This window comes from Lepidochelys olivacea (assembly GCF_965140295.1).
Source record: "Lepidochelys olivacea isolate rLepOli2 genome assembly, chromosome: 10".
Classification (NCBI taxonomy): Eukaryota; Metazoa; Chordata; order Testudines; family Cheloniidae; genus Lepidochelys; species Lepidochelys olivacea.
Genome location: NC_140420.1, coordinates 36,734,455 through 37,311,170, shown reverse-complemented (window position 1 = coordinate 37,311,170; position 576,716 = coordinate 36,734,455). Strand labels below are relative to the sequence as shown.

The following is a 576,716-nucleotide window of genomic DNA, read 5'->3' as shown; positions in this document are numbered from 1 at the left end:
ATTCAAATGGCAGGAGAACTGTTCAGGATAGCTTCTTCTGAAAATGTAACAGAGAAAGGGCTAGAGTATGCCACAAGAATCTAAGGGTGGTGCATTGCTTTGCCACTCCAGGAGCATTCCAGGGAAGGAATCATGGCTCAGAGAATTCTGCTCCCCCCTTGCTCCTGGGGGAAAGTAATTTTCTGCTAGCCTATATCAGCCACAAATTACTATCCCTATCCCAACCCCCATGCCAGCCAGTGCAGCCAATGTGCTGCCCATCCCCCCATCCAATCCACACCCAGTACTTGCCCATCTGTTCTGAGAAAGGAGTAAAGGGGCATACAATGCTCCTTCCTCTTGTGCACCTGGTGGCCATGCTGAGATGTAAGGAAAGTTCTTGCTTCCCGGTTCAGGCATACAGCTCAAATCACAATCTAGCCCTATGTGTTTAATACATTTAGGCAAAGGCAAACATTGCTCAATATAGCTACAAGGAATCTCTGTATATTGTAGATGAACCAAAACACGGTCAAAGTGCTCCTCTGGTCCCCATTATTATAGTAGCTGAAAATCTCACAATCTTTAATGTATTTATCCTCACGAGACCCCTATGAGATAGGCAGTATTATCATCCCTTTTTTATAGATGGGAAACTGAGGTCCAGAGAGACTAGTGAATTGCCGACCAAGGAGGTCTGCAACAGAGCAGGGAATTGAGACTTGGCTTCCAAACCGCAGGCGAGCATCATAACCCCTGGACAGGCCTTGGTCCAAGAGACCAGTAATACATCATGTTGTTCCCAGTGAGAGAATGTCTAGTAGAGGGCACAGTAACACAGGCAGGAGGAATTTCCATAACGGTTTAACTAAATACATTAACATTTGTTGTAAAAATAAAAAATCAAAGTCAGAATTGTTTCTTTCACCGAGATTTTAAATAGAATTACGGGAGGCCACAAATAAATAAATAAATAAACATTAATAATTAATAATATAATAATAAACAACCCACACAACCCAAATGAAATTTCAAGACACTTAACTAAAAATTACGAATTAAATTCTGTTCTCAGGTCATGTAGGACCACTGAAGTAAGGCCCTTTCTATGCTATGGCCCTGTCCATAGTGCAAGGTAAAACCATGTTACTCTAGCCAGTGAGTCTCAACCCATGGTCCATGCGTCGCTTGCGGCCCAATGAGCACACAGCTGCAGCCCATGCAACATCCTTAGGGCCATACAGTTAATTTATATATTGTGTGGATGTGGCCCACATAATACATAGAGCGCTGGATATGCAGCCCACAATAGTAACTAGATTGAGTCTAGTCAATTCATGACATACTCATTTACCACAAACAGTTTGAGCTGTTTCCCCACAGCAGATTTCCTACCTCTAACCAGTCTGCATCTCTAGAGACATACATGTTTGCAGGTCCACGCTCACTGTGCAGCCTGTGATGTTGCACTCCATATGATTTTATGAAAATATGCTAATAAGTGTGAATAGAATGTAACTGGAATATGCTTCATGCAGAAGGTCTCTTGTAAGGTATCATTACAAAGCTTATAATCTACTGAGGGTGGTCATCCTATTTGTATAAATGTATCATTCTTGTATCTGAAACTAGAAATATAAAATATAACTCTGAGGTCCTACTGTAATTATGCAAAGTGTGGGCCATTAATGGTGGTTTGGAATCTTGATGGCTCCCATCAACTAGAACAATTGGTTGTAAATGGCTCTGTTTACTTGCAAGCCTTCCTGTGAGTCAGGTCAGGAAGAATGAAGGCTTGGGGTCTCACAGGACATATGACCATGTCACCTGGAACTGGAATCTATCTTATACCTGGTGCTTTTCCATTCAGAAGGAGGGGTGGGGACTCAGAGAGACAAAAGATTCCCACCTTGTGCCAAAGCTATATGAAGGGGTGGAACAAAACAAAGGAGATTCCAGTCATAAGAAATCCCCTAGTTACCACCTGGGCTGGAGCTAACAAGAACTGTACCAGGGGAAAGGATTGGGCCCAGACTAGGAAGGAGTCCAGTCTGTGAAAGAAGCTTATTGGAACATCTCTGAGGGTGAGATTTTATCTGTAATAAGTTTCTTAATGCATTAAGCTTAGACTTGCATGCTTTGTTTTATTTTGCTTGGTAACTTACTTTGTTCTGTCTGTTATTACCGGGAACCACTTAAATCCTACTTTTTATACTTAATAAAATCACTTTTGCTTATTAACTCACCCAGAGTAAGTAATTAATACCTGGGGGAGCAAACAGCTGTGCATTATCTCTCTATCAGTGTTATAGAGGGCTGACAATTTATGAGTTTACCCTGTATAAGTTTTATACAGGGTAAAACATATTTATTTGGGGTTTGGATCCCACTGGGAGTTGGGTGTCTGGGTGCTGGAGGCAGGAGCACTTCTTAAGCTGTTTTCAGTTAAGTCTGCAGCTTTGGGGTGCGTGGTTGAGACTCTGGGTCTGTGTTGGAGCAGACTTGTGTGTCTGGCTCAACAAGGCAGGGTTCTGATGGCCCAAACTGGCAGAGAAAACAGGTTCAGAGGTAGTCTCATCACATCAGGTGACAGTACCAAGGGAGTTTCTGTGACTGAACCCATCACACTGCCAAACTGTGTTTGCATCAGTGCATTGTGGGAAAATTTGGGAAGCTCTCCTACACGCCTGAGCACTTTGACACTTGAGTCACCAGCACCACATGGGGCTATGCAGTCCAGGATATCTTACTGCTCAGGCAGCAGAGAGGAAGGAGAGACCAGCCAAACCAATTACACATGTAGAGTTAGGGATTTTTGCCCACAATGAACAGAAACAGTCTGCCAAACCTGTTTCAAGAAGACAACCATATGCCAGCCTACGCCTCTGGCAGGGGCAAAACACTGTCTGTTGCAATGGTTATTAACCGATTACCAGCCATGTGGTGTGGGGAAACATCCCATGCTGAGAGCCAACCGCATCACTAAATAGTTACCACTGGGTTATAATCAAGCTGGGCAAAGCCTATATTGTGACTCATACACAGGATGGCCAATATTTGGTTAGTAACCATGGCAGCAAACCATGAGTTCCCCAAGTCAGTGGCCTCATTAGGCCAGATGGTTGTCTCCTATAACCGGGTAGCAATTTTGCTATGCACAAGGCCAATCCTCCGTCCTCCCAGCAGTCTGTGCAGAAGGATGTCCCAGAGAGCATTGTTCCCGCATGCCGCTGGAACCAATCTGTGTATGTGTGCCCTTTGGACGCTCTGTCCTCTGCGGAGGCATTACAGGGCAGCTGCTGAGACTTCCACCAAGCTTCAAGGTGTCCATGTCGAATCATGCTGCAAGAGTTCCCTTCCAAGGCTTACCTTGCGGATGTAGCCCCGCCACCTCCATCAGAGGGGTCCTGGGCTCAAAGTACCTATCAGCCACTGAACTGTTAAGCCCAGAGACTTCCTTGCACATCAAGAGCCGAAGCTATAGCCTCCCAGCCCTTGATAGGAAAGCAGGTCACACAGCAGCCAGAGGGCTGCCTCCCCAGAGAGGCCAGGGCTGCCAAGACTTGTGCAGCTCCAGCAGTGACATTTCTCACTAGTGCCAGTCACTTCTCGCCACTGTCAGGTGCCCCCGAGCAGTGAGAAGGATGTGGGTGGAGGCCGGGGTGTCCCTCTCCCACCTCACAGAAGCAGGGGCTTCAGGGAGCTGGTGAAGCTATCGGAGGTCAGTGCCTTTTACCACTGCTGTCCATTATGTTGCCTTCAGTCCTGTTTCCAGCCTGCCCGGGTCCCCATGCGCTCCAATCAGGTGGCTCCCTCATCCGTCACGCTAACTGGGTGCCCACACGGGAAAAAAGCACTAAGCTCCCTGCTCTTGCTTCTGGCACCACAGTTGGCTGCTGGTGGGGAGCAATTGCTGGAAAGCTCCTGCTCCATCTCTGGGCTCTGTGGGAGGACTGACCTCCCAGCAGGTCACAGGAATGCCTGAGTGCCAGGCTCCATGCATGAGGGCAAGGGTCATGCCCAAGGCCTTCTATTGGGCAGGTCAGAAAGAGTTGGAGGACAAGTGCATGGGTGAATTGGGAATCCTGGCGTCAGCAGCTGCCTTTCCCATCAAGCTAGACAGGGACCCAAACAAATGCACAATCTCTGTTGCTGCTGGGACTCTTTCAGTTTTTCCCCTTCATTTTAGTGGGAGGTTTGATAACTCAGCTACCCCACAGCTTGAAGAGCCTAGACTCTGAAAACAAGCTGCAAGGCCAGGGATAAAGGGAACAAAGCAGACCACTGGTACAGTGGGTGGGATGCTCAGCACTGGCACCTGGAGAGCCTGCCTCCTGCTGGAGCTGGTGTGCCTGCTTTTGCTACATTGCCTCCACCTAGCAGCTCCATTTGCATGCTGTCTCTGAACCAGCAGCCAGCCACTCACAAAGGAACCGTTGCAGTCAGGTCAGGCAAGGAGACATCATCCCATCCTGTATGACAAGTCAAGCTTCTCGGGGTAGCGTCTTATCCCCTGCATGGAGAGAGCACATTTATACAACTATTTAACAGAGATAAGATGTGTGGCTTTCCCATAGGAAGGACCTCACTTCTCATGAGGGAGATACCTTTTTATTCTGAAATATGAACTTTGCACATTACATACAAGTTACAATTATGGTGCCTGAATTCCACCAACTCGCTCCATAGCAACCTTGGCAGCAGAACACTATGGGTTCTGCCTGAGGACAAAACTTTTCAATGAAATCTGCACACCTCAGCTGCCTGCCTGTCCCCATGTTCTTCACCAGCCTTACTACTGTGCACCAGCGAAACTGGACTCTGCAAAAGCTTTGGCAGGCACTTCCCTCCAGTATTCTGCAAGTGTTAGCTGTTTAACCCACTGAGGGTAAGATTCAGAAATGCTCTGACAATGCAAGGCTTAGAGCAGTGCCCCAATCTTCATCAGTGCAGACAGGCAACCCAATTCCATGCAGCCCTCATGTCAGTGGGCCAGATCCAAAGCTCACTGAAGTTAAAGGTTGTTTTTCCACTGACTTCAGACCCTTTGTGAGCTAAGGTTTCATCCCTGTGAGTGTCTCGTAGCAGGACCCATGCCGATGTGTGTGTTTTCTCCCGTCATTTGATTCCACATTTACTTGGCTATAAAGCACTATGGAGATGTATGGAAATAAACATAGAGGCTGGGATACTCAATGGAACCTAAGGGAATTATCTGACCAAATCCCATTGAAATTCAACAGGAGTTAGTTGCCAAATTCTCTGTAAGGTCTTTTGAACAATCCCAGCCATATGTCAACAAAACAGCATCCTCTGAGGCTCAGAAATTCACTGTGTGGGTTATAGAATCCCCTTCTTGCTCTCACGAGGCACAATGTACTGCAGAAAGGCAACCAGGCAGAGTGGAGCAGCCTGGCAGGGCATTGGGACACACCCTGAGCCACCAGCCAAGATCCGAACCCAAAGGGGCTACCCTTTTCTAGGATGTGGGGAAGCTGAGAGGGATTAAATGAGTGGAACTCCCTCCCTAATGGCAATACCACTTAATAATATGAATACCCAGCTCTTATGTAATACTTTACAGAGGAAGTCAGTATCATCCCCATTATACTGATGGGGAAAATGAGGCACAGGACAGTAAAGTGACTTGCCTAGGGCCACCCAGCTCTCCTGAATCCCAATCCAGCATTTGCTCCAATAGGACACGCTGCCCAACTCAGCATGTGTGAAGTGCTTTCTACCCAAAGATTTCAATGTCCTTCACAAAGGTGGGTGGGTATCATCAGCTTCATGTCACAGAGGTTGCTGACTTGCCCTAGGGCACATGGTGGGCCAGTGGCAAAGCCAGGAAAAAAAGCCCAGTCACCTGACATCTGCTGCCCTGGGTCTGCACTCTAGCCACTAGACCATACTGCCTCCCACCAGAGAACAGAGACATCTATCAGGTGAGTAGTGTGTGGAGGATGAGAGAGCAATTTCATTACTCCCAGATTTACCAATTAAGTTTGAACCCAAGCCTAGCCAGTTTCTTATTTTTAAGCAACCAATATATCCCCCAAATCCAATCCAAGCTAAGATTACAAACAAACTGAGACAGCAGCTGTTGTCAGTCATCCTCCTGCTCTCAGAGCCCTGAACATTAGCCACGGACAATGAGAAAAGTTCCAGCAGTTCTCGCGAGTACATGGCAGGGCTCAGAGATTCTCTGTTGCCTGGTACCTTGTGCAGCTGTTTACATGTGTGCTGCATGAGAGCAGAGTGGGTGCAGAACATCACTCTTCAGACTGAGTAGCATTTTATGCCTACTTTGCACTGTTGTAAATCACTGCACAACATGCAGGGACATCGAGAATTAGGACAGAATCAGAGAAATGTAAGGCTGGATGGGAGTTTGAAAGGTCATCAAGTGCAGCCCCTTCACTGAGGCAGGACCAAGTAAATCTGGACCATCCCTGACAAGTTATGTCTGATGGCTGCAGCTCTCCTTCCACAAGCAGTGGAGCTCACCAAGGAGCCATGGGAAATGTTCTTAGAAAGACTGATGGGTTTACCTGAATGTCCCAATGTCCCCTGAAAGAGATGCTCCAGCATGAGGACAACCTTAGGTAGAGAAACACAGCAATCGCTGATAGCCTTCTGCATCAATCATAAAACCCTTGATAGATACACCTCCTCGCCAACCCTTATTAAGCTGGGTCTTAGTTACACAGCCAGCTCCTCAGGGTAGCAGCCACATTTACTTCTGTGCCTTAGCGCAACTGAACAAATAAGCCAGTAAACTAGAACTGTGCCTAGCTAATAACAATTCCCAGCTCTTCCAAAGATGTTTCATCAGCAGATGTCAAAGCACTTTACAAAGTGAACCAGAATAATGACTCCTGTTTTACAGATGGGGAAACCGAGGCACAGAGCGATGAGATGACTTGACCAAGTTCCTGCAGGAGGCTCATACAGAGCTGGGATCAGAACACAGGTCCCCCAAGTCTCTGTCTAGTGATCTAGCCACACTACCACCTCCATAAGCAGCTAGGTGCTTGTATGGCCTTCATCACTGTCGCATCTGAACACCTCACAATCATTAGTGGGTTTTATCCTCACGGCCCCTCTGTAGCTAGGGCAATGCTTTTACCCCCATGTTACAGACTGAAGCACAGACTAGGGTAACTGACTTGCCCCAGGTCACACAAGAAGTCAGTGCCTAAGCCCTGTTTGGCACCCTATCCACTGGACCATTCTTCCTCCCGTGTCAGTTTTAGTGCTTGCCCCCTAACCCCAGATCCTCAAAGAACTCAGAAGGGGTGGAGGTGCTCTGCCCCTCTGGGAATCCCTGCAGGTAAGATTGACCCCTACCTGCTAGTTCTGGGGGGGGGGCGCTCTGAGGCAGGAGATGTCCTTTGTCCATGCAAGACTGTTCTCTGAGGGTGTCCCTGTAAGAATGCACACTTCCCCCCCACCACCACCACGCTGGTTCTCTAGCAGGGGATAGAGATAGCTCCTCCCTAGCGCTCATCCTCTTGGTTCTCCAGCAGAACGGTGCTCCACATCTCACACCACTATCTGAGAGAGGGAGACTCCAATTTGTCAATCATTTTCCGGGAGTGAGGTGCTCAGAACTAACTTCGTACTCCCGGTGTGCTCCACTAATGCTCCTGCAGCTTGCAGGGCTCTTTCATTCTTACTGCTTTCCAGGTGCTTCCCCAGTGAACCTCCATCTTTCAGTTTCTACTCCTTCGCTGTAGAACAGAAACCATCTTTAACTCCAAGGTTCTTCATATTTTTTCAAGCTGGATTTCACTGGGGTGCAGGGGGAAGAGGTTCTGCCCAAATATCTAACCTCTCTAATTCTCTTTTTCATATTTGTCTGTCTCTTTGGTGTTCACAAGGCTTCCCAGTTTAGCACTATCTGCCAGTTTCAGTACCATGCTGTTTACTCCTTCTTTACACCATCCTGGCCACTATGGATGTAGAAGCCCTCTACACCAACATTCCACACAAAGATGGACTACAAGCTGTCAGGAACAGTATCCCCAATAATGTCACAGCAAACCTGGTGGCTGAACTTTGTGACTTTGTCCTCACCCATAACTATTTCACATTTGGGGACAATGTATACCTTCAAATCAGCAGCACTGCTATGAGTACCCGCATGGCCCCACAGTATGCCAACATTTTTATGGCTGACTTAGAACAACGCTTCATCAGCTCTCGTCCCCTAATGCCCCTACTCTACTTGCACTACATTGATGACATCTTCATCATCTGGACCCATGGAAAAGAAGCCCTTGAGGAATTCCACCATGATTTCAACAATTTCCATCCCACCATCAACCTCAGCCTGGACCAGTCCACACAAGACACTGGACACTACAGTGCTAATAAGTGATGGTCACATAAACACCACCCTATACTGGAAACCTACTGACCGCTATTCCTACCTACATGCCTCCAGCTTTCATCCAGACCACACCACATGATCCATCGTCTACAGCCAAGCTCTACGATACAGCCGCATTTGCTCCAACCCTCAGACAGAGACAAACACCTACAAGATCTATATCAAGCGGTCTTACAACTACAATACCCACCTGCTGAAGTGAAGAAACACATTGACAGAGCCAGAAGAGTACCCAGAAGTCACCTACTACAGGACAGGCCCAACAAAGAAATAACAGAACGACACTAGCCATCACCTTCAGCCCCCAACTAAAACCTCTCCAACGCATCATCAAAGATCTACAACCTATCCTGAAGGACAACCCATCACTCTCACAGATCACCCATCACTCTCACAGATCTTGGGAGAAAAGCCAGTCCTTGCTTACAGACAGCTCCCCAACCTGAAGCAAATACTCACCAGCAACCACACAACAGAATCACTAACCCAGGAACCTATCCTTGCAACAAAGCCCGTTGCCAACTGTGTCCACATATCTATTCAGGGGACACCATCGTAGGGCCTAATCACATTAGCCATACCATCAGAGGCTCGTTCACCTGCACATCTACCAGTGTGATATATGCCATCATGTGCCAGCAATGCCCCTCTGCCATGTACATTGGTCAAACTGGACAATCTCTATGTAAAAGAATAAATGGACACAAATCAGACATCAAGAACTATAACATTCAAAAAACAGTTGGAAAACACTTCAATCTCTCTGGTCACTCGATTACAGACCTAAAAGTGGCAATACTTCAACAAAAAAACTTCAAAAATAGACTCCAGCGAGAGACTGCTGAATTGGAATTAATTTGCAAACTGGATACAATTAACTTAGGCTTGAATGGAGACTGGGAGTGGATGGGTCATTACACAAAGTAAAACTATTTCCCCATGTTTATTCCCCCCACCCCCCACTGTTCCTCAGGCGTTCTTGTCAACTGCTGGAAATGGCCCACCTTGATTATCACTACAAAAGGCTTTTTTCCCCCGCTCTCCTGCTGGTAATAGCTCACCTTAAGTGATCACTCTGGTTACTGTGTGTATGGTAACACCCATTGTTTCATGTTCTCTATGTATATAAATCTCCCCACTGTATTTTCCACTGAATGCATCCGATGAAGTGAGCTGTAGCTCACGAAAGCTTATGCTCAAATAAATTTGTTAGTCTCTAAAGTGCCACAAGTACTCCTTTTCTTTTTGCGGATACAGACTAACACGGCTGCTACTCTGAAACTCCTTCTTCTAGAATTCTTGATGATGGTATTAAATAAGACAGAACTTAAAACCAGTCTCTGTGGTATCTCAGTAGATACTTCCCCATTTATGATCACCCTTTGATGCGGACCATTTCAGTCAATATGACGGTGTTCATAAACAAGTCAAAGTGAATTAATTTTTTAAGTTATGATTTCATGAGATACTGTATTATATACTCTACTAGAATCCAAGTACGCTATATCTGATCACATTCAACTTGTCTAGTCAATTCTGTAATTCTATTCAGCTTATTTGGAAAGATTTGGATTTATAAGTCCTAAACTGATTACTGCTTAGCAACATTTTTCTCTAATTTGCAAGAAATTAAAGTTAGATTTATTAGATGGTAATTGTCTTGAACATCCTTCTCTCCTCTTTCAAAGAAGAGCACCACGTTTTTTTCTCCAGTCTTCTGGTGTATCCTTACTTCTTCATTACTTTTCAAAACCATTTGTCAGTAGTTCAGTAATTCTGTCAGCTACTTTTCTTAATACCCTAACATGTAATGTCAGTTGGACTGACTGATGTGTTTATGTTCAGATTTTCCAAGTATTCCTCTACCTGCTTTTTATCAATAGCTGTTTTGTCTGGTCTTCATTACTTCTTAATGATAAATATGTTTTTATATTTATGTGCTTAAAATCACATGTTAAAAAGATCAGTATCTCAGACATTTTTGAATCATCATAAATTTCATCCCCTTCTGCATTCAGCCCCAATTCAGCAAAGCACTGAAGCACAAGCTTAATTTTAAATGTGCTTAAACCTACCCCTGTTCATCAAAGCACTTAAACACATGCTTAACCTTAAGCATGTGCTTCAGTTCTATTGACTTCAATAAGATTTAAGTATGTGCTTAATTGGTGCCCTTTTTCGTCTCTGGAGCTCGGTTTTCAATTGTGATATGTTTACAAAAGCCTCTCTTAGTCTTTTTCCCTTCTCCAGCTACCATTAATGCATACCTCCTCTATGCAGCCCTTATTTTATCTCCTAAGAGCTTTGTCTCCCTTGCACTCTGCCTAAAGCTTCCATTCTTCCTTGAGGCCACTCTGGCCTCCATCTTCATTAAGTCTCCACCTGCTTTTTGCCCAGAGTCTCCACTTGCCTCATTCCTCCTGATGATCATTGCCTTTAGTTTCTGTGCATTTTGGTTCTCATTGTTTGGTTCAGAGGCTTCAGCTGCCATTCAAGTTTCTCTTCCTTTTCCTGTAGAAACCATCTTGAACTTCATGAGTAGTCCTCACGTTCTTCCTTCTTAAATAGGAACCTTGCACCAGTCCCATGTCAGGATGATTTATACCCCCCAAGAGCTATTCCTGAGGCCACTCATTGCTTCCTACTTCAGGATGTTTCCACTTCTGGTGGCCTCTGTTATGTGGCTGGACACTCTGCCCTTGTTGCTGAGGGAGATCTTTGAAAGCATCAAAGCGATTGAGCAGCACAAATTCCATTTAATCAATTGGACTTGTGCACCTAAATCCTTCAGGTGCTTTTGAAAATATACCTTCATCTGAATGTTCTGAGCTTCTACCTCTGGTTGTGGCTACCTCACATTACCAGCCTACCTACTCCCTTATATTTTAATTGACTCCATTCCTATCTGTACACCTTGGAGGTGTTTCTCATGAGGGACATCAGTGACTTGTGTGACAAAGTTACTCCTCTACGGTGGGTCTTGCGCTTATTGGCGGATTTGCTCACCTTGGAGCTTCACGGAAGCCCTCAGCTTGGCCATTTTTCTGAACCCACAGTCCAGGTCGACTCCTCCTGTGTCTGACCAGGAGTTGGGAGGTTTGGGGGAACTCGGGCCCGCCCTCTACTCCGGGTTCCAGCCCAGGGCCCTGTGGAATGCAACTGTCTAGACTGCCTCCTGGAAGAGCTGTGCGACAGCTACAACTCCCTGGGCTACTTCCCCATGGCCTCCTCCCAACACCTTCTTTATTCTCATCATAGGACAGTCCTCCAACAGTCCGCATTCTCACTCTCAGTTCCTAGTGCCTCTTGCTCCCAGCTCCTCACACACGCACCACAAACTGAAGTGAGCTCCTTTTTAAACCCAGATGCCCTAATTAGCCTGCCTTAATTGATTCTAACAGCTTCTTGATTGGCTGCAGGTTTTCTAATCAGCCTGTCTTTCTTAATTGTCTCCAGAAGGTTCCTGATTGTTCTGGAACCGTCCCTGTTACCTTACCCAGGAAAAGGGACCTCCTTAACCTGGGGCTAATATATCTGTTATAAACTCTTTCAATGTCCAACATAATTCTAAAAAAAAAAAAACCTTCCCTGTTACCTTACCCAGGGAAAAGGGACCTACTTAGCCTGCTCTCCTGCTGCTGCCCTCTGGCCTGGGCTTCCTTGCTTTTTGCCCCTGCTTTTGGCTTCCCCCCTGACCAGGCCAGACGCTCTCCCCCTTTTCTTTTCTTTTTGTTGTTTTTTTTTCTTTCTCCGCTGTTGCTAGAGTGCTGGCCGGCTGCCGGCCGGCTGTTAGCCCCCCCCGCCCGCCCTCGGACGCTGCTGCCACTCCAGCTGAAACCCCCCCCCGAGAGAGGGGGGGCCTACTGACCTGCTCCCCAGAGAGGGGGAGTGAAGGGACCCAGCCCCCAGACCCAGCTGCTTGCTGTTTGTCTGCGGACCCGTCTTCAGTCGAGAGGACTCTTATCACTTACTCCGGCATTTCTGGAATGCTGTTGCTGAAAAAAAGAAAACCCGGAATAGACAGAGAAAAAGCCGTCCACCAGAGGAACAGCGCTCGGGGAATCTACAAATTGCCGTGGAGGGGGCCTAAGACTGAGTAACTTTCAAACTGTGCTCTCGTGTGAGGGGAGGCCTTGACTATGTCTTAGTTGTGTTTGTAGGGACATGGGGGGTGTGGCACAGAGCTGCCCCGATCCATCTGTGTCCTCCCAACCCCCACACCATGACCTTCCTCACTGCCCCTCCCCCCCCGCCATCTTTGCTGGCTATCTAACATCTGCCTCTGGACTCAGCTGCTCGCCCTGATTCCACTGCATGGACCAGAAGCACCAGTCAACCAAACAGGACTCTCTGGACAAGGTTACGGTGGTTTATGTGCCCCCCCCAAACTGTCCACCCCACAGCTTGTCCCTTTCTATCTGACCCCAACTCCTGTTAACCACCTGCCACCGCCCCCGCTGGGGCATAGGCAATGGAGGGCACCGGGGTGGCCTCCACTGCTGCCATGCCCATTGCCTCCCCAGACTCTAGGGAAGCCCCTCCAGCCAGTGGGAAAGGCCAGGGGAAGGGGAAGGGCCCCGCTAAAATCACCGGGCCCTCCATGGCAGGGGCCACCCCCACTGCTGCGGCCCCACCACCGACCACGGCGTCCTCCCCCGCTATTCCCTCCACCAGCTCTGTGGATGTCCCTCCCTCAGCCCCCAGGATGTATGCCCGGGCGGCGGCAGCCCCCCCGCCTGCCGCCTCGTCATTTCTCCCACCCACTGCCTCCGCCACCATCAATAATGGCCGGGGCCCCTTTCTCACCATGACAAGGAAGCACGGTGTCCGATGCCTCCTAGTGCCCGCCTTGCCCCACGTGGAGACCTACGTGCAGGCATTGGCGAGGGTGGTGGGGCCCTTGGCCATTGTGGCAGCCTCCAAAATGTACGGGAAGGTCGTCTTCTTCTTAGCATCAGAGGCTGCCGCCCAGGAAGCGGTGGAGAGGGGCCTGGTGGTGGGGGGGTGTTTATCCCCCTAGAGCCACTAGAGGACCTGGGCGTCCACCTGGTCCTGACCTCTATCCCTCCTTTCCTCCCCAGTGCTGCCCTGCTACCCGCCCTTTCCACCCTGGGGAAACCTGTTTCTGTTATCAGCCCTCTCCCATTGGGCTGCAAAGACCCCACCCTCCGTCACATTTTTTTCTTCCGCCGGCAAGTGCAACTTTTATTGCCGTTGGCGGCACACGATGGAGTGGCGCTCGAAGGGTCCTTCCTAGTCCCCCACCAGGGGACCCATTACCGGGTGTACTTTTCCACGGAGGAAACCCGGTGCTACCTCTGCCAGGTGTCGGGGCATGTCCGGAGGGACTGCCCCTTAGCCCGGCAAGGAGGGGCACCTGGGATCCCCGAGACCTGGCAGGACATCGGCCCCATCATTGCCGATGCCTCTGGCCGCCTGGTATCCAAACCCACCCCCCCTCCTCTTCGGACCACCACTACTCCCGCTCAGGCCCAAGGGGCACCTCCCCTACAACACCCAGTTGAGGGGGAGAGTCCCGCCCTCGCTGCTGACAATCTAATGGGGCCTGTAGAGCAGGGTGTGGCAGAGATACCACCAGGCATGGGAGAGAGCCTGCCCCAGGGAGAATCCTCCCTCCCTTATGCTGCCCCACCGTTCCCCCCACAAGTCCCTGAGCCATCACCTTTACCCCCTGACACGACCCCTGCTAACCAGCCCCCAGATGATGCCATGGAGGGCTGGGCCCTAGTCCAGGGGAAGCGAGGCAAGCGGAAGGCTCGAGCTCCACCTCATCTACCCGAGGCGGAGGCCCCCCGGAAGACCAGGAAGGGGGGCACTGATGCCGAACCTTCCGCTTTGCCCACGAGTGCATCCCATCCACCGGTGTCAGCCGGGAAAGACGTGGCAGCACCAGAGGGTAGTGTCTCCCCTCCACGGGAGACCCTCCCCTCTGAGACCCTCGAGGAAGCCCCTTCTGTCCTGATGCTACCCGAAGCCCCCGTGAACCCCGAGACAACCGTCATGGCGGGTGCCAGCAGGGAGAACCCCGGGGCGACTCCTCTCCTCCATGTTCGAGGAGATCGTGGCCCTAGATCTGACCCGGTCGCCCAGAGGGAGGATGACCTTTTGCCAGCAAACCTCGATTTGGGCGACCTCACTCCACCCCTCTTTTCCCCATGCTCCCTCCCCCTAACTGCTGCTTCTGCTCCCACCTCCGAGGAGCCCCTGGACTCCTCCATTGACCCGGCCACTGATGACTACCGAGCCTGCTCAGGTGACAGCCAGCGCCACGCGGCCGGGACACGAGTCGCCAGGGGCACCCCCCGTTGGTGCAGAGCAATCGATTTCCTTCTCGGGCGGGGGCCCAACAGAAGATAATCCACCTCCTGATGCTGTGGCCACTAAATCCACCACAGAGCCCGCGCCCGATATCACTGAGAGCTCCCTCCCCACCTCCTTAACCCTCGAGTCTGATTGGGAGGCGCCACCATCCAGCTGCTTGCCTCCCAAAACCCAGAACCTCGCCTCTGCCCCTGCCCCTGCCCCTGCCCCTGCCCCTGCCCCTACCCCTACCCCTATCCAATTTACCTCCTGCAGTGTTATTGTCACCACAGGGGCTGTCTCCTTCCCCTTCCCAACTGATGACCCCCAGGGACCGGCCTTTGTGTTCTCCTGCCCTGACCCATTATGAGCTGCTATCTTCCCTCCACTGCCCCCTATCGCCCCAGAGCTTGAGGCGGGCCTAGAAGCTCCAGCTCATCAGGCACCCTGTCGGGGGTCTGCATCCTGCTTGTCCATTTTAGTGGACCATGGGGCTGCATCAAAGGCCCCGCCGGGTAACAACCGAGAAACCCCCCCATGAGCTGCGAGGAGAGCTGCGGAAGTTTTTAGAGGATGTCCGTGGCTCCCACAACAAGGTACAGCTTGCTCTCCAGCAACGGGGGGATTTTTTTCAAGTCCTCCAGGCCACAAGGGCCCTCATGGGGGAAGGTAAAGGGACAGGGAAGCAGGATGCCGCAGCCTACTGGCGGGTACACATCTTCCGTGACCAATTACTCACCTACGGGATGGGTCAAGGACTGTTGCGCGACCCGCTGGGGGATGTGAGCGTCCCTGCCAGTGAGGATCCCCCCTGCCCCCCCCCCATGACACCTCTCACCATCGCAACGTTGAACACCTGGGGTTGTAGGATCGCTCTCCGCAGGTCCCGGTGCTCTCCTTCCTTCGGGAGGGAGGGTACTCTGTGATTTTCCTGCAGGAGACCCATACGGATCTGACAGTCGAAGACAGTTGGTGGCTGGAGTGGGGGGACAGGGTCTACTTTAGCCATTTCACGATTCGGCAGGCTGGAGTGGCGACCCTGTTCTCCCCTGACCTACGGCCCAAGGTGCTGGGGGTCGCCGAGGCCATGCTGGGTTGCCTGCTGCATCTCTGGGTCCATATAGAGGGGCTCATGGTTAACTTTGTTAACGTCTATGCCCCGACATTGGGCCCGGAGCGGCTACAATTCTATCAGCAGGCATCCACCTTCCTCGGCACCTTAGATTCTCACGAGTGCCTGGTCCTGGGAGGGGATTTTAATACCATCCTTGAGAAGCGAGACCGCTCGGGGACTGAGCAGAGCCCGGCCGCCATGGACATCCTCCGGGAGATAGTTGAACATCACTCCCTAGTAGACATCTGGCGTGACCACCACCCGGATGACACTTCCACGTTCACCTTTGTCTGGGAGGAAGCCCATCAGTCGAGCCACTCCCGGTTGGACCACATTTATTTATCATGCTTCCATCTCTCACGAGCCCACTCCTCCAGCATTCGGCTGGCCTCGTTTTCTGACCATCACCTAGCCACCGTGACAGCCTCCCTCTGTGCGGAGAGGCCGGGGCCAGCCTCTTGGCATTTTAACAACAGCCTGTTGGAGAATGAAGGCTTCCTGACGTCCTTCTGGGAATTCTGGCTGGCCTGGCAAGGGCAGCGGCGTGCCTTTCCCTCGGTGCGGCGATGGTGGGACCTGGGGAAGGTGCGTGCCCTGCTTTTCTGCCGTGACTACACCCGGGGCACCAGCCAACGGAGAAATGCAGTGATAGAGCAGTTGGAATGGGAGGTCTTAGAGCTGGAGAGGCATTTGGCCACCAGCCCCGAAGACCCGCTCCTCTGCGGAGTGTGGCGGGAGAAGCGGGAGGAGCTCCGGGCCCTCGAGGACCATCAGGCCCAGGGTGCCTTTGTTCGATCCCGCATCCACCTCCGTGGGAAGATGGATCGCGGCTCCCGCTTATTCTATGCCCTGGAGAAAATGAGGGGGGCTAAGAAACACGTCACCTGCCTCCTGGCAGAAGACGGCACCCCCCTCACGGAACCGGCGGAAATCTGTGGGAGGGCCCGAGCCTTCTACGCAAGTCTTTTCTCCCCAGATCCAACCGACCCTAGAGCTTGCAGAGTGCTTTGGGAGGAGCTCCCTACGGTCAGCGCGAGCGACCGAGACCGGCTAGAGTTGCCTCTCACTCTGGTCGAGTTCTCGGAAGCCCTCCATCGTATGCCCACTAATAAGTCTCCAGGGATGAACGGGCTGACCGTGGAGTTCTACCGCGTGTTTTGGGACGTCCTCGGCTCAGACCTAGTCACCGTCTGGGCCGAGTCTCTGCAGAGCGGGGTCCTCCCTCCTTCATGCAGGCAAGCTGTGCTCGCCTTATTGCCGAAGAAGGGGGACCTCTGCGATTTACGAAATTGGCGTCCTGTCTCGCTCCTCAGCACGGACTACAAAATCATAGCGAAAGCAATCTCACTGCGGCTAGGGTCTGTGCTGGCAGACGTGATCCACCAGACCAGACCTACACTGTCCCAGTCCACAGTATCTTTGATAACCTATTTATGGTTCGGGATCTTTTGGAACTCGGGCATAGAGACGGTCTGTCGTTCGTCCTCCTGTCCCTAGATCAGGAGAAGGCATTCGATAGGGTGGACCACGGGTACCTCCTGAGCACTCTGCAGGCGTTTGGCTTCGGACCCCAGTTTGTGGGTTTTCTCTGGGTGCTGTACACTTCCACAGACTGTCTGGTTAAGCTCAACTGGACCCTGACCAAACCGGTCAGCTTCGGGCGAGGAGTACAGCAGGGGTGCCCCCTCTCGGGCCAACTGTACGCTCTGGCGATTGAGCCCTTCCTCTGTCTCCTCGACAGGGAGCCAGAGCTGCAGCTGGTCCTGTCGGCGTATGCTGATGACGTGCTCCTCGTGATCCAGGACCCCGGTGACTTGGCTCGGGTGGAGGCTTGCCAGGCCATCTATTCAGCAGCCTCCTCCGCCCGGGTCAACTGGGTCAAGAGCTCTGGCTTGGCAGTAGGAGACTGGCGGCAGGCGAACTCCCTCCCACCCATGCTTCAGACCATCCGGTGGAGCGCGGGTCCGCTGCTCTACCTCGGCGTTTACCTTTCTGCAATGCATCCCTCTCTGCCGGAAAACTGGGAAAATTTAGAGGGCAGGGTGATAGAATGGCTCCGGAAATGGACGGGACTACTCCGATGTCTCTCCCTCCGAGGGAGAGCACTGGTGCATAATCAACTAGTCCTGTCCATGCTCTGGTACCGGCTCAACACCCTGGTCCCGGCCCCAGGTTTCCTGACCAACCTCCGGACATCAATTCTGGGGTTCTTTTGGTTAGGAACGCATTGGGCCCCATAGGGGTTCTTCATATACCCCTGAAGGAAGGAGGACAGGGCCTGAAGTGTCTACACACTCAGGTCCATGTCTTCTGCCTCCAGGCCCTACAGGCCCTATGGTGCAGGCAGTTCGGCATGGAGCACACTGGCGCACGCCATCCTGCGCCGCTTCCGAGGGCTCCGATATGACCGGCAGCTCTTTTATCTCGGGGCTGCCGGTCTTCTGCCAGGACCTCCTCCGGACTTGGAAACTGTTTTTAATGACCAGGTCCGTGGCAGCCACCGAGGGGGTAGATCTCCTCACGGAGCCCCTGCTACACAACCCCCAGCTCTGTGTGCAGGTGGCGGAGTCCCACTCGGTGGGCCAGAGCTTGATCCTGGCAGAAGTCACGAGAGTCGGAGACCTCCTGGGCTACGACCGGGGGGACTGGCTGGATCCCCTGACGCTCGCCCAGCGCATGGGGCTCTCCAGACCTCGCACCCCCGGGCGCGTACTTCAGGAGGCGAAGGCCGCTTTGCCGCCCACTGATCGAGCTTACCTCGACCGGGTCCTGCTTGAGGGCATGCCCTGCCCACCCTCTACCCCAGGCCTGCCAGACCTTTTAATTGGACCCCTGCCCCGCAGACCCAATCGACCCCCTCACTCCTTCACTGCGAGCCGGCTGCATGAACTGCAGCCGGTACACTTCCAAACCATCCCAAGAAAACATCTATACACGCTCGTGCTCCACACCCTTCATGCCCTCACCCTAGTGTCCCGCCCCGACACAAAGTGGCGAGACCTTCTGCCACCTTTGGAGGGTGAGCAGCCCCAGTGGGTCAGCCTATATTCCACCTTGGTTCTGTGGCCCATCGGGGACATCGGTTGGCAGCTCCTTCATGGAGCTGTGAGCACGGGCACGTACCAGATACTTGTCCCTTTTGTGGTGTGAGGGCATGTAGGAATGATATCAGGAGGGCCAAATCGCACCTGGAGCTGCAGCTAGCAAGAGATGTCAAGAGTAACAAGAAGGATTTCTTCAGGTATGTTGGCAACAAGAAGAAAGCCAAGGAAAGTGTGGGCCCCTTACTGAATGAGGGAGGCAACCTAGTGACAGAGGATGTGGAAAAAGCTAATGTACTCCATGCTTTTTTTGCCTCTGTCTTCACTAACAAGGTCAGCTCCCAGACTGCTGTGCTGGGCATCACAAAATGGGGAAGAGATGGCCAGCCCTCTGTGGAGATAGAGGTGGTTAGGGACTATTTAGAAAAGCTGGACGTGCACAAGTCCATGGGGCCGGATGAGTTGCATCCGAGAGTGCTGAAGGAATTGGCGGCTGTGATTGCAGAGCCATTGGCCATTATCTTTGAAAACTCATGGCGAACGGGGGAAGTCCAGGATGACTGGAAAAAGGCTAATGTAGTGCCAATCTTTAAAAAAGGGAAGAAGGAGGATCCTGGGAACCACAGGCCAGTCAGCCTCACCTCAGTCCCTGGAAAAATCATGGAGCAGGTCCTCAAAGAATCAATCCTGAAGCACTTGCATGAGAGGAAAGTGATCAGGAACAGCCAGCATGGATTCACCAAGGGAAGGTCATGCCTGACTAATCTAATCGCCTTTTATGATGAGATTACTGGTTCTGTGGATGAAGGGAAAGCAGTGGATGTATTGTTTCTTGACTTTACCAAAGCTTTTGACACGGTCTCCCACAGTATTCTTGTCAGCAAGTTAAGGAAGTATGGGCTGGATGAATGCACTATAAGGTGGGTAGAAAGCTGGCTAGATTGTCGGGCTCAACGGGTAGTGATCAATGGCTCCATGTCTAGTTGGCAGCCGGTGTCAAGTGGAGTGCCCCAAGGGTCGGTCCTGGGGCCGGTTTTGTTCAATATCTTCATAAATGATCTGGAGGATGGTGTAGATTGCACTCTCAGCAAATTTGCGGATGATACTAAACTGGGAGGAGTGGTAGATATGCTGGAGGAGAGGGATAGGATACAGAAGGACCTAGACAAATTGGAGGATTGGGCCAAAAGAAATCTGATGAGGTTCATTAAGGATAAGTGCAGGGTCCTGCACTTAGGACGGAAGAATCCAATGCACTGCTACAGACTAGGGGCCGAATGGCTAGGCAGCAGTTCTGCGGAAAAGGACCTAGGGGTGACAGTGGATGAGAAGCTGGATATGAGTCAGCAGTGTGCCCTTGTTGCCAAGAAGGCCAATGGCATTTTGGGATGTATAAGTAGGGGCATAGCGAGCAGATCGAGGGACGTGATCGTTCCCCTCTATTCGACATTGGTGAGGCCTCATCTGGAGTACTGTGTCCAGTTTTGGGCCCCACACTACAAGAAGGATGTGGATAAATTGGAGAGAGTCCAGCAAAGGGCAACAAAAATGATTAGGGGTCTAGAACACATGACTTATGAGGAGAGGCTGAGGGAGCTGGGATTGTTTAGTCTGCAGAAGAGAAGAATGAGGGGGGATTTGATAGCTGCTTTCAACTACCTGAAAGGGGGTTCCAAAGAGGATGGCTCTAGACTGTTCTCAATGGTAGCAGATGACAGAACGAGGAGTAATGGTCTCAAGTTGCAGTGGGGGAGGTTTAGATTGGATATTAGGAAAAACTTTTTCACTGTGAGGGTGGTGAAACACTGGAATGCGTTACCTAGGGAGGTGGTAGAATCTCCTTCCTTAGAGGTTTTTAAGGTCAGGCTTGACAAAGCCCTGGCTGGGATGATTTAACTGGGAATTGGTCCTGCTTCGAGCAGGGGGTTGGACTAGATGACCTTCTGGGGTCCCTTCCAACCCAGATATTCTATGATTCTATGATTCTAAACCCTGGCGCATGTATATTTGGAGTGTGCCAGGCTGCAGCCCCTGTTCCAGCTTCTCACAAATCTCCTATTACGTTTTTGGTTGCATTTTTCCCCCCACCTTTTTATTTATGCACTCCCCATCCATGGCCTCACAAAGTCGAGGGATCTCCTAGTTAACCTCCTCCTGGCCCTGGCTAAAACGGCCATCTATAAAACCAGAGAGAGGAGGTTGGCCGATGGAGTTTCCTGTAACTGTGGGGCCGTTTTCCGATCCTCGGTCCATTCACATATCCGGGCGGAGTTCCTCTGGGTGGCGTCCACTGACTCGCTTGATGCTTTTGGGGAGTGGTGGGCGCTGTCCGAGATTCTCTGCTCAGTGTCCCTGTCCGGTTCCCTTTGTTTGACCCTTTGATTGGGGGAAAGAGTAAGGGACCCCAGCCCCAGCCATTGCTGCTGCGGACACCACCACCTTAGAGGGGTTCTTTCACACATGGGTGCACATTCCCCTCCCCCCCCCGGATTGTCCACCCCACAGCCTGCCCCTCTTGTTGGGTGCTTTCAGAGGAGGGACTTGTTGGTGACACTCGGGTGTGGTGCCAGGTAACTCAAGGGGGTGGAAGACCACGAGAGTCGATGAAGCCCCCTCGCTCTGGGCCACCAGGTAACTCGGAAGGGTGGAAGAACACGAGAGTCGAGGAAGCCCCCTGCTCTGGGCCCAGGCTAGCCTGAACACTTCCCTCCCCTGAAGCTAATGAGAAAACAATTGTGATTGGTTGCTGTGTTACACATTGCATATGCTGCTGTTTTTACTTTGTAAGTGTGTTATGCAAATAAAAAAAACATCTTTTGCTTCAAAAAAAAAAATTACTCTCCTCTAGCCCTCTGGCCTGGAGGGACGCATGAGGGAGAGGGCTGCTGCTCCTGCTGCTGTTAGGCCCTGGGCTCTGCCTGCTGCTACTGCTGCTCCCCTGGCTGGGCCATACACCACCCCTTCCTTCTCTGCTACCTGGTTGCTGGCCGGCTGCTGGAACCCCCCACCCTCGGGTGCTGCTACCGCTCCAACTACAGCCCCTGGGGGGGGGCCTGCTGGCCCGCTCCCCAGAGGGGGGGAATGAGGGACCCCCGCCCCAGCCGTTGTTGCTGTGGCCACCACCACCTGAAAGGGGTCCTTTCTGCCTGCCCAGATCACCACCTGGAGTTCCTGGAGCTGCTGCTGTGGAGGTTACTGCCTAGAGCTGCTGAAGCCCCGAGGAGGAGAAGAAGAGGACCATCTACCAGTGGAGGAGCAACTAGAGACTTTTCAGACCACTGTGGAGGGGGCCTTTTGAACTGAGTAACATTTAAACTGTGCTCTTGTGGTGGGGGTTTTGACTGTGTTTGTGGGGACACAGGGGCTGTGGCGTGGAGCTGCCCCCCAATCCATCTGTGTCCCCCTCAACCACCACCACTTCCACCACCGTTGCCCCCTCCACCACCCCCACTGGCTGTTTACCACCTGCCTCAGCTCTTGCCTCTGGACTCAACTGCTTGCTTGGTTTGCCGCACCCTATTTCCACCCTTTGGGCCAGAAGCAGCAACCAGCCTAAACAGACTTTGTGCAAGCGCACATGGGCGCACGTACCCCCCCGCCCCCCAGACTGCCCATCCTACAGCTTTGCCCTTTGCTACCTGCCCAATTTGCCCCTTGCAGCCTTCCCCCCTTTTACCCCAGCCCCCCTTACTAGCTTCAGCTTGTTTTCCTGCCCCACCCATTTCCCTCTGCAGCCTTTGTTTTATTTACCCCACCCCAGTCTCTGAAGCTAGCCCCTTGGTTTCCCTGCCCTAACTCCAGCCCACTTAGCCCCTTTCTCCGTGCGCCCATGCGCTTGTGCCACTCCCCTTTTTTAGTTTAAACCCTCCTCACTGCATCCCCAATGCTGTTGTATTCCCCCCTCCCCTAGTGCAGCTAGAGGAGCCGGAATCCCACCCAGTGTTGGTCATTGACCCCTAAACCCTGATTGCCCCCCGTCCAGCCCACCCCCTTTGGCACCCTCCTCCCCTGCCTGTAGCTTAGCAGGGAGGAGTGGTCGACTGCTTCCCCTTTTCCCTCTTCTCTCTCTCTCTGGTGTCTCCCCTTCCCTCCCTGCTCACAATGGCGAGGGACGAGATGGGTGGGGTCCCTCCAGAAAACCCCACCGCCCTTCCCCCACCCACCACCCCATTGCCCCCCTGAGCCTCTACCTCCGCTGCCGCAGCCAAACCACCTGCTACTGCCTCCGCTGGGGCACCGGCAGCAGTGGACACCGGGGTGACCTCCGCTGCTGCCATGTCCCTCACCCCCTCCAACCTTGGGGAACCCCCCCCCCAGCCCGTGGGAAGGGCCAGGGAAAAAAGAAGGGTAAGGGCCCCGCAAAAAAGACCAAGCCCTCCATGGCAGGGGCTGCCCCCACCGGCCGCGGCATCCCTCCCCGCTGTTCTCTCCACCAGCTCTGCGGGTGTCCCTCCCCCAGCCCCCAGGGCATACGCCCAGGTGGCGGCAGCCCCCCCGCCTGCTGCTATGTCATCTTTCCCGCCCACCACCTCCGCTACCATCTATAGCGGCCGGGGCCCCTTCCCAACCTTGACCAGGAAGCACGGTGTCCGTTGCCTCCTGGTGCTCGCTTCGCCCCACATGGAGACCTACGTGTGGGCATTGGCAAGAGTGGTGGGGCCCACGGCCATTGTGGCGGCCTCCAAAGTGTACGGAAATGTCGTCTTCTTTTTAGCATCAGAGGCCATTGCTCAGGAGGCGGTGGAAAAGGGCCTGGCGGTGGGGGGCGTGTTCATCACCCTAGAGCCGCTAGAGGACCTGGGCATACACCTGGTCCTGACCTCAGTCCCTCCCTTTCTTCTCAATGCCGCCCTGTTACCTGCCCTCTCTACCCTGGGGAAACCCATCTCCATGGTCAGCCCTCTCCCACTGGGCTGCAAAGACCCTGCCCTCTGTCACGTCCTCTCATTCCGCCGGCAGGTGCAGCTTCAACTGCCGGTGGCGGCACGTGATGTAGAGGCGCTAGAGGGGTCATTCTTGGTCCCCCACCAGGGGGCCCATTACCGGGTGCACTACTCTACAGGGGGAGGCCCGGTGCTACCTCTGCCGGGCGATGGGGCACATCCGGAGGGACTGCCCCTTGGCCCGGCAAGGAGGGGCAGCCAGGACCCCCAAGCCCCAGCAGGGCGCCAGCCCCGTCATTGCCGGTGCCCCTGGCTGCCTGGCACCCGAAGCTACCCCTCCTCCTTCCCAGTCTACCACTGCTCCCGCTCGGGCCCAAGGGGGACCTCCCCCACTATGCTCAGACGAGCGGGAGAGCCCTGCCTCTGCTGCTTGCAGTCTGGTGGGGCCTGTGGAGGAGGGTGCGGCAGGGATATTGCTGGGCGTAGGAGAGGGCCCGCCCCAGGGGGAATCCTCCATCCCTCATGCTGCCCCACCGTTACCCCCCCGCGTCCCTGAGCCATCACCTCTGTCCCCTGACACAACTCCTGCTAGCCAGCTCCCAGATGATGCCATGGAGGACTGGGCCCGAGTATAGAGGAAACGAGGCAAGTGGTAGGCTCGAGCTCTGCTCCGCTCATCTGATGCGGAGGCCCCCCAGAAGACCAGGAAGACCACGGGTGCCAGCTGGGGAAGACGTGGTAGCACCGGAAGGTAGCATTTCCCCTCCATGGGAGTCCCTCCCCCCAGAGGCCCTCAAGGGAGCCCTTCCTGCCCTGGCACAATCTGAATCCTCTGTGAGCCCCGAGGCGACCGTTGCATCGGGTGCCGGTGAGGAGAACCCTGGGGTAGTGGAAAGCGATCTCCCCTCCATATACAAGGAGATCAAGGCCCTAGGTCTGACCCCGGTCACCCAGGGGGAGGACGACCCTTTGCCAGTGGGCCTCGATCTGGGCGACCTCACTCCAGCCTTTGTGTTTCCGTGCCCCAACCCATTAGGGGCTGCTATCTTCCCTCTGCCGCACCCTATTGCCCCAGGGTTCGAGGTGGGCCGCGTGGTGCCAGCAACATCGGGTGCCCCATCGGGGGTCCGCACCCTGCCTGCCTGTCTCGGTGGGCCACGGGGCTGTACCAAGGGCCCTGTCAGGGGATGACCAGGAGATAGTAACCCCACCCCCCCATGTGCTGCAAGAGGAGTTGCGGGAGTTTTTAGAAGACATCCGTGGCTCCTGCAACAAGGTACAGCATGCTCTCCAGCGATGGGGGGACTTTCATCAGATCCTCCGGGCCACGAGGACCCTTATGGGGGACAGTAAAAGGACTGGGAAGCAGGCTGCCGCAGCCTACCAACAGGTCCACGGCTTCCATGACTCCTTGCTCACGTGTGGGGTAGGTCACGGTTTGCTACGTGGCCCAAAGGGGACTGTGAGTGTCCCTGCCAGCGAGGATCCCCCCAGCCCTCCTCATGGCACCCATCATCGTCACAACATTGAACACTCGGGGCTGTAGGATGGGTCTCCGCAGGTCCCAGGTGCTCTCCTTCCTTCAGGGGGGCGGGGGGTACTCTGTGGTCTTCCTGCAGGAGACCCATACAGATCCAGCTGCCGAAGACAGCTGGCGGCTGAATTGGGGGACAGGGTCTACTTTAGCCATCTCACAGTTCGTACGGCTGGAGTGGGGACCCTGTTCTCCCCTGACCTACAGCCCGAGGTGCTGGGGGTCACCGAGGCTGTGCCGGGCCTCCTGCTGCACCTCCAGGTCTGTACGGAGGGGCTCGTGGTCAACCTCATTAACGTCTATGCCCCGACATCGGGCCCGGAGCAGCTGCAGTTCTATCAGCAGGCGTCCACCTTCTTCAGTACTGGGTGCGGACTTTAACACCACCCTCGAGAAGCGGGACTGCTCGGGGACTGAGCAGTGCCCGGCCACCACGGACGTCCTCCGGGAGATAGTTGAACACCACTCCCTGGTAGACGTCTGGCGTGACCACCACCAGGATGACATTTCCACATTCACCTTTGTCCAGGTGGAGGCCCATCGGTCACACCACTCCCGGTTGGACCGCATTTATTTATCACACTTCCACATTTCACGAGCCCACTCCTCCTGCATCTGGCCGGCCTCATTTTCTGACCATCATTTAGCCACTGTGATGGCCTCCCTCTACACGGAGAGGCCGGGGCTGGCCTATTGGCATTTCAACAACAGCTTGTTGGAGGATGTGGGCTTCATGACGTCCTTTTGGGAGTTCTGGTTGGCCTGGCGAGGGCAGTGGCATGCTTTCCCCTCGGCACAGCGGTGGTGGGACCTGGGGAAGGTGCGCGCCCGGCTCTTCTGCCGTGACTACACCCAGGGCGCATGCCGATGGAGGGACGCAGTGATAGAGCAGTTGGAACGGGAGGTGTTAGAGCTGGAGAGGCATCTGGCTGCCATCCCTGAGGGTCCGCCCCTCTGCGGAGAGTGCTGAGAAAAGCGGGAGGAGCTCCGGGCCCTCGAGCACCATCAGGCCCAGGGTGCCTTTGTTCTATCCCACATCCGCCTCCTTCGGGAGATGGATCGCGGCTCCCACTTCTTCTATGCCCTGGAGAAAAAGAGGGGAGCTAAGAAACACATCACCTGCCTTCTGGCAGAAGATGGCACCCCCCTCATGGATCCAGTGGAGATGTGTGGGAGGGCGAGAGCCTTCTATGCAAGCCTTTTCTCCCTGGATCTAACCGATCCTAAAGCTTGCAGAGTGCTCTGGGAGGAGCTCCCCATGGTCAGCATGGGCAACCGAGACCAGCTAGAGCTGCCTCTCACTCTGGCCAAGTTCTCGGAAGCCCTCTGTCGCATGCCCACCAATAAATCTCCGGGCATGGTCGGGCTGCCCATGGAGTTCTACCGCGTGTTCTGGGACGTCCTCGGCCCAGACCTAGTCACCGTCTGGGCCGAGTCTTTGCAGAGCAGAGTCCGCCCTCTTTCGTGCAGGCAAGCTGTGCTCGCCTTATTGCCAAAGAAAGGGGACCTCCGCGATTTACGAAATTGGCGTCCCGTCTCGCTCCTCAGCATGGACTACAAAGTCATAGCAAAAGCCATTTCTCTGTGGCTAGGGTCCGTGCTGGAAGACGTGGTCCACAGACCAGACCTACACCATCCCGGGCCACAGCATCTTTGACAACCTCTATCTTGTCCAGGACCTTTTGGAACTCGGGTGTAGGGATGGTCTGTCGTTCACTCTCCTGTCCTTGGATCAGGAGAAGGCGTTGGACAGGGTGGATCACAGGTGTCTCCTGAGCACTCTGCGAGCATTTGGCTTCAGACCCCAGTTTGTGGGTTTTCTCCTGGTGCTGTACGCCTCCGCAGAGTGTCTGGTCAGGCTCAACTGGACCCTGACCAAACCGGTCAGCTTCGGGCAAGGAGTACGGCGGGGTGCCCCCTCTCGGGCCAGCTGTGCCCCCTCTCAGGCCAGCTGTATGCTCTGGCGATCGAGCCCTTCCTCTGTCTCCTCTGCAGGAGGTTGACGGGATTGGTGCTGTGGGAGCCAGAGCTGCAGCTGGTCCTGTTGGCGTATGCTGATGACATGCTCCCCGTGGGTCCAGGACCCAGGCTACTTGGCGCGGGTGGAGGCCTGCCAGGCCATCTATTCGGCAGCCTCCTCCACGCAGGTCAACTGAGTCAAGAGCTCTGGCTTGGTGGTAGGGGACTGGTGGCAGGCAAGCTCCCTCCCACCCGTGCTTCAGGCCATCCAGTGGAGTGCGGGTCCGATGCTCTATCTTGGCATTTACCTTTCTGCCACACATCCTTCTCCGCTGGAGAACTGGCATGATTTAGAGGGCTCCGGAAATGGACAGGACTACTCTGGTGCCTCTCCCTTCGAGGGAGAGCGCTGGTGCTTAATCAACTAGTCCTGTCCATGCTCTGGTACCGGCTCAACACCCTGGTCCTGGCCCTGAGTTTCCTGGCCAACCTCCGGACATCGATTTTGGAGTTCTTTTGGTCAGGACTGCACTGGGTCCCTGCAGGAGTTCTCCATCTACCCCTGGAGGAGGGAGGGCAGGGCCTGAAGTGTCTGCACACTCAGGTCCATGTCTTCCGCCTCCAGGCCCTGCAGAGGCTCCTTTATGATGCAGATAGTCCGGCGTGGAGCATACTGGCGCACGCCTTCCTGCGCCGCTTCCAAGGGTGCCAATATGACCGGCAGCTCCTTTATCTTCATCCGAGGGGGTCTTCTGCGCAACCTCTCCGGGCTGCCGGTCTTCTACCAGGACCTCCTCCTGACCTGGAAACTGCTTTCAGCAACCAGGTCCATGGCAGCCACCGAGGGGGCAGATCTCCTCGTGAAGCCCCTGCTACACAACCCCCAGCTTCGCATGCAGGTGGCGGAGTCCCCCTCGGTGGGCCAGAGGTTGGTGCTGGCAGAAGTCACAAGAGTCCGAGACCTCCTGGACTACGACCAGGGAGACTGGCTGGATCCCCTGACGCTCACTCAGCGCATGGGGCTCTCCAGACCTCGTACTCCTTGGCGCGTACTTCAGGAGGTGAGGGCTGCTTTGCTGCCCATTGCTCGGGTTTACCCGACCGGGTCCTGCTCGAGGGTGCACCCTCCACCCCAGGCCCGCTGGACCTTTTCATCGGGCCCCCGCCCCATGGACCCAACCGACCCCCTCACCCCTTCACCGTGAGCCGGCTGCATGAGCTGCAGCTGGTCTGCTTCCAGACTGCACCAAGGAAACATCTATACATGCTCGTGCTCCATACCCTTCATGCCCTCACCCTCGTGTCCCGTCCCGATACAAAATGGTGGGACTTTCTGCCACTTTTGGAGGGTGAGGCGCCCCGGTGGGCCAGCCTTTATTCCACCTTGGTCCCGAGGCCTGCCGGGAATATCAGTTGGCAGCTTCTTCACGGAGTCATGAGCACGGGCATGTACTTGGCATGGTTCACCCCTATCCCAGACACCTGCCCCTTTTGCGGCATGAAGGAAACCCTGGCACACATATATTTGGAGTGTGCCAGGCTGCAGCCCCTATTCCGGCTCCTCACGAATATTTTATTATGCTTTTGGTTGCACTTTTCCCCTCACTTTCTTATCTATGCATTCCCTATCCGCAGCCCCACAAAGTCACAGGATCTCCTGGTCAACCTCCTCCTGGCCCTAGCTAAAATGGCCATCTATAAAATCAGAGTGAGGAGGCTGGCTGATGGAGTCTCCTGTGACTGTGGGGCCTATTTTCGATCCTCTGTCCATTCACGTATCCAGGCAGAGTTCCTCTGGGCAGCGTCCACTGACTCCCTTGATGCCTTTTAGGAGGAGTGGGCTCTGTCCAGCATTTTCTGCTCGGTGTCCCCATCCGGTTCCCTTCATTTGACTCTTTGAGCACACTCCTATCCCTGGTTTCAGAGTAACAGCCGTGTTAGTCTGTATTCGCAAAAAGAAAAGGAGTACTTGTGGCACCTTAGAGACTAACCAATTTATTTGCGCATAAGCTAAGGTGCCACAAGTACTCCTTTTCTTTTTACTCCTATCCCTGTTATTTCATTAGTTGTCCCCCATATTTATTTGATGTCTAGGTCCTGTGGATCCCCTTCTTAGGCTGGGGGGGATCCTTTAGCAGTGTGCGGGCTTTGCCTGCCCACTTCCCGGATTCCAATAAGATTACTCTCCTGTAGCCATCTGGCCCAACCCTGTCATGCTTGTTATCTTTTTTCCACATGCATTTGAGGTTCCCCTCACTTTTACTGTTGAAAATGCTTCACACTAGAAATAAAGACTCAAAGCTGAGGCTGCAGAGTTATTTACCCAAAAGGAATAAATCCTGCAGCACTTTCAGCTACCTGCATGAATGACTGTGGTGTGTCCTCCATTCAGGGTCTTTGTCCTGCACTATGTTCCCAACTTGGGCCTTGTACCTCTCAACCTGCCAACAGGCCAGTCTCCCAGGACCTCTTGGGTTAAAGTTAGTTTTGTGTCCCCCCACTGCAGGCTTTAGGCACAAGGTCTCATTCTTTGGGTCATGACTTCCAAGAGATCTGCCAACTGCTGGGGGAGAAGTTCAAGCTTCCATCTATTCTCTATCACTGGTCTCCTGCCGGAAGCAGATTCTCCAAATGTCACTTGCAATTGGGTCCTCCTCAGACAGCAAGATCCATCCTGCGTCCTGTCCTGTAGGCTAGGTGGTAACATGAGAGGACTCCATGTTTCTACAACTAAACTGGCTCCTTATGAAGAGAACTTGGAGGCAGGTGCAGAGGTATAGGAGGGACGAATTTGGAGGAAGTACCAGAAAGTCCATCTGTTTGCATCTGGGCACCTTCCTCCAAGAGCCATGAAGGTATGGACTTCTAAAAACCAGTTTCTCACTATTCTGTGTGTTAGGGTTCCCTCCCCACTCTGAACTGTGGAGTACAGATATGGGGACCCGCATGAAAGACCCACTAAGCATATATTCTACCATTCTTAGGTTAAAAAGTTCCCCAAGACACAAATTCCTTTCCTTGTCCTTGGATGGTATTGCTGCCACCACCAAGTGATTTATACAAAAATTTAGGAAAGGGTCACTTGGAGTCCCTATTCCCCCAAAATATCCCCCCCAAGCCCCTTCACCCCCTTTCCTGGGGCGGCTTGAAAATATACTAACCAATTGGTTACAATGTGAGCACAGACCAAACCCTTTGGTTTTTAGGACACTGAAAATTAATCAGGTTCTTAAAAGAAGAATTTTATAATAAAGAAAAAAGTTAAAGAATCACACCTGCAAAATCAAGATGGAAGGTAACTTTACAGGGTATAAAAAGATTTAAAACACAGAGGACTCCCCTCTGGCCTCCGCTTCACAGTTACAAAACAGGAATAAAGGGAAAATTCACAAGCTAAAATAAAAGATAACCTAATGCATTTCCTTGCCTCACTTACAATTTTTGTAATTCTTAGATGGATTATTTCAGGTATGTTTTCAGGAGATGATGTTCCTGCTTGGCTTCTCTCTCCATCCTGAAGAGGGAACAAACAAAAAGAGCACAAACAAAACCTCCCCCCATCTCCCCAGATTTGAAAGTATCTTTTTTCCTTATTGGTCCTTTTGGTCAAGTGCCAACGGGGTTATTTGAGCTTCTTAACCCCTTACAGGTAAAGCGATTCAGTACAGCTACAAGCAGGGATTTTATGCTACCCTTATCTTTATGTTTATGACACTGTGTAATAGCCATTGGTTGGGGACTTGTTTCCACCCTGTTACTGCCACAATTCAGTTGGTGGCATCCTGTTGGTCCACCGTATGCTCGTGTATCTCATTTCTTCTGATGCTCCAACCTCAGGCCAGCTGATGCTGAGGGTCTTTCCAAGTCGTCCTGGTTCTGGCTTTGGCCCGGTCCATCTCGGTGTGCTGGCTGTCTGGTCCTGCTCTTCATGTGTCTTCTGTTTCAACTCCAGTGCTATCCTGTATCTGTAGCTACCTCATATGACCCACAGGTGCCGGCTTCTAATTTTCCCCAGGGTGCTCAACTGCTGCTCCAGCCCAGATCCCATCCCCACCCGCCCCCTTCCCCCAAGCTCCCACCCCGCCCCATCCCACCTCTTCCTACCCCCACTCCACCCCCAGACCCGCCCTCACTACACCCCTTCCTTATGGCCCCACCCCCCGCCTCATCTCTTCCTGCCCTCCTCCGCCCCATCCTGCCTCTTCCCTGCCTCTTTCAGCCCCTCCTCCAAGCGCGTTCCATCCCCGTTCTGCTCCCTCCCAATGCCTCCTGCACTCTGCTGAACAGCTGTTCCATGGTGTGCAGGAGGTGCTGGGAGGGAGAAGAGCTGATTGGCAGGGGCCACAGGCAGGTAGGAGGGGGGGGAGAAGAAGGGGAGCTTGGCCTCCAGTGGGTGCACCTGCTAATTTTTTTCCATCGGTATTCCGGCCCTGGAGCACTCATGGAGTCAGCACCTATGACCTGTGTCCCACCTCAGCTTGGACTATTGCCTTTTGCCATTGCTTTGTGGGGCTCTGTGATGGCTGGATTAAGACCTGCTCATACCATGCATACTAGACTCATGTCCTTGGCTCCTTTGTTCTTGCAGCTTCCTGCCTAGCTCAGCGATCTCTTAATGGCTTCTGTGTCCTCTCCTGTCTGTCATTCCTCTGCTGGCCTGCAGCAGACTACCCCTTGCGGGAAGCCAAGTCGGTTCTCCAGCCCATCAATCCCTGTGCTAGGCTACTATCTAGTCACTGGGAGTGGGAGATATGGTGATGGAGCAATACTGACAGGTAGGGATCCCTTCCTGTCTATTTGACCTTTGCCATGGGTCTCCTGGCTGTCATCACTGCCAGCTCTGCCTTCCCCTTGCTTTGTGAGTATCCAGAGGAAGATGTCATATGGTCAAGTGTCCATTCGGTGATGAAACATTTGAATCTGCTGCAGTGTCCTGGGGCCCCTGATCTCAGTGTAACATGTTAGGCATATACCTTGGGAGTGTGAGGAGAATTCAGTAAATAGCTTTGGTTGAAACAAAATGTCACAAGAGTCAAACTATCAGCTTCTTCTGTTTGAAAGATGTCTAGTTTTCATTTTGAAATAATGTTTTGCATTGAAATGGAGCCAGATTTATTTTAAATGACAAACACACAGACAGGGGGGTAAAAGCTGCCCCAAAACAAAATGAAATTTAAAAAAAATCCTTTTGGGTAGAACAAAACATTTAATTTGATCTGGTGACTGAACTGAAAACTCAATGAGTCACTCAATTCTATTCACAGGCTTCTGCTAGATGTGTGCAGAATCTATACATCACTAGACTCATAGAACATAGAATATCAGGGTTGGAAGGGACCCCTGAAGGTCATCTAGTCCAACCCCCTGCTCAAAGCAGGACCAATTCCCAGTTAAATCATCCCAGCCAGGGCTTTGTCAAGCCTGACCTTAAAAACCTCTAAGGAAGGAGATTCTACCACCTCCCTAGGTAACGCATTCCAGTGTTTCACCACCCTCACAGTGAAAAAGTTTTTCCTAATATCCAATCTAAACCTCCCCCACTGCAACTTGAGACCATTACTCCTCGTTCTGTCATCTGCTACCATTGAGAACAGTCTAGAGCCATCCTCTTTGGAACCCCCTTTCAGGTAGTTGAAAGCAGCTATCAAATCCCCCTCATTCTTCTCTTCTGCAGGCTAAACAATCCCAGCTCCCTCAGCCTCTCCTCATAAGTCATGTGTTCTAGACCCCTAATCATTTTTGTTGCCCTTTGCTGGACTCTCTCCAACTTATCCACATCCTTCTTGTAGTGTGGGGCCCAAAACTGGACACAGTACTCCAGATGAGGCCTCACCAATGTCGAATAGAGGGGAACGATCACGTCCCTCGATCTGCTCGCTATGCCCCTACTTATACATCCCAAAATGCCATTGGCCTTCTTGGCAACAAGGGCACACTGCTGACTCATATCCAGCTTCTCGTCCACTGTCACCCCTAGGTCCTTTTCTGCAGAACTGCTGCCTAGCCATTCGGTCCCTAGTCTGTAGCGGTGCATTGGATTCTTCCATCCTAAGTGCAGGACCCTGCACTTATCCTTATTGAACCTCATCAGATTTCTTTTGGCCCAATCCTCCAGTTTGTCTAGGTCCTTCTGTATCCTATCCCTCCCCTCCAGCGTATCTACCACTCCTCCCAGTTTGGTATCATCCGCAAATTTGCTGAGAGTGCAATCCACACCATCCTCCAGATCATTTATGAAGATATTGAACAAAACCGGCCCCAGGACCGACCCTTGGGGCACTCCACTTGACACCAGCTGCCAACTAGACATGGAGCCATTGATCACTACCCGTTGAGCCTGACAATCTAGCCAGCTTTCTACCCACCTTATAGTGCATTCATCCAGCCCATACTTCCTTAACTTGCTGACAAGAATACTGTGGGAGACCGTGTCAAAAGCTTTGCTAAAGTCAAGAAACAATACATCCACTGCTTTCCCTTCATCCACAGAACCAGTAATCTCATCATAAAAGGCGATTAGATTAGTCAGGCATGACCTTCCCTTGGTGAGTCCATGCTGACTGTTCCTGATCACTTTCCTCTCATGCAAGTGCTTCAGGATTGATTCTTTGAGGACCTGCTCCATGATTTTTCCAGGGACTGAGGGGAGGCTGACTGGCCTGTAGTTCCCAGGATCCTCCTTCTTCCCTTTTTTAAAGATTGGCACTACATTAGCCTTTTTCCAGTCATCCGGGACTTCCCCTCCCTTCACATGCTTTGGTCTGGGCATTTCTTGAATGGCTCTCAGCTTCTCAGGATCTGGCCAGAATCCCTCTGGAGTCCAGAGACACCCAGTTCACCTCAGCTTCAGGCTGTCTGCATTCAACCCAATACTCTGCTCCTGCCACCTGTGTAGTACTTGTCACAGCTCGGTAGCATGGTCCTGGGTGGCCTCTCTCCTGCTCCCACAATCAGAACGTCACCAGTTGCAGTCTTGATGCCCTCTAGCATCTGGTTCAGTTTGCGCTGGAACATCTTTGGCCAGGCTGATGCCCGTCGGCCTTTGTACCCAGGGGTGCCTGCCAAAAGGTGCCTGGTGAAGGCTGTCAGGGGGCTGGTGGCTCATCTGGCTCAATACCCAGAACCCATGCTTGACGTCAGAACTACCATCACTTTTGCCCTTGACAACTTGGGCAGCAGGTCCTCAGTGACTTCTTCCCAGTGCGTTGGGTCAGTGCAGAGCCTCAGCTTACCTGAGGTTGTCTCACCGCTACCTGGCTGCTGATCCACACCGGGCTAGTTTCAGTGGGTGTAATGACGCCTCTTCCTTGCAGGCTTGCCAATTCCCTCTTCAGGAGCTCCACAAGAGCTAATGGAATGCTGCGTTTCACAAGTCTCACAGGCTGCAATGTGGTTCTATTGCTAATTTCAGCTTTTCCTCCAGGTGCCCATCTCCTTGAAATGGCACCTTGTATTCAGTTACAATGCTGGACAGGGCCCATGGAGACTCTTCTCCCTCCTCTGTCACATTGAGGATGTTGGTGGTGCGCTGCAATCAAACCCATGTCTTGTGCTGCCCTGCTGCCAGCAGTGGGTGGTACCTTCATGTACCAACTAATGTGAATTCCAGGTGATAATGTCTCTTGTTTCACTGGTTTCTTATTGACAGCCTGCGTTTGCCCACTGGCCTTAGAATGTTTTATAGCACATAACCAGCATTTAGTCACATTTCTCCAATCTAATATTGCTGCTTATCAGTATCCAGCTGGAACTGAATTGCTCATTGGTCTAATAGCATAGTTGTAAAGATGATAGTTGAATGGCTAGCAGATGTCTTTAGAAGATGCAGGGACTTGAAATATACACACACTACAAAAGTCACACTGCAGATCTCCTCTTCATGGAAGTCTTTACGTCCTCAGTCACTGCATGTAGGGGCTTGACTGAGGACTTCTCAAGGTCATTCCAATGATTCTATGAACTGCTGGTTTTTTTCTTCCTGGGGTAGCTGTGGCATTGGGACATAGTGGGTCTGTCTGCCACATTGCTTGTACCACTGCCCAGAGGCTGGCAGTTTGCTTCCATGCCTTTCATATTGCTTTCCACAGTACATACACAGGACCAGGATGCCTGCATTCTTAGCCTGTCTCTGTCCTGCTTCCTTTAACCTGTGTACTTGTTCTGTATTGTTGCTGCTTTGATCCTTTTCCTGCACAGCTCAGTTTCCCATGCTATTTGAAGGCATATCTATCAGGTTTGATCTGTGTCTCTCAACAGTCTCTCCTGTAAACAAATCACATGTCCCACAAATGATTCTGTCCCTAATTAGTAAGTCTTTTAGGTCTCCAGAGTTACACGTGGATGCCAGAGTTCTCAGCTCTGTTAAGTAAGCACTGATTCCTTCTTCTGTTTCTTAGTGTCAATACAAAAAATGGTAGCTGCAGTCGTATTGGAAAACTTGGGCGGGCAGGAGCCCGTCCACTTCTAAAGGCCCCTCCCCCAGCCTAAACAGGAGGGGCCACTAGACCAAGGGACCAAATGAATGCAGGGGACAATTAATGAAAAACAGGGATCGGAGGGAAGATCATAGGTTCAAAATGAGGGTTCCAGATGAGGATACTGAGCAGAGAACCCTGGAGAGGGCCCACTGCTCCTCAAAGCTATCAAGAGAGCAAGCGGACACTGCCCAGTGAAACTCTGCCCGGATGCGTGAGATGAGGGAGGAACGGAAATAGGCCCCACAGTCACAGAGCACCCCCCTGTCCAGCATCCTCCTCCTGGTGTTACAGATGGAGACTTTAGCCAGGGCCAGGAGGAGGTTGATGAGGAGGTCTTGTGACTTTGTGGGGCCATAGATGGGGTGTTCAAAAAGGAACAAATGCGGGAAAAAGTGCAGCCAGAACCTCAACAATAGGTTCTGGAGGAGCCAGAATGGGGGCTGCAACCTGGTGCATTCAAGATGGCGTGCGCCAGGTTCTCCCTCACACCACAAAAGGGGCAGGCCTCCGGTATAGGGGTGAACCATACCAGGTGCACGCCCATACTCATGGCTCCATAGAAGGAGCCATCAAACGATGTCTCTGGTGGGCTGTGGGACCAAGGTGGAATAAAGGCTGGCCCCCCAGGGCTCCTCATCCTCTTGAGGTGGAAGATAGTCCTGCCATTTGGTGTCAGGGTGGGACACGAGGGTGAGGAAATGCAGTGTGTTGAGCACGAGCGCGTACAGATGGTTTCTGGGCACAGTTCAAAACCAGACAGTTGCAGGGTGTGCAGCCAGCTCGGAGTGTGGGAGCGGGGAGGCTGGGGGGGCTCGCAAACAAGGGCCACAGAAAAATGCCCAGAGGGCTCAGGGTGAGCAGGGAGTGCCCTCTCGCAGGCCCTGCCACAGGAAGACAAGAGAAACACGTGACAAAACGGCCTCCACCTCCTGGAATACGCACAGGGGGGTCAGGAGGGTGGAGAGCCCCATGTGCTGACTGAGCACATGGGGATCCACCCAGTCCCCACTGTCATAGTCCCGGAGGTCTCCAACATTGGTGGTTTCTGCCAGGACCAACCTCCGGCACACCAAGGGAGACTCCGCCACCTGCACACGTAGATCAGGTTTGTGTAGCAGGGGCTCCATTAGGCGGTCCGCCCCTCAGTGGCCACAAAGGGCCTTGCCGCCATAAAAAGCTTCCAGGCCTGGAGGAGGTCCTGGTAGAAGACCGGCAGCTCTGAAAGGTCTCGCAGAAGACCCCTTGGGTGGAGAAAAAAGAGCTGCCAGTCATATCGGAGCCTTCGGAGGCGGTGGAGGAAGGTGTGCACCAACGTGCTCCAAGCCAGACTACCTGCACCATAAAGGAGTCTCTGCAGGGCCTGGAGGCAGAAGACATGGACCTGGCTGCACAGGCAGACCAGGCCCTGTCCTCCTTCCTCCAGGGGAAGACTCAGGACCCCTGCAGAGACCCAATGCAGCCCCAGCCAGAAAAGCTCCTGGACCATCCTTACACCCCAGCTCCAGGAGGTCCTGGACCAAATACAAGTTGTCAAATATGGTCCGGCCCAGGATGGTGCAGGTCTAGTCGGGATGGACCATGTCCGCCAGCATGGACCCCAGCCGCAGTGAGATGGCCTTCGCTACGACCTTATAGTTCGTGCTGAGGAGCGAGATGGGACGCCAATTCTGTAGGTCGCAGAGGTGCACCTTCTTGTGCAAGTGAGCCATGCTTGCCTTATTGCCGAAGAGAGGGAGGATCCCGCTTTGCAAGGACTCAGCAGAGACTATGACAAGGTCCAGGCTGAGGACGTCCCAGAACATGCGATAGAACTCCACGGTCAGCCCGTCCATGCCTGGGGATTTGTTGGTGGGCATGAGACAGACGGCTTCCAAGAGCTCGGCCAGAGAGCAAGGCAGCTCCAGCCAGTCTTGGTCACCCACACTGACCATTGGGAGTTCAGTCCAGAGCATCCTGCAGGCTTCAGCGTCAGTCAGATCCAGGGAGAAGAGGCTGGCGTAGAAGGCCCTGGCTCTTCCACACATCTCCTCCGGATCCGTGAGGGGGGCACCGTCCTCCGCCAGGAGGCAGGTGATGTGCTTTTTGGCCCCCTCTTTTTCTCCAGGGCATAGAAAAAGCGGGAGCCGCAATCCATCTCCCGAAGGAGACGGATGTAGGATCGAACGAAGGTGCCCCAGGCCCAATGGTCCTCCAGGGCCCGGAGCTCCTCCCACTTCTCCCAGTAAGCTGCGCGGAGGGGTGGATCCTCGGGGCCAGAGGCCAGATGCCTCTCTAGCTCTAAGACATCCCGCTCCAACTGCCCTATCACCGCATCTCTCCGCTGGCTGGCGCCCCAGGAGTAGTCGCAGCAGAAGAGCTGTGCACGCACCTTCCCCGCATCCCACCATCGCCTTACCGAGGGAAAGGTGTGCCGCTGCCACTGCCCCTGCCAGGCCGGCCAGAACTCCTGGAAGGACACCACAGAGCCCACGTTCTCCAGCAAGCTTTTGTTCAAATGTCAATAGGCCGGCCCCGGCCTCTCCCAAACTGAGAGAGGCCGTCACTGTTACCAAGTGGTAATCCGAGAATGGGGCTGGCGGGATGCGGTCTCGTGCCACATGGAAATGCGAGAAATAAATACTGTCCAACTGGGAGTGGTACAGCTGATTGCCTCCCACCCAGACATAGGTGAAGGTGATATCGTCGTCCGGGTGGTGGTCGCACCAGACATCCACCAGGGAGTGATGGTCCACGATCTCCCTGAGGACGCCTGCGGCTGCCTGGGATTTCTCATCTGAGCAGTCCCAGTCCTCGAGGGTGGTGTTGAAGTCCCCACCCAGGACCAGGCACTCGTGAGGATCCAAGGTGCCGATGGAGGCCGACGCCTGCCGATAGAAACGCACTCGTTCCGGGCCTGCATTCAGGAAGTAGACGTTGACCAGGTTTAATGTCAGCCCCTCCACAGAGGTCTGGACATGCAACAGGTGGCTCGGCATGAAATTGGCGACCCTTAGCACCTCGGGCCATAGCTCATGGGAGAACATGGTGGCCATCCCAGCTGAGCAGACACTGAGGTGGCTAAAATAAACCCTGTCCCCTCCACTCCAGCCACTAGCTTGCCTTGACGGCTGGAGCCATGTGGGTCTCCTTCAGGAAGGCTACAGAGTACCCCCCCCCTTAAGGAAGAAGAGCACCTGGCTCCTGCAGAGACCCACCCTAGAGCCCCAGGTGTTTAATGTGGCAAAGATGGTGTCTTTCATAGGGAGGGCTGGGGTGAATCCTCACGGGTAGGGTGATCAGCCTCCAGTGGGCCCTGCAACAACCTATGTTCAAACCCAAAGTTCAACAGGGAGTCGTGGAATTTGTAGGCCCGCCAGTAGGCTGAAATGTCCTGCCTTCCAGTCCCTCTCCCCTCACCCAAAAGGGCCTTCACGGCCCAGAGGACGCAATGGAAGTCCCCCCAGCGCTGGAGGGTGAGCTGCACCTTGCCCTTCGAGCCACGGGTGTCCATTAGGAAACAGCGCAGCTCATTCCTCAGCGCAGGAGGAGGACATGGCAGCCAACCTGCTACCATCATCCGGTGAGAGATCCTCGAAGCCTGCGGAGATGGGCAAACAAGGGGCGGAGCCCCAGCAAGGTTGTGCCGGGCAGCCTGTCCCCATCCCTGGCACGGGAGGGGGCAGCGGAGGGAATACTGCAGCCCGCATAGTGTTGGGAAGAGGGGACAAAAAAACCGCCCCATCAGGGTTGTTCGTGGGTAGCGGTAACGAGACAACCTCGGGGGCGGCAATAGCATGGGAGGTGGAGGGGAAAGGGGCAGGTGATAAATTGGGGGGAGAAGTGGGATCGGGGCAGGAACAGGGACAGGAGCAGAAGAAGGGATGGGAGCAGGGACAAGGACTGTTTTTGGCGCTGGGACAGGAGAGGTGGACAAGAGCAGGATCAAGGGTAGGGGATAGGGGCAGGAGCGGGAACAGAGGCGGGATTATGGTCCTCGGCAGCCAGGCTGCCAGGGTGCGGCTCCTCTCGACCAGGATTGGGGGCCAAGGGGACGGGAGTCACAGGGGGGCTTTCACCGACACCGGTCACGGGAGCTGTAATAAGCATGTCACCCGCAGCCATGGCGTCAGGCACAACAGAAACTTCAGTGGGGGCCCCCCTCCAGAGGGGAGGCTAACCGCTCCAGCCGGGTGGTGGAGAGCGCTCCAAAAGCTTGAAGCCCAACCACTTGGCATCGGACATCGCCTCAGGGGCTCGGCAGCCTCGGACGAGGTGCCATCCATGGCTGGGCAGATAGGAAGGGCTGAGGTGCCCCAAGGACTAGAGTGGGGGCTAAAACTGGGGGTGAGGGGCAGGGAGGAGGAGGAGGGGGGGGCAGTGGAACTGAGCCACCACCCAGATTGAGGCCCACTAGTGGAGGGTCATCCTCCCCATGGGTCGATCTCCTCAAATATGGAGGTGTAATCAGCCCCCACAGCCCCAGCATCTTCCCCGCCAGTAACCGAGGCAACAATAGCCCTGGTATCGGTGGCAGTGCGGGGCACAGGTGGCAAAGGGGCTGGGGGAACTCCTACGGAGGCCTCCTCGCGGGGGGGGGACTCGGCAAGGGGGACATGGCTTCTGTGGTTAGCGCCTCCTGCTGGGGGTGCGGCGGAAGATGTAGCAACATCAGCCCCCTGCAGCATCTTTCAGGGGGCCTCCTCATCAGAGAGGAGAGATCGAGCCCACGATTTGCAGGTGCCGTGCTTCCCCCAGACAAGCACCCAGCCCTCCAAGGTGGAGGTGGAGGGCTGGTTGGCAGGGGCAAGGGTTCTGTGGCTTGGGGCGGCAGGGGCAGGACATCGGGGAGGGAGGGAGGGAAACCTCCCCCTGGGGCGGGCCCTCTCCTTCAGCTGGCAAGGGTCTTGCTGCTCTCTCCTCCATGGGAGGAGGGGCAACAGCAGCCAGGCCACCAGGGTCACTGGCAGTGACAGGGCCAGTGCCCTCCTGGGTTTTGGGGATCCTGGGCGTCCCTCCAGGCCGGGCCAGAGGACAGTCCCTCCGGACCTGCCCCGTCGCCCGGCAGAGGAAGCACCGGGCCTTCCCCGTCAAATAATAGACCTGGTAATGGTCCCCGTGATAGGGCACCAGGAAGGACCCCTTAAGTGCCATCCCACCACGTGTCGCCGGTGGCACTTGGATCTGCACCTGCTGGTGGAAGTATAGAATGTGGCGAAGGGCAAGGTCCTTGCAGCCCAGCGGGAGAGGGCTAATGACAGAAATGGGCTTTCCCAGGGTGGAGAGGGCAGGCAACAAGGCAGAGTTGGGCAGGACGGAGGTCAATGCCACCCGTACGCCCAAGTCCTCCAAGAGTTCTAGGGGGACAAACATGCCCCCCACTACCAGGCCCTTCTCTACCACCTCCTGAGCGGCAGCCTCCGAATCTAGGAAGAACACAACTTTACCATACATCTTGGAGGCTGCCACAATGGCCGTGGGCCCTACCACCCTTGCCACTGCTCACACGTACGTTTCAACATGAGGAGAGGCGGGCACCAGGAGGTAGCGGAGGCCGTGCCTCCTGGTCAGGAAGGGGAAAGGACCCCAGCAGCCAGACATGGTACCGGAGGTGGCAATCAGGGCAGATGGCATGGTGGCACATGGAGGGGTGGTGGCCACCTGGACGTACATTCTGGGGGCTAGGGATGGAGCACCCACAGAGCTGGTAGAGGGAACAGCCGGGGAAGGAGGGGCCGTGGCAGGGGGAATGGCCCCACCGGCAGGAGATTTTGTTTTCCAGGAGGGGCCTTTGCCCTTTTTGTTCGCCTGGCCTTTTTTACCAGTGGAAGGGGGGGCCACGGCAGCAGCAGAGTCTGGACCAATGGTGGCAGAGAGTTCAGCTGCAGGCATGGGCAGGGACGGTGGCGAAGGGGGGACCACAGGGTCAGGAGCAGGTGCAGGGGTAGGGTCCTCCTCCACGATGGCAAAAGACAGGAGGAGGCCTTGATATGGGGTGGGGACGATGGACAGTGGCTCCTCCCCGCTAGGCAACACCTAGGGGAGGAGGGTGTTAACGGGGGGGGGGTGGTGGGAGTGGGTGACTACACCTCCCAGCTAAGCTCTATTCAGGGAAGGAGGGCACCATTAGGGAGTTGGGGAACTGTAGGGGAGGTAATGGGGAAGGGGGAGCAAGGGAGCAAGCAACCACACCTCCCAGCTAAACTGCATGTAGGGGAGGAGGGTCCTGCGGGCGGGGAGGGACAACCCACTCCTCCCTGCTGTGGCAGGAGAGGAGGGTGTTCCAAGGTCAGGGGACGGGGAAAGGGAAGAATCAACCACTCCTCCCCGCTAGGCTGCAGGCAGGGGAGGAGGGCGCCAACAGGGGCAAAAATCTGGGGGTGGGGGCAGTTACTGGACAGAGATACCAGCTCCTCTGGCTGCACCAGGAAAGGGAGGGATTACAATTCCATTAGGAAGGCTGTGAACAGTGGGTGTGGGGGCAACTGAAAGAGGCACAAGAGCTTACGGAGGGGGCATGGGCGCACAGAGAGAAGGAACTGAACCGGGGGAGCAAGGGAGGACAGGAGAAAAAGGGAAAGCTAGGCAAATCACAAATGGGAGCTACAAGGGGAAGGGCGGGGCAGACAACCAAACTAAAACCCGAAGTTTGGGGCAGGGCAGGTAGCAAACACAGGAGGGCCGGGGCGGGAGAGGCAAACTAACAGAAAGGGAAACTCCAAAGGGTCAAAGCAAGTGGCGGGCAGGGCAGGCTGCGTGGGGGGGAAGCTAACATAGGGAGGCCAGGGGGACAGCCAGAGAAGGGGCCCCACCAGCCAAACACAGCTAGGGGGTGGGGTAGGCCCAAGGTGGGGGGCACATGCACCTACATGTGCCTGTGTAACTCAGTCTCTGTCGCTTATTGCTGCACACAGTCCCAGGTGGTGAAGGGGGGCGGGGGGAGAACAGGCAGTCACGATGAGGGACAAAGAGCAGATCCAGGTGGTAAGTGGGGTGGTGGAGGAGGCAACAGCAATGGTGGGGGTGGTGGTAGGGGGGAGCAGATAGGCAAGGGGGAGGGCTCCGCACCTCTCCTCCATTCTCCCCACAACAGCAACAGGAGTTACCACCACCCCAGGAGCAGAGATGTTGAAGTCACTCAGTCCATGGACAAACCTCCTCCACAATGTCCCTCGGCAGGTGTCCTCCTCGAGGACAGCAGTGTCTCCAGCGCAGCAGCAAACAGCAGTCAGCTGGCCAAGCAGGAGGGACCTCTAGGTGGTGGTGGGGCCCATGCTTCTCCCTCAAGAGGCCAGGGAGCAGGCTAGCAAGGCCCCACCCCACTCAGCAGCAGTAGTCCAGGGAAGGAGACTCCAGCCAGCAGAAGCAGGAACAGCCCAAGGAAGGAGGGAGCTCCAGCCAGCAGCAGCAAGCTATAGCAACCAGAGAGAAGCTCTAGTACAGCAGAGCAGCCCAAGCAGACTGACCTCTCCCTGTAGTGAGGCAACTGCCCCCTCCTGCAGAACAGGGAATAAAAGCAGCCATGGAGAGGGCTGTGGCTGGGAAAAAGAGTGAAAGCAGCTGAGGGAGTAGCTGACCACAGCTGTGGCCAGCTCAATTAGGGCCCAGCTGGCCCTGATAAGAGGGCTGTGGGCCAGAGGCATCTTACTGCAGCTCTAGAGGAAGAAGGGCTAGCTGTCTGAGAGGAAGGTATCGGAACTAGAGCAGTGCTAGGGAAGGGCAAGGGAGCTCCAGCCTGGTAAACCCCCAGACTGCAGGCCTTGATGAAGGCCTATGAAAAGGTACTGGGGCAGCCTGAGGCTAGGCAAAGGCAGCAGGTCCTAACCCCTTGCTAATGATGAGTGGCCATTGCAGTCTGCCCCAGTGAGTGGGGGCTAGATGATGACTAGCAGTAGCCACTAAGGCAAGGTGGGTTTAGAGGGTTGGGGGTTCCCATGGGAGGGGAGACCCAGAGACAGCAGGGGTACTGTTGGGGCAGAGCCCTGAGGTAAAGGGGTACTGGGGTCTGAGAGGGACATGGGGCCAGTGGCTGGTGAGACACTGGCCTGCAGAGGGTGCCGCGTATGCTGGAAAAGAGCTAATTCCTAGATGACCAGTAGGAGGTGCCGCACATTGAGTTGTAGCTTTACTACAGTATCACTCTACAGTCTCATTCTGTCTGGGCTTACGGTACTCTGCAGTGTGCCCTTGTTGCCGAGACAACTAACGGCATATTGGGCTGCATTAGTAAGAGCATTGCCAGCAGATTGAGGGATGTGATTATTCACCCTCTATTTGGCACTGGTGAGGCCACATCTGGAGTATTGTGTCCAGTTTTGGGCCCCACCACTACAGAAGGGATGTGACCAAATTGGGGAGAGTCCAGAGGAGGGCAATGAAAATGATCGGGGGCTGGGGCAAATGACTTACGAGAAGAGGCTGAGGGAACTGAGCTTCTTTAGTCTGAAGAAAAGAAGAGTGAAGGGGGATTTGATAGCAGCCTTCAGTTACCTGAAGGGGGTTCCAAAGAGGATAGAGCTCAGCTGTTCTCTGTGGTGGCAGATGACAGAACAAGGAGCAATGGTCTCAAGTTGCAGTGGGGGAGGTCAGATTGGATATTAGGAAACACTATTTCACTAGGAGGGTGGTGAAGCACTGGAATGGGTTACCTAGGGAGGTGATGGAATCTCCATCCTTAGAGGTTTTTAAGGCCCGGTTTGACAGAGCCCTGGCTGGGATGATTTAGTTGGTGTTGGCCCTGCTTTGAGCAGGGGGTTGGACTAGATGACCTCCTGAGGTCTCTTCCAACCCTAATCTTCTATGATTCAAACACTTTGATCAGCCATTCCAGTGTTTGGGGATTTATTCTTGGCAACCCCAATGAGATAGTCAAAAGCTTTATCTTCATTTGCTCATCTTTATCTAGTGGTGAGCTGGAGCTGGTTCGCACGAGTTCACTGGAACCGGTTGTTAAATTTAGAAGCACTTTTAGAACTGGTTGTTCCGTGAGGGACAACCGGTTCCAAAAGGGCTTCTAAATTTAACAACTGGCCAAAAGTGGTGCCTTAGGCGCTGACTCCATGGGTACTCCAGGGCTGGAGCACCCAAGGGGAAAATTTGGTGGGTGCAGAGCACCCACCGGCAGCCCAGCCCCAGCTCACCTCCGCTCCGCCTCCTCCTCTGAACACACCACCCCACTCTGCTTCTCCGCCCCCTGGCTTCCCATGAATCAACTGTCTGTGTGGGAAGCTGGGGTGGGCTGAGAAGCAAGTGGCAGCTTCACACTCAGGCCCAGGGAGGAGGAGGCAGAGCAGAGGTGAGCTGGGGTGGGGGGGGGCATGAGGAGGGCCGTCCATGCTGCAGCAGGTAACTCGGGGGGCGCACAGGGGAACTGTTCCCTGCCCCAGCTCGCCTCCGCCTCCCTGGGCCTGAGCACGAAGTTGTCGCTTGCTTCTCAGCCCTCCCTGGCTTCCTGCGCGAACAGCTGATTCGCGGGAGGCCGGGGGCGGGGGTGGAGAAGCAGAGTGGGGTGGCATGTTCAGGGGAGGAGGCGGAGTGGAGGTGAGGTGAACTGGGGCTGGGCATGGGGTGGGGAGCTGCCGGTGGGTGCTCTGCATCCACCAAATTTTCCCCGTGGGTGCTCCAGCCCCGGAGCACCCACAGAGTCAGCGCCTAAGGCACCACTTTTGATGTGATCAGTGGGGGGAGTGGCTGCTATGCTACCCCGCCCCTAGGAGCCAGAGGGACCTGCCGGATGCTTCCTGGGAGCTGCCCCAGGTAAGTACTGCCAGGTCTCCCCACCTTGCCCCTGGCAGGTCCCTCTGGCTCTTAGGGGTGGGGTGGGCACCCACTACGGTGGCCCACGAGACCCTCCTTCCCAGTTCTGGGGGCAGTCAGGGAATAGGGGTGGGAGGTGGATGAGGCAGGAATCCAGGGGGCGGGGGTAGGCAACGACCCCCTCGTGCGGCGAGGAGGGAACCGGTAGTTAAGATTTTGGCAGCTCATCACTGTCTTTATCCCTCTTAGCCAGCTCTGGATTCAGATTCAATTCTTGCTTCTATGCTTGAGAGGCTTTTTGTCTGCAAATCCATCATCCCTGGTGATGAGTCCTTCCCTGCTGCCTGTTTGCTCTGTTTCTAGTTGCTGCTTTGTTTGCCTGCTAATCACACTCGCTTCCTTGCTGTGGGTCTCACTAGACTAACCGCTGCCATCATGTTTCATGGAGCACATGCTGGGTAATAACATGAGAAGACTCCAGGCTTGGAAAACCGAACTAGCTCTTTATTAAGAGAACTATTTGCAGAGATGCTGCAACTGCAGCTAGAATTCTAGCTCTGTGCACAGAGAATGTATTTCTGATGTCTCGTCCCAACTCTTCCCTCCTGCAACCTGTGCTCCTCCCTCCACGTACCATGCAGGTTGCTACACATCCCACTGGTCACAGCACCAACTGCTGTGGCCTCTCCACAGCAGTGCTGTAGAAACAAGCAATTTTGACTCTTCAGCTGGCTCAACAGATTCTGGAGAGTATCAGAGGATGACTAGTTACAAATAACTATGGGTGTGATCACAGCATGAAACTGGCGGAGAGAACCATTCCTATCTCTCTAGGTTCTTATACCACACCTGTCACTGTTGTATCTGAGCACTCCCATGTTTTAGGAACACCAATCTGTTCTCCTTCCCTCTGTGCCTATTCCACTGGTCACCCTTTGCCCTCTCTATTTAGCTTTTCAGGGCAGAGCCTGTCCCTTACTATGTGTTTGTTCAGGGTCCACCACAATGGAGCCCTGATCTCAGCTGGGGCCTCTACATGCTACTCAAATACAAATAATCATTATGCCCTACTTTGCTGGTAAGGAATGTGATTGTTTGGGGTTTTTTTTAATTAAATCATGGTCAGTAAAGAAAAAGCAAACTGGGACTTGTTACTACATCGATGGTTGTTTCTGAATAGGTCAGTTAAGTTCCTTCTTTACGCCATAAACCCTTTATCTTGGTTTATTTGACTTGGGAGGCCTTTATTGTCAACTTATAAAGTCTTCACAAATGCTTCAAACAGTCCCAAGGTAAATATGAGGTGAAGGAGGCAGGTTCCTTAGTTCTCACCCTCTCATGCCTGCTGTGAGTTTGGTTTCCTCTCTGCAAAGGATGTCTGAAAGCATATAGGCCCAGCGGATTGGTACACTCAGGGCCAGCATGCAGCTGTGGGCAATGTTGGTATTGTCAGCAGCTGAAATCAGGACGGATAAAGCCAGCTCGGAGGAGGTTTCCCTGTCAAGACCTCTCTTTTAGGGGATGAAATGAATCTCCTCACTTAGCTGTACGTGGAGAAGGCAGAGATGAGGCAAGGAGACAAAATAAACTAGAAGCTAGATAAATGAGACTTCAAGAACACCCGGATGTTGAAAGTGATGGAGGAAAAGCGAGATGGAGAGACAGCAGAAAGTGGAGTTAGTGGAGGGAAAGCAGGAAGGGGAAGGCAGAACCAAGGTGATCTAGGGGGAGGGCAGGGAACTGATAATCAGTAAGAAGTGCAGTTGTTGTGGCAATGAGTTAAGGGCACCCAGTGGCATTAGCAATACGGTGGTGTGGGGGGGAGGTAAGCTGCATCGGTCTGCTGCTATGCTGTGGGTGGGAAGAAGTGCTGCCCCGGTGGGTGAGTTATGTTTTTTTTTTTTTACTCCTACTTTTCTGTGTTCTCAAATGTACATTGGGGTTGGCTATATGGCCCAGCGGGCAGGGCACTGGCCTAGAAGACAAACGACCTGTGTTTCTAGTCCCTGATCTGCTGGATCATGTCCCACCTTTGTTTTCCTTGTTCATTTAGATCAGGGGCTCTCAACCTTTTTCTTTCCGAGGCTCCTCCAACACGCTATAAAAACTCCACAGCCCACCAGGGCCACAACAACTGGTTTTCTGCATATAAAAGCCAGAGCCGGCATTAAGGAGTAGCAAGCAGGGCAATTGCCTGGGGCCCCATGCTACAGGGGCCCCCACAAAGCTAAGTTTGGCTTCAGCCTCGGGTGGTAGGGCTCAGGGCCCTGGACTTCCGCCCCATGGGGTGGGGCTTCGGCTTTTTGCCCTGGGCCCCAGCAAGTCTAATGCTGATCCTGCTTGGCAGCCCCCCTGAAACCTGATTGCAGCCCCCCAGGGGGCCCAGGAGCCCTGGTTGAGAACCACTGATTTAGAGTGTAAGCACTTTGGTGTGGGGGACAGTATACATACAGCACCTAGCACAACAGGAGACTGATCTCGTTTGCAGCTTGCTGTGCTGCTGTACTAGACAGGATGATAAGGGTCCCTAGAGTCTAGGTCTCTTTGCAACCAAAATCAAAATAAATAAAAATAGCGCTCAGTGGCTCAGGACCAGAGCCAATTGGGTATGCACAATGTGGGGTTATTCCCCAGGCCTTTTTGAAGCAGGTCAATAATTCCCAGACACTATTCTTCCCCCCCCCCCCCCCCGGGTCCTCCACCAACAATTTTCAGTACCAAACAAGTAATTCTATTCCTTATGTTAAAGGAGCAAATCTCCAGAACAGACAAGCAGGGCCAGTGAGTCAAGGATGACGGGGAGACTAACACCAACATTAAAGATAGCTGGGGTGAGACTGCAGCACAGAGTCGCCTTGGAAACAGACTGACTTTCGTTCCCAAGCATCCCAAACTGATTCTGGCCTCTCCAGAGCAGTGGTGCAGAGAGGAAGCTTGGTCAAGGCACTGCGGGGGGACTCTGGTGTCAATTCCTGGCTTGACCACACACACCCTACCTACGTGACCACGTGCAAGCCACAGAGTGCCAGCTCTTCAGTGCCTGCCACCAGGGCCATATTTTCAACAAGGTTCAGCTGCTATTTAGACACCTGGACGTGGCTGGGATTTTCAAAAAGGCATAGGTCGGGATTTTCAAAGGTTACCAGGTGTCTAAAGGTGCAGCCAGGCACCTAGTGGGATTTTCAAATGCGCCTAGAAGCTCTTTAAAACCTAGCCGTCCACCCCTAAAGTTCTGGGCTCCTCAGAAAAGCTAGCCCTGATTTCTGTGCTTAAATAGGAGCCAAGCCCTTTTGCAAATCTGGTCTTTAAGCCCTCCATGCCTCAGCTCCTCATCTGTAAATCAGGGATTGAAAATACCATGGCTCCTGTTCCCAGCCTTTTTCTGACCTGCTGCATGACCTCAGGCAAGGCTCTGCCCCCTTCTGCCACACCTTGCCTCTGTTTCCCCCTCCCACCCTTCGTCTGTTTGCTCTGTTCAGACTGAGCACTTTGGCACACCTCACTGCATGGGCCCGGAAATGCATATCTCTCTACCCCAACAGGTTGAAACTTTCTTCCTCCTCTCAACCCTTAACGTCTCCTGTGACTCTAAAGCTCGCCTCCCACCCCAGCACCCCCTTCCAGCTCCATCCGCTTCTGGGGGGGATAACATTTCTTGTTCTGGGTAGATCTGATGATGTAAAAGTGCACTGGATTAAGAGCCAGCTTCTCCAATGCTGGGAGCTTTAGTCTCCACTCAGTCTGGGCCTCAGAAGTCGTGACACTCTTATAACAATCCTACCAGCAGTGGTCAGGGTTTAGTATAACGAAGAGGGTGAAATCAAGACACTAGGCTCTCACTCTGACCAGCCCCTCCCCTCAAATAATACATTTTACCAAAGAGAATCTCTTTCCTTTTCTGCACTTTCTCCACCTTCTGGACTCTGCTCACTCCTTCTCTCTCCATTTCCCCCACCCTGCCTTTCTTTATTACATGCTTCCCCCTCACTCTCCTTTGCTTTCCTTTCTTTCCCTTACAAGCGCCTGTCTTTCGCACTCCCGTCCCCATGCTCTCTTGCTTCCTGCTGCCTTCCCCACAACGTGCTCTCGCTCCGCTCGCCCCCTTCCCAGGCTAGGAGCTACAAATGATTCGATTTTCAGCCCAATTAAGGCAGCCTGTCTCCTGGCTGGGACAGAGAAAAGGTTGGCTCTGGAAGGTGGGAAACGTGCTTTGACAGGTCCTGGCGTCTCCAGCGCCCTCCAATGGCACTGCCTGCTGGGTTCCTTTGTTGTTTGCTCCAGGAGAAGGGCCAGGGCCCAGCAGGGGTTGGGGAGGGTCTCTCTTGCCCCTCCTCTTCCCAAGCTGAGCAAAAAGAATAGCTAATTAAGAGGTCTAAATGCAGGCAAAACTAATTCCCTATTCAGACCACTGACGGGTGGAGGGGGAGGCAGGCGGATAGGGAGCTGGAGAGCATGACATCATAGCTTGCAGGAGCTAAAGCCAAGAACCTGGGGGATTAGGTTAACCCTCTCCTCACAGCCCTCTAGGGATGGGCAATGAAACCAAGGAGCCTTCACTAACTGCACCTCCATGCAGCCCTGCTGCCATGTGAGGGGCCCCAGGAGAGCGACTCGCACACTCCCCTCCGGGCCCCTTGCCGGACAGCTGCTGAAGCACATTGGCACTGCTGGGCACACAGCATGTCTGTCTCAGGCGGGGCCGCAAGCGAAGGAGAAAGCAGTAATGGGCCAGTGAAAGGTGGCAGGTCTTGACCCCCACACCTGCCCTTAGTGCACAACCACAATCCCCTCTACCCCTCCCCCAAGCTGCTACATCTCCCACACACCCCTTACAGACCCAGCTTCTCATCCTCTGCCCCCCACTGTTATCCTGCTCCATCATACCCCTCACCCCGTTAAGCAGGGTCTGCATGAACTCTTCTCTGACATCGAGTGATGAGCTGGGGAAGAGGACTTCAAGAACCAACCTTGTTTGCATGCACACACACACCCTGCCTAGGTGCACACCCTGCTTTTCCCAAATGCTCACCTTTGGCTGGTGTTGGATCACAAGTCACTTTGTTATTGGGGGCAGGGGTAATAAAGGGTTATTATTAGGGCTGTCAAGTGATTAAAAAAATTAATTGCGGTTAATTGCACGATTAAAAAAATGAATCATGATTAATCGCACTGTTAAACAATAATATTTAAAATATTTAATAAAGTTCAATTGGTAGTCAATGTTTAATAGTGTGATTAATCACAATTTTTTTAATCGCAGTTAATTTTTTTAGTTATTCGCATGAGTTAACTGCAATTCATCGATAATCCTAGTTATTATCCTTGTTGTGTGAAACATGAGGGGCAGAACTGTACTTGGCATGCCCTGATTGAGGGACTCACCCTCAACTAAACAGAACTCACTGGGCAGGGGATGGGGTGCCAAAATACAGTGGAGTTGAGCAGGTGTTTCTGCCTGGTGGCGTGAGTATGGCTTAATAGGCCTACACACTGTTTGATTCTTTGTCTCTTCACTGTGTAATGACAGAGTTGATTAAGACTTAATTGGGAGTCTTGTTCTGCAAATCAGTATAGGTGAAACCCAGGTTTAAGCATTAACCCGGCTATGGGAGAGTGTGTCTCTGATGAGAGAGGCTGCCCAGCCTGCACTAGCAGTGAGGCTCCCCCCCTAACAGCTGAAATCACTGACAGCTGTGTTAAGTGGTGTGACCTCAAGACATCTCACAGGGTGCAGAGGGGCCAGAGGAATGAGCAAGGCGCTTCCCCCACAAGTGGGAGCTGAACTCACTACAAAGCACTTCTGAACTCTGGTCTCTATTGACCAATAACAACAACTGTGAGTGGGGTGCAGTGGAAAGAGAAAGGAGGGACATATTAGAGGAACTTCTGGTTGTTGGGTTTAAGAACCTGAGGTGAAAGACATGGTTCAGTGTACACTGGGGTGCAGGTTTTGGTCCTCATTTTATGCTTATGAATCCTCCTTGCTTCGGTTTCCTGAGTTAATGCCGGGTTACTTTCCTCATTTTATTAGAGGTTTGTTTTCTACATTCAGACTTAGTGCTTGTGAGAAGGGAAGTATTGCCCCTTAGCGGATGGTGTGTAATTGTCCCATATTACTGGGTGGGGGCTCAAGCTGGTTCTGTGTTGCATTGTTGAAAAGGAACCCCTAGATATTGAAACCGTCCCTTGTCACTGCTGACTTCACCTGGCACAAGGATTACACCCCCATTCCTGACCCCCATCCTTTTCCGCTATCCTGTCCACTACCATATCACCCCCATCACACACCTGCCCCATTACTGACTTCAGCCCCCCTTCCTCTGCCCCCCTTGCCACTGTCCTGCCCCATCATACCCCTCACCCCCATTATTGACCCCACCCCCTCCGCTACACCCCCATCCACCACTATCCTGCTCCATCATACCCCTCACTCGCATTACTGACCCCAACCCACTTCCTCTGCTCCCTCTTGCTACTATGCCACCCCCTGTATCCTAGCTTCCTCCACCAATCACAGACCCAGCACCCCTCTGTCCTGCTCCCCCATCTCATTCCCTCTCATGCTGGAATTGCTGCTATGTAGCAGTGCATCTCTAGGTGCCTGTGTCACTCACAGGTAAAAGGCCCTGTTCCCATATATGTATGCTGGTGCTGCTGTTATTGAGACAGATACATCCGGCTGCTTCCCCTGCCCTACCCACCCTGAGCCTGGCATGGATTGCATTACACTATTTATTCTAACACCAAACCTAAAGTACCAGCCTGAGTGTGGGTTTCCTGTTTAGGCCCTACACTATCTACACTGACTGAGCATGGCAGGCTCCGGGAGGGTGGATGTCTGGTGGCTAGGGAGCTCATCAGGGACTTGACAGAGGGGGTTCAGCTCCCAGCTCTGCTACAGCCTTCTCAGGTAACCTTGGGTAAGTCTCCCTGGGCCTCAGCTCCCCCTCTGTAAAACAGGAGTGGCAATTTCCTACCTCACAGGGGTGTGGTGAATGAGTGTGAAGTACTTAGATACAGAGGTAAACACCTTGGTCAACAGACAGGTATGACCACTGTGTAATATTCACCCATTAGGTTCTGTGGTAAAGAATGGGCACAGGCTCCCACTCCAGGCTAAGCTTCCACAGCCTGTGCTAAGGCCATGCAGCACCTTGCACTCAATGGCTGTGAGTCTGGGCTTATGCTGGGGTAACCTAGGTCAGGCTCAGGCTGTGCAGCTCTTAGACAAGTTACTCTTAGGCAGAGCAGATCAAAGGGGTCTTTGCAAATAAATCATCTAATTGAGCCCTTATTTTGGTTTATGAATCATTTCCATGAGCCAGTTCCAATTTCTGCAGATGTACTGGTTATGTCTAAGGATGTAGTACAGATGAACAAATATTGGCTATCAGCTCTTTCACAGACTATTTGACTGATGACTACATCACTGACAGTATGACTGACATTAAGAGGTGAGACTGTGTGTCAGGGGTTCCTAACTCAGCCCTATGCTCTGTCCACACAATATGCTGGCCCTCTACTTCTGCAGCACCACTAAACTGAGGCTCTCAAAGCATCAGAGACTACATTATTGACTATTTGCAGTGTGTGTCATATGCTGGGTAAAAAACATGGGAGGACTCCATCATGCTTGCAAAGCTAAATTGGTTCTTTATTATTTTTAAAGGGACAGTCCCGTATTAAACTCTGATGCCAGTGTCCCAACTTTTTCTTAAAAATGGGCAAATTGTCCCGTATTTTCTGTCTTCCCCCTCCATCAGTATTGACAGGTCCTGCTGCTGGCCAGATCCCTGCTTGCCAGCTGTCTGCCCACCAGCGTTGAGTGGGGGGAGGGTCCAGTGGCTGACGATGGGGGTGGGTGTGCAAAGCTGATAATGGGGCTGGGGCGGTACAGAGATGAGCTCTGCAGCCAGGTCATCCCTTCCCCCTGCTCCTCCTCCTCTGTGGCTGGAAGCAGCTCCCATCCCTTCCCTCCCACACAGTGCTCAAAGGCTGCTGCTGACCACATTCTGGTATGAACCCTGGCAGAAATCTGGGAGGGCTTGTGACCCTGTGTGTTGACACACACCCCCCCTCGCCACACACACACACACACACGTGCTGCCTCAGGAAGACGTGGCACCAGGTACAAGGAGAGGCCCCCTGGGGGCCCAGCCAGGCATGAAGGGTGGAGAGCACCGGGCAGGGAGGGTCTGGTCAGTCTGTCACCCCTGCATGTCAGAGAGGTGTATGGGAATGTGTGTGTCTCACCTCTCCCCATGTGAACCTTAAAGATAAGAAGGTAAATAAAAAAGAATCTGACTACACAGTATTTCTTTTTAACAGGGGCTCAGTCACCTTGATGTTAATCTGAATGTTTGTACTGCATAGTTCTGATTGATTCCCATTGAATTCGCTTGAATATGAGTAATTTTACCGGGTGTCTCATATTCAGCCTCAGGAAATATGGTCACCCTACCTAGTTACAGAGAAGCTGCAACTAGCATCCCACCCATGTGTATGCAGATTGACTTCCTGGTGCCTCACCTAACTCTTCCCTCCTGCAATCTCTGCTCCTCTCTTCAAGTTCCTTCCATGCAGGTTGCTACACATCCCACTGGGCACAGGCAAAACATTTTTCTGTCGTAAATGCCATGGAAATTTTACTGGGAAAGTTTCTCAGGTCCAGGATAGAATTTTTCCAAAACCTTGAAATCTGTCACAAAATGGAGTTCTTGTTTTCCAGCCAGCCCTACCTGTGAGTGGCTGGTAAAGGATCTTGCAGTTATTGTAGGTAGAAATGGCAATGACCCCTGATGATTCCATCTCTCTCTTACCACCCCCCCCACCCCCCAATGTCAGCGAGTCAAGTCAGCCATCCTATGTGGGTTAATGGCTCTCCCAGCACTCCAGCTCTCTCCCTGTGCATTTTTCTTCTGAAACTATTTTATTTCCTTTCAGCAACAAGGAAACCACCCAAAAGCTAGGCTAATGGGGGCAAGAAGAGATCAAACAAGCAACAGAAATACAGAGCACATGAGAGTGAGCACCATCAACAACCCTCAGTGCAGAGAAATCCTACTAAGAGCAGGGGAGACAGACCCCACTCTTCCTGGGAGAAGTGCATAAGAGAAAGAAACAATTGGCCCCACATTCTTCAATATCCACCAGCTTTTCAACCTTCCCCAATCAAACCATAGTATCAGGCAAACCTCCCTCCTTCCCTCCCTCTCTCCAGTGTTCAGCCAGGGAGCATCCCACTGCAACCAGAAGATCTGGTTTTCAGCAAGGGAAGCCTCCTTTGCTGCACAGTTATATCTACTTGGGTATCTGAGCTCACAGTACAGTAAAAACATAGGGAGGGAACCCCACAGACAGCCAAGCTGCGATCCCTCACAAGACTGTGCAGCCTGCTTGTGTGGTTGGGGTCAAGCCATTATTACCTTTAATAAGGATCGTTTGCCCTTACACAGCACTTTCATGCTGTACAAACATTAAGAGGTGGGACTGTGAGGCCGGGGTTCCTGACTCGTAGCCCTGCGCTCTGTCCACTACCACATGCTGCCCCTTTACTTCTGCAACACCATTCAACCAAGGATCTCAAGGAATTAATGAATGAAATGTCACATCATAGCTATGGCTCAGACTTAAGGATCACTGTCCTCATTTTACAACTGGGCAAAGCAAGGTATTGAGAGTGGAAGGGCTTTCCTCAGTGTGACCCAGCACGTGTGGGGCAGAGCTGAGAGGCGAGCCCAGGAATCCCATTTCCCCCGTCCCCCGTGCAGGATGCGAGTAACACTCACTGAAGTCACAGGGCAATTACTCCTGTCATGTGGCAGAAGAATCAGGCCTGATGAGTTCTACCCCACTCCTCCCAAACCTCACTTCTAGGATACACGTAAGATCATAAGAGCACAGGGCACAGAGAAGTACAATGAGAATTAAGAACAGAGAGAAAAGGACTGAGACAGCAGGAAAAGCTGCAGAAAAGACAAAGGATCTTCAAAGGTGTGTCAGCTCCTAAACCTCCATGGAAATCAGTTAGGAGCCTACATAGTTTTGAGGCTCAGAGCTGAAGAGACTGGACAGAAAATAGTCTCACCTGAGCAAGGATGCTGATGCTTTGTATTTGTGTTGATTTCTTTTAACTCAGCTAGGGACCATCACTTGTCTATTACCCTTTTCCTCTTTCTGTGCCCACCCTCATTTTCCTTCTGTATTTGTTGTGGCTCTGGCTAGAGAGGAGAAGGAAAGGTTAGCAAAGAGTCCCATTTTCATTCATCCTATTAATTACAGAATCATCAAGGTGTCGGGCTGGATGGGACCTCAAGAGCTCATCTAGTCCAGGCCCTTGCGCTAAGGCAGGACCAAGTAAACAGACCATCCCTGACAGGTGTTTGTCCAACCTGGTCTTAAAAACCTCCAATGATGGGGATTCCACAACCGCCCTAGGAAGCCTATTCCAGCACTTAACTCCCCTTATGGCTAGAAAGTTTTTTCTCATAGCTAACCTACATTTGCCTTGCTGCAGATTAAACCCATTACTTCTTGTCCTACCTTCAGTAAACAGGAAGAGCAGTTGATCCCTGTCCTGTTTAGAACAGCCCTTAACATACCTGAAGACTTATCAGGTCCTCCCTCAGTCTAGGCTTGAGAAAAGAAAACCTGCCCAGTTCTTTTAACCTTTCCCTATAGGTCAGGGTTTCTAAACCTTCTGTCATTTCTGTTTCACTCCTCTGGACTCTCCCCAATGTGTCCACAGCTCTCCCAAAGTGTGGTGCCCAGAACTGGACACAGTGCCCAGAAAGAATACCCCATGGTGCGAGACAGAGCCATACTCATTTTACTCTCTTTGCAGTGTGCCCTGGGATCTCCTCTGAGACAGGCAGACTAGTCCTTGGGCCTGCTATCCCACTTTGTTACTCCATTTACATGCGAGGGTAGCACCACTGATTCCAATGGAGTAATAAACCTGGGGCAATAAGGTGGGGAATCAGGATCCTTGATATCACATTTTCCCCTCCCTACCTCTGGGAAACAGATAAAGTGTTTATACCTCCTTCAGGCTGGGGGTTTATCTTGACTTCAAGAAGGACTAAGAGCTGACTGAGTCTTCATTAAAGAGCAACTGCTGCCCTTCACTAAAGCGGATTGGTGCCTGAAGGTTACCTATAAATCAGAGTGATGGGTGAATCCAATAGCAATTAGTGTAACAGGATGAATTGCAGCCCCGTTGGGAAGCGACGAATGGTGCCAAACAGGAATCAAAAAGCATGTGGCTGCCAGACAGTTGGGAATGTTCAGGCCAAAATGGGGCTAGGAGGAGACCTCCAAGTCTCTGGAGAGCTTTGCAGCCAATCAGCAGCTGGACGGAGACTCTCTGTCATGTGACTGAGTTGATTTGCAGTCACTCACTCCTCCCCTGGTTGGGGTTTCTGGAAGCAGTTTACTGCTCTCAGTGTGGAAGGCAGAAAGTTCTCCCAGCTATCTCCCTGTTGTCAAATTTACACATCAAAAGAGGATGCTGGAGAGAAGCCCCACTCTGTACAGTGGCATTAAAAATGACATTGTGGGCTTCCATAGCGACTGTCTCTCACTGATTCCAGGTTTGCTTACAATGAAACTGGAGCGTCACGCTGGGTTCTTTCTGCCTTGGCCGCCTGGCCAATGGAGATGCACAGGGCCAAGTGAGAGCCTTGCAGCTGGAAACTACTTCATATTTTTTTGCAGGTGCCCAAGAAGGGATAAACCCCAGCGCTGGTGTTTGATATCTTTAATGTAGACAGAAAGGAATTGTTATATCCATTTGGGTCCAGGTGCCGCCCGCGACACCTCAGCTGCATGCGTCACTCTGCCACCCCTCCAGTCACCCATACTATTCAAATATAATCTCAGCTCTCTCTACCTGCTTGCGATGCTAACGCTGCCCTTCCTCTCCTGTCCAGCACAGGTCACACTGCTACCGCAGTGTGCTCTGAATAATGGGATTGCTGAATAGATTCAGAAGCTTTTGAGGCTAGAATGGACCACTGTAATAATCTAACGTGACCTCCTGCGTAGCACAGCCAGAGACCCTCGCCCTCATTCCTGTACTTTGCCCTTAACTTCATGGTTCTCTAGACCAGCGGTTCTCAAACTTTAGCAAACCGAGGACCCTCATTTTTATTTTAAAAATTTCAGGGACCCCCAAACTCCCTGCTCAGCCCCAGTCCCTGCCCCCACTGCACCCCTACCCCCAAAGCCCCACCCCCGCCCACCTCTTCCCATCCCCCGCTCCACCCTGCCCCTCCTCTTCCCCACCTCTTTCCGCCCCCTCCCCCGCTCCCTCCCAGCTGTTCCCCAGTTTGCAGGAGGCACTGGGAGGGAACGGGAGGAGCTGATCCGTGGGGTCCGCAGCCCTGGACACGATTCCACCCCCTCCCCTGAGTGCGCCCCATCCCCCACTCCTCCCCTTCCCTTCCCTCCACTGACCCCAGCTTGAGAAACAATATGATCAGAATCCAAATATCAGTCCACTGGCCCATCCCCATGAATAAAGGGACTATATTTTCAATATAAAAAGTAGCATATGTTTGTGCCAATAGTTTTAAGGTAGTGCAACATTTGTACAAAGACAAAAGCCCTTTTCCTCCCGTCACAGCATGTGCTGATGGGGCTGTTTCCACCTTCTGACTCCATCACAGCATGTACAAACCTCTGCCTAGTAAGCTAGGGTCCTGAATGAGTATGTCGTGATATACCAAACAAGTGTCACTAACATTGACTTGGAGGAAAAGAGCAGTTCTAAGACCGCCGACGCTCCTTCAATTTCATTCTTCACTCCGCAATGCGTTCGCCACACTGAACACTCGTTCCACTGGATTGTTTGTTCTAGGGACTTCTGACAAGAACAGGATGCCGTGAGATCCCTTTACCTACTAATAGTAACAATGGTTACATGTTGGCCATAGTTACAGTCTTCCTGAGATAAGCCCCATCCCAGACAGCACTGAGCACGTGGATCCCATATCACTACTATTATTATCTATATTACAAGTAGCGACTAATGGGCACTGTACACACACAGGAAGAGACGGTCTCAGTAGACAAGAGAGAAAAAGGGTGGGAGGAGAAACAGAATGAAGAAGCCACATGTTCCACCACAGTCAGTAGCAGAGCCAGGAACAGCATGCTAGTCTCCTGGATCTTAGTCTAGCGTCCTTGCCACTGAACTACTTTACCTCTCTGTGCTAGCCGGCTTGGCAAGTCAAGCTGTTTACACCTTGAGATAGAAAGATCTACCTGATTAGGTCCTGGCTGCCAGGCCACCTTTCCCCCTGCATGCTGTTGCAACAGCTGAGTTCAGCTTCTGGATGTGAACACAAAGGGAACTGAACACAATGTATTGTGTTCTGAGTGACAAGTCTTTCCCTCTGCAATTCACCTCCTCAGTGCTCTGGGACCCAGACTGGATCCATCTGGTGGAGGAGGCTGCTGGGTGCTGTTAGAGAAAGAATTATAGGGAACATGCTGCTAGGGCTACTGTAGCAAGGGACTGCCTCAATATCCTGGTGTTAGATGGCCGGGAAGGCCCCAGTCTGACCCAGGGCAGCTGTAGATGTGGGAGCTTTATCCACCCTCTGGTGTTAGATGACAGGGAAGGCCCCCAATTCAGTCTCCTGCACAAAGGGAGATGTAGAAACACTGCAGCTGCGCAAAACATTTCACCAGATTCAAAAACTTTTTGGGGGGGATAATGATGGAAAAACAGACTTTTTGCCCCAAGCACAAATTTTCATTTCATCTAAAATTTTCATTGTCAAAGTCTTTCACTAAAAAAATAAGTGTAACCAAAAACCTGTTTCTCCCCTCACCCCCTCGACCCACACCAGTCTTTCTATTGAAAAACTGGATAATTTCCACAACATCAACAACACAAAATCCAGAATTTTTCATAGAAAATCCATATAATTTTCTGCCCAGCTTTAATCTGTCCTTGCTGTGAGCTGACACGCAATAGTCCGATTTGAGTCTACATCATGATACCCTCATGTTATCTGACAGAAGAAGCCCTGACCTAACACACAAAGAAAAAAGAAAAGGAGGACTTGTGGCACCTTAGAGACTAACCAATTTATTAGAGCATATGCTCTATGCTCTAATAAATTGGTTAGTCTCTAAGGTGCCACAAGTCCTCCTTTTCTTTTTGCGAATACAGACTAACACGGCTGTTACTCTGACACAAAGAGAAAGCTCATTGGGGCAGCATGTAGCACAATGGGGTCCTGGGTCAGGACTGGGGTTCCCAGGTACTACAATGATAAACAAGAATGATTATAATAACAATTTCAGAGTAGCAGCCGTGTTAGTCTGTATTCGCAAAAAGAAAAGGAGGACTTGTGGCACCTTAGAGACTAACCAATTTATTTGAGCATGAGCTTTCGTGTGCTACAGCTCACTTCATCGGATGCATTCAGTGCTTATGCTCAAATAAATTTGTTAGTCTCTAAGGTGCCACAAGTCCTCCTTTTCTTTTTATAATAACAATAAAGAACATCAAAGCCAATGTAATTTCTTATATTATATTTCAGACTCGCACTGCCTTGTGGAATCATTTACACCATGCCAAGTGGGCCAGATTCTGTTCTCATTACACTGGTGTAGAATCCAGAGGTCAGCCCCAATGAGTGCCAAGTGGGTATCAGCTGACTACCAGCTCACTTTGGCTGGTGTTGGTGATGACAAAAGGCACAAGGCACCGGGGAATCAAGACCTACTACTCCATTTCAAGCCAAACTCTGCCTTGAGCCTGTGTGACAGGAGGGAGGTGTCTGGTTGCGGCCCACAACCCATTTCCCAGGTGCTTTCCTTCACAGTGAGCCAGGACATGAGGCCCAGCCATGGCAAAGGGCTGCAGATGCTCATGCTTGGGTTTGGCAAAGAACCTAAGGGAGTTAGGCAGCCAACCCCCCATGGGATTTGAAAATCCCAGCCTGAGAGCACATGAACCTAGCACTGGGCTAGCGATGCACAGAAACAAGCCTCTGGCTGTTGGGGGCGGGGGCGGATTTGGGCCCTTGAAACAAAAATAACCTGCTTCCTCCTTGGAGTCCGGGGATCCAAAGTTTGATCACCCCCAGCCCAATTAAAGAGCCCCATGGAAAAGGCCGTAGAGAAAGAGTGAAAGGAACGGTGTTTCCTGCCTGAGGAGATTAACTCTCCAAATTACATGTGAACAGAGAAGGAGGCGAGAGGGGGAAAAGGAAACCAGGCCTCCACCCCAAGAAAAGCTACTTCATTTAATAAAGGAGGAGTGGGGAGGGGGGAGACTAGTGAAAGAAAATGAGACTGGGGGGGTGGAATTAGCCTTGTCAAACAAGGGGCTTTGCTGTCCCCGAACTACTTCTTTATTGTTCCAATTTTTCATGCTTACTTAGTTCTGAATGCTGCACAAGACAACAGCTCATTATCAGGGGGCTGGGGTGGCGAGTCTAAGGTCCCAGCCAGCTCCCTGCAACTTCAAGGAGGTGGAAGGGGGGGGCTTTTCCCCTGGGGTGTTCTGTCTCTCCTAGCCCCCCTCCCACTGCAGACACTGGGACTGGGAGGAGCCTCGCATTGACAAGCCAGGGAAAAAGGGTTGCCACAACCTTTGGCACCAGTAGCAGAACAAAAGCAGCTGACCCTGAGGCACTAGCTAATGGGCTGGGGGAAGTTGCAGGGGGAATGCAGGGGAGAGGAGGATGCCATGAATTGCAGGCTTGATGTAGGGTTCGCCCATCCCCAGGATGCTACTGAGGCCGACCCCACATTGGCTCCAGGGAAAGGAGCACTGGGATATTGTAAAGCATACACAAAGCAGAGAGCTGGGAGGGCTGCAATGCAGGGTCAGACACTAAAGGACGTTCCAACCGATGAGGAAGCCAAGAGACACCAGTGCCCATGTGAATCCAGTCTCCACTAGGAAAATGTACATATGGGCAGCCTTGACGAGATCCAATGGGATAAGGCATGAGAGGGAATGTAAATGGGTAAATACAGATTTGGGGTCACCTGTCTATTAAAAAGTGGGATTAAAGCATCCATGGACTCTGGCAACTGCCTAGAAATCACAGTCTAGGACTTGTTGTGTATTTTCTCTCTGGCATTTCCAGATCCAATTGGCTCACTTTACTAGTCAAAACCACCCCAGAAAGAGGTTTCCTAGCGTTTGGAGCTAGGGAATATTATGGTTGTTCTAAGAGATTCTGCCATCATAAAGCCTGTTGTGACATGCTCATAACTTCCAAAAAATGCTCCCTCTTGGGATCAGATGCTGAAGATAGTGGGACATGTGTTCTACAGCTAAGACAGGAGCACACCAGTTACTGCAAACACTGAGGGATGCGCATAGCCAGGAATTGAACCCATCTCTCCTGAGCACTAGTTTAGGGGCTCAACCACAAGATCAGCATTCCTCTAAAGGGACCTGAAGAAGAGAGGAGAAGCTAAAAAAAAGTCAGAGGAAGGAATGCTAACACAGGAGAGCAATGAGGGCAAGAGAGGAGATGAGTGTCACAGGGTTTTTTGCTTTCCTGTGACTTTTCGAGGGGCAACAAGAACATACTCATAGCATCTCAGGCATTTGGGATGGCAGCCACTGGCAGAAATGAAAAGAATGTAAGTCAGGAGAATTCTTTAGCCAAGGACAGTGCCATGGGTACAAACAGCGCAGTGAGCATGCTGCAGGAACACGCAAGGACCAGTTACCCATTTTGTATCTATTTATTCTTAATTTGTTCACCATGCCTGACAACAGATCTCTAAGTATGTTGTCAAGTATACACAGTAGTCAATGGTTCCTCTGTCAGAGCTTTTCATATGTACTCAAAGGTACCATTCTCACCAGTAAAATCTATCAAGTGCATCAGTGATTAAAGGTTAGGCAGATTCAAAGACCGCTCATTGGTTATTTTCACTTGCCCTGTCAGTTACAGTCCAAAACCATTTAGAGAATGGATCAAAATTTTTCAGTGAAAAAATGGCCACTTTTTCTAACAGAAATTTTCACAAAATTTGTTTGAATTTCTCAAAACATTCTGGGTTTGAGACAAAATATCTCAGGTGTCATTTACGGATTGCCGTTACCTTTTTCAGGATCTTGGGGGGGTTATTTTTCTATTGCCAATTCTGATTGGTTGGTTCAACCACATGGGCCCAGATCCTCAGAGCTAGTTGCCTCAATACCTTTGAAGATATGGGCTGCGGTCATTTCATTTCCAAGCTGATATTGTTTGTAAACAACACAAAAACAGATTGAAAAAGAAGTGTGAGGAAGTGAAAAATTGGTCATTTTGAGACTCCGCAGAATCAAAACGTCTTCCAAATTTTCATATCTTCCCCCAACCAGTTCTAGTTATCTGGTTATTGATCCAAACTCCATCTGGGGAAGTGCCAATGAGATGGAGTCTGGAAATAGCAGAAGCTGGGATCAGTGTAGCTCAGGCCTTTCAAGACTTTCCTTTTACCATATGTAGGTCAATAGTCATATATGGTTCCACAAGCAAAAGAAGAGCTAGTGTAGTTCAGCCCAGCCCTGAAGGCAGCTGCACATCTTCTTAGGAGCAAGGGCAGGGAAAGGGTTGATCCAGTTATTAAGTGGAAACCATGTCATGATTCAGATTCCAAGGCCAGAACAGACCATTGTGATAATCTAGTCTGACCTCTAGTCTATAATGCAGGCCATAGAACTCCTCCAAAATATTTCCTAGAGCAGATCCTTTAGAAAACCATCCAATCTTGATTTAAGAATGGTCAGTGATGGAGAATTCACCACGACCTTTGGTAAGTTGACTCAATGGTTAATTACTTTCACCATTAAAAATGTGCACCTTATTTCCAGTCTGAATTTGTCTAGCTTCAACTTCCAGCCATTGGGTCATGTTTTACCTTTCTCTGCTAGACTGAAATGGCCATTATCAAATATTTGTTCCGCATGTAGGTACTTATAGACTGTAATCAAGTCACCCCTTAACCGTCTCTTTGTTAAGCTAAATAGATTAAGCTCCTTAAGTGTCTCACTAGAAGATGTTTTCTAATCCTTTATTCATTCTTGTGATTCTTCTTTGAACCCTCTCCAATTTATCAACATCCTTCTTGACTTATGGGCACCAGAACTAGACACAGGATTCCTGCAGAGGTCAAATCAGTGCCAGAGACAGAGGTAAAATAACCTCTCTACTCCGACTCAAGATTCCCATTTATGCATCCCAGGATCATATTAGTCCTTTTGGCCACGGCATCACACCGGGAGCTCATATTCAGCTGATTATCCACCACAACCCCCAAATCTTTTTCAGAGTCACTGCTTCCCAGACTACAGTCCCCCACCATGTAAATATGGCCGACATTCTCTCTTCCTACATGTACACATTCACATTTAGCCATATTAAAACAAACGTTGAGTGCTCATTGCCAAAATTTTTTTTTAAAAAATCCCTGCAGGTTCCCCTAGAAACAAACCCGTTTGAGGACTCCCCATTTACAATTACATTTTGAGACCTATCATTTAGCCATGTTTTAATCCATTTAATGGTGTGCCCCGTAAATTTTATATCTTTCTAGTTTTTTAAACAAAATTTCAAGCTGTACCAAGTCAAATGCCTTACAGATGTCAATTATATCAACACTATTACCTTTATCAACTAACCTTGTACTCCCATCAAAAAAAGACATCAAATTAGTTTGACAGGATCTATTTTCCATAAACCCATGTTGATTGGCATTAAATTATATTACTCTCCTTCAATTCTTTATTAATCGAGTCCCATACCAGCCACTCTATTGTCTTGCCTGGAATCAATGTCAGACTGACAGGCCTATAATTGTCCAGGTCATCCCATTTACCCTTTTTAAATATTGGCACAAAGTTACCTTTCTGTTTGTCTTCTGATGCTTCCCTGGTGTTCCAAGATTTTTTGAAAAATTAAAATTAACAGTCCAGTGGGCTCCTTGGCCAGCTCTTTTTAAACTCTTGTTTGCAAGTTATCTGGAGATGCTGATTTAAAACCATCTAAATTTGGTCGCTGCTTTTTGCCATCCTCCTGAGATACTAGCGGAATTGAAGATGTGTTATATGATATGACTACAACACTGTTTTTTCCCAAATAGCAAACAGAAATATTTATTGAACACTTCTGCCTTTTCTGCATTATTATTGATAATTCTAACATTTTCATCTCGTAATGGATCAATATCACTGTTAGAATTATTTTTGTTCCTAATACACTTAAAAACTCCTTCTTAATGTCCTTAACTCTGCTGGCCATAGAGTTTGCCTTGTGTCCCTTTGCTTCCCTTATCAATTTTCTACAATACCTACCTTCTGATTTATATTCATTACTATCAACTTCCCCTTTCTTCCACTTGTTATATATATTTTTTAATGTATAGATGCCTTCACTTCCCTACTAAATCATGTTGTTTTTTTTTAACCAGTATGGCCTTCTTTTTTGTTTGTATCTTTTAGGGTGCCTAGTAAATTATCATTCACATTTTTCTGATTAAATTATTCATCCCAGATGATTTGGCTCATAATTTTTTTCAGCTTTGTGAAATTGTCCCTTTCAAAGCACCAAGTATATATATATATATATATATATCACTGGTCTGGACTTTATTCTGTTTGCACATTATAAATGTGATGAAGTCATGATCCACCCTTCCAGGAGCACAGCCAGCATCCTTAGCACTACAATGAGTGTCACTCCATTCACCATGTCCAGACTGAGATCTGTTCTCAGAACAGCTTGTTAGGGGGCATTGATATTAATATTAATAACACCTTAACTAATTATACAGAGCCTTTCCTCACAAAGTGCTATGCAAACTTAACAGATGGATCTATGACTTATACCCAGCCATTCCTTCACCCACCACTGAAACACAGCACCTGCTGACAGCACACAGCAACATCCACTACAACTTAGAGCAGGAATTGAAGGATATAATGCCTAAATTCAGCTGTAAGGGGAATGTCAGTTGGAAGGCTTGCATATGGCCAGGGCACTTCAGCTCTTCCAAGAGAGTCCTGAAACTTTTAATGACCACAAATGCTCAATTGTCCTGCTCATCACAGCAATAGTGCCTCTGGAACTGCCTAACACCCTGCAGGGACATTGACTCAATGCAAAACCAGAGTGCCATTTTCAAAACCAATAATGCCATTTGCTGCAGAACTTGAGTTTTTCTTACAGGTCTCCCAGCCAAATGCCAACCCAGCAGAAGCCTGTTTAGCTTGTGAGACAAGACCGCAGAACATGACAGCAGATAGAGTTGGGGAAATAGATAGGTAATGCCACAAGAACAGCAATTCTACCCACAAAGCATTTCCCTTCACCTTCCTATAATATTTGTGCAATAGGTAAAGGATGCCCAACACCTCAATAGCACAGAGCCCCTTGACACTATGCTGGGGTACTGCGAGAGGAAGGACAGTGCTACAGCAAGGCAGCAACACCCAGCCCCAACACAATGCAATAATGTTGGAAGGTGAGTGAGGTCTGAGTTGTGGAGGACAGTAGTTCGGGGTCCTAATAGTATCTATTGGTACAAGAGGTTTGTCTAATTATGCAAATTTTCACCCAAAAACAAGACAAAAAGCCCTGCTTCAAACAAATTTCTAAACCTGAAAAGGGCAGATAGCTGGAGACTCCATGAAGTCCACTAATGACTTGGCTATGGCCAATCTATTTCATGTGGAAGGTACCCAGACACTAGGGTGGTGGGCAGCAGTAAGCCTTGCGCTAGATAGATAGACTGAGCAATGAGGATAGATAGGCCTAAACCAAGATCCCAGATCCAGGGTTGGATCGGACTTTGGTGCTCAAAGCCATTTGTGAAATGAACCAAATCAGAACACTGAATTTCAATACCCCAAACGCTGGTAAAGATCACTTCTCCTGTGGCTTTTGAGCTTCCAAGCTCAGACAGGTCCCAGGATGCTAGCTCTAGGAGTATGAAGTTCACATTCTCCAGAAGTTCAGAGGCCAGAGCTTGGTTTTGCGTCCATCCCTACACGACCGGCGCTACCTTTTCTTTCCCCTCTTTCTCTCCTCTCTGTTCCCCTCCCTCTGCTGTGCCTTCAGACAGTAAGGAACAAATTCCAGGGATTTGGTCTGGGGGCCCACAGAGCAGGGATGAGAGCTGCTCTCCATCTGACTGCGACGGAGCCACTCCCCTCAGTGGAAATTGAAAGCAGAAGCCATGGAGTGGTGACAAAAATCTGCATTACGTTATGGCAACTGTTGTTTTTTTTTTTTTTTTGAAGATTTTATAATACATCGATTTGAAACCTTGCCAATCATCATCATCAAAGTGGTAGAAGCGCCTTAGAAAGAACAATGGTTCTGGAGGGGTGGGGGAGCTCGGAGGCTGCATATTGATGTCTAATCCTTTTTAATGCCAGTTCTAGAGACTGCATGGGATATTTTTTTTTCTGAAGTGTAGATACAATTTAGTATGGTAACAGGAGCCAGTAATACTAAAGCCCTAGATAGATACACTGGATTCCATTAGGCCTGGGCTGCAATTTTAACCCACCCTTTCTGAGCCCTTCACATTTTAACTCTTCGGAGGGCAGAATGCAGGGCAGGGAAGAGGAGTTTGAAGACTGGAACTAGGGGACCCAAAAGCGAAGCTCAGGAGAGAAATGACAGAGGGGTCGAGGGGAGAGGAGCGAGAGACAATCCAAACAGGAACAGGGCTCCAGATTCCAGGCTCTGCTGAGAGATCAAATACAGAAAATGTCTTCATGGGATAGGGCAGCAATTCAACCTCTACCAATTGGCCCTGCTAGGATTCTGCTAATATTACAGGCCTTATCTATCACTCCTCCCTGGGGCCTGATCCAACCCAACCTAATCCAATGAACAAATTCCCACTGCATTTTGGTTCAGGCCCAAAGCAGCTCTCTCTTTTTGTACACAGCCAACCAACCTCCCCCTACTTTCTCTGTTTTTCACCTCCACAAGAACTTGTCATCTGAGCCAAATGAACTGCAGGAAGCTTTGTCTGTTTCCTGAACATATGCTCATTGTAGTGCCTTCAATCCCCCCATGGGACACATGGAGGGGAAAATGGCAGCTCTAACTGGAGCCATCATTCCACCATGAAATGCCACCTCGTCAGAGGGAAGCTGCAGGTAAAGTAGTTTGGAGATGCTAAAATATTCCACAGGCTGCTGAGAAAGGGTAAGCATAGAAAGACTCTTCAAAGATGAGTGTCACAGAGCCGTGGATTCGATCTGCGCCCACCCTATCTCAGCTGCTAAAGCCCTTACAGCAAAGCACTAGCAGATGCAAACCGTTTGTTGCTAGTGACATGCAGCATTCTCTCAGCTTGGTTTCTGAGGACAGGTTTATTATGCACCCATCTCTCCTGCATTTGAAGTTATTATTAGCAGCTATCACTGGTGCCATCAGCTGGAATGAGGTCCAGGAAGCCGCACTGGACCATGGAAACAGGGGGTACCTTTGATGATCTGGAGACATCACCACACTGTACCACAACATGCTACCCCCACCAGTTCCCTGTCCCCACCTCATCCCAAAGAGTTCTCTTGCAAGAAAGGGCTGAGATGGAGTCATCTTCATCAGTGACCCTCAACTTCCAGGTACTGTGCTCCTTTCAGGAGTCCAATTTGTCTTGCATACCCCCATGTTTCACCTCACTTAAAAACCACTTGTTTACACAGTCAGACATAAAAATACACAAGTGTCCTCACAGCACACTATTACTGAAAAATTGCTTACTTTCTCATTTTTACCATACAATTATAAATTAAATCAATTGGAATATAAATATTGTACTTACATTTCAGTGTATAGTCTATAAAGCAGTATAAACAAGTCATTGGCTGTATGAAATTTTAGTTTATACTGACTTCGTTAGTGCTTTTTATGTAGCCTGTTGTAAAACTAGGCAACTGTCTAGATGAGTTGATGTACCCACTGGAAGACCTCTACGTATCTCCAGGGGTACACATACCCCTGGTTCAGAACCACTGATCTACATTAGTGTTTGTCAATCTTTTTGCTACCAGGGACCGGCTTGCTGCCTTCCTAAACTGTGTCAGGGAGATCTCAGGGACCTTTGCCAGTCCATGGGCCAGTCATTGAGAACCACTGATCTACACCCTCCAATTGATAGCAACAGAAGAGGTTCCTTCAGCACTTTTCAGGGAAGGGGCTCTAGTCCTGATCTGTCCTCATTCCAAGCAAACAGGACCATATCCCATTCGTGAGACTATTCAAGAAGTTCTTCTGCAGAAATTCAAGCTAGTGACACTAGGCCCTAGACTTCCCTCTGTAAATGCATAAGATTACTGTATGTCCTGGAATCTGGAATCTCCAACTCCACCAGAGATGCCTATGGTTTTAGACAGGTGCAGATCATCACCCACATAAAGCTCTCCATTTTTGCCTCTCCATGGCACCAGCTGGGTAGCTGCAGTGACAGATCATGTAAGAGGGCCAGAGACCCACATTTACCCTGTTTTTGATGATTGGCTGAGAAGAGCTCACTCCCCTGAGGGGATAAACTTGTCCTTTTGGATCCCCTGCTCTTTGTTCCCACCACTAAGGTTAAGGATCAACAAAGAAACATAACTATTTGCACCAACCAAAGTGACAACTTTCAGTTCAGTTTGGAGCCTCTCCACACCGTTCCATCAAGGGGCTCCAGACCTGGTCTGCAGAGCCAGGTCTTTCCTGAGGTCAGGGGAATTCAGCCTCTAGGTGTGTTTAGCTCGCGTTTCATCCCACGCTGCCATACCAATGTACCCCACTCCTACGGTCTCCTACCTAAGCTGAGAGGAGAATTCAGCCTCTGTGCTCATTCAGCCCCGGGCTTCCTCGCTCTGTTTCAGCAATGATCTTCTGCAGGGCTGAGATGTGCTTTAGGCCACAGGATTGCCCAGCCTCCTTCCCTCTCAGTAAAGCAGGCATTTCCCCTTTTGAGGGATGTGCAGCATCCACACTGCTTCCTTCCTACAACTAGCTGAGCCCAGCACTCTAAACTCAGAGTCAAACTCTTCTCTCAGCTGCACACAGTGTAAACCAGAGCAACTCACCTGACTTCAGTATAGTTATATATTTATTTACAACACTGCAGCCGAGAGCAGAATTTGGCCCATTGACTCCCTGGTGTGCTACAACCAGAGCCCAAGAAATTCAAACAGCAGCAGCCGCAACACACCAGGGCTACAGTTCTGAGCCAGTCACCATTCACTGGCATTCAGCAAACTGCTGATGTGACAATTTCTCATGCCCCATCTTGCCCCAGGTTAGGTACATAAAGTCTGGGCCTTAAACCCCAATTTGGGGCTCACTTACATCAGTGTAAAACAGGAGTAACTCAATTGAAATAAGTAACTTTACACTTCTGTGAAAGAAATGTGAGATCAGAACTGGGCTCTTTATTTGAGTATGAGCATGAGCATGTTTCGGGTGACCAGATGTCCCGATTTTATAGGGACAGTCTCGATATTTGGGGCGTTTTCTTATACCAGCACCTATAACCCTCCACTCCCTGTCCCAATTTTTCACACTTGCTGTCTGGTCACCCTAATTGTGTTATGTACTGTTCAGACTCCAAGCCCTCCTCACTGCCTTGGCGCATGTCATCACCTCACAGAAGTGGGGTTCAGTCGCTGGGCTCTCTTTTCTTTGCTGTAGAGTGACAGCCCCCACATGGGCAATGGCTCATTCCCCCATACCATGGAGAAGCACAATGAGAATGTCCCACCATGGGAGCTGTAAATCCATTGATTAAATCTCCACACCTTGCTAAGAGTTGCTGCTGAAACCAGTACAGCACTCCCCAGCTGAGAAGATTCCATCCCAGTTAACAATGGGCTGATAATTGAGTTCTACCCTTTCCAAAGGAGACCTCTCCCCACCATCCAATCCCACAAGCAAATAACGTAAATTGACTTTGCCCTGGTCAGTGGGTGAGCTCCTAGCCACCAAGGCTGTATCCTGAGAGGCCTTGATTCTCCAGATGGGAATAGACCCTACTGTATTTCTGAGCCCCACTCCCTGGGCAGAAGGTGTCAAATGCCTCAGTGAGATGTCAGCTCAACTGGGACCCCAGCTGTCCCCTTTGCAAACCGGCCCTGACCTGTATGTATGTGTGAAGTGATTTGACTAATCCCTCAAGGTGGTCCAGGAAGGCAGCAGAGGAGTGGAGTGGTGAGATAGCACAGGACTACTGGAGTCACAACGCAACATCACCCTCTCAGCTGTGCTCATCATGACCCAACTTGCTAGTGCAAAGCAGAGCTGGGATGGGAGGAGAAAGTGAGACAGGCTCTGAGGAATGAGTCAAATGCTCTAGACTGCCTCCATTCCCAGCCCTCGCCTTTTTCCCCTGCATTGATCACAGATGTCAGGGAAGAGCTATCATGGCCCCCCCAGGAATATCAAAGCAGGGAAAGGGAACTCACCAGAGTCTGCAAACTGGCATGTTTTATTTATCTACCAGCAAGCAATCAGTCCTTGCCAGAGATGAATCTGGGATGGTTCAAATCTGGACATGACCCTTCTCATGTTAAGCAGGGCCACATCCCGGTGTTTGGGGTGGGCTCATCAGACACCTGGATGTGGCCCTGTACAACAGAACCTGCCAAACCCACCTTCTCAGGTAAGCTATAAGAGCCTCCGTGCCCGCGCTCATCCCTAGCATTCCCCAGTGGTGCTAGCACTCGGCTGCACCCGCATCCACCACAGATCTGGGTGGGTGAGGGGAATCTGGTCCCTGATTATAGTCCTAGGCTTCCCCACCAATGGACCCCAACCCTGACTTACAGGGGTCACCATCCCCTGGTGTGAAAGGAGAATTCTGTTTCCAAGGACTTCCCAACACTATCCAACCAACAGATGGCCAACTCCTGCCTGGGGGATTCTTCTAAAGGGGCAGGGGGAAATTTATTCTCCATGATCTCTCATCTATGGACTTTCCATGAGTAAGGAGAACGGATGGCTGGACACAGCCGGAGCTAGAGAGAGGGGGTATGACGAACAAGAGCAGGAGTGCCAGGATTAGGCCATGAGTTACAGGTGATACAGGATGACAGAAATGTAACATTAGCGAGAACAATGAAATTAATCTCACACCTGGGACAGATGGACAATGACAGGGCATATTCACTGGATGGATGGAAAGCGCTGGGCCTAGTCCTTGGTGGCTTCGTAGGGGTGAGCTAGACAGCTGCTCCATAATTCCTAAGAGAACTGAAATGTGCAGTGCGTGGCTGATGTATCCTGCATGGGCAGGCACTGGGCATGGGCCTCGATCCCATTGTGACAAAACAGGTGACAGACAGTGGGCAGAGGGGCCATGGTTGTTCTGGGTCCACCTTTGTCAGCATCGAGGGGAAGGTACGTGGGTGTGGCAGGGAGCTCCTCCTCCTTTCTCATGCCTAGCCTCCCTCGGACAGGACATCACCCTAGAAGCACTGCTGCAGCCGACCTTCAGCCTCAGCGGGAGCACCCTGTGGATGCATGGCCAGCACGCTGTTCTACCCTCAGGCACAGCTCCTTGAAGGCAGTCAGCGTGCATGGCTGTATGCGAGGGGAGCATTCAGCCCCACCGGGCTACAGGGCACTCAGAACTCACAACCCTCACACCTGCAGCCTGGAGGAACCACAAGACACTGCATGGCGTGCTGCAAGAGAGACAGCTGCCCGGCACACCTGCCAAACGTGTGCCCCAGCTTGCAGAGGCCTGTGCTATTCTGTGGCCTTCCTGACGCCGAGGGAGCAGCTGCCTCTCTGAGGCTTCATCAGACCAGGGATCCTGCCTGCAACGTCACTCACAACTCAGACTCAGCCCCCAGAGGCTAATAAAGACCAATAAGAAAATATTATCAGCACATTTGGTTATTGGCTCCCTGGGGAAAGGGGCCTGACCCTGAAGCCCCATCCTGAGGGGGGGAGGGATAGCTCAGTGGTTTGAGCATTGGCCTGCTAAACCCAGAGTTGCGAGTTTAGTCCTTGAGGGGGCCATTTAGGGATCTGGGGCAAAAACAATTGGGGATTGGTCCTGCTTTGAGCAGGGGGGTGGACTAGATGACCTCCTGAGGTCCCTTCCAGCCCTGATATTCTATGATCCATTCAATAGGTTTACTTGCCTGAGTAATCCTTACACACATGAGGAAGGCTTTGCAAGATCAGGACTTAGATTTGCACTGGTGTGGATCCCCCTGGCCAAGGCATGCAGGTGACGTACCACCCATGTCTGCTCCAGCTAGAACCAACACCGCTGGGCGAGTCCAGTAGTGTCCTCCTAGAGCCGCACCCTAGCTGAGAGCAGTGGTACTACGGGAGCAGGAGAGGAAGGAGAATCATAATTTCTTGCTTGTCCTTGTCCTTGCCTCGCCTGGTGGAAGAATAAGTCACAACGTCTGTTTCCTCCCTGAGCCACTGCTGGAGCAGCTCCTTTGCTCTGCTCCCTTTGCGCTGGGTGGAGAATGGAGAGGGCCTGTAAAACCCCAGCTAGGGAGCTCTCCTGGCCTGGCAGAATCCCCAGAAGGTGCAGGGGCAGAGTAACCAACCCCTACATCTTGCACCCCACAGCCCTAGCAAAGAGGGCGTGTTAGGAGGGATGCACAGGGGTTGTGGCTGGGAGTGCACAGTGCTCCAGCAATCCCTAGATGGATGATGTTCTCTTTGGAGACCACAGCCAGCTGCTGCAGGTTTAAGACCCCAGCCCCCGATCCCACGGGATGTAGCAGAGCAATTGGGATCACTGTCATTAAATGGACAGGTCTAGCCCCCAGCATGCAAAGCCAGTCTCCCACAGGATGGTAGTCAGCGAGGAGATGCTGATTCCAACGTTTAAACCCAAACACTGTCCGGGAGGTAATACCCTGTAGCAATCCTGGACTGCTCTGCACACCTCTGGGAGGGGGGGTGAAGAGCAGGGCTGGGGTCGGCCTCATGGCTGGAGGAAGAACAAGACGTGAAGGGCTGTGACAATGCAGCAAGAGCGCCATGCATGCTCTGCTTCTATGACAGATGGAGCCTGACTCATGGCCTCTATTCAGCTTTAAGAGGGGCAGCGTTTGATCTCGGCAGGGAGCCTGCAGTTAACTGCTGCTCAAATGCCAACCAGCACCTCCTCCCAATCTCAAAGGCTAGAGCTGCCTTGGACCCTCCATCCCCTCCTCAGGCAGGTCCCATGGGTCTAGCTTTTCTACAGGAGATTAGGGCGAGTTTAGAACTCAAACCCCACTCCCCATGTAAGCTAGGCCAGGGCTCTGTGAGATCAGCCCTGCCCACGACTCAGAGGAACATGGCAGCTGCTGAGTTTGCAAAGAGCTGGTGACTCCAGAGAGCTCCTGGGATTCCCTGCAGCTGCCAGGGGCACTGGTTCCTTCCCATCGCTGCTGGAGGGCACAGAAGGGGCCATATCCCAAACCAGCCCCTGGAAAACTGGATATTGGTTCCCTCAAAGAAGTCTCAGCTTTGCCCTAGAAGGGCAGGGTCTGATGCTTGGGTGTGTCCTGCCCCAGGCAGGAATGTCCCTTTCATGACGATAAAGCAATCCTTAGAGCTTGCCTTTCCTAGCACCTTCCGAGGATCTCAAAGCACTGCAGAAGCCTCCATACTTTAAAACTCACGACAGCCCATTTGCTGGGTCAGTATTATTATCCCTACTTTGAAGGCTAGGAAACTGAGGCATACAGAGATTAAGGCCCAAATTTTCAGTGGCTAAGGCCCTAGCCTATGTGCGACTTTGCACACCTACCTTTGTGTGGGCAGTTACAATGACTGTGCATGCAAATGGGGATTTAGACAGCCAAATGCTGCTCTGCATGTGCAGGGATGGCAGCAAGTGTAAAAGCTGATGCCTCAGGCTGGCCTGCCCTCAGAACCATGCTCAGGGTCACCAGGGCATCTGCACCAGGGCCGGGAACAAACCCTATGTCTCCTGCTTCCCTGGCCTGCACCTTAACCATTAGCCCACATTCCTCCCACATGTATGACACATTCCCTATCACAAAACACACACACCCCCTCCTCCATGCAGCAGGAACAAGGGGAGCTCTCCACATTGGACGTACTAAGGGGGCAGGGCCTCAGCTGGTGGACATAGCTGATTTAGGGGATTTGGCCTCTGATTTGGAGGGAGAAGAGTTAGGGTCAGGCTGGGAGTTCCCTTCCTATCTGTCCTTGCTGCTGGGGAGGATCCAGCAGCTCCTCTCCCATCCTACTACCCGAGCGGAAGATTGTGAGGCCACAGAGGTGCCCATGGAGTCATGCCCAAGGCTGCCCCAGGTTGAACAAAGGCTAAATGGGCCCCAGATCCAAACTTCTGGGTCCCTGGAAAAACCAGGAGGCTCCTCCAAACTGCTTGACCGTCCTCTCCCTTCCCCTTCCACCACAGTCTCCTATAGTCTGGCTCTGCAGTCCCCAGGGCAGATACAGTGTGTGAGAGCCATATCAGGCCCCGTCTTCGCATTGGATCACTCCAAGGGTCCCAGAGCCCAGCATCCAAAGACCCTGCCTCCTCCCCGCACACACACCTCTGCTGCTTGCGCCCATCCCCAGTACAAATGCCTGCTCCCAGCCAGGAGCTCTTTGATTTTCCCCTCTGTTGGGGTGTTTGGGGAAGACCAAACAAAAAAAAAGGGAGCAGGATTCCCTTTAATGAAAAGCAACAGATGGGTGTAGTTGGCGAGTGCTCCCTCCCCCCCCAGGGGTGGGGGTGCAGGAGACCTTTTAACGATGTCTGCGCGTCTGTCTCTCACTCGGGTCCCTTCTGCTGCGCACTGGTGCTGTCTCCCCAGGCTGGTGCCTTGGAACGCATCCTCTCACCAGCCGGGCAGGTCAGTGAGATGAAAGCATGCTTGTGAATCCCAGCCCTTAGTTCCTAGGAGACGGACGTAGCCCCACACCAGCACAGGACAATGGCGGGGCCTGGGCCCTCCGAGTTGTCTCGGGATGATGTCACATCTATCAGAGCAATCATACGAAGGGGTGGGGAACAAACACACACACACACAATGGAGCCAGCTTTGATGTCCCGCCAAGGAGCGTGCCTGCTGCCTCCGGCCTCTGCATACCTCCCACCTCTTGGGCAGAGAATGTGTGTGAACCGGGTCTGGGTGGACACAGACACCTGCGGTGACCAGCAAGGCAGGTTCCATCCCATGTATTTTGACTCAACCCCCCCCATCTCAGGTTGTGCAGGTGGGGAAAAGCTCCTTTCCCTACACCACTATCCTGCTACGAGGCCAATTCACATTTGCACCATGGCTCCTTCACACCACTTATACAATATACAGGGGCCATACTGTGGGTGCAAAAGTAACATGCTCTTTGCACAGCCAGAGTAGTGTAAAGGGGCCCTAGCGTAAAAGAGAATCAGGCCTATTACATTCATTGGAGTCACTGCTAATCTACACCACTGCACTGTACCCAAGCGTTAAGAAAAAAACAACCCAGCATGAGTCACACCCCCAAAAATCATCAGCCTGACTCAAAAATCATGAGAGTTAACAAATACACACATACATTTAGGGTTCTTGGTGTGATTTCTGTGCTTTTAGGTCACACTGGCATCATATTTTCAAGCTTTACTCAACAACCAGGAGGGCTAAATGGTTGACTCTTTTTTTTAAATGAAAGTTCAGCTTCTCGCTGATCATCAGAAGCAGCAGAATACGGACCCTGGACTTCAGAAAAGCAGACTTTGACTCCCTCAGGGAACTGATGGGCAGGATCCCCTGGGAAAATAACATGAGGGGGAAAGGAGTCCAGGAGAGCTGGCTGTATTTTAAAGAATCCTTATTGAGGTTATAGGGACAAACCATCCCGATGTGCAGAAAGAATAGTAAATACGGCAGGTGACCAGCTTGGCTTAACAGTGAAATCCTTGCTGATCTTAAACACAAAAAAGAAGCTTACAAGAAGTAGAAGATTGGACAAATGACCAGGGAGGAGTATACAAATATTGCTCGGGCATGCAGGAGTGAAATCAGGAAGGCCAAATCACACCTGGAGTTGCAGTTAGCAAGGGATGTTAAGAGTAACAAGAAGGGTTTCTTCAGGTATGTTAGCAACAAGAAGAAAGTCAAGGAAAGTGTGGGCCCCTTACTGAATGAGGGAGGCAACCTAGTGACAGAGGATGTGGAAAAAGCTAATGTACTCAATGCTTTTTTTACCTCTGTCTTCACGAACAAGGTCAGCTCCCAGACTGCTGCACTGGGCAGCACAGCATGGGGAGGAGGTGACCGGCCCTCTGTGGAGAAAGAAGTGGTTTGGGACTATTTAGAAAAGCTGGACGAGCACAAGCCCATGGGGCCAGATGCGCTGCATCCAAGAGTGCTAAAGGAGTTGGCAGATGTGATTGCAGGGCCATTGGCCATTATCTTTGAAAACTCATGGCGACCGGGGGAAGTCCTGGATGACTGGAAAAAGGCTAATGTAGTGCCCATCTTTAAAAAAGAGAAGAAGGAGGATCCTGGGAACCACAGGCCAGTCAGCCTCACCTCAGTCCCTGGAAAAATCATGGAGCAGGTCCTCAAGGAATCAATTCTGAAGCATTTAGAGGAGAGGAAAGTGATCACGAACAGTCAGCATGGATTCGCCAAGGGCAAGTCATGCATGACTAATCTAATTGCCTTCTATGATGAGATAATTGGTTCTGTGGATGAGGGGAAAATGGTGGACGTGTTGTTCCTTGACTTTAGCAAAGCTTTTGACACGGTCTCCCACAGTATTCTTGTCAGCAAGTTAAAGAAGTATGGGCTGGATGAATGGACTATAAGGTGGATAGAAAGTTGGTTAGATTGTCGGGCTCAACAGGTAGTGATCAATGGCTCCATGTCTAGTTGGCAGCCGGTATCAAGTGGAGTGCCCCAAGGGTTGGTTCTCGGGCCGGTTTTGTTCAATATCTTCATTAATGATCTGGAGGATGGTGTGGATTGCACCCTCAGCAAGTTTGCAGATGACACTAAACTGGGAGGAGAGGTAGATACGCTGGAGGGTAGGGATAGGATACAGAGGGACCTAGACAAATTAGAGGATTGGGCCAAAAGAAATCTGATGAGGTTCAACAAGGACAAGTGTAGAGTCCTGCACTTAGAATGGAAGAATCCCTTGCACCGCTACAGACTAGGGACCGAATGGCTCGGCAGCACTTCTGCAGAAAAGGACCTAGGGGTTACAGTGAACAAGAAGCTGGATATGAGTCAACAGTGTGCCATTGTTGCCAAGAAGGCCAATGGCATTTTGGGATGTATAAGTAGGGGCATTGCCAGCAGATCGAGGGATGTGATCGTTCCCCTCTATTCGACATTGGTGAGACCTCATCTGGAGTACTGTGTCCAGTTTTGGGCCCCACACTACAAGAAGGATATGGAAAAATTGGAAAACATCCAGCAGAGGGCAACAAAAATGATTAGGGGACTGGAACACATGAGTTATGAGGAGAGGCTGAGGGAACTGGGATTGTTTAGTCTACAGAAGAGAAAAATGAGGGGGGATTTGATAGCTGCTTTCAACTACCTGAAAGGGGGTTCCAAAGAGGATGGATCTAGACTGTTCTCAGTGGTAGCAGATGACAGAACAAGGAGTAATGGTCTCAAGTTGCAGTGGGGGAGGTTTAGGTTGGATATTAGGAAAAACTTTTTCACTAATGTTGGTGAAACACTGGAATGCGTTACCTAGGGAGGTGGTGGAATCTCCTTCCTTAGAAGTTTTTAAGGTCAGGATCGACAAAGCCCTGGGTGGGGTGATTTAGTTGGGGATTGGTCCTGCTTTGAGCAGGGGGTTGGACTAGATGACCTCCTGAGGTCCCTTCCAACCCTGATATTCTATGATTCTATGATTCTATGATCACATGACTCCAAGTGCTGGGGCTTGAAAAAAGGACACCAAATATGGAAGAGCTGGAGTCTTCCCTTATCACACCCCTGCATTATGGGGTGGGACGAATGAAGGGGAATGAAGGGGAAGCTTCCAAACCCAGCACTGCTTGACCCCAGCGCCACACAGCCTGCGTTCGCTGTAGGAGTGGAGCACATCTTTAGCCAAAGGATGGTTTTAGTTCTTTTCCTGGTTGTATAAATTCACTGGATAGGCCATATTCATTCTAAATGCCTGGGGTAAATGGATGCAAATTCCACAGCAGACTCTGGGCTGAATTTGGTAGTGATGTAAACAAATAGGGTGAGCCCCGAGTATGTGTAGAAACTGGTCAGAAAAGGGGCATACAGTATGCGGCACTTTGCAGGCGTTTCGGAGTCAGCGTGCAGGCAGCTGTGTGCATAGCGGGAACAGCAGCAAATAGGCTGTAACAATGTGTGCCCACAGACACACTAACGTCCACTGCAGCACGGAGCCCAGTCCAGCCACGTGCAGCAGTACTAGGAGCCCTTCCTACTGACTTCATCACGAGTCACACCTGCGTCTGCCAGGAGCTGCCCTGAATCCTGCTAGAGTCCTAGACTGGTGTGAATTACACTCATTGTACGCACCCGCTGAATACCACGGCAGGGCCAGCTGAAGACTGCCAGCTGTGGCTAGGGCTATGCCAGTGCCACTGTACCATACGCAGTGTAGCCGCTCCCCCACCGGCAAAATAAAACCACCTCCAATGAGGGGCAGTAGCTTTGTCGGCAGGATAGCCACCTTCCCTACGTCCTTCAGCAGTTCTAATCAAGCTGGATCTGAACTTGGCATTCCCCTCTGTTCCGTGCAGGCACCCCCTAAGCTCACAGCTCTGGGGATAGCATGCATTTACTGCTGCTGCAGAGCCAGAGCAGGGAGCCTAAGAGCTGGAAACACCAATACGTAGGCCCTACATAAACTGCAGCTACAATATTTGTTTATATTTTTTTTAAATGCACCCCCTTTTAAAGTGGTTGTTTCGGATTTTTCGATACAAAGCAGTGAAATTGTGATGGGACATATGTTTCTGACTTCTTGCACGTTAGCTCACGGCTGGGGCCTCACTCACCTGAGAATGACTGTAGGCCAGTGGTCCCCAAACTTTTCCTCTCCTGCCTCCCCTTACCACTATTAGAATGTGTTCCCCCACCCGGGCCAGGAGCGGAGTTGCGGCTGGGCCGGGGCCTGTGGCCAGGGGCAAGAGCTGGGGACCAGGTGTGGGGGCTGGGATCTGAGAGCAGGGGTCGGGAGCCGGGGCTGCAGCTGTGGCCAGGGGCTGGGCCAGAGCAGAAGTGGGGGGAAGGAAGGGCCTGGTTGGTGCTCTGTCCCCATCCTCTAATGGGGGCTGGCCCGGGAACCGATGTGCCCCCCAGATGTTCCTCTGTGGCCCCGCCAGTTTGGGGACCACAGCTTTAGGCTGAACCCTGTCACTATGCCCAAAGCCTGAGTAAATAAGTGTCATGCAGTGCAGAACCAAGGGGCTAGGCACTCTCTCCCCACTCAGTTTCCACTTGGTGTGGGGTGCGGGAGCTGGAGGCCCACTGCTGCAGGCACACTAGCCATGCCCCTGCCGCAGGCTTATTGGTCCCCCTAAGGCAGCGCCCTGCTGAGAGCAGGCAATGCAGAAATCTCACTCTCTCACATACACGCAGGCTCTCTGCAGCTTGCTGGTCTTCCCAGGCCTGGTGGTGAAGCCACAACCCTTTGGATGTGACCTGCATTGTAGCTGACCCAGCCCCCACCTATTCTAAAAGGCCATGGTGTAGTTCAAGGTCTTTTCTCTTCCCTGCTCCACAACGAGCCCTGGGAACCCTGTCACTCAGTAAGCCAGACGTGCACTGGCCTCCCTGGGCACCCCTGCTCTGGGTTTGGAGTTGTAGTAGGGTTGCTCACGGCCTGCACAGGGCAGCTCTGAGGGATTTATTTTTCTTTAATTGAAACAAAAATCCATCCAAATATCTGTTGATAGATTCACTTTTCTCCCCAGACCAACCCAAACTGAGAGGCATGAACTTTACAAACCTGTTAACAAGAAGGAAGGTAAAATCGTTAGGCAACCTATGGCCCATTCTGCATGGAACCTGCAATCCTTTGCCTAGGCCAGTTCCCAGCATTGGCATTTCTTGCAAATATCCCCTGTAGCCAATCTATGGAAAACGGGCTTTTATTTTCCACAGGGCAGGTCCATTTCTTTGGCATCTTGGATGTCAAACATGCCTGAAGCAACCCAGTGCAAACACACTGAGCTCCTGAGCTGGGGTGAGGGGATGTTAAAGGGGGCCACAGTAAGTCCCACCAGAGCTCCCTTTAGGTGACAGCTCCTCCCCTCCCTGGTAACCTAGCCTGGGACACAGAGACACAAGATGCCTTTACCAGTGCAATTTATTTGATCTCCCCACTCCCCTTTTTTTTGATTTTGCGTGTGTCTAAGTAAATTTAGTTCCCATAAAAATGAGGGACTGTCAACACTGTGTTTAGAGCCAACCACAGTGCAGGCAGCTGTTGTGCAGGCTATGCACACAAAGCTCTGCCAATGCACCTCAGGCCTGCCCTGCAGCCCCTCCCCCACTGTTCCAGGCTGGACCCTCAGCCCCCACCCAGCTCTGCCAATGCACCTCAGTCCTCCCCTGCAGTCCCCCACTGTTCCAGAGTGAGCCCCCAGCCAGCTCTGCCACTGCACCTCAGTCCTGCCCTGCAGCCCGCCCTCTCCCTCCCCCTCAGCTATTCCAGGCCTGGGCTTCCCTCCAGCTCTTCTAATGCTCCCCAGTCCTGCCCTTCACCCCCCACACCTCACACGCACATTTGTTAGAACTCTGGAGGAGCCTGGGGTTAGGACCCTGGGGAGGGGCAGGGGAGGGGGAATATCCTTTGTGCTCCTCCCACCCCATGCATCCAGCTCACGTGACATAAAAGGGGCAGGTTTGGGGTTCTCCGCGATGACAGCCCTGGCATCCTCTTTTCCTCAGGAGCCCCCCTTTCAGCTGCCTTGCCATGCCCCAGGAGGCACCTCAGACTCCCCAAGGGAAGAAGGGGAGAGCTAAGATGAGGCCGTCTGTGGGCAGCCTCTTTGACAGCTTCTACCCCTAGCTGGGGGCAGAGGGAGAGACACGGGGTGGGGACAGGACCAGCCCTAGGCATGTTGCTACCTTAGGCAAATTTCAATATATGCGCACATGCACTGCCCACACCCCACTGCCCCTCCCCCAACATTTTAGGCCCGTGCACCCATAGACACACACACAGCTCATCCACATGGGCATGTGCCCTGACACACACACTAAGGGACACACATGCACATCCACACAGGCTCACACATCTGTGTGTGACTAATAATACTAGTGTTGATGGCTCTACTGCAAAGATACAGCCATTTATTTCTAAGGTACTGGCCAGGAGATTTCGGTTTGGCCATGCTGCACTACACACAGGTCCCAGGGTAAGAACAAAGGGAGCCATACACCCTAGTACCAAGCCTGGGACCAGCCAGGGATGGAGTTAGCCCCTGTGGCAAGGTAGAACAGCCTCAGGGTTGCAGTGGCTTGTGCTCATGGTTCTCAAGGGGCTGTTGCACCACCTGGGGCTCATTGGGGCAAGGCCAAGGTCTAGATATGCCCCCTTCCCCAGCCACATACTTCAGCGGCCTGCCATACCAGGGGATCCACAGCTGCCCGGAATGGGCTGTTTTGTAGCACCACCAGAGCAGTGCAAAGGGCAGTCCTGTTACCAGGACACAAAATACAACTTACAGGTCGCCCATCTCTTTCCATCCTCAGCCCCTTTTTCTTGCTGTCTAGCACCTGCCTCTACTTGAGTCTCCACTTAATTTTTTGTAGGCAAATTATGGCTGAATTTAGAGAGTAAAAACTCGTTTTACCCTCCCCCACCCCAAATTCCATACACAATGGGTCTTCTCTGACACTCACATTCTGCAGGCTGATAGCCACGAGAGTGCCCTAGCTCACAGCGCCCCCCCCCCCAGCTGGGGCCTTTCCCCTCAGTCTTTGTAGAACTGGGCTGGAGGGACCAGCCCAAGGAAACCCCAGTTTCACTTGTTCCCACAGTACAAACCACAATGTGCCCTGAGTCAGAGCCTTGCCAAGAGGTGAGAGAGCCATCTTGCCAGTACCAGCTGGACTCTGCAGCCAGGCATGGCAGGGCCCAGGTAGAACGGGCAGGTTCTAGCCCAACGGGTCCTTCTGAGCAAGGGCCAGATTGTCAAAGGGCTTTAGGCACCTAGTGGGATTTTAAAACATGCCTGAGCAGGTGAGGCATGTGGCACCCATCTCTAGGAACCTAAATATCTTGGGCAAACTGGCCGCAAATGCTTTGCTGAATCTGGAACCTGCTTGCAGTCTTCAGCACATTGCAATCCCTGAGAGTCAAGGAGTCTGCTTCAGGCAAAGTCTGCCTATTACCTGGTTCCTGATGGTTCTCCCAGTGCCTCTTCAAGGTCTAGTTCCCCACATAACTGAGCTGGGCAGAGAATGAGTAATGGGATGTAAGGAGCCACATATGTCGCAGAGGAAGAGCTCTCTCTTCCACTAGCCCAGCACTCAAGGGGCTGCTGCAGATTAGACAAAGGTTCCTAACCATCAGAGGGTGAAGTTCTGGAACAGCCTTCCAAGGGGAGCAGTGGGGGCAAAAACCCTAACTTGTTTCACGACTGAGCTTGGTAAGCTCATGGAGGGGATGGTATGGGACTGCCTACAATAGCATGTAGCTAATCGGCAACTGCGAGCAGCAAATATCTCTAATAGCCAGAGACAGGACACTAGATGGAGAGGGCTCTGAGTTGCTACAGAGAATTCTTTCCGAGGTGTCTGGCTGGGGGCTATTGCCCACATGCTCAGGGTCTAACTGATCTCCATATTTGGGGTCGGGAAGGAATTTTACCCCAAGTCAGATTGCTAGAGACCCTGGGGGTTTTCCACCTTCCTCTGCAATGTGGTGCCTGGGTCACTTGCAGGTTTAAACTAGAGTAAATGGGGGATTCTCTGAACTTCATTAACCTGACGTTTTTAAACCATGATTTGAGGACATCAATAACTCAGCCAGAGGTTATGGGTAGAGCCAGCACTAGGCATAAGCAGACTAAGCAATTGCTTAGGGCCCCCTATTTGCTTTTTATTATGTGTTGTGGGGAAAAATATTCCAGTTTAGGGCCCCCAATCAGTTAGCATCACCATCATGAATCTACTACAGGAGTGTGTAGGCGAGATTCTGGGACCTGAGCTGTGCAGGAGGTCAGACTAGCTCATCATGGTCCCTTTTGACCTTAGACTCAATGAGGTGGTGTATCCTACCAGGGCGTTACAATCCCAAGGAGCCATGATCTTCTGGCGAGCATGACCAGGCAATTTGGACAGCGAGTGCATATGCTGCAGGTAGCAGGCTGTCTAGCCAGGCTGGATGCTGCTCCTTACCCAACAGGAAGCGACACATGCCCAAGAGTGGAGTGCGCCTGCCCTGGTCTGCCCCCTCATCTGCAGGGTAATTTGTCCAGCAGCACTCCGCCCGCCCCGAGCACAGCTCCCGCATGGGCAGGGCAGGAGTTTGTCCTAGGTTATTGGTTTTTCTCTCCAGTTTGATTGAAAGAGAACAGTGTTTATTAATTAACTGCAGAGCCAGGAGGGGGCACACTGGAGCGTAAGGGGAGGCAGCACCATTAGCCCCTTTGATGAAGAAGATGGCTGGGAGGTGGTTAACGCGCCAGTGCTGGAGTGATTTCTCCTGGAAGGAAGGAAGTGTCCTCAGGCAGCAAAAATGCAGAAATAACAGGGTTGGGGGTTTTTTTTGGTTGTTTTTTAAAAATAGCTATTCTTTTTTTCCCCAGCCATCTGGGCCATTCCCAGCTGATGGGAGAGGCAGGGGGAGCGGGACAGAGCTGGGAGAAACGGCTATAATCATTTCAGATTTATATCACATTTGCAACATATTAAATGAGGGAGGGCATCCATCCCCTATGGATTATTATATACAATCAAGCTGGCTAGGATTTTGTATTTGCACAGTCACGTGTACAATCATACTGTACACACACACATGCACATGCCTCATTTGTAGTAGTGATAGCAACATGAGAAATTGCATTTTTCACACCTCTTTGACCTCCTCATCTGCACTCTGTCCACTAACCCACCTCCTCAGGAACATCTTGTAAGGATGGTCCAGTGGGTAGAGCCCTGGCCTAGGAGCTGGGTTCAATACCTGATCTCCCAGAGGCTTCTTCTGTGACCACGGGCAAGTCACTTAGCCTCTCGGTGCCTCAGTTTGCCATCTGTACAATAAGGCTAATGGCACTGCCCTGCCTTACAGGGGGGTTGTGAGGATAAATACATTAAAGATTGTGATGCGTTTTGAAATCTGCTGATGAAAAAAGCTCTGTATAAGAGCCATGTATATTTATTGTTCTAACATCTGCACAACATCAAAGAGCCAGCATTTAAAAAACCACCTCCTAGAGAAAGGTTTCAATGTGAAAACTCCCCCAGCATGACTCTGTGCTGAGCCCCAGGCTGGCCAGCATTCAGACACATGCTCCTGACCAGTGTGGGGGCTGATATCCCACCGTTCACAGAGCTAGAAACGGGAACTTTATACCAGCCCCCCAATAAGACCCAGTTCTTGCTTCTCTGAATTGGGGCCTCTCGGGTTACTATAATAAACATCAAATAGTCATAACAACTGAGGAGCTTGAAATGGCATTATTAAGTATATGATTTGGTAATAAATAATTATTATTTATACTGAGGTAGTGCCTAGGCATCCCAGCATGGTCCAGGCCCCGTTGCGCTCAGTGCTGTACAGACACAGGACAGTAGGACAGTCCCAGCCCTGAATATTATAATGAGAAAAGCAACTTTCTCTCTTTCATAGATGTTCTATGAAACAGGATGTTCTAATTTTTCTCTCCCTCTTCGCGGTTGGACTCGTAGGGTTGGGGGTGTTGGTTCTCTGTTCCACTTGAGCATGGTTTTAAACCACCATTAAACCTTCCCTTCTTCTGGACTTGGCCCGCAGCATAAGCAGCCTTAGGGCTGCTGTAATTTACATTCAGCTTCAGCCTGCCTCCTTCCCCCAGCTATGTTTCCGGCACTCACCGCAGTAAGGGGTATGGGGCAGTGCATTATGCCACAGGGGGCACATACCCCAAGAATCTCTCTGTCACCAGCCAGTCACACACAGGCGCTATCGGGACTCTACCTGGCACATGAGTGGCTTGAGTTCTCCTTTAGTGCTAGCATGGCAGGGCGGCTGGGGAGGAGCTCTTATGCAGAACGTACACATGTGTGCATCTGTGTGCATCTTCCACTACGTTGCCTTACTTCGACAGCTTCGTATTTACACAGAGACTGACTTGGCATTATCCTAACCATGGCTACCTGACGTAAAGGACTGGATTTTCTTAATATACTCAGTATTTTCATGTTTTTAGCAAAACTTTCAGCCAATCGTTCACTTTCCTTTCTTTGGATTTTCTACCCTGCTTAGTCCTCATTTGAATTGTAACAGCGGCGCTTATGACTGGCCAGAGGGTATTCCTGTTCCCATCACGTCAAACAAATTTCAGATTGTTCGTGGACATTCATCCAAAACTGGTTATGGGACAGATTCTCAGCTGACATTAATCAGCGCAGCTCCATTGCCACCAACAGAAAATTGGGCCCTCTGGCTGTGTGGATGCTCAAGATTATAACAAATGATGGGGTGAACTGCAATGTGGGTCCAGGTCTCTTGCCCTTACCCAGATTGGAGCTAATGGCACTGCATGGGAGGCATGGGGAGGTGCTACTGAATCAGAGGTGGGAGGTTAGAATCTGGCCCTTAGTAGAATCAAGAACTGGAAGGGACCTCGAGAGGTCATCTAAGTATTATCTAGACCATCCCTGACAGGTGTTTGTCCAACCTGCTCTCCCTCCTCCTTGTAACAACCTTTTATGTACTTGAAAACTGTTATCATGTCCCTTCTCAGTGTTCTCTTCTCCAGACTAAACCAACCCAATTTTTTCAATCTTCCCTCATAGGTCATGTTTTCTAGACCTTTAATCATTTTTGTTGCTCTTCTCTGGACTTTCTCCAACTTGTCCACATCTTTCCTGAAATGTGGCGCCCAGAACTGGACACAGTACTCCAGTTGAGGCCTAATCAGCGCGGAGTAGAGCGGAAGAATTACTTCTTGTTTCTTGCTTACAATACTCCTGCTAATACATTCCTGCTAATACATCCCTTTTTTGCAACACCGTTACACTGTTGACTCATATTTAACTTGTGATCCACTATGACCCCCCAGATCCCTTTCTGCAGTACTCCTTCAAAGGCAGTCATTTCCATTTTGTATGTGTGCAACTGATTGTTCCTTCCTAAGTGGAGTACTTTGCATTTGTCTTTATTGAATTTCATCCTATTTACTTCAGACCATTTCTCCAGATCATTTTGGGTCCCCATTTGTTATGCCCTTCCAGCATGACTGTGAACCACTGATAACCCTAACAGTTCCCAGAGAATCGTCATCAGTGGTTCACAGTCATGCTGGAAGGGCATAACGAATGGGGTCCCACAGGGATCTGTTCTGGGTCTGGTTCTGTTCAATATCTTTATCAATGATTTAGATAATGACATAGAGAGTACACTTATAAAGTTTGCGGACAATACCAAGCTGGGAGGGGTTGCAAGTGCTTTGGAGAATAGGATTAAAACTCAAAATGATCTGGACAAACTGGAGAAATGGTCTGAAGTAAATAGGATGAAATTCAATAAGGACATGATTTGTTTCTGACAAATCCATGCTGACTGTTATTTATCACCTTATTATCTTCTAGGTGTTTTCAAATTGATTACTTAATTATTTGCTCCATTATCTTTCTGGATACAGAAGTTAAGATGACTGGTCTGTAATTCCCGGGTTGTCCTTATTTCCATTTTTATAGATAAGCATTATATTTGCCCTTTCCCAGTCTTCTGGAATGTCTCCCGTCTTCCATGACTTTTCAAAGATAATTGCTAATGGCTCAGATATCTCCTCAGTCAGGTCCTTGAGTAGTCTAGGACGCATTTCATCAGGCCCTGGGGTGATTTGAGACATCTAACTTGTCTAAGTAATTTTTAACTTGTTCTTTCCCTATTTTAGACTCTGATCCTTCCTCAATTTCACTGGCATTCACTATGTTAGATGTCCAACCGCCACCAGACTTCTTGATGAAAACCAAAACAAAGAAGTCATTAAGCACCTCTTTCATTGCCACATTTTCTGTTATTTGTCTTTCCACCCTCATTAAGTAACGGGCCTACTCTGTCCTTGGGCTTCCTCTTGCTTCTAATGTATTTGTAGAATGTTTTCTTGTTTTCTTGTATGTCCCTAGCTAGTTTGATCTCGTTTTGTGCCTTGGCTTTTCTAATTTTGTCCCTACAAACTTGTGTTATTTGTTAATATTCATCCTTTGTAATTTGACAGAGTTTCCACTTTTTGTAGGACTCTTTTTTGAGTTTTAGATCATTGAAGATCTCCTGGTTAAGCCACAGTGGTCTCTTGCCATACTTCCTATCTTTCCTACACAGTGGGATAGTTTGCTTTGTGCCCTTAATAATGTCTCTTTGAAAAACTGCCAACTGTCCTCAATTGTTTTTCCTCTTAAACTTGCTTCCCATGGGACTTTACCTACCAACTCCCTGAGTTTGCTAAAGTCTGCCTTCTTGAAATCCATTGTCTTTATTGTGCTGTTCTCCTGCCTACCATTCCTTAGAATCATAAAGTCTACCATTTCATGACCACTTTCAGCTGCCTTCCACTTTCCAATTCTCAACCAGTTCCTCCCTATTTGTCAAAATCAAATCTAGAACAGCCTCTCCCCTAGTATCTTTCTCCGCCTTCTGAAATAAAAAATTATCTCCAATACATTCCAAGAACTTGTTGGTGATGATGAGGGACTTCAACTACCCAGACATCTGTTGGGAAAATAACACAGCAGGGCACAGATTATCCAAGTCCTGGGCTTTGGATGATTTTGTTAGTTGTTTAAAAAAAAGCCCCATCCAGCTCTTCTTCCTGGTCTGGTGGTCGGTCGCAGCCCCTACCATGACACCAACTTTGTTTTTTACCCCTTTTATCCTTACTCAGAGACTTTCAACAGGTCTGTCTCCTACTTCCATTTCAACCTAAGTCCAGGTATATACATTTTTAATATATAAGGCAACTCCTCCACCTTTTTTTCCCTTCCTGTCCTTCCTGAGTAAGCTGTACCCTTCTATACCAATATTCCAGTCATGTGTATTTTCCCACCAAGTCTCCGTGATGCCAACTATGTCACAGTTGTGTTTATTTACTAGCTTTTCGAGTTCTTCCTGTTTATTCCCCATACTTCGCGCATTAGTATATAGACATCTAAGATACTGATTTCATTCCCCCACACCCAGGTTCTGTCTTGTCTCTCCCTTATTTCTGCTATAACAGCCCATGCTCCCCCCAGATTCTGACACTTCTCCCACGTCTCCATGTTTTTGACTTATCTGTGAGCTTCGGTCACCTGCCCCTGTTGAACCGAGTTTAAAGCCCTTCTCACTAGGTTAGCCAGTTTGTAGCCAAATATGCTCTTCCCCTTCCTCAATAGATGGACCCCATCTCTGTTTAGCAGTCCTTCTTCCTGGAACAGCATCCCATGGTTAAGGAAGCCGAAGCCCTCCTGGCAACACCATCCTCGCAGCCAGGCATTCATCTCCAGGATGCATCTGTCTCTGCCGACGCATCTACCCTTGACTGGAAGGATTGAAGAGAACACCACCTGCTCTCCTAACTCCCTCACTCTTACTCCCAGAGCCCTGTAGTCACTTCTTAATTCCCTGACTAGTTCGTGAAAAATGTTCCCTGCTGTTTGCTCTGCACTAATGCTAACAGCACACTTTAGTGCTTTGGAGAACAGAGGCACCCAATTGGCCCCTGTGGCAGTCATATGATTTATAAGAAATTTAATAATTGTGAATTAATAAAACATGCAATTGGCTACAAAAGTGACATCTGCCTGTATTAAGGAGTCTAATGGCCGTTCTAACTCTGAGCACTGGATTTCCATGCAGTAACTGGCATGGAAATAAGATGTATCTCTCTAGATTTAATGGGACAGTTATTGTACATTAATTAAATGCCATTGGACTGTTCAGCCATTGGACTGAGATAGCTGTGCAACCTCCCACAACACACACTGAAGTCAATAGGGCATGTGGGTGTTCAGTACCTATGTAACAGACTGATCCAGAGGTGTCCATTGACTCACCTGGCCTTTGGGGCAGATTCAAGATGCACACAGGACAGGTAACATACGTATAGGATGATGACACCCAGCAAGAGTATTGAGGGCATTATAGTGACTACAGCTCTCAGAGATCTATGCTCTATGGAGGACGGAAACCCAGAAGTTAAAACTTCTGATCTGGATTCTACTCTTGAGTGTACTGTTCTACTATAATTAGAACTTCCAGAACCCAAACTTGTTGGAAAATGATAGAAATTAAGGTTTAATGACATACAGCTCCAAATCCTGCTGTCAGTTACACTGGTGTACATCTGGAATGACTTCTCTGATTTTACACTGGCGTAAGTGACAGCAAAATGGGGCTCAGAATCACTAAAGTCAACAGAAAGGGAGATTTCAATCCATGTGGCATATCTGACTCCATGGCAGTGCTTGCATGCATTTTCGTAGAATCATAGTGTGACGTTGTACTCCATATGTTTTATGGAAATATGCTTATAGGTGTGAATATGAAGTAACTGGAATATGCTTTATGCAAAAGGTCTCTTATAAGGTATACTTACAAAGCTTATAATCTACTGAATATATTCCTTCTATTTGTATGTATGTATCATTCTTGTATCTGAAGCTAGAAATATGAAGTATAAATCTGAGGTCTTATTGTAATTATGCAAAGTGTGGGCCATTAATGGTGGTTTGGAAGCTTGATGGCTCCCATTGACTAGGACAATTGGTTGCAAATCTTCTGTTTACTTGCAAACGCTCCTGTGTGCCTGCAGGCCAGCCCTGGAAGAATGGAGGCTGGGGTGTCACAGGACATGGGAACATGTCACCCGATACTGGAATCCATCTTAAATCTGATACTGGAATCCATCCATCTGGTGCTTTTCGACTTAGAAGGAGGAGTGGGGACTCAGAGAAACAAAAGATTTCCGCCTTATGCCAAAGATATAAAAGGGGGTGGAACAGAACAAAGGGGCTGCCAGTCATGAGAAGGCTCCTGCTTTCCACCTAAGATGTCTGCTGGAACTAACAAGGATTGTACCAGGGGAAAGGATTGGGCCCAGACTAGGAAGGATTCTAGTCTGTAAAAGATGCTTATTGGAACATCTCTGAGGGTGAGATTTTACCTGTAAATGGTTTCTTAATGTATTAGGCTTACACACGCATATTTTTGTTTTATTTTGCTTGGTGACTTACTTTGTTCTGTTATTATTTGAAACCACTTAAATCCTACTTTTAATACTTAATAAAATCACTTCTGTTTATTAATTAACCCAGAGTAAGTGATTAATACCTGGGGGCGCAAACTGCTGTGCATATCTCTCTATCAGTGTTATAGAGGGCGGGCAATTTATGAGTTTACCATGTATAAGCTTTATACAGAGTAAAACAGATTTATTTGGGGTTTGGACCCCATTGGGAGCTGGAGATAGGTGACCTGCTTGAGCAGTTTTTAGTTAAAGTCTGCAGCTTTGGGGGCATGGACCAGACCTGGGTCTGTGTTGCAGCAGGCTACTGTGTCTGGCTCAACAAGACAGGGTTCTGGAAGTCCAAAGCTGGCAGGGAAAATGGGCTTAGAGGTAATTCCAGCCTGTCAGGTGACAGTACCAAGGGGGTCTCTGTGACGGAACCCGTCACACATAGAATCATAGAATATCAGGATTGGAAGGGACCTCAGGAGGTCATCTAGTCCAACCCCCCACTCAAAGCAGGACCAATCCCCATCTAAATCATCCCAGCCAGGGCTTTGTCAAGCCTGACCTTAAAAACTTGTAAGGAAGGAGATTCCACCACCTCCCTAGGTAACGCATTCCAGTGCTTCACCACCCTCCTAGTGAAATAGTGTTTCATAATATCCAACCTAGACCTCCCCCAGTGCAACTTGAGACCATTGCTTCTTGTTCTGTCATCTGCCACTACTGAGAACAGCTGAGCTCCATCCTCTTTGGAACCCCCCTTCAGGTAGTTGAAAGCAGCTTTCAAATCCCCCCTCACTCTTCTCTTCTGCAGACTAAACAAGCCCAGTTCCCTCAGCCTCTCCTCATAAGTCATGTGCCCCAGCCCCCTAATCATTTTTGTTGCCCTCTGCTGGACTCTCTCCAATTTGTCCCCATCCTTTCTGTAGTGGGGGGGCCCAAAACTGGACACAGTCCTCCAGATTTTACAGCACTTTGCACGTGACTTCCTCTACCCCTGCTGTACAGAGCTAGTTTCACTGCTGCTGCAAGTTTCTGGAGGGCAACAGAGCCAGCAGAAATGGGGATCCACTGTTTCTAGTGTGTGGTGTTTATTTGGAAGCCAATTATGGCTAAGAGTAGAAATCAATTTTTAATCCGAGATTACAGAAATGGTTTCCTGAGCATAATACTGCGAAAATGGCCTTCCCCACACAAACTCCCCAGACCAGGGGGGCAAGATTCATACTGTGCCGACCATCAGCCTGAGGCTGACTCAAGGCTTCCACCCCCCAGGTGCCTGGCAAAGGAGGGCATCTTGTGAGCCACCACTCCCTCCAACAGCCTTGGCATCAAGGGCTCAACTGGCAGCAAGCCGTGAGCTTTTGGTCCTGTAAACAGTTTTCAGCACTGCAAAAATGGAGTATTTCAGGTATTTTCCATGTGTATTTCATTCCACCTAGTCTCACCTAGTCATTCTAGTGCCAGTGTTTTAGGATTTTATCAGTTTTAACATCTAACTGGAACCTGTGAGCCATCTTCTCTGCTGGTGTAAACTGGTGCAGCTCCAGTGAAGACAACACCGCGGATGACAGTGGAGGATCTGGCACCTTATAGTTAAACAAATAAGAGTTCACAAAGGGCAGCTGCAGCCCTGTCCTGTTCCCTATGGCTCAGCCCCTGTAGCCCTCACCTGTTCCCACTCAGCCCTTGAATCAATGGGGGTTCTGCTTAAGTGAAGACTAAAGCCCAGATTTTTAAAGCTATTTAGGCATTGCAATGCCTAACTGCTTTAGCAGCCTAAATCTCATTTTCAAAGGCACTTAAGACTCTACTCACTCTTGACTGTCAGTGGGGTTTGGGCTCCGAAGTGCCTAAATATCCAAAAGGAGACTGAGGTTCCTAAGTCACTCAGTCATTGCAACACAGCACAGCAACCCTAAACATTTGTACACATCTGGGCCTAAGGCCTTCGGCCATGGCTCTGCTGTGCTGCCAACTGATTTCCTGCAACAACCCCAAGCTGGCTGCCTACCCTTGCAACTGGTTCTCGCTTCCTCCCTGCGCTCAGTGGAGGGGGTCCCTTGCATACTGTGCGGTGGCCTTTTCCCCTGCACCTGAACACAGTGCTATCACTGCCCAGCTTTACAGGGCACCTATCACCTCTATGTGTGGCCAGGCTTCACCGAGTTCAGCTCAACCTTTCCCCCAAGATAGGGAGCATGTGTCCCATGAACCCAAAGGAGCCCACACACTAATGGTCCCAGAAGGGCCAGGGATGAGAGGCCAGGCTCAGGGCAGTAATTGTGAAGGTGATCCCAGTGCCTGCATTAGTAAAACACTGGACCAGAGAGACAGCTCTTGCACCGCGCTCTAGAACTGGCTTGAGTTGGGCTCAGATGGATTTCTGGCAGGAAGCCGAAGTGCCCTAGAGATGAGCTCCCAAAGACCAAAGAGAACTCCTACCGCTGCCAACTCCCCATGCGCACAGTGCAGTTGGGGATCGACGTAACACAATGGCTCCTCTATGAATTCCAGGGGTGTGGGGCTCAGCTCTCATCAAATTTCAACCACAGGGGCTTTCCCCCACTCTTCACAAACAATTCCTCACCCAGAAAAATGAGAGAGCTTCCAAATATTTTCAGGTTTCAGAGTAACAGCCGTGTTAGTCTGTATTCACAAAAAGAAAAGGAGTACTTGTGGCACCTTAGAGACTAACCAATTTATTTGAGCATGAGCTTTCGTGAGCTACAGCTCAACATCCGATGAAGTGAGCTGTAGCTCACGAAAGCTCATGCTCAAATAAATTGGTTAGTCTCTAAGGTGCCACAAGTACTCCTTTTCTTTTTGCAAATATTTTCAGTGCCTCTTCTATAAAAACCTGCCCCAAATTCCGTTTGGGCTTTGTTGGCTGTGCCCCAACGGTGCCAAGCCTGGCTGTGGAAGAAGAATGCTGAAAAGCATGCTGGATGCTTTCAGGTCTGCTAAAAAGCTGCTCAAAGGTGATAAATCTAAAGCAACATGCAACGTGCGACTCTGAGCCCCTCGCCCTTCCAGAACCCAAGCCCATCTCCAGTGGAAGTCAGTTGCTATAGCCGATAGCTGGATCCAATTTATAAGGCACTCGATGGAGACAATCACCAGGGAAGAAGATAAATAATATTCAGATGGAACAATTACATTTAATTGACTGAACTCTATTTGTCTTCTTTCCTGATGATTGTCTCCGCCAAGCACCTTTTAAATTGGATCCAGCAGCTATCAGCAATATTAACTTAACTTCTCCTTCCCATTGGCCCAGCTGCCCATACCAAAATATTGAGCTCAGAATAAACTTTCACTGTTCATCTACATAACATTTCGGTTGTTCTGAACGTGTTGGCCTTCAAACACTTTTCTCTGCAGACTCGGAAGTAAGCAGAGATGTGTTTTAGGTGATTTTTAAATTCTAAGGGCCTGAGCTTTAGCTGGTCTGTCAGCATCACTTCACTGAAGTCATTGGTACACCAGGCGAGGATCCTGCCAGGAAATGAACAGCAGGCTGTGTGACAAAGTTTCTGTGCAGTTAGGAGTTTGGCATAACCACAAGGGTGAGTGCTGAGCCAATTTGTGCTCCTGAATGAAATTCACCCATCAGAGAGCAGGCACGAGGCCTATGCACCACTGAACTTTAAGTAGGACTTATATGGTGCATGTATTGGTGCTCGGCCCATGGGTGAATCTCACCCACCCTGATTGTTACATTAATCGAAGAGAAAATGCCTTTAAAGTGAGTGTGAAACTCGCTCTTGCTAATTTCAGCTGTAAGCTGCCAGTTTCAGCAGCTACTGTCCTCTGGCCCCTTGGGACAGTTTGCTCACATGCTCCTGCTCAATGTAGGTACTATGAGAAGCACAGGAGAGGTGGCCTCTGAGGCAGGTCATCCAGGACTTCATAGATAGTCCAACATCTTGTATTTCACTTGGAAGTGAATTGCAAGCAAACCGAGGGAAGAAGGTCTAGGAGAAGTCTATAGCTATCCACGGAGCAGACACAGCCTGGGTTCTGGGAGTGCAAGCTTCCTCACCTTGCCCTGCTGACATATGTCACCGGTGACTTGGAGGGACCATTGCTCAGGGGAGAAGGGAGTTCAGTTTCTAGGGCCGCCTTAGTGCTTGGCCCCTCTGCAAAGTTTGTCAGCAAGGAGGTCAGCTGTGGTAGGACAGAGACCCACCCACCTATTGCAGCGTGACCACTAAACAGGAGGAGCATGACTAGGTTACTCCTGACCGGGTCCAGAGCTGATGCTGAGACACAGGGTGTGCCCATCCACTTCCTTCTGTACATGAAATTCAAATAAGTAGGGAAAAGGTCTTATGAATATGGGGCCAGATCCTCAGCTGGTGGAAATCAGCAGAGCTCCACTGACAACAACGGCGCTCTCCTGATTTACATCAGCTCACTGTCTGGCCCATTTACACAAATATTTTCCCCTTGGGGAGGAATAATGTCTTCAGGGCATCCCAGTCTACACTGCATCAGCTCTCCATACAGGCAGGCCCTTCGGTAGCCCTTCAGGTATTGGGGAGTCCTGAATCCCAGTTGCTAAAGGTGTAATGCCTCAGGCACCCAATAGAGGAGAGAGAAATCTCATCCCAAGCTGGTTTTCCCCCAGGTAACAGGGAAGATGGGAAGCCCCAGGTTTCCTGTCTTTGAGTCCTCGCTGCAGCAACCTGGAAAAGAAAAAGGTTCGGGTTGCAGAATCCTAGGAGTAAAGGGAGAGTATGTAGCTCTGCCTCTTGCAAAGCCAGGGTAGGCAAAAGAGAACTCTCTGGAGACAGCAGACTGGCCTTCAGTAGGATGTACCTACAAATGCACTGCACAGCAGTGGCCAATGACAGGACCACAGAAAGCATGAAAAGGCTGTGGGAATGGAGGCAGAGAAACAAAGACCCACTTGGGTACCATGTTCTAGGCACCCAGAGCCCACAATCATAGACGCAGAGACTTTAAGGCCAGAAGGGACCACTGTGATCATCTAGTCTGTCTGCCTGCCCATCACAGGCCACAGAACCTCACCTACCCACTCCTGTAACAAACCCCCTAACCTCCGACTGAGTTACTGATGTCCTCAAATCATGGCTTAAAGACTTCAAGTTATAGAGAATCCCACATTTACACTAGTTCAAACCAGGAAGTGACCCATTCCCCATGCTGCAGAGAAAGGTGAAAAAAAAACCCAGGGTCTCTGACCTGGGGGAAAATTCCTTCCCGACCGCAAACATGGCAATCAGTTAGATCCTGAGTGTATGGGCAAGAGCCACCAGACAGACACTTGGGAAGTGACAAATGTGCTAACAACATAAGAATGGCAATACTGGGTCAGACCAAAGGTTCATCTAGCCCAGTATCCTGTCTACTGAGAGCGGCCAATGCCAGATGCCCCAGAGGGAATGAACAGAATAGGTAATTATCAAGTGATCCAACCCATGTTGCCCATTCCCAGCTTCTGGCAAAACCGAGGCTAGGGACACCATTCCTGCCTATCCTAGCTAATAGCCATTAATGGACCTAGCTACCATGAATTTATCTAATTCATTTTTGAACCCAGTTATACTTTTGGCCTTCACCACCAACCCCTGGGAACAAGTTCCTCAGGTTGACTGTGCGTTGTGTGAAAAAGTACTTCCTTTTGTTTGTTTGAAACGTGCTGACAATTTAATTGGATGACCTCTGGATCTTGTGGTGTTTGAAGGGGTAAATAACATTTCCTTATTCACTTTCTCCACACCATTCCTGATTTTATAGACCTCTATCATATCCCCCCTTAGCCGTCTCTTTTCCAAGCTGAAAAGTCCCAGTCTTTTAAATCTCTCCTCATATGGAAGCTGTTCCATACCCCTAATAATTTTTGTTGCCCTTTTCTGAACCTTTTCCAATTCCAATATATCTTTTTTGAGATGGGGCAACCAGAACTGCTTGCACATTTCAAGATGTGGGCATACCATGGATATATATAGTGGCATTATGATATTTTCTGTTTTATTACTTATATCCCTTTCCTGATGGTTCCTACCATTCTGTTAGCTTTTTTGACTGTCATTGCACATTGAGCAGATGTTTTCAGAGAACTATCCATGATGTATGTATAGCTGGGATTATTTTTTCTAACATGCATTACTTTGCATTTATCCACATTGAATTTCATCTGCTATTTTGTCACCTAGTCATTAAGTTTAGGAAGGTCCCTTTGTAACTCTTCACAGTCAGCTTTGGACTTAACTACCTTGAGTAATTTTGCATCAATTGCAAATTTTGCCACCTCATTGTTCACCCCTTTTCTAGATCATTTATAAATATGGTGAACAGCACAGGGCCTGTACAGCTCCTTGAGAGACCTCATTATTTACTTTTCGTCTTTGTGAAACTGACCATTAATTCCTACCTTTCGTTTCCTGTCTTTTAACCAGTTACTGATCCATGAGACCTCCCCTCTGATCCCAGGACAGCTCACTTTAAGTGCTAGGGCAATGGAGAACTCAGTCCCTGGCATCTCCTGTGGTGCGTCGTATCACTAATAACATGACTGAGGTTCCGTCCCCACCTGCATTGCGACTTAGCATAGCTCCTCCAAGGCACTTTCCAAGGCCATCAATACATCTCCTTTGTTAGCTCCTTGGGAACAATTAGCAAGTCACATTCTGTGACTCTTAGTACAATGAGGGCCCCTGGCAATCCCAGCGCGAGTTTATGTAATCTGGGAGATCTTTTGGTTACCCCAAACCACCATTCCGCAGTGTCACAGACTATTTATGAGCCCCAGCTAAACTTCCAGCAGACCTCAAATGCCTACAGCCTAGACATGACCCAAACTGAACACCTCATTTGGTGAAAGAGACACTGGCGGTAGCACAGGGAGAGAGCAGATATTGTGTGTTGCTTTACCAAGGACAACACAGAAGAGACCTTGGAGTCAACATGTTTGTTGACCGAAATGAGGTTCTTTGGTTTTATCTAGGATGGCCAGTGCCCCCAGCACAGTAACCCTGTCACCAGCATGAGCTGCTGGGGGATAGATCATGTCCAGCTTTTGAAGCATAGCACCCCTGATGCCTGTCTGGGATGCTGGCAGCTGGAGTAAATCCTGGTAAGCAAAGAGCAAAACATTCCCCCCAGAGACTGATGGAAAGAAACAGTGCCCTGCTGGGAGACAGCTAGATTGGCCATAGTTAAGGCTAAGATTCTGTCACCCATATATTTAGTAAAAATCACAGACAGGTCACGGGCAATAAAGAAAAATTCACTGAAGCCTGTGACCTATCGGTGACTTTTACTAAAAATATGCATGACCAATGGAGAGCTGCAGGCTCCCCCCATCACCCAGGGGCCTGGTCCCCCCACTGATCGCGGCGGCTCCAAACATCCTGGCCACCTGTGGCAGCTCTAAGCCCCAGGGTACCCTGGCCACCTGCGGCAGCTCTGAATTCTGAAGTACCCTGGCTGCCTGTGGGGGCTCTGTGCTCCAGGGAACTCATGGGGGCTCTGTGCTCTGGGGTGCCTGCAGCGGCTGGGACTTCCCGGGAGCCTCACTGCCTGCAGTGGCCAGGAGTTTGGGTCTCCCCACCGCCTTGGAGCTCTTGGCACCCCTGCCTCCAACCCGGCTTGGAGCTGCCTGTGGGGCACTCCTGCCTCCCTCTGTGCCTGGGAGCTCAGGCCCCTGCAGTTCCCCACCGCCTCTGCAGCTCCCAGACACTGGGGGCTCAAGTCACGGAAGTCTGTAGAAGTCACGGATTCCATGACTTCCGTGACAAAATCATAGCCCTGGCCATAGGTAAGTTATGGAGACTGTCACTGCCCGCAGCACTGAGCCCAACTCATTGCTAAAGTATTGGCAGATAGGAGGATGTCTAGGTTATGAAGGACATTGGGGCCCCTAAAGCCATGGTTCCGTCCTCACCTGCATTGCGACTTAGTATAGCTCCTCCAAAGCACTCTCCAAGGCCATCAGTACATCTCTGGGGTTGTGGGGAGTTAGGGCATGTCCGGGTTAAGGAGTACAGTGCCTCCAGCAATCCATGGCCACCAAGAATGGAGATGCTGAAAGATGAAAAACAGCCAACTCCCCAAACACTATGGGTGGGTAGTGTTATATAGGACATGTCTGGGTCCAGAACCTCCACTTCCACTGAGTCAACTCAGTTCCAGGAATGGAGCATAACTCTTGGGCCTTTTGGCAGTCACGATCCATGACAATACCTTACTGCATCCCAGCTTGTTTCAGTTTGGCTGGGATCTGAGCAGTGAAGCTGTATGTGCTCTCTCGCTGATGCAGGTTTACTTTGCTCAGCATCTGACGGCACGGGTGGCCTCTTCAGTGCCGTGCTGCCCGTACCGTGAACTAACAGAGTTGCAGAAGATATATTAAAAAACCTCCACCTACAAAAACATGATTTGTTTTGTAATAAATCTCCTTCTGTTTTGTTTTTGATGGGAGATGGTGGCTCTGGGATCTGAGGGGCTGGGAGACAGCTCAAGACAGTTCAAATTCCTCCCCCAGGTGCTATCAATTAATGCCTTCATTAAACACCAAGATCAAAGGCAGCCACAGCTGGAGCATGATGGAACAACAGAGTTCAGCTCCATGAAGTCACCCACAAGTGGTGACAACTTCAAAAGGGGCTGGATCGTGCTGCACCAGCAGGACATGGAAATGGCAGAGCTGCCTGTGCCTGAAGGGAATGAGAGAGAGGACTCTTCCTGGGTCCCCCAGTCCATCATGGAATAAAAAGCAGGGGGACAACCATGGCCAAGTGGCCTTCAGCACATGTGCTCCATAGGGAAGCCACATGACCCAGCTGCCAGAAAGCCACCCCTTGAGCAGCAGCTCAAGGACTAAACCCTGGAGTCCATAGCACATCGCCCATTGATGTCACTGGCGGCCTCAAGTGCTCCCAGTGGAGTGTGAGGCCTGGAGCTTTGGTGGGGGGAGGGATGGAAAGGGTTTGGGAAGAAGGCAAAAATCACTCATCTGGGGTTTCCAAGGAGAAGCTTACGTAAAGCACAGGCTCCCCCTGGCACCACTCCTCCGGTAGCATCTCAGCTCTGCTCCCGCAGTATCCATGCTCTCTCAGTCAATCCTGGCCTCCCCTGCACTTTTCCAAATATATTCATTTGTTTCTATCACCAGAGCACCTAGGAGTCCTGCTGAGGGACCAGGCGCCCACAGGATTCGGCGCTGTACAAACACAGAACCAAAAGATGGTGCCTGCCCTAAAGAGCTGACAATCAAAGTAACAGTCTTCATACTTGATTGCAAAGGGATCTCTCTCTCCTGCAGGTGAGATTTCTTCTCCAGGTTCACTTGGCATCTAGCGCATACCAAACAGACAAGCCCTAAACAGATGAATTCTGAGTCCTTGCCTGTGGTTCAAATGTTCTGAAAAAGGCACCAAAGCTGATCTAGAAAGACATGTTTTCCTTTTAAAATTCCTTGGCAGAATTCAGCCCTCTGCACCAGTCCTGTATGTGCTTTTATCTGCAGTCCTCTCTCTTTGGCAGGTAAGATAACCCAGGTTTGGTGAGACAAATGTGTGCTTCACCTAGGTGAAAACATGATCCCCGCAAGCTCTGATGAAGCAAGGGGAGGAACTAGTGCCTCTCGCAATGGGCCCCTTCGACAGACCCTGGAAGTCCAGGGATGCACCCGAGTGAAATGCAGCATGTGATCTCATGGTCAAGGACCCTGAGAAAATGGTTTCACTTCAGAAGCTGCTGCTGTTGATCAGCTGGCACAAGGCATGAGAGTTGTTGAGTATTACAAGATAGTCACCACCTGCCACAGCAGAACTGCTGATGGGCTGCTTGCAGCTACCATCCACATGGCATCCTTCTGTTCCACCTCCGTGAGCCATACTCCCTTGCCATGGCTACCCTGCAGGAGCCCATACGCTGCAGCTATTCCATCTTTATCAGCTCTGCCTCAGCTACTGTTATGCCACCTGTGAGTCCCTTACACACCAAGAGGTTGGTTGTCGGTGGTGCACAAAGTTCCCACTGTTTTCAGTGGGAATGGTGGGTGCTCAGTGCACTGAAAGTCAGACCCTCGCTGTGCATGCATTCACTGCCCCCCTTCTTCCACGCAACACCCACTTAGCCCTGCATTCCCATGCACACGGCACACACATCCTAGGAGCACTCCCCCAGTCCAAACGCCTGCATGCAAAGACCTGCCATTGCTTTCACACTGCTTTCTAATTTCATGCCTACAATCATAGGCCAGCACCAAACCGCAGGAACTGCTGACGGAATTCTAACATCCGGCTCCCTGATCGCACCTGCAAATGGGTGAGAACTGATTGCACCTATGCGTATAGGCAATGTTCAGTCTTCATAAGCATTGCCCCTAGTGTCTAGTAATGTACACGCAACACTGACACACATAAATCCGTAACTGCAGCTAGTCCACACAACACAACCCCAGGAATGTTTTCTTTAAAGATATGTGGGTCTATATTTAGTTTAGTTAGACCCTTTCCGATAAATTTAGTAGATACTAGCATCTAGTTGGGTGTGTGAAAATCCAGTGTGTGTTAAAGTGCGGCCCTTGAGCTTAGCCACAGTGGTACATGCGAGATCCCATCGAGTGACCTGCACAGCTTCCTACCCCGGACACACAGTGAGGCAAAGGACCAGCAGCTCTAGAGCCAGGAATAGGGCAGCAGGCACTGAGGGTACGTCTACGCAGCAAGCAGATTCCCATGCCAGCGAGTCTCAGAGCCCATCCTGGGGGGAGCTCAGGCTCTGAAGATGAGGAATGGGGGTGGGCTTCAGAGCCTGGGTTCCAACCCCAGCTCCAACATCTACACAGCTGGTTTTAGTACAATAGTGTGAGCCCTGCAAGGCCTGTGATCTGAGACTTGCTGCCATGGGATTCTGCTTGCTGTGTAGGTGTATTTTCAGCAAGCTTCTGCCACTAAACACTCCTGCAACAATCCTTAGCCCTGCCTGCAACATCCTATGCTATCCTAGTCTGGAGCCCTCACTCAGCTCTGCTGTTGAACCTCACTTTTCCTTTGTAACTGTTCTAATCCTGGACTCCCCCAAAGGCTGCACCCTGGCCTAAATCAACCCTTGCTAGCCTGCTCCTTGTGCCAGTGGTAGGGGCCTTTGACGCTGATTTCCAGGGACTCTGCTGAGGCTTGCCAACACAGTTTGCTTGTGACTTGCACAAATTATTTGAAGTTGGATCTAGCAAAGTAAACGGCATGGCACAGAAGGGTATTGTCTTTCCTACTGTCATTGTACGCATTAAATCGCCTGATTCTACAGGATGGACATCTTGCAAATGCCTACGACCATAGTGACATTTGTCTTTGCAGAGCGCTGCTGAGGTGTGGATGCACCAGGAAGCTCAGGAGGAAAAGGGATATTTGACTAGCTAAAAGAGCAGCACTCGCATCTTGTTCAGCAACAGCAAACCCCATCTCCAAGGCAGGGATGTTCAGATCTACTGCAAGTTTGGTAGCAGATTCCAGTCTGGGACTTTCCTGCAACTGTCTCAGATGAAAAGTGTGTGCTTGGCTAAGCAATGAGCAGCAGAGTCACATGTGCAGCTCTCATCAGGTTTCTGAAGTGTCGTCCTTCTGCAAAGCTGCCTTAAGCTTCTGATATGCACAGTCCATTCACTGTCCCATGCGCTTTTGTGGCACTCATAACTTAGAAGTGGGACAAAAAGCAACAAGATTTTATCATTATGGTTATTTTAATTTATAAAGCAAATCAAACTCCTTCAGGGCGAATCTGTTTGCACTTCAAAAAACCTCTCTGAAGCCTGAGTCAGCAAAACTCTTTGGTATGTGCTTCATAGAATATTGGGGCTGGAAGGGACCTCAGGAGGTCATCTAGTCCTCAAAGCAGGACCAATCCCCAATTATTGCCTCAGATCCCTAAACGGCCCCTTCAAGGATTGAACTCACAACCCTGGGTTTAGCAAGCCAATGCTCAAACCACTGAGCTATCCCTCCCCCCCTTAAGCAGCTGCTTAAGTTTCACTGACTTGACTTGGGGACAGAATTTGTATATATTAGCATGTATATGTTCAAGAAGGGTGAGAGTTAAGGTTGCTTTGAGAAGCTTGGGCCAATCCTGATGTCATTGAAATCAACTGGAGTTTTGAAATGTCTTCAGTGGTGCCAAGATTTGGCTGCTCAACTAAAAATTTCTATGTGATGGGGAGATTAAAATCTCAGCTCTAATGTTTGCATTCGCCAGCTTTATTCCACATTGGCTGTGGCTTTCCTGGGAGCATATAGCCTCCAACTGTGTGTGACAGTGTGATCATTTGGGTGAAATCTGCTTTACCAAGCAAGTACCTTTTTGCTCAGAGAGGCCACTCTGCATCGCCCATTCTCAGTGGGCATTGTTCACAGAACAGAAATGTGAGCATCTGGCAACCCCTTGAGTCACAAAGCATTAATTGAATCAATACCATCTTTCACTTGCATGGCACTGCTATTTATAAGTTACAGGGGCTAGATCAATGGTTCCCAAACTGGGGTTCAAGAAATGTTACAGGGGGTTCTCGGGAAAAATTCCCTAATGGCGGACAGAGCTGTCCATAGGGGCCCTGGGCAGCACGGGGCCAGCAGTCTGGAGCTTTGGGGATTTCCAAGAACTAAGCAGATCAAAGCAAGCATATCTGTCACACTGAGGACATTTAAACTTCAAAACTCCTTATAAGAAATGGAAAGGGAGGTGGATATTTTTTGCTGTTTTTAAAATTAAATAGGCAGCTAGTGTTGTTTTTAAATTATTATGAAGAACAAGTTTAAACTTTGTTGTCACATGCTTTGTTTGCCTGGACTGCTCAAGACCTGAATGCTTGTGTAGGAGGAACGCTGAGTTGGCTTCTTAAATACCTTCATGCTGTTTCATATCTGATACTCCTTGATGAAACATAAGAGCCAGAAGCGCCAGTACAAGTGGACAAGGAGGGTCAAATGCCGCCCCCCCATCAGCTCTTCCCCCCCCCCGGCGGGTCCCTCCTCTTTTTTTCTGGCAGCCCCCGCAGGCCCCCTCCACTTTTCCGGTGTGCCCCCCCCAGGCCCTGGGGTGCATGAGGGCTTCACCCCCACACCCGTTTTTTCTACTGCCGCCTCTGATAGGGGCCTCGCCTTATAACAGGCTTAATCAAAAGTGATACAAGCTACAAAAGTGAGATCTTGGAAGAGTGTTGCCTTTTCATAATGTAATAAAAATATTGCAAAGATAAATAATAATTAATAGTGTATAATAAGCATGTCATAAAAACAAATTTTATATTTCCAAGATCACTGCTTTTATAATTTATGCTGAGGTAAGGGAGAAAATCCCTGGAAATATTCATTTTTAGGAGGGGGGTTCACGAGACTTGACATTTTAGTGAAAGGAGTTCACGGGTTGTTAATATTTGAGAGCCACTGGGTTAGATCCATAATTAACTTCATAATTGTCCGTGTAATAGCAGTCCTGGAACTTCTGCTGTACATTAATGGCTGACATATCCCTCCCTCTGCCACATAAAGCCTTTTGAAGGAAGATTTTCCATTGACTTCAACTGGCATTGGATCAGGCCCATAGCATCTTCTCAGAGTTAAACTCCATGGCAGATCCCCAGGGTTCATAGATTCATAGATATTTAGGTCAGAAGGGACTATTATGATCATCTAGTCCGACCTCCTGCACAACGCAGGCCACAGAATTTCACCCACCACGCCTTCAAAAAACCTCACACCTATAGCTGTGCTATAGAAGTCCTTAACTCGTAAAGACTTCAAGGAGCAGAGAATCCTCCAGCAAGTGACCCGTGCCCCATGCTACAGAGGAAGGCGAAAAACCTCCAGGGCCTCTTCCAATCTGCCCTTGAGGAAAATTCCTTCCCGACCCCAAATATGGCGATCAGCTAAACCCTGAGCATATGGGCAAGACTCATCAGCCAGATACTACAGAAAATTCTTTCCTGGGTAACTCAGATCCCACCCCATCTAATATCCCATCACAGGCCACTGGGCCTATTTACCATGAATATTTAATTACCAAAACCAATTTATCCTATCATACCATCTCCTCCATAAACTTATCGAGTTTAATCTTAAAGCCAGACAGATCTTTTGCCCCCACTGCTTCCCTTGGAACGCTATTCCAAAACTTCACTCCTCTGATGGTTAGAAACCTTCGTCTAATTTCTAGTCTAAATTTCCTGGTGGCCAGTTTATATCCATTTGTTCTTGTGTCCACATTGGTACTGAGCTTAAATAATTCCTCTCCCTCTCTGGTATTTATCCCTCTGATATATTTATAGAGAGCAATCATATCTCCCCTCAACCTTCTTTTAGTTAGGCTAAACAGGCCAAGCTCCTTGAGTCTCCTTTCATAAGACAAGTTTTCCATTCCTCGGATCATCCTAGTAGCCCTTCTCTGTACCTGTTCCAGTTTGAATTCATCCTTCTTAAACATGGGAGACCAGAACTGCACACAGTATTGCAGGTGAGGTCTCACCAGTGCCTTGTATAACGGTACTAAAACCTCCTTATCCCTACTGGAAATACCTCTCCTGATGCATCTCAAGACCGTATTAGCTTTTTTCACGGCCAGATCACATTGGCAGCTCATAGTCATCCTATGATCAACCAATACACCAAGGTCCTTTTCCTCCTCCGTTACTTCTAATTGATGCGTCCCTAGCTTATAACTAAAATTCTTGTTATTAATCCCTAAATGCATAACCTGACACTTCTCACTATTAAATTTCATCCTATTACTATTACTCCAGTTTACAAGGTCATCCAGATCCTCCTGTAGGATATCCCTGTCCTTCTCTAAATTGGCACTACCTCGCAGCTTTGTATCATCAGCAAACTTTATTAGCATACTCCCACTTTTTGTGCCAAGGTCAGTAATAAAAAGATTAAATAAGATTGGTCCCAAAACCGATCCCTGAGGAACTCCACTGGTAACCTCCCTCCAGCCTGACAGTTCACCTTTCAGTAGGACCCGTTGTAGTCTCCCCTTTAACCAATTCCTTATCCACCTTTCAATTTTCCTATTGATCCCCATCTTATCCAATTTAACTAATAATTCCCCATGTGGCATTGTATCAAATGCCTTACTAAAATCTAGGTAAATTAGATCCACTGCATTTCCTTTGTCTAAAAAATCTGTTACTTTCTCAAAGAAAGAGATCAGGTTGGTTTGGCACGATCTATCTTTTGTAAAGCCATGTTGTATTTTGTCCCATTTACCATTGACTTCAATGTCCTTAACTACTTTCTCCTTCAACATTTTTTCCAAGACCTTGCATACTACAGATGTCAAACTAACAGGCCTATAATTACCTGGATCACCTTTTTTCCCTTTCTTAAAAAGAGGAACTATGTTAGCAATTCTCCAATCCTACCGTACAACCCCTGAGTTTACAGATTCATTACAAATTCTTGCTAATGGGCTTGCAATTTCATGTGCCAATTCCTTTAATATTCTTGGATGAAGATTATCTGGGCCCCCCGATTTAGTCCCATTAAGCTATTTGAGTTTCGCTTCTACCTCAAATATGGTAATGTCTACCTCCATATCCTCATTCCCATTTGTCATGTTACCATTATCCCTAAGATCCTCTTTAATCTTATCAAAGACTGAGGCAAAGTATTTGTTTAGATATTGGGCCATGCCTAGATTATCCTTGACCTCCAGTCCATCCATCCATGTTTTATAGGAGGGCAAATCTGGTTCTTCCCCAAGTCACCAGAGCTTTGGGATGGAAATCCCAAACCAGAGGTATCTGAGAGAGAGAAATGTCACAGTGCAGGGACCAAACCTGAACCTCAGATCTAAACACTGCCAGACTTTGGGGCGATCCAAATCTGAGATCCACAGAACCCCACTCTCTTCAATGGAACAAACCAGGACCTCAGATCAGAGGGGGAATGTGGGGAAAGCTTTGTTCTGACTTCCACAGCTCAGGCTCTGCCCTAGTTCATTTATTCCCTAAAAGGGTGAACACTGAATCTACAGCCTGAGCAAAAAACTCACAGGGCCAGATCTTCAGCTGGTGTAAAGCAACAGAGCACCATTCTCTTCAATAGAGTTACACCAATTCACACCAGCTATACCCCAGGCCATCAAGGTCCACATGTGGGTGGAAAGATGAAGGAGGAAATTCTGGTTATTGAGGGCCTGCTGCAAATACTGGTATAGTTGAGGTTCACATTCTGGACCTCACAATGGGACAAGTCAAATGCATTGAGTGGTTTCTAAAGCTTGCTGCTGACTGAAGTGACATTGACAACAAGCCAGTGCCTCCCTAAGTGCAGCTAGTTCTGTGGTGCAGTCTCCGTGTTCCTCTGCGCCTAGGAAACAGGAATCCATAGCCCTTGTAGGGTGCCCCAGGAGCCTCCACCCACGGGGCAAAATGGATTTGTAATGAATCACAGCTGGGAATGCTGCCCCAGTTGGTGGCACCCAGGCCCCTACCACAGCTGAAAGCTGGCCTTGTTTCGGGATCCTGGAGATGATAGAACCAGTTCCCATTCCAATCAGCAGGAGAACGATGGTGGCTGCATAATAAGCTTTCCCATGGATTTCAGTGTGTTGTATCAAGTTCTCCTAGCACTTTGGTTCCCCGCAGAGCCACACTGCTAAGAGCTGTTCCATCGTCCGCATGGTGGAGATTTTAATTAGGCACATGTCATGTAACATGGGTGCCCCTCACTCTTTGCTTCCAGGCTTTCACAGCCTACAGGTGGCACTGCCTACTCCAGGGGGGCACACAGCTTGGAGCTTGCAGATGTGCCCTAACCATAGGCCCTTGTTTCTTGCTGGGTACGAAGAATAAGGTGCAGAGGGGGATGCTGGCTCTGTTGATACCCAGAATGCTCTGCCAGCTCACAGCAGGGCTGATGTCTGAATCCTGGGCACAACTGCAAAGTTTTAGGCCTTCCTGCGTATAGACTGCTCTAGCTGGCAGGGGAGGCTGTGTGTGCATGTGTCACCAGTTTTATCTCACCTGTTGTTTGATCTGGTTACGGAGTGGCCTTCTGCTAACCCAGCCCTGACTAAGACTGCTAGAGAGGGTGGGCATGGGAGAGAAGGGGTGCTGGCTGTGTGGGAGGGGTGAGAGGTGCGGGGGAGAGCGAGCGAGCAAGAAAGTGTGCACATGTGCAGATAATGGCACCAGAAAACCCTTCTGGGCTCTTGCTCTTGACTTAACAAACATCCAAGGGGAAAAAATGCTATAAAAGCCAAATAGCAACCCCCTCTCCCTGCACTGGGCTCCCGTCTGTGTGTGTCTGTGTCACAGTGGAACGTTCCTATACCTGCCAGTGTCCGATGCACCTTGGTGAATGAGCTCAAGTTGGCACAGAGTCAGACAGCAGCAAGTGCCAGGCTGGTGTCCATCGAGATGGCCCCTTTGCCAAAGTGCTGTCACCAGCGTCATTAGCACGGAGCGTAAGAAAACCTACTGGGGCGGGTGCTGTTAATCCTCCTCCAATGACAGCACCCGCCCTCTTCTTCTGCCCCAGGTCAACACATCACATGGGGCCTGCGTTAATGACATCACTGGTCAAGCTCTGAGTTCGTGGGAGAACTTGGGGCTGATACCAGCCTCGCTCCGTGCTCTTAGGCAGGCGCCTCCTGAGCTGAAGCATTTGGATGGCTCTGAAGGATCCGTCGATGTGTTTATGTGTTTATACAGGTCTGTGCAGAGCCCCTTCCCATGGCTGCTGGGCATGGTGGCAAGGATGAAAATGAACGTAAAAGAGTCACCAGCAGAGCCAACCAGTTTAAACCATTGATGAGAACCATCCTCCTCCTTCTCCCAATTGCAGAATCTGCAGCACTCAGCAAATGTCCACATGTTGATGTTCCCGGCAGCCCCTTGGAGGCAGGTATTGCCTACACCTGGTTAGAATTTCCCAGCAGAATGTTTTTCTACACAATTGCACAATCAGAGAGAGGACTTTTTCTAATGTAAAATAAGAAGGTAGCAGGGACTAATGGTCAGAGCACAGATCTGGGATTCAGGAATGCCCCAAGTTATAATCCCTGCTCTGACACTGACTTCCTCTGTGACTGTGGGAAAGTCACTCAACAGCTCTGTTCCTCACTTCCCCGCCTGCCTCTCAGGGCTCTGAGGATCACTGGATAGTGGACGTAATGGGCTTTGGATAGGGACAGCACTACCTGTGTTCCAAGTGCTATTCTGCAAAGTGGCCACTGCTTTCTGAAATGGAGCTGCAGTGTGTTTATTTGACCAGGATTATCTGCTGGTCACGTGACATGGAGAGGTCACTCTGCTTGTGCAGTACCTGGAGCTCTTTGAGATGTGTGTCCCTTCAAGGGCTCCACTCCAGGTGAGCCCCATGTGGCTTTGATCAGAGTTTTGGTAGCAGTGCCTGTTCACCCCGTGCCCCACACATCCTCATGCCCAGCAGCAAGGGTATATAGGGCTGCACAGATGAACCTCCCTCAGTTCCTTCTCATCTGCCAAGTCCCACAGAGCAAACTCTGAAGCAGAGGACGGGTAGCGGAGCTTCCACATCTCAAAGAACAGTAACTGCACAGTGTGAGTAACCCCTCCTCCTTCTTTGAGTAGAATCCCTATGGGACCTCTGCTGCAGGTGACTTCCCAGTAGTATCCTCATCAGGAGGAGGGAGCACTGGACCCGAGTCCAGTACTGAAGACATGACTCCATTCCCAAGGGCAGCATCTGATGTAGAAGAATGAACCACCGCACAGGGTTTGGAAGAGCTGCAGAGGGTATTGACGGTGCAGATCTCAGCAATGGGGCCATATTTAAGTAATGCCATAGAGATAGGTAGCAAGCTCATGCAATGGACTGGCACCGTAGGACAAGGTTGTGTATCGGCAGATTCATAACAAGAAATAACACGTCCAGAAATCCCCCCGGAGAGTGTCTGGGTGAAGATTTTGGACCTGTCAGCAATTGAAACGAACAGCCGGTGAGACTTTTTAAAAGACTTGGTTCTGTCTGATGGGTTTCAGGAAAAACAATGGAAGATGGATGACTTGGCTGATGTAAAATTCAGAGGACATTTTCAGTCAATACTTAGGTATGGAAAAACTGTTAGGTATGGAAAAACACCTTGAGCAGTAACTTGGAATTCTTTGAGATGTTTGTCCAAGTGGATTCTCCATGAGCTGCCCCTCTGGTTTGGAGTTTCTTCTGTAGGACTTCGCACATGAGAAGAAACTGAAGGTGATTTGCCTGCACAGCCCTATATATCCTCAGTATGGGGCATGAAGAGGTGCAAGTGCATTCATGGGTCCAACGGGCACTGCTACTGTGATCAAAGGCACATGGGGCACATACACACCTGAAGTGGAGCACCCATAAGGGACTCTACTCAAAGAAGAACTCTGAGATTAATAATCCTACTCCTTCTTCGGGCCAGAAAACTGGGACCAGTTTTATCCTGCTGAAAGTTGTCGGCAAAGGAAAAAGAAAACGGGCATATGCCTTTTTTTATTTTCATTTGCAGATTGTCTTTAAAATACCATCAATGTCTCTGGGACGGCTTCTTGGCTGACTCCAGTGGAGCTCCATCTATTTACACCAGCTGAGGATCTCAGCCAAGCCTTCACCTTTGAACGTGACTATGATGGGGACAGGTATTAATACCTGGTGGTATGGGCCCTGATGAGGGCCTTAGATACCAATTGTACCTTCTCCTCTCTCCACGGTGGAATATCAGAGCTAGTTTTGATTCCACGACAAGTCTAGTGACAGGCTACTGAGCCGAATTCACTTTGGGCCAATGGTTTTTTTTTTGGGGAGTGATAGCTCAGTGGTTTGAGCACTGGCCTGCTAAACCCAGGGTTGTGAGTTCAATCTTTGAGGGGGCCATTTAGGGATCTGAGGCAAAAATTGGAGATTGGTCCTTCTTTGAGCAAGGGGTTGGACTAGATGACCTCCTGAGGTCCCTTCCAACCCTGATATTCTATGATTCTATGATGTTTGGTGGTGAAGGGCTTGCATTGCGATGTACTGCTAATCTACCTGTATGAGGTACTGTTGGCTTTATCCAACAAAGCTATTCAAAAGAACATTTAAACAGAGATGGCAGCAGCTAGCCCTCAGAACGGCTGCATGTATAACCATTAAGGCACCAATCCTGAAATGTGGGGTGATGCCTGTGTCTGCATGGAGCCCAATGGGGCATTACAGGATCTGTGCCTAACCTAGGGGAAAACAGAGAGGGGAAGACAGGGGCACTGTCAAGATAGAAATCATACTATCCTTATCCTGTTACTAATTACACCTTTGATTACTGCAAACAAATAGTTTTAACATCTAACTTACTGTTCACCCTTTAGGTTCTGTCTTCCCGTTGCTGTCTCTCAGCTTGGGCCATGAAACTAGATTAATCAGTTTCACTGTAAGTTTACAATCCTTTTCATTCTCTGATCCTCCAGCCCTACCACAATGCTCTTGTGTGTGAGTTTCCACTGGTTCAGACAATGGTTTAATTCCCCTGCCAAACCTCCTTCCACGGAATTACGGAACACAGTGTCCTTTTAAACAGTCTGCAGGCTGTGGGAAGTCCAGAGTTTAACTTCAGAACCTCATCCCAGTAACATAGGCTATGAAAATGTGCACTATGCATCAGGCCAAGAGAAGTAAAAATGTGATACATTCTCAGCAACACAGCCATTTTTACTATGGACCACAGGAGTTCAAAAAAACAACCTTAGTTAACAAGAGACCTAGTCGCTAACAAAACATCATGCTATTGGAGATACAAGAGAGGCCAATCACAATCACCAGAATAAAACGGTAACCAAAAGAAAGAAAACCCAACAGCACTGCTAAATGCACTGTGGGAAATTCTCTGTAGCAAACCTATAGTGGTAACATCAGTGAGTGTGAATGTGTGTGTGTGTGCACGTGTGTGTGGGATGTCCTTTTGCCTTTAAAACAAGTAAAAAGGATGTCCGGCTTTCACACAGCTCTCATGTCTCTTACACTTTTTTTTTTTAAGGAGAAAAAATCAGTTTGTTCCAAGAACTGTGTGCAATAACGTGTTTCTCCAGGTATAGAAACAAGGACAGTTAACAAAACAATCTTCTCTGCAACACCTTTGCAAGCCACCTCCTTCCTCCATCCACACTCTCCGCGCTGCCTGGAAATCTCTGGCTTGTCCTTCAATAAATCCCCAACTTAGATTGTCAGGGGGAGGAGGAGAATTATGTATTGCTGCTGCTGCCTTTTTGTGATTTTTTTCTACTCACCCTTCCTCCCTCCCCCCAAAATATTGACTTTCAAAAGTCCCATTCCAGCTACTGCTCCCCCCGGAGGCTGTGAGGTCTCCTGTGCTCCACCCTCATCTCTTGCAGTCATAAAAACCAGGTTTTGATGTGTCTTTGGTTAAAAAACCCCACAAACAAGTAATACATAGCCCAGTGTGATCCTATTCCACCCTGGGGATGTCTAATGAGAGGGTATCTGAGTAGGAAGGAAGCATTGGAGACGAGCTGTTTGCTCAGTGGAAGTTGAGGTTCCTCTAGTTTACCCTGTCCATTCCCCTCCTCTCATACTGTGGTCGCTGGCCCGTACTGGAACAAAAGAGGGGATGTCTCTTTGATTCGGACATAGAACCGCCCCTCAGGCCAGGCATTGTGGAGAGAGAGGGGTAAGAAGTCATCGGGCAGCCACTGCTCGGTGTCGTCTGACACGAACACTAGTCCAAAGTGATCCAGCTGATCCTCGCTGTAGCAGAAGGCGTCTACGTTGCCCAGCACATTCCGGGAGACCTCATTCATCTCCAGCACCACCAGCTTCACCACCTCTTCTGCCGACATCTTAGTGGTGATGTGCAGCTGCGGAAAGACAGGGGCAGAGAGACAGATGGTCAGCGGGGAATAAGAGAACCGGGAGGTGTCACAAGCCCGCAGGCATGAACCAATGCATCCTGGGCAGATCCCTTGCAAGTGAAAGGACTTAGGGACCTAGCCCCAATCCTGCAAACGCTTGCACACAATGTGAAGCATGTGCAGGATTAGGGCCCTAGCTGGGGGCTAATTCTGTCCTTCTTGTCCTTGAGACAGTCTGATGGGGACTGCCCTCTGAATTTTAGATCACTGACAAGCAGCTAACCTCCTCTCAGCTTGGGGCTGTCAACTACGGTCTACACTGCGAGCTGGAGGTGTCATGACCAGCTCGAGGAGACATGCCCATGCTAGCTCTGGTCCAGCTAGTGCGCTAAGCACTGAGGGTAGCCATGGCAGCAAGAGCAGCAGGGGGGGCTAGCCACCTCCAGTACATACTCACTGTCTTGGATGGTGATGGACTCGGGGCAGCTCTAGCCTCTCCCACTTTGGGGGGCGATCCTCTACTGTTAGTGCACCAGCTGGATCAGAGTTAGTGTGAGTATGTCGCCTTGTGCTGGACATGACCTCTCCAGCTCCAAGTGCAGACCTACCCTGTCAGAGGCACAGGTTGGTCCCGAGGGTTTGAAGCAGGCAGCTCTTCCCATCAGCACGGGGGCGCCAAGCTCCCGTTTCCCTTGGCACACTCATGAGAGCTACGTGCAACACCCTGCAGTGTGGTGCGGTGCAGCTCCTCAGCCAGCCTGTGGGGCTAAGCCGCCTTGCAGCAGCTGAGCACCCAGCCCTGTGTTTTTAGCCTGGCATCCTTGGGGACAGCAGAAAATGCTTTAAAGCAGGCGCGTCCTGCCTTTGCAGCACCAAAAGCCAGGCAACTGGACAGACCCCAAGGGGCAGGCTCAGTTTGCACAGAAAGTGATGGTCACTTTGAAAAGGAAAAATAAACTCAAAGAGTCACATTATCCTCTGCTTGTAACTCCCTGCTAGATAAATAGAGAGCACTCCTTATCTGCACTCCCTCGAGGGCCAGAAAAACCTGTAGACGTCAGTGCTGTCCTTCTCTGCAGTTACAAGGGCAGGAGCGGCAGAGGCTGCTCTGTCAGACCCGTCACTTTCCCAGAAGAGTGAAAGAGATACTTTCAAAGGGAAAGAGGCTCCATGTCTTGAAGGGAGGAAGGGAGCCCACACCAGAGAAGGGCCAGTGCGAGGGACAGAACACAGCCCTTCCCTGCTCAGACTTGGGAGAGATGCCGGAGAGAAGACTGAGGCTGAAGGAGTGGAGTAAGCCTGTGCTCGGGAGGGCAGAAGGGTACGGCAGGCTGAAGTCAGTTGATGGAGAAAGCTAGGAAGGGTCATTTGGAGCGGGATTCATAGATGGGGAGGAAACTGTCCTTACAGTGAAGGGAGAGTGGTCCCACTTCCGTGAGCAAGAGCAGCCTAGTTGCCAACTTCTTCGGAGTAAGAGAGGAGAGGACCCTTCTTCCTTCTCCCCACACAGGGGCCCCCTGCTGATTGCACAGCTACTTGGCCCTGGGGGCTGAGGGAAGGGAGGGGCTCGCTACATAGGATCAACTGGGGGAGGGGACGGGACACAGGATAAAGAGCGGGAATACTGCAGAGAGGATACAATGATGTAGGATAAAGAGCGGGAAGGCTGGGGAGGGGACGGTGACCCAGGATAAAGAGCGGGAAGGCTGTGGGAGGGGACGATGACCCAGGATAAAGAGTGGGAAGGCGGGGGGGAGGGGACGGTGACCCAGGATAAAGAGTGGGAAAATTGCGGGGAGGATACAATGACAGGATAAAGAGCAGGAAGGATGGGGGAGGATACAATGATGTAGGATAAAGAGCGGGAATGGTGCGGGAGGATACGATGACGTAGGATAAAGAGCAAGAAGGTTGTGGGAGGATGCAATGACATAGGATAAAGAGCAGGAAGGTTGGGGGAGGATGCGATGACATAGGATAAAGAGCAGGAAGGCTGGGGGAGGGACAGTGATTTAGGATAAAGAGCAGGAACACTGGGGAAGGGACGGTGACCCAGGATAAGCCATGGGATCACTGCAAGGGACATTGACCCAGGATATACTGTGGGAATGGTGACCCAGGAAAACACAGAGTCATAGAATCATAGAATATCAGGGTTGGAAGGGACCTCAGGAGGTCATCGAGTCCAACCCCCTGCTCACAGCAGGACCAATCCCCAACTAAATCATCCCAGCCAGGGCTTTGTCAAGCCTGACCTCAAAAACCTCTAAGGAAGAAGATTCCACCACCCCCCTAGGTAACCCCTTCCAGTGCTTCACCACCCTCCTAGTGAAAATGTTTTTCCTAATATCCAACCTAAACCTCCCCCACTGCAACTTGAGACCATTGCTCCTTGTTCTGTCATGTTGCATTGCATCTGTCGAATTAAACAACTCTCTAGTGGCCCAGAAAGGAGGCCGTGGACTATGGAGTGGTGGAGCATTAGAGGAGGGGAGGGAGGGAGGGAAGATGCATGCCCCTATCGAAATGAGCTCCCTGGACACAGGGTTTCTGCACCGGCCAGTATCTCCATCAACCCCAGCTTCTGGCAAGGCTGCACGCATTGGGAACAGCACAGGCCTGTCTACCTGGCCCTTGCTCCTTAACTCTCCTGCCATCTCTAGCATCAGATCAGCCGCACTGGCACATGAGAGGTGGGGTACTGCTGCCGACACAGTGGGTGTCAGCTCCTGTCATCTCAGGCTGCTGGGACGTCAGTGGCCATGCTGCACTGTGAAGCAGCTGTGATGGCAGCAGCAAGAGCAGAAAATATTAAGGAGAAAAGCCTCAGTGGGAAGGTTGGACAAAGGCAGTATTCTCAGGCCTACGGGCAAAGAGCCCCCTCATCAAGTGCTCCCCCCCAAGCCCTATTTACATCACCAAAGCTGGGCTTTATTGTTGCTGTTCGCAGCAGACTTTCCTGCTGCCCTGGGAGCACGGTGATACCTTAACGCTGGTCTCGTTGGACAGTCCGGTTTCGTACTGAGGACAGACCCGTAAGGTGGCTGAGCCTGGCTTCTTCCCCCGGTTTGCTATGTATCCTGGCTCTGGTGGCTCCTGGAAGGTGCGAGTCCACTCTGCTGAGCGCGTGCGGAAGACAGGTTCAGAGCTTTCAACAGCCCGGCTGTGCTCAGGGCTGAAAGCTGAGCCAGTCTCCAGCCTGAGCAAGCTGCACTGGCCCGCTGTCCTGGTTTCTGTTGGGGAGCTATCGACGGAGCCAGGACAGGACTTCCTGGCCACCTGGAAGAGGGGCTTGGGGAAATCCAAGCTGCTAGTGCGGACGCAGTAGGCTTGACGCTTCTCTGTGATGCGGAGGAGCTCAATCTGCCGGCTGGGGAGGACAAAGTCGCTGTCATACAGCTCTGGGGGTGGCCGGGGTTCCTCCGGGAGCAGCGGTGGGGCTTTGAGTTCATGGCTCTGCAGGACGTCAGGGGCACTGTCCCGCAAGGTTCGGGCAATTTTTCTGCCACAGCACTCAGGCCCCGAGGAGTAAACCAGGTCCAGCTCCTTGGGGCTTTGGGCCCTGCTGGAATCATAATCGCTGTCTGTAGCCAGGAACACCTCTGACGAGCCCTCCTCATCCGAGATCCCGTGGGAATCTGCTGGGAATGAAAAGGAAGAGTAGGGTCATCATTTCTCTGAGTCAATGCAAAAGGCCAGTGAAGCTGTCTGAGTATGATTTGGAGTCCAGGCAGCAAAAACCAGAAGGCATCACCCCCCTACTTTGTGCCTCTACCTTGGGTAAGTTGATTTAGTCAATGTCTGGCTGCAAAGGTCACAAGTGAGCAAATCTATGAGTCTGAAGGCAAGAAATAGCTTTATCCTCTAGGCTCCTGATTTCCAGCTTTTATTGACATTTACTAGTGAAAGCCTATGGCCAGAATTAAAATCAGAGCCACTAAATATCAGTTTGAACAACCAGAATGTGACATTTACCAGGTGGCTTCAGTCCTCCCCACTGCTGGCATTGTTCCAGCTCCCGGTCCTTTTCCCCTACACTGCACAGCTGGAGATGGATCTGTTCACTCAGCATGAGAGCTGCAGAAAAATGACGCTTTCTGAGCGAACATTCCACCCTCCTCCTTGACTTCTGGTGAACGCCCCCCAGACCATGAAGCCACTGTGTCGGAGTTCTCAAGGCCCACCTTTGACTCCTCCTTCCCAGGGCTGCTCGTTCGCTCATGGGCAGGGCCTACTTAACATGGGGCTCATGGTACTCATTCAGCTATGTAAATGCCACCCTGGCTTTGCAGCTGTCTGCTGCCTCTTGCTTTTCAGAGCCCTATGCACGGAGTCAGAGAAATATGCCAAGCCATCTGAGTGATCTGGAATCTAGCCTACCCCCTGATTCATGAACGCAGCTGTTGGCTATGTTGTGATTCCAGGCAGCCAATTGCGATGTGGGTCTCCAACCCAGCTCCTCAAACCTTTATCACTGGTGATGGTATTGGAGACAGGATGCACCTAGATTTATTTTCCAGATCCCAGGTGGAGTCTGCAGTGCTGTTACTTAGAGGCACCTGTTATGACTTGTGAGCTGAGCCAACTGGGTATGAAAGCTATTGAAATTGTACTTAGATGATCAGCTGCTTGGGGCAGAGCCTATCTTTTTGTGTGTGTGCCTAGCACAATGGAGCTCAGATCCATGAATGAGCCTTCTAGGAACCATAATAATAATAATAAAGGATAATAAAGCATATAGAGCATATGTGGAATAATTAGATACCATCATTACAGAGTCATTTTTCTATTCATAGCCTTAATGCAAGCATCAGATGGGATCTGGGTAGCAAAACCTTCCACTCTAACCTGAAATAGGTTTCCATGAAGGATCGGAGAATGCCAGACCCATTGGACTTTGAAAACTCACCAGTCAGATTTCATTCACAGAATATTTACAAGCAGCTGCAACATTCCCAGTTGTATGATAAAACATGAACTGACTAGGCACCACCTGACTAGGTGCTTCATAACGCGCCAGGATCCCTTACCAGAGTTGAACTTGCGGCTGGTTTCCGGAGATGGGGTAGGTGAGGGGAGGTAGTCCAGGTGCGATGATGTGGACTGTGTTTTCTCCTTCATTGCACTGCTGGATTCACTGAGAAACCAGATGAGAGGTACGCCACAAGATGGCTGCTTGTACCGGGCATGCTGCAAGGCGTCCATCATCCAGCGCATCTCACGCCAGATCTCCTCCATTTGCTGCCAGGGAGAAAGATAAAGAACCCGTTTAAAAAAAATAACAGGTCTCTCCCTGGCCCCAAACAACCACAGGCAAGGTCACACGTCCCTAAATGCTAAAAGACAGAGGATGGCACTGCTGTCTCATGAGTCCCAGAATCCCTTGGACATAACAGCAGGTAGCAATTGTGTAAGGTGTTTCATCTGCTGATCTGAAAGCACTTTGTAAAGGTGGGGTGAGAATTTATCTATACATCTCAGGTACTGAGCTGGCCCCCATGCCAGGCATCTGAGTGCCTCACAATCTTTAGTGTATTGACCCTCACAATGCCCCAGGGGTAGGGCAGGGCTCTTATCCCGGTTGTAGAGGGGAATCAAGGACATCTGTGGCAGACCAGGGAATTGAACCCAGATCTCCCATGAACTAGCCACTGGGCCATGCTTCCTCTCCCCTGTCAAAAGAGGAAACTGCAGCACAGAGTGGTGACGGTGGTCTGGAACCAGGTCAGCGACAGAGTCAGGAACAGAACTCAGCTCTCTTAGCTCCCAGCATGGCGCCCTAAGCACAGCAATGTGCTACCACGCTCACCTAATGGCCTCTGCAAAGCCTGTCCCATTTGCAAGAGTTCCTTGCTCTGACAATGGAAACTCTGGAAGCAAAGGCATGGCGTGCTCTTTGCATTTGCATACCCAGCATGCACTTCCAAAGCCAGTCCCAGCAGGGCAGGTTTCAGGCTATGAGAACAAGTGGGAGACCTGGGCTTGCCATTAGCATTGTTAATGGGAGCATTGCTTCAGAGCAGGGGTGGCTTGACAGAGCACCTGCTGCAGCCACTTCCCCGGCAGACCATCACTGCTAGGTCAGAGAAGCACCGTAAAAGTACCTAGATGCAGGACAGTAGAGCTGATAACTACAGTGGAAATGGCCGAGAGCCTCAAAAGTTTTAAACTCCTAATGCCCATTGATTCCAATGGGAGCTAGGAGCCTAAATACCTTTGAGGTTCTGGGCCTGTGAGCTGTAGATGATGCACAGCTGGCAGAGGGAGATCCATGCCAGATCATACCAACCTAAAGTGGGTAATCTGATGATGGACACGGGACCCTCTGGACAACCCATACAGGGTGAACAGAATGCTGGCATGGCAGCCCAGCCCAGAGCAGGACCCACCCACTGTGCCCCTCTTCTACCACACACCTGTATGTAGTCCTGAACCTGCTGGTGCCTCTGCTTAGCTGTGGAGAGCTCAGCGTCTGAGAAGGCCTCCCTGAGGCTCTGCTGGGAAAGGAGAGACTCAAGCTCCAGGAGCGCGGACACCTGGCAATACTGGCTGATGAACTCTCGGTCATACGTGAAGAAGTGAACTGGAAAAGCAAAAGGCGAGAGGGGAAGGGCATGCGATGGTGGGAGGGGCACTGCGAGGTGGGAATGGCTGATGCTGTGTGAACAGACTGAACCCGGCAGAGATGCATCAAGGACTCCGAGGACAGGACTGCACACACATGAACGTTGAATTCTGCCCAGACCACATGAGGGGAGGGTGTTCTCCATTACTGAGGGTGAAACCCACAGCTGGGGAAAGCAGGACTGAATGAGTATGGACAAAGGCCCATCTTTTGCTATCACCACAGGCTCTGCAACGGTTCCCATGCTGCAGTGCTAGCCCAGGTCCAGGTACTGGATTTAGCATTATTTCAGAGAAGTGACATCCTTTATGGAGGTTGCTGGAACGGGATGGAGGGACTGGCCCTCCTCACAGGTGTATCTGAGCTGTAACAAGGGGCAGCCATTGTTCTCTCCCCCTGGTGGCTGCCCAGAGGAATTCAGAGAGTGCATGACGGGGGGCTGAGCTGGGATACCAGAGAGAGGCAATGTCTGCTGCACCTGCCATTCACTGTCACTGTGCAGCTAGCATCTATCACACTGCTCTCTGAAGAGCTGGGGGGTGAACAAGCTAGTGTGGTTAGCAGTCCAGGCAGCTGGAAAGACCTCACTCAGCAGCACCACCTACAAAAGCAAAAGGCTCGTTCTTGTAAGCCCTGAGTGGACCCAGCAGACTGAGCCATTTCAGTCTGCCCTCATCAGCAAGCTGCGTGGCAAAAGCAGGCTTTGTACCTACAGCAGCTATCCCAGCGCCTTGCTTCTCTGGAGCCACAGTCCTGCTTTCTCCCCTGGAGCCCCTGGCTCCTGCAGACACTACAGGACAATCCCACTTAACAAGGACAACAGCAGACTTTCCCCTTCCACCACACAGGAGAGATCAAGGTGGATCACTGCGACATGGGAGAAGATACCCACCTCTCCATGGGGGTATCAGCACTCCTGTTACCAAGGACAGGCAAGACAATCACAAAGCCCACAACAGTGTGAGTTCCCACCCACTCCCTGGCACCTGAGAAGCTTTGAGAACCCCTTCTGCACATTCTCCTTCCCTGGGGGATCTGCACCCCACCAGACTCTAAAAGCTCCTCTTCCAGGAACTCCAATGGCCCTCTCTAAGGTGGGGTTGCTCCTGGCCTAACTGTGGTGGAGCTCAGCACTGAGGTGACTCTCTAAACCCCTGGAAGGCTAACTCCTCCCAGCTGGCTTTGTTAGGGCAGGGGAACGTGCCCCTAAGGAGGGGGAAGGCACTGCCTATCACTGCAGGGCCCAAAGGCTTGTGAAGGGGAAGGAAGGCAGGAGAAGGGCAAGATGGAGGTGTTCTGGAGCAGTACTGTGCAGGTCACATTCAGATCCAAGATTAGAGGACACAGGAGGCAGGGATGGTTGGGCTTCCTCTGTTGACATTCTCACCTAGCTCAAAGATCTGGAGAGGCAGCGTGAGGAAGCCAGAGCGAGGGGTGTATGGGCTGTTCTGGCCCGGGGCAGTGCAGACGTCATCAGATGGAGGAAGCAGCAGGAGAAAGGAGACTTGTCCCCCGAAGTCTAGCACCTCCTGACTGTACAGACGGAAATCTTTAGCCTGCAGCATTCAAAGAGAAAAGCAGGAACAATGCGTTATTTCCACCAGTGTAACCAGAGCAGTGCAAAATCATCACCCCTCTTCGTCTTAGACAGAAATGTCCCAAAGCATGGCTGATGGCAGAGCGCTCCCCTGCCCACTGAGCATGCTTTGAACGTCACCACTTCCCATATGACAAAGGCTCCCAACGGACCTCCCCATTGGGGAGATAATTGGCATCCATCATTTACTCCCCAGGTGCCAGGCTCCATTGCTTTGTTATGCTGTACTACCATCCCAAATCCTCTTTGTTCTGGGATAGCTTGGACACCTCACCTCCTCCGATAGCCTCTATGCTGCTTCTTTAGACTTCTTTAGAGCAAAATCCAAGAGAGAGAGAGACCCTCCACCCACCTCGGCAGTGACCTCAGCCCCAATCCAGCAAGGTATTTATGCATGTACCTAATGTTAAGCATTAGGATGCTCACCTGCCTATGGACCTTGCTGAATCAGGACCCTGGGTTGAAATTGAATGGAGGAAAAGGGATCAGTTCTCAGTGTGCCCCAGTGAGTCCAGCTCCTACCAGAGGTTAGCTGGAAGAGGGGTCCCATCACTGCAGTGACCTGAAACAAGTTGCCTCAGGCAGAGCCAGGTGCTACTGCCAATCAAAACACAACTGTTTTGTTTTGGGCCCAAGGGCAGTTACTGAGGAGGTGCCGAACTCGGAGAGCAGCTCCCAGCTCTGCCTCTGGGGCAGGGACAGAGACATGCTTGTAGCCCCACAAACTCAATTCAGTTTGTGGGGCAAGGGAATACAATGAACACTTTAACCACAAAGGGGCCAGTCCCGCCTCCAGAGGCTGAGACAGCTGGTTTGCCACGGCACAAGCCAGCAGGCTGTGTGGACCACAGCTCCCGCCATTCCTCCCACACCCCTCAGCTCCCACTTTTACCTCTTGCAGGGGGATGTTTACCAGGTTCACTAGCTCCTTAATGGCCCCTTGGAGCTCCTGATACAAGGGGTTCTGGGAAGTCTCAAACTCTGGCTCGGTGGGACTTGGCTCCTCCAAATTGGCCAGGTTCTGTAGCCACTCCCACTCCTCCCTGGAGAACAAGAGACAATCACAGAGAGAAACCAGAGACTTGCCATCGTTCAGGACTGTCCACAGCCACGTGTCAGTGAGCATGCATTAGCAGGTATGTACTGTGAACCATGGCATTCATCCCTGAAATGCAGCCTAAGCTTCACCTTCCTTCAGGGAGGCATCTAAACGGTAGCCAGCAGCTCCTCATAACAGTCTCCTAGCTGGTGAAAGAGCAAGAGGGAAGAGCACAGTGCCTTGGTTTAAATCTTGACTACAGAGGATAGCACTGGGTCATGGTTTAATTATAGCTCACAGAGCAGCTGGTGCCTTGGATGTCCCAGGCAGCCATGGACTGGGTTTGGAGCAGAATGTAAAGCTAACGGCAGGGATGACAGTGTGGGAGAGGCAGGCAGCAAAGGTGGGATTTTGGGGTCTGGATTCGAGAAATGATCTTGGCTGGCCAAGCTAAGCCACTCAGGACTTCAGCTGCTGTGCATGCCCACCTGGAGATGTTGGGATTGGTCCGAATTTTCACATGGCAAAGGATGTTGGGTAACTCTTCAGGCACCAGCACTCGGATCTGGTCTACTGCACTGCAGAGCTTCAGATAGCCCAGGTAGAGGCCTGGGACGAGGGCTTGGCTGCTTCTCTGGTGGTAAGCCAGTTTGTCCTGAGGAGGAAGAAGAGGTCAACATAAAGCATCTCACATGGCAGGACTCTCCCTCACACTCTTCCTCTCTACCTCTACACACAATCTGCAGACAGACAATGGCAGAACTGGGGCTGTCAGGGGTAGCTCTGGGGAAACTTGCCCTTTCGGAGTCCTAGGCAGAGGGGTGAACAGACCTGGATAAATTAAGAACCAAACCAGGCCTCAGCCTCACACTGAACCGCGTGTGCAGTTTGAATGAGTTCTGTTCAGTCATTTCATCTGCACTTCCAGTCTTCAGCCAGGACCGGCGCCCCAACAGCAGAGAACTAGAAGGACTGGCAACCACACAAAAGAGCCTGTTGTCAGATTGCCAGCCCCATGTTGCAATCCCCTGAGATTCGAGAGCCTCACAACCAAACTTTTTGTGGTTTGCCTGCTGCTAATCCTAGCTGGCACTGACAGTGGCTTTGTGTCAGCTGCCTCAAGAGCCCCTTGTACAGGTGCTTGAGGAGATCTTGTTGAGACAGACACATGTCTGAAGGGAAGAGAAAGGAGAGAGGCTGCAGTACGAGAATCAGAGGGTGCAAAGACAAAGGTAAGGCCAGGCCATCAGGGAAGGGGAAATTCTTTGCAGAGGTTTGCTAACAGGCTGGGGAAAGAAACAGACCAGGGAAGCAAAAGGAGTAACTGGTATAAAAAAAAGGTAAACAAGTATTTGGAGAACTAAGTACCACATTGAGGGGACTTGCCACAGACTGCTCAGGAGATGCAGAGCCCAGTTCGGCTCCTGAGCCTTATTTTCCTAAAACTTTCCATGATTCCTTTCCCCCCTTCCAAGCCCTCCTTTGGCATGAGAATGGCCACCTGCATTGTTATCAGCAGCATATCCAGAGAGGTGGGCTCTTCTGGAGAGGAGATGGACTTGCGGCTTGTCTGCAGCTTGGAGAGTGGGACCCAGCGGACGCTCTCAAAGGTCTGGTTGGTTTTCACCTCCTTCAGTGTCACTATCAAGATGTTGCCCTGCTTGTCTTTGATTGGCTCAAAGAAGACCTGTCCCAGGTCCTGGATTCCTAGCAGCCCCTTCATAGACATAGACATAGATAGGAGACTTGTTATGGGGCAGCACTGACTGACCTGGCTCTGCAGGAAGCTAGCCACTCCATATCCTGAGAGGAGGCTGTTTCTGTGACTGGGGAGGGGGCTGGAGTGGTGGGTTATGAAGGGCATGGGCATCCTTTGTCTATGTAGTCTTGGCCGGGGCATGCATGGGGGACCCTCTTCATATACCACCCTACACCCCTCAGCTGCAGCATTTAGCCTGGCAGACTTGGAGAGGACAAAGAAAGCGATAGTGGTCCAGGGCACTGGTAAGACTGGTGGGCTAAAACCCGGGATTATCATTAGGGCCCTACCAAATTCACGGTCCATTTCATGGTCATAGGCTTTAAAAAATCATAAGTTTCATGATTTCAGCTATTTAAATCTGAAATTTCTCGGTGTTGTAATTTTAGAGGTCCTGACCCAAAAAGGAGTTGTGGGAGGGTGGGGGTCACAAGGTTATTATAGTGTGGGTTGTGGTACTGATACCCTTACTTCTGCACTGCGGCTGGCGGCGGCACTGCCTTCAGAGCTGGGCAGCTGGAGAGCGGCGGCTGCAGGCCGGAAGTCCAGCTCTGAAGGCAGAGCCGCCGCCAGCAGCAGCGCAGAAGTAAGGATGGCCTGGTATGGTACTGCCACCCTTACTTCTCTGCCGCTGCCCACAGAGCTGGGCCCTCAGACAGCAGCTGCCCAGCTCTGGGCCCTCAGACAGCAGCTGCCCAGCTCTGAAGGCAGCAGCGCAGAAGTAAGGGTGGCAGTACCATACCAGGCCATCCTTACTTCTGCACTGCTGCTGGCGGCGGCTCTGCCTTCAGAGCTGAGCTCCCGGCCTGCAGCCACCGCTCTCCCGCCTCCGAGCTTTGAAGGCAGCACAGAAGTAAGAGTGGCAATACCACAACCTCCCTAAAATAACCTTGTGACACCCCTGCAACTCCCTTTTGGGTCAGGACCCCCAGTTTGAGAAATGCTGGTCTCCCCGGTGAAATCTGTATAATATAGGGTAAAAGCACACAAAAGACTAAATTTCACCAGGGAAGACCCGATTCCATGGTCTGTGATGGGTTTTTCATGGCAGTGAATTTGGTAGGGCCCTAGTTATCATCCAACTTGGATCTCCCAAAACTTGGATCACCCAACTTGGATCTCCCTAGTTATCATCCAAATTGGATCTCCTAGTCTATCACACACTAGGTCCTTATGTTCTGCCAAGTAGGGTAGGGAGTGACTGGGTGTGTCTCACGGCATCACGTCCATGTAATACTGCAGTAGGATTCCCAGGTCGGAATGTCCCCCTGCTGACATTACTGGATTGGTACAGCGAGCCTGTCTCGATAAGAGATGCCCCACACAGCGGGGCTGTTGGGCCAACTGCTTCTTTCTCATGCACCTCCTCCCACCTGCATTTGTGAGATGGCCAGCAGCATCTTGAAGCGCGTCTGCAGGACACAGGAGCAGGATGACTGGGAGACGGTGAGACACTGACGCAGCCACAAGATCTCATCCCACATGCAAGCAACCTGCAGTGTATGGAGCAGAGCCATCAACAACACACCCCCACCTAGGATTTTATAACACGCCTGTCACCCAAGAGACCTGTTCAACCCCCAGTAATGTCAGCACAGCTCAGAGACGAGGGACAGCTACACAGTACAGGAGCAAAAATAAAACACTGGATTTGTGTAGGTCCTACATAAATTTTGTCCGTGCATTTTAACATCTCTGCAATTGAGGCCTTTTTAAACCTACATCTGGGACATCCCAGAGGGTGCTCCTCAGCAGATTAGAACCATTTTAAGATATGGGAGATCAAATGCTGGTCTTGAACTACTTGGCAGCGTCCCTTTCCACCACTTCAGTGCTGCCTCCGGAACACGCTGCACTACAGTGGTATCCTGTATGCCTAGTTCTGCATGAGCCTACGGAAGTGACAACGCTGGTCCTTCAACGCTGCTGCTGCAGCAAAAGGCAGCAGTGACACTGTCAAACACAAGGCTGCTGACAAAGAGGCAGAATATCCCTTCAGAGAAAGATGGTACAAATCTGCAGCAGCATAGATGGGTGGCACACAATGGGCAAACACAAGCGGGGTTCTATGTGGGCCACTGCAAGCGGATATGTTGTGTTTCTTCTCCATTAAAGGCTTCAGGCATGTCGTCAGTGCTTGGGCTGTGTGGAAGCATCTTCCAGGAGGTTTCTCCATTAGTACAGAAAATGGGACGAGCTACAGTCCTGGAACAGTCACCCCAACTGGTGTCAGTGGCTGCCAATTGGAGGTTGGCACTAGTCATACAGCTTGATTCATGCTGGCTCTGCCAGTGTCTCACTGCAATGAGCTCTCTATGGTATTCTATAGCCAGGCTGTATTGAACACATGAGGGTAGCATCACAGAGAAATGTCCAGAGACAACATCGGGAAGCCCAGGAGCTGCAGTGGTCTGAATGTGCAGTGGTCTGAATCCTTGGTGTAAGTCACAGAAGTAGCACCCACTACTTTCATCCACCTAGGCTGCCTCTGACATGGTGCAACTGTTCTCAATCCAGCTAAACCTCAGCCCTCAGGACAAACCCAGATCCAGTTAGCTGAGGGTGAAAGAACTGCAGAAGTAAATCATTATGGGGCTACTACATCTACTCAGCAATAGAAATGGAACAAGGCTGGCTTCAGACACTGGTGGGTAAAATCTGAGTCTTTCCTTGATCTTGTTAAAAGAATCCTGCAGCAAAGCACTTAACTGGATGGTGTACTGCCCTGAGCCCTAATTTCACCAGTGCCTCAACAGTGGCGGCATAGGAAAGGTGGCCTGCAATCACATGTGCTAAGGCCATAGCATGCAGGACAGAGCAGCCACATGTGTTACCTTGGTGAACCAAAGGAAGTCCTGCATGAGTAGGCAGGAGTAGGTGTCATCTATCTCCACCACAGGGATCTGATCCTCATGTGTCACCAGGATGTTGTCATCTTTGTAGAAGATGGAGGTGAGATACAGGCCCCTGTGGTGAGAAAGGAGATAGATTTTGGGAGAAAGCCCGTTATTGCTGCGGGGTAGGTTAGTTTCCAAAGGTGTTTCTCCCAGAGTGCACAGGGGAGCCTAGAAGCAGGGACTTCGAGATGCAGGAAAGCAGGGAAAGCAGGTGTGTGTAAGAGCAAGGGGAAAGATTTCCTAAATAACTGTTTTCTGCAGCCCCTCAGAGGTCCACTGTCCCCGGTGCCGATGCAAGCCAGTGGCCAGCTCCCCTTGCTGACTGGCTCATCCCTGAGGACGAGCCCATCTCCTTCAAGAGCAGAAACAGCTTTTGCTATTGAAGCCCAGATTTTTCATTAAGTTTTGCTTTTGTTTTTATCACATGCAGGAAGCCAAGTCCAGGCCGCTTTATACCATGACAGCATGGTATGAGTCTACGATGGGAGACATGCTCCCAGATATTAGAACATAAGAGCGGCCATACTAGGTCAGACCAATGGTCCATCTAGCCCAGCACTTCGTCATTGACAGTGTCCAGTGCCAGATGCTTCAGCTGGAGTGAACAGAACCAGGCAATTTATTGAGTCATCCATTCGCTGTCATTCAGTCCCAGCTTCTGGCAGGCAGAGGCCTAGGGACACCCTGAGCAGAGGGTCGCCCCTGCCATTTCACCCACACTTACCTTTTCAGAGTCTTTAAGAACTTGCTGCCAGGGTGGAAAAGGTGCTTCAGGCTTTTGGAGACCGAGTGCTTCCTGCTCTGTGTCTGGTTCTTGCAGGACTCTGGAGAACAAGGCAGCATAGAGAACAGTAAATCGGGTTGTGGGGGTGCTATTTGTACAGTGCCCACCACCACAGCATGCTGACCCTGGAAATGCTTAGTACCAGTGAATGGTGCTGGGGTGACAGTTCTGTCTTTAATCAGAGACCAGGTATATGGTACATGGGTGATGCAAGCTTCCCCACATGGATCCAGGGCTGGGTTTGACCCAGTGACCTGTAGGTGAAAGGCTCTACAGCCTGATACCAGCCCCACTTCTCTGCTAACTTGCTACATGCTTGTGAGATTTCTGCAGTTCCAGAACTGGGAGCAGAAATGCAGAGGTACAATGAGAAAGGCTGTTCTGGAAGCCAGCAATATTAGTGATCTCAAAGGAGCCTCCGTGACACACCAGGACTGGGGTGCAGATCTCAGTCACCCCAGAGCCTCTGGATGTTCCTCACCATTAAAGAGAAGCTGGTTACAATCTCCTCCCTCATGCTTTCCCTGGCTGCCTCCTTCATGTCTTTTCAGACAGGAAACTGGCAATGGCTTTGTCTCCCCATTTCCTCTGACCCTGCTGATACCAGCAGTGTACCAGGATTCCCAGTAGCTCCCTCTGCTAAGAAGCAATGCAAGTGGAGGGGGGCAGGCCCACCCCAAAGCCATCTAACGTCTTCTGAAGGGGCACCACCCCACCAAGAACAGTACTTTAATGTGCAAAGGAACATGCTGTAGGGAGGGACAAGCTGTACTGATTCTAGTGTTAAAACTCAGCTACCAGAACTATCCCTCTTGTCGCCTATCTAGTCTAATTTCATCCCTCGGAGCAACTCCTCCTAGCTAGTAGGGGTTGGCTCACATGCTATCCTAGCCTGTGCTGTAGAAACTGTGAGCTTTGCTCAGCCTGCAGACCCGGACTCACCATGGCAGACACAATGCTGGTGCACAGTCTTCACCTGGCTGAGAAGGTGATCTAAGGCTTCGGCTTGTCCCCTGCGCCTTGGTGCTCTCCCATCATATTCCCGCCAGTCTATGGGGAAAGAGGGTGACTATTACCCCAGTGTAGGTTTGACCAGTGCTGAAGCTGCCTCAGGCTGATGGAGCCTCAGCTACCCTCTTTCAGCCTCACAGCTAACGTTCAGGAACAGCTGTTTCCTTCTATTTTCTACCCCACCCTCCAATGTCAGGTCTCCATGAAGTCACAGCATGCTACATGGTTCTTTACCTCATAGCTGCCCCATCTGCCCACTCCATAGGCAGGAGCAAACTACTGTAGCCAAGTCATGGGATAGGGGTCTATGGAGCCTGTGAGAAAGCCTTCTTTGTCTTCTTTTCTCTTGCCCACAGGCCTCTCATGGCTACGCTTTCCCGAGATGGATGGGATGAAATGAGCAACCCTTGGAGCTCAGTTAGTGACACTAGCTGGGAGGCATTGCTGCCTAGAGAAAAACAGAAGTCACCAAGGTGGCTCACTGGGCAGGAGAAACTACATGCCTTGCATGGGATACTGGGCCAGATCCCCAGAGGATGCAAATGGATGCAGCCCTGTTATCTTCACTGGAGCCGTGCACATTGACACTCGCGGAGGATCAGGACCAATATTTTGTGAAGCTACAGAGTACAGAAGAGGGGAGCCAAGATTCAGCGGAAAAATAACACAGATGTTCCTTTCTCTTATGAGCCCATTTTGTGGGAGCCCATTTTGTGACAGCCATGCAAAACCTGCACTGTCCCATGGCAGCAAGTAGGCTTTAGAGACTGATCTTGGGTCATTCTTCAGAGACAGCACAGATCTTTCTTTCGCTCTCCATCTCGCCCTGTCTCTCTCTCTCTCTCTGGATCAGTTCAGATTTTGGAGAGACACTGGCCATGGTTAGCACCTGCATGCCACACACCCACCCAACAGTAACTGTGAGTGGTCAGACGTTAACAGCTGTGGCCAGGAGAAGGAGATGACAAATCAAGGTAAAGAACAAGGTCGTGTCTGCTGCTGCTCTTGACTGTTTGTTTAAAAATCTTTCCAGTGTCTTCCTCCAGGACTCCCCTGGAGCTGAAGCTTCCTCAGACCAGTCAGTGCTGAGAGCACAATGCACCTAGACAAATAAATAAATAATCCCTTTGGCCAGCTCCAGCTGGTTATGAGGTGGCAGAGCTACTGAGCGAGGGGGAATCAGGGCTGACTGGTCTTTTACATTAGCTGTACCTTAAATTGGTTTAAACCCCCCTGTCTGGCACACTGCTGTTTTCCATGGAAAGTTCAGCTCTGTTAACTTTGGCTGGGATTTGGCACTATTTTTAGGAGCTTTAAAAACACCCAGGGAGGTGCCTGGCTATATTACATTGGGAACGCGAGGGATTTGTATACAGGGGAGTAATATTAAAGAAGATAAAAATAAACCAGTAGTCTGTTTAACTTCAACTCCATTTATACATACCTGCTATATCAATATGCACACATATAATGCAAACACACGCACACACACGCACAGCCTGATTCTCATTATGCTAAGGCAGCTTTACACTGGTCCTGCACTGTAAAGAGGCTTTAAAGTGAGTCTAAATGTAATTTATATTCACTGCCAGAACAGCGTACAGCCATTTCAGTGTAAATGGTAATCAGATGCACTATCTGTACTATTTATACCTATTACTGTACATGTATACACCCATTATTATACACACATAGCAGAATGGAGATCCATTTATTATTTATATATATGTTCTATATACAGAGCTACATCTAGTTTTATATATAGATCAACACATACACACATTATACATCTACATCCAAATCTCTCTATATTATTATACACATAGATCTAAAACTGGATCTAGATCTCTATATTATTTCCATTACACATACATCTCGAGATCTAGAAGTAGATAGATATCTAGATTCTACTTTTCATTCACCATAAAGCTGCTTTACACTGCTTGGAAAGTGTAAAGGGGCCTTAAAGTGAGTAGAAGTCATTTGCTCCCACTTTCAGGCACCCTTTGCCTGCCAGAGTGGTGCAAAGTGGCCTCTTGCTATAAATGGGAGTCAGGCCTGTAACATCCACAACCACCCAGAAGTCCAAACCAGTTCACACGAGGCAAGCAGCAGCTCCCATATCCACAGTCCCCCATGCTCGTACTTACTGGAGGGGATAGCAAAAGTTGGCACTGAGGCTTGTGGGGGTCCCCAGCCCTTCATGTTGTAGGCCGACACCTGGACGTAGTAGGCTGTGCCCTGCAGGGGATGGGGAAGTAAGCGGCAATAAATATGACTGGAAAGTCTCAGACTCATAGCATCCCATTGCTCCCAGCACGTGTAAGGGAGTAGAGTTCCCTGCAGCCTTCCTTCCCTTGGAGCGGGGGTGGCCAATCTGTGGCTACGGAGCAGCATGCGGCTCTTCAGCATGCAGCTCCTTGCATAGGCACTGACTCTGGGGCTAGAACTACAGATGCCAACTTTCCAGTTTGCCAGGGGGTGCTCACTGGTCAACCCCCTGTTCTGCTCCAGGCCCTGCCCCCGCTACACCCCTTCCCCCAAGACCCCTGCCCCTTCCCCCAAGCCTGCCATGCCGTCATTCCTCCCCCTCCCCCACAGTGCCTCCTGCCATGCGAAACAGCTGATTGTGGCAGGCAGGAGGTGCTGACTGGTGGGGCTGCTGGCGGGTGGGAGGCACTGGGGGCTGGAGGGTGGGAGCTGATGGCGGGGCTGGTGATGTATTACTGTGCCTCTTTGGCAATGTATATTGGTAAATTCTGGCTCCTTCTCAGGCTCAGGTTGGCCACCCCTGCCCTGGAGCGTCTCCATGGCATTATCCACCCCCTCCTCCTGCTACACAGAGGAGAGTGCCGCAAGCTGGGAGGTGAGGGGCCAAATGAACGACGTAGCCTGCCGTCATCCGTGCTCATGCAGAAGCAGCTGCAGAACTGACAGTGACCTACAGCTCAAGCCATGCGTTTGTGGATTGAGAGCTTTTGGGTTTTTTGGGAGATGGATGGATGGACCAAAGCTTTCAGTGCTCATGAAACAAACAGTGGTGGCTCTGGTTAGAGCTAGGCACAGTGGGCCCGATTTTAGGTGCCTAAAGATGCAGATAGGCACCTTGTGGGATTTTCCAAAGCCCCTAATCACCTTTGGCCCACTGTGTTAATGACCTTCCACTATGACCTGCAACATCCCACTGCTATTGCAGCTCCATCCACCCTGACTCACAGCACTGCCTCCCTTTCTAGTCCTACACTGCCCTGCAGTTCTGCTGAGGACTTTCCCATTACTACCTACAATACCCCTTCCTTCCTCCTGTCCGGGTCCACACACAGCTCTGACAATGCATTTTGATCCTGATCCAGCTCTTTAGTCCTGCACCTCTCACACAGCTCATTTAATCACACTCAATCTTTCCCTGCAGCACCCCCACTATCCCAACCCAGAGCCCCCATCTGACTCTGCTAAGGCACCAGCTGATCTGCAGCTTCCCTTGCTACTCAAGCCTAGGAGCTGTATGGAGCAGAGATGATCAATTATGCCAGACTGTGAGTGATGTAGGGTACGTCTACACTTGCAGCGGAGTGTAGAGTACAGGCACCAGCTAGCACGGGTGTAAACAGTACATGGTGAGGCATGGCTTAGGTGAGAAGAGTAGAGCGCCCTATGCACCTGAATGCTAGGATATGTACCCTACAGGCTCTCCACATGCCCAAGCAATGCCTCCTCTGCCACACTTCTGTTTTTAGCAGTGCAGTGTCCCACGGCTTCCCCAGCTGCCAGAGCCCTTCCCCGCAGCCACCCCAGCCACCGGAGCCCTTCCCCGTGGCCTCCTCAGCCACCAGAGCTCTTCCCTGCGGCCTCCTCAGCAACCAGAGCCCTTCCCAGCAACCAGAGCCCTTCCCCGCAGCCACCCCAGCCACCGGAGCCCTTCCCTGCAGCCTCCCCAGCCACCAGAGCCCTTCTCTGTGGCCTCCCCAGCAACCAGAGCCCTTCCCAGCAACCAGAGCCCTTCCCCGCAGCCACCCCAGCCACCGGAGCCCTTCCCCGCGGCCTCCTCAGCCACCAGAGCCCTTCTCTGTGGCCTCCCCAGCAACCAGAGCCCTTCCCAGCAACCAGAGCCCTTCCCCGCAGCCACCCCAGCCACCGGAGCCCTTCCCCGTGGCCTCCTCAGCCACCAGAGCTCTTCCCTGCAGCCTCCTCAGCCACCAGAGCCCTTCCCAGCAACCAGAGCCCTTCCCCGCAGCCACCCCAGCCACCAGAGCCCTTCCCCGCAGCCACCCCAGCCACCGGAGCCCTTCCCCGCGGCCTCCTCAGCCACCAGAGCCCTTCTCTGTGGCCTCCCCAGCAACCAGAGCCCTTCCCAGCAACCAGAGCCCTTCCCCGCAGCCACCCCAGCCACCGGAGCCCTTCCCCGCGGCCTCCTCAGCCACCAGAGCCCTTCTCTGTGGCCTCCCCAGCAACCAGAGCCCTTCCCAGCAACCAGAGCCCTTCCCCGCAGCCACCCCAGCCACCGGAGCCCTTCCCCGTGGCCTCCTCAGCCACCAGAGCTCTTCCCTGCAGCCTCCTCAGCCACCAGAGCCCTTCCCAGCAACCAGAGCCCTTCCCCGCAGCCACCCCAGCCACCAGAGCCCTTCCCCGCGGCCTCCTCAGCCACCAGAGCTCTTCCCTGCGGCCTCCTCAGCAACCAAAGCCCTTCCCCATAGCCTCCCCAGCAACTGGAGCCCTTCCTTGCAGCCTCCACAGCTGCCGGAGCCTTCCTCTGTGGCGTGTAGCTACACACAGTGCCTGTACTCTACACGCCGCCATGAGCCTAGACATAGCATTATAGTGAACTTCTGTGTCTAGCTTTAACGTCGAGCTCAGGGGCGGCCAACCTGTGGCTCCGGAGCCGCATGCGGCTCTTCAGAAGTTAATATGCGGCTCCTTGGACAGGCACCGACTCCGGGGCTGGAGCTACAGGCGCCAACTTTCCAGTGTGCCAGGGGGGAGCTCACTGCTCAACCCCTGGCTCTGCCACAGGCCCTGCCCCCACTCCACCCCTTCCCGCCCCCTCCCCTGAGCCTGCCGTGCCCTCGCTCCTCCCCAGAGCCTCCTGCACACCTCAAAACAGCTGATTGGCAGGTGTGGGGAGGTAGGGGGAGGCGCTGAATTGGCAGGGCTGCCGGTGGGCAGGAGGCGCTGGGAGCAGGGGGAGAGGGAGGAAGCGGATGGGGGGCTGCTGACGTATGACCGTGGCTCTTTGGCAATGTACACTGGTAAATTCTGACTCCTCCTCAGGCTCAGGTTGGCCACTCCTGGTCTAGCTCCTCCTGCTCAAACTCCCCTCCCACTGCAAAACTGTCTTACACCAAGACAGTAGCTCCCTCCATTCACTGCAGGAGCCTCTCTCGTGATCTCTCTGCCCCCCTGATGAGGAGTCTCCAATGGCCTTTTCACTTCCTCAGCACTGCTCCAGATAATACCATCACACTCAGGCTGGGGTTTGTGGGACAGACTTGGCATATTGGCTTAAAAGCTATATCTCTGACTCAGCTGCCACGTGTCAAGTTCGTCACTGAGCCACACTTCTCAGAGCCATGGCTCCTGTGTTTGCTTTCTGAACTGCTCCATAGCACCCTGGGAAGGAGACAGCTGACAGGCAACATGGGCCCTGAGGGTTTCAGAGACATTGGCCCAAACCATCCCATGACCTTGGTAAGCTCTCAGAGATGGAACCAGAGGCTGGTTCTCGTTCCCAGTTAGCTAAGGCCATGGTTCTCAACCAGGGGTATGCGTACCCCTGGGGGTACACAGAGGTCTTCCATGGGATACAGTAACTCCTCTAGATATTTGCCTAGTTTTACAACAGGCTACATAAAAAGCACTAGCAAAGTCAGTACCAACTAAAATTTTATACAGACAATGACTGTATCGGGGAGGGATAGCTCAGTGGTTTGAGCATTGGCCTCCTAAACCCAGGGGTATGAGTTCAATCCTTGAGGGGGCCATTTGGGATCTGGGGCAAAAATTGGGGATTGGTCCTGTTTTGAGCAGGGGGTTGGACTAGATGACCTCCTGAGGTCCCTTCCAATCCTGGTATTCTATGACTTGGAAATACTGCTCTATAGACTATACACTGAAATGTACGTATAATATTTGTATTCCAATCAATTTATTTTAGAATTATATGGTAAAAATGAGAACATAAGCAATTTGTCAGTAATAGTGTGCTGTGACACTTTTGTATTTTTATGTCTGATTTTGTAAGCAAGTAGTTTTTAAGTGAGGTGAAACTTGGGGGTATGCAGGACAAATCTGCTTCCTGAAAGGGGTACAGTAGTCTGGAAAGGTTGAGAGCCAATGAGTTAAGGAGTTGGTGAAAGAATCTGATCTTTGCAGGTGGCTGAGGAATCAGTCTCTGATTTGCTGGTTAGTAGGAGCCTGGGTAGAGATGGGAGCAAGGTGGGAGACAGGGGATAAATTAGAGGCTTAGTGAATGAACCTATTTTCTCTTCTACTTGGGGATCCTGCATGCATGGGAATTCCCTCCTCCCCATTCCCTCGCCATGCAAAGTAGCCAAGGCCGTGCTCTGGAAGCCAGATGCCTCTCCAGTCCCCTGGGTATTTATCGTTTCATGGGGTCTAGGGGAAGATGCTACCCACAAGGGTAAACTGGTGGATCCCATCCTGCCTGTGAACAGGGATAAGCCATCCCCTCCCAGGGGGTGGTTTGGGGAGAGATGGGTCACTTCCCCAATCTGCTAGCAGCATGTCAAAGAGTCCTGCATGGCACTAGGGTTGAGGGGCTCATTGATCTAGAGTGCTGTCCCCAGGATCAACAGCAAATGTGGCTGCATGGCTGCCCAGAGGAAAATCGGAAGCAGCATGCCTTCCGGCTGCCCCCTTCCTGGACGGTGCTGCTCACTGACTCCACTCCCAACAGCCCTCTAGCTGCAATGGAAGTGGCAGCAGTTTGGCACTGCCATGACCTCTTCCCCCACTGACCTTTCCACCCCCAGGGGCCTGTGCCTTACACTGGTATAGGCCCTGCACTGAATCTTGCGCTGGGCTCTCAGTCCAGAACCATTCCCCAGCACTAACAGGGAGTTCTGCACTCCCCTCTTCCATTAACCCTGTGCCCTGGAGGTAGCAGTGTCGGCTAGGGAAGATCACTGCATGCATGTGTGTTCAAATATGCATAGTAGCATACGGGGATGTGCTGTTCTGTCTCTTGGCTTTTTAAGGCTCCTTCTCCTTTGTCTTGTCTCTTGGAGAAAAGCACCACGGGTATTTGTGCAAATGAGCAAAGGCTCAGTACTTTATTACGGGTACCACTGGCAGCCATGTTTTAGGGAAGCCAGAGAGGCAAGTACCCACATGTGAACTCATAATTCAAAACTGGGGGTGGAAGACGCACCTCGCCTGTCTTTGGAAAACTTGGCCCCAAACTGACTAAATATGGCACCTGTAATACAGAACCCCGGGGGAACACACTTGCCAGATGGCTGCTTGGAGCTGCAGAGGGCTCTGTGGCTCCCAACATTGTGCCGTGCCCACAGAGCACAGTATGGGTACCCCCTGTAGAGGGCACATATGGGGTTTTGTGTGGGGACTCATTCAGGCTGAAATTCACTTCAGTCCAGAGAGCCACACAAAGGTGACTATCACTCTGAGTGGAGCCAGGCCCCTGGGGGGAGTAATCCTGGAGATGGCGATGCCTGCTAAAGAACAGGCTAAGCCATACTCAGCTGCCCTCAGATGACTCTAGCACTGCCCACATCTGGGAAGGGCAGCTCTCCCTGGAGCCCATCACCCCTCTTTACCCCTCACACACAGCCTCATTGCCATGGCTCAGAGTGAAGGGATGTGGCGTCGCGCTCACTTACCGACATGAGCCCCCGGATCGTGAAGTGCAGGTTCCTTAGTTTGTCAATCACCACCTCCCCTAGGGGAGGGGAGAAGGTTGGGGAACAGCTCCACTCAACTGCAAACAAAGAGAGCCCCACGGCCTTGTCAGTAATTGGGGAGGCATTCATGAACAAGGAGAGGGATGTAGCGCTTGGCAGGCAGACTGGGCTAGCTTACAGTGCCAGGCTGCCATGGACGGTACAGCTGCTGTAAGGGGACTGACTATGAAATCAACGAACTAGATACAGCCAGGCCAGCTGCGTATGCTGCAGAGATGTCTGAGAAAAGGCACAGCGGAGTGAACGGGAGAATGGATCGGAAACCAACTGCCCAGAGAGCCCCCAGGCATTCGGCACAATACAGGTGCTCCCGTGGGCTCAACTGTATTTCTGGACATAGCAGAGACTGAGCATAGAGCATTTGGGGAAAGAGATGGAGAGGCAGACAGACAGACAGGCTAAATGGACAGACAGATAGACGAGCCTGGAGATAAAAAGACAGACACATGGACCAGACAAAGGCAAGAGAAAGGCATAGAGGGGGAACAGATAAAGTAGATTAAACATCAGGATTTGGTGGTTCCTGGTAAAAGAAAACTCTTGTGAAAGCCAAAGATATTAGAGGACACACCAGATTGAAAAGGAGGGATCGGAAATCCCTCTGCAGGAGCAGGTGCTAGCGCCAAATGGGCCTTGTTCCTGTGGGATCCAGAGATCAACCCGAGGAAGAGACAGGGTTGCAAAGTTCAGCTCCAGACCCAAACTTCTCCTCTGTCTGGGTGTGTACGAATCCTGGTTCAGCCCGGAGTAGGTTCGGGCCAGCTGCAAAGTTCAAATATACAAACAAACTTCCTGACGTTTCCAGGGTGTTTGGACCAGGGTTTTGCTCGGGGCCCATCCTGAGTTGGAATTTGAGATTCCCTAACACAGACTTGATAATGTCATTACAAACGTTATTCCTGTGGACATTAATGCCCATTGGTCTTTGCAGTGTCCGGTATCAGTTAGCAGTGACTGGAAAGGGATCATTCAGCAATAACCAGGCTGCCCTGTGGATTTTTATTCCTCATCAACAGTTGTGTCAAAGAAGAGGGGAGAGAGGCAAAAACCCTCTTGCCTCAAGCCATAGCAGAGATCACTGGTCTGCAGTGAAATCACACAGGCTCTGACATCACAGGAGCTCTTTCCATGTATAGTTCCCAAGCACTTTAATACCACTATCACTGTACAGACGGGGAGGGGAAAATGACTCACCTCAGGTCACTGAGAGTCACTGGCAGAGCTGGGAATAAAACCCAGCTCTCCTGACTCCGAGCCTCGTGCCCTAACTATTAGACCATGCTGCCTTCTACCCCTGAGCAGGGAGCATCGGGCCTGCCCTGTTCTGGCGTCCTGCAGGGGCCACGGGTGCGTGGTTCTCCCATGGCCTCACCTTTGTATTTGGTGACAACGGCTGAGTTGACACTTAGGGGCTCCCCGAAGGTAACCTGCACAGAACTGCTGCTGGCCACAGACAGGTGCACATTAGTGGGTGGGTCCGGCGCACCTAGGAACAGAAAGGACAGGGATAGGTTCAGAAATGTCCAGTCATGGGGAGGCTCAGGGCGGAATGCACTCTGCTGTGACTATCCAGGAGAGTATCAATCTGCAGCTCCCATGGCAATCCCCCCCGCTCAGTGCAGTCCTCTCCCCAGAGTCCTTCTCCCCAGCCATGCACCGCTTCCCTCCTGCTCCCTGTGCTGGTGCTTGTTGTCCCCACCCTGTGCCATGTGCAAGTCCATGGGGCACTCACGGGCATGCTCGAACCCAGCTTTCATGCGCTTGTAAAGCCGGTATCGCCACTCCCAGGATTTCAGCTGCTTCTCCTTCTCTGAGCAATCAGTGTTGGGCGTCTCATTCACCACCTGTGCTGTGAACTCGTTGACTCGCTGCTCTGCCTCCCGCACCAGAGTTGCCAGATGCAAGGCGCGGCTCTCCAGGCTCATGACTGCCGGGGCAGGGAAGTGAGAGAGAAAGAAGACAGGCCCGTTAGGTCCAGCCCACTGCACGCAAGCCCCCAACACATCTTTGATTCTACACTATGCCCTGTGCTCCTCCCTTATGTACACTGTGATATGTTCATCAGTTACTTGGCCTGATTCATATCCTCCAGGCAGCATCATCAGCAATTGTTGGATCATATTAAAGAAGTTCTGTATAAAAATCACAAATGAGTTTGATTCCCCATAGTTTAAATTCCAGGGTATTACAAATTAAGAGGTCTCTTGGTTTTTGGTACTGTCTCTCTCCCTCTCTGTGTGGAACTTGCAAGCTGCTAATTGTGTTAGTACATTCTAAGACAGAGTCTGTTCTCAAAGCAATTCTTTGTAACAACAACTACTCACACAGAGAGAGACTCAAAGCAATACTCTGTAACAACAGAAACAGCACCCCGAGACTCCCCGCCCTTTTGTTGTATTCATCTCTCTTTGTTAACAATTGTGATTAAAATAGAGCTAGAGGATGTATGTGGATGGATGCTTGGTGTGGATAATAACTGAATGATCAGGGAGGAGCCAGCCTAAGAATCCAGTGTCCATCGGCTGAAGAAGGCGTCAAGTGGAAATAACCAGAGGACCCCCCCCCCGGAGGGCAGACTGGAATCCACCCAACAGCCTCAAGGATGGGAGAACCAAAAAACAAGATAACATCTAGCATAACGGAGCCATCAGGAATGTGCCATCTGCTGATTAGTTCAGCAACAGCATGATGAAGCAATTCCATAGACTGGCATAGGAATAAATTCTTATAAAAATGGACTCTAGAAAGTGACAACTTTGGGGTCTGATTCTGCAAACCAACTTCCAGGAGCATCAGATGAGCATCTGACAAGGCCCTGCTCCCTCCTCATGTCCAGGCCACCTGGCCAGTGGCTTGGCATGAGCAACTCTAAGGCTGGTAACTATGGTAACAACCTTGCAGAACCTGTGTGTGTATGAATGAATATGTGAATAAATATGAAACTGAATGGAATGTTATAGCTATAACTAACTGCTTACTATGATTCTTTCTGTATTCACAATAAATGTGGCATTTTGCCTTTTCCCCTTTAATAAGATCCTGCTGGTTTTTATTTTATTGGTATAACACAATGGCCATAAGCAATGTCCCAGAGCTACCCGGGGTCACTCCTATGCACACAGCTGGAATGAGTGGGCTTTGAACAGGGCTTTAGGAGGGATGGAATGGCACAGAGCTGATCGCTATGCTGTCCCTCCAGCCAGGAGATCCATGTAGTCACAGATCTACTGGCAAGGCTGCCTCCCCGTCCCCACCCCTCCGTGCAGTGTCCCGGACTAGTGCTCGTGTCCTTCCTGCAGGTTGCAGGAGCTGGCCCATGGCTCCAAACTAAAGCTGTCTTGAGAGTAAAGGGTTGCTGTCTGTTCCCAGGCACTTGGCCACTTCCCAGGGCGAGTGGCAGGGTGAGCAACTTTGAGACAGCCTGTTCCCACCAGCTCCCCTGGCCCTACTACACAAACTCAGCTGGCTTGGAGAACTGGGATCAGAGTCTGAATGGCTGGGTGCCGATCAGGACTGACTATGGTCTCTGACCCTTCTGAGATTTGCCCACCATTATGCAACGTGCCTGCTCTGGAATACCCCACAGTCCAGGAAAAGTGGGAGTCGTGCTGTTTGTCTGCAGAAAGCAACTGTGATCATTCTTCTATTACCCCCTTAAAACATGAAGCCAATCCCCTTCCCTGCTGCTAGCTGGTATTTCCTCCTGCACAGAACAGAGGCCACTGTATGAAATGAGACCTCCATCAAGCCAAGCTGATGAGTTAACAACCTGCCTTCATCCCTCCCACCTGTGAGAGTGACTTGGCTATCTACATGGGCTGATACCTTCTGATATTCACAGCTGCTCTAAACCATGTCCACCCTTCCAAGGGGAGCCTGTGGGCTTTCCTGACTCCACTGGAGGTAAAGGAGCCCACCTGTCTGTCTGAACTCCTGGTCTCTGTCTGCTCTTCTGCCAGCTATCCCCACTACATGCTGTCTGCATGGACCCACTGCCAGCCCAGACCCCAATACAGCACAGCCTCACTGCTGGGAGACAGAATATTCCTCTATCCCTGAAGGCAGAGTGATAAATGCTTAACAGGGCATCCCCTTGTACAGATTAAACTAAGTGACTTCATTTAAACAGGGAAACCTCATTCCCCCATGGCACTGGACAAACCGTTCAGGGCTCTTTATGGGACACTCAATCCCCACACCTCTATGCTGAGCAAACAACACAGGAGGTCTTTACCCACCAGCTCCTTTATCCAGCAGAGACTGCGAGATCACAAGAGGTCCAGGAGAGGCTGGGACGATCTCCTAGCTCCATCTTCCCACCCTCTGCTGTACAGAGCAGTCCCCTTCCACCTCACGAAGCAGCTGAATGTGCCTTGAGGCCAGCAAAGGGTAGCAAGTGGCAAGCTCTGGGAGGGGCACTGCAAAGAGACATCCACTTGTCCCCCCACTCAGGAAACATATGCTGCCAGTCTCAGGAGGACAATCACCTATGGCAGAAGGGGCACATAGGCCTCCTCCTTTGACCTTCCACAATGCATCAGGTGCCTATTTTTAAGTCCTACTGTGCTCTCTTTAGAAACACACATGCTCCCAGCTCAGCCTGTCCTGCAGCCCTTGGCTGTCCATTCTACAGGAAGGCCTTACAGAAATCTCTCCTGAGCTCTCCTGCTGTCTGGCTCCCTCCTAGTTTTAGATCATGCCATTGGGTTTGGGGACTTGTGTCACCCCAATGCATCCACCTTCTCGTTAACCCTCAGGATCTCACACATCTCCCTTTGCACCACTCCTTGCACTACAAGCCTCTTCCCGTCAGCCTTCCCCAGGTCCTCGCTGCCTTCTTCCTTTGGGTCAGTGGAGCAGAGTGGACTCTCAAAGAGGAAGACACTGGCCCAGGCACTAGGGTGCCTAGATGCTACGGTAAGCGGAGCTCCATTAGCATCTAAGATAGAGTGCATGAGATGCAGCAGAGCAGGTGGGGGTGAGAAAAATACCCTGTAATGGTGACTTACAGTGTGGACTCTCCTTGGCTCCGGCCTGCAGCAGCATCCTGGCAATGGGGGCATTGTTTGTCATGATGGCGATATCCAGCGGCAGAAGCCCCTCACTGTTTGGGGTGTTAAGGTCCAGCTCTTCTGGGCTGTACTGTTTTAGCAGCTCCTGCACCCTGTCCAGATCCTGCAGCTCAACAGCCTCAAAGAGAGCTGCATTGCTCTGAAACTGCAATGACACAAGAAATGGGGCCCACTGAGCCTGGGGTGCTGGGCATTGCAGCCTCACCTTACTTTCCTCACTGAGATTTGGCCAGGGTCCATTCCAAGTCATTATATGGGGTTCTCAGTGTATTTAGCGCCAGGTGAATGGAAAGCCGAGCCTCAGGCCTATCCACAAAACAGGCTCTGAAAGGACAGTAGGGACGGAATGGAGTCTATTGCCAATCTCCACCAGAAGGGCTGATCCTTGACATCCTAACACCATCAGGCAAAAGGGCTCGTTATCCACAGCTGTTCCATGCCTAACACGACGCACAAAATGCCGGTGGATTCGTCAGGCACCTAGGCCTGTACTGATTAGTATTGACTGGTTTGTATTACTGTAGCCTTGAGGAGCCCCAGTCATGGACTGGAACCCTACTGCGCTAGGCATGGTACAAACAGAATGAAACGACGGTCCCTGCCCCAAGGAGCTGACAATACTAATCCTTTGTTTTAAGAAAGAGCAAACGACCCTATCCTGAGGAACCATTCAGGACTGGATTCACCTGCTCCAGGAGGGACAGAATTTACTGTGCCTCAGACCCCACAGACATCCAGCCAGCTCTGTTGCTGAGATGTGTGCACAAAGGATGGAGTACAGCCAGGGATCTGCCCACCCCACCCCCGCTCGTCTCCACCACCAATGGAGTCACATCAGGGTACACCTAGCATTACCACAGGGCCGAGTTTTGGTCTGAAGCACTCACAAGATAGGCCTTGCGTAGCTTCTCCTTCTCACTCCTCCCTGGCAAGCTGCCCTCGTCGAACGAAGTGTAGTTAACACGGAACTTCCCCGAGAGGTTGCGGTAAAGCCTCTTGGCGGCGTTCGGGGAGGAAGGTCCTGGCGGCTTCCTGCCCTGGGCCAGCTGAATGTCCCGCATCTGCTGCGTCATCTTAGGCGAGGAAGACCTGGCAAATGGAGGAATAAGAGAGAGCGAGATAATGATGAACAATGAAGCAGGAGCAGCTGGCAGAAATCTGGCCTGTAAACACTACCAGGAATGTCGGTGGGTCTATGTTGGCCCCTTCATCACAGCTTCTGGGAGCCTCACCTACACCCATGAACCTATGTAACACCACAGGGAAGTATTGGCCTCCTCCCACAAACATGGGATGCAGACAGATTACTCAAGGTCATATGGGAAGGTTTTGGCAGAGCCCGAAATTGGACCTAGATCTCCAGGGTCCTCGTCCAGCACCTGGACCATAAGCCCATTCTTCAGTATTAGGGTGGGATTTTCAAAAGCACTCAGTGTTGGCCTAAATCTGCTCCCATTGTCTTCAAAGAGAGAAGAAGCTAGCCCAGTGCTGTGCACTTTCAAAAACCCATCCACTGAGAATCCATCTATTGACAAAAAGAAAAGAAAAGGAGTACTTGTGGCACCTTAGAGACTAACCAATTTATTAGAGCATAAGCTTTCGTGAGCTACAGCTCACTGCTGTAGCTCACGAAAGCTTATGCTCTAATAAATTGGTTAGTCTCTAAGGTGCCACAAGTACTCCTTTTCTTTTCTTTTTGCGAATACAGACTAACACGGCTGTTACTCTGAAACCTGTCATCTATTGACAATGATTTATTTACCTATCTAGACCTTAGCTGTCAAATATGGTCAAGTTTGAGAACATGCAGCCTGATTTCCCTTCTCTGTTTACACTAGTGTAGCTCCTGGTTTACACCACTGAGGAAAAGGAGAATCAGGCCCAAGACAGACAAATGAGTTACAGTGAGCTAATTTTTAGTAGACCCTAATTAATTTCTGCTTTGAACATTAATTTGTATTGCATCACTTGGAGTTTGAAAATGTAAAAATAATCTGAAATTAAAACCATCACATCCTAAAAAGACACATTTTTTCCTGACTAGTTGTTTCCACTCACATGGAAGAATTTAAACAGAACAGAACTCCATCAATTTCACTTCAACTGCAAGTCCATGAAATTTGCAGACATTTTAACCACATCTGGCCCAGGGGACCATCCTGCCCAGCCCTTGAGCTCCCATCTGGCCCCGGCCCCTCCCCTGCTGTCCCCCCTCCCCTGCAGCCCCCGCTGCGCAAGCAGCGGGGCTGTGAGCTCCTGCCACTCTGAGCTGCATGGTAAGAAGGTGGTAAGGGGGGGGTGGCGGCGCGTGCAGCAGTGGGGGGGTTGGGTAGGAGGTCCCGGGGGGCAGTCAGGGGACAGGGAGCGGTTGGATGGGGCAGAGGTTCTGGGGCGGTCAAGGGTCTGGGAACACGGAGGGGTTGGATAGCACGTGGGAGTCCCGGGGGCAATGTTGGGGGGCGGGGGGGTGAATAGGGGCTGGGGGGCAGTCAGGGGTCAGGGAGCAAGGGGGGGTTGGATGGGGGTGGGTTCCGTGGGGGGGCAGTTTGGTGCGGGGGGTCCTGGGAGGGGGCGGTCAGGGATAAGGAGTAGGGGGGGTTGGATGGGTCAGGGGCTCTGAGGGGGGCAGTCGGGGGCGGGAAGTGGGAGGGGGCGGATAGGGGGTGGGGGCCAGGCTGTTTGGGGTGCACAGCCTTCCCTACCTGGCCCTCCATACAATTTCCCACCCCGACGTGGCCCTTGGACCAAAAAGTTTGCCCACCCCTGTTCCATACAAATAAGCATCCAGAAGTTTGGATTCCTATTAAAACATCGAGAGTGCTAAATTGGACTAACAAATCGGGTGAGATTTTGTGCTAGATTTCCATGACTTTCCTGTATGGTCAGAACCCAGAGAGGTTGAGAAAAGTGAAGATGAAAAGATTTTTTTTTTTTAAAGAAAAAGTTGTATAAAAGTATAGGACACCTGAATAATTTTTTATCTGCCCATCCCTCCTTTAACTCCAAGGTGCTGCAGTGTCTAATGTCTAATCTTCTGCTGGTGATCATGGTTCCCCTAACTGCAGTAGAAGTTAGTACCAGAAATGCAATAGGAGCTGAACTGGTTGAAGTTTAGAAGGGTCTGTCTCCACTGCAGCAGGGAGGGAGCTTCCCAACCCGGAAAGACAAACATGTATTAGCTTGGCTCAAGTTAGTGCACTACAAACAGCAAAATGGATTTTGTGGCCTGGGCCCTGGCTCCAGCTAATCGTCTGAGTACAGACCCGCAGAGCAGGGCAGGCACAAGTGCATGTAGTTAGGTGCAAACACACTGGAATACTTTCACTGCAGCAATCTGACAGCTGAACATTGAGAATGCATGTGCAAAATATGGGATTTACTGAAAAGCCTGGCAAAAGGGGTTTGTGCTCCGTTAGCCCTTCATCTCTCATTCAGTCAAGGGGAAAGCTTTTATACAATAAAAATTAAGGGACTGCAAAAATCCCAAATCATTCAAGGAAAACTCCAGTGACCTTAGATTTTGTAGCTAGATAACTAGCAAGGACCCAACTGTGCCACTTTCACTAAACCTGAGGAGCACCTTTGTCTGCAAAATCCTACAGAAATCATCAGTGAAACTGCTTGTAGCATAAGGTGCTTTTCTCAATAGCGTTTGGAAAGATCTGTCATTATTCCAGCCTCTCACTGGGAGCTAACACTTCGAATGAGACGTCTAAGGCCATGTCTACACGAGGAGCACTCTGCCAGTACAGCAGTACTGGTATACTGCACTGGCAAAGCGCGCCTAGTGTGAATGCTGCTATACTGGCAAAACTGCCCCCAATTAGGAAAACAACCTATACTGCTAAACGCACAACTTTGCTAATAAAGCTGCATCTACACAAGGGACTTATGCCAGCACGGTAAGTGATCAGAACCCTTTGCACAAGGACTGACGTAGCTATGCCAGCAGAAGTCGGTAGTATAAATGCAGCCTAAGCAAGGGTCCACTTCGATGATACAGAAGGGGAGCAAAAGACTCTGCTTTGCTGTTATAAAACACAGACCAGGATGTTTAAAAGTCATTGTGAACTAGGCTCTTTATTGCACTTAAGAGTTGATTTAATACCCTGGGACATTAACTGAGCATCTTTAAAACCACTCTTGCCTTCCAAACAACTCTGCAGCACTCAGGTTTCCAATATTTTCAAATGGACAAGCTGAGTTAGGCAGCCTTTTTCTGCATCAGACATTCAAGGGAAGCCCGTGTGGGTTGACTGAGGACTGCAGGGCCAAGTCCCAAACTAGTTCAGATGAACTGTTTCTTTTTATGATAGAGATATCTCAAAAGGATTTTTCTTAGTGATTTACTCTTCTCTTCAGTTAGAGCTAGTGATCAGAATGTCTTTTTGTACCCCACAGCTTGTCCGATATGGGCATGCTTAGCAATTAAAAACAAAGTTACATATGCAGGCAATTTGCTCTGAGAATCAGCTTCCCCTTTGCTTACCTGGCAAGTCCTGAGCTCTGGATTTTGTGTGTTCCAGTATTACCAACCCCAAGCCTTCAAAAAAAATCACAAGTCAGGCCCAAAAATCAGGAGATTGGCTTAAAATCAAGGGATTACTAAGAAAAAAATAAACTGTGAGGATTTTTTTTTTTTTTGCCTTCTATTTATTGAGCCTTTTGGAGTCACATTTGCAAGCTTTACTCTCCAACCACAAGGGAAACCTCGAAAGCTGAGGTTTTCATATAACAGCATGACTCCAGGAGCTGGGGCTTTAAGAAAACACCAAATATTGCAAGACTCACAATAAAATTGCAAGCGCTGGAAATACTGAGTGTTTCCTTGCAACTCCTGAAAACACATCTTCCTAAAGTGATGGACCTATAGGTGGAAGTTTCAACAGTGATGTGCGTGAAACAAGGACAACTGAATTCTGGACTTGATAGCTAAGTAAGTGATTTATTTAAAAAAAAAAAAAAGATAAGAGAGGGAGGATGGTCTTTTGGTTAACACACAGGCCTGTGAATTAGGAGTGCTCGGTCAGTTCCCTGCTCTGTGTGACCATGAGCAGGTCACTTCATTGCTCTGTACCTCAGTTCCCCACCTGTGAAATGGGGACAATAAGACTTCTTTAGTCTTGTCTTGTCCATTTAGATTGTAAGCTCTTCAGGGCAGGGGCCATCTCTGGGTGTGTGAGGAAGAGGAGGTGGGGGGGTTCTTGGTCCTGCTCACAGGCTAAGGGGCTCTGTATGGAAGCATGTGATCACAGTCCGTTTGCTCTGCTGAAAGCCAGCCTAGAGTAAAGTGGTTGGGAGTAAAGTGTTTTTAGGTAGCAGCCTGTTTTGTCTCTCTGTTTTGGGGGTTTTGTAAGCTATTGTTCTAAATTCTAAGAAATAAATTAGGGTTACGTTATTAGCTTCCAGCAAGAGTATTTCTATTTAATTTCTTTATGTGTATGTCAGGAAGACAGGGACAAACACCAATTTTTACTTACACGGAGACAAAAATATTAATTACTTTAAGATTAATCTTTGTTTGTCTTTCTTAGCCTCCTTTAATCCTTTGCACATCAGGACATTATAACTTGTTATTCACCTCTATAGGTCGTTACCTAGATGTCTTGTTGGCAGAGTAAAATTGTCTTTCCTCCCCTCTAAAAATGTGATCAACATGTATAAAATGGCTGGGATTTACAGATCCTTTTCATCTTGGACTATGGGATATCACTGGAATTTGGGGATTTCTCTCTTTCTGTACCAGATTCTGTATCTTTACTCAGGTTTTATGTCAGCAAAGCCTGTCTTTGATTTCAATGCAAGTTTTCCCTGAGTAGATACTTTAGGACTGGGTCCTTCACAAGTAAGTCATCTGTTATGTGAATAAGTGTTTTTATTAGTGGATCAGCCACAGAGAAAGGGTCTGATTCTACTTCCTTTGCAATCAATAGCCAAACTCCCACTGATTTCACTTAAAGCAGGACAGTGCTATATTTGGTTTCTATACATTGGACAGAATGTATTTCATTGTTGGCCTCATACTCTGGTATATGAACTGAGAAATGTTGATGCTGATTTTCTGTGCAGGTCACTTTATCAGTTAAGAATCAAATAGGGGTGAATGTTATAAAGAGTGTGACATGTCTAGCAGGCTATGTCAAGATAATACTCTGAAGATGGAGACAGAGAGAGCTGTGAGAGTTATAATGATTATCAATGAAGCCAAAATCATATAAAGGATATTAATAGCAGCCCTGCTGCACTCACTTGATCATTCTGATTTTAGATTAGACACTCTGGGTTGCAGAATTTCTTTAGCTATTTTACCTTTTATTATTGTGCTATTTATAAACTGCAAATGATGGGGAAGTTGGCTGGCTCCTGCCGGTCATGTCATTTGGTTGGGTTTATTCTACAGATTAATAGGTCTGTTTGTGCTTGGACTAGGACGGAGCTGCAAAATTCAGATGCCGACCTGAATTCTGCCAGAGCTGGGGGGTAGTATGGATGAAAGGCTTTGGTCTGGCCCTTTACGAAAATGGACCAACTATGAAATTCTAAGTTGGGTTCAAATTTCTTCAAAGTTTGGAGTGTCTGGCTCTGGGGATTTGGTCTTGGCCCATCTCTTTGAGCATTTATATTATAGTGGTTTGGATTTGTATGCTGTGCTTAGCTGAAGGATTGGTTTTGTGTACTATGTTGCTGTTGGTTGGGGAGATAGAGGAAAGGGGAGATGATTTTTTTTTTGTGGGGGGAGAGGAAGAGTTGTTAACTTTGTAAAAATGTAATACAAAGACAACCAAAAATGAAAGAACAAATAATTTTCCTTTGCAAGCAGGTCTCTTTTCCAGAGTCCATGAGCTATGTAGAGTCCACACTCCCGCCCTTTAATAGGACCATAGAACATAAGTTAGAAGGGGCTTTTGTATTTTATGTATTTATTTAAATGTAAATTTTATTTAAATTAATGTACATTTCTAAACAAAAAGTAATTTCATCTTGAAAAACCAGAATTTCCCCTTTTGAAGATGTCAAAATGAAACAGCTCAACAATTTCAAAAAAGATTCAAAAAATTTTTGACTACATTTTTTGTTGTTGAAACCAACCATGCACCTGATGAAGTGAGCTGTAGCTCATGAAAGCTTATGCTCAAATAAACCTGTTAGTCTCTAAGGTCCCACAAGTACTCCTTTTCTCTTCCCCAAAAAGTTTCATCAAAAAGTCCCCGACCAGCTCTAAGAAGGATCCAGGATCAGCTCTGCTTAGTTCTCTGTAACGCTGATGTAAATCCAGAGTTATTTCAGATTTACACCATGTAACCAAGTGTAAAATGGGCCCCCTTATGGACACCAAAGTTTGTCCCCTCTAAAACCTGTATAGGGATTCAATGAATGGTATAGCTCGGTTTTGTTGGTGCAAACATCTCTAAAGGCAAAGCACCACGTGGAAATATCAGAGTCCTGTTGAAACACCAAACAGGCCCTCTGGTCTTGCACAGCTGTCCTACAGAAGTATCAGCATTAAACTAGGGGTGGACATACTGGTCCAGATAATATCAGAGCCCGACCTCCCACCCCAAAGCTCTGATCTGAACTTCAAACCAACATGTTCTGAAGTTAATAAAAGTCTGATTTTATTTTTTTCTTTCCTTTCCACCCACCCCCTCTCACTCTGGAACCACAAAGCATTCCTGGGTTCTGGGCAGGTGTGAAGATATTTCATCACCACAAGAGAAGCTGCTCTTTTCTATCTAGAGCCCAACCAGAAGCCAGGACACAGTGGAATTTCTCATGAAGATCTTTACTCTCACAAGACTCTGGTCCAGCTGAACCAATGGAGCAGCGCTGGCTTGTTTAGATGTGCATCTTGGGTGCTTATCCGAGTCAAACCTCTGAACAATTGAGATTCACCTATCCCTATGTGATAAACCCCACCCAACCTCCATCAGACAAACCACACAGTACAAAGGGGATTCTCCGCTCCTCCTGACTACTCCCAGGGCATTGTGTGTGTAACCCACACACCTCCTGCGTGTGGTGCTCTGTCCCATCTAGTGGCACCGAGACCACTTAGAGAGAAAAATTAATGAGTGTGCTCTACAGCCTTAGCTAAGGGCCACATGGCTTTTAGCTCATGCAGTAGAGACTCATGCACTAAGCTTTAGAGATCCTAGGTTTGATTCTGCCCACCTACAGCTGGGGTCTGTTGGTGTTACATGTACATCACTGTTCATTGCTGCTTGATCACCTAAAAGGATGCCTATCCAAAACTACCACCCAGGAGAACCACCAGAACAGCAATAGACCACCTCTCCCTGCACACAGCATCACATTGGTAACATCAACCCTTTCCCTCTCAGAGCCCCCGAAGGGGCTCAGCCTCACAGAGGCCCCCCAGACTCTCACACCTCATCTGGATTATCCCACCACATGCCCTCTGGGATTTGTGCTGAAAATTCCAGCTGTTTCTAATCAAGGGGAAGGGATGTGGATTCCACTTCCTGGAGAACAACCTGTCATTGCTGCACAGAGGGAGCTCCAGTGGGAGTGGTTCCAGCCTGCTGATTGCTATTGTGGCCGTGTTGCATGGGGAAAGGATGTAAGGAACACAGGTGGGAGAAGCTTGCCCCTCTGCAGACTCGGTCTTTACATTGGAGTGGATTTTACCTGTGATCACCATCCCAAGCAACGGGCTAGACCTGGGGAAGTCGCAGAATGTTTTTATTGTATTTTAGGAACAATAAATAATGGACCCGTGAAAAAATCTGAAGCACACGTCCTCTCGGACTGCAACCTTCCCCTCACCCTAATTCTCACATGCATCATCCACTAGCTGCAGCGTGAGAAGTCAACCTTGCTTGTGTCTCTTAACCTGGTGAGTGCCAATATCCTCCCGCTCCAGGGAAGGAGAAATCAGGACCCAGTTCTATTCCCACTGAAGTAAATGGTAAAATTCCTACTGAAGTGGAAGCTGGATCGGGCCCTTTGCTCAATAGATCCCTGCAGACTGTCTATGTAATTCTGAAGTGTCCATCACTGCAGAGGTCACACTCTGTTAAGGAAAGGTGTGTTGGAGCAAAAGCTGCATTTCTTTTGCTGCTGGTTGTGCAGGGTCCAAAGAATGAATGTTGTACAAGATCCAATAAGGAAATGGGATGGAGTCCACAGGGATGTTATAGTAGGTACACTTGAAATCGCTGCTAACATATGCGAGAAATTTCCCTGTTATTTTCCTTCATTTTATTTGCTTTTAAAGAGACGGAAATAATTCGGAATTAGGGAGTGGAAGGATGAATCTATATAAGTTAACTGCCCCAGAACTAAAAAGGGATCCTGTGCGATACTTATGGGCTATTGGACTTGGTGAAGAGGTCTTGATTTAGACAGAGCTACGCCTTGCTGCGGAGCAGTTATGTGAAAACAGCACACAAGTGTCACGCCCTTAGGGCATGATCAGCCAATAAGAGTTCCTCCTGATGATGTAGCCTACTCCTACTGGGGACAATTAGTTAGGAGGGGTTTCTGACGAGTCAGACAACTGCCCTCCTTGCTCTTGCAGTTTCAAAGAAGCTCAGCTAAATTCAACTTACTCTGAACACAATCAGTTCTTGCTTTAATTACTTGCCTCCAGAATTGTAAATACAATCACTCCAAGCACAACAGAAAGGACACACCCACAAGCCGGGACTTAGGACCACTGGCAGCTCTGTGTGTGTGCACGCATGGCAGCATGGCATGGCAGTGATGCAACACGTAAGCTCATGCACAAATCAGTTACTGATGGGTCACATCAACCTATACCCATGAAAAGGCTGAGGTCCTTTTAAATGAAGCATGAGGGACGGCCAGACAGTTAACCAGTGTAATTTTTTGAATTACAGACCTGAGAACAGATGTGCAAAAGATCTTTTAACTTCATCCCTCTCTTTCTCTGTAACAAAGTTTCCCTCAAACACAAGCAAATCCACTGGGTACTTTACAGCCATGTGGTTTCTGTATATTCCATTTTTATGTTTCCGATGCTCTGTGAACTTGGCCTAGTAAACAGTGTTAATAATTGTTGTAATTATAGGATTTTTAACTGTATTTAATTTAAGTCCTCTTCGACTCTTCGGCAGATCTAGTCGACTTCAGGCAGGACCGTTTTACCCTGTTAGCAGGGCAGACAGGTTGAGAGCACAATGGAATGAACCAGTTTCTTTGCAAGCCAGGCCAGAAGCATAGAGGGATGTAACACGGAAGGGACCTGGTAGAGAGCCGTCTAGGTTCCGAGAAAGAAAATACAGACCTGGCAACCTACAGATTAGACCTTGGGCCTTATTATCAGAGAAGCCAAGCAGTCATAACTTCAGCTGATGTCAGTGGAGCTGCAGGTGCTCAACACCCTTGAAAATCAAGCCTTATATGGTAATGAGTTGTCTCTGCCCCTATATATGATTACCTATGTCCAGATGTTGCTTGGTGGCTAGTCCAAGCTGCATCCCAGTTCTCCTGCCAGTAGGGTCTGAATGTGAATGGATTGGTGTGAAAGAGTCTCTGCAGGGGCTGGTGGAGGCGATCAAAAGACGAAACTAAAGACTAAAGCAGTTCAATGAACTTGTTTAGCCCTCCCATGTCCTCCACCCCCACCTCTTTTAGACACTGGGCTTGGAAATGATTAGCTCATCCCTGCGCTTGTTGGTGCTGGCAAGAATGGGCAGATTCCAGAACAGTGTGGCAGACATGAGCTCAACGCCGTCCCTTCTGTCCGCAGAACCAGTGTGAGTAGTTCGTTACTTAGAGAAGTTGCTCCCTGCTGTCTACAGCCTTATGCAGCACGAAAAAAGTCGTGAGGCTTTGTGGAGAGCGAGAGAGAAAGTGAGAGAGCAGGGCATTAACCCTTTGGAAGGCAGAAAAAGACTCTGGGTGGAGAGGAGGTGGTCAGAGAACTCTCCAGTGGAACAGCTCATCAGTCAGGTAAGCTTTTAGGTCAATGCCATGGCGAATGTGCTACCAAAATTTCCAGAAGTGGCAGCCACTAAATCTACACCCACAATTAACCTGCAACTTCCTTTGCTGATGAGAAGAGGCTTCATGAATGGTCCATCTCATCTGAAAGAGATATCAGCTCTACAGGTTGGACTCTCTCTCTCTCTCTCTTTGCAGAGTTTAGGGGGATGATGACAAAAAAAATCAAGGCTCTGATTCATGACAGCACAAAAGCATATGCTTAAGTTCAGGCATGTGCTTATGTTCCATTGATACCAATGGGACATAAGCACCCACTTTTAGTGCTGCCCTGATGAGGGACACTTTTTTGAATGGGGGCCTAACAGAAAAGGTCACTAAATAAAGGAATAGACAAGTGGCAGGAGGAACCTCAATATCCATAAGGTCAGGGGAAATATCCCTACCCACAACACACTGAACTGCCAGCTTTCAGTGAGTGGGCAGTCTGATGTTGTCAAAATCTTCATGCCCCGCTGTGCAACGCTGCTTCTGCAGAAGAAACAGGAAGTATGAATCCAAAGGGCCTTTTCTCTTTTGATTTCTCTATGGCCCCGTCTACACTGGCACGTTTCTGCGCAGTAAAGCAGCTTTGAGCACTGTAACTCCCGAGGTGCACGCACAGCCAAGCCACTTAGTGCGTAGAAACTGCGCAGATGCAGCGCTCTGAAAAACCCACCCCGACGAGAGGCGTAGAGCTTTCTGTGCTGGGGGTGCAGCGCTCTGGTGCCAGTGTAGACACCATGGTGATTACAGCTCTGCGACTGGCCTCCGGGAGGTGTCCCACCTCTCTGGCCATCGGTTCGAACTCTACTGCCCTGCCCTCAGGTGACCAACCATCAGCCCCACCCCGTACATTCCTTTGAAAATTTGAAAGTCCCCTTCCCGTTTACTCGCTGATGTGTGCAGTGGTCTCAGTGCATCTTTCCAGGTGGCCATGCCTGCTCCACTCACCAGGCGATCCCCCGCTTGGAGCAATGCCGAGCTGCTGGACCCCATCGGCATTTGGGGAGAGGAGGCTGTCCAGTCCCCGCTGCTCTCCAGCCATAGGAATTATGATACCTACGGACAGATTTCTAGATGCATGATAGAAAGGGGCCATGACCAGGACACATGGCAGTGCAGGGTCAAAATGAAGGAGCTGCAGAACGCCTACCACAAGAAGCGGGAGGCAAACCGCTGCTCCAGTGCTGCACCCATGAGCTGCCGGTTCTACAAAGAGCTGGACATGATACTCGGTGGCAACCCCACCTCCACTGCGAAGGCCCCTGCGGATACTTCATTGGCTTGCATGCCAGTCAAGAGTGGACCAAGCCAGGAGGAGGCAATCTTGGACGAAGAGTGGGAGGGGGACCCAGAGGCAGAGGATGACTCGGAGGTCAGAGATGCAGGCAGTCAGGAGCTCTTTTCTACCCAGGAGGAGCCTAGCCAGTCACAGTAGTTGGAGCTTGGCGAAGCGCAAACAGGAGAGGAGGCCCCTGGTAAGTGGATCTGATTTTGGGAATTGCTGAAGCGAGTTGTTGGGGGCAGGAGGGTTGCAGAAAGCAGGCTTGTCTCCCACCACATGCCTAGGCTGAGCAGCAGAACAGGCTGTTGATACACTCCCTCATTCATGGGAATCTCCCTCAGAGATCTCCAGGAAACTCGTGGAGATACTGGGCAATGCGCTGCTGCAGGTTCCTCAGCAGAGCTGCTTTGTTTCTTTCCCCATTAGTGGTAACTTTCCCATGCCACTTTGCCGTGATGGGTGGGGGACCATTGCTGCACACAGGCTAGCTGCATAGGCGCCAGGGCAGAAGCCGCAGGCTTGGAGAAGACCTTCCCTTGATTCCCTGCTCACCCTCAGCAGGAAGGTATCTTCCATAACGATCACCTCCTGTGGAAAGTGTGGGGACAGGAATGATTATCAGGCCCACCCTACAGTGCTGGCTCTCCCCAAGTGCCCAAGAGATACGTGCCTAGTTTACAGCAGGGTCCGGGAACAGTGATTTACCCTGCCCCTGCAGCTACTCACCATTTTGGGGGTCTTGTGGCTCATGTGTGCTTGCCTGGGGTCAGCCAGTTAGTGACAGGTGTGTGAGTATTGGCTGTGTTTTAAAGCACTGAATCAGTGTTGTCTGTGTTGCAAACAATACTGCTTCTGTAAAATGTTGCGTTTAGACTTCACAGAGACGACCTTGGGACCACAGCCTCCCTCTTTGTTATTGGTGGCAGAACGGCTGTGCAGAATTAGAAAGCGGCCAAGAAGAACTAAGGACGACTTTATGCGTGAGGTTATGACGCACTCCGCGACCGAGAAAAAAAGAATTGAAGGAGTGGCGGGACAGCGAGAAGAGGGACCGAAAGGAGAACACTGCACACCAGAAAGAAGCCACAGAGCAGCTCTTAACACTTATGGAGCACCAAGCGGACACACTCCAGGTAATACTAGCTCTTCAAACCGAGAAGCTTCATGCCCACCCTCCAGTGCAGCCGCTGTCGCAAAACTCTTTCCTGTGCCCCCACCGCCAACACACTCTGATCAATCTCCTGGCTCCACGCTCTACCTGCAGCATTCCACTCCTCCCCCTCACAGTCCAGCACTGTGGACTCCCACTACCCACTGCACTCTACACCCGTCCCTCTGCAGTTTGGCCCTGCTGAAGTACAGCACCCGCTGCATCGTACTCCAAAGGAGAAGGTTGGGTACGATCCCTGGACATACAAAATCTGCTGTCCCAGGACCCCTCCTCCTCTTGAGACCTTCTCTTCCCCCATGCTCTATCCCCCTCCCTTTCATTTGACTCTCTCCTCTGGTTGTTGTCTTTCAATAAAAGAACTGAGTTTGTTTAAAAGGAATCTTTATTCTATTAAGCGAAAGCAAAAAGAGCACTGCAAAGCAACATACAATTATGTGAAGGCCCCTTCTTATGTTCAATCACCTCCTAGCATTACAAGCACTGCAATCCTTATGGCCCCACGCTGTGCCCCTCTAATAGTCCTGGTCTCTGGCTGTTCAAACCCAGCCTCCATGCGCTGAGACTCTGCGGTCCAGCCCTGAGTGAAGCTTTCACCCTTCCCTTCACAAATATTATGGAGTGCACAGCACACGGCTATAAGCATAGGAATATTGTCATCGGCCATGTCCAGCTTCCCATACAGGCATCGCCAGTGGGCTTTTAAATGGCCAAATGCACACTCCACAGTCATTCTGCACTTGCTCAGCCTGTTGTTGAACTGCTCCTTGCTGCTGTCAAGTTGCCCAGTGTATAGCTTCATAAGATGAGGCTTTCTTCCGGCAGCTCACGGAAGCTACTAGATCGCATGCCCTGATTCTCATGGGTGACTTTAATTTTCCTGATATCTACGGGGAGAGCAATACAGCAGTGCATAGACAATCCAGGAAGTTTTTGGAAAGCGTAGGGGACAATTTCCTGGCACAAGTGCTAGAGGAGCCAACTGGGGGGGGGGGTGCTTTTCTTGACCTGCTGCTCACAAACCGGGTAGAATTAGTGGGGGAAGCAAAAGTGGATGGGAATCTGGGAGGCAGTGACCATGAGTTGGTCGAGTTCAGGATCCTGACACACGGAAGAAAGGTAAGCAGCAGGATACGGACCCTGGACTTCAGGAAAGCAGACTTCGACTCCCTCAGGGAACGGATGGCCAGGATCCCCTGGGGGACTAACTTGAAGGGGAAAGGAGTCCAGGAGAGCTGGCTGTATTTCAAGGAATCCCTGTTGAGGTTACAGGGACAAACCATCCCGATGAGTCGAAAGAATAGTAAATATGGCAGGCGACCAGCTTGGCTTAATGGTGAAATCCTAGCGGATCTTAAACATAAAAAAGAAGCTTACAAGAAGTGGAAGGTTGGACATATGACCAGGGAAGAGTATAAAAATATTGCTCGGGCATGTAGGAATGATATCAGGAGGGCCAAATCGCACCTGGAGCTGCAGCTAGCAAGAGATGTCAAGAGTAACAAGAAGGGTTTCTTCAGGTATGTTGGCAACAAGAAGAAAGCCAAGGAAAGTGTGGGCCCCTTACTGTATGAGGGAGGCAACCTAGTGACAGAGGATGTGGAAAAAGCTAATGTACTCAATGCTTTTTTTGCCTCTGTCTTCACTAACAAGGTCAGCTCCCAGACTGCTGCGCTGGGCATCACAAAATGGGGAAGAGATGGCCAGCCCTCTGTGGAGATAGAGGTGGTTAGGGACTATTTAGAAAAGCTGGACGTGCACAAGTCCATGGGGCCGGACGAGTTGCATCCGAGAGTGCTGAAGGAATTGGCGGCTGTGATTGCAGAGCCATTGGCCATTATCTTCGAAAACTCGTGGCGAACCGGGGAAGTCCCGGATGACTGGAAAAAGGCTAATGTAGTGCCCATCTTTAAAAAAGGGAAGAAGAAGGATCCTGGGAACTACAGGCCAGTCAGCCTCACCTCAGTCCCTGGAAAAATCATGGAGCAGGTCCTCAAAGAATCAATCCTGAAGCACTTACATGAGAGGAAAGTGATCAGGAACAGCCAGCATGGATTCACCAAGGGAAGGTCATGCCTGACTAATCTAATCGCCTTTTATGATGAGATTACTGGTTCTGTGGATGAAGGGAAAGCAGTGGATGTATTGTTTCTTGACTTTAGCAAAGCTTTTGACACGGTCTCCCACAGTATTCTTGTCAGCAAGTTAAGGAAGTATGGGCTGGATGAATGCACTATAAGGTGGGTAGAAAGCTGGCTAGATTGTCAGGCTCAACGGGTAGTGATCAATGGTTCCATGTCTAGTTGGCAGCTGGTGTCAAGTGGAGTGCCCCAGGGGTCAGTCCTGGGGCCGGTTTTGTTCAATATCTTCATAAATGATCTGGAGGATGGTGTAGATTGCACTCTCAGCAAATTTGCGGATGATACTAAACTGGGAGGAGTGGTAGATACGCTGGAGGGGAGGGATAGGATACAGAAGGACCTAGACCAATTGGAGGATTGGGCCAAAAGAAATCTGATGAGGTTCAATAAGGATAAGTGCAGGGTCCTGCACTTAGGACGGAAGAATCCAATGCACCGCTACAGACTAGGGGCCGAATGGCTAGGCAGCAGTTCTGCGGAAAAGGACCTAGGGGTGACAGTGGATGAGAAGCTGGATATGAGTCAGCAGTGTGCCCTTGTTGCCAAGGAGGCCAATGGCATTTTGGGATGTATAAGTAGGGGCACAGTGAGCAGATCGAGGGACGTGATCGTTCCCCTCTATTCGACATTGGTGAGGCCTCATCTGGAGTACTGTGTCCAGTTTTGGGCCCCACACTACAAGAAGGATGTGGATAAATTGGAGAGAGTCCAGCGAAGGGCAACAAAAATGATTAAGGGTCTAGAACACATGACTTATGAGGAGAGGCTAAGGGAGCTGGGATTGTTTAGTCTGCAGAAGAGAAGAATGAGGGGGGATTTGATAGCTGCTTTCAACTACCTGAAAGGGGGTTCCAAAGAGGATGGCTCTAGACTGTTCTCAATGGTAGCAGATGACAGAACGAGGAGTAATCGTCTCAAGTTGCAGTGGGGGAGGTTTAGATTGGATATTAGGAAAAACTTTTTCACTGTGAGGGTGGTGAAACACTGGAATGCGTTACCTAGGGAGGTGGTAGAATCTCCTTCCTTAGAGGTTTTTAAGGTCAGGCTTGACAAAGCCCTGGCTGGGATGATTTAACTGGGAATTGGTCCTGCTTCGAGCAGGGGGTTGGACTAGATGACCTTCAGGGGTCCCTTCCAACCCTGATATTCTATGATTCTATGAAGCCATCGCATTAAGGGGTAGGCAGGGTCTGCCAGGATCACAATGGGCATTTCGACTTCCCCTACAGTGATCTTCTGGTCAGGGAAGAAAGTCCCTGCTTGCAGCTTCTTGAACAGACCAGTGTTTTGAAAGATGCATGTGTCATGCACCTTTCTGGACCAGCCTGCTTTAATGTCTGTGAAACACCGATGGTGATCCACAAGCGCCTGGAGAACCATTGAGAAATACCCCTCGGCGGCTAGGTGGTCTGGTGCCAGAATTGGAATGTGCATGCCATCAGTCACCCCTCTGCAGTTAGAGAAGCTCATTTGTGCAAAGCCATCCACAATGTCACGCACGTTGCCAAGAGTCATGGTCTTTCGGAACAGGATGCAATTAATGGCCCTGCTCACTTCCATCAACACGACTCCAGCGGTTGACTTTCCCACTCCAAACTGGTTAGCGACCGATTGGTAGCAGTCTGGAGTAGCCAGCTTCCACATGCAATCGCCACATGCTTCTCCAACGGCAGGGCAGCTCTCATTCTCGTGTCCCTGTGCCACAGGACTGGGGTGAGCTCAGCACAGTCCCATGAATGTGGCTTTCCTCATGCGAAAGTTCTGCAGCCACTGCTCGTCATCCCAGACGTGCATCACGATGTGATCCCACCACTCAGTGCTTGTTTCCCGAGCCCAAAAGCGGCGTTCCACGGTGATCAGCACCTCTGCGAATGCCACAAGCAATCTTGTGTCGTAGCTAGTACGCACGGCGAGATCAATGTCGCACTCCTCTTGCCTTTGTAGTTTAAGGAATAACTCCAGTGTCACTCATGGGATGTTGGTCTGTGCAAGCAGCATACTGGTCAACAGCTCAGGATCCGTTCTTGCAGCTCGAAAGAGGCAGGGCAGGGCGCGCAGTACACAAACCATTGCAAGATGGCGCCAAATGTGGACAGAAGCACAGGGATTGCTGGGATGCGAAGCAATGCATCATGGGGCACTGGGACAGGATCCAGGATGCCCCACGACCCCTTCTGCCTTCCCACAATCTTAGCGACAAAAGAGAAAGAGATGCTCTGTGGAATAGCTGCCCAGAGTACACCGCTCCAAATAGCGCCGCAAGTGTGAACCTGCTATTGTGCAGGCAGCTGTCAGTGTGAACACACAATAGCGGTTTTCCTGCGGTGCTCTCTGAGCGACGCTGTAACTCTGCCAGTGTAGACGTGCACTATGTTTGATAACAACAGTGTTTCAAACTGAACACAATGCAGGGTGTATTTTTTCTGCTGACTTGAACTTTTGCTGTCATGGCTTATATGTTCTTCCAGAAAAACCTGGAGAAATCCACCCTTATGCTCTAGAGCTGAGTTTACGTGTTCTGTCTCTCATATTTATATGCTCTGTGGCTCTGCTTCTGTGGTTGTTCACAAGTGGGCAATGGAGAATGAGGTGCAACATACACCAGCAGCATATATGAACTTCTGTAATCATGGGATTATATGATATAAACATTCTCCAGAAAACATACTCTGAAATATCGGGAAAAACCCTGTCTTCAGTAGTACTTTAGGAACCACTTTAGGTAGGAGAGTGTATTCTTGGCTACATATCAGTTATGAGAGCTACTCTTCTGCAGCAGAGTTCTCCCAGCCAAGTACCAGGAATACCTTTAAACCACACCATGTCAGCATATATTCTGTATTTCCCATGCATGTCACATGGGTGGGGTTGCGATCCTGACTGAACACATAAAGTGCATCTGTATATACTCTACAGAATGGTGGCCTCCACACAGTGTGACCTTGCACACAATGTACGTGTGAGGTCATGCAGCATGGTGGACACCATTTTGTAGAGCATGTATTTGGAGGCTTGCTGAGGTGCCACAGAATTAGCATGTGGCTCATGTGACTGTAAAGTTTGGATCATTGTTGCTGTTTGGGGTAGTGGGAATTGATATGTCTCAAAATGGGGGTCATGCAGGCAAAAGTGTGGGAACTGGAAATGTAATGGGTACTCTTTGCCATATCTGTTCACATGGAGTTACAGCCCTGATAACTCCTTAGTTATCACAAGTCCAATTGTGCAGATCTTGAAGAGAGAAAGTTATCGAATTGTGAATTGTGGAAACTTCCCCAAAGGTGAAATTCGCAGTCCATGGCCTAGGCACCAATGAAGTACTTAGAGCTCTCGTGGGGTTTAAAGTGACAAGGCCTCGTGATGACTTTCTGCATTGGCTGAGTTGTATCACCATTGACCTAAAATAACTTTTCAAGCACAATAATGCCCTATTTTAAAGTATGATACCATAGGACCTTCCAGGGTTGCTGTACAATATAGCCCACTGGAAGGTCCCAATGGATTGGAAGATCCTGCACCTTAAACCTGTCACTGGTACAGTCACATTGCACCTTGGACCAGTGACATTTGAGGAGAATAAGGAGGTGTTTCTCCGCCAGTCACTGGTTTCTTTTCTTCATTGGTTGGTTGTGAAATAGAAGGTATTGCAAATGCCACAAGCAGTCCCAGCAGAGCTGATTAGTGAGCAGGGGATAAGTGGAGTAGTCAAAGGTGTGTGCTAAATGCAATATACCACATAGTTCCACAGTGTATCACATGGATTTTCCCAGGGATACAGGAGGCTAAAAAGGAGGAAGGGGGTAGCCTTCACTCTGTCTCCCACAGCATCGGGGGGAGAGGGGGTGGCAGGGGATGGCGGGGGGTTTGACATTGCACTCCATATGCTTTATGGAAATATGCTTATGAATATGACATAAATGGAATATGCTTTATGCTAAATACCCCTAGTATGGTAGAAAGCTTGTAATCTATTAAGTGGGTTCATCCTATTTGTTTGCATGTATTATTTCTATATCTGGAGTTAGGAGAATAAGATATAAACTTGTATCACTGATGTAAACATATTAAATGGAAGCCATTAAGGGTGCTCCAGAAACAATCAGTTGTAAATGGCCTTAGTTACGTGAAAGCCTTCCTGTGTACGTGTGGGCCAGCCCATTGGGAATGGAGACTAGGGGTCTTACAGTAACATGTTACCATGTCATCTGATAATGAAATCCATCTTAAATCTGGTACTTTTCCATTTAGAAGGAGGGGTGGGGACCCAAAGAGACAAAAGATTCCTACCTTGTGCCAAAGCTATAAAAGGGAGTGGAGCAGGAGAAAAGGGGCTGCCAGTCATGAGAAAACCCCTACTTACCACTGAGATGTCTACTGGCACTAACAAGGACTGTACGGGGAAAGGATTGGGCCCACACTAGGAAGGAGTCTAGTCTGTGAAAGAAGCTTATTGGAACATCTCTGAGGGGGAGATATTACCTGCAATCAGTTTCTTAATGTATTAGGCTTAGACTTGTGTGTTTTTGATTTATTTTGCTTGGTGACTTACTTTGTTCTCTCTGTTTTTACTTGAAACCACTTAAATCCTACTTTTTATACTTAATAACATAAATTTTGTTTATTAATAAACCCAGAGTAAGTGATTAATACCTGGGGGAGCAAACAGCTGTGCGTATCTCTCTATCAGTGATATAGAGGGAGAACAATTTATGAATTTACCCTGTATAAGCTTTATACAGAGTAAAACAGATTTATTTGGGGTTTGGATCCCATTGGGAGCTGGGTGTCTGGGTGCTGGAGACAGGTAACCTGCTGACCTGTTTTTAGTTAAAGTCTTCAGCTGTGGGGGTGTGACCCAGACCCTGGGTCTGTGTTGCAGCAGGCTAGCATGTCTGGCTCTACAAAGCAGGGTTCTGAAGTCCCGAATTCGCAGGGAAAACAGGTTCAGAGGTAACTTCAGCACATCAGGTGACAGTCCCAAGGGGATCTCTGTGACCAAACCCATCAAAGGGGTCTCTCTGGTCACTCGATTTCTGACCTAAAAGTGACTATTCTTCAACAAAAAAACTTCAAAAACAGACTCCAATGAGAGACTGCTGAATTGGAATTAATTTGCAAATTGGATACAATTAACTTAGGTTTGAATAGAGACTGGGAGTGGTCGAGTCATTATACAAAGTAAAACTATTTCCCCTTGTTTATTCCTCCCCCCCACTGTTCCTCAGATGTTCTGGTTAACTCCTGGAAATGTGCTGGAAATGGCCCACCTTGATTATCACTTCAAAAGGTTTTCTCTCCCCCCACCCCACTCTCCTGCTGGTAATAGCTCATCTTAAGTGATCACTCTCCTTACAATGTGTATGATAAACACCCATTTTTTCATGGTCTGTGTGTATATAAATCTCCTCACTGTATTTTCCACTTTATGCATCCGATGAAGTGAGCTGTAGCTCACAAAAGCTTATGCTCAAATAAATTGGTTAGTCTCTAAGGTGCCACAAGTACTCCTTTTCCATCACAGAGGGTTTCTCTGCTCCATCCTCAACCCTCCCACCCTTCCCACCATAAGGATGGAGCAGCTCTCGAAAGATCAGGCCCACCTAAGCCTCAGTCTCTCTGGATGCTTCTTTGCTTTCCCTCTGCAGCCATCTAGCCTGAGTTGTGCACTTACCGCAGACAAAACCAGGACTTGGGAATAATCCCAAAGCCACTGGGAAGGCAGGATATGCACACTACATGTGAGCAGAGTAACAGACAGCAGAAACTCTACCCTGTTGTGCAACTTCTGGCTTCGTTTTTATCAAAGGGTTCTCTCCGGTATAAGCAAACTACAAGGATAAAGGTTGAGACATTCAAACCAAAAAATTAATGCACAGTTTAGTGGGGTTTTATTGGACACCAGTAAAAACCCCAGACAACCTTAAGAGAACCAGTCCAATAGGCTGAATAGCTTTGGGCCGGATTCCAATAACCTCATCTTACACCGAATAACACCTAACTCCATTAGCAGTCCCGCTGACATCAATGAGATCGTTCATGGGCAGTACAGGCGTGGTCAATGTGCATAAGGGCATGTAAAAATGTCCCCTGACATTTTGCTTTTTAGGCTCTCCAGTTGGAAAACCTGTCCTGGAAATGTGACAATTCTGGGCCTGATTATCAGAACCTGGTCCCCCTTGTACACATGCAATTTTGTGTACACCTCCCCACACATCCCATGTGCCAACACCAGCATATGCAAGTGACGGCTTCTAACACTAGTAGACACTGGTTGCTGGAATTCCAGAATGGAAAACCCGTTGGAGTGCATCGAAAACTGCCCATATATATGGGAACCTGGGGTTGAGGCCCATTGGAAATCAGGCCTAGGGTTTTGTCTCATACAGACGTTCTCCTTTTCCCATTAGGCAAACTTGTCTGGTTTTTGTTTAGAATGAAGCTGAAATTAACATGCCTGTTTTGTTTAGCAATAACAACTTTAACTTGTATAGGAGTAGTCATGCCAATACACTTTTATTTGTGTTTCAGAATTGTTAAGGATGTCAGCCCAGCCCCGGGAGAAGCGTTTGTTAGTTCACTGCCACTGCAAAGCCAGCAGGAGCAGCACAATCGACTGCATTTTTGTAGTGTCTAAAGAACTAGTAGCAATTACTTATAGTTTTATCCTTGTTATTTGTAGAAGGCCCCTGCTCAAATCAGGGCCCCGCCATGCTTGGGGTCTGTAAACACATAGTAAGAGACACTCCCTGCCTTGAGGACTCCACAGTTTAACTATCCAAAGGCTGAGAGGGGAAACAAGAGATGCAGGGAGGTGAAATGACAGACCCAAGGTCATGCAAGTCAGTGGCAGTTTTATTTCTCAGCGACAGATTGGTAGATTTGAAAACAAACCCCAAACAATTCACTATTAGGAATACACACGCTCATTTAAACTCTATGGGCCTCAGTCTGTTTCCTACTGGAAATCTGTACCCTTCACTAAGCCCATGGCTATGCTTGGCATTCACTGGTCCCCTTGTTTGAGGCTCCCCACAGAGAAGCAAGGGATTTATGGGGGAAAATTCACCATGGCAGCTGGGAAGCAAGTTAGGACAGCCTTGCCAAACCAGCCCTACCAGCCCAAGCATAAGGAGCATGCAAGTTACCTTCCTTTCAGCCCATGTGCTGGATGCAAGCACGTAGCAGGGCATGTTCTCACATGCCTAGGCAGGGTCCCACTGGCAGGGGGCATGGAGTGTCCTCACATCGGTGCTCTGCCTGGTCCAAGGATGCACTGAGGGCTGCTTTCCAGAGTTCTCCATTCAGCACATTTAACCAGCACTGAAGTCATTGAAAAATCCAATACACTGGTCCTAAACTCTGAGACTCTATGAGGTATTTTGAGCTGTCAGTCTGCTAAGGGCCTGATCTTCTCCACAACGTGCACTGCTTCACTGAGACAACTGTAATTCTGGGAGCTTGGGGCTGGAACACATTTTGCTGCCATGTGATAATGCAAGTGATTTCCCAAATTCAGCACTGTGGTTGGGACTTTCAAATGAGCCTAAGGGGCTGCCCAGACCCCACTGAAATTCAATAGAAATTGGACCCTTCATTCCTTCAGCCTCCTTTGATTCTCCCAGCCACTGTCATCATCAGGGTCTACTCTGTCTGTGATCTGCTCACATGACAGCAATTCACGGGAAGTGCTAACACACACATACCCCCGTCTCTGTGCATATGTTTATCTACCTGGGTGCACCAGTGCGCAGTAGATAACATTGCTTCCAGAACGCTGGAGAATTTCTCTGTAGTGATAATGACTAGGCACTATATACAACAGCCAGATCTTTTTTTCAACTTGACGGCATTAATAATATTATCCATCAGTGGGTTCTTGTTACAGCCAGGCACTGGCTGACAAACAGTCCCTATGCTGCATTTTCTCCTCAGGGCAGCTCCCTAATCAGCCTTTAAGGGTGAGGGAAAGTAAAACCCCAGAGTCTCTTGCTGGCTCCATCCAAAGATCTGGGTCAGACAGGAGACGCAGCAGGAAAGAATTAATGTCAAGGTGTCAGGCTGGATCCTCAGCTGGTGTATAGCTCCACCAGCTTCAGCAGAGTGTTGCTGACTTATCCTAGCAGAAGATCTGGCCTGTCGTTTCTGGGCTGCTCTGACATTGGCATAAGTGGGAACCATTGCCTGCAGTGACTGCTGCTTGGTGCAGAAGGCACTGGAATAGCACCGAGCACAGGCAGAGCTCCCATACCATTCCCTACAGTGCCTCCTGATGGGAGAGGCTGCTCATGGTAGACAAGGGGTGCTCCTTCAGATGCTCCCAGCTGCAAATCTTGGCTTGGTCCACTTAGTTGGCCTGATACAGGTGAGAGCTGCCCCCCAGCCAGCACTCCCATATGTTCCCTACAGTGCATCCTGCTGGGGAAGACTAGGCCTGGAGGAGCTGGGCGCTCCCCACACCCAGCACCACAGCAGCTCTGGCTAGGAGAGACCAGCACTGATGTATTGTAGCTATACATGGCATCTCCACCGTCACATAGTAGAGAGGCTAAGATCTCCCCACCGCATTCCTCACACCTCCAGCCTTTAATTGCTGCTCAATATTAAATATCTGAGTGAGGAAGCCTGGGGTAAATGTTCTTGCTATGGGAACATCCAGTGCTGAAGCCCTTTAATTACATTGGTTTTGTTTTGTTTTGTTTCTTACTAGTTGTGCTGTGGGATCCCCTCCCTGACCAGAGAAGAACACGCTAAATATGGCTGGTTTTAAAGTCCACACTGAAACCCGAATCGTGGCACCAGCCTGGCTGGAAATGGTGCAACCCAGGGCTGCCAGGGACACACATTCCAACCCCTCCACTGAGCTCACTCAGATCCACAGTGAAAAGCAAAAGCACGCCTCCTTCTCCGCATGGCTGTGGGAAACAGCCTCCCGTCCCTGCTCGCTCTCATTCGCTATGCTCTACGTCCTGGCACTAGCATAGTTCCAGACAAAGCTACCACCCATCCCCTGCCTAACTGCTCAGTCACCTCCCTCTTCATTATAGACCCCAAGCCCCTCCTTGTCCCTATCCCATCCCATATCATCCCCCTCATAGGCCCCAATCCCATCCCCTATCGTCCCCCTCACAGACCCCAACCCCCCTCCTTGACCCTTGCCACTATCCCATCCCCATCACAGACCCCAATCCCCCTCCTCTTGCTGCCAACCCATCCCCCTCACCCTGCTCACAGACCCCCATCCCCCTCCTCACCCCTTGCTGCTATCCCACCCCCTAACCCCTATCGTGACCCTCACAGATCCCAAGCCCCCTCAGTCCTTGCTGCTACTCCATCCCCTCTCATCCCCCTCACAGACCCCAACCCCCCTCCTTGCCCCATCCCATCCCCAATCATCTGCCTCACAGACCCCAACCCTTGCTGTTATCCCATCCCCCACACAGACCCCAACCTCCCTCCTCGCTATCCCATCCCCTATCATTCCCCTCTTCTCCAATCCCATACATATCTTTCATAGAATCAGAAGGGACTTCAGGAGGTCATCTAGTCCAACCCCCTGCTCAAAGCAGGACCAATCCCCAATTTTTGCCCAGATTCCTAAATGGCTCCCTCAGGGATTGAACTCACAACCCTGGGTTTAGCTAAACCCAGGGTTTAGCAGTGGTTTGAGCCAATGCTCAAACCACTGAGCTATCCCTCCCCCTATTTATCTTGACGTCTCCCCCTGCTCTGGGTTATTTTAGAAGCATTCAAAAGGATGCTGTCAGGCTTTGAATGTGGCTTGGTTTGGTTGTTTGTTTTTTTACTGAAGTTTTATGATTGTATTGGGAAGGAGTCCTAATTGAGGCTGCAATTGGAATTACAGTATGTGACATTGTTTTATTTAGTTATTTATTTAGGAGGGGTTTTAACTACAGTATAATTAGACTGGCGAGTGGTTTTTTGCTTTGAAATGAAACCTGATGGAAACAGGACTGAGCAACAAGTACAACTGGTTCCCCCGCCACCATGTAAATATACGGTGAAACACTGTAATTCCACGATTGCCTTGGGGCCTTCAGAATGGCTACAAACTGAGGCTCTGGCCTGGGTCATCTGATGACTGAGGCTCCGGCCTGGGTCACCTGTGATGGCACTCACTAAAGCCTTGGATACCAAGTATTGAGGTACCACAGCCTAGACAGATAGAGACAGACAGGCAACTGCCTGAATGCCTGCTCTGCATTATAAACTGTGCTTCACCCCTATCCCCAGCATGCCAAAGTAGGTTTTAAGTGCTGTGTAAGGAAAGTCTGGCCTGCCAGCACCAAAGTGGCTAAATCAAAGCAGCTGCACATAAAACATGGACGGGGGTGGGCAGGCAGGAAGGGAGGTGGGAATTCTTACACCTGTTCCAGGAAGAAATCCTACCCCGTCAGCCTGCTGGGAGGAAGCACTGCTTTGTGTTGTTAAAGGACATGAGCAAACTATGCTCAGAGGAATGTATCAAATGCAGGCTCCGAATCATTAACAGCCTGATCCAAAGATGGTTGAAGTCAAGGGGAAACAAAGAGACTCCTTCTGGCTTCAGTGGACCGTGGAATAAGCCTGAAATGAGCAGATTCACAGTGAGGGCTAAAGAGATGAGTTTGGGAAGTCTCAGCTAGCTGGTCACCACCACCTGGATGCCACATGCTAGCAGGAGTTCAGAGGGAGGCAGAGACTCATTAATCTACAGCTCAGTTTCTTCCCCTGGGCTGAGTGAGGGGTCTGAGACACAGTTCTTAAAAGCAGGACAGGGGAGGACACTGGAGCAGGTTGTTTCAGGAGTTGCTGTGGTAACACAAGCCTGCTTGGAGCCAGTAGCTTAATCTACAAGTCTTCCTGGCTACAGAAGGCACCAGCAGGGATTGCGCTGTGGGGACATGCAGCCGGCCTGAGCCACTCCCAATGCCTCAGACAGGTTCCTGAGGTGTGGCCTAAACACAAGGGACCCCAAAGGAGTTAACATTACTGATGAAACCAAGACCACCTTGCATTTGCATGAACTCAGCAAACTCTGTCCCTTTCTCTATCAAATAGATTTAAAATATGACAACAATACTGCCTAACTCTGATACTGTGCTTTTCATCTTTAGCTTTCCAAGTGCTTTATAAAGCAGGTCAGTATCTTTATCCTCATTTTACAGAAACAGAGGCACAGAGAAGTAAAGTGATTTGCCCAAGATCACCCAGCAGGCCCATGGCAAAACCAGGAACTGAAAGCAGGTATCCTGAATCCCATTCCAGTGCCCTCTCCACTTGACTATACAGAGTAGAAGGCCAGAGGAACCTACTGCTTTACTGTTACCTTCCACAGGTACTAAACAATGAAAATGCACATAGGTGTTACTGGGTCAAATGCGTATTTGATGCATCTCCAGTGGCATTACACCAAGGATGAGTTTGAGGCACCAACTATCACTAGACTGTAAGTGCCCTGGGGCAGAGACTATCTTCTTTGTTGCTTGTCTGTACAGTCCCTAGTGCAATGGGGCCCTGATTCTTGATCGGTGTTCCTGGGCATTAATGTAATACTAATTTATAAAACTACAACAACATGGGGGGACATACTGACCACACTGTTAAATAGATCTTTTTGCAGCAAACTTCTCTACAGCTAAGTGTCCATTTGTGGAAAGGATTTGAGTCCTGCAAGACCTTGGTATAAACAGGGTTGCACAGGTTATACAGCGCCTGAATGCATCGTTCCCCCAGTCCTTCTCCATGTGTGAGACCTTAAAACATCCAGTTTAAAACTCCCACCAATTGATGCTTTCTCATCTCTCCATTCTCTCCACTTGATTTTGTTGTGCCCCTCGTCCCCAGGAACAGTGGCTCTCTCTGGCTATTTAAAAAGTAGCACTGACAGGCTGTTCTGGAAGTTCTGGCTCATGCTCCTTGGTGCTGCAACACCTCAAGCCCGGTGGCTATACAACAGAAGCAACTGCTGCTGGGGAAGAACCCTGATGCTTCAACAAGGACACTGAGCAAGAGGAAAGACACTCCTTCCTAGTATCACCTACACAAAACTATGCTCAAAGAATGTTACAGTTGTAAAGTAAAACACTTGCAAGTTAGGAAATGCCAGAATTAAAGCTGCCCATGAACTTAGTTAGGCTGCCTTCTGCGTTTACATGATGATTGCCTTGGTGAACATCACACATAGTCTGTGGCAGAGCTAGGGACAGAACCCAGAAATCCTAGGTTCCAGCACAATGCCTTCAACACAGGAAAACATTCGTTTCTCTTCTCGTAACACTTTGCCTCACTCATCATCCTGTGCACTCCACAAAGCAGGGGTCTGGTAGAACATTTTGTACATGATTGAGGCCTGGCCACACTTAAAACTTGGATTGACATAGCTATGATGCTCAGGGGTGTGAAAAATCCACACGTGGAGTGACATCACTATGCCAACCTAACCCCTGGTGTAGATGCAGTTAGGTTAGTGGAAGAATGGGGGTGAAACAAGAGGTGGAGTTCCCACAGTGATGGGAAAAAAACCCTCATTGCTGTAGTCCCTGTCTATACTACAGGGTTACAACGACATAGTTACAGCGCTGTAGTTACGCTGCTTCAGTACATGTAACGTAGACATGGCTTTAGATTGTCCATAAGTAACGGCTGCACCATGAGGCATACACACCAGGAGGCCAAAACTAAGGTTGCATAGGCAACATTCATTCTGACATTCATAACTTCAATGCTCAACTTTGCAAGCTTTATGCTCTTTTAACATGGCTTTGTACATATGTAAGCCCCACCTGTCATCAACCGGATTCTGAACCCAGGACCTTTAGAACCACAGGTGATCTAGTGTTCCCTTCTGGCCTTAAACTCGGTGACTATGACACAGCACAGATCTCTACCACTTGGGCTAAAAGACCCACTGGCGACACTAGTAGGTTATCTGGTCTGTGGTCCAGGCAATAGAAGGTGACACAACAAATATTTTGCCAGTGGCTTACACAAGTATTTGCTAGACAGAAGAAAGCTCCACACCAGAAGTCTTCAAAGAGAGACTGAAAAAAACATTTTAACACTGGCAAAGCTACCTACTTCCCCTGGCTCCCTGCAGAACTTTATGTAAACATTCTACCTGAGGCAGAAAGTAAGCATGGGAAATATCAGCCCAAATAGTTCAAGTTTGGCAAAGGTATAAGCTTTTGTATGCAGGAGCTTATAGAGAAAAATGTTGGACAACCTTGACAACAGGTGTCTACCAATTCTGTCTACAATGAATGTGTGTGTGTCAAGAGAGAGATACAATCCCTGCCCTTTCCCCTCTGTATGGCCACCCCCTTCTCAACAGCACTCAATGCAGAATACCCTGCTGGAAGAGGGCTGACTATTGTTTAGCTAGAGCAAAGAATGGTGAATTGGTGGCGGGAGCTATCAGTCAGAGGTCAACAGCTGCAGTAGGCCTAGGAGCATGAAAGACAGCAGTTTAGTGGTTGGGGGGGGGGGGGGTGTTACTGCAGAGCTCTCCATTGTTAGCCCTAACTTGTCTAGGTTTAGTGCAGCTAATGAGGTGCTGTAAGCACTGTCAATAGATGTAGTCCCACCAGGCAAGTGAATAAACATGTGTGCTCAGCTAATCAATTAGAGACCAGCCCAGGGTCAGGCCTCACACTTGATAAGCTTTAAAGCATCATCTCACCCTGCTCAACTTCAACAGAATGTTTCAGTCCAACAGGAAACGAGAATGCAGACATACTTCTGGAGAGAGAAGGAAGGGAAAGTGGGGTGTATCATGCATGCAGGATACCAGCTAATTTGGAAAACAAATCCTGCACCGGTGTTGGACTTAACAAGGGCAAGAATGGCTAATAGGACCCTATTACCTCCTATGTGAGTGCTACAGGAAAAAGCCTTTTCAGTCAGAGATGTAGCAAAAGAGGTTGTCTCTCATTATTGTTATTTATTATTTGTTTTGCAGTAGCACCAAGGAGACCCAGTCATGGAGCAGGATCCCATTTTGTATGGTTCTGTACAAACACAGAACAAAAAGACAGTCCCTGACCCAAAGAGCTTACAATCTAAGTGCTCTCCCAGTGGGTCTCTTATGATCTCACCTATGGTGCAGAGATCAGAACTGCTCAGCTGTCTTCTGAGATTCTCCCACAGCACTCATGAGATCAAACACTTGCACAGTGGTACTGGCTGGGAGTTTCAAAACCACCTGATTGACCTAGGTGCCAGTGTTCCCTCTATGCTATGTGCCTGCACGCAACAGTCCATCAAGTGCCGCACAGGGCCAGCAGCCCACCAAAGGGGGCACCATGCACAGAGTTTGTCTGAATCCCATCTGAAAGAGCCAGCTGGGCTGATGAAGGCAGCAGGCGAGCAGCAGCATCTGAAGAGGGCAGAGGGACCAGAGCTGCAGGGGGGTAGTTGGATGTCCAGTCAAGTCAGGTGACTTCTCCAGAGTAGGGGTGTCCCTTATCCCCCCTGTTCCACTGCTGTGTGCAGCCATCGCTGCTCCTGTTCCCCTCCCCCTCTGTTCCTTCCCTGGAGCCGCTGCTGGCCACACAGCTCTGTCCTGTCTGCTGTGCGGGGCGGAGTGGGGGTTGTGAAGGCTGATGTCCCCCTCCCCCTCCCTGTATACCCAGTCTCCACTGAGCTGGGGTGATAGGACAGAGGGAATCTGTGCTGCTGCATCTCTGGGTCGGGAGCTGCCAGCTGCTGCTTGTGTCTTAACAAGCCTAATTCTGAGTGCTTTCTTAACTAAGCAGCATGCTCACTCCCACCAGGGCTCCCTGTATCCAGTCACTTTCGCCACCTGGGCTGTGCTGTGCTGTGCTGTGCTGTGAGGTGAGATCCAGCACTTGTTAATTATCCTTTGTTTTAATATTAGGGCTGTCAAGTGATTAAAAAAATTAATCGTGATTAATCGTGCAGTTAAACAATAATAGAACGCCATTTATTTAAATAGTTTTTGATGTTTTCTACATTTTCAAATATATTGATTTCAATTACCCCTAAGTGTACAGTGCTCACTTTATTTTTTTATTACAAATATTTACACTGTAAAAACAAAAATTTATTTTTCAATTCACCTCATACAAGTACTGTAATGCAATCTCTTTATCATGAAAGTTGAACTTATAAATGTAGATTTATGTACAAAAAATAACTGCATTCAAAAATAAAACAATATAAAACTTTAGCGCCTACAAGTCCACTCAGTCCTACTTCTTGTTCAGCCAATGGCTCAGAAAAAACAATCTGGTTACAATTTGCAGGAGATAATGCTGTCTGCTTCTTGTTTACAATGTCACCTGAAAGTGAGGACAGGCGTTCGCATGGCACTGTTGTAGCCGGTGTTGCAAGGTATTTACGTGCCAGATATGCTAAACATTCATATGCCCTTCTGTCACGGAGTCCCTGGGCAATGCTCTGGAACTGCTCCCCATGAAGCCAGTCAGGACTCTGGGGCAGTAGCCTTCCTGTGAAGAGCCTGTCTTCAGGAAACAAAGCTCACACAGCTTCCACCTTCCTGAGTCTGACCTCGGAGCATTCAGCATCCTCTGCCCCTCCGTGTGCTTCCCACAGCGAGTCCGCTCAGGCGGGGCTCCTGGGGAAGCCAGAGGGTCCTGCACCCCAACTTCGCAGTCAGACGTGACTCTCAGCCAGCCAGTAAAACAGAGGTTTATTAAGCGACAGGAACATGGTCGAAAACCGAGCTTGTAGGTGCAGAGAATGGGACCCCTCAGCTGGGTCCATTTTGTGGGGCAGTGAGCCAGAGAATCACGTCTGCTCTTCACTCCATGTCCCAGCCAGCCTCAAAACTGAAACTCCCTCCAGCCCCTCCTCCTCTGGGCTTTTTTCCTTTCCCGGGCCAGGAGGTCACCTGATTCCTTTGTTCTCCAACCTTTAGCTCTCACCTTACAGGGGGGGAAGGGCCCAGGCCATCAGTTGCCAGGAAACAGGGTGTCGGCCATTCTCTGTGTCCAGACTTCTGCACACACATGCCCTCTAGGGCTCCGCAGTGATTATACACCCTTACCCCACCACCTAGATACTTAAGAACTGCCTAGGGGAAACTGAGGCACCCCCACACTATTCAGAGGAAACATTAAGAACAGTCCCACTTCGTCACACCTTCAACCACCATTCCAGAATACATGTGTCCATGCTGATGACAGGTTCTGCTTGATAACGATCCAAAGCAGAGCGGACCGACACATGTTCATTTTCATCATCTGAGTCAGATGCCACCAGCAGAAGGTTGATTTTCTTTTTTTAGTGGTTCGGGTTCTGTAGTTTCCGTACTGGAGTGTTGCTCTTTTAACGCTTCTGAAAGCATCCTCCACACCTCTTCCCTCTCAGATTTTGGAAGGCACTTCTGATTCTTAAACCTTGAGTCAAGTGCTGTAGCTATTTTTAGAAATTTCATATTGGTACCTTCTTTGCATTTTGACAAATTTGCAGTGAAAGTATTCTTAAAACAAACAAGTGCTGGGTCATCATCCAAGACTGCTATAACGTGAAATATATGGCAGAATGCGGGTAAAACAGAGCAAAAGACATACAATTCTCCTCCAACGAGTTCAGTCACAAATTTAATTAATGCATTGTTTTTTTAACGAGCAACATTAGCATGGAAGCATGTCCTCTGGAGTGGTGGCCGAAGCATGAAGGGGCATACAAATGTTTAGCATATCTGGCACGTAAATACCGTGCAATGCTGGCTACAAACGTGACATGTGAACGCCTGTTCTCACTTTCAGATGACATTGTAAATAAGAAACAGACAGTAGTATCTCCTGTCAATGTAAACAAACTTGTTTGTCTTAGCGATTAGCTGAACAAGAAGTAGGACTGAGTGGTCTTGTAGGCTCTAAAGTTTTGCAGTGTTTTGTTTTTGAGTGCAGTTATATAACCAAAAAAAAAATAAAAATCTACATTTGTAAATTGCACTTTCACAATAAAGAGATTACACTACAGTACTTGTAAGAGGTGAACTGAAAATTACTATTTCTTTTGACTATCATTTTTACAGTGCAAATATTTGTAATAAAAATAATATAAAGTGAGCAGTGTACACTTTGTATTCTGTGTTGCAACAGAAATCAATATATTTGAAAATGTCAAAAAACATCAAAAAACATTTAATAAATTTCAATTGCTATTCTATTGTTTAACATTGTGATTAATCGTGATTAATTTTTTAAATTGCAATTAATTTTTTTGAGTTAACTGCGATTAACTGACAGCCTTATTTAATATTCTCTTTCTTCTTCCATACCTATGGTAACTTAAAAAATATATATTATATCTAGGTTTTTTGTTTCTACTGGTGGCACACATCCTCACATTACCTCGATACTGGTGCACAGAACAAAATTCATTTCTCACATGGATGGAAAAAATTAAGAGGGAACATTGGTTGCCTAAATCACTTTTGAAAATCTCACCCACCACTGCCACTTCCACTCCTGGGCGGTATTAACTCTTAGCCTGCCCCAGTATGGGAAGGATTGGTGCTGCTCTTCTTCTCCCCATCCTTCCTTGGCTGTCCCATGAACAGCTCATTGCTAAGTGGTGGAATGGTGACATAATACTTATGCTGCTTTATGACGGTCCCACCTATTATCAGTAGGGCCTCCTCTCAGCTGTCGATTTTGCTCATGCTGAGATGGGGATACAGTACTGTAAGTACAATACTTACAGTACTGTAAGTCTCCCACTCCTCTCATCTTCTCTTCTCCTCCCCATTCTCCCTCTCCTTTCCTCAAGCACCTGGTGATAAATGAAAAGACTTTATAAATCCTAAATCTTGAACTCAGATGTGGAAGCAAGGAAACATGATCTTGGGGTTAAGCCACTGATGTAGGACTCAACGGACGTGGATTCAGTTCCAGTCTGCCACAGACTGCCTATGTGACCTTGGGCAAATCACTTGGAGCCCATCTATAAAATGGGAAGAATATACTTTCCTACCTACCAAGGTGTGCTGTGAGGATAAATACACAGACTCAGGAGGTGCTCAGAAACTATGGGAATGGGAGTCACATAAATATCTAAATACAAAGTGATGTCATGTTACAAACACACAGATACAAACAAGTAGGTAAAGTACAGAGCAAAGCCAGAAGTTTGGTAAGCTACATGCCAATTAGTAGCAGGGAGTCCAAGTTGGTATAACTTTGCCCTCTCCTTAGTTGCTTTTCCTGCTATATCTTTCTCTTCTGGTCCCTTAGCATGTATGTTACACAACATGCACTCCTATATACCCAGTTACTGACGTGTAACATACAGCTCCGCACACTACTCCTGAATTTGGCCCTGCTTCTTTTATTTCTTGCAGTTCAGCCTGCCAAGTACACCCAGAGCCAAGAACAGAACCCAGGAATTCTTGCTTAACCCATACTCCCTCACTCACACTGTGATCCAAAGCCTCTCCTTGAGAGGGATCCCTGGATAAAACTCAGGGTGTTGGCACCTTTTGAAACTAGCTGACTGGTCTGAATTTGGCACAAGACATCTATTGGCTGATCAGTGGCCTACACAAAGTTAATTGGTTGCCTCATTCTAGTTCTTAGGGGAAAGAAACACCCACAGCAAGTACACCTTCAACAGTTCCTTTGTGGACAGTGCCAGGAGAAACCAGAGGCCGAATGTGCCATGAGGAATAAACTATTCTCTTGCCCCTCAAAGTGAGGCCTCTAGGCACACTGGTGCATGTGTTAGGAGAGAAGCTTTCACAGTTGCACTATGTTGTAGAGGACATAGTGAGCACTTTGCTGTTCCAGGCTGTCAGTTAGTACCTTGCACCAACACACTGAAAAGTGCAGCCAAAGTCACAAAGTATCCATCTGTTTGAGGTTTCATGCAGAGTGAAGAGACCTATGACATACTAATGCATTTAAACCCCAGGAACAGTGAATCCTAACCTGTGTTTCACAGCCGTTTTTTATCCAAATGTTGGAAGGCTACTTCCAGTTTAATCATGCTGGTGTGTTAAACCTGCAGTCAGGCTGCCATGTCCCCAGCGCAGAGGAGCAAGAGGGTGAGAGATATTGCGGTCAGACTTAGGGAGGGCCTGCCGGTGTTCCTGTGAAGCATGACATTCTTGTTCTCAGTGTCTCCAGATCATAGGCTAGGAGGGAAACAGCCAAAGATAAGGCCCACGAGAAACTTCACGTTTACAGGAAAGAAGAACTATTTCTGCTTGCGACATGCCTTTTGCAGCTAATGACCTGTGTAAAGCAAAGGCCAGAAAAACACTGGGAGGACAGGATCTCTTGGCAACATTAGCATGGAGTTGCTTACAGAAAGGGAGGCAACTGCTCCAACTGGTTAACCTTTTCCTTTCTTGATGAGACCTCAGCTATGCATCTTCAAGCCAAGTTTTCTGTTGGACAGATACTGGATGTAGACAAGGAAAAGGGAAGTAAGTGTTAGCAAATGGCAAAATGTTACCACAGGGAAACTGGATCACAATACTCCTATTCATACACATCCTTGCCTCCTCATACATTTCAGGATCCAATTCCAAACTGTCCCCGTAGAGTCTGATTGTGCAAATTTCAAGAAGCCTATCATGAGGGCCTCTGCAGCCACACTGCCTGGGGAGCCCCAAGAGGCAGGATGCAATGGCTTTGCTTTGGCCTGGTTATCAACTATATCACAAATCACTTAGTCTTGAATCAATATCGCGGTTAACTGTTCAGAGGCACAGGACTGAGCTTTATTAGATATCAAGGTGGGCCATTTCCAGCACAAATCCAGGTTTTCTTACCCCTCCCCACCAAACCCACTCTCCTGTTAGTAATAGCTTATCTAAAGTGATCACTCTCCTTACAATCTGTATGATAATCAAGGTGGGCCATTTCCAGCACAAATCCAGGGTTTAACAAGAAGGTCTGAGGAAGGGCGGCGGGGGGGGGGGGGGGGGGGGGGGGGGGAGGAAAAAACAAGGGGAAATAGGTTACCTTGCATAATGACTTAGCCACTCCCAGTCTCTGTTCAAGCCTAAGTTAATTGTATCCAATTTGCAAATGAATTCCAATTCAGCAGTCTCTCGCTGGAGTCTGGTTTTGAAGTTTTTCTGTTGTAATATCGCAACTTTCATGTCTGTAATCGCGTGACCAGAGAAATTGAAGTGTTCTCCGACTGGTTTATGAATGTTATAATTCTTGACATCTGATTTGTGTCCATTTATTCTTTTACGTAGATACTGACCAGTTTGACCAATGTACATGGCAGAGGGGCATTGCTGGCACATGATGGCATATATCACATTGGTAGATGTGCAGGTGAACAAGCCTCTGACAGTGTGGCTGATGTTATTAGGCCCTGTGATGGTGTCCTGCTATTGAGGTACAGGCTGGTCCTGAACTCACATCAATCATTCCAGACCACTGAAGTTCCTACATTTTTCATCTAGAATTTATTCTTAAACCTTGTAAATCTGGGATCAGACACCAGAGTCGTTAGTAAACATTGCTGTTGATTTTACAAAAAGCACCAGGGTTAGGGTTTCTGGTGACTCCCTGTGTGTGTTGTGCCCTGTACCGCTTACACTTCTGGAGTTGACGCTGCCCGGGGAGCAGAGACTGAAAAATGTCTCCTCTTCCCCCAAACTGTTGTTCTGTCCACTGGCATCTTTCCCACAACAGAACCCTCTCTTCTGTGTGTTGAGTGCTGAGAAGAGGAGGCATCTCAAACTGCCTGGTTCTAGCCAGCGGCAGTGAGAAAAGAGGGAACTGAAATAGAATGCCCAAGTGTCTCTGTTGTTTGCTGCAGGTCTGTGGAGTTTCAAGCAATTGGATTTTTAAAACAAATTGTGAGCTTATTTGGGTTTTAAATGTCACTGTAACAGCAGCCACTGGAGCCAGAGGATTCCTACACCTGCCATGTGACAGGGGGAATTAACCATTCATAAGTCTGGCCCATGTTAGGTGACTGTTGCCAATGTAAGGGGACTGTTGCCCCCTTAGCAACATTCAGTGGGGGTGTTTTGGTTGGCTAGCTCCCAGTACTAAAACGGGAAGGGTCTATGGGAAACCAGGACCCTGAGACTGACAGTCGCCAGGAACAATGGGGAGAGGCCAGTGCTCCAGGTCAGCCTGAATGACAGGGTGGGCAGGCTAATCAGAGAGTCAGGAGGCCAGGGAGGACCCATTCTCCAGGTGAGATGGATTTGCCTGGGTCAGACAGAGTGGGGCCGAGCTCAGGAGAAAGCAGGGGCCCAAGGAGCAGAGCTGTGCCAGATCCAGAGGGACCAGAAGAGCAGCCCAGAGAGAGCAGACCCTGTCCTGGGAGCAGAGCTGCAGCCCCAAAGCCAGAGGCACAGCCCAGAGAGAGCAGACTTGCCCTGGGAGCAGAGCTGCAGTAACCAGAGCCAGCGGGGCCAGAAAAGCAGCCCACAAAGCAGGTCAGTGCTGGGAGCAGAGTCACAGAAGCAGCCTGCAGAGAAGATCCCGTGCTGGGAGCAGAGCTGCAGCAACCAGAGCCAGAGGGGCCAAAGAAGCAGCCCAGGGAGCTGGAGGCAGAGCAGCAGCAGCGGTGCTGAGACAGAGTGGTGGAGCTGGGGCTGGAGCAGTCCGGAGCTGGGTGCAGTGAGCATCTGGGGAGAGCGAGGGGGACCCTGGGCAGTGGGCCCAGCACAGGGAGACGCCTGTGATCAGAAATTGGTTAGTCTCTAAGGTGCCACAAGTACTCCTTTTCTTATTGTAAGGAGAGTGATCACTTTAGATAAGCTATTACCAGCAGGAGAGTGGGGTAGGGGGAGAGAAAACCCTTTGTAGTGATAAACACCCATTTTTTCATGGTTTGTATGTATAAAAACATCTTCTGTATCTTCCACAGTCTTCCACAGTATGCATCCGATGAAGTGAGCTGTAGCTCACGAAAGCTTATGCTCAAATAAACTGGTTAGTCTCTAAGGTGCCACAAGTACTCCTTTTCTTTTTGCTCAATAGCAGGGTTTGCTCACAGGGGGTTCCCTGTTACTGAGAATGGCAATTCCTGCAACTCTACATCCAAGCTATTTCGAAGGCTCAGATTCTCTGGTAATGAATGGCAACTGAAGGGTCTGGGTGGATCAGAAGACAGACTCCCAGCTTTGATTTGGGGTTGGGTCCAGCTCTAGCACTCTTAGGCCCTTGATAGAAGGGTGAGGGCTTACTTGAAACTGGAGGCATTGACACCCTCACTAGACAGCAACGGAGTCTTACGGCTGAACATTGTTTTATTGAATTCTAAAGAAAAGAAGAACCAGAGAGAAGTTGTTTAAAATACTGCACTGATGTTACAAAATGTTCTGTATTTTGTAAATAAAAACTTTATGCTAAAAATATTTCCCCAATGAGTGCTTTCTCCTAAACTAGAACTGTCTGGGCAGCTCCAGGAGATGACTGTCCATGAGGACTACTGGCCATGGGGACTTGCTGCACAAGTGCTCCCTGGCCTGCCAGCTGAGCAAGGGAGAGCACACAGAGCATCATGGGATGGAGACAGGTGTGCAGTTGCTCCACCTACTTCCCATCTGCACTAGCTCTGCTGCTCTTTGAACTGAGCCCATCAGGATGTAAGTGTTCCCAAGACTTCCCCTACACTGGGGCAGTCATGCTGGTCCTGGGAATCTGGTGAAACTTTCACAGCACTTTGGTCTCTGCAAAGGTGTGATGGGGTGTTCTCTCCACACCCCAGCACTGAAGGGGTTAAGGTGACAAGAGAGGCCAATTAGCCATATGCTGCTCTTGCTGGGCAGGAACATAGCCTAGGAGTTGAGGTTGGGGGGCCTGCAGGAACGTAAGCCTGCAGTCACACTCCCTAATACAAGGGGGAGAGTAGGAGCCTGACAAAGGCAGTGTAGGAAGCTGTCCAGGGAAGGAGCAGTGAAGTCCAAGAAAGCATAGACCTCAACTGCTGGTTTGAGGGTCCCTGGACTGGAATCCGGAGTTGAGGGTGGGCCTGGTTCCCCTACCAGCCACTGCAGGAGTGGCACAGTCAGCCCAGTGGATATGGAGACTGCATGAGACTTTGTGGAAAGAGACTGGTGAGACCCCGGAATGGGAGGATGAGTGTGATTTGGACGGAGGGCTAAGCCAAAAAGGAGAGGACTGCAGCTCCTCACTAGTGAGAGAGGGGCTGTGGAGGGAGTGACTGAGGCAATGGGCTAAGTGACCACAGGATGGGACGCAGAGAGTAGTGAGCTAATTCCCAGATGAGCCATGAGGAGGTGCTGCTGAGCAGTGAGTAGCAGACCCCGTTAAAGCAGGGAAGGGGAAGTTCACCCTTGTGCAGCAGGTAGGCAGAATTGCAGCATGGGTGGTGCAGAGTTGCTGTGCTGGTCCATGTGGTGAACCTTACCCAGAGCGCTATACAAGAGCTTCAGATGCCAGGACTGACCCTGGAAACACCTACATTCCCTAGTGAGGATGAAGTTTCCGGATGCTTAGGTCACCCTTCAAGTGGGAAGGAGATGGTCCTGCTGCAGGAAGGAGATGGTCAGCCATATTCTGCCCTCCTTTATACCCATTAAACCCCACTGGTGTTGAGGACTGTGCACTGGGTGTGACTGAGGGCAGGGTTTGCCTAGCATTCCAGGAGTCCCATGGGGGCAAGGCAACATTCACTGCTTTAAGGCTGAGTTCTCTGCAAAATGCCCTTCGTACAAAAGACAAAAAAAAGATGGGTGGTTTGACCACTTGCTAACCAGAAATGACCCATCAGCTGCAAGCCCCATGGCCCAGACAGCTTCCCCTGCAGTGCAGTGGCACAAAATATCTCACTCCCACTGCACCTCTCGTCTGTTCTGCACAGGCGCTATGTGCAAAGGGAAGCAGAATATGGGAGCCAGGGAAGGAAAAAGATAAGGAGGTAGTTGGCCTCTGGAGGTGTATATGAAAAGTGGAGTGGGAAGAGCAAGGTTGAACATCGCAGTCACGTGGGGATTAAACACTCTAGTGACATGCTCTGTTGCAAATACCAAATATGTGTTGTACCATCCCCTCCCCACCCTCCAGCTGCCCTAGCATTTTAACATTGTATCAAGGAAGGCATGAAGCACTACAGAAACACTGGAACCAAGGGGTGAGGAAAGGAGAGGAGAATGGGCACATGGATTGGGCCTCAATTCTGTAAGATGCTGAATATCCTCCACTTCCGTTGGCTCGGACAGGAGTGGCAGGTGCAGGATCAGGGCCGTGGTGAAGAGAAACCTGATGCTGAAATGGAAAACCAACCATCCAGACAAAACCAAAGCAAACAGGCAAGCCCCTTGTCTTTTTCCATCTGTACATCTCCTAAGTCCCAGTCTGGTGCTTTAACCACAGGCCACATTTCGCTCTGGGTTCAATGGGGCTGCTCCTGACCTTCTCTGGTGTGAGGGAGAGGAAAATCAGGCCCATTAGTCCCGGTGGAACACATGCTTCAGTTTTTACACTGACTTCTTAGGGTGTGCCTAAACTGTAGTCTTAGCCCCTGCTCCTACATGTGTTTTTGCTTAGCCCCTGACCATCCACTCACCAATCCCTCATGCATGTGCTTGCCGGCACTTGGGACCTATGCTCGCTAGCATGGCTGGGGGAATGAGTTACGGCAGCAGCTGTGCTTTAGCTCAGCTGAAACCTGCCCACTTTGCAGGCAAGATCACTGAGTGCTGAAATCCTCCTATGCTCTTCACACAACTTCCCCAAAGGGACAGACAAGTTCTCCCACAATTGGCACAGGTGACAGGAAAAGAATCCTAGAGCATCTCAGCACAAAGAACCATGGCATATGCCCATGAACACATACAGGCAAGCACAGAAACAGTGAGGACACAGTAACACAGGTAAGGGATGTTGCAGCCAGGCTAGGCTAACCTGCGTGCCCAGATCCAGGTGCCAATCACTCGGACTAACTATGCACTGTGTAGATGTACTCTTGGCTCTCCGTCTGAAATACGGAGATAATGCTTCCCATCTCCCACCCTTTGTCTGGCCTGGGAGCTCTTCACGGCAAGGTTTCTGTGCAGTGCTGAGCACAATGGGGCCCTGATCTCAAATGGCACATTTAGGAGCTACTGGAATACAAATAACAATAATTTGATTTTCCCCATGATCAGAAAAGAAACCTGGCTTTTTACTTGATTCCTTCTTCGTTGGTGCCCCAGCATGACTGACGATGCCAGCATAGCTCCAGTGACAGTGCTGAGACCCCATCCTGCAAACTGTTCTGTGTGAGTGGGCCTTACAAGGTGTATCTGTGCAAAGCCACAATGGATGGGATCCTTCTGCACAGAGCAGTTTGCAGGACTAGGGCCTAGCTGGGGCTGCCGAATCAACAGTAACAGCAGAAGTAAACATTGGTTTGTGTAGGTCCTAGGGTAGGTCTATACTACCTGCCAAATCGGCCGGCAGCAATTGATCCAGCAAGGGTTGATTTATCGTGTCTAGTCTAGACGTGATAAATCGACCCCCGAGCGCTCTCTCCTGGACTCTTGCACTCCAGGGCCATGAGAGGTGCAAGCAGCCTCGAGGGGGGAGCGACAGCAGCCGACTCACCACAGTGAAGACACCGCAGTGAGTACGTCGACTTCAGCTACGTTATTCATGTAGATCGATCCCCTGCTCCCCCAGTGTAGACCAGGCCCCAGATAAACACTGGCTCCCCCAGCTGCCCTTATTCCTTGAGGGAGAAGTGGTGGACATTTCTAAACTAAATGTTGTGAATCTGGTGAACGTCCATTTAGCCCCAGTTTAAAGGTCGCACTTTGGTCGAAATTACTCCAGTATTTGTGCTTCTCACAAGCTTTGACCTCACAACTGAAGTTTTCAAAAGCCACTGCCTGTTATTTGGCACGGCTGCAAACAGTGGAAGACATCATTTACTACACAGGTAGAGCCTGAATCAAGTGAGTCTCTCCATTGCTTCCGATGGGCTTTGGAGCAGGCTCTTGTTGCCATGGTCTATTTATCATGAAGCCTCCTGGTTTCTAACATCAGCATATTAAGATTAAGCAGCAACCTTCTGGCAGTACAAAGAGAACACTATAAGTGGCTCCATCACATCACTGAAGGGTGCTATCTGCTGTTGCATAAGGCTTCCCAGTTCATTGCAGAAATGGGTGCTTGCTCACTTCTCTACCCACTTTCTCACAAGCTTTCAGCACCAGCTTCTATCTTGCACACTGCTGCTTTAATCACCCTGAGAGAAATCCCCTCCTCCCCCCAACTACGGGACCACACACCCTATAGGTGGTACTTAATCCTTAAGTGAGGCTTGTAGTGTGTTGGCCTTGTGTGATGGTCCACGGCACAGGGCCTAATTTCACTTGCTGGGCTTAAAATACAAGATGAGTTTAGAAAAGCATCTCCCAAATCACGTCAAGATTCTCCTGTTTTGCCCCTGCCCGTGCAAATGACTGGAGCAAACAGAGGGGGGGAGAAATGCTGGTTTGAACCCCAGAGTGCATTTTGATTCAATGGCATTAATGACCCTGTTTCTGTGAGGGCTAAAGTTCTACGCTGAAAAAAAAAAGGGGGGGGGGATTTTCAGCTCTAATGCGTAACTCTTTGCTGGAAACAGGACTTACAGAACCAACATGGTGCAAACTGTGACTTGTTTGCAATTTGTGAATGATCCGCAGGCCATGGATTATGTGCTGCATTATTTCAAACAGCAATTACCTTTGAGACTCTCACACTGTTTGCAGAGAACTTTGCAAACAGGATTGTAGCAAGGCGGGACTCACCGGCGCCGCGCCTCCTGTCGGTAGTCCTGGGAATTAGCTCTGCCGCCCCAGAGCGCCCTCCGCATGCCGGTGTCTCACCTGCCACTGACCCCCGTGTCCCTCCCAGACCCCGGTGTACCTCTACAGCAGAGTTCTACCCCCTGCAGTAACCCCACAGCTTTGGGTCTCCCCTCCCCAGGGAACCCCCAACCCTCTATCCCCACCTCGCCTCAGTCTATGGCTACTGCCAGTCACCATCTAGCCCCCGCTCGCTGGGGCAGACTGCAGTGTATAAGCCATTCATCATTGGTAAAGGGGGGTTTGGACCTGCTGCCTTTGCCTAACCCCTGGGCTGCAGCCTCTGCAACCCCAGTACCTGGTTTGGCCTTTGACAAGGCCTGCAGCCTGGGGAGTTGCCAGGCGGGAGCTCCTCTCGCCTTTCAGGGCCAGAGCAGGTGACCACCCCACTACAAGGATAAAAGATGATTTTTGTCAAATAAATTATTCACTGTAAATTATTTACTAATGACAAAGCTTGCTTTTCTCTGGGTACCTTTATGGGCCACCTCACCACAGGATGTGAGCACCTCACAGTCATTAATTAATTTATCCTCATAACATCAGGAAGGCAGGGAAGTGCTATCCCCACTTTACAGAGGGGGGATTGAGGCTCAGCGCTTAAGGCCCAGGTTGTCAAAGGTATTTCGGTTCCTAACTTCCATTGAAATCAGCGGAAGTTAGGAGCCTAAATTCCTTTGTGAATCTGGGTCTAAGTGATTTGCCCAAGGTAACAGAGGGAGTCTGGGGCACAGCTGAAACCAAATCATCTGGCTCCTACTTCAGGAGCTTAGCCCCAGAGGTTCTCAACCTGGGGGTTGAGAACAGGGGTCAAGAGGTTTGCAGCTAGATGGAAGGGGATCCTGGCTAGATGGGAGAAGATTCCAAGGTGATCTTGGTATGGAAAATGGTGTTCCAGTAGGTAAACAGCTAACCCCCCTCCTTAACATAAAGCCCCCCCTTTCAGTGAGTGGTGAGAGGAGGAGGAGGGAGTTCAGCACTTACACAGGAGCCTCCCTGGTTTCTGGACTGCAGTTCTTCTTTCCCACATTCGTTTAACACAAACCTAGTTTCCAGGGGCCTGATCCTGAATCACTTATTAAAGCAAAACTCTGTCGGAAAAGCCACTGGGAGTGTAGCCGGAACGAAGAGCTCAGGCTCAGGTCCTACTGTGTGTTAGCATTTGGCAATCCTGAGTTTCACAAAGCAGCATCGCACACTGGAGCAGACCGCAAGTGCAGTGTCAAAGTCCAATTCCATACAGCTAATTCAATAAGTCACAGATACCATTACTTCATAAGGCAGAGAGACTCCAAAGTTATTAGGGGAATTGGAAGTGGGGGGAGGAAAAGTTGAAATGGAGAAGGGAGAGAGACAGGGAGGGTGGGGAGGGGGGGAGCTAAGACAAGCAGCAGAACAAAACATCCCATAAATCATGAGAAGCTGCTGAAATACCAGAACAAATGACCCCATAGCTTGGCCATTGTTCCTGCGTGATGGCTTAAAGCGCTCCCAGTCGAGACAAAGTGCCTCCAGGTTTGTTTCAACACTGTGCCTGCCCCATTCAGAGCACTGCATGAGATTCTGGGGAAGGCCTATGTGGTTTAGGAATAGTGGCTGAGATTTGCAAAGCCGCCTACGGGAACTGGACACTCCATTCCCATTAATTTAGTGGGCTTTGGGCATCCTCAGCTCTAAGCCTGCTTTGAAAATCTCATGTGACAGGAACACTCTCACTAGTCACAGGTTTGACCAAAGCACCTGCACATACCCCAGACCCACACATATGTCCCCCACCTCCTCTTTAATTATCAAGGGCTGTTCTTTTCCCCCCACACTCTAGTTATTTTTTCCTCTCTTTGGCTAAGGTCTTCTTAAGAGCTTGAAAATTAAACAGGCCTAAATCTCATCTCACTTAACCTCATGTACATCAGGAGTACTAGGATATGACAATGAAAACACACTGGTCACTTCCATGTTAAGTGCGAATCATTTTCACATTCTGGTTCTCATGCCTCAGCCCAAATCTGCAATTGTGGAGGTCACATACCGCAAGGGAATACTTAAACCCAAAGAGAAAGTCTACAGCATTACAAAATTTGAAACTGCATCATAAAAACATTTCCATTAAAAGCGTTTTGCTTTTTAACCAGACCTAAAATGTGGGCTTGAGCAATCTGCCAATAATAATGCAATGACACCTGGCTCCTCTGTGGTGCCTGGAAAGGGGCTGGTACTGCAGAGACACACTGCCCCAACCTGGAGCGCCGGGACGCACCTTGCCAAAAGAAGGTATGGTATCTCTAAGGGCTCTACTGCAGAGGGAGCACCCTTTTTAGGGCCTACCCACACTACAGTGTTCAGGGTCAGCTATACTTGCCAGAGGCTAGTGCTTTTGTGGATGCTAATCCTGCACAGTCCTTGTGCTCAGGGGAATGCATGATCAGCACGTCTACCTGGTCTCTGTGTAGGGGCATAAAGGGGAAACCTTCTTGCCTCTTTTCCCCAGCCATGCAGGGGCAGGCACAATCCAACCCTCAATAAGCTTCAACGTCTAGGTTTCCTTATTAGCCTCATTTTACAAATAGGGGGAACTGAGGAACAGAGATTAAGTGATTTACCAATGCACAGCCAGGAACTGAACCCAAACATCCTCTCATCAGTGATCCTTTAACTGCTTGCAATGGACTGCCAAAATGCAGAGCAGAGATACATGGGAAAGTGTGGAATGTACAGTATTTTTATTAAAATAGCTTAGAATAAGCTAGTCTCATGATACATTACAGTGAGGCTCCCCAATGTGAAAAACGTGAGAAAGAAGTGCAGAGAAGGGGGGAGTGATTAGAAAAAAAGAACATAAACAAAGGGAAAGAAACAAATTGGGGAGATATGCAAAACAACCAGAGGTAAAGGGGCAGGAAAGGAAAAGTAGAGAGGGAAGAGAAGCAGAAAGAACCCGAGGTTAAAGAAAGAAAAAACAGAAAAGGAGAGAGTGAATTAATGAAAGATGAACCAAATCAAATGGAACTGAAAGATACAAGCCCGGAGCATGAAAAAAAGAAACATCGAAGGAGATGGAATCTGAGACAAAGGCACTAGAATTTCTGATGAAGTCCCTTGCAAGAGGGTGTTAAAGGGACAAGCTGAACACAGACTTTATTATGGATTAAAAGCCGCTTAAGAGATGATGTAAAATAGAGAAATAACTGATAATTTCTAAGTATGCAAAAAGTTAAAGGTGATCTGTGGCAAAGGGATAAAATTGGTTTGTGGGAAGATTTCTGCTTGTTTTTTTTTAACCTTAGAAATACCAAGAATGTCAAATTTTGTCATCTCCGGTTTGCTAGAGGACTCAATGAAGGTGTTAAAGGTGGGATGTTTATTTTCTCAGTCCTTACTTGAGTAGGAGAAGGTGCTGAATCTTTAACAACGAGACCTTTTCTCCCATGTGTTGCTTGGTCACTGAAGTTAAACAGGTATTACAAACAAACAGAAATCAATACGTTATAAACAGTGTCACTGAAAATCCCTTCCTCTCTCAATTTCCTAGTTTGCTCTCTCTTGGAACCTGTGATACCACAATCTTATAATTTCTCCACCTGCCCATACAATCTTTCAACACAACAGACCTGAATTTCTAATATAAGAAATAAGCAGGGAAAGAATAATTTTAAAAATAAAAACACTGTTCAGGCCTTCTTCATATATCCTACAAAAGCCACTATGTGGATATTCCACTCTCTGCATGTCCCCTCCCGCTGCACATCAGACTGCCCCACAACCTCTCAGCCCGGCCTCTGAAGCATTAAGGATTGGGATTTGCCATGAGCACGATCCCAGACGAGAAGGACCAATGGTCTGAGGCAGTATGGCATATTCATAGATCCCTAACAGAAGGGACTTTGTGGGACCAGCTTAAAAAAATAGCCTAAAAAAGTCTAATAATGAAGTACTTATATTAGTAAATAACATATGAATGAAATAAGTGTTTTCTCAATACTTCACTCCCCCCACCCTTTTTCTTACCAAGTAGAACATAGCAGGCATCGTGTAGTTACAGCTAAACTCAGGAGCAAAATCTTGTTTCACTTGCTTTTTAGAGTACATAAATATGTGCTGCCTAAATAAAGCGTGTACTGTGCCACAGGACCAACAGGGACCATTGATGTTTTGCATCTCATGGACACAGGGCAAGGGGAGCCAAGCAAGCTGGGTTCTAGACTCTCCTCAGACACTGACTGCCTGTGTGATCTTGGGGGCTAATCACTGAGGGGCAGATATTTAAAGGTATTTAGGCACCTAATGGGATTTTCCAAAGCATCTAGGTGCCTAGCTCCTGTTGAAATCATTGAGTTTTGGAAACCTAAATTCCTTTGAAAAGCAGCATTTGGGTGCCTACTCTTTTGGGTGCTCAGCTTCTGACATTTAGGGCCTGATTTTCAGAGGAGCTAAATAACTGCGGCTCCTATTGTGGGTGTTCAGTAACTCGGAAAATCGAGCCCTAAATGGGCACTTCAAATCAGTGGGCCTCAAAATTTGAAAATTTTAGCTTCAGCCTCCTGGTGCCTCATTTTCTGCATCTAAAGAATGAGGAACACTTACACACCTGACGGAGTGCTGTGAGAGGTAATCAATGAATTGGATATGTACCAATATATGTATTATTATTTATGTTACCAGAACAAATAAGAGGCCTGGTCTTGGACCCCACTTGCTAGGACACGGACACACACACACCAAAAAGAGCCTGCAAGTTTGATTTACAAGTACACATTAGGTACTTTTACATAAAACTGAGGAATGTAAATGTACATGTCCAAGCACTGACAACATGGGTTCCAGTCCTGCAAAGACAACTGCAGACCTCCAGGTCCAACCAAAACCCCATTGTGTGGGGGAGCTAATGGAATGATGACATTACAAAGCCAAGCAAGTAAATGTCCCCTTTGCAGGGCCTGGCTTTAGCGTACAAAGTGTTACCTCCACATGTGGTCCACATTTTCGAATGGCAATCCACTCAGCTTGCAGATGTGCGTCCGTCCACAATATTGTGGATGTGAGCACCTGCACACATCCTTTTCCAGCACCAACTCCAATGCTTAGGTGATGGGTTTAAAATGCTATTATCTGCCAGTGCATGTTAGTGCTGAACAGTGTGCAGGTGGGTGTCCGCACAGGCACGCTGCGGCTTTGAAAACTTGGCCATGTATGTTTGAAAGTAAATTAAATTCTCATACTGGAACAATATGCCTACTGCAGCTCCTGGATTTCCTACTGAACCAGAACAACAGCGGAAGGGGTAAGTAGAAGATCCAAACAATATCCCATGAAGACATTAAGATGCTTAGGGGCTCAGTTATGGCTCTGACTGTTACAGTATGCTTATGTATATATAGGCTTGGCAGAATTCAATTTTTAGGTTATAATTTTGACAGATAATATCAATGTTTATTTTTAAGCATTTTTTCTATTCTCAATTTAAATTTTTACAGTTGCACAAAATTATGGGTTTTAAGCATTTTCCTCTATTTTTATTTATTTAAATTTTCAGTTGTGGGAAATTGGGAAGGGTGGGGGGGGGATCAGACAATTATTTAATGATAGCAGAGGTTGAGATTCAAAAAGTTAAAACTTTATAATAATCAAAACATAAAATGTCAACATCATGTCAAAACATACAAAGTCAATGTCCTTAAATCAAACTCTTAACAAGTTCTCAAGTATCATATTCCTTACTTTGCCTCTGTACATTTCAATTATTGATGGAAATATTTTTTGTCAATTTGTGTGTGTGAGGTGAAATCAACATTTACCAATAAAAATCTAATCATTCCAAGCTTATGCATAGGGTAGTATCTTTGAGACCTGTCAAGAAGTTCTTGATGAGAGAAGTCAGAATATGTGCAGGAAGGAATGAAGCCTGAATGTTGTGCTGTCTTAGTCCACTTTCTTTTGTACACTTGACTACTGAACACTAGAGCTAGGTGAAATTTTTTGGCCAAAATATTTTTTCGGCAAAAAATGCAGTTTCAGCAACACCAAAATGTTTTGCAGATTCGTGCCGGTTTTGCTGAATTGTTTCAGTCAAAACCCCCAAGCACCCCAAGATTTTGAAAAAAATCTGTTCTGTTTTGACATTTTTCTAAATGAAATGTTTCAATTTTTCAGTTCAAAATGACTTTTTGTTTTGAAACTTCCTTTAATTTGATTAAATACACACCCAAAACTATTTTAAAATGAGCAAAATTGACACAAAATATTTTGTTTGACCCAAACAATTTTTTGATTTTTGGATTTTCCGAACATTTTGAAAAATTTCTTGGGTTGACCCAAAACATTTCTTTCCTCCACCCCAGTGACTTGCAAGCCCCATTATTCACACTGCTTGACTGAACACTTGTGAATCTGGTCTCCCAAAAGAAGAGGAAGAAGCAAATTGCCCAGCTGCGATGCCTGAGGATGGGGTGCCTTGGAGAGGCATAGTACCTCATCTAGAGGCCTAGGAGAAGAACAAGAAGTGCAGCCCTTAACTACACCTTCACAAGTGAAGTTAGTGCTTTCCTACAGTATCACCAGCCTGACCCCGAGAGCTGGGTTTCCCCTGCCTGGAAATGGCCCACCTCGTGCTGCAGTGTGCTGCCAGCAGAGGTCAATGGCTGCCTCCACCCCCTTTGCTCTGGCAATGCTGGGAGTCAGACTATGCCTGATCTCTATGGGTGTATTATGGTGGGTTGACAGGAAGTACTCTTAGCATACCTGTGCAGGAAGGCAGGTGTAAGTGAGCCACAGGTGTTGCAAACTGCCGGGTACAAACGTGAATGGGGGATGATTGTTACACTCCAGTGTACATTCCAGGTTACATTCAGGCATTAGAACCCCCGACAGGTGGGATAACCTTAGAAAAATTACAAGGAGTCCAGTGGCACCTTAAAGACTAGCAGATTTATTTGGGCATAAGCTTTCGTGGGTAAAAAACCTACTTCTTCTGATGCATCTGAAGAAGTGGGTTTTTTACCCATGAAAGCTTATGCCCAAATAAATCTGCTAGTCTTTAAGGTGCCACCAGACTCCTTGTTGTTTTTGTGGATACAGACTAACATGGCTACCCCCTAATATTAGAAAAATTGTCATTCCGAGCCACAGATTGTCTATCCTTGGTCTCCAAAGTGGTTGTGTTTGGCAAGTTTTACCTAAAGGTGATTACTCCTCACTAAGGATTTGTTTCCAGGCTGCCTCACAAAACTCTGTGAAATATTATCATTTATTATTGCCAAACAAACATGAGACAGCTGGCTCCCCCCAGCACTGACAGCTGAAGCTGAAACATACTCCAGAGATAATATGGAAACTCGGTAAGAATTAAATGGTTAAAGGTGACCAGCAAAGGGGGATGGATGGGAATTGGGCTTGTGCCTTTTTTGCTTCTTTATGCTGGAAAAAGAAGGGCTGAACTGGGTTTTTTGTTTGTTTTTTGGGTTGCACATTAGAAATTTAGGTCTTGTCTAGTTTGGAAGATCCCATGGTGGTTGAAGGATGGAATGAGGACATCAGAAGAGCTATGAGAGTGAAAGCTGAGCAATTGGAAAGGAAAGGGATTTTTAGTCAGGTTGTTTAAAAATCTGTGGGTTTTGTTCATACCTATTTAACTTTGATGCCTAATTACCATTCTGGAGAAAGGCAGCCTATCTGAAGGATTCAACACCCTCACTCCTTCCATTAAGCAGTTAGAGCTTAGAATAAATGGCCCAGAATTCTCCAGCAAAAGCAGGGAAAAAACAGACTTGACATTCCTAAGGATTTTTTTTTAAAGTTCTGATTTCTTTATCCAATCAAGAATAAGAATAAGAATAATAATAATTAATAATAAAGGCACAATTCCCATTTTGAGAAAAATCCTTCCCTAATGCTGAGAGGATTGAGCTATGAGCAGGCTCCAAGATTATCTCATCAAGACACACAAACCATGGATAAATTATTTCCATCTCAAACAGGTGAGCAGTCTCAGAATAAAGCTGGCAGTTTAGCTCAAACTGGAGCAGTGCATGCAGAGTCTCAGGGGTGGAGGGGTGTCACACCTACAGAACACCACAATAAAAATATTTTGCACTGCTAGAGCACGTCACCCAACGATCTCAAAGCACTTTACAAAGGGAGGCAAGGATCATGACCCTCATTTTACAGAGGAGGAAATGAGGCACCGTGAAGTGAAGTCACTTACCTAGAGCAAGTCCATGGCAGAGCTAGGAATAGATCCCAAATCTCCTGACACCTTGCACCATGCTCTAACCATCAGACAACCCTGCCTCCTACAACCGCAGCCTGCTCCAGTTTATATACATTAGGTGGGTGGCTGGCTGACAAGGTGCCAGTTGCACTGATCCCCTGACAGCTGGTGAGGGAGGCTGGGTGGGGCCTGCATGTGGAATGAAGGGGTGGAAGCCGTGGGAGTCCCACGTGGCTTCAGCTTCCTGCTCCACCCCTCCAAAGCTCCTAAAGGAGGGAGAATGTAAAGGTGTCTAGAGGCTGTTCAAGCAAAAGACCTCCTTTGCCTGGTCTCCTGGCTTCTCTTTACCTTGAGCCAAAGGACTCGCATTGGAGCCTGGATCCCTTTGTTTTGCAATAACACCGGGCAGCGAGTTTGTTTATTCACTCAGAACAAATAATCGTCTTAATTAAAAGTTTTTGCCGAAGCTGTATCCATCCCACATAGTTAGCGCTCATCATCTGCCTCCCACACACCTCCTGGAGCATGCTCCCTGCTCCCCCAGAGATACATTCATGGACTAGCAGGGCAAACAGGAACCCAGTGCTGACTCCCAACCTTGCAAAGCTTCTTTTAGCCTCCCGAGTCCCCTCTGCCAACATGGGCAGAGAGCTGTCTTCCTTTGGCACCTTTAACCCTAACCATTCTCTGTGTTCCATCCTGGGAAGGAATAACAGCTTTCTGTGTCCTATACCACTTAACCCCTGAGGTCAACCCCTGCTTCATATGCTACAGGGGCCTGTTGGGGGGGGTCTCTGTCATACACTACAGTGGCCTGTGGGGGGGTCCCCTGTACCTCTCATGCTGGGAGGGGTCTATGATGGGTGGGTCCCCTCTGCCTCACACTGAAGGGTCTGTTAGGAGGTAGGGGGTCACCCCTGCCTCACATGCTGGAAGAGGCCAGTCATGGCATCCCCTCTGCCTCATATCACTGGGGAAGTGTCTGAGACCCCAGTGAGCTGCTCCAGCTCAGGCTGGGAGACAGCGGCTGCACCCCAGGCCTGTACTGCAAGTGTCTTTCACCATTCTCTCTGGTAGAGGGTAGCTTCCAGTGCTGGGAGGAGGAGTGCGAATGGGTAGCCTCCTAGTACCCTTTCTGTACACCCCCGACGTCACTCAGCACTAACCGACAACAGCAACTGTGGTGGGGCTCAGACAACCCCAAAGAGCTCCCTACTCTGCGGGGATCTCAGCAGAAAGCTGAGGGCTGGGGTCCAAACCTTCTTTCCTCTCAGCCCTGCCCTGAAGCTCTTACCATTCAATGCTCAGAGACCTGGGACGGATTGCAGGCAGCTCAGCTGAGGCATACTCAGCTTTCCTCCTCTTCTCCTGCTTCTGCTTAACTGACAAGCGATGGGCAAACTTAGAGAGGCTGCTCTCCGACCTGGGGAGGGGGAAAGGAGAGGTGTTAACTTCGCTGCAGCACTGTAGGGACCAGAGGCAGGTTCAGGGCAAGGCAGAGGGATGCTCATAGGAGGCAGGAGTGAAGCAGCAGGAGGCTCAGAGGGGTAGGTATGAAGCAGCAACAGTTTTAGAATTGATTTAGCCGGACAAATTCTATTGTTTGCATCTGCACAGCCCTGCTGATGCTAGCAGTATTGCATGGATATAATGGAGCAGCAGGTCTTGGCTCCGTAGCATTAGGCATGATTCTATCCACCTGGATACAAACAGAGTAAGAGCTGTTCTTTTCTTCCCTAATCAGTGAAAGAGAATGTGTTACTGAGCCCTGTCTGGAGCAGAATGCAGTTAGCTAAATCAGAGAACAAGAGCATGTGAGCAACATGCACCCCTATCTGCAGAGCGATTGCTGCTCAACAGCTGAGAAATCCTTCTTGCCATGGCGAATCTGCAACCCCGACAACATGAGGTTCTAACTTCTCATCGGCTGCAGCTTCCTGCTCAAGCAGAAATAAAACAACCCTGTAAGGTGTGAATGTTTTGCTTCAATGTCGATCCGGAGAGTTCCTGTGATGGGAAAGGCAGTAGCAAATGGATGGAAACTGGCTGCTCTGGGCTCCCCGCCTGCTGCTTGTCTCACTGCTTGGCAAGATGGTCAGCACAAGCCAGAGACGCAGCAGCCTCCACGGAGAGAAGCAAAGGCAGCTGGGAATGGCACACGTGAAACTTCTGTCACAACCACACTTCCATTCACAAAAAGCCCAGAGCACTTGCACATCCCCAGCCTGGGATTGGAAACACTGAGCAGCTTTCATTCTGGGGGTTGATCTGGAAATAAACCCACTGGGGAGACATTTTGGAACAGCAAATAGAACTCATATGTCTGCGCATAAGTTCAAATGTCAGGTCTTTTCACTGACCACACCTCTTTCCCGCATGGATGGAAAGCAACAAGCCAGGGTGGCAGCCACTGAGCAATTTTAGAGAACGGCCCCTCGGAGGATCCATAACCAAGATGTGACTGCATCCCCTTTGCTAGATTACAGTCCTCAGGAGCCTCCAACACTGAGACACCCCTGCATCCCCTCTGCTACGTTACAGCCCTCAGGAATCTGCAGTACTGAGAAAACCGTGTCCCCACTGCTACGTTACAGCCCCCAGGAACCTCTGGCACTGAGACCCCTGCGTCCCCTCTGCTACTTTACAGCCTCCAGGAATCCCCAGCAATGAGACACCCCTGCATTGCTGCTACTATATTGCATCATAGAATCATAGAAGATTAGGATTGGAAGAGACCTCAGGGGGTCATCTAGTCCAATCCCCTGCTCAAAGCAGGACCAACCCCAACTAAATCATCCCAGCCAGGGCTTTGTCAAGCTGGGCCTTAGAAACCTCTAAGGATGGAGATTCCACCACCTCCCTAGGTAACCCATTCCGGTGCTTCACCACCCTCCTAGTGAAATAGTGTTTCCTAATATCCAACCTAAACCTCCCCCACTGCAACTTGAGACCATTGCTCCTTGTTCTGTCATCTCCCACCACTGAGAACAGCCGAGCTCCATCCTCTTTGGAACCCCCCTTCAGGTAATTGAAGGCTGCTATCAAATCCCCCCTCACTCTTCTCTTCTGCAGACTAAACAAGCCCAGTTCCCTCAGCCTCTCCTCGTAAGTCATGTGCCACAGCCCCCTGATCATTTTCATTGTCCTCCCCTGGACTCTCTCCAATTTATCCACATCCTTTCTGTAGTGTGGGGCCCAAAACTGGACGCAACACTCCAGAGGTGGCCTTACCAGTGCCAAATAGAGGGGAATAATCACCTCCCCTCGATCTGCTGGCAATGCATTACATTACTCTGGGAACCTCCAGCCCTGAGACATAACTGCATCCCCTCTGCTATGCTACAGCCCTCCTGAACCTCCAGCACCAAGCCCCTACACTCCTCTTGATCCAAAAGAAGACAAGAATGAGTGAAAACCCTCAGCCCTACCTCAGGCTGAGTTGCAGTTCACTTCTTCAGAGTGGACTCCTCTGCATGGTTCCATGGCACTGCTCCCTGAAGCAGTGCCCAGGCGGGAAGAAGCCAGGAAAGCCAGTGTGAGGTGCTGAAATGGGATGGTGGACCTTGCCCAATGAGAGCAGTGATCGAATGATGCATGTCAGAAGCAGCATCAGCAGGCTTCCCAGAGGGGTCCCACAAGTCTTCCTCAGCTGCTGGTAGCCACTGCCAGCCTGAGCTATTTCCTCTGTGTTTTACTCCGTTTTGTTTTAAATCCTCATTGTGACGTTGCACTCTATATTATTTTATGAAAATATGCTAATGAGTATGAATATAATGTAATTGTAATATGCTTCATGCAAAAGGTCTCTTGTAAGGTATCATTACAAAGCTTATAATCTACTGAGTGTGGTCATCCTATTTGTATAAATGTATCACTCTTGTATCTGAAACTTGAAATATAACTCTGAGGGCCTATTATGTATCTTGTATCTTGACTCCCGGTCCAGTAGCCAATCTGCTAGGCCACACTGCTTCTCCAAGAACAATCATTCTTCTCTCTCTTAACAAGAATGCTGCACCAATGATGTGCAATGTCCTGCAACAGCTTCAAACTTTTAACAGTTCTCACTCTCTCCCCCTTCTTCTGTGCTGTGTGTGCGCGCAGGTGCGTGTGTGGGTGGAGTGGGGAGAAAGAAAAACTGGGACACAAGACTAATGTGGAAAAACCAGGGCAGGTGATAAGTCTGGCTGCAAAGGTGTAAACCATATGGACAGAGGCCCTGGTGATCTGACACATCTGAATGAGAACCATCCACACAGATCTGCATGGCAAGGAAACAAACTCCAACCTGCTCATATATGTATGCAGCGTAGCTGTAGCTGTGCTGGTCCCTGGATATTAAAGAGACAAGGTGGGGGAGGCAATATCTTTTATTGGACCAACCTCTGTTGGTGAGAGAGAAGCTTTCAAGTTACACAGAGCTCTTCTTCAGGTCTGGGAAAGCTACTCCCAATGTCACAGCACCGTGCATTTTGCTGTGATGCTCGGAGAACCTTTCCCAGCTCTGACAAAGAGCTTGGTGTGGCTTAAAAGCTCGTCTCTCTCACCAACAGAAGTTGGTCCAAGAAAAGATACCACTTCCCTCACCGTGTCTCTCTAATCTGCCCATATAGCATCTGTACCAGTTTGGGTATCTATGTTTTTTTAAGTTAATACATTTCTCAACTGACTTAAACAGAACAACATACCCCCCAAAAAGGTATTTCTCAGAAATGTGAGCTCTCTGCCTCTCTTGCTGTACAATAATTGAACAGACCATGACTGGCTAGCCTTTTTTCCAGACATATTTTAAACACAGACATCTTCAATGCATTAACTCTGGTTATTGATTTATTTTTCAGTGTACAAATTGCTGTTGCTTGGGACAGGGTGGAGATGGTTTTTGGAAGGAGAAGACGACTTTGTAAACATCACCACTGGGAAAGAGTCAGTCAGACCTTCTGGGGTCATTCTTTACATTTAAAAAAAAAGTCATTTGCTTTGATGTAAGGGATGGGAGTTTGTCTTTTAAAAAATACAGATTTTTCTCAATGCTGAAGAAATCACTGTGGGAGAAGGGGTTAGATTAGGAACAATTTAAGCATCTCATTAAGTCTGTCTATAGAACACATTGCACAAACACCAGTGCTGTCATTAAACACTCTCCTTTGATCCCATGTCAAAGCTCATATTGTAATGAGTAATATTTCAATTAGCTGAGGCTTGGTAAAGTGATCTCTCATCTCTCAGGCCGTTTCTGTGTTCAAAGCTGAGACAGGGAAAGAGGGAACATGGAAGTAAAGGTTCTGTAGTGATGACCTTCAGAAATGGGACATTTTGTACCAAATTCAAGCCTGGCGTAAAGTGGATGTAACTACGTTTGACTTCCCAGTTCTTGTGCTGCATTTCCCCCTGTACTGTTTAGCCACATGGCAGCATGGAGTCCAAGGTGGATGCTGCACTGGTGGAGCTGCTGTCCTGCGTTACCTGCCCTTGCCTCCTCTCCCAGCTATCCTCAACACTCTCTACTGACAGAGCACTGAGTCCTGCAAGAGGCTGAGTGCCATCTGCGTGGTACTGAGCACCTGCAGCTCCCACTGCACTCAATAGGAGTTGAGGGCTTTCAGCACCTATCAGGAAACACTCATCAAATGGGAGGATTGGGCCCAAAGAACCATAGAGGTAGGAAAGACTCCTCTGATCATCTAGCCCAAGTCTCTGCCAGCACAGGAGTGTTCCTCATACTATATTTCCTCATGCTTTTTGCTGTTTAGTTTTAAGCAATCTTAAGCAATAGGTCTTCTGCCATTCCCCACCAGAGACTATTCTACAGTCCAATACACCACACTGTCTGGAGCTTTTTGATGCTATTCAGCCTAAATGTTCTTACTAGGAATAATGAGATGAAATTAATTCCCTCTGTGACCCCTCCACAGAATTACACTCTCTTCTTGCTGCTTACACTCTACAGTTATCACATTCCCCCAAAGTCACCATACCAGACCAAGCTGCAACATACATAACTTTTAAAATCTTCTTTCTTCAATCAGCAAAGAGTCCTGTGGCACCTTCTAGACTAACAGTTTTGGAGCATAAGCTTTCGTGGGTGAATAAAGCTCATGCTCCAATACATCTGTTAGTCTAGAAGGTGCCACAGGACTCTGCCGCTTTTACAGATCCAGACTAACATGGCTACTCCTCTGATTGTTTTCTTCAATCAGTTCCTCTCACCCTCTAGGACTTCTCCAATTAGTCAATTTCTAGTGCCCAGAACTGACCACCAATCCCCTCAGAGCTTATCACAGTCACATTGCTGATCTGCAGCCTGATGCCTTTGCACCCAAAGCCCCAAATTGCACAGGCCTTTTTTGCTGTCATATGACATTGCAAACACACCTAACTTGCTGTCACTCTCAACCTTAGGTCACTTTCATCACCACAACGGCACTCTAGGTTTCTCCTTCCCATACTCTGCATCATTCACCACTTCCCGCCCAGTCGAATCTTATTTCATTATTTTTGGATCATGTTTATGCCTCCCTAGATCCCTTTGGATGATCTATCTAGATATTTATGTAGCCTTCAGCATCTCACAATCAGTAAGGAATTTTATCCTCACAACACCCCTGTGAGCTAGGTCTCTTCTAACCCAACTTTGCAAATGGGGACCTGAGACCCAGGGCAAAGTCAAGCGGCTGGAAGTGAAAGTCAAACAAATAATATTGAGTTGGAAAGAAGGCACACATTTTTGACAGTGAGGGTGATTAACCATTATAACAAACTATCAAGGGAAACAGTCAATTCTCCATCTCCTGAAGTCTTTGAATCATGACCAGATGCTTTTCTGGAAGATGTGCTTTAGCTAAACACAAATTACTGGGCTCAATACAGGGGTAATGAGGTGGAATTCTATGGCCTGTGTTATGAGGCCTTAAAAACATATGAATCTATTAAATGACTTGCCCACAGTCACACAGGGAGTCTTTGCCTGAACCAGAACCCTGATCTTTTGAGATCCAGTTCAGTGCCCTCCCCACTAGTCCATCTTTCCTATGCCATCACTGTTTTCTCACTGATATTGATGACCCTTCCCAGTTCAGCATCATCTGAAAATTTCATTAGCATAACCATTTCCAGTTATAAGGCAATTGCAGTTCTGGAGGAACATCTTTCCCACAACTCATTAAAGCAAACTCCTGCTTCCTGTGTGGATCTGAGAGTTCCAATGGTATTTTTTCAATTAGAAACCTAGGAGAATGTTACAGTATCATCTGGCTATTTATACAGTACTGGTTTATATAAACTGTACTGCAGTAGGGGGATGAATCATACCTGCTACACTATGACTATATGCAGATAAATCAGGCAGTTTGCAGTATCCCAGAAATGCATAACCCAAGGCAATTAACTGATATGCAGCAAGCAATAGGCAGAAAGGCTTCAGCATCAATTGCTTCAAAGGCTGGGTTACCACCATTAGTCCAATCACCATTCTTCTACTGCAGTGGGGCAAGGGCTCTCACCTGGCCCCTGGGGGTTGGCTGGCCTGCCTCCCTCCCTTTTTACAAGAAGTCTGACAAGATGATCACAGTGGTCCCTTCGGGCCTCGGAATCCATGAACTATAATGTGTGTGGGTGAGAGTTAGTTGCTTTTTTATTACTTTGAAATGAAGACCCCAAGTACTCTGATACACTGATTGGTAAATAGTCTGGTTTCACTGAAGCATCCGTAAATGCCTGGATATCCTCTGCTTAAATGCTACTTTGTACATTTCTTGTAGCATGGCTGTTTGGTGACTAGTCACAACCTACCTAGCAGTGCAAAGGGGTGGCCTCTATTCCTCCTCTCATGTAGCAGAAGAGAACACCACAGTAATAACAACAAACACCACCACTAATATTTTCATTTCCAAAGCACCTTCCATGCGAGGATCTCACAGCACTTCACAAACTGACTGAATTAATCCCAACAAGCCCCCTGTGATGTATTGCTGGTATTATGACCTTGTAGCAGACTGCAGACTCACTGGCGCAGCACCTCCTGCGGGTCATTTGGGAATTAGCTCATCCAGCAATCAGAGCGCCTCCTGCTGGCCAGTGTGTCTCCTGCCTCAGGCCCCCGTGTCCTTCTTGGACCCCAGTGCCCTTTACCTCAGGGTTCTGCCCCAACAGTACCCCCACTCTCTGGGTCTCTCCTCCCAAGAGAACCCCCAACCCTCTAAGCCCACCTTGCCTCAGTGGCTACTGCCAGTCATCATCAGCCCCCATTCACTGAGGCAAACTGCAGTCTGCAATGGCCACTCATCATTGGCAAGGGGGTAGGACCTGCTGCCTTTGCCTATCCACAGGCTGCCCCTCTGCAGCCCCAGTACCTTTCGAAGGCCTTCAACAAGGCCTGCAGCCTGGGGGTTTACCAGGCTGGAGCTCCCCAGCTCCCTTTGCCCTTCCCCAGCACTGCTCTACTTCAGGTACCTTGCTCCTCTAGACTGAGACTCCTTCAGCTCCTGGGCCAGAGCCCTAATTGAGCTGGCCACACCTGTGGTCAGCTACTCACTCAGCTACTCTCACTTCTTTTCCCAACTGCAGCCCTCTCCACTGCTTCTTTTAAGCCCTGCCTATTGGAGAGGGGCAGCTGCCCCACTACAGACCCCCAGTATACAGATGGGAACACTGAGGTGCTGCATGTCTCAGAAGAAATCAGCAGGAATGTCATTCCAGCAGCTTAACAACAGTTGATCTAGGTGTGCACGAAAGACCTAAAAAGGGGCAGTTGCTTTTTGTTCAGTGGACTGATCAGCTGCTGAAAAACCAATGACACCCTACTGCTCCCATCAGCATGACCTATAGGATTATGTGCAACATAATGGCTAACCTTCTCCAGGGTGTTGCACAGTACCCACATCAATGCTATTCCAGCTGACTCCTACTGCCATAGCTGGAGGTTTTATTCAATGTTTTAAAATGGACCTTCTCCAGCCTCAGCACATGCAGACTAGGACATCATTCAGAAAGCAGGAATGGGAGCTGGGTGAGAATGGGGATCAGGAGCCATCTCCAGCTTTTTCCATTGCATGGAGCACTTAGGGACACCCCCCTCCTGCCACTCCTTGCTTCTCAAACCATGTCCCCCTATGAACCTCTGGGAAGAGCTCCAACCAGCACCCGTGATCCACAGAACACAGTTTGAGAGCCATTGTCCCCCTCTCTCTGACTGCCAGGTTGCAGCAGAGCTATCACAGATGTGATATTTGAAAGACAACTGAGGGGGCTTTAGGGTAATTTACCTAACAACAGGAAATAATGTATACACTAAACACCGTGCTGATGCTGCTGTAATCCAGCCCAGTAGTCTCAGTCTCTGCAACCGGTTCCTGCCCCAGAATGTGAGAGTGCCTCTCCAAGAGCCAGCTGGAAATGTGGCCATGCAGAGCATCCCCCACAATGAGCGGTAACTTTACAACTTCCTGCTGGATACAGCCCTTTAGAGCACACAGCAGACCAATTGGGTCCTGGCTGAATTTAATCCCAACCCAATGAAAGGGGACTGAAGTGAGCCACATCCATTATCCACCCAGTATAAAGGAGAAACCCAATGCTTTACTGAATGTCACCTTTCCTCAGTTTTCAGAGTAACAGCCGTGTTAGTCTGTATTCGCAAAAAGAAAAGGAGTACTTGTGGCAACTTAGAGACTAACCAATTTATTAGAGCATAAGCTTTAATCACCTTTCCTCAGTGATTGCTACCAAATGCCAGTAGAAGCCTAACGTGCCTTACAGCAGGAGAACTCTGCTTGGCAAGCAAGGTTTGGAATTTCCAGAGCTTCTTCCTTCAGTTCTGCACCTGCAAAGGTTTTGATTTGTTTTCTCTTTGCCTCAGAGAAGCCAATGGAGCACACACAGAAAACCATCAGATGAAGTATCAACCGCAGTGGTGGAAAGAATCCTCTCCTACCTATCGGAGAAGGCTGTTTAGCTAGCATATTGTGCCGTCAATCACACCTCCAGGATTTACCATCTGCCAGCTAGATTAAACATGCTCACTGCCCTGTTTCAGCATTTAAATCAGAACATTTCATCCTGTCTACAAAAATATTTATCAGCTACGGAGAAGCTTGCAGCTATTCCCTCCTAATAACACCCTGATCCCACTCCCCTCAAAAAAGCCTTTAGTTTAGCATGTCAACTAACTAAAACCAGCAGAAAACATGATGGGGACATGGGAATTATCACAGCTATGCACGTGTATGGGGGGAGGCTGTTTAAAAGGCATCACGTTTGCTCTGATATAAAAGTACAGCTTCATGCACATAAGTGCACAGCAGGAACGCCACATGGTAAATGTGGCCATCGCACCAGCCTCAATGCCTGCTCCTTGACATGAGAAAAAGTCACCTGGACCAGGCTAGACACAAACAGTGCTGGTTGGATCCTGGCGCTGCTATGGCCTTAACAACAGTCTCAAAACCTGGTATATTTTGATTATTTGTTCTGTTCTTCCTACAACTGCTCACTGGTCCCCTGGCATGGGTGGAGGGAGCAAAGAGAACTCTGAAAGCAGCACAGTCAAACCCTCCCCCAAAGCAGCGCCTGCTCAGGCTCAAAGCTAGTGTCCGGGTCCTGGCTACAAGAAGTGGCTGTCTGCTCCCCTCCCTGCTCATTCTCTTCTAGCCTCTTCTCCTGCACAGCACAGGCAGGGAAGACATTAATGATATTGCCTCAGTGCTCAAACCAGGAAGCTCCTCATCTGACCCAGACAGTGTTCTCTGATTCCACCTCCACAATGGATGACTCTTCCAAAATCAGATTGTCCAAGTGAATGTTCACAGGCCGCAGGAGCATTAGCGAGTATGAAAGAGGAGACAAACCAAGAGGAAGCACGGTGAGAGCTGGATGCCTTGGCTCTGACATGCTCCTCAGCTAGCAGATTCTTGCTAAGTTGTCGCAAAGATGTACCAGCCCAGGCACCAAGTCAATTCACTTGCGCTTTATAAAGGTGATGGCCGGAATTTTTTTAAAATTGTGTTTGACTTGCTCACTCGCTAGTCCATGGGAATGGCTGAGTGACATTTGGCAAAGCTCAGCTGAAACCAAAAATATAGTGGGCCCAATTCATCCTAATAGCTTCACTGGGTTTACATCAGAAATTAACTGGGCCCAGGGTGTATTGCCCTAGCGGTACAGTGAGAGGAAAGCGATTAGAAGAGAAATCCCAACAAACAGACTACAAGAGCAAGTTTGCACCCAGGGCCATCCCTAGCCATTTTGGTGCCCTACACAGCCCCCACAAGGATGTCTGTGTGGGGCCCCAGGCCGCTGCAGGGAGGGGCGGGGAGCAGGAGCAGGCTTCGGGGGCAGTGGGGAACTGCCCCCCCAGCACAAGCCGGCGGGGCGGAGCGGGTTGGGGCCAGATCACGCCACTTCCTGCTGCCTGGTGTGTGCAGGGCAGCCAAGCCCGACCCCGCGCTCACGGGGGGTGGGAAGTGGAGTGACCTAGGCCCAGCCCACTCCGCTCTGCTCCCCTGGCTCCCAGGCTTGGGGGCAGGGGGGAACCGCCCCCCAGCACTTACCAGCCATGCGGCTGGGAGCCAGAGGAGCGGAGCAAGCTGGGGCCAGGTTGCTCCACTTAACGCCGCCGGTGATTGAAGGCCTGACCCCTGCTGCAGTTCTTAGGAGAGTGGGGGCAGAGCGGGGGAAGCGGAGGGTGGAGCAGGGGCAGGGGCCATGGGGAAAAGGTGAAGCAGGGGCTGGAGCAGCATGCAGCTGTGTAGGGCACCAGAAAATTTGGTGCCTCAAATTTCCTGGTGCCCTATGCAGCTGCATACTTTGTGTATGGGTAGGGACAGCCCTGTGTGCACCATATCCCAACTACTCTGACAGACCATTCCTCCTGTAACCTAGACCCTGATCACATCTCACCAGCTCACTCTTATGCTATACATGCCAGAATGGGCACCTGCTAACGACCACTCCTTCTGATTCTACACTAGGCCTTCATGAATGGGAGACTGGAAGAGTTATTGCAATTTGTATTTACAAAGGGTCACATGCTTGATTATACAATCATTTCAGAAAGTCCCAAGTGTCAGGACGAAACAGGTTCATTTGTGGGGTGGTTAACGCCAGCCCAGAATCTCAAGTACAGCATTTCAGGACACACTGGAAACCACGCGGGCAGCATTCAGGCTCGCTGCAATGGTTACAGATAGACGGGGGTCCAGGTAGGCAGAACTCACCTCCATGCAGTGTTTACAGAAAGACCAGATTGCAAGAGGAAGCACTTGCGTTTGTTCAATAGCTACAGACAGACCAAAACTCCACAACTCCACAATAAGGTGTAGACAGCACTCACCCTTGTACAATGCCTACAGACAAGTCAAGCCCTGCAGGACACATACCTATGCAGTGACGGTAGACAGGCTGGAGAATGCAAGTGCATTTGTGCATTCGAAACTGAGAATCCATATTTTAGGTAGGAAACACTTACACCTGTGCACTGATCAGAGACAGGCCATGTGCTTTTGCAATGGTTCTGGTTCAGGAAGGCAGCAGATATTCCCGTGCTTTAGAGTTACAGACTGCGCTGTGTCTCAACAGGCAGCACATATGCTTATAGAAAGGCTATGGTCCTGGGAAGCAGTGCACATACTAGTGCAATGGTTATGAGCAGCCCAGACTCTCTACAGCAACCAAAAGAGCTGAATGATTTTGCTGCCCCCCCAACCCTCCAATCACAATTCTGTCACTTAAGGATTCAGCTTTCTAACTGGGGTCACCCTGATGGGCACACACGCCTCATGCCGGGACTCGGAAGGACTCATCGCACATGAGCAGGAAGGGAGAGAGCATTGCTTGCTGCATGAGTTACATTCCAGAGAGATTCGACTCTCAAGGGCTATTTATTTACTTGGATGCAATCAGAATCAAAAATCAAACCTGACCATTAACACCGAGAGCTGCTTCCCACTCAGCAGCATCCTTTTAGGGAGCCAGGGCTTAACATTCCTCAGGCTTCAGAAAGGAAACAACACCAAACAGCCCTCCACTCAAACAGTCTAATGCAGGTGTCTTGCTGCAAACCCCCTCTCACCTGGATGCCCAGAATGGCATGTTCTTACACATGCTGATGTCTTTGAGTGGCAGTGTGCCCTGGGTCCCATTCGCCACTATTCACTCTCACTGTGGCAAGCTCAGTGCTTGGGGAAAATGTCTCTGACTCGACATCCTGGGGAGCGGGACCCCATGCCAGCGGGCTGCACCACCGGACCTCCCACTTAGGAAAGAATGCCAAAAACACAAACTGGCTGGCATTGGAGCCCTCTAGGTGGGTGCCTGTTACCCCGTTTGCTCACTCACCTGCCAATGCTCCGGTCCCTTTCTTTCAGTCTCTCCTGATTCCCCTTCTTGGAAGGATCAGTTCATTTCAGAAAATGTTTCAAACAAACAAACAAACAAACAACACCCCCCTACACACACACGCGCACGCGCGCGTGTGCACGAGTGCTCCGTCACAGTCAATCACTCATGCTGGGAATAGCGTCCGTTGGTCCCTGTCCCCACTTTGCAACTGCCAGATCCCCCCTCGAGCCTATCCTGCCTACGCATCCCCCACACGCACCGGCCCTTCCTCCTCATTCGCCACCTATAGTTCCCTCGCCCATCACCTCGGTTCTCTCGCTCTCAGCTCGACTTTTTTTTTTCAATCTTGTTTCTATAGAAACGAGATTAGCAGAGGGGGATATAAAACAGGCCCATGTGACTCAGATTCCGACACTAAAGAATCTCTCTCCCTCTCTCTGTCTGGCTCACTCTCACTGGTGTTTTACATAACAACAAGTCATTGTGCAGACTCAAAAAAAAAAAGGCAAAGAGAGAGAGTCAAAAGCAAAGGATACCTTCAGCTCAGCAGCAGGGCCTGTGGGGGACCGGCTGCTAGCTCCCTGCTTCTCAGAAACTCAGAGCATAACCTGCAGGAAGTCAAAAAACTCTCTTGGACTCAGCTTTTGACCAATTCCACTGCCGGGGGCATATCCAGAGATGAAACCACTTGGCTACAACGTCCTCTTATCTGTGGCATACCAGCTTCCCATAGAAACCTGGTCTGACAACTCCCTTCCCCCTGGAAATCTGAACACCCAACAAAAAGATGTGGGTGATGAGAACATAAGAACGGCCATACTGGGTCAGACCAAAGGTCCATCTGGCCCAGTATCCTGTCTTCTGACAGTGGCCAATGCCAGGTGACCCAGAGGGAATGAAGAGAACATGTAATCTTCAAGTGATCCATCCCCTGTCGCCCATTCCCAGCTTCTGGCAAACACAGACTAGGGACACCATCCCTGCCCATCCTGGCTAATAGCCATTAATGGACCTATCATCCATGAATTTATCTAGTTCTTATTTGAACCCTATAAGTAATAAAAAGTTAATGGGCTAACAAGAGGGAACCATTGGTAGCCTACTTATTCTGTAGGCACCAATGGCCAACCCCAGCCATTGCCCACCATGCTCCTCTCCGTGGGCTGCAGGCGTAGCAAATGAGGCTTGGCCTGCGGATGGGTTAGGGACATCAGATCTCGACGCACAGGGCAGATGGAAGACTGGGGAGTCTGATCACATACAAACACTGAGCACACTCAACTTCTACTGAAGTCAAGGGCAGCAGAAGGTGCTCAGCACCTTGCAGGATTGAGCCCTATGGCATATGATCTTCTAAAGCCCACGTGATTCCCTGAGCCTGAAATGCCCTGCATGCGGTTCTTCACCACTGTTACATTCGGCAGCAGGTGATGCTCATGAAGCAGCTGATCACTCAGCTGCCTGGGACAGCTGAACTCTTCAGTTCCTGAGTTGGTGTGGGATCCCACAGTTGAAGAGCTGATTGTCCTAGTTAATCTTTGGGGGACTTTATTGGATCGCAGACGGCACAGCCCAAAACTCTCCCCATCTCGTTGTGTTCTATTCCCTATCTCTTCGGGACACATCATGCACAATGGCCATTCCCTTGCAGTTTTATGTGCCAAAAACTTCAGATGACAAAAACACGTCGTATTTGTACTACCTTTCTTCTTCAATTCCATCCCCTTCTCCATCGTGCGCATCAGCCCAGCTCCAGTGCCTACTGACAGCCAGAGGCTGGTACCACACTGCCATATATGTAAATGGGTGGATTATGTACACCCTGCAAATGTCAAATCAAACCAGCTTTGGGCCAAGCAATGGGTCCCCCCTCTTTATTCCATATGAGCTCAAGAGACTAATGCTTATCTGCTGAATTCCGAAAACCCCATCTCCCAGTGTCTAGGTGAGGCCAGGAGAGATTGCAGGGATGGCAGTGGCAGTTCTTGGTTAATTTTAGCTAGAACACACCAGCAAACAACAAACAGCAACACTACCTGGTAGGTTAGGACAGAAAGGTGAGAAAAACACCGCATCCAACTGAAACTGAAATGGAAGGTGCAATGCAGGTACTATGGAATGTGGCCAAAACAATGGGGTTACATGTTTACCGTCACAAAAAGTGACACAAGATATTTAAAGACAAGAAGCAATCAGGACCTCAGCTTTATATTTCATTTAAAAAACAGACGTCTCTAGCAAAGCGATGCCGCCAACTCCACAATAAGGCATTGGTCTAGCACTGACTCCGATGGAAGAACTCACCAGCACTACTTCCTGAAATACCTAATTTCCCATCCATTTGCTGACCTGACTCAACCCTGATTAGCTTGTAAGTTCCAATGATATCATAGCCTGAGGTCTGGCTGCAGGCTATTACATGAAGTGCTTTCTCCTCCTTGTGTGTCATGTTATCGAACTGCAGAATTGTCAAAATAAGTGCTTCTTTACCATGCTGATGTGCTCAGGATAGATTGGACAGACAGAACAGTAGTTGGCAAACTATATGCAGAAATAGTTGGTCCCAGAGTATTCAGCCGGTACAATCTTCTCAGGGTACAATCTTGGAGGGTGTATCAATGTGTCCTGTGTTATAACATATGAAGTTGGGTGGGACTGCAGGAAAAGGAAGCTAAGGGCTTTTGCACCAATATCATAGAGAATCATAGAATATCAGGGCTGGAAGGGACCTCAGCAGGTCATCTAGTCCAACTCCCTGCTCAAAGCAGGACTGATCCCCCATTTTTGCCCGAGATCCCTGAATAGCCCCCTCAAGGATTGAACTCACAACCCTGGGTTTAGCAGGCCAATGCTCAAACCAGTGAGCTATCCCTCCCCGCATGCTTAGGGTGAGTTTGCTATACAGTCAAGGAAGCAAGGCAAAGCAGGGCAGAGTAGGATCATACTCTTTAAACTGCCTCAGAAGTTTAGATCAAAGGTCAAATAAGTTTAATGGTCTCACCTGAGTACCTGAGAGAAGCTGGTTCACATCACAAAGTAGTTAATTTGGTGCAGCTAAGCACAGCTGGCTGTTTCTGTTCAGGGGGAGTCCCAGACTGGAACAGGATTTATTCTGCAGGTTAGGAACAACTTGCACTTGGAGACTTCCTGAAGCCCAACAGTAAGTCCCAGGGATGCTGCAAGCTGGGAATTGGGTATATTGTGGATCTGCTGGGAGGTAGAGGGTGGGACTGGAACAGAGGGAGGAACAGCAAGGCAAGCCATAGGTGCACATGGAGAGCTGTGAAGGACTCAAGTGACTGGACTAGAGGGGTGCTGCAGCTCAGGAAACAAGTGCAGTGTGTGTATGGGAAGCCTGCACTATTCCTCTCTGTATCACCCTTGGCTCCAATTAGGGCTAAAAGTCGCATTTTATGAGTGCCCTAAAGTCACCCAGATAGATCGATCAGTCAGGGTTGCGAAGCCATGGTAACACATTAACCCCTTCCATGCCAGCAGAATGAGCCCTTCAGAGTCTATGAGCATAGAACAGATGCCCTACCTGCCCTTGTGTTTATTCACCACATACCCTGTGATCTGAGCAGTGTTTTATCAAAAGCAGCTTATTCCATTCTCTCTGTATGGACACACAGCTAGTTAAACTGAATCCACGCTGGCCTCTGCAGAGATGGCTAAGTTAGACTTAACAAGATTTGGCTCTGAAACGCTGAGCTTTGTGAGGCACTCCAGGCCCCTTGCAAAGTCCTCGATTTAAAGTAGAATAATGGGGTCAGGAAAACTTCCACCAACAAACCAGCTCTCATACACATAGCTAATTATAGCTGGCATTATCAGGATGCATTACAATTAGCAAGTCAGTGGATACTATCTATTTCTGATCACAGACACCGGGCCCTTAGGTGCACCCGAGGGGAAGATGACGGGGGTGGAGGGACGGAGATACCTTACATGTAGGTCTAAAAATGTAGCGCAGCTGTGCTTGAGCATTACGGCAAAGTGGGTTTTAGAATGAGGATATTTATAACAAGGACCGGAAAATAAACTCATTGCAAAATTTCCATGCAGCTCCTGGTCTCCATACCTAGTGTTGTCAATTTCACACCCCTCCGGACCTGGGTGAAGTTCAGTGCTAAGACCCTCACCTCAACTTGGGTTGAAGGATTTATGTTGGCGGACAACGCAGCCTGAGGTCTCTAATACTGGCCTCTTCCTTCTACCCGACTTCCTCATGGCTTTGGTCTCAGCTGCCCATGGGGTTCACAAGCCCCTGCAGGTGGGCACATTACTTTGTTAACACCCACATTGGTTCCTGTCAGTGAAGCCCTTGTCTTGTCTCTCTTGGACTACATATAGGGAGTTAGACGTAATGAAGGAAATCCAACTCTGCATTCCCAGTTTGATTTCTTTGCATGTACCCGTCACTCCTGGCTCTAGGGCATACACAACGAAAACTGCCCGGTCAATTAACTAATGTTGACTAGGGATAGACTCAGCCCAGGAAATGACATACAATGATAACCAGAGTTGGCTGAACTTTTTAGAACAAAGAACTTTATGAATTAAAGAATAAAAATGGCAACTTTATGAAAATTGAAATGTTTGGCAAAACCAAGCTGATTTCCATGCAGTTTTCAATTTTTGAGAGAAAAATTCAAAAAGAGACATTTTTGTATAATTTCAAATAGAAATTTTCCTTTTGTTTTGGTTTTCAAAAGCCAAACTGAAATTTTCAATTCAAACGCAAACAAATTTTTGTGTCATTTCCTTTAAAATTTGTTCAGTGAAAAAAATGAATTTTTCTTTGCAGAAATTAATTTGGAGATTTCAACCAGTTCTAAGAATAAGCATCCCCAGCCAGGGCTGGTTTAAGCAATGCTGGAGGTCCCTGAGGTACCAGTGAAGTGGGTCCCATGCTACATGACCCAAGATTCAGTGTACAACCTATTCTCATAACTCTGCCATCTCTAACACTGTCTAGCCTAGCTGCATCTGTCTTAGCTATTTCTAAGGACCCCAGAGCAGAGGCATTACTGGTGAGTATTAGGGGAGTAGTGGATGGAGGCTGGACAGAAGGGTAAGAGGAGAGAAACATGTGATTTGCCCCGTTAGGGCCTAGGTGCTAGGGAAACCCATCCTTATTCTATAGAGGGCTCATGTTGCTTTCCCCACAGAGCTCTGAGTCAACAAGAAGCAGCTCTATTCTATATTACGCAACAATGGAGCACAAGCTGTTAAATCCCCCCCAGCACACTGCCCCGATGGAGCAGAGTCCTTCTGGCTTGCAGGAGCACCCTGCAGCTTTAGGTTTGGCACCACTGTTCTGATCCCATCCTCACTCCCCCAGGGAAAATCCTGACTGAACAGCTAGTCTATACCATGCCTTCCTGGGCTCTGCTGAAGTCCTGAGGGAAGCGTGTTTTCACAGGGCACGGTGCCTTCCACCAAGAATACCATGCTCCAAGTCTCCAGCTGGGTAGTACTAGGGCTCATTAGCACAAGAACATGGGCTGACCCCGGCTGACACGAGGGTGCATAGGGAGGGAAGTGGCGTTACCGGAAATTCTAAGAGGAAAGATAGAGCGAGAGTCACCAGCATATCGACAAGCAAGGCTCAAAACCACCTGGTGTGGGACTCCTGAACTGCCTTGCTGGAAGGAAAACCCCAGAGTGTGGCTCTCAGACTCCTGGGCCACCACGCAGAGACAGAGCCTCAGAGATAGTTGGTGGCAACAAGGCTCACAACGAAGTGCTGAGTGATGCTGACAGGAATGACAGTCCCTGGCAGATTCACTTTGCTGTGAAGTTCAGATGGGAACTGTGTGGTGCCCTTTCCAGCCCATGCTGACCCAGGGAAGTGACCCAAGCCCTTTGATCAGCAGCTGGAACAAAGAAGAGTACACATTCAACTGACAACTCCCCATCGCTCCGATTCTCCCTGGGCTTGAAAACCATATCCGCTCATAGCTGATTCCGGAGCCACCCTGAGCTGGACTGTCCCATGGTGACAGAACAGTGGCGAGGAGGAGCAAACGAGGAGTAAGATGGAGAAGCAGAAAAGATGGGGTGGGGGGAGAGGGCAGAGAAGAGGATGAGTCCTGAGCTGGACTGCTGCTGATTGCAAAACTTCTTGATCTGTAGGTGCAGCTGCATAGGCCATCTAGTCCAGCATGCCATGTCCAATAGCAGCCAGTGCCAGTTGCTTCAGAGGAAGGTGCAAGAAACCCTACAGTTCTGGGATAACTGGACAAAGTTTCCCCCTGACCCCAACAGGTAGAAGTTGACTTGTGCCATGAGGAATGAGGGTCTCTATCTCTTCATGTTTATTTCCAATCTTTATTATTGTAACTATGGATGTTCTTATTTCCCACATAAATGCCCAGATCTTTCTTGGCCTCAAATATACATTGTGGCAGTGAGTGCCACAGGCCAATGGTGCGTAGCATGAAAAAACATTCCTTTTAAATCAGTTTTGTGTTTAATTCCAGGTTCTCTCCAAGGTCCATCATCTCAACATCTCCCATTATTCTGCTCAAGAGATGCTCTTAAGTGTGCTCTAAATATCCTTAGAACATAGGAAAGGTATACAGGCCCCAAACTGAGGGGCGTAAAGCAATGTCATGGCAAGTGCTGCAAGTACCAGGCTCCTGCAAGGATGTCCAGTGCACATTCTCCCTGGAAGTGTGTAGTAGGAAAGCTATTTAAAAGGCTTGGTCCTTGAGGGTCAGAGGCGGCCAACGTCTGAAGCTATGAGTTCTGTCTCACTTTATTCTGCTCTAAGTCTCAGTTTCCCTTCTCCCTGGCAATTAAAATAGAAGGGAATCGTTTCTGTCTGTCTCTCCTTGCATCACACTGAAAGTCACAAGAATACTCCCACCCTACTCCTCATGACTCACCTCCAAAGTACAGCCTTTTTGCCAGGGACATCATCTCCAAATGCAGCCTCTGTCCCAGAAAAACTGGGATCACCAGCCAGGCTGGCTGCTCTGAAAGAAATACCAGAGGCATTTAGTAGATGAGAAGCTGGCCAAGTACCAGCTGGCCTGTAGCACAACACAAGCCAAGGGGAACCAGGCCTGGAGCGGTGGGTAGGCACATGGACTAGCAGCAAGAACTCCAGATCAGAGAATTTAACTTCACCAGCATTTTCAATACTAAAGGTCTGTATGTTGAAAACATGCCTGGGATAACAGACCAAGACAGAATTACACAAGCTTGCCAGAAGCAGAGGAGGCCAATGACTCTTCTGCTTTCTTTGAGGCCTTCACAGTAGGATACTCTGGCCTACAAGGCTCCACAAGCTAAGCAGAAGGAGGATTTGCAACAAAACCTGAAGCTGATAGGTGGGAATGAGAAGGGATCCTGCAAGTGGTAAGATATCATCAAATACACGTGCAGAACATTTTTCTTCCCAGACATAAAAGGCATTACACAGGCAGTGAGAAGGATCTGCAGGTTGTGAGAAGGATCTGCAGGTTGCAAGGAGAAAGTTTTAAGACGAACCCTTGTGTGTCCAGAAAGCTCTGATTGACTTTTCAATGTTAAAATGTAATTTTGTCAAGGGAAGGAACTCAGCATCAGTGGAAGAACCAAGGCAAAAGTCCCCAGAGACAGATGAAGGAATGATGAAGAAACCAAGCCTGTTAGCTACAGCAGCAAGAAAGCTGGAACCTGAGTAGCTTGGCAGCTGTCGGTGTGAGTTCTAATGATTTAACTCCTTTCCCCATTCCTCCGGAATGTGTATTGTGTGCTGCTTCAGTTGTGTACACCGGAGTTCATGCAAATGTTAGCCAGGAATGGCTGGGCGGGTGGTAATATATTGAAGCTTAGAAAGACAGTGATTAAAGCTCAGACTTCTTGCCTTGTTAGGCATAGGAGGCCTTTTGGAGATTCCTTTCTTTGTTGTTGTCAGCAACCTTTTCCTTTGGAAAAGAAACGCCAGCAAGAAGGAAATGAACTGACATGGCAAATAGCAAGAAGATTCATTATTCCCAAATCAGAGACTTTGTGCCCATTGGAATGAACAGCAAAGCTTCCACTGATTTCAATGCGGGTGTGTTATATTTATACCAACTTTACTGCCCCTTTACGTTTCCAGAGCAGTGATCAGGGACTTTAGCATAAATGAGAATCAGGTCCAATCGAGTTGCTCGGTGTTGCCAACTCCTGAGATTTTATCGTAAGTCTCACGATAGAGTGTTTTTCTTAGAACTCCAGCGTTGCAATCCTAGGGCTATGTGAGAATCTCAGTTTTCATTTTAAAAAAAGGAAGTTTCTAGCCCTCATGGCTTCGGGAAAAGGACTGAAGTCATGACCTGAGTGTGATCTAAAGCTCAGAAACCAAATGATAAATCCAAACCCCCCAACATGTACATATAGTTAAAAAATCTCGTGATTTTTCAGCCACTCTAGGGATTGTTTGGGGACTAATTTTTGAATGCTTGCGAGTGGCAATACTATATGGGACTTACTGCAGTGAGCAGTGCCACTGATTCAGGACAGACCTCAAGAGAGGAGGTTACTTACCTATAACTGGAGGTTCTTCAAGATGCGTGGTCCCTATTTGTATTCCATACCTGTGTACACGCACACCATATGCCTGAATCCAGAAGTGTTTCTCAGCAGTGCCCACTGAGCTGCACGTGCGACATGTGTCCCCTTATGCTCGCAGCTGAGGGTATAACAGGTTGTGCAGGTCGACACCACTCCAGTGTCCTTCTTACTACTGAGTAATCCAATCCTCAGCAGCGGGGATGGAGAGCAGATATTGGAATACAGATAGGGACCACACATCTTGAAGAATCTCCAGTTACAGGTAAGTAACTTCCTCTTCTCCTTTGAGTGATAGTCCCTATGTGTAGTCCATATTTGGGTGATTAGTGAGCAGTGAGCAGTGTGGAGGTGGGTAACAGGATGCAATAGGACGTGCAGTCTGCAGTACAGCCTGACCTACAGCAGCATCCGCAATCACTGCTTGGGCAATGGCGTAGTAGGATGTGACCACGTGGACAGAGCATCAGGTCGCTGCATGACAGATGTCTTGTCACAAGACGTCCACGATGCAGGCTGATGTGGCTGCTTGTGTGGTGTGTGCCATGACTCCATGAGGCAGTGGGACACTGGATTGTGTATAGCATTCGTTTATGGACCTGGAGACCCATTTGGAGATTCATTGGGAGAAGGGGGCTTGGCCCTTGGATTGGTCGGCAATGGCCACAAATAGTTTTGGCTATGTTTGAAAGGAGCGAACCCTGTGGAGGTAGAAGGCCAGTGCACGGTGGTCGAGGGAGTATAGGACCCTCTCTGCATGGAGAGATGTGAGAGGGCGCATGTTGCCAGCGCCTCAAAGGGTGTGGGCTTGAGTACTGTTGGGAAGGTATTGAGTAAACCCTTCATGAAATGGGCCGTGGGAGGGGGTGTAAACATGGAGGCACTATCTGCAGGGGAAAGAAAGGCACCAAGTGCTGCTGGGTGGACTCGTATAGAGCTGAGGGCAAGGCCAATGTTTTGATATTGAGAAGGTAGTCGAGGATGATAGGTATAGATATGATCTGTGGGTGGTGATAGCCATTAGTCCACAAGGTGAAGTGTTGCCACTTAGCTCAGTAGCAGGATCTGCTTTGGGTAAGGATATGTCACACTGGAATGGAGCATGCTCCATTTACCCCATCCAAATATCAGGCTGAGAAGTGAAGGGGGCCCATCCCCGCCCCTGATCCTGTGTGAGGAGATCTGGGAGCATTCAGAAATGGAATGGTGAGCAGGTGGAAAGTCTCAGGAGGTCCATGAACCAGAACTGGCATGGCCACAATGGGGTTACAAGAATTATGGTAGCTCAGTCCTAGAGGATCTTGCGTAACACTTGTGGGAGGAGAAGAATGGGGGGAAAATCATAGCGGAGGCCACTCATCCAGGGATGGAGCATCGGCCTGCATATGCTCCTCTATGGTTCCCCTGGAACAACAAAGAAGAAGCTTTTGGTTTTCATGAGTGGCGAAGAGGTCCCATCATCAGGTGCTCCATTTGTGGAAGAGGAATCAGATTGTGGCATCGAGTAACTCCCACTCGAAGCTGATGTAGAGAGTCCTGCTGAGTGTGTCAGCCAGGGAATTCTGGGTGCCTGGGAGGTATGTGACTTGGAGCATTATGTGGTGTTTAGTGCACCAGTTCCAAAGGTGGATGTACTCAGAGCAGAGGGAGGGAGACTTGGTGCTGCCCTGCTTGTTGATGTACACAAGCGCTGAGATGTTGTTGGAGAGTAATTGAACATGACGGGACCAGATGAGAGGAAGAAACGCCTGACAGACGAAATGGACTGCCCTCAGTTCTAGCATCTTTATGTATATCCTGGCCTCTTGTGGCATCCAGATCCCCTGGGCCATGTGATGGTTTAGATGGGCTCCCCAGCCCACAAGGGAGGCGTCTGTTGCGATTGTGGCCTGCGGGGGAGAAGGGTGAAGGAGGTACTGACCACGACCTTGGAAGGATCCATCCACCATGTGAGGGAGTCCACCTGACTCAGGCTATGCGGCAGTAAGAGGGAAATAGAGCACTGTCTGTTATACCCTCGGCTGCGAGCATAAGGGGACGCACAATGCATGTGTAGGTCAACTGACACTGCTAAGAAACTCTTCCAGACTCAGGCACATGGCGCACATGTGCACCCAAGTATGGAATACATACAGGGACCATCACTCAAAGGAGAAGCTTGAATTCTCATTTGCACTGAGAACACTTTACCTTTCTCTGGTGGTGTAAAATGCCCTTAAAGAGGGTGCAAATGAGAATCTGCTCCTGAGTATTTACCATGTGATTTATTACTGACTTAGATCATAGTGATTATAGAGTTAGTGATTCCTATCAACATATAACTTTCAGACATTAGACTGTTATGTGTTTCTGATCAGCGATGCAATAGTAGAGAGATGTATAAAACCCATAAAATGAAAAAGCTTTTTTTCTTTTAAAGGTGAAATCTTTGCTATTTTGCTGATTTTTATAAAGTCTATTTAATGTTTCCTTTTCTTGTTATTTTAAAATGATAAGATCAAGTACATAGTACTGCGGATTCCTTCCTAGCACGAGCACTGTGCTTCTGGGCTGAATTTTCCAAATTGGCCACCTAACTGTGCTTGCAATTCATATATCTATCTATACACACGAACTATATTGAATGAATAGTTGTTCCCAAGTCCCTTCTTGCCAGGAAATGTGAGATTTTCACAAGCTGTTGGGAAGGCAGATTTTGAAAGTGTGCCCTAGTGTAATTAAAGCTTTTATCATAATTAAAAGATACCAGTGACCTGGGAGAACAGCAAACTTCTGTCTCCTTATATCATTTTAATGGTTGACTGGTGGATTTGCCTGACCACTCACTCAGAGGGTTCAGAATTCCTGTGGCTGCTTTGACCATAGAATCATAGAATATCAAGGTTGGAAGGGACCTCAGGAGATCATCTAGTCCAACCCCCTGCTCAAAGCAGGACCAATCCCCAACTCACTAGAGAGCAACAAAGCTACTCACTAGAGCAACAAAGGTTGACCTAGCATGCTAAAAGGCTTTGCCAACCTCAGCACATTTCCCATGTGCCAGCCGCATGCCTCTGAACATATCAACCAGATTTCCTCTACCGAGCAATTCAGTGCAAGTGTGAAGGAGCAGAAAATAAAGCCAGCAAGCAAAGGTAAAGACTTTATTACGACGGCAGAGGAATGAGGAGCTGCTGCTGGAATTTAAGGCTGTCACAAAACTGGCTAATCATACCAGAACTGCTAATGCACCTCCAAACTCAACTCCAACATTCCTCCTAGACCAGTCTAGCCCACAGACCCCTCTGCAGATTGACTTCTGCCCTGACCCACAGCATCCCTGCTGTTCCACTATGGAGCCCTCAGCTCCACTGATGCACCACTGCGCTGGCATGCAGGACCACTACTGTTCAAGATTTAAGCCAACGAACAGCTCTACTGACGCATATTAATCCTGCAGCAACATACGTGTCTTAAAATATTTCCAGTCACTCCATTAACAGGAAAAACTTTTGGGGGTGTTCTGCTATTGTTTAGTCTGAACCTAGTACTTGCAGTGGAGCCTCTTCTTGTTTTAAATGGCCGAGTGTCCAATGCTCCTCTCAGGAATGGAAAACCTTGTTATTCTGGGACTCCAGTCAGACAGAGTTTTCCAAGTTCAGGAAAGGAGTGATGTGGTTAAAGTGACTTGGCCACAGAGCCGCAATGGTTTTCCTTTTTGGACTGGCATCAACCTTCTTTAGTGGACCACACTGCCTAATATAATCAGTCACTATCTGGGACTCAGGGCAGGTGCCAGGAACTGTGTGTGTGTAACTGGACCGGGGAAAGGAGAATAGGTGAGGTACGAGCATATGGAAAGATATACGCAGAGAAAGGAGCAGAATGTAGTGACCTGGGAAGAGGCTGTGCTGGCCAAAAACATAGAAAAGGAAGGGAAGGCAGAGGAGAAAGGAGAGTGTTATAAAGAAATCATAGAAGATTAGGATTGGAAGAGACCTCAGGAGGTCATCTAGTCCAACCCCCTGTTCAAAGCAGGACCTACCAGCTAAATCATCCCAGCCAGGGCTTTGTCAAGCTGGACCGTAAAAACCTCTAAGGAAGGAGATTCCATCACCTCCCTAAGTAACCCATTCCAGTGCTTCACCACCCTCCTAGTGAAATAGTGTTTCCTAATATCCAACCTGACCTCCCCCACTGCAACTTGAGACCATTGCTCCTTGTTCTGTCATCTGCCACCACTGAGAATAGCCTAGCTCCATCCTCTTTGGAACCCCCTTCCAGTAGTTGAAGGCTGCAATCAAATCCTCCCCCACCCACTCTTCTTTTCCACAGACTAAACAAGCCCAGTTCCCTCAGCGTCTCCTAGTAAGTCATGTGCCCCAGCCCCCTGATCATTTTCCTTACTGTCTGCTGGACTCTTTCCAATTTGTCCATATTCTTTCTGCAGTAAGGGGCCAAAACTGGATGCAATACTCCAAATGTGGCCTCACCAGTGCCGAATAGAGGGGAATAATTACTTCCCTCGATCTGCTGGCAATGCTCCTACTAATGCAGCCCAATATGCCGTTAGCCTTCTTGGCAACAAGTGCACATTGCTGACTCATATCCAGCTTCTCATCCACTGTAATCCCCAGGTCCTTTTCTGCAAAACTGCCGCTTAGCCAGTCGGTCCCCAACCTGTAGTGGTGCACGGGATTTTTCCATCCTAAGTGCAGGACTCTGCACTTGTCCCCTTATCAGATTTCTTTTGGTCCTATCCTCCAATTTGTCTAGGTCACTCTGGAACCTATCCCTACTCTCCAATGTATCTTCCTCTCCCCTCAGTTTAGTGTAATCTGCGAACTAGCAGGAGGGTGCAATCATCCCATCATCCAGATCATTAATAAAGATGTTGAACAAAACTGGCTCCAAGACCAAACCCCGGGGCACTCCGCTTGATACCGGTTGCCAACTAGACATCGAGCCATTGATCACTACTTGTTGAGTGTGACAATCTAAGCAGCTTTCTATCCACCTTATAGTCCATTCATCCAGCCCATACTTCTTTAACTTGCTGGCAAGAATACTCTGGGAGACTGTATCAAAAGCTTGTTACAGTCCAGGAATAACACATCTACTGCTTTCCCCTCATCCACAGAGCCAGTTATCTCATCATAGAAGGCAATTAGGTTAGTCATGCATGACTTGCCCTTGGTGAATCCATGTTGACTGTTCCTGATCACCTTCCTCTCTTCCAAGTGCTTCAAAATGGTTTCTTTGAGAACCTGCTCCATGATTTTTCCAGGGACTGAGGTCAGGCTGACCAGTCTGTAGTTTCCTGGGTTCTCCTTCTTCCCTTTTTAAAATATGGGCACTATATTTGCCTTTTTCCAATCATCCGGGACCTCCCCTGATCACCATGGATAATGGCCAATGTCTCTGCAATCACATCAGCCAATTCCCTCAGCACCCTTGGATGCATTAGATCTGGACCCATGGGCTTGTGTATGTCCAGCTTTTCTAAATAGTCCTTAACCTGTTCTTTCACCACTGAGGGCTGCTCACCTCCTCCCCATACTGAGTTGTGCATGACAGCAGTGTGGGAGCTGACCTTGTTTGTGAAAACCGAGGCAAAAAAAGCATTGAGTACTTCAGCTTTTTCCATATCATCTGTCACAAGGCAGATGGCATGAATGAAGAGCTGAGGAGAAGGAAGGAATAAAGGCAAAGAGGGGTGAACCATCACCATGAGTAGAAGAGAGAAGCAAACAGAGAATAATAAGCATTGAAAGAATTTGGGAAAGTTACAAGTCCCACCCCAGGCACCGTGGCTTCCTGAATTCCCATGTTCACTGTGGAAATGTCCTTTTTTGCTGGTGTGCTGGAGGAAAGTAATATAAACCCGCCTTATCCTATGAAATGAGCTCCCGGTGCTGTCTCCTGCAATTGCCCTCTATTTAAAACTGCACCCCAAGCCCTTAGCTTAGTCAGGCACACTAGTAAAACATATCAGACGACTTCAGATAACCCGGCAGAGGATGGGGCCCAAGGGACTGACATATCAGCTGCAAATCCTCTTTGCCTGACACAAGAGGGCTAATGTACCATGTGTGTCTGAGCCCACGGCATTACTGCATCCGCCCTGTGACTATCAATTCACCCATCTCCAGGGTATATTTTTTGCTGTTGAGAATGAGGCAATCTGCTATGTTGGTGGGCCCAAAATACTACCTATCTTCCTCTATTTTCTGTTTGCAAAGTCTGTGTGATCATCACTATATTAAATCCAGGGCTTCAAAGCTCAGTTTTCCACACACACACACACACACACAAAAAGGCCAATGCCATTAGCCCAACACTAAAATAACAAACTGGCATACACAAGCAATGGAGGGAAAAAATTCATTAAAGTGTGGTTATGGACAGAAAAATGACTATATAAAAATGGCACCTTGTTACTCAACATATCTGCTCCTTGTGTGTCTTGTGAGTCACATCTACTGGCAAAAACAAGTTCTTACAACTGTTAGAGTTCAGCAGAGCCAATGTGGTTCTGGGACAGCGAGCTGGATTCTATTCTGCCTTGTGCACCAGCGATGCACTTATTGGCCAAGTTCTGCTCGCAAAATCTTTGTTGCTGGTCAGTAGATGAGGCAGGAGGGAGAAGTCTGGGGTTTCAGGTCACAGGTGGCATTTGCACTGCTGGAAGCTCAAAAACAAATCCCTTTCTGGCCTCTACACTGATCAAATCTGGACTGGGAAACCTGGAGGTGCAGTGAGCATGGGATCAGCCATCTCCTTGTTCCAAACACACTGCTCCACGTCAGAGAAAGTGATTTCAGTCTCCCAAGGAGTTCTTAGAAGCTTCATTGAGTTAAAAAAAAAATGGCCAGGATCTGGGGATGTGGTGTAGCCACCCTGTGCTGTTTTGTCGTGGAGTATGGCTTTCAAGCTGGTGTTGGAGGGATCTTCTGGTGGGATACAGGCAGCATAGCAGCTCTTAAGCTGCCACTCCTCACAATGCCCTGCTGGCAGCGTAGGGAATGTGGCTGGGGGCAAAGAAACACGCCCAGGGCTTCAGTTTGTCCCACTGATCCCTGGCTTGTCTATTGACCCTATGGGGCTACTGGCAACTGGGAAATTAGTCCAGCATACAAGCAATCCAGGATCAGGGAATGTGGAAGCCCTTCCCTCTTGAGGTGCATTGTGCGCTCCTCGCCCACAGCTGAGAACTTGAAAACAAGTTTTGTTTTAATTTTACAAAATACACCTTGCTGTTCTGCTGGAATAAAACCTCCCATCCCCACTCCCCAATGTCGCTCACGGCTTTGTCTAACGGTGAGGTCATCACCTGGACATCAGGTTTTGCCAGGCAAGTGTTTGCCAATTCACACCTTCAGCCTTCTAACATTCCCAGCAGGCTCTGGTGAGAGGAGATCTGGAGCTGGGAGGGTGAAAAGCTCTGTTTAAATGTGACTAGCCCCAGAAATGCTGCAGGCAAGCAAAAGGTAAATGGACCCGTGCGGAAACAGAAGCTATTCCAATACTCTCCCCAGCATGAAAGTCTTCCTTTAAGAGCATTAGCAGTGACCCTTTGGGGAGAAAAGGGGCCAAAAAAAAAAACAAACCCAGACATCCACTTCTGTATCTTTCCCAAGAGCTACTTGTGTGCAGTATTCATTCACCCTCCCAGCCCAGTCTCCCTCCACCCTCTGTCCATGACTGGAACCTCCAGACACCATTTTTCCCCTCCATGGCTGATAAACACCAGGGAGGTTTGAGGGACTTGAAGGGATTTGTGATGCAATAAAAACATTCCTGCCGGCAAAGCATGAAACCCCAAAAGTTTATAGGAAACCACTGTCTTCGGATGTCTGCATATCTTCAGGCATCCTGGGAGCTGTAGTTCAAAAAAACCAAGAAAGAAAAAAAAAAAGGGGCCGATAATGATAGTTTCTGGATGAAGGCTGTGTGACTATTGGCTCACACATTAAAGCCTGAAATTCTGGGATTCCAAGCACATTTCTGCAGCCAACTGAGAGGAGAGCTCCTTGGCGTCTAGGCCATGAGGGATTCCAAAAAGAGAGAGAGAGGTATGTGTGGCCTTCAAGGCAGAGCAAGTCAGGGTACTCAAATAGCCTCAGATACAAGCTGATTGATGAAAAAGTAGAGAAGAAACTATTTGATGGAACGATTTGCCAAATGAGTAGCCAAGTGCGCTGGGTCAGATCTAGTCTTTCCCCTCATTGTGCACATATGCAATGTAGCAGGGATGCCGTTAGTCAACATACAATCAATTCCCCTGAGCTGGAATGTCTGTGCTCTGTGTTGTTTAGTGACGGGAGAAGGGGCTTGGGAATTGAGAGGAACGAATTCTATACCAAGTTCTAGGAGGGCAGACAGCTTAGAGGTTAGAGAAAGGGCCAGGGATTCAGGTGTCTTGGGCTCAATGCTGGCCCATGTCACAGACTCACTGTGACATCCTGGACAGGTCACTTCAAATACTCTGTGCTTCAGTTTCCCTGTTAATCATACCCGCCTACCTGAAAGGGCTGTTGTGAGGCTTGGCTAATAAAATCTCTGTAAGGCATGCTGATAGCTTCAGATAAAGGTCATGCATGCAGCATATGTCTAGTGTCATTACATTGTTACCGGATCTGTTGCCTTGGATTCTACATGATCTGGGCAAAGGACTGAAGCGCAAGGCAGGTCAATGGAAGGTGTGTTATTTCGATGGAAAGGTCTCTTCATGGACTAGAGTCACCTCACAACAAGAAAATAAATAGGGCACTTAACATGCTTTTTCTTACAAGGCCTCACACATCACAGGAGACACCTCAGCCACCTCCTGTATCCCAAATCCAACCACCAGTCCCCAGGCCTCTCTCCCCTTCCCTCACAGACAGAACCCTGCTCACTCTGGGCTCCCTAAAGCTCAAGTCCCAGTATCAGCTTGTTGTGAATGGAGTCCATCTACCTGAAGTGTCATTACAGACAGAATGCAGTGTAGTCGTAGTCATGCTGGTCCCAGGATATGAGAGAGGCAAGGTGGGTGAGGTAATATCTGGACCAGAAGTTAGCCCAATAAAAGATATTACCTCAGCTAGCCTATCTTGACAGTGGCAGCAGTGGGCTCGGGAGTGTGTGAATTGAATTTCACCCTGAACTAGCCATGGCAGCAAGAGAAAAGCAAGAAAGAGGAAACATTAGTTGAAAAGGAATTTAACAGCAGCAAAGAGCAATATAGCAAAAAAGCCATAAAGAATTCTTCTGAACACAGCTCAGTGGGAAAAGCACACAGAATATGAACATTAACGCACCGCATTGACTTAAAAGTGGACCGGAATAAACACAGATGTACACTTCCATTTCCAACAAATAGTCTCACAGTGTAAACCGCTTGGCACGACAGCTCTGGAAGAGTCAGACCATGCTGGGTGACCTTCTAACCAGACTCCTTTCATCAGGGGCCCAGGGCTCACTTCAGATTGGGAGGCTGCATTATGATTGTACAAGACCACTCCACTGTTGGACATTATCTGTCCACCTAACAAGGCAAGATGCGGAATCATGATGACAAATATATGACTTTGCATTGACCGAGTCAAAATCACAGTGCGTGATGTGCTCTGAAGTGCTGGCTGCCAAGAGCTTGAAGCCTTCGAAGTAGTAGCAACTTAGAAATCAAACATTCAACCCTGAAAGGTAAACTGGAGATTTTCCCAAAGAAAACTTGTAGTCGTGAAGAATCAACAAGGCTTGATTATTCAAACTAGCAATGTCACTACCAACACCCTTCAGGCATCTTACTTGCTATCTCTACGAGTCACCGATCAGTGGAAAGCTATTGCAGAAATCTTGCCTTTCAGTGAAAGGAGGCAGAATGGTCAAGTGGTTAACAACATGGGGTTAGGACAGGGGTGGGCAAACTTTTTGGCCTGAGGGCCACATCTGGGTATGGAAATTGTATGGCGGGCCATGAATGCTCATGGTTCCCAGCCAGTGGAAGCTGTGGGGGCGGTGCTTGGAGCAGGGGCAGCGTGCGGAGCCCCCTGGCTGCCCCTATGCGTAGGAGCCAGAGAGGGGACATGCCACTGCTTCTGGGAGCCATGCGGAGCTACGGCACGTGCGAAGCAGGGCAAGCCCTGGACCCTGCTCCCTGTCGGGAGCTGGAGGGCCAAATTAAAACATCTGAAGGGCCTGATGCGGCCCCCGGGCTGTTGTTTGCCCACCCCTGGGTTAGGAGATAGACTGTCTGGGTTCTAATCCCAGCAACTTTCTTCAATGCATGACAGATGTGTAGATACCACAGAGATGAGTGTGGTATAAAACCAATATAGAACAGAATACGCGTTAGACCTGGTTTCAAAAGCTATAGGCCATGCAGCAGGTACTGAACTGAAAGCAGCACCCCTGTGAAATAACATGGTTCACACTGCACTGGTGATATTTTTGAGGACATCTGAGAGCAAATGCTTTCAAAACTTAGCAAAAGCGACTACTTGGCCATCCTGCTGATGAGTCAACCAGTCTCTATGCTGCCGCATTTTTGAGGTATGCTCGTGGGAGATCTAGGGAAGAAGATTTGCTTTTTGTCAAGTTGTGCCAGGATCACAGAATAATGGAAGATTAGAATTGGAGGAGACATCAGGAGGTCATCTAGTCCAATCCCCTGCTGAAAGCAGGACCAACACCAACTAAATCATCCTAGCCAGGGCTTTGTCAAGCTGGACCTTAAATACCTCTAAGGATGGAGATTCCACCACCTCCCTAGGTAGCCCATTCCAGTGCTTCACCACCCTCCTAGTGAAATAGTTTTTCCTAATATCCAACCTGACCTCCCCCACTGCAACTTGAGACCATTGCTCCTTGTTCTGTCATCTCCCACCACTGAGAACAGCCGAGCTCCATCCTCTTTGGAACCCCTCTTCAGGTAGTTGAAGGCTGCTATCAAATCCCCCCCTCACTCTTCTCTTCTGCAGACTAAACAACCCCAGTTACCTCAGTCTCTCCTCATAAGTCATGTGACCCACCCCCCTAATCATTTTCGTTGCCCTCTGCTGGACTCTCTCCAATTTGTCCCCATCCTTTCTGTAGTGGGGGCCCCAAAACTGGATGCAATACTCCAGATGTGGCCTCACCAGTGCCACAAGAAAGCTCATTTGAGGCATTTTAGGTACCAGTCAAGTGTACTAGTAGTGGTATATTGCAATCTGCAAGGGTGGCCTCAAGGCAAGGAGGGGTAAGAATAGTGAGCTGGTTCACACAGATCCAGTACATCACACCTCATGGCTTGTGGCCAAGCTCTTGCTACCAGGAAAATGCTTTGTAAAGCTTAGCCTGCTCCCTTGCAATGTGATGACTGGGGTCTTTCCACTAGCAATTTCTCCTCCACAATGAAGGGAGGTGGCTCTTTCCAGACAAACTGCTGCCCTGACCCTTCGAAGTCAGAGCAGAAAGCACGTTTTTCTGGATGACCAAAAATCTTCACTTTGCTGACATCTTCAACAAGTACAAGTAAGGTGGCATGCCTAAATGCCATAGCTAGCATTTGGGAGAATCTGTAAGGAACAGCTGCAGGATCATAGATTCATAGATACTAAGGTCAGAAGGGACCATTACGATCATCTAGTCTGACGTCCTGCACAATGCAGATCCCCTGGGAGAATAACATGAGGGGGAAAGGAGTCCAGAAGAGCTGGCTGTATTTTAAAGAATCCTTATTGAGGTTACAGGGACAAACCATCCCGATGTGTAGAAAGAATAGTAAATATGGCAGGCAACCAGCTTGGCTTAACAGTGAAATCCTTGCTGATCTTAAATACAAAAAAGAAGCTTACAAGAAGTGGAAGATAGGACAAATGACCAGGGAGGAGTATACAAATATTGCTCGGGCATGCAGGCGTGAAATCAGGAAGGCCAAATCACACCTGGAGTTGCAGCTAGCAAGAGATGTTAAGAGTAACAAGAAGGGTTTCTTCAGGTATGTTAGCAACAAGAAGAAAGTCAAGGAAAGTGTGGGCCCCTTACTGAATGAGGGAGGCAACCTAGTGACAGAGGATGTGGAAAAAGCTAATGTACTCAATGCTTTTTTTGCCTCTGTCTTCACGAACAAGGCCAGCTCCCAGACTACTGCACTGGGCAGCACAGCATGGAGAGGAGGTGACCAGCCCTCTGTGGAGAAAGAAGTGGTTCGGGACTATTTAGAAAAGTTGGACGTGCACAAGTCCATGGGGCCGGATGCGTTGCACCTGAGAGTGCTAAAGGAGTTGGCGGATGTGATTGCAGAGCCATTGGCCATTATCTTTGAAAAGTCATGGCGATCGGGGGAAGTCCCGGATGACTGGAAAAAGGCTAATGTAGTGCCCATCTTTAAAAAAAGGAAGAAGAAGGATCCTGGGAACTACAGGACAGTCAGCCTCACCTCAGTCCCTGGAAAAATCATGGAGCAGGTCCTCAAGGAATCAATTCTGAAGCACTTAGAGGAGAGGAAAGTGATCAGGAACAGTCAGCATGGATTCACCAAGGGCAAGTCATGCCTGACTAATCTAATTGCCCTCTATGATGAGATAACTGGTTCTGTGGATGAAGGGAAAGCAGTGGACGTGTTGTTCCTTGACTTTAGCAAAGCTTTTGACACTGTCTCCCACAGTATTCTTGCCAGCAAGTTAAAGAAGTATGGGCTGGATGAATGGAGTATACGGTGGATAGAAAGCTGGCTAGATTGTCTGGCTCAACGGGTAGTGATCAATGGCTCCATGTCTAGTTGGCAGCCGGTATCAAGTGGAGTGCCCCAAGTGTTGGTCCTGGGGCCGGGTTTGTTCAATATCTTCATAAATGATCTGGAGGATGGTGTGGATTGCACCCTCAGCAAATTTGCACTAAACTGGGAGGAGGGTAGGGATAGGATACAGAGGGACCTAGACAAATTGGAGGATTGGGCCAAAAGAAATCTGATGAGGTTCAACAAGGACAAGTGCAGAGTCCTGCACTTAGGATGGAAGAATCCAATGCACCGCTACAGACTAGGGACCGAATGGCTCGGCAGCACTTCTGCAGAAAAGGACCTAGGGGTTACAGTGGACGAGAAGCTGGATATGAGTCAACAGTGTGCCCTTGTTGCCAAGAAGGCCAATAGCATTTTGGGATGTATAAGTAGGGGCATTGCCAGCAGATCGAGGGACACGATCGTTCCCCTCTATTCGACACTGGTGAGGCCTCATCTGGAGTACTGTGTCCAGTTTTGGGCCCCACACTACAAGAAGGATGTGGAAAAATTGGAAAGAGTCCAGCGGAGGGCAACAAAAATGATTAGGGGACTGGAACACATGAGTTATGAGGAGAGGCTGGGGGAACTGGGAATGTTTAATCTATGGAAGAGAAGAACGAGGGGGGATTTGATAGCTGCTTTCAACTACCTGAAAGGGGGTTCCAAAGAGGATGGATCTAGACTGTTCTCAGTGGTAGCAGATGACAGAACAAGGAGTAATGGTCTCAAGTTGCAGTGGGGGAGCTTTAGTTTGGATATTAGGAAAAACTTTTTCACTAGGAGGGTGGTGAAACACTGGAATGCATTACCTAGGGAGATGGTGGAATCTCCTTCCCTAGAAGTTTTTAAGGTCAGGCTTGAGAAAGCCCTGGCTGGGATGATTTAATTGGGGATCGGTCCTGCTTTGAGCAGGGGGGTTGGACTAGATGACCTCCTGAGGTCCCTTCCAACCCTGATATTCTATGATTCTATGATTTTATGATTCTATGAATGCAGGCCACAGAATTTCACCCACGCACTCCTGTGAAAAACCTCTCACCTATGTCTGAGCTATTCAAGTCCTCAAATCGTGGTTTAAAGACTTCAAGGAGCAGAGAATCCTCTAGCAAGTGACCCATGCCCCATGCTACAGAGGAAGGCGAAAAGCCTCCAGGGCCTCTTCCAATCTGCCCTGGAGGAAAATTCCTTCCCGACCCCAAATATGGCGATCACCTAAACCCTGAGCATATGGGCAAGATTCATCAGCCAGATACTACAGAAAATTCTTTCCTGGGTAACTCAGATCCCACCCCATCTAACATCCCATCACAGGCCATTAGGCCTATTTACCATGAATATTTAATTACCAAAACCATGTTATCCCATCATACCATCTCCTCCATAAACTTATCGAGTTTAATCTTAAAGCCAGATAGATCTTTTGCCCCCACTGCTTCCCTTGGAAGGCTATTCCAAAACTTCACTCCTCTGATGGTTAGAAACCTTCATCTAATTTCAAGTCTAAACTTCCTGGTGGCCAGTTTATATCCATTTGTTCTTGTGTCCACATTGGTACTGAGCTTAAATAATTCCTCTCCCTCTCTGGTATTTATGCCTCTGATATATTTATAGAGAGCAATCATATCTCCCATCAGCCTTCTTTTAGTTAGGCTAAACAAGCCAAGCTCCATGAGTCTCCTTTCATAAGACAGGTTTTCCATTCCTCGGATCATCCTAGTAGCCCTTCTCTGTACCTGTTCCAGTTTGAATTCATCCCTCTTAAACATGGGAGACCAGACAGTATTCCATGTGAGGTCTCACCAGTGCCTTGTAGAACGGTCCTGATGCATCCCAAGACTGCATTCGCTTATTTCACAGCCATATCACATTGGGGGCTCATAGTCATCCTATGATCAACCGATACTCCAAGGTCCTTCTCCTCCTTCGTTACTTCTAATTGATGCGTCCCCAGCTTATAACTTAAATTCTTGTTATTAATCCCTAAATGCATAACCTTACACTTCTCACTATTAAATTTCATCCTATTACCATTACTCCAGTTTACAAGGTCATCCATATCGTCCTGTGTGATATCCCTGTCCTTCTCTAAATTTGCAATACCTCCCAGCTTTGTATCATCCACAAACTTTATTAGCACACTCCCACTTTTTGTGCTGAGGTCAGTAATAAAAAGATGAAATAAGATTGGTCCCAAACCGATCCTTGAGGAACTCCACTGGTAACCTCCCTCCAGCCTGACAGTTCACCTTTCAGTAGGACCTGTTGTAGTCTCCCCTTTAACCAATTCCTTATCCACTGTTAGGGGGCTTATTCCTTCACCCACTTACTTCCCTGGTCCTTCTCGCATGAACAGAGAGCAACAATACCCGAAGTCCAAAGGTGCAAACAATTCGATGTTTATTGGGGTGAACTTCCAGCAAGCATGATTCCAGTTTCCTTCCTTAGTATCCTCCTTCCCAGCTCTGACACCACAGAGCCTTACACCTGTGTCCCTGTTCCCATTCCTACCCTTAGCCAAACATGATTCCAACTTCCTTATCCCCATTCCCTGTTCCCATCTCCCCCTTTAGCAAAACATGATTCCAATTTTCTTACCCCCATTCCCTGTTCCATCTCCCCCTTTAGCAAAACATGATTCCAATTTTCTTATCCCCATTCCCTGTTCCCATCTCACACACCCACATGCCCATGCCCACCCCCACCCACACCCACACTTCCTCATTGACTACAGATTATATAGTAAAACTTGAGTTCTGCTTAGCTATACCTTAACCAATCATTCTCCTGAAATTTAACTAACCAATCCTAACATATTGTAACATGATTATGTAAGGAAGTTAAGGAAGTATGGGCTGGATGAATGCACTATAAGGTGGGTAGAAAGCTGGCTAGATTGTCGGGCTCAACGGGTAGTGATCAATGGCTCCATGTCTAGTTGGCAGCCGGTATCAAGTGGAGTGCCCCAAGGGTCGGTCCTGGGGCCGGTTTTATTCAATATCTTCATAAATGATCTGGAGGATGGTGTGGATTGCACTCTCAGCAAATTTGCGGATGATACTAAACTGGGAGGAGTGGTAGATACGCTGGAGGGGAGGGATAGGATACAGAAGGACCTAGACCAATTGGAAGATTGGGCCAAAAGGAATCTGATGAGGTTCAATAAGGATAAGTGCAGGGTCCTGCACTTAGGACGGAAGAACCCAATGCACAGCTACAGACTAGGGACCGAATGGCTAGGCAGCAGTTCTGCGGAAAAGGACCTAGGGGTGACAGTGGACAAGAAGCTGGATATGAGTCAGCAGTGTGCCCTTGTTGCCAAGAAGGCCAATGGCATTTTGGGATGTATAAGTAGGGGCATAGCGAGCAGATCGAGGGACGTGATCGTTCCCCTCTATTCGACATTGGTGAGGCCTCATCTCGAGTACTGTGTCCAGTTTTGGGCCCCACACTTCAAGAAGGATGTGGATAAATTGGAGAGAGTCCAGCGAAGGGCAACAAAAATGATTAGGGGACTGGAACACATGACTTATGAGGAGAGGCTTAGGGAGCTGGGATTGTTTAGCCTGCAGAAGAGAAGAATGAGGGGGGATTTGATAGCTGCTTTCAACTACCTGAAAGGGGGTTCCAAAGAGGATGGCTCTAGACTGTTCTCAATGGTAGCAGATGACAGAACGAGGAGTAATGGTCTCAAGTTGCAGTGGGGGAGGTTTAGATTGGATATTAGGAAAAACTTTTTCACTAAGAGGGTGGTGAAACACTGGAATGCGTTACCTAGGGAGGTGGTAGAATCTCCTTCCTTAGAGGTTTTTAAGGTCAGGCTTGACAAAGCCCTGGCTGGGATGATTTAACTGGGAATTGGTCCTGCTTTGAGCAGGGGGTTGGACTAGATGACCTTCTGGGGTCCCTTCCAACCCTGATATTCTATGATTCTATGATTCTATGATTCTAACCAATTATATCCCACCACCTCAATTAGTTTACACCCAGCAAAATTAATTGTACAGCAGACAGGAACAATCACAGAACCAGACAGAGATTATACAGACAAACAACAGCAAAGTGGGAACTATAATGACAAAACAATGCAGAAGTGAGGATTTCACATCCCAGCTATTGATAAGTGAGTTCTTGCCAGACAGGATGCTATCAAACTAAGTTTCCTTTTACATTTTCTAGGCACTTCCCTTTCTCTGGAGGTGATAGGAATACAATTCTGTCCTGATAGTGCCTAACAGCCCAATAGCACCTTATTTCAATGTGACTAGTTTGGAATGCGAGGATGTGACCGTTCGCTTCCCAGCTTATGGCTGCCTCTGCTGCTTAGCCAAAGAACAGGGCCTCAGACTGTCACAGTAAGAGAAGGCCCTTACACCAGCAGACAGTGATTTTGATTCTTTCTTTTATACCTCTATCACTAGCCAAGTGATAAGAATACACCTAAATTCTTAGAGTATAGGCCTTTACAGACAGGCCTGAATATCTATATCCTAACATCCACCTTTCAATTTTCCTATTGATCCCCATCTTTTCCAATTTAACTAATAATTCCCCATGTGGGACGGTATCAAACGCCTTGCTGAAACCTAGGTAAATTAGAACTGTGTTTCCTTTGTCTAAAAAATCTGTTACTTTCTCAAAGAAGGCGATCAGGTTGATTTGGCACAATCTACCTTTTGTAAAACCATGTTGTATTTTGTCCCATTTACCATTGACTTCCATGTCCTTAACTACTTTCTCCTTCAAAATTTTTTCCAAGACCTTGCATACTACAGATGTCAAACTAACAGGCCTATAGTTACCCAGATCACTTTTTTCCCCTTTCTTAAAAATAGGAACTATGTTAGCAATTCTCCAATCCTACGGTACAACCCCTGAGTTTACAGATTCATTAAAAATTCTTGATAATTGGCTTGCAATTTCATGTGCCAATTCCTTTAATATTCTTGGATGAAGATTATCTGGGCCCCCCGATTTAGTCCCATTAAGCTGTTTGAGTTTCGCTTCTACCTCAGATATGGTAATATCTACTTCCATATCCTCATTCCCATTTGTTATGCTACCATTATCCCTAAGATCCTCTTTAGCCTTATTAAAGACTGAGGCAAAGTATTTGTTCAGATATTGGGCCATGCCTAGATTATCCTTGACCTCCACTCCATCCTCAGTGTTTAGCGGTCCCACTTCTTCTTTCTTTGTTTTCTTCTTATTTATATGGCTATAGAACCTTTTACTACTGGTTTTAATTCCCTTTGCAAGGTCCAACTCTACTTGACTTTTAGCCTGTCTCACTTTATCCCTACATGTTCTGACCTCAATAAGGTAGCTTTCCTTGCTGATCCCTCCCATCTTCCACTCCCTGTAGGCTTTCTGCTTTTTCTTAATCACCTGTCTGAGATGCTTGCTCATCCAGCTTGGTCTACAACTCCTGCCTATGAATTTTTCCCCCTTTCTTGGGATGCAAGCTTCCGATAGCTTCTGCAGCTTTTGATTTAAAATAATCCCAGGCCTCCTCTACCTTTAGATCCATAAATTCTTCAGTCCAATCCACTTCCCTAACTAATTTCCTTAATGTTTAAAAGTCAGCCCTTTTGAAATCAAAAACCCTAGTTGCAGATTTATTTTTGTTAATCCTTCCGTTCAGTTTGAACTGAATTAGCTCATGATCACTTGAACCGAGATTATCCCCTACAACCATTTCTTCTATGAGGTCCTCCTCACTACTCACCAAAACCAAATCTAAAATGGCATCCCCTCTAGTCGGTTCAGCAACTACTTGATGAAGGAATCCATCAGCTATCGCATCTAGGAAAATCTGAGCCCTATTATTATTACTAGCACTCGTCCTCCAGTCTATATCTGGGAAGTTAAAGTCTCCCATGAGGATTAGGCCCTAGGAGTCTGATAAACAGATAGCTTGGTCAGAACAGAGCTTATAATCATGGGGAAACAAAGTGAGATCCCACACTCTATAATCATCACATACTTTTAGGGCCCAATCCTCAGGGGGTGTAAAATGGCATAACCATTGGAGTTATGCTGATTTGCACCAGCTGAGGTTGTGACCCTCAGTATCTGGGTGACTCTAGTACCCAGCTTTGCAACCTGAAAGGATAAAGTCCCTACAAGGCAGAAAGGTCAAGAAAGATTGTGCACGCTATCTAGCTAAGCCAACGCATAAAGTCTGGCTCTCCCTGAGCTCTGGACAGGAGTCTGGCCTGAACACTAGCCTCTGCAGGGTCACCTTGTACTTGATAATCAATAAGAACAGCCTCACCAATCAATATGGCTTGGGTTTTGATGAGCTCCTGGACCCTGTGAACTTGACGATGCCCTCTGGTTTTCGCTTCTCCGGACTTCTTGGGCCACCAGATGAGTTTAGATTTTCACATCAATGATTCTGGGAAAGTAGCTAGTCTTTTTCTTAACACTGTTGCAACTAGAACATCAGAACTACCACCCTTGGGCCCTCTCTCAGCTATGGAGTCACAATGTTCCTGAAACAGCTATGTGACGAAGTAGGAATTCCCCCTGTTATGTTGTGTGTGTCCTGCTGTTTTGCATGGATACTGTGTGTGACTTGTGGAGGCTGCTCCAGCTGCCTGCAGGGATGCTCTGGCTTCCCCTTCGTACCTGAGACTCAGGAGAGGAATGTGACCAGGTGATTCTTGGCCCCGGAAGCAAGACAAAGGCCGGAGGAGGAACAACAGGCAGAGCAGGGGCCAGGCAGCTGGAAACGAGTCTGTCTCGGTTGGCTTGGGGCGCAGAGGGAGGACCACAGCCCTGGTTCTGGGCTTCCCTCCCCCTAAGATGGACTTGGCTGAAAGTCACTGACTTCTGTGCTAACAAGTTCTGCCCTACACTGTGATCCTGTCGACTAATAAACCTTCTGTTTTACCAGCTGGCTGAGAGTCACTGCTGACAGCGGAGTTGGGGTGCAGGGCCCTCTGGCTTCCCCAAGACCCCTGCCTGGGCGGACTCACTTGGGAAGCGCACAGTGTGGAAGGGGATGCTGAATGCTCCGAGGTCAGACCCAAGAAGGTCGAAACTGTGTAAGCTTCTTGCTCTGGAGACAGTCTGCTCAGAGAGGTCCTGACTTGCTTCACACGGAGTAGTTCCAGAGCATCGCCCAGTGACTCTGCGACAGGCTGATGCTGGCCGACAGCGACGGCAGTTGTAAAGCAGTTTCCCTGTAGAACCCCACTGCCACTGGTGCCCTTCTGCTGTGTGTACTGAAAGGGGGTGCATGACTCTGCCTGCTAGCCCCTTCGCTCCTAGCCACAGATCCTCCTGCTGCTGCCCTGACTGACTAACCAGTAGGCCGGGGGTAAAATTTTCAAAAGTGCCTGAGTCTCATTTTTGAACATGACACGGGCTTCATCCCAACAAGACTCAGGCTCCTACATGCTCAAGCCATGTCTGAAAATGGCACTTAGGTTCCTAGCTCACTCAGGGACCTTCAAAAATATTGCCTCTGAACCTCCCTAGTTCCCTGGTTAACACTAGTCCTGACCTGCATGCCTGGACTCCTTCCAGTTCTATCCCTGAATTAGACAATGGCTTGCTACAGATGCACATCTGATTTTACAATGAAGATGGAGCTGAGGGAGGGACTAGGCAGCAGTAACCATCCAGCTCCAACCAAACCGAGCTCTAGTGGCACGTATTCCTTTAACACTCATTATGTCCTGAGTCCCTGCTGCATCATTCGCTCATTCCTAATTCTCCCTTCCCACATGGATCTCTTGTGCCTCATCCCTTCCACTGCTCCGCTATTATCAGCAATCTCAGTATAGCTGGGCCTCAGCACAGCACACGAAATGGATGTTTCCTGAGAGAGATCCTCAGGAGGGAGGGAAGGGAAAAGAAAGAGGGAGACTGCTATTAGAACTAATTTCTGAAAGGAAATCGACCATGTGAAGTCAGAGTCTCTTTCAAGGGCTCAGAGAGACAGATGTATGACACCAGGTTTTAATGCAGACCAATTTGCTGTTCCCCCGACGCATTACTGTACCTTCTGACGTCTAAAACACATCAATGTGACTGCGTGCTCTCTTTGAATTAATATTTCTTTTAAGATCAGACTGAAAATACTGTCATCTGCCTATTGTACCAAAAGGTGCTCCCAGAGCTTCTGGCTTTCTCTCTGTGAACTTGGCCAGAGTGGCGAGAGCTACGGAGCATTATTAACTGAGGAGGAAACGGGGCCAATGCTGGGGAATGTGATTTGCACTAATGTTCTTTTGTGAGATCTGCACTAATGAATGTGGAAAAGAAGTTCAGTCCTGATATCAAACTCCTTTAAAAGCTGCAATCAGAGCCCAGACCCATGGAAAACAAAACAGAAAAATGAAATAAAAAAATAAGGGTAAAAATCAGATTTGGACTTGATGCCTTGGAGCATTAGGAACTGATACATAACTTTTGATGTTTAGTCCTAGGTCAGTTCTAGGTTCCAACATCAGGTCCATCACTGTAGTATCTGTGCACCTAAATTATAGCTGGGACTCCAGCCTAAGGTAAATAGTTAATGATACAAAACCATCATCATCTGACAGCTGATCAGTGGCTGTTGTAAAATGAGAGTCACTCACAAACATCGTCAGACTGTACTCCAACCCTTGCAAACTGCAGCACACTGCCCCCCGCCCCCACCAGGCAACTGATGCCCCAGTGTAACTGAATCCTGATACCCACAGATATCCCCTGCACCTGGCACCCTACTGCTCTTCAGCATTGATGCCCTACTGCAAAGTCATCCTGATAAACCAGACACCCCCTGCTCCCAACCATGTCTCAGCACTCTGACCCACACATATCTCTGCACACCACACTGCTGCAACATGTCTTTACACCCTCTGCTGAAACCTGTGGGAATGCTACAGATTGGGGAGACAGGGATGTTTTTACAAGACTCTCTGGAAATGTTCTACCTCTTGACTGTCTGCATGTGACTATAGGATCCTCCACATAAATCCTGAGACTTACCATAGATAGAAATATCCTTTTAATCTGTCTCCTGACCATTCCACTATTGCTATTGATATTACTTGGAAGGCACCCAGATACTACGGTGATGGACAGCAGGATAAAACCTTAAGATAGACAGCTAGATAGATTCCCAAGGGAATAATTATAATTTAACTTGTTTGATTTCTTTAATTTTAGACAGTAAATACAACCGTTTTAGGATAATGCTCTGGTTTCTCTCTTTAGGGGTTATCGGGACAATGCTAGCACATCTGCAACAGAAGGTTCCAGCTCAAGGGGACCCCACCCCAGGCAGGATGGGCTGAAACGCCAGTCTGATGTCTCACCTAGCATGCAGTCCAAGCAGCTTCTTGCTGAGTGTTGAAAACTGGAACACTCAGAAAATCCAAAATTCTCCCCACATATCTTGGTTCTGGCTGGAGCACATCACACATCTCCCCAGTCTTCTGTTTAACAGCTGATATTTCCCTAACACCCCCACAAACACATACAACAGCTCTGGGCATGTTCCCTATCCTGTGTACAGCCGGCATATTGCTGGGATTTAGGGTGGAGAGGTCACACTATGAACCCTGCACCCTGCAGGTGCAAGGGGGGAAATCATATGGGCTTGCAGGCAGGATTCCAGATTTGCTAGAATATTGCCTCCAATTCGAACAGTTGCTGAAGGGCCATTGCTTTTATGGGCCCTAATCCAGCCAAGTCTATGAAACATAGACCTTGGTGGGGCTACTCATGTGCTTAAAGTTAATCACGTGCTTAAGTGCTTTGCTGGATTGGGTCCATGCTGAGTAAGTGAATGATACCAAACCCACACATTACCTGATAGTAACTTCCCTGGGGTGGTGGCCTATATTTTATGAGCATAAAAAAAAAAATCCACCCCTCTCCACAAATAACAAAAATCCTGGGGGGGAGAAAACCAAAAAACCCTGTACGAAAAAAAAAGCGAGGAGAAAAAAGAGCCCAAGTCCAAAGAGAGTAAAGTTTCAAAATGAAAATGTTAGCACAGCCCATGAGCTCTTGGTGACAGGTAAACTTGCTGCAGGGGACCTCTGAGCACCCTCCAGTCTCTCCCAGACTGTCTCAGCAGGAGCCTGGAAGGCTGGAACCTGTCAGGATGGATACTCTAAATTAGGAATCAAAACATTCCGTCCTACTTAGCAGAACTATAAATTCAAAGTGAACCCTTGTCTAGGATAGCCAGTGGTCTAAGCAAGAAGACGACAGCTCCTCAAGAGTCCAAAATATACTTGAAACTTGTCTTGAATTACTTTGCTTTAAAATGCTTAAAAATTTCCATCTGACTAGGATGCAGAGCAGCAAGAGGGATTCCATTTTCTTCAGTGTAAACCAAAAACAACTGATACAATGAATTTTTCATGGATTAGTTTAACAAAATAGATACAGGGGGAGGGGGCAGAAGGGGGACAGAAAATGTCAAGTCTCTTTTAAAGGGATTCTCAGTAGCATTCATGTCCTGTTCCTGCTGTGAATTGTATCCCCATCTTGCCTCCTTCTCCACAGATTGCTTTCTAGTGGCACAGAACACCAGTGGCTTTCGGAGGGTGGTGGTAGCATGGAATCTTACAAGCCAATGAATCTGGCTTTTTTAAAAAAACAAACAAACAATTTATTTTAAAATAAACTTGCATCCATGTCAGTGTCCATAAAGCAAACTGATGTTGGCTTAGATTTATGCAGCCACAGTGCAAATAAACCTCTAAGGCGATGATTCCTGTGCGAAACAGCAGGGCATGGACATGGCCAAACATAAACACTGAAAATGACTCCATGTAGACACCAAAAACTAGGATCCTGCTTCACAGTGGCATGCCAGCTGAAGGGGGGGAGGACAGGGGGGAGGAATTGTACTTTGTATATTCCGCCAAAGCCTCTGCCAGACGAGATCGCAGTTGGGGAGAATGGAAGTGAGCTCTAGCTGTAGGGAAAGTCACAGATCCTGTAGTCTCAGCCTTTGTCGACACAGGTCAATGTAGAGAACATTATAGGGACTGGCTACTGATGCTCATAGTTGCTCAAATCTGAGTCTACACCAGCAACAGGGAACTGGTGCAGGAGCAATGGCTGAGAGTGGATTTCCAGTTACTTCAGGCCCTGTCTCTTCCATTCCCACTAGGTGTCGCTGTAGGGAATGGTGCAGGTGCACTGGTTGTAAATGGAGCTCTTATCTCGTCTATACTTGGATGTATCTCTTGCTGCTCACAATATAGAGTCACCTCTAACTGCATGCAGTTCACTGAATAGGGAGGATATATTTTAAAAGTATGTGGGGGGACCGCAAGTAAAGGCTTCTTCTCTGGCAGACAACTAATGGGAACATATCTGACAAGTTTGTTGCATTGTTATCTTTACATACATTCATTTTGCTTTGCAACTAAGTTGTGCTGGCTGCTTTCCAGGAAACTGATTTCTGAGCTGTCTTTCTCTATCCTCCACTTCCACCCAAAATCACAAGACTCATAAATTCTTTCCTCTCCAGCTACGGTCACTGTCTCTTTTTCATATCTGTATGACAAGGTCAGTTCAACACAGCCTCAGCGCTTCCCCCGGCAGCCATCAATGCTTATTTTAGCACTTCTTCCCTTCACACCCACCGATGAACATCCAAGCTCCAATCCAGGGCCTCATCCTACTGTACGTGTGGTCCAACAAGTAGAAACCTAAGTGCTAAATCAACCGTGATCTCATAAACCACAATGCCATGGGAATACTCTCTGAAGGTGGCGTTCAAAGTCTAAAAGATTCTTGATGGGGACTTAGGCACATCAATAAAAACTCATGAAGAATGGAAAAAGCCGATCTTAAGCCTGGTGCTAGTGTCCTATAAGGAAGGGAGCAGTCAAAAGGTACTGGGAACATTCACTAAATTTCTAGTGAAATTATACATTGTTGGAGGAACTCAGTACAAAAGGGGAAGCCTATTATTCCCCCTACTCCAATGGGAGACATGCTTTTCTTAACCATTTGTGACCCTAAATCTCCTACAAGGGAAAAGATGCAGGGGTATCAAGAATAACGGTCTCCCGCAAAATATAACATCACCACAACCTGGGTTTCAATCGTCTCTTTGGGTCACATCTGAAAATCAGTTTGTACAAGTCTCCAAGCTATCACACCTTCTTTGTTCAAGTGAGGACCAGAATGGGAAGAGCAGGGGGTGCTGTAGGTCAGGACTGAGGTGCACTAAGTGAGGAGGAGGATTTCACTGTGCACTATACTAGGATTTAGCCAGTGCTTTTAGACGTTTGCTGACATGAGCCGAAGCATTCATCAGAATTATTGCAGACAACAATCCCTTGTTTGTGCACGCCAACTCTAAGGTATTTCAGAAGCTGTTCTCCAGCTTTTGCCTGGCAAAGACTCTAGTGCCTTGCAGAGCTGGGTGGAGGAATTCTGCTCAAGATGTACCTCTGCAGGGAACCCTAGGTGGGATGTCACTATGTGGAGTATGCAAAGTGACAGATCTAAAGGAGCTCCCCTTCCATCTTTAACATTCCCCCAGTGTCATAAGAATTTCCTCTTTGCAGGGATTTATTGCCCACAAGATACCTGCCCCACTGGGAAGCGCCTCCCCACGCCCACCCAATCAATCAGCAAAGGCAAAGAGGCGAAATGAAGTTTTTTCTGTTTCTCCAATGTCAGCAGGTTCTCCAAAACAGCACCCACAGAACTGTTTTGCTTCTGTTCAGATTTTAATTCTGCATCCAGAAGCTACATGGGATGGTAGAGGACAAGTTCTTATAACAACTGCAGGCAGGCAATTTGCTTTTTTAAAGAAGGGCACAAAATTAACCATTTGGCCCTGTCAACACTGCCACTTTTAAACTGGATTAAGGCACTTCTTAAGGGATTTTGCCCAGTTTAGAAGGTCGGTTGCACAGACTGCACCTGTAAAGAATTTAGACCATGCTAGAGTTATGTTGGAATGCTGGCTCACAGACTTTGGTGGTAGAGTGGTTATCTGCAAGTGCTAAACCAGTCTGAAGAACACGATATCAGATCAAACCATTTTTCAAACGGGTGACCATGGCGATTGGTTCAGAAACCCCGGAGCATGAACCTCTGCACAGCCTTCCCAGAGGCCAGTGTCTGCCAAGTCCCATTTACCATTCTGCGTTCCTTTGCATTTCCCTCAGAGGCATGGAGTGATCCATCAGACACAATCTTGGGGCCTTTCAGGGGAAGGAGGGCACAAGGGCCTATCTGGGCTCCTCACCTTGAGCCCCCCTACCCCCATGCAAGGGCCAGGCACAGTAGCAGTCCCTAGTTTTGTAGGAGTGCAATGACTCCTCCTCTTCTTACACCCCAAGGAGTGGACATTGTCCCACGGTGTGGAGGGAGAGTCAGAGAAAAGGTTTCATCCCACAGCCCCATCTCACTCTCCCCCAATCTGCCAGGTGGGCCAGGGTCAGCACAGCCTGCTTGCTGAGAAACAAGGGCAGGGATTGTAATTCCTGAGGCTGTCTTTCCCAGAACCCCCCGGGGCAGTGCATCTCCACCTCCACCCCCAACATGGGCCTCTCTGCCTAGCACAATCTGTCCTTCTGTTAGGAAGTATGGTGCAAAAGGGGAATAAAGGCGAGGGCAGGGCCATCTGTAACTATGGGCGGGGGGAGCAGTCGGGAGGGGGTAATATGATAACTTTTATTGCAAAGGCACTTTTTTCCCCCTTTCCCCACGGTGTTAGGACGGTGACTAATAGGCCAGGAAGGGGATGCAGCTCTCCTGCAATGATACACACTGCTAATCCTCTAGATTTATCTGTCACTTCCGTGTCCTGGCTCCAGAGAGCCAGATTGATCAAACTTTGCTTCTGTGAGCCCCGTCCAACTGATTAACATTACTCTCAAGACTTCCACTTCCTCTCACTTTCTCCTCTTACTCTCTGCATAGCTCCAGGCACAGATCATTCATTTTTATTCCCTACCCCCAGCCAGACTTTTTTTAATAAGCTTTTGTGGGGCTGTTTGTTTAAATAAAAGGAGCTGGAAATGAATGGAGCGGATGGGCGCCTTATCACAGAGTAGGGAGTGCTGACACTTCTCCTGCCCCAAAGTTAATCGGCTCTGCCCATTATTTTCAGCAAGGGGCCAGAGAGCGACAGTGATGAATGCTGAGAGCTTGTTTACCGCTCCGTATTGTAGGGAAGCAAGAGATATGCAGCCTGGGTGGTAATTAATCGTCTCCAGAGAAGTCCCCCTGTCACTTCAGTCTGGGGAAATGATAGAAACTCACTGTGTGTTTCAAACCTTTCTGCTACAATATTTAAAATTTTTATTAAAGCTAATGTTAAAAAAATATATAATACATAGGTTGAGAAAAGATTGTCTGTACATCTGGGTATAGTGCTTAGATTATTCACAAATACAAAGTTTGCTTTTTAAGTCATAGAATACATATAGTGCATAATCAGCAATAACCCAAATTTAGGTGAATGAATTTAAGAATACAGTTTAGATATTTAGCATCCATGCATTTGGGTACATTACTCATGAAAAAAGTTATACAGAGAGTTGATGGCGGAAAGCAAAATATATCAATGAGTGAAGATTGTCCCTCAGTAATTGAGAATTTAGTATAGGTTATCCATTTAGAGAAAAAATCAGTCCACCAGGAAAGTATTTCAGCTACTTTCCCAACTGCGCTTCTCCTCAGCACTCCAGCTCATCCTTCCTGGTATTGCCGATGTCCGGTGATGTGTCCTATGGTGCCTTGACCACCTGATGGCATCCGACACCATGAGTTGCTGCATCAGCTGAGTGTAGCATTGACCAACTCCACATTCTCTCAGCTCTCACTCGTTACCAGGATCCCATGCGCCCAGGGCTCCGATGATCAGCACGTGAGTTTGGACCTCGTAGCCCCTAGCTCTCAAGGTGTCAGCCAGAAGGGCATATGTCTCCAGCTATTGAGATCTGGTATCATGGAAAGCTGGGGTCCTCTTTTCGAAGGGCAGTTTGACGTCCACCATGATGATCTTCTTCTGGTCCTCGTTGGTGATGACGATGTCCGGTCGCAGTTGGCTGTCAGTTCCAGGGATGGCTGAGTTTACGGCAACCTTCCCCATGGGTGGCAGGATGGCTCTGGCCAGGCGATCTTGGATGGTGTTGTGTCACAGCTGCCAGGCTCTGGAATGGGGTCTGCAGCTACACAAGACATGGGGTAGTGTCTCATTGGCATAGCCGCACTTCCTTCATCGCTTGTCGCGATTCCCGTGGTGGACGGCTCTGTTCAGTGGGATGCAATTGAGCTGGGCCCGGTGGATGAACCTCTCGTCGGCAAATCAGGTGAAGCTGCTCCTGGGGAGGAAGTAGTTACCGGCATCCCACTTGCATGTTACGTCGAATGCCTTGCCTGGTCCGGCTTCCGTTTCAGGTTTTCCACGTATTGGCAGTGGATGGCATCCTTCAGGGTCCTCTCCACCTTGGTTCTGGCTCTCAGAGTGATGATGGTGTGCTCTGTGTTCTTCACCTGTGGCACCGGGACTCCCATCTCCTGGCGTTCCTCGCACCAAGTCCAGTGGTAGCCGATACACTTCTCCAGTCATTGCATAGCATTGCGGGCATGAGTTCAGAGCGAAGCAAAGTCTCCCCTGTCTCTTCCAAATTCGCCTTCCAGTGAGCTGCTCAGGTAAGTAGTAACATCTTGATTGGAGCGGGTCCTGGAGATTTGCTTCTTAACAGCATCCTGTGGAGCACTCTCCGCAATGTTCCTCACCATGGCGTCCAGGCACATCAGAAGGCGTAAGGCATGAGTGATCACAGCAACGTTGCACAGATCACCCATTCGAGGGACGTTGGCGCTGCCTTGCCTGTGCAAGATGTAGACCAGTTCACTCCTGGCCCTCTGGGGAAGAAACATCCATTTCTTCACCAGCTGCCGGATGGTGATGTTTGCCTTGTTAAGAGGTACCTTCACCATGGCAGATCCCCTCAGGACGAATGAAATCTGGGGGATTAGAAAGGTGTTCAAGGCATTGATCTTCTGCCATGGTGCCAGCAGGGAGGAGTCGATCCTGGCTAGATCTCGAAGGATCTCCGCAATGGTATCCTCATGTGTCTGCTGGACGCGGAAACCCATCAGCGTTCTGAGATGTTGGTATGCTTGCCTGTCCTCAAGGAAGATCATGGGTTCGCCCTGGATCTAAAATGGCGTCGCTGGACCGAATCCCTTCTACTGCCATCAGTATGCAGGGATGCACACTTCCTGGCATTTAAGTGGAGTCCCATCCAATTGGCAGCCTGGCTGGTGATGTCAAGCATTTATTGGGGACTCTCGGGGTTGTCTGCGGTCAGGACCAGATCACCTGCATAGGGCAGGATATTCACTCTGTTGTCATATAGATCAAAATCGCCTAGACTGCTGGAGATCGCTCAAACGAGAGGCTCCATGGCTAAGTTGAAAACGATAGGGCTCAGGGGGCAGCCTTGCTTCACTCCACTATGGATAGGAATTTCGGGCGTTGCTCCTTCCATGGAGCGGATGGTGGTGGTGCAGCCTTCATACAGTTCCTGGACCAGTTGCAGAAAGTTTTCAGTCATCCTGAACTCTTGTAGCATGTCAAAAATGTGCTCGTGGGGCACTGATCCAAAAGCATTAGCCAGGTTGAGCCATGCTTTGGGCACATTGCCTCCATGCCCTCCTGGCCATGTGGATGGCAGTCTGAAGGACAAAGTGCAGCTGTGTTCGTAGCAGCCTTTGCACGACATGAAGCCTTTCTGGATGGATCTGATGGCTCCTCGGTTCATCCACCAGTCTGTGATCCTAGCCTCAAGGCAGCTGGCATACAGTTTGTACATGGTGGAACAGAGAGAGATGGGTCTCCAGTTGTTGCTTCTTAACGGCATTGCTTGCCTTTCTTGTAGACGAGCAATGACATAGATTTCTTCCAGGAGCTGGGAGTAAGGCGGAACTGTTTGCATTTTTTGAAAATGGGAGTTAGTACCAGGCAATGGGGGTCTCATTTTTTCAGGAAGTTGTAGCGAATGCCATCTTTTCCTGGGGCTGTGGTTTTGGTCTCTGTAAGTCTGGTCTCTCTTACATTTCCTACAGGGCTGGAGGAGCAGCTGTGAACTCCCCACCACCTCCTGCCCCATTCTCTACAGCAACCCCGCCTGGGAAAGGGAAGCGGCTAGAGGAGCTGTGCCCCCACTACCAGAGCCCCTACCCCATTCCTTACAGTGATGGCTGCTGGATAAAAGATGGGGCTGGAGGAGCTGCATGCTCCACCATTGGCAGCAGGGCTACCCTGCAATCCCCACGGTGCCTCTTGCAGGGAGAGGCTGGGGCCAGAGTAATTATGATCTTGTCCAGAGCCAGTGCTCTGACACAGTCCCCAGCGCCACCTGTACAGCATATGGAAAGAAGCTGGGCAGCGCTGCCTGCAGCTGAAGTAGTGAGAGACCATTCTGGGGCCTGGGATTGTCTGTGTGGGCCAGACCAGAGGGAGGCTCAATAGTCTGCAAAGAGCTTGGGGACAGGCTCACAAAGCCTTTCTCCATAGAGCATGGCATGAACGCTCCTCAGCAGAGCGCACCACACCAGCCATATTGCTCCAGTGCAAGGATATCGGCCTGGTTGTTTGCCTGGACTCCATTCCCCTGAGCAGGGAGCACAAGTCACTACAGCCCAGATATCACTGCTAGGAACCTCCCTCATCTTGCCCCGCAGATGGGAGGGACTAACACAGGATAAAAGACCCTGCAAACAAGGCCACAAGGGAGCGGGGGAAGGAGAGGAGATCCCACTAACAAGGCCACGAGGGACGGGGGAAGGAGGGGAGATCCCGCTAACAGGGCATTGGGGAAACAGGGGGAAGGAGGGGAGATACTGCTAACAGGACCATGAGGCGGTGGGGGAAGAAGAAGAGATCCCACTAACAAGCAGGAGGGGGAAGGAGAGGAGATCCCACTAACAGAGCAGCAAGGGGGTGGGGGAAGGAGAGGAGATCCTGCTAACAGGGCCGCGAGCGGGTGGGGGAAGGAGAGGAGATCCTGCCTACAGGGCCGCGAGCGCGCGGGGGAAGGAGAAGAGAGCCCGTTAACGGCTGCATACAGGACAGGAGGGGTAAGAGATCCAGCTACCAAGAGGAAGCGTTGGGAGCTGAGAGAGAAGAGTCCCTGCCCAGAAGATGTGAAGGGTGTAGCTGACAAAAGCCCCAGCACGGGTGAGTCACGGAGAAGGAAAATCCCATGAAAGGCATGTGCAGAGAGAGATACAAGGCTAGCACAGAGGATGGAGCATACTGAGAAATGGGGTGGGAGTGAGCACACCACCAACATGCCTGTCCCCGAGATCAGATTCGCCCTGCCGAGCTCGTGCCCTGGTGCAAGCCTTGATTCCCTTTGGCAAGTAACCGGCCGCTGGTGGCCAACTGTGCTGCAAGTGCTAAGGCATCCGGCTCCACACTATCCCAGCTCTCCCACTTGGGACTTGTCCAAACACATACATAAAAAGGACGCAACTAAAAGTTGCCTGAGACGGTTGTTTGTCTCTGCGCTGGCCGGGACCCCCCGTCCCACTTGCTGTTTGACTTGGCAGATGACAGCTGGATAATTTGTTTCCATTGCAATGAAGTCCTAATTAACTGGAATAAACTTTTTACACTAAGTGTGTTTGTTTAACAAACTGGCCCTTTCAGAGCCTCACCGAGGCTTGATTGATGCATTCGAGGGGAGTGGAAACATGCCGCGTGCTTGGACATTAAAGATGCAGCGTCTGGGCAGGCGAGCACTGAAAAGGGCTCTCTCTGTGTTTGAACAATCGAAAATGACACCTCTCATATCTGGGCTGGGATGGAGCTTTCAGCTCAGCCTTTGGGTACAAATACTTAGGGTTTTTATTTACTCCTTGGATTTATTTAGTACAATTCAACCTCAGGGCAACAGTGTTGACACCAAGAGCTGCTGCAAGCTCCCGCACAGCTCCCCTCTGCATGGCGTGCCACACTACAGTCCCTGATGGGAGAAGCAGGGATTCGCTGTAGCTGGGAACTTGCCCTTACAGCAGCTGCCTCACCCCATTCCCTATGGTGCCTCCTGCTGGGAGAAGGTGGGATCTGAGCAGCCGTCAGCTCCTCCACAACCAGGCTCCATGCACCATAGATGGCCAAAGTGCAGCCTGTAACATGGAAGTGCAAGCCCTGCAGACTACTGGAACCATACGGAATATTTCTGTTTGATCACAGCAGAAGGTTGGTTAGATCAAGGTGGAGCAAAGTATGCTGGGATGTGTAGTCTCTACAGGCCGCCTCTTTATTCAAGACAATGCTAGCTGTGATTGGTATGTGCCAATTAGATGCATCTTTCCATCTCATAGCAACTTGCCAAGACAGCTCTCAGTTCATGAAACTCTAGGAGTGCCTCCCACATCCCCCATACCAGCCACTGTCACACATCAGCCTTCTGGAGAATAGGGAATTGGGCAGGGGAAGGAGACTGAAAAACAAGAGGGAGCAAAAATAAATGAAGGGAAAGAAAGAGAGAAAACAAGACAAGGCTGGGGGGGCGGGGTGGGGGGAACGGACACAGAAAAGGAAAAAGAAAGACAAGAGCAGAAACACAGCAACTGCCCTGGGAGCATGACCTGAGGGGTATTGGCTGAGGGAGAATGGGACAAGAAACAAGTTTTGGAATGGCTAGAGAGTGTCCTGTTGAAGGACAACAAAAGATATTACCTCCCCCACCTTGTCTCTCTCATGTCCTGGTGAAGGGCAGCTGAGAGCCTAGGAGCATTCCGTAGCACATGCCTTCACTTGGGGTATGACCTAGATGTTCCTGAGTCAGGCACGTGCCCTCAGGACAAAGATGTACAGTACTTGGCCGAGCAGGGCAAATCTGCCACCTCCACCAGTCAGTGCTCTGGGCTCCCCCAGGCAAAGAAAAAGGAGTAAGTTAAAAAAGGAAATAAAAATGAAACCCAGCGGAGTAAACCACAAGAACACAAGTCAGATTAGTACAGCACTGTTAAGGCCCGAGACCTGGAAAAGTTTATGTGCATGCTTGTGCATGCTTAAATGTATGACTTCAATGGCTGCAGAGTGCAAAGCTGAGCACCTGCATGAGTCTTTGCGGGATTAGGGCCTTAATGAACTCCAAGCTGTAGCTGTATTTCAACTGTTCAGTGGGATGATGGTATGTACAGGGTTGCCACCTATTCAGGTTTTTCCTGGACAGTCCAGTTTCTGGCTTCTGTGTCTAGTTGCCATTTAGAGTTGCCAGGTGCCTGGTTTTTGACTGAAAATTCAGGTTGAAAAGGAGCCTGGCAACCCTAAATAGCACCCAAACCCAAAGTCCGGTTACCACGGAGCGGGGGGAGGCACTGGGTCATTAACACGCACCAGGCCCTGCTCAGCTGAGGCAGCCTCTTAGTGGCAGGCAGGCTCCTGAAGACGATCTGCCAAGAGAGAGGGGGAGAGGAGTGAGCAATGGGGGCAGGGCCTGGGGTGGGGGGCAAAATGGCAGAGAAGAGGGTGGGGCCTTGAGGGAAGAGGTAGGGCAAGGGCAGGGGCAGGGCCTTGGGGGAGGAAGCAGGGCAGGAGGCAGGGCCTCGGGAGTCCAGTTACCAGCAATTAGAAAGGTGACAACCCTAAGTATGAATAGCAAGAATCTCTGCTAGAAAATGCTGTCCAGTTTTGCAAACAAATCTGAGAAGAGTCCATTGTGGCTAAGTTCTGCATCATTATATTCTTTTTTCTCTACATAACACGTAATCAGAGTAATGCTAAATTGATTTAAGAGCACACAGTTTTCTCAGATTGTTTCTTAGAGATGCTAGAAATGTTTGAAATTAAAACATTTTTCATTTAAAATGGTCTTTTTTTGTTTTTAAACATAATGTTTCACAAAATCATTTTGTTTTTTTTCCCCATTTTTTTTATTTTATTTTTGGAAACGCTTCAGTAGATGAAATAATATAGCCTATTAGTTGTTCTTCCACAAATTTTGCATGTTTCCATTTGTTGTTTTTTGCACTGTCAGTTCTGATTGTTTAGCTTCATCAATGGTGGTTTGCTTTTGTTTTTTAAAAAAATCAAAAATTGTTTTGAAAAATCCAATGGGAAAAAGATCCTCTGAAATCTGAAACCTAAAAACTGTTCCAAAACCAACAGAAAGAAAAAGATTTCAAAAGGTACACAACTTAAAAAAATCAAGAATCAACCAGCTTTATTGTTTATTTAGACCAATGGTTTTCAATGTGTGGTCCACGGACCTCTGGAGGTCTGCAGACTATGTCTAAGATTTCCAAAGAGGTCTGCACCTCCATTTGAAATTTTTTAGGGGTCTGCAAATTAAAAAAGGTTGAAAACCACTGATTTAAACCATTTGGGTTTACTCAGCCTTTCTGTAGCTCTGTTGGATTAGTCTGTAACCATTGTCTCAACAATCTGATAAATTGATAAATTGGAGAGAGTCCAGCGAAGGGCAACAAAAATGATTAGGGGACTGGAACACATGACTTATGAGGAGAGGCTGAGGGAGCTGGGATTGTTTAGCCTGCAGAAGAGAAGAATGAGGGGGGATTTGATAGCTGCTTTCAACTACCTGAAAGGGGGTTCCAAAGAGGATGGCTCTAGACTGTTCTCAATGGTAGCAGATGACAGAACGAGGAGTAATGGTCTCAAGTTGCAGTGGGGGAGGTTTAGATTGGATATTAGGAAAAACTTTTTCACTAAGAGGGTGGTGAAACACTGGAATGCGTTACCTAGGGAGGTGGTAGAATCTCCTTCCTTAGAGGTTTTTAAGGTCAGGCTTGACAAAGCCCTGGCTGGGATGATTTAACTGGGAATTGGTCCTGCTTCGAGCAGGGGGTTGGACTAGATGACCTTCTGGGGTCCCTTCCAACCCTGATATTCTATGATTCTATGAATCTACATACAGGTCATCTTTCCCTTATCCTTTGTATTGTTTTCCCTTATCCTTTGATCTGTTTAGAGTCTAAGCTCTTCATGGCAAAGATCCATCCAATTCTGTGTCTGCAAGAAGCCTTGAACACTTTGGGATATTAATAAAATAAATAAATACATAATTTGTTTTATTATTGTGGGTTTTTTTGTAATGCTGATATATTAATAAAAAAGGTGACAAAATATCATGGCCATTCAAATGAGCACCACAGCCAGTGATGAGGGAGAAGAAGAAAAGGAGGAGACTATTAAAAAGATCAAAAAAGGCCAGTAGATATTGATGTTTATGCAACTGAAGGCACATGGGCCCTGGTTCAGCAAAGCACACAAATGTGTCAGCAATCCCACCACTGAGGTCAATGGACCTGCTCACATGCTTCAGGTTAATCATGTCTGTAAATGCTTTGCTGAATCAGAGCCTTGAACAAGATTCTTTGGTGACCGTCATGTTTGGCTTACAAGTGACTGAACTTCACACCACCTGGCTACTGAGATTAAGTGATTCTCCCATCATAGAGTTAGAAGGGACTACAAGGGTCATCTAGTCTAACCACCTGCCAAGATGCAGGATTTCTTGTGTCTAATCCATCCCAGACAGATGGCTATTCAGCCTTCTTTTGAAAACCTCCAGCATAGGACCTTCCACAACCTCCCAAGGAGTCTGTTCCATTGTCCTACTGTTCTTACAGTAGGGAAGTTTTTCCTGAGATTCAATCTAGATATTCTATGCTCTAGTTTTAACCCACTGCCTCTTGTCCTGCCTTCTGTGGTGAAAGAGGGCAACTTTTCTCCATCTTTTTTATGGCAGCCTTTCAAGTATCTGAAGACCGCTATCATGTCCCCCTCTTAATCTCCTCTTTTCCAAACTAAACATCCCTCGTTCTTTCAGCCTTTGCTCATTTGGCTTAGATTCCATCCCTTTGTTGGGATGGAATACAAACCAAATCATCTTTGTTGCTTGCCTCTGGATCCTTTCCAGTTTCTCTACATCCTTTCTATGGCGTTGGTGCACAGAAAATACATGGGAATGGGGGAAAGAGGATGCAGGGTCACATGTCCCCTGCTCCCAGATTTGCTGCTCGGCTGTACTGAGCATGCTCAGTAACACTGCTGAAGTCTACTGCCCTCACTCTGCTCTCATCCCCCACCACCATTGGCAGGCATGGGTCATCTCTGCATTGGCACCAAAACTGGACACAGTACTCCAGCTGAGACCTAACCAACACCAAGTAGAGCAGTACTATCACCTCCTGTGACTTGCATGCTACACCTGTTAATGCACTTGCTTTTTTCACAACAGCTGACTCATGTTGAGGTTGAGATCCACCACATCTCCCAGAAACTTTTCAGCAGTGCTGCTGCCAAGCCAGTTTTCCCCCTTTCTGTATTTGTGCCTTTGTTTTTTTTCCCCCTAAGTGTAGCACCTTCCATTTGTCTTTGTTGAATTTCATTTTGTTGTCTATAGCCCTGTTCTCCCAGTTATCAAGATCCCTCTGAATTTTAGATCTATGCTCCAAAGTATTGGCAACCTCCCAGCTTTGTGTCATCTGCAGATTTGATCAGGATGCTCTCTAGTTCTTCATCCAGGTAATTAATAAAGATGTTAAACAACATCAGACCCAGAACTGATCCCTGTGAAACCCCACATGAGACCTTCCTTCAATCTGACATCATTCCATTAATAGCTACTCTTCGTTTGTGGTTGGTTAACCAATTCTGTATCCACTTAATGGTAGTTCTGTCATCATTTAGTGTTATTAAGATCATTTTGTGGTGGTAGGGGAGGAATTTATAACATCTATACAGATCTCGACATAGACTAACTCCAGCAATATCTGTTGTAAGCTTACTATGATGGGGATTAGTTACATAAAAAACCCATTAACAAACATCTGGTGGTTCTGCTCATTTCATCCCCAAGTCCGTCTGCTGGAAGGGCCATAAGGAACTCAGTGTCTCTGTGCAGTCTGAATTGCTGGCCCAAAAGCTGAGAGACAAAACAGAAGAGTTCGCTGGGACCCTCGTCTCTCTTTTCACCTACTTCATCTGCACATCACAGGAATTACCTTGCTCTTCAAAGACATGCTCTGGAATCTCCAGATCTGAATGGCAGATCTCTGCAGGAGCACTCCAAGTTTCCAGATCTCAATTGTGTACACTCCCTTATGTGGCGACGCCATGAAGACAATGCACTTTCTTCTTATTGAGATGTTCCCTCATCCAGTTGGTACAGCCTGCATGACTCCTTACAGTCTACTCAACAGTGCCTAAATCAGTCAGTGTAATCTGCTTTATCACCCACTGCCTTCTTGCGGCACACCGCTACAATAAAAACATGCTGCAGCAACAGATAACTTCCCCATTGCCTTCAATGTAAACTAATAATCTCACTTAAACCACTTAAGGTATTTTTCTGTACATTTCTCAGGAACTCACAAGAACTGAAGAAAGCCTGAAGAGACACCATTCCCTGGAGATATCACCCTCCAGATTATATCAGTGTCAGGGAAAAGGGAGGGGAGAAGGTGAGCATTGTAGCAACCCAGGAATGGAACATCCAGGTAAGGATCTGTGTCTAGGGGAGCTAGCAAAGGGCCAGCCTTCACTGGCGGCCCTGCCAGAGAATAGGCACAGGGATAATAAAAACAGCTCTCTACGGGCACACATACAAGAAAACCTGTTTTTATGTCAACAAATCATTCAGCCACTAGCTGGCTGGTAATGCAATATCTTACTGAAAGATCAGCTGAGCAGAATTTGAACAGTTTATAAACTTGTCATCACTAACCACCTCTGGCTGTTAGTGTCCGGCTCTTCATGCAGCATTGCACTTAAGATCATGGGGGAGAGATTATGGGAGTCTGGAACACTTGAATGAAAAGATGCACAGATTCATTGATTTCAAGGCTAGAAGGGAGCACTGTGGTCATCTAGTCTTGTGTTCTTGTATGACACAGGTCACAGAACTTCCCAATATAATTCTTATTTGAACCAGAGCATCTCTTTAAAAAAAATCCAATCTTTACTTAAAACATGCCAGTGGTGATAGAAAAGCTGGACATGCACAAGTCCAGTGGCCCAGATCTAATGCATCCGAGGGTGCTCAGGGAATTGGCTGATGTGATTGCAGAGACATTGGCCATTATCTTTGAAAACTCGTGGCAATCAGGGGAGGTCCCAGATGATTGGAAAAAGGCAAATATAGTGTCCATCTTTAAAAAAGGAAAGAAGGAGAACCCGGGGAACTATAGACTCACCTAAGTGCCTGGAAAAATCGTGAAGCAGGTCCTCAAGGAAACCATTTTCAAGCACTCGGATGACAGGAAGGTGATCAGGAACAGTTAACATGAATTCACCAAGGGCAAGTCATGCCTGACCAACCTGATTGCCTTCTATGATGAGATAACTGGCTCTGTGGATATGGGGAAAGCAGTGGATGTGAGATATCTTGACTTTAGTAAAGCTTTTGATATGGTCTCCCACAGTATTCTTGCCAGCAAGTTAAAGAAGTATGGATTGGATGAATGGACTATAAAGTGGATAGAAAGCTGGCTAGATTGTCGTGTTCAACGGGTAGTGATCAACAGCTCGATGTTTAGTTGGCAGCCAGTATCAAGTGGAGTGCCCCAAGAGTCGGTCCTGGGGCCGGATTTGTTCAACATCTTTATTAATGATCTGGATGATGGGATGATTGCACCCTCAGCAAGTTCGCAGATGACACTAAGCTGGGGAGAGAGGTAGATACGCTGGAGGGTAGGGATAGGCTCCAGAGTGACCTAGACAAATTGGAGGATTGTACCAAAAGAAATCAGATGAGGTTCAACAAGGACAAGTGCAGAGTCCTGCACTTAAGAAGGAAGAATCCCATGCACCGCTACAGGCTGGGGACCGACTGGCTAAGCGGCAGTTCTGCAGAAAAGGACCTGAGGATTACAGTGGACAAGAAGCTAGATATGAGTCAACAGTGTGCCCTTGTTGCTAAAAAGGCTAACAGTACATTGGGCTGCATTAGTAGGAGCATTGCCAGCATATCGAGAGAAGTGATTATTCCCCTCTATTTGGCACCGGTGAGGCCACACCTGGAGTATTGCGTCCAGTTTTGGTCCCCCTACTACAGAAGGGATGTGGACAAATTGGAGAGAGTCCAGCAGAGGGCAACGAAAATGATTAGGGGGTTGGGGCACATGACTTACGAGGAAAGGCTGAGGGAACTGAGGTTATTCAGTCTGCAGAAGAGAAGAGTGAAGGGGGATTTGATAGCAGCCTTCAACTACCTGAAGGGGGTTCCAAAAAGGATGGATCTAGGCTGTTCTCAGTGGTGGGAGATGACAGAACAAGAAGCAATGGTCTCAAGTTGCAGTGGGGGAGGTCAGGTTGGATATTATGAAACACTATTTCACTAGGAGGGTGGTGAAGCGCTGGAATGGATTATCTAGGGAGGTGGTGAAATTTCCATCCTTTGAGGTATTTAAGGCCCAGCTTGACAAAGCCCTGGCTGGGATGATTTACTTGGGGTTGGTCCTGCTTTGAGCAGGGGGTTGGACTAGATCACCTCCTGATGTCTTGTCCAACCCATATCTTCTAGGGATTTGCACTGCTCCAACTAACCTGGTCCAATAAACCTGGCACAAACCTCTTGATGGGGAAGGCCTTAGAAACTTGAGCTCACTGTTATCAGGTGGCTCAAAGAGAGCTTTGACATGTCTAATCAGGACCCAAGGCCATGGATGCACTGACAAAGAAGCCAGCTCATGCCTAGCTACCTAGCTAGATGAAACAAAGCCCTAAGGGCATCAACCAAGTGTGCAAGGATGAACCCTGTTGATTGTCAGAGCTTCACAACTACAACAAAGAACACAAGGGGACTCACTCCAGGGCCTGGGCCAGTGAAGAATAGGGTGGGGAGAATCATCTACGCACCAAGCGAGGGGTTAGCATGAGATACTTACTATTGGTGTCTACCTGTTCTGGGACTCCTGCCTGGCCTCACGTTGCTAGCACAGCATCCCAAGACCAAGAACCCCTTGAGATGCGTAGCTGTGGAGACAAGCGCCCTTCTAAATAGTAGTCTTCTGTGTTCTCATTTAACAACAGTGTTGACAGCCCAGCTCAGAAAATAGCTAAGCACGTTTCCTCCCCTTAAACCGCATGGCTGCGTGGGAGTGTCTGCTGGTGTGGTGTGAGGGAGCGTGTTATCTCCCATGCCCACTGTGTTGACTCATTGTTTCAAACACTTTGCTCTCTAGCTTTAAGGAGAAGGCAGCCTCGGTTATTTTGTTCAAAAATGCCCATCTTCCTACGCGCGATTCCCTTTTTATGACTAATGCCAAGTTTAGAAATGTGAAAGGACTGCAGCTGGTGCACAGGTGGCTTCTTTGTTGTTCTCAGCTCTGAGCTCCCTTGGAGCGAGAAGGAAATTTGGGCTCCTGTTCATATCAGTGGGGGACTCTCTCTTATGGCTCTTCTCATGGACTTTAACTCTCCTCTGCATGGCAGGACATTCAGCTGCCATATTCATTCAGCTACGCATGTCCCCCCTACTGCTCTAAACAATGAAGCTCAATTCTTCTCTAAAGCTCAATTCCTGGGATGAAAGAGCAATTCATTTTCTAATTTCATTCAACTCTGCTTCTCCCACACTGCTCTACTGTAGCAACAATTCTGAAGGGACTGGTGCCTCCACAGTTTAGGGGACTGGTAATGAGTTATGGAGCCTGTCACCTCTGTCAAACTCAGCAGAAGATGGTCATGACCAATGATTTTTATCTGATGAGACCTGCAGTGCCTGACATGACTTTGTGGGTCAATGTCCAGTGGACAGGGGAGTGCATTACCATAAATGGCTCCTCATTCAGAAGAGTGACCTTTCTTTTCTTAGCGAGAGGCTCTCCCAGGACAGGGGTGAGTGATACCGGTAGGAAGCAGCAAAATAAGCACATGCTAGACCTTTCTGAAGAGAAATTCAGTTCTCTGGGCTATCACGCCAGCACTAATTCACACATGCACATACACACATACAAAATTATGTTAAAAAAAAGCATACTTCTAAGAAATTTAATCCATTTGTGACAACTGCTGAATAATCAGAAGCTGGGCCAAGCAGGTTTTAAATTGGACTGAAACTGAGATTACAGAAAAATCTGCATTGGTTAAATGAAAAAAAAACACACCAGTGTTCCTATGGCAACCAATGCAGTAAAAGCCTCACATTACAATCACACTTAACACATTAAAAGCTGTAGAGAAACGAGTGAAACTCATACTTCATTTTACCAAACTTAGCCAGAATGGCACAATCCTCAGATGGAAACCAAGAGGCCTCGGCAAACCTGGTAGTCATGATCATTTGATGACCTCCCCAGGCTTAGAGTCACTGTCATCTACCACTCAGAGACCATCAGTGAATTGCTGGCCCCATGGAAGCCAATGAGAGTTTTGACATTGACTTCAAGGGGTGAGGATGACTATTTATTACTGGAGTTGTGGTAGCATCCATGAGCCCCAGCCATAGACTGGGACCCACTGTGCTAGGCACAGTACAAACACAGAACCAAAAGAAGGTCCCTGGCCCAAGGAGCCGACAGTCTAAGTAGTTCATCCTATGTTGGTAGCAAAGAGTTCTGTCGGAAACAGCCCTCTTGGATCTCCTGCACCGTTAGCTAGGAAGGGTTTAGAGACATACCCCAGTTCCCAACCTTCCTCAACAAGGAGTGAGAGGGAAAAAAAGGAGAATTGCCTTAAATAGATGACTACACAAACTCTGGGTGAGATTCACCACACTGCAGCGTAGGCCAGCTCCAGGCCTACGTACCACCTCCAGGCCTACGTACCACCTAAATCCAACTGAAGCTGGCCCACTCCCCAGGAACGGCATTTCATTCTCTGAGCTGTATGGCTGATAAGACACAAAATGTGACCTGGCTTGGCGGGTGACCCAAGGCTCAGGCAAGGCTGAATGCAGCTCTCAGTGGTGAGATGTGAGAGGCTGAGGAGCATGGAATAAGCCACCATATATTCTTTGGAGCTTCTTTCTCCACAGAAGGTCTCCACTTTGTGATCAGAGATAGTGGAAGGGTCAGGAGGGTTGACTGAACTGCCTTGTCTTGTGTCCCATCAGCAGACAGACAGGGAATGGCGACAGAAATTGCTGGCTCTCGCTGGCGGGTGACGGGATGCTTGCTCCAGGAAATATTTGACTGCAAAGCAAGGAAGTGGCCGGCAGGGCAGCTCAATTAACACAGTGCATGGCAGCAATGCGACACAGACACCCCTGCTGTCCCAGGTCCACATCCAAACCGCACTGTCTGCCTGAGGTGCCGCTCTTCCCATGGCTGTCAGCCCATTCTGTGTACTGCTTGGGCCTCCTCCCTCCGGCCCCATGCTTCCTGCCCCTTTACAACAACACTGCACCGCTCTGTTAGAATTACTTCATCTTCTCTTCTTGACCAGCTGCACACAGCATCTGAGGGTACAAGGGACCAGGTCAATCGTCTGTGCTTAGTGGAGCCCAGGAGTTTACCCCTCCATGTGCCCAGGGGCACAGCATCCCCCTGCAGGGGGCAGAGACACAGGGGGCTACAGCCCTGCCCCTTGCTCCCATGCTGTGAAGGATGGTGCAGACTACACACTCCTTGTGTGAGATGGTGCATGCATGGAGAGATCGTGCCTCCCTGAGACTTGTCAGCCAGGCAATGCAGCTATGCACTGCCCTCTACGCAGCACCACTGTCACAACATCTGCTGGACTGCTGAGGGTACCCCCAGGAGGGGTTTCTGCTCCCTCTGTCCCACCTGAACAGCTGAATCTTACCTGAAAACTTTCATAATGTCAAATGTCACTGCTGGGCAGAGACCGGGGCTAAATGCCACCTCCTAGACCATTATGTAGCAGAAGAGTTCCCATAGCGTTGTGATCCACTGAGCTTTCTGGCAAAGACTCCACAGCCTTAACTTTAGCAGCTGCTCCTTGCCACCATTCCAATGCAGGCCGGCCTTTGCATTCTCTGCAACTGTCCCCTACCAAACTGTCCCTCCATGTACTCCTCACGTTAAGCCTACCTCTAGCGCAGATCTGCTCTCTCCCTCTGCCAGCAGTCAACTCCAAACCCTCATCCCCGCTGTCACCATGAGCAGCTACTGACTCCACGTTCCTACTCAGGGGTACCCACTAGGGACTTATTTCTACTCCCAGTGTTCAGACTTGTAAAATTCCTCTGACCCCTTGTAAATCAGACGCTGCCTCTACCGGCCAGACCCCAGTAAAACAGCTCCTAAACCTGCTAGAGACTTTAAAAGGCCAGCCCTGCTGCTAGGGTACCCTGGCTGGCATCGTAAACCTCTTTAAACCTTGTAAACGTTGCTTGCTAAAAAGTTAAATGCACAAATCTAAAGGAAACTGGCTGTAGGGAGGGCTGTGGCCTACTGGAAACTGATACCCTACTCCAGGGCTCCCATCTGGGAAGCACAGCTCCTCTCTGCCTCCGTTCCCTCCCATATCTGCCCCCATCATACCTGTCACTTCCCAACAGACCCCAATGCCTCTCCTCTGACCCCGCCTGCTGCTATCCCGCCCCACTGTACTCCCACACCATCACAAACCCCAATCCCTGCCCCCCACCTACTCCTATCATACCCCCCCACAGACTGCAATCCCTGTCCCCCACCTGCTGCTATAGTACCCCACAGCCCATCACAGATCCCAATTCCCACCCCCACCCATTGCTATCAAAGCCCGGTTCCTTTCACAGATCCCAATCCCTCTCCCCCACATGCTCCTATCGTACCCCCCACCCTCTTCACAGACCCCACAGGCCTCTCTGATGGACCGCAACCTTGTGGTCATGGAGAGGCTTGCCTGGGCTAAAGACCCTCAGAGTTACATTTTCCAGAGCTTTCATACTCCTGGTAGGGTCCCCCTTGGTGAACAGGTGTGAGACAAAGTTCCTGACTAACCACGGTCCAAACTTTACAAGACCCCAACAGTGGATCAGGTGCATATCAAGGACCTTTTAATATTCTCTGGCTGTGTAGGCCAGGGATGCAGCAGGAGGGAGGCTCCTGGTTGTCTTGGATCCCCTTGCCACTGAGTCAGGGTTTTCCTCCTTCCAAGTCTCCTGTGGTCACCGCCTGCACACTGGTTTCCCCCTGTTAAAAGATTTCACATGCAGGCCTCTGCCGAAGGGCTCACACCTGCCCAAAGCCCTGTGGTGATGGAGGAGTGGTGGTGAAGACAGGAGCAGTGATCTTTGCGAGTCTTCAGTCACAAATCTGCACGCAGCCAGCAGACGTGTGATGGTCGTCTTGTGCTTGGATGAGACAGAAGTGCATTTTGGCAGCAGCGGCTGTGACTAAGCAGGCCTTTTCAGGATCCTCTCTGCTCACCCCAAATGGGGAGGGGGCTAGAAAAGGTGCCCCAAACATAGGCTGCCTCATATTCTTCCGACTGGATGGCTGCATCCAGTGGAATCACTCAACTCCATGGCTGAAACAAGAGATACAAGACAATTTCGCCACCTGGAACGTCCACACCCTTATGGGCACTCAGCACAGTGAATGCCCAGAAAGAAGAACTAACATAATTGCCAGAGAACTGGCAAGACTCAACATTGACATTGCAGCCCTTAGTGAGATCCGCCGGGCTGATGAGGGCCAATTAAAAGAGGATGGAGGTGGCTACACCTTCTTTTGGAAAGCAAAGCCACCTGAAGAGACACACATTCACAGGACTGACTTTGCCAGTCAGCTTTTGGAACTTCCCATGGGGATCAGTGAGCATCTCTTTGGCTCAAGCTCAGCAACAACCAATTTGCCACCGTCATCAGTGCATACACCTCAACATTCAGTGATGGGGAAGACAACAAGGAACAGTTTTATAGAGCTCTCAATGCAGTCCTCACAGCCACACCTAAGGCAGACAAACTCATCCTCCTGGAAGATTTCAATGCCAGAGTCAGACAGGACTCCCAACTCTGGAGTGGCACAATAGGCAAAGAAGGGGTGGGAAATGTAAACCCCAATGGTATTCTCCTCCTCAGAAAACACCTGCTCATCACAAATACCATCTTTAGGCAGAGTAACAAATTTAAGACCACCTGGAAACATCCTCGGTCCAAACTCTGGCACCTCCTTGACTATGTTATAGTCAGAGCTCAAGATTACGCCCATGTCCGTATAACATGAGCCATATGACAGAGGTACAAATCATTGTTGGATAGACCATCGATTAGTGAGACCAGTCATGTACCTGCAGCTCACTCCACCACACTGCAAACACCCAAAGACTAAGCAAAAACTGTACAACGTCAAAGCACTTCAGGACCAAGCCAACTGCAAGATGTTCCAGCAACACCTGTCTCTAACTTGCCTGATAACATCACTGACATTTAAGAGCAATGGGATCAACTTAAAAATACCATTCACAGTGCATGTGCTGAAACTATAGGATATTCCACTCATCGGCACCAAGACTGGCTTGACGAAAACAATGAGGAAATCCTAGCATTAATTCAAAAGAAAAGAACTGCATTCTGTAACTGGCAAAATGATTCCTCTAACCAATGAAAACATGAGGTTTATCACCTGCTCAGAGCCAAAGTCCAAAGGGGGCTACAGTGACATCAAAAATATGTTGTGGCTAGAGAAGGCCTCTGAGATCCAGGATTTCATAGACCAGGATGACATAAGAAGCTTCTTTCAAGCAACAAAAGCTATATATGGGCCAAGCTCCAAAGGCCCAACCCCCTTACGTTCCCAGGATGGCTCCACCCTCCTCAAGGACAATGCTATCGTATCCCCACCCCTTCAAAGACTCCAGTCCTCATTCCCCTCCTGCTCCTATTGTACCTCACCCCCTCACAGACACCAATCCTCATTCCCTACCTGCTCATTCCCTCAATCCTCATTCCCTATCGTTTCCCCGCCCCATCACAGATGCCAATCCCCATCCCCTGCCCACTGTTATTGTATCCCTACCCCCTCTCAGACCCCAATCGCTCTCCCCCACCAGCCACTATCAAACTCCCTATCACATCCTCACCTCCCATCACAGACCCCAATCCCTCTCCTCTGCCCCCACCATGCCTGCTGCTATCCCATATCCCATGGCAACACACACAGGCTCTCACTACCAACCTCAGCCATTTTGCTTGCCTTCCTCTCCAGGTTGCCTGTTTCTCATGGCTGCCGTCCCTCCCTCGCACTCCCCACTCTTAGCCAGATTGTCTCCTCTCCTGACCTCCCCTACACCCACATGCTACCTTTCTTGGCACCATGTCCCAGACTTCAGAATTTCTTCCTTCAATTCTCATCATGACTCACTCCTGTCTTCCCTCCAGGGCCGGCTCTAGGATTTTTGCCACCCTAAGCAAAAAAATTTTTGGCTGCCCCCTGCTCTTTTTTCGTGCCCCCTCCCCGGCCCCAGCTCTGCCCAATCTCCACGCCTTCCAACCCCTTCCCCAAATCCCCGGCCCCGCCTCCTCCCCTGGGCGTGCCGCATTCTCCACCTCCATTGCTTCCTGCGGCTCTCCCCCCACAACCCCCTGCCCTCGCTCACCTCCGCTCCGCCTGCTCCCCTGAACACGCTGCCGCTCCGCTTCTCCCCCTCCCTCTCAGGCGAGGGAAGGCAGTGCGTTCAGGGGAGCAGGCGGAGGCGGAGCGGAGTCAAGCTGGGGCGGCGGGGGCACATTTCTAGCTAGGGGCGGCATGGCCGGCACTGGAATGCTGCCCCTAGAATTGTGCTGCCCCAAGCACCTGCTTGTTTTGCTGTTGCCTGGAGCCGGCTCTGCTTCCCTCTCCCTGTTGTTATTGGCTAGGCTGACAGCACTGCTTATTATTAAGGTTGTCTGACACTTCCCATTATAAGACCCTGTTTTCAGGGAAGATCCTGTCTGCAATGAGCATGCTTCAGCCCAGGGCAAAGCAGGACTTTCCCTGCAATTGGAGCTCTGGGCCAGGCTGGGAGTAGAACTAAGAGTAAATTGTCTCTCTCTCCTGTGCTCTCAGAGCCCCCATAGCTTGGAGGAGGAAGCTGACTCACTTTTATACACAGGGGAGAAGAACCAGGTGTAAGTGGAAGCAGGAGAAGGAGGTTGAGACAAAGACCTGGGGAGTAGAATAGGACTGAAGGCAGGGGAGAGGGAAACAGACTGAGAGGTGGAGGTGGAGGGGAGACAGCCCATCTGGGCAAGGAAACTGGGACTGTGAACCAGTAGGGTGGGGTGGGGAAGGCTGTGAGAGGAGAGTGGACACAGATCTGACAAGGAACCAATGTGTTGGGGAAGAACTGGGACTGGGATTGGGATTGGCTGGGCAAATTCCTGGGGGTGGGTGATAGTGGATGAGATTCCAGGGAAGGAGATTGGGGCTGGGAGCCAGTGGGGACATGGAACATGGAGGCCAGGGAGGGAGAGTACATACAGAGCAGATGAAGAGCAGGGAGGGTGGGGGGAACTGAGACTGGTTGGTCAAAGAGACTGGGACTGGGATTATAAATTTGAAGATTGGAGACTGGGACTAGCTAGGTAAGGAGAATGGGGCTGGGCCAAGGAGCCAGGAGTGGGACAGGGACAGGTTGGAGGAGATGGAGTAGAAGTTGTCAAGCTTGGGGGAAAACAGGGAGCAGAGTCTGAGCACTCTCTCCTTCAGAGCCCAGAATGGAACCCATGATTCCCGTGGCTCATCATTCCTCTGCTGTCAGCAGCTACCTGTGAAACCCACTGGAGGAGTGTCCCATTCACCTCTAGTGATGGACCACAGAGAAGATGACCACCTACTACTGCTGTCACTTACTCCAGTCACATGGCAGAGGCCTGAGCTTTGGAGCTAAAGGTTCCAACCCTGCTGATGAGCCATGTGGGTGTCAGTATGATGCCACATGATGGAATTTCTGTTTTTTTCAGTTTGTTTATTTTAAACCTAGGAAATTATACACAAAAACTACATTAAAATAACATGATTAAGGTTCCAAAGTGAAGCACTCAAAAGCTAGGAAATGCCAGAATTAAGGTTGCCTTAATTCAGCCCCCTTGTGCTTATGCATTATGATTAGGCTTGGGAGGATTAGATTTTTATCGGTCAATATCAATAAATGTCAATTTCACAGTGCACACATAAACCAGTGAAAGAATATTTCATAGAATCATAGAATATCAGGGTTGGAAGGGATCTCAGGAGGTCATCTAGTCCAACCCCCTGCTCAAAGCAGGACCCATCCCCAATTAAATCATCCCAGCCAGGGCTTTGTCAAGCCTGACCTTAAAAACTTCTAAGGAAGGAGATTCCACCACCTCCCTAGGCAACGCATTCCAGTTATTTCCATCAATAATAAAATATTACAGTGGCAACATAAGAAAAATGGTGCTTGAAAACTTTTTAGAGTCTGATTTAAAGCTATTTTACTTTGTATATTTTGACATATGATATTGACAGTTTGTGATTTTTAAGGGTTATAAAACTTTAACTCTTTGCAGCTCATCATCTATTGTTATTAGTTATTGTCTGACCCCTCTCAGTTTCCCACAGCTTTGAAAACTGAAATCAACAGAAATTGAAAACAAATGTTAAAAAATAATACAACAAAATAAAAATTGACTTCTGCTGAGAGTAATTAGGATTCAGTCTTTATCTACATGATGACATGACAATTTTAAAATGAGATCCCTGCCTCTTTCAGTGCGCAGAATGGATGGTGCTCAATTAATGAGCAGCGATTCCGTTATTCTGTTTTCTATTCATTGTTCAAGTTTGTGGCCCCAAGCCTTACTTACTGCACCCTCAGGCCTTACTTACTGCACCCTCTTTAAACCCTACTATGAAAACAGAATTATTGATTTCCTGATGGGCTTTCCTATGCTACACATCACTATAGTATCTGAGTGCTTTACAAACATAACTTATCTCCCTGTGAGGCATGGGGGTGGGATTTGCCCCATTTTACATGTGAGATGCAGAGGCAGAGGGAAATTAGGGTCAAAAGTATTCAGTCACTTTGGGTACACAATTTGAGATGCCAAGAACCCAAATTTCAGAGTACTTAGCTGTATATAGTCCTTTCCATACTCAAAGCAAAGCTCCCGTTGCCTGTGAGTGCTCAGCACTTCTGCAAATCAGACCACAAGGCTTCAGGTTGTGCACCCAGAAAATGAGAAACACACAATTAGTGACTGTCTGTGAAAAGTTTGGTTTAAGTGACTTGCCCAGTGTCACACAGGAACTCTTTGTCAGAGACATGGTTAGGAACCAATGCTCCATGAGGCCATCCTTTCTCTTCCTGCAGTCCCCTGCCTCATTCGCTGCACAGCTTCCAGCTTCTGCAACAAATGAAGCAAGGCTCCTATCAGCAGCAGTCTCCTTTACCACACAACTCTGATTCATCTCCAGAGCGGGTCTAGCCCATGCACCGAATGAGGGGCTAGTCTATGATCATGTAATTAAAGACAGTATCATAATGCATGTGCTCAAGGGGGCCCAACTAAGATTAGGCAAGAAACCTTAATTCAGGCATTTCTGAACCTTGCAGTGCTTAATTTTGCAACCTTAATAATGTAGCTTTTTGTAATTACTGATATTACAAGCTCCAACCAAGACTGTGCTCAGCACTGTACATACACATAGTGAGAGTTTACAATGGAAACAGAGAAGAGTCAGGAGAAAGGAAAGGTTATTAGCCCCCCTTTACAGCCGGGGAACAGGGAGATTAGGTACATATATATTATATTTACAGGTTGTGATTATAGCTCACCTTGAATTGAGCTACCTTAGGTCCTGGAGCAGTGAAGCCATGAAAGCACAGGCATCCGTGTGAGCTGTACAAGCCCATCTGGAACCCTGTGTAATTACTGGTAGGGCTAGTCTGTGCTGCTGCATCTTCACTGCTCTGGGACCCGAGCTAGCTAGATTAAAGCTAGCTCAGGGATTTCTACATGAGCTGAAATTGCACCTTGTGATTATAGTATAGGCATATCTTCAGTGACTTGACCAATGTCCCACAGGGAGTCTGTGACAGAGATTGGAACTGATCTAAGCTCTTCCAAGTCCCAGTCCACCACCTTACTCACAAGACCATCCTTCCTCTCATGTTAGCTTTCCCTTCCCATCTAACTCCTCGTCCTTACATTACTGCCTTCCCTTCCCGTTCACAATGTATCCCATTCCTCTCTTTCTTCCCCAGTGCCCAGAACTTTGCCAATAGGGGAGTGGGGGTGGGAGGAAAGAGATTACAGTGTTAACTCAGCTTCACCAGTCAGGGGATGAATGTCCCTGCTGAGTGATTCTCACCCACTGCAGAAAATGTTAAATGTAGTATGTATGTGCTGGTATTGTCGTTGTCTTTATTATAATGTCTGAATTATAGAAGGAATGCAAATGAATGTCCCCCACAGAAGTACACCAGTGTTGTTATGATGGAATGTGAGGCTTTCAAGGGGTAAATACCCATTTCCAGATCCTTTAAAATCCCAGGGTTTTAGAAGATAATAATTCAGCAATAAAACTTCACTTTAAGCTGAAACTGTGGCATAGAAAGTTCTTAGTCTAGGAACAAACATTCTGTCTTTAAAAGACAGGTAAAGCTATAGAGGCCAGTACTGATGTAATGAATATTGCAAGGCAAAACAAACAAACAAAAAGGGCTTTAAAAAGTGATTCCAAATGTTTTCTTCTGAGCTGTAGCTAAAAAACTAGAGCTATATAAAAGTATAAAGAAAAGGAGTAAAAATGGGTGTTTATCACTACAAAAGGTTTTCTCTCCCCCCACCCCACTCTCCTGCTGGTGTACATTGTAAAGAGAGTGATCACTTTAGATAAGCTATTACCAACAGGAGAGTGGTGGGGGGGGGGGGGCGGGACCTGGATTTGTGCTGCAAATGGCCCACCTTGATTATCATACACATTGTAAGGAGAGTAATCACTTTAGATAAGCTATTACCAGCAGGAGAGTGGGGTGGGGGGAGAGAAAACCTTTTGTAGTGATAAACACCCATTTTTCATAGTCTGTGTGTATAAAAACATCTTCTGTATTTTCCACAGTATGCATCCGATGAAGTGAGCTGTAGCTCACGAAAGTTTATGCTGAAATAAATTGGTTAGTCTCTAAGGTGTCACAAGTACTCCTTTTCTTTTTGCGAATACAGACTAACACGCCTGTTACTCTGAAACCTAAACTACATCAGGCTCACATCAGATAAAGGAGGTGGGTGACCAAATTGTGCTCAGAAATAACCAAGTGCCTCTACAGTTCAAATTCCTAAGAGCAAGCTCCAGTCTGCCTAGATCTTACTATCTACGGGAGTTACTCCGGCACTGCACTATATTTATTTAGACTATAACTGTAACTGTAATGCCCTTAGCATGCCCTGCCTCTCAAAGATTCTTCTTAATTATTTATGGAGCACATAAATCCACATTCACTTTACACACTAAACCAAGACAGATTCCCTGCAATCTAGGACCCAGATCCTGCACTTGGGAGAGGAAAGAGGAAGAGAGAACCAGATTTGACAGATGCATGTGACATTGCTTAAATCGCTGCAAGGGGCTCAGGTAACACAGTGATGGGCACAGAACATAATGCAGGTGAGTACCTGTTCAGAGGTAGGAACACAAGAGTCCAGATGTGTGGGTGTGACTGCAGAATCGAGAAGCAAGAACAAAGGAGAGGAGATGAGAATGCATATCCTATTCCAACAAGGAGAACCCAATCATGTCAGATGCTGAATACTCCCTGACAAGTCCATAGCACGCCCCGCTCACACTGACTCCAAGGAGTACCCACAGAATCAGGCATGTATTGCACAGTCTCGCTGGGCCAGACAGTGCATTGTCATAGAGACTGTATCTGAAACAGCAACAATGCCAGTGGCAGCAAGTGCAGGGAAAAATCAAACTGGACAGCAGTGATATGTCATAGCCAGGAAGCTGTACCTGTCAAATGCAGCTTTGTTTGTATGTGTAACACAAATCCCCAGACAATCAGCAAAGAGTCTTACACAGGACAGCAGGATGCAAATTAATTTGCATCACATGTCTTATGATTGGTTAGGTCATGGTCTGACATCACAGTCCACTCAGCGAAACACTGAGGTTCTCATAGCTGCCTGGAGGTGACGCTAAGGATTCAGATCTCTGAGAAGTGGCTTAGAAGTCTGGAAGGTAGGAAAATACTAGCAAACCGGCAGGAATGCTTCTTATTTTGTTGGGGAGACAACTGAGTGACATTCTACTCACTCCCTCCCATGGAAGCCCCCACCTGTGATCTCTGTGCATACGAGGAGCTGTGGCCAGGGAACAGCTGCTCTGCACAGAATCATTCACTGGCAACGTTGGGGATCTCCAAAAATACAGGCATAACACTCTTTCAGGGTTGGGGTATGGCCCAGGTTTATGCAAGTCATGGCTCCTGATGGAACATGGCTGTTACTCTGAAACCCAATGGAACTGTGTTACCAAGGGAAATGGAGGGGGTACAGGAAGCACCACTACAATACCAAGCCTCTGAGCAAATGCCCTGACCCCTCTGCAACACACCTCCGCGGGGCCCACTGGATTAGCCCATTGATTATATGACTTCAATGGGTGGAGAAGGGCACACTCTCTGCCCTCTCTGAGGCAGGCAAACATCCCTCGTTCCCCTGATGGGATGATCTGTAGGAAACTCTGGGAGTCCCTTTGCCCTTCTATTGGGTTTTCCTGCAGGGCAGGGTTTGGAGGGGGGCCATGATTTGGCCCCTACATTTAAGAATAATCTCCACTGTTTGCCTCCCACATGTCTGATAAGCAGTCTCACAAGAGCATGAAAAAGGCATGCTTTTCTTGTCTCAAAAATCATGCACTCCATACAACACGCAATAGACAAACACTGGAGGATTGTTAATAAGGCTACAAATGTAATTCAAAGTCCTCAACCGCAGGTGCTTCACTTTCTTCACTACATGTAGCATGGGGTCATAACTCTGTGATGGATCCTCAAAGCTTCCAGAAACCTGTGTGAGATTTCGGCACCTAAATAAGTGCTTTGATTTTCAAAAGGGCTGAGCACCAGCACCTCCACTGACTTTTAAAAATTGTGCCAGCATGTGCCTGTCCTGAAGCCAGAGAATTGAGAGCTCCTGTAATTTAGGTTTCTAAACATGGAATTAGGAGCCTAATGTTAGGCATTTCTTTTTGCAACTCTTGGCAATAAACAGATCAAGGGAACGTAGATGGATGGATGAATTGAAGAAATATACACACACACACATCATGAACTGCAAACAGGGTGAAGAAAAATCAATGCTTTTTTAAAAAAATTTAAAAATCAGATTTTTTTATTTCAATCGTTTTTTTATTTAAATCGGATTTTTTTGATAAAATGCTTTTTGAGGAAAAAAACAATCTACAGATAGTTTTAATTAAGATACATTAGAGCTCAAAAATATCTCACCATGGAATAGGGATTATAAATTCTAATTCTATAGTATGAGAGAATATATTCATGTAATGTTTAAGAAAAGTTTTAAATGAGCTCATGGATTAGGGACCCAATCTTATGGGGTTCCAGGGGCTTCTGTATACATTATTTAGGTTAATCTTTCTATCTACCCAATGGGACTCAGTGCTCAGTCTAGAAGATACCATCAGAGACAGGGCCAGCTCCAGGCACCAGCTTTTCAGCTTTTTTTGGCACTGAGAATGGGGCGGTGGCAATTCGGCCCCAGCTCCGCCGCTCTTCCCGCCGCAGTGGCTTTTGGGCGGCAGCTCCACTGCTCTTCCGGGCGTGGCGGCAATTCGACGGCGACTGCTTGGGGTGGCAAAATTGGTAGAGCCGCCCCTGATCAGAGATGCTTGGTTTTACAGATCTCAAACTGCAGATTTGTGTCTCCACAGATAATCGCAAAAAGAAAAGGAGGACTTGTGGCACCTTAGAGACTAACCAATTTATTAGAGCATAAGCTTTCGTGAGCTACAGCTCACTTCCTATTGTGCCCCTGCAAATTTGTGTACACAGAGTCAATCCCTTACTTCTCTCTAAAAGTGCAAAGTTTCAAAAAGTTCAATGAATAGAAGATTGTTGGGGGCTGAATAGATCTGGACAAGGAGAAGAAGTCTGGAGATAAATGTGAAAAGGGAGGGACAGGCAGTGGAAACAAAAGTGAAACTGTTTGAGCAACATATTCCAGAAGTCTTGAGATCTTTCTGAGTGCAGCCTTCATTGATTTGAGATCTACCATACCATTCTCTCACTAGAAGGGAAAACCTATAATGGCAGCAGGCCGTAAAGGAGACCCAGTTTGGGAATATTTTAATGAAGTTCCTCTACCTGTGGGTAAGACAGGCATGTGTGCAAAATTCAAACAATGCAACAAAGAAATGCAAGGCCTGGCTGCCCGAAAGAAACAACATCATGAGAAGTGTTCCTTCTCAGGAGGAAGCTGCACTGAAGATGATGAAAGGAACATGTCTGAACATGCAGGATCTTCAGGTAGGTAAACTTTGTATTTCATACTTCTTTCTTAAGGACTGTCTGTCTTCCTTCTGGACTAGTCTTGAATCCTCATGTTTGAGCAAAAAATATAGTTTTTACTCTATGGTACTATCATTTCAGATGCAGTTGTGATAAAAAATAAATAGCTGAAATAGGCAGAACTTCCTTTTACAATTTCAGCTTTAAAGTAGATCTGAGTGTCAGTGAATGCAATGAGTAATACTAAATGAGCCGTATGGTAATAATAATTAAATAACTGCATTGACTTATTTTGTTTAGGAGAATCCGTCCTCAACATACAGGATTCTGAAGACTATCCACCTTCAAGATCACCATCATTTTCTATAGTTTCAGAGTTATCTGCCAATGATAGTGTTTCAGTCACATCATGTATGTCACATAGCCACAGTATATCACCTGCAGCAAAAGAAAAAAAACAACTCCATCATCCAGAAACAACCATAGATAAGTTTGTGATAAGAACCAGCAGATTACAAAAAGAGGTAATTGATGAAAAAATTGCTCAGTTTGTTTATGCAACAAACTCTCCTTTCCGTATGATTGAGAACTAACACTTCATCAATATGGTTCAGTCTTTAAGACCAGGATACAGTCCACCCAACAGAGCAGATGTCACAGACCAATTGCTGGATAAAGTGTATGAAAGAGAAATTGAGCAGTGCGCAAAAGGTCTAGAGGGTAAAATTGTTAACCTGAGTCTTGATGAGTGGAGAAGTGTCCACAATGATCCTATTGTACGTGCTTGTGTGACAACAGAAGAAGGGAATGTCTTCCTTACAGAAACAATTGATACATCAGGAAATGCACACACAGCAGAATACTTACAAGACATAGCAGTAAAAGCTATAACAAACTGTGAAAAAAAATTCAAATGTCTAGTACGCAGCTTGGTCACAGACAATGCTGCAAATGTATCCAAGATGAGAACAAATTATTTAGAAGAGAGTGAAGAGAGTCCAAAGCTAATAACATACGGTTGCAGTCCTCATTTGATTCACCTCCTAGCCAAAGACTTCGGTGTTCCAGAAATAAAAGCTAACGTTGTTCAAATGGCAAAATACTTCCATAACAACCACTTTGCAGCAGCTGCTCTGAAAAAAGTGGGAGGAACCAAGCTAACTCTCCCACAGGACGTGCGATGGAACTCAGTAGTGAACTGTTTTGAACACTAGATCAAGAACTGGCCTAATCTGATGACAGTTTGTGAACAAAAACATGAAAAAATAGATGGCACCGTCACAGCCAACTTTCTCAACATTGGGCTTAAGAGAAATGTTGAACACATGCTGAGTTCCCTGAAGCCTGTTTCTGTAGCCTTGAACAAAATGCAGGGAAATAGCTGTTTTATTACTGACGCTGTTGAAATTTGGAAGGAACTGAGTGAGATCTTCAAAGGAGAAATATACAATGACAGAGATAAATTACAAGCTTTAAAAAACTGAATGGGACAAGCAATAGCTCCAGCTCATTTTCTTGCACAGATTCTCAATATTCAGTACCAGGGTCAAACCTTAACTGCTGAAGAAGAGGAGTTGGCTATGACATGGACGTCCAGCAATCATCCCTCCATAATGCCAACTATAATAAACTTCAGAGCTAAGGGTGAACCATTCAAGAAATATATGTTTGCTGATGATGTTTTAAAGAAAGTCACACCAGTGAGCTGGTGGAAGTCACTAAGGCACTTGGATTCAGAGACTCTTGAAGTGATAATCTCATTTTAACAGCAGTAGCTTCTTCAGCTGGTGTAGAAAGAATATTTTCTTCCTTTGGACTAATTCATTCCAAATTGAGAAATCGTTTGGGACCTGAAAAAGCAGGAAAGCTTGTTTTTCTTTTCCAGATTATGAACAAACAGGAAAATGAAGGTGAAGACAACTGAGTTAGCTGCAGAAACCCATATTTTAAGCTTTTCATGTTGACCTGGCTGACACAGTCTATTTAATTTTTGTGGTTTTTAAAAAATATTTCATTTAACTATTTTAGTTAAAAACAATTTTAACAAAAACAAGCCTGATTTTAAAAAACTTGAATGTTTAACTACATTAAAAAAATTGTATGTTTGTTTTGTTAAAATATTATATATTTGCTGTTGAAGAAAAAAATCCAGAATACATAACGTTGTTTTAGTTAAATAAAACAATTTAAATGTCTGTCTGGTGATGTTCTCCTTCTAAGACAGCATGGCATGAAAATCCTACAAATATTAATGATTAATCTGTTGAACTGGAGATAGTTCACCTCCCAATTACTTCATAAATATCTGCTTCAATTACCTTTGGTAAATTAAATAACCAAACAATCATTCATTTTCTGAAATAGCTATAAAACTAATCTGAAAAGTTTTCAAAATAAATCACTTTAAAAATGTATAGTGTGTACCTTCTAAAAATGAAACTTACATCTATCTCTGAGTTTTGAAGAATATATATTAAGGTTATAACAACCAACAAGAATGCACTTTTATGGAGAAATCCATGATTAAATCGAGTCTTTCTGACTAGTGATTTAAATCAATTTGATTTAAATCAAATACACTCTGATTGCAAACCATGACACGCCATGATGAAGTCTGAAATTCTACTAGTACTCCAAAGGCATCTATTCTGATGCTAAGAGTAATCAGACAAGGCAGTGACAGAGGCTGTAGTCTTGTGCTCACCACACATTTTGTACAGAGTGCTGAAAAGGAGCCTTCTGGAGATGCTCTTTGGAAAGCAACCAGCAGAAATAAATAGCAGAACAACTCTATTTTTAAAGACATTTCTCCCCAGTCCCATCCCCTTGAAGGAGAAAATTCCAGTGCTGTTCCCAAAAGTTACAGCTCGCTTCCAGAGCTTCTGTCACCAGAAATACCTCAACACTCTATTTTCGCAGATTGAAAAAGCTCAGAACGTTATGAAAAAGGCCAAAGCAGTGATGACAACAGACTATGCACACACTAATAAACGCTCGACGTCACAGTGCTGCAGGGCCACAGGAATGGCTCCCTTCCAGTAAGGACTGGATGCTGTAAGTACCTCTCCAGTTTTTAAGAGAAGTCGCTCTTATCGAAAGATCACATTGGCAAGGCTGCATTTCAAACAGGAAGCCTTCACATTCTGCAGCTCTGTAAGTACCTTTTTCTACCGAAAGGCCTTGCATGTTTGGTGTAACAACCCAAATTCTGCAGAGATGAGGGCTTTGGTTGTACTTCAGGCAGGGGCCCAGAGTTTGAAAATGGTTTAAGGGCTTTATTCACTCTGTCTTGTAGGAACGGCAATGCTGGATCAGAGCAACGGCCCATGTAGACAGGGAATGCGCTGTTCTGCCAACTGCCTTCCCTGTTGCTGGTCTGGTGGTATATTAGGAGAGCCTTCATCTGTGACTACTGATACAGTGGCTCCAAAGAGCCCTCTTTCCCCATTTTGCCCTCACAGGTGATGGCTTGTATCAGATGGAATGAGAGGGAAGCATTTGTGTCAAAATACTGGCAGTGAAAAACTGGCTCCAAGACCAGTCAGTTACAACTTACAGCACCAGATTCTCCAGACCAACCACACAGTGTTCCATACAATTCCAGAGCAAGGAGTAGCAAAGGTGGGAAAGACCATCTTTGCAACTCCCTCCTCCCAAGGCTGCTGGACACCAGCCTGGTCCCTGATACCAGGCAGAGCAGCCTTGATTCTTCCTGACCCCATCTGGGGATTTGCATATGCCCTGAAGCAAAGCGACTGACAGCCCTTGCAGTGTCGTCCTAGCAAGGGTAATTGCAGAAGCTATTCTTATCCATTGACATGGCTAATCTTAGTGAGATACAGAGTTTCTCTCAATAATACATTGCAATTGTGAATTTCCACTCAGGTGCATGCACTCTCTCTCAAACACACAGGCCACTGGCACTTACTTTGGTTGGTAAAAGTCCTTCTTGTCTGCCGACCCAAGGCTCTGTAAGACAAAAACAGACATGTTTCTTTAAGCCCCTTTCATTCATCTGCCTGCCAGGAACACCTATCCCATGCGGAGAGAGCAACAGAAAGCATTCATGTGTGCATGTAGGAATGGGAATAGCACATGGATCCTTTCACCCCCCGAGGCTGGGTTCAAAACCAACTTCTGCCACGAGCCACTGAAAATCATGGATACCTAATGGCTTTCTCAGTGGCCTGTGTGAAGTGAATGGGTGGCAGGAGTTGCCACCGGCAGCTGCATTCACTGCCTCCTCTGCAGGCAATCTCAGTGGAGACCAAGGACTGAATAGGTCATGCAGACACAACGATCCTCTCACTCCTAGATGCCAGGTTACAATCATGCTGGGGGGGACAGCTTGCACTGCCTCAATAGTATCAGCCCTGGTGATGAACAGGAGGCTGTGATGCCCCTGGCTGGAGTGGCAACATTTCTCAGGACACTCAACAAGCATGTTGTGCAGAAGGGCGGGAGGGGTTCACAAGCTCTGTATTCAGATAAGCAGAAATGCCACCAGGCCCACGGTTCGCAGATACAGTTTGACTCACTGTGCATCCTAATCTCTCCCAGCCCCTATCTGGCCACCTCACCCTGCAGCTGAGCACATTGTGAACTGGTTACTGGATTTTACCCTGTGAGGCAGAGAAGTGCTATTGTCCCCGGGCTACAAAAGGGAAGTATGGCACAGATTAACTGATTGACTTGCTCAAGGTTACACAGCATGTCTGAGCTGAACTCAGGTCTCCCAAGTCCCAGTCTCAACCACTCAGTACATCACACTAGATGAACTGTGTCAAACTCCAAGCATACATCCACAAATGCCAGTAGAAGAGGTGATCTGACATACAGAGAGATTCCCATGTGCTATTGTTTTCCAAGTGTAGATGGTTTAATGTGGTCTCACCAACAACACCATTATTAAAAGTTTGACAAAATCTCAAACCACTTGCTCTAAGACAGTCTAAGAACTTTGTATTTTCCAAAGCGTGTCCCACCCTGTCTCAGTCTTTCAGAAGGAAAATACCACAGGATGGATTTCCAAAGGGGCTTGGATTTTCACACATGCAAACCCTGCTCTGGCAAAGGTAGTGTGTTTTGGCATGCATTCAGCAAGCTTCTGTGAATTCCTGTTTGCATGTGGGAGAGAGCGTACGAGAGTGTGTGGGAGAGAGGGTGTGCCAGGGGCATGCAGGTGTGTCAGAAGGGTGGACAAGAGGGTGTGTGTGACAGGTGTGGAAGTGTGTGAGAGAAAATGCACATGTGGATGTGCGCATGAGAGGAGGTATGGTTATGTGTATGGTGACTCTGTACACAATGTACATGTCCATATATCAGCTGACCTTTCCTGGCTACCCAAGCAGCTGATTCTGGGGGGAAATACGTTCAGACAAATCACTCTCAGCCCCTAGAGAAAGGAAACAGAGAGATGTCACCCAAGTCCTAGGCAGGTGAGGAGAACCCCACACCCACAGCTCTCCTCTACTCTGGGACTCATTCCTGACAGACAAGACCTCAGGGCTGCAAACTAACTGGGGGTAAGTGATTGCCCCTTGTGAGCTATAAAGGGAGAGGGGCACACTGAGCAAAAGCCAGACCTCTTGCACTTCTGGGGAGTGGCTGGGGCCAGGCAAGGTGCTGCCAGCAGCACTTCCACCAGCAAATGGACATGGAAGGGAGGGAGAGAGGGGAATCAGCAGAGCCATACCTGGTAAGCAGACTTTCAGCAGCTGCAGTTATCGCCTTCAGGCTGCTCTGGGGCAAGGGAGAGACAGCAAGACAGACAGACAGACCAAACCTTAACTTCAGCAAGCCCCGCCCATCGTCCCAGTGCTAAGAACCCTCTTTTCCTCTTTGTACTGCCTGGTCTTTGCTCTGGCTGCTTGTTTTCTTATTGTCTAACCTTCCCTCCTCTCCCCTTTCAATCTTCCTCCTCGCAGAGTTGAAGATGAGGATGGTTTAGCAGGGAGGATACAGCCCCCAGCTCCGGACCGGCAGTGGAGTAGGAGAGGATGTGTGTGCATGCGAGGAGCAGGCTTGAACTCTGGAGCTGGTGTTGTACTTTTACACTACGGTTGCCAGGCAATAGCTAAGGCTAACTTCAAAACAGTGAGAAGCAACCAGGCAGAATACTAATCAATGGAGCAGTAATCACCGCCCCCACTGAATTCACAACACCAGCCTCCTTGCCTCAAGGGACCCACTGGTTGTTTGCACTATTTAATTGAAAAGCAAGTGGCTACACTGCCTCTTCATTGAGAATTTCTAAGCCTTTCAGTGCCTGTCCAAGCACACTGGGTAGGAAGCAATATGCACCCAGCCCCTTATAGGTGGGATGTACTACGGCCCTATTTCCAGAAGGCTTTCACTCGAAACTAATAGAATCATAGAATCATAAAAGATTAGGATTGAAAGAGACCTCAGGAGGTCATCTAGTCCAACCCCCTGCTCAAAGCAGGACCAACCCTAATGAAATCATCCCAGCCAGGGTTTTGTCAAGCCGTGCCTTAAAAAGCTCTAAGGATGGAGATTCCACCACCTCCCTAGGTAACCCATTCCAGTGCTTCACCAGCTCCCTAGTGAAATAGTGTTTCCTAATATCCAACCTAAACCTCCCCCACTGCAACTTGAGACCATTGCTCCTTGTTCTGTCATCTCCCAACACTGAGAACAGCCGAGCTTCATCCTCTTTGGAACCCCCACACTTCAGGTAGTTGAAGGCTCATTCTTCTCTTCTGCAGACTAAATAAGCCCAGTTCCCTCAGCCTCTCCTCATAAGTACTGTGTCCCAGCCTCCTAATCATTTTCATTGTCCTCCGCTGAACTTTCTTCCATTTATTCACATCCTCTCTGTAGTGGAGGGCCCAAAACTGGATGCAATACTCCAGATGTGGCCTCACCAGTGCCAAATAGAGGGGAATAATCACTTCCCTTAATCTGCAGGCAATGCTCCTACTAATACGGCCCAATGTGCTGTTGGCCTTCTTGGCAACAAGGGCATACTGCTGACTCATATCCAGTTTCTTGTCCACTGTAATCCCCAGGTCCTTTTCTGCAGAACTGCCGCTTAGCCAGTCGGTCCCCAGCCAGTAGCGGTGCATAGGATTCTTTCTTCTTAAATGCAGGACTCTGCACTTGTCCTTGTTGAATCTCACCAGATTTCTTTTGGCCCAGTCCTCCAATTTGTCTAGGTCACTCTGGACCCTATCCCTACCCTCCAGCATATCTACCTCTCTCCCCAGCTTAGTGTCATATGCAAACTTGCTGAGGATGCAATCATCCCATCATCCAGATCATTAATAAAGATGTTGAACAAAACCGGCCCCAGGACCGACCCCTGGAGTACTCCGCTTGATAGCGGCTGACAACTAGACATGAAGCCATTAATCACTACCCATTGAGCCCGGCAATCTATCCAGCTTTCTATCCACCTTATATTCCATTCATCCAATCCATACTTTTTTAAGTTGCTGGCAAGAATATTGTAGAAGACTGTATCAGAAGCTTTTCTGAAGTTCAGATATATCACGTCCACCACTTTCCCCATACACACAGAGCCAGTTATCACAGAAGGCAATCAGGTTGGTCAGGTATGACTTGCCCTTGGTGAATCCATGTTGACTGTTCCTGATCACCTTCCTCTCCTCCAGGTGCTTCAAAATGGTTTCCTTGAGGACCTGCTCCATGATTTTTCCAGGGACTGAGGTGAGGCTGAACTGTCTGTAGTACCCCGGGTTCTCCTTCTTTCCTTTTATAAAGATGGACACTATATTGGCCTTTTTCCAATTGTCCGGAACCTCCCCCAATCGCCATGAGTTTTCAAGATAATGGCCAATGGCTCTGCAATCACATCAGGCAATTCTCTCAGCACCCTTGGATGCATTAGATCATAGAATCATAGAATCAAAGAATCATAGAATATCAGGGTTGGAAGGGACCCCAGAAGGTCATCTAGTCCAATCCCCTGCTCGAAGCAGGACCAATTCCCAGTTAAATCATCCCAGCCAGGGCTTTGTCAAGCCTGACCTTAAAAACCTCTAAGAAAGGAGATTCTACCACCTCCCTAGGTAACGCATTCCAGTGTTTCACCACCCTCTTAGTGAAAAAGTTTTTCCTAATATCCAATCTAAACCTCCCCCACTGCAACTTGAGACCATTACTCCTCGTTCTGTCATCTGCTACCATTGAGAACAGTCTAGAGCCATCCTCTTTGGAACCCCCTTTCAGGTAGTTGAAAGCAGCTATCAAATCCCCCCTCATTCTTCTCTTCTGCAGACTAAACAATCCCAGCTCCCTCAGCCTCTCCTCATAAGTCATGTGTTCTAGACCCCTAATCATTTTTGTTGCCCTTCGCTGGACTCTCTCCAATTTATCCACATCCTTCTTGAAGTGTGGGGCCCAAAACTGGACACAGTACTCCAGATGAGGCCTCACCAATGTCGAATAGAGGGGAACGATTACGTCCCTCGATCTGCTCGCTATGCCCCTACTTATACATCCCAAAATGCCATTGGCCTTCTTGGCAACAAGGGCACACTGCTGACTCATATCCAGCTTCTCGTCCACTGTCACCCCTAGGTCCTTTTCCGCAGAACTGCTGCCTAGCCATTCGGTCCCTAGTCTGTAGCGGTGCATTGGATTCTTCCATCCTAAGTGCGGGACCCTGCACTTATCCTTATTGAACCTCATCAGATTTCTTATTGAACCTCATCAGATTGAAGATCTGGATCCATGGACTTGTGTATGTCTAGCTTTTCTAAATAGCCCTTAACCTGTTCTTTCACCACTGAGGGCTGCTCACCTCCTCCCCATACTGTGCTGCCCAGGACAGCAGTGTGGGAGTGGACCTTGTCTGTGAGGACCAAGGCAAAAAAAGAATTGAGTATTTCAGCTTTTTCCACATCATCTGTCACTAGGTTGCCTCTCCCATTCATTAAGGGTCCCACACTTTCCCTGACCTTTTTCTTGTTGCTAACATACCTGTAGAAACCCTTCTTGTTACCCTTCACATTCCTTGCTAGCTGCAACTTCAGTTGTGTTTTGGCCTTCCTGATTACACGCCTGCATGTTCGAGCAATACTTTTATACTTCTCCCTAGTCATCTGTCCAAGTTTCCACTTCTTGTAAGCTTCCTTTTTGTGAGCCAAACTGGTCGCCTGTCATATTTGCTATTCTTTCTGCATGTTGGAATGGTTTGTTCCTGCGCCCTCAATAAGGCTTCTTTCAAATACAGCCCGCTCTCCTGGACTCCTTTCCCCCTCATATTAGCCATCCAGAGGATCCTGCCCATCAGATCCCTAACAGAAAGTCTACTTTTCTGAAGTCTAGGGTCTGTATTTTGCTACTCTCCTTTCTTCCTTTTGTGACAATCCTGAACTCAACCACCTCATGGTCACTGCTGCCCAGGTTGCCACCCACTTCTACTTCCCCTACCAATTGTTTCCTGTTTGTAAGCAGCAGGTCAAGAGGGAAAACGGCCCCTGGTTAGTTCCTCCAGTAGTTGCACCAGGAAATTGTCCCCAACACTCTCCAAAAACTTCCTGGATTGTCTGTACACTGCTGCATTGTTCTCCCAGCAGATGTCAGGGTGACTGAAGTCCCTCATTAGAACCAGGGTCTGTGTTCTGGAAACTACATTTAATTGTCAGAAGAAAGCCTCATCTACCTCATCCTCCTAGTCTAGTGGTCTATAGCACATGCCCACCACAACATCACCCTTGTTGCTCTCAGCTGACTCTCAACAGGCTTTTCTCCAGTTTCATATTGGAACTTTGAGCAATCATACCGCTCTCTTACATACAATGCAACTCCCCCAGCTTTCCTCCCCTGCCTGTCCTTCCTGAACAATTTATAGCCATCCATGACAGTGTTCCAGTCATGTGAGCTACTCCATCACGTCTCTGTTATTCCAATCACATCATAGTTCTTTGACTGTGCCAGGACTTCCAATTCTTCCTGCTTGTTTCACAGGCTTCTTGCGTTCGTGTACAGGCACCTAAGATAACTAGCTGATTACCCTTCTTTCTCAGTATGAATCAGGAGGCCGCCCTGTTGCACCCTCCTCCTTGTGTTTCCCCCTGGTATCCCACTTCCCCACTTACCTCAGGGCTTAAGTCACCATCCCCCGGAGACCCTAGGTTAAAGCCCTTCTCACAAAGTTAGCAAGCCTGCCTGTGAAGTTAGTCTTCCCCCTCTTCATTAGGTGGATCCCATTTCTTCCTAGCAATCCTTCTTCCTGGAACAACATCCTAAGAATTCAAAGCCCTCTCTCCAACACCACCTGCGTAACCACGCATTTACCTCCACAGTTCGACGGTCCCTACCTGGGCCTTTTCCTTCAACAGGGAGGATGGACGAGAACACGACTTGCACCTCAAACTCCTTTATCCTTCTTCCCAGAGCCACGTGGTCTGCAGTGACCTGCTCAAGGTCATTCTTGGCAGTATCATTGGTACCCACGTGAAAAAGTAAGAAGGGAAGCGATCCAAGGGCTTGACCAGTCTCGGCAGACACTCTGTCACATCCTAAATTCTAGCTCACACTTCACAGAATCATAGAATCATAGAATATCAGGGTTGGAAGGGACCTCAGGAGGTCATCTAGTCCAACCCCCTGCTCAAAGCAGGACCAATCCCCAATTAAATCATCCCAGCCAGGGCTTTGTCAAGCCTGACCTTAAAAACTTCTAAGGAAGGAGATTCTACCACCTCCCTAGGTAACGCATTCCAGTGTTTCACCACCCTCCTAGTGAAAAAGTTTTTCCTAATATCCAACCTAAACCTCCCCCACTGCAACTTGAGACCATTACTCCTTGTCCTGTCCTCTTCTACCACTGAGAATAGTCCAGAACCATCCTCTCTGGAACCACCTCTCAGGTAGTTGAAAGCAGCTATCAAATCCCCCCTCATTCTTCTCCTCTGCAGACTAAACAATCCCAGTTCCCTCAGCCTCTCCTCATAAGTCATGTGTTCCAGCCCCCTAATCATTTTTGTTGCCCTTTGCTGGACTCTCTCCAATTTATCCACATCCTTCTTGTAGTGTGGGGCCCAAAACTGGACACAGTACTCTAGATGAGGCCTCACCAATGTCGAATAGAGGGGAACGATCACGTCGCTCGATCTGCTCGCTATGCCCCTACTTATACATCCCAAAGTGCCATTGGCCTCCTTGGCAACAAGAGCACACTGCTGACTCATATCCAGCTTCTCGTCCACTGTCAGCCCTAGGTCCTTTTCCGCAGAACTGCTGCCTAGCCATTCGGTCCCTAGTCTGTAGATGTGCATTGGGTTCTTCCGTCCTAAGTGCAGGACCCTGCACTTATCCTTATTGAACCTCATCAGATTTCTTTTGGCCCAAAAGAAGACTTCTTGAGTCTCTCACTCTGGTCGGCAGATGGATGACTCTGTCCCCCTTAGGAGAGAGTCCCCGAGCACCACCACCTGTCTCCTCCTCTTGGGAGTGGAGGTCGTGGAACCCCCATCCCTAGGACAATGCATCCTATGCCTTCCAGTCGATGGGCTCTCCTTCTGATCCCTTCCCTCAGATGGCTCTTCCAAATCATTCTCCATAACAGTACCTGTGCAGAGAGCCTGAAAACGGTTTCTTACCTCTGTCTGCATAGGGGGTACCTGGGTTCTCCGCATTCTTGTCTGGACATGGAGCTGCACAATGTTCATCTGCAATCAGTTTGAAATCCCCTCTCGGAGATGTGCACTTTACCGCTCTGCTCTCAGGGAGGCCTCTCCCCACTTTGCATATGTTTGGAAAGCAGCTGCTTCTAAACCATTGCTACGGCGATGAGCACCCTAGAAATACCTAGCAATAAATCATTCTTCTGGAGCAGCGACCTCAGACAGAAAGTCTGAACCAGTCACATGAGGCAGCTCCCAGGAATTGCTCTGGAACCACATGTGGAAAGACAAACAATGTATAACTACCTGGTCACCCATTCTGGGGCAGTGTGGGAGGTGGGGTTGCTCTGCAGTGCATGCTACTTCAGGAGCTCCCTGCCTGAGTCTGCAACCTCTGGCTGCCAGCTTGGGGCAGGGTAGCCTGTGCCGTAAGCTTGGTGTCAGCCTCTGAACAATCAAGTAACTAAACAGCAACTCCTGGTTCCACTGTCTGCACCTTGAAACAAAGAGGAAATAAAACAACTTTCAAATGCAACAGCTTAGCTGCAGCACGTAGGACCAGGCCCTGGCTTCTGGGTTAGCCCTGAGGCACTCCTCCTCTGTCCCAGTGTCACCCAGCTCTGCCCCTAAGCAAACACAGGCAAGCCTCTGTAACTGGCCTACTGGTTCTAGATTGATCAGTATGTCCTCCTGGCCCTGTGGGGGGATCATCTCGCCCAGCTGAGAGGATTTTCCTCAGATGGGGAATGTCAGGGCACTGATGCCTCCCGTGGAGACAGAGAAGGCCTGACTGACCCCCTCAGAGGTTGTTAGTTACCTATTGGTAGAGAAGTAGTCACATATAGGCAAATAGCCCATTTAACCAATACTGGAAGAATATACCATATGTGACAGAGGTTAGTCACACTGCTTAGTGCACAGCTGGAAGGTGTTCAGCGCCTACAGTGACAAGAGTGCCTACACTGAACATTACACAGTACAATACCGCTGTGACCTGGGCAGTCAAAGCAGCAGCAGTCCAAAGCCCAAGAAGTCCGTGCACTGTATTTCCTGAAATCAGCCTTCGGTGCTGGAAGCATATCTTACGCCTTCTAATGGAGAACCTGGTTTTCACCAGTCTTCATTCGTAACCTTGTTTTACTAATCAGCACCCTGCAGAACTCATTCTTCTTCTCAACAGCCTTCCCTACCAGCTTTTACTTGCAAATCCTGTTCTTCACTCAAAAAGGCCTTCTCCTAGCAAGCCCACTTCACCTTCCCAATGGTTATCACTGGGAGACGGCCTCTTCCAAAAGCACTCCTACCTTACCCAACATCAGCCACAGTCATATCCCACTTCAACGGCTACATGGTCTTCTGCCATGGATCGCACCCCCTTGCAGTAAGAGAAAGACATTCAGAGTGAGCACCAAGTTTTCACTTGTCCCCATGAAAGACTCCCATTACTTCTTCAAATGACCGCATCATAGGGACCTCACAACGCCTCTAGAAGGCACTTTTGAAAATGCTTAATCCACGATAAGGGGTTCACTCCAATTCCCTGCGAAGTCAATGGAAAGACTCTTATTGACTTTACTGGGAATAGGTCTGGGCCTTACCAGTCCAGCTGTCGTTTAGGTAACAGAGACTCACCAACAGTTCTTTGGAATAGCAGTTCTTCCTAGTACGTTAATAAATAGCAACAACAACAGTAATAGTACTATCACCTACACAGCACTTTCACTTTTTTCAAAATGCTGCACACATGCTGGCTCAACACATTTCTTGTAGAAGACAGCTATATCCGAAAGAGCTACTTTGCCCAGTTATAGGAAACTGGGAATTTCTGAGGCATGATCCTGCTAATTATTACCCAGAAAATCTATCTACAATCCCTAGTGAAAGAATAACACAAATAATAAGAAAAAATTCTAGGAACGTGGTCCAGTGAATCAGACCTGGACAAGGAACCAGGATTCCCAGCTCTGCCATTGGCCTGCTAGGTAACACCAAGGAAATAATTTCCCCTCTCCATGCCTCAGTTTCTCCATCTTTAAAATGGGGATAACAACACTAAGCTTTCTTTGTGAAGCTCTTAGAAATCTATAGATGAAAGTGCTTTTTAGGAGTGAAGTAACACTATTGTTATTATTTACCTGCAAGACAATGGAACCAGGAGCAATAAAAAGTTGGGATGACAAAGAATAAATCTCGCCAGACAAACTTGATTTCATTTTTTCACAGAAAAACACTAATGGTTGAAGGGGGAACAGGAGATAGACTGGTCATATATTTGGATTGTAGGAAAGATTTTAATATGATGCTCACGGAAAGTTACCAGCACACTTAATTCAGATTGTCTTGAGTACAGATGCTGCCAAATGGGGTGAAATTTGCCATAAGGACTATAATGGCCATGTACTCAGTCAATGGAAGGTGGAATGAAGAAGGGAAAAAGAGGGAAAATTTAGTCAGGAAAAATGTCCTGATGCTGAGATTTATTAGTGTTTGGAAGAGTCTTCAGAGTGGAGGGGATTTTTAAAATCGCTCAGGATTTTTAAAAGTTGTCTAGATAAAGCACTAAGCAACATGCAGAAGGGACAATTCCTGCCCTCATAGGGAGATGGTCTAGTTCAGTGCTTCTCAAGCTATCTGATGTGGTGGACCGGCAATTTTTTTCCCCAATGTGAGCACAGACCGGCAGCCGATGGCTCGGTCCGTGTGGCGGTTCAAATACAAGACAGCACAGAGCTTTTAGCAAGCAAGCGAGCTGGTCTGCCAACTGACTTCTGCCTGTCAGCATTCCACTCTCTCCTTTATTCTTTTCTCTCCCCCCGCGTATTACATTCTCCAACAGATAAAAGGAATACACTGGCTTTGTTTAACATTCTTATTTACCAATTTCTATCTACCGCATTCCTTGCTCTCAGGCCTTGAGCCCAGTCCTGGGAGGCTTCCCACGGTTCATGTCCTTTAGATGACTTCCCATGGTCCATGTCCTTGGACGGAGCAGTGTGTGCATCGCTCCTACACAACAGTCAGGGTGTGCCCTGAATGTTTCCAGGTGCATGAATGCTACATGAACCCTTCAGGTCCGCAGACCACCACTTTGAGAGGCACTGGTCTAGTTGATTCATGTCTAAATTCTGTGACACCCAACCTGTGCCTGATGACTGAAGCAGGCAAAGACGCTCCCTGGAATGAAACCTCTAAGGTTTGACACTTAACTCTCTGGTGATAGGAAAGGTTCATATCCCTGAGGTGGGCATGAAATGATCTGAGATTTAGAGCCTACATATATATCTCTCATTATATTACTGGGCCGTCTGCTTTCTTGTTTCTATGAAGACTGGTGTAAAAGCACAGCAAGGTGCTGCAGAGGGATGATACTGGAGGAAGCACATTGTCTCTCCTAAAATATCTGCAGAAGCCACTGAGGTTCTGGCTGACCTGTCGTTCCTCCAAAGCAAGCTGGAGCCCAGGAGAGAAGGAAACAAGGAATGGAGGGAGGTGACTGAGTTAAATCAACAGCGCCCTGATCCAAGCCCCACCTCACGGTTCCTCACCACTCTGGATGAGTCACCTGGAGCACAGCCTTGCGCATTTCTCCTTGTCTGCTCATTTCATTGATGACTCAGGGTTTAGGAAGCACACTCCAAATCCCCTAATGAAATAATGGAGAGGAGCCAGTTTAATCGTGCTGGGTGTATTTTTAAACATACATTTTTACATGATGCTCAAGTCTGTCTCTAAAGCTCATCAGCCTCAAGAGATAGGGAAGAGAATTCCTCGCTATACAGAAACATTTCAGCATGATGGAAGGGGCCACTTGAGACAGAGGAACAGCAGCCCAGCCCATCTACCAATCCCCCCAGCATTCTCCTTCCCATACAGGAATAGCTATATCGGCAAAGCTCCTTTATACCCCGTACAATTGCATCCTTATTAGGGGATTGTATGGCTTTCAATATACAGTACCAACATAGTTAAAGAGGTACAACTTTCTAGTGTAGGCAAGACATACAGTGACAGCAGGGGAAAGCTGGTTCCAAATGTGACCGACTGCCGCACAGACAGCTTTGGTGTTGCTATCCTGATGTGACTGTGGAAGGTAAAAGAGTTGATTTTTCTCCTGCCCCACAGCATCCATGATGTGTTGGATAAAGAACATCTCTGTTACACATTCAACGCCTGGTTCCACCCCTAAAGTTAAGGAGCAAGAGGTCACCCAAGAGATCTTCCAGAGAAACAAAAAAAAACTGGACTCACCATTCCTGATATTTCTAAGCTAAACCAACAAGAACTAAAAGATTCAGGCTTCTTTTTATTCTCCATAAAAGAGCAATAGCAAGGGCACAAACTCAACTTTTCAAAATCCTTTTAATCCCACTGCAGCTTTGATGCCGTCCAGACCAGCTATGCAACACACAGTCACATTCAGAGCTGGCAAACTACCGAGCACCACCAATCCCCTTGCCCAGTAAGATCACCAATAACAAAAGAACATATATAAATCTAAGTCAACGAAATTGTCTTTTTCTCATTTTCCTGAAGCTTATGTGTGACTGGCACATAAGCTGCTGTTGCTAAACCCCCTTCTCACTGCATCCCACCCTGTTTTGAAGAGTACACGGTGCAGAGAGGACTATACCCCAAGTTTTAAGGCCAAGCTATTATTTAAAAAAATATCCCAGAAAGCCTTTGCCATGATTGGTGCATCAATTAAAGGATGTGCTGGACCAATTCACCTCACTTGTACCTGATGAGAATCAGTGCAATGTGTTGCACAGATGAAAAAGCAAAACTTTTCAAAGATAGCTCTGAATTCCAAAATTAAGCACAGCTGGTAAGAAAATCTACAAGAGTTTCAAAACATATTGCATGTCCAGGGCCGAAGCAAAGGCTGGGCTGATTTTTATTTTGTTTTTTGAAGACCTGCTTCAAGGCAAACTGCAGATACCATAGACATCAAATTAATTGCGCTTTTCACTCAATTAAAGGCTATCACGTGCAGTCTCAGCTATCTACTTCTGGGCAGTGGCCTCAGTAGGAGAATAAACTATTAATGAGCCTCAGGAAGTTTTGTACAATTTAGAAACTGCACCAAAATAATCCCTAAAAGACAAGCAGCTGCTGCAGGTGACAGTTTTCTAAGACATTCCATTAAAAATTGGCCCAGTAACTCATAGGGTAGTCACTGTTTGTATAAACACAGAGGAAAGAGAAAGAAAGGGATGGTATTTTTCCAAGCTGCCAGAGGACCTCACAAGAGACTGTTTTGGCCAATCTCAAAAAACAAAACAAAAAAACCCAACAACACTGAGTTTCAAAACGTCATCTACCCCTTGCCTCCTTGAGGGATTTCTCTCCCGTCTAGAGCTGCCACCCATTCTCCTGTGACTGCTTAGGACTCAACACTGAGAGCTTTATCCTAAGACATGCTGGACCCCTTTGACTCTCACTGACTTCAACAGCTGCAAAGGGTGCTCAGCCCACTGGATGGATCAGATCCTAGGAACTGAGACATTTATGTCCTGTAAACCCTTGGCATCTCCCCCATGAACACTGGCAGTCTGTATTTAAAGCATACCCACTAGGCAGCTCAGTACACCTGCAATGCACTGCATCAGGAGTTGATGCCTGACTTTCCTAAGGGCAAACAAACCCCCATGCCTTAGGGTGCAAACTGATGGTTTGCAGGGCTTATAAAGGAATTTCCCCTCACTTGGCCCATTTCAGGCACAGCACTTGGAAGGTTTTTAGCCCTCCTCTGACCAGGGAGGGATGGATCCTTGAGCAACACGGACCCACATATTACACACACTCCTCTCACATGCTTAACCCTTTATGGGTCAGGCACAGCTCAGAGATTAAAGGACTGTAGCATTCCCACTATGCTCACACCTCACTTTACACAGAGCCAAGCTTTGTTTCACTGGCTCTGCAGCTCCTAGTCCCAGTTCACTTCTTCTCCTCCCCATCCCAGTCATGCCTCCTCGCTACCCTCATTGGGAGAAGGGCTAGACAGCATGCTCCTGCACCACTGTATCTGGCTAGCTCCCTAAGGCCAGCTGCTAAATTAATGTGGCTCGCCTGCCATTGCTTGGGGTAACCCTGCATGTGGACATCCTCTCACTGTTGCTGTGCCTCTCTTGGGCCTTGTGGACCTAACAGTTAATAAGACCCTACCTCTGAAGCAAAAAGTATTGGCTGCTGTAGGAACTGGGAAACGAGGCTAGATGAGCGAGTAATCCCTTCCAATGAAGCAAATCTTCGACCAGCTTACACCCTGAGTGTTTACTGAAATCCCACTGCACCACCTTTGGGAGTCAGTTCTGTCCCTGGAAAGAATCTGTGATCTGTTCTGTGCCTTGCAGACTTCTATCTCCCAGGCTGTCCCTCATGGAACTGCAGGCCTTTGCTCAGGTGTCAGGAGAGCACTACATAAGTATGGCCAACATTTTCCAGCACAGGGGCCTAGAATAGGGCAGTTGAGACCCAAAAGCAGAGGCTTGATTTTCAAAGGTGCCAAGTACTCGAGCTCCCACTGAGTTCAGAGGGGACTTGGGTGTGCTCAGCATTGTGCGTTACACTGAAGAAGCTCCTGTAGTCCCGGTGCCAGACATACACCCATGTGACTCCTCTTGCTTTCTCCTTCAGTGAAAAGATCATGAGAGGCGATGGATGAGCCACCAGGCATATGGCACAGCCACAGAACGATGCCAACGCTCTTTTCATTCTTCAATGCCTAGCTCATCCCAGCATGGCTCCGAGAGAGGATCTCACACTTGCCTGTGAATACTGACTGATGTTGCACATGGGCGGGTGGGCATGTGTTAGTATTTCCCCGACTGGTCTCTGCCGCAAGGTGAAATGTGTTTTGAAAATTGAAAAAAATCCCTTTATCCATTTCTGAATTTTGGGAGTCGTGGCAACAAAAATAACCAAAGTTTGTAACTTAGCCTGGAGATTGTGTTCAATAAGAATTAGGGTATTTGCTAGGCTTCCCATTATGGAAAAGTCCTATAAGAATGTAATAGAGAATTATATCCCTGCTGTAGAATCCTGTAGGTTGAGTCAAAGGATCAGTGGAACGAACACCTCTCAATATAACAGTCTACAGGACTGAAGAGTAATTTCTATGGAATCCTGTTAGTTTCACCCCCATTCGGTTCTGTAGTACATATCCAAAAAGGGTCAAAAAGAGTGGATTTTATTAATGAACCTGTGGACATCTACAAATTGTATAGTGAACAAAGCAGACTCCTCTATGTGGCTCCCCCTTAAAGACCTCAGCGCATGTATTCCATCATTTAAATAAACAAGTCTCTAATTTCATCTGGCTTTCAAAATCACCAAGACTCACCAACCATCAGAATGATGGACTGGCTTCCCCAGTATACCGTACTGCCTGAGGGATGTGGCCAGGTGGTGTCCAGATATACAGCCCACTCTGGCTTGGGACTGAAAGGGATGTAACTTTATCCTGGCAGGACATTCAAGCTATCCCCTTCTCAACCTTCCCAATGCCCCCCTCAGTTCCTTGCAGGTCACCCTACATGAAGGGATGAATTTACTAAACTCTAACGTGACCATCCTCCCCAAAATTCCCTTTATGGAACAATCCGCATCTGAGAAGCAGAAGGAAAAGCTGTAGTAACATCCTGCAGGAATCAGGGAACATCAGATGCATTTCAAACTTGCCCGAGAAGAAATCCAGCATTTTTTTCCTCCATCAAAACCAGAACCTGCCATTAAAGCTATGCTCAGATGCCTTCCTGACCCCACCACCTCACTACAGGAGGAATGTACCACCAAAGCAAGTGGATACCCACACTTTGCTGGCTCAGGTTACCAATGGCTGAATGTTCCTACCGATCATTCATCCTCCCTCTTGGCCAGGACCAAAAGCAATTTTAGAACTTGGACTCTCTCCAGGGGATGAAGGTTGGAAGTGAATCTGCTGCCATGTGAAATGCCCTTCATCTTTTCCCATCTTCTTGACTACAATTGTGAAGGTTGTGGGTTTGAGTCTCACCTGATCTCACACTGAAAGGTCACCCAGCTACAAAATGGGTATCTGATCCATCCAGTTAGGGCAGTCAGAAGTGATGTTGGCCTCACCACTCCCTTGTATAGTGGCGGCAATGAAACAGGTGCCTAACTGTGTCAGCCTGATGAGCTCAGGGGAAATTTTTTTTTTAAAGAAAAAAAACAACTCTCTCTAGAAGCATTAGCCTCATTTGTACTGTTAGTCCTGAGAGAGAGTGCAAAACACTTTCATGCCACAGAAGTCCCTTTACAGTCATGTTTCATCAATGGTTCTCAATGCCCAGGGTGGTGGGTCTTCACCTGGTGGTTCCCCACTCCGCCATTCTGCCTCTTTTTCATTCCTTCATTCCTTTCAACATCTTACAATCTTTCCATCTCTGATTCTTCCACCTGCTTAGTTTTCATTGGCCTATGGTGACAGAAGTGCGTGGCATAGAGCCACCATGCTGCCAGTATGCCATCTAAGGATGCCTCAAAACCAGGGTATCTGCCCTCTTGTGTTCAGCTTCTTTGTGTACAGCTTGTCCAATTGGCTCTTATGGGACATCTGTATATTATTACTGGTTTATGAAAAATAAATAAATCTTTACTAAAAGAAAGGAATTAACTTTCTATGGACACTTTCCATGGGATTTGCATGGCGTACTTATGCAGCTTGGGAACTACGCAGACTTTGGATAAGAACATAAGAATGCCCATACTGGGTCAGCCCAAAGGTGCATCCAGCCCAGTATCCTGTCTATCGACAGTGGCCAATGCCAGGTGACCCAGAAGGAGTGAACTTAACATGTAATGATCTAGTGATCTCTCTCCTGCCATCCATCTCCACCCTCTGACAAAACAGAGGCTGGGGACACCATTCCTTACCCATCCTGGCGAATAGCCATTCATGGACTTAACTTCCATGAATTTATCCAGTTCTCTTTTAAACCCTGTTATAGTCCTAGCCTTCACAACCACCTCAGGCAAGGAGTTCCACAGGTTGACTGTGCGCTGTGTGAAGAAGAACTTTCTTTTATTTGTTTTAAACCTGCTACCCATTAATTTCATTTGATGGCCCCTAGTTCTTATATTATGAGAACAAATACATAACTTTTCCTTATTCACTTTCTCCACACCACTCAAGATTTTATATACCTCTATGATATCCCCCCTTAGTCTCCTCTTTTCCAAGCTGAAAAGTCCTAGCCTCTTTAATCTCTCCTCATATGGGACCCATTCCAAACCCCGAATCATTTTAGTTGCCCTTTTCTGAACCTTTTCTAATGCCAGTATATCTTTTTTGAGATGAGGTGACCACTGCAGTATTCAAGATGTGGGCGTACCAGGGATTTATATAAGGGCAATAAGATATTCTCCATCTTATTCTCTGTCCCTTTTTTAATGATTCCTAACATCCTATTTGCTTTTTTGACTGCCGCTTCACACTGTGTGGCTGTCTTCAGAGAACTATCCACGATGACTCCAAGATCTTTCTCCTGATGAGTTGTAGCTAAATTCGCCCCCCATCACATTGTATGTATAATTGGGGTTATTTTTTCCAATGTGCATTACTTTACATTTATCCACATTAAATTTCATTTGCCATTTTGTAGCCCAATCACTTAGTTTTATGAGATCTTTTTGAAGTTCTTCACAGTCTGCTTTGGTCTTAACTATCTTGAGCAGTTTAGTATCATCTGCAAACTTTGCCACCTCACTGTTTACCCCTTTCTCCAGATCATTTAAGAAGCTCTCTAGGTCAAGAAACTTGTAAACTCTGCTAGCAACCCCAGTGGAGCTTGTAAGCTCTATGGGCTCAATAGCATGCAGTGTGATTCTCATACACACACACCTTTTTCCCATTTCAAGTTGTCTTTTTTTTAATCTAGGAAATTAAATACATGAAATTATTAATGCAACATGAAGGTTGCACATCTGAAATATAATAAGCAAGGAAATGGTACTAATGAAGGTTCATCAGTAAAATTTACGAGAGTCGTCTTACACACATTCCATTTTCTCCATTAATCCTACAAACTACTAAAGTAAGTATATACACGTTGGGAAAGTTATGCATGTGCTTAGGTGTTTGCACAGTCAGGCTTATATGTATACTTTAATATCTTACTAGTTGTGTTATAAAATGTTAACCATAAAAGCATAGGGGATGTGCAATATGGCTAAGTTAGCATTGCTGTTGGAACCTGAAATTTTGTTTTCCCTGACTTTCAGTGATTTCACCTGCGACACCTTAATGTTGCATTAACACACGGCTTGGCATTTCACACATACATTTTTTTATCTCTGCGCATATTGACCCATACATGTTTATCTTGGTTCCAAGGTAAAGATACATATTTCGTCACTGAAGAAAGGTGGCAGGGGAGGGGAGAAAAGAAAAGAATGGCAGAAAGAAGGCTTACAGCAGTGCAGTCAGCTTTCAACTCCAAGGGCCTGTCATTAATTACACCCTGTCCTATGGTGTATACTTTAAACTCTGCATTACACAATCCCTGTCCCCTTGTTGTGTGTCATTCATTCTGACAACAAGTCTGCTCACCAACCTATCTAATTACAGTGCGGGGAGGAAAATTACTGGGATCCTTCCCTTCTGGATGCTCCTCTCAATCAGCTGCATGCTCCTGAGTGGCAGATGATCCAGTGCAGCAGCTCCGGCTCCCCATTTCTTGGGGAGCCATGGGGAAGAGGAGCTCCCTCTTCAGGGAGGTGGCAGGGAGTGTCAGGGAAGCAGGCCTCCATGAAGTTAACGCAGATCCAAAGGTCAGGCAATTTGAACCATCCTCCCAAGGTAGCAGATTTCCCCTCCATCCTTTGGCCTCAAACCTGCATGTGCAGCCTCGGGAGTGGACTAGCTTTGAGACTGACCTATTAAGGGACATTTGGAAGTAGCCTACCTGTGCACATTAAGGAGCATACACTGCCCTGGCTCAACAAACAGTTCAAACCTATTTCCCCAAATCATGCTGACTTTCTGTACGATTTAGGCTCTTGTCCCTTCCCTGCTCTCTCTGCACATTCTCTACCTTCAGGGCACGTCACGCTCAGAAAAACCATAGCGGTGGACATCAGGTCAAAGGGTCTACTACGCCAGTGAGTCTGTCTGGCCCAGCTTAGACTAAACAATAGCAGAGCCTATAATTACCACTGTCACATGGAGGCCCATATCCCCACCCCATGGCCAAATACTGGGTTGCGATTTGGTGCTAGTCAGCCACTCTGAGGGAAAGACTATTCTATTCTACATAAATCTTTATATCGCGCTCATCACTGTAGCACCTGAGCATCTCCAAGTAGCACATTAAGCAACATGACTACACATCTGCCATGTGTCTGTTCTCTCATTGGGTGCAGTCATTATGCTATATAAATACACATGTATTATACACACACAGAGAGACAAACCCATCACTATATGTTTATGTTAGAGAAGGCAGGTAAAAGAAAATGCCTCTTGCATTTGGAGCAGAAGATGGTGAGGTTTGGTATGGTCCTTAGTTCCTGCCACAGTATGGGGCTGTCCTCTAAGAGCAGAGGCCAGACTACACCCACTCAAGACAGCTTCTCCACTGCCTCAGCTCTGCAATGGCAAATGCCAGGCCTAGTGCCACAGTGCGAGCCCCTTTTAAAATGGTAAAATTAGCAAAGGTAATACAAAGTCAATTCTCCAACTCATTCAGGAAAAGTGAGCATGCCTCTGTGTGTGTGTGTGTGTTGTGACAGGGTCAGGCCAGATAGCTACAGGAGAGTGACAGAAGGTAGATATATTAGGCCCAGATTAAGCAGGTCCCCTTTCCCTCAGTAAGATAATGGGCTGTTCCAGAACAATTAGGAAGTTGCTGGAACCAATTAAGGCAGGTTAATTAGGACACCTGGAGCCAATCAAGAAGCTACCAGAATCAATTAGAACAGGCAGGCTAAATCAGGGCACCTGGTTTTAAAAAGGACCTCACTTCAGTTAGTGAGGCGCGTGCGAGGAGCTGGGAACAAGAGGTGTGCAAGAAGCTGAGAGTGAGTAGGTGTACTGCTGGAGGACTGAGAAGTAGAAGCGTTATCAGACATCAGGAGGAATATCCTGCGGTGAAGATAAAGAAGGTGTTGGGAGGAGGCCATGAGGAAGTAGCCCAGGAAGTTGTAGCTGTCACACAGCTATTACAGGAGACACTTTCGACAGCTGCAGTCCACAGGGCCCTGGGCTGGAACCCAGAGTACAGGGCGGGCCCGGGTTCCCTCCATCTCCCACAACTCCCTATTTGATATAAGAGGAGTTGATCTGGACTGTGGGTCCCACCAGAGAGGAAGATCTCTGGCCTGTCCCCCAGCCCATTAGCTGGGCCAGCAGAGACTGCGGGGATTGTTCTCCTCCCTTTTCCCATGCTGGCCAATGGTGAGGTTAGCTGAGTGAATGGCAGGTTTGTGCCACTAACAAAAGGAGCCAAACTGAGGACTGCCATGAACCTCTGAGGCGAACAAATCCGCCAGTAAGTGCAGAAGCCACCAAGGCAGAGGAGGAACTTTATCACAGTGTGTGTGTGTGCATGCACGTCCCCAACACCACCATAGGCGACAATCCTCAGAGAACACACAAGTCTCCAAAGCTCATTCTGCTCTAGGAGATTAGAGCATGAGGTTCAAGGTGTAGCATGATATATTTCTGGCCATGGCATTTCAGAGTTATCTGCAAAAGACTCTGTGCATAAGCTGTGGGCCAGGTCAACTAGCTTTCACTGCACGGGAGAAGAACGCATCTCCCTCTGTGATATAAAGGAGGCACAGTCATCATTCCCCAGTGCCTGACTGCTGTACATAGTGGTTGGGGGAGTCAGAGACTTTGCCCTGGGGAGTTGGGCTCCCCCTCGGGATCAGTTTAGCCATCTGAGGTTGTGGAGTAAAGCTGCACTGCAGAATATTATAGGCATAGTGCCAGTATTTGAATCACTGACCTTCCTACTTCTGTAACACAAGAGTAAAGGACAGAGGATGTCAGATTCCTCTTTGAACAATGATCTGACCACACTGGTGAGTGTCTTGCCCACACATACTAATAGAGCTCTGGCTGTGGGTTTCACTGGAAGCATGGAGCCATTTATAGGCCCAACATAATCTGGCCTTCTTATGGCACCATGGCCTGAAATACCACAAGATGATCACTTCTCACATAATGGCCCTATAAGGGGCTCCCTGACGTTATACAAAGTCTGTGTAAAATGTAAATACAAACAAACATCCCTCTTTGGAACCGAAAACTAGCCAGAAGACCATATGCATATCCCTCACAGTACGACACAGACTATTTTGATGTGTTCTTCACTTACTGAGATATTGCAGCAAGACGACCAAAGCTTATCTTCAAACACAGTTAATTGAATTCTGTGCTTAAATCTTTAAAATAAAAGAATTTCTGCTAGATGGGCTCCTACAAGACAGCGCTTTAGAGAGTGTATTTGGAAATTCATGTCTTACCCCTGGCTTAAAGAACTGACTCAGAAAAGTGATAGTAAAAATGGGCCCCATAAACTCACTATTTTCCACATCTAATTTACTCTGTTAGTAACAAGGCAAGAGACGATGTTTCTGACTGCTTTCAGCTCAGTTTGGGATCAGAAAACTAATCTGTGTTCTTCCTGCCACTTTCAGCATGGCCAGTGATAAAGTTTATGTAATCGCAATTTAACTGATCTGCCAAGGACGCATGAAACAAAAGAGAATCCAATTCATCCGTCAATCACTGCATCAGCTTTGTAGTGTGCTAACAGGAGTAAGCACTTGTTTTGGTCAATAAAGTGAGCATGTGTGATGCTGACTCAGGGGCAGCAGAAACAGTGGGTAAGAAGGTGCTATTTATACAGTCACTTTATGGATTTTACTCACCTTTCAACAAAGAAACCTGCTCATGGCTTGCACCTTAACATTCCATTCTAAGCAGCATTTTTGACATGCAGTCGCTTCGTAAAAATAGCTCTTTTAGGCCTCAAATTTCTCATGTTTAGTCTCAGGCCAAAACTGAGTCTCTTTAAAACAGGGTCTGAAGTAAATCAGCCAAAGCATTTTGGAGTTATAGGGCTCTCAAAAATTAATATGTTGCAGACTTCTAGGAGTAGAATCTAACATATTTCATTCAATCAAAAAGCCACAAGCCTTTTATGAACTCCCAATGCACATATTATTTATTATAATTATTATTTACTTGTATTACTGTGGTATCTACAAGTTCCTCCCTCCCCCTGGAGATCAGGGCCCCGTGGCAGGCGCTGTACATGAGAAATAGCACACAAACCAGTTCTAAAGTGAAAAAAATTGTCTAAAAATAAAAAAAGTATTAAAAGTGTCATTGCCAAGTGGTGGACGGTGATGCCTCAACGCGGTAGCAACTGGGGAGTAAAATCCTGATCTCACTGAGGTCAGTGGTACAACTGCCATTGACTTCAATGGAACCTGGATTTCACCCTGTGTACATCAGTAAGTCTGTGGAGGAAAACTTGAAATTGCATCCGTAGATATTTCCTTACTGCCTTCAAAGAGTTCACAGTAACAGGCTATTATCTGCTTAGTCACACATTTTTAACAAATATAAACAATTATTTAAATCTAACAAGAAAAGTCCCACAGCAAACACTTTGTGAATGTATTGTTATGGGTGAGGTTTTAAATATGTAAAGTCAGAATTAAGTTTCTCATACTTTGCTAGAAAAGTCCCTTGTAGCTATTCTGAGGCTTAAGGAATTCTGAATTATTCCAGACTCTGGAAGACTTAAATTTATAGGGAACTGAAAGGAGAGAAATCTTATTAAATATAAAGTACACTACACCTCCCCAGCGGGGTCTGAGCACCTCTCACAACATGGGATGGAGATGTGTCGATTGTGCCGAATGTGAAGTCACTGCTATTCTCCTCCCCTTCCAAGATTAGCAACACCAAAGATATTCCATTCTGTCATTCCAACCAATACCACTGCACACACTGATTTTAACTGTTGCTAAATCATCAGGGACACCTGTCTGGATTGAAAGTAAACAGGACAAAATCATGCATTTAGTCACTGAACAAGAGAATGTCTTATTAGACTAGCTATTATATGGGCTCCAACCACCATTAAATATTTAGGCATCAAACTGTACAAAGGAAGCACAAGACATACTAGAGAATAATTGGAGTACATTATAAAAAGTCTAGAGGGGAAAACAGATTTTTGGAACATGTTCTCAATTTCATTAATTGGGAGGACAGCCTTGAAAAAAATATTCCTCCCCAAATCATAATCCATTCTTCAGAGTGGATCATATGAAATGAGTTATACAAAAGAATAAATTGTATTTGGAATGGCAAGAACCCCAGAATAAAGCTAGAAACTCTGATGTTCCCATATAAAGATAGGAGACAGCTATCTGTTCCAAATTTTCAAGTTTTCTACTGCGCCAATACAAATTCACTGCATACCAAAATGGTCATATAAAAAGGACTCCACCCATTAATCTTAGAACAAGCAATAATCCCCCAAACTATCAATTTAATGTATGGGGACACAAAATGAGTCAAGAATGTACTTACAATACTAGCAACTCATTAACTACAGGGCAAAAAGCACTAGAGAGAATACAGCGGCATCTCATCCGATGAAGTGAGCTGTAACTCACAAAAGCTTACGCTCAAATAAATTTGTTAGTCTCTAAGGTGCCACAAGTACTCCTTTTCTTTTTACTATCATGATAAAGATCAGATTTTAAAAGAAGATTTCCACACACACAACTACCTAGATTATGGAAATGGAAATAATTTTTTTTAAAAATATGTCCATTGTTATTTATACTGTTTATTTTTGCATTTCTCAGCTGGAAGGACGAAAAGAGCTTTCACTCCCTTTCATTTCTGTTTACAGTAATTTTTCTAGTCACTTTCACAGTCAGGTTCTCATGAACTAGCACAATATGGGGAAATTTAAATATTACTATTGATTAAATGTTGTGTATTCACAAAACCTGCACAGAATTTACATATTAGGCCAAATTTGACCTGACTGCATATTTTGAATCCAGAAATGACCATACGGGATAACCCCGACCTCAGCAAGAAGTTTGTTGAGTGGGTGGTAGAAATAATGGAATAGCATATAGTGCATTTTCGTACAAAGTGTCAAACCTCCTGCATATACAGGCAGGTGATTCCCCTTTACTACAAATGAGGTAGGAGATGGATTATATCCAGTTATACAGACCTCTGCAGATATGGCACTTCAAAATAAATGGGACCCTATTAAACCATTTCTATTCCAATAAAGACCCTTGTTGCTGCACATAAGGTAAGTGAAACTAGCCACCACAACTGTGGTGAGGAGCAGACGACAGGACATATGGAGAAGGGGAAACACCCAATTGCTAGGTCTTATTGTGGCACTGCTTGCACAGGAGTGCCAGTGAACAAAGTGGTTCTGAAATTCTCTGATGAGCTGGTCTCTCAAACACACTGAATAATTAAAAATACAGATTCAGCGAGGATCTTTCAGCTATTCCCTCAGATTTAGAAATCATGGGCAAGTACAGCTGTATGGCATATTTACAGTGTCTGGTATGTTCCTGCTCCAACACCACTCTCACTCATGCAGCCTTCTGTCTCTCAGTCAATCACCTCTGTGCCTTCCGCCACATGGCCCCATATGCATGGCACGACCTCCCTGAGCTCATTTGCAAAGCCCCTACTGTGTCTGTGTTTAAGTCCCACTTCTGCCCTGTTGCCATGTACATTGTATTATGTTGCCTGCAGCAAATCTTGTTGATTTATATAGAAATCCTTTTTGTTGTTCTCCTTCTCTGTCCTTTGCCTGCCTGTTCATCCTTACAATGTGAGCTCCAAGGGGCAGACACTCTCCCTCCTTGTATGCCTGGAAAGCACCTGGCACATTGTGGGCACTACTGAAAATAAACAACTTAGTTTGATGGATAGGATCTTCAACCAGTCAGCAAACAGAGCTGGAATACAGACCTGCTCAAACAATCAGAACTGATATGCAGGGTAAACTAGGTCAAGTGGCTAAAGGTCTCCATTCAAGCTAGACACTGACTAATCCACTATACATCTCTTTTAACATACCAGTTTTGTTACTCAAGTGACACTTAACTTTTCAAACCAGAAAAAGCCAAGATGTTGTTCCAAGTGTAAAACTACTGCTAGGTATATTTTTTTCACCCTTTGCTGTGAATGCCCAAGAGTTCATAATTTCAGGGAGGATGAGACTGAAATTCTTTCATGTAAAATGAAGGACAACAAATTCAACTTCTTGTGCTAGTCACAGCAGTAGGCAGTTCATGTTTGTGCAGCATTTGGCAGCTCTGAAGTGCTACCTAAGCCCTACCGGTTGTTATTGCAACACATCAAGCTGTTGCGGCTGGCAAAAAGGATAGATGAGTTTGCATGAGGGGAGCTTCCACATTCCATATACTTCTGGATTAAAGGCAACATTTTCAAGTTCAACCAAAGAAAACTATATTGAAGAAAAGGATAAATATGGATGCATTTGTAAGGGTTTCTTTGAAGCTGACAAGTACTATGACCCTAATAAAGAAGGAATGCCAGGTTTTGACTGACATGCACACTCCTATGTGAGATGGAAAACATAAGGCTCTCTGAAGTATTTACACCTCACCCGGGTGGTATAGCCATACAGAGCTCCTGTGTGCCTGCTATGCCCTCAAGAAATGGTCTCCACAACAATGCCGTCAGGCTGAGACATGCCAGAGGCAGTATGGCTGACTCATAGGGTTCCAAAATCCTGAGTCAGGCCCCAGGAAATCATGAGACTGGTTTAAAAATCAAGATGGGATTTTATTAAAAATAATAAACTTGTGCATACTCTGCATTTGCCTTGTGGATTTTTTGTTTGTTTAAGCCTTTAGGGAGTCAAGTTTTCAAACTTTTCTCTGTAACCAGGAGGGCCAGACACTCATGTTTTTATTTTTATGAAGCAAACAATCTCACATTATCACATGACTCCAGGAGCTAGGGCTTTAAGAAAAACATTAAATATCACAAGACATATAATACAATTGCAAGAGTTGGCAAAACTGCTAAGGAGAGGCCATGGGAATCTAAGTTTCCTGAAAACCTGTGACCCCAGCACCACATGCAACTGGCACATGGGGCAGTGGCTACTACTTCTGCCCATAAGTCTTGGTTTGGGAAGGAGATTTCATCTGACATAAAGCCAAATTACTCTTTTCTATTCAGGTTCATATGCTGTGCCTATTGCTGTGGTATCTGGCTCCATTCAAGCAGAATGGGTAGTATTCTGAGCGCTTTGACCTTGAAAATGCTATGATACAGAACTGACAAAGTTTAATTATTGTGCACAAATGAATTTAAACTCTTTGTCCCTACTTTTAGTTTAGCTTTAGTCAAGCTTTCTTATTAAAAAAATTCAAATTCATGAATTTATGTCATGATGTCAAAAGTATAAATATTCCAATAGATTACTGGATGACATTAATCGATAATAGCAAACCCTTACAGAGTGCTTTTCATCAGTAGATCTCAAAGCACTTTACAAAGAAGGTCAGTATCATCCACATTTTACAGACGGGGAAACTGAGGCACAGACTGGGAAGTGACTTGCCTAAGGTCAGCCAGCAGCAGAGATGGGACAAGAACATCCCACTCCAGTGCTCTATCCACCTTTTTATTCATCTTGCTTCATTTAACATACACCTACCTTTTCATGTAGGAGCAGAGAGCTGGATTTAGTTTATAAAGAACGCAAGCTGTAAAATCACTCTCAATGCTCACAGATTTTAGTTTCTCTAAAAAGAATCAGATGGACATCCTTTGTGAATCGTGTATTCAGGATTCTTTACACCCCCAAGAGATTGGTTGTGGCAAAGGAAAACAAGACCAATGCATGTGAGGACAAAAATCAATAGATAAATGTTTTTGTCAAATGAGTAGCTGTGACTGCCCTCTTCCACTGCATGCCACTGGAGACTTAACAAGAAGAAACAATGGGTGAAATCCAGATTCTACTGAAGTCAATCGCAAGACTCCTATTGACATCAGGGGAGTCATGGTTTCACCCAAGGACCTCAGTTTATATTCACTATCTGCATGCAAGTGCAATAATAAAAAGACTCCTACATCCATACAGCGCCTTGCTTGACAAGCGACACATACTGAAGCACTCTGCTGACCCACAGCTGCCGCTGGGCTGGAAGATGGCACACACTGTACACGAACTCCATATGCATTCTGTGTTGCTTATGTTTTCAGGGCTCTGCAGAACTCCACCCCCAACCTCCACATCTTCCCTCCTCTCGCACACACCATGTCCCCCACCCTGCACTCCCTTGACACTGCTCCCTTTGTCTCCTTCACCTGCTTCCAACTTCATCTCTGCCCATAGCTCCGAGCAGCCTCCGAACTAACGCTGGCTATGAAACAAACAGGAGCAATCATTTATTCTGTGGACATATTTTTTCCGGAGGAATGGAGTATAGTTGCGTATATAAGACAAAGCCCCTAATATTGGGATGTCTGGTCACCCTAATGAGATCCTAAGTGCTGCGGAACCCATGTGCTGGCCCTCTGCACTGGGTGAATTTCAATTTTTAGTCATGGCCCACTTGTGTGTGTGGACATATAATAGCACAGAGACCTATGCATAATAGCAGTTTATTTACCACACCACATCCCTATTACTGGAGGGCTGGTTTCTTTGTTGGCATAGAGGAATAGGATTTTAATGCTCTTTTAGGGTCTGATCCAAAGCCCATTGAAATCAATGGAAAGACTCCCATTGACTTTGGATGAGAGCCATAGTGCAAATAAAGAGGAAAGAAATAACTATTACTTTTGGAATAAAATGTCCAGCACTAGTGTTATGTCTAATGACAGAATCCGTGGACAAGTTCTGATCATAGAGCAAGATGAGATGTCAGTGTTGGGAGAGGAGGGGGTTATCAGATGGAAATCACTCTCCACATTGTCTGTAGCATTCCACCTCCACAATTTTTCTAATGTTGATAACTGATCTAAACCAAATTTCTCTGAACTTGTCCCAACTGAGCTTATCCTCACTGAGGTCTATGTCCAGAGGAAGTTAGACATTGTGAAAAGAAGCCATTTTTGCCTTATCTAAGGAATTTTTTTAAGCATCTGAAAAAATACAATCGTGACTATGTTAAAACAAAAGAAAACAAAAGGTATCTGGGGGAGTTGTAATGGCAGGTGGTGAGCATGCTCCTCTCTAGACCTGTTTGACAGGTGAAGGCTGCTCTGTGACTGCAATCGTGAGCTGATGTGCATGAGGCATGGGTCCACGGTCGTGCCCACACCCTTTAGACACATGCCTTCTGGGGCTGGAGCACTGGCCAGCTTCCTTGCTTGGGCTCCAGGAGCATAGCCATCCAGATCATGCTGCTTCCTCTTTGGCTGCACTAAGCTGGGGGAGAGGCAACCAGCCCCTCTTCCCCCTTCTAGTTAACTCACATAGGACAGCCACAATTTGGTCCTTAGCTGAGAGTAGCCTGTAAACAAGCTGACTTATGTGTATCTGCACTGCTGCGGCCTGATACCATGGGAACCAGGGAGCAGTATCCAGCCTGTCTGACTCATGAAAAACCTTTCCCACCCCAGCCTCTGCTTGAACCAAAACTGATCAGAAGAAAGACTTATAGAAAGCAATGAAAAGGCGGTGGAAGACACACCTAAACCCCTCCTGACAAGGGTGACAAGATTAAGGCAACTCCCCTAGCCTCATCTGCATCAAAGAGGGGACAGGGAGACATCTCCATTAGCATACAGAATGGAGAACAGAGATTCCAAGGCAAGAACCACACTGAACTCTGGGACCAGAAAAGCAGGGAAGCACTGCATGATGGGGATCTCTGCTCCAGATGTTAATGAGCCTATGCCTCCACACACCCAGCTCAGCAGTTATCAGACCAATTTTAGTAATGAATCCTTGATTGACATCCAAAATTCTGAAGCTGCCTAATTGCATTGTGAGCGCCCTCTAGGAATGATCAGCTCCCATGACTAGCCTGAACAAAACAACTTTGGTATTCTCCCTTGTTTGCACACCAACAAATCTAGTGTTCTCCCTTGAACCATTGTTGTTTCTCTACAAAAAACCCTACCTATGTTCAAGTAAGTGTTCTGATGCATGGATCCAAACTCTGCATCAGTTCCACTAGGATTGCATCTTCTCCTGACTGATTGTGCTGGGGGCTCTGCCTGTCTCCAGCACTCAGGACTCTGAGCTACCACCATCACCTGGGAACCCCGACCAGTTCAAGCTTCGTGGAGTGGTGAGACCCCATTTCTCTCTCTTTCTCTCTGTTTTCTTTTCTGCCTCAGGTATAACTTTTTAACCCTGACTTGTTTGATCAGGTATAGTTTTCTATATATGACTTTTGTAATCTTTTATAATGTAACTGCTATGTTTGTTTAGGCTCTCCTATTATTCAATAAATAACTTTTAAGGTTAAGCTGGTTTCTTCCCTCCCTCTCTCTCTGAACTTTACTCTTTTGTGTTTCTGGCTTCCCCATTTACTCTGCAGCAAGGCTTCTCTTACCTAAGCTAAAGATCCCTGTAGCGCCCAAAAATACTGAGGGGTTTGCTCATCAAGTGGGTTACTACCAGAACAACTGTAATGTGAAAGTGGAGATAGGGACGTGCTGAACCTGTGACATACGAGGGTGGCAGCTTGGAAGTGCTGCTCGACCCAGACCGCTGAGTCCAGAGGCACATAAGGGTGGCAGCCTGGAAGTGCTGTTTGACCCAGCCTGTACAGGCTTACTCTGTTCAGGTGCGGTACCTGGGGCACATAAGGGTGGCAGCTTGGAAGTGCTGCTTGGCCCAGCCTATTGAGCCCAGGGGCATATAAGAGGTCAGCTTGAGAATGCTGATTGACCCGGTCCACTCAGACTTGCTCTGTTAGTGTGTGTGTATGTGTGTGTGTGTTCATCTGATTCTGGGGCTGGAAGAACCCAGCCCTGGGGAACCTAAGTCCTGCAGGATAGCTCCATTGGGAGGGGACTTGCGGAAGGGAAAAATAGAGCTCCATATGAACACACAAGTGACACAAGCAGTACATTGATAGAATTATAGAACCCCACCCCTCAGAAGAGTAGCCCTAATAAATGAGCATACCCCAAAGTAACAGGCAAATCTGGTAATAGGCCTACAGGGCAGGATACCAGATCTGCTCAACAGTTGTCAGGTTCCAGCTCCTGGAACTGCCCCACTACATTGCTGCAGCTCAGAGTCTGAATGTCACCTGTTCTATTCCCCCCTGGGCTGCCACTCTGCAGTGACAGTCATGGGAGCTGTGCTCATTCCAGTGGGCTGGGCATCTCTTTGAAACCACAGAGATGGAGAAGCAGGTTTTTCTCTGCTGCCAAAACAGAGACCTGGTGTCAAAGCCGCTGGCAGGCTGGCTCCCTCGGGATTGTCCGTGTTCAGTTCTAACGGAGCGCACACATTCATTAGGAGTGTTAGATGGCAGGGCTAGGTTGTTTCTTTTATAAATCAGCCTTTTGTCTTCAGTTTTCAGAATGGAACGGGTTTCTCTGAAAACTACATTGAGCTGCAAATTTTGTGCTGAGCACCAAGGCAGGTAATGTGCTGCACTTCACATCAATCAATTCCGACAGCAGGAACAAAAACTACTTTCTACCACACTCCTTCCTGCTGCCACCACAGCCAGCTCTGGGTCATCTTTGCTCAACTGCACCTGCTATTTCAATGTGTAGACAACACACACAAGACAGGAAAGAAAGAATCCAGACTCCTTGGGAAATGGGATGGCTCACGAGATGGGCAATCAGATTGAGAACCTTTTGCCTATACTCCAGTCCAGGTTAGTAGTAAATGAAAGCCAGTGACACCGACCTGTCTGCCAGGGGTGCTGCCAGGCTGAGTTCATTCATGTCTGTGATGCACTATGAGATCCCCACATGCGAGGCACTACAGAAATGTACAGTATTCCCACCTGCCAGCTGGTCACCAGGGACTGGCTCTTTAAAAGCATCAGGCCCAGTTTAAACCGAGACTGATGAGCCAAGGATCAGGTGATTATAAAAGCTGCTGGTGCTAGCGGTGAGTGAAAGCTACAGCAAGCAGGATGGCTCCTGTGGGAGGCCCTGGATCAGGGTGACTCTCAGGCAAGCAGCTGGTAGAGTGGGAACCTGTAGGGAATAGACAGGCCCCAGGTAGCGGGAAGGGATGAGTGATGTCTCTACTAGTTTTCGGTGGAAGTAAGCAAGTGGAAGCACTGAGAAAAGGGCCTGAACCAGATGCAGGATGTGGTGTTAATCACTCCTGGGCTGGGGAGACAGGCTAGCAGCTGACAGAGCCTTTACTGGCCTACATGAAACATGTTGGTGGTCTCAGTCCCATTCCTGGCTGCCATGGATCCACATAACCAACCAGCCTTCTTGTGGACAATCTAAGCAGGAGGCCAAGGATTAAATGGACGATGGAGACAGCTTCATCCAACACCTCCAGGTGCCCCTTACATGCCAAGGCTGAAAGCATGGAGCAGCTGTGCCTAAAGATTGCATTGCCATTGCCTATACTTGTATCTATTCAGTGAACAGAGAACTTAATTCATTTTCCAGAGCTCTCAGATCTGGGATCTGCAAGATCTGGGATCTGACACTCAATTAACTTTTAATGTGGGCCCCTGAACATAACTGAGAACAAACATTTTACTTCTTGCAACTTTTCAGTGTAGCACGCCCAGGCAGGGAAGCAGCCAGGAGCCCCCTTCCAGAGCATTCAGAACATTCTGCTGTCAGGAGAAGAATGAAGATGTTACTGATAACTCCAGGGAAGGTGTCCAGCTGTCTCCTTCTTCCAGCAGGGCCAGCCACCTTGGTTTAACAAATAAGCCCCAGCACAGCCTTAACACAGTTAGACGTGTATGCCTGCGGAGCAGAGGAGCATTCGCTGAAAGGAAAGGCTCACGCCTAGCAGTTAGAGCATGGGAGTGGGCCTATGGACTGCAGAGTTCCATTCCTGTTTCTGCCTTTGCCACATCATGTGACCTTGCTCACTTATTATTTATTCATATTACATTCACACCTAGAACCAAGATCTGGAACCGAAAGAGCATAAATCTAACTACACAGAGTGTGTGTGTATCATTACCTGCATTGTACAATGGGGAATCGAGGCACAGAGATAAAGTGACTTGACCCAAGATCACCCAGGAAGTCAGCAGCAGAGCCAGGAATTGACCCCAGGCCATTTGGTCTGGCTATTCAGCATACCCCTGTGCCAATGAGTCTCAGAACCTGGATCTACAGACTCTGGCTTGTGCTACGGTCCTAAAAGTAGTTGTGTAGGTGCTTGGGCTGGAGCCTGAGCTCTGGAACCCACCCCCATCCCCAGGCTTCAATGTCCAAATGTCCACATGGCTCTTTTTAGCACCATAGCGCAAGTCATAGAATCATAGAATCTCAGGGGACTTCAGGAGGTCATCTAGTCCAACCCCCTGCTCAAAGCAGGACCAACCCCAACGAAATGATCCCAGCCAGGGCTTTGTCCCGCAAGCTGGACCAGGCTCTGGGACTGGCTGCCATGAGATTTTTGGTTTTGGTTGTTTGTTTTTTTGCCATGTAGACATGCCCTTAGTCCCAATCTAGAGCCTCAGCCACAAGACCATCCCTACACTCAAATCATTAACATGCTGCTGTCTCAGTTTACCCATCTGTTACATGAGGGCATAATACTACCGACATCATAAGTGTGCTGTGAGGCTAGTTAATGTCTGCAAACTCCCCCAATACTGGAGAACCTCTAGATCCAAAAAGCTATTTAAATATACAGTATTGTTATAGGCAGTGCTGGTAGCACCTTCTAAGATTAAAATTGCCTGACACCTCCCATTACAAAGACGCTGTTTTCAATTACTTATAACTTTAATTGTTTGGGCCAAAATTTTCCATACTGGGTGTCTGCCTCAGACTGTATTGTGTTAGAAAAATTCAGCTGAAATGGTTCAGTTGTTTCCAAGAATGAGACTCGAGAAAAACATTGTTTTGCCCATGTTAAAAAATGTGTTAGACCATTTCTTTGAGACGCTCTAGCACCCCTGTTTGGACCAAGGACTTGAAATCTGCCAGGGGTGGGGGAGTGGGAAGAGGGGTTGTGTTGGTGCCAAGGAGCTGTGTTTTCAATATATAAAGTGCTCTGTAATGCTACAGAGTCTGAAAACTCACACCCCGGGTGTCTCCAATTGGGCATGCAAAACCACTGGACACTTGACCTCTCTCTCTCTCTCTGCATCTGGATAACAGCACCCCCTTGCCTCGGAGGGGTTCGTGAAAACACAGAACATTTGTGAAGAACTCAGATGCTATAATGATGAGTGTCATAGCAGAGCCCACGAAGAAATTAGTAATTCTGTACTCAGAGAAGGTTTGAATAGTGTGCAGGAAATAAGGCTTTGGGCCACGCACTGACCAATGAAGAGAAAACAAAATACTAAATAGCTGTTCATTCAGTGAACACTGACCATCCTGTGCACTGAATGAAGCAGGAATCCTGTGAAAAAACAGTGTGTGATCATATAATTAAAATCTACTATAATGTATACGCACAAGGGTCCCAATTAAGATTGCACAGGCAACATGAATTCTGGCATTTCTTATTTTTTAAGTGCTTAACTTTGCAACCTTAATAATGTTCTTTTCATGTAGTTTTGTGTGTGTGTGAAAATAGTTACAAATTCACATACCATCTCCCCCTTTTCTTCCTATCCTATCCACTTCCTTGAGAAACCTAATCAACATATAGCACAGGGAATTCCTGCCAATATTCTTGACAGCAACTGGCAGAAAACTGGGCCCAGATGCCTATGATAAACCTGGATTCAACCTCTCCCCTGCCCCGCTTTCTTGGGTTACTTTTCATTTTTTGGTGGGGTGAGGGAAGAAACTCAAGAAAGAAGAAGTAGGGAATGTGAACGAGAAAGTTGCAACATAAGAGACACAGGGAAAAAAAAAGTTGAAAAAAAAATCCCAGGAGAGTTGTGGAGAAGAAGAAAGAGCCCAGACGAGCCAGGCAAGACAGAGAGAGACAGAAAGCAGGAAAAGCCTAACTAGAATGGAGACAGAGATACTACAAAATCACAGTGACATCATGCGGGAGTCAGAGTGGTTTCCAAAACAACTCCAAACTTCAGAAGAGAGAGAAAATGTATGAGAAATAGAAATGAGATGAGCCTCTATTCTTAGAGAAAGCTGGAACCAGAGCTTGACAAGTCTGCAGAGCCAACTAAACCAGCTCCAGTCGTCCTTTTTGGTTTTAATTGGCGGAGCGTGCTCTGGGAAGCGGGTGTACGGGGAGACAAAGGTTACTGCATAGTTAGGCAACATCTGAAAGGAAATTCTTTATGGCGTTTTCCCAATCAACGTGTGCAATAAAATTACAATCCCCCAAAGCCCTTCTGCAAAGGCCAATACCGGACACCCCCAAAAAACACAGCCTCGGCAAAACAATGAGCAGCGCCCGAGACAGACGCACAGGGAAAGTAAATACTAAATAGATAGAAACCATACATGCAGAATAGTTCTGATACTTGTCATGCTTCTGTCCCAGCCTGTTCAGATTAGTGGGTTTGCAGTTGGGTTTTCGAGGGGGATGGAAGCCATGGAGTGCGGAGATGCTTATCAAGGGTGAAATTAAGTTCGCTTGGAGTTGGAGGGGGAACAAAGTGAGAAGAGGAAAGGAATAAGGGCCCAATCCTGCAGGGTACTGAGCATCCTTCACTCCAGGAACTCCTGGATGAGCTCAGCACCTGGCAGGATTAGGCCCTAAGTGAACAAAGCTAACACCGAGTTAGCTGGTTTTCCCAGTCAAAGGACCCATCATCTTTTCCGTATTACCCCTACTCCCCCAAACCAGCACTCCCCCAAGCCCACTACCGCAATAGGGAGGCAAAGTCAGGCATCCCATGGACACTCCTGAAAGGAGAGGGCAACGCAAAGCCAGCTGGACTATTTGAAAAGGAAGTTTTGTCACAATGGGGATGACCTGGTAACTGAGCAACTCCTGTTGCCCTGATGGGCCAATTTACTTTCCCACTGGCACAAAACGTGGGGAATTGTATCAAACAGAGCTGTGTGTTACAAACAGACGCTGTGTTTCTCCTTTAGCTCGATTTGCAAAGGATTCCCCGTGGGGAAAAATCTGGCAGATTAGGTTCTACCCCCCATCCCGCTGATCTGCCTTTGGAAATTCATTTTATTACCTTGCGTCCAGGGTGGAGTCAAAATGGGATGGCAGGTCTCATTCTCCCAGGAGACTGGCTTTGTGGATAAGCGCTGAGTCCCCCCATGAGACGCATTGCCAAGAGAGGACAATTTAAACACAGTGGACAGCCATACCTGGGGGCCAGCTGGTCTGCTGCAATGTGCTCCTGGAGACCAGCTGGCAAACTACTGATTACTCACATGAGTGCCTGCAGCAGCAGCAGCATCAGGTAGCATGCTGTGCTGTGTATGTGTGACAGAGAAGCTGCCAATAATCCTCTAAACTTGCAGGAGGCAGTTGCAGCAGACAGGCTGACCAGCTCTTTTCTCTCTGGGTCTCTGGTGCTGGGCAAAGGTGAAATCAGGCCATGATGGCCCATTTGCCTGCATGCATTGTGTTGCACTCACCTCAGGCTAACTGTAAGGAGTTCTTAAGAAAGAGGACATAGGCAAGATGCGCACCATGCCTGATAAAGCTCTGTGATCACTCCAGCTGGCCAAATCCTCTACCCTCACCTCTAAATTAGGGCCATCAGGCAATGGGGCCAAGGTGTTGCAGCCAGTGTAGGATGGCAGGTTTGCCCATGTAGCTGTTTTGCAGACTTCATTACTGTAATTATGGGGAGAGTTCTTGGGAATGGAAAAGCCAAACCCTGAACAGGATGCAGATCACAGTTGTAAGCTCTATGATTGCAGTCACTGGTGGTACAGAGCATCCTGCAGGAGCTGCAGTATGTGGCAATGTTGCAAGATTCCCTTCTGCATGCGCTGGAATGACTTAGTGCACATAGGGTGACCAGACAGCAAATGTGAAAAATCGGGACAGGGGGTAAGGGGTAATAGGTGCCTATATAAGAGAAAGCCCTGAATATCGGGACTGTCCCTATAAAATCGGGACAGCAGGTCACCCTAAGTGCACAGCAAGCCAAGCATTCAGCTCACAGGGCAAGGTGTGCATTAGCAACCGCTTGCACCTGTCATCCACAGAGTGGCCGCATTCTCAGATCCTGATTTAAAAGTCACCATGCTTGCTTTCCTGCCTGGGGGTGAGGAGGGCCTGAGTCATTCTCTAGAAGAAACTAATAACTGAGCATGGGAGATGGGCTCACCCCATACATCAGTCAGCATGAATCACTGGCTTTCCTGCCTGCACAATGTATTGTCGCTGCATTGAGTCAGCACGACTGTACAGGTTGATAAGAACAAGGGGGCAAATTAAAAGAAAACACCATAGAAATAAAAAAACGTCATTGGAGAAAACGGTGCTTCTTCCCACACATCTCCTTAGACATTCTGAGGACCCAATAAGAAAGACCACAAAGGCTTCCAGCAAAATCATTGGCAAAAGACGTGCTGGCAACCCCACTTTTCACCAGACTTTCCACTCCAGCTGTATTCTCCCAAGCGGGCTAGAAAACAAAATCTCAGGCCCAACAAGATGCAGTCTGAGGAGGATTATTCCGGGTGCAGCACATCTCATGGGGAATGCACTTTCAAATGTCAATTTCCTCCTTTCTTAAAAAATCCCAACAATTTATGGACTTCTATTTTGAAAAGGTTCCCATGACATTTGCATCCTAATTTTAATACATACACAAACAGCCACAGCCTCCCCCACAGCCCTTCTCTCTTTCCCAAAACAAATTGCCATCCTATCCTGCCATCAAAGAACCTTTTCAAAGCTGGTGGCTATTCTACTTCCACTTCAAACTGTCATACCTGAGGCAGCTGGTCACTGGATTAAGGAGCTAGGAGCTCAAGTCATTTCGCACCTACCACTAGAAGAGTCAAGCAATCTCCATCTCTTGGGAAGGTGCAAACCCCCCTCATCAGAGCCAAAAACCCAGCCTGTCCCCCCACCCCTTCCCCATTCCTGGGTGCCAAAAACCCCAGCTGTCCCCAGCCCAGCAGCCACAGCCTCCAGCTTCCTCTGGGATGGCTCCCACAATCTGCTACTCAGCTGCCAGGACAAAGAATCACTGCACACCGGAAAGCCGAAGGCAGTGTAAAATAAATTCCATTTTCACAGCAAAATACAGATGACAGGATTCTGCATTGATGGTGTTATTCGTTCTACATTTAATTCACTCACAGCCTCCATTTTAAAAGTGCCCTGAAGCTACTACCTAGTTTCCTGAATTCAGCACCAGGATGCTGCAGAAAGCATAAGGGCCTTCCCAGTACAATCTATCTCAAGCACTTATCCTGCCCTCATCACCACGGCAGCTGAGCACTTCACACCCTTTAATATATTTATTCTGACAACCCCCAATGAGGCAGGCAGGACTGTTATCCCCCTGGTGCAGAGGGGGAAATTGAGGCACAGAGCAACTAAGTGATTTGCCTAAGGTCACACAGGAAGGCTGTGGCAGAGCTGGAGATTGAGGTCTCCCAAGTCCCAGGCTAGTGCCCTAACTACTGGACTATCTAAAGAACTAAGCAATGCACACTGTCTACCTGCTGTGTCCTTCTGGGTAGATGGTAAAAGGGGCTGTACCAAACAATGTGATTGTGTGAGCAGAACAGGCCGGCCATGTCATATACCTTCTTGCATAACCACCTACCCCTCAATGATTCCACTTGTGGGATGAAAAGGTGGTGCTCTGGCAGGCAGAAGAAAGACAGCTGCTTTTCCAAAGTTAAGATGCAGAAGGACCAGACTGGAGAATAATGCAAAAAATATTATAATAGCATTCTCTGAATCGAGGACGTGCCCTCACCTAGAATACTGCATCCTATGCAGGTCAACGCATCTCAAAAGGACCCTGCAGAATTAGAGAGGGTTCAGAGAAGTGTGATGACAATGATTAGGGCATGGGAAAAGTCTCCTATGAAGAGAGATTCGAAAGATTGGGATTTGTACCTTAGAAAGGAGATGAATGAGAGGCAACATGATAAAAGTGGTAAAATAACAAATGGGATAGAGAAGGGAGAGCGGGAGCTTCTGTTCTCCATGTCTCATAACTCAAGAACAGGGGGGAAATCAACAAAACTGAAAGGGAGCAAATTCACAACCAATAAATAAATACTTTTTCAGTCAATTCATAACTAGCCTGTGGAACTCACTGCCACAGGAATCCATGGAGGCCAAACATTGAGCAATGTTCCAGAGAAGATTGGACATTTATATAGTTAACAAGAATATCCAGAGTTAGAACAGTTAATGCAAAACAAACAGTTTGGGACGTGATACAAATTGCATGCTTCAGGACTCAGAGCAATATCTAACTATAAGGGGTTGGGACGAAACCTTTCATGGGGGGCAAATTATCCCACATCTGCTAACTGCAGGGTTCTTACATCTTTCTCTGACACATCTGCTGCTGGCCACTGTCACAGACAGACCTCATTGCCAGGTGACCTCAAACCTGACCTGCGGTAAACACAGCAACTGCCATGCCAGTATGCTAGGCTAGGATGACAGCACCTAAAGGGGCCCCATTGTTTTAGCACTCAGCAATCAAAGAAAAGAGGCAACCCCAGCCTTGAAAGTCTAGTGGCCCACCTACTATAGCCCACCTTAATTGATTACTCTCATTGGAGTTGGTATGGCAACCCCCTTTTTTTATGTTCTTTGTATATATATAGCTTCCTACTGTATTTTCCATGCACTGCACTGCATCTGATGAAGTAGGCTTTAGCCCACAAAAGCTTATGCTCAAATAAATGTGTTAGTCTCTACAAACTACTAAAAGAACTCCTTGTTCTTTTTATAAGTTAGCTAGTCATTGTATAAAAAAAAGGATTTCCTTGTATCAGTTCTACACTGGCTGCCTTTCCGCTTCACTGGATGTCTCTCTGAATTTCTGTTATGAGGAAAGGTAAATAGGAGCACCCAAATGATCCCCTGCTGTTCAAATCCTCATCCCAATGACATCTCTGCCATGAAACTCCAACTCACCCTGCAGGACCTGTCGCTATTCCTGTGCTGAGACCCCGTGCACAGCTCTGCCAATGCCCCTTAATCCTGGTCTAGCACCTCCTGCCATTCCAGTGCTGAGACCCCATGCACACAGGGTGACCACCTTTTCAAAATGCAAAAGCAGGAGACTTACCCCCTTCCACGGTCCCACCCCTGCTCCTTCTCTTCCCCCCGAGGCCCCGCCCCTGGCCAGGCTGGAAGCCAGAACTGGGCCATGGTAAGAGCCACCCAGGGAGCCCAAGCTGCTGTGGGGAGTCCCAGACCAGGGGTGCTGGAACAATTTGTATAGTGGGGGTGCTGAGAGCCATTGAACCAAACTGTAAACTCTTGTCATGATGGAAACCACTTCAAACCAGGGGAAGCAGCCGCAACTCCAACATCCCTAGTTCCAGCACCTATGCCCCAGACCCTTCACCTGCCCGGGGCAGAGAGGCCCAACAGCAGCCACTGGCGCATGTGCCCACCCTCCAGGACATGCCACCCTGGGCAAGTGGAGGGTCTGGAGCTCCCCACAGTGGCCCAGGCTCCCTGGGCAGCTTTTTATGACAGCCCGGCTCCAGCTTTCTGCCTGGCAAAAGGGTGGGGCCACAGGAGAAAGAGGAGGACCAGGGAGCAGGGACTCGTGGTGAGAGGGGCTAAGGCCCACCTTAGTTTCCACCTCCACACACCGGGAAGAGGCTGGTGCTGCCCCTGAGTCTCAGGCAGGCGCAGAGCAGTGCTCCAGGGAATCTGGGATAAATGCTGTTCCGGAGTCATTCAGCCCAGGGCTAGGACTGGAACTCTGAATTTCAGGACTGTCCCGCCCAATTCGGGATGGGTGGTCACCTGACGTGCACAGCTCTGCCAATGCCCCTCCAGCCTGGCCTGCAGCACCTCCAGCTATTCCAGTGCCAGCTCCACCCATCTCCCTCCAGCTCTCCCAATAAATGCGGGTTGTGACCTTGAAAGTCCTCTGATATTTCATTCCTAGGGCCCCTCTGAACAGACTGACAGTTGTGCCAGACTGCAGTGGTTCTGTCCTGTTGGGAAACCTTCCATAGGGAAGGCGACTACTGAACTTATTACCATGTGTTACCCAAACCAGGAATTTTGCTCTGGCCTCCAGAAATGCAGCTAACACACTAATCCCACTGAACCATTGAGTCTAAAAAATTAGGTCACCCAAGTTTTCTCAAATAAGGCTTTAATTTAGCTCTAATAGCATAGTAACTATATGTTAAATAAACACCAATTGATTATTAAGAACATATTTATTGAGGCTTGGCAGACATGTAATAAGATATGCACGTATTACATAGCTGTGAAGCCATATTAAATATGTTCCTAATGACCAACTGGTATTTATTTAACATTCAATAACCATTGCAATGAGATGTCTCTCTAGATTTAATAAGACAGTTATTGTATGCTAATTAAATTCCCGTTGATTATCAAAACCATATTGAACTGAGGTTGAAACCAGTAAGAACTATATGTTATTACACAGCTGCTAAACCTCAAATATCGTCTTAATATATAATTGGTATTTATTTAACATACAATCGTTGTCCTTGTAAGTTTTCAGCTCAGTGTTTCTAGAGACCAAAGCTTGTTGCTTCTACAAACGATTTCATTGTTAAGATAGTCTGACCAATAAAAATAAATGAGGGCAGTGGGAGGCTTACTGCTGTGTAACCTGACCTATGAAAGCTCAACGTCCAGTACACCCACTTCTAGAGCGCCTGCTGGGTGCTGGGAAGGCCACTGGCATGCCTGCACAGGAAGCAAGGAATCTGGAAGGGTGCCCTCATGTGGTTAAAAATCTAGGCACTCAGGGTGGATTCCTGCAGGCCGCAGAACATTCATAATGCAACGGGCCGACATAGCTTGGCTTTGCATCGGAGATGGTGGTGGGGCCTTGGTGCTGAGGAGCCATGAAGGGAGACTTCCCATGTGGCAATCCCAGTTGAAAAATTTCAATGGCTTCTTACTGGTTGCACTTGGCAGGTAGGCTTTGTAACACTGCCGTGGTCCTCATCTACTGGTTCCTCCAACTGAACCTAATAGAGGCCAGTAGAAGACTGTGATGGAGTCTACTGGAATTTATCACTAAGTTCCAAAGCCCCTGTGAGCTGTGAAGCATGGATGTGGAGGAGACAGAGTAATGGCAGGCCAGCAGTGTGGCCAGTGTGTCTATGAACTACCTAGATCCACTGGCCCAAAAGCAGAAGCTCAGGAGGAGCAGCAGCAGCCTGAGGGCGCTACACAGGCCCTTACCCTGCTGTAGTGCCCATCCAGAGCATAGAGTGCCAGGTGCAGCCTGGGGCTAAAGACTCCACTCCTCAGGCCTAGAGTCACATGGGCGAGGGGTACAGAGCAGTAACTCAGGCTGGACACTCTTTGAAAGCGTCACCACTGGGCAGCTGATCTTTCCAGTGTCGCTGGGGAGATGGGGATGCGCAATATCGTGGGGAAAGCTGTGAGTCAGCACCATGCTGGCACCTGTGATATGACCCTTCCATCTTAGTGCCCCGTTCAGGAGCTTTTTTGCAAATACCCCTAAGGCAAACCCTATTGCTAGCAAAATATTATAAATACATATGCCTGTGTACATGCAGACTGCGCAAGAAACCTACTTAAAAATAGAAATGATGAAAGAGAATGAATGAAGATAAAAATATTGAGAGAGGAAATCCAAAGCATCTTTTCCTCCCTTCACTGCTCTCCTGGCCTCAGTCATGGTGGTGTAACTAGGTTTAGACTGTAAGCTGCATACTCAGATCCTGGAAGGTGAGTCAAGGGTCTGGAACTTGAGTTTGGCATCAGGCAAACTCGGTGGCAATTGTATTCTCAGCTCATCTATCTCATCCTGAGGAACTTAAAAGTGTCAGTTCCTGGTTTTGCAGGGTTGTAATGGGGTGTACAGACGAAGCTTCATAAATCCGAAAGCGATCCTCTTGCTGGTTCTGTGGCTGGATACAGCTTGGAGAAACCAGAGGTTTACCCTAAGTTATGTCCCAGGATGTAAAAGGGGAGTGAATCATTTTCCTGACATGAATGGCATACCAGAGCAGTAGGAAAGCATTCCCACCATCTGACAAGGCTTTTCAATGTGTAGGGGGTCCCTCTTGAACATGCACCTTTGAAGGAAAACCTCTGTGTTACTCAACATTACTGAAAACAAAAAGATCCTTGGAGTCACATTGTTTTAATCAAAGGAAAATGTTACAAGGAAAGATTGGGTAGACGCCTTTTCAGCTTGTGGTCAGGCTACTTCCCAGCTTCATTCTGCAAATGCTCAGGCCAGGAGGGGAGTGAGGGACTTCTCCTTTTTGGGGAAGAGAGATGGAATAATCCCCAAAACATGAAGCTGTAAACAAGCATGTTTCCCAAATATACCTTTCTCCAGATACAGACCACACACTATGTAAAGTCCCAAATTACCCCTGCCCCTAGGTTTGGCTTTATTAACACAGTAATTAACAATAATTGAAGCAAAAGTTCATCTCAAATCTTCCCCCTAGGCATTGCTGTTCCTAGGACTCCTCCTTCAGGAATGCTCAGCCCAAACCCTAGATCCTCTCTCCTCAAAGAACCTCTCCCACCTCCCTTACTTCTGTGTGGGGTAAGGAGGCTCCTGCTTCAATAACTCAGGAAAACTCCCTGAACTTTTTCCCAGCAGGATTACACTGGAGCGTTTCAGGCAAACGTTGCAACCTTGAAAAAGTATGCCTTGAAAACAAACGGAAGGCCTTTGATGAACCAGAGTTGCTACAAACCAACGGCTTAATGTTCATCAGTGGTGAGCATCATGTACCCAGCTGACATCAACTGGAGTTGTGGGTGTACAGTAGCTATGAAACCCAAGCCAGGAGATTTCAGACATTCAGAAGGAGACCCACCAGAGTCTATGTGCCAAGCAGGCAACATCATGGCTGGCAGCACGGGAGACTGGATTCTGGAGAACCCTGGTACAGGGAGGGAGGACACTTTCCTTCTCTGGGTGGATGGTACCCTCAGGTATGCCTCTGAGATCACTAACCTGTCTGCCTAGTACCTCTCTCACTGCCCTTTTTCACTATGGTGCCAATCTGAGAAGGATCCACTCGCCTGCCATGCTGGAAAGGGGATGTTTTGGATAGTAGCTGTCTTGCATGGATAGAAGGAATGATAATAGCACCGCTGCTGGCGTGATCTTCAAGTCCTGGCTGGACTGGCACTGGTGAGGGCAGTGCAGATCTCTTTCACCCATACCCAATACAAGATGGGGAAGCCTGAAGCTCCCCAGGGGGCTATGCTGGCTGAGTCAATCACCACCCCCTAGATTTTAAAGACAAAAAACAATAAAAGAATCTGAAATTAGATTTCCCTCCAGTTCTAATGATCTTATTTATTCTGACAGCAGTTCACATTAAATCCACAAATAGCAGCACTGATAAATAGTAGCAACCAGTACTACTAGCAAAACAAATGACAAAGTGGGAATACCGTGGGCCTGGCCCTGCATGTTCCTGCAACGCCCTCGGCCCTTCAGTTGGAAGGTTCTCATTTCTCAGGATGTTTGATGGCATCATTCTAACAAGTCTCTTACCAGAGTAATCTAGCTACGGGATCATGCTTGCCACATGGGCTATAAGGCTGGAAGTTTCAAAAGACCCCAGTGGAGCTGGACGCCCATCTCCCATTGGATTTGAATGGAAAGTGTGTGCCTAACCCCTTAGCTCCCCTTTGAAGATCCACTGCAGGATAAGCAAAGGTCTCTATGGTCCAGCAGACTCAAATGTCAGAACTACCAAAATATGTGATCAGATAATAAAATCATAATGATAATAATGCTGATAGGTGAATGGCAATCTTATCTACTGAAAGTCAATTTCTGCTGCTTATATTTGAATTCTTAGGTGCCCTCTGCTTTCACCCCAGCTCTTCCCTTCCCCATCAGAGGGTCTAGATTCTAGAGTACTGTTTCTACGGTCAGGGAAGGGGGTCTCTGGAGACGCTCCCTCCACTGCTGGAAGGGGAGAAAAAAAACGAACTCAACTCCATAAATATTCAGTGTAATTATGCTGTGGTTTCTTTCTCCTTAGGCTCAATAAAAAAACATTCAACGTTTTCAGTCCTTATGCAAGCAAACACCCCACTACAGTCAATGGGCCAAGTTCTGAGTGGTGCAGAGCATCTGTATTTCCCATTGACTTGAATGGGGGAGTAAAAGTCCTCCAGATCTTGCCCACTGGGACTAAGCTTTGTTCATTTTACCTACGTTTACCATCAAGCATCCTTCTGGCCTTACTAATAAATGACAACACAGAAGCATCCTCCCACCCAGACTAATGGTATACCCTGTGCACATTTTCTCATGACTCCTTTCTCTGCACATCCCTGTCTCCGAGCTTCCTGATCTGTTTCAGACAAAACACCTTGGAACACAGCATGGCAGAGTGCTGTGGGAGGGGAAGGAAGTGAGGCAGGGGAGAGAGGGTACAGTGTACCCTGAAGGGATGGCTTCCTGAATTTACTAGTGGCAACAAACATCAGAAGCCTGTGGAGATACAGATTCAAGGTGGGGCACAACGGTTATCATTGAGGCAGGAGCATCAGGTGGTTAAGGCACAGGCATGGGATCTGGAAGACCATAGTTCTAAGCCCAGCTCTGCTACAGATCTCCTGTGTCACCTTGGGCAAGTTACCTCATGCCTGTGTGCCTCGATTTCCCCAGCTGAAAACACAGGGAGAAGAATATGATGCCAACCAAACTCACAAGGGTGTAACAAGGCTTAACTCATTATTGTCTGTAAGTCACCTTGAGATCCTCCAATGGAAGGTGCTACCTAAACCCAATGTTGTTATTATTTTAACGTGCTGAGCAGATGGAGACCAGCAATCAAAGCCACAGCTGAGTAGGCTGGTCAGAGCCTATCCTGGCTCCACAACCAGATGTATCAAGTGCTGAGAAACAACAACTTCCTTTTTTCTTGCGTTTCCCCCCCGAGTTAACTGGGGTTTAGTCTGGGATTCCTATTACGTTTGTGGCCAGCCCTTCTGGAGACAACTACATCCTTGATGTTGGTTGAGTATGAAATGTATAAAACCACTGGTGATTTTGTTTATTTTGATTCCAATCTTTCAATCATTCAAAATTCTGGGAAGATGAAGATATGTTACTAGGATGAAGTTTTCAATCAAAAACAAACTCCAGTCTGTGTGACGACTAGTTGTAAAACCAGCCAATTGAAAGGAAAGGATTCCTTCCTGCGTTTATATCCTACCTTGGATTTGGCATTCACTACCTCTCTTGCCATTTATTTAACAGGAGCTCCCAGGAAAGATAATGATACATACAACTCCTGCGATAGTTGCAGGGAAAGTAAACCCATATGCACGCACACAGTCAGCCCTCAACACAAACTTGATACTGCTCTGGAATGTAGAAAATTGCAAACGATACTTTAGTGCCACAATCATTCAACCTTAACTTCAGCCATGAGAACTACTAGGATATACAGAGAGAGAGCATATCCAACAAGTGATGTGATTAGAAACCAAGTTATATATATGAAAACTTCAGGTCAGATAGAGTCATCCCTCACTTGTCTCCACCAAATGAGGCAAGGAATGCCATTAGAATCTATAAGCTAATAGACCCAAGGTCAGCAGAAAGCTTACAGCTCCACCACAGGGACTGATATACTAGAGAGACAGTGGAACATGTAGTCTCATGGGGGTGAGTTTATGGGAGTGGGAGGGTGTTGGAGAAGAGGAATCTAATCTCTCTGCTTAAAGACATTCCACTGCTCATTTCAGTGCACTATTACCCCTCCTCTTGGGGAAGGCACAAGTTAACGAGTTTGCAGATTGGAGAGGAACCATTTTAGTTCAAGCCAAGAGACTGTCATCCTGAAGCATCACTGAGGAACACAAAGCCCATGAAGAGTAGCTCCATGCCAATTATGTAATCTATGAGACCATGTAAAACAGTTTCAGAGGTTCCCTAGCAGGAAGGAGCATTTTGCTGAATGCCAGCCTGCTAATTTTTCTTCTAACAGATCCCAGTAAAATCCTTATCCTAACACCATCCACATTCAGCTGCTTTGACTTATATTACGGGACCAGGACCTTGGTAGCTCAAGATCTTTTACAACACCTTTGCACCTTCCTCCAGAGTTGCATTGTGCACCAATCAGCTGCAGACAGGACTACAGTGAGTGGCTATCTGATGCATAGCAATTCCATCCAACAACTAATACAGGAGACACAAGGGGACAAAATAGACGCAAACAAAATAAACCTGTTAGCACACTAAAAATGCCACAGAGTTGTGACAAACCCACAGATGCAATATCCCACCCATAAGGAGACTGGCTCTTGCAGCTACTGAAGGCATTGCTTAAGGAGCTAGGCTTTAAACCCTAGCTCTCAGAAGGAATTTTGGAGTCAGGTTTAATACAACTTTGTGCCGCTTTCTCTTCTGCTGAGCCAAAGGGTTAAGATCTGAAAGACTCAGCAGTGGCAGAAAGAGGGCTGGTCAGGTTTCAGGAGCTTCCTGCTCCGGTTTCAAGTCTTGTTTTCCTTCCTTCCTTCCTTGCTGTCTCCCTGTGTAGTCAGTATTTCCGGAAACCAAGGAGTAAAGCAATTTGCCTCATCATCATTGCCAGGGAGGTAGTTTCAGGTTTAAGCCATCATTCTCCAAAAGAAAAAGGGCTGTGCTAGACAGGTGCCAGCTAAAGGCAGATACTGTCATTCTGCTTCTTGGAAAGTTGCCGTACTCCTGACTCCCACCACCCACCCTCCCCCCAAATGGTCTGAAATTCCCCCGGTCCTGAAAAGCCAATGCTCCAAGAGATCTGGATCTTGTACATTTCCTTATAGCCCTTCCCCCAACTCCACCCGAAGCCCAACTGAGAACAGACAGACCACAGAGGAAAGGGCAGGAGGAAAAGAGACACTAACATGGAGGAACTGCTAGGACCCTCCTTTATATTTGTGCCATTATTCATGATGCTGCCCACCCCTGAGGCTTAGAACAGCATCTGAGTTCTTGTCCACCAAATGACCCCTCTTCCTTTCAAACCCACTTGTTCCAGGAATCCTCATCTCCTTATCCTTGTGCATCAGCTCTCCAAATCCCCTCTTCCCTAAAGTGTTGGGGTTTGGCTACCTCAGGGTACGCCAGCACTATGCAGACAATCCCAGCACAGCTATGGCGCTGGTATAACCCACAGCGTAGCTGCAGCTCAAAGCAACAGAAGGGATTTTCCATCAGTGTAGGAACACCACTGCCCTGAACGAGGGTAGCTACATAGGTGGAAGCATTCTTCTGTTGACATAGCCGCACCTACCCTGGGAGCTAGGTGGCATAGCTACATTGGACGGGGGTGTGGCTATTCCACATCCTGACCAATGAAGCTATGTTGTCCTAACTTTTAAGCATAGCTCAAGCATCAGACTAAACTCTTTGGGGCAGGGAATGTGCCTTTTACTCTATGTTTGTTAAGTGCCATGTAATTTTATAGTTATAAATAGCAAATCTCTGCTCTGCTGTCTAACACCTGGAGGGAGCAATGAAACGGGACAGAAGCACATAGTTCACTTTAATGTGTGGATAAGACACCAAGGGCAATGGTCAAAGGGAGAATCTATTCAACTCTATGGGGAAGAAAACTGGCAGCATGTGACCTCCAGAAGAAGGAGAAGAACCCAGATACCCACAATGGAGACAGAGGTAAGAAACCGTTTTCAGGCTCTCTGCACAGGTACTACGGTGGAGAATGGTTTGGAAGAGTCATCAGAGGGAAGGGATCAGAAGGAGAGCCCATCGACTGGAAGGCATGGGATGCATTGTCCTAGGGATGTAGGTTCCATGACCACCCCTCCCAAGAGGAGGAGACAAGTGGTGGTGGTTGGGGACTCCCTCCTAAGGGGCATGGAGTCATCCATCTGCCATCCAGACTGGGAGACTCGAGAAGCGTGCTGCTTGCCTGGAGCTAGAATTTAGGATGTGACAGAGTCTGCCGAGACTGATTAAGCCCTTGGACTGCTACCCCTTCTTACTTCTCCATGAGAGCACCAATAATACTGCCAAGAATGACCTTGAGCAGGTCACTGCAGACTATGTAGCTTTGGGAAGAAGGATAAAGGAGTTTGAGGCACAAGTCATGTTCTTGTCCATCCTCCCTGTTGAAGGAAAAGGTTCAGGTAGGGACCGTCGAATTGTGGAAGTAAATGCATGGTTGCACACGTGGTGTTGGAGAGAGGGCTTTGGATTCTTCAACCATCGGATGTTGTTCCAGGAAGAAGGATTGCTAGGAAGAGTTGGGATAGACCAAACAAAAAGAGGAAAGAGCATGTTCGCAGGCAGGTTTGCTAACCTAGTGAGGAGGGCTTTAAACTAGGTTTGCAGGGGGATGGAGACCTAAGCCCTGAGGTAAGTGGGGAAGTGGGATACCAGGAGGAAACACAAGGAGGAGGGTGCAACGGGGAGGCCTCCTGATTCAGACTGAGAAAGTAGGGCAATCGGCTAGTTATCTTAGGTGCCTGTACACGAACACAAGAAGCCGGGGAAACAAACAGGAAGAACTGGAATTCCTGGCACAGTCAAGGAACTATGATGTGATTGGAATAACAGAGATGTGATGGGGTGACTCACATGATGAGAGCACTATCATGGATGGATATAAACTGTTCAGGAAAGACAGGCAAAGGAAAAAAGGTGGAGGAGTTGCACTGTATGTAAGGGAGCGGTATGATTGTTCAGAGCTCCAGTGTGAAACTGGAGAAAAGCCTGTTGAGAGTCTTTGGGTTACGTTTAGAAGCGAGAGCAACAAGGGTGATGTCGTGGTGGGCGTCTGCTACAAACCACCAGAGCAGGAGGATGAGGTAGACTAATCTTTCTTCGGACAACTAACAGAAATTTCCAGATCACAGGCCTTGGTTCTCATGGGAGTCTTCAATCACCCTGATAGCTGCTGGGAGAGCAATGCAGCAGTGCACAGACAATCCAGGAAGTTTTTGGAGTGTTGGGGACAACTTCCTCGTGCAAGTGCTGGAGGAACCAACTGGGGGCTGTGCTCCTCCTGACCTGCTGCTCACAAACAGGGAAAAATTGGTAGGGGAAGTAGAAGTGGGTGGAAACCTGGGCAGCAATGATCATGAGATGGTCAAGTTCAGGATCATGGCAAAAGGAAGAAAGGAGAGCAGAAGAATATGGACCCTGGACTTCAGAAAAGCAGACTCTGACTCCCTCAGGGAACTGATGGGCAGGATCCCTGAGAAAGCTAATATGAGGGGGAAAGGAGTCCAGGAAAGCTGGCTGTATTTGAAAGAAGCCTTATTGAGGGCACAGGAACAAACCATTCCAATTTGCAGAAAGAACAGCAAATATGGCAGGCGACCAGCTTGGCTTAACAGAGAAATCTTTGGTGAGTTTAAACACAAAAAGGAAGCTTACAAGAAGTGGAAACTTGGACAGATGACTAGGGAGGAGTATAAAAATATTGCTTGAGTATGCAGGGGTGTAATCAGGAAGGCCAAAGCACAATTGGAGATGCAGCTAGCAAGGGATGTGAAGGATAAATAGAAGGGTTTCTACAGGTTTGTTAGCAACAGGAAGAAAGACAGGGAATGTATGGAACCCTTACTGAATGGGGGAGGCAACTTAGTGACAGATATACTCAATTCTTTTTTTGCCTCAGTCTTCACGGATAAGGTCAGCTCCCAGACTGCTGCACTGGGCAGCACAGTATGGGGAGGAGGTGAGCAGCCCTCAGTGGTGACAGAACAGGTTAAGGACTATTTAGAAAAGCTGGATATGCACACGCCTATGGGGCCAGATGCAATGCATCCAAGGGTGCTGAGGGAGTTGGCTGATGTGATTGCAGAGCCACTATCTCTGAAAACTCGTGGTGATCAGGGTGGTCCTGGACGATTGGAAAAAGGCAAATATAGTGCTCATCTTTAAAAAAGGGAACAAGGAGAATCTGGGGAACTACAGACTGGTCAACCTCACCTCAGTCCCTGGAAAATCATGGAGCAGGTCCTCAAGGAATCCATTTTTTAGCACTTGGAGGCGAGGAAGGTGATCAGGAACAGTCAACATGGAATCACCAAGGACAAGTCATATCTGACCAAACTGATTGCCTCGTCAGGCCAACCAGAACTCCCAGAAGGACGGCACGAAGCCCACATCCTCCAGCAAGCTGTTGTTAAAATGCCAGCAGGCTGGCCCCGGCCTCTCTGCACAGAGAGAGGCTATCATGGTGGCGAAATGGTGATCCAAAAACGGGGCCGGCCGGATGCTGGAGGAGTGGGCCCGTGAAAGATGGAAGCGTGACAAGTAGATGCGGTCCAACCGGGAGTGGTGCAACCGATGGGCCTCCAGCTGGACAAAGGTGAACATAGAGACATCGTTCAGGTGGTGGTTGTGCCAGATGTCCACCAGGGAGTAATGGTCGACAATCTCCCGGAGGACATCCGCGGCAGCCGGGCACTGCTCGGTCCCGCTCCTCGAGGGTGGTATTAAAGTCCCCGCCCAGGACCAGGCACTCGCGAGGATCCAAGGAGCCGAGGAAGGCAGACACCTGCTGATAGAAATGCAGCTGCTCTGGGCCCGATGTCAGGGTATAAACATTAACGAGGTTGACCACGAGCCCCTCCATACGGACCCGGAGGTGCAGCAGGCAGCCCGGCACAGCCTCGGACACCCCCAGCACCTCAGGCCGTGGGTCGGGGAAGAACAGGGTAGCCACTCCGGCTGTACGAACTGTGAGATGGCTAAAGTAGACCCTGTCCCCCGACTCCAGCTGCCAGCTATCTTCGGCAGCCGGATCTGTATGAGTCTCCTGCAGGAAAACCACAGAGTACCCCCCGTCCCGAAGGAAGGGGAACACCTGGCACCTGCGGAGACCTATCCTACAGCTCCAGGTGGTCAACGTTCCAAAGATGATGGGTACCATGAGGAGGGCTGGGGGGGATCCTCGCTGGCAGGGGCACTCACGGTCCCCATTGGGCCACGTAGCAAACTGTGACCTACCCCACAGGTGAGCAAGGAGTCATGGAAGCCGTGGACCTGCTGGTAGGCTGCGGCAGCCTGCTTCCCAGTCCTTTTACTGTCCCCCATAAGGGTCCTCGCGGCCCGGAGGATTTGATGAAAATCCCCCCATTGCTGAAGAGTGAGCTGCACCTTGTTGTGGGAGCCACGGACGTCTTCTAGAAACTCCCGCAGCTCTTCTCACAGCGTATGGGGGGGCAGGGTTACTGGCCCTTGGCCATCCTCCGGCGTGGCCCCTGGCACAGCCCCGTGGCCCACCAAGACGGGCAGGCAGGGGACAGACCCCCAACATGGAGCCCGATGGACCAGCGCCACATAGCCTGCCTGAGACCCTGGCTCAGTAGGGGGCAGCGGAGGGAAGATAGGAGCCCCTAGTATGTCGGGACAAGGAAACACGAAGGCCGCTCCCTGGGGTCATCCTCTGGGAAAGGGAAGGAGACAGCCCCATGGGCAGCAATAGCATCACGGGAGGTCGAGAGGATAGGGACGGGGTCAGGAACAGGGGCAGGGAGAGGGGCAGAGGCGGGATCCTGGGCCCCAGTAGCCGAGCTGCTGGGAGGTGGTCCCTCTCGGTCTGGCTCAGAGGTCTGGGCCGTGGGAAGGGGATCCCCAGTGATGCCGGGCTCAGGCTCTATGGCGGTTGTGACAGCCACAGCATCAGGAGGTGGATGACCTTCAGTGGGGCCCCTGCCCAGGAAGGAGGTGGGTTGCCCCACACCATCAAGGAATACCCCTTGTGACTTGGGTCCCAGCCGCGAGGCACTGGCCGTCGCCTCAGTAGGCTCGCCGGCCGTCAGCGGGGTGCCACCTGCGGCCGGGCACATGGAAGAGTCATGGGGACCCTCGGAGGCAGGAGTGGAAGAAGCGGTTAGGGGGAGGGAGCATGGGGAAAGGGGACCTGGGGTGAGGTCGCCCAGATGGAGGCCCACTGGCAGAGGATCGTCCTCCCCCTGGGTGACCGAGGTCAGACCCAGGGCCTCGATCTCCTCGTAGATGGAAGAGAGATCGCCTTCCACCACCCTGGGGTTCTCCCTGCCAGCACCTGATGTTAAGGGGGCAGGAGGGGCTCCATCAGGGGCCTCCATGGGAGGGGATTCCAGTGGAGGGGTGGCGCTTCTCTCCGGTGCTGCCACGTCTTCCCCAGCCGGCACCGGTGGATGGAACATACCCATGGGCAAGGCGGAAGGCTTGGCATCAGTGCCCTCCTTCCTGGTCTTCCAGGGGGCCTCTGCACTGGATGGAAGGAGCGGAGCTTGAGCCTTCCGCTTGTCCCGCTTCCCCTGTATTAGGGCCCAGCCCTCCATGGCATCATCTGGGTGCTGGCTAACAGGGGTCGGGTCGGGGAGCAGGGGCGATGGCTCAGGGACTTAGGGAGGTAATGGTGGGGCAGCATGAGGGAGGGAAGATTCCCCTGGGGCGGGCCCTCTCCTATGCCTGGCGGTATCCCCGCCACACCCTCCTCCACAGGCCCTGCCATACTGCAGGTAGCAGAGGCAGGGCTCTCCCGCTCGTCTGGACCTATTGCGGGAGGTACCGCTTGGGCCCAAGCAGGAGCAGTGGTGGGCTGCGAAGGAGGAGGGACGGATCCGGATGCCCGGCAGCCAGTGGTGCTGGAGATGATGGGGCCGGCGCCCTGCCGGGGCTCGGGGGTCCCGGACGCTCCTCCATGCCGGGCCAAGGGGCAGTCCCTTCAGACGTGCCCCATCGCCTGGCAGAGGTAGCACCGGGTCTCCCCCATGGAGTAGTGCACCCGGTAGTGGGCCCCCTTGTAGGAGACCAGGAAGGACCCCTCAATCTCCTCTCTGTCACGCGCCGGCGGCGGCAGTTGAAACTGCACCTGCTGGCGGAACGAGAGGACGTGACGGAGGGTGGAGTCTTTGTAGCCCAGGGAGAGAGGGCTAACAACGGAGATGGGTTTCCCCAGGCCAGAGAGGGCGGGTAACAGGGCGGCATTGGGAAGGAAGGGAGAGACAGAGGTCAGGACTATTCAGACACCCAGGTCCTCTAGCGGCTCCAGGGGGATGAACACACCTCCCACCACCAGGCCCTTCTCCACCGCCTCCTGGGCTGCGACCTCCGATGCTAGGAAGAAGATGACCTTTCCGTATATTTTGGAGATTGCTATGATGGCCGTGGGCCCCACCACCCTTCCAACGCCCGCATGTAGGCCTCCACGTGGGACGAGGCGGGCACCAGGAGGCAACGGACACCGTGCTTCCTGGTCAAGGTCGGGAAGGGGCCCCGGCCACTATAGATGGTAGCAGAGGCGGTGGGCGGGAGAGATGATGTAGCGGCAGGCGGCGGGGCTGCCGCTACCTGGGCATATGCCCTGGGGGCCAGGGGAGGGGCACCTGCAGAGCTGGTGGAGGGAGCAGCGGGGAGGGACGCTGCGACCAGTGATGGGGCCGCGGCAGTGGGGCAGCCTCTGTCATGGAGGGCCTGGTCTTTTTGGCAGGGACTTACCCTTCTTTTTGCCCTGGCCCTTCCTGCCAGTTGGGGGGCTCCCCCAGAGTTAGAAGGGGCGAGGGACGTGGCAGCAGCGGAGGTCACCCCGTTGCCCGCTGCTGCCGGTGCCCCAGCAGGGGCGGCAGCAGGTGGTTCAGCAGTGGCAGTTCAGGTAGAGGCTGGGGGGGGTGATGGGGGAGCAGGTGGGGGGGGCAGCGGGATCCACCCGAGGGGTCCCACTCACCGTGTCACCCGCCATAATGAGCAGGAAGGGAGGGGAAGGGAGAGGAAACACCGAAGGGAGGAGGGGAAAGGAGGGGACAGGTCAACCACTCCTTCCTGCCAGGCTGCAGGCAGGGGAGGAGGGCGCTGGAAGGGGAGGGCTGGATGGTGGGGGGTATCAAGGGCTTGTGGGGGGTCAGTCACTGACTCGGGATGGGAATCCAGCTCCTCTAGCTGCACTAGGGGAGGGGGGGTTATAACAACATTGGGGGGTGCAGTGAGACAGGGGTCAAACTCAACCAGGGGAGGGACACAAGTGCATGGGAGGGGGCACGGGTGCATGGAGCAAGGAGCTAAGCAGGACAGGGGGGAACGGCAGTGGGAGGGGGACAAGCAGGCTGGAGGTAGGACAGGGAAATCAAGGGGCTAGCTTCAGAGGCTCAGGTGGGGCAAACAAACAAAAGCTGCAGAGGGAAAAGGGCAGGGCAGGCAAACAAACTGGAGCTAGCAAGGGACTGAGGCAAAAAAAGGGGGGGAAGCAAAGGCTGCAAGGGGAAAGGGGTGACTGCTGTAAGGGGGACAATCCAAGAGGTGGGGGGGCATGTGTGCCCACGTGCGCTTGCAAAAAAGTCAATGTTTGGGCTGGCTGCTGCTTCTGGCCCAAATGGTGGAAACGGGCATGGCAAGCCGGGCATGGCAAGCCAGGCAAGCAGCTGAGTCCCAGAGGCAGGAGCTTGAGGCAGATGGTAAGTGGAGATGGTGGAGGGGGCAACGGTGGTGGTGGTGGGGGTTGGGTGGGACACCGATGGACCAGGGGGCAGACTCCATGCCACACCCCCTATGTCCCCACAAACACAGTCAAAACCCCCACAACAAGAGCACACTTTGAAAGTTACTCTGTCCTTGATGGCTCCCTCCATGGTGGTCTGCAGAGCTCTGCACGCTTCCGCAACAGCAGAAGGTCCTCTTCGTCTTCCTCCTCTAGGCTCCATCAGCTCCTGGGCAGCAAGGGCAGCAGCAGCTCCAGCAACTCCAGGTGGCAGTCCGGTGGCCAGGCAGGCAGAAAGGACCCCTCTCACGTGGTGGTGGTGGTGATGGTGTCCATGGCAGCAGCTGGGCTGGAGCAGGGGTCCCTCACTCCCCTCCTCTGGGGAACAGGCCAGCAGCCCCGCCTCCCAAAAAAAGGCTGTAGCTGGAGCAGCAGCAACCAAGGGTGGGGGGTCCAGCAGCCAGCCAGCAACCAGGTAGCAGAGAAGGGGGCAGGATGTCTGGCCCAGCCAGGGGAGTAGCTGGAGCAACAGCAGCAGCAGGGAGAGCCCAGAGCTTAGCAGCAGGAGCAGGAGCCCTCTACCTCCCACTTCCCTCTAGGCCAGAGAGCAGATATATTAGTCCCAGATTAAGTAGATCCCTTGTCCCTGGGTAAGGTAACAGGGACACCTGAGTTTAAAAAGGACGTCACTTCAGTTTGTGGCATGCATGCGAGGAGCTGGGAGCAAGAGGTACTAAGAGCTGAGAGTGGGAAGGTGTACTGCTGGAGGACTGAGGAGTACAAGCATTATCAGACACCAGGAGGAAGGTCCTGTGGTTAGGAAAAAGAAGGTGTCGGGAGGAGGCCATAGGAAAGTAGCTGTCATGCAGCTGTTACAGGAGGCACTCTAGACAGCTACAGTCCACAGGGCCCTGGGCTGGAACCCGGAGTAGAGAGCAGGCCCGGGTTACCCCCAAACCTCCCAATTCCTGATCAGACACAGGTGGAGTTGACCTGGACTGTGGGTTCCACCAGAGGGGAAGGTCTCTGGGCTGTTCCCCGACCCACATGGTGGATCAGCAGAGACTGCGGGGATTGTTCTTCCTTTTCCCCATGCTGGCCAGTGATGAGGTTATCTGAGTAAAACAGCAGATTTGAGCCACGAAAGTGGCCAAATTGTGGGCTGCTGTGAATCTCTGAGGTGAGCAAATCTGCCAATAAGTGCAGGACCCACCAAGGTAGAGGAGGAACTTTGTCACAGTGCATAGAAAACTGGCTAGATCATCAGGCTCAACCGGTAGTGATCAACAGCTCAATGTCTAGTTGGCAGCCGGTATCAAGCAGAGTGCCAAGGGGTTGGTCCTGGGCCTGGTTTTGTTCAACATTTTCATTAATGATCTGGATGATGGGATGGATTACACCCTCAGCAAGTTCGCAGATGACACTAAGCTGTGGGGAGAGGTAGATAACCTGGAGCAGTGGTGGGCAACTGCTGCTTCCCGCAGCTCCCATTGGCCAGGAAAGGTGAAGCGCGGCCACTGGGAGCTTCTGGGGGCCATGCCTGCGGTCAATGTCAGCAAAATGTCTCACAGCCCGCAATCAGATTACCCTGATGGGCCACATGTTGCCCACCACTGCGCTGGAGTATAGGGATAGGGTCCAGAGTGACCTAGAAATATTGGAGGATTGGGCCAAAAGAAATCTGATGAGGTTCAACAAGGACAAGTGCAGAGTCCTGCATTTAGGATGAAAGAATCCCATGCACCGCTACAGGCTGGGGACCGACTCGCTTAGCAGCAGTTCTGCAGAAAAGGACCTGGGGATTACAGTGGATGAGAAGCTGGATATGAGTCAGTGTGCCCTTGTTGCCAAGAAGGCTAACAGCATATTGGGCTGCATTAGTAGGAGCATTGTCCGCAGATCGAGAGAAGTGATTATTCCGCTCTATTCAGCACTGGTGAGGGCACATCTGGAGTATTGCGTCCGGTTTTGGGCCCCCCACTACAGAAAGGATGTCGACAAATTGGAGAGAGTCCAGCAGAGGGCAATGAAAATGATCAGGAGGCTGGGGCACATGACATATGAGGAGAGGCTGAGGGAACTGGGCTTATCTAGTCTGCAGAAGAAAAAAATGAGGAGGGATTTGATAGCAGCCTTCAACTACCTGAAGGGGGGTTCCAAAGAGGATGGAGCTAGGCTGTTCTCCGTGGTGGCAGATGACAGAACAAGAAGCAATGGTCTCAAGTTGCAGTGGGGGAGGTCAGGTTGGATATTAGAAAAAACTTTTTCACTAGGAGGGTGGTGAAGCACTGGAATGGGTTACCTAGGAATCTCCATTCTTAGAGGTTTTTAAGGCCCGGCTTGACAAAGCCCTGGCTGGGATGATTTAGTTGGGGATGGTCCTGCTTTGAGCAGGGGGTTGGACTAGATGACCTCCTGAGGTCTCTTCCAACCCTAATCTTCTATGATTCTATAACTGTCATCAATACTCTCTAGCAAAACTTCTTGGGTAAAGGTACAGCCGTCTCTCTGTTTGTATCTACCTTTGTGCAGCACCTTTTTGCATAACCACAACCCTCGCCACAAATAACTTAAATCTATTACTTATACAGTGAAACCCATAATCTGCAATATGAGATAGCATCAGAACTGTAGGGTTGTCTCTTCTTCCCTGGATGGATGCACGTAGCTCTCATTAACCTTAACAAGAGTTAGACGTGTGCATCAAATAGAGGGTATATTCCTGAGCATTTACTGCATAATTGTATCATAGGCTCATAGACATGCAGGGCTGGATGGGATCTTGACCATTCGTCAAGTCCAGCCCCCTGTGCTGAAGCAGGACCAAGTAAACCTAGACCAGCCCTAAGAGGTGTTTGTTCAACCTGTTCTTAATAACTTACAATGACGAGGATTCCACAACCTCCCTTGAAAGCCTAGTCCAGAACTTAACTACCCTTATAGCTAGAAAGTTTTTCCTCATTGCTAACCTAAATCTCACTGACTGCAGAGTAGGCCCATTACTTCATGTCCTACTCTTGAACATGGAGAACAATCGATTCCTGTCCTCTTTATAACGGCCGTAACAGATTTGAAGACTGTTATCAGGTCCCACTCAGTCTTCTTTTCCTAAGCTAATAATGCCCAGTCTTTCCTCATAGGTCCGGTGTTCTAAACCCTTTATCAGTTTTGTTGCTCTCCTCTGGAATCTCTCTGCAATTTGTCCATATCCTTCCTAAAACATGAGGCCCAGAACTGGACACAGTACTCCAGCTGAGGCCTCACCAGAGCTGAGTAGAGCAGGACAACTACCTCCCACATCTTACATACAACACTCCTGTTAATACACCCCAGAATGAAATTTGCCATTTTTGCAACTGCATCATATATGTGTTGGGTGATGTGCCTACCATGTAACATGGTCTGAACTTGTTCTAAAGCAGGGATCCAGAGGAAGCAAGTGCTACAGTTTTAACTAAGATTTCACAGGGGAAAAGTTACCAGCATTCAACAAAAAGTGCTCTGTACCCCTCTGACACTAAAAAGGCACAGAAAGTCAGAGACCTTCGAGCCATCTGGCCTGGCTATGGAATACATGAAGCGGAACTTTTGGATAGCCTGTCCAATCTCTGCCCATCCGATTCCTGCTGCAGGGAAGGAGTCTGAATAATGCTCTCACTCCAACAACTAGAGAACAAGAAAATCATGTCTCTCACCATCAAATTTCACAGTTGTCCTTGACCAGGAGACCAAGGAAAACAAACCCCAAACCAAATCAAGCTGTAGCAAGCCGGACAGCGATAGGGGCTGGAGGAAGACTTTGGGCCATGTCCGCTCCCATACAATGCACTTCCTAAAACAGCCCGGCTGCTGACACGCTCTGTACCTAAATCCAACTGTACAGTCTGTTCCCTGTCTGGCTAAGCCCAGCCTGGTAGTACGTTGACACTGTAAGTGACGAGCTGTAATCTAGTTAGTCTGGGTAACAACAGTAGCACAGATGTGGCAGCATGAGCTTCAGCATGGCCTAGCAACCAGAGCACAAACCCAATACATAGCCTGGGTGTCAGGATGGAGGGTCTGCACCTGCACCTGCCCAGCTGCCGGACAGCCAAGGAGTGCAACTGGGCCACAGCAGAACCACCTGATCAGCTACGGCATTTAGGTGGCTTGCTCTTAAGCCCAGCAGCAGCAGAGGATCAGCAGCTGCTCAATGCACAAGCCTGCGGATTCTCTGCCTCCCTGTGCTTGCCTCACTCCAAGCCCTGCTTCTGCCCTGCACCCAGCCCAGCACCTGCTTTTCCTGATTCCAAGTAACCCGGTTGTGGCCTTTGGCTCTGATTCCTGGCTCCAACTCTGTCTCAATCCTTGGCTCCGGCATTCATCTCTGATTCCTACTTTGTGCCACCACATCTTATTGGCTGTGCTAACTAGATTAAAGTTAACACAGGTATGCGCACCCATGTTGCAGTCACACCTTCACTCGCATTGTGGACGTACCCACAGACAGAAAGGAGAAAGGGTTCTAAGGTCTTTAGCCTGTGTTTTTTCTCCATGATATCTCAACAAAGGATCACACTTGCCCCAGGTACTGCACCACTGGTCTACCCTGCTGGATGCAATAGTATGAGATGCCAGGCTAAGGTGGGGCAGACACTTGCTTGTGCTAACTCATTGCTTCATTAGAGGCTAGCAGGTTGTTTCACAATATAACTCTAGATGAGACACTAGATTATCTGGAACAGGAAGTGTAAGTTTTATATAAATCTGGTATGATACGCACAGGAGCTGGGGACAGCAGGCCTAAGGGATAGAGCACTGGACTAGAACTCAGGAGACTATGAGATCTTGGGCAAATCACTTTACTTCTCTGTGCCTCTGGTTCCCCTCCCACCCCTTGTCTATCTTGTCTATTTTGGATATAAGATCTTCAGGGCAGGAACTCTCACTCGTGTCTGTGCAGTGCCTACCACAAAGGGCCTTGATCTCATCTGGAAGCATTTGGTGCTTCTGTAAAATAAATAATAAATATTAATAATAATTAATCACACAGGGCATGCAGGTAATGGAGGACATCAGCAGGTCTACTGCCCCTACAATACCAAATGAGTGTTTGCTTGCTCCAAAGCATGAATGGTGTTTCCAACTCTCACAACCATGTTGTGAGTCTCATGATATTTGGTGTTTCTCTTAAAGCCCCAGCTCTTGGAGGAAAGTGATCATGTCAGAATCTTAGCTTTCATTTTTAAAAAAGTAAGTTTTAGTCCTCATTTTTGCAGAGGAAAGCATAAAAACGTGACCTGACTGTGACCTAAAGGCTCAGAAACCAGATGTCAAAGAAAAGAACCTAACATTTATTATTCTTTTAAAATCTCATGGTATTTAAGCCCAATTCATGATTCTGGGGGGTCTGACTCATCAGTTTTTAATGCTGGGTATTGGCAATATTGTATCTGTCACACAAGATGTTCATTTCCGGCCCAGGACTATAAAGCAGTGGCTTCATTTCAGTGGCAATTAAGTTCCCTGCAACTTCACTCCCCCAAAATGGCCTAGAGGGACCAGATTTGCAATAACATAAGCCTCTCTCCTTCCACCATGGAACAGTAAGCATCATCTCTTCAAGGCTTCCATCTTCCATGACATCTCTCATCCAACAGACAGAAGCACAGATCCAAGCTACTCAGTAATGAACGATAATGCTGCTGGATCAGAGATATGACCTATGTTTAGCCATTTAGCTAGATCATGCTAAGTGAACTTGTTCAAATGCTAGTGATACACGCCTGATTGCCAGTCCAGGAGACTGGAACCCTCTATTTAGCATGGATCCATGACAGCAGAAGTGAAAAGTTTCTCCCATACCCCTTGCCAATGCACATTATCTTGATCTCAGAGATAAGAGAAAAAGACTTGATGCCCATTCATACCCTTGGGTTCTACTCAGGGTTTCAACTGGGGTCCCAATTAGTTTCAGTTGTGAGGGTGGTTTTGTCTGACATGGGCAGCTGTCTACAGGAAACTGAAACAAGACCAACTAACTCATTCCACATTGTGAAGGTTACAAGATCTTCTTTCATCACTGATCAGAGACGGGCTGTGAAATCAATGCCTTAGTGATGGAAGGCTCCATGTCTCATCTTCAACCTCCCTAAACTCTCCGGTTCTCTCGTTGCTTTTATTTTAACAGTCGGTTTCACACACACTAGACTCATTGGAATCAGTGTGACTTGGGGTTGTTATTAACAGGCAATGTTGCTTGGTATGGATCGGGGAAAGGATGGACAGCGCTACACACCAACCCTACTCTTGCCAGTCTCCATTATCAGCAGTCTCCGTTATCAGACTTGCCCATCTACTGCCCAGAGCTAATAGCTTTGCTACCTTAATCCCTGAAAGCCAGGCATAGCTTTCCTGTGGGCTGCCACTTTTCAACAGAAATTCCTCTCTCAGCAGAGTTCCTGTGGGCTGGTTTGGTTTTTTTATGCTGTTTATTGTGGGGGAAGAGAGAGCAGCCCCCTCCACTGACCAGAGTTGAGTATCACATCTTGTAATGAAAAAAGGTAATCCAAGCTGCGGTTCACCCTTCATTCCTTGCGGCTCCAGCTCCCCAGCCAAAACAAAACCAATATTTTCTTTTTCCCCCCCTTGAGACTAAAGAGAGAGAGACGCAGAGAGAGAAAGCTACAGTACTTAGCAGTAGTCAAACTGGCTGAGAATCAGCTAAACTAATCCGGCTCCTGACACTGGATTCCAGCTGTGTCCACTACCGACAGTCAGTGCTGGCGGGCTGTCACTCCATTGCAAATAACACCCACACAAACAGGGTATACACAGAATGAAGTGCTACTGGGAGAGCACAACCCAAACCTCAGGTCAGCTACAACCAATTACTGCCTTGAACAGAAGCAGATGCTACTGACCTCTGAGAAACAGGAGATGACAGGGTGAGTTCCGGCTGTATACACTGTACACATGCACATGTAAACATAGGTCAGATCCTCACAGGTGTAATCGGTGTAATCCTCGGCTGGTGTAAACTTCCAGGAAGCACTGGTGGTTTACATCAATTGGGGATCTGACTCCATCTTCTTCAATGGAATAAGGCTGGTTTACAGCAGCTGGGGATCTGCCCCATGGATGTCAACAGAGCGTGCCTGATGTACACCAGCTGGGGAGCTCACCCTCCCAGTCTATAGGTTTCTGAAAGTTCACACAGAGCAGCAAGCAACATAAAAAGTGATACCGCTACTGTGATAACATCAGTCACATTAACATCACTCTGTGGACACATCAATAGCCATGCGGCTTTCTGAGGAATATGGAATGTAAACTGAAAACTTTCTCAAACACAAACCGTACATCATATTTGCAAACTCAACAAATGGGCCACAGTACAAGAAAAGGAAATTCCACCCTGAGGTTAGGGGGAAAGCTCAGCTCTGGCAGCTTATGTTCCCAGGCCAAGGGAATTACTGTATAGTCCTGTTTGACATGAATGCTAATCTGTTATCTTTGGATATCTTTACATTGTTTAAAAAAAGAAGTTTTGTGACAAGATCCAGCTGGCAAATTGCCTGGCAAATGCCCCGGCTGGGCAGGTAACCAACATAACCACATGGGTTGTGATCCCTTTAACCTGTTCTCAGAAAACCCTATAGAGTGATCACTGCAAGTGCCATTCTCTTGCTGCCCACAATTACAGCAGGGAATCCAGAATGGGACTTCACAAGGGGAGCCGGAAGGCTGGGTCACTTACCGAGAGTCTCACTCCACACAGAAGTGATGAAAATCCCAGCACAGAGTAAAGGTAAAGCAACAGTGGCAGGGCAGCAGCTGTGAGCACAAAAGAATGAACACAATGAAGGAAAGCTGAAAGGGGCAGAATGCTGGGAATCCAAGTGTGTAGGCCGGGAGGGCCTGGCTTGCAGGCCGAGAATCTCAAATCCTGAACAAATAAAAGCTGTCAAAGATTTCAGAGAGGGATGTGCCTCTCTCAGCGAGGAGGAGGGGAGGTTTAGCTAAATGGCAATGTTTAAAGTAATAAGTATTTGCTAGTTTCTTAAGTACTTTATCAAAGTGACTGCCTTACCTGAGAGCATGCAGCATGTCCATGAGAGAGGTTAAGTCCCAAGAGCCCGGGTCACATCTCAGGCCCAGTATGAGTTAAAGGGCTGTGTGACTGGCAGAAGTGGGACCAGGAGGCTGCTACAGGAGTTAACCCAAGAGTTAACCCAATATTTCAGGCCTCCACACTATAACCCAGCTGGCAGAGCTCCAGTTATAGCCCTCCCTGGCAGTTCACAACAATCTTGTCAAGAAGTCCGGAGAGTTTCTCTAACAGCCTGAAAATTTCATGCTGTTCTTGGATTGTTAATGACTGAGCTGCAACGCTACTCTCGTATTGCACTGACACAGAGAGAGACACAATCCCTGCCCTAAGGTGCTTACACTAGAGAGAGACGATGAAGTGAAGCCTGAAAGAAGCACACTTACAGGGAGCCAACCCTCAAGCAAAGCAGGGTTTTTTAGGAATGTGTGGACAACAGCTAGTGGGTTAATGCTATGGAGGGATTTCCTAGGGAAGAGAGCTGATGGCTGGAGCCCAAAGAGAGGCAGTTGTAAGGCAAAGGGGTAGTATAAATGAAGGTGCACAGACAAGAGTGGCAGGAGAACAAACGGGGCTTTCGGGGTGAGCGTGAGAAGCACACAGGTGGTGGGAGGAGGAGAAGAAAATGGGTCCTAGCTGAAAGCCTCAAACTTTTGGCCTCGTGCCTCCCAGCATACCAAGATGTGGAGGTATCTGGCATGCACACACCCGTCGTGCTTCTATGATAGACCTTGACACAGTGGGCGACATTAAAAAGTTGACTTTTTTCACACCGTGTTATTTGTCTTTCCCTTGGTTTCTGTGGTATTCCCCATGTTTTGAATGGGAAATACTTCAAATGCCTTGGTTGAGTTAACTGCTGTGGGTAGTAAATGTCCAGGTTTCAATGGTGCCCACCGCACACCCACACACACTGTAAAACTCTGTCCAAGGGGGCGTGAGTGCATGCTCCTTTTCCCTCTTGTCTGGATTTCCTGCTATCAGGTGATCACAGAAAGTACAACAGCTCCAGTGACAAAGCAACTCTCAACTTCCCGGGCCCCTGCAATCTCTGCTGTTCATCAGCAGTGCAAAGATTATGGTAGTTACAGCTGTTCTGAAGCACTGGCCAAAACAGCTTTGAATCCTGGCACTTTTCAGTGAATCAGAACTGAAGTTACCTGAACTCTTAGCTTTGGCCTGTACCGAACAGACCTAGAATCTCACGGTTTCTCATCTGTTTCCCTTGTTCTCAAGCAATCACCAAAAGGACAGATATGGTGGGTTCTCCATTCACACCCTATGTTGCTTTGCAGTAAGATTATGAACTTGCTGTAGGAATGACTGGGTGAAATTTCTAGCCTGTGCTACACAGGGGGTTAGCTGAGGTGATCACGATGGTCCTTTCTGACCTTAAAACCGGTAACTATTGTTTGCCTGTATAATCCATTCCTTGATTTTCCAGGACATCCAAGAGACAGGTAATTTTATATTCCTTCTCCAACTCCCCTGAGGTCCAGGGGGCGCCATTAAAGCCTGGACATTTACCACCCACAGCAATTAAACTGACATCATCTGCATTGCGCAAGCAACCCTGACTCCAAAGCACGCACACACTAGAGCTTCTCGACAAAATGGTCCAAAGAATTTTTTTAACATAGCAAAACAATGTATTTTCCCCAAACATCATTCTTGGAAATGGCTGAACTGTTTTAGCTGAAACTTGCCCAAAAAAGTTCAGCCAGATGCATACACTTATTATCAAAAATTTCAGCCCAAATGGTTAAAGTTTGGCAAAGTTATAAGCAACTGAAAACGCAACCCCACCCACAATAACTGTGTGTATTACCATGACATACAGTGGGAGCAGGACCCTTTCTCTGAGCAAGTTCCTGAAGGAATGAATCTTCCTCTTTACTTACTCTAGTGTGGCCTCTGGTATCAGGAACTATACAATGATTCATACAGGGTATCTGCCTTATTTATAATTCTTCCTGTGAAAAAGTCTACATGTTTAGTGAGCCAGATCCTCAGCTATGAAGACTGCCATGTAAGCAGAAAAGGTATTCTAATCTTCATAGCTAATTACAAAGATGAATAAAAAAATTTCCATTGTGATAAAACCTGTCTTGAATGCAATAAAAAATAAAAATTAACAGTCAAATTGGGAACCGTCAGCCTGGAGAAGATGTCAGGTGAGATACAGGAAATACGTCTTGCACCAGCCATCTCAATAGGTGGGAGTTCTGTGATTTGCAAAAAATTAAAGGTAAGTTTGATTATGTTTTTAAATGTGGTTAATTGAATCCTAGATAAATTACTTGTAAATTAACTATTTTAAAACAAAGCTGACTTTAGTGTCATTTGGAAAATATGACTTTCCTATATAATATGATAGTGCCATGTGTGATCTCTTACATAATCTACTACCCAGCAGTAAATCCAGTGTGATGAAAGGCCAGCAATAGTCAGGTTCCCCCAAGAGACACAGCAGTAGCATTCTTTAAACAGATACTCAGTGCTGATCTTAGCAAGTTGTACAAAGGTGAAAGAGTTAATATTTTCTCCAGTTCTTGCCCTGTTATTCAATACATTATGGACTTTGAAAAGTCATATTACAACCAAGCAGTCCACAAGTACTAAGAGGAAAATAGAGGCATGCAGAAATACACACATAGCAGAATGTAGGATTCCTCTCCGCTACAATTTATGTTTCTGCACAGAAACTTATTTCTCAGATTCAGTGTCCTCCCCCAGCTTTCCCATTTAGTGCAAAACTTTCTTGTTCATTATTCAGACTAATGTTACAGCGAATCCTTAAATCCCATTCAAGAATGGATTATAAAAGAGGGAAGAGGAACTAAAATTTTTCTTAGGATTCAAGAATTCTGATGCTCTTAGACCAGGGCACAAGGGCGCATGAAGCTACTTCACAATACAGCAAACTTCTTTCTGCAATGCTTTTCCTGTTGGTGCAAGCCAGGACTCCCACTATGTGAGCTTTCCTCCCAGCAATGCCCAGTTCATGCCAGTCACGACTCCTGAAGTGTGGGCTTTACTCACAGCAGCGTCCAGTCACCCTCCAGCAAAGAGTTCACAGTGCTTATTACACAGGCCTCTTTTTGCTTTCCCCTCTTCCCCGACCCCATCTCTATCCTTCACATTTTCCCTTCTTTGATTACAAACATCAATTGGGTTTTGCCTGTTCACACCAACTTGGGATCTGACCCTCAGCCTCTTGCCCCAGATCATTTATTAGAGGTACAAAGACAGAAGGCTACATATGAAGCATCCTACAGCTCTCCCTCTACTAAGCTTTCCCCTATGACGAGTGTGACACAGAGGCCCATTGGTGCCTACCAGCAAAGTGTTCACTGTTCTTTACAAGCAACTTCTGTGCCAGACCTGACAAACTCACTATACCCAATACACCACTTCACTGTATTTATGCATAAAGGGTAGCATGCGAGGTCATTACTGAAAGCTTGTAATTTATCAATACTCATAAGCTCGGCAAGATGAGTGTACAGATAATATGTAAAGAATAATTTAACTATAAGGAAAATTATGCCCTTGTGAATTTGGAGTGACAGTTAGTCACTTGGGAACCATATATCTCAGTGATGGCCCATTCAAACAGGAGCGAGTTGTCACCTCTCCCTGGGTAAGCAGTGATGTAATGCAAGGCTCAGTTGTCCACCCTTGCCCCATCTCCGAACAGGCAATGATAACACCATGAAAGACTACGGCACCCAATACACCACTTCACTGTATTTATGTATAAAGGGTAGCATGCGAGGTCATTACTGAAAGCTTGTAACTTATCAATACTCATAAGCTTGGCAAGATGAGTGTACAGATAATATGTAAAGAATTATGTAACTATAAGGAAAATTATGCCCTTGTGAATTTGGAGTAAAAGTTAGTCACTCGGGAATCATATATCTCGATGATGGCACGTTCAAGCAGGAGCGAGTTGTCACCTCTCTCTGGGTAAGCGGTGATGTAATGCAAGGCTCAGTTGTCCACCCTTGCTCCATCTCCAAACAGGCAATGGTAACACCATGAAAGACAATGGCAAACAATCGCAATCACTTGGAGCCAAAAAAGAAGCATTACAACAGACTGGAGGGTCGCCTTGTCTGTGAATAAAGACAAAAGACTGATTCAACACGTGACAGGGTGGAGAAAGATCTACATCCATTCACTGAGGAGACCTCTTGTTTAGTGGAGGGGCGGATGTCATGAAAGGTGGGATCTGGGCTCCTGTGTAGCCAGCCAGCTCTGCAACAGGCTGATCTCTGGGGTGGATGGACCTACTCTATTAACGCACAGGCCCTAGTTTGTGTGTTATGATTTTGTTTTACATTGTAACCATTTGTTTCCATCCCTCTTGTTTCTAGTACAGTCTCTAGTCTCTCCTAAACAAACCTTTGGTTTGAGATAAGTGCTCACAAGCGCTGTGTATTATACATGAGCGGTGGTTTAAGATAAAACTGATAAACTGGGGCAGACAGATCCTTTGGGAGCGAAGCACCTGAAATTTGTGTGAGGAGCCTGTGCCAGCACTGGATATCCCAGGGGAACGATTCCAAGGGACTCGGGGACTGCAGGACACCCCCTGTTAACTTGCAGGGAAAAACCAGGGCTGGCATAGTCTGGAGGAGAGGGCTTGAGTGGCTAACAGGCTGGTGGTGTCTGGGAGCCAGCCACCACAGGCAAGTTTCCCTCATGCTGGAGGCTGGTGGTGACAAGGTGACTCCCATGCCTGGGTACCCCAGGAACCGTCCCAAGGAGCCAAAGGGGGTCATACACTAGGCCAGAAGTTCTCAAACTGCGGTCCGCGAGCTCCATTCAGGTGGTCCGTGAGCTCCATTCAGGTGGTCCGTAGATAGTTCCCTCTAAGGTGCGTGCCTGGGCAGCCACACTTGAGAGAATGACGGGCCACCCACCTAATTAGTGGAGCCGTGCAGGTGTGGCTCCACTAATTAGGTGCCTGGACCCTGGAGAAGACACACATGTAAGATGAGATGGTGGCCTTGGGGAGAATAGGGGGTCGGTGGGAGGGGGTAGTTGGGTGAGAAGAGGGGGTGGAGGATAAAGGTAAGACTACTGATATTAGAATATGAGTTGTGTGCTTTTATTTGTCGAACAAAAAAATGTTAATTTTTTTATATATAGTATTTTTATCCAAAGGGCTTTACAATAGTTAGCTAATGGTACAAACAACATTTGGAAAGATCATTAAGTGGTCCGCTGAGACCCTCAGCAATTTTCAAGTGGTCCGTGAAAAAAACAGTTTGAGAACCACTGCATTAGGCCTTTCTCTGAACCCTGGCGAAGCTGTACCAATGGGAGCATAACTGGGAGCACCTAATGTGAACAAGGCTCTCCTGGCTACCAGCCCTGGCTCACCCTGCTCAGAGTGCTGAAGAGCCCAGGTGGCAGCAGCTGGGCCTCCACCAGTGCTCCTGGACTGCTGAGAGCTGCAGCGGGGCTAGCAACAATGGGAGGTTTCTCAGACCAGAAGACAGGCTTCAGAAGGCTACTGATACACATGCAGCCCTGCCATTAACCAGGGAACATCAGAGAAACCACTTACGAGTCGGGCTACTCAGCTTTGTCCCCATCTTCTGCTCCTGACTCGGCTTCCCCAGGCCGGGTACCACCTTGCAGATCTAAAGGGCTGCAGCCAAGCAGTGGCTTGGAATAACCTAAATCACCTCAGCATTTTGGCGCCAAGAGAGTAGTTGTTCACTACTCCTTCAATATCCTTCCGCAAAGCCCAGTGCATAGTAGTCCCCGGTTCATAAAAAGAACTGCAGGAAGCAATCCTGCATTGGCAGGGGGGTGGATTCAATGACCTCATAGATCTTTTCCAGCTCTGATTTCCTGGATTCTAGCTAAGCGCCACGGGGCAGCTGTTTGCATGACTCCAGCGCAACAGTGAGTCTAACCACCAGCTACAAAACACGAACATCAGACTTTTCACAGAAACCTGCCTTCCTTCCAAACACAACCCCTATCCCCCAAAACGGCACCTTTTTGGGGAGTTTGAATCTGGAGGTGGAAAAATACAAGCTGCTCTGAAGTAAGGGTGGAAAGGCAGGCTCCCAAGCAACGGCCTAATCCCCTGAGGCACTGCCTGAAGTTAGAAATCCCAGGACATTACAGCATTTGTTTCCCTTCAAAGCTTCCTCAAAAGCACGGTGGGCTTTACAAGCCATCCTCAGCTGCAGTTGTCAGCCCCAGAGGAATTTACAGATTGCCACTGGTCTATTCCTGACTGCTTTAGTGTCGCCGCTTACAGGCCATAAGTTACTTAGAGCAAAGCTTCAGAGGGGAAATCTCACCAGTGCTCCGAAGGTCACATCCACCTTCACACCCCCATCTCAGAAGTTTGGGACAGCCTTTGCAAGGGTAAGATGATTTATTTCAGCACAGCGTCTTGCTTACAAAATTATTGCAACAGGATCACATCCATGCAAATACAAATGTACTGCAGAGGTTACCACAGCTACCTAGTGCATGTCACTCTGGTAGGTCGATAGGGAATGGTGAGATGCTGACAGGCTAGAAGGAGAAGGCCAGGCAAAAGCAAACGGGCAGGTTCAGAGAACAGGATCTGATTATTTTCTAGAGAGAGAGAGTTAGCACTTATAAACCATAGAGAAGATGAAGCCTGAGACCTTCCTGGCTTACATCAGTTTTACCTCAATATGACTCCCACTGACTTCAATAAAGCTGCTGCCAATTTACACAGGAGGCAGTGAGGGGAGAACTAGCCCAGGGGAACTGATTGCGGTGTCCCGAAGCAGGCTCCAAGATGGCGAGGGTAGTCTGTGGGAATAAAGGGACCCGATTCTCCTCTCACACGGCCCTGAATCCAAAGTAACTCCATCCATGTGTGGCCAGAATAAGCGAGAGGAGATGCAGGCCAAGGGAGAGTCTCAAGAGGAAGAGTGCAGTGAGGAGACAAGCAGTGCCACCTGCAAACCCATGGGGGGTCTATTCCCAGGGTAAGGGGAAGAGGCCCCAAGCATATCTGGCAAAGGAGCTTGCCAGGCGAGTGTGTCCCACAGCCATATTTCAGTGTAGCTCCTGATGGGTGAAATGTGTCCTCAATTTGTTTTAAAAGACAAAAAGAGTGAGCTGGATTCTCACACCCATAACGAAGACAACACACAAAGCCCTTTAAAAACAGGCGCCCACATACTACGAGCTGCCTTTTTCTAATTAAAGATGTCTTTTCTAGTTAACTGGGACTGCTGGGGGCGGGGGAGGGAGGGGATCTCTATGGGAGCTCCAAGTCCAGCCACTTCATGTATCGGTGTGCTCCAGCTCTGCCATTCCCCGCCCAGCACCCTGGTGTCTTCCGCTGGCACCTCTTTCCTCAAGGGTTTCACCACTCATTTGGATATGCACATGGTGCTGGGGCAGAGCGGGCAGGCATAGGAATCATACCCAAGTCATTCCCAGACAGCCCCCAGAGGGCTGTTCCGGCTCATCTAGCATTTGGGAAAGGGGGCTTCATCTGTTTCTAATCTCACCCCTCGCGGTAGCTGTCACCATGGGTTTGCTGTCAGGGTAAAGATGCCTTTATGCAGCCTCCAGCCGAAGCAGCAAACATTTTATTTTAGCAGCACTTTAAAACAAGACTAGAGGAAAGCTGGAGCAGCCTGTGCCGCTGCAGCTATCGCAGCTCTGCCAGTGTACGGACACACACAGAGAAAGGTGTTGAATGCACCCTTGGGATGCTTGCTGCCCCATCCCTCTAGTCCGCTTGCCAGCTTAAAGAAAATGCATTAGCTGAGAAACATCTTGACATAGGCTATAAGCATGCGATTCCAGACAGCAGCCAAAAGTATCTCCGCTGAGACAGGGTACAAAGGAGTCCACACTACACTGCATCTTCCCACCAAAGACAGAGAGAAAAGAGGTGCAAACAGGGCAGGGGTGGCTATCAGTACTTTCACCGGCTAAGGCAAGTCCATTGTTCTGTGAGCAGCATGCCACAGCTCAGGGCGCTAGGACAGAGCTGCAAGCCATCCCAACTTAAACATCCCAGATACAGCATGTTTAAGCCCTGGTTGCCTTTCCCCATCCCCTCCCCCAAAACCACACAGCACCACAAGAACCACAAAAATGCATCTTCTCCACATTGCACTCTCTCTCTCTCTCTCTCTGAGGGCACGTGGAGCTGCTGGAGGACCAGTTGCTCTGCTGACTACTCTCACCGTCTGGAGACTGGCCAGCATAAAAGCAACCATTGAAACCCATTATATCTACAGCAGTTTATCTTTAATGCAGCCTAAGTTTCTGACTTCGCTCCATTATGATTCAGTTAAATAGTTTCCTGTTGAAGCTGGCGCTGCCATTCCTCCGGCCTAATGCTCACTCCTGGCAGGCAGCTCCTCCTCCAAGCTTCCAGAGCAGTGACATTGCCGCGCTCTGCTGTGGCACCAACAGCTGTGAGGTCATGAAGGAATGCGCAGCTCGGCTGGCAAGTCCAACGCCTCACAGGCGACAGGATTTGGGAAAGATGTGGGGAGACAGGACACTGATGCTGCAGAGAAGATGCCACTGATTGGAACAGGCATATCCTCCTGTGTGATACACCTTATGGGCAGCGACCTGCTATCTCATTAGCTGCGGATAGTCCTGCTAAGGGCAGATCTGCACCACGATGGGAGACTTCCAGAGAAAAGCCTGAGAGATGCAGAGAATGGCGCTGGCAATTCAATAGGCAACATTTTTCCACCGGTGCCAGTGATCCCACTGAGCCTATAGTCCAGGGCAGGACTGGGGCACTGTGCTGATGAAGGGTCTGTTTTTTGGAGAAGACATAAAAGGAAGATTCTGGCTCTTTTTCGTGGAGGAACCCATGGTGTTTTCTGTGTGCTAGAGTCTATGATCCAGTGTGTACCTGAATGATATGGGTGCGGGTTTTACATTCTCCCATGCATTCATCTGGCTGCCAGTGTTCAAGATGCCAGCATTCTAGGGGTTAATACTCTGACTGCAGATGTAGCTTCACTGCAATTTGTATGTTATGTGCCTCATTTACACAGAATCAGAAGTGAAGTGAGCACATTACACTCCACATTGCCAGGATCAATTGCAAACCAGCATGTAACAATCTAATGAAACCCCTTGGAGATAAGGTCAGCCCCTGATGGTTTGCAGCCCAGGAAAGGAAACGTTTTCAGTGCTCCGTTCCCCTCCCCAAGCAGACCAGCACAGCGATGTGGAGCCCCCCGGATGCTGATTTGACACCCCCTGGGCAACTGCCCTGATTGTCCACCTTTGCCTGGGGACTAGTTAGGTGACCTAATGACATGGTTAAGGCACTGGACTGGGATTTGGGAGACCTGGGTTCTATTCCTGGCTCTGCCACTGGTTTGCTGGATGACCTTGAACAACTCACTTCCTCGCTCTGTGCTTCAGTTTCCCAAAGGCTGGAAGTTGAAGCTAGACAAATTCAGATAGGAAATAAGGCATACATTTTTAAGTGTGAGTAATTAGCCATTAGAACAATTTACCACAGTCCATTGTGGATTCTCCATCACTGACAATTTTTCAATAAAGATTGGCTGTTTTTCTAAAACATCTGCTCTAGGGATGATTTGTGGCAGGTCTCTGGCCTGTGTCACCCAGGAGGTCAAACTAGCTGATCACAGTAGTCCCTTCTGGCCGGGAACTCTGTGCATTTGTAAAATGGGGGTAATGATACCTCTGTTGTAAAGCACTTTAAGAGCTACCGATGCAACGAGCTATACAAGAGCTGGGTATTATCATTATCCTGGAGCTACAGGTGCTGCTAAGGTACAAATAACAATGGCAAAGGTCTACACCTGCTTGCCTCTGCTCAAGCCAATGGCACCCTGGGTTTAACTCATACACCAACCATTACGACGCTAACTAGCCTGAATGCTCCTTTCCATCTCCATTCGCCCTCAAGCCTCCAGCTCCTTCTTACATCGGCTTATGCATAGTCCAGCCAGTGGCAAACCCAGCTGACAAAGGGACTGTAACGTCTTACAGCTGCTGGACTCTCTCCTTTTCCCCCTCCCCTCCTAAGCGTTACGGCAGAGGGTGATGTCACGGAATTGGGGAAATTATCAGTGTTTGCATGGGTCTGCGTGTGGGGGTCTGTTTATCCTTGAAGAGAAGCAGGTTGGGAGACCTGACAAGCTCCAGCCACTGGGGGGGAAGCCACTCAACCCAGCTACATGTTCTTTTTCTAACCTCCCCTGCATTCTCTCCTATCAACTGAACATACACATGCAGAAAGGCTGCAGTGTATTTCACAGAGCCATCCGAGTGCTCGCAGCTGAACAAGCCTTTGCCCTGTAAGACTGAATCAGAACAGTAGCAGTTTTGTTGAGCCCGGGTATCTTTATATGGGTTCTCCACCACCATCAAGGCTGTGGGTTGTTTTTAAAACACACTTTGTTTTCTCAGTCTCAGTGCAGTGATTTAGGATTCACCCATGCCAAGTGCTCAGGTAAATTGCACCTCAATGCTAGGCCGCAGGGAATACGGCCTGGACTGTTTCCCTCCTATCTCTGGGTATGTCTACACTGCAATGGGGGGAACCGGTGATTGCAGCACATGTAAACCATACCTGAGCTAGCTTAAATCACACGTACCAACAGCAGTGAAGCAGAAGCAGCATGGGTGTCGGTGTAGGGTGCCTGGGTAGTTACTCAGGTAGATAGGTGGCAATTAAGTCAGTTTAATGCGAGCAGTACACGAGCTAGCTAGTGCATGTCTATGTGTATTGCAATCACTAGCCACAGTGCAGACATACCCTCTGCCTAGAAAGCGAGCACTCCCAAACGACAGCGATGTACCAGTAACTACCTCTCGGCTCCTACATCACCCCAGCCACGTGGATCTCAATGCATTCCACACATGGAGGGGAGGGTGTGAGAGCAGCATTATCATCCCCACGTTACAGATGGCAACAAGAGTTCAACCTCTTGTCCCAGAACATAGTGTGAGACAGTAGCTGAGCTGGAGCATGGAAGCCCCAGCCCATGCCAGGTATCTCACAGAACATATGCTGATTGAAGTTGAGGTTCAGGGTAGTTGTGTGCAGCCTACATCACCTTGAGCCATGACTTCCTCTGCACTCTCAAACCGGAGAACCAGGCTAGGAGATCAATAGAAGACCTGTTAGGAACACCCACGTGCTGCTGCATGCAGTGTAGGTGATTCAATGGGGACACACTTTCCTTCAGATCTGCACTGAACTAATAATGTCTTTGCCTTGAGTGAAGGGGTGCTGGACTTCATAAGGTGCCACCATCCATAGAAGGTCTAAAGCTCCCAACCACAGCATTAAAACCCAGTGCCACCTATTGCAAGAGTGGAATTGCTGGCTCCAGTCTCCCTAAATTGCAGGTAGTAATTACCTTGTCTGCCTAAATCTCCCCTCTAAGTTTCACACAGAAACAATGTGATGGGGCTGGGTTTTTGTTGGTTTTTTTGCATTCCCTTGGATTCACACAAATTATGAGGACAGCACTCAATTCCTCCAGAGATGAAAGCATTACAACCCCTTGAGCCTTTACAATATCTGTAGAACAAAACAGACAATGCAGACTTGCACATACCTTCTGTTCTCTTCAGGGCTCGGCATTCCTGAGAGCTCCAGATTAGGCCTAGGGTTGCCAGGTATCCGGTTTTCGACTGGAAAACCGGGTCGAAAAGGGACGCTGGCAGCTCTGGTCAGCACCGCTGACCGGGCCATTAAAAGTTCGGTAGGCAGGGCTGGCAGGCTCCAGACTTGGCTCCACGCGACTCCCAGCAGTGGTGACATCTCCCTCTGGCTCCTAGGTGGAGGGACAGCCAGGGGGACTCTGCGCTCTGCCCCCCACCCCGAGCGCCGGCTCTGCAGTTCCCATTGGCCAGGAACCACCACCCTAATTAGGCCAAATGACTTCATTGTTACAATGCTGATGAGTTGCCTACATCAGTGCTCCTGCTGTTGTTACCAGTAGCATCAGTGCAACAGTGGGAGATTTAAAAAAAACCCTAGGCCGGGGAGTGATGCACAATATGTGCTGTTATAAATTCTCCCTCTAGAAGCACCCATTGCAGGCTTGTGATGGCTGTGCTGCTATGGACTGGCTGCTATGGACTGCTCTAACTCCTGTGGTAACCAGCCACTGAAATGGAGAGGGCAGAAGTGGCAACTTCCTCTGAACAAATGCCCCTTGCTGTATTACCAGCTTTCCTTATTCACTTCTAATCCCACTCCCTTCTCCCCACTTTCTCCCCCCTTTTTCTCCCCAGGACCTGGAAAAGATGCTTAATGAAAGGACACTCCATGTTCCCTCCCCAAGAGACACACTTCTGCTGGCAATGTTCCTCCTCCTCTCTCCAACGACTCCACTGCTTGGCCCCACACTGTTCTAGACACAGGAAGAAGCACTCCTCTAATTGATACTCATCTTGCTCCAAACCAGCCAATAGCTGCTAAACAAAACAAACAGAAGCTCAAAAGATTGCAAATTTGCATAAATTTGCATAAATCCAGAAGCAGCTAATTGGAATCACATACCTTTCCATTTTAAAGTATCAGAACCCTTGTGTAGGGAGACAGCTGCCTGCATTTCCACGCCAGGTTTCCTGTACAGTACTACTCTTGTTCTCCAATAATGGCATTTCAGGGTAGCTTCCTAGAAAGACAGGAATCCAAAACATGCATTCCCATCCTCTTGGCTGGAGAGGGTGTTGGGGTTTGTCCATGATTCAAGGGACAGGCTGAGAAATTTCAAAGGAGTAGCAAGAAAGGGTGTCCCACTCCCCCTGAAGCTCCAGACCTGGCCACTGGCAGAGACAGGATACTGGGCTAGATGGACCATTGGTCTGACCCAGTATGGCCGTTCTTATGTTCTAAATTCTCATAGCAGGTTCAAAACAGAATGGAACAAGAGGAAATATGTGAAATGCAGCCGTTAAAAGCAAACAGCCAAATATTTACATAGCATTATGTCTTGTGGAAGACTCTGGAGGATACACATTTGGGTAATCAAGGTAATACAAAGAGTGTAGTGACAGGGCTCATGCACACACATGTCACTCTCTGTCACACACAGGTTCTCATTGAGACCCGCATGAGAAAAAACACCAGGCAGGTCAAGAACCCCAGAAGAAAGGGCTAGAAAACAGTGGCCCAGTGGCAAATGCTGTCGATTCCTGTCTGCCCTGCCTACTCCCCAAGTATCAACCTCCCACACCTAACAAGAACATTAGAATGAAAAACTGTATTTAAAAACCTGGTCTGCACTTATGTCAGCACAGCTACGTTGTCAGAGCTGTGGGAGAAAAACACATGCTCCAGCGCTATAGCTATGCCAATAAAGCCTTCCATGTCGCTGCAGCTATGCGGACAGAAGAGTGCTTCTGCCAAGCACAGCTAATGTCATTCAGGGTGGTGGTGTTCCTAAACTGGCAGAAAAACTCCTGCAGCTATCCTCCAGCACCATGCCAGTGTAGCCATGGCGAAATAGGCTGTGTCTACACTGCAGAGCCTAAGTAAAGAAATGGCACGTGCTGCCCACGGAGATAAGAATAAGACTTCTCAATAAGAAGAGAAGGCAGGCTCCTGATACCGCGGTAATGGAAATGGGAACACTAGAGAGAGCATAGATGTATGTGTGCTGTGGGACACATAAGGGGTATACAGAATGGGCACCCCTACTAGAATAAAAGAGTAGGGGCTTACCATGTGGTCACTAACATGCAGTAACTAACACATGGTAACGTCCTAGCAGAGACAAGACAGCTGTAATTTTAGCACGAGTTACAGGTCACTAAGAGTATGTCCACACTGCACCAACAGACCCACGGCAGGGCCATGGCTCACTCAGGCCCATGGGGGGGGGGTCTCAGAGCCCAAGCTCCAGCCTCAGTGGGAATGTCTACACTGCTATTTTGAGCCCCACAGCCTGAGCCTCGCAACTCTGAGTCAGCTGACCTGGGCTCAGAGACTCATTTAATTGCAGTGTAGCCAGACCCTAATTGCCTTCTCCCTGTTAGCTACCATGTGGTGAAAACACAGCTTTTTTCCCTTTGCCGAGGGGCTTTCACACTCTAAAGTTCTTCAGGGCAAGAGCAAACTTTAATTGTGGGTACTGTACAGAGCCGAGCATATTGCCAGTGCTGGACAAACTATACCAATGTACTCAGACCACATTGTTCCATTATGGGAGGTGGTGCCAACTCTCAGGGTTTCATCCCGTCTCGCAATATAGAGCATTACTCTTAGACCCCTCTTCCTGCAGCCAGATAATTATGTAGAAATCTCAGCATCTGATAGAAAAAGGAAGTTTCTAGCCCTCATGTTTGCAGAGAAAAGCTTGAAAACGCAACCCAAGTTCAGACTAAAGTCTCAAACCCCTAAAGGCAAAAAGAACCCAAAATGTATTAAGTTTTCAAAAATGTCATGATTTTTAAGTCAATCTCATGGTCTGGAGGGCCTGTCTCATGATATCTGAACACCAGAGTTTGTCAAAACTGCATGGGTCATCGTGCCGTTTGTATGGGGAAAAAAGGGAAGTGTATAATGAATATGCACGCATTGCACACACGTTACAATTCAGGAGGAAAGCATGATAGGGTGTGGGGACACTGGAAACTGCCACTCACACCTAGGCTGTGTCTACACTACAGACTTCTGCCAGCAGAGCTATGTCGCGCCGGGTGTGATCCCTAATAGAGAGCTGCGATGGCAGAAGCCACAGTGGAGACACAGTTATATTGGCAACACTACTGCACTTTTACCAAGATATCTAGTTGCACTCCTGGGGGTGGTATTCCTATACTGGTACAGAGGGCAGCTTTGCCTATAGAAGTGTCCACAATGTAGCGGTATTCCTGTACTGGTAAAGAACTCCTCGAATAGACACCTAGTGTACATGTAACCTTAGGGTCCTTGCCATCTTTTTGACTCTAATTACAAAATGGCTCAGTTAAAAACAAAACTGAGGAAGGTGAAAAATGTGTTCTTGGTTCTCCACTCTGACAGGAGAAAGGCAGCCATCAGAGAAGGAAAAAAGATCTCTTGGGTCGTTAAACTCCCCAGGCAGGATTGCTCCTTACCCATAACCTCCTGTATGGTGGTTAAATTCTCCAATGTTCAGCCTCGTTATAACTGACTGAAGTGATGGGGCTTCCACAGCTTCCCTTGGAAATTACTCCACAGTTCTCACCCCGGCTTCACTCTCTTTTTGCTCAATTTCACCCCATTATTCCTATCAGTTATACCCCAATTCAGCACCCTAAACCCATGTGCTTTGTGTCTACCACAAGAGACGCCCGCACAATACCTAAGCACCTCACTTACGCAGCTATCGTTTTACCAGTACTGTACATACAGGTGAGTGCCTGCCCTGAGCACTGCACATAGAGGTGGAGGAATTATTTCAGGGCATTACTGCTGGTAATAACTCGCAGCTGTGGGGATCTGCATCTCTGAGGGTATGTCTACAGTCACTACAGAGACTATGCCAGATAGCCCTGCATTGTAGTTTATGACAGAAGGGGGTTTTCTGTTGGCGAAGGAAAACTGCCTCCCCGAATGACGTTAGCTATATTGACTGAAGCACTCTTCCATCAGCATAACTAAATCTACACAGAAGGTTATGTCGGCATAGTTGTGTTGGTAGGGGTATGGGTTTTTCTACATCCCTGTCCAATGTAGCTATGCCAATATAACTTTCAAATGTAGACCAAGCCTGAGGTCTGGCCTACACCTAAAGCTTAGGCTGGCCTAGCTACAGCGCTCAAGGCTGTGAAAAATGTAATGCCCTGTGAGATGCAGTTAGGTTAACCTAATCCCCCACTGCAGCTAGGTTGATGGAATAATTCTTCCATCAACCTAGGCAGCGCCTCTAAGAGAGGTGGAATAACTACATGGATGGAACAGCCCCTTCTCTCAATGTGCGAAGCATCTACATTACAACAGGACAGCTGCAGTGCCGTAGTGCATGCAGGGTATGTAGTGCAGACATACTCTGAGTCACTGGGAGTTTTGCTGCTGATTTCAACGAGTGCAGGATTGAGCCCTTTATTTCAAAACATGGAATGGCCGTGGCAATAGAACAATGAGCTGTGATCAGAGAGCACTTGCACAGGCAAAGGCAGTAGCCTGGGCTTTCTAAAATACTGCTGTGGCCTGCAAGCAAACCACAACTAAAGGGCAGGCTAATCCCAGGCTGTGAACATGCAGATTTGGGGTGTAGGGCCATGAATGTACCCTTGGAATATCTGAGTGGATTATATTTTTTCCCAAGGAAGAAAAGTAACTGTATAGCCCCACTAGCTGGGACTAATGTGCCTTTGCACTTTGCTGTCTTGGGTATGCAGACAAACAATAATACAGAGAGGTGTGAACTACCCTGTTCAGCTTCATCAGGTGTTAATTTCCAGGCCTAATTATGACCACTTAATATGTCAACACACTTAAACAAGGCAAAGTTCTGAGCCAGCATATTTTTGCACACATAGTAGGATGCATTTGATCCTTTTGCACACACTGTAGCATGTGTTTTGTTTTTGTTCCTTTTAGTTGGTTATTAGATCACACAGAGACGTTACAAACACTCAGAAAGCTTTTTGAATGTAAACCTTTATCGACACGGTTCAAATGATACCTCCTTTTTAACCTGTGTCTAAATGCAAGCAACTTCACTAACAACAGGTAATGGTTGCACAAGTAAAATAAAATGTCAGGAAAGGACAAAAGGTTCAGTGGCATTAATGCAGCCATGACAGATATCCAGCATGGTTTATAGTAATATATCCATGTACGCATTGAACCAGAAAAATAAGACTTGAAATTACTGCAAATGCACAATGTGGCCACCACGTTTACCTTGTTCTAGGAAGTTAGGGCCAGATCCTTAACTGGTGTAAACGGATGGATCTACACTTTTTAGATCAGCTGTGGATCTGTTCCTTCCATTTTTGCATTTCCTGACTCTTTTTTAAAAATGTGTCGATGTGTGTCTTTGAAATGTGTCATTGGGGGTTAGACTACATGGCACTTGCAGTCCCTTCTAACCCTATGGCTCTATGCTCGGTAAAGATTTATTTTCTTAGAGAACTGCTTTGTTTTTAAAGGGAAAAAAATCAGAGGACGATAAAAAATATCCCTGTAGCCATTTAGTGTCCTGCCCAATAGAACTTCTGATGGTATGTGACAGACTTTCCAGAACTCACATATGTTAATGAGATTCAGAATTGTCTGTATCACAACATGTGCAATAGTGGAGCAAAGCTCTAAGAAAGAGCTGCACAATGTTTTTTTGTTTCTAAAAGGTTTGTTCTTAAATCATTCCGGCAGCACACATTTTAACCAATGATTGCTTCATTTTATACTAGAACCTTGTGTTTTTGTTTTTCCATTGGCAGAAAGTAAGAGTGTGTAACTGCATCTCTGCACGTAGGTCATAAATGGGCCTGAAAATCTACAGATAAGGGGCTTGATTTCTGCAACCCTTGCTCACACTGGTGAGCACTTGCACAAGCCATTCCACTTGTGTCAGTAACTGCTGACCAGTATGTGTAAGAGTCATGCAATCTAACCCAAGTTACTTAGTTACTACAGCTTTGTTCTAACAGTAGCCATGTCAACACTAGATTACTCCCTTGGTAACCATGTCAGCACTTCAGCTAGACTTTCTTTACAATGGAAATTCATATAAACTATACACACTACTTAAACTTCTCCACATTTTGCTGTTAAATGTTCCCCCGAGGGAAACTGGGTGGCCTCAGAGGATTGGCAATGAACAGGGGAAGATGAAATTTGCACATTAAGCTGATTTAGGATTTCTCTTGGATTTCCCGTATGTTTCTGAATAGTTTAAGCATTCATTTTAAAGAATGTAGGTTTCTAGCTCTCCTGGCTGTGACTGTAACCTTCCAAACACACACAACAATGGTAAGGCCTTCCTGAGCTAGCAGGATGACACACATTGACAGCAGCCAATTACTGCCATGTCTCTAAGCATCCTCCTTTGGGAAGAATTACTTTGGAGGTCATATATCAAGGCAGCAATGGCCAGACTTACAGTCCTTAGACATCTTTGATCCCTATCAGACTAGGGGATGATAGAGAGAATGCTCTGAACCCCGGAATGCAATATTGCCATGCAGTGCTAGATGGGAGCTTGTTTTGTAGAAACTCAAGCTAATTCCCTCTAACCCCCCTGCAAGGGCAGTAATGAGGTGACCATGACTGCACATCCCTAATGAACCATGCAGTTTGCATGTGGGCAATCACTCTCTGCTTGGGGAAACAGGATCCTGCCTTTTGCCATAGGTGAAGTCACTGTAAAACCAACAGCAATACAAGGCCTCTACCTCCAGAGCACATCTGCTTGCCAGTAGGTCAGTCCCCAGGACCACTCCCAAAGCCTGGCCTCCCACCTGGCAGAGAGCTCCATTGCTCCTAAAGCACTCAGCTAATAGGCATGTGCTCCTGGGTGCAGGGGAGTCATTCACATTCATGGAGTGAAAGCGAGCTCCAGCTGGGACACACAGATGCAAAGGGCTGGCTGACTTCGTTCTTTAAAAGCAGGAGCATGCTCCATCTGATTCTAGCTGAGATTTTCCTGCCAACATGTCTCTCCTGGTGCAAGTGCAGGCAATCCCATAGTGGAGATGATTTTCTGTAGGTTGAGGTTCTGGTTCTCTGTTCAGGAGAGGTACCCATCAATGGCAGGTGAGATTTCAATGTTAGGGATGGGTTTCTTTGTGGCTTTCATGGTACATCTCATACATATGATAAATAAGTGCTCTTAGAGAAAAGGAAGAAACAGCACATCCATGCAGGGGGGAGGGGGGAGAAAAAGAGAGAGAAGGGAACTGAAAAGGTGGTGAGAAAGGTCTGGGAAAGTAGATTACAAACAGCCAAGTGATTTCACTTCACTTGGCCAGTCTGGGGAGCACTCACCCTGCCTGCTCACTGGGGGTGTGAAAGGAGAAACCCAATCGGCTGTTAACCCTGGAATGCGTGGAAATGACAACTGTGCATAACTGCTAGGGAATCTACACCCGGTGTTCAGCAATCACCCAGAATTGCACAAATAATTGGAATGTTTCATGCATGAGCTCACTCACGGGATAATACCCTCACATGATCCCACCCTGCAGGAATTCACTGCATGCTCAGTAGACTCAAGGAAAAACCTATTTTTCCCTGGCTCCCTTCCCTCCCTCCCTTTGCAAACCCCCAGCACCCACTTTGCTTCAACATGTGTATTATGTGCTTGGGGCACTCACGTAAGGCTCCAGAAACACAGCAAACTCAGGACAAAACCCCATGTGTTCCCATCTCGCAATAGATAAGGATGTCAATAACTTCCCACCATAGGGCAGCACTGAGTGCAGAGCGGGTGAGAAGATTGGCTTGAGGCAGGAAGACACTACATTTGGGGGGCAAATCCACTAGGAATGGAGAGGGGGTTGTCAAACTCCCACATCTCCAACAGTAGAAATTGCTTGTTTCAGCTCCTTTGATTTGCAACAAAACCGTTCCAAAGGCAATAGTGAGGACACAGGGACATCATTCCTAATTAGTCAATAGAGTGACCGCTATTAAAGAGGAAACATCAGTTTTATCAACTTGTCTATATCTGCACACTACAATGTTACATGCCAGTCAGAGAAAGCTATCCTAACTCCCTGCTCTGTGCCAGTCCCCCTCTCCCTTTGTCAGCCTTGCCTGTTTAGACTGCAAGCTCATTGGGACAGGGACTGTCTCTCACTATGTGCATGCAGTCCTCAGCACAATGGATGTTTACATTTTTAATGTTGTAGGACATTTTGGGTTACAGTGTGCATAAAAGACAATACAAAATCCAATTATAGCATTGCATGACTGAAGAGGGAGTTTAGAAGGGCCATTTGGTCATTTTGCCCGCCCTCTTATAAGGGCCAGGCCCTGCAGTCACTGAAACTGATTGTAAAAATCCCATCGAACAGAGCAAGACTTAACCTAATGGCCAAGGGTTAGCAGTGGGCCTGGGAGTCAGTCTTCAAGCAGGGATGCTTCCTGCTGGTTGTAGCTTAGCGAAACAGGAAAACCCAATCCAAACATGTCTGACCCCTGAATGGCTGTCTCTAGCATAAATTTAAGTGCAATGAAACCACCAAACCTGAAGGAGAAGCTAATTCCTAGAAGGCCAGATCCAACCTGCGAAGGCACCTGCAGAGACCAGAGTGCTGGGGACTGTTAGCAACGAGGGGCAATACAGCCCTGATGCAAGTCATGTCCTGCACCCAGGGAGATGGGGATAAAGAGCACACGTATGGTATGAAGGGAACGTAGCTGAGCAGCTGTGCTTATTGCACTTGAGTGAGTTCATTTTTAGCTTGTGAAGAAGCCAGGATGGACAGGGGTGATGTCCCTAGCCTCTGTTTGCCAGGAGCTGGGAATGGGCAATAGGGGATGGATCACTTGATGATTACCTGTTCTGTTCATACCCTCTGGAGCACCTGACATTGGCCACTGTCAGCAGACAGGATACTGGGCTAGATGGACCACTGGTCTGACCTAGTATGTCCACTCTTATGTTCCATAGTAAAGCCCGAACTGATTTCCATATAACAAAACCTAATAGCAGCAACAGGGCAGGGGAGGGCTCAGGAAGCTGGAAGGGGAGGTGGCAACAACAAGATTATATTTAAGGCAATCCAGTCCCTATGCAACATGGGGCAGCCATGGCCACATCCCCACACAACTGCAAGGGGCACCCTCCCTCTGAGCCAGAAAGGCAGGTGCCACTTGCCTTTAGGATGTATCTGCTTGGGTGGGAGAGCCAGGACTGCTGAGCTCTTCTCCTCCTGCTACAGACACAGTCCTCTGCTGGGGTGGTAGTGGAACCCCAAGAGCATTGGGGTTTTGGACTGGGAGGTGCGGGGCAGTTCTTCCCTCCCAGAGCTATCACTGCAGGCTACCTGCGCTCTCAGTTGTCTGCACTATTTACACCTGTGTCACATTTTCACACTGTTCTTTGCGGCCACAAGGGCTAGAAACTTACTTTTGTTTTTTAAATGACCGCTGAGATTCTGATGTGATCCCAGAAATTGAGGAATGGGGGCCCCTAGACCCAAACCTGTGGTGCCTCCACCTGAATCCAGCTCTGAGTCAGAAATATGGAAACAATGGAACCACATTAGGAGAAATAACTGCACCTCACCCCATGGTATACCTCCAAAGAAAGCCATGCATAAAAGGGCTACAGCCCAGGTCACTTGGCTCTATAATAAAAAAAATGAAAATTTACCAACATGCCCCGGAAACTAGGAGTTATTGAAGGACACATCCAATGTGACACAGAGGAACAAAAGATCTCTGAGATGGTGCAAGGGAAAACCAAGCAATAAGAGAGTCTTTGGGGAATGTTGGTGCTCACAAAGCTAACCACTGACCGAATCAGCTACAATCTGACATGGTGTGAGCTTCCCTTCACTCCACAGCTTTGCCAGTGCGCTGTTCTTCAATCCTGATCTGCACGGCATGCCCTACTTTGCTGTCCTAGGCTCCCTCACAGCTCTGCCAATGCCCCTCAGTCTGGACATGCAGTATTCCCTGCTCCTCCAGTCCCGGGCTCCCCATGCATAGTCGTGCTAGTGTACCACAATGCTGACATGCACCACCTCCTGCTATACCAGCCCAAGGCACTTCCTCAGCAGACACTAATAATCACACCACAATGCACCAATCTGCTTGGCAGGTTTGTGGTGTGGATGATCATCCTATGCAAAAGCACAGCTGATGGGGAAGTACGACTCGATGGCAGCTTGCCTGACAGGGGGCAGAGCATTTATTACAAAGGTCAGATATTTTTGATTTTTGGATGTAATTCTGAGCTTTTTTGAATTGCATCCAAAAGAATGAGAAATCTCTTACCTTTGAACTAAATGATCCGTCCTTTCTGCAAGGCAATCCACAGCTGAATCCCTCCTCTCCAGTGGCTCAGCTTTGGAGCCTCTGATGACACCCACTGAGTGCCTGGAAATGCCAGGGCAGGAACAAAATGAAACAGCCAGCCCTAAGTCATATACGAGCTATTTTGTAAGGCAATACCTACTGCCAAGGTACATTCTGGAAATGTAATGCCAGGTCTATCATATGCCTGGGACTGACTGAGTGGATCTGGTAAAAATGCAGAAGTTGTAATGTATATGAGACCTTAACTGGGATCAGGAGGGTCCATTATATTGGACACTTACATAGATCTTCTGCTCTCAGAGGCACAGAATGTTAGGCCAGGGATCCCCGTTATAAACCCAGTAGAGTAGTGGGGCATAGGGAGCGCCTGGCTCCTCTTCCACTCTCTGTTGCTGCCAGTGTGGTGTTCACCCCCCTCTGCTAAGAAAGACGACATTGTGCTGCACCCTGCGGGATGACTGCTGCTTTGCGTAGAAAGGGTTGCTAAGAGGAGAGGGGCACACCAGGGCAGGAGTGGGGGGGAGGGGGGTGGAAGGGAGGGGGAAGAGAGAGAAACATCCAGGGGGCAGAATGAAGCCAAGGACTGAAAAACTAAAAGCATACCAAAGAGAGAATGGGGGGGGGGGGAAGCAATAGAAAAAAAGACAGAAAACAGGGGTAGGTCAGGCAGAGCTGGAGGGGGCAGGTGCCAATCCATCTTGAGTGGGGGCACTCTAAACAAAACAGATTTCTAAACTCTGTGCCCAGCTTTAGTTTGTTATAAATTATTCTATTCCCTCTCACCTGCACCCCTGGGATGGGGGGTGGGGGGCCAGAGGTACTGATTTCAGTGTGTTACTGTTGTCCTGTGGTGGAAACCCCAGTGTGGGCTCTGCATTTGTCCAGGCCTTTTTGTTAAACCCAGGATTCCCAGCCTGTGTGGTGAGGCCCTTACCACCAGCGTTACAAGAAAACCGCCACCATGAGCAAAACAAACCAGCCAGGATCCCTTCACAAACTGTAAAGCGAGTGAGGCAAGGCAAAGAACACAATAAAGATGCTTCAGAGCACTGGGGTAACCTGACACTAGATTGGTTAATAAAGGGCCAGGGATTTTCATGTGGAGGAGGGGATAAAACCCTAGAGAACTAGTGTAGGCAAACAGAGCAGCACCTCTGGAAAGAGCAGCAGGTAAGCTCTCCAAAGCCTCAAAGCTGTTTTCAGCCCAACACATTCCCTTTAACAAAACCCATGCCAGCTTTTCCTTAACATGCCATTGCTCAGATTCCAGCCACATGCCAGGAGATGCTGCAGTCACGGCTTTCCATGACTCTCCCAAAGCCAGACGCAAGGAGACAGAGTTACCAAAGTCTCCAGAAGGCCAGACAGGTGGGGAGAAGGGGGGATGGGATAAAGAGGAGGGGAGAGTGGACACAGTCTGAACACAGCAGGACTTTCTGCTGCAGTGCGACACCTAAAGGACTCAGTGCATGGCTGTGGCTGGACATATTTTTAGTAGTGTTTCCCAACCATCAATACAGCCCCGTCAGTCGTAGCGATGGTGAGGACACTAGTGTGGGCAGGTCTTTTTGTGGGCACAGGCATTTTAGGCACTGTGACATATAGCCCTGCTCAGAGAAGGCTTAAAGTGGCTACAGATGCCTCACCTACATTAGCACTTATGCGGCTGAACTGGCTGGCAAAACCTGAGACACAGAGACAGCCACTGAGAAAGACAGATGAAAAGAGAGGTTAGATGGTGAATGATGTCTGGTGATCCTGGGCACATGGTCGGAATGGCAGCACCCGAGATTATTAGTCTCACAGAGTGGGAAGCCAGAATGGAGTCAGGTCTGGTGCTGCTTTAGCCTCTTCTGATGAAATAAAAGAGAGAGACTGGCATGCTGATTAGACTATGCAAAAACATACACATACTTGCACTTTACAGAGGGCATGCGTGTGGACCGGGTGAGCAGACAAACAAACACACACATACTCCTAATGTTTTATGGGCGAAACAGAATCAGAACAGAGGCTCTGTCTTGTGGCGTCTGCAGCTTACATGTCCCAGAAATTCTATATTCCTGGCTTTGCCACTGATCTGCAGTGTAACCTTGGGCAAGCCACTAACAGCCTGATTTTCAGAGGTGCTTGAGTATCCTCAAATCCCACTGAAGTCAATGGGAGCTGTAGGAGCTGAGCCCTTTTGAAAAAATCTAACCACAATTAACCTCTCTGTATTTTAGGTTCCCCAGATTTAAATGGGGATAACAAAAATCACCCTTGTTAAAGTGCTTTCGACATACCAGTAAGTGTCAAGTATTTGCAGGCAGAATAATTCCAACATAGCCTGTTGTTTAAACACTATGCCTGTGACAAAGTGAGATGCCCCTCTCAAAAAGTTCATTGCTTGGGGACTATACTCAAGCATTTGCATATTCATCAGAGCCCTGGGAGGCCATTCACACAGGCAGGAAATCTCAGGAGAACAGCTTCTCACAGGCTTTTGGCACTTCTACTCTGGCAAAAACCTGGAAAAGGAGAGATGGCTGAAGGTTGGTGGGGGAGGCATCTTGGCATAGGCACTGGCCAGGGAATCAGGATTATGTTTTTGGCTCTGCTACAGACTGTGTGTGTGACTTAGCCTTGGCTGGGATGATTTAGTTGGGGTTGGTTCTGCTTTGAGCAGGGGGTTGGACTAGATGACCTCCTGAGGTTCCTTCCAACCCTGATATTCCATGATTCTATGACTTTGGGCAAGTCTCTTCCTCTCTCTGTGCCCTCCCTTAGTTTCCCATCAGTAAAATGGGAATAACAACCATTCCTGTCTGTTTGTCTTGACTATTTAGATTGCAGGCTTTTCAGGGTATGGTCTGTCTCTTACTATGAATATATACAGCACCCCACATAATGGGGTCCTGATCTCAGCTGGAGCCCCTATATGCTACTGTAATGAAAATGATTAGTAACAATAATAATAATAATAATAATAATGAAATAAAGGGACAGAGGGAGGAAGTTACCCAAAACTTCAGACCCTCAAGAAAGAGTGTGCAGGTTCTGGGGGAACAATGTAGGCTAGACAGAGTGGGGTTTTTTAAATACTTTATTTTACATTAAGTAATTTGTCAGCACCACACTCCTGCATATTTTACCCTAAAGGTAAAAAACCCATTAATGTATGTTGCACAATGAAAATAGCCAAGACACAAAAGCTAAGGCTCGATCCGACAAGCAGATGGATCCATGAAGCCAGTCCCCTTGCTTTTGTGCAGAGCTCCACAGACGTCTGTGAGACACTGTAGGAAAGGGCAAGGTCCACTTACCACTACTGGATCTGAAACTAAGCCTGCTATAGCAAGAAACTCCCGAACATTGCACATTCCTTCTTCCATTGTTAAATGTGTTGCTAGAAGCATTTCTTTTCACTCTGTTAAATCCTTTATGGCAAAGTCCTATAGAACTTAGCAGGGTTGAAAATAATAGGGTCATATAGAAATTATTTTAATAACCTACAGTATTTAATTGATTAGGGAATCTTTTCCATAAGTTTTTTAACTGTCTTACCAAATTCCATCACATGTGTGTATTTCTCTATTCAGTTCCAGTGGATGATTCAAAACAACCTTTAGAAAGGTTATAGGGCCAGATCCCCAGCTGGTGGAAATCCACCTACCTCAAAGGAGCTTCACTCATTTATTCCAGCTAAGGATATGAATAATCATTTTCTTTTAAATTCTATGGATGTTTCTGTACTGTCTGTAGCTTGTAAAATGTAACTCAGCTTGTATATTTTAGAGTACACCTTAATTAATACAAGGGACCTTATAGATACAGATATAATTCTGAACAGCATCTTCCATAGAAAAGATCCAATTGTTTCACAGCCAGTGATGGTCTATACATAAACTATTTGTGGTGTACACTTCAGAACGTCTACCTGCAGCCCACACTCCCTTTACTCTCCATCCATCTCTTCCTTTGCCTGCCTCAGCCCAGGGATTGGTTCTTACAAGATGCTAAAAAGGGAAACCACAGAACATGCTCTGATACAAATCCCTACTTTGGATTCACTTGCACCTGGAAGCCCAGGAGGGGATACTTGGAGTACATGGGCATTAGAATTGAAATACAGCCCCACCACATGTACTCGCTTCGCTTTCCCAGGGATCACCACCACATGGCGCAAACATCCCAGACATAGGGGTGACAGTGGGAGCCACATTGTTTCCTGGCTAATCCCTTTGTCCAAGAGCACTGATGGTGGCCTGGAATGAAGCTGAGCACTGCCACCCACTGGGAGGAAATGAGGAAGCCAGGCCAATCACTGCTAAGTGTGGGGACAGCCAGATGATCGGTTGGAGAGGCGAGGTCTCAGAATGAATGTGAAGATGCAACCAATGCTTAAATGCCACAAAAGAATTTTAACAATATACACAACCAAGTTGCTCATTCATGGGCAGAGCTAAAATGTAGCCTTGCAAAACTCCACTTGCCAAGAGCAAAGGATTTTTTTGGGGGGGTGGGCAAGTAAAATATTATGAATATACTCCATGACCATTTTCATAAGGCGGGGAGTCGATTCTGGGCCTGGCCTTGTAAGTTATTGTGCTTCCAATGCTGATCTTTAAGTTCACAAAGTTGGGTAAAAGTGTTACAAAGAGTGGAAGGAGGATGTGCAATCCTCCTTGCACGTGCAAGCCAATGGACACAGCTTGGAAGAATTTCCAGACATAGGTGCATAGCATGCCTGCATATCAGCATGCGAAGTACACATAGGGACCATCACTTGAAGAAGACCTGAACCTTGCATATACATTTCTAGAATTAGAATAGAGAACGAGGAGTACTTGTGGCACCTTAGAGACTAACAAATTTATTTGTACATAAGCTTTCGTGGGCTAAAACCCACTTCATCAGATGCATGGAGTGGAAAATACAGTAGGAAGCTATATATAGAGAGAGAATATGAAAAGATGGGGGTTGCCTTACCAACTCTAACAAGATTAATCAATTCAAGTGGGCTATTATCAGCAGGAGGAAAAATCACTTTTATAGTGGTAATCAGGATGAATTAGAATGCATTCCATACAATAAACATCATGCACACAGACTACATATAATACACATGGAAATAGAGTATGTAGTAGCTGTATAAAATGCTCACACTCGCTAAATATATGTATGTATAAAGCATACATGAAGAATGCCATACACGAGTTACTACAGGGAAAGGTGATCAGAAAACCCTGCCTACAAACTGCATGGACTGTCCCTCTGCTATCAAAGCCTACATTTCATCAAGCATGCTGTATGCAATCTGAGTTGGAGGAGCAAAGAAAGCATTACATAGTTCATGGGCATCATGGGGAAGGCAAGAAAAAGCACATGCCATCTCAAGTGAAATGTACGTTGAGGCAGCAGAGAGAGAAAGACGGGGAGACATTGTTGGGTTACAAATGGGGGAGGGAGAGAACCTTAGCTTGCTTCCCCAGCTAGCAATCCCCCATTTCTAACACCTCACTTTTTTCATCTGACGAGGTTGCATCAGCTCCTATGCTGGTATTTATAACTGTTTTTAAAACCTGATATTCCATTTCCAGTAGCTCTGTGGGGGTGAACTGAACTTGCAAGGCCCCTAGCCAAGCAGCTGCTGCCAGCGTGATCCCTCTTTCCCTTCACATCCTGCTCAGAAAAGCTCCCCACAGTCAACCTGGTGCCACGGCTTACTGGCATGGTCTCTTTAATTAGCTGGCCAAGGCACGAGGTAGGCCTTCATTAAACAGATAGCTGATTGAAGTCTGGGGGCAGGGAAGGAGGAGGGGGGGTTGTTTGTGTTTTAAACTGTGCTACTTAATTCAATTGTCTCTGTGTTAAGGCAGCTTCCTTGTTTGCTTCTCCCCTCAAACCCCTCTCGGGCCGGAGCATTTCCAAATGTAAAAAAAGAAAAGAAAAGCCAAAGTAGCTATTTTTAAACTGACAAAAATGGGGTGGTGGGAGTGGCCACAGAGAGAGGGGGGAGTCCTTTTCAGACACTGAGTACTCTCATGAGAGCTATTGCCTTTAGCTGCAATATTGCTAATGCAATTCCAGCACACATGCTATTCCCTGCAATAGAATCATAAGCTGGGGTATTTGAACACCATCCTCCATAATGATTCCTGCAGGGACGGAATTAGCTCTGAGCTCCCCCGCAGCCAACATATGGAAGCAGATCTCCATAGCTTCATCTGCTAGGTCTGGACTGGATGTGGTCTCCCCCACAGCCTGCTCACTTAAGCTGCAAGTAGCAGAGACTGAGTTAGCTGCATGCTCACCTCCCAGCCAGCGCACCATGTGATGTTCCCCAGAGGTTGGGTTTTCCCGCACAAGTTTTCTAATGGGAAAAGGGTCATGCAGCTGGGAATGCCACATTCCCAACGGGATGGGTGTTGGGGATGAGATGCTCCATGGAGGGACCTGTTCTTATCCGTCATGACTCTTATTGTGGAACTCCAGGGGCTTCTGCTGTGGCTGTTGCCAGAAGACAAATTCCAGTCACCCGGGGTTATAAATACAAATGATCTGATGAAAAGAGTGAACTTTCTGGGCAGTAGCATCAATCACCCACCTACTAAATCTACAAAGCCACCTCTTGAAATAACAGCAATTTATAAACTCTGACATCACAGGCAGTTTTGATGCTTGGCTTTAGCACATCACAGGGCTATGTCTCCACATGACAGCAGCCCTCCATTCTCACTACAACAATCCCACCTCCAAAACCTCATTCCTCAGTGTGTTTCCAACAGTGACCCTCTGTCTCTTCCCAATACAAATCGCCTGATTCTCAGACGGTAGAGAGAGGAGACCCATGATTACTGCCTGTAGACCTTATAGAAAACTAACTCCACAAAAAAAGAGGTTTTCAGAAATTGCATTTTCTTCTCCAATCCTTTTGCCTTCACTAGAAAGTCTGGAGAATGATATCCCAAATCTAAGTGAAGCAGCGTAGCCTAGGGTTAGGAGGAGGAATTGGGAGCCAGGACTCTTGGGTTGTATTCCAGACTCTGCTACTGATTCAATGAGTTACCTTGGGCAACTTCTCCATGCCCCTGCTGGAAAAAGGGGAAAACAGTATTTGCCTACCTGACAGTGGTGTTGTCAGGACACATGCACTATTATTTTGAAAGTGTTTGGAGATCCTCAGATGAAAAGTGCATTAACTTTTAATAAGCCTGTAATTCTGGAAGCTCCTACCAGACCAATTCCAATTCCATACACTTCCTCTTGAGTCCCACATAGAGATCAGTTTGTCTTACTTTTCATATCTCTTTTTCAATAAAGAAATATAATAAATGGTGTAATGTACAATGCATTCTCCTCGTTAGCAGTATTTACCTCCCCTGTCTCTTCTATTCTGACTATATTAAGATGGCCCATAACATACTTGGCACACTTAGAATTCAAGATCAATAAAGAATTGTGATAAAAAAAATCTAAATCTGATTCTGATTTGTTTCACCAAGTCTCTGCTACTGTAATTCCATTGACTTTAGAGGAGTTACTCCTGATTTGCACTGGTGTGACTGAGATAAAAATTAGGCCCACTATTCTGTAGCATGGTTCCATCTCCTGATGATACAATCACACCCATGACTGACAGATGACAGTTTAAATGGGAGAGACAGAACTAGATCGCTCACTCCCCACAACACCTGATGTGCTTCTTATGTCCACCCACAATCACAAATGTCCTCTTCCTCACACAAGCCCTAAGGACATCCCCACTTCACACCATAAACTACCAGGGGTGGGGTGGAGGATTGGGAGGGAAAGTTACTTACAAGTATAATACTTTCTAATGAAGAGATAATCTCTGTTGTTTTGTAGTATATGAAGCAATAAACAGATGCTGAGATTGATTAAATGCAGAAGCAAAGCTGAGGCCTTCCATCAATCACAAAAGAGCATTTATTTTGAACACCCTACAAAACAAGGGGGATAATAGCTATTATTCAAGAAACCATAACATGGAAAAAGAACAGTTTGTCTCCTGTCTCCTCGGGAGGGTTTGACAGCAATGGACTGCCTGTCTCTCAGCCTGCCTAATGACATGCACATTGAAGGCTAGGCTGAATGACTGCAGCAAACTCTTGGAAAGAAGGTCTACAACGTGAAGTCTAGTAGGAGTGGCTTGAGATGGCAAAGCATGATTGGCTAGTTCAAAGTTCTAGTGTTCTTTGCCATGGTGGGGCTGGCTTTCAATCTCTCTTGCTTAAGGCTGGCTGAAATGTCTCTTTTGGGGTATATTTTCTTTTTAGTTATATTTGCACTGGGAAGAGTCACCAAGAAATGAACACGTTGGCTAGATGGTCTTGCCCGAGCGCCAATGGACACTTGACTAAAACTTTGCCCTCAGCTAGTTAACTCACTCACTGCCAAGGACATACCAAGTGCGGTGGGAGGGGTACAGATGTACAAAAGAGGGACCTGGTACATTCTAATATTTCACTAATTTCAAGCCTAATCCCATTTTACAAAAAAAGATTGGGAGAGCACAGAGAGTGTAAGGACAGGACACACTCATTACAGCATCTACAGTGGATTTTAGTGCTCATGAAGATGCACAGGCTTTAAAATCATGAAGAAGGAAATCCTCTATTTGGCCACAGCACAGGTATCTCATCTGCAGCAGCAGTGCAATCTTTCACTTCACTTCTTTAGAGGTGAGTTCAGACTCGTTAGCCCACTTAGTTCTTGGCTCCTCTACTGTGACAATGAACAATAGTGCCAATTGTGGCTGAAGTATCTACTAACATATGAACTTGACCAAAACCACCATTTAATTTCATGTGGACCCAACTGCTGATAAATGAAAATGACTTTCATTTCACTACCAATCTGGGACAGGTTTCAAACTAGCTACCTACAGGAAATAATCCTATTACCAATCTCCCGAGTCATCCAGTCCCAGTCTTGGTTTTTTTGGACTCTTGACAATTCGTGCCTTGGCTCCTGTCAGTTCCTGTCCTGTGTGGATGTGGGCTGGAACCGATGGACTTCCTATCTGTGACATTCAAGACTTGTGAGCTAATCATAGCTTAGGGAACTTTACTGTCATCGTTTTGTGAGCCTATGTGAGAATTTGGGCAGATGCTCAGGAAAGATGAAAAAGAAAGTCAAAGCCCAGTAATGTTTCAAAATATTGCACGAGGTCATTCAGAATAAATGTTAGTGATGTTTCTGATCAGGAAGTGGTTTTGCGGTAAAATCTCCATGGCTATCATACAAGAGGCAGCTTCAGAGTAAGTGTAGGCATCTTCTTCCATCTGAGACACTAATTGCTCCAAACCCGAGTTCCTTTTTCTCAGTGCAGCAGAAAGGTTATGCTGTTCTGTGTCCTGTCACCCCGCTAGGGCTTGCAAGTGGATTTGGTTGTGGTTCTTTGCACAGAGCCCCACACAATTCTCCAGAAGTAGTGCCAATAATACCGTAGAAGTCCACTTAAGAGGTATGGATGATGAATTCACTGGCCACTAGGTTAGAAGCTATAGGCAAGGACTCATTCAGGAACAGATTGAAAACATTCTTAAGACCTCACCTTGACCAGCCTTAGTTTGATTGCCCAAAGGTACAGAGACCCAATGGACAAAATCCAAAAAAATTAGAACATAATTTTCACTTGTCTGGGAAATTATCTTCTCTGCTCGCTGCCTCGGATTCCCTCATGATAAAGCAAGGTCTAGTAGGTAAAGCCCAGGACAAGGAATCAGGAGACAATTTCTGACAATGACTTGATGACCTTAGACAAGCTACTTCACTTCACAGTGCCTCCATCTGCCTACCTGCAGCATGGTGATATCCTCACCTACCTCAGGGATGCTGAGAAGTTTAATGGATTATTTTCTGCAGCGCTTTGAACTCCTTGTCACTACAGAACTGCAAAAGTAGAATTATATTATTCATAAGGTGGATTTAAGGACATTGACCTTTATCAATTTCAAAATTTACCTAAGCAGTGTAAATTGCAGTCATGTCCTAAGGCCGAGAGGTGCGCTCCCAGATATCTATCTAGGGAAACGGTGTATGAACATATGGATTATACCAACAGTGACCTTTGCTAGTTACCAGACTCCTACCTAGGTAGTTGAGTTTTGTTTGTTCAAGAATAATACCTAAGCAATTATTTTATTTCCAGTTACCCCACTGCATCATAGGCATCATGAAAACAATTCCTTGCCTACAGCTGTAGAAGATGTAAGGCAAGAATAAGAAGCAGCTTGCTTACAAACAAATAGCAACTAGGGCAGAGCTATGCTCATGTGAGGCCTAATCCATTGCTTCCATATGTGAGCTTTACAAGTTTGGATAAATTTGGTCCTTCATCTTTACAGCAAGGTGGAGACCAAACTGTGGGCATCACTAAGTAATCATAGAATCAGTAGGGTTGGAAGAGACCTCAGGAGGTCATCTAGTCCAATCCCCTGCTCAAAGCAGGACCAACACCAACTAATCATCCCAGCCGGGGCGTTGTCAAATTGGGCCTTAAAATCCTCTAAGGATGGAGATTCCATCACCTCCCTAGGTAACCCATTCCAGTGCTTCCCCACCCTCCTAGTGAAATAGTTTTTCATAATATCCAACCTAGACCTCCCCCATTGCAACTTGAGACCATTGCTCCTTGTTCTGTCATCTGCTATCATTGAGAACAGCCGAACTCCATCCTCTTTGGAACCCCGCTTCAGGTAGTTGAAGGCTACTATCAAATCCCCCTTCACGCTTCTCTTCTGCAGACTAAATAACCCCAGTTCCCTCAGCCTCTCCTCATAAATCATGTGCCCCAGCCCCCTAATCATTTTCATTGCCCTCCACTGGACTCTCTCCAATTTGTCCACATCCTTTCTATAGGGGGGCCCCAAAACTGAACGCAATACTCTAGATGTGGTCTCACCAGTGCTGAATAGAGGGGAATAATCACTTCCCTCAATCTGCTGGCAATGCTCTTACTAATGCAGCCCAATATGCCATTAGCCTTCTTGGCAACAAGGGCATACTGCTGACTCATATCCAGCTTCTCATCCACTGTAATCCCCAGGTCCTTTTCTGCAGAACTGCTGCTTAGCCAGTCAGTCCCCAGCCTGTAGCAGTGCATGGGATTCTTCTGCCCTAAGTGCAGGACTCTGCACTTGTCCTTGTTGAACCTCATCAGATTTCTTTTAGGGCAATCCTCCTATTTGTCTAGGTCTCTCTGGACCCTATCCCTACCCTCCCGAGTATCTCCCTCTCCCCGCTGCAGCCAAGATCCATGTGGGAATTGGTAACACTGAGTGAGATTAATCCTATCAGCCACTCTAACTCCAGACATTCAAACACTGTAGACTGGATGTGTCACCCAGCAGAAGGTATGTGAACACCACTCCTAGACATCTACATGCTCTGGGACTCTTGCTAGCCAATGCAATACTTGCTTCTTTTTCCCCAGTGAGCGTTATAAATGTAAAATCTCCACAGTGACTGAAATACATCAGTGGCGATGGTTCCAGGTCTCTCCATGCTTCACAGCTGGCACTTCAGATGGTCTAGGGTGCAGCAAAGTCTGAAGGGTCAAAGGCACCACTGACAGAGTAACAAAGACTCGCTTGACCAGTGAAGAAAAATGGAAGTAGAGACTCTGACCCACAGCTACTGTTGCTTTTACATTTAACAAAATTTCAAAAAATGACACTTTTGTTTTGATTGCAGGTTCTCTCTGAACTCCTTGTTATCACCGACCACGTGTGTTACAGTAGCACTCAGAGACCCAAAGACTGTGGCTCCATTGTGCTGGGTACTGCACAGAGTAGGCAACAGTCCCTGCCTTGAAGAGCACACTGTCTCAAGAGACAAGCCAGGTAACAGGTGGGGGGAAAAGACTGAACATCCCTATTAGAGATGAGGAACTAAGGCAGAGAGATTAACGGGCTTTCCGAGGACAGGCAGGGAGCCTGTGACATAACCAGAAACTGAACCCAGATGGGCTGGGCCACAGTCATTGTGTTAGGGCTGGCCTACACAGTGAGTTACTGCACAGCAAGTCAGGGTGTGAATCTACAGTGCGTCAGCTTACCTCACAATAACATCCCGTGTAGCCACTGCTGCAGCACAGTGACAGTGCTGAAGCGTGGCTCGGCTCTGCAGCCAGGTCCACACGGGATGCTACCACGTGGCAAGCTGGTGTGCAGTAGACTCACACCCTGGCTTGCTGCTCAGTGACTTGCTGTGTAGAAACACCCTTAGTCACAGAACCATCCCTCTGACGACAGGGCCCTCTCAGATCATCTCAGCTACTTCCCTGGAAGCAGCAAAGTTCCTATGGATTAACCCACGTCCCTCAGCGACACAACGCAGCACTGTACTCCAAAGAACCCTTGTGCTCTCTCTGAGAAGCGCAAAGCAAACTGGTGGTGGGGGGAGAGGCGGAGTCAGCTCTCCAGCAGGCTGCAAAGCATCCTCATGCAGAACATTGCTCCTGGCCTATAAGAAAATAGGTGGCTTGGCACAAAGGTCAGGCTGTAACACAAGGGGCTCAGCTGAGATGGAGCTCCAAAGGGCAGCAAGAGCAGCTAATGCACAGCAGCAGCACCCTGAGAACAACCTTCTGACTTTGCATTCAAACCACCTGAGCCAGCTGGGATTTGGAATCAGGGGAGACAAGCAGAATATACAGGTCTGTTCGTGCAGAGGCTGCATTCAGACAGCATAGCATGCACATCTTCCATGGGCTGTCACACAAGGATTTCAACCAAGGAGGAAGCTGCTCTTGTTATCTCCAGCACAGTATGTCCACCACAGCACCTTTCAGCTGCCCACAGAAGGTGACAGCTCTGGGATGCAGAGGCAGTGCATCGATGGGACCGAGAAGTCCAACAGGTGAGAGACCTTTCAACACCCCAGAGTGCGTCAGTATTTCACAACCCACCCCGGTTCTCCAAAAACACCAGTAGCTAGTAAAACTGCCTCTCACCCACCCTAGCAGGGACGCTGGTACAGATGCACCACCCTGTTCACCAGCCCACTGCAGCACCCGCAGAGCCCTTATACCCTCTTCATAGAAGCATAGAAGATTAGGGTTGGAAGAGACCTCAGGAGGTCAACTAGTCCAACCCTCTGCTCAAAGCAGGATCAACCCCAACTAAATCATCCCAGCCAGGGCTTTGTCAAGCTGGGCCTTAAAAACCTCTAAGGACGGAGATTCCAGTACCTCTCTAGTTAACTCATTCCAGTGCTTCACCACCCTCCTAGTGAAATAGTGTTTCCTGATATCCAACCTAGACCTCCCCCACTGCAACTTGAGACCATTGCTTCTTGTTCTGCCATCTGCCACCACTGAGAACAGCCGAGCTCCATCTTCTTTTGAACTGCCCTTCAGGTAGTTGAAGGCTGCTATCAAATCCCCCCCACTCTTCTTTTCTGCAGACTAAATAAGCCCAGACGGGAATAATCATGACTCTTCATTACAACATCTTCTACCTACAAGGCTCTGCGGCCACTCAGTATACGTCCACGCTATTTTTAGCCCCGTAGCGTAAGCCTCAGTCACTTGACCCAGTCTCTGAGACTTTCTGCCACAGGCTTTTTGTATTTTTACAGTGTGGATGTACCCTCAAAATTGCCCAAGAGTCAGGAAGGAATGTAAATCTTGTCTTGCTGTTTCTTTGTGCTCCCCATCTGTTGGTAGCCACTTGTGGTCTCTTGTCTCACATTGAGACTGTAAGCCAGGGGTTGGCAACCTATGGCACGCGTGCCAAAGACGGCACGCAAGCTGATTTTTAATGGCACGCTTCTGCCTGCCGGGTCCCAGCCTCCGGCCCCCCGGCAGGCAGCAGCGTGCCATTAAAAATCCTGCCTGCCCCGGACTGCTCTTTTCCACGCCCTGTGCGGGCAGGGAGAAAAAGCTTGGTCCTGGCGGCTGCTGCTGCAGGGCAGGCATGCTCTCCCCTCCCCTGCCTCTTCCCCCAACGTGCTGGATTCCTGCCCCTCCTCCTCTCCCTCCCTGCTGCCGATCAGCTGATGGCCCTTGTGAGGAGGGGGAGAAGCGGAGCCGGAGCCGGAGCCGCAGCGCAGCGCACTCACTGCTCCGGGAGGAGGCGGAGAAGAGGTCGGGGACGGGGCCTTGGGGAAAGGGGGTGGAATCAGGGCATATCCTCTCCAGCCCCCTGCCGTGAGCCGCTCTCAGCAGGGGGCTGGGAGCACTCCCACGACCCTAGTCCACACCCCCAGCCCTGACCCCTACACCCCCCTCACACCCCCCTAGCTCTCTGCCCTAACCCCTGTACCTCCCCCACACTCCCAGCCCTCTGCCCTGACCCCTACACCCCCCCACACACCTAGCCCTCTGCCCTGACCCCTCCACGCCCTGCACACCCCAGCCCTGACTCCAGCACCCCCCACACATACCCAGCCCCCCCCACACCCCGTGCACTGGTTCCTGAACCCTCCTCACACATCCCCAGCCCCCTGTCCTGACTCCTGCACCCCCCACATTCCCACCTCCACCTTGAGCACCAAATGGGAGCTCCTGCACACACACCCCCCACATTCCCACCTGCACCCCTCACACCAAATGGGAGCTGCCCAGGTAAGCACTCCACACTCAAACCTCCTTCCCCAACCCTGAGCCCCCTTCCTCAATCTAGCTCCTGGTCAGACCCTACACCCCATCCCCCAGCCTGCTCCTTCACCCCCAGCCCTGTGCTCAATGCACTCCCACCTTCAGCTCAGTGCAGAGAGAGAGGAAGAGAATGGACTAGAACCAGGGAGAAGGTAGGTACCCACGCTATGTGGGCAGGGCTGGGATCCCAGACCGGCAGCGGGCTGAGCGGGGCTGGCAGCCAGGACCCTGGCTGGCGGGGGCCGGCGGATGGAACCCCAGACCAGCAATGGGCTGAGTGGCAGCAGGCTGAGCCGCTCAGTCCACTGCCAGTCTGGGGTTCTGGCCACCGGCCCCGCTCAGCCCACTGCCACTCTGGGGTTCTGGCTGCCTGCTCCTTGCCAGCCGGGGTCCTGGTTGCACACCCCGCTCAGCCTGCTGCCGGCCTAGGTGAACAGAACCCCAGGCTGGCAGCAGGCTGAGCGGGCCGGCAGTGTAAGATGAGCATTTTAATTTAATTTTAAATGAAGCTTCTTAAACATTTTGAAAACCTTGTTTACTTTACATACGGCAATAGTTTAGTTATATAATATATAGATTTATAGAGAGACCTTCTAAAATACATTAAAATGTATTACTGGCACGTGAAACCTTAAATTAAAGTGAATAAATAAAGACTCAGCCGACCCCTGCTGTAAGCTATCTGGGGCAGGGACTGCCTTTTTGGCCTGTGTTTGTTCAGAGCCTAGCACAATGGGATCCTGGCCCACGACGGGGCTCCCAGGCACCACCACACTACAAAGACTTAAATAACCATACTTGAGAAGGGGTGCATCAGAATCTGCTGTCCTCAACAGGAGACTCCAATTCATTCACTAATAAAAGTGCCCTGTTCTCAGCTTCAGGCTCTGGAGCAGCCCATTGTGCTGTGTGTACGGTGGGAGTTGAAACATCCTAAGCAGAGAAATCTTTACTTGTTTTATCATCACATTGAATCTTATCAACCCAGCTGCTTACAAAAAAACAAAACCAAGAAACCCCTCACAAACCCCCATGTTATCAACAGGCTCTTGAGAATGAAAGACAAATTTAAAATACTTGTGTGTGCGGTGGGGCGGGGGCGGGGTTGGAGTGAACCATCTCTTGCCCGCAACAAGTGGCTGGATCTAAAGGGTAAAGTCTTTAATGAGGAGGGAGAGGCTGTGCAGTGTTTACAAGAGATAATGTGAGTTTCCTTCAGCAGAGCATCTAAAGGCCAGGAAGCCCAATGTGAAAATGTCAGAATAAAAACCGGGCCGAGCAGCTGCTAAAGTCATAAATACAGATCTAAAACCTGCAGGTTTAAGAGGACTGCACACAGAATTAGCACAGAGTTAGCACATGATTGAAGACAGCACAGGCAGACAGGGGGAGCGACAGCCCACCCTGCTCAGCACCATGCCGCCAAACATGCTAATGCCAGCAAAATGTCTTGGCAAACATGCTAATGATGCCATGGTGGAAGTGGGACCTTATAAAACAACCTCTGCAGCACAGGAGTCAAGGAAGGTTATTAACTATGAAATACCAGCGAAAGAGTGCAGCACAATACCTCTGTAAAGTTAAACATTCAAAAGCATTTCCTCAGCTTCTCACTGCTACAGGCAATTAGTCAAAAGAAAGACATCTCCGCTCCTGGCATCCTAGGGATGGTACTTTCTGGTCCAAACACATTCCGGTTTGGAGGAAGGCTAGGACAGCTCTCTTCCTTCTTCATACAACAACGATTTGAAAGATCTCTGAGCGGAAAGAGAAGCCCCGATGGATCACGTCTTCCCTCTTCTCAGCAGGTCAAGCAGCCACCTGCACATTCAAGGCCTCAAAACATCCAAGAAACACAAGCTTAATACTCACACACAGTTAAATAGATGAACCAGATGGCTTTGGGAGAGAGAGTAGCCTAAAGGGTAACAATGGCAAGGGATGGTCACCAAGCTGGGTTCAAATACGCAAAAAAATCAGCAAACTCCAGCTACACAGCTTGTGCAGATTTGATACTTTATATTGAAGAAAACATGGGCAACCCAAGGCAGGACACATTCCTCTGTTGCTTTGGGGGCCATGAGTACATGGTTCGCCATTCTGGATTTCTGCAAAGCCCGCTGCCAATTTCCTACAGCACGGTTCTTGCTCCTTCCCCTAAACATCTGATACCGGCCGCTGTCAAAGACAGGACTCTGGGCTAGATGGATTATGGCTCTGATACAGTCTGGCAATTTCTTTGTCCCTAGAACAAAGGACAGACAGACAGACAGACGGACACACACAGCCCATGTAGACACAGAAGTCAAGCATTCGCAGCACAAACTGGATATCCTGCAGTAAGCAACAACCTCCAGGCGGGCTTTACCCATCAACAATGTGCTCCTAGATCTGGCTAAGATGGTGTGGCAGACATATGCCACTATTTAGCCCACTTGTAACTGGGCGGATCAGAAGAATCCTTGTGTCCCCCAAAAGGATTCAGATTTTTTGTTTTCCCACTCTTCACCTAACTCTGGGGACACTGTAAATGAACAGGGTAGACAGCACTTCTGTATGTCAACCCCAAATGACAAAGACCAGAAAAGACTGGATCTCTTTGGGTGAAAGACCTATTTGTCAGCAATGTTTCAATTCAGGATTGCAAACTATCAGGCGATCATGGCCAAATATAATTTTATGAATTTTCTTGAACACCTGCCACAAGAACACAGGCAGCAATTCCAGTCCACCATCTATGAGGGCCAATTATTTGGCCAGACCTGCTCTTCAAGCATCCTTAGATATTTCAGACACTGCTGCCAGGTCCATCTCCATGGCAGAGGTTACTTGGAGTGCACCATGGCTCCAACTCTCATGCCTCCTTGTGCCAGACACCGAGCGTATATAGAGGTGCATGGGAGAACCACCCTCAGTTCCTGCTCAACCCACATGTCCCATAAGGAGTTGTCCAAAGTAGAGGGGAAGGAGGGCAGGGAGTGGAGCACGCAGAGGGACATTCAACTCGAAGAACCGCAGTTACTACACAAAGTGAGTAATTTCTTTGAGCAGCATCCCTGTGGGTGTTCCCCTTTAGCTGCCTCCTGAGCAGTACCCCAGATGGAGGAGGGTGCTTTGCAACTGAGTCCAGAACTGAAGACACTGCTGCAGAACCAAGTGCCACATCAGACCTGACAGCATGGATCAAGGCATAAGATTTCAAAAAGGTACGTATTGAAGCCCATGTAGCAGCCCCACAGATCTCAGATACTGACGCATTGTTCAGTGATGCCGTAGGTGTTGCCTGTGAGCTGGCTAAATGTGCTATCGTCCTTTGCAGGGGGTGAACCCCTGCAGCTCATAACATGTGCTAATGCATCCAGATAGCCACCTTGATAGTCTCAGAGCAGAGATTGTGGCCCCCCTTGGATCTATCTGTGAAGGACATGAAGAGAGGAATTTGAAGAACATCAGCTACTCTCTTTATGAGGTCTTCAAACTGTTGAAAATCATTGGCCATGGATGGGAGCAGAGGTAAAACTGCCTCATCCAGAGACAAAGGTGAAGTAGGTGTTTGAGGGGTGGCCTCCTTATCAATCCAGGCTTCCTGGTCCTCCAACATCTCCTCCTGGTGGTAGGGGCTGGTTGTAGAGGAGAAGGCTGTACAACTCTTGCCTCCCTATAAAATGGTACCAGTGGTTTGGCAAAGTGTTGCCGATAGGCAGCTCAGCAGTCTCAGAATGGCCATGGGGGTGGGGGACATGGGGGCTGGCTCTACCACTCTCGATAATGAGTCCAATCTTCTCTGTGACTGTCAGAGAAGGGGTTCCTGAAGGGATATGTTGGAGAACCCCATACAGAAACAGAGGAGACTGACTGGAAGTCTCCTTCACCCTTCTCCATCTTGTCCAAAGGAGGAGCATCTGCAGAAGATGGGGGAGGGCCCTGCAGTACTCAAGGACAGTGGTACTCATGAGGAGCAGGGACTCCGGTTCATCCACTGTCGAGAGTTCCTTTGTATATCTAAATTATTGTGGTACTGAGTCGGTGATTGGTACCAATGCAGTAGCCAAGGGTATGATTGCTGAAGTTGACAGTACCATCTATGTGTGTGTCCCAAAGCAGACACCGACAGTGGCTAATGCCACTGCTTGCTCGGTGCCAAGGGTGCCACATGCATGAGTACCAATGGCTGGGCTGAATGGATAGGTACTGGCAGCTGGGCTGAACTCAGTGGCAGTCCCAACTGCCTGTATTTATCCTCTTTCTTGATAGGAAGTATCAAGGACCTATCAGAGCCGTCTCTCTCCTTCGAGCTCGGGGACTTTGCGGTTCTGCTGGAACCAGAGAAGGAGTCTGTGACACTGCACCCCATATTCTTCACAGTGATATTATTATGATATGATTATGGCATAATTATGATGCATTTTGTACAAGATGGGACATGTCAGGTGTCATTGGAAAAGTTATGGTTTGCTGAATATGATTATCCTATCTGTATGCATGTATCATTTTTGTATCTGAAGCCATCAATATTGACTATATATCTGTATTTCAAATGTAGTTACTCTTGGTTAACACCTACTAGACAAGGATCGGTTTTGGGACCAATCTTATTTAATCTTTTTATTACTGACCTCAGCACAAAAAGTGGAGGTGTGCTAATAAAGTCTGCGGATGATACAAAGCTGGGAGGTATTGCCAATTTAGAGAAGGACAGGGATATCCTACAGGAGGATCTGGATGACCTTGTAAACTAGAGTAATCGTAATAGGATGAAATTTAATAGTGAGAAGTGTAAGGTCATGCATTTAGGGATTAATAATGAGAATTTTAGTTATAACCTAGGGACACATCAATTAAAAGTAACGGAGGAGGAAAAGGACCTTGGAGTATTGGTTGAACATAGGATCATAGGAGGACTATGAGCCGCCAATGTGATGTGGCCGTGAAAAAAGCTAATGCGGTCTTGGGATGCATCAGGAGAGGTATTTCCAATAGAGATAAGCTGCCAATGTGATATGGCTGTGAAAAAATCTAATGCGGTCTTGGGATGCATCAGGAGAGGTATTTCCAGTAGGGATAAGGAGGTGTTAGTACCGTTATACAAGGCACTGGTGAGACCTCACCTGGAATACTGTGTGCAGTTCTGGTCTCCCATGTTTAAGAAGGATGAAGTCAAACTGGAACAGGTACAGAGAAGGGCTACTAGGATAATCCGAGGAATGGAAAACTTGTCTTATGAAAGGAGACTCAAGGAGCTTGGCTTGTTTAGCCTAACTAAAAGAAGGTTGAGGGGAGATATGATTGCTCTCTATAAATATATCAGAGGGATAAATACCGGAGAGGGAGAGGAATTATTTAAACTCAGTCTCAACGTGGACACAAGAACAAATGGATATAAACTGGCCACCAGGAAATTTAGACTAGAAATTAGACGAAGATTTCTAACCATCAGAGGAGTGAAGTTTTGGAATAGCCTTCCAAGGGAAGCAGTGGGGGCAAAAGATCTATCTGGCTCTAAGATTAAACTTGATAAGTTTATGGAGGAGATGGTATGATGGGATAACATGGTTTTGGTAATTAAATATTCATGGTAAATAGGCCCAATGGCCTGTGATGGGATATTAGATGGGGTGGGATCTGAGTTACACAGGAAAGAATTTTCTGTAGTATCTGGCTGATGAATCTTGCCCATATGCTCAGGTTTAGCTGATCGCCATATTTGGGGTCGGGAAGTAATTTTCCTCCAGGGCAGATTGGAAGAGGCCCTGGAGGTTTTTCGCCTTCCTCTGTAGCATGGGTCAGGGGTCACTTGCTGGAGGATTCTCTGCTCCTTGAAGTCTTTAAACTACAATTTGAGGACTTCAATAGCACAGATATAGGTGCGAGGTTTTTTTGCAGGAGTGGTGGGTGAAATTCTGTGGCCTGCATTGTGCAGGAGGTCAGACTAGATGATCATAATGGTCCCTTCTGACCTAAATATCTATGAATCTATGAATCTAAGATGTTTTCAGTCTAGATAGCTGGTTGGGAAGGGCCTATTCAGGGCAATGAGCCATTAGGGAAAACAATAGGCCTTAGGGGAAGCTTGTCTCCCACCTGGTGAGCATTCCTGAGAACACTCTAGACAGCCTGTAAGTAATGGCTGCTATGACTTTACAAGGACATGTGACCAGGCCACATGATTCTGGATTCCATCTTGGGATGTCAGTATTGTTCCACATACTGGTCTGGGAACCAATTTTTGAAACAAAGGGTTTCCACCATATGCAAAAGCTATATAAAGCAGGGAGTAACATCATCTGGGGTTCTTCACTCCCCACACAAGAAACACCTTGGAAACTCTCGAGGAACAAAGACTGAACTGGAGGAAGTGCTAGACCCAGGCTAAAGGGATTTCTAGCCTGTGTATGAAGACCTGAGAAACCCAAGTTATAAAGCTAATGCAGCTTATGCCTTAAGAATCTACAAGCCATCAATTAGGCTGAGAATCTGCTATTCGTATCCAATCTATCCAGTATATTAAGCTGCGTTTTTGTTTATTTGCTAGGTAATCTGCTTTGATTCATTTGCTATCACTTATAATCACTTAAAATCTATATTTTGTAGTTAATAAACTCCTTTTTGTTTTATTCTAAACCAGTGAGCTTTGACTGGAGTGCTTGTGGAAAATCTCTGCATGGTTACCACAAGTGTGCATTGTTCTCTTTACATTGAGGGAGTGGTGGACCAGGTATTATACCCATATACTGGCCAGATTTGACCAGGGCAGGATGGTACTGCTCTGGGGTCCTAGGCTGGGAAGCTGGTGGTTAGAAAGCCTGTGGGTAACTGCTGCTGGGTGTGTCCCTACCTGTGTGAATGCTGGTGGGCTTTGCAGCTTGTCACAGCAGTACAGTGTGAGAGGGAACCCAGGCTGGTGGGTCAGGGGGCTCAGTGGTACCCCAGTTCCAGGTGGCACCCCAAGGGGAACCCATCACAGAGCCCTTTGACTCAACAGTACCAAGTTGAGAGATCGAGGCTTCAGAGACCATGGAACTAGCTGGAGACCTTGACTTTTCTGGAGCTGGCTCCTTAAGGTGAGACTCCATGCTCCCTTTTTGGAAGCCTTCCCTGAAGGCTTTGAAGTCTTCCCTTTCTTAGGGAAAGCCTGTGCAAAGTTGAAGGGGCACTGAGTCTCTCCAGAGACAGACTGGGGGATGGGGGGAGTGTCCTGACCTGACTCAGAAGCTGGCCTAAGAGAGTGTTGCATCATTACCAGTCTGAGTTTCATCTCCCTGTTTTTTCTTGTCCTGGTCTTGAGGTTTTCTTTCTGCTGCATTTTTTACAAGGTGATTGGCCTGTTGAAGGGATGCTGTGTGTTTGTGATGAGGCTCCTGGCCAGTGATGACATGCCCCACACCTTCAATCCCATCCTGCCATGGGAAGGGGGTTCTGCACCATCACTAACACAGCCCATTGAATTAGGGAGAGGAGACAGAGGTGTAGAGAAGAGGTTGATCTGAAGTCAGGTGTGATGCAACCTCCAACACACACACACACACACACCAACAGGAAGTGGGATCAGCTGGTCAGCTCCTTATCCCCCTGCACTTGCCTCTCATTCGGCTTGTGCTGGAAACACAAGATTCCCTCCTTGGCTCATCCTTTCTAAATCCTTCCCCAGGATTAGCAGGCTTCAGGTGCTGGACTTGTGCCTCTACCTTTCCAATGAGGAGAGATTTGGTTCCAGTTCCTAGACTGTTGCCAACATAGACCTTTCCTGTTCTGCCCACTCTTTGGTAAGGCAGACAAACAGATCAAGCAAACAGGGTCTGACACTCTATAGGCAGTGCAGATCCAGGTTCAGTTCTTGCTCTGTGTGTGGGGGGAAATGAGTCTCTCCTTGGGAAAGGCCCTGATTCAGCAAAGCACATGCTTACAGGTGAGCATGTGTGGAGTCCCAATGTCTTCAAGGGGACTATTCCCCTTGCTTGAAGCACAGCATATAGTAAGTGCTTTGCTGAATTGGGGCTTTAATCATTAAATAAACTCTCACGGCCAGAGGAACATCAGGGGACCCTGCTGGGCCAGATGACAGGGGAAAGCAGCAGCACTCAGACCCTTCTCTCTGTTAGCACAAGGAGGCCTGAGATTTTGTTCTTTGGCTCAAGGGAGACCTCACCATAGCTCATTTTGAGACCTTTTGCTCCTGACACACCCAGAACATCTGGAAGTATTTTGAAGAGGATCCCTATAAAGCTCTGTGGCTTTTTTAGCTTTCCCGGATGTTGGTGCCAACATTGTACAACAGTTTCAGCTAGCTTCAAGCAAGAATCTTCCATCCCAGGCAGCTGTTAGCAGGTAACTCCTCCACGAGTGAGGCAGGAAAAGACCTTGTTCCACAGACACTTCAGTGGCCAGTGAGCAACTTGGAGACTTCTTGAGAGCAGCTGCTGCTACCAATTATCAACAATCATTTTTGGTGCCCTCTGCTGTTCCTTTCTTCCCAGACATCTTGCTGCCCATTCATACACCCAGAGCTCTGTCCAAATAACTCACACTCATATATGGAGAGGGCCCATTTGTGCACCTGACTTATGCTGGTGAGCACCTATTCACCTAAGTAGGCCTATTCACTTCAATGGGGCTACCCAGGTGGGAATTTACTAATGTAGGTAAAAGGGAAAAACTATAGGGCCCATATAATTAGCTTGTTCCCAAACAAAGACTTTAAATTGTGGCCATCTTCACCATGTTTACTGTAACCCCCCTGGGAGCACCCCTGCAGTGCAGGCTATGGAAATGCATTCTACTGTTGTGGATAATTTTAAGTCTAAGGAACATAGATTCAAATTCAGAAATCAAGAGACTACAAAGCTTAACCTATGCCAAGGGCCTGATCCAAAGCTCACTGGAGCCAATGGAAAGACTTGCACTGATTTCAACAGGCTTTGGATCAAGATCTAAAACATCCAGGGTAAAATCCTGGCCCTGCTGACATCAATAGGAACACTCCCCATGGGTCCAGGATTTGATTCCCAGACTATTTCCATGGTAGGTTATCCAGAATTGGTCTGCACACGTGGGCTTGGGAAATCATATCAACCATGTGACTTGCCAACAGGATTCCCTAAATGAGGGCACTCAAATAGCACAGGGAGAGATGCAGTAAGAGAAGAGAAGGCATCTGCAGAAAGACAATTATCAGGTAGAATCTCTGCCTCTGTACTGTAAGCCAGCTCTGAACAGATGGGCTCTCAGTCACACTCCATACCCCAAAATTAGGACCTGGAAATAAATCTAGGAGGAAAGGGACTGAGGTCTAGCTGGACATAATTCCCCTGAAAAGCTGCTGCCCAGGGCTAAACATATCACATCTATAATGCTTTGAAACATCACAAAAGGAGAACTGCATGGCATTACAATTATTCCTCATCTGAGATGCCACTTCTTTCAGTCCAAGGTAAAATACATGTGGTGCAGCTATTTCTTCTGTCTGTAGGATTCTTGCTTAAGAATCTTTTACCCACCTTGCTGCAATTGGCTTGGATGCTTGGTAACCTTCCACAAGAGTAAAAATTGTGCTAAGATCTGCAGAAATCCTGGGTCTAGGACCGGAGTCAATCATACCTTGGCAAGGGATAGGCAATCTAATCCAACATCTGGGTAATATTTCAGAACTCTGTGGACATCAAGCAGATGCTGCCTTGAGGAGATATTAGCTGAGGACTGAAACTAGATAGTGCTATACCTGATTAATCACAAAGGGCAAGAGGACCTACCAGAAAAAGGCAGGAGCGATTAATAAAATAATACCTAGCACTTATAGAGTGTCTTAGTGCCAGCTGATCCTGGTGAAAAGCCAAGGAGAGATTAAAGGAGAAGACTGCCAGTTCACCTGCTCTTCTGGCTATTCAATAGCTACCACCAGAGAACTCCAGGATCAGGAACCATAAGGAAATGATGAGGGATTCAAAAGAGATTTACAGAAGTAAGATCATGCTCCAAGGGGGCAGAACGAAGGAACAGCCTCCCAAGGTGTTAGACCCAGCTGGGTACCAGACAGTACTTGAATCATCCCTCTTGGAAAACATCTAAAGCATTGCATAAGGGAGCCGTGCAGGCGCCACTTCCTCCTGTTTGCCCCAGAACCAACAGTTTCTTCCAGACACAGCAGTTGCTCCTAGGATCTAAGCACAGATCCTTAAGGAGGGCAGCAAATGACTCCCCCGCTCATTATTATTATTACAAATTTGTTTTCCTTCTTGTGTTGGTAACGAAACCAACAGGGCTAGAGTTTCCAGATGTGGGCATAGTATGTGACCCTGCATCAGTAGGTCTGGTCTCTGGGGAAGGAGATTCGGATTGCCTTGAGTCAGCTGAATGAGGGGTCCACATACCATGACCTGTGTGGCCAGGCCAGAGCTCTCTCCCTTCTCGCTGCCCTGAGCACTGTGTGCACCAAGGCTATGGGAGGAAAGGTACATCCCCGCTCAATGCCTCAGACAGAGCAGAGAAGATAGGGTGAGCTGACACAAAGTAACTGCTTGCTGCAAAGGTGTAAGCCTTCCTCTGCCCCCTTCCACATTAGGTTCCCCCCTCCTCTGCTCCCTACTGTGATGTACCTCCTAAGGGGGCAGGGCTGATGCTGCCAGGATGCTCCCCAGCTAGCTGGGCAAGTGGGATAGCTGGTACAGCCCCTAACCCCAGCCAAGCAGCATCCTTTGGAGACCAGAGGGAGGAAGTGCAGAAACCACTTCCCCCGCAGTCTCAGCTCCTAGGAACAGAGAAGGGGGAATCGCAGGGCAGGAACATAAAGCAACAAACCAACCCACTGAAAACAGGACTACTGGCAAGCCAGGTGGGCACCAGTATTACGTGCACTGTGACATCTAACCTGGTTCAGAGCATATCTGCCCAAAACAGGCCTCATAATGCCGGCAGCTGCTCACCCCTTTCCTACATAATGCCCCCATCACTGCTGCACCAGTGGGAAATATTCTGAGAGTAAACAAGGCCTTTGACAGCAGAGTGTTGAGTTACGCTGGAGGCGCCCTGTCACAGGCGGAAGAGCTAATAATTTAAACCAACAAAAAATGTTTATTTATATTATGCCAGTGCACAGATCGGGGCCCCACTGTACACACACATAACACGTACATCCTGTAGTCCCTGCTCCAAAGAGCCTACAGTCTAAACAGACAAGACAGACAAAGGGTGGGAGGGGAAACTGAGGCAAAGGGAGGGAAGTGACTTGCCCAAGGTCACACAGCAGGTCAGTGGCAGAGCTGGGACTAGAACCCAGGTCTCCCAGACTTGCACTCTAGTGCCCCACCCACTGGAACACGGTGTTTCAAAAGGCAAGAGCTTAGATTGTGAGGACCATAGGAAAAAACTGCAGTCACTGGGGATTTGGATGGTCGCTGGGATAGCGCTGAAAGTCCTCCCAGGTTAAACAGCATGCCACAAACTGTATCCATTTTAGTCAGCAAGTCTGGAGAGGGGAAAGAGGTGGCTGGGTTCAGGAGCAGCCCTCCACTTGCTCCTGTGCATCCCTGCTTGCTGAGCATACGTGCATGTGGGAGCAGCATGTGAGTGTGATTTCATGTGGATAGAATTTCATGCGAGAAGTCACAGGTGCAATGGGGAATTAAACCCAGGATCAAACACACCTCGCCAGGCAGGGGAAAATCTACAGGCTCAACACACACCCAGTTCAACCCAGGAGGTCACAAACTGCCAGAGTCCCCATGAAAAGCTGGGATATTATCTAAAGCAGTTCATTTGATCTCTTGTTATTAGACACCAGCCTAGCCCTCCCTGACCACAGACTACGCAGACGAATACCATCAGAGAACTTCTGTTCAAAGAGGCGGGGGACTGGGCGAGATGGGGGGTGAGGAGTGTGTTTTGCTTGTAGCATGAGGCTTGTCTTGTTGGTTTAGATTTTGAGCCTGTGGTCTGCTGAGCAAACCACAAGGATTATATCTTCCCGAGGGTTTCAGTTTTCATCATCTCCTCCCCTCCTGCCTTTCTTTTTCAGGGTTCTGACTGGGCTGTGTCAGCTCAGTGCAAACCATCGACCCAGCTTTCCAGAAGTGAAACAAAACCAGCGCCAACCTTTCTCCCCCCACATGCTACCATAAAATAAAGGAGTTCAAAAGAAACATACATGGATGCATGTCACCATGTCCCTGCTGGAACCCTGCCCCTGCCTTAAGCGATTCCCTGCTGAAGAACACAGGCATGAAAATGTGCCTGGATCCAATTTGGGCCTGAGATACACATACAAGGTTACACTCCACAGGTTGCCACTTGAAGCTGCTGCCTAGGATGCATTTGTGCATTCTCAACAGCTACGCAAGGGTTAAATTGTGCTTCTTCCCAGGTTAAGAACAAAAAGGGAGCTGCTTCTCCCCTCCCCTAGATGTGCATGCCCCACGCAGTCCAGAGGGCAAGCAGAATGCACCCTAGGGCCAAGTAGGCACGGGGACGAAGTACCAGCACCTCACTCCTCATTGCACCGCAGACACAGAGGAAGGGCAGGATCCTTCCTACAGCCCTGGCTCACACCAGCAGCACCAGTGATCTCAGCTAGAGAGCCAGAGCTGCAGGGCTGAGCCCTAAGTTCACACTTCCAGCCATGCTCATTTTCCCCATCAATAGCCAAGGAGCCCCACAGCCTCCCTTCACTGTCAGAAGCCTGGCACTTCCTCTCCAGTGCCGCGTACCACAGGGCAGGAGGGGGGAATTTAGAGACGCCTTGTTGGACTGGGCTTCCTCACTTGCCAAAGTCAATGATGAGTCCCCAGCCCATGAGCCTGCCTCCCTTCCTCTCAGGGCAGATCTTTTACATTCCTGTGACTGAGTATTCTCCGATGTTGTAGACAGACAACAGCAGCACATGACAGGGGATGTATCCACCTTACAGCTGTTACAAGTCAACCCCACTAAGCAATACAGGACCAAGTACCAGTGTCTGAGAGGTCCCGTGAGCATCCTGTATCCTATTTCATAGAATCACAGAATATTAGGGTTGGAAGAGACCTCAGGAGGTCATCTAGTCCAACCCCCCTGCTCAAAGCAGGACCAATCCCCAACTAAATCATCCCAGCTAGGGCTTTGTCAAGCCTGACCTTAAAAACTTCTAAGGAAGGAGATTCCATCACCTCCCTAGGTAACCCATTCCAGTGTTTCACCACCCTCCTAGTGAAAAAGTTTTTCCTAATATCCAAACTAAACCTCCCTCACTGCAACTTGAGACCATTACTCCTCGTTCTGTCATCTACTACCACCGAGAACAGTCTAGATCCATCCTCTTTGGAACCCCCTTTCAGGTAGTTGAAGGCTGCTATCAAATCCCCCCTCATTCTTCTCTTCTGCAGATTAAACAATCCCAGTTCCCTCAACCTCTCCTCAAAAGTCATGTGCTCCACCCCCCTAACCATTTTTGTTGCCCTCCGCTGGACTCTTTCCAATTTTTTCACATCCTTCTTGTAGTGTGGAGCCCAAAACTGGACACAGTACTCCAGATGAGGCCTCACCAATGTCGAATAGAGGGGAACAATCATGTCCTTCGATCTGCTGGCAATGCCCCTACTTATACAGCCCAAAATGCCATTGGCCTTCTTGGCAACAAGGGCACACTGTTGACTCATATCCAGCTTCTCGTCCACGGTAACCCCTAGGTCCTTTTCTGCAGAACTGCTGCCTAGCCACTCGGTCCCCAGTCTGTAGCAGTGCATGGGATTCTTCCGTCCTAAGTGCAGGACTCTGCACTTGTCCTTGTTGAACCTCATCAGATTTCTTTTGGCACAATCCTCTGATTTGTCTAGGTCCCTCTGTATCCTATCCCTACCCATCAGAGTATCTACCTCTCCTCCCAGTTTGATGTCATCTGCAAACTTGCTGAGGGTGCAATCCATGCCACCCTCCAGACCATTAATGAAGATATTGAACAAAACCGGCCCCAGGACCAACCCTTGTGGCACTCCATTTAATACTGGCTGCCAACTAGACATGGAGCCATTGATCACTACCCGTTGAGCTCGATGATCTAGCCAGTTTCCTATCTACCTTATAGTCCATTCATCCAGCCCATACTTCTTTAACTTGCAAGCAAGAATACTGTGGGAGACCATATCAAAAGCTTTGCTAAAATCAAGGAATAACGTGTCCACTCCTTTCCCCTCATCCACAGAGACAGTTATCTCATTATAGAAGACAATTAGGTTAGTCAAGCATGATTTGCCCTTGGTAAATCCATGTTGACTGTTCCTGATCACCATCCTCTTCTCAAAGTGCTTCAAAATGGTTTCATTGAGGACCTGCTCCATGATGTACTCCTGTCCCAAGCAGGGCTACCAGTTCTGGCTGAGGTGATGCTCAGCAGGATCTAGGAGAGGCCACATGCCACACCCACTGTTTGGAACCCTAGGGAGCCAGGAATCCCGCACATGCAGGACACCCAAAAGGGATGAACCCCCAGAGATCTGGAGATGCAAATTAACAAGGGAAAAATTTGCCAGACTGAATTATCCAAAACTGGTGCCCTGTCTCCATTTCCACTTCTCCACTCCTCTCATTGCTCTCCCTCTTAGTTCTCCTTTTCATCTTCCTGCTCCTTTTTCCGCTCTTTCCTGTCTTGTCTCCCTCCTCCTCCTTTTTCTGCTCTCTCCCACCTTGCTCTCTCCTCCTCTTCTTGCTTCTCCTTTTATTTGTATTAGGGCCTCATAGACTCACTGACTTTAAGGCCAGAAGGGACCATCATGATCATCTAGCCTGACCTCCTGCACATTGCAGATCACAGAGCCTCACCCACCTACTCCTATAATAGGCCCATAACCTCTGTCTGAGTCCTTAAATCTTGATTTAAAGTCTTCAAGTTACAGAGAATCCACTATTTTCTCTAGTTCAAACCACCAAGTGACCCATGCCCCATGCTGCAGAGGGAGGCAAAACCCAAGGTCTCTTTTCCCCAAACCTGACCTGGGGGAAAATTCCTTCCTGATCTCAAATATTGTGATCAGTTAGACCCTGAGCATGTGGCTGAGACTCACAAGCCACATACCTGAGAAAGAATTCCCTGTAGCAACTCAAGAGCCCTCCCCATCTAGTGTCCCATCTCCAACAGCTGGAGATATTTACTAACAGCAGTCACAGTTGGGACATATGCCATTGTAGGCAATCTCATCATACCATAAATTTATCAAATTTAGTCTTGAAGCCAGTTAGGGATTTTTGCCTCCAGTGTTCCTCTCGGAAGGCTGTTTTAGAACTTCACTCCTCTCATGGTTAGAAACCTTCATCTAATTTCAAGCCTAAAGTTATTGATGGCCAGTTTATGCCATTTTTTCTCGTGTCAACATTAGCCCTTAACTTAAATAATTCCTCCCCCTCCCCAGTATTTATCCCTCTAACGTATTTATCGAGTGCAATAATATCTCCCATCAGCCTTCTTTTGGTTAGGTTGAGCATCCAAGCTCTGTCTCATAAGGTAGGTTTTCCATTCCTCTAATCATCCTAGTGGCCTTTTTCTGTACCTGTTCCAGTTTTAATTCACCTTTCTTAAACATGGGAAACCAGAATTGCACAAAGTATTCCAGATGAGATCTCACCAGTGCCTTGTATAACATTATTAACACTTCTCTATCTCTACTGGAAATACCTCTCCTGATACATCGTAGGACTCCATTAGCCTTTTTTTCAGAGCTGCATCGAATTGGCAGCTCATAGTCAACCTGTGATCAATCAATAATCCCAGGTCTTTCTCCTCCTCCCTCTCTTTCGTCACTTCCAACTGATACATCCCCAGTAAAAAATTTACAGTAAAAAATATTTCGTTAGTCCCCACATGCATGACCTTGCACTTTGCACTATTAAATTTTATCTGATTTCTATTACTGTAGTGTTTGTTGTCATCCAAATCTGTGACTATCTCTGTGTGACGGGGTGGGACTCACCACTGCACCACCTCCTGCTGGCTATCATGGGAATTAGCTCTGTTCATCAGTGCACCCCACTCTGGCGGTGCCTTGCCGCCGTCACTTTTGTTCCAGGTTCCGCGCCACTCCCAGGACTGTGGGGTCCTCTTCAGTGACACTGCCCTCCGGCTGTGCCACACTCTATGTTCCCCCATTCCAGGGGACCTGCAATCTCTGTCCAGCCACTCCTTCAGTGGCAACTGCAGTCCATTGTCTCGGGGCCACTTCCCATGCAGCTCCAGCACCTTCTTCTGCCCTTACCTCTGGGCCTCAGCCTGCAGGCCCTAGAAGCCACCCAGGGATTCTCTCTAGCTCCCCCGGTCCCTGGTGCTGGTGCTCCTTCTTCCTGCCAGGAGCCTGGTCTTTGCCCCCTCAAGTTCCAGTCAGCTACCCAATTCTGCTCTTCCCTGCAGCCCTTCTTCTATGAGCCTGCCATGCCATGATTGGCTGTTCCTCTCAGCCTCTTTCTAATTGGCTGCCTCTAGTGCAACCCCCTAGGGCAGCTTTTAACCCCTTAGGGCCAGTGTGAGGCAGATGCCCCATCACACTCTGTCTTTTGTATTTTACAGCGCCCCCCACACTCAGGTGTACAAACATACACAGTGCAGGAAGGCAGAAACATATGGAAATATGGCCTCTTATTATGGAGACACACACCACCTTACCACACGACATACATCTGTCCAGGCCTGAGATGCATGGCTGAGAAGAGCATGAAGCTGAGACTCGCTAGAAAAAGCAACAAAATGGTTACAGGCTGCGTCTGCTCTGAGGATGTTCTGAAATTTTCCCCATCAGTCTAGCATTAGTGGGAGCACTCATGTAAGCCAGCCACCAGCTTTTTTACCCACTGTGTCCTGTAATCCTGCTCTTGGCAGGCCTAGATGACCTGATGGTAAACACACCAGCAGCTGGCTTAGACGAGCACTCCCAGCATTGCTAACACCAGTAACCCTCAGTGCAGGGAAAGGCATGAATTAACTCATTACCAGTCACACTCCTTTTATCGTCTCTTTCCAGAGTTCAGCATTTTCTGCATTTCTGTGGTTACGCTGTGCGCGTCTGTGGGAGGGAAGAGAGAGATCAGCAATACCAACCCTGTGCTTCAGCATCAAAGCCAATCAGTAACTTCCTGAACTTCCCCCATAGGCATGGGACCTCCAAATTGACCAGCATGAGGGTTTACGCCTTCCTCTGAAGCATCTGGTACTGGTGACTAGACAGGATACAGGACTAGATGGAGCCACGGATCTGGATGGGCAATAACTGTGTGTGGGTGTATTTATCTATTCATTTTTTAAAGGAAACCACTTCGCCAACAGATCAGAATTCCCCAAACCCTCTGCGGAATGCATGAGAGGACACTCTTGCATAATGAAGGCTGCCCCCCCCGCCCCCCAGGGCATCTTGAAGCATCCCTGCCTGATGAAGTTGCACGGATTCGCACTGCCCTCTGAAGGTCTGTGCGCAGCACCATGTTTTTCACTGCAGCTGATTATTTCCTCCAGGTTTAAAATCCTCCTGTTAAAATCAGCACGTGTGCACTGAGAGCCATAAGGATGAGCACTGAGGTCTGACTTCTGCCTATGCCCGCATGGCTGTCATAAGAACACAAGAGCGGCCATATTGGGTGAGCCCAAAGGTCCATCCAGCCCAGTATCCTGTCTGCCGACAGTGGCCAGTGCCAGGTGCCCCAGAGGGAATGACCCTAACAAGTAATGATCTAGTAATCTCTCTCCTGCCATCCATCTCCACCCTCTGACAAACAGAGGCTAGGGACACCATTCCTTACCCATCCTGGCTAATAGCCATTAATGGACTTAACCTCCATGAATTTATCTAGTTCTCTTTTAAACCCTGTTATAGTCCTAGCCTTCACAACCTCCTCAGGCAAGGAGTTCCACAAGTTGACTGTGCGCTGAGTGAAGAAGAACTTCCTTTTATTCATTTTAAACCTGCTGCCCATTAATTTCATTTGGTGGCCCCTAGTTCTTATATTATGGGAACAAGTAAATAACTTTTCCTTATTCACTTTCTCCACACCACTCATTTTATATAGCTCTGTCATATCCCTCCTTAGTCTCCTCAATGCTACTAATACTGTTTCTTTGCCATGGTCAAATCCCAACAGTGAAGGATCCACGGTGCTGATAGAGACTAGCAAGGACCTAGCAACTGTGATTCATGCTTCTGACACTGCCAGATGTGATGACTGTAATTCCCTCTGCCTAGATCTGGTCAAACAAACATGATCAGAAGCTCCAGCGTGTACCACACAGAGCAACTGATCTCTTAAACCAGACTGTCCACCAAGAGCACATCAGGGCTGGCTCCCTGTTTGCTTCAGGATCCAGTTCAGGATTCCTGTTCTAATCTTGAAAGCCCTCAGTGATCTGAAACTAAGACCCTCACTTCAAGACCCCACTCTCCATTCACCATCGACAGCACAGTACTCATCAAGCTCATTACTGTACTATCAGCTCATGGGATGAAATCTTCAGGAACTGGAAGCAAGGGGTGAAATCCTAGCCTCTCTGAAGTCAATGCCAAAACTCCCACCCACGTCAATGGGGCACGATTTCAACCCAGGAGTGGATAGTGTTGTGTCTTGGCCTATGGAACTCGCAGCAACAAGAGCTGTGATCTGATCCAATGCAAAACTAACCCTTTCACAGAGGACTACACAAAATAACTGAAGCTGCAGACAGATGATGAGGGGGCAGAGCAGGTAGAGGCAGGAGAAAGAGAAGCAGACATTTTAAAATACGAGCATAAGCAGCTGCACATGGTTATGCAAAGTCTTGGGCATGTGCTCGCTTAACTCTGGGGTTACTGAAATTAGTCACATGCCTAAAGTTAAGCACCCCTGTAAATCTTTGCAGGATGGCAAGAGCAGCATCTATCTGAAACCAATGTTATGTTTTCTGTATCTTAATGATGTCTTCAGTGACTAGATAACAAAGTGATCAGGAATGCCTTAGATTAGAGCAGGGCAATGAAAGATGATCCATTACTGAAGATTATAGATATTTTTTCCCTTTTTCTTACAAGGGATTTTTTCCAAATAGTTAATTTCTGTGAGGTGTGCCCTGTGATTCACTCAGCACAATGCACACAGCAGGTTGATGCAAAATCCTCTGGAGACATGGAGACAAACCTGACTGAGATCACAAATGAAAATAATTTTTTACATTTCAGGGATTTTTGTCCACCTCGCAAAACCACCCCACAGTTTGGACAACCACTGGGAGACTCCTCCCCGGTTAGCTTCACAGCAGGCATAGGAAAGAAGGTAAGGGCATTACCAAAATGCACTCACAGAGATGTACATGAACCCAGAACTATGGAGACAGTGGGTCACTGCTGAGGAGCGTGGTATGGTGCCGTGTATGGGAACCCTGTAGTGTGATAACAACCACACTGAACTCTGACATCGTGCTTGTCATCTGTACATCTATACAGGCTTTACAGAGGAAGATTCACAGCACTGGGCTGCCCAGGAGTGTCCAGGTGGAGTTTGAGGTGTTGGTTATGATTTATAAAGCCCTAAAAGGCCTAAGAGAAGACTACATAAGGGGGTCACCTCTCACCCCATTCCATACTGCCACAGCTGTGGTCAGCAGGTTTGCCCATCCCCCTCATTGTAAAAGAGAGGGTGCAGCTGGCAGGGTGTTTTCTGTGAGGGTTCCAAGACTCTGTAACTAGCTCCCTGCGTGGTCTGAAATACCCTAGATTTGGCATATTTCGCAATGCCAGACGGTCATCTGTTTGATAGGTTTTCTGGAGAGAGAAGAGGGTCTGCCTCCCACAATGATCAAAGAATGGAAAGGATTTTACGTAAGTGGCTGGTTGGCTGGCAGAGATCTTGCTGAAATAATTATTTTAATGCTTCTATGATTTATTTCTGTTATTAGTGATGTGGTGAGGGCACCTAGAACATCCTTTTAAGTACTTTAAATATAAATATATAATTAAAATTATCCCCATTTTACAGATGGGGAAACTGAGGCACAGCGCTGTGACAGGATTTGCTCATCAGTGACAGAGCTAGGAACAGAATCCAAATCTCCTAAGCAATGCCCTATCCACTAGACCACACTGTCCTAGGCTCTAGTCTAGTCTCTCACTTTCATGAGCCGTGATATTTAACAGGAAAACAGGCAAGAAGAGAAATGGAAACTGGTTTGGTGGGGGAAGTGGTGTCCATAGTGGGATTGGGTCCAGTAGGCGAGAGAGAGAGAGCCAATAGGACAGCTTTATCTAGCTGTGGTTCTGCCTCAAATAATTTTTAACTGGTGAAATAATGTAGTCATTTCTATTTTTAAAATAATGTTTTTAAAGTTTAAAGCTGAAGGCCTGGACATTGCTGGATTCAAGACTTTCCTTATCAGAATAAGAACGGTTCATCAACAGGGTTTTCAAGCACAGCTACCGAACAAAACCACTGGCCACACTTCCAACAAACCCCCTTTAACTAGACCTGCAGGCCCCAATTTTCAAAAGCAAGTCACAATTTTGGGTGTCTCAATTTCTGACAATCTCTGAAGGGACCTGATTTTCACATGGTGGCTGCTCAGAGCTTCAAAGCGTCTCAAGTTGGGCACCCAGAAACTGAGCCACCAAAATAACTTAAGTCACTTCTTGCAGGACAAACAGGTTGGGTTTGTATGACAGCAGCACCCAGAGAACCCTGAGCAGGATCAAGGCGCAATTGTGCTGGGCACTGTACAAACATAAAATAAAAGTTCTCTGCCCCCACAGAGCTTGCAATCTGTGGGTCAGATCCTCAGCTGGACTAGCTCCACAATGAGGATCTGGCCCTGTACGCTTGATAAAATATCTTTATCCCATTCTACATGTTTCAGAAGGGAATATTTTCTGCAGTCGATGCTGCCTCTTACATCGGGCCCTTCAGCATTCCTTCCCCCTACACTGTTAGGAGAATCAAGGAGCCGAGGGTGGGGCTTGTGGAGTGACACCAGCCTGAGTGACAGCTGCAGCATAAATAGCAGTGTTCTGCTCTATAAAACTAAAAAAATATTTCAAATGAGCAAGCAAGGGAAGTGTGAAAAAAGCATGTATCAATTTTTGTTTGAAAAATAGCTTCTCCCTTTGCAAAGAAAGGGGCTCTCTCTTTAGCACATCCTCTTTCTATAAAGAAGCTGGCCCGTCAAAGAGGGCTGTGTGCTTTTTCGTCTTTAAGCTAATAACCAGATATTGCAGCAAGGCTGCCTGTAAAAACAGGGCTGAAGTAGAGCATGCAGTAGGGAGTGCAGCCTCCCTGAAAGCAGCGTGGAAAAACGACCCCATGGCTCACACGTTTTTATTTTCTCAGAAAACTTTGGAGTTGAAAGGTGGTCTCAAAGGTTGGCGTGTTTAAAATAACAGCTTGGAGGAGTCTGGAGGGAGGGCGGGGGAGGGCATGCAGAATAGAAAGGACGCTGCTCTTAAGTGTAAATGAGATTCTGTGTTCCTCGGAGCTGTGCTACCAGTGGGGGAGCATTGACAGGGAGGCTGTATGCAAAATAAAATTTTAAAAAAGTGCCTTTGTTGGATCCTCCCCCTTTCTCCTGCCCCCCACCTTCCCTGAACACTTCTGGGTGGGCTGCCGGTTTAAACTGAGCCCCTTGTGTTTAAGGCACAGTTCAAACCCACGCTGGGTGAGGGCAAGGGGTTGGATCGCCATGATTTATTGGAAGTCTGGCAGGCCTTTAGAAGGGGAGGGGCGGGGAGCAGAATTTGAGGTGTGTGCTCCAACAGCTCTCTGTGTCACACAGATTGGGGGGTGTAGGGGGCAGGTCACCAGCATGCATGTGTATGTTTGGAGAGGCAAGGCTGACCTAGGATAAATGCATCGTTTTCTCTCGGTGGCTCGTGTACGGTATGTCTAAATATATACTTTACGGAAAGTGTGGAGTGATTTATTTTTGTTATTGTTGGTCTAAAATTATACCAGCTGAAATGTCACCGGTGACTTATAGGCCTCTCTGGTCACACACAACAGTATCAAAGATATGCCATAAAACAAACATGAACGCGCCCAGAGACGGAGCTTACACCAGGGAAGCTGGCTACCAAGCACAGCAGCCTCAACCCATTAGCCAACCTGTAGGGTGACCTAATCAAACTGTATGGCAAGCACTTCCTCTTTTATCTGCTTAGCCAGCTGGCATCAAACAAGGAAAGAGGGCCAAGGCCCCAGATCCATCTCAAATTGGGAAGGAAGAGAGGTCCATGTCAGGTACTCAGATGAGCATTTGGACATTATGAGCCTGATAGCCCTCAATGGTGGGTGCTAGCTAACCCCCACAGGCAATAGACTAATCCCAAAGGGGATTTCCACCACAGCAGCAAAATGCCCCCTGCTAGAGGGTCCTCAGCACACCAGAGTACCGAATAATCTCCTGCCACGCCCTCAGTTTTGGCCCGGTGCCCTCCCCTACCATCATGACAAATCGGCCGGGAAGCCAAACCTGAGCAGTGCTGCAACCTCCATGCACCATGACACAACACTTCTCACTTCACTTTTGGCTCCTCCCCCATCATGTCAGTGGGCCAGCAGGGCCAAACCTGACTGAGACATGGGGCAGCCAGTAGTATGCTCCTCCAAACTCACTGCTGTGGGGCCAGCTCCTGCATCAGGGGTCTTCCCTCAGCCTTGCCCAACCTCAGCCACTTCCAGCAGCCCGGGTGCCTTCTCAGGCATGGGGAGTGACACAGCACCTGGGCAGGCCAGGCTGAAAGGGGGATGAGCCTGGTGCAGATTCAGCGATGAAGTGGTGGCTCCACAGGGACCTTGTTCCCATGGGAAACATTTCTGGGGATGTGCCAGCAAACAGCAGGAGCTGAACTGGGGACCTCGCACCTAAGCTAAACCACCAGGCTCTGTACCTGTCTCAGACTTAGACCCTCTGTTGATCAGGGACGTGTAATGAACACTGACCAATAGCTTTCATCTACAGTAAAGGCAGCTAGTCTGGTAGCAGGAATACGGCAGGAGGGGGAGGTTTCCCGGTTGGAGACAAGGCCTAAAATGCTAGAGTTTCTCCAGTCCAGCTCATCTCTGATAGTGAGACGCTATCTCCCAGAGGCAGAGCCATAAGGGAGTTATTAAGCCTTTCATCATGTGTGCAGATGGATGACATAAAATAATGAAGGCGCCATGTATTTTTATACACACGCGCACACACAGTCTCTTCGGTATGGTTTTCTAGGACGCACTTCCAAATTTATTTTTTGATGAAAAAAATATGAAAGGGGAAAACATTTTTCAAGAAGACTATTTCCTCTCTGGCTTTTTTGTGTGACAGCTGTTGTTGCCATGCTGTCATCTTTGTTGCTATGTATTTTTCTCCTCCCCCTTCGTGCATGTGCCAAATAGTGATTGGAAAGTTCAACGCACTTCCTGCTATTGGCCGAGATGTTTCTATGGCGGGTGCCAACATTTCGTTTTGATTCATGGAGTGCCATCCGTAAGCTGTAGGCAGGAAATACCATCAGGTGGAGAGAACTAGGACAATTTCAAAAATAGGAGGGAAAATCTATTGGCCAATAATAGACATGCAATGGAGATATGCTTAGCATGATGCAGCTTCTCTGGGGCCAGAGTATCACTTCACCTTACATGCCCAGTCAGGGGAGGCAGGAGGCATGAGGCCACATACTCCCTATGTGGTCAATTGGTTCCAGTGCAGTGGGAGATCACTCTTCTGAATCAGAGTAACAGTCGTGTTAGTCTGTCTTCGCAAAAAGAAAAGGAGTACTTGTGGCACCTTAGAGACTAACCAATTTATTTGAGCATAAGCTTTCATGAGCTACAGCTCACTTCATCGGATGCCCAAAGCTTATGCTCAAATAAATTGGTTAGTCTCTAAGGTCCCACAAGTACTCCTTTTCTTCTTCTGAATCACTATTTTCTCACCCATGCAAGTGGGGGGACAGGGGCAGGGAATGGGCAGCATATCTTGGCTCACATCCCACCCACCTAAAGTGCACATTTGCGCAGCTGAGCCAGCACAACAGAGAAAGTGATTGGTTACTGGTCTAGAACCCCTCTGGAGCAAGGGAGGAGCCAGAAAGAGAGTTAACACCTTCAGAATCACAATTCCCTCCCTGGTTTGCTCCTTCAGTAGCATGGCTACATGCCAGCCCTTATTTAGGGCAGACTGAAAAGTGACAACCCTGCCCATCAGCTATACATTTTTGATGTACTAGGTAACAAGGAAATTTTAAAAGGACCTCAGGGGAATAAGTTTTAAAGCTGGGAAATACGTAGTTCACAAATACAGGTCTCGCCCCTGCAATCAGATCTGCTAGCCTGGAGCCCTGCAATGGGGACCCATGTTAGCCGATCTGATTGCAGGATTGGTGCCCTTTCTGACACAGACACAGATTATAAATTAAGATACTTAGACCAGCTGTTTTCCCAAACTTAATATCCACCAGTGCAATACCGGATATAGCTCCTACATGCATAAACACACAAGGTAAATAGAGAGCTATGTCTCAGTTGTTTGCCCAAATTATGTATCAGGACACAGTCAACGTGGGTTTTATCTAGCCATAAGGTTCTGTTCTGACTAATGACATATCACTTCTCATTGCTACAGTCTGCCATGCCACAAACGGAGTTTTATTACCGCTGCTCAAATGAGTCAGAGAGATGCTGGCACATCTTTCCATTTTCCATTTTCAAGCGATAAATTTTATAGCATTGAGTCCTGTCCACAAGGCTCTGTTCTAGGTGGCCTCTCTTGTGTGCATGTTATCAGGACAGCAGCAAGCCAGCTGAAACATGCAACACCTCCCAACTCTGGAGCCTAGGATGCAAGCTCCTGAAATGTTATCATCAATCTTTTTAAACCTCTGCATCTCACTAAAGAAAGCAGCTGAAGCCCCCCCTTGCTGGGAAGGAAGACTGCATGTACTGATGATTTTAACAAGAAGTGCAGCACACGGCAGCTCTCCTCCTTTTGCACAGTGTAAAATTGGCTTTTAAGAGCTTACAGCCCTGCCATGATAGATGCACAAAGCTCATATTAAGAAAGGAGTGAAGGACAGAAAGAGCAACACAGTGAGTGTTAGGGTCTGTGAGCGCAAGTATGGCAGAGCACAGGAGAAAGACAGGGAAAGCACGGGAGAGAAAGATGATAAGGGCTGGGATTTCCAGAGCAAACTAAGGGAGTAAGGAGCCCAACTCATCAATGTTTAGTAGGATTTATGTATGGAACACCCACAGCCCCTTTGAAAATGCTAATTTAGAATTCTAATCTTAGGATCTAGGAAACAGGAAAACCACCTACTCCTGCAGGTGGGAGCAAACAAACATGGAAATGTTGCTCCTGTTAAGATGAAACTCACAGGAATTCAATGTACATAATAATACAAAGAGTAACAATACAGAAGACATTAGTGTGTCTTCCTTAAGGCTGTTTGGAAGAGCACCATGTCCTGAGGATCCAGATTAGCATACTCTTCAACTGAAAATATTCTGAATTAGCCCTCTCTTGTGGGGAAACTTGCCCCTTTGTAGAGAACCATGTGCTATGTAAACCCCAACAGCAGAGCAACCTCTACACAGGATTTCACCATTCTGGAACAATACCCTGCCCTAGTGTGGGGACTGACTCAATGAACTAACAGAACTTTTCCGGCTCTTATTTTTATCCCAAACAGATCCTCACTGAATGGTCTAGTGATGCCTTCCTGTTCTATACATACCTGTTACTCAGCTGAGTATTTGAGAAGTTTCCAACCTAGCATGATCCAAGGTTGAGTCTACTCTAACTTTCCTACTACTACCATGGATATATTTACACAGCAAACAGTAACAGTGCAGTATGGACCCCAGGTATGTACTCGGCTTGCTAGCCTGCTCTGAACTGAGCTGTCTTTACTGTTACTGTTACCCATGCTAGCTGGATTCAAGGTAACTTGGGTAAGCAACTATATGCATGTAGCACTCGTCCAGGAGTGTAACATGCAAACAGCTTTTGCTGTGTAAACATACCCTGTGTTATATACATTGCAGAACTTAACACAGCTTGACCTCTGAAGCTCGGCTGATTCAGTGTCTATGAGCCCTGATTCTGTTCCAAGGTAAATCCATCCACTCAAAGATTTCGCTAGTAGGAGCTTCACCAAAATAAGCCTTCATCTCCCAAATGTATGCCTAATGCAGATGCCTTCTGGGATTGGAAGAACAGCCCCTGGTCTGAGCACAGTAAGTAGCAAGGAGCAGCCCAGGCTGAGAGACCATTCACATTCAAATTCAGCTTTTCATCTGAACTCGTCCAGTTTCTTGGTAACAAGTCATTGAAGTCATTGTCAGTATGGTATCTGAACTGTGCATTGTACATTAAGTTTCATCAGAGTCCTGCCCTATACATTTATTTCTTCTCTGAGCACACAGTTCTAATAGACTCTCTCATGTTAGATGTCAATAAATTAATACAACCAAACATGTTGCAAAGTGAAAAAACCCTCTAGTCTACCCAAGGCCCCTTTGCAAAAGTAGGCTGATGATTCAAGTCTGCTTTTACTGTGCATTAGCCAGTCAGCAACATAAAATGGTGACCGTGTTATAGCACAAAATATTTTCATAAAACTAAATCTCTAGCTGCACAGATATCAGCTTATCCCAAGGAAGGCTCAGCAAAGGCAACTAGAGCATTTTTATTAGGGAGAACAGCCGGTACATCCCTCCCGAGTTCCAGCATCTCTCCCCTCAACCTAAACAAGTGCTGAATTTTAGGTACCCCACTTCTAATGAGCCAGTTCCTTTGGTGTTTCCTGCTGAAATGCTTCCCAGTTGGAAAGAGCTGTCACTCCCAGCACATGTTTAGAGATGGGTTGCTCAGGGTGACTCAACTGTGCTTCTCAGCTCAATGCAGAAGATTGCCACCAATGGCCAAATGTACTGGAGCTCCCCTCAGAAAATCTGTTACAACCTTTGGCTTCATGTGGGATATGGATGGTGACTAACACACGTCCCCCTTTCTGTACTACAGTATTTAAAATATTTTTAGTAGCCTTATTGTTCTTGATAGTTTGCTCATTGTATTACAAAGGAGGCAGAAGCCTGATGACTTCAAGAAAAAAACATTCAAACTGCTTACTCAGCAACGAATGCTAATTGTTTTGATTTCTTCTCTCCTTAGGATATGAGGGTGTGGAATTTAATGCTTCCTCTCCACCCATACCCCACACATGCACCCACCCCCCTCAGAAATCCAATGTTCTAATATTAAACTTCACACAACATCCTGGATCATTCTTTATTTCTATCTCTTTTTCAAATACATAAAATAAAATGTGTGTGCATGTAAGAGGCAGGAGAGATGTTTGAGTTTCATCTACAGAAGGAAAAATTAAGGCAGCAAAATCTTTACCCACAGATCATCTTTAAAGATTTTGGTTTTTAAATTGCTCCTCTTTATTAGTCCCAGACAGAAATCTGAAGCCCCCTTTAAAAAAAAAGAAAAGAAAAAAAAAGACATAATGATTTTCAAAGCCATGTCACGTAATTAATGTCACATTTATCTCTTCAGCTGTAGAGATAAAAAGAAGCCATTTATCCATGTCCTTGTTATTTTTTATTCTCCTTTTAAATCCAGTGTTAAAAACCAAAGAGGGTGGGTTGAAAAGAAGACAACCCTTTTGACTCTCCTTTACCCCACACAATGATGATTTTTTTCCTCATTGCTCAACCTAACGGAGGGTGGCAGATGGTTAAATATCCATTTTAGCAATCTCTCCCTCGCCTTCCTTGCAAAGGCTCCTTTCTATCCCAATTGCTCTCCCCCACCCCAGCCTAATAAACCTTGTATGTTCCACCAAGGAAAATGCAGCAGCTAGAAATAAAATTCTGCTATGAATTTCTTCTCAGCTGGGTAAAAGCCCAACCTTTTATGGTCTACTGTGAAGCAAAAGAGAACTCATGCAATAAAAAAAGAGTTACATATATTCTACAACACACACCCGTGTGCACACAAATTTTCCACCATTAGCATTTGCTTTGACTCATATCATATTGCATTCTATTTCATTTAAAGGGACATGGTCCACATTAAAAGGATTTTTAAAACCATATCCTATGCTAGGTTTCAGAGTAGCAGCCGTGTTAGTCTGTACTCGCAAAAAGAAAAGGAGGACTTGTGGCACCTTAGAGACTAACAAATTTATTTGAGCACAAGCTTTCGTGAGCTACAGCTCACTTCATCAGATGCATTCAGGATCACTAATAGTATCTTAGAAATATTAGCACTGAAAGAATTTGTAACATCTATTTTTCTTTTTTCCATTGATGCTCTTTTGTTTACCATTAGTATTCCATTGAGAAGACTGGTCATTCTCACTTTCTGGGCTAGATGCCGGTGTAAAATCCACCTCACTCCACTGAAGTCAATAGAGCTACACCAGTTTACACCACCAGAGGGTCTGGCTTTCACTTTCAGGTTTTCAAGAGGTAATGTTATTGCCTAGAGTCACAACATTTAGAAACACAAGAGTGGCCAGACTTGGGGTCCAGCCAAACCAGTATCCAGTCTCTGTCACTAGCCAACCATAGCTGCATCAGAGATAGGCTTAAGAAACCTCACCCCAAGCTGTCAATTACCAGTTTGCTTATCTCTAAATGCATTTACAGTCACTGCAATGGTTACGTTAAAATATTCACTACCTGTTTTAATTGATGTCTTTTTTGTTACATAAATGAAAATATTTCTTTTAATATTATATTTTTACAAAGCCTTTTACAAAACTTTTTTTGGGGAGGAAGGTCTAAAACTAGGTCCCTTTGGGGACAATCGGCTTGGTTTCCGATATGGTTTCCGTGATCAGCTAATGAGTAGGTGAAAGTGTAGCCCAAGGCCAGTTTGCTTCAGCAGCAGGAGCAGGAACTTACCCTATCTTGTACAACCAGGAGTTACAAAAGTATGAAGTAAGAGATCTTAGGAGCACCAGCACCTTTCAGATCCAATACTTAGGGCTTGAATAACTTATCAGCTCTTTGGGGAAAAGACTCATTTGCTGTATGTCTTTATAACACCCACTGCTTATGACTTTGAGGTGCTACTAGCATATGAATGTTAAATAAAATAAGAATAATAACCAGAGGACTAAACTGACTAGCCCACCGAGGATACAAAAGACAAGTGATGCCCAGATGGGAAGGTCAGCTCTCACTGTCTTAGGGCTTCTGTTCCAGCTTTTAGCGTAGTGCTGAGATTTTTACAAGGTGCTGTCCCTTAGACCCTGCATCAGGGCTTCACTCTTTCTATCGGCCCCTACGTAATGGGTTTCCAATGGAAACAAACTTCCATTCCCTGGAGATGTTGGAAGGAAGGAAATTTTTGTTCCTTTTCCAGAGTCTCCTGGGTCCTGTGGCAAAGGGGGAGGAATATATTGACCTTTTTTGACTTCAGTGTGATTACTCGTGTGACTAGAGTTACACACATGTTTAAGTACTTTACTGGATCAGGGCCTAAGTGCAGAGTATCTTCACCTAGTTTAAACACACACACATTGTTAATTCATTGGCAAAACCCATACATTCAATAGAGTTTGAAAAGCAACTGTAGCTTGTTCCCCGGGATCTAGAGTTTCTCAAAAACATCACCTCCCCAGATGCACTCATTTAGATCCTCAGATGGTGCATACTACCTAGCTCCACTGAAGTCAATGGAGTTACACCAGAATACACCAGCTGAGGATCTGGCCCTTTGTGTCACATGCTGAGCTGTGTAATCTAGCACCTTTTCATACAATCAGTGGGCCCAAACTGTGCTTGCATGCCTTGATGCATTGCTTGAATGGCACATTTATAAAGAGAGGGGATGATGGGTCCAGATGGCTTGCCTGGAGCAGCAAAATGTTAGTAGCAATTGAGGAAGAGTGAGTGTCTTTTAGTAGAGCTCAGAGCTCCAGTTATTGGTAGGGAATGTTTTTGCCTACAAGAAAGAGACAGTGAAGATGCCCACTCTTGGAGAAAAGCCAGCAGTACAGGCCCTCTAGGAGAAGGGCTGGAGGCTACGGAAATCAACAACAGACATGAGCATCACTCTATCAAAGTAGACATCAGACCCAGCCTTTGAGTCAATAAGATGGCAAAAGTATGTACTGAGCTCCAAAAAACTTGAGAGAGCAAGCAGATGAAACCAAGCCTTGGAGGAACGGAACTCAAGACAAGCCCTTTCATTCTGTGTTTTTATTTGAACATGCAGCCAGTTCCCACTCAGTCTTTAAAAAAAACCAAAAAAACCATGGAAATTCTGCATAAACTCTTTTTGCAGAGAATTTAATACATGCAAAAGACAAGAAAAATCAAAGTAGCTTAACTCTGTCGTATTGCTTGCGCTGTTCAAACCAGTAAGGCATACTGTGATTGCCGTAGAGTACTCTAAAGTATTGTAGATGCAAAAGAAGGTCAAAATTATAGTTGCTGTGGGAAACAGATCTTTGAATTTTCCAAGGAGTATTTAAGTTCTCGGCTATCATATTGCCTGTACTTCTGCTTTTTTATTTTCTCTCCCCAACCCCAGGAATAAAAATCCCATTAAACTGAGGAGAATCATTTGATAAGATAACTCGGGCATGCAGAAGAGTTAACAGATTTTGGATTATACTTTAAAACCTGAATTTTAAGCATAATCATTTATAACAGGTTGATAGGTGGCATGAAGAGAATGGTTATGGTTCTAAAAAAAGAAGAGGTGCTGGAAGAGTCTGACTGTGGTTCACAACACTCATGCTCTAAACATGCGCCAAAGACAGTCTCAGAACCCCAAGCATGCTCCCCAGTGCACAGACAAATGTATTCAGGACTCATTAAAGCTGGAGTAAACGATGCCAGTGAGACGGACACACATGCAACCTGTGAATTCTACTCTCACATTGGTTCAAAACCAGTGAAAGCCAACTGACTTTAAAACTTGGCGTTATTCCTGATTTAAACCAGTGTGTGAGAGGTAAGCCAAGTCCACACAACAAACATGTGACATTGACAACTGGGTTTTCCTTATTTCTGAGGTGAGCGTATCCCCAGTCACCCAATTCCATTGTGCACCTCCAATAGAGCTGTCTGATCACTGCGCACTTCCTCAGGAACAAGGAGGATCTGCCAGCAATCTGTCCCATTATCAGAGATGCTGTTGCTTAGCAACATTAAAATAGCCATTCCTGTATTGCCCATAACTGTCCATACCAACTAGTTTCGAGCTCAGAATCTGCCAAACCTAACACAGGGACAGTTTCTGTCCCCCATATTCCCATGGAATAATACCTCCCTCCTCCAGCTGCCTGGGGCTACTCATTCGCAGAGTCAGGGAATTAATACAAGCAAGGCAGGCAACCATCCAACCCAGCATTAGATGGGTTAGGGTTCAGCTACTTGATACTGTGTCAGACACTATAGCCACGGGCACCATAGCAACTGTCCCACTCTCGGAGGGTACATCTACACAGCAACAATAAGACCACTGTAGCAAGTCTCAGCTGACTCAGGCTCAAGGGATTCGCACTGTGGGGCTAAAAATAGCCATGTAGACACTCAGAGCCCGGGCTCCAGCCCGAGCCCCAGCCCAAGCCCGAGCCCCGGTGAGGGGGAGTGTACACACATATTTAGCACCATGAGCCCAAGTCAGTTGAGTCAGCCTCAGAGATTCGCTGTGGTGATGGTGGGGGGAGGTTGGGGCTGTGCAGATGTACTCTGAGGGACACCCCATTCAGCCTTGTCTTTCTCCGCTTCCATGCACTCCATTGCTCCCCTCTCACTCTTTCTCCCATCCCCAAATCCACTCCTTCTGCCAGTACTCATGTCCATCACTTATCCCCCTCTCATTGTCTAGCCTTCTCCACCTTTATCTCTTCTCTCTGACAGCCGTTGCCACAAGAACAGTGCAATGTCAAGTAGCAGCCTTGCCCCTGCAGTCCCTGAAAGGACAGTTCATGCCGAGAGCTCCTTCTGCCAGCTCCTCTTCGACATTGCTTGATTTTTATCAGCTACTTAGTTTCCACTGAGCTGAGGAAGGATCCTCTCCATCCTGATTCAGGATCTCTCTCAGATGATCAGTTTCTCCTTGACCAATTGGATTTCATAGCTGTTCTCAAGACCAAGAGTTGGGATCCTTGAATCTGGCCATCCCACCCTGCTCTGTCCTCTGCCTCCACATGCCTTTCCAGAGGTCTGCACCTACGGCACAATGGTGTAAAGTGCAAGGTAACAGAGACTCAGGCCCACAATCTCACGACCTGGGCAATTTTCTGCTTCAGGGCAGCTTGGTACAATTACCCATGCACACTATTAGACTTAAAGGGTAGCTCTGTTTGGAAGAGCATCTTACCTTCTGACTCAATAGACTCACTCCACGTGTGCATGTTGGTGTCAGAGCTGCTGACTACAGTGACTCAGTTAAGGTTTCTCCACTTTTCACTCCCATTAGCCCCATAGATACAGCACAGCTCTTGGAGAGGGAGCTGGAGCACATTTCTTCTTGTGCAAATACACTTCAGCTCGGGGACAGACAGCTGGAGTCTATTTCTTCAGGGACATCAACACAATTGTTAACTAATTTGCTGCCATCACATTGTTCATTCCATTTGTACATTATACCCTTTCCCCTACCCTTTGTCTTTATGTAGATTGTAAACTCTTCCAGACAGGAACTATCTACCCCTGTGTTTGTACAGCACCTAGCACAATGGGGCCTCATTCACAGTTTGTCACTAGGCACTGCCAAAGTAAACATGATTAATAGATAAATAAGAACTGCCAGTTGGTTCTACCTGTGCAAACCACAAGGAAATCAGACAGCATAATTTGGCCTACAGATCTTTGCTTGCCAATGATGGTTAGCACCGCAAGGTAGGAGCCCTGTTTGTTTCTCAAAACTCTTGGTGAGTTTCCAGGGCTGGCAGTTAAACATGGAGCCCACAGTGCCATTTTTAATTGATGTTGAAAACAGAATTGCACTTCAACAAATAATAATTGGTGGACTATGGATTTTGTTTGTTTGTTGCTGGCCTTCATTTGATGCATCCTGCAATGATCACTGCCAAAGACCAGATCACAAACGTAATATATCAGTAACCTGATCTTTGAAGACAAATCTTATGGCCTCCATCACTCTGCTGCTAAAACTAAGCAGCAACCAGAAATAAGTGTTGTATGTTATTTGACTGCCACCTGAGTAGGGTGTGGGAAGAGAAAAGGGAGAGAAGTATTCTCTTCAAGCAGCAGAAGACAGACTAATGGAAAGACATGGTCCCAAGGAGGGGTGCACAAAAGCTCCTTCTCATGCTGGGACTTGGCTCATGTTATCACCAGTTCCCCTGAGCATCATCCAAACTTTGTGCCAGAATTCCACTCATGGCCTCTGAGAGGGCCAGTTGGGGCTCTGTTTTCGTAACTATATTGGCATGGTGGGGGGACTCCCCAGCCTCTCTGAGTCAGGCTGTTCCCCTCATTGAATCCTTTGGAGTGGGACTCTTGCTATGCTTCCCTTGGTGTGGGGAACGAAAAAGAAACCCTGTACCTGGCTTCTTTTGTCCCTTCAGACTCCATCAGGGTGATTGCCTGCTATCATGGGCCCGGCCCCATTACAAAGCCAGCACTGGCATCCCTTGAAAGCAATAATCAGGGGAAATGCTAATAGCAAGCCTAAAAAAATATTTCCTTATCTAGAAAGCCAAACATGAAAAGTCCATTCACCATCTATGACGCTATCACAAACGTGCTGTAATCTGACCAAACCATCTCCCTGTACCGAGCCAGCCAGTCCCCTCCAAAGCTAGGACCAGGGCCATCAGCCAGATAATGTCTGAAAGGTTTACTCTCCACCACCCACAACATACCTGGTATGTGGATAAATAGGGGGATTCAACTACTAGTCCTCCCAATGGAAACTGGCAGCTTGCCCCCTCCCCCAACTCCAGGTTCAAAGGCACAACACACTAATCCCCAGACGGTCCACTTATCCCTTTATTTGTTGAATGAAGTTATTTATACAAGAGGGTTTGCAGAGATACCGAGAACTCATTTGCAGGGACATCCTGTAGCAACAATCCTTTTATCTATTTATTTATAGAAAGATATTTATGCAGGATAAAACACCCGCTGAGATGCAGCTACCCAGCTCACAGATTGGCCGTGCTGACAGAAGCAGCTCTATACAAAGCTTCTAAGGGAGAAGCAGAACTCAAACCACTACATACACGGACATAGGGCTCTATAGAGAGGCACTAGGCGTGTGCCTGGAGTCCTCAGTTCTATTCCTGGCTCTTCCTTTAGTTGCTATGAAGTCTCAGGCAAACCACCTAGATAAAGAGAGGAAGTCTCCCCAACCTGAAAATGAGGAAGATAATACTTGCTTAATTACAGCAATGTCGTCTAGTTCATAGGGCACTGGACTGGGACTCAAGAAACCAGGATTCAATTCCCACTACTGGGTGGGTGACCTGGAACACATCACATCCCTTCTCTCTACCTCAGTTTCCCCATCTGTAAATGGAGATAATGATTCTGACCTCCTGTGCGAAGTCCTCAGATCTACTGAGCCAAAGCACTAGGTATTATTACTTAGTAATTACTCAGCTATTACAAGGCAGATCTCAAAGCCCTTTACAAAGGGAAGAAAGTAATATTATCATCCTCATTTTACAGATGGAGAAACAGGCACAGGAAGGTGAAGTGATTTAGGCAAGGTCACCCAGCAAGTCAGCAGGAATAGAACCCAGCTGTCTGGACTCCCAGTCAAGTGTTCTATCTACTAGACCAACGATGGGCAGATTTTTTGGCCTGAGGGCCACATCTGGGTATGGAAATTGTATGGCAGGCCATGAATGCTCATGAAATTGGGAGTTGGGATGCGGGAAGTGGTGAGGGCTCTGGCTGGAGGTGCTAGCTCTGGGGTGGGGCCAGAAATGAGGAGTTCAAGATGCGGGAGGGGGCTCTGGGCTGGGGCAGCGAGCTGGGATGCAGGGGGAGGAGTGAGGGCTCTGACTGGGGGTGTGGACTCTGGGGTGGGGCTGAGGGTATTGGGGTGCAGGAGGGTGCTACGGGCTGGGATGGAGGGGTTCGGGGCAAGGTTCAGGGGCTGCATGTGGAGCCCCCTGGTTGCCCTACATGTAGGAGCCACAGGGGGGGACATGCCGCTGCTTCTGGGAGCTGTGTGGATCCACGGCACATACGGAGCGGGGCAAGGCCCCAAATCCGCATCCTGCTGGAGCACCGGAGCGGGGCAAGCCCCAAACCCTGCTCCCCGACAGGAGCTCGAGGGCCGGATTAAAATGTCTGACGGGCTGGACGGACCCCAGTTTGCTGTAGTTTGCCCACCCTGTACTAGCTCTTTGTCCTCCTTCCTATTGGTATTTTAATTTTTACTACCCTACAGAAATGCTGTGCATGAACTTAATTGCATGACGATTAGCTGTCCTCCAGGGAGTAGCCATGCTGGCTTTAGCATTGGCTTATTCGCTTAATCTAGTTTTATTTCTAATTTAGCTAGCATCTGAATTTTAATTTTCCCCCTTTAAAGTAGGGATGAGCCTGAGCCAAAATGCCAGACTCACACATCCTTACTTATGGGGCAAGTTCTGAAACAGAGCTAAACTCTTTATATTTCCTCTCCCTCCTTCACATCTTTCAGGCATTTGTTGTGACCCCACTTTCCCTGAGTTGTCACTGAGCCACACTACTGCTCTTTAGCTCTTTTAATCTTCCTTCCGTAATCAGTTTTGCTAATCTTTTTGGAACACACTCCAACTTCCTGACAATGCAAGGTCAGGACCAGAACCGCACCAGTTCTAATGCAGGCAGGGCTCAGGAAGAGGTACCGCCCTGTCGCGAAACCCAGCTCATGACACCGTGGTAAAAATGCTGTGCCCTGTCTACCAGTGCTTAGCAACATTGCAGGGCTACAGGACTCTGGCTTTCCTCTCACAGACACACCTAGGGAGAATGGTGGGCTTGGCAGACTCACTGTACTCGTTCACCTGCTGCTAGAGGTGCCGCGTGCTCTCCATCCTGGGCAAAGCATGTACCAGTGCCTCCCCAGTCCCTCATACAGCAAAACATACCCGCCGTGCACACACACACACACACACACACTTTGCAAACAATAGCCAAAAGAAGGTACTCTGCTAACTCCTCCCCCGCACACACTCCCCTTAAATTCTCTAAATGCAGCCATGGGAGCCTTTCCAGTGGCTGCCTCTTTGCTGTACAGGGTGGCAAACGCTAACAAAATAACAGCCCACATCTATGTCAGACTTTGCTAGAATCCGAATGTGAGGTTTTTCTTTAACGCTCCTTGCCCTGACTGTGAAACGAAGTCACATTCATGTCACAGGCTCCCTCTCCTGGTACAGCATGAAGCAGTCACCACAGCAGCCTTTCAGAAAGCAAACCCCAGTAGCAAGGAGCTAAATGTATCCCTCCTAGGAAGGCTGGGAGCAAGCAGAGGAGCCTGAGTAATTAAGAAGGGACACTTCTCTCCCCAGGAAGCAGCAGTGCACAGGCTGCTGTGCCCACTGCTGGCCTATAAAAGAGGTCCTCACTTTCTGCCCAGTAGGGAGGCACTTGGAGGTGGGTAGTTCCCGAGATATATGGGAACGGCAGGCTTGGCAGCAAGGTATGCTGGGAAAGAAAGAAATGGATAGAAAACAGCCTCTTTCCATCAGTGTCATGAGCAAAGCCCTGTTTGTGAGCCTCCCTAGTGAGAAAAAGAGAGCCCAAAGAGTGTGCCAGACCCAGACCTGAAACTGGCTGGTGAAGCAACCCTTCAGTCAGAGGGGTCTCCCAAATCATTTCTGAAGTCTGTTATCTGGGGGACCTGATTACACTGGACCCCACAGGTGACAATTTGAGACTTGTCTAGTTTTGTTGCCGTTGACCCAGACAATGAGGGAATGGGAGAGAGAATGTTGGGAGTGAGCTGCGGAAGTGCACCACTCACATCTACTTACCATGGGATTTGCTTCTAACAGGCCTGAAAACCCCAAGGCACAGCCAAGGGGGAGAGCAGTTCCCACAGTGAAACATTCAGAGGAATGCATTTTAAGGCTTCCCTTAGACATAACCCATTGGGGGGGCAAAGGAAACATGCTCTTCTGCCCCCACCACACTCACACATGCATACTCACTTTTTCTCTTCTTGTTTCTATCCCCACTCAAGGCAGTTTCAGGACATATGTGTCTGCACTTGGGGTCCTATTCTCCCTCACAACTTTCCTTACCAGGGTTGCACCTACACCCTACTGCTTTTCCTCTCCACCCCAAACCTCTTCCCTCTACCTCGGCTAGGAAAATACCTGACACGAGGAAATACAGAAGGAAAAAAATACGGCTGGCTCCATAGTGGAGCGGTGATGGAACTGGGGAAGGCTGTGCATCTGGAGAGAAGTAATGGCATGGCTTTGTAATTCTATTTTGTTAACTGGACTGGAATTTTCATCTTTTGTCCATGGCGGAAGTTACTCCTTTGTATTTCCCCTGCATCATCAGAAAGAATTTGTGAAGAAGGTATTTTACTCTGAAATGATATCTCCTGCAGCAGGTAGAGAAACAGTGAGTTTGGGGGAATTGGGAAGAGAAAGTAATGGAGAGGTTGTAGCAGGAATCTTTAAAGAGCTGTTTGGTAGTGAGCCAATGCATCTTGCTGCCCATCAATATTAGAATTAAAATTAATGCTAGGCAGTATAGCCCAGTGGTTAATACCTAGCTTTTCATTAGTAGATCTCAAAGTGCTTTACAAAGGAGGTCAATCTCACTATCCCCATTTTACAGATGGAAAAAGTGAGGTACAGGGAGCGGGAAGTAACTTGCCCAACCTTACCCAGTGGGCCAGTGAATCTAGGTTTCCTGAGTCTCAGTCCAGTGCTCTACCCTCTAGGCCAAACTTCCACCCCTGTGGACTGGTAGTTAAGACTGGGAAGTGGAAGCACTGTTATCCACTCCAAGCATTTAAAAGATTTGATTCAGGCCCCACAAAACCATGAGATTGGCTTAAAAATAATAGATTCTTTTAAAAAATACATTTTGGTTCTTTTCATTTGCTTCCTGGCTTAAGAGCCTTTGGGGTCCACTTGGGTTGTGTTGTCAACCTTGTCTCCACAACTGCAAGGGCTAGAAACTTACTTTTCTTTTGTAAATGCAAGCTGAGATTCTCCCATAGCCACATGATTCAAGGAGCTGGGGCTTTAATAAATTAATCCAATATCACAAGACTCGCAATAAAATCATGAGCATTAGCAATGCTGTGCGAGTTTACTTCCCACTGCCACAGCCTGTGTGTGACCTTGAACAAGTGCCTTCACCTTTCTGGGTCTCATTTTGTCCATCTACAGAAACAGCTTAACAACATTTATCTACCTCACCTGGGTAATGTGAGGCTCAATTAGTATTAGAGCTCCTTAGATAAAAGGCACAAAGGGATGAGTGTCCCGTCTGACACAGAGGTCCTGGCTAACACTCCAAACAAAGACATTGCTGGACATGCTGTACTTGATCAGTTTCAACACTGCTCTTTGCACCTGGAACACGCCTATGTTCCCATAGTCCAGCATCATGTGTAGGAGCCAGAGAAGGCCATGCTACTACCACCCCCACCACTCCCAACCTGAAACATGCTCCGTCTTCCAGCATCCCTGCTCATCACCTCTCTCTGAACACACAAACTCAGATCAAGAGAAGGAGCCACACAGTCCCACAGCAGCACTCTTGAAAGCACTGATACAAATAGGAAAAGACTAAGCACAAACCAGGGTCAAATCACTTACCGTGACCCCTGTTTCACCCCTTCTGGAAGGTCAGTACTGTGGTGTGGCTGGAGGGGTCACAGTGTACTTGCTTCATAAATAATTTTCCAGTAAAAAGTGAGACACATATTTTTGGGACATTGGTACTGGTAGCCAAATTAAAATCCAACTTTACTGTTAGCCCAGTCTATTTATACTGACTTGTGGTTACTTGAACTAATCACACCAGCAGCTGCAGAGGCACAGAAAATAAAACTATGCGGTTCCAATCCAGGCATTCCCTTTTCAGTATTACAAACCAGTCCTGCACCCTGGAAGAAGGTGGTGTGCTGCAGCAAAGGTTATTTGTTTGGGGAAGGAACAGGAGAGAGAAAAATTACCGTTATTATACACCCGTCACCCATATTCAAGAGCAGAGCTTCTGTATCTGTACATACATGAAAGGACCGGAAGCTGAAGACAACACTGACTGGCAGCCGCTGTGACAGCATTCCCAGGAAGTCCTGCCCACTGGGGTTGGTGCTTCCTGCTGCTGCTGGAGAGAGGCATCAATGGCAGAAATATACCTGCTAACATGTCTGAAATTCTGTTGAGGTAATTCTCCCAATTCGCTGGGGTTTAGTGATTGCCAGAGAGGATGCAGATCTCTGCTTTGGGCACACAATCATGGTAATTGCTCATTGCACATTAGTGAGTCCCTACTTTGTAAAAAAGTGTCATTGCAGTGCAACCAAGACCTCACTTGTTCAGGACTCATTCAAAAGACCCTGTGATGGGGCAGATCGGCCTCGCACTGGTACCGACAGGGTTAACCCTTCCCTCCTAGCTGAGGAAGCCCCGCCCCTTAGGCTCTGCTGGGCATGCGCCAACTGGAAGTTAGGTATAAAAGCCTGTAGAGCTGCTCAGTCAGGGCTGGCTGCCAAGAAGGAAGGATGCTCAGCAGAGGCTCCAGCCCAGGAGCCACTACAGCCCTTACCTAGGAGTGCTGAAGAGCCAGAAACGTGGATCAGAGGCCTGATGTTATCAGAAGCCCAGGGAGTGTTGGGTGCTGAGGAGCCTGCAGATCCTGGGGCTGAAGAGCCAGAAATCTGGACCCAGAGGCTTGTAGCTACTGGAACCCCAGGGAGTGTCTGGTGCTGGGGAACCTTGAGACCCCAATGCCATATGGACTACTGCTGCTGGAGAACTGATAAGTGACCCAGGGAAGGTAAGGGTACCTCCCACCATTATGAGGTCAGTGTGTTTTGGTAGGCTTCCCCTCTGACCCCATGGAGGACCGCTCTGCCACTGGCAGGGCCCTGGGTCGGGGCCCCCCTACCAGGGTTCACCGACCCTTGTGATGGTCCCAGTTATCTGACCCCTGTTTTGCCTCTAAAGGGGACAGATGGACTCTGGCTGCTAAGCTGCGCTATCCCACTAGGGGAGGGGAAATTAGATAGACTCTGGCCATTGGGTCACATTGCTTTAGGGGCATATTGTATGAACTCTAGGCCACACTGTCCCACTAAAGGAGGGGGAATTAGGTGCCCTCCGGCCATTGGACTGCATGGCCCTAGGGGCATATTGCATGGACTCTGGCTGCTAGGTCGCATTACCCCACTCAGGGAGAGGCAGTATATGGATCCTGGCCATTGGGCCACACTGTGCTGACTACTGAGTGGGGGTAAAACAGACGTAGGCCTAGAGAGGCAGGGTTACCACTCGCCCCCCTGACTCAAGGGGTTGACCAGGTACAAAATCTGCCACAGACCCCCACATAGTAATAGCATGGTGCTTGGTTTGTGAACCCTGGAACGCAGCAAGAGTGAATTCTTCCTGCTGGGATCTGACCTTATTGTTCCAGGGTGTCTAGGATTTTTAGAACCACTTCTGAGCCCCTTACCCTGCTTCACTTGATGGATTAATCTCTTCACCCTCACCACCACTTTGCCATGCTCTCTGCTCTGCTGACACTGCCTTCGTTGCTCTCCCAACTGCACAAAAAGTCCTCTAGCTCCCAGGTCCTCCTCCCCTAATCTCTAAGGAGCAGCAGTTCAGAGGCTGATGTGCTCTTCACTTCTCCCCACACCTGCCCAGCTTTGTAGCAAGGAGACGTGGCTTCCTTACCTCAGGGGTGAGAACCTCTCCCCCCAAATTTCACTGCTGGAGAAGGTGACAAGCAAAAGCCTGCTCCCTCCTGTAAGCAAGACAGGGAAGTCTGCAAATGCTTTACACATCCCCTTTGCCCCCAGCCAGTGGAGGGAAAGGCCAGGACAACCAAGGGCTCTTACATGCAGACTGGATTTGCCCAGAGGAGCCCTGGGATCTGGGCTGGGGGGTGATCACACCTGAAGCACATGGCTGCACTGTCACAGCAAGGCACCTGAACAAGTTGCACTAAGGCATGAGGGCCAGTCTACACTGGAGATAGAGCTGTGGCCATCTGATTGAGCTAGTGTGCTGCAAGTTGAAGTCTGGACGCAGTGGCCTGAGGGACTAGCTGCCCAAGTACACACCTATGGTCTTGGATGGAATCATAGATTCATAGATATTTAGGTCAGAAGGGACCATTATGATCATCTAGTCTGACCTCCTGCACAATGCAGGCCACAGAATTTCACCCACCACTCCTGCAAAAAACCTCACACCTATATCTGTACTACTGAAGTCCTCAAATCTTAGTTTAAAGACTTCCAGGAGCAGAGAATCCTCCTGCAAGTGACCCGTGCCCCATGCTACAGAAGAAGGCAAAACACCTCCAGGGCCTCTTCCAATCTGCCCAATCAAATTTGGGTGGCTAGCCGCTCCCACCGTAACAGCTACACTTCAATTTTGACATGCTAGCATGATCTGAGCTGGAAATTACACCCCCAGTTCAGTGCAAACACACCCTGAGTCCAGGAGCACCAGTCGGGTGGTAACCTTTAAACATATAGAGCATTAAAATCTATCAGAGTCCCATTTACTTGCACCTCTCGTGGGCAGACACAGAGAGATGGTGCCTCCCAGACATCCTGCAAAAGGTTGCCTACTTTTTAAGCACAGGGGTCAACTGACTCATCCAGTAGCACATTCCAAAGTCCAGGTCCCCCTGCTCAAATTAAATGATGAACATCACTGAAACTGAACAGTGAACATCCACCACCTACCTATGCGAGCACTTCTGCTGCTCCCTCCCTGCTGGATCATAGCTCTCCCACTGTTAACCTTCCCTTCCTACTGCAAGGCAGATTTTACCCACTGGTTTTACCATATATTCCCAGCTATCTCTTCCCCAGCATCCAGCTCCTAACCCTGAAACAGGTTCAAACTTCTCGGTGATGCAGAGGGCTAGCCGACTGACATCCCGAAAGCTGCCTGCTCATTTCCCTCCTCAGTACCTTCCCACTCAGCCAACCTGGAGCCTGCTTAAGCAAGCTCTTCAAGGCTGGCAGGAGGGACACTCAGCTAAATTAATACTCCCTACCTGCTCTGTCCTCTGCTTCGGAGGACAGATCCTACCCCTGGCACCAATTGTCCAGACACTCCATTCCTAGGAGCTGAGCTGTTTTCCAAAGCTTCTTAATAAGCGACCGAGCAGAGAGAGAGTCTCCTAAGAGGAAGGAGCAAGAGGGAGAGTCACCCCGGCTCCGATTCTCCATGTCGGCCCATACTTGGGCTGAAGTCCAGAACACCACTAGTGCGGTCAGTTCAGCGAAAGGGAATGTTTTGCCAGGAGATTGGCTTAACATACGGACAAATAGGTGTTGCTGTGGTGATGCTCAGCAAATGAACATGCGTTTTGGGGAGAGGGGAAACAGCACAGAGATCCTACCAAATACTGTATCTTAGAAGCAAATGATCCTGAAAAATTTAATAAAAAAATAAAAACCCAGATCAAGAAACACTGGGATTGCCAGAAGGGACCAGACCTGTTGTCCACCTACTCCAGTATCCTGTCACGTTTGTCTACACAGGAAAGTGAATCCAAATTAACTTTAAAAGTGGATTAGTGAAACTGAATTAAATCCCTGTGTGGATGCTCTTCTGAATTAAAGTAGCCTTAATTCAGTTAAGGCCACTTGAATTCTGAATGAGAGTCCACACAGGGATTTAATGCCGGTTAGCTAATCCACTTTAAACATTGATTCAGATTAATTTTCCAGAATATCACCATCTATACCAGCCAGCTACTTCAAACAACGGTGCCAAGAAACCCTGAAGTAGCATTTATGGGACAATGAGTTCCCAGGGGAAGTTCCCTCCTGACTCCCATGACATAGAGGTCAGCTTGTACCCTGATGCATGAGGTTTATAGCCCTCCACAAACTTTTTTTAACCTTTACTATTGTCTCTGAATGTTTTTTTCTATCCATGTAACTGTCTTTTGTGAATCCTGCTAAACTCTGGGCCTCACCGAGATCTTGTGGCAGTGAGTCCCACAGGCTAATTGCACAAGGTGTGAAAAACTGTTTCTTTTATCAATTCTGAATTAATCACTTTTTAAAAAGGCATCCAAGTGACCCTATGGCAGAAGTTAAATAATAACCCTTAACTCTTTACACAAAAAGCTCAAGGTGTTTTACACAGGTTGGAGACCATCTTTATCCTTGTTGTACAGATGGGGGGGGGGGGGAAACTGTTACTCACCTTCTCGTAACTGTTGTTCTTCAGGATGTGTTGTTCATGCCCACTCCAATCAGGGTGTGTGTGTGTGTGTGTGTGTGTGTGTGCACACATGCCCAGTAGCTGGAAGATTTTCTCCTAGCACAGAGATGGGCAAACCACAACCCATGCGCCACATCCGGCCTGCAGGACCGTCCTGCCTGGCTTGAGCTCCCAGCCGGGGAGGCTAGCCCCTGGCCCCTCCCCTGCCTTCCACCACAGCCTCACCTTGCCGCCAGCGCTCTGGCCCGCCCCTCCTGCCAGGCAGCACAGCGGTGTGGCTGTGAGCTCCTGCTGCTCTGAGCAGCATGGTAAGGGGGCAGGGGTTTGGATAAGGGCAGAGGTTCTGGGGAGGTGGTCAAAGGTCAGGGAATGGGACAGGGAGGGGTTGGATAAGTGTGGGAGTCCCAGGGGACCTGTCGGGGCAGGGGGTGGAGGATATGGGTCGGGACAGTCAGGGGACGAGGAACAAGGTGGGTTGGATAAGGGGTGGGGTCCTGGGGAGTGGTTAGGGGCGGGGGGTCCTGGGTGGCGCAGTCAGGGGACAAGAAGCAGGGGGGGTTGGATGGGGTGGGAGATCTGAGGGGAGCAGTCAGAGGGTGGGAAGTGGGAGGGGAGGATAGGGGGCAGGGGCCAGGGTCTTTGGGGAGGCACAGCCTTCCCTACCTGGCCCTCCATACAATTTCACAACCCCGATGTGGCCCTCGGGCCAAAAAATTTGCCCACCCCTGCCCTAGCAGCATCTGTCGGGTCGGCCTGGGCATCCCCTGGAGTCGTGCTTTCATGGCACTCAATATAGAGCCCTGCCGACTTGTCATCCCCTCAATCCCTTCTTGCCAGCTACTCCAACAGAGGTGTAGGAAGGTGGGTATTGGAATGGACATGAATAACAGTTATGAGAAGGTGAGTAACCATTTTTTCTTCCTCGAGTGCTTGTTTATGTCAATTCCAATCTGGTGACTCTCAAGCCTAAATTCAGGAGGTGGGATCAGAGTCCTCCACTGATTGGAGCACTGCTTCTCCAAAGGCTGCATTGTTTCTGGCCTGCTGGGTAATCGCATAGTGTGTGGTGAAAGTGTGGATGGAGGACCACATCGCTGCTCTGCAGTTTTCCTGAGTGTGGACCTGTGCCAAGAATGCTCCTGATGAAGCCTGCACCTTGGTAGAGTGCACAGTGGTTGGGGGGTGCAGGAACCCCATGCAGCATTCACAAATGCAGGACGTGATCCATGACTAAATGCATTGTGATGACACAGGCAGACCTTGCAGCCCATCTGCTGCTGCCATGAATAACTGGACTGATTTTCTGAACAGCTTTGTTCTCTCAATGTAACAGGCTAGTGCCCTGTGAACATCCAGTGAAAGTCTCTGCTTCCTGCCAGTGGAGTGCGGCTTAGGGTAGAATACCGGGAGAAAGATGTCCTGGTTGATGTGAAACTGTGACACAACCTTCGGTAGGAAAGCAGGGTGAGGCCTAGCTGAACCTTATCCTTATAGAATATGATGTAGGGAGGGTCTGATGTTAAAGGCCTTGAGCTCAAACAACCTCCTGGCCAAGGTTATCGCTAAAGTTATCGCTACCAGGAACACCACCTTATAAGAGAGGTAAGGCAGGGAGCATGTTGCCAACGGTTCCAAGGGTGGTCCCATAAGCCTAGAGAGGACCATTTAGGGACCAGCTGATGGACGTGGGGGTACAGTCTGACAAGCCCTTTTAAAAATCGGCTGACCATAGGTAGTCCAGAATGAGCAGTACTGAGACTACTGTCGGGCATGAATGGCACTGCGCCGACCAGCTTGAAATCTCTTCCACTTGGCAAGGTAGATGGCTCTACTAGAGGGTTTCCTGCTGCCAAGGACGACTAGTCAAACCTGGTCTGAACAAGAAAGCTCCATCGGGTTCAACCATGGAGCTTCCACGCTGTGTGATGAAGTGACACGAGGCTTGGATGTTGAAGACTACCATGATCTTGCGTCAGAAGGTCCGGGAAGAGTGGAAGGGTGACCAGGGCTTCCACAGACATCTCTAGGAGAGATGTGTACCAGTGCTAACGGGGCCAGGCTCTGGAGTCTATCAATATGACCTGAGCTTGTTCTCTTCAGATCTTGAGGAGTACCTTGTGAACGAGCAGAAAGGAGATGGCATCCCCATGGAAGGAGGAATGCGTTTGTTCTGGAGACTGGGCTGTGATTCTGGAAGGAGCAGAACTGCTGGCACTTCCTGTTGTGTCGCGTGGCAAATAGGTCTATCTGGGGAAAGCCCCACCTCTGGAAGATTGAAAATGTGACGTCTGAGTGAAGGGACCACTCATGGACTCGAAACAACCTGCTGAGGTGGTCCACCAGCTCGTTTTGTACCTCCTGGGGGGCGGGGGGGAGGAATGACAACGCATGCAGGTGTGCTGAATGTTCCGCACAGAAGTCCCACAGAATGAGGGCTTCTTGGCAGAGGGGAGAGGTGCATTTGTTGTACTGTCTGTCATAAGACACAATGTCCCGTTAAGTCTGCACGGAAGGTCTGGCATGCTAGGCGCACCGTTCTTAGCTCTCTGACGTTGATGTGGAGAGCTAGGTCTGCAAGAGACCAGAGGCCTTGGGTCCTGGAGTCTTCCAAATGAGCTCCCCAGCCCAAGTCTGATGCATCCATCAATAGCAAGAGAGATGGCTGAGGACTAGTGAGGGGGACCCCTGAGCATACCTCCTGAGGGTCGAGCCACCACAGGAGGGAGTTGAGGACTGGGCGAGGCAGGGTCATGATCCTGTCCAAGCTGTCCTGGGCCAGTTGATACACTGACGCGAGCCATGCCTGAAGAGGTCAAAGCCTGAGTCTGGCATGTTGTACCACATAGGTACAGGCAGCCATGTGTCCCAGAAGCTTCAGGCAGTTTCTTGCTGTGGTGGTGGAAAACTGTCTAAGGCCTCAAATGATGTCTGCCAGGGCCTGAAACCTCACTTCCGGCAGGTATTCCCTGGCTTGGGTTGGGTCCAGTACTGCCTCTATAAACTCTATCCTCTGGACCAGGGACAGAGTCCATTTTGCTTTGTTTAGAAGGAGACCCACATTGTCAAAGTTGGCTCTGATGAATCTGACCTGAGCTTCCATTTGGGTCCTGAAGCAGCCCCGATCAGCCAGTCGTCAAGGAACAGAAATAACTGGTGCCTGCGCAGGAACGCAGGACTGCTGTGCACTTGGTGAAGACTCGAGGTGCTGCGGACAGGCCAAACAGAAGGACTGTGAATTAGGAGTGGGTATTGTTCACCACAAACCTCAGGTACTGTGAGGCTGAGTAATTGCAGTATGAAAATACATGTCGTTCAAGTTGAGGGCGGCATATCAGTCTGCGGGATCCAGCAAGGGAATGATGGAGGCCAAAGACTATGCGGAACTTGAGCTTCTTCATGAACTTCTTGAGTTCTCACAGGTCCAAGATGGGCCTGAGGCCGCCTCTGGCTTTCAGTATTGGGAAATACAGGAATAGAAGCCCTTGCCCTTCTGCTCCTGAGGAACCTCTTCCACTGCCCCTAGCAACAGGAGCAAGAGCACCTCCTGTATAAGGAGTTGCTCATGAGAGGGATCCCTGAAGGGGGGTGGAAGGGCAGGAGGGCACAGAATTGGATGGAATATCCCCTGTACCATGCAGAGCACCCAGCAGTCAGAAGTAATGCAGCACCATGCAGAGTAGAAAGGGGATAGTCGGGAAGAAAAAATAGGGCGGGGTGTATCCAGATCTCTCTCTGCTGCGCCGTCCTTGACTGCACCTTCAAAAGGCTGGTTTGGCCCCTGACGGCAGCTTGGATTGTCCTGAGCCCTGGCCAGAGGGTTGACACTGCCTTCTCCTGCCGCTCCAATTTCTCCTTCTGGAGCCATCTTGGTGGTTCTGATGACTGAACCATTGAGGAGGCTGTGGACGGAAGTGTCTCCATTGTGTTGAAGGTGTATAGAGGCTTTTTTTGGGGGGGCGGGGGGGGAGAAGAGTCTCACCCTCTTCCATAAAGGTCAATCCTTTTTGCCTCCCAATTCTTTGGGGAGGGTCCTTGGAAGCCCTGACACTCACGTTGGTTGGTAGCATCGACCACAAGAGTCAGGTGTGGGATGAGTGTATAAATGCTCGTAACCGTTGGACGGCACAAAGTAGCATCTTTTGTTGCACTTAGCCATCGGGAGCAACGAGGCTGGGGTCTGCCACAGTTTTCGTAGTGTCAGAGATGGTCTTTATGAGGGGAATGGCAATACGAGCAGGTTCAGAGGGGGCAAGGATGTCCACCATTGGATCTGCATCCTCCACTACCTCCTCCGCCTGAATGTCCAGGCCCTGGGCAACCCTCCGCAGCAATTACTGCAGAACCCTGTTGTCCTCCAAGGCTGGGGCTGTCGCTGTGCCTGTCAACACCTCATCTGGCAAGGATGAAGAAGAAACCTGTGAGGGGTGGCTGCTCCCTTCCTTCTGCCCCCAAGGGGTCCCATGGCACCTGGGTTTCTTGGGCCAATGCTGACCCAGATGGTGTCATGACCCTCAGTGTAGGGGCTGCATACACAGATGCTGGCACGACCAGTGCTGAAAGTGCCATCAGTGCCAATGCCATTCACAATGTTGGAATCACTGTTGGAATAGCCGCTGGTGCCACCGGGACCTCTGGGTCTGGTGCTGGCTGCGCCGGAGGTGCTGAAATGGTAGTGCTGGGTGGTAATGGGCCTATACCCGACCCTCCTGGTGCCAGTGATGCTGGCAGGGGAATAAATGAGGCTGAGGCCACAGACATTGCCCTGGAATGAGACTCTTGGCTCCGACCTTGGCTTTGATGAAAAGCCCAGAGTCCAAAAGGGCCGCTGCGCTGGGGACAGCCATTGGGCGCGCCACTGTGCCGGATAAGGGTTCCAGTCCCAAGTTGACATGGACTGTCTGCTCCTACTCCTCTGGGACCAATAGAAGCCTGACTCTGACTCCGAGGTGTCTGAAAACAATGACCACAGGGGAGCAGTACTTCTAAGCACCATGCTTTTGCACAGAGGGCTCGGATCAGTGTGGCTGGGTGTGCTCCAGTGCCAGGGAGTGGAGCGGTGGGGTCAGATCGGTGGGCCATCATAGCAGGCTTTCCCCTTGAAGGAGCCTGGGGAGCCAGTGACTTATCCCATCTGGGCAAAGAGAATAGTGCTGTGGGGTGAAGCAGTTCCTGAGCTGCCTCAAACATCTCCAGTGTTGAAGGGAGGTGCAGCTCACAGCTTGGCCTCAGCGAGCAAGGAGGGTCCAGATTCAACTGCCCCTCTAAGCAGGCAGGAGTCAGTGCAACCGTCCCCGGTGGAGCAGCACTAGTGTGGCCCAACTCGGGTCTAACAGTGGCAGGCTCTTCAGGTCTAGAAGGGGGAGAGCGACCCCTCTTTGACTTCTTCTTTGCGGCACTGGCAATTGTGAACAGTGCCTGTGTGTGGCATGTGAAGGTTACGCAAGTGGAGCTGGGACAATGCCATAAATCTTTATCCTTACCCGGCACCAGTGCCCATGCTGATGGTGCCGGAGCGCTCCGCACCAAGAAGGAGGTACTCAAAGCAGGGTCCATCGACCCAGGGTCAGGCTGGGGGTGGAGTGCTACCTCCATCAACAGGACCTTCAGGTGCTGCTCTCTATCTTTTAAAGTTCTGGACTGAAAGGTCTTACAAATGGCACAACAATCCTTCTGATGGCCCTCTCCTAAGCACCTTAGACACGAGGTGTGAGGATTGTTTCTGGGCATACACTTGCCACAGCCTTCGCAGGCTTTGGAGCCTGGAGACCCCGGCATGCCTCGGTGCCTGGAGAGCATAGGAGGTGATTCCCCCCCCCAACAGAAACTTATCTAACACTAATGAACTACTAACTATTAACTAACAAACAAACAATGGAGATCCACTGGAGAACAATATAAGAACACTGCTAAATGTGCTTGTTGAAAAAAGAGCACAGGAAAGTTCCAGATAACCGCCACTGGCGGAAAGGAGAAACTGAGTGGGTGGCAAGTCAGCAGGGCTCTATATTGAGCGCAATGAAGACGTGACTCCAGGGGGTGCCCAGGCCGACCCAACAGATGCTGCTAGGGAAAAATCTTCCAGCTACTGTGCCCGTGCACCCACCTGATTGGAATTGACATGAACAAGCACTTGAAGTGGAGGCACTGGGATGTGAAGTGACTTGCCCAAGGCCACCCAGTAAGCAACTGGTGGAGTGGGGGAAAAGATCTCGGGTCTCCCGGCTTGATGCCCTGGCCACACCACAGTGCTGGCCCCAGACAAACAACCCATTGCTGTCCTGAAGAGCTTTGTCAACACAAGCACCATGGGTATAAGGATCTACAAGGCAAAGCTCATTTAGCACTGATGGGGGGGCTGCTGAGACCATAGTCAGAGGTCTTGTGAAGGACATTGGGAAGTGACTGGTGAGGACGCTGTGATTTACAACCACAGTAAGGGCGAGCACAGCTTTCCCATGGGGCCCTAGCATTAGTATGTCTCCACTCTGCCTCCAACAGCCCTCTATCTCCCTGCAGATTCTTTAGTGAGAGAAGAGAGTTGCAACCTTTCAGGCCAGGAACAGTTGTAATCAGTGCACTGGGATATCAGGCCCTTTTCTCTAGCCATACTGGCCTAGCAGAGTGCAGCTGTGGCTTCCAAGGGCAGAAGGTTTTTTTTGGACTTTTTGGACTGTGAAACTTGTCAGTAAAGAGTAGGTGGTTTTTCCTAGCACTTGGAGCTGGGTGCTGCAGAGTATGTGACCTTCTGGGAAGCTCTGTGTTTAACACCAGAGTAGGATGCTGAATGAAGGGTTATATTATTCACCCAAAAGAGCTGGGTGCCTGCCAGCCGGCTCAGAACTATCTCCCTCTTCTCTCCCCCCCCCCCTTCTAAAAAGACAAAAGGGGGTTGGGGGCAGTGAATGAATGTGAGTGATGGAGGAGGAAGGAAGGACTCTGAAGAATCTTCAATAGATTGAAAAGAAATCCATTTTTTTTTTTTTAAACAAGAGGAATGTTAACCCTTCTGGTACTAGCGTGGTTAGGAGAAGGGTGCCTGGCCTGTTTATTTTATGGTTCCAGAGGCCTGAGATCTACCATCCATCTCAGTACCTGAGCTCTAAGTGAAATCTTTTGCAGAGTAGTGAAGAAATGCATCCAACACTGGGCAACAATCCCTGACTCCAAAACAGTCATGAAACATTCAAACCTACCAGACAAACTTGAGGGCTCTGTCAACGCAGGCTTCTACCCAACCAAGCTTCATTATAGAATGAACTGCTGCCATAGTCACTTCCAAAAACTCTTTGTCTCCTGCCTCCACAAAAAAAATACACGGGCATTTTCTACATGACAACAGCTTCTAAGACCCCTCCTGTTAGAATGGGATCTTTGGCCTGAGCTGTAAATTGAGCTGACTCATACCTGGTCTTACACAGGATCCATGCAAAATCCTTGAGTTTTACTGAGCCCTGAAAAGTGGGAGGAGCCCCATAGCACTGAATCACCCATTCATTTTCTGAAAGCGAATGTCAATTGGGAGACGGAGGAAGCAGAGAGTAACAGAAAGAGCAAAGAGAGATCCCCAGGGTTAAGACTAGCAGTGATGCCAGGCACAGCAACTGTATTACCTTAGCAAATCTACACTGCCCTTTCACTTGCAGTGATAGACTCAAATTAACATTACACCTAGAGTTTGAATTCCATGCATTCCCATGTTCTTCAACTTCTCCAGCTGCTTCTGTAGTGTATGTTACCATTTCCAAAGGTGGATTTGTAATGGCTTCTGCACTTTTGGACTGTGCAGGTGGATTAAGTGTCTGAACAAAAACCTCACTCTCTCTGCAATGACAAAGGAAAACCTGTGCAAAGCACAGAACAGAAAAAAATATATAGTTTTAAACACAGATAGCAGTGCTCAGCTCATTCCTTCCATGCCACTGCATGTTTCATCAGTAACCAACTCAGGTGTAGTCTATGGCTGTGTCACCTGCTATAGACACAGATATGATGCCCTGCTATCCACTGCAGGCACCCACTAGGGCTGACAGCATCCCCAGGGGACTTTGCGCTGAGCACACAAGCAAAAGAGATTATTGGCCATTTATGACAACAACTTTGAGTGCTAAACAGATTTAGCCATTCAAGCCCTCCCCTCCCCTGAGGCACGGAGTTCTAAAGATCCAACCCTACCTCTAGAAAATAGATCCCCTACACACACAATGACCCCAATATAACTTCTCCTTATCTCTGACCCCAACCCCGTGAAGGCCTGGTATTGGCACCATCATAGAATATCAGGGTTGGAAGGGACCTCAGGAGGTCATCTAATCCAACCCCCTGCTCAAAGCAGGACCAATCCCCAACTAAATCATCCCAGCCAGGGCTTTGTCAAGCCTGACCTTAAAAACCTCAAAGGAAGGAGATTCCACCATCACTCCTTTGTACATGGATGGTTGAACTGCCAGTCAACAACTGCCCCCTTGACTGGCCAGAGCTGTTAGCCTCTCAAGATCATCTTCTGCTGCTGCTTCTCTTTCACATGCCATCGTAGACACTCCAGAGCAACAGACCACAAAGTCACCAAGAGAAAGAACCCCACAGCATTAGTGCAGTGAGAAGACAGGATAAAAAGGGAGAGCTAGGAAACATTTCCCTGCAACACTGGAGTTTCACACCAGGGACATTTATCATGTTATAATAGTTTGCATATGACACTAAACTGGGGGAAGAGGTAGATAGGCTGGAGGGTAGGGATAGGGTCCAGAGTGACCTAGACAAATTGGAGGATTGGGCCAAAAGAAATCTGATGGGGTTCAACAAGGACAAGTGCAGAGTCCCTGTTTGATTCATAGAATATCAGAGTTGGAAGGGACCTCAGGAGGTCATCTAGTTCAACCCCCTGCTCAAAGCAGGACCAAACCCCAATTTTTGCCCCAGAACCCTAAATGGCCCCCTCAAGGATTGAACTCACAACCCTGGGTTTAGCAGGCCAATGCTCAAACCACTGAGCTATCCCTCCCCCCTGCACTTAGGACGGAAGAATCCCATGCACCGCTACTAGCTAAGCAGCAGTTCTGAAGAAAAGGACCTGGGGATTACAGTGGATGAGAAGCTGAGTCAGCAGTGTTCCCTTGTTGCCAAGAAGGCAAACGGCATATTGGGCTGCATTAGTAGGAGCATTGTCCGCAGATTGAGGGAAGTGATTATTCCCCTCTATTTGGCACTGGTGAGGCCACATATGGAGTATTGCATCCAGTTTTAGGCCCCCCACTACAGAAAGGATGGGGACAAATTGGAGAGAGTCCAGCGAAGGGCAAGGGAAATGAGTAGGCGGCTGGGGCACATGACTTATGAGAAGAGGCTGAGGGAATTGGACTTGTTTAGTCTGCAAAAGAGAAGAGTGAGGGGGGATTTGATAGCAGCCTTCAACTACCTGAAGCAGGGTTCCAAAGAGGATGAAGCTAGGCTGTTCTCAGGGGTGGGAGATGACAGAACAAGGAGCAATGGTCTCAAGTTGCAGTGGGGGAGGTCTAGGTTGGATATTAAGAAACACTAATTGACTAGGAGGGTGGTGAAGCACTGGAATGGGTTTCAATAGGGAGGTGGTGGAATCTCCATCTTGAGAGGTTTTTTAAGGCCCGGCTTGACAAAACCCTGGCTGGGATAATTTAGTTGCTGTTGGTCCTGCTTTGAGCAGGGGGTTGAACTAGATGACCTCCTGAGGTCTCTTCCAATCCTAATCTTCTATGATTCTATAATCACAGAATCATATAAATGCAGTGCTGAAAGGGATCACGAGAGGAGTCCAGCCCCTTGCGCTGAGGCAGGACCAAGTAACCGTAGACCATTCCTGACAAACACCTGTTTGTCCAACCTGCTCTGAAAAACCTCCAATGATGGGGATTCCACAGCCTATTCCAGAGCTTAAACATCCTTATCATTAGAAAGTTTTTCCTAAGATCCAACCTAAATCTCCCTGGCTGCAGATTAAGTTGATTACTTCCTCTCCTTGGTGGACGCAGAAAACACTTGATCACTTTCCTCTTTATAACAGCCCTTAAAATATTTGAGAATTTATGAGGTCTCTCCTCAGCCTTCTTTCAACCTTTCCTAACAGGTCAAGTTTTCTAAACCTCTTATTTGTGTAACTCTCCTCTGGACTCTCTCCAGTTTGTCCACATCTTTCTGAAAATGACAACAGTCCAGCTAAGGCCTCACCAGTGCCTACATGGCATGCAAAACCCATCCCCTTCTCCCTATAGTCTCCATTAAGCACAGTGGGGAAAGGACACACAGAGTCCACAGTCAGACCACCAGCTGTCATTTAACAGGCCAATGAATAGCTCACGATGTTACAGCAAAACTGCACTTTGCTAATAGTAGGTTTCAGAACAGCTGCACCCTAGAAGAGATACTTGTCTTTGCATTTCAGATGGAAATCCCTATTACCAATTAATAAGGCCTATGTCTTCAGGAACCTTGCATAATGACAGGTTTCAGAGTAGCAACCGTGTTAGTCTGTATCCGCAAAAAGAAAAGGAGTACTTGTGGCACCTTAGAGACTAACCAATTTATTTGAGCATAAGCTTTTGTGAGCTACAGCTCACTTCATTGGATGCATTCAGTGGAAAATACAGTGGGGAGACTTATATACACAGAGAACATGAAACAGTGGGTGTTACCATACACACTGTAACAAGAGTGATCAGCTAAGGTGAGCGATTACCAGCAGGAGAGCGGGGTGGGGGAGACCTTTTGTAGTGATAATCAAGGTGGGCCATTTCCAGTAGTTGACAAGAACGTCTGAGGAACAGTGGGGGGTGGGGAGGAATAAACATGGGGAAATAGTTTTACTTTGTGTAATCACCCATCCACTCCCAGTCTTTATTCAAGCCTAAGTTAATTGTATCCAGTTTGCAAATTAATTCCAATTCAGCAGTCTCTCCTTGGAGTCTGTTTTTGAAGTTTTTTTGTTGAAGAATTGCGACTTTTAGGTCTGTAATAGAGTGAACAAAGAGATTGAAGTGTTCTCTGACTGGTTTTTGAATGTTATAATTCTTGACATCTGATTTGTGTCCATTTATTCTTTTACATAGAGGCTGTCCAGTTTGGCGAATGTACATGGCAGAGAGGCATTGCTGGTACAGGATGGCATATATCACATTGGTAGATGTGTAGGTGAACGAACCTCTGATAGTGTGGCTAATGTGATTAGGCCCTATGATCGTGTCCCCTGAATAGATATGTGGGCACAGTTGGCAACGGGCTTTGTTGCAAGGATAGGTTCCTGGGTTAGTGGTTCTGTTGTGTGCTTGCTGGTGACTATTTGCTTCAGGTTGGGGGGCTGTTCCTCAGACGTTCTTGTCAACTGCTGGAAATGGTCCACCTTGATTATCACTAAAAAAGGTTCCCACCACCCCGCTCACCTTACCTGATCAGTCTTGTTACAGTGTGTATGGTAACGCGCATTATTTCATGCTCTCTGTGTATATAAATCTCCCCACTGTATTTTCCACTGAATGCATCCGATGAAGTGAACTGTAGCTCATGAAAGCTTATGGGGAGCTCCCCACCTCTGGAAAATGCTGTATATGATGTCCGGGCGAAGAGACTACTTGTGGTTGTGGAAGGATCTGCTCAGGTAGTCTGCCAGCTCTTTCTGGGCACCTGGGAGGTAGGATGCTTCCAGGTGAATGGAGTGGGCCATGCAGAACTCACAGCTGGAGGGCATCTCAACATAGGGGAGAAGAACAGGCTCCACCGTGCTTGTTGATGTAAAACATTGCAGTTGTGTTGTCCGTTATGACTCTCATGCTCTTCTCTTGCAGATGAACTTGGAAGGTCTGGCACACTAGTCGGATCTGAAGCGAGACCTCAACCTGAGATCAAAGGTCCTGCGTCTGAATGTCTCCCAGATGCACACCTCATCCCAGCACTGATGCATCCATTACCAGGGACAGAGAGGACTGGGGTCTCTTGAAGATGACTCCCTTGCACACCTTCAGAGGGTCAAGCCACCAGCAGAGGGACTTGAGGACCTGCACCAGAATGGTGACCACTAAGTCCAGGCTGTCATGCCCTGGATGGTATACTAACACAGGGCAAGCTTGGAGAGGCCTGAGCCTCAGTCTGGCATGCCGTACCACTTATGTGCATGCTACCATGTGGCCAAGAAGTCTCAGGCACTCCCTTGCTGTGGTGGTAGGGTACCATCTGAGACCTTGGATGATGTCTGTCATCGCTTGGCATCGAGTCTCTGGCAGGAACACCCTGGCTCAGATCGAGTCCAACACTGCCCCGATAAACTCTATTCTTTGAGTCGGTAACTGGCTCAACTTGTTTACATTGAGGAGACCCAGCGGATCTGACAAAGTGGACCTGAGACTCCAACTGGTCCCTGGAACACCCCCTGAGCAGCCAGTCATTGAGGTATGGGTATACCTGCACCTACCTCCGATAAAGGAAGGCTGTCATGACCGACATGCACTTAGTAAACACTCGAGCACTGTTGACAGGCCAAAGGGAAGGACCGTAAACTGGTAATGGTTGTGGTTGACTACAAAGCTGAGGAATCATCTGTGGGCAGGACATATGGAGATATAGAAGTATGCATCCTTGATGCTGAGGACGGTGTACCAGTCTCTCGGATCCAGAGAGGGAATAATCGCACGTAGGGAGACCATGCGGAACTTCAACTTTTTCATAAATCTGTTGAGGCCTCACAAGTCTAAAATTTGTCTGAGACCCCCCTTGGTTTGGGGGATTACGTAGGATTGAGAGTAGACTCCCTTGCCTCTTAGCTCCTGAGGAACATTCTCCACTGTCCCTGCAGCAAGGAGTGTTGGTACCTCCCGAATGAGGAGAGGCTCGTGAGAAGGGTCCCTGAAGAGGGATGGAAAGAGGGGTTGGGAGGCAGGGGAGGAGCAGAATTGGAGGGAATATCCCACATCTACCATGCGAAGGACCCAGCGATCTGATGTTATTTGTGTCTGATGTTATTTGGGACTAAGCACAGTAAAAGCAGGACAGATGGTTGAGGAAACAGGGGTAAGAATCTGGTGCTGTGACTGGTGTGCCGTTCTCGTGGCAGAGCAGATGTCGCAGGCAAATTCCTGGATAAGGTGTAGCAAAAGTAAAATTGTTAACCTGAGTCTTGATGGGTGGAGCAGTGTCCACAATGATCCTGTTGTATATGCTTGTGTGACAACAGAAGAGGGGAATGTCTTCCTTACAGGAACAATTGATACATCAGGAAATGCACACACAGCAGAATACTTACAAGAAGTAGCAGTAAAAGCTATAAAAAACTGCGAAAAAAATTCAAATGTCTAGTACGCAGCTTGGTCACAGACAATGCTGCAAATGTATCCAAGATGAGAACAAATTATTTAGAAGAGAGTCCCAAGCTAATAACATATGGTTGCAGTGCTCATTTGATCCACCTCCTAGCCAAAGACTTCAGTGTTCCAGAAATAAAGGCAAATGTTATTGAAATTGCAAAATACTTCCGTAACTACCACTTTGCAGCAGCTGCTCTGAAAAAAGTGGGAGGAACCACGTGCGATGGAACTCAGTAGTGGACTGTTTTGAGCACTATATCAAAAACTGGCCTAATTATTCACAGTTTGTGAATAAAATAGTGAAAAAACAGATGGCACCATCACAGCCAAAGTTTTCAACATGGGGCTTAAGAGAAATATTGATCACATGCTGAGTATCCTGAAGCCTGTTTCTGTAGCCTTGAACAAAATGCAGGGATATAGCTATTTTATTGCTGACACTGTTGAAATTTGGAAGGAACTGAGTGAGATCTTCAAACGAGAAATATGCAGTGACAGAGTTAAATTACAGGCATTAAAAAAAACTAATGGGACAAGCACTATCTCCAGCTCATTTTCTTGCAAATATTCTCAAAACTCAGTACCAAGGTCAAACCTTAAGTGCTGAAGAAGAGGAGTTGGCTATGGCATGGACATCCAGCAACCATCCCTCCATAATGCCAACTGTAATAAACTTCAGAGCTAAGGATGAACCATTCAAGAAATATATGTTTGCTGATGATGTTTTAAAGAAAGTCACACCAGCGAACTGGTGGAAGTCACTTAAGCACTTGGATTCAGAGACTGTTGAAGTGATAATCTCACTTTTAACATCAGTAGCTTCTTCTGCTGATGTAGAAAGAATATTTTCTTCCTTTGGACTAATTCATTCCAAACTGAGAAATTGTTTGGGACCTGAAAAAGCAGGAAAGCTTGTTTTTCTTTTCCAGATTATGAACGAACAGGAAAATGAAGGTGAAGACGACGGAGTTAGCTGCAGAAGCCAGTATTTTAAATTTCTCATGTTGATCTGGCTGACATAGTCAATTTAATTTTCGTTTTTTTAAATATTTCATTTCACTATTTTAACAAAAACAAACCTGATTTTAAAAAACTTGAATGTTTAACTACATTCAAAAATTCATATGTTTGTTTTGTTAAAATATTATATGTTTGCTGTTGAAGAAAAAAATCCAGAATACATAATGTTATTGTTTTAGTTCAATAAAACAATTTGTCTGTCTGGTGATGTTCTCCTCCTAATACAGCATGGCAAGAAAATTCTCCAAATATTAATGATTAACCTGTTGAATTGGAGATAGTTCACTTCCCAGTGACTTCATAAATATCTGTTTCAATTACCTTTGGAAAATGAAATGACCAAACAATCTTTTCTGATATAGCTGTAAAACTAATCTGAAACGTTTTCAAAATAAATCACTTTAAAAATGTATAGTGTGTACATTCTAAAAATGAAATCTACATCTATCTCTGAGTTGTGAAGAATAAGTATTAAGATTATAACAACCAACAAGAATGCACCTTTATGTAGAAATCCATGATTAAATCGAGTCTTCCTGACTAGTGATTTAAATCAAATCCACCCTGCTGAGATCACAGTGAATGCGGAGGTGGTTGTTTCAAAAGCACATTGTAGTGACTGCACCACCAAAGAGCTTCACTCTTCACAGAGTACAAGGCATCAAATTGCCAGTTATCTACTTGGACGACTCCTTTTCTGCAATGAGACACTCCATAATTAGTGCTACCAAATAGGCACCTCAGGGGGATTTAAAATCATCAGTTTTGTGGCTAGACCACAAATACCAGGGTTGCTGCTATGAATCTATGGAACTCAGTGCTGCAGGATATTGAGGCAAACAGCTTGGGAGGGACTCACCATAAGTATCTGCAAAGCTAACACATTATCCTCCTCAAAACTCTCCTCTTTCCTTATGCCTACAAAAAAACTGACAACAGGCTGCTGGTGTGCTGAGATCACCGCTCATATTGCTGACCAAAAGTATCTCACTGTTTCCTTGTGCTTCCCCACCTGTTTGTATCCATCTGGTGCCTCTTGTTTGAAACTTAAATTATCAGCTCCTTGGGGGACCATCTTTTTGTTCTGTTTATACAGGGCCTAGCACAGTGGGGTCCTGGGTCATGACTGGGCCTCTCGAGTTCTACAGTAGTACTAATTAATAAAAAATTAAATTTAATTAAAGATTCCAAGAAGCATTGGACAGCTATTAGAATCAAAACAGCATCTTCAGTTACAGGGCAAGTCATTACCAGAAACAGCCATATTCCTCTTTTAAGGCATAAACTGAGCCCAGGAAGAACTCCTGCTACACGACTTCATAATTGGCTCAGAGCATTAGGAGGTTCTGAAGCTCCCTATACAGGCCACTGTCAGAAAAACAGACTGGACTATACAGACAACTGCTGTCTTCCAGTCGATCAGCTGCTGTGTTTCCTATAGGAATCTCTACAGCTCGTGCTGAAAGGCCATTATTTTTTTCTTGAGATCACCCTAGCGTCCAAAGCCCCCATAAGTCAGGGCCCAAATTGTGTGAGGTGCTATAACGTAAAGTTACAAAAAAGCACAGGGATAATTAACTCAGGGAAAGAAAACCAACTTGCTCTTTTGTAGACTATGGCCTAATCTTCCTTTGTTGAAGTTTCCCAAGCTAGAACAACCATGACTCCTGAATGCAATGCCACTGAATACCTTTGAATGTAGTCAAAAGGGGAGAAGAGGAAATACTGACGGACCCCTGGACCAGAGGTCAGGCAGAGAACAGACATGCCATGCTATTCTTGAGTTTGAACTGATTACAACATCCTAGCACCTGTCAGTTTCCTAGAGGGGACATACATGTTTTAGTTGCAGCAGTAAAACATTTTTCATGAAACAGGAATTTATCATAATCTCATTGGCCAGATTTCTGTGCTTCCTCAACTGTAAGGATTATTACCTCTGACGTCTCGTAGGATGTGACAACATAAGGATATCAAGTTTGTCATGACCGACCAGTTTAATGCTCCACACAGTGGTTAGTAGCTGGTACATTACAGGGATTTTTTTCTTTTTTGTATCCCTCACCCTGCTTTTCTCCAAAGTACCTGCATCATCTGTGCAATAACAGTAATCCCTAGCTATCTAAAACTTTTCATCTGCAGCTCTCAAGCACTTTCCAGGGGAGGTCAGGGTCATTATCCCCATTTACAAATGGGGAAACTGAGGCACAGTGGGGGGGGGAAAGACTTGCCCAAAGTCAGCCAACAGACCAGTATCAGAGCTGGGAACTGAATCCAGATCTCCTGACTCTCAATCCAGTGGCCTAGCCGGTAGACTATTACTCCACATACAAGGAGAAGAATGCTTTCCTGACCGCCCCACATATGAAATGACCTTATGCCCTGAAACATCAGATTTGAGCATCACAAGGCTGAGCAGTTCTGCCACCATAAGGACACACACACTGGCAGGCAAAGAGACCAAAGGGACTCACAGGTATGAGCAGAAAGGATCCTAACTAATACAAAAAGAGGGCTTAGGGCTTGGCTACACTTGAGAGTTAGAGCACATTAAAGCAGCCCCGGGCATCCTAACTCATGATGCGTCCACACTGGCAAGGCACGCAGAGCGCTCGGACTCCTGATAATCCACCTCCACGAGAAGCATAATGCTTGCTGTGCCCTGGCTGGAGCGCTGCAGCGTCAGTGTGGATGACCTGGTCTATTAATGTGCTCTGACTGGCCTCCAGAAGTGTCCCATAATGCCTGTTCTAGACATTCTGGTGATCACTTTGAACTCTACTGCCCTGCCCTTAGGTGACCAACAGTCAGACCTGCCCTTTGAGTTCTCTGGGAATTTTGAAAATCCCCTTCCTGGGAAGGAAATCTGTTTCCTTTGAAAACAGCCAGGCATGGAGTGCTCTCAGCAAATCTTTCCAGGTGACCATGCCTCCCTACACCAGGCAATCCCCAGTATAGACCTCATCTGTGTTTGCGGGGAGGAAGCTGTCCAGTCCCAGCTGCGCTCCAGCCGTAGGAATTACGATACCTTCAGGCAGATATCAAGGGACATGATGAAAAGGGGCCATGACTGGGACGCACTGCAGTGCGGGGTTAAAGTGAAGGAGCTGTGGAATGCCTACCACAAAGCCCACAAGGCAAACCACCGGTCCGGTGCTGCCCCCGGGACCTGCTGTTTCTACAAAGAGCTGGACGCAATACTTGGGGGCGACCCCACCTCCACTCCAAGAACCACCATGGACACTTCAGAGCCCAGTTCAACAAGGCAGGAGGAGGAGAAAAGCAGTAGCGAGGGTGCTGAGGAGGAGGACAGCCCGGCATTCCTAGATGCATGCAGCCAGGAGCTGTTTTCAAGCCAGGAGGAAGGAAGCCAGTTGCAGCGGATGGCGCTTGGGGAAGAATCATAGAATATCAGGGTTGGAAGGGACCCCAGAAGGTCATCTAGTCCAACCCCCTGCTCGAAGCAGGACCAATTCCCAGTTAAATCATCCCAGCCAGGGCTTTGTCAAGCCTGACCTTAAAAACCTCTAAGGAAGGAGATTCTACCACCTCCCTAGGTAACGCATTCCAGTGTTTCACCACCCTCTTAGTGAAAAAGTTTTTCCTAATATCCAATCTAAACCTCCCCCACTGCAACTTGACAAACACCAGATGAGGTGCCCAGTAAGCGGCTTTTACTTTGGGAAGGAAGTTGTTCGGTGCGGGCTCTTGGGGCGAGGAGGGTTAGGGCTGCATGCATGCCTAGATGCGGAATAGGGCGTTGATGTGCTCTCTTACATTGCGGTAATTGGCCTCAGTGATCTCTTCAAAGGTCTCATGCAGAAGCTGGGCAATACGCTTGTGCAGGTTCCTTGGGAGAGCCACTGTGCTCCTTGTCCCAGTCAGGCTAACTTATAGGCGCCACTGTGCCGTGAGGGGCGGAGGGACCATTGCTGCACACAGGCAAGCTGCACGTGGGCCAGGGCAGAAGCTGCATTGTAGTAGAAGACCCTCCCTTGCTTCCCAGGTCACCCTCAGCAGTGAGATATCTTCCAGGCTGAACTCATCCTGTGGAAAATGTGGGGACAGTGTTTCGTAAAGGGGCCCTCTGCAGCTGTTGGCTCTCCCCAAGGCACAGAACCCCAAAGGACCGTACAGCCATGAAACAATCAGTCCCCCTTGCCCCTGTGCTTATTCACCATTTTGGGACTCCTATGGGTTATGTGTGCTCGCTTTCGGACAGGCAATATCTGCTATTGTGTACACTGTGCTTGTCATGAAGTGTGGCTGAATCATTGCTCTGTCTGGTGTGAACAATGCTGCCTCTTAAGTGTTGCATTTTGGCTTTACAGATGTAACCTTGAGATCTCAGCTGTCCTTGTTATCACCAGCCCAAAGATTCCAAAGAATCAGGAAGCAGCCACGTAGAAGCAAAGAGGACATGCTACATAAAGTAATGCAGCAGTCCCTTAATGAAAGTCAAAAAGTGCAGGAGTGGTGGGAGAGTGAAAGGAGGGTCCGCCAGCAGAATGTGGATCGCCGGCATCAAAACATGGAGCGGTTGCTAAGCATCACTGAGCACCAAGTGGACTCGATACAGGGGCTCGTAGCAATGCAGGCAGAGCACTTCCACGCCTCCCCACCCCCGCACAGCCCTTGTCCCAAAACTCTTTCCCTTGTGCCTCCATGTCACCGCCAACCCACTTTCCACAACATCCAGGTTCTTATCGCCACCAGGTGCCCCCAACACCTGGAGCTTCACCACCCAGCCCTGAAAACTACGACCTTTACCCTCTGCACTCAACCCCCATCACCAGGTAGTATAGCCATCCTGAAGTGCAGCACTCGTTGCACAGCCCTCCAGACAGGAAGGCTGAGTATGATAACAGGACATATGCAAATCTGTGAGTGTCCCGTTCCCCATCCCACTCCCTTTCCTCATCCCAAACAGCACCAGATGTGTCATGCCCTTTCTGTTTCCCAAGCAGTTGTGTTTCTTTTCAATAAATTAATTTTATTTTCAATAAATGAATTTTTTGGCTTTGAAAACATTCTTTAATATTGCATTAAGTAAAAGATACCATAGCCCAGGAAAGCAACAGGCACTGCAAGTCAGTGCATCATACATAGCAAACACAGATTCCTACGGACATTGGAACCACTGCACTTCACTCCCGTGCAGGGCACCAAAAATTACAGGTGGATTTCAGCCTCAAATTGCTCCCTCACGGCATCCCTAATCCTTGCAGCCCTGCGCTGGGCCCCTCTAATAGCCCTGCTCTCTAGCTGTGCAAATTCAGCCTCCAGGTGTTGAACCTCCAAGGTCCATGCCTGAGTGAATCTTTCACCCTTCCCTTCACAAATGTTATGGAGTGTATAGCAGGTGGATATAATCAAGGGGATGTTGTCATCGGCCAGGTCCAGCTTCCCATACAACAGCGCCAGCAGCCCTTTAAATGGCCAAAAGCACATTCCACAGTCATTCTGCACCGCCTCAGCCTGTTGTTGAACTGCTCCTTGCTGCTGTCAAGGCTCCCTGTGTAGGGTTTCATGAGCCATGGCATTAAAGGGCAAGCAGGGTCTCCAAGGATCACAATGGGCATTTCGACTTCCCCTACGGTGATCTTCTGGTCTGGGAAGAAAGTCCCGGCTTGCAGCTTCCTGAACAGGCCTGTGTTCCAAAAGATGCGTGCATCATGCACCTTTCTGGACCAGCCTGTGTTAATGTCAATGGAACGCCCACGGTGATCCACAAGCGCCTGGAGAACCATAGAGAAATACCCCTTCCGATCTATGTACTCAGAGGGTAGGTGTGCTGGTGCCAGAATTGGAATGTGTGTCCCATCGCCCCTCTGCAGTTAGGGAAACCCATTTGTGCAAAGCCAGCCACAATGTCATGCATGTTACCCAGAGTCATGGTTCTTCTGAGCACGATGCGATTAATGGCCCTGCACACTTGCATTAACACGATTCCAGTGGTCGACTTTTCCACTCCAAACTGGTTAGCGACCGATCGGTATCTGTTTGGAGTTGCCAGCTTCCAGATTTCAATAGCCACCCGCTTCTCCACCGGCAGGGCAGTTCTCAATCTCATGTCATTGCACCTCAGGGTGGGGGCAAGCTCAGCACACAGTCCCATGAAAGTGGCTTTTCTCATCTGAAAGTTCTGCAGCCACTGCTCGTCATCCCAGACTTGCATGATGATGTGATCCCACCACTCAGTGTTTGTTTCCCGAGCCCAAAAGCAGCATTCCACTGTGATGAGCATGCCCGTGAATGCCACAAGCAATCTCATGTCATATGCGTTATGTGAGTTGACATCATCATCGGACTCCTCACTGTCCGTTTGTAGCTTAAGGAGTAACTCGACTGCCATTCGGGACATGCTGGCGAGACCCATCAGCATATTCCTCAGCAATTTGGGCTTCATTCCCGCAGACCGAAAGGGAAGACAGAGCGCACAGTACAAAAAACGTTGAAAGATGGCACCAAATGTGAATGGAAGCACAGGGATTGCTGGGATGCGAAGCAATGCATCACAGGGTGTTGGGACAGGACCCAGAATGCCCCGCACCCCCGTCCCCTTCTCACAAGCCACAGCACCAGAATGGGAATAGGTGCTCTGTGGGATAGCTGCCCATAATGCACCACTCCCGATGCCGCTGCAAGTGCTGCAAATGTGGCCACGCCAGTGTGCTTGCAGCTGACAGTGTGAACACACTGCAGTGCTTTCCCGGCTGCGGTCTCTGAGGGCTGGTTTAACTCACAGTGATCTACATCTGCAAGTGTAACCATGCCCTTAGACTATACTTAGAGGCACAGCTCCATGCATGGCAGGAGTGGTGCGTAAGCTGCTCCATCCCAAAAGGAGCACCTGGAAAAACTGAGTTCAGACACACCCCTCTGAACTACATTTCCTCTAGAGCACTCCCTTTTCACATCAGCCCTCAACCGCTCGTCTTCAGCCAGCTCTGCTAATCAATGAATAGGTGGTAGCCAGGGCGACCCCTCTTCCCTCTACCTCTCCACTCTCTCCAAACCCACTTGCTCAATAGGAAAAAGGGAGGTTAACAGAGATCACAGCAGCCCTTAAGACCCACAAAGGAGGCCTGGGAATCCCTATCCTCCTGGATGGTAGCAGGAGGGCAGGGTGCAATCTAACTAGAGAGATTCATTATTCAGGACAGGAGAATTAACTGGCCTACATAAAGCCCCATCTGAAATGGGAATCTTTAAGTTTCGTAGGGCCTTATCGGCTTTTCCCCATTATTTATTATTATTATTTCAAACTTTCATTCCTCCCTGCATTTCCTAGTTGCAGTTGGAATTGGAAAAAAGAAGTGCCAAGATACAGCCAGAAAATCTGTTTCCAGACCAGGCTGAGGCAGGAAGTACTGGAAATCCCATAACAAAGCTGCTTCTCAATATTTTGAGCCCTGTTTCCCAGACCCAAAAGGTTCACACAGTTGCATGTGCCTTGGGTAAGTGCCTAACCAACTGGGTGCTTTCTGAACTGAACCTGGAACATTTTGAGATTCACCCGTCAATTCAAAACTGAAACTAGTTGAAATTGTTACTGTATACTGGTGGCTTAGTACTTTCCTCAAAGTCATCTTACGGATGCCAGACCTAGCCCTTTCATAAATATTTTTTATTTTAAATTTAGCTGGATTGTACCAGAAGATGCTGGTTAAAAAAAAAACAAAAACAAGAAACCCTCCTACTTCTTTCAATTTGATTGTTTCCCCTACACAGTTTTCTTGGGGCTTTAGTGAAAATTTCCCGAATATAGTTTTAATTGTTTTCAGATCATGCTCAAAACCACATCTTTCTCACAAAGATAGATCCCAGGCTAGATAAACCTCACTGATCAGCTCAGTAATTCCACTGCTACAAGCCCTCCAAAGAATTGCATACAGTAGAAAAAGCACAAAGAACCACCCAAGCTCCTTCCAGGCCTTCAATCACATTACCCAGGCAGTTTTGTCCTATGGTGCAAAAACCAAGAGCTCGGTCTTGATACTGTGGTGCAATAAGGGGACATTTTCCCTTTTAACCTAAAGTTAGCCCTGGGGTATGTTTTGCAACCTGGAACTGGGCTTTGGAGGACATGGGACACAGGCTGCAAAAACCGGGACTGGTCATCTCACATTTAAAGCACATGATATGTGGTGGCAAGGTATTAACAGCGAGGGACATGCTAGAAATGCAAAGACACTGAAGATAAAACAGAGTATACAGACAGACATCATCTATTGAGTTAAGGACGGAGGACTAACCTCAGCTCAGAGCCATTATCGTTCTTTTAAAATGTCCTTTAGTAGGGGAATTTCCTTTGTTTGATTTTGTTTTAATATAGCTTATAAAGAGGGGGGGAAATTCCTGCTCAGACCTTTCAAAAGAGCCACAGTCAGGACCATTTATTATCAACCCAGACAGCCATAGTGACTCATCTTGCATGCAAAAACACTGCCAGCAGAAAGTCCCCAGTTGGGTTTTACCTTAGTGAGACTTGCCTGGTGGAACTCTGGAGGCATCTGTGTGGTTGAGAGGGGACGGGGAGGGGGTTGGAAGGGTGTGCGAAGGGTGTGTGAGCGTGTGTGGATGTGCTGATGACTAAAAAGCATTACTCAGCATTAACAACCAGCCAGTCCTGCTACACTGAAACTCTCTCTTAAAAGACATACAAAGGATCTTCACTGTAAGGCCCCATGAGCCTCATGGAACTCAGCTATAAACCAGCTCCTTTCAACATGCACCATAAATTTCTGGGACATTTGAACCAAGGGGATCCCCAGCTGTAGCCTCAAGGCAGAACCCTCTGCCGTGTGACTTGGTGGTTAATTTAAAACTTTCTCTAAACACCATCAACATTATGGACTAACATGCACCCAGCAAATCCTCTGTGAGAAGACACTCTGAGTGCCAAACCCTGAAAGGTGCAGAGCACCCACTCTGCTGAAGTCGCTGCTCAGCACCTCTCAGAAGGTGGCCACATTTGTGTGTCAGGAGTTCCCCAGCCCAGCAGAAAAGGCTCCCTGAGGTGTCTGTCTGACTTAGCAGGAATGCACTACAGAGAAAAAAGGGGAGTATGAAAGGAGGCCTGGTGGCTAATCACTGTGCACAGGATAAGTAGGGACAGCAGAATCATTAGATCTCTCCTAGAGAGGGGAGGACGACCCCAAACGCTTGGGGGTGAGGAGAAACAGTGACTCCTGGTGGGGAAAACATTGCCGCTTTGTTAAACAGTAACATCCTTTTGTACAATACTGTCACAACCTCACAGGGTGGCCAAATACCACCAGAACGACAGTTTCCCAGAGGGGCCTGGGAGCACAGACCTCTAACGACAATGGCAAGTAGGCTTCCTACATCAAATCTTATAGAAAAGTCACATTGAATTTAATGGAAAAAAAATAAGGCATCGTGTTTAATGGGTGGGGCCCTGAACGGGGACTCATGAGATCTGGATTTTAGTCCTGGCTCTGTCACTGACCTGCTGTGTTGTCATGCCACTTCCCCCTTCTATCCTTTGCCTTGGCTATTTAAACTGTAAGCTCTTTGGGGCAGGGACTGTGTATGTGCAGCACACAGAACAAAGGGCTCCAAAATCCTGGTTGGGCCCTCCAGTAATATAAATAAGAATGTAGCAGGTTTTCTTACCATCCTATAAGACACCCCGCTATATCCGCTATAAAATTCTGTGGACCAAAACCACAACTCTCTATTATAGGCTTTTAAAGTGATTTCTAAAGAATCCCTATTAAATTTCTACAGAACCTGTTTTCATCCCTGCAAAAAATTCTATGGGACTTTTTCATAAAAGAAGCTTCATTAATGGGTTCCCCACAAATCAGCTAGTAATTCTGAAACACCAGCTTCAAGGAATTCCTTTTTAAACAGACACTATTTGGCCACTTCATTCCAACATAGGTTCCAGCTTAGGTGTCGTCTCTCTGGAGAAAAATGAAGGCTATGTTGACACTGGGATTCCTGCCCCTGCCTCTAAAATCTCCCTACCACCAGTTCAGCTCTACAGCTGCTGCTAGCAGTGGTGGGAATGCTCACATAGACAGAGCACAGGCATTTTAACCACCTGGTCATTTCGCCATGCTCAGAGCAAGTCTACTCAATGCAGTGCTTAAGGCTATATCTACACTTAAAACGCTACAGCAGCAGTACTGAAGTAGCACTTCGGAGTACACACTGCATCAATGGCAGGGCTTCACCCATCACCATAGTTCATCCTCCTCCCTGAGAGGTGCCAGCTAGGTCGACAGAATAATTTTTCTGTCAACCCATTGCTGTCTACATCAGCGGTTAAGGTCAACAGAGCTACTTCTCTACGGAAGGTGCATTTTTCATACCCCTGGGAGATGTAGCTAAGCCAATATAACTTTTCAGTCTAGACAGCCCCTAACTCAATAGAAACCACCACCCTCTTCTCTGGATTATCACTGGTGAAGCTGAACCAATAGTAGCAATGATGGGACTTTTTTCCCTGAAATTTCCCGTTGTAGGCAAGTCCTAAAGATCTTAGATCTTAAACTGGCTCTAAAATGAGCAGTGCATCTAATAGCGGCCTATTGCATATACATGTATCCAAGCAGAGATGCCTTTAAGAAGAAAAATAAAGCACATGCAGTAATTCACATCTAATATTCTGTTGATTTCTCCCCCCCCATTTACTGTGCAACATGTTTTTTAATTTGGCGCCTGGATTTCCCTCAGATATGCAAGTCTTTAACCAGGAATTCACAGTTGGAGGAATGGAGAGAGAAAATAAAACCACTTTTACTATTTTATCTGGTACCAAACCCTTCTGCAGGTCCATTTCCTTCTGGTTTGCTTGCTTTTCTAGGTTTACCAGCATATTTTAGGTAATGAAATGCACATTTGCTGGTCTGCTTTAATATATCCAGAGGGACTGGGGTGGGTGTGGGTTTGTTTGTTTTAAACTTAAGGATGTTGTAAAGCCATTGCAATGGCATGGAGACGGGAAGATAAGACATGGCAGGCAGAGCCTGTTTAGTGGGTGGTTGTGGTATTAACATTTATCCCATAATTGAAGGAAGACGACAACATGAGGCGAGCAAACCACCACAATGTTTCCTTATGAGGCACACAATGAACCCTCCGACAGCGAAGATCACCACACATTAAGTCTTCAGCACAACCCTTTTTTGTACCAAAGGTAGAGAATTCTCCTACAAGCCAAGCGCCTATAAAAAAAGACACAGCAAAGTCTGTGCTGTGGCATCCTCATCACTGTAAAGCTCTTCAGCTGTACTGCTGCTCCTGAAATAAAGACACTATAATCTGCCTACTATCTTCTGGCAAATGTGCGGCAACCTGCATGTGTGACACACCATGCAATAAGCCACGTACACCACATGGGAACTCACATGCCCATATGGCAAGGTGTGCTCCTCAGCTCCTTTGCTGATGCTGGGCTCCTTTCTGATCTCACCTCTGCTGGAGTAAATCAGGAGTAATTCCATTACACTGAGTGGGGTTACACTGCTGTAAGAGCACTGTAAGCAAAGTCAGAATTAGGCCCACTGTTTACAGCACCTCCGACACCAGGCCAAGGACCTACCTCAGCTTTGGCATCTTCCTGCAGTTTTCTAAATTTCAGATGCAAAGAGGCTCCTCCTCTGAACCTAGATAATGGAGAAGTCTGAACCCAGGGTATGCTTACCTAGGCAGCACTGCATTAACTGTGCAGTGCTTTTGGAACTAGGTGTACTTGCACTTTTTTAAAAAAAAATTGAGTATTTTTCTGACTCAAAATCAAAATTAAGCTCACAAAACTGCAGGGAAGGATCTACTGACCTAGACACAATCAATGCACTTGACAAGGAACAAACTAAAGATATTTTATATGCCCATACAAAAACTAATAATTAAAAACACTCCTCGTCCTAGTGGAGTGGGCAAATTGAATGTTGCAAAGCCGTAAATCAGCAAGTAAACAGGCACAAACTGCATCCTAAATCCAAACACTTGTTAGACCATGATTTATAAAACGGGTACGAGCAAATATTGGGGCTCCTGGTCAGGAAAGCATTTATACATAAACTTAGTGTGTGCTTAAGTGCTTTGCTGATTAGAATGGACTGAAGTCCCATTCTGTTCTACCCACATTCTAAGCTAAAGGATAATGTTGGCATAGGAACAAATGGGGATAAACCGGTCATGAATCAATTTGTGCTGGAAATTAGAAGAAGGTTTCTAACCATCAGAGGGGTGCGGTTCTGTAACAGCCTTCCAATAGGAGCTGTGGGGGCAAAGAACCTAATAAGTTTTAAGACAGAGCTTTACAAATTTATGAGTATGATTGTACGATGGGGTTGCTTGTGGTGATGTTGGGTGCACTTGGCAGACCGGAGGTCCCCTCCAGTTCATATCTTATGTTCACAAAAAATCTCATGCTTCAGGGCTTCAGCTGGTCAGCTGCAGGAGTCAGGAAGGGGATTCATTTCCCTCTCTCCTGCATACCTCACTCCCATGTATCAGTGTATTCTGTATTGTTGTTGGATTGGTTGGTTGTTTTGTTTTTTTGTCTCCTTCCTCTGAAGCATCAGAGATGCCCACAGCTGGAGATGGGACGCTGCACGGGGTGGATCAGTGCTCTGAGGTGCTACTGAGAATTCTCTTTCAGGTGCTTGGCTGACTGGTTCTTGCTCGCAGGCTCAGGGTCTAACTTACTGCCGTACATGGGGTGAGAAAGGAATTTCCCCCCGGCTTAAACTGGCACAGACCTTGAGGGGCAGGGGTTGCCTTCCTCTGCAGCATGGAGCATGAGTCATCTTCTAGGATCATCTGGGTACCTCTTGCTTAATCAATTCCCTGCCACTGCAGGGTCCTCAGGCATTGGTGCACCTCAGTCCCTCTGTACTCTGCCTTGGCACATAGTAGTTTAGTCTCCTAAAGGCTGTAGCAGCTTGATCCAATTCTGGTTCTTGGCTTGGTGTGTGGGAGCTGGCTGGTATTCGCAGCCTGTGATATACACAAGGTCAGACTGAATGATCTGGTGGTCCCTTCTAGCCTTAAACGTATGACCCTGGGACTTGTACTGCCCTCAACACCCTAGTGTTCCCACTGAAGTCAGTGGGACTTAAACACTGAATAGGGATAGGCGCTGTATCAAGGAAATTGGAGGGTTGGGAGGAATTGCAGTTAGAATACGGGTGCTACCATGGTCTCCTTATTAGGCTTCAGTAATAAAGGTGCTGTGTGGGTGTGAATATGAATTAAGCACCTGAGACTCTTGGATCACTACAGGGAGCTTGCTGCAGTGTTTGAGCGGTGACAAATTCTGCTGGGGAGGCAAGGATTACAGGGCTCCAATGGAGGGAAAGCAGGTTAGCTGTACCTTGGAGTCCATGTGTAAATCAGAGGCTGGGATCAAATCGGTACTCTCCTGGCCAGGGGCATGCTGTATGCTGGCTAGTCAGCGGGTTTCAAGCAATGGACCTGTTCACATACAGCTCCCCTTTACTTTTATACATGCCCCATTTTTCATATACAAAAACGATCACATGCTGTAAGACTGTCATTGCACCTGGCCACAGGGGCAGTGAGCACAGCTTTCCCCCATCTGTCTGGGCTGCCAAGTCTGGGGTGGGAGGACAGAGGGACTGGCAACACCCATCACAGAAGGTGATCCACAAACACAAAGACCTTGCCAAAGTGGTTGACTAAATGCTGCAGGCTGACTTAGTGCCTCTAGTCATGAAAACACCCCTTCACAGAACCTGAGGGTCCAGCCACATTGGAGCTGGGGGGCGAGTCCCAGCTCCAGCAGACACACCTGTGCTAGCTCTGACCCAGCTATCATGCTAAAGTAGTGTGTCGCTGAGGCAGCACAAGCAACAGCAAAGCTTAGCAGACCAAGTACACACCCCTCTGAGACCCTAGGCACTTATTCGGGCTGACTAACCCCTCCCACAGCTCACAGCTACACTTGACCATTAGCACAGTAACTCAATCAAAGTTGGTGAAGGTACGTTACCTCCAGAAAATCATACACCCCACAGCTTGAAGTACCCTGAGCTGCTCAACTCCTTTAGACACCTGGGTTCAAGAACTGGGACCATAATCCGAAATGAATTCCTTACCTTACACCAACCTCGTCTCTCTGTAACTCCCCAGCAGGGGAGAGACTGTAACCCATAGTGGCATCCATTTTTCCCTCTTCCTTTTATGCTGCCCATAAGAGAGAGGCAGGAAGGGAACAGAAATGATTCTCCAGAAACTTTCCTACCACCAATACAATCTCTCTGAAGCTGACCCTACCCAGAGATGAAGGGGAAATGAGGGACGAGGGTAGTAACGCACTAAGATTATCAGTGAAAGAAAATCTATTGATAATTACCATTTCTGTGCCTAAGGCAGAGCCAAAAAAGAAAGGCAAATTCAGCTAAAGTAGATAGATATTCTGTCTCATTTACTTGCTTTATTTCCATTAAACGCTGCTCCAGATGTTATTGTTTGGGGGGGAGGGTTGTTTTTCCTTCATTCTTAATCCTGATGTCTGTGCACGGGAATGATTCTCCATCTATCCATCTATTCCCCTCTATCTTCGCAACTTCAGGTTTGTAAGTTGGATTGTATGAGCTGCTAAAGACAGTGGAGGTTTTTAGAACAAAATTGCAGGTGGTTTGTGATTGGTTTCCACATATATTTTATTACTCACATAGCTGTTTGCAGTGTTGTTGTAGCCATGTTGGTCCTAGGATGAGAGACACACAAGGTAGGTGAGATGATATCTTGGTCCAGTAAAAGAAATTACCCCATCTACCTTGCATCTCTTATTACTCCCTCGTATACTTTAATGAAACTTAAGACAGTCAAACAATTGCTAGCATTTCTTTTTCAATCTGGGTATAGTTTCTTCCTACCTTGTTTAGGGATCTCATTGCAAATGCAGTGAGTTGCCTTCTCTGATTAAGGCTATGTCCTTCAAAAGACGTATTGCCTGACAGCGTAACTGGCTTAGTTAAACTGCAAGATATTAAAATTGGTGGATTAGTGACGGGGGTGGGTGCTAGTCACTTCAATGGCTGTTCGAATCTATGTCATTTTCCAGCAACCCCTTTAAGGGCTTATTGATTCGTAATGAATTTTGCCAAAAATTTTATCATCCCCACATCCCCTTTACATTGCATTTCAACTCTTGATTTATTTTATCTTATCTGGATCAGCAATTACACCAACTTTGCTCTGGAGGCAGCTTCTGCTGGACCATTTATTTCCTTTTTTAAATTTCAGTGGTAGGTATCTTCCTTGTGATTTCTGCCAAACATGCCTAAGAGAATATCTACACAGCAGCTGGAACAGGGTTTCCCAGCGTGGGCAGGTAGGCATATGCTAGTTCTGTTCAAGCTAGCATGCAAAAAAATAGCAGCATGGCCATGGCGGCACAGGTGGTGGCTCAGGGTAGCTGCCCAAGCCACTGCAGACACATGTATTCTGAGTGCGCTAGTTCGAAGAGAGCTAGTGCACGTCTGTCTGCCCAAGCTGGGAAGCCCTAAGTCTAAGACAAACCCTAAGTCTTTCCCTGTGCTCTTGACATTCCTTAGCCCAAATTAAAACATCATCCATTATAACCAGAACACCTGTAATCCTTCAAATCATTATGCAATTACTCCTTAAAAAATACCTCAGGAGCAGAATATCAAACAGCATTTGCTTACATTTGTTAGTCTCCCAATGAGGTATTAAAAGTCAATAGCTTAGAGCTTGACTCATCTACTTTTACTTGCCAAAATGCAAATCCTGCATCTAATACTGAAAATATTTTTGCTTCTGAGAGCTCAGCTGCTGCTTTGTCAACAATTTTTATTGAGTTTTATTGAGTAATTTGTATTGGCTTCATTTAAATCGCTCTGATAAATGCACAGTCTTACTTTGTCTGGCTTTTCAATTACAAACATAGAATTAACCCAGTCTCTAGGCTGCTCTACTTTTTAAATAATTCCCTGCTTTTCCATATGATCAAGTCCAGTTTTACCTTATTATCAGATTGTGCAAATGGAATTTTTCATATCAGATGAATGACTGGAGTCACTGAACTATCTGTCTTATTGTGGTATTATTTATTAAGTGTCCACTGCATTCTGCTCTGTAAATGACACTGAATTAACACAGTCCCTGCTCCGGAAGGCACATAGCCTAACACAAAGCACTTAACCATGTTCTTAAAATTGAGCCTGCGCTTATGTCCCACTGAAATCTGTTATATAAGTATGTGCTTGAGCCCATCCCTGAATTGGGGCCTAAAAGAATTGGGTTCTCCTTCCAGATATTGCAGCCGTGGAAGACATTTGGAAATGGTGTCTGATGAGACCAAAGGACACTTCCATAATATAAATATAAAATAAATGCTACGCTCTCAGAGGCATCTGCACACAGGGCATCTTCACTCCCAGAATAACAGGATGGCAATTCTTTGTGCAGTTCTTGGCAGAAGAACATTATTCAGCAGGCAGACCCTGCTGAAGAAGAAACTATCAATTATGAAAAAACAACAGCAAAAATTGACTATTAATCTGCCTAAAATTCTTTGAATGTACAAGATTTTAGTGAATTTTAACTATATGGGAAGCTTGAAGACTCTGCATTATTCCATTATTAACATAATTTGGGACTAAAATGACCATTTGATAGACCCAATTTCAATGATAGGGTCAGTGGTAAAAACTTGAAAAGGATATGCTGTATTCTTCATATGGCAGTGACTGAATCCCTCTTATGGCTACAAAATTCTACTCAACTTTAACTATAGAACATCACAATCATCATCATCATCATCAACATAACATCCTTTGAGTTATTCTAGCCAGCTCCTTGTAACGCCTTTGAAGGGGTAGCATGGCCTAGTGGATACAGCACTGGACTAAGAACCAAACTCTGTTCCAGCTCGCCACTGCCCCTGCTAGGTGACCTGGGGCAAGTCACATCCTGGCTCCGTGCCTCAGTTTCCCCTCTCACCTTTTGTAACTCTTGTCTATTTAGACCTTAAGTTCCTTGGAGTAGGGAATATCTCTCAGTGTGTGCTTTTACAGCATCCAGCACAAGGGGGCCTCTGGGTGCCATTGCAATGGAATTGGATTCTTTATGAAATATCCTATTTAAAAAAGTATCTCTGAAGGAAAAGTTTACTTCTCACAAGCAAAGAACAAGCGGATACATAAGAAAATATGATCCACAGAAGACCACGTGCACAAGAGAATTCTAGTTAGAAGCACTTTGCTCTTCAGGAACAAAAAACAGTTTTTTGAACACTCACTGATTCATTTCTCCCATGTTTTATAACTTACTGGTGGGGCAGGCTAGAGAAAAGCAGCTTGGGTGCCCTACACATTTATCAGACTCCCTGGTAAAATAGCAATTCAATGGATTTCTTTCCGAATCTTTCCTTGATCCTCAATTGCCATAACCCTACAGAAACATTTACAGAAGGATGTAGATATGAAGGATTTCATCATGAACGATTTCAAAGCAATTACTATGCCTGAGAAATCACTTCACCCAGCATTAAAAGGCAGCCACCTCTTCTGTGTAAAGTGGCATTTTTCAAATATCCCATGGCAATGCTACTGAGACAAAATACACGCTTCTATTCACACCCTACACATTACTGTAATAATCTGCATGCAAAATATGCCTCCTAAGATATCATTTGAAAACTCATAATTAGATGGGCAGTGTTGTTCTGGTAAAATACATGCGGGAACATTGTATGGGTAGTTATAAGTTTCTCCCATACGATGTTATTAACACATGTTCCAAACCCCACCACCCTGCCTATGCAGAAGTCTGGTCTGTCCTAAACAAAGGATGGACTGTGTGCTTGCCTTAATTTGCATTTGAGCAGCAAACAAAGTCATCAAGCAGGGAGGGAAAACAAAGGAAGTTCAAACAGGTGGAAAAAACCCCACCAATGAACATCCTTCCACATGGACTCATTGTCTCCTGGGTCTCAGCTGGAAATGGTTTTCAAGAGTGGGACTGACACTATAAAAAGGTGGGACAAACACCCCAAGGGACCTCTCCCTGCTCATCACGTTCACTGCACCTGAAGAAATAAAAGAAGCAGCCATTGAACTCTGGGGGAGTGTGTCCTGACCTAGAGTGTGTTCGGTAAGACTGCTAAAAGCACATGATGAGACAACTTTGTTTTGACTCTAATATAGTGGGTTAGGTTAGGCAGCAGTAAGCATTTTATCTTTATTTTTCTTGTATCCACTTCTGAATTTTATGCCTCATTACTTGGACTCACTTTAAATCTCTCTCTTTGTCGTTAATAAACTTGTTTTATCTAAACCAGTGTGCTCAAGTCAAAGTGTCTGTGTAAATCCATTTGGGGTAACAAGTTGTGTGCATACCATTCCCTTAAAGGAATAGAGGACTTAACATATTTGTACTGTTTAGGAGAGAGTTGGGCAGTACAGGGTATACATTTCTGTGGGAAGATCCAAGATTATGGTGTGTTGGGGTCACCCTGCAGCATAACCAAGGCGGTTTTGAGCCAAGGTGTGGCTGGCTGGCTGGCTGCAGCACACAGAGACATGGCTGGGAATGACTTGCATTCTGGAGGCTACAGCAGCAAGGCATTGTAAAGGGCACCCCAGGTTAGAGGCAGAGGTGACACAGCTACTCATTGATCTGGATTGTGCGCTGATATCTCATAGCTCCCAACAGTTCAGGGCAGGAAGTAAAGAATACTTTATCCAACTGAATTTGCAAGATGTATTTTGGGAGGCAGAATGAAGGGAATCATACAGCTAAGAAATCAGACAGCACACTAAGGTTAGCACTCACCCACTCCTGCAAGAAGTGCCACAAGATCTTTAACAATCTTAAATGGTCAGGACGTCAGTTTTAAGTCTCATCCACAGGACTGCTGCCTCCAACAGCAGAGTTCCCCCTAAGGATGCACGGAGGGACCGAGTCCATATTGACCCCAGTGGAAGAGTGCCACCCACTGAAGCACCAACACCAATTCCAGCAACATTGGTTTTTTGCATGGGGGTTTCCCATTCAAGTGCCAAGCAGGCCCAGTGCTGCTCACTGAAGCTTGGGAGATCTGACTAGATCACAGCTAAAGGAGGTATATTCAATCTAAAGAGGAAGTGATCTGAACCCACTCACACAGCATGTATTATTAATAGTTATACTACCTAGCTCTTCTACAGCACATTTAGTCATAAATCACAAGGTGCTTTACAAAGGAGGCCAGTGTCATTATCCCCATTTTACAGGTGGGGAAAGTGAGGCACAGAAAGGGACGTGACTTGCCCATGGTCACCCAACAAAGCAGTGGCAGCGCAAGGAATTGAACCCAGGTCTCTTGAGTCCTATAATCCAGTGCCCTATTCACATGGCCACTCCACCCTCGCTGCCTTTCTGCACAGTTTTGATGCCAGAGCAGCAGTAGGTGGCAGCCCTGGGATTTAAGAGTCTCTCTTCGCATTCCCCTCCCACCCCCCGAACAGCCTTCTTCCTTATCCTCAAGTTATGCAGCCACTGCTGCTTGTCAGCAGTCTTCAGAACAGCTCAGTCCCCCTACTAGTCTGTGACTGTGGGGTTGACCCAGAAGTGGGGCTCTGCCCCCTGAAGATCATCTATACGTACAGCAAGCTGGCACTGGCTCTGGCAATGATGCAGTATCAACACCACGACCTGCTACTTCAGTATCTGGTCGGGTGCACATACCACCAGAATGTCCAGCCTACCCCAACGCCTCAGACCTGCTTTTCCTCAGCTCCAGGACAAAAGTTTCATGACAAGCAAGAAGCAAGAGCTAAGCATTTATCTTAGCCTCCATTTTGTGAAGACAAAGAGGAAATGGTGCTAGCACCAGAGGATTCATGGGATTTCCCTAGGAATTACAGCAGCTAGACAACTTCTCGCACACGGCCCTGGGCTCCCCAAAAGCCCTTTTGAAACTTCCCAGAAGCCACTGCTTCCAGGATCTGTACCAGGAACTGCAGGATGGGTATCCAGAGAGCTGTGTGATTGCAGTAGGTAGCACAGCGTGGATGCAGGGCAGAACTCCAACCAACCAGCACACAATGCAACATAACTGTCCGGACTCACCGCGCCACAGCTGCTTACAGAGGGCTGTCCCACTAGGTGAGTTACCAAGAGTTCCAGTGCTCTAGTGTAGACAGAGCTGGTGTGAGAAGCACCCAGTTTGAGGAACAAATAATTCCATGGCAACAGACTGATGTCATCAATGGAGGATTAAGACTTTGCTGCAATATCAAATAGGAGAGGAAGCAGGACTGAGGGAGGCAGAGAATTTAAAAACCACCGATCTGACAGAGCAGCAGAGGGAATGATATGGAATAGCGGAGGCACAGGAAATTGCCTTTTATGCCCATCTTCTCTTTTCTTCAACTTTTCTCCAGCATCAAAGTCCCTATTCAACAGCAGATTTGTATGCCATTAAAACAACACGGCACATTTAACACTGTCCCTTCCTCCCCATCCCCTCCAATGAAACAACAGGACTGGAAGATTTGGCCATCTCCCTGCAGTCCCAGCATGAAAGGGCAGCAAATCCACGTCACACAGAGAACCTTTGAAATGGAGTAAATGCTAATGGGAGGAAAAAATGATTATTTTATTTCTAAAGATTATGTCCCCTATAGCTTTATTTCATTCCAAACCCTCCAGCGCTGGACAGCCACAAGTCTAATCATAAATACATAAATTAGCCACAAATAAGAAGTCCCTAAATGCATCTCGGAGACTCAGAAATCAATTTTGCCTCCCTGCCTTTCTCCCTTTGCATTGAAAGGAGGGGGAGGGAATGAGGTTTACTGCCATGCTCTGCAATGCCCTCCTGCAGCTAAGCAATTTGGGCAATGCAAAGAAGACGATCCCATTTATTCCCAGACATGGAATCAAATACCAATGCGTGCTTCCTACTTCTCAGGGGAAGCCAAAAAGCCACTTCTGAGTAGAGAAAAGGGAGAAGGGGTAGCAGATAGAGAGATGGCAATGGGAAACAGTGAGGGAAACAGAGAAGGAAAAGCAAGAGAGATTGCTAGAGCATGGGAGAGTATGCAGATGAGGCAGCAGAGAAAGAGGGTGAGCCAAAGCAGATAAGACAGCTAGAGTAGGGTGGGAAATTAACATCTGACCCAGTGCAAAAAGATCAAACCAACTGCTTGGAATTGTTCATTTCATTCTGAGTTTGGCCCAAGATAGAGTAGGAAGATAGCCCTATTAAGAGCAGTCTACCTGGGATTTTAAGGAACTGAAATACACATAAAAGAGAGAGGCAGAGGGAGAGCTTGAGCCTACCAAGCACCAGAGCTAATAGTTATATTTACCATTAAATGTAAAACCTTTCACAGTGGGGACCCTGTGTACAAGAAACTGGGCTGCCAGGGAAGCTAAATGCCACTTTCTAAACATCTAGCACGCGCTTCCTCCTCGGGCTCTGGTATTTTCTACTCTGACATTAACACACACAGTGATATGCTGAAAGATTTATGTTTGGAGGAGAGTAAGGGGTGAATAGCACTCAATATAGAATTGTGTAAAGCTCTGCATGTCACTTGAAAAGATAGCTGGGAAAAGGAAACAAGAGTTGGTCAGAACCTGCTGGGTCTGGCTGGAGCTTTGGGAGGTGTTTGTGTTTTAAAGGGATTGGAGGGGGAAGACCATTTTAATCCCTAAGACTAGACAGGGAGAATGAGAGACATGAGCCATCGTTCTTTATGAGCATCTGTTGCTATACAGCATCTCCCCTGGGCTGGGGAGGGCACATAGCTGCACCAGTGCTATATTCCAGAGCCCTTCTGAATGGGAAGCAAGCAACACATGGGAAAATTCGCTGCTTCCAAACCACTTCCCAGGGCCCCAGACCCTGGTGTGCACTGCAGCTGCTTGAACAGGGCAGCAGGGCCTGGGGAACAAGCTTCTCTTTGGGGGGGCAAAGCCCCTTAAGCCCCTGGGTACATTTCCAAAGGTGAGCAGAGGCCTCACAGCAGTAGGAGGCATCATGGCTGACTAAGCCAAAGTGCCTCCCTAGAGCACACCCTCCTTTTCCCAAGATGGAGTGTGCTCTTCTCCCTTTGTTGGGCCAGTATGAACAAGGGGGGGGGGGGTGGTCATGGTCTCATGCATCTTCACTCCTTTGACAGCTCCAGCAGCAGTGCTAGACTAGCAGGGCTCAGAACAGCAGGGTATGAGGGGGGCATGGGAGAGCATTAAGTATTCAAATACACTTGTTATAGCAACAAGGACATCTGGCAGGTCCCTCCCTTCTGCTTTCCCCAAATTGGACCTGCCTGCACACACCTGAGCTTCACATGAAATTATGATAACTAAGTTACTCGCATCTTCACTCTCCTCCATAGTGAGCACCCCAGAAGGAAAGCAATGGAGAGGAGCTGCCAGACGTTCAACAGTATCTATTCCTAGTTCCAAACCAGACGTACGGATCTCAGGCTCCCACAGACATCTGGAGCATTCGGATCCAGGTTTTGGGTTTGGACTGGCTGTATTCAAACCTTAGCTAAGTGGAGGAGACACACAGCAGATGGCCAATTCTCTCTCCTTCACAATTTCTGGCACACACCCCATATAACATGAGCCAACGTCGGCTGCAAACGGACAGTAAAATTTACTTTTACAGAAGGGGAAGGATTCTTGAGGAGCACGTTTTGGCAATCCAAATGGCACTTCCTAGGAGAGTAACACAGAGCCACTGACTGGGGAAAATTATGTTGTACTGAAGCAGCCATATGACTTACTAGTGATCTTTTGAGACACCAAAGTCCTCCTCTCCCCGTCCAAAAATATTTTAGGGGTCTTCAAAGAAGCTGTCAAATGGCTTTAACCTGTACCCTAAAATTGTGATGGCTTGACATATTTGTTTAAACATACAGCTTAACAGGTTTATTCCGATATTATTTCATCCTGAGTTGACTGAAAAAGTGATTGAAAAATAAAAGGGGTGGGGATACTTCTAAGTCAGTTAAATCGTTTTAAAAGCAACTGAGGGGATGGGGGACGTGGCTTTTCGACCTCACAAACTCACCTCCTGGAAGCAGGTTTCAAACCTGACACCACTGTCTGCCCGCTCTGGTGTCATGCCACATTCTGAGAATGCCTCTGGTTCCTGAGGCAGTATCATCTTCACAGGAGCACAGCATGGCTCACTAGTCTCTCAGCAGCCTGGGAGACGGAAGTCTGCAGTGCAAGCCAAGATGCTGGCAGCCAATACCAGGAACACTCTCCTGCCTCTTCAGAAACAGCTCCACATAAGGTTTCAAAATCTAAACTGACTCCATGCAAAGGGGACAGTTCATCAGGTAGCCCTTCTACCCCACCCTGAAAGAGGCAATCTCCATGTCCAAATCCCCTTCCCACAAGTCCCTAACAGGGAAAGGGAACTCCACGCATTTAGATCCTGTAGCCCTGCTCTGTGCACACCTACAGCCCTCCAGCACACCAGCTACCCTACAATGGGAGGGGGCACTCTCTCTACTTCTGCACTCCAGAGTCAGTTGGAAATTTGCTCTGTTCAGGTCTGAGGCAGCCACCTGCATGGAAAAAGAGCTGCCTAGATTTGGAAGTACTTAATGGAAGCCACAGCTCAATCCTTCATTGTTAGGGGCTAGCCCCAAGCCCTAAAAACTTTGCAAATAAGATTTAAAGAAAGAAAGAGAGAGAGAGGAAAAGGTGGGTGGGAGAAACCTCTGCCGAGACAGAGAAAGGATGTGTGACTTTTTTATATGTTCATCACCAAGGTATTTCCCAATACAAGACTCTCTCCTTGCCGGCTGCCATTGGGGATTTCAAAGCAGTCAGTGGTGGTCTGTTCGTAAACTGACTTCACTCACATAGATTTACAATACAGAGATTTCACAGTGCCCTTCACTTTACTCCTCTTGCAACTGGACTCAGTGGAAACAGCCCCAGTAACTCCTACCACTGACTGGAAAACTACACCAGTTGTGTGTTAACTGTCCCCTCCCTCACCTCACCTGCAAATGTAAGCTAATCAGACAGCTTAACCAACACCAGATTCCATGCAGCAGGGACTGGCAGAGCTCAGGTGGGAAGGAAGCAGTTTATGTGAAGATTCCAGTTAATGAAAACTTTGTCTCGAAAGTGAGGGAGGTCTCATTTCCCAATGGGAAACAGGCAAAAATGCATCACTTCTCCCACCCCAACACACTGACATACATCTAAATCTTGTGCCTCTAAAAAAGCTCTCTGCTTTATAATCTATGCATAGATGAGGACAAGCTGAAAGCAAGAGCTATAGGTGTTGGGTAACTACAGCCTGAGCTAGGTATTTCCAACAGCTAGGTATTTCCCCCCACAGCATGTTTGCCATCACACCTGCACTTGTAGTACTGCCTACCCAGGTTTGAAGCAGTGCATTCTAGGAAAGTCAGGTCTGGTATGCCAGATTGGTTCAGCAGGGGACAAAATGCCTGGAGGACAGGTATGCACAGAGCAATCAGCAGTGCTCTGGTCTGTCCTACCAGAGAGAGAGAGAGAGAAGGATGGGACCTGCTGTACTGATTACAGGTCTCTAGGAGGGGCCTGCTAGCTCCCACGGTTACTAACTGTTTTCTCCATGGGCTGCAGTGACACCACACAATCACAGAAATGCAGGGCTGAAAGGGACCTCAAGAAGTCATTGAGTCCAGCTCCCTGTGCTGAGGCAAGACCAAGTAAACCTAGACCTGGCAGGTTTACCTACTCTTAAAACCCTCCTGTGATAGGGATTTCACAACCTCCCTTGGAAGCCTAGTCGAGAGCTTAAGTATCCTTGTTGCTAGAGAGTTACCATGCCAGTAACTGGTTGCAAACTAGGTTAAAAGCTGCAGTATGGACAGGCCTAAGCCCGTGTGAAATGCTACAGCATTGTTTTCCTGCCTCTGCAGGATGCCCAAAAGAGAGGTGTGGACTGCCCCCATTTATCTCAAGGAGCATTAATTCTGAAACCTAAAGATGCTCATTGAAATGTCAACATTGTTAATTTCAGCAGAAACATCCTCCTAATGTGTTTAAAAACCACCTCCCCCACACTGAACTCCCCTCCCCTCCTCAGCAACTTCTACAAATGCAGTTGATGCACTACACAAATCTGCTGCAAATCAAAAACTGAAAGCATGGGGACAGCTTAAAATAAATTCAGTATCAAAATAAAGAGCATGGGGATACTCGGACTGAACTGATCACTTTTCCATTTCAGAGCAGTGACTGCATCAACAGAGGGCAGCACAGAAACCCTAATACAGGAACTGACCTTCCAGTGCCAGGCGCCTGGTTCCTAGTGGATCAGGCTCTTTGGTCTGTAGAACATGGTGCAAGCACTGCGAAGATGCGAGGTGCAAGATGAGGCTCTTTGGTACTGAAACATGATGCAAGCACTGCTGCACTGGGCAACACAGTATGGGGAGGAGGTGAGCAGCAGATAGGTATAGAATCATAGAATATCAGGGTTGGAAGGGACCCCAGAAGGTCATCTAGTCCAACCCCCTGCTCAAAGCAGGACCAATTCCCAGTTAAATCATCCCAGCCAGGGCTTTGTCAAGCCTGACCTTAAAAACCTCTAAGGAAGGAGATTCTACCACCTCCCTAGGTAACGCATTCCAGTGTTTCACCACCCTCTTAGTGAAAAAGTTTTTCCTAATATCCAATCTAAACCTCCCCCACTGCAACTTGATATGGTAGATATGGTGGAGGGCAGGGATAGGGTCCAGAGTGACCTAGACAAATTGGAGGATTGGGCCAAAAGAAATCTGATGAGGTTCAACAAGGACAAGTGCAGAGTCCTGCACTTAGGACGGAAGAATCCCATGCACTGCTACAGGCTAGGGACCGACTAGCTAAGTGGCAGTTCTGCAGAAAAGGACCTGGGGATTAGAGTCAGCAGTGTACCCTTGTTGCCAAGAAGGCCAAAGGCATATTGGGCTGTATTAGTAGAAGCATTGCCAGCAGATCGAGGGAAGTGATTATTCCCCTCTATTCGGCATTGGTGAGGCCACACCTGGACTACTGTGTCCAGTTTTGGTCCCCCACTACAGAAGGGATGTGGACAAATTGGAGAGTCCAGTGGAGGGCAATGAAAATGATTAGGGGGCTGGGGCACATGACTTACGAGGAGAGGCTGAGGGAACTGGGCTTATTCAGTCTGCGGAAGAGAAGAGTGAGAGAAGATTTGATAGCAACCTTCAACTGCCTGAAGGGGAGTTCCAAAGAGGATTGAGCTAGGCTGTTCTCAGTGGTGGCAGATGACAGAACAAGGAGCAATGGTCTCAAGTTGCAGTGCAGGAGGTCTAGGTTGGATATTAGGAAATACTATTTCACTAGGAGGGTGGTGAAGCACTGGAATGGGTTACCTAGGGAGGTGGTAGAATCTCCATCCTTAGAGGTTTTTAAGGCCCGGCTTGACAAAGCCTTGGCTGGGATGATTTAGTTGGTGTTGGTCCTGCTTTGAGCAGAAGATTGGACTAAATGACCTCCTGAGGTCTCTTCCAACACTAATATTCCATGATTCTATGAAGATTCACCTGCACTCAGAAAATGTACTCCCCAAAAGTCCCTCCAGGACAGCCACCAAGTAAGTGACAACACCTGTGGTAGGTTAAATCAGTTCAGCAGGTTTCACTACCATGGTGGTCAAGGCATTGAAAGTCAGGGCAGCAATGCTAATGCTGGTGCAGCTGAACTGGTGGGACCAGTGGGTATTGGGAGGGGGTACGATACCCTAACGTAGATACTGCCCAGAACTGACAACTTATCAATGAGCTTGGAGGGAGAGAACACAAAATGTGTATCAGTCCTTCCCCATGAGAGGAAATGGGGCCAGAGTCACTACAGAAATGGACAAACCCACTTCCCTGTCTGCCTTTACAGTGTACAGCCCAGCTCCTCACACAACAGCAAAGTAGAGGAAAGATATTTTTAATGGCTTTTTTTTTTTTAATTCCTTAAAGAAACAGCAGCAAATCCCAGCACAGAGCAAAATGGCCAATTCAGTCCTGCTTGGAGGGGGGTGGGGGAGGCGTGACTTTCAATGCCTAAATAAATTCAATTTGCTCATTAAGATGGGGGTTGGAGGGGGAGGTTAGCAGGAGGGAGGACTTTGTTATTCACTTCCCCCCCAATTAACATTCCATTGGCATTGCACTACTCTCTAGGAACAATAACTTTTGGGGAAGGGGAGTGGTTGTGGGGGTGTTAGAGAACAAGCTGGATCCATAAAAGGCGACGCGTTCCTGTCCTAAAAGAGGTAGAGTTTATGTATTATAGGAACTGCTAAACAAAACTAAGAATAAAATCTAGAAAAGAACCTACAAAATACAAACCCTTGTGTCCTTACACCATGAGTATCTGCCTTTACTACAGACATAAATATCTTCTGTGTAGGCCTTGATTACAGAAAGAGAGAGATGTTTTTTCCTAGTTTGTTTATAAAGGCCTCATGCAAGGTAATCAAAAATACTTTGGCCAGATTCTCAGCTGGTGTCAATCGGCATAACTACACTGCCTTCAATGCAGCCATGCTGATTTACATCAGCTGAGGAAATGCTCCAGTTGGGTTTTTAAAACAAACAAAACCAAAAGCTTTTCTCTTTCTTTTCCACTTTGCAGGGTTTCAGTTTGCTTCTGAATCTCTCATCATGTATTACCTCAGGAATGACAGGTGCTGAAATGTGACCTGCAAGGAAATGCACACAAAAGGAGAAGAGCTGGATGGCTTACAAGGGGGAAAGAATTACTTCACATGATCGTCTCTTGGATAATTAGTGAGGAAGGAGCCGTTTGGTGGTTTATGGCTCTATGGACAATCCCTGCATTAGGGATAAGCAGCACTCAAACATACTTTTGGCTTTTTTCCCAGTGGGCTTCTTGCTGCCCGTAGGAAATTCCTGAGCCCCTTGCTGAGGCCGGCCCGTCACTCAAAGACAGTAAGTCATTCATTTATTTCCTTTGGAGAATAAAAACCCCCTTTTCTTACCTTTGTCATTCACTTTTGACTTCAATAAAAATGTTTACAGCACATCTGAAAACCACAGTTGTTCTCACAGCTTCCTAGATGCTCTCTCTGGCAAGGGTACTGCAATGTAGCTAACCTAAAAAACTGAACCATACATTTGTATGCCCACGCAGCACAAAAACTACATACAACACCCTGCAAAACAACCCAACTGCAGGCACTTACCATTGGGAAATAACAAATGCAATGGGACCCTCTGAAGTATGAGTTCTCAGCTAATCTGCATGCCCTGGAAACCCACGCAGAGCGCACCAGACTGAACTCACCTTTCGTTGGTCCACCTGACCCCAGAATGTATTAACCTTCTGGCATGCTGAAGAGTCCAACTTTTTATTTTGGATATCTGAGGGAGGGATAGATCGATGAGGTGCCTATAGGCAGAGAGATTTGATTTGGCAGTTTGATATGTGAACACTTAGAAGCTGTGCACTGTATATCAATAACTCTGAACTGAATAGAGAATGAGTCTGCTTTTATACAAAATCTAATAGATCAATAGATGTTCATGTTCATGAACACATGAGCATTCATGCTTGCAAATATCTGTTTCAGCTGTACAGTTTAAGAGCCTTCTGTGAAAGGTTGGGCCAAAGGGACAGATTGTCAAAGCTAGCCATTCAAAATACATTTTCACATGCCTAACTTATGCATACAAGTGGCAGAGGTATACACAAAAGTAAGATGTTTGCATGTACACGTAACTAGTTAGGCACTACGCTGGCCACAGGCTTCCCCAATATCTGATTCACGCATAGTAGGTATTTATATGGGTAACTTGGGAGTGAGCAACTGCTGTGCTCAGCTGTGTGTGCGCTTAACTTTTACAATTTGATCCAAAGGTTCTCAAAAAATTGCTACCTTATTCCCTCCAAAGGGGACAATATCTTGTCCCTTAAAAAAAGCACATCAGTTCTCTGTGGTAACATGGAATGTACTGTCATTTAATCCCTTCTAGTTACATCTATAAGTTTGTAAACTGAGCTGTCTCAGTAAATAAAAATTGCTGGTCTCACCTTTAAAGCTCTCAGTGCACCTCCAGGAATCAGAGAACATGCACATCTGAAGACACCCATTAAAATCAAGTGTCTATTGATCCTTAATTGCAGCCAGCTTTTACTTTAAATGGAAGTACAGGTTACTTGGAACAAATCAGGGCCAAGTAATTCAATTCACGCATCAACACCACATATTTAAGCTCCATAAAGGTAACTGAGCAGAGATTTCATAGCTCCACCAGCCAGAATACCTAGTTCATTCAAATGTGTCTGGGTTCTCTTCCTTACTCTTCTACTGACTGCTGGGAAGCATCGCACAAGTCCCATAATTTCCATGTACCCTAGTTTTCCCATCTATAAGAATGAGGTTGATAATAGCAATCTCACAGAGTGTGGTATAGCTGTGTATGGTCTTTGTAAAGCACCTTGAGGTCCTTGGCAGAGAGGGATTAAAGCAGTGCAGGATATTAATTATTCTCGTTACAAGAAAAGATCTGTGTCAAAATTCATCCCTTGTCAAACCAACGTCAGGCACAAGGATTTCATTTTCTGCCTGGTTTGGGGTGCTGATCCTCTTACTCTAGCATCTGGGCTACGACAACACATAGCAGCCCTCCACCAATGATCTATTGTTCCATAGCTGGTACTCCAAGAAACAAACAGGAGGTATCCAGCTTATTAAAATAATAGTGAAGCAGTTAAATAATCGTTCAAGCAAAAACATAAATCGTAAACAACTGCTTGGAAACTTTCTTTCTGTGGTATAATGAGCCATGAGCCGGGTTTGCCACTGGCTTCCAAGTCCAAGAAAAGAAGTCATCTATGAGAACAAGCCAGCAGTGAACACAGAGGCCAACCCATAGGCACCAGAGATGGGGTACCAAAGGCCATTGCCCCCCCATACTTTTTAAACAGGGAGTGCCATGCCCCCCCACTTGGCAGGCACAGAACAAGGAGGACCAGGAGTCCCAGGCCTGTCCCTTGGCCTCTCACTGGAGCTGGGTGGTGTAATGGCAGAGCCCTTCCCTGCTGGCCTGACAGAGGGGTATCCAAACCAAATCTAAGTGAGTGGCGTTGCAACTTGGTGCATGGTTACTCAGACACTGGCCTCAGACACTTCAGCAGCCGCAGCCCTTCCAGCGCCTCAGGCCAGCCAGTCATAAGGAAAGCTCCTCTGAAAAATGAAAGAATTATGAACCAAAACACAATCAGGGCAAAGCTTTGCCCAAAGCACCATGTTTCTCATCATGTAACAAGACAGGTGCATTTGCCTGCTTCTCAACAAAGTGTAGTGACTGCCACAGCCAGAATGTTGGGATAAATGGTCAGTCCCAGAATGTCAATTCCAGTGGTCCTGAGAGAGCCCCAAAACCCTGTCCTCTTTATTACGTAGAGATTATTTTGCAAGACCTGACATTTAGACCCAGACAATTATGTTATGGTCCAAATAGTCTCTAGGTTACTTGGCCATCTATAGGATGAGTACTGAGCAACACAGAGAGGAAAGCTTTTCCATTTTCTCCCCTGAAGAAATATCAGAAAGCTTGCGAGCACTGGAACTACTCACAAAGAAAAAAGTTTCTGCTGTTTGGAAGAATGAGCTCCAGAACCCTGGCATCTCTGCTCTTGAGATTCACGTTCTCACACTGGTAACAGGGTCCTAAATGCATAAGGAAGCTCCGATTACCTGAAAGAATTCTCTCTGGAATGATGAGGTGATGACAGATGGGATAATGCCCTCAAAAATGTAAGCGCAGCTCTGCTCATCTTCACCTGGCTTATGGAGGCCTCCTTTCTCCCCCTCCCCCCCCCACCCCCAGCAAATGGCAATCACATGGCAAGATCTGGAGCTTCTTCCTCACCTCCTACTGGAAGCCTGAAGGCTTCAGCAAAGTCACGTCCATGGACACTGATTCTTAAAGCAAGTGTCTTCATTGCCGTCTAAAGAGCATCAGGAAAATTTCTCAGATGAATCTCACTCTGGGAGAATAAACACACCCAAGGGGGTTAAGAAAAGGAACTGAGGTAGACTTATTCTGTAAAACATTTACACATTATTTCAAACACCTGGATGGCAGGGAGACACGACATGGATGGACAGACAGTGATGGAATTTTCTGCAATCTGAAAGCAAAAGATCTCTAAATTTCCAGCATCATTCATTACTAAATAAATATTCATTCTTGTTCCAAGGCATTGATTGTTATAATTTATTTGTATTACGTTAGCACCTCAGAATTCCAATCAAGGATCAGGGCCCCTCCTGCTAGGCACTGAGACAGACATCCAAAAGCACTGAAGTCAATGTTGTTTGTGCCTTAGAAAACAAGTGACCCAGGAGACTGGCTTGGCCTCAGACAGCGTACAGTCTAGGTCCTCCCCAAGTAGCTCCTGCTGTAGTGGAGTCCTTTTGTTTCTATTTTTGGAGTAAAAATGTAATCAAAGTAAAGAGGGAAATGGCTGTTAAGTCTCTGGATATTTTTTCTCCTTCAAAACCTGACCAAGGCTGTTGTTGCTGTCAGGCTGGACACCTGACCTGGGATTTCATCTGGTTCCCACTGTAAATGTTCCACCTAATCTCTTTAATCATCAGAAGCCCCTTTCAAGCTCAGCCTTGGCTCCTTCTCTAAAACAGCATCCCTCTCCCATTTCCTGGGAGGACTCCACACCTCACTCAGAGCCTCCCGGTGAGCAGCAGAGCGGATGCAGGCTCCTGCCCAGAATAGGGTGGCAAGGATGATTATGACAGTAGCAGCTAGGCCTCTTTTTCCACTGGGCCAAGGGCAGCTTGGCGATCTCTCCAGTTCACTTTGATGCTATGCTCTTTCATAGGTTGCAAATGTGTTCCCAGTCTGCTCCACTCCCCCTGCTCCTCAACTTCAGGAACAGAGGCCAGTTCAGACCTGGTGGCAAAATCCACCTTCCCCCCACCATCAAAAAGAAAAGCATCTGTTGTTCTTTATGACCCAGGCAGGGTGGGTCGGTTAGAGAGAGAAGAGCATGTACCTGCATATACATGCTAGAGACAGAGATAAAATACACCGATCAGGTATAAGGAACAAAAATCTGATTCACTGACCTCTTATGCTCTGAATGCAAGATTATTAGCTTTTGTAACAGAGTTTTGGTGTTTCCTGCAGGTTGTATGGCACTGGTAGAGGAGCTATTGTAAACAGACAGGTGCAGGGAGGACAACTGAGAGATGGCTGAGCTCTGTTCATAAGGACTACATAGGGCTGAAGTTGCTACCTCCCAGTTCCAGGAGGGGAGGTAAGATTTTCCCCAGAAGCTTGGTTCAGACACAGCACTGGGTCTGGAGCAAAGTCCCTCTAGCCACTGTCTCAGTTTTATAGCTGAGGTTCCATAAAGCCAAGCAGACAGCAGCAAGTCAGCAAGACAGCATAAGTGAGAAACCGGGAACCAGAATACTGGCTTTAGAGAGTGCAGACAGGATGAGAAAACAGATCGGGATGATTATCTGTGAACATGCTGGCACCTCGCTACATGAAAGTGGGTTATGTTGGAAAGTGGATTGCAGACACAGTGCTGAACTCCTATTATGGGGACAACTGAAGGAAGACTCAGTGTGGCGTAGGGCTAATGAAAAGCAGACAATGCTTGATTAAAGTTTAAGGTCAAATGTGCCTGTGGTTCTCCCACTAGTCCGACAACAATCAGAAAAGCTAATATTCCAGAGGCCTCTACCATTTTCTTCGCAATTAATCTATTGTGAGGAGTGTTTGCGTATTTCGAACCTGAGTAGCGCTTAGAGCCTCTCCAGTGAGCGAAAGGGCGGCTAAACTAAAGCCCTTCTTTTAAGGGGGAGAGGGGAGAAAGAGAAAAGCCAGCCAAACATGCTGCTACTCAGCTTCTCTGTGCTGCTGTTCCAGAGCAAGCACAGTGCTAGAGAGACCTCTTGCAGTGCACAGCTGCTACTGCAGCCACAAGCCGAGGTTTAAACAAAACAGAACAAATGATGGTGCTGAGCAAAACAAATTTAAAAAGAAAATCCCCTTTTATGAACCGGTTTTAACTTATACAATTCATCCATCAGCTCCCTACAAGCATAAACTACACACAGATGTTGTACATTGCAAGCAGACAAGCTTATTATACGCACAACACACAGACTGTTGGAACGTACAGAAACATACTAAATACACCCGTTTACCCTTACAAACGCTGGCCCTGATTCTGCAATTGGAGCCATGTGACAGACCCCTGAGTCTGCAGGGAGCCTCAATGGTATCAAATAGACTCTGCAGCGCAACAAGTGCCTCCATATGTGAATCCACTGGCAGGAAGAGTATACATAATCACTACACCGCTATACCTCAACCACTATCTCGGGGCACCTTGCCAGACTATCTGTGGCCCCAGGCTGTCTCTGGTGGCTTGGGAAAAGGCTTATATTTGATGGTCCAGTGCACTTCAATTGTGACATCAGATCAACCTGTATTTTGGGGTGGGATGTATTATGTGGTGTTTCTGACAGCAGGAATGTTTGCCCGTAGAACACTGGTGTTTGGTTTGGTGTGGTATTTTACAGGTCCAAATACATAGGAAATTGTGTGGACCCCAGCTCAGATCTCTAGGGAGAGCAGTTGCAAGACAGCATAGGGACTGGAGCAACAGAAGACAAGAGAAATAGAGGAGGGTCCATGGTGGGGAGAGAGGGAGAGACGCAGGGATGCTGATGGAAATATCGGGAACACAAGAGAATTGCCTGTCTCTCATTTTCAAAGCACTGGTAAGTCTGAGATCCTTTGTTTGGGGCCAGGAGAAAGTGGGAATCAGACCACCATGCATCCCCAATTTTAAGGAGCAGAGGATTCAGTCCAGGGGTGAAAGTAACTTAAAGGTCTTACTTGTACGCACGAGTCCTAAGTTGGGGGGGCAGCCTCAACCGGAAGAGGCGGGGCCTTTACATCTCCGACTAAGCCTCGGGGGCTCCTGGCTGCTGCCGCTACCCCAGGGCTCCGGCAGCAGGGCTCTGGTGGTGGTTTAAAGGGCTGGGGCGCTGGCCACTGCCGAAAGCCCCGGGCCCTTTAAATTGCTGCCCGAGCCCTTGGGCTCCTGGCTGCCGCCGCTACCCCAGAGCTCCGGCAGCAGGGTTCTGGCGGCAATTTAAAGGGCCCAGGGCTCCTGGGGAAGCCAGTATGGTCGGCAGTATACCAGCTCTTGCCGGTACACCGGACCGGACCAGACTGGCTTACTTTCACCTCTGATGCAGGTTTAAAACAAATAAAAGGAAGTTCTTCTTCACACAGCACACAGTCAACCTGTGGAACTCCTTGCCTGAGGAGGTTGTGAAGGCTAGGACTATAACAGGGTTTAAAAGAGAACTGGATACATTCATGGAGGCTAAGTCCATTAATGGCTATTAGCCAGGATGGGTAAGGAATGGTGTCCCTAGCCTCTGTTTGTCAGAGGGTGGAGACAGATGGCAGGAGAGACATCACCGATCATTACCTGTTAGGTTCACTCCCTCTGGGGCACATTGGCCACGGTCGGTAGACAGGATACTGGGCTGGAGGGACCTTTGGTCTGACCCAGTATGGCCCTTCTTATGCAGTCAGACCCTGACCACCTGCCTTCCCTAGTGCTGGTGCCCCCCAAGCAATCAGACTATATTGTCCTGCCATCCCTGATGTCAAGGCTAGGCCCACAATTACTGTTCTGTGGCTTGAGGTAGAGCTCAGCTTACCATAACAAAATTGGGGAACCTTCATCTGTGCACATATCCCTGCTTGCAAAATTATAGACATCTCTTAAGACACTCTAGCATAGTCTTTGGTCTTAGAACAGCAGCGTTTCACCAGTGATCATAAGACAGTGGAAAGGCTGTAGCTCTCTCATGGACAAAATCATCCCCTCGCAACCAAGCAAGACAGACAGGCTGTAGCAGGGTGGTCACCCCGCTCTGACCCTGAAGGGGTTAAAGCAGCCCTGGAGAGGGCTGCAGCTGGGGAAAAGGGGTTAAAAGCAGCCAAGCTAGGCTGATTGGGGAAGCAGCCAGAGCTGTGGTCAGCTTAATTAGGGCCCAGATGGCCCTTATAAGAGGGCTGGGGACCAGGAGCTGGAGGAGTCTCACCCTAGCCCTGGATTGGGAAGGGCTAGTTGCTGCAGAGGCAGCTGGGGAGCTCTAGCCTGGTAAACCCTCAGGCTGAAGGCCTATGAAAAGATACTGGGGCTGCAGAGACGCAGCCTGGGAATAAGCAGAGGCAGCTGGTCCTAGCCCTTTACCAGCGATGAGTGGTTTACAGACTGCAGTTTGCCCCAGTGAGCAGGGGCTAGATGATGACTGGCAGTAGCCACTGAGGCAAGGTGGGTTTAGAGGATTGGGGGTTTCCCCAGGGAGGAGAGACCTGGAGTGTGTGACAGAACCCTGAGGGTAAAGGGCACCGGAGTCTGGAAGGGACACGGGGCCAGTGACAAGCGAGACATTGGCCTGCAGAGGATGCTCCAATGCTGGAAAACCAGCTTATCAGCAATGGAGACCCTGCTCCTGGGGTTAGGGGCTGAGTGACCCACCACCACTGCCCCCCGTCCTTCCCCTACCTGCTTCTTGTGGGCAGCAGGCTGCTTTCTGTGGCTCTGCAGCTGAGCAGCTCCCAGCCTTGCTTCGACCTCTCCCCCACCTAAAGGCAGTAGCAGCGGCTAGTAAGTGTATTTCAAAGGGGATCGTGGGGTGAGGGTGGCTGGGGGTGGGGACTGAAACCCCTTCCCAGGTGGCTGTGCTGAGAGCTGGCACCGGGCTGCTGGCGGGGTGGCTGTCTGCATGGGGGGGGGGGGCACAGGCTGCCGCTCAGCTCTCTGCATCTGGCAGGGAGCTCAGTCAGAGGCATCTCCAAAAACATCCCCTGGACCCCCACCTTTTGTTGGTGAGAGAGACAAGCTTTGGAGCTTTCACAGAGTTCCTCTTCCTGAAGAAGAGTTCTGTGAAAGCTCAAAAGCTTGTCTGTCTCACCAACAGAAGCTGGTCCAATAAAATATTACCTCACCCACCTTTTTTTCTCTAATGTAAATCGCCTCCCTCCAAAACTGGCAGAGGTGCTCAGAGGAGGGGGAGGAGAGGGGAGAGGAGCAAGCAGTGGACAGGCGGGGGAAGGGGCAGAGTGGGGGTGGGGCCTTGGGAGGGCACCCACTGGCAAAACCAAAAGTCAGCACCTATGTCCTCACCCCTCCTTTTAAATGGAAAAGCACCAGGTGTAAGATGGATTCCAGTATCAGGTGACATCAGTGGTGAGCTGGAGCTGGTTTGCACCAGTTTGCTGGAACCGGTTATTAAATTTAGAAGCCCTTTTAGAACTGGTTGTCCTTCGTGGGACAACTGGTTCTAAAAGGGCTTCTAAATTTAACAACCGGCCAAAAATGGCACCTTAGGTGCCAACTCCGTGGGTGCTCCAGGGTTGGAGCACCCACAGGGAAAACTTGGTGGGTGCAGAGCATCCACCAGTAGCTCTCCACCCTGCATCCGGCCCCAGCTTACCTCCCCTCCACTCCGCTGCCTCCTCTGAACCGCCTTGCTATGCTTCGCCGCCCCCCCAGCTTCCCGCAGATCAGTTGTTGGCACAGGAAGCCTGCGGGGGGAGGGGTGGGCTGAGATGCAAGCGGTGGCTTCGTGCTCAGGCCCAGGAAGGAGGCAGAGCGGAGGTGAGCTGGGGTGGGTGGGTGCGTGCGTGCACGCAAGGAGGGCTGCCCGGTCCTCAGCAGGTAACCCCGGGGGGGGGGGGGGGAGTGCGCAGAGAAGCAGAGAGGGGCAGTGCCTTCAGGGGAGGAGGTGGAGGTAAGCTGGGGCTGGGCGTAGGATGGGAAGCTGCCAGTGGGCGCCACTTTCGCTGTGATCAGTGGGGTGGCGGCAGCTCCCCCTACTCCTCTTCCCCCCCCCTCCCCCCACCAGCTACGCTACCCCACCCCTAGGCCCCAGAGGGACCTGCTGGGTGCTTCCTGGGAGCTGCCCTAGGTAAGCACCACTGGGACGCCCCACCTCGTCCCCCCAGAAGTCCCTCTGGCTCTTAGGGGCGGGTTGAGAACCCACTACAGTGGCGTACGAGACCCTCCTGCCCGGTTCGGGGGGCAGTCAGGGGACAGGGAGGGGGTGGATGGGGCAGGGGTCCTGCGGGTTGGGGGGTGTCAAGGAACATGGGGGTGTTGGATGGGGCAGGAGTCCCGGGGGGTGGGGGGCATGACCCCTTTGTGGAGTGAGGGGGAACCGGTTGTTAAGATTTTGGCAGCTCATCACTGGGTGACATGGTCACATGTTGCTGTAAGACCTCATTCTTCATTACCCACAGGCTGGCCCACATGTCCACAAGAACCCTTGCAGGTAAATAAACCACCTACAATCAATTGTTCTAGTCAATGGGAGCCATCAAGATTCTAAGCTACCATTAATGGCCCACACTTTGCATAATTACAATAGGACTCAGAGTAATACTTCATATTTCTAGCTTCAGAAACAAGAATGATACATTCATACAAATAGGATGAACACACATAGTAGATTATAAGATTTGTAATGTAACTGGAATATGCTTTATGCAAAAGGTCTTCTGTAATGATACCTTACAAGAGTCCTTTTGCATAAAAGCATATTCCAGTTACATTATATTCGAACTCATAGCATATTTCCATAAAACATGGAGTGCAACGTCACACCCAGCAAGCCAGGATTCTCACTCCAACGGACTCCTTTGCTCCCTCCCTGCAGAGGTAAGTATACATCTCATTAGCAGTCAGAAACAGCTGGAATGCTGGTTGAGAGACAGAGCATGTTCCTTAGAAAGAAAAGACAAGATTTTTTTTAGCTGTAAAATATAATTTTTCTTGCTAAACTTCACACAAAGGATGCCTCTATGCAAAGCTTTTCTTTCTCTGCTGCACAGCTGAGAGCTGCATAGTTCATGGAGTGTCTGGTGGTTGGAGAGCTTGTCAGATACAACAAGAAACAGGTAGCTCTCTAGCATATTCATTGCAGAACATATTCCATGGATTCCACTTGAAAAGAGATAATATCACAGGGCCACATTCTACTTTATTTACAGTGAGAATCATTACTTCAGACTTCTGCTGACTTAACAAAGAACAGAAGCTGACCCATAGCCTACACTAGACTGTATGAAGTATCAATGGGAGACCTACTCCAGGACAAAGTGCCAAACATGTCAAGTTCTCCTTCAAACAGGTAATCTTTTGTCCAATGAAAAAGTGTTACTTTTTAAAAAAAAGTTTAACTCTTTCCTGATCTTCTCCCCATAAAATTTAAATATTAGAAAAGTCTGTTTGGTGTGAACTGGTGTTTTCAAACATCTATTGAACAAAAAATGACGTCACAGGGACTTAATATTCATAAGAACTCAGTCAGCTAATTACAAGAATCCAACTGGGCCAATTCTGCACTGGTTCCGTAAATCAGTATTTTCTCTGAGGGCTGCTATCTTGTGTTCTAATAACTAAGGTTTCAATTCAAACCAGTTATAAGTTATGAAAGTAACCTTAAAAATGTGAACTTAGTGTACACTAATGGCCTAATGTCTGCCAAAAGCCTGAAGCTACAAGTCATAGAACTGGAAGGGACCACGAGAAGTCATCTAGTCCAGTCCCCTGCATTCAAGGCAGGGCTAAGTATTATCTAGACCATCCTTGATAGGTGTTTGTCCAACCTGCTCTTAAATCTCCAATGATGGAAATTCCACAACTTTCCTTGGCAATTTATTCCAGTGCTTAATCACTCTGACAGTTAGGAAGTTTTTCCTAATGTCCCACCTACACCACCCTTGCTGCAATTTAAGCCCATTGCTTCTTGTCCTAGCCTCAGAGGTTAAGCAGAACAATTTTTCTCCCTCCTTGTAACAACCTTTTAGGTACTTAAACTGTTATAATGTCCCCTCTCAGTCATCTCTTCTCCAGACTAAACAAACAATTTTTCCAATCTTCCCTCATAGGTCATGTTTTCTAGACCTTTAATCATTTTTGTTGCTCTTCTCTGGACTCTCCAATTTGTCCTCATCTTTCCTGAAATGTGGCACCCAGAACTCGACACAATACTCCAGTTGAGGCCTAATCAGCATAGAGTAGAGTGGAAGAATTACTTCTCATGTTTTGCTTACAATACTCCTGCTAATAGAGACTGTCCGGTTTGGCCAATGTACATGGCAGAGGGGTATTGCTGGCACATGATAGCATATATCACATTGGTAGATGTGCAGGTGAACGAGCCCCAGTGGTGTGGCTGATGTGGTTAGGTCCTATGACTGTGTCCCTTGAATAGATGTGGACAGAACTGACACCAGGGTTTGTTGCAGGGTTTGGTTCCTGGGTTGGTGCTGGTGAGTGTTTCCTTCAGGTTGCAGGGCTGTCTGTAAGGGAGGACTGGCCTGTCTCCCAAGGTCTGTGAGAGAGGGATCATCCTTCAGGATAGGTTGTAAGTGAAGAAACAGATTGACAGAGCCAGAAGGGTACCCAGAAGTCCCCTATTACAAGATAGGCCCAACAAAGAAAGTATCAGAGCGCCACTAGCCATCACCTACAGCCCCCAACTAAAACCCTCTCCAGTGCACCATCAAGGATCTATATTAGGACAATCCCTCACTCTCTCAGACCTTGGGAGACAGGCCAGTCCTCCCTTACAGACAGCCAAACTGGACAGTCTCTATGCAAAAGAATAAACAGAAGAAAAAACTTCAAAAACAGACTCCAGCGTGAAACTGAAGAACTGGAACTAATTTGCAAACTGGACACCATCAAATTTAGGCCTGAAGAAAGACTGGGAGTGGTTGGGTCATTACAAAACCTAATTTTCCCCTACTGTAACTCACAGCTTCTTGTCAACTGTTTGAAATGGGCCACTCTCATTACCACTACAAAAGTGACTTTTCCTCCCTTGGTATCCTACTGTTAATTGAATTGTCTCGTTAGACTGACCTCCCACTTGATAAGGCAACTCATCTTTTCATGTGCTGTGTATTTATACCTGCTACTGTAGTTTCATTCCATTCAACTGATTAAGTGGGTTCTAGCCCAGGAAAGCTTATGCCCAAATAAATTTGTTAGTCTCTAAGGTGCCACAAGGACTCCTCATTGTTAATACTATTATAAAGTCTTTGTTCTGCAGCCAAGTGGGAGGAGCATGATTTGGGAGGCGTTTAGATTACCATGTTTTTCTTAACTCAACCCAACCCCAGATATTTATGTAGTTTGTGTATTTTCATATCTTTGTTATTTATACAAAGCCTCTTAGGTTAATTTCATGTTTCTTTCTTTCTCTAATAGTTTTTGTTCTTGTCTATTTGCCAGACTCCACTGGTTTCCTCTACTTTTCCTAAGATAGCTCAAAACCTGGCTCTCACTCAGTTGTCCTTGTTTTTTTTAACAGCATTGCCAATGAAATCAGTAAATGTGGTCCATTAAATGTTAAATTGGTCCAGTAAATAATAATGCAGAACCAGCAGAGGGAGCACCAAACGTTGTTTTTGCCTGGAAATTATGGTGGTTTTTAATTCTTCTATTTTGAATCTAGAGGACATTTCCCAGGGGTTTGTAAACCTTGTTTAGATAGGCCTAAGTGGGGACCAAAACCAATATGCACTCCATCCTTTTATAACAGCTTTGGAAAATTCTTTGCAAAAAGTAAACATTTGTACTTCTACCCAACCTACAAAATGGCAACATTGAAATCAAAACCCAAGTGAAATATACCTCTTGACCACAAATATCTTCTATTTTCAAGCACAGAGAGCTGTAGCTACTGCATATTTATATATGGTGCTGGGATTATTCTCTCAATCCACTGAAAAACACCAGACAAATTGGTCTCAAATTGCAGGGTTTTCCCATTTGTTACATCTAAGTAATCCATTATTACAATGCCTTTTTAGCCTTTCAATAGGCTTTATTTTTAAAGTTTAGCTCTAGGTTTGAGCTGCTTTGCTCTCTAAACTCTACTATGACTCATACTGGTAACTCCATCTGAGAATGTCACTTTGCATGGCCCCTTCCCTACAGCAATGAAGCCATTCCTACATTAACCCACACATTCTACCCTCTCTCGTCTTTGTTCTAGTTAGTCAGCAGGGGAAATAAGCCAGGATGCTGTTCCTCAGTAAGAATCTGAACTCAGTAGGTCTCCATGTCAAGTTTCTGACTCTGGAATTGCTTGTTAATTTTCTGACTGCCACAGACCCATTAGGAATCTGAAAGGCTGACCGCCAGGAGCACTGATACCAAAAAATGGTAATTCCAAGCTCCTGGGTCAAGTCTATGAAAGAGAAGACAATACATGCTGCACAGAGTGCAGTCTGGGAACTAAGGCGGGGGGAAGAAGTAGTTGGCTCTGGGACTGATTCTGTATTTGTCCAATGTGCCAGACTAGGCCATTATGGTCTCATGGTGCCAAGATCTGACATACTGTCTCAATATCATTACAGTGATGCTTTGATGCCATAACAACACAACTCAGTATAATGAATTGTGAGAAGAGTTGCATGGAAGTATTGTGGACCCAACCCAAATTTGTACCATGAGGTCAGTTTGAGAGGGAGAACATTAAGATGGGGCCCTATATGGCCTAAGAGGGGTTTCCTCTCTAATAACTACAGCCCAATTCCAATACTGCTCATCAAGTCTTCAGGTTAAAGTGGAAGTCAACATGCCACAAAGAGGGTTAATAAAGTGAAACAAACCTCTGCAGTGAAATGACTCTGCTTATTTCTTGTAGCTGTCATTTTTCAAACTGAATGAAATAGAAGAGCCCAAAGTCCATCAGTCAAGGACGGCACCCTACAGTTAGAGAGCCAGCTGCCGCAGGGTCAGACTCCTACCGAACACATTGGACGCAGCTGATCCTGGCAGGCGCTGCCTGATTGTTCGCACTAACTCATGAGCAGAGCGCCTTCCCAGCCTGCTCTTGTCCCCCTTCTCCATCCTTGACACCATTGGCTCTGACCCCTGGCTCCACTTCCCAACCACATCCCCAGCTCACCTCATTGGCTTTGGCATTCAGCTTCTGACCCCTGGCTCAGACTCTCAGCTCTGTTCTTCACTATGCCCTCATGTCTCTGGCCCTGATCCTTGACTCCAACCCAGCATGGCTCTAACCTCCAGGCATGGCTAGCCCCATGGCTCTGACCATTCAGGCCAACCACCCACATCCCAGTCATTTCCCTCACACGCACAAATTTCACACCATCAAGGTTTATACCTGGCATGTTCTATCACATTGTATAGTACAGTGTACATGAACAAATGTAAACCAATGGATGTGTTTAAAAGGGCATCCCAAAAACACCTCACACTTCTAAAATATGTTTGTCTTTCAGAAGCTTGAAAAATTAATGATGATGTGCCACTAAATTATTTCTTACACATTATGAACATGAACATTGGCTTGTTGCTGTAAGGTTGCTCATAATCACTAGGCTACATGCACTGGTTTGTTACTGTTGGGCTGCTTGCGATTACTAGACTACGTGCATTGATATAGATATTCCAAGGCCAGAAAGGACCACTGTGATCCTCTAGTCTGACCTGGATAACGCAGGCCAGAGAACTTCCCCAGAGTAATCTTTTTCAGACTAGAACATAATTTTAAAAGAACATTGCAGAATTGATCAGCCTCACTTCCCTCAGCAGGCACTGGGGTGAGGTTGCAAGAGCTGGGGGGAGGACAGAAAATTACACGTACTTTGCAAACTCATATAAAGGTGAGATACAAATGAAGGTTAGCTTAACATTTGGGTCTACCCTTCCTTAGCAAAGTAATTCAACCAAACTGAAGGTTTCTCTCTTGCACAGAGTTGGTACCCATTATTGTTTCTGCAGGATCATCCCCATTGTACATTCATAGATCCCAACATCCCTCTTGGAGTGCGTGAAATGTCGCTCTTGATTCCAGTCACAAACTCCTTCAAACACCACAACAGGCACAGAGAGCCAACAGCAATGAGTACCCGATAGAGAGATGAAAGCATCAGAAAAAGTCTCTCTAGTCTAAACATGACAGTAGCCCTTTCTTCACCCTGCTCACTTTAGCTTCTGTAATGGGAAGAAAATAGAAGGCCAGGGTAGTATTTTCTGAAAGGAAAATAAATTCCTCTTCTTGTCTGTTCTCAGCTTGCTGTGAAATATCACAGTGGTTCGAAGCATTGCTCCATCCGGCATGTCTCCTTGCTCCCCTAGGGAGTTATAGATTGCCCTGGTATTTATCTTTGCCATTCACACCTGCATACATTACGTGGGCTATCATTCCCAGTTTGACCTGGAGATGGACTGGCGTTTCTGAGGCCAATGCGACCACCTTGGTAATTTTCTCTCAATGTCTGTCTCAGCCAGTCAGTCTCCTCTTCTCAGATCCCTGTCACTCTCTCGGTTTATCTCCCTGTCACTCAAAACACTGTTCCTTTCTTTCTCCTGTCACACATCCTCTTGCTCTATTCGCAGGTGTTCTCACCAAGGCCTCAGCCTTCCACCTTTCCTTATCTCCCCCCGATTCAGGACAGATGCACAGGGAGGACAAGGTGACAAACAAATCCACTCAAGTGAAATAAAAGCTAGTTGTACAGCGCAGCCTCTCCTGTATTGATGCTTCGGTGAGTGAAGAGGCTCTGGGCCATGCCTAGACCTCAGCAATGCTCATATAGCTCCCATTATTAACGGGGGCTAAAGGCATGTCCCCATGGGCTGAGTTGAGCTTGAAGGTTCCATCTGAAAAGCCAGTCTCAGAACTCCACTCCCAGAAATGGTAATGAACAAGGTGGATTAGAAAGAGCCCAGGCTGGGGCCACAGGGCAGAATCTAAAGGGCAGATCTAGGGTGATTATCTGAACATGGGTAGGCAAAAAAAACATGCAGTGTGCTTAGGGAACGTCTACACCGCAATCAGGAGGTATGATAGTGGGCAGGCTAGCTTATGTAGCAATAGCTGAGAAACTAGCACAGACTTCAGCGTGGGCTACTGACTTGAGTAAATACTTGGGTTCTTGGGGCAGGATTGTACACTCTGTGCTGAATCAATTTAAAGTCAATTTACAATGGCTAAAATATACTGCAGTGCCAGGAGTGTAGGGGCCAGGAATGTTCTGCCTCTTTTTGAAAACACCCATTATCTAGAGAGAAACAGACAGACATGTTATTTAAACTAAAGTTGGGAGAACTTTAGTTCAATATTTTGAACAGAGCAAAGAACTTGTGAAAGTTATAACGTCAGCACAGTAGACCAGAAAAATCACCTTCAGCTGTAGAGTTGTTTCATTATGCAGAATACAAATACTGGGCACTGTGAGGTGGTTATGTCTGTCATGTTGTTTCATTTCTTAGAATCTGGCTGTATTTGATATTCTGAGTTTTTATTCCAGTTTTGTTTGAAAAATACAGAGCTATGGTATTATGACAAAAGAAAAGCCCAGAAGCCCATGACTCTAAATGAATCATGAATGAATGAATCTGCAAATTGAATGTACCCTGGGACTAGGTATTACTAGCCGTATGTATATAAGATATATAGATATGACTTCAATAAAAACGTTAGTTATAATAGTGGAAAGTGCTTTATTTTTTTTCCCCATGCTAGATAAATTTAAAATGTAACAAAACATTCCAATGTGCCAGGATCCATCACCCCAGAGACTGAACCCAGTTGAAAGGGAGCTGCAGATTGGGTAAATACCCCAAACTAGGATTAGCACAGAATATGGCTGGGACAGGGGCACTGTCAGTGCAAACCACAGCAGGATTGAAGGAGCTCACAGCTTTGCAAGGTAGCCACAGTTTTTGCTTGGCTATGAGGCCAAGACGTGGGTGGCACATGGCTGGAAGAAGACAATCCCTGTCTCCTTGATGCTGCCTCCATCAACAGGACTCCTATAGAGGAGAGGTGTTATCTTCTGCATGGGCATAGACAACTGCCCCCAAAAATGTGCTGATCACCATTAATAAAGGAAACACTGAAGGTGGAACAGAAGTTCATTTATCTCACTTTAACAACTCTGAATAAACATAGTCATGGCCTAAAGCTACTCAATAAAACCAAAATCAACAGCTATTACTGTATTGTTTTTAACTCCCCCACCCCGATCAAACAGTTGTCTATGCCCCTGTTCTGGCAGAGTGCCCAGAGCATGCAGACCAAGTTGGCACGGAGAGTGGGTATGTTACACCTCCCCATGCCAGCAAGTGGAATCTCACCCACTATCCCTATTTACACATCATCGGAGACACTGAAAACCTACTATACAAATTAGACAGTATCAAACTTGCCACACAACCATCACCTTGCTGTCTCCTTTGTCCCCTTTTTACTGTCTCTCTCAGCATCCATTTTTCCCACCACCTAACTTTTTTCCCTCCCTTCTTTCCTTCCCAAGTCTCCCCTATCTGCCCTTGGTGCCCACTCTTCTCCCCTCCTGCCCTGTCTAGGTATTGTTTCTTTTCACCAACTCCATTTGCTCTGTCTGGGTCCTCCTCCCCTACCCACAGCTCCATTCAGCCAGAAGATCAACTCTTCTCCACTCCCTGCACCAGGGCCAAGATGGCTAGCACCAGAAACAGCTCTGGTGCATGGCCTACTTCTCACCCTCTACCCATCAGCTGTTCAGTGAGCCAGGAGCAACTCATTAATGTGGGGCTGGCTATAAAGAGCTACTGCAGACTGTCCCAGAGCTGCTACTAGCTCTTTAGCTAAAGCATGTGGGAGAGATGACAGAAGAATAAATCTCTACTCCTTCTCAGGTCCCTCGGTCAAGTCAGTTCTGGGTCGACATATACGTTTGTCCACTCCTGATGGTAGCCCTGGGAATGAGTCATTATCTACTATGCAATGTGTGAGCTCAAAACACACACAGGAGCCAAACAGATTTTAATACTGCATGTCAGAGGCTGATGGACTATGGAGAGAATGCACTGGCCCAACAGCTCAGGCAAAAGTTAAAGGAGTTTACAGGTCTCAGACCAGTTTTCAGGAAGTGTCTTTTTACCTTACACAAACAGAAGAAAGTCTTACTGCTGCTCAAAGAGGGGGCAGACGTGAGACAGTAAGTGATATGCAGGTCAGGATCGCCAAAGCTGCACAGGGGCTCCCAACTGGAACAGCAGGGAGTGTGGCAGGGCAGGGCCAGTGATCAGCAACACTCAACATGGATTCACCAAGCGCAAGTCATGCCTGACAAACCTGATTGCCTTCTATGATGAGATAACTGGCTCTGTGGATATGAGAAAAGCAGTGGATGTGAGAAATCTTGACTTTAGCAAAGCTTCTGATACGGTCTCCCACAGTATTCTTGCCAGCAAGTTAAAGAAGTATGAAGTGGATGAATGGACTATAAGGTGGATAGAAAGCTGGCTAGATCATCAGGTAGCGATCAACAGCTCAATGTCTAGTTGGCAGCCGATATCAAACGGAGTGCCCGAGGGGTCAGTCCTGGGGCTGGTTTTGTTCAACATCTTTATTAAAGATCTGGATGATGGGATGAATTGGACCTTCAGCAAGTTTATGGATGATACTAAGCTGGGGGGGGGAAGGTAAATACACTGGAGAGTAGCGATAGGATCCAGAGTGACCTAGACAAATTGAAGGATGGGCCAAAAGAAATCCGAGGAGGTTAAACAAGGACAAGTGCAGAGTCCTGCACTTAGGAAGGAAGAATCCCATGCACCGCTACAGGCTGGGGACTGACTGGCTAAGCGGCAGTTCTGCAGAAAAGGATCTGGGATTACAGTGGATGAGAAGCTGGATATGACTCAGCAGTGTGTCCTTCTTCCCAAGAAGGCCAATGGCTTATTGGCCTGCATTAGTAGGAGTATTGCCAGCAGATCAAGGGAAGTGATTACTCCCCTCTATTCGGTACTGGTGAAGCCACATCTGAAGTATTGTGTCCAGTTTTGGGACCCCCACTACAGAAAGGATGTTGACAGATTAGAAAGAGTCCAGTGCAGGGCAACGAAAATTATCAGGGGGCTGGGGCACATGACTTACGAGGAGGCTGAGGGAACTGGGATTATTTAGTCTGCAGAAGAGAAGAGTGAGGGGGGATTTGATTGCAGCCTTCAACTGCCTGAAGGGGGGTTGCAAAGAGGATGGAGCTAGGCTGTTCTCAGTGGTGGCAGATGACAGAACAAGGAGCAATGGTCTCAAGTTGCAGTGGGGGAGGTCAGGTTGGATATTAGGAAACACTATTTCACTAGGAGGATGGTGAAGCACTGGAATGGGTTACCTAGGGAGGTGGTGGAATCTCCATCCTTAGAGGTTTTTAAGGCCCAGCTTGACAAAGCCCTGGCTGGGATGATTTCACAGAATCACAGAAGGTTAGGGTTGGAAGGGACCTCAGGAGGTCATCTAGTCCAACCCCCTGCTTGAAGCAGGACCAATCCCCAATTTTTGCCGCAGATCCCTAAATGGCCCCCTCAAGAATTGAACTCACAACCCTGGCTTTAGCAGGACAATGCTCAAAGCACTGAGCTCTCTCTCCCCCCGGTTTATTCGGGGTTGGTCCTGCTTTGATCTCCTGAGGTCTTTTCCAATCCTAATCTTCTATGATTCTATGAGTCAGGTGTATTAGCAAACTGTGGGTGGGAGAGAGCTGTTAATCACTTGCACTTCATACCTGGCTCAAGTCAGTCCTATCCCTCGTTCACATTCACAAGCACTAAGATAACAAACGATTAGCACCCAAGATGCATATTAAGTTCATAGGCAGTGTCAAGGAATTTTCCAGATTTTAGTGGCAAAGATGCAAGCAGACCGTTAAACAGCATAGCAGCAAGCGTTGCCATTGGGGTGAAAGCTCTGCATAATAGAAGCAGCTTAGCCCTCCAACAAGTTTACATTTCCGAGAAAAATTCCTGCAGCTTCTCAGAGATATGGTCATTCTACCTGCACTTTGTGGTTTAAAGAAATCCAGTGGAAGATGGCTACCAAGAGGTGCAGCGTGCAAGCAGGTAGCGAAGTATAGTGCTCGGCAGAGTTTGTCCGGGGAGAGTGCCCAGCAAATTGAACAATAGAGTGAGGATTTAGAAGCAAATTAGCACGGTCTTGCTCAGATTGTGCACAAAAATGTGTCATTGATTTGCTAGCTGGCTGGCTTTGAACCCTGCTGAAGTGAATGAGAATTGCATGCCCTTGAACTGCTATATCCCCATCATACCAACGAGACAGCTGCTCCACCTTTAGAGCTGTATTACTTATTTGAAAAGCCCAGCCATGGGCCAAAAATGGGCTAAAAATGTAAGACACCCTTTTCCTGTAACAGCTACATAAATGGGGATACCAGGGCAAGATGCTTGTTTCAGTGATTCATTACTCTGGTCTATTTCAGAGATTTGGGCTTAATTCTCCACTGTGCCAGCTGAGAATTGGGTATATCAGAGCCTAGCTCTGACTCCTCCCCTACCCTCACATGCTCTGTCTCCTCCCTGCCTCTGAGAAGCCTTTGTCTTCCCTTATGCCACAAGGTCGGTTCCAACACAGTAGATGGCAGATGCAGAAGGCAGCAGAACCATCACTTCCAGCTTTGCACTGGGGAAGATTCCTTTGGCTGTTTCAAGTCCACTCTGTGCTGCATAAGCAGAGAGCCGTCCTTTTAGGTCTGTAATACCAATGACGGATAATGGCGTGATCTGATCTTAGACCAGGTTTACCTCCTCTGTCACCACTGACCTGCTACTTTGTTGGCTTTGGGAGCAGAGCAGATCTGTTGCATCTCTCCACCAGACACCAGGTTCTCCTTAGCAGCCCAACTTTTGGTAACTATAGTACGATCTCACCAATCTACACTTCCATTAAAAAAAAAAAAAGAAAGAAAAGATTTCTCTCTGCTTTTAGCAGGCATCTCACTGTTGCATGCTCTCATCTCACTGCTTTTACTACACACACTACAAAACACTTACTACTACATTAGGAACTATTATTATAATTAAAACTACACTTGTAAAATAAATGACTAAAGTACACTTTGTCTGGCACTACTCATGCTTGTTTATTATGATTATTGTGTTGGTTCACTTACTTGCTAATTTGCTAAACAGAGTGATTCAGTGATCTCTCCCACTCAGTGTCTGTTACCAAGGCTTGTTCTGCTGCCTGTTGCACTCCTATGAATAAGCTGCTATTTGGCTAAAGTGCCATTTTATTTATTATGAGGATTATTTGTTAGGGTTTTTTGCATTGTTTTTTTCATAACACTCATCAATGAAGGATAGATTGCTCAGTTGCTGACTATCTGTCAGGGTACCATTTTGTGTAATTAAATGACACCCGGTATACATTTTTTTTAAATATACCTTTGTATTTTACCTTCTCAAGAGACACATTCAAAATGTGCTTTGCGAAGGTTAGGACAGCATGTTCTCAGTTCCAAAAGAACACCCATTGCGTTGCTCAGTCACTTCAATTATACATTTGACCTGCTTGCTTTATGGCTTAAGCCTTAAATTTCTCTTTTCATTTTAGTTTTTGTTACACTAAAATACAGGGAACAAACAATAACTAACTGTATGTTTGCTGAGGATTTCTGGAACAATGTAAGCCATAAGATATTTTTGCAGCAGTATAGAAAAAGAATTAAATCTACTAGGCCAATTTTACCCCTGGTGTAAACTGGAGTCAGTGGAATTACAACAGAGCCAGAAGAGTACCCAGAAGTCACCTACTACAGGACAGGCCCAACAAAGAAAATAACAGAACACCATTAGCCATCACCTTCAGCCCCCAACTAAAACCTCTCCAACGCATTATCAAGGATCTACAACCTATCCTGAAGAACGACCCATCAGTCTCACAAATCTTGGGAGATAGGCCAGTCCTTCCTACAGACAGCCCCCCATCCTGAAGCAAATACTCACCAGCAATCACACACCACACAACAGAGCCACTAACCCAGGAACCTATCCTTGCAACAAAGCCCGTTGCCAACTGTGCCCACATATCTATTCAGGGGACACCATCATAGGGCCTAATCACATCAGCCACACTATCAGAGGCTCGTTCACCTGCACATCTTCCAATGTGATATATGCCATCATGTGCCAGCAATGCCCCTCTGCCATGTACATTGACTAAACCAGACAGTCTCTACGTAAAAGAATAAATGGACACAAATTAGATGTCAAGAATTATAACATTCATAAACCAGTCGGAGAACACTTCAATCTCTCTGGTCACTCGATTTCTGATCTAAAAGTGACTATTCTTCAACAAAAAAACTTTGAAAACAGACTCCAACGAGAGACTGCTGAATTGGAATTAATTTGCAAATTGGATACAATTAACTTAGGCTTGAATAGAGACTGGGAGTGGTTGAGTCATTATACAAAAAGAAAAGGAGTACTTGTGGCACCTTAGAGACTAACCAATTTATTTGAGCATGAGCTTTCGTGAGCTACAGCTCACTTCATCAGATGCATGAAATGATTCATTATACAAAGTAAAACTATTTCCCCTTGTTTATTCCTCCTCCTCCTCCCACCCCACCCCCCCCCCCCCGCCCCGTTCCTCAGACGTTCTTGTTAACTCCTGGAAATGGCCCACCTTGATTATCACTTCAAAAGGTTTTCTCTCCCCCCACCCCACTCTCCTGCTGGTAATAGCTCATCTTAAGTGATCACTCTCCTTACAATGTGTATGATAAACACCCATTTTTTCATAGTCTGTGTGTATATAAATCTCCTCCCTATATTTTCCACTTTATGCAACTGATGAAGTGAGCTGTAGCTCATGAAAGCTTATGCTCAAATAAATTGGTTACTCTCTAAGGTGCCACAAGTACTCCTTTTCTTTTAACAGATTAATTATATCCCTAGCTGTCAAAATGCAACAATATGCCATACCTTTCAAAACCTCACTGTATACAATACAGCATACCTTCTAATACCCCACTGTATACAATATTTTCAGAGCTTGTAACTTATAAGCCCCTATTAAGTATCCATGTATTGTAATAGAAATAAATATTGAAGTATCCATGTAATACTCAGCCACTGCAGGGATGGGTGCAGTAAAACAAGTTACAATTCTACTCTAGGGTTCCCAGTTGAGGGTACAGGCCATGAGACTGCTGCTTAGCTACCCAAACTCAAAGATAGAATCTCCTTGTATCACATGACTCACTGTCGTTGTAAGGTTTTAGAGTAGCAGCTGTGTTAGTCTATCTGCAAAAAGAACAGGAATACTTGTGGCACCTTAGAGACTAACAAATTTATTTGAGCATAAGCTTTCGTGGTCTACAGTCCACTTCATTGGAAGCAGGCAGTAGAAAATACAGTAGGACAATTTTATACACAGAGAGAACTTGAAACAATGGGTGTTACCATACACACTATAACGAGAGTGATCAGTTAAGGTGAGCTATTACCATTGTAGTGATAATTAAGATGGGCCATTTCCAGAAGTTGACAAGAATGTGTGAGGAACAGTAGGGGGGGAAAATAAACATGGGGAAATAGTTTTACTTTGTGTAATGACACATCCACTCCCAGTCTTTATTCAAGCCTAATTTAATGGTGTCCAGTTTGCAAATTAATTCCAATTCAGCAGTCTCTTGTTGTGAGTCTGTTTTTGAAGTTTTTTTGTTGTAATATTGCGACTTTTAGGTCTGTAATTGAGTGACCAGAGAGACTGAAGTGTTCTCCGGTGGTTTTTAAATGTTATAATTCTTGATGTCTTTACGTAGAGACTGTCCGGTTTGGCCAATGTACATGGCAGAGGGGCATTGCTGGAACATGATAACATATATCACATTGGTAGATATGCAGGTGAATGAGCCTCTGATAGCGTGGCTGATGTGATTAGGCCCTATGATGGTGTCCCCTGAATAGATATGTGGACACAGTTGGCAATGGGCTTTGTTGTAAGGATAGGTTCCTGGGTTAGTGGTTCTGCTGTGTGGTTGCTGGTGAGTATTTGCTTCAGGTTGGGGGGCTGTCTGTAAGCAAGGACTGGCCTGTCTCCCCAGATCTGTGAGACTGATGGGTCGTCCTTCAGGATAGGTTGTAGATCCTTGATGATGCGCTGGAGAGGTTTTAGTTGGGGGCTGAAGGTGACGGCTAGTTGCAACGTTTCAATATGGAACTCTGTTTATTTCATTTCCATAATACTGTTCTGAAGTCCATCAATAGTTGAGGGACTTTTAGATTGCTCTGGACTCTGTAGGAATGGGAAAACTACTTAAGTGTACATGGAATACAATGACCCTGCCTCCCTTCAGCACTTTCCTTGAAACAAAAGTCTATTGCATAGCAAGTGTCCTTTTTCCCTATTGTCTTCAGCCCCATTGGTCTCCTATGTCTTGTCAGGGATCCTAGATTGTAAGCTCTTTAAGGCAGGTGTCTTTATTCTCCTCGGTGCTTCGCTGCTCAGCACAAGAGGGCCCTAAGCCCTGGTTGGGGCAAGCGAGTGCTACTACTGCCATACATAATACAAAATAATATTAATAACGGAAATACTAATTTTTAAAAAGTAAATCACTAAGGATGAAGCCAATTTGGCCACAGCTCCTTGCATCTCACCTGTTTGAAAGCCAGTCTTTCTGTGCCTTTGATTCATTCAGCTATCTCATTCTGTCCAGACACTGCATGGACTTTGTGCTGCAGATGGTGGGAACTGGTTGCCACCAGGTTACTCCCATTTCCAACTCGCTTGCTGGGACAAAGCTTTCTTTAACCCATAAGCCAGTTAAACGTGGAAATCTCAAAGGCATTGAAGCATGTCAGTCTAAGGATTTATGAAGTTCACATCATGCACACACACACCTCCCATCAAGCAAGCCAGCTCACCAGTAGTTTAGGAAGATAATGCAGGATTATCTATGTGTTGACACTCAGAATCGCTGCACACTTGTTGTGTACTTTGCACCTGGTGGGAGAGAGCAGCCAACAACAGTATGTCCTTATCCTTTCTTGGTAAACTCTTTGCAGTGAAAACATTGTCATCAATGCTACTTTCTGTATTTCCAGTGTGAGCTGGAAGTGGCTCTCTTGTTACATAGCTATAGCAAGACCAAAATGCTACTATGGGAATAGGACACATATGCTGTAGACCTACAGCAAACCAATCAAATGAGGTGCCACCTTGTAATGTGCTGCTAAGGGCATAGTTCCCTCCTCACTCTGAGGTACAGATGTGGGGACCCTCATGAAGGACCCCCTAAGTTTATATTCCACCAGCTTAGCTTAAAAACTTCCCCAAGGCACAAATTTCCTTTCCTTCTCCTTGGATGGTATTGCTGCCACCACCAAGTGACTTAAACAAACATTCAGGGAGGGGCCACTTGGAGCCCTATCCTCCCAAAAATATCCTCCCCAAACCTCTTCACCCCCTGTCCTGGGGAGGCTTGAGAATAATATACTAACCAATAGGTTAACAAAGTGAGCGCAGACCAAATCCCTGAAAATCAATCAGGTTTTTAAAAGAAGAATTTTATTTAAAAAAAAAGAGTAAAAGAATCACACCTGCAAAATCAGGATGGAAGGTAACTTTACCGGGTAAATAAAAAGATTTAAAACACAGAGGATTCCCCTCTGACTCTGCTTCCCAGTTAGAAAACAGGAATAAAATTTCCAAGTGAAAACGAGATAATCTAATGCTTTTCCTTGCGATTACTTATAATTTCTGTAATTTTAGATATATCATTTCAGGATCTTGTTAGGAACTGGTTTACCTGCTTGGTCTCTCTCTTTGTCCCGAGAGGGAACCAATGAACAGAGTACAAACAAAACCTTCCCCTCCCCCCACCCATTTGAAAGTATCTTCTTTCCCCATTGGTTCTTCTGGTCGGGTGCCAACTAGGTTAATTGAACTGATTAACCCCTTACAGGTACGTGACAGAAGGGATTTTATGTTACTGCATACATAAAGGATGTTGCCCTTCCCTTTATATTTATGACAGAGGCCATCAGCTAAACATGCTGTACAGCTCTTCCAGCATTAGATACAAATCTTACTCCCAGCAAAACCAGGAGAGGAGTTTGTGGCTCTCTGAGGAGCCTAGGGTCAGCAACTGCTTCTGTCTCAAGGCGAAGAGAGAGGATGAATAATGAAAACCAAAAGACATTGCTGAAAAACACATCCACAGCCCTGCTGACTACACAATAGAGCAATTTCCCCTCTTCAAAGCCTATACCTAAGGGAAGAATGGAATGTGGGGCTATGACATTGACACTGTCTAGACTAGGAAATAGGTTGTATTGAAAAACATGATAGTTCAAGCACGTTAGCTAGCACGTTTTTAAACACAGCCTATTTTCCCAGTTTAGACGTGCCCATTCAGAAGAGGGGCAAGGAAACAAGGAAGAGGCACTGGGCATGTAAGAAAGTCCCGGTTCAAAGCACTTGAGCATCCAACCAGAGACCTCAAACAGATACCCCCAAACCAGAGAACTCAGCTGGCCTTGAGCTGCTCTTGTCAACCCCAATAGAAGGGGCCTTAGCAAAGTGAAGTTCACTTGCCTGCAGACACGATGGCATGAACAGAAAATCCCTGGGAATTTGGTCCTACCATAGTTAATCCTAAGGGATTTATCATGTGAGGAAATCCAGGGTATTTTAATTCTGACCTCAGATTCTGGGAGGGCAATAGAGTGAGTGTGAATTCACCCCTGGGCTTCTACTACATACAAAGACTCTACCCCACTCTTTTCCTAGAAGCCAGAGAGGTATTCAGTGCTTCTCTTTGTTTCAATCTTTAAAAAAAAAAAAAACCAGTGAATTCAGTGTGGGCAAGAAGTGCCAGACTAACTGGCCTAGAGGCCAAGTTGTTTACAGCACTGACAAAGGGCTTGAAAATCCTCAAAGGATGCCTTACAAATACAGCACAAGCTACTGCAATGCAAACTTCCTACCCATTGCCCTACCACTGAGACTCACCTTAATCTGGGTGATCGCCTCTAGGACTGAGGGGTGTTGGGTTTCCACGCCTCGTTCAGTTTTTGGCCTCTCTGTTGAGGATACCACCAAGAGAGACTGTCTTGTGATGGGGGTATCTGCTAACAGGAAACTACCAAGCTACACAGCGATTCACTCCTGAGCTACCTGCAAGGATCTGCCACCGCTGGGGAAGGCGTGGGAAATACAGCCCTTGGATCTCTCGGACAATACCCTGCAATATCCTCGGTTTCCTCAGCCAAAGACACTGTGTTTAGTAGCCATCCTGATGAGAGCCATCTGCACTTCACGCCAACACCAAACTCAAAAAAATGACAATTTCCCTCAATAAACAACACAAAGACAAGAGAAGCAGGAGGAGGGCTCACCATGCTCCTCAAAGCACAGCACCCGACAAGATCCAATTCTCCTCCTCCTCGGGACTGTAGGCACGGATGAGCCTCAAAGGCCTTTTCCTTTCAAATAAAGTGAGAGCAGGGAAAAGCACCTGTGAGCAAAAGTGGAGCCCACTGGGCAGGAAATGAAAGCCAGCCCCTTGCCCATCACCTGGTAAATCAATACAGCATGCACCATGGCTTAGAACCCTGTTGATGCAATTGTGACAACGAGTCAGCAAACAGGGCAGCCCCTGACCATCACAAAGCGGATACCCCAATGGAGTATCCCACATGCAGCCAGGGAGCTGGTGGGGAGCAGGACTTCCAGCTCAGTCAGAGCCAGGTTCTTTTTGTGCTCTGCAGGAGGTCAGACTAGAGGATGACAATAGCCCCTTCTGGCCTTGGAATCTATTAATTGGTGTGGCTGGAATGCATTAAATGCTTGGGATGACCATGACTACTGTTGTATACAGTGGCTGTTTTAGCCCCAATGCTTAGTACCAGGATTATGCAACATAGGACCCTGGGTTCCCTCTATGCCTACTGTACCTCCCCAACCCCTTCTCCACTGGATAGCTCATTCTTAAGCAACACTGGTAGAGCCTAAACCTGAGTCACAACACCAGGATCTCAGATGCTTCCCAGAAATAGAAATGGGAGCAACTGCATCATGTGGCAGAGGCGTTTCAGGATGATTTTTAATACAAAAAGAATGAAAGTCAGCAATTAAACATTAAAAACTGGATAGAAGTAGCAGCACTGAAAACTCAATCAAGTTTTGATGAGACTTTACTAAGAAGTCCCAGGTGTGCCATCACAGAAAAATCAAAACCATCTCCTATCATCTGATGTTTTAGTGTTTCTTGAAACAGATGGAGCAGAGCACAGATGAGATGAGAAATCACTCCACCTACCCCTGAAATGCAGCCACTGCTGAGGTAGGACACAGGAGCTGTTAACTTCACACAGCAACACAACACAACAATTTGGAATAGAACATGAAGACAATACCATGTAGTTTGTAGGTAGATGGAATATAATTGCTGAACCTTGATTGGAATTTGAGCCTAACACCAGCCATAGCTATTTTTGCAAAATAGTTAAAGACATCACAATCTATCACCAGTTGTCAGGACATTCACTTCTAATTTGAAAGATGGCACTGTCAGCTGTGAGTGCCCCCTAGCACCACACTGGGACACTGGTTCTGGGCTGATGCAGAACCTACCTAATAAATCACCACCACCTTTTCCTGCAGCTGGATTTCCTCTGAAGTTCCCCATTCAAGCAGTCCCCCAGGCAGCATGTCCCTACTATACCACTTAGATCCATTGAAATCACAACCCACAGCAATATGCTTTTTGGATATTAAGCAGTTCAGAAAGGAAATAATGAGAAAAAATACCTGGCAAAATCCCAATACACTCCTGGATGGACAATGCTAATCAGCTATGTTGGCTTGCCACACAGGCGGGAGGGATAGCTCAGTGGTTGGAGCATTGGCCTGCTAAACCCAGGGTTGTGAGTTCACTCCTTGAAGGGGCCGTTTAGAGATCTGGGGCAAAAATTGGGGATTGGTCCTGCTTTGAGCAGGGGGTTGGACTAGATGACTTCCTGAGGTCTCTTCCAACCCTGATAGTCTATGATTCAAGCTTTAAGGGCCTGATCCTGCTTCCTTTGAAATCAAAGGGAAAAATCCCATTGACTTCAATGGGCAGGATCAAACCCTAAAACATAATGCAGGAGTGAGAGGAGAGAATGGAACTGACAGTTAGTGGCACTGGCACCCATCATGTCTCACCAGATAAGAGTTCTTCCATTCTGTCTAGTGTTATGGAGCATTTCTTGACCTTGCCACAGACCGGGTGAGGGAAGAAGAATGTGCCCTTCCCATTAGAACAATTGGGCGGGGCAGGAGGACAAGATTTTCACACGTAGGTGTCCCGTGTCTGATATTGCTAGCTCTTCTATAGCACTTCTCAGCAGGAGATCTCAATGCGCTTTACAATCTTTAATGTATTTATCCTCACAACCCCTCTATGAGACAGGGCAGCGCAATTATCCCCACTGTACAGACGGGGAATGAAGGCAAAGAAAGGCTAAGTGACTTGCCCAAGGTCACACAGCAAAGCTGTGGCAGAGCCTAGGACTGATCCCAGATCTCACAATCTGGACTAATGCCCTAAGCACTAAATCTGAATCTTTAACTCAGATGTAGGTTTCAATGAGAGTTTTGAAAATTAGCCTGCTCGTACAGGTACCTAAGTAGGATTCATTTTCATTCTTGCCAGTCTTCTTAAGAAAAAAGGTGTACAAAAAACCACTGCTCTAGAGGAAGCCCTACAGAACAAGGAGCAAAGGTGCTCATGGTACGAAAAGAACTTGCTTTTGTTTTCAAAACAAGCAATCTGAGCTAATTTTAAAGGGGGAAAAAAATTCAATTGAAAAAAACCTAACAGCAGGTTCCAGAGGGTGTAATAAAAAGAATGAATGCACCCAGGATGTGCCATGAGGCCTCAGACCATGGCCCATCTGGACTGTGTTCTGCCTCTGGCATTTGCCACCACCTGCTATGCTACAGAGCCAGAACCATCAATGAGAAGGCAGGAAGGAACAGATGGTCAAGGGCACTGGCGTCTATCATATCAGAAACCCAGGCCACCCTGTTGTGAGGCACTTCAATGTTTTCATAGTCAAGAGCTCCAGAGCGCTACCCGCTTATCATAAGCCAGGAAGAGCAAGACCCAAGGGCAGAGGAATCTCTATCCCAGAGACTCTTAAAGGAGTTTGCTTAATATTCCATGCCCACGTCTGGCCCAGTATCACAGTCCTACTGCACTTATTACTCACACTGCTAATGCAGAAGGCACTATACTTTGTTTTGGGTAAACGGATCTGAAAAACAAAAGGTGCCTCCAATACAGGAAAAGCCTCTGATATTTCCATATCAGTCTCTTCATAATCACCTCTCCTTCACTCACACTCTGATATGTGCACAAAGCCAGAGGTGAGAAAGCTTGTTTGGCTTAAAGAACAAAGAAGTCGGCAGAGTAAAGAGATTCCATTTCTTACCCCACAGCAGAACGGTCTCCCTCTAAACATGTCTTTACAGTTACTGCTAAGATACCGTGCGCTGTTTATGCTGGTGCCTACAGTAGCTGGTTTCAGCCGGTTCCTACCTCTAAAACAGCACAACCCAGAGACTTGGTTTATTGCTTGTGGTTCACAGCACTGGGATCTTAACAGGCATCCATAAAAATTCACTGCAGGCTTCCACTTTTATCGCCGTATGAAAAAGCAACAACCCATAGTTAAAGTCAGAATTGTTATCCCACAAGATGAAAGAGAAATCACATTTTACTGCCCATCCAAACACAGGGACACATGTAAGGCAGCAGTGATGTGCACACACAACTGGGAGGGAAAAAATCCTCTGCTGGGATCTCTGAGGAATGCTTCCAAGCCGGGGTGACTGTGGATGGCCCCAAGAAAATGAGGTTATAAAAGCAGTTCCCAAGAAAACATGCTTATCTGTGGAAGAACAGAAACAAGATCAGGTCTGTCACCAGACAGAGCAGCTCTTCCTCTTGGCTAGAGGGGAAGAAAAGTTACCAAGCCCCCTGCTGCAACAAGATTCTGAAAACCACCAGGGATGAAACAACAAAAGTCACACAATTATCACAGGTACTGAGCACCGCTCTGCTCTCTCTAGCTCACTGTTTCTCGGCGCACGGCAACCCCTTTCCAGTCCTCACATTCATTCCCATGCCCACATCAGCTCCAGCTTCAGCAGTGTTGAGTTTCACTGCAGGGTCACCTGAGCCCCTCATTACAACCCTGAGGCCAGTAATGAGGCAGGGAGACAGCCGTGTTAATGTCCATATCGGGTGTCTCTCAGAAAGAAAAGCAGCAAACCCATTAAACTTTAAACAGAAAACTTCCACTAACTGCCTCACGACCTGGCTGGTGCTGTTCCTGTGTCTTCTTTTAATCACTCTCAGAGGACTCCCTCCTAGGCAAAGTGCTACACTCTGCCCTCTGACCCCCATGATGCGGATGGGTGCAGACCAGCTGCCACCCATGCCAAGTCAGAAGCAAAGCTAATGCATGTGGTTTGGGTTTGGTTTACTTGTGGGGGGAGGCGGAAATAGGTTGCTTTCTCTCTGTTGGCCTTAGTCTTCAAATGACAACAGCAGACCCCAGCTTTCCACCCCACCTCCAACCCCACTTTGAAATGAAGTTAATTTATTGCTTATGGAAGTGAGTAAATAACATTGAAACTGAAATAGCAGAGACAGGTCACGTGCAAGCTCCATGCACGCAACCAGCCAATGCAGCTTCATCTTCACCTGGGGATCCCAGTTCCCAGCTCCACATAGCTCTGCTAATGCACCACACAGCTGCATGCCCAACACTATGACAGTCCCGGACATGCACCTAGACCTGTCAAGATACCTCTAGCCTGGCCTGCAGCACTGCCTCCTTTTCCAGGGATCTGGCCTCCTATACAGCTCTGCCAGTGTTCTTCACTCCTAACCCCATCCTCCTGCTCTTCCAGTCTCCTCCCACCCACTCCCAGCTGCATCCTCTGCTATTTCAGTGCTAGGACCATGCACAGGTCTGCTAACCCACCCACAGGTGTTTCTATCTTCCTGGTACCTCTTCATCCTGTCCGTTCTGACCTGCTGCCCCTGCCGTTATTTCCAAGCCTTTTTAAGCAGATACTATCACAAGGCCAAACTGCATGTTGAGGATTAAAGACTGGGATGAGAACACAAGCCCGTTTTTATTTGAGACCTAAAAAAGAAAATCAGGATTTGAATGGCAGCTTCTGGAGGTGACAAGACAGCACGTTACCACACTGCATTACCCAGCCTAAGCAGGAGCGGTCTTGGATGAGAGCTTTTCTTTTAATGGTGGGGATTTAAAAACCTGACAAACAAGACAAATCGGTTTTGTGGCGTGATTTTGCCAAACTCCAGACAATGCTAGTGCCATTTGTTTGACCAGGCTTGGGAGCGAAACTATTTAACATGTTTTGAATAAAAATAACCATCCAGCATGTCACTGTTTTTGAGAATGTGTACATGTGCGCAGGGTGTAACCTTCAAGATAAACTACAAGAATGGGGGGGGGGCAGCCCCCCCCCCCCAACAGGTACTCACAAACTGCCTCCTGAGCTTGGTTTTGACACGATCAGCCTTTGTCTCCGACTGGTGGAGAGAGTAGCTGAGGGAGCTCAGATGGTTATCCATAGACAGGCTTTTCCTCATGTAGAAAGAGCGTGTCCGGAAGTGGCTGAATGGGGCCTCATCCATGGCAGTGCAGAGCTGGGGCCGGGCAGCGGTATCTCTGGGAGGCTCCACACAATCGTCTTCCAGCTGCCAGGCCTCTCCTGTAGGAAGGGAGACAGAAATCCAGCATTAGAAGGGGGCAGGAAGCTGTAAGGCGTGGAGCTCAGTTCCCTTCACAGCTAATTCTCTCCCTTCCTCACGAAAGTGCTGTAAAAGACTGCAAGATTTGAGGGCAAGGGCAGAGCGCAGATGGGGCACTCATTGGGTTGGGATGGAACCTCAGGACCATGGCTGATCCAGTGGGACGCTTTAAGAGTAAGACAAAGTTAGTAATCATTCTAAATACACCCAACCTTATGGACTTCGGGTGAAATCCAGCCCAGTACGGAAGAGCCCAGTACAGAGGAACTCTCTGCTTATGTCCCGCTCAGGGTAAGGGGTGCATGGGCCTTGCCTTGGCGCACCGCACAGGGTGAATCTCCCCCTATGTCATTTGTTGCTGCACATCAGGTGACCAGCTCCCCATAAATCAGAAGTGTTCCGTGTATGGTGCTTTGGAGGAAGCCACTCGCTTTCAGCCACCAAGGCACCAGACCAAAAAAAAAAAAAAAAAAGCCACTGCCAAATCAGAGATATTAAAAACAGGCCATTCTACCCACCCCAGAGGCGGTGAAGGACTGTTCCCTGCAGCATGTTTACTAGGGCTTTGTGCACTGTATTCCCTAACAAAAGGAGCGGAGGTATGGTCTTGTACTTAAAGCACTAGACTGGGACTTGAGAGACCTGGCTCTGACTGTGACACCTTGGGCAAGTCATTTAGCCTCTGTATGCCTCAGGTAATACCGTATTAGAGAGAGAAGGTGGGTGACGTAAAAGCTTCTAGTGGACCAACTTCTGTTGGTGAGAGAGAAGTTTTTGAGCCAAGATACTCCAACCATCACAGCAAAACACAAGGTGGAACAGATTGTTTAGCATAAGTAGTTAGCACATATTGTAAGGGACAACTGAAGGTCTGTTAACACTTCTGCAGTCCATAGCCCAAAAAGAGGGGGTTAGTGGGTTACAGATTGTTGTAATAAGCCAGAAATCCAGTGTCTCTTTCAGTCCATGATTTTTAGTGTCTAGCACAGTAATGAATTTAACTATTTAAAATTAAACAATGTGGTCCACCTTGCATTTTGCTGTGATGCTGGGAGCACATTTCCCAGACCTGAATAAGAGCTTGGTATGGCTGGAAAGCTCGTAAAAGATGGGACATGGTAAAAAAAGAGAGAGCCTCTCATAGAGAAAAACAAATTTGAAAAACAAAAAAGAGTAGATACTTTTTAATAGGCTTGTCTATTTCAGTGCAACAAAAAAGGAAGTAACGAAACATGCTGTTAAATGCCTTTATAATATCACCGTTCTGTTACGCTGTAAGCAGTTTGGCTATCACATGTATTTTCTTGCCAAATTTGTCTTTTTACATTTGGCAAACAGTGATTTTTCTCTGCTTCCCATCCCCCCTGTTTTTCCCAACCCAAGCCATAATCATTTACTTCTTAATAATAATTAAAAAATAAAACTTGCTCAATTCCAATAAAAATGAAGTTGTCAATTATTAGGCATTAAATATAAACAGGAGTTTTGCAGAATTCTTCTCCATCAGAAATTCTCTCCTCCTGTTAGTCATCCCTATTGCAAAGATCGTTCGTATTCCCCCTTTTGGAGAGTCCAAAGCCTTAGACCAACAGTGCTCTTGAGCTTATAAAGGTCAGACATAAGGGCAAATTGCTTACAATTCTACCAGAAGATGAGACCCTGAGGTGAAAACAAGCCACAAAACAGCAACAAAGTGGACTGTTGTTTACACAGGTATTTCTCCCCTTGGCCTTTGCTGCATGCCTATGTAAGGGACAGCAGGCAGCTGCATGTCTCAGAGCAGCCTTGGGATGGAGTTTTATATGAAGCTAGCAGCATGAGAGAGAGGATATGCTGTCTAAAATCCATTGCTGCCCAAACTGTGTCCAGCTATCCTGGCGTCTATTGTAACAACCAAGCCTGTTCCCTAAGCCCCTAGTTTTGTTTAAAGCAGAAAGAGAGCGCTCACTGTGCAGAGTCCTCCCACTGAATTAGAGCACACAACCAGAAACTCAACTCGAAGAAGGGATGTTTGTGGGGGGAGGGGAGGTTAAAATATTAACAATGAAACAAGCTGAAAAGCAATACATTCCATTTTTACCCCCATTTTAAATTTAATAAGCTACTGCTGCTCCTCTCCAAATGTCAACTCATACAACACAGGAACTTCTGTTTGAAAGCTGTGATTATTCAAAGCATAAACACATCAATCCAAGCCCAGATTCAGACTGCCACTGTATGATAATATTGTTCTGGGAGAGAAGCAGGAAATGGCATGACAAAACACCAAGCTGAGGATGCAAAAAAGAAAAGCCTCCTTTTTTAAGGCAGACCCCAACAATTTCAACTTACCACCCGAGCCATGCACAGAAAGGAGAGCTAGCCTGGGTCTCCTTGCATGGCTACCTGTCCTTTTCAAACACATATGGGGAGGCCAGGCGAGCAGTATGACAAGTGGCATACTGCTGTCAGGCACACTCCGCACTCCTCTCCACACCTCCGCTAATGAATCACTCATCACCTGCAGCTCCCTTTTAGCCAAGTTCTGTGCCCCTAAAGTAAGCTTGCAGCACACCCTGCTATTCAATTCCTTTGCCCTCAATGCAGCTTTACCCTGACTGCTGGTGCCTGCTGCTTCAGAATACTTCAATTTAAAGTGATTGAATCTGGTTACCTACAACCTTTGTTAATTTCGGGGAATCTAACTGCTGTAAAGAGGAAACGGGATGATTGCAAAAAAATGGGGCACCAAGATCCTCTGAAATTTGTCTATTTTGGAGAAACTCCTCTGTTCTCATGTTCCAAAGAGCAGGGAAATGGGATTAAATGACATGGATTTACCGAGCCTGATTTTGGGTTAATTTACACCAGTTTTAGATAGTTTTTTCTCCACTTGGCCTTTGCTGCATGCCCTGTGTAAGGGACAGCAGGCATCCTAGAGCAGCCTTGAGATGGATTTGCAACTTCCCTCCCTGTTCCCCTCATTCTCCTGGGGGAAGTGATCTGTGTTACCATTTTATGGAGTAAAGATTATTTCCCACCTAGCCAAGGTTCCACCACTCAGAGGCACATACACCAGGCATACAGCCCTCCTCTCATCTTACCCTTCAGCCAAGATGTGGACACACAGGGATTGGGTGGGGAAGGTCTTACTCTGCTGTCCCCATTGAGCTCAATCATGTGGAGGGCAGGAGGGGCTGATGGCCCCAAGTATGATCCCATCTGAGATTGTAGGTCAGAGGTGGGCAAACTATGGCCCATGGGCCACATCCAGCCTGTGGGACCGTCCTGCCCAGCCCTTGAGTCCCGGCTGGGGAGGCTAGTTCCCGGCCCTTCCGCTGCTGTTCCCCCTCCCCTCCGCCCGCGCTCTGGCCCGTCGCTCCTGCCGGGCAGCACGGCGGCGTGGCTGGCTCTGGCTGCTCTGAGCGGTATGGTAAGGGGGCAGGGTGCGGGGGGGCATTGGATAGGCATGGGAGTCCCAGGGGGCCTGTCAGGGGGTGGGGGTGTGGATAGGGGTCAGGGCAGTCGGGGGCAGGGAGGGTCGAATAGAGGGTGGGGTCCCGGGCGGCGGGTCCCGGGAAGGAGCAGTCAAGGGACAAGGAGCAGGGCGGTTGGATGAGTCGGCGGTTCTGAGGGGGGCAGTCAGGGAGCAGGAAGTAGGAGGGGGCGGATAGGGGGCGGGGGCCAGGCTGTTTGGGGAGGCATGGCCTTCCATACAGTTTCGCAACCCCGATGAGGCCCTCAGGCCAAAAATTTTGCCCACCCCTGCTCTGGGTACACACTAGAGCAGCTAGCCCCTCCCACCGCTCACCCCACCGCAGCTGCACTTTTATTTATAGTTTGTACAGTTACTGTGCTGGAAACAATACCTCCAGCTCCAGTGTAGACAGACCCTGAGGCACCAAAGTACATGGACAGGTTCTCAATAGAGCTCAGCACAATGTGAGCCCAGCGTGGAATGGGGGGAGGCAGGGAAAGAGCTAACAAATGGCTACAGCCCCCTCCCAATGTAAGGCAGGGGGAACTGTAGAGCTTGGAAGCATAAATCCCTCTTGATGTGGGACAGAGGGACTTGGCAGAGGGGTTAGACATACAACATGGAAACAGATGTTTCTGGTGCAGGACAGAGCTGACAGGGTTTAGGGACAGTCCCCTCCCATGGCAGAACCAAGGAAAGACAAGACCAAAATCAATTTCCCTCCAAAGACACAGAGACAAGAAGTAAGGACAACGAAGCCATGGTAGGCCCAAGAGAAAGGAGACTCATTCCCCAGAGACAAGCAGGCTACTGGGAGTGTGAAATCTCGCAGAGTGCTACAGAATGTGATGCCAGGAGTATAATCTTTTGGACTAAGCTGGAGTTACCACGACCCCCTGTTCTAACAGCAACTGTTTGCCCATGTCTGCATCCTGCTATATTCCAGTCCTCATGGCCATGAGGAATTTCCCAGCTAGCCCAATAGCCGAGGAGAGCACAGCTCTATCAAGGGTTCCACGGATAGACAGTGCCTGTCACAGCTCTCTCTCGCTCCCCTAGATAATGTCTCATTGGATGAAACTTTACAAATTAATGGAAAGGAAATTGAACAAAACTGGATCCCTACAAAGCCCAATGCTGGCTCGGCAGGAAAGTCAGCTGCCACCCAGGCCACATTTAAACAGGAAGTTGCTTTTCACCAACAAGAAGGCTCACTTGCCATTTCTCTGCATTGAGACAATTCTGCAGATCTGTCTGGCCTGCAGTCTTGGGTTAACTTGTTCACTTTTTGGTGGAATAAGGTGCCCTACTCCATTTTCCCTCCTTGAGGCCCTCTGCAGGGCACCAACTGTCTCCAGCCAAGACTGTCCAAGACCTCCCATGGAGCCAGACATCACTCCCACAGAGCTCTCGGCATGTCCTGGGCACGTCCCCTCCTTCAGCCCAGACACTCGCTCCAAAAGCTGGAATCACTGGCAGTTTGAGAGTGAAGGGCTGAGGAATACACTGGCTGGCCAAAGAAGGATGGAGCATCCTCTTGGATTAGGAAGTGATACTGTCCTGCCATCTCTCTGGGAGATTCTTCCCAGCCAATGAGAACTAGGGGCTTCCTGACAAGCCAGCCCACCAGACTGATTTTTTGCATGCTGTGAGACGCTTCTGGTGCCTGCTTCAGCAAGCCAGTTATCTGGGGCAAGTCTTTTCTAGGCAACTTCAAACTGATCGGCTGATAACACAAGCAAGACAAAATGGTCTAAATCATTAAAGCTGGTGGTGTTAGGCGGAGAGTCAGAGCTCTTGAGCTCTGTTCCCATTTCTGGAGATGATGCAGTGCGATCTTGGACAGACCACTTAAAGCTCTCAATGTGTCATTTTCCCCATCTATAAAAAGATAAAACTAGCCTACCTACAGGAGTGCTTTACTGTGAGGTTCAGTTCAGTGCATTAAAGTTTGCAGAGCGCTCTGATATCAGTGGATAAAAGGAGCTCTAAAGGCTAATTTATTAACTGTTAACCTTGCCAAATAGCAATTCAGGCTGGAGTTGGCTCCAGATTAGTGTACCAAGAATCCAGTCACCACAAAGGGAAGTTTCTCTTTTTCCCCCCCCCCCCATCCATCACTATTGTACCTTTCTGGGCTCAATGGGTACCTAATTAGCCATTTCCCACTGGGTGCCACAAAGGCAAAAAAGCAATCTGACCAGAATACTACAGCTCTCAATACATTGACTAAAGGGATTTGCTATAGAATATCTCTGTTCTATTGGAACTGAGCACCTTCCAACAGCTCATACAGTGACCTGACTAACCTTTGTCCTGTACGGTACGTCCTCTCTTATGCCTTCCTCAGGGTAGCAATACCATGTGCAGTGGAGTGTTTGTTTTGGTAGGGTTTGGTTTTGGGCTGTTTTTTTAATGTCCCTGCTGCTCTGTGTTTATGTCAGTGAAGGCAGGTGGAAGAAGTGCACCTGGCAGTTTGAGAAGAAGGTGGTGAGGTTTGTGATGGTCGTTCATGCCTGAGTTTGTTCCACGGCCTCAGATTGGCTTTCCAAGAAAGCTCCAGCAGCTCTATTTTGTGTAGAAAGTTCCACTGGACCTGAGGTGAAGCTGTCAGCCACGGTCCTCACACTGGAGTTTTAGAGGATGTTTTACATAGATGGTCTTTGAAGATAAAATCTCTCTTGTGCACAAATGACTCCTGCTAGATGCTTCACTGCCCAACAAAGACTGTTTATCCAGCTAAACCACAAGAAGTCTGTGCATGTGAACGATTGCCAGTTGGTGACTGATGAAGTCCTGAGGTCTAGCAGAGCATAGCCAAATACTCTCAATTCCAGTCTGTTTTTAGCTACTTTATTTTCCACCTAGGGGCACTGACCTCATGAGGATCATTCCCCATCATCAACCCTTAGCTGAAGAGAGGGCAGCCTATGCCCTCTCCCAGGTCTTTGTCCAGGCACCACCATCCCAGAGAGAACGTACAGATTTGAGGGCCTCAGAGGAAGACGCGGGTGCTCATGACAGAAGTCAGTATGGGAGGACAGTCTAAACATGGACATTGATATCATGAGCCATTGAGCCCCAGTTCCTGTATACTCAGGAGAACCAGTCCAAGGGAATGGTGCCATTTATGAGCTTCTTTTTGCACACAACAATCTAGGGAATTAGCAATGCCAGTGAGAGAAACACAGAGTTCAGCGCATAAAAACTGAACCAGGGTTTGAGGAAAGATTCCATTGTCAGTTTGCAGAGGTCTGGCAGTGGGAATTATACATTTTAGAAATGTAAGCATGCTGTGGGAGGGAACAGTTTTCTCTGGGTTGCATTTAGTGCTGGACTGGCAACACTGGAAAAGCAAAGGCCCTGTCTACAATAAAGTTTTTATCAAATTCTCCCACCATTGTTGTTGCCGCTGTGCAACTCCACCAGCATTAGCAATGGTGGGAGCACTAATATACACTAACTATCACTAAGCCTGCAGGGTCTGAGCCGGGTTAGACAATACAGTGGCCACTGCATTTTAGGGCTCTCACTGCTGCTAGCAGGTGGAGCTGTAGCAGGATTAGGTCAATGGTGGGAGAATGTGGCAAAATTCTCAGGATAGACAAAGGCCAAGGTGCATTCCAAACCTGGCAGATGTTTGCAACAGCCAATTCCGTAGTGCCATCTCAGCCTAGGATTGATGGGAGAGACTTGTTTCTCTGCCAAGGCTGCTGCCGAAGACGCTAATTAGTTCCAGCCACAGTGATGTTTGTTATGCTATAGACATTTAGTCCACTATGAATGGGACTGCCACCACATTTCATTTTGCAAGGCCAAAGACACATCAGATGGTGGTGACTTTTGCTTTGGTCCCTTCTGCCCCAGCTGTAGCTGATGCAGTGACCCAGAGGCAAAAGGCTCTGTATGCCCCATTACTAAGTCACTGAGCCTCTCATTTGGTTTTCAGACTTTTCAGTGCATTTCTACCACCAACATGCTAAGGGGAGGGGAAGTTGTCTGAATAGGTTGAAAGGAACGCTAAGGAATGGACAAAGCAACAAGGGTGACTATGATTTTTAGTGTGATAAAACCCATGGTGGCTGGTTTCTTAAAAAGGCTTATTTGGAAGGGTTTTGGGAAGAATGTTTGTTAGGATTTTAAAAACCTCCTCAAGACAGAAACATGCAAACGCAAGAAATGCAGACCCACCAAAGTGTACTGAAACTCACCAGCAGAGGGCACTGTGCACCCTTTCTGACAGTCTGAGGCAGAGTGGTTCTTGTACTGCTTCTGCTCCGGCATCTCCTCCTTGTACAATTTTGAATCCAAGAGAGGAACCCTGCTGAGGACAGGGGACTGAGGAATGCTGGGAAGGGTCCTTGACTTTCCCAGGAGAGGCCTCTGCAGTTTTCTATCCAGCGATCTAAAAAACAAAAACAAACTAGGAAACAAAATCCACGTGTACGGACTTTTCAGCACGTGAGTGGAGCAACGTCACATCTCAGTCGGATACTCCAGTGCAACCATTAGTGCCACTGGAACTGACAATCACCAGGTGTGTTTGTTCCTCCCCATTCAGCTCCGCAACCCAAGGATGTCACTAATATCTTAGCCAAGTATCTTCCTCTCCCTATCAGTGGGTTTTAATTAAAGGCTATAACTTGGGATGTAAATCACAATTAACGTTAAGGAAAATAGTGGTTATAAATTCTAGCACATACCACCACCACACACACTTCAATTTACAGGATAATCAAAACTAACCAAATACATAAACAAACATAAACAACATAAACTGGGATTAGAGATGTGTGAACTGGTTTGGGGCAAAGGACTCATCCAAAACCAGCTTCTGAAATCTCAGCGAGACCCCAAAAAATTTTGGAGGCTGAAAAAATTGGGGAGGAGAGATGGGAACGTATGGTTTGTTTTAACCATCTCCCCCCACATCTCTACATTTCCTTGTTTCATCCAATAGCAAACGTCTCATGGGATAGTGTTCTTGCAGTGTTCCTAGCCCAATCAATACCAAGACACCGCAGAAATCTCACTGAAAGACTCTAGTCCCAACCCTTCCCCCCCCCATCCCTACCCCAAAAAGACCATAGAATTTTGGATGGATTTCAGATGAGCATCCACATTTGTACATTCTTACTCAGACAAAAGCTCCAGACCCACAGAGGTTTGCCCATCACCGCTATATACATTTTTTTTTCCTTTTTGCAAATGCGACTGCAGTCCCTGATTTGTGCTGGCGTTAGATGTAATTTATGGGCAAACACCACCACCATGGCCAGAGGGGAGCTGCAAAATGCTACATTAAATTCTGCAGGATATTAATTTATCAGGCACTGGGAGCAGAGTACCAGGCATAGGTAGCACTGAGCCTGGTCTGGAGTCAAGAGAAGTCTTTCCATTGACTTCTGTGGGCTTAGAATCAGCCCCTAGTGTACAAGTCTTTTCCCGGAGAGGCCAGAGTGCACATGTGGCTTAGGACAGAAGTGAAATTAATTCCATCTGCATGTAGTTCACAGTGCGTGTTTGTCTATTTTACAAAACCACCACTGGCGACTTTGCAATGGAGATGCCGCTAAATGCGGAGCACAGCTGAGTTTTGTACAGCAGCAGCCTGCCTGTTCTATACTGCATCTTTGACACTTTGCTCACCTTCACACTGAAACGTAACACATTCAAAAAGTCAGAATGTTAATTCTACGTTTTCTTTCTTGAAACACCTCTCTCTGTAACACACTTTGCCGATACAAAAGGTTTGCAGATTACATACTGCTCTGCTAAATGAAGAGGTTCTGTCCTGGTATTTTAGATTTTAAAACATTCAATAGTTTTGCATTTACATCTCAGCACTTTTAAATGCACCAGTCTGTGGCTTGGGATTCAACCACAGAGAGATGTTAGTGTTTGAGATCTCACAGCTAGGTGTGCCCGTAACACCACCAGGAGATGAATTGCACTTTGGGTGGAGGAGAGAGAATTCTCACTCTGGAGGAGCAATTTTTCATGTGCCCAGTTGAGGGCAATGAGTTATTCAGAAGGAAATGATGAACAAAGGTTATATTCAGCAACCAGGGACTTATTTTTGTTTTAAATCTGGACAACAAAACTAAATTCCAAGGAATACCCTGCTTTGTGGACTCACCATCCCCCATACAGCTCTGCCAGCCTTACTAATAACTGTCAATTAACAGTGCTTAGTACTAGGAAATCACAGCTATGTAAAACAGGCTAGGATGCTGAAGGTTATCAGCCATGCCACATCCCATTAGTGCAGATGGCTGATGAGGGTGCAAACTGCAAGTAGACAAGCCAGAGTCAACTCTATTACAGCCTACAAATAGCTGCTGTTTGGCTTTTTGGTTGAGGGAAGAGTGTACAACCAAGGTTTGACAAGGGTGGAAAAATCCTTCTGCCTGCAGGTGGGGAATTAGCCAGGAGACCAATGACAACAGCATCGATTCCAGCCACTGAACAGCTGAACAAGTGTAAGATGCAGCACACAGGGAGCCATTGAAGGGCTGAAGGAATGGACCACAAGCTACGATGGGGAGGGCCCCTAAGCTACTCCTGCTCTAGCACTATATGGTGAGAACCCCGCCGAGCGGAGAGGAGGGAGGACAGCTGAGCCTCCTCCCCACAGCAACAATTCCATTCCATTCTCCCAGGCCAGTGTTCCCCCCCGCTACACACAGCCAAATTCCATGGCCTTTCTGTTTAGGATCAGGGAGTATAGAACGGTAACGACACGGATGTAGACAAAAAGCTCTCTGGAATCACAATTACAGGGCTGTCATGGGCGCTGCATAACATGCAGTGCTCCTGTCACAGCATTCCATCAAGGCAATCTCCTGAATCCCATCCTGTCACCCCTCAAGAACTAAACACTGGTCCTACCCTGAAAAACAACTATCTAACAAAGGCCACCGGATCTGCTCCCTGTATGTACTCAGGGTTAGGGCAAAACACAAGTCATACCTCAGGCTAACGCTACAGTGAACACAGGCCCTTAATCAAAAGAAAGAAACTCTGTCCATAGAGGACAATTGACATGTGTGCCCTGCACTGAATCCAGCAAGGGCAGAATGTATCACCAATAATGCACACGAGCAGGGAAGGATGCAGCTGGAGCCCCCAATTCCAAGGTGAGTTTGCAGGATTTAGGGTGTGCCTACGCTGCAATCGAGAAGTGTGACTGCAGTGCATTGCTACAGTGTACTCCTAGCTAGCTCAATGCTAGTTCGGTATGTCTACATATGCTACAATCATACTTCACAGCTGCTGTGTAGACATACACTGCATTTTAGGCAAACCGGGCCAGATGGTCAGCTGGTGTAGTTTTGTGCATGCAAGTCAAAAGAACTCTTCTAAATTTACATACGTGGCGGATCTGATTCACAATCCTTTTACTTGTAAAGAATCTGACCTGGAAGGTGAAACGGAATGATCACCAAACTGCACACTGCCATGTACAGAATAGCACTGCACTTTTAGTACCTCCATGTCACAGAGACGCAGCTTCAGCAACTGACAGCAGCACTGGGGATCTCCAGAAATCCAGCACTACATCTGGGCAGCAGCCCCCGGGACCTCAGGGTAACAGATAATGCAGAGTTTGTTCTAGGGACCACCCTTGGAGACCTCTGGATTTGGGGAATTTTAGTATTCAGTGTGTCTACAAACTGTACATTTTAAATAATTCACTGCACATTCTGTAGGCTCCACCAGAGTCTGGGCATCCCCAGTGGATGACTTTTTCCAGCAACTGCACAATCCCTTTGCTATAAAGCAAAGGAACCAAATGGAAGAAAGTGGGAGGGGAGAAAAGAAGAGAATGTTAATGTTAGCTAAAAGAAGGTTGGGCCAGATCCGGAGAGATGCTGAGTCCCTCCTTATAAGGTGCTGAATGCTCCTCCACTTCCCTTGATGTCAATGGGAGCTTAGCTCAGTCAGCACTTTGCAGAATTAGCTCCATCCTTTGCACGCACACATCTCTCCATGGAAAATGCCTTCCTGCTAACTCAAGCTTCTGGTTTTGGACTCATCTTGCACTAAAGCCACTGTGCAAAGGTAAAGAGAGAGAAAAAACCAAAACCTCCCTGTTACCCTGGGAAAAATCAGTTCAGCAATTTTGCAAATCTGTTGGAGGAGAAGCATTTGAAATTGTCAGGAGATGAGCCAGATCAGGTTTTAGTCCAGCCTGTGAAATTGTATGCCCCAGAAAGGAGAGTTCAGTTTGTCTAAATTTGCATTTGGACCTATTGAGCTTGAGGCCTGCTTTGCTGATGCAGTTTAGTACAGACTGCAGGTTACTGTCATGCTCCTCGGAAGTATTTCCAAACACGATATCATCATCCAAATAGCACTGAACTCCATGTTGATTCTTCAAAAATCAATGACATCATTTTTTGAAAGGCACTTGGGGCTGATGCGAGACCCTATGGAACACATTTAAAATGGAAATAGTCCCTCATGTGTAATAAATGCTGTGAGGTCTCTGCTATCTTCATGCAACATAACCTGGTGGTATGCACTCTGCAAATCAAGAGTAGAAAACATCTCTGCTCCACGGAGTTCTGCAAATACTTCTTCTAAGTGAGGAAGAGGATGGCCGTCAATCACAATAGCTTTATTTGGCTCCCTTAAGTCCACACAAAGGCGAATGCCTCCACCCTTCTTCTGCATCACTACTATAGGTGAAACCCATTCCGAGGAGTTAATCTCTTCAATAATGTCCTCTTGAACAAGTTTTCTAAGTTCCTCTAAAACAGCTTCCCTGACTGAAAATGGTAAGCGCCGTAATTTCTGTCATACAGGCATCTATCACATTATTCCACATTTTAACTTTATGCAGAAACCCATAAGCACAGCCGAGTTTCTCCTCAACCTGGTGTTGGGTCCCAGCTGAAACTGGTGTGTGTACCGCATGAGTGCTTTGCTGAGGAAGATCAATTCGTTCATTAACTACCCTGAGATTTAAAGCAGCCAATAAATCTCTGACAAGGATAGGAGTGCCTTTGTGGACAATGTAGAACTCTGCAGTTACACAGCAATCACCAAAAGTAACTATTGCTGGCAGGCAGCCACGTACTGGAATATGGTTTTTCAAATAGCACACCAAGTGAAGCTTGGGTTCAGTAAGAGGCACATCTTTAAAGTAATGCAAATAGATGGAATCAGGTAGTATAGAAACTGCTGAATCAGTGTCCAACATTAGCTGAATAGAGTGTGATTTGCCTGAGGGTATGGCAGAAACATTTACCGTGTACTTTATTCATTCTGGAATATATGCAGCAGTGATTTTGTCCACGCTCAGCACAGTAACATCTGGTATTGTAACTGCATGCACCTGTTGATTGAACTGGCTGCTGCGACATACTTTAGCAAAATGCCCAATCTTTTTGCAATGATTGCACCGAGCTGCTTTTACTTGTGTAGCTTGCAAGGTGTTGTAGGGATCCACAGCAAAAAGCATGCTTTTACTGTATTTGGAATTTGCTGATTTGGTGGTTTTTCATTAGTTTTCCTCTTGTAATTGTTTGTCTGCAGCAATAGTGAACTTTTCTGCAAAGGAGTCACAGCCTGGATGTGCCTCCTGTATCCATGCTCATTATTTTGGCTTCATCTGTAGCTGACTCAATATGGGTAGCAATGATTATTGCTTTTTCTAGCGTACGTTGTGGTTCTAGAAGTAAACATTCTCTTACACGAAGCATGGTTTCCTCAATGAGCTGGTCTCCAATCATCTCATCTGCCATATTCCCAAACTCACAAGTTACAATCAGACTCCTCAGGGAAGCAATATACTGCATTATAGTCTCTCCTGGTTTCTGCTCACGCTGGTGAAATCTGTAGCGATTAGCTACTACATTCACTTTTGGTACAAAAGAGTTCTTTAATGCAGTGAGTGCAGTCTCATATTTATCATCTGCAAGGGGAAAAGTGTAAAATATATGCTCCCCTTCTGCTCCAAGGCAGTGGATTAGCAGACCACGCTTTCTTACTTCAGAAATCTCTGTAGCACTGATTGCAAGCAGGTAAGTCTCAAACATATGGATCCAGGCAGTAAAAGCAATTGGAGGCTCAACTCGGCTTTGTAGAAAGGGTGCAGGTGGGTTTAGAGGCAGAAGATCCATCCTCGTCACCAAAATGTTGTAGTAGCCAGGCAAGGTACTAAGAAACTTCAACAGGACTTTATTTTTTAAAGTGGAAACCTCTTTACCAAGCTGCTGCTGCACCCTCAGTAGCTCTCCCTCAGCCTCTTCAACTCCTCCCCCTCCTTCCTGTTTCCTGTCCTTTCAGACTCCCAACAGCCAGTGCTCCCAATTCTAATAATTACAAGCAACATCTAAACACCACACAATTCTAGTATTACAGACAGCCACCATCGAGCTACCAGATTAACAGCCCAGAGGCTGGCATACAGTCGACTTTGACACTCAGACAGAACTGTGTTTCCTTTCTTCGCCAGGCCCTGCTGCGTCTTGATGCATCCTTCCTGCGCTGGCTGCCTGGACAAAGGAGATAACCTCGCAGAGCTGCTGGGACAAAGCAACAAGCTTCAGAGTGCTCACAATACGGAGCACCTGGCAAACCTCTGCACTTGGCCACATCAGTGGCTGCTCCTCACTCGGCTGGGTCGTTTTCCGCCTCAGCAGGCACTTTGTTTTTAAGTCGCAGTGACAGTAAAGTCTCTTTAAACGTTAACAGATGAGCTGAACGAAGTGCAGGATTCCAGTTCACAACACTAATTGGTTTAAAAACTGCTCCTCCCGACTCTCTCTCCAGACTGGTGCAGCTTCCAACCCACCAGGCCAGCTTCCTGCAGGAGCAGTGCCAACCACAAGCAAGCGGAGTCATTCCTGTTCCACTCTGGAGCTAGGTTAATTCTTTAATTCATGTAGGACACTGAACAACAACGAGGAGACAATACTACGTGTTAGCACCATGTGCTCAGTGCTGCACGAGGCACAATGGGCTCTGCCCTGAGGAGCTTACAGGACAGATGCCGATGAGATGAGGTTCACTAGGAGAGTACCAAGTGTTTGCTGCCCACTGCCGGAAGCTCCACTGCCTTGGCACACCCCCTCCTAAGAAGATGCCCTGCTGGAAGGAAAGAGCAGCAAGAGTTGGTCCTCCAGCACTGAGAAGAGCAGAGAGCCAGGGGAGGCCAATCAGAGCCAAGGCCATATACAAACGGCTGGTTGCTTTTACTAGGGGCCAGTTCTGCATGACACCAAAACAGTCAAGGGTTCTCTTTCTACCTTAACCAAACCTGCCCAGTCAGGGCCCTAACCTTGGCAACACTGCCCTTGGATCTTTGCGAAGGACTAGTGTTTCTACTATGGACTTTAATGCCAGGTGGCTATTTTTGAGTTAAGATTTAATTTGTTTTCTGTTACCCCTGGAAGAGGACTTGACTGAGAGCATGGCCAGAGGGCTAAGCCATGGAGGTAGAAGACCATTGTGGAACCAAGAAACGAGAGAGGAAAAGTCCCTGCAATGCTGTGCCCTGAGATGAGGGGGTGCTCTGGTGACCAGCACCTGACTGGGGAGATCTGTTCGTCCCTTCCCCCCACCCAGTGTAGCACTGGGATGAAGGAGTCATGCGACTGCCCCAGGAGAGTGATTGTGGGCCTCACGGGGGAAAAAGTGAGGGTGTGTCCACACTGCGTATCGGTGCTAGCTCTGATCTAGCTAGCTCAAATATCGAGAGGAGCAGAGCCACCGCAGCACAGGCTACACAAACCCACCTAGCACTCTGGGTATGTACTCAAGAAGCTAGCCTGTGCTGCCACAGCTTCGCGGCTACTGTCAGCCAAGTTCGCTACATCAAAGGAGCTCAGGTCAGTCCTCAGGGGGTGCAGTCACACCCCTGGGGCCTGGCACACAGGACCTGGGAGAACATTCCTTGAGAGAGGGCAATAGGGACCGAAGCATGAAGAGAAATGCAGTAGAAGGAACTGAAGGGGGAAATGAAACACGGGCAGAGTAAAGGGATGGGAAATACTAACAACAAGATCTGAAATACAAGCCAGAGAAATGGTGCAGGGCTCTGGGATGGGGAGAGAAATTCAAGTGAGACACAGGGCAAGGGGGCCCAGGAGGCTATGGAAGGATTCAGAGAGTAGGGACCTGGTCTGATAAAAACAGAGGCTGGGGTTTTCAAAGGAGTTGAAGGGAGCTGAGTGTCCAATTTTCACTGAATGTCGATGGGATTTGAACACCTAACTCTCTTAAATTCCTTTGAAAATTCCAGCCATATGCTTATACTGTGGACACAAACTCATAGGTGCTAGTATTTTTTCTCCACATAGTCATTGTATATGTATAAAGTGCAAGGCAGGTGGGGGTGGGGAAGAACCTCAGAACACTAATTCAGGTCTTCTCTCACCACTGGCCTGAACCAATCCCCAAAAGCATATTTATTCACAGTGGCCAGTCACATGCAAGACTGTCCAATATTTTCCTAAACACCCAGACAACAAACTAATGCTCCAGAGCACTGAACAGTTGACTTCCTCATTCCTGTGGGATAAAGAATCCATTTCTCATCCTGGCAAGCCAGGAAATATCGGATCTTAAAATCGCATTATTCTGATTACAAACATAAGTGCTAAGAAGTATTGTAAAAATATAACAAGTCACATGCTCAAGGTGTAATAGACCACACAGAATCACTGACAGATTGCCTAAATGCATCACAGACACTTCTTAACACACAGAATTGGGATATTTACATGGGTCAAATTTAATGCTGTGGTTTTGATGGAAGAACTAGAGAATTAATCAAGATTTAACTACAAGTCAGTCTATTAGTTGGAGACATTATGTAGCAATTTTTTATTAAACAACAAACTCTTGGCAGTGTTTGACTCCATGTGGAGCTGGGGGAGGTGTCAGTAAATGTGTGCTGAGTAGTTTATTCTATCAGTAATGGAAAGTGAGACTACAAAATGTCAAATAATTTAAAATGTTCAGTTGTCCCCAGCATCTCAGCTTTAGGTCCTAGATTTATGTTGGTATGTTTTGCTGGAGAGAGTATGGCCCAGTGGCTGTGGCACTGGACTAGGAGTCAGGACACGCAGGTTGCTCTGTTCTCAATTCTGCCACTGACCTGCTGCATGACCTTAGCCATGTCATTTCACATCTCCAGTGCCTATGTTTCTCCACCCACCTTTTATAGGTTTTGCCTTAAAAAAAGGCTGCAAGCTCTTTGGGGCTGGGACACTGTCTCCCTAAGTCCATGCTGCAAGCACAACCAGTGATTGCACCTTGAGGAGACAGACCCGAGCTGGCTTTAACCTAGCTAGCTCTGGTACTTGTAGCAGTGAAGCTGAGGAAAAGCACACTGCAGCACAGGCTAGCCCAACAAATAATCAGCCAGGGTGCCAGGTGGGTTCAGACAGCTCAGGCTGAAGTGCAAACTACCACAGCGTTACCACTCTGGTGCCCACACTAGCTAAATTAAAGCTAGCTTGTGTTTATCTACTGAGCTGCAGTCGCACCCCATAACTGCAGGATAGACAGAGGGTATGTTTGTACAATTCCTACCACATGGGGGCTCAATCCTGGTTGAGATCTCTAGGCCCAAATGAAATAGAAATAATCAGAAATAATAAAATTCCATGAGCACCCTTACCCACAATAACACTGCTACAACTGATTGCCTTGGGTTTCCTTTCTTTATCTGAGGATTAGGCTCTTTCCAGAGGGATGATAGTCCTCAATTCAATCCAATTTGGAGAGGGACATGCTGGACTTCCGCTGATGAAGGATTCTAATCATGGCCAAGAACAGCGCAGCAGTCCCCAAACCTCAGCCATTATTTATCTTCTGGATACTGTGTGAGGCAAGAAGCTGCAGCAATAGCCCTTTCTGGTATTTTTTAAATAAAAGACAATAAATCTACCCCAGGTGCAAGGAGTTCAACATGATATTTATTTTTTAATATATTTGTATATATTAAAATATACATATATATTTTAATTCAACCCAAACCTCTTTGAATGTCTTTATAAGCATCCTTTAAAATGTGGTTTAGGAGCTTAAAAAGTTGATTAAAAGACATAGCTTGGCTTACACAAGACTGGAATTTTAAATATATATATATATATATTCAGCTTTGATTCAAAAAAATGTGTCAAGCTATAAAAATATCTTCCCCAAGCACCATTATGAACTAGTAAATATCATGATTTCCACCAGATGGTTTATAAAAAGTTTTGCTTCCTGCCATCTCCCCTTGATTGAAGTGCATTTCTCCAGCAGGGGCCATCTTCCTGATGTGGAAGAACAGCAAAGGGAAAACAAAATGCCACTCTGAACTGAAAAATTGTATCTCTGCTAGAAAATTGAATTTTAGCTGGAAAGGTTTAGAAATGCTTCTGGGACCCTGGGGATAAGGCATGGTATGTGCAATTTAAATCACACAGGGAACTGGAGGGAATTTGGGGGACAGAGGAGAACCTTGGCAAAAAGCTATTTCAAAAAGGAACATTTGGGGAGAGGAGTGACAGCTTCCTGCATTCTCCCCGCTGCTCCCTTTGCTCTGAGTTCGTTCACACAGCCACTGGCAACGACTGTTCTGCTAGTGTGAGGCCTCATCCCTGACATTTACTAGCAACCCAGGTCCTGCTGTGGAATTTCTGTAAGGTGTGATGCTAAGGCAAGGTGCTCCTTGGGCAGACAGGTTGTGGAGCTCTCCCCGCGCCAGCATGCAGGGAAGGGCGTGGGCCTGCAGGAGAGCACGGCACTGGTTGGTTTGGGTGGGGACTTAAAATTAAATAGGTCATAGAGCAATTTGTAAACTAGGGGTGGAGGGAAAGCCAACAGGTATGGAGGAGCATGTGGTTCGGACAGAGGCATCACTTAGGGGAGGATCTATTAATGGAGATTCCCTATGTCCTAGTAAAGAGGAGAGGATGGAAGATAAAATTAGGGTAGGATCTGATGAGAAACAGTCAAATGAAAAAGAGCCCCATTCAATTCCATCACGTAATGGCAGACAGCTAAAAAGTCACAATTTTTAAAGTGCTTATATACAAATGCTAGAAGTCTAAATAATAAGATGGGTGAACTAGAGTGCCTCACATTAAATGAGGCTATTGATATAATAGACATCAGACACACTTGGTGGAATGAGGATAATCAATGGGACACAGTAATACCAGGATACAAAATATATTGGAAGGACAGAACAGGTCGTGCTGGTGGGGGAGTAGCACTATATATGAAATAAAGCTTAGAATCAAATGAAGTAAAAATCTTAAATGAACCAAACTGTATCACAGAATCTCTATGGATAGTAATTCCATGCTCTAATAAGAAGAATACAGCAGGAGGGATATATTACCAACCTCCTGACCAGGATGGTGATAGTGACTGAAGTGCTCACGGAGATTAGAGAGGCTATAAAAATAAAAAACTCAATAATAGGGGATTTCAGCTATCCCCATATTGACTGGGTACGTGTCACCTCACGATGGGATGCAGAAATAAAGTTTCTTGACACCTTAAATGACTGCTTCTTGGAGCAGCTAGTCCTGGAATCCATAAGAGAAGAGGCAATTCTTGATTTAGTCCTAAGTGCAGCACAGGATCTGGTCCAAGAGGTGAATAGAGCTGGACCCCTTGGTAATAGTGACCATAATATAATTAAATTTAACATTCCTGTGGCAGGAAAAACACCACAGCAGCCCAACACTGTAGCATTTAATTTCAGAAAGGGGGACTCCATAAAAATGAGGAAGCTGGTTAAACAGAAATTAAAAGGCATAGTGCCAAAAGTGAAATCCTCACAAGCTGCATGGAAACTTTTTAAAGACACCATAATAGAGGTTCAACTTAAACGTAGACCCCAAATTAAAAAACATAGTAAGAGAACCAAAAATAGTGCCATTGTGGTTAAACAAAGTAAAAGAAGCAGTGAGAGACAAAAAGGCATCCTTTAAAAAGTGGAAGTTAAATCCTAGTGAGGAAAATAAAAAAAAAGCAAAGCATAAATTCTGGCAAATGAAGTATAAAAATATACTGAGGAAGGAAGGCCAAAAAAGAATTTGAAGAACAGTTAGCCAAAGACTCAAAAAGTAATAGCAAAAAAAAAAAAATTTAAGTACACCAGAAGCAGGAAGCCTGCTAAACAATCAGTGGGGCCACCGGATGATCGAAATGCTAAAGGAGCACTCAAGGACAATAAGGGTATTGCGGAGAAACTAAATGACTTCTTTGCATCGGTCTTCATAGCTGAGGATGTGAAGGAAATTCCCAAACCTGAGCCATTCTTTTTAGGTGACAAATCTGAGGAACTGTTGCAGATTGAGGTGTCATTAGAGGAAGTTTGGGAATAAACTGATAAACAAAACAGCAATAAGTCACCAGGACCAGATGGTATTCACCCAAGAGTTCTGAAATTTCACATTTGAGTTCCTTCAGAACTGCTAACTGTGGTCTGTAACTTATCGTTTCAATCAGTTTTGGTACCAAATGACTGGAGGATAGCTACTGTGACACCAATTTTTAAAAAAGGCTTCTGAGGTTATCTCAGCAATTACAGGCCAGTAAGCCTGACTTCAGTACCAGGCACATTGGTGGACACTATAGTAAAGAACAGAATTGTCAGAAACACAGATGAACATAATTTGTTGGGGAGAGTCAATGTGGTTTATGTAAAGGGAAATCATGCCTCACCAATCTACTCAAAATCTCTAAGGGGGTCAACAAGCATGTGGACAAGGGGGATCCAGTGGATATAATGTACTTAGATTTTCAGAAAGCCTTTGACAAGGTACCTCACCAAAGGCTCTTAAGCAAAGTCAGCTGTCATGGGATAAGAGAGAAGGTGCTATCATGGACTAGTAACTGGTTAAAAGATAGGAAACAAAGGGTAGGTATAAATGGTCAATTTTCAGAATGTAGAGAGGTTAATTGTGGTGTCCCCCAGGGGTCTGTTCTGGGACCAGTCCTATTCAACATATTCATAAATGATCTGGAATAAGGGATAAACAGTGAGGTGGCAAAATTTGTAGGTGATACAAGATAGTTATGTCCCAGGCAGACTGCGAAGATCTAGAAAAGGATCTCAGAAAACTTGGTTACTGGGCAACAAAATGGCAGATGAAATTCAATGTTGATAAATGCAAAAAGAAAAGGAGTACTCACGAAAGCTCATGCTCAAATAAATTGGTTAGTCTCTAAGGTGCCACAAGTACTCCTTTTCTTTTTGCGAATACAGACTAACACAGCTGTTACTCTGATAAATGCAAAGTAATGCACATTGAAAAACATAATCCCAACTATACATATAAAATGATGGGGTCTAAATTAGCAGTTACCACTCAAAAAAGAGATGTTGGAGTCACTGTGGAAAACATTCACTCGATGTGCAGCGGCAGTCAAAAAAGCAGAGAGTTAGGAATCATTAAGAAAGAGATAGATAATAAGACAGAAAATATGCTATTGCCTCTATATAAATCCATGGTATGCCCACATCTTGAATACTGTGTGCAGATGTGGTCGCCCCATCTTAAAAAAACATATATTGGAATTGGAAAAAGTTGGGGTATGGAATGGCTTCCATATGCGGAGCAATTAATAAGACTGGGACTTTTCAACTTGGAAAAGAGATGACTAAGGGGGGATATGATAGAGGGCTATAAAATCATGACTGGTGTGAAGAAAGCAAATAAGGAAGTGTTATTTACTCCTTCTCATAACACAAGAACTAGCGGTCACCAAATTAAATTAATAGGCAGCAGGTTTAAAACAAATAAAAGGAAGTATTTCTTCATACAATGCACAAGCAGCCTGTGGAACTCCTTGCCAGAGGATGTTGTGAAGGCCAAGACTATAACAGGGTTCAAAAAAGAACTAGATAAGTTCATGGAGGATAGATCCATTAATGGCTATTAGCCAGGATGGGTAGGGATGGTGTCCCTACCCTCTGTTTGCCAGAAGCTGGGAAATGGGTGGTAGGGGATGGATCACTTGATGATTACCTGTTCTGTTCATTCCCTCTGGGGTACTTGGCATTGGCCACTGTCAGAAGTCAGGATACTGGGCTAGATGGACCTTTGGTCTGACCCAGTATGGCCCTTCTTATGTTATTATGGGGAGGATGCTGTGGGATGTGAAAGGTGCAGGATGTTTAGCACAATGGTGCGGTGGCTGCTACTGCTTTAGTGTCCTAAATCACATGGGAAACTTCAAACCCAGCACAGACCAGTTTGACTTTAACCCACCCACGAAAACACTGTTCCAAGCCACCTCTTTGCCAATGAACAAACTGCACCTGACATCAAACACCTCACCTTCTTTCACTTCAGCAACAGATCCTGTCTAAATGCCAAAACCATTTATAACAGACAAATGTAAGGATCAACAAAATACCAGCAGCTTCCCAGCATAGGTGAGACTGATCACCAGTCATAAGCACAGCACTCAGGGAAAATATGCATATGATCGCAACATGCTGAACCCAGTGGCTATAACTTTTTGGAAGAACTTAACAAAAAGTAAAATCAAGTTAACCCTGGGAAGGACAGAAGGCTTCCCCATGCACCCGAGCACTCTACGTTCCTTTCAGGTACTGGGATATGTCCCAAGATCACCTAACTGCTTCTGCAGGCACTGGAGCATTGAGGAGCCAGTAAGCAGTACTCCTCCCTCCAAATTAAGGCCCCACCGGGGGGCTAGTGGCACCTATGCTACTGGAGACAGGACAGATGCGGAAGTAGGTTCTAGTGTTAATCCTTTGCGCTTGTAGAGCAATTGAATCTTCAAAGCACTTTATAAACAAACACCACAACATCCCTGTGAGGGAGGTCTGTATCATTACCTGAGCCATTTACAGATGGGGAAACTGAAGCAGAGATGTTAAATGACTTGTCTGAGGCCACAGAATCAGCGTCAGAATGGAATTAGAGCTGACGAGTCCCTCCCTCCCAGACTCGCGCTCTCACCACAGACTGCAGTTCTTTTGGTCCTGATCACTTCTGGTCATTCTATATCCGATGGCACGGGCCGAGGGACGTACTGGCCACCACTTCCAGCGGCTCCCATTGGCCTGGAGCAGCGAACTGCAACCACTGGGAGCCGCGATCGGCCGAACCTGTGGACGCGGCAGGTAAACAAACTGTCACGGCCAGGCAGGGGCTTTCCCTGCACAAGCGGCAGAACAAGTTTGGGAACCACTGGGATAGAGGATTAGCTCTGGTGTCCTGCCCAAATTCAATCTGGGCAACTGCTTTCCTGCCTCTATAAATATTCTGCAGTTTCAATCACAGATATTATTTATCATTTGCCGAGCAGCATTGCTGTGCCCTGTTAAACATCTGCTAACATGGCTGCATTTCAGTATCAGAGGCAAGCGACGCATAGTGTATGTGGTATGCATATTACAGCCAGGTTTTCACGAGCACTCAGCAATCATTTAGGCACCCGAATGAAGAGAACAGGAGCTGCTGGAGGTTGAGCTCTTGTGAAAGTCTAGCTCCGGTTTGTGAAGTTTGGATAATGCTATGGGACCCTTGGTAGGAAAGCTGCCTTATACCATCAGTGCAAGCTATACTACTGTCTGCCTCCTTCCCATTCAGAAACACCTTGTCATCATTTGGACTCCATAGGACACCCTCAACTAGAAAAGGAAAAATGTCTTCCAGGCCCAGATCATTCTCTGCTGTTGCTCTAATACTCTCACACCTGCCAACTGGTTTGTACTGCTGAGCCAGATGCATACCTCTTCCAACGTCAGCATCATGCAGTGACCTGTGTGGCAATGATGTTGTCCAGCATCACGTGAGGCAATGTGTTTGACAGGACAGTGGGATTAGTTTGTTTCCACCTGTAATGCAGAAGCAGGTGGGCTTGCTGGGAGAAGAATGAATTGGGTGAGAGATGGGTGCTCCCAGCCTAACATTTGACTCTCATTCCTGAACAGGAAGATTGTTAAGTACAGAGCTGTAAACCACTATTAAGTAACTGAGGAAAGGATTAATACACAGAACTCAGAATCAAGCTTCCTGGATTTTAATCTAAGTTCTGCCACTGAGTCACTACTCAACCCACAGTAACATCACTTCATCTCTCTGTGCCTCAGTTTCTCCACATGTAACAATGACATAAATATACTGATGTACCTCTTGAGTGTGGATGAGAGTTTAATGTGAGTGAAACCATAACCCAACAGCGAGTGAGTGTTGCAGTTGCCTGTCTGCGCCAATCCACAGAGAATGTGAGCTGCTGCAGAGCCTTGGCACTTTAGCTCAAGCTGTAGCAGCTCTTGCTTTTCACTCTGGAGTTCTCGGGTTCAACTCCTGATAAGTCAACCAAAGTGGCAGTCATCACAAACATTTTCAGACTCTTGGATGAAACGTGCTGGTAGTGTAATGTTTTATTATCAGATGCAGTTCCAGAACTCTGAACACTAGCCTGGCCTCACATGCCAGTCCTAACACAGGAGCTTCACGCCTCACAAAGGCATCACATAGCTCATAAAACATCACCTAGCTCATCCTCCAATGTCACACAAGAGTATGTTCAAAATCTATCTATCCCTTAGATTTCATGACTGACCTCTCGCATTCTAACTCTTTAAAACAATACTTCACCAGTGACAAGGAGGAGACCAAAAAGTCCAGATTTATCCACACAGTGATCTGAGCTCTATGCTCCCAGCTTTCCTGCTCCTCAATGTCTCATGCCAGGAACAGCACCATTGACTGACAGGAGCCCAGGGCCCAGAGAAAAATGCTGAGATACAGTAGGAAATCTGAGCAACATGTCCTGACACTTGCTGAAAAATACCCTCTCCTTCCAATTCATTTACTTTGAATCAAATGCTAAAACCCAGAAGCACTAATTCTCAACCTAACTTCATTACTCTAATTTCTTAATCTCACCTTGCTCTCCAGATCATCAGTTAGACTCCTCACTGCTTTGCAGTTTTCTTTCTCACTTAGGAAAGCACCGTAGCGATCAATCATTTCCCTCCGCCTCTCCGCCTCCTTCCTTCAGTCTTGAACCAAAGTTGTCAGGGCTTATCCATGGGAACCACAGTCCCCCACTGCAAATTGCACAGAACCTTTGGCGAGCATCCACTACATTCTTGCTAAATAAATATGAGGTGCTTTCGTAAATCAAACACATCCATGCAAATAATGTGAAAGCAAAAACAGACCGACCTGGTTTCCCGCACACTTGATACTAAGAACACGCAGTGGAGGGTGTCATGTTCAGGCTGTCAATCTCCACTCTGAGGCTCTGATATCCAAGAACTCACCCACCAGACTCCCCTACCTTTAAAGGAATGAAAATATGAAGCATACAGGTCTCTAGCTGGCCAGGGCTAGGTGGAAAATGTTTTCCAATCATTGGGTTTTCTCCACTGGATGGACCCGAGAACAAACTGCATCTCTGATGAAGAAGCTCCAGAAACAAGTGTGAGGCCAACAGATGGCCATCTGAACCCAGGAAAGATAAAGCTAGCTTCTGTGGTTAAATCTTCTTGAAGGTAATCAAGTCTGAAGGCGGAGGAGGGACAGGAGCCATAGGAAGGGAGTGGAACAGTATGGAATTAAGAACATCTAACACATCTGAGTTCCAGAGTTTAGATCCTCATTAAGGCCCCAGTCCTGCAAGCCAAACCATACAGGCAGATCCCTGTGCCTGCATGGAGCCCCACTAGCTTTAATGGGACTCACAATGCAGGAGTCTACCCCCCGTAGTCCTCGTTGCAGGATCAGGGCCTAAATCCATACCATTGGGTGTCCATTACTCAGAGTTGTACACATCCCTAACTGAGGCTCAAAATCAACACTGCTAATTAATCCAGGGTCTGGGTCCTCCATCCTACTAATTACCAAGATCAGCAAATTAATATATCCTCAGAGCAATGCCAACAGCCCTATTCTGGGATTTCCCAACTCCTGGACCAGATAGAATGGTCTCATTCCAGGAAGAGAGAAGGAAGGTGCCTGTGTTACTTCTCCAGGCTAGCTGATCACAGAAGCAGCATGAATTGATGCCAGCCTGTTTGCAAGAGGAAGTCGGCCCTGACAATATTCTGAGGATCAGAGAAGCATGGTTTTAGTGTGTATTTCTATATAAAGTACTTTAACTTTGGGGAAGCATTTCCTGCAGACAGACAGACAGAGCGAGCTAGTGACAGGGCTAGGAGTGGGATAGCTGATACATCAAGAACACACCAGACATTAAAAACCAGTTACAGTATTAAGGGAGACCAAGGAACATTGTTTAATATTTAGAGTAATTCCCACATTGCCGCAGGCACTTGCCCAAGTGAGAAGGCACAACCCCTGCCCCGAGGACAAATAAAGCATAAGATAAAAACAAAACAATATAAACTTCTCCAATCTAAACAGAAAAATATTTAGTAATGTATAATAGTAGAACAGATTTACAGCTGGGGAAACTAAAAACACAACGAGGTTAAGTGTCCTGCTCATGAGCACAAAGCAAGTGGTATCAGCCACAGGACTGCAAACCAGATCTTGTGCTTCCTAGTTCCACAATTCAATCATTAGACTGTAACACTTCTTGCAACAGAGAAAGTGTGGATTGGCGCCCAGATTTTTACCAAATCACTTAGTTCTCTATTTGCCCCCGAAAGCTTCAAAGACAAACTTAAATGAAACATAAGTAAATCTGAAGAAAAGTATTGTGGCTGGAATTTAAAAGGGTTGGCTAATTTAAAACAGATATGTTAGTAATGTCATTCATGATATTTACTTAGCACCTTTTATCTAAAGATGCTAATGCACTCATGCCTTATGTAAAAAGAAAAGGAGTACTTGTGGCCAGTAGAGTACTAACCAATTTATTTGAGCATAAGCTTTCGTGAGCTACAGCTCCTAGCTCACGAAACCTTATGCTCAAATAAATTGATTAGTCTCTAAGGTGCCACAACTATTCCTTTTCTTTTTGTGAATACAGACTAACACAGCTGTTACTCTGAAATATGCCTTATGTAGTGATTACACACACACACAGCTGAAGTATTTTTCCCTTAGCACAATGCCAGATCACTGGCTCACTAATGACTCCGAGGAAAGACTATCACTAAATCCCTCATCACCACCTTTTCCTGCAGCTCCCGTGTTTTACTTGGAGAGATCACCATTTATGAGTATTAGCAGCATTGCCAATTCTCATTGTTATCATGAGTCTCATGACATTTAAGAGCCCCAGCAAAATCCCAGCTGCTGCTGCTTTCCTTAATTTTTTTTTTTTAAAAGCTAAGTTCCTATTTCTTGTGGATATGGATAAAGCTTCAAAACAAGAACACTAAAGGCTCAAAAACTATAAGGTAAATACCGCCCCCCCCGCCCAATGTACTTAAAACAATCATGATTTGGGGGGCCTAAATCAAGATTTTTGAATGCTTGGGATTAGCAATACTGTAGGAGTCACAGAGGAGCCAGCTAAGATTGTAGAAAATAATTTGATCTCATGCTTCAGGGCGAAAGCTGGTTTTTTGTCAGAGAGCTCAGGCAGGATTTGTTTTTAACCTTCATAGACAGCACTGCACAACTGGACGAGTGCATATGGGGATTTTTTGTTTGCCTCTGAAGCATCAGATACTGGTCACTGTCAGAGATGGGAGACCACAGCTGGACAGTGATCAGAACTCTTGTGACAGACTTTACGTCCCCTGTGTTTTACAGTGACCTACTAGGAGAACTGCTTTAAATGAAAGTAGTTGATACACCTACAGATTGAAAATGGTGTCCTTTTGTGCAAGTGGGAATCCCTGTCACAGCAGCAAATGGCATGCACTTGTCTCTACTCTACTCTCCTGGGAGGGCTGGGGGTTAATGCATTTTATTTGTTTTATAACAAAAAAAGAACAAAGAACGAACGAACAATCCAGAAATACCAAAGCCTAAGCTCAGCCCAAGCAGCAAATTCAATCTTTTATCAGACTTCATCTTCCCTGACGCTAAACCTAATCAGCTGAACACATTGGTAGCACAGGAGCCCTTGACCCACATCTGTTCATTCCAAGGTTTGTCAATTGCATAGGTCTTTTAACAACATTCATTTAAAACCAAACATGACAGTGGTGAAGAAGTCCCATCCTCGTCAGCAGTTCAGATCGGTCTTGTGTCATTAGCAACCAAAGATTTTCACCAGCAGATATAGGATGGCTTGTGAGCAGTGAGTCCGCTTTATGCCTAGGTCTGCTTCCTATTGGGCAGATTATCACATCACATCACAAAAGCCGGCATTACCCTGCAAACTTTCTGGCAGCCTTAGCAGAAGGGGCCAAAGATGATCACGCCTGGAGGCAGTATCTCTAAGTCAGGGTTTATTGGCAGGGCAGCATGGGGGAAGCTAGTTCTAATCCTGCCTCTGTTGTACCAGACTCTGGCCCCAATTCCCAGTTAACCTTAAGGCCTCCCTGCAGCTCCTTTACGCTAGCAGGCATTCTCTTAACAAGTCTCCCTGCTGAAGAGCTCTTCTTGGCTGGTGCAGAACTAGCATAAGGGCTGTCTGCTGGCCCTGCTTTCAGCCCCCAGCGAAAGGGGTGTGCCAGGGGCCACAATACACTGCACTATGGCTATGGGAAGCACTGTAAATTACAGCAGCCTTGAGGCTGCTCTAACTTACACAGTGGGCCAGGCAGGCCACTAGCTGCCCCAGAACACATGAAGCCCCAGAATACATGAAAACTTTTTCACTAAGAGGATGGTGAAGCACTGGAATGTGTTACCTAGGGAAGTGGTGGAATCTCCTTGCTTTGAAGTTTTTAAGATCAGGCTTGACAAAACCCTGGCTGGGATGATTTAGTTGGGGATTGGTCCTGCTTTGAGCAGGGGGTTGGACTAGATGACCTCCTGAGGTCCCTTCCAACCCTGATATTCTATGATTCTATGAAGCATAAAAGGTGATTTAAAGCACAGAGGGACTGAGAATTGGAATCTTTCTTCTTTAGGGCTCACAATCCAGCCCCTTTTGCTGTCACTTACGTATTTCATAAGGGAAGAAAAAAAAAGTTTTGTAGAATTCTGTTAGCCACATGAACGATACTCCACCAAGAGAAATCATTCCAGATCTCTACAGTAAGAGAGTAAGACCAGGCACACACCCCACACCCATTTCATTCAAGGAAACAGACTATTGTAATTTTTAAAAGCGAACATTCTTGCTTGTTTTGCAACCTGCCAACAGCGAGCACTAGAGAAACTAATCAATGTGCCAAATGAAAGCCATTTTTTTGCAACTCTCCTCTCAGTGAGCTGTAGCTCATGAAAGCTTATGCTCAAATAAATTTGTTGGTCTCTAAGGTGCCACAAGTACTCCTTTTCTTTTTGCGAATACAGACTAACACGACTGCTGCTCTGAAAAATCTCCTCTCAATGTATTTATCATTCCTCTTACACAGATGCTGCATACGGATTCGCTCTTCTTCCTCCTCCTCCATGCAGCTTAATGATGACAGATGCAATGAAATTAATCCCACTATCAGTCTCCTTCCAGGAAAACACTCTGCCCCACACAACAAGCCAACGCCAATGCAAACAGATTCACTCTTCTCAAATGGCACAGGAGAGTAGTTTTAATTATTTTAATGCCCTTAATTTATGGAGAAGAGGATGACTTAGTAGCATCTGTGGACACCTTCCAAAGGCAGGGGAGCCAGGTCAATAGCATCTCATCTGTCAGGGAGATGGTGTCCCAGAATTATCAGAGAGATGTGAAAGGGAGGAAAGAACCATCTACGGGGGCAGGCAAACAAGGAAGGAGGAATGGAGGCCCAGTAAGCAAGAGATCCCAATAGTGGCTGCAGGCATCAGCGCGGTAGACTGCCAGGATGTGGGAAATTTGAGCCAAAGAGAGGTGGTGTCCAGCTAGTTCTGCACAGGGAGGCTGCAGTACAACTGGATTGCAGCAATACTCTAAAGCTTCATCTGGCACCATGTGGCAAGATGTAAAGGTGCTCCAGGACATAAGGGGTTCCTAAAAAGGGGAAGCTACAGTGAGGGAAGAAGGCTTTCCATCCTTCCAGCCAGCAGAAGCTGGAAACGCCTTGGGTGATTATTGCCCAGCAGTTCGAGTTATGTGTTCTGGTTTGAGTTTGTATTTTTGGAAAGAGAGCAAGCCCTGAAGAAAGGGATGGGAACAGTTCTGCAGCTGGGACTTTTTCTTTCCCGGGCTGATGAGTCTGTGCACCAGCTTGCATATCATTTCACTGTGCGTCATTAAAAGATTCCTTTGCTGTTGTTATTAACATTTATACTCTGGCTGAAAAAGAAGTTTCCTCACCCCAAAAATAATGTTCTTCCATCACATGCAGGATGGTTTGCTCCTGTAAGGTTTGCTACTTTGGTCTGAGCTATTGGCACAGATATCGTATAAACTGGAGATGGAAAAAATCTACAGAATCAGTTCCCATATGGTTCAGCCCTAGTGGTCAGCACAGTGTTGTACCCAACAGCATGTTTGCTCTGTCCTTTTTTACATTGAGACCTCTCTGGGGAGGGAACTGTCTTGGTGTTGTTTCTTTAAGTACAATAGGGTTTTAATCCTTTTGCAGGGTCCCACCCTAATTTCCTTCTTTGACAGGATTACTGCCTAGTGCATAGGGGGGAAGCAGTAGACATGACAGAACTTCATAGAATTTCAGGGTTGGAAGGGACCTCAGGAGGTCATCTAGTCCAACCCCCTGCTCAAAGCAGGACCAATCCCCAACTAAATCATCCCAGCCAGGGCTTTGTCAAGCCGGACCTTAAAAACTTCTAAGGAAGGAGATTTCACCACCTCCCTAGGTAACCCATTCCAGTGTTTCACCACCCTCCTAGTGAAAAAGTTTTTCCTCGTATCCAAATTAAACCTCCCCCACTGCAACTTGAGACCATTACTTGTCATTCTGTCATCTGGTACCACTGAGAACAGTCTAGATCCATCCTCTTTGGAACCCCCTTTCAGGTAGTTGAAAGCAGCTATCAAATCCCCCCTCATTCTTCTCTTCCGCAGACTAAACAATCCCAGTTCCCTCAGCCTCTCCTCATAAGTCATGTGTTCCAGTCCCCAAATCATTTTTGTTGCCCTCCGCTGGACTTTTCCAATTTTTCCACATCCTTCTTGTAGTGTGGGGCCCAAAACTGGACAAGGTACTCCAGATGAGGCCTCACCAATGTCGAATAGAGGGGAACGATCACGTCCCTCGATCTGCTGGCAATGCCCCTACCTATACATCTCAAAATGCCATTGGCCTTCTTGGCAACAACGGCACACTGTCGACTCATATCCAGCTTCTCGTCCACTGTAACCCCTAGGTCCTTTTCTGCAGGACTGCTGCCGCCTAGCCATCGGTCCCTAGTCTGTAGCGGTGCATGGGATTCTTCCATCCTAAGTGCAGGACTCTGCACTTGTCCTTGTTGAACCTCATCAGATTTCTTTTGGCCCAATCCTCTAATTTGTCTAGGGCCCTCTGTATCCTATCCCTACCCTCCAGTGTATCTACCTCTCCTCCCAGTTTAGTGTCATCTGCAAACTTGCTGAGGGTGCAATCCACACCATCCTCCAGATCATTAATGAAGATATTGAACAAAACTGGCCCCAGGACCAACCCTTGGGGCACTCCACTTGATACCGGCTGCCAACTACACATGGAGCCATTGATCACTACCTGTTGAGCCTGACAATCTAGCCAACTTTCTATCCACCTTATAGACCATTCATCCAGCCCATAGTTCTTTAACTTACTGGCAAGAATACTGTGGGAGACAGTGTCAAAAGCTCTGCTAAAGTCAAGGAACAACACATCCACCGCTTTCCCCTCATCCACAGAGCCAGTTATCTCGTCATAGAAGGCAATCAGATTTGTCAGGCATGACTTGCCCTTCGTGAATCCATGCTGACTGTTCCTGATCACTTTCCTCTCCTCTAAGTGCTTCACAATTGATTCCTTGAGGACCTGCTCCATGATTTTTCCAGGGACTGAGGTGAGGCTGACTGGCCTGTAGTTCCCCGGATCCTCCTTCTTCCCTTTTTTAAAGATGGGCACTACATTAACCTTTTTCCAGTCGACCGGGACCTCCCCCAATCGCCATGAGTTTTCAAAGATAATGGCCAATGGCTCTGCAATCACATCCGCCAACTCCTTTAGCACTCTCGGATGCAGCACATCCAGCCCTATGGACTTGTGCTCGTCCAACTTTTCTAAATAGTCCCGAACCACTTCTTTCTTCACAGAGAGCTGGTCACCTCCTCCCCATGCTGTGCTGCCCAGTGCGGCAGTCTGGGAGCTGACCTTGTTCGTGAAGACAGAGGCAAAAAAAGCATTAGCTTTTTCCACATCCTCTGTCACTAGGTTGCCTTCCTCATTCAGTAAGGAGCCCACACTTTCCTTGACTTTCTTCTTGTTGCTAACATACCTGAAGAAACCCTTTTTGTTACTCTTAACATCTCTTGCTAGCTACAACTCCAGGTGTGATTTGGCCTTCCTGATTTCACTCCTGCATGCCCGAGCAATATTTTTATACTCTTCCCTGGTCATTTGTCCAATCTTCCACTTCTTGTAAGCTTCTTTTTTGTGTTTGAGATCACCAAGGATTTCACTGTTAAGCCAAGCTGGTCGCCCGCCATATTTGCTATTCTTTCTACACATCGGGATGGTTTGTCCCTGTAACCTCAATAAGGATTCTTTAAAATACGGCCAGCTCTCCTGGACTCCTTTCCCCCTCATGTTATTCTCCCAGGGGATTCTGCCCATCAGTTCCCTGAGGTTGTCAAAGTCTGCTTTTCTGAAGTCCAGGGTCCGTATTCTGCTGCTCTCCTTTCTTCCCTGTGCCTTGATTTTATTCAGGCATTTGACACAGTCCCACATGACATTCTCACAAGCAAACTAGGGAACTGTGGTCTAGGTGGAATTATTATGGTATAAAGTGGGTGTGTACAGCTGGCTGAAAGACCGTACTCAAAGAGAAGTTACCAACAGTTTGCTGTCAAACTGGAGGGATACTTCTAGTGGGTCCCACAGCAGTCCTCGCTCTGGTACTATTCTATATTTTCATTAACAACCTTGATAATGTAGTGGAGAATATGCTTATAAAATGAGTTGCAAGCACTTTGGAGTACAGAATAGGAATTCAAAATGATCTTGACAAATTGGAGAATTGATCTTAAATCCACAAGACTTACTACACTTGGGAAGGACAAACAAAATACACAGCTTACAAAATGGGGAGCAACAGGCTGGGTAGTAGTACTGCTGGAAGGATCTGGACGTTATCATTGATCACAAATTGAATTTGTGAGCCAACAATGTCATACAGTTGAAAAAAGGCGAATACTGTTTTGGGATGTATTAACAGGAGTGTCATATGTAAGACCCAAGAAGTATTTGTCATAAACTATTTGGCACTGGTGAGGTCTCAGATGGAGTACTGTGTCCAGGTTTGGATGCCAGTCTTTAAGAAAGATGGGGACAAAATTGGAGAAAGTCCAGAAAAGAACAAAAAAAATGATAAAAGGTTTAGAAAACCTGAACTCTGAGGAAAGGTTAAAAAATGTGGGCAAGTTTAGTCTTGAGAAAAGACGACTGAGGGGGGACCTGATAACAGTCTTCAAATCTGTTAAGGGCCGTTATAAAGAGCATGGTGATCAACTGTTCGCCACATCCACTGAAGGTAGGACAAGAAGTAATGGGCCTAATCTGCAGCCAGGAAGATTTAGGTTCGATATTCAGAAAAATCTTTCTAACTATAAAGCTAGCTACACACTGGAACAGGCTTCCAAGAGACTTTGTGGAATCCCCATCACTAGAGGTTTTTAAGAACAGATCAGACAGACACCTGTCAGGAATGGTCTAGGTTACTTGATCCTGCCTCAGCACAGGGGGCTAGATTAGATGACCTCTTGAGATCCCTTTGAGCCCTACATTTCTATGATTCTGTGATTCCCTAGGCACTAGAAATAAATAAAAAGGTCCCAAGTGGATCCTGCTACTTCCTTTTGAGTAGCACCACTAGGCTCCACAGTGGTGCCCCAATCACATTTGGGTACTCCTGAAATACACACCAGGACATATCTCCTGATGCACAACCTAAATTTTACTCATGTGTTGTTGAAGGTGGCAGGGGAAAGCACCCAAGCATTTGTTAAACAAACAAGGACAACATGGATTTTTGCAGATGGAGACAATAACAAGTAGGTCAAAATTTGGTCTTTTCAACCTAGGTTGTCACTTTAATTCCATATGCGCCCTAGTGACAGCCAAATAAAGACAATGTTGCTGAACTGAACAAATATCAACCCTATTTGGAGAGTTGATTGATTCTGTATAGCAATCAGAAAATATCCAGCTGCCATAAATCCAGAAGTGCCCAGGCCAAAGCAAGGGTATAGGGAGAATTTCCAGAGCTCAGGAGAGCTTCCTAACTGATCAGCAGTTGGACATAGATTCTTGACCAATAGCGTTTCTGCTCAGAGTTTGCTCCTGAAAGGTACTGAGCACCATTTCTTCGTACAACCCTGCACAGCCCACCCATGAGATAGGCAGGAGCATGGTAACCACCTTACATGCTGCTGCTCCTTTTTACCTCCTGGCATGGTGACCAGACCCTTGCTGGAAGCTGATTGCTGCTCTCAAAGCAGAAAAGGGGTGTGGAGGAGGGGGTTTCATTATTTAAAAATTTACACACACACACCCCTCAAAACATAACATCTCCTTGCATTTTGCCCACTGATCCGCTCGACTCTTCGGCCCCAGGAAGAAAGAAGAAGCTCCATTCTTGCCTTCCCACCTGCTCTTGTGAGGCTGTAGCCATTTGCAGCTGTAATACTCTGCTCTCCACTTTCTCCGCTACCCCATAACAGGTCTGGACCCCTATAAGGTTAAAAAGGGAAGCAGTGTGGCCTACTTGATAGGTGCATTGGTTTGGGACTCAGGAGACCTGAGTTCTATTTGTGGCTCTGCTGCTGCCATTGGGCAAATCATCTCCCCTGTGCCTCAGTTTTTCTGCATCTGGGAAAGATAATGACACTTATATCTTCCTTGGCAAGCGCTTTGAGATCTCTGGGTGAAAAGTGCTAAGTGAGAGCTAGCTGGTGTTATTTTATTATTCTTATTAAAAGAAAAATAATCTTAGCTTTGTCCTCTCTGCCTGCTCCTGTGATAACAGTGGTGCACCCACACTCCTGACAATTGTAGCTGACATTTAACCCCTATGATTCCTAAATTTCTCTCCATCCACCTACTCCCAAATATTACGCCAATAGGACCTATAAACATGGGTCGTTCACCTCTCCCTAGCACACACAGAAAGCTACTGCTATACATGGCTCCTCCTAACGAACAGATACCAAACAATGTCCTGTGCAATCTGTGCTTCTTGTGGACCACACAGGCAGGAACAGGTGTCCGATTTCTCCTTGAGATTGAGACAAACAGTTCATCCCTTGTTCTCCGATATGCTCTTATCAAGGCCAAAAGGTACCAGAGGTTTCTGCTTCTGTTAATGCGTTTAGCCTGATTGCCAGCTCCACTGCAAATTGACAGTAGACCTTTCAATACACTGTGCTATAGTTTCTCTCCAAAACAAATTCAGACCCAGAAAGTGAAATACACCTTAAACAAAACATTGAAAAGGTGATCCTGTACTATAGTGAATAGACTATAGGACTGTACTGTGTCTCCTGGACAACACAGCAAACCATATAAAGGAGTTGCCCTCAGAAGCTTCACAGAAGACAGGGCTATTTCCCCAAGGAGAAAAAAAACCCACCACCACCTACCCACTCTTCCATCCAGAAATCCCCTTCCCTCTCTCTGTAAAACTCTGACATTTAGGGGAATATCCTCCAACCAGAACCCCTAACAGAGAGGTTAGTATTGACATTCCAACTCTGAAACTGCTTCCTTCCCTCTCTCTGCATACAAGACAATGGTGTATGAGGACAGTGTTTCCCATGCATACCCACCCACCCAGCTGTGACTCAGTGACTGAGCAGTGGGTGAGTTAAGAATCAAACATTCTTTCTAGCAACTGTGATTCATCAGCCAAAACTTCCTGCCGAAACAGAAGCAAATTTTCTCCAGTCACATTATGTGTCAAATTTCTCTTAATATCAATATAGCTTTCCCTCTCTCCTACTACCCGCAGCCTTTACCACATTATCATCTCTAACTGAAGCAGAGGGAAACCTTCCCATAGTTGGGATCCTCCTTCCAGATGATGTTGTGGTATCCTCTCACACTGAGGATACCTCTCCAGGGGAGGGAACTCCAACTATTAGAAAGAGACAGGTGTTAGTAATGGGAGATTCGATCATTACAAACATAGATAGCTGGGTTTGTGATGACCTCTCGAGACACCCAGACAGACTTATGTGAAGTGCTGGGGAGGAGCTGGTGGTTGTGGTACATGCAGGTACCAGTGACATAGGGAAGGACAGGCTGCTAGGTAAGAGATTGAAGTCCAGAACCTCCATGGCAGCATTCTCGGAGATTCCCCCAGTTCCACGTCCAGGGCCGGATAGACAGGCAGAACTACAGGGTCTCAATGTGTGGATAAGGTGATGGTGTAGGGAGGAGGGGTATAGATTTATTAGGAACTGGGGAAACTTTTGGGAAAGGGGGAGCCTATACAGGAAGGATGGGCTCCACCTGCACCAAAATGGAACCAGATGGCTGGCACTTAACATTAAAAAGGTCGTAGAGCAGTTTTTAAACTAAGGGCTGGGAGAAAGCCGACAGGTGTGGAGGAGTACATGGTTCGGACATCCCTTAGGGGAAAATTAATAGAGAATCTCTATGTCCTAGTGAGGAACAGAGGATGGAAAATGATAATACAGGCAGGGTCTGATCAGAAACAGTCAAATAAAAAAACAGTCCCATTCAATTACATCGTGTAATGGCAGACAAGTTATTAAAGTGCTTATATACAAATGCTAGAAGTCTAAATACAATGGATAAACTAGAGTGCCTCGTATTAAATGAGGATATTAATATAATAGACATCACAGAAATTTGGTGGAATGAGCATAATCAATAGGATACAGTAATACCAGGTTACAGAGTAGCAGCCGTGTTAGTCTGTATCCGTAAAAAGAAAAGGAGTACTTCTGCTGTAGCTCACAAAAGCTTATTCTCTAATAAATTTGTTAGTCTCTAAGATGCCACAAGTCCTCCTTTTCTTTTCTTTTTTAGTAATACCAGGGTACAAAATATATTGGAAGGACAGAACAGGTCGTGCTGGTGGGGGAGTAGCACTATATGTGAAAGAAAGCTTAGAATCAAATGAAGTAAAAATCTTAAATGAACCAAACTGTATCACAGAATCTCTATGGATAGTAATTCCATGCTCTAATAAGAAGAATACAGCAGGAGGGATATATTACCAACCTCCTGACCAGGATGGTGATAGTGACTGAAGTGCTCACGGAGATTAGAGAGGCTATAAAAATAAAAAACTCAATAATAGGGGATTTCAGCTATCCCCATATTGACTGGGTACGTGTCACCTCACGATGGGATGCAGAAATAAAGTTTCTTGACACCTTAAATGACTGCTTCTTGGAGCAGCTAGTCCTGGAATCCACAAGAGAAGAGGCAATTCTTGATTTAGTCCTAAGTGCAGCACAGGATCTGGTCCAAGAGGTGAATAGAGCTGGACCCCTTGGTAATAGTGACCATAATATAATTAAATTTAACATTCCTGTGGCAGGAAAAACACCACAGCAGCCCAACACTGTAGCATTTAATTTCAGAAAGGGGGACTCCATAAAAATGAGGAAGCTGGTTAAACAGAAATTAAAAGGCATAGTGCCAAAAGTGAAATCCTCACAAGCTGCATGGAAACTTTTTAAAGACACCATAATAGAGGTTCAACTTAAACGTAGACCCCAAATTAAAAAACATAGTAAGAGAACCAAAAAAAGTGCCATTGTGGTTAAACAAAGTAAAAGAAGCAGTGAGAGACAAAAAGGCATCCTTTAAAAAGTGGAAGTTAAATCCTAGTGAGGAAAATAAAAAAAAAGCAAAGCATAAACTCTGGCAAATGAAGTATAAAAATATACTGAGGAAGGAAGGCCAAAAAAGAATTTGAAGAACAGTTAGCCAAAGACTCAAAAAGTAATAGCAAAAAAAAAAAAAAAAAATTTAAGTACACCAGAAGCAGGAAGCCTGCTAAACAATCAATGGGGCCACCGGATGATCGAAATGCTAAAGGAGCACTCAAGGACAATAAGGCTATTGCGGAGAAATCAAATGACTTCTTTGTATCGGTCTTCACAGCTGAGGACGTGAGGGAAATTCCCAAACCTGAGCCATTCTTTTTAGGTGACAAATCTGAAGAACTGTTGCAGATTGAGGTATCATTAGAGGAGGTTTGGGAATAAATTGATAAACTAAACAGCAATAAGTCACCAGGACCAGATGGTATTCACCCAAGGGTTCTGAAATTTCACATTTGAGTTCCTTCAGAACTGCTAACTGTGGTTTGTAACTTATCGTTTCAATCAGTTTCGGTACCAAATGACTGGAGGATAGCTACTGTGACACCAATTTTTAAAAAGGGCTTCTGAGGTGATCCCAGCAATTACAGGCCAGTAAGCCTGACTTCAGTACCAGGCACATTGGTGGACACTATAGTAAAGAAAAGAATTGTCAGAAACACAGATGAACATAATTTGTTGGGGAGAGTCAACATGGTTTATGTAAAGGGAAATCATGCCTCACCAATCTAGTCGAAATCTCTAAGGGGGTCAACAAGCATGTGGACAAGGGGGATCCAGTGGATATAGTGTACTTAGATTTTCAGAAAGCCTTTGACAAAGTCCCTCACAAAGGCTCTTATGCTAAGTAAGCTGCCACAGGATAAGAGGGAAGGTGCTATCATGGACTGGTAGCTGGTTAAAAGATAGGAAACAAAGGGTAGGTATAAATGGTCAGTTTTCAGAATGGAGAGAGGTAAATATTGGTGTCCCCCAGGGGTCTGTTCTAGAACCAGTCCTATTCAACATATTCATAAATGATCTGAAAAAAGGGGTAAACAGTGAGGTGGCAAAATTTGCAGATGATACAAAATTACTAAAGATAGTTAAGACCCAGGCAGACTATGAAGACCTACAAAAAGATCTCTCAAAACTGGGAGATTGGGCAACAAAATGGCAGATGAAATTCAATGTTGATAAATGCAAAGTAATACCCATTGGAAAGCATAATCCCAACTATACATATAAAATGATGGGGTCTAAATTAGCTGTTACAATTCAAGAAAGAGGTCTTGGAGTTATTGTGGATAGTTCTCTGAAAACATCCACTCAATGTGCAGCGGCTGTCAAAAAAGCAACCAGAATGCTGGGAATTATTAAGAAAGGGATAGATAAGACAGAAAATATCATGTTGCCTCTATATAAATCCATGGTACACCCACATCTTTAATACTGTGTGCAGATGTGGTCACCCCATCTCAAAAAAGATATATTGGAATTGGAAAATGTTCAGAAAAGGGCAACAAAAATGATTAGGCGTATGGAACAGCTTCCATGTGAGGAGAGATTAATAAGACTGGGACTTTTCAGCTTGGAAAAGAGACAGCTAAGGGGAGATATGATTTAGGTCTATAAAATCATGACTGGTGTAGAGAAAGTACCTAAGGAAATGTTGTTTACTACTTCTCATAACATAGGAACTAGGGGTCACCAAATGAAATTAATAGGCAGCAGGTTTAAAACAAATAAAAGGAAGTATTTCTTCATACAATGCACAATCAGCCTGTGGAACTCCTTGCCAGAGGATGTTGTGAAGGCCAAGACCGTAACAGGGTTCAAAAAAGAACTAGATAAATTCATGGAGGATAGGTCCATCAAAGGCTATTAGCCAGGATGGGCAGGAATGGTGTCCCTAGCCTCTGTTTGCCAGAAGCTGGGAAAGAACGACAGGGGATGGATCACTTGATGATTACCTGTTCTGTTCATTCCCTCTGGGGCACCTGGTACTGGCCACTGTTGGAAGACAGGATACTGGGCGAGATGGACCTTTGGTCTGACCTAGTAGGGCCATTCTTATGTTCTTATTATCAATTTTCTGCATGCTGAAGGGGAAAAAAATTAACTACAACTCTCCCCGTTCTTTCTTTGACATGGTTACTGGCCTAGTGCATGAGGGAAGTCAGTGGATGTGATAGATCTTGCTTTTAGTTAGGCTTTTGACACAGTTCCACGGACATTTTCATTAGCAAACTAGGGATATATGCTCTAGATGAAACTACTATTAACCAGGAGGAAAACTGGTTGAAAGAGTAGTTATCGATGGTTCACTGTCAAACTGGGGAGACACAGCTAGTAGGTCCTGCAGGGGTCAGTCTGGCCCTGGTACTATTCAATATTTTCATTAAGGACTCAAATAATGGAGTGGAGAATATGCTTATAAAATTTGTGGATGACACCAAGCTGGGATGGGTTGCAGGCGCTTTGGAGGCCAGAATAAGAATTCAAAATAACACTGACAAATTAGAGAATTGGTCTGAAATCCACAAGATGAAATTAAATAAAAGAAGTTTAAAGTAATTCATTTAGGAAGGAAAAAATCAAATGTAACAACTACAAAATGGGGAATAACTAGCTGGTGATAATAGGTCACAAATTAAATATGAGTCAACAGTACGATGCAGTTGCAAACAAGGCTAATATCATTCTGGGTGTATTAACTGGAGTTTTATATGTAAGACACGGGAGACAATTGTCCCACTCTATTCAGCCCTGGTGAGGCCTCAGCTGGAATACTATTCTGGGCACCACACTTTAGGAAAGATGTGCACAAATTGCAGAGTCCAGAGGAGAGCAACAAAAATGATTAGGGGACTGGAACACATGAGTTATGAGGAGAGGCTGAGGGAGCTGGGATTGTTCAGCCTGCAGAAGAGAAGAATGAGGGGGGATTTGATAGCTGCTTTCAACTACCTGAAAGGGGGTTCCAAAGAGGATGGCTCTAGACTGTTCTCAATGGTAGCAGATGACAGAACGAGGAGTAATCGTCTCAAGTTGCAGTGGGGGAGGTTTAGATTGGATATTAGGAAAAACTTTTTCACTAAGAGGGTGGTGAAACACTGGAATGCGTTACCTAGGGAGGTGGTAGAATCTCCTTCCTTAGAGGTTTTTAAGGTCAGGCTTGACAAAGCCCTGGCTGGGATGATTTAACTGGGAATTGGTCCTGCTTTGAGCAGGGGGTTGGACTAGATGACCTTCTGGGGTCCCTTCCAACCCTGATATTCTATGATTCTATGAAAACTGATAAAAGGTTTAGAAAACCTGACCTGTGAGGAAAAGTTAAAAAACTGGGCACGTTTAGTCTTGAGAAAAGAAAACTCAGAGGAGATCTGATAACATCTTCAAATCTGTTAAGGGCCATTATAAATAGGACAATGATCAATTGTTCTCCATGTCCACTGAAGGTAGAGCAAGAAGTAATGGGCTTAATCTGCAGCCAGGGAAATTTTGATTAGTTATTAGCAAAAACTTTCTAACTAGCAGGGTAGTTAAGCTCTAGAATAGGTGTCCAAGAGGTTATGGAATCCCCATCATTGGAGGTTTTTAAGAACAGGACAAACACCTGTCCAGAATGGTTTTGGTCCTGTCTCAGCAAAGTGGGCTGGACTAGATAACTTGAGGTCCCTTCATCCAGGGCTTTGGAGCTGTGCTCCAGCTCCGCGCAAAAACCTGCAGTTTCACTGCTCTGGAGCTGCTCCGCACTCCAGTTCCGGGCTCCGCTCCAAAGCCCTGCTTCCATCCCTACATTAATATGATATAAGATAAGTGAAGGGAACTTAATGTTAACTATAACTATTACAAATGGGCCGTACCCACAACACTTGGACTTAGACCAAAAACTCCCCAGAATTGGAGCAGGGAATTCAAATATGGAGTTTTGGGAATAGCATGAAATTCAGGTCTAGGCACCCAATGTTTTAAGGCATGTGCCCTGGATCTTGCTTGTGCCCACTTCTATACCTGGAATATTGTTGTTCCTACAGTACCAAAAGTATGGTGGGCTCTGAGATCATGTACTACTGGGGACACTTGTAATAGGATGCCTGGACTGCCTAATTTATGCCACATCTCTCTGCTAGCATGTTAATAGGTCAACACGATCACAGAAAATTACAGTGGGGAAAAGGTCTGTTAGATCATAATAGCCATAATAGCCCTACAGTACGTGCTATACTCTGACACTTATACACATGTACGTTAATTATACCACCAGAGTATGTTCTTTGTTTGGCTGGTCTTTCTTGGATACAAAGCCAAGCATTTGGCATAGTACTTTGCTGGCTGGGCCCACTTCTCTTCCCTCATCAGTGTTCCAAGTGTGTATCTCAATTACTTTCCTATGTGTTTGGCTAATCTAGATGAAAGATAGCATTCATTAGCATAATCGCCATTCTGCACCTAGAGAACAGCCAGGCATATGCTCTGCAAGTTTTCCTGTGCCAAGTACCCCCAATTCTAGCCAACAGCACTCCAATCTTATGCATCTCTAGAATAGGTTTCCTCATTGACCCAAACCATGTGAATGCCGAGACTACCAAAGAAAGCATAAAAATCACCTGACTCATCTCAAATGATTATCTAAATCCAAATTTAAACACAGATTCCCAAAGATGAAAAGCCAGTTGATTTACCCATTCTTCTAACCTAGTGTTCCTTGGGAGGATTCACTAGAGTCAGGAATTCCACATATCCATGTCTGATAACAAGGAGTCTTAATAGTAGGAGTCTTAAAATCAGCGGCTGTAAGATTTGTCAGCTACGGGCAGGTGAAGCACAGGCCTAAAGTGAGTTTGAAAGAACACGTTCCTTTGGAAGACGGCATTCTCTAGTTCATCCCATCTCTAAATTTCTTTTTGCTGGATTGAAACTATTGAGTGATGCAAAACAACAAGAGAAAACAGCCAGCAGGGAAAAGCCTCAGAGCTAAAAGCTTCTTCTGGTTTAATATGCAAAGCTCAAGCAGCTCAATCAAGAAACCAAAGCTAAATGTCATTTCCTCCCTTGGCACCGTCACTCTGCTGCTAAAATAGAACAGGTTATGTCTAGTGGCTTGTCAGATTCCCAAGGCCCTGGAGATCCAATGTCTGTAGAGACTGAATAAGGAGAGCATGGGTGGCTTTTCACCTAGTATCTCACTGCTAGCACACAACTAGTTAACAAATAACTGCTGTGAGACAATCACTTTGCCCCAGCCAAAAGACGGGCTTTGCTCTGTATGTTTCCGTACTGTGCCAAAGCCAACGTACAGAAGAAGAGTGGCACCTGCACAGCAGTATGAAGAGAGGAGGAAAGGGTTACAGAGGAGAACATGTTACCCCTATGTCTGCAGCCACACATCTGTTTTTGAAGCAATAAGCTTCACCCAACAGCATGCAAGTCGTGCAGTGAAAACTACGGTAACCTAGCCGCATGTCAGGCCATAGCCCTATTCCTCATCCAGCCGCAAACAGAAATGCCAAACCAGGTGCTTAGCCATCTCCAGGTTTCACCTCAGTAAATCTAAAAATAGGCATAACAGAGCTACCTAAGTAACAACAGTCTGCTTTCCAAAGATGTTGGACATCTTCTGTCCTCATTAACTTCAGTGGGATTCCTGGGTGCTCAGCACTCTGAAAAACAGACCATTTGTAATTAGGTGCCTACATGTGAAGTTAAGATCCTAACTGAAAACCTCCAGGCTTCAAAACCTTGGCCAACATAGGAATCAGCCTGGTGTATTTATGTACAGTAGTAGGAAAGTGCTACTGACACTGAGATTCTGATGTGTTACACTCAGCCCATGAACAATAAGAATCATTTCTGCTGCATCTCACCAGGTGAGGTGACTGGGTGCGTGCTTGCCATATGGTACCTGCTGAATGAACCATGCATAAAAGCCTTTGAGACTATTATCATGAGGTGTGTAATGTATTTATGCCAGTCACTTCTTTATTTAAAGACTCTATCTAAGATGTGAAGCGGAGGGCCCGACCCTCTCTTAGTTATTGTCCTTTGTACAAGGGCTAAGGGTAAACCCCAAAGTCCCGGACAAATTCCCATTCAAGTAATTGCCATCTTTCTCTCATAATACGTGTCATTTGTTGCATACTGCCAATACACTCAGCAGAGGGGATGAGATCGCTGCCTTGTGCAGCTTAAATTCCATTGTGAGGCACAGTGAGGGTTTCAAGGATGTTATACATTTTAAGTTACTATGTTAATGTCACAACATGAATAATTTGGGTTCAGGGTTCTGATTTCGCTCACAATGTGCCACAAAAACAATAAATCCTCTAAAATGTTTATTAAGCTCACATCTAATGTAAAGGAGGAGGGGAAAACAGTCAAGCATTTAAAACTCAAGCCATTATTTGTTTTACAAGCTTCCATATTCCCTCTCTTTTTGTATAGGAACATTTAAAGGGAAAACAACCCTCTGTCTTGAAAAAAGAAGAGTACTTGTGGCACCTTAGAGACTAACAAATTTATTTGAGCATAAGCTTTCGTGAGCTACAGCTCACTTCATCGGATGCATTCAGTGGAAAATACAGTGGGGAGATTTATATACATAGAGAACATGAAACAATGGGTGTTACCATACACACTCTGTCTTGAACGTCTCTTACATCAAATGTCCTTTCTGGGGAAAACAGCCACTCAGTGAGGAGCTCTGCAGCTCAGTTGTTAAAGTCTGATCCTGTTTCTTTAAGAAAAATACACATCAAGAGGAAGAGAAAAAGATGGGAAAATAAAGCTTCTGTCTCCAATGCTTGGACTGTCAGTTTCCAGGATGGAGGATCACAGGCACAACACATGACACACAGCCCAGTTAGCCACTCCTGTACCCCAGCCTTACTTGCTTGCTTCTGTAAATCTTTTGCTAGCTTGCACCTATTTTCCTCTTGTGAGTATGATAAAGGTATAGCTTTTAGGTTGCCCCACTGATCCCAGCAAAATTACATTTTGTCCTGACTGGTTAAAGTGGATTCAGATTCAACACCAGGCCCAAAGGGAGGTAGCGAAGACAGAGAAGGACTGAGGGGAGGGTGGAAATGAACACACAAGGGGGAACAACTGGAATCTGAGGCTCACATCTCAGCAGTTGCTCAGGACGTAGCCACAGAGGTGGTTAGATCATCTAGTTCCCTCTCCTCATCTGGTCAGAACTTCTTTCAGCATCAGGAAAACAGAGGCCCAATGGTGTGGTGTGCAGTAGTGATGATCAGAACAGGCATACCAAAGCTGGTTGAGGTGGTGATGGATGATGCTGCCTCACCCTCCTCAGAAAGTAAAGCCCAAATTTTCCAGAGTCACTAGTATTTTTGGGCAACTCCATTTTTGGGTACTGTGGCAGATTGCTGGCACTACTATGATAGGTCTCGCGCTTTCTCTTCTTGGGGTGGAGGAGGTTCAGGGCACCATTTCTTGCCCCTGAACTGGGGTATTAACTGCCCCACTAGTGTCCTAGAGGAGGGGAGGGGAGTGGAGAGGGAGGGACCCAGGCCCACCCTCTACGCCGGGTCCCAGCTCACAGGCCCTAGGGATAGTGGTAAACCACTAGAACTAGCGGTTCCTTCCCCTGGGCTACTTCCCTCTCCTGCCCTTCAGCTTGTGGGGCTTCCTGCCCTCCCTCTGCACAAACCAGGTGCCCCTTTACCGACGGTCTTGATCTTCTTAGCCCACCGCAGCACTTCTCTAAACCCTCCTCTGCTTCCTGCCAAACTGCTCTCTGCTCCAACACCAATCCACTCTGCTTCAACTCCTCCTCTGGTCTGATTGAAGCGGGGGGGAGGGGGGGAGGGGGGTTATCATGTGACTGGCTTCAAGTGCTTTAATTGGCTTCAGGTGCTTTAATTAATTTATAGCAAACTTTCTTCCCTCTACAGGGAATAAGGTTCCCTTCTAACACTCTCCTGCTTTTCCTGTGACTGTGGGGCCATTTTCCAATCCTCGGTCCATTCACGTATCCGGGCGGAGTTCCTCTTGGCGGCGTCCACCGACTCCCTTGGTGCTTTTGAGGAGCGGTGGGCGCTGTCCGAGGTTCTCTGCTCGGTGTCCCCATCCGGTTCCCTTTGTTTGACCCTTTGATTGGGGGAGAGAGTAAGGGACCCCAGCCCCAGCCATTCCTGCTGCAGACACCACCACCTTAGAGGGGTCCTTTCACACGTGGGTGCACGTGCCCCCCCCAGATTGTCCACCCCACAGCCTGCCCCTCTTGTTGGGTGCTTTCGGAGGAGGGAATTGTTGGTGGCACTGGGCGTGGCGCCAGGTAACTCGAGGGGGTGGCAGACCTTGAGAGTTGATGAAGCCCCCACGCTCTGGGCCACCAGGTAACTCAGAAGGGTGGAAGACCACGAGAGTCGAGGAAGCCCCCCGCCCTTGGCCCAGGCAAGCTTGAACACTTCCCTCCCCTGAAGCTAATGAGAAAACAATTGTGATTGGTTGCTGTGTTAAACATTGCATATGCTGTTGTTTTTGTTTTGTAAGTGTGTTACGCAAATAAAAACACCTTTTTTGCTTCAAAAAAAACCAAACCAACCACTCTCCTGCTGCATCACAGTACTCAACCTAACAATGCTTGTAAGGCCCCTATTTTTCAGAAGGCAAGTGCTCAGCAAAATGTCAACAGCCCATCCGTGGGCACTCCCTTTCATCATCAGAAAAGTCCTCTCTCTTGCTATAACCACTCTGTAATCTCACCAGAAGCCTTGGAAATTCCCGATCAGTCACTCTGTTAGTGGAAACAAACTGAGTCCACAGCATTCCTTTGACTCCATTCTGTGCTGTCTTGAAGCAACAAGTTAACATTACAGCTAAAATGACATCGTCACATTTTACGTACTTTGGACAAATTAAGATTTTAACCAAGGAGAAGTTTCAACACAACAGCTCTACACAAACAGTGCAGGTCAGCTACACCACGCACCCAGTGAACAGAAAATTCAGAGTTTGAAGGTTTTGTCCTGCATTGATTTTCTTGATAGCTTCAATTGCTGTAGGCTTCTTAATTTACTACCCTATACTGTTGTGTATGTTAAACAGTTGCAAGAGAGGAAGGCTGGTTTTGTGATTAAGAGCACAGAATTACAGAAGCGTAGGACTGGAAGGGACTCAAGAGGTCATTTAGTCCCGGGGTTCTCAAGCTCTTTCTTTCTGTCCCCCTGCTTCCAACATGCTATAAAAACTCCAGGGCCCAGCAGAGGAGGAGGGGACACATATCGGGGAGTTTAAAGTCAGGGTGTAGGGAGAGGAATAGCTAGGGACTGTGTGCTCCCCTGCAGTTGCAGTTCCCCGAGGACTCTGCCAGCCATGAAGCCGAGTCCCCTCCACCTGAGCAACTCTTACCGGCTGCTTGAGCAAAGAGGGCTTGGAGCTGAGGAGCAGCTTCAACCTCAGGCGCAAGTAGCAGCAGAACACAAGGGAATGCTGTGGCTGCCTGCTAGGTGGCACCAGCCAGAGCAGCAGCTGCTCCGCGCTGCCCGGCTCCGGCTTCCAGCCTCCCACTTGGCCAGGGGGCCAGGACAGAAGTGGGGTGTGGAGCTGCCCCTGGTACTGCCCTGCTCTTGCACTGCAGTTGGGGGGGCAACGCCCTCTATGCCCCCCCCAAACTCCACCCAGGGGCTGAGGGTTTCTGCCCCGTGGGGAGCACCGGGGCTTGGGATTCAGCCCTGCCATTCCCGGCTTCAGCCCCACATGGGGTACTGGGGCTCAGGCTATGGGTTTCAGCTGCAAGGCCCCGCAGGCCTCCTGAAGGAGCTCATGGATCCCGAGAGAGCCGCAGACCCCCAGTTGAGAACCACTGATCTAGTCGAGTCCCCTTCACCGAAGGCAGGACTACATAATAACTAGACCTTCATGTTTTCTAGACCTTTAATCATTTTTGTTGCTTTCTTCTGGACTTTCTCCAATTTGTCCACATCTTTCCTGTCAGGTTGCTAACTGTCTAATCACACAAACCCAAACACCCTTGCTCTGTCCCCTGCTCTGCCACTTCTCCAAGGCCCCGCCCTGCTCACTCCATCCCCCCTCCCTCCGTTGCTCCCTCTCCCCATCCTCACTCACTTTCACCGGGCTGGGGCAGAGGGTTGGGGTTTGGCAGGGGGTGTGAGCTCTGGGCTGGGGCTGAGGAGTTCGGAGTGTGGGAGGGGACTCCAGGCCTAGCCTGGGACAGCGGGTTGGGGTATAGGAGAGAGTGTGGAGTGCAAGCTCTGGGAGGGAGTTTGGGTGCCGGAGGGGGCTCAGGGCTGGGGCTTGGGGTGCGGGCTCCAGGCTGGGGTAGGGGATGAGGGTGTCGGAGGGGGTGAGGGGTGCTGGCTCCGGCCGGGCGGTGCTTACCTTGTGCGGCGGCACAGCGGGCCTAACGCAGGCTCCCTGCCTGCCCTGGCCCTGCGTCGCTCCCGGAAGCTGCAGCGGCCAGCATGTCCCTGCAGCCCTTGGGCGGGGCAGGGGGCTCTGTGCGCTGCCCCTGACTGCAGGCACCTCCCCCGCAGCTCCCATTGGCCACAGTTCCCGGCCAATGGGAGCTGCAGAATCGGTGCTCAGGGCAGGGGCAGCACATGGAGACCCCCTGCCCCTTTCCCCCCAGGGGCCACAGAGATGTACCGGCCACTTCCGGAAGCAGTACGGAGCCAGGGCAGGTGGGAGCCTGCCTTAACCCTGCTGCACTGCCAGATTTTAGCGGCCTAAAATCTCCTGGTTTGGCTTCAGTAGCCTCCGGGAGATAGAGCCCAATTCCGGGAGACTCCCAGCAAAACCCGAAGGGTTGGCAACCCTACTTTCCTGAAATGTGGCACCCAGAACTGGACACAGTACTCCAGTTTAGGCCTAATCGGCACGGAGTAGAGTGGAAGAATTACTTCTCATGTCTTGTTTACAATACTCCTGCTAATACATCCCAGAATTATGTTCACATTTTTCTTTTTTTGTAACAGCGTTATACTGTTGACTCATATTTAGCTTGCAATCCACTATGAAACCCAGATTCCTTTCCATAGTACTCCTTCCTGGGCATCATTTCCCATTTTGTATGTGTGCAACTGATTGTTCCTTCCTAAGTGGAATACTTTGCATTTGTCCTTACTGAATTTCATCCTGTTTTCTTTAGACCATTTCTCCAGTTTGTCCAGATCATTCTGAATTTTAATCCTATCCTCTAAAGCACTTCCAACCCCTCCCAATTTGGTATTGTCCGCAAACTTTATAAGTGTACTCTCTATGCCATTATCTAAGTCATTGATGAAGATATTGAACAGAACAGGACTCAGAACTGATCCCTGCGGGACCCCACTAGATATGCCATTCCAGCTTGACTGTGAACCAGTGATCACTACTCTCTGGGAACGGTTTTCCAACCAGTTATGCGCCCACCTTATAGTAGCTCCATACGTTGTATTTCCCTATTGAGATCTAGGCTATGCTTCCTGCATGATCTTGGCAGGTCACCCAACCTCTTTGTGCTTTAGTGCCCCCTCTGTGACATGTGGCTAATGATACTTTCCCACCTCACAAAGGTGCAGTGAGGAGAGATTAATTAATGATTGTGAAGGGCTCAAATACTCCGGTGATAGGGGGTTTAAAATATTTCCTTTACTATGGCAGTATGCCTATGCTATGCTCAAAACAGCTGTGGTGGAACCCTTCCCCTTTATCCAGAAGCCAGAGAATATTGTCCCTGCAATGTGGTCTGCAGCTACAACAGCCTACGAGCTGCAGTGCTAATCCATGGCTCCTGGTTAAGCATAAAGACAGTTTGCAGCAGTTTATTCATTCCCATATTCTTGCATTATGTAGAGGAGGATGAAAGTTCATATGTCGGGCCAGGTCCTCACCTGAAGTAAACCAGCAACCCTTCAGTGAAGTCAATAGAGCTACGCTGATTTGCACCAACTGACAATTTGGCCTATTCACTCCTTTACTCTTTTCACAATTATTGCAGCCACCATGAGAAACTAATTTTACACTGAGGTCTGACATTTCTGGACTACGCACACTGACACTCACTTCATAGTGTCCGTGCCACTCCCTGTTCTCAACGGTGTCACTACTCAAGGGCACTGGGCTGACACACAACTAAACATTCACCCTGGAGATCTGACTAGCCATCTGATTTATAGGAAAACCTACACTATAAAGCCCTCGTATCACTGCGCACAGTTGGCAGTCCCTGTCTAGGATTGGAATAACGGGGCAACTGTAGGTCAGAACAGAGGTCTGTTGGTGGGACTGAGACAGCAACAGGAGCTGCAGATCACGATTGAGGTACATTGGTGGTAATGTGTGTGGGAAACTTGTATAACACTGTAGCGGAGTGGTCACCCCGCTCCAGCCCCGAAGGGGTTAAAAGCAGCCCTGCAGAGGGCTGCAGCAGGGAAAGGGATTAAGAACAGCTGGGAAAAGCTGATTGTGTAGCTGACCACAGCTGTGGCCAGCTCAATTAGGGCCCAGCTGGACCTTATAAGAGGGCTGTGGGCCAGAAGCAAAGGAGTCTTACTCTAGCGTGGGAAGGGCTAGTTGCCTGAGAGGAAAGGACCTTAAGTGGAGTCGTGCTGGGGAAGGGCAAAGGGAGCAGGGGAGCTTCAGCCTGGTAAACCCCCAGGCTGCAGACCTTGTTTAAGGCCAAGAGGTACTAGGGCTGCAGAGGGACAGCCTGAGGATAGGCAAAGGCAGCAGGTCCTAACCCCTTGCCAATGATGAGTGGCTATTACAGACTGCAGTCTGCAGTGAGCAGGGGCTAGATGATGACTGGCAGCAGCCACTGAGACAAGATGGGTTTAGAGGATGGGGGTTCCCCTGGGAGGGGAGACCCAGAGTGTGGGGTACTACTGGGGCAGAACCCCAGGGTAAACAGGCTCCGGGGTCCGGGAGGGACATGAGGGCCAGCAGCAGGCGCGACACTGGCCTGCAGAGGGCGCTCCGTAAGCTGGAAAAGAGCTAATTCCCAGATGACCAGCAGGAGGTGCCAGGCCAGTGCGTCCTTGCTTCACTACAAACACCTACTCACATCATGCGCTGCATTAGCAGGGGTGAAACTGGAAAAAAATAAAGGGAGTAGTCCTCTTCCAAGCATAGATGTGAGCCCTGCTGACCTATGCTCAGTCCCTCACTTTCACCAATGCGACAGATCTGCCTACGCCTTCAAAATTATGTTTTACATCTGTGGGCATAATATTAAAATGCAGGCACTTAAGACCAGACACCCCAACCATAAATATTTATTAACGTCTCTACAGCCTCTTGAAAATAAAAAGTGCCATGTATGTCTTAAATGGCTGCTCAAATTAGCAAATCCCTCTTAGTGGACTCCCAGTTTTAATATTTATCTGGTTCCTATTGGTCCCAGGTGGTTTGGAAACAGCACAACAGATCGTCTGGCTCCTTCAGAGCCTGGAAGAAAACAGTAAGTAGCTGGCAGGATTCTAATAAATTCTACTACAGAGGCATGTAAAGTGGGCATTTTTTAAACTTTGTGCTAATCTGAGCATCCAAACATCGGATCTGGACATCCTAGCTACATTTCTATTACATTTCTTTGCCAGTGTTATCCTACTATGAAATAAGCACAGAAAGATGCTTCTTTCTGTGCTTATTTCATAGTAGGATAACATAGTAGGGTAAGAAGCTAGAAAAACTACCATATAGAGGGATTATCCATTATTGTATGCAGTGTTGTTGCAGCCATGTTGGTCTCAGGACATTAGTAAGACAAGGTGGGTGAGGTAATTTCTCTTACTGGACCAACTCGCCAACAGAAGTTGGTCCAATAAAAGGTATTGCCTCACTCATCTTGTTTCTCTAATAGATAATATATAAGACAGACACCTGAATCTGACTCCCAGTGCACTGTTTTCTTTGTCTCATATCTTAGATCTCTGAATCTTTCTACACAGTCAGAGATGTGGCTCTTGGTGTTGTAACAGTAGCTAGTTATATTTTGGAGATGGCATTGTTATTTTTTTTCTTTCCAAAAGAAAGGAGGTTGGAAAAATCAGGCAAACTAACACCCAAGCAGTTTGAGTGGAAAGTGACACTTTGGAATTAAAGAGTTTCATGCTTAATCAGTCAACATTTTATTTTTGCTTTTATAATCAATTACATGTAATTATGGGAAGGGTGAGACATGTATCAACACCAGGTGCAGAAAGAGAAGCTGAAAATCCAGTCTTGCAGCATGTGGAGTTGATTACACCCTGTGCATAGGAAATGTAAGCTGCTACCCAAGCCCATTTCTCCACTCCCGCACAGGGGTAGTATGTCAATCTTTCTCACACACACACACACACACACAGCACAACTGTAAATGACAATGGAGACACAAGGCAGAAGAATCAGGTGCAAAAACAAGGAAAGCTGGATTCTCTTTGAGTCAGTTCCATTAGGTTCCATTTCCTTACTGATACAGGCCTGGTCTACTCTTATAAGTTTTGTCGGCATAGGTATGTCTGCTAAGTGTGTGTGTGGAAGGGAAATCACACCTCTAACAGACAGTGCTATGCCAGCAAAAGCCCAAGTTTAGACACAGTTATACCATCAAGAGAGCCCTTTTGTCAATACAGCTTATTTTGTTCAGGCAACCGGTATGCAGGTATCCTAGTCAACCCTTTCTAGCATACGCAATATCACAAAGCCAGAAAGGAATCTATTGTCTCTTGCTTGAGCATTCATGTGGGAGACACCCTCAGAAGACAAGATTCCCCAGTGCCCTAGTCCTCCCTGTGTCGAAGCTCCGGAAGTCCATATCACTTGTGGTTGTGTTCCCCTTACATGGGGGAATCAACAGGTTGGACAGCAGCAAGAACAGGAAGATCCAGGTGTCAGCGGGATAAAGACGTGTTCTCTCCATGGCAGAAGCTTGTTCTCCATGAAGCACACTGTTCATGTACCACTATGGTCTACAGCATATGCAAAATTCCCCAGCACTTGCAAATTCTTTCCTTCAAACCTGGGCTCCCCACAAACCAGGTCTGAATGGACACCGTAAAGAAAATGCAGGTAGAAAGCAGATTTAAACTGAATTTATCTTTGGGGATTGTAATCAGATTCGTTCCAGTCTCTTCTTAATTTCACAATATCCTGATCGCCTGCCTAGCATTTCTTGGTATGTCTACACAGCCTATGACAGCAAGCCTCCCGGCCTGGGTTAGCCAACTTGTGCTAGCACTCTAAAAATAGCTGTGTAAACAGCACTTTGAAGTTGTGGCGCTGGCTGGAGCTCAGGCTCTGAAGCCTAGGGAGGGATCTCACTGTCTCTCCTGCAATGGCAGAACAGAGAATTCTGGAAAAGGGGGGAAAGTGTATAAGAGGAAAAGACACAGTGACTCACAATGATAGGGTGAGTGAAAACCTTTAATCTCATCTATGTACCTGTGCAGGTACAGAAACAGCCTGCACGGCTTCTGAGCATCAGACTGGAAAGGAAATTTTAAAAGCTGTTATAATGCTAGTTAATTTTATAAACACGCCATTCGTCCAGCGCACTCACTATGACCAAACTGATACAAGAGGAATGGAGAGAGAGAAAGAACGCAGCCCTAAATGAGTGCCCCACCCTGCATGAATTGCTTCTCTTTAGGTCTGGAAGCACTCAAATGATATATTCTGTTATACAAATCTGCCATCCATCACAAGCGCTCTCTCTAAAAGGCAAACGCCACATACAGTTCAGAAGGTGAATTGTGGGGAGAGACACCGTTGAGCAGAATGTCGCTGGTGTCTACATTTCCACTCCCCCTCCTCAAAGCAACCCTTTCACTGACCCATGAGAGCAAACATCGCTAGCAAGTGGCATCAAAGACCTTGTTAGAACTCGCCTGCCAATTGCTCATATATGAATAGAAAAATAAGCTACACAAAGCATTTTCCCAACAATAAGAATCAAATTCACATGCCACCATACATGCTGGAACAAGGGGTGCTGGGCTTGGGGCAGCACCCCCTGGCTTGAGGTGGTTTCCATCATATACAGGGTTTGCAGTTTGTTTCAATGGCTCTCAACACCTCCACTATACAAATTGTTCCAGCACCCCTGCAAGCCACAAAACAAAAGAGAAATCTTACACATTTGGAATGCTTTGGCATCTTTAAGCATGATCTAAAGCACCCCCAAAGCTGGATTCTCTCCCCAAAGATAAGCATGCAAGTGTACAACAACTGTTATACCCTACACTGGCAATCCCTGAGGTTTATTAGAGAATATTCCATGAGGTTAACAGCATTGGGTTTATTTTTTTCCATTCTCACCAGCCACTGTATGTCTGGAAACAAGAGACTCCATTAAGGTAGCTTCCAAACACATACACTCTTTGAACTTAGACTGTTCAACAGCTCATCGTCCTTTGTGTAATATCCTGTTGTGACTCCCAGTGCTTGGAGTCCCAGAAAAAGGGCCATTTGGCACCTGTAGCTTTAATGTCATATAGTAGGGAGAACAGGTGAAGCAGTTTAATAGAAAATGAAAGAACAAGAAAAAAGACCATGTATGTGCGCATGCAGTTAAGGATCAGGAAGACTGAACGTCCAAGTTGTGCATACATCTACAATACACTTTCAGCAGGGAAGCAGACACCAGTGCTCTATACCTTTCAAAGGCATCCCGGATGATGTAATGGTCAATTGTGCTCAGATGTTCCATGAAACAACACAGAAAAATATACACCATTTACAAAGGTTTCTCCCTCACCCCCAAGCCCTGGTGACAAAACAGATGACAGCTTTCCCTGCCCACACAAACACAGGCAGATGCATTGGGAGGGAGTGGTGGACTTTTTTTCTCCTGGTACCTGCATTCGGTGAGACTACAGCAGTAGCTGCCGCTCCGACGGCCGCTCCGACGGTCCGAGCGGAACTCATTCCTCGACTTCCTCAGGCTGAAGTACTCCGTAAGCTTCCCGAATGAAGACATGGCACCAGCGGTGTCTGAGAGTGTGCACGCATACATCCGTGTGCCCTAGTCTGAACACACAGTCACACATGCTAGAGCCAGTGTGCGTTCACTACCCCGTGCATTTCACCTTTGAGGGAGGGACAAGAAGGGAGCACTAAGAGAGTCAGAGAAAAAGAGAGAGGACAAAACAGGAGCAGTTTAGAGAGGTCCATGATTCGCTGCATGCTGACATTTTTCCCATTTAAAAAGAAGAAATAAAATCCAGTATGCATTTATCCAAAAGGCAAATACTGGCAGAGGGAGAGCTGCTCAGTTTTACTGCAGCTGCCACTGAACTGAATTAAGGAGAAAGAAAAAATTAACCCCTCTGGAAAGAATCCCTCGGTAGTGACAGCATATATCTTATTGCTCTTGCTGTGAGCAGCAGCTCACCAGACACATGCTGCCACATCAGAAATAGAGGGATTTGGCCTCTAAGGATGCCCATGAGGTATGTAGGAAGCATCCAAGATCTCAGTTTCATTTTTCCTTGAACAAGAGAAGTGGGGAGACACCGTCCAACTTAGTGGCAGATGATAATACACACATTCCAAAGAACAAGTGTGTCTACAAGCATTTCCTAAAGGTCCATTACCGTCATGTCTGGGCACTGAAATAAACTCAATCAAGTACAGTACGTGGAAATGGGATCCCTGCTTATTTTTCTTATAGCTATTCAGAGTTTGTAAGCCTTTTCTTATGCAGAAACCGCCCCCTCCCAAACAATGTATTTGAAATAAGTTGATTTTCTGTCTTGTCACCAAACAGCTGAGCACAGGGAAGTGGGAAAACTTCTCAAACAAATGAGACGGATCCATTTAAAAGTCACCTACAATAATTGGCCTCTGCACTGCAATTCTCCAACCCTTACAGAATTTCAACAGCAGCAGCCAGTGACAAAGAACTTGGCAAACTAGCATGAAAATACCATCCAAAATCTTCCCCTAGTCAACTGCTTTTGTGTTAGCATCCTTAGTGCCTGATGCTAGCTTGGAGGCGGGGAGAGGACGACAGTGAGACCTGTGAGAGACTGTGAGACTCACTTCCACCCCAGTGAGCAATAACGCATTAAATCTGTGAAAATGTAGCCAGGAGAAAGAATATTTGTCAGAATACAAAAAAGCAAATAATGTGCTTAGGATCTTCAAGAAAACAACATTGACTCATGGCAAATCAGCCAACTGCCTTCACATCCTTTTGATCCCTCAGCTGTGGATGCCATATGAAAAAATAAAACATTAATTGCTGTTTTTCTGCCCACAGCTATCCACTGCAAACAGAACCCGCTTGCAATAAAGGATGGGCATCCAGCGCTGCAACCCTGCTATGCATTTTTCTACTTCCCAATTCATCCTTCTGTTCTCCTCTTTCTTTTCACAAGGCTCTCATTCGCTCCTCTATGTGGATCAAACATTGGAAACAGCAGTTTACCACCAAAGGAGATGCTAATAGCTGCTCCCCAAACACAGCACAGGCACTGGGGGTGAGACAATCTAAGACCTACCTGAGAACAGCTATACCATCCCTGTCACACTCCTACACAACAATCAGCTTACTTGCAATTCTTTAAAAGCAACGGTCCTCTCTGTGTTGGGGTTTGTCTGTATTTTAACATCTCTGTTTCCTGCACCTTGACTCTGGGGAGCGAGATTATTCTAGCAAAAATAAAATAAATAATAGAGCCTGCTTTCCCCTAAGCAAACCTGTGCACAAAGCAGAAATCACCAGCACAATTCCCCTGCCTGATCCACCATCCGCTGGGCTGGCTGAGATGCCTGAACATTATTACAGCAGGAATGGGGGAGGGGAATCAAGGGGGGAAGAGAGCAGGAGGTAAATAAATAAATAAATAATCAACCCAAATTAATCCGATGTGCAGAAAGCACCTGCTGGCTCCTTTCAGCCAAGCATCTTTGGGAGGGTCTCTTGTGGCAGCAGCGACAGCAGCTCCAGCTCCTCTGCCATCTCTGAATGAATCTCTGTCCCTTTCTCTCTGGCTCCCAGTGACATGCCTCACAGCAGGTAGAAAAACCTTCCCAATACCTTCTCGCTCCCATTAATATTGAATGAGCTCAGAGGGCAGGCTCAGGAATCTATTCACTTCTCAGGATTACAGCTGGGGAATCTATTCTCCCCCACGCACCCGCCAAAAACCAGCTCCACCTCTGCCTGGATGGTGCAGGAATTTTTTTTCAAGTCAATTCACTTGCTGAAAGATGGATTGAGACAGAGCGTTTATTATCTCTCTCTCACACACACACTCACACACACAAGGAGCACTCTGTCTGCCCCTCTTATCAACTGCCAGATTACCATCCTCAATGAAATGTAATTCTTCAAATAAATACGGTCCAGGGGAAACAGAATGAAACTGGGGGGGGGGGGGGGGGGGGAAGAGAAGCAGCTTAAAGGGGAACCAAAAAATAAAAGAGACAGACAGACATGGAAGGGGACAACTATTTTCTCTGCACTGAACATGAAAGCTGTAATATGCCTGCTCTTTCTAGGCAGACGAGGCTTGCGGGAAGCAGATAGACCTTTGGAGGATTATGAGAACTGTTACCTGGTACAGAAGAAACTATCTTCTATTGAACTATGTAAAGGGCAAAGGGGGAGGGGATGAGTTTAAAACCACACACACATTCCCAGGCAGGCTCAGGAGAGAAGAATATCAAGATGAGGTTAATTTGATGCTTTGAGACCCCTGTCATCCTCATCCTCCTCCACACTAGCTGATGGGAGGACAGATGTGCAACACAGGCCTCTCGGGGGAGCCTTCTTCAATTGTCTGCACTCCTCATCGGCATTGCTGCAAGGAGAAATGCTCCCCCAGCTCTCTCTCTGAGTGTCTGTGTGTGAGGCAGATGGGCACCCCACTACATAATACCCTGCCTAAAGGAGGGATGGGGTCAACTCGGGATGTTTCAATGATCTGGGTTGAAGTCACAGCAGGAAAAAATGCCTGTGCCAACCCACTGGTCACACAATCTACTACCCCACGGGGGTTTCAAACTAACCACACCCTCTCCCCAGACCAGCCTGGGTTGGGAGACATGGCCCTGGGAGCCCCAAAGTGTACAAAGGAGGGAAGGCGGGGAGAGAATTGCCTTGCACTGCTCTACAGCAAACCCATCCAGTTGATGCTCTAGCTGTCCCTAACCTCTGTTTGCCAGAAGCCAGGAGTGGACGACGGGACGGATCACTCAGCGATTGCCTGTTCTGTTAACTCCCTCTGAAGTACCTGGCACTGGCCACTGTCAGCAGACAGGGTACTGGGATGGATGGACCATTGGTCTGACCCAGTATGCCCACTCTTAGGCTCAGACTGACCCAAGCCCCAGCGTTCCCCTCAACAAGTGATGGTGCAGCACAGTGAGGGGCGGACACAGCCCCCAGACAGGGCTGTCAACTCGCATAATCCTCCCTGGCGTCAGGGATTTCAACTCTGGCTGGATCATCTGGCCAATGTGAAAGACACCCCCCACCCAAATTTCAACCCTGCTAGGGGAAAATCCCCAGTGATTGGCTGCCTCCCTCACTGCCTCACCTCCTGGGGACAAGCAGCCAATCAGAGCTGCTTCAGGAGGACAGGCAAAGCTCTCCTCTCCCACCCATCCACCAGAAGCCAACACCAATCTCACAGAAGAGCCCAGCAGTTCAGGACAGCTCCACTCTGCCCCACTCCACAGTTCAGAACAGCTCCACTTCTTGGGAGCAATGGGATGGCTCCTCTGCTCTCCTCCTGTCCCCTTCCCTGCAGCACCCACCTGGGAAAGGGTTGAGGGGGTGACAAGCCCCTGGAGCTGCCCCTCCAAGCCTGAAAGCAGGAGAAGAGCCTGCTGCAGACCCTCCCCCCCGCCCCCAGGAGCTGCAGGAGGAGCAGAGGAGAGGCTGGGAGGGCAGAACTGATGTAGGAGTTGAGGGGGAGCACCTGCACCTTACCTTACTTTATGCATTTGAGAGAGTTGGGGTCACTAACTGCCGCACATGGTGGAGAGGGGGAGATCAAAAATCCAGACAGGCCAAAAATGTATAATCAAAAAATAAAATCTTGTGATTTTGGGCGTCTGACTCATTTTTGAGCTGTTGCAGCTGGCAATACTGCACAAGGTAAATCCAATGCTGCTAACTGCCGGATTTTATCATGAATCGCACACTACTTGGGAGCTTTTTTCTTAAAGCCGCAGCTCCTGCAATCAAGAATCTCAGCTTTCATTTATACAGAAAATACGTTTCTAGCCCTTGTGGTTGCAGCACAATGCTTGAAAATAGGTTTCAGACTAGCAGCCGTGTTAGTCTGTATTCGCGAAAAGAAAAGGAGGACTTGTGGCACCTTAGAGACTAACCAATTTATTTTATAGTACCTCAACCCTGTTGCTTGGCTCTGTCTCATGGCAGGCACAGGATGCATGAGTGTCCACAGCATGCTCCTTCAGGGACTGGAAACCATAGGCTCTGCCACAGCCAGAGCAAGGCTGCTCCTGCCACTCTCACTCAACAGCACTCTTCCCTGGAAGCTGTGCGCGTGCACACAGATCCTAAACCCCATACACACGGCGAAACGCCGCACGCACAAAAATTTGCACAGAAGACATTTTTTTGCCCACACGGTCTGTCAAAAATTAGAGGGAACATTGCTGAACAGGACTCAACAGCAAAGAGATGCTGGGACTGCTCTCAGTGGAGTCCCAGCTCATGGGGTGCTGGTTACCACTCTACCAGGGGAGTCAAAATAGAGCAAGGGAGGTGATGAGCAGAGAGGCTGAGCACATGCAGCTCCCATGAACAGGAACTGACATAGTGGATCAGACCCATGGTCCATCTAGCCCATCTCTAGCAGTGGCCAGTGCCAGATATTTCAGAGGAAAGTGAAAAGAAGGCTATAGTAGGTAGCTATGGGATGACCAAGACACAGAGGAAATTTCCTCCTGATTTACGTTATTTAGAGGTCAGCTTCTAGGCACAAGCATGAAGGTTCATATCCCTTCCAGAACCCCTTCACTTTTTAAATGTTCACTGCTGGATTTCTGGCTGTTTTTGTATCCAGACAAAGATCTAATCCTGCAAATTTCTTGGTGTCAATACACTAAAGGTTCCAACATCAGAGAGAAAATTAAAGGAAACCAATGTTTCTTATTTTAAAATCTCATGATTATTGGGGGCCTGACTCATGATTCATACACTTTTAGAGCTCAGGACACTGAGCAATACATCCATATGTCTGCTACCTCCCAGGGCTGCATGGAGTAACTTCATCCCTCATTTTCTTCCAGAGGTACTAGTATAAGGAGCCAGAGTGACACACACACTCGGAACATAACCTCTACTACTTGCCAGCTAACCTGGGCCCCCTCATTAAGAAAATCTTGGTTGCACCCCTGGGAAAGTTGTAGGTGCCAGGGAGTAGAAGAGAATGGTAGAATATACAGTATGGAGACCAGAGTCATAGAACAAGCATGTGAGGCTAGGGCAAAGGAAGAGGGGATGGAGGAACAGGAGAGAAGCGAAATACAACAGAGCTGGAAGACAGGAAAGAAAACACAATGAGAAAGCGGAAGAGATGACCACAGAAGGAAAGATACAGAAAATCCATGGCCTTTGGATATGTCTACACTGCAATTGAAGGTGTGATCCTCAAAAATAAATATCTTTTTTAAAAATTAATTATCAACTTTTTTGATCCTTAAAGAAAGCTCAAGTCCGAGTTTTGAGACATGTCATTTTCCCCTTTTCTAGGATCAGCCAGGAAAGGTGCTCCCTGTTTGTCCTGCCAATTTGAAAGTTGGAGTTTGCATCACCCGTTGACAAATGTGGATTAATAGTTTCAGTGCTACAAAAGGAAACAGAACACAGCGAGTGAACAAATGGCTAGGAAACATATATAGTTCTAAAAGGAGCTGCTCTTACTTCCATTTCTAATTACTTTACATATATGTAGTGATTATATTGGTAAGAAGACTTTTCTTTTTCATTCATTCAAAAATGTTTGCAGCTATTCTTGGCTCTAGGCACATTCTACAAATTAAAATCCACAAAATGCTTGACAAACTGCCCATACTGTATGCAAAAAACAGTGGCTTGATGTAACAATCACCCCAAAACAGGCCAGGTTACATCCCTCAACCAGCCCACTCCCCAAATGCCCAAAAGAAAACCTAAGCTTTACAACATGCCCACAAGATTATCAAATTCAAGCTCTATGCTACCCAGAGGGGAATGAATTGACTTCCAAAGCAGAGCACCCCAACCTGAAAAGACCCTGCTAGCAATCCCCTCTTATTCAAACCAGGGGGCTGACAGATCAAGCACCTCTATTAATCTCACGTGAAGCAGCATCTCAGAGAAAGAGGTGGTCTCTTAGGTAAGCAGGTCCATGACAACTTAGGGCTTTCGAGGTTACAATAAACTCCACCAGCAATGTATTTACATCCAGTGCAGACTACAGTGTACCAGTGTAATGTGATCTCTGCATATGCACCACTTAATAAGCAAGCAGCATTTTCAGATTGTCTCAAGCTATAGCTTAATACAGAGCCCATTAGCGATCTCTTCTCGAGGCGGCAAAGGCATGGAATGAATTATTATTTCCAGTAGCATCCAGAGGCCATTATCAGCACCCAGTTGTGCAAGACAGTTCCTGCTCTGAGCAGTTTACAATCTGAGAAATGGATAATGGTAGCAAGGGTCTCATCCCTGCGGAAAGGTCTCTCCACATTAGACGGAACGGGGCACTCCTGGCCATGACTGCCACCACAGCATCCAGAAGCAGTCCAGGATGTAATAAAACTCCTAAAAGGTACAAACCTGTTCAAATCTCTTTAGAGCAGAGACTTTGTGTGTTCCGTGTATGTACAGCACCTAGCACAACTGGGTCCTGGTCCAAGACTAGCGCTCCTTAGCAACACAGTAATACAAGTAACCATTAATAATAAATGGTACCTCCACTCCCTCACTGTGCTGGACATCACCTTTGCCAATGCTTCCAGCTGATTCCCCTCATCACCTCCTCCATTTTGTCTAGAGCACATCTCTGTCAGTCAGTGCTCCTCAGGCTGACACTGGTCATCTAGAGTCACCCAGGATTTGCACTGAGAGGTGCAGTAAAACATATGCTGCAGACAGACAACACAGCCTTCTTAGTAGCCCTGCTAGTGGCATTGTATCTAGGTTGAATGGGAGGGATGAAAAGCTGGACCCCTGCCCTATCTCACATAAGCATGTATTTATATGTACACACATTCCCTTCCCCTCCTTGCAACACCTACTTGCCTAGTATCTTAATTTTGTTGTTGTTGTTAAAAAGGGGAATAATTCAGCATTATGTGATGCAACTTCAGTACCAACAGATCGCTCACTATAATATACTCCTGAGGGCATTCTGCACCAAAAAATTAAAAATTCTGGACCAAAAATTTAAAAATTCTGCAAACAATAATTTAAAATTCTGCAAAATTCTGCAAATTGTATTTGTCAAATAAATGTGGAGGCTCCATCATGGCACTGGGGAGCACAGGCCACTGGCTGCCCAGAGGTGGAAGATCATTCTGCAGCTCCCCACCAGGACATGGACTCAGCGCTGAGGCTACACCCAACCCTGACACAGTGAAAGAACCGGGCTTGCCCAGAAACACCCCACGACCCTGTCCCTCTGTGCCAGGTGCACCAGGTGTGGCCAAGAGTGGAGGGCTTTAGTATGGGGGGATTCAGGTGTGGGTTGAGAGGGTTCTGTGTGGGGGCAATCTTGATATAGGCAGCTCAGTGGGGGATCCAGGTGCAGGGGGGAATCTGGACATACAGGGGCTTGTTGGGGGTTCTGAGTGCAATGGTAATGGGACTCTGCATGGGGGTCTAGGTGAAGGTGGTTGGGGTTCAGTGGGGGTGTCTGGGTGTGGGGTGGATAGAGCTCGGCAGGGGGGTCTGGGTGTGGAGGGTTCAGTGGGAGGGCCCAGATGTTAGGGGCTCAGTGGGGTGGGGATCCAGGTGCAGCTGGTTGGGGCTTGGTGGTGAGGGGATCTGGGTGCAGGTGTCTCGTCAGGGTGGCGGGGGGGGTTCTGGGTGTGCGGGAGGTTGAGGCTTGGTGGGAGGGTCTGGAGGCATGGGGGTTAGGTGGATGAGGGAGCAGCTTCCCATACTGTGATCCCTCCCCCTGCAGCGATGGGTGCAGAAGGGGGGCTGGATTTTGAAGAGCTTCCTACAATCTGGGGAGAAATCTGGGGGTGGGTCTAACCTGGCCCCGGATGCCATGCGGTGAAAGAGGAAGTTCCGTCCTCCACAGCCCAGCCAGGACTAGCAGCTGAGCCCGGCACAGGGTAGGAACCACCAGCTGGGTCTTCCCCAAACCTGCCCCCTGTCCCACAGTGATTTACCTCTCTGCTCGCTGCCCTGGGCACCCAAAACACCTTGCTGGGGAAAGTCACATGACTGTTCTCGTTGCTTCCCCTTCAGAAAGTCCTTTTTCTGCGGAGAAGAAAAGAAATTGTGGGGGACATGAATTCTGTGCATCTGTAGGGGCACAGAATTCCCCCAGGAGTAACTGTAGTGCCTGAGAGGAAGGCAGCACAGCACTCCTCTCTAAGTCAGTGCTGAGGCAATGACCTAACATGGTGGTAGGGGGTGCTGTGCTCTTGCAAGTACTTAATTGACCACAGGTACTCATGACTTTTTATTTTTATATTTTGATCCCCACTTCATTTCTTATATGAGTCGGGGTCTTATCCAAATTCTAATTTCCCTGTGTTCCCCTAACAGTTTAAACTGATTCTCGTGCATTTCCTGTTTAAAACTTGAATATTATTGCTGTGTGCTGTGAAACAGTTGCTGTGTTTCACTCCAGAGTGGGCTTTCTGTGTTAAGTGCAGAGATTTAAGTGGGGGAGGAGAATTAAAATATTGTGTCTATATAGCCATCAAGTAGAGCACTCTGGAATCTTTAGGCATGAAGGCACTATATACACATGTAGAATTACTATACACAAGGGCTTTATGAATCCAATGGGAACTGATTAAACTGGCCTTCCAGGTTGATACTTCTTGTGCTCTCTGCTATCACATGGGACAACTTAGGTGTGACTTCTCACAATCTCTATGTAGTGTGACGGGGCAAGGCCATATGGCTATAGAAAAGTGGTGGGAGACAGATATATTAGCTCCAGGCTAAACAAATCCCTGGTACCAGGATAAGTGAAATGGCAGCTGCTCCAGGTCAATTAAGACACCTGGGGCCAATTAAGAACTTTCCAGAAGGCAGGGAGAAGGCTAGGTTGATTGGGACACCTGAAGCCAATCAGGGGCTGGCTGAAACTAGTTAAAAGCCTCCCAGTTAGTCAGGTGGGTGTGCATGTCCAGAGCTGTGGGAGGAAGTTGCGCTGTTGGAGAGGCTGAGTAGTACACATCGTATCAGGCACAAGGAAGGAGGCCCTGAGGTAAGGGTGAAGTGGAGCTTGAGGAAGTGAGGGCTGTGTGGGCGAAGTAGCCCAGGGAATTGTACATGTAATGTTTCTAAAAGGTCAGCTACCATACCTGATACTATTAGGGTCCCTGGGCTGGAGCCCGGAGTAGAGGGTGGGCCCGGGCTCCCCCCTCCCCCCACCTTTGCCCCCGATTAATCACTGAGACTGGGAGACAACAGAGACTGTGCAAGGAAGGATAACTTCTCCTCACCTCCCTCGCTGGCTTATGATGAAAATGGCTCAGTAGACTGTGACCCTTGTCTCTAGAGAGAGAAGGGTTACGTGCAGGGTCACAGTGAGCCTCTGAGGCTAGTGAAATCTGCCAGGAAAAGCGGGACCCATGGAGGCAAGGACAGAGCTTTGTCACAGTAGGCAGAATCAGGGAGCATTGTGGAAGCAGCATGTTCAGCCCCTGGGAAAGGCACAAAAACACCTTCCAAAGAATGAGGCTACACTGTGGGGGGTCAGAGAAAGGAGTCCAACACCGTACTCTCTGCCTGGGGCAGAAGATGGTGAATGCCGCATATTTGAAACAAGAATGGGGCACAGAATCAATGATTTAACATTGTTTTAATTGGACTTTTAAAAATATTTAATCACATTCATATAAAATTTAGGCTTGTTTAAAATGTAAACTTGGATGTACAGCCACCTGCCTCCAGGATGGAGCTCACTAAAAATCACAGCAGGCTTTTTGATAAATAAGCCCATTGCTGAGCAGAGCAGGGCTGGCTCATCCTACCAGTGGCATTGCTAGTATTTTTAACGCAGGTTTCTGGAGTGCTAACACAACAGCATGGTGTGCTGCTGGCATCTCTTTCCATCCTAAACGTAAACAGAAGCACGCAGGCATACATGCAGCCTCTCCAATCCTTATCACCTCTACGAAGTGCAGGCAGCATTTGACAAAATGCTTTGTGACAGCTTGGGTGGCCAGAGCTGACAGCAGTGGTACAAAGTGCTCCCTTTTTTAATGTTAAGTCGGGTTGGAGGAGACTCCTTCCCGGAGCTCCAAGCACTGCAGTCCGAGTCATCTCTGAAACACACTGCAGCGAGCTACGGGGATGAGGCACTGCATTGAGGTTTCTGCCTTTACCACATCCCAGCAGACGAAACCCCGTTGTTGTATCAAGCGACTGCCTCCTCTTTACAGTTCTTATGCACATGAAGCTCAATGAGGAAATCAAGAAGCCATTTGTACATTTCCTTCCTTCAGGCTCTGTATGCAGAATCCCTAACCAGTTATCACAGCCCTAACCTAATGCTCCTACAACAGGTGAACCAGGTCTGCAGGGCACAGTTCAGCATTTGCTTAAAGAAGCAAGTTCAACAGGGAAAAGCTTAAGTAAAAGTAGAACAGAAGACTGTGAAACACAGAACATACAAGCCATTCAACATTCCTTTGATAAATCCAGGTTACAAGGCTTCTGGCAGTTTGGAGAAGAGTGCAGGGATATTGAATTATTTCAAATGTAAAAAAAAATTTCCTGCATCATTAGGTGTTATAGCTAACAGTCAAATAGATTTATTCATTACAACCTAGAACACCTCAATTCTCATTCTCTTTGGAAAAACACACACATATTGCCTGGTACAAAAAGAAAGAAGTGATGACTTCAGCCTACCTCCAACTCTGGAGTGGCTGCTGCTGTCTTTTAGAGGCATATGAAAGTACAAGCATATTTAGCACAAACATACAGGCTGTTGTGTCAATTTGTGATCGCACATCAGCGTAAAGTTGAAGCAATGCACTGAACTCAATGGAGTTACTCTGAATTTACAAGTATCAGGGGGTAGCCGTGTTAGTCTGTATCCACAAAAACAACAAGGTGCCACCGGACTCCTTGTTGTTTTTCTGAATTTACACACCAGCATAACAGCAAAATGCGTTCATGTACTAACTTAAAGCGTAACTTCAGGCAACTCAGTTTAGCTGACAATTACTCAAAAAGACGTCTCTTCTGTGAGAACCACATCAACACAAACCCACTGCCGAATCAGCGATATATATACAGTTCCGTGAGTACAACACTGGGGAAAATGCTTACCTGCTAGCCCTTAGTGATAAGATGCCTTATTTGGCACAGCTCAGTGGAAGATCAGCACTGAAATAGCCAGGGCACGTGTGGATTGGCAGAGCTAGGATGGAAGCTTGCCAAAAGCATGCCTGCACTTTGCACTCCTGTAACCAATACTGTCCAAACTTTCACTCATTAACACTGAAAATCACTCCAAACGAAGAAAATGAAAGCAGAAGTTAAAAAGCACGTGTGGGTTTTTTTGATGATGGAAAGCACTATGCAAGTGCTAAATATTAAGAGTTATAATAAAAAGTATAGAGTACTGGATGTACTATAATTTCAGTATCACCAGGCATTTCCACTTTAATTATCAGTTATATTGTACTATGTATGAATTTCAGAGCTGGTACATGGTATTACAACAGCCACATTAATTTACTAATTTGCCTAGTGTATCATTGACAAGTTGCTGGAACAGAATCCATGTAGTAAAATTAGTACTCTATAATTCCATCAGCAAACGGCAGCAAATCCTGCTGTAGCATGGTCCAAGTTATAGTTACAATAGCTCATTCTAACAGAAAGAGCACTGAACTGTGCAGGGAAGGCTTCAGAGCTACACAATTACCGAGTAATTTGAGCCACTTTCCTACAAATGAAACACAAGCCGGACATCCTGAAGGTGAGTAAAATGTCTATCACAGCAACACCTTTAAAACACTGAACTCTCCTTCCTGAATGCTATCCTCCACATTTGTTTTCTGTGGAGGTGTCAGCACCATACCACCAACCACACGCCTCCCCTGCACTTCCCAAAATACCTGCATCAGAGGGCTCAGCTCCTGACCCACTGCTGCTCGATGGTAAGAAGAATCCAGTATGGCATGCATCCTTTGATACAAATGAATATTTATGGCTGAGATCAGCTCAAAATTCATTTCCATGAAGAAGCATTCAGTGAGGGTGCAAAGGCATCATTTGACATAAAACAGAGAGAAAGGGAGAACAAGAGGGGAGTCAGCATTCACTGTGCTGAACAGCAACTATGAGTAAGTGGATCCAATCAGCATGGATGCCCACAGCAATCCATCAGCGTTTAGTCCTTGCCAGTGTGGCAAAAGGAGACTCTACTTTCCTTCTCAACCCCAGAGATCACTGGGAATGAGCTGCTGCTGTCCCTTGACAGAAAGCTCTCACCATAAAGTTATTTCTTCTCCACTTGAAAGGGCTCTTCTGGTCCGCAACTTTGTACAGTTGTTATCAAGTTACTCTGAGGATGAGCACCATCCAAAGCAGGTCCCTTCTTCCTTCCCCTCGAACAATGCATACACAGCTAGTTCAGCCTTGCAAGCGAGAGAGAAGGTCAGCACAAAAACCAAATAAGTTAGTAGCAGCCAAAGTGGTTAAATGTGGGGGAGGGCAGGAGAAATGAGAAAGGCTTTGGTAACTAGAGAAGGAGAAGGAAAGTTGGTCCCTTTAAAAATAGAGGGGAAGATTAAATTAATAGCTCTCCAATCTTTGAGACACTAAGCTCCTTTACAAGAAAAGAAGTTTGCACAATTAGGAAGTAATGAAGACTTTGTAAAGCAGCACTGACCAGTTGAAGGGAAGGGAAACTGAGCACATGAGCTAAATCCTGCTCATTACTTTACATGAGCAAGGCAACCAAGACTTGTCCCAAACTACACAAATCCAGTTATACACCAGCACCGTTAGTCAAAGAAAATAGTTCACTGCTTACTGAACCATGAACAATGTTTTCTGAGAAATTATGCAAATGGAGGATGTTCTGCACTGAAGGAGGAGCCAATGTAGTAAAAAGAAGTTAACGAAGGAAAGGAAAGTGATCCTGGCAATTACTATTCTACTATTCTATTACTACAGACTATCTACAGTCCCCAGAAAAATAACAGAGTCAGCATTGAGAAAGAAATCTACGCATCTAGAGAGTAACAGAACCATAAGCAATAAACTGGATGGATTAATAAAGAATTACTTGTTCCCATCTTAATTTTTGATAGGCTTCCCTACTATTCTCAGGTCTCCAATCAGTTCCTCCCTGTCAATCAAAGGTACATCCAAGATGGCTCTTCTGGTTAGGTTCTCTTCCTTCTGGATCAGGAAGTTGATTTCTGTATAATTTAGGAACCACATGCTACAGGTATCTGAGTAGCTGATGTTGCCTAGAAGTATTGTTTCCTGTGCTTTCGAGTACCGCCAAGAAATTTTTCAGAATCACCTCACCCATCCCTGTCCCCCACTCCTGTCCTGATGGTCTGCAGCAGATGGCTTCTATCATTTCCCCATCAGTTTCCATTCCTTGTACGTAATTCATAGGATTTCACCACCACAATTCTTTATTGCCACTTGCACCTTCTTGAGGTTCGGCTCAGACCCAAAGGGTTAGGCTGACATTTGTACCCTTGTTTCGAGTTGGAAGGGGATATGCTGGTGAAGTGAGATGCTGACCCTCCAGCCAGCATACATTAAGACTATAGCATTTAGAGACTACAGTGACTGGAACCTTAGAAATTCTATCCATTATATTACCATAATTTCCTCGACAATTCACCATTCTTCTTTTAAAAGTTCCCTAAAGGGATCCCCTGAAGGAAGGGTGGAGTAGGTTGCTCTGTCCCCCTCCCTGACAGGTGTAGGGATTTACAGCCTTCTGTTTGGGGAGGAAGAAGGACCTCTTAGGAACCTAAGGGAAGCGTATGGTGAAGGCTGTGGCAGCATCTAGTATCCAGCCCAAAGTGGTGAAGAACATCCTGACTCTCCTGGCTTTGATATTTTTATTCTCTTATCATTATTGATCTCTCATTCTCTGAAGCTGGCTGGTCATCATTTGCCTGCCTTTTTATTTCTTGCCAAGTTCCTCCCTCACCTAAACATCAGCCTTTCTCCAGACGTAGCGGGGAAAGGGAAAAGGGTGCAGAATTTGTAAGTTTCAGCATGGGAATAAAAACAGTAAAGCAGAGAGCCTGTGTGCTAGTTTGAACAGTTATGAAAAACCCCAAACACCTTGAAATACTTCTGTTTAAAGGGCTCATGCTCTAGTTCAGAGAGAAGTTACCAGATTGATGCAAAAGTTTAGGGTGAGGTTCTTTGGACTGTGTTATGAAGGAGGTCCTCTGTCCAGTGGCATATCGTGCCCTTCCAGGGTGTCAAGTTCAGCAAAACTCAAACCTCTGAAAAACAGGAACTAAAAAGAGTTAAGGCACCAGCCAATACCATCTTCACTCTGCCCCCTGGAGCTGGCAAGCACCACTGGGAGTTATCTGCATGCACTCCAGCTGCACACACTGTGTTAGGTGTAGCTATACAGAATGGTGGGAGGATTAGCTGGAGCAGTTTGGCAGAGCTGTGATTGTGATATGAGCAGATCTGGGAGGCCTTGATCTTCATCAGAAATGGTTCTGCAGAACAGCACCACCCAGGTTTCTTATTAGTGCTTATTAGTGCTTATTAGGCACAGTTCTGTGTGCCTGAAACACACCATGGTGGGAGGGGGTAGTTTAAGTGCTGTTTGTTTACTCGTCTCTCAAGACTGGCTCACTTTCCAGTTTTATCTTCTTACCCCATTTTCTCAGCTTTCAGCCCTTTTATCCCTGTAGCAGGGGAGAGGCAGAGCTTTGAACCATCTATTTGCCTTTGATTGATCAGGCTTGAGTCAAGGCCTGGGCAATAGGGATATTCCACCAGCCAAACTAATTACCAGAGAGAATGTACATCAATGCCAGCTGAACTACACAGAGCAGACAGTTTCTAACTCTACAAATTGACACTGTGGAATATTAAAAAGCTACAGCATGAACTAGTCAATAAACACCATTAACTGCCGGTCACAGGAGATCGTTCACAAATTGACTGATGTATTAATACATTTCTAAGAACCATACAAATCAGATAATAGGTCTCCTCTCTCCATCCCCTGACCACTGCATGGCTATTTGCTACAGTACATTAAATAAAAACAAAAGGAGGACTTGTGGCACCTTAAAGACTAACCAATTTATTTGAGCATAAGCTTTCGTGAGCTACAGCTCACCGATGAAGTGAGCTGTAGCTCACGAAAGCTCATGCTCAAATAAATTGGTTCGTCTCTCAGGTGCCACAAGTCCTCCTGTTCTTTTTGCGGATACAGACTGACACGGCTGCTACTTGGAGACAGAACATTAAGTGTTTGTCGCATCCAATATCAAATGACTCAAGTGCCAGTGCTTCCAACAGTCCTTCAGGGAAATTATCCCATGGAGTTTCCCAGTATTTCTCTTCAATTTACCTCTGCTTAATTTCCTCCCACTGATTCGCATAAGATCACATTACACCCCAAACAATTCCTCTCCCTTGGATTTTGCAACCTTACTATGGTTGTACTGATCATACCTCCTGCTTTCTTTTAATCAAGATATATTCAAATAGTTCTTTTGATCTTTCCCCACAAATCAGTCCCTCCAGCCCTTAATGATTTTGTTCTTTTCTGAGTTCCTTGCAACTGGTGGCTGCCAGGTGCAATCTCACCAGAGCTGTATGGAGGGACTACCACTTCCCCAGGCCATGAAGTGACATCTCCACAAGCCTGGAGTCCAGACCAGAATTAAATTGGCTTTTTTTTTCTTAACACCACCACAGCGCATCGCATCAGGACATCTCCAGGACCATCACTGCACTACAGTGAACTTGCTGCTTGCTTCCGGCATCCCCGCAGTCTCATTACCTCCTGTGCATCCAGGAAGCCACAAAGCCCCTCCCAAATTGCTATGGCGTGCTGCCCCAGCAGGATTGAAACTCACAACTCCCATGTTAGTGGCAGGCACCCTCTTCTCAACACCATCAGCCCCAGCTTGCAGCTCTTCTGAATGTAATCTCTGGCTCACCCACAGACACACACTTCTAATTTAAACAAGAACACGGACAGCCCCATTTGCCCATCTTTCCCTTCCCTTATTCCAGAAAGGGCATCATTTCCTCCACTTGTGCAGGCACAGATCCTTGTTTTTCCTTGTCAGAGACACTCCCTCCTCCCTGTCACCACCACTGCATTCTTTGGATCACACAAAATACATATTTCAGACTAGAAGAGACCGGAATGTACTGGCAGAATAGAGACCTGCATTCTGCACAAATGTCTGTCTTCTGCCTCATCTGCCCCACAGCAAGTCTTTCCTGCTGGGGCCCCAATTCTTTATTTACCCCACTACTTCACATCAAACAGTGTCCGCACAAATACCATGTAGCCAATGGCAAGTGACTGACTCCACCACCGAGTTCTTCGGGATAAAAAAGGCTAGGGAAAAGAACCAGTCCAGGAAATACGGAACTCACCAAGAATGGCTGTCTGAGCAACAATGCTATAGCGTCAGTAGGAGCAAATCAGTCTATGAATGTGAATATTACCTTCTAAATGGAGGGGAAGAAGGGCATGCCTGTGACGCAGTACAGCCCTACCTGTCTGAGTACAGCCAAGCCTTCCTCTCCCTACAACACACGCACCCCCACACCCGTACTCCCTACTGACACAGCCAGGGATCCTCAAAAAAGGGGCCGATTTAGATATGAAACCAATAATATTGAAGCTGCAATGCTGCTCCCAAGTTCAGTATTCCAACACACTGAAGACAGCTGCAAGAGTTCAAAAATGGAGGATCAGTAAATGGTCAAAAATCCCAGCAGGCCGATAAACGCACCTGCCAAAGAAATATCCTCAACAGGATGATTCACCCCAGTGCACACAACACCATGTGCCATGTATGTCCTTAGAACAGATCTCCAGTGGTACCTAGGCCTTATGCTCATTCTGGACAGAGATGATTTCACCTCCAGAAACCCAAAGCAACCAGTGTAAAAATAAGCCCCTTCCACGTCAGAAACCCTTCCATCAGGCTAGGGAGCACTGGCATTTCGATGAGGAAGCCTGTATCCCCAAGGAGCCAAGAGACCAGTGGGCTCCCGCTCTCCACGATCGGCAAAGTTGCTACGAATTGAGAGGCTTGGTCACTGCCTTGGGAACAGCGCTGGCCGGCCCGCTGACGTGCGGCAATTCGTTAAAGCGGCTGCTTATGCACTTGAGGCTGGAACTTGAAGCACCCTCATTTATTACCCTCCCTTTGGACCCTGAGCTGGGCATCTCCTTCTGTCAGGATCAGCAAGAGGGGAGTTTGCTACCAGGCCCTAACAGCAGCTCAGGAGGGAAGATACGCTAACACACCAGCTGCAGGTCACATGTACCCACCTCATCATCAGGGTGGCAACACATCACATTCGATACAATACGCACACATCATAAATACTAACAGTGCTTTGCTACAGCTTTCTAGCAAGGTGAGAAATAAGCTCCCTGGGCAAGAGGACAAAGCACCTTAAAAGCAAAAGTTTCCTCATCCACACTGACAATTTGGAATAAGGAAGCAGCAGAGCATAAAGTCCTTATGGCCACGGGTGGCTTTACATCATTTTTTAGCACATGAGATCAGGTGTGTACACACACATTCACACACCATTTCTTATTACTGCTAAGACACACAGGCAAGATATGCCTTCTGGACTCTCCAACAGGCCACGCGCAGCCCTATGGAATGAGGATCTGGCTACTTGGTTAGATGCCTACTTCACCTCCAGCTTGGACCACTGGAACTCACTCTAGCTGACACTTCTGAGGGCAGCCACAAAATGCTGCAGCTCATGCAGCAGCACACCTCCTGGGCAGGGTAGAAATTCACAGGCACATCAAACCAGGCCTCCATGCTCTCTGCTGGCTCCCCATTTATTCCCAGGCCCAATTCAATGTCCCAGTATTTAACCAAGTTGTGACTGACCCAGGGCTCTCCCAGAGCCCACTTAACCATCCACGAGCCATCTCGAGAATTATATTCAGAGGTGTTGCGACTTTCAAGATCCAGGATGATGCAGTTGCAAACTGGAAGCAGAGAGATCTCATGGGACACCCCTAGACTATGGACTATCTAAGCAGAATAATTCAGAGGAAGCCTACACCCAACAGACAACAGGGCAAAATGCAAAGCACGTCTTGCATTGGTTCTCCCACAGTAAGCAGCTCAAAGAGAGCTAAAAGAACAGGAGTACTTGTGGCACCTTAGAGACTAACAATTTTATTTGAGCATAAGCTGTAGCTCACAAAAACTCATGCTCAAATAACTTTGTTAGTCTCTAAGGTGCCACAAGTACTCCTTTTCTTTTTGCGAATACAGACTAACACGGCTGCTACTCTGAAACCTGTCAAAGAGAGCTGTCACTATTCATGTCTCTGAGGGTACTTCTTCAATGCAGAGTTAGCCAGATCTGGTTAACTCTTGGAGCCCCTAGAAGGGCACCTCTCTCCATTATGCACATGCACAAACTAGCAGCAGCCTGAAGAGCAGAGTACAAGTGCCTCACTTTTAGTTTCCTTTTACTCTTTAATTATGGTGCCTATACACTATGGTAACCGACCCCTCAAATACCAGAACAGAACAGAGATAGATTAGACAAGACAGAATAAAGGCAAGGCCAGATTTTAATTAACAGAAGATGTCAAAATCCCTTCCAGCTTGCATCCAATACCCAAATGTTTAAAACCTCAGCTCCAGATCCCTCCTGACTGAAAGCGACTAATGATTCCCTGTGGTTTCTCTTAAAAGCTTCTGCTCTCTACAGAGACCTGCAAATTTACTCCACTTCTGACTTTTGTCAGGATTTAGAAGCCTCCACACTCAACCCTTGGATATAGGCAGTAAGATCTGCCTGTTGATCTAAGGAGGACGGCTGTGGCCCTTTACAACAGTGCTAAAATGTCTGCTAACACACACCAAAACCACAAAGCCTTCCACTGCAGTGAAAAGAGCAAACTGTCATGTGAGAGATAAGGGTACACAGAGATACAAGTTAAAGGGGCACTCAGACAGATATAACTTAAAAATATAGAAACTATAAAAACCTACTGTGAATAAAAATGGGGTTTCTTCTTTTTAAAGCCTTCCCTACAGCGACTGTAACACTGCAACCTGATGCTACTGCAGCAGTGGCAAATCGTGAAACTGACTAAGAATAGGTTAGAAACTAAAGTGAGTCTGATTAACCAGCTTCTTTTCATGCATTTTAACAGCTGAAAACAAGGACAAAGCTAGCACCAGGTGACCCACCAGCTCTCTGCCAAACAGACGCATGTGCCCTTTGCACCATTTGGCAGACCACAGACCAGGCTAGTCTATTTTCATTGTCCAAGCTGAGAAAAATGCAAAGAGCATGTCATGAGTAGGACTATTAAAAACGAAAAGTGTTATATCTTTTAATTAAACTGTAATCTGAAGTTTCATAGGCGCCGACTTCTAGTTTTCCCTGTGGGTGCTCCACCCCCACTCTACCCTGAGGCCGCCCCCCCCCACTCCGCCCCTTCCCCCAAGGCTGTGCCCTCATTCTGCCTCTTCCTGCCCCTCACCCCTGAGGCCCCACCCTTGTTCCACCCCCCTCCAGTCTGGGCAAAATCAAACTCTGAACTCCTGCCTCTCTAACTATCCCTGAGTGAGTCCCCTGCCCTCCCAGTGCCTGGGCAGACCCCCAATCTGCACCATCCCAGGGCTCCCACTTAGGGAACCAGATGTGCATTGAAGGGCAGAACTTGGCCTAAAAAGTAACTTGTTCAGGATGCCTTTTTTATGTGTGTGTGTGGGGGGGGAGGGTGCTGCTTGTAGTCATGCTAGTTCCTTAAGCCATCATTGTGCAAGCTCTCCTCATAGACCACCCACGGTACAATCAAGCAGTCTGTGCCATTCCTGTACACAAGCTGCTCAATGATTAGGTAGAAATAGTGGCACAGCTACTTTGCTTGCAACTCTTTCCACTGTGGGGTAACATTCTGCAGAGGTCTATTGCCCTTTGATGATAGCAGCTGATCTAATCCTGGCCATCATGAAACAATTAACCACTTTGTATCCCCCCACCCCATATTCTGAACAGGACTTTCTTGCAGGTGTGTGTATCAGCCTATTATTTGTACAACAGAAGCTCCGAAAGGCCACAGTCAGGCAGTAGCACCCCACAGTGCTAGGTACTGTACAAATATTTTAAAAAGAGGCAACCCCTGCCTCAACAAGTTTCCAGCCTAGGTAACAACAGAACCCAACAAGGGGACCAAACAAAACTGGGAAGCTGGGGTGGAGGGAACTAGCCATACAACAGTACCTCAGCACCATGAGCATGTTAGCCTGGATGGCTCCCTAACTAGCCACCCTCAGCTGGCATTGCCTTGGAGTCCTCTCAGCACAGGTGAGTTTTAAAGAGGAGTCTTAAGGCAGTGGTTCTCAAACTTTTGTACTCGTGACCCCTTTCACAGAGCAAACCTCTGAGTGCGACCCCCCCTTATAAATTAAAAACACTTTTTAATATATTTTACACCATTATAAATACAGGAGGCAAAGCGGGGTTTGGGGTGGAGGCTGAGAGCTCGCGACCCCCCATGTAATAACCTCGTGACCCCCTGAGGGGTCCCGACCCCCAGTTTGAGAACCCCTGTCTGAAGGGGAATAAGGTGGTACCACATAAGCTAGAGCAGGAAGGGTGGTAACACTTATTGGACAGGCTGATGGACAGGCAGTGAAAGCTGGGAGTGCTGGCAGAGCAAAGGCGTGGTCAATAGCACAATGAGTAAATGGAGCAGCAGAGCAGGATGGTGTCAGCTTAAGGGCCTTCAAGATGAAGACAAGGAACTGAGCATCTCCCTCTTCAGTGTGTAGCAAACTATGAGGCTCTTCTCCTTTTCACATAAAAGCTAAGCCCCCACAAGTAGGGATACAGTAGAAGACAATACCAAACATATCCTAGAATGTCCATTAGGTCCCCTCATTTCAACGACTTATCAGTCCAGGCTAATAAAACAGGTGGCATCTTAAAACATGCTAGGTAACTCGTTTTAGTTAACATGTTTCCAAACAGCACTTAGCACCTAATGTAGACAGTCTCTGACACATTAAAGCCACATTAGCTTGTTATGGCCAACCCTAGAGAGAAGCTTATTTGTCTAGTCTAGACAGGGTCAGGCTGTCACTCCTGGCAGTGGACAGAGTTGCTCTGAAAACAAACTGTGTATTGAAGAGCTGGGGAGAGACAGGAGACTGGGAATGGAGCACAGAAGGCCCTGTGCATCCTCTTTTTGTATTACTCCAGAAACTGGATACCATCTCACAAGGCACCCAGCTAAGTCACCATAATAATACACTGCGCTGAAAATACCGACCATAAGAGGCTCTTTCAGTTAGCAGCCAAAGACATAATAAGAGCCAATGACTGGAAGTGTAGGCCAACAAATTGAGAAGATAATTAACCACTAGGACAACTTACCCACAGTGGTGGTGGATTCTCCATCGTTTGGAGACTTGAAACCCAGCCTGGATGCCCTTCTAACAAACGCAGTTCAACCACAAGTTGTTGGGCTAGAGACAGGACTCACTGAGTGGAATTCCATGGCCTGTGGTATGCAGGTCATGCTAGATGATCATAATGGATCCTTCTGGCTTTAAAATCCATAAAAAGTGACAAGTTACAAAGAAGAGCAAAGGAGTGAGGCAAAACTGCCCAGCTTGAAAAGCATGCAAGCCTTGTGCAATACCAGGGGAGGGTCAGAGAGAACGTGCACATGTGCAAACAGGCTGTGGTAAGCTTCCATCCCAAGCACTAGCTTCATGTCCTCAATTTACCTCTTCTACAGGTCACTGTCCCTGTAAATATACATCAAAGGCAATTGCCAACAGTCAACAACTGCACTGCTGGTTGAGAATGAAAAATGAATGAGGCTTTCCCACCAAATCACTTATCCTCTTGCAGAGAAGGACAACAGGATAGGAAAGGGAAAAAAAGACAAGACATGGTGTAATTCTATATGTAAGACCATCCCCACACATAGCCACCAGTGCCAAGGATATAACCTAGATGAAAATAAAATTGACTAAACTGTTTGGGATTGACACAATGGGATAATACAATCTGTCCCCTTCCTCCAACAACGCCACCGAATCCTGCTCTGCAATATCCCTGCTGTTCTAGCCCTGGGGCCCCCTAAAGCACCTCATCCCTCACCTACAACCCCCTCTACCACCACCCAATAATCAGTTCCTGCATCCCCATGCTTTATCTGCATCCTTTGATTCTGACCTGTCTCACTCATATTATTCCAGTCCCAGGCCTCTCTGGAGCAAACATCGTCAGTCATACCAAACTGCAAAGTGGGTTTTGTAATACAGACAAAATCCACTAGGGAGCTGGTCAGGAAACCAAACTGATTTCCGTTTGCAAACAATATCGGAGCTCTGAACTCCAGAGGGAGGAGAGGGGAAGCTGGTTACTTTCCCAAACAGCCATAGGAGTGATATGGTCAAGAGTCTTAAAGAACACTCAGCCCCAGAGCAGTTGACTTGAAAAGGCTTCTCAGATAAAACCACTTCCAAGCTAAATGGTATTCCAAGAAGATCCACAACTCTGAAGCTCGTAAGGTAGCAGGTAGTTCGGAAAGCAAAGCTGGAGAGGCATGTAGATCCAGCTAGAATTAGAACAGTTCACAACAGTCACGAAACACCACACTTTAATTTCCTACACCATTTATTTCACGCCACATAGATCATGATTAATGAAACCCTAATATTATTGTTCTAAAAAGGCACAATGTGGACAACAAACTTCTTCCCTCCCTTCCCCGACACAGAGGACTTGATTTTATCATGCAGGATCAGAACAAAGCAAACTGCTACCACCAAAGCATGCCTCCTAGAGGATTCCTTCTTGAATAGCTCCAGATACTCCAAAAGGGTAATTCTCCAGTGTACAATTAGCGCCACCCAAAAGACCAATAGCAAGCACATAGAAATCTGAGCGTGCTCCCTCAACAGCTTACTGGATTAAAGATTTAATGCAATGCGTCCCTCTGGAAGAAATTACATAGGCTATTAGGAAAGATGTGCCCCTCGTCTGATGAAATCTAGCAATCATTTCAGCAATATATGCAAACTAAATAGACTCTGTAGATGAGAGGAAAGCTGCTGTTGCTCATACGAGCACTGTGTGACTACAGGAACCAATGGGTAAAGCTGGCAATGTAAAGCAAATAAGGACACAGCCCCTACATTCAGTGCAGCTGCATGGACATGCTGCAAGTCAAATGTCACACTGAATGCTTTGTGGGGAGAACCAGAAAGGGTTCTATGATTCTGGCACCTAGAGACACACCAGATGACAATCCTGGGGTGCACAAAGAGGCACAAAGACACTCCTGCTCTGACCTATCATAAATCACTCAGGGGAGGCTACAGAACTGTGCATTTTTGACACTTTCATAGTCTGTCAGTTTAAATGGAAGTTTTCGGCATTTGACGTAGAAGACACTTTCGGTGCAGGAGGGCGGAGAGAAGAAACAGAGAGGTTTTTCTGAGTCAACCCAGGTTCTTTCCTCTTTGGACATCACCAGAAGCAATAAACACTCTGCAGGAAATACTGCACCCTCACAGTGACACCTGTGCAGTCCCAGTGTATCTACACCTACATTTCTCAGACTGACCAGTGATTCGGCGGGATCAACTCAAGACACCTTTAGATTTCCAGAAAGCGTTGAGAATCAGGAAAATCAGTCCCCTTAGAGAGTCTTGCATTGGGCACCCAGAATTACAAGCCACTGCTAAAGATTCACAAGAAGAAATGAACCCCAGCTCCCTCTCCCAGAACTGGGCTCACTGCAGGGCAGAAGCAGCTGAAACTTACTCTCAGCCACTAAAGCAAACATATCTGCTGACTACACACAGGAAGGAGAGTTAGGAGAGGCTACCCCAACACCCTTCTTTCAAAGAGGAGCCATGCTTTCAGACTGGACTTTCAGAAGATCAGGCGTGTATTTCCTGGATGTCCCAGTGAGCACGGCGGATGAAGACATAGCCGCATTTCTCCACTAGGTGATCCCTAAGACTCAAGATAAATAGAGAGGAGGATTCAATGGCGGGGGTGGGGGAGGGTATACAGTTGATAACAATGGACAAAAGGCTACTCCTCACATATGCAGCATCTGACCTTCAGTGAAGCTGAGGAGGAGTCTCCCTGCCTCCACGTTACAAAGGAGAGCTGTTGTCCTGTCAACTGAACATAGGAGCCAGGTGTCAAAAGATTTGCATTTGATTGCCAGCTCTGCCAGGGACGCCCTACATGACCTTGGCCACGTCCCTGCCCCTCTCTATGCCTTAACAGTGACTCATGAGTAAAATGAGGATGTCGATGTCATACCATCTTTGTAAATCTCTTCAAAATAAGTGCAAAGCTTCCGCACTTCTCTCCAGTCCTAACACCATCAGTCTGGTGAAAAGAAGACACCCTATCAACCCTAAAAATTCCGGGAATTCAATGTTGAGGCAACCCTATTATATCCAGTGAACCAGGAAATAAAATACAAACAAAATCTGGATCATACTGACACCTGCAGCTTCCATGGAAGCCAATGGATATAAGTGAAAATCAGGCCCAAAGCTCTCTCTTTCAGGATGGCGAACAAGTACAGGTTTTGCTGGGAAAAGGCATAGATTGATACAAACCAGGAGCTGCTTCATTCAGATACTGGACCAGTCAACAGCTCATGTTAAAGTGCTATTACTTGTCAGCAATAACTAATTCAATAGAGTGTGTTTTCTGTGATGCGGCACTGCCTCTTTCTGATGAAAATGGAGTTGCATTGCAGATGTCAGAAGCAAATTAACTCCCACTGACTCAGTTTGGATCACATCTTCAGAGATCGTTCACCTGTACCAATGGAAAATAAAAGACACAGAAAGAAGGAAACAGACCCGCTGAAAGAATGCACTTGGCAGAGCTTTGATTATTTGCAGACTGTGCACTTTTGTACAGCAAAATCATCCCAGCAGCTACATAAACCAGGAAATTTTGATATATGGACTGCGTCCATGAGTGTTAGAGCTGGGATCTGTAAATTCATTCCACTCAGATCAAAGGTGCTTGTGGGGTGGACTCTGGACTTCTGAAGTGTGGTCCATAACTACCCTTTCACCATAACTACAGGCTGATGGCAAAGCTATCTACATATTTTGTTCTTGTTTTGTTTTTTATATTGTTTTTATATTGAATTCAAACAGCAAGCAATTTCTATTCATTTGCGGCCTTCTGTGCCAGTCAGGGTGCCTGGAATTAGTTTCTGAAGCCACCTTCAGAACAAGATGTGAGGGTGGAAGAGCAACATTATCTATTGTTGGGAGGCAATCCGAGCCACACACCCCTCCTCGCCTCCTGAATTTCTGGGCTGCCTGTTTCAGAGCCATCCTGCAGTGCCTGTTTCTCTCAAGCTTTTGATTTGGTACTTTTTCCACTTTGTAAGACTGTGAAGTTTCAGTACCATGTGCTGAAGCCACCACAGGGCACAACTTAAGGTGGACTTATACCAGGGCAGGAGATTAAACCTAAAACTCACTGCCGCTTTGATCAAGGATATGGAGTCCTGAGATTTCTGAACTCCAAGGTTAGCCAAAGCTCTGATGGGAAGAGTTGAAAAGGATGGAAAAAGGCAGATCTGCAAACTCCCAAATAAGATGTCTTGACACAGAGATGCCAGCTCTTGTAATTCACGCAGGAGAGTCAGGCAATCTTTACTTGCTTTGCACTGAGAGCTAGGTTCTCTCAGAATTGTAACCACCAGCCAGCTGACCCTCTCACCTCCAGCGTTTCAGGTTATGAATCTGTGAAGCTTCCCTTTAACAGCTGGACTGTTGAACTTTTCAACTTTTCTCAGGCCCAGCTTAGAGGACAACCCTTGACATAGCTAGTGGGAGCATAAGGTTATAACCTCCCCCCCCCCCCACAATTCTAATTGTTTTCCATTTACATGCCCCTGTAAAATCATCTGCAGTGGGTCCCTAAAGTGAGATACGTCCTGTGAGTAAACCTAGCCTGTCATGAATGAGTTTGTTTACCATTTAACCCCAGGATTTTGCTAAAAGCCAGCATTACAAACTGTACCAACAAGACTCCCATCTGCTATGGGCTGGATATGGGAAGCATCAGGTGTCTCATAACTCCTATATAAAAGCTGTTATCAGTCTCTCTGGATCAGGGTGATAGATGGTGACAGAATTTAGTTGTAGAATGCACCAAACTGCATAATCTTTAGTGAGTTAATTAAAAATTGCTGCTGCAGTTTTCTCAGCACTGTTTCCAACACAACAGCTTCAGGGAAGGAGAGGGTGGTAAAGAAAAAGCCAATCTGCCACTAGTGCAGCGCTAACTAGGGAATATAGCATCAATATTGACAAATAGATCTAAGGCACTGGAGTCAAGGAACATGCTCCCCTCTGCACTCGCAAGGGGATCCATGAATTTGCAGCCAGAGAAATGGGTAATTCCTGACAGGCGCAATGACAGCAGCCTGCACACAACAGCTCAGGCTTAAAGGAATAAAAAATACTCCAGAAATTATAGCATATCAGCATGTGTCTATCCAGAAGGAACAATGAAGAAACACTCAGCTCTGCACATTGGTCAACACGTCACAGTCTCTGACAGTCCACTAACAGCCAGTAGGGAAGAGAACCAGATAACCTCCAACACCTAAAGGAGAGATATAGGTACACTGCATGGCCCCACTCCTGTAATCTAATCATTGCAGACAGACCCCAGAGTTTGTACAGAGCCCCACTGACTTCAACAGGACTTAGTGCGGGCACAAGGGTCTGCCTCAGTGAATCAAACTGCAGGATTAGAGCCCCACTGAGCTAAGAAAGTCAGCACTCCAGCAATGCCTGGCAGTAGCCGGGGCACGTAAGAAAGATACTTCTTGGAGATCAGAAAGGATAGGACAAAGCGAGAACTGCCAAAAGTCAAGGTGATTTAGGTCTTGCAAAGGAAATTAAAACAAAGACTAAAAGGCTCTTTTAACCATGTAAGTAAAATCATAGAATCATAGAATCATAGAATATCAGGGTTGGAAGGGACCCCAGAAGGTCATCTAGTCCAACCCCCTGCTCAAAGCAGGACCAATTCCCAGTTAAATCATCCCAGCCAGGGCTTTGTCAAGCCTGACCTTAAAAACCTCTAAGGAAGGAGATTCTATCACCTCCCTAGGTAACGCATTCCAGTGTTTCACCACCCTCTTAGTGAAAAAGTTTTTCCTAATATCCAATCTAAACCTCCCCCACTGCAACTTGAGACCATTACTCCTCGTTCTGTCATCTGCTACCATTGAGAACAGTCTAGAGCCATCCTCTTTGGAACCCCCTTTCAGGTAGTTGAAAGCAGCTATCAAATCCCCCCTCATTCTTCTCTTCTGCAGGCTAAACAAGCCCAGCTCCCTCAGCCTCTCCTCATAACTCATGTGTTCCAGTCCCCTAATCATTTTTGTTGCCCTTCGCTGGACTCTCTCCAATTTATCCACATCCTTCTTGAAGTGTGGGGCCCAAAACTGGACACAGTACTCCAGATGAGGCCTCACCAATGTCGAATAGAGGGGAACGATCACGTCCCTCGATCTGCTCGCTATGCCCCTACTTATACATCCCAAAATGCCATTGGCCTTCTTGGCAACAAGGGCACACTGCTGACTCATATCCAGCTTCTCATCCACTGTCACCCCTAGGTCCTTTTCCGCAGAACTGCTGCCTAGCCATTCGGTCCCTAGTCTGTAGCTGTGCATTGGGTTCTTCCATCCTAAGTGCAGGACCCTGCACTTATCCTTATTGAACCTCATCAGATTTCTTTTGGCCCAATCCTCCAATTTGTCTAGGTCCTTCTGTATCCTATCCCTCCCCTCCAGCGTATCTACCACTCCTCCCAGTTTAGTATCATCCGCAAATTTGCTGAGAGTGCAATCCACACCATCCTCCAGATCATTTATGAAGATATTGAACAAAACCGGCCCCAGGACCAACCCTTGGGGTACTCCACTTGATACCGGCTGCCAACTAGACATGGAGCCATTGATCACTACCCGTTGAGCCCGACAATCTAGCCAGCTTTCTACCCACCTTGTAGTGCATTCATCCAGCCCATACTTCCTTAACTTGCTGACAAGAATACTGTGGGAGACCATGTCAAAAGCTTTGCTAAAGTCAAGAAACAATACATCCACTGCTTTCCCTTCATCCACAGAACCAGTAATCTCATCATAAAAGGCGATTAGATTAGTCAGGCATGACCTTCCCTTGGTGAATCCATGCTGGATGTTCCTGATCACTTTCCTCTCATGCAAGTGCTTCAGGATTGATTCTTTGAGGACCTGCTCCATGATTTTTCTGGGGACTGAAGTGAGGCTGACTGGCCTGAAGTTCCCAGGATCCTCCTTCTTCCCTTTTTTAAAGATTGGCACTACATTAGCCTTTTTCCAGTCATCCGGGACTTCCCCGGTTCGCCACGAGTTTTCAAAGATAATGGCCAATGGCTCTGCAATCACAGCCGCCAATTCCTTTAGCACTCTCGGATGCAACTCGTCCGGCCCCATGGACTTGTGCACGTCCAGCTTTTCTAAATAGTCCCTAACCACCTCTATCTCCACAGAGGGCTGGCCATCTCTTCCCCATTTTGTGATGCCCAGCGCAGCAGTCTGGGAGCTGACCTTGTTAGTGAAAACAGAGGCAAAAAAAGCATTGAGTACATTAGCTTTTTCCACATCCTCTGTCACTAGGTTGCCTCCCTCATTCAGTAAGGGGCCCACACATTCCTTGGCTTTCTTCTTGTTGCCAACATACCTGAAGAAACCCTTCTTGTTACTCTTGACATCTCTGGCTAGCTGCAGCTCCAGGTGCGATTTGGCCCTTCTGATAACATTCCTACATGCCCGAGCAATATTTTTATACTCTTCCCTGGTCATATGTCCAACCTTCCACTTCTTGTAAGCTTCTTTTTTATGTTTAAGATCCGCTAGGATTTCACCATTAAGCCAAGCTGGTCGCCTGCCATATTTACTATTCTTTCGACTCATCGGGATGGTTTGTCCCTGTAACCTCAACAGGGATTCCTTGAAATACAGACAGCTCTCCTGGACTCCTTTCCCCTTCAAGTTAGTCCCCCAGGGGATCCTGGCCATCCGTTCCCTGAGGGAGTCGAAGTCTGCTTTCCTGAAGTCCAGGGTCCGTATCCTGCTGCTTACCTTTCTTCCCTGCGTCAGGATCCTGAACTCAACCAACTCATGGTCACTGCCTCCCAGATTCCCATCCACTTTTGCTTCCCCCACTAATTCTACCCGGTTTGTGAGCAGCAGGTCAAGAAAAGCGCCCCCCCCAGTTGGCTCCTCTAGCACTTGCGCCAGGAAATTGTCCCCTACGCTTTCCAAAAACTTCCTGGATTGTCTATGTGCCGCTGTATTGCTCTCCCAGCAGATATCAGGAAAATTAAAGTCACCCATGAGAATCAGGGCATGCGATCTAGTAGCTTCCGTGAGCTGCCGGAAGAAAGCCTCATCTACCTCATCCCCCTGGTCCGGTGGTCTATAGCAGACTCCCACCACTACATCACTCTTGTTGCACACACTTCTAAACTTAATCCAGAGACACTCAGGTTTTTCTGCAGTTTCGTACTGGAGCTCTGAGCAGTCATACTGCTCCCTTACATACAGGGCTACTCCCCCACCTTTTCTGCCCTGCCTGTCCTTCCTGAACAGTTTATAACCATCCATGACAGTACTCCAGTCATGTGAGTTATCCCACCAAGTCTCTGTTATTCCGATCACGTCATAGTTCCTTGACATCACCAGGACCTCCAGTTCTCCCTGCTTGTTTCCAAGGCTTTGTGCATTTGTATATAAGCACTTGAGATAACCTGTTGATCGCCCCTCATTGCCAGTATGAGGCAGGAGCCCTCCCCTCACAGACATTCCTGCCTGTGCTTCCTCCCGGTATCCCGCTTTCCCACTTACCTCAGGGCTTTGGTCTCCTTCCCCCGGTGAACCTAGTTTAAAGCTAAACCTAGTTTAAACCTAGTTTAGTTTAAAATAAGAACAAGAAGAGAAGAAGTGGGGCTGCAATGCTGCGAAGATACAGTCAAGATTAAGGATCATCTAGGTAATGGCCCATAAACTAAATGAATACTTTGCCTTAGTTTTCAGTATGGATAATAACATGGAACATGGGGAAAAAGAAGGATGGCTAATGGGAACGAGCATATAGAGATGAATATCACCACATCTTCGTTGGAAGCAAAACTCCAAGAGCTGAGAACACTCAAATCAGGGAGACTAGATAACCTCCATCCCAGAATACTGAAGAACTGGCACATGAGATTGCAAGTCCAGTCACAAAGATTTTTAATAAATCTATCAAATATATAGTACCTATATATGTGAAAGGGGAAAACGATGAAGAGTGATCCAGGCAAACTACAGACCTCTTAGTCAGACCTCAATAGCAAGTACAGCTTTCGAACAATTTTGAAGAAAGAAATAATTAAAGACATAGGGGTAAACAGAAAATGGGATAAAATGCAACATGGGTTTGCCAAAGGTAGATCATGCCAGGCCAACCGAACATCTTTCTTTCATAGGGTGACAGAAATGCAGTGGATCTAATCTATCTGGACTTCAGTAAACCATTTGTCATGGGGAAGTTATTGGTTAAACCGGAGAAGAGAGGGGATTGTAAAGTGAGCAAGCAACTAGCTAAAGGGGAGACAACAGGTCGTACTGAAAGGAGAAATATCAGGCTGGAGGGCAGTTACTAGTGGAGTTCCTCAAGGATGTGTCTTGGGAGCAATTTTATTTAATGTTTTCATTCATAACCTTGGCGCAAAAAGTAGGAGTGTGCTAATGAAATTTGCTGATGACACAAAGTTTGGAGGCATTGTTAATACAGAGAATATCATAAAGAAAGACGTGGACCATCTTGAGGACTAGAATCATAGACATGGGATGAAATTTAACAGTACAAAGTGCAATGTCATGCACTTATGGACTAACAACCAGAATTTCTGCTATATGCTGTGGGTTCATCAGCTGGAAACAACAGAAGAGGAGAAAGACCTAGAGTATTTTTATCCTGTGATTGAGAGAGCCACCAACATGATGCAGCCTTGAAAGAGGCAAATGCAATCTCGGGATGTCTGAAGCAAGGTATTTCCAATAGAGATAGAGAAATATTAATGCCATTGTACAAGGCACTGGTAAGATCTCACCTGCAACTGTGTAGAACTCTGGTCACCGTATTCATGAAAGATTAATTCAAACTGGAACAGGTGCAGAGGAGAGCTACTAGCATAAGGAGGGGAATGGAGAGCCTGTCTTACAAGAGGACACTAAGAATTTGCCTAGCAAAATGAAGGCTGAGAGGGGATATGATTACTGTCTATAAATACCTCACAGGGAAAACATCAGGGAAGGGAAAGAGCTATTTAAGCTAAAGCAGGGTTTCTTAACCCGTGGGTTATGACGCAAAATTGGATTGCCAGAATGTGTCCAAGGGTCACATGGAAGGCCCCAGGGGAAAAGGGTCTCAGGTCCTGCCCACCAGAGGGTGAGACCCCCCTCGTGGGTGTTGCAGAGCCTCGGCTGCATTCACCCCTGCAGCCTTGAAAAAGGCAAATGCGATCCTAGGAGGGGAGGCTCTCAGCTGCAGTGTAGACCTGCCCTCAGAAACCCCACTGCTACCACCTGGCTACTGACAAGGAGAAACCCTGCCTATGACTTTTATGTGAACAAATCATTTCACAAACCAATCTATTATTTTCCAAAGCAGGGAGGAGAGTGGCTGGCAACATTTATATTCACCACATGCCTCCCAGTTTGGTCCCTTCGATTTCTTAACTGCAGCCTTTTGGTTTTCTTTTCTATCCAGTTCTGTAATCCAGGGGGGCAGACAATGCAGGAAAGGGCATAATATCATTATACTTCACAGCCCTGGTGAGCAAATTCAGCTCCCATACTTTCTCTAGAACCTGTCAGGTGGCAGCATGCTCCCTCATCACTAAGCATCCCTGGGTCAGAGGAGAGGAACTGGGATTTCCAAAACGTGCACATGCTCTACTAAAGGAGAACAGGTCTCAGGGACAATAAGCCATCCCCAAAAGTCCCACAGCAGATGCTCTCCCTCTGATCTGTCCATCTTGCTTATGTTTTTATAAGCTCATAAATCTTCTCCCTATGGAATAATCCATTTTCAAAAACAAAAATCACTAAAATGGTTATCAGTCTAAATAAGAGGCAAATCAGAAAAGAAAGATGACTTTTGGAGAGGAATCGGCAATAAGAGCGTGTTGGGGCCCTGAAGGGTAAGAATGATATTCAAGCATAAAAACCTACAGGAGGTGAGAATCAAGTTAAAGGAAGTGGAGAAGAGCCTAGCCATCTCCCTGAAGCCTTGTATTACCCAATTGTCTCTACAGGTAGAGTCCACATTTCATGGCAAAACCAGCAAGAAGCAGAATTGCTCTTGACAGCTGGGGAAATCCCCTGAGCCAAGATAATAAGAGCTGCTGCCCTGGCAGCGTGTTCTCAGGCCACAAAAGCCATGACAGGGTGGGACTGGCCAGCCAGCATGTGCAGCAGCCCAAGTTATTTGTCAAACATAAAAATCCACCAACATGTGGTAGCCAAATGTCTCAGCCAGGAGTGGGAGGGCGGGAGATGGAGGGGTCAGCTGAGCGGGCTTCTTTGCTCACCCAGACAAAGCATGAGCCAGTGAGCTGTAGGCACATCCCCCGACTTGTACTCCCCAGAGCCAAAAGCTGAATTCCGTCCCCACGGCTCACAAGACAGGAAGTAACAATAGTTGTGATCAAGCTAGTCAAGGAATAGGGCCTCTGCCTGAAAGACAAG

The 576,716-nt window shown here is 47.7% G+C and overlaps 1 protein-coding gene across 4 annotated transcripts; it reads right to left on the bottom strand.

Annotated features, from left to right (window-relative positions):
* Window positions 1-111,863: 111,863 nt before the first annotated feature.
* On the bottom strand, window positions 111,864-545,477 carry LOC311527309 (ankyrin repeat and fibronectin type-III domain-containing protein 1-like). 4 transcript variants are annotated; one of them, XM_084641148.1, is made up of 24 exons: window positions 545,340-545,477; window positions 543,339-543,596; window positions 496,788-496,981; window positions 488,850-489,079; window positions 271,747-271,787; window positions 193,151-193,279; window positions 142,209-142,410; window positions 141,259-141,466; window positions 137,982-138,176; window positions 137,622-137,735; window positions 136,169-136,266; window positions 130,463-130,553; window positions 128,244-128,351; window positions 127,242-127,341; window positions 126,455-126,587; window positions 124,994-125,113; window positions 123,363-123,578; window positions 122,350-122,516; window positions 121,715-121,865; window positions 120,613-120,781; window positions 119,017-119,183; window positions 117,631-117,841; window positions 115,586-116,238; window positions 111,864-112,606 (listed from the first exon to the last, which is right to left on the bottom strand). In XM_084641148.1, the coding sequence occupies exons 2-24, from the start codon at window positions 543,494-543,496 to the stop codon at window positions 112,319-112,321; spliced, it is 4,143 nt and encodes a 1,380-aa protein (XP_084497274.1). In that variant the 5' UTR covers window positions 543,497-543,596; window positions 545,340-545,477; the 3' UTR covers window positions 111,864-112,318. The 4 variants fall into 4 exon arrangements, with proteins under 4 accessions (XP_084497274.1, XP_084497276.1, XP_084497275.1 ...); XM_084641150.1 differs by lacking the exons at window positions 193,151-193,279; window positions 488,850-489,079; window positions 496,788-496,981; window positions 543,339-543,596; window positions 545,340-545,477 and adding an exon at window positions 273,514-273,786 and having other exon boundaries at window positions 115,586-116,241; XM_084641149.1 differs by lacking the exons at window positions 271,747-271,787; window positions 488,850-489,079; window positions 496,788-496,981; window positions 543,339-543,596; window positions 545,340-545,477 and adding an exon at window positions 205,189-205,417 and having other exon boundaries at window positions 115,586-116,241.
* Window positions 545,478-576,716: the final 31,239 nt, after the last annotated feature.

Bases quoted from the DNA above. Each gene is read 5' to 3' on its own strand.
- LOC311527309 (XM_084641148.1), bottom strand. From the start codon at position 543,496: ATGTATGCGTGCACACTCTCAGACACCGCTGGTGCCATGTCTTCATTC. The intron at 489,080-496,787 runs GTGAGTTTCAGT...CCCTTCCTACAG, and splicing joins GTGCACAGTGCCCTCTGCTG to GAGAGGCCTGGCAGCTGGAA. The intron at 112,607-115,585 runs GTATCACCGTGC...GTCTTTCCGCAG, and splicing joins CCAACGAGACCAGCGTTAAG to CTGCACATCACCACTAAGAT.